This window comes from Artibeus jamaicensis, unplaced genomic scaffold (assembly GCF_021234435.1).
Source record: "Artibeus jamaicensis isolate MK-2021 breed Jamaican fruit bat unplaced genomic scaffold, CSHL_Jam_final contig_354, whole genome shotgun sequence".
In the NCBI taxonomy this organism is placed as follows: domain Eukaryota; kingdom Metazoa; phylum Chordata; class Mammalia; order Chiroptera; family Phyllostomidae; genus Artibeus; species Artibeus jamaicensis.
The window spans coordinates 8969002-9522114 of record NW_026521803.1 but is presented as its reverse complement, the minus strand read 5'-3'; the positions used below and the strand labels follow the sequence as shown (position 1 = coordinate 9522114).

Sequence of the window (553113 nt, the reverse complement as noted above, 5' to 3'; positions counted from 1 at the left end):
CTGGAACTCCCAGAATATACTAAACATAGAAACTCTTACTTGTACATCAGGATGATTTGATGCAGGCATACCTCATTATGTGGCACTTCACAGAGGCTGCGTCTCTTACAAAGGGAAGGCAAGACCCTTCATTGGCAAAAAGATTATGGCTTGCTGTCTGGCAGTGGTCTGAACAGAAAGGTGTGCAGTGATTCCAAGGTCTCCTGTGTAGCTTGTGAAAGGGTCCCCCGTCTAATTAACTGACACATTCATCACCTCACATACTGATTTCGAGTGTGGCAGAGAGAGTGCCTTGATTTCTGTTTTCACTGTCTGTGATGCTCCTGGCTCTCCAGTCCTTCACGGTGGCTTTTCCTTCTGAAATAGCTGGTGGTTTTGCACCGCTTCTTGTTTAGGAAACAAATATTTGTAGTGGTAACATCAGGAATCTGGAGACCTCCACGGCCATCGCAGCCTCCCCTCTCCATCTCATCCTCTGCAAACACAAGGCAGCTCTGTCTCATCATTGCCGCACCCTGGCACACCTAGTTGGGGAACAACAGCACCCCAAATGCCAGGCTACTCGAAATCCGACGGAGATGCCTGTGTTTCCAGGTGGGCCCGCCCTGCAGATTACAGAAGTGAGAAGCTGAGGCCCTAATCTCGTATCAGAATGGCTTTGGTGCCAGAACAGGCTGAGCCTCACACGTAGAGTGTGCAGATTATTAGTAATAACAATAGAAACAGCCGATAACATTTGCTGAAGTATTGTTTCATGCTAAGCATTTTACATAGATAATCTTACAAAGTTAATAAGCATTTTCTTACTTAGCCCAGCCAACAACCCTCTGAAATAGGCAGGTCTTGCAGCTGAGGAAGCTGGGTTTGAGAGATCACTGCCCCCCGAGTGCTGGCTTGGTGCTGTCCTGCAGCCCTCGGGTTTTGCTGTTGTTAGTGGCAGAGCGGCGGACAGTTTTGTCCAGATGGAGTCACAGTTGCAGCATGAAGGAGGCAACAGTGGAGAATACTGAGCAAATTCTTCAAAACAGAGATAGATCTAACGATAGCTTTGGTGATTAATTCAACACAGTAAGGAAAAGAGAGTTAGGAATCATACTAAGGTATGTCAGGGGACTGTAAGACCACCCCCAGGTTCAGTGATTTGCAGCAAGAGGATATATAGTGAAATCAGTGAAGGGAAAGGGAAATGAAGATAGAGGAGATCGGGTGTGAGCTTTCAAGAGTCCTACCAGTGGGGTCACAGGACGAGCTTAATTCCTCTAGCAACAAGGTGTGACAACATTGTGAAGTCTTATCTCCTGGGGATGCTCATCAGAGACTTGCTCAGGCTTTTAACTGAGATCTGGTCACATAGGCACCCTCCATCTAGCATTCACCAAAACTCCAGACTTCCAGACGAAAACAGGCATTCAGCATAAACCACACCATGTAAACAGTGCAGGCACACTGAGCCAGTATCATTTAGGGAAAGTCTTATATCAGCATAGGGAACTGTTTGATGGCCAAGTCCCCAGGCACCAGCCAGCCTTGTAAGCAAGAACTTCTAAGGATAACAGTGTCAGGTCTGCTATGTCAACTTTTTTTCCACACAAGATTTTCATGTGGACAGTGCCAATAACTGTGTTAGGTAATAGGGAAGAACAGAGGAATTTGGGGGCAGGAGAGAAAGAGAGAGTTTTGGACATGTTTAGTTTGAAGAATGTGTGAAATAGATTCCAGAAGGCAAGTGTAAAGAGCAGCTAATGTGTTGGACAAGCTTATTAGCTGATTTTGAGCATCATCTGTGTAGAAGTGATGGTCGAAGTCATGGGGTGAAAGAGGGAGACTGGTGAGAGAAGAGAACTGGGAAGAACTTTCAAGCAAAAAGGGAAGTTAGCAAAAATGAAATGGACAGGAGTGGAAAGTGAAACATACATCATCAAGGGAGGAGAAAATCCTGAGGAGAGAGAGTGGGCAACAAGCCCCTTGACGAAGTGTGGCCATAGAACACGAGGGCTGGCTGTACAGCACAAACTCGGGACTGACGTCTGCCCCGTGACTTCGGCCCTGGTGAGCTTGGTCAGTCCGCGCAGAACTCTAGCACAGGCTAAGGGTGACAGGTCCTAGCAACTGGTCAGGACCTAAAGCTAAAGTTAAAGTAAATAGTTGTCTCAAAATAATTCTAGTTGTGATTGCTGGAATTGTATTCATGCAGCCACTGCTAACACTTTCTAGGAATTGCTAGCAACTCTCAGAATGCATCGCCGCTGCTTTGTCACCAGTAAAGAAAGTGCTTTGTGCCCCAGTAGAAAGATGCAAGATCCGTATGGTGCAATGCCGGTGGGCCTGTGAGTTAATGTCGCACTACCTTACTGGTAAAATGAGAGAGAGTACGTTTATTATATTGGGTGATTGGTTTTAATTAGGGGGTTCAGTGCGTGGAAGCAGGACAGAGCCACACCATGGTCGGGGTTTTCATGCCATTGTCCCCATCACTTCATGCCCTTGCACTTGCCTGTGCTTCAAAACAAGGAGGAAAACAATAAACAAACAAGTTATACGCTCTTTTAGCAAAATTAGAATGATTTATTTCACACTCCTCTAGCTGACAGAGGGAGTCTCTTTATCTAACCTACCAAACACAATGAGATATACCGGTAAGACGAACAGGCATTTTCTCCGGGCTCTCTGACTACTATACTTAGCCCTTAGTTAAATAATTTATACATTAGTGGGGCTGGGAAGTCTCAGAATCTTTTCCTGGTGCTCTTACCCTTTTTAGCAATACTTTAAGATAATTTTAAACTATGAGCGAAGTCATGTTTTAACAATTGGAAGTTATTAAAGACCTTCAGTTCTCAGATGCCTTATCAGCTTTATCGGAAAGGATTACTTCTCCCACCTTTGGTGTCTTCCCTCCCTCACTTGGATGGAACCCTCTAATTTTAATGAGAAATGCTGTTATTCTAACCCCTTCCTGCAGTTGGACATGTAAGAATAGCCCTAAAAGTCAGTCTTCAGTTTACGAGAGTTGGACTCTTTATATTAAGAAAGATTAGACCCCAGACCACCCCAGGCTGAGGCAGCTGTGTCTAGACTGCACTCTCCAAAGAAGGAAACAGCATTGTGAAGTCTGGCTGCCGAGTTTCAGTTATTCCCATGCCAGCAGCATCATATCTGAGTGGAAACTCCACCACAGCACATGACTGGATCAATGACCAAATCAAGTGCCCTCTCTAGGGTGGACATTTTACCATAAGTGTGACTGACATTGCCCTGTTGCTGTCAGTCAGAACCCCTGGCCATGAAGACATCAGTGAAATTGAGCTCACTTAAGTATGGAGTTTTGAAAGTCTATCACAGAACCCAAAAGAATTGAGTACATATTTCAAACAAAAGACATCTACAAGAATGTTCATAACCCCAAAATAGCCAAAACTGGAAACAAGCTAAATGTCCACCACGTAGTTTTATATCATGGAATACTACTCAGTAATTAAAAAGGATGAATTACTACTGTGGGTAATGAGAATGATTCTCATTTCTTAGGATCTCCACCATCCACACATCTCACAACATTGGGTGAAATAAACCAGACACAAAAGAGAAGGCTTCTGTTGACATGAAGGTTAAGACCAAGCAAGATCAATTTATGGTGGTAGAAGTCAGAACAGTGGCTACCTCCGGGTTGGAGGAAAGTGGTGATATTGGGAAAAAGCATGAGGGAGCCTTCTGGAGTGCCCGAAATGGAATGTGCTTCCTCCGGGTAGTGGCCACATGGATCTATGGTGACCAGCCTCCAAAAAGGCCCCCAGTGCTCCCCTCTGCTGGTGCTCTTGCCCTTGCGTGGCCCCCCTCCTACACTGTATCAGGCCTGGCGGTGTGTCATCAATAGAATAAGGAAAAAATGACAGTGTTTCACTTTTGAGGCTAGATCAGAAAAGATGTTGTGACCGCCTGTTCTCTCTTGGACCTCACTCTGGAGGAGGCCAACTGCCACCTTGAGGGCACCAAGCAGTCCTGTGGAGAAGCCCACGGGAAGAGGCATGGAGACCTCCTGCCAGCAACACCATGGAGGCAGACCCCGCAGCCCCAGTCAGACATCCAGATGATGGCAGCGGAAATGTTCATTGCATTATCATTTCCGATAACAAAAGTGACAAACTAAATGTACAACAGGAGATTAATGAAATCAGTGATGTCATGGATCAAAAACTGTTAACATGAATCATCTAGCCTTCCCCTCCATCTGCTAAGTAAAAAGAATTTTGTCTTGGGTCAACGTTCTCATCTCTGTCTAAAAGGAATGTTTAACAGCTTTGAGACTCCTGCGGTGCAGTATCGAGAGGAATGCAGGGACACGGAAAGATGCAAAGCTTTGTGGAATCCAGACAAGCTCAGGACTATGAAGAAGCATAGGGGAAAAGAAAGGTAAATTATGCAGTATTATTGGAAACATAAACTCTTCCATGTACCAGAAATGTAACTTGAGACAATTATTTTGAAATATGTGTTGGTTGGTGAATATATTTCATTGGCTTAGACACCATTCTGAGACTGACCTGTATTGTTGGCTTCAGAAATGTTACATGCATGTAATGAAATCCAACAGAGCTTGTAAAAAAAAAAAAAAACTAGATTGCTAATAAAGCATCTTGCTGAATGTAAAAAAGCAAGTTGCAAAATATATACTTCCCACTGGTTTAAAAAGTCCATGTTATATTTACATATATGTTTTCAAATATATAGAATTTTCTGGAGGATATTTTTGTACACTTATAAAGATGCACATGTCTAATAATTTTACTTTCCCTAGTTTCTGTCAGGATGGGCAGGGTAGTGTAAAATGGCGGCTGAACTACAACCCGGAAAAGACGGCTGACGTCAAACCAGAGAGCCGAAAGGGCAGGCTTTGCCACAACAGATATCCGCATAGCAACCTGAGCTCTAGGAGAACCACCAATGATATATTGCCGCTTTGTTCAAAGGGGACCAATCCCCAGCTCCCACGAAGAGAGCCAACCAAAATAAAACCCTGCCACATTCCCTGCTTGGGCGTGACTTCTTCGACCCCACTTTGCAGACCGGAGAACCTCGCCTGGGTGTGCAAACCCCAATAAAACTCTATAGTGCTTAACTTTGTAGCTGATTGGCATTTCTTCCTCAGCAGAGCCTAAGAAAACCTTTCAGTTTTGTTCTTTGCTATTATGCAATCAACGTTGAATGGTGTATCTAATGTTAGTGGTATTAAGCATAATTTAGGCAAACAAGCAAAAAGTCTTTCTTAGGATCTCCACTGTGTTAAAACAGTTTTCACAGAAAGAGAAAATGTGCTACAGTGTGACACAGATTACCCATAACAGTGGAATTATAAATGATTTTTTAAATTCTTATCTCTCAATTTTTGTGTTTTTCCAAACTTTCTACCATAAGCATGGAAAAAATAAACCATGTCACTTAGAAACAAGAGAATTTATTTTAAAAAGACACCTTAGGGTATATTTTTATACAATGCTTTTGGGCATCATTAAGCTGTACAAAAGATAGACCAGAAAAAATACATATACAGTTAAAAGATCTTTGTTACTGTTTAGTGACTGGTGAACATACTTTGTGGGCATCAGAATTTCTGCTCATCCTGGAAATGTTTTATATAGTGCTTGAAATTTTCTTTACTCACATCAATTATCTTGTAAAGTTTTTTTCCATAAGGATTTTTTCTAAAATTGGAAGGCTAACCAACCCACCAGGATCCAGGAAATACTAGGTTGGACCAAAAGTTCGTTTAGTTTTTTCTGTACAATGACTCTAATAGTGCTTCTTTGTCTTTAACCTCATTCCAAACAATTTTGCTAGATTGTATTATGACAGCAATACAGTATTGTATCTGTCATATCAGCATGTATTAAAAAAACTCTCAGGACTTCCGCCAAGATGGAGGCATAGGTGGAGACACTGTGCTTTCTCACACAACCAAGTTTAGAGACAACAAAATATTAGCAATAGAAAACATAGTCAGAACACAGAAAATTGAACTTTTTGGAAGTCTGATAACAACAAATTCTTCAACCTGACCGGTAAGAGGGACGAAACCAGCAGCTGGCAGAGCGGGGTTGCATAGGAAAACTCGGTCAGACGGACTCAGGCTCGCGGATCCCAGGCTGACCCAGTGAGTGACCTAGTGAGTGCAACCCAGTGAGCGACCAGCAAATCTGGTGAGGGTGAAGCGCAACAGGTTGACTGTGCTGGCGCATTCCTGTGCAGACAGACCAGCGAGGGAGTGGGCAGTGAGACGGGACCCAGCGACGGGAGGCAGCAGAGACAGCCGCCATTTCCCCACTCTGACCCCACCCCCACATACAGCATCACAACCCAGCAACCCTGCCCTGGAGGCCCCGCCCCACCCCTAAGGTTCTGCTCCTCATACTTAATGGGCGCGAACAGACCAAAAATGACTCAAGAAGATCTCAAAGCCCCAAAGCCCATAAATCTAAGTGACAAAGAAATAGCAACACTTTCAGATGCACAGTTCAAAACACTGGTGATCAGGATGCTCACAAAACTGGTTGATTTTAGTCACAAATTAGAGGAACATATGAAGGTGAAACTAACTGGAATGAAGGGAAATGCACAGGAAACCAATAGTAATGGAAAGCAAACTGGGACTCAAATCAAAGGAGTGGACCAGAAGGAGGAAAAAATGACCAAACAGAAAAGAATGAAGAAACAAGAATTCAAAAAAATGAGGAGAGACTTAGGAACCTCCAGGACATCTTTAAACGTTCCAACATCCGAATTATAGGGGTACCAGAAGGGGAAGAGGAACAGTCACAAGTGGAAACCTTATTTGAATAAATAATAAAGGAGAACTTCCCCAATCTGGCAAAGGAAATAGACTTCCAGGAAATCCAGGAAGCTCAGAGAGTCCCAAAGAAGTTGGACCCAAGAAGGAACACACCAAGGCACATCATCACTACATTAGCCAAGATTAAAATGAAAGAGAGAATCCTAGAAGCAGCAAGAGCTAAGGGGACAGTCACCTACAGAGGAGTTCCCATCAGACTATCAGCTGATTTCTCAAAAGAGACCTTACAGGCAAGAAGGGGCTGGAAAGAGGTATTCCAAGTCATGAAATCCAAAGACCTACAACCAAGATTGCTCTATCCAGCAAAGCTATCATTTAGAATGGAAGGGCAGATAAAGTGCTTCTCAGATAAGATCAAATTCAAGGAGTTCATCATCACCAAGCCCTTATTATATGAAATGTTAAAGGGACTTACCTAAGAAAAAGAAGATAAAAAAGATGAACAGTGAAAGGACAGCAAGCGCACAGTTATTAACAACCACATCTAAAACAAAAGCAAGCTAAAAGGACAGCTAGATCAGGAGCAGAACCATAGAAATAAAGATCTCATGGAGGGTTAGCAACAGGGGAGTGGGAGGAGAAGGGGGGAAGAAGGTACAGAAAATAAGTAGCATAGACAGTAGGTAGAAAATAGGGGGAGGGCAAGAATAGTATGGGAAATATAGAATCTAAAGAACTTGAGACACGTGGTCATAAACTAAAGGAGGGGAATGGTGGAGGGGGTGTGCAGGGTAGAGGGGAATGAAAGGGGGAATAGAACAACTGTAATGGCATAATCAATAAAATAAAAATAAAAAAACTACCAAAATTGGTGGATTTTCATCCAGCCATTTTAGTATTGAAGATGGAAGAACATATGCAACATTTTCAGCATATTATGCTTTATTATTTCAAGAAAGATAAAAACACAACTGAAACATAAAAAAGATTTGTGCAGTGTACGGAAAAGATGTGTGCCTAATTGAACATATCAAAAGTGGTTTGCAAAGTTTTTTGGTACTATTAACATTTTGACCAAATAATTCTTTGCTATGGGGCTGTCTTATGCATTGGAAGATGTTTAGCAGCACCCCTACCCTCTACCCACTAGAAGCCAATAGCAGGAGATAGCCGACATACTCAAAATACCCGAATCAACAAAGGTATTGGTGAAAGCGAAAAATGTGTCTTTTATGGAAAAAAATGTAACAGACTTTTTGGCCAACCCAATACATAACAGCGGTAGTTCTTGAATTTGAGTGTGCATTGGAACCACCTGGAGGGATTGTTAAAACAAAAGTCTGGGCTCATCCCCTGCATTTCTGATTCAGTGTGTGCAGGGTGGAGCCCCGTAAGCTTGCTTTTCTAACAAGTCACAGATAAGGCAGAATACACCTGCATATCACATAGTACTTGACCACCAGTGGAACCACCAGGAGCAGAACGCAGTTGGATGAGAGCCAGGATGTTGTCATGGAACATCTAGTAGGGCTGATGGTCCAAAGAAAATCCCTGCAGTCTCAGTGTCCAGCCAGCCCGTTCAGCATCTCAGGGCTGAGGAGGTGGGGAGGCAAGACAATAATTGAATCAACTGCTTGTGGCATAGGAATGGGAATGTCACTCGCGTCATGGGTCTACCAAGGACTAAGTTTAGCATTGCTACAGGTGGATCTTTAGGTTTTCATTGTAAACTGACTTCCACTGTGGGGAGAAGAGATCCTTATCTCCGTTTCTTTAATTTCAAAATGGAAATAACTGGTACTTAGGCAGTGGTCTCAATAATTTAAATCAGAGGGGTGTTGTTACCAGAAATGCATAGAATAAAAAATACGTGCAAATCAGAAAAGATTATAATAAGAAGAGGCAAGGCAAAAGAAGAAAGAAAAAAACACCTAAAGGCTTCTCCTTTATCTTTGTTTTCTGACTACACCTAGAACTTAAAAGGGAACTCAGGCCCCACCCCACAAACAGGAAGTCAGGTTCTCTGCCGCGCTTGGCACCACCAGTAGATGGAGCGTTTGTAACGCTTTTTGAGACGTGGGCTCCGGCCAAGCTCCGCCGCAGGCGCGTTCGACTCAGAATCCTACGAGGCCACTGCGCGGCACCTGCGGGTTTCGCTAGAAGTGGCCGGGCCCAGATTCCTTCTGGGCGAGTGGGTGCAGAACTTGCTCATAATTCTACTCGGAGCCAACATAAACATGTATTCCGCTGAAGAATGGGGTCTCTCTACGAAAAACAGGCTCCAAGAACTCCCATTTGCTAAAGCCTTCTTGCCCGCCATCTTCACACAAAAAGACAAAAGGGAGAGAAGTGGATTTAAAGCATGAAAACCACGCTTTTGGTACAACTCCAGAAATATCCTCCCAGTGTGGATTCCAGGGGTTAAACTGCCCTGGTCTGGGAGTCCCTGACCCCAACGCCAGGAGCCCCCAGCGGAACCAGGGCAGAATACTGCAGAACTACTACTCCAGGGAATGCAGCGACCTTCGGGTCCCAGCGGGGCCTTGCCTTAGCCAAAGCCACAGCTAGGCCCCGCCCCTGGCCCACGCCCCCCGACCCCGGTCCGGCCCGCCCCGCTCCTCCCGGGACGAGCCCGCGGCTGGCGGGCAGCCGCTCCGCCCAGAAGGGGAGGTGCTGGAGACGCCCCCTTCTTTCCTGATCTGCGCGCGCAGCTCATCGCCGCCGAGTCCTGCGCGCTCTGTCATCTAGTGGTGGATTCTGAAAGAGTCGGTGACTCGGTACCCGGCCGAGTGGAGTGAGCCGAGCCGAGCCTCCACGGAGGTCCTCAGCCCCGCACCGCGGCAGCATGAGTGCGCGCGGCCTGACACTGGGCCTACTCTTGTTGCTGCTCCCGGCACAGGTAAGCGGAGCCAGGGACCCGGGTGGGCTGTGGGCGATGTGGCCGCGCAGCCAGTCCCGGAGAGCGGCGGGCCGTGCAGAGGCTCAGGCGCCCCGGCCCCGAAAGGCGCCCCGGTCTAGCAGGTGCTGGGCAAGTTGCTCTAACGATGAAGTCTTTGGAGAACCCCACCTCTCTAGTTTCTCTCTCCGACTGCGCACTTTCTTTCCCCTGTGGTCTGGAAGAGGATGGCAACTGGGAACTACTGGTTTGGCCTGTTTAGAGCTCTTTTCAGCTGTGTTCGCCTAATTTGTAAATTGAGATGTGGAATTAGAAGGAAGGGGGAAAGTGGGTAGAGAAGAATTAGCGATCTTATTTAGCCTTTTTTTTTTCTTGTGTCAACATCGGAAATGTCCAAACCTGTAAGAATTTTTATTAGTTTATTTGAGCCAAACTGACCACAGTTGCCTGGCAGTAAAATCTCAAACAGATTGTGAAAATGCTCAGGGAGAATGGCAGTTTCGCACCTTCTTTTATGCATTACAATCAGGAGGAGGCATAAGGAGGGATGAAATTCATTGGTGATAGATGGGGTATGCCGGAGAAAGCAAAGAGGAGGAAGTCTCTGGGATTGGATAAAAAACTAAAATGAAGAGACAGTACTTCTTTTGCCTTGGTGGGTATAGGCTAGTTAACAATTAACATTTTCAGTTAAAAAATGTTTATTGGAAAGAGGAAGGGAGAGAGAGAAACATTGATATGACAGAAACATCAATTGGTTGCCTTCCATAGGCACCCCAACTGGGATGTAACCCCAACCATTTAGTGTCCAGGATGACACTCCAGCTGAGGCACACCGGCAAGAGCAGCAACTGTGATTTATAGCACAAAGAGATGCTATTTGGGGGTGGGGAACAAGATAACAATGACTGGTTCCACACTCTGGTGTGAGATTGTTTCCTTAGGGGTCAGGAAAAGGGGATTACTCAGATATTCCAAAGGAATATTATCTTAGATACAAAAAAGGGGGGGTCAGTTATGGTCAAGATTGACCTTTGTCAAGGAAGATACTGGTCTACCACAGGATAAGCCACCATGACTTGCTTTGGGTTAAGAAGTTTTAATGACCATCCTCGGTGGTTACTCTCAGTCTCTGAGTCTGTAAGGACCCCTGTGCAGACCTCTCCTGAGCCTGTCAAGTTTAGAGTATGGCCCCTTTTTCTGTCCACACTTAATTCTGCTTTAATTCTGCCACATACATAGGAACTCTTAATAGCTTTGTTTAGAAGCTCCTACCACCTTATTTCCCCTTATGTCCTAAAAATGAAGTGTAAGGGGAGGTAAAGAAGGGAAATGATTCATCAGGCACCAAATTGGAACAGTTACCTTGGTCTTCTAAAAAGTGGCTTCTTCTCAAATCCTTGTCACATCTTTGAAGACTGAGGCCCACCTGGGAGTAATTGACATTCCCCTTGACCAGTACTGGCTAGCCAGAAGATGGGGCCTGACTCCCTGGGTCAGCTTTGCTTTGGGCACGAGTGCCTCGCTGCTATTTGTGAGTCTACAGTTTCCTGTTTGAAAACTGGGGGTCGAAGGGGATGGGTAAGGATATAGTGCTGATTAAACCAGATCAGGATGAAGGCGTGACCTCTGGGAATGCTGTGCCCACTTACAGGGGTATCGGCAATGAGAGGGTCAATGAATCACAAGGAAGGCTGGCTTTTCCAGGACTAGAAAAACGTCTCTTCGAACTTCTTTGTAGTTTTCAGAAGTGGATAGGAGATGCTGACCCAGTAAGGGCCCAAGAGCCAGAAGAGCTGTGGCTCTCTCCTGTATGTGCATGTGGGGAACCCCAGCAGTGTGGGATAATGGCGTCTGGTTGGGAAAGAGGTGAGCAGGTAGATCACTCAACTAGTCCTGGCTTTGGGCACACTTCTCTTTCAAGCCTCAGTTTTTTTCTGAAGACAAACAATACCTCATAGGATTATTAGGGTTATTAAGTGACATGATACATTGGAGAGACCTCATCCAATGTAGCACATTATTGGAGAGGGAGTAGCACATTATGTGCTCACAAAATAGTAGCAATTATGTGCTTTAAAAAATACAGCTGTTTAGTTTCCCTTGAGTTTTAGTTCATGATCTCATAGACAGGCTGCGCAATGTACGTAGTTTTTTCCATTTACATCTGAAATCCTTATACCTGAAGATAGTGTCTAGGCTGATAGCCACAGAGTTGTTTCCTCCTAGAATTTTTGGGATAGGTTAGAGGTTGGTCACTAGTCTCTTGCCAAATGCCTGGAAGCTGTGGACAGGTCTGTTCAGCTTAACTGGAAAAACTCCTATTGTTATTTATAAGTTAACTCCTTCCCATCTGCAGAGGCTTTCAGAACACCTGAACAGATCGGGGGAGGGGTGGGGAGGACGGCTGTTGTGGGTGTAGCCTTGGTCTTTGCTTGCCTTGTCACTGTTGGTCATTGACAGCTGGACAAAGGGCTCTGGAAAAGGTCCGTAGCAAATTGAACCCACATAGCTACCTTTCACCCTTTTATATGGGTCTTCCAGACCCTGCCTCAGACAGAGAAAGTGGAATGGGCTGACTTGGACCCCTTGTATTTTGGCAGGAAAACAAAAAGCAAAAATCCTTCTATCTTCCTCATCCAGAGCATTAAGGTGCAGAATAAAAAAGTAAAGTAGAAAAAGAACTTTTTAGAATTTTTACCTCAGATAGCTGCTCATCTGGGTTTAGTTTGAGCACTAATAAAGTCCTTTGAAGGTCTAAAATACATTTAGGAGGGATTTTTGCTTTACTTAGTTTTTAATTTTTGCAGGTGATGAAATAACATTACTAGACCGCATGGTTTTTTAAAAACCTTGTGATCACCCAAATAATATGTGCAGTTTTGAGAAATTGTATCTATCGCCTGACTGTAGTTTTTGTGAGTAAGCTTTTTCTTGAGGAACTTAGAACAGAATGATGCTTGAGTAGGAATTAAACCATTAAAATGGCTTTTCCTGAGATCAGGAATGGGTTACTTTTTTGGCCTGAAAATGCTGAAGAATAACCACCTGGAAATGTAGTGAATGTGGGCAGTCTTTCCCATATACACATTTCTCCTTGATTGATGCTGCGATCAGATAATCTACTAACAGAAGTTGAGGAAAAATAGTTTTTTCTATTTGAGCAAGTGGGCAGAAAGAAAACCACTTGCTGAATAGGTCTTTGTATTCCTTCAGTGTTTGTCGAAGGGCCCAGAACAAAGAATCAAAGAATCCCTCTGGGCAGGGAGACAGTATGGTCTCTCTTCTTTCTATAAGGGGTGCTTTCAGAGTGTTCTAAGGATGACACATTACCTACTGCAGAAGCCTGGATCGGACCATCTCCAATCTGACCTCAGGGCCCCTTTCTACCCCTTTACCCACAGCTCTGTGAGGGGCATCAGCCATCCTGGTAAATAAGCTACCTGGTCTCAGAACCGTGTTCATCTTCCAAGGTCCAGTTCAAATGTTCCATCATTCATGACATTGGTTATCCTGTTCCCCCAATGAAATTTACTATTTATGCCCTTTCTCTGAAATTCTAAATCTTTGTTTAAACTTCTGCCACAGCATTTACTGCCTGGCAAAAGGCTATCAGTCAAAAGACCTGGATGTGGGTTCTGATTCCTCCTCCTACCAAGAGTGAGGTCGGGCGAGCCAGTGACCCCCTGGGGCTTCAGTTTCCTCCTCCGTAAAATGGGATTGACAGCGATGCCCACTTTGCAGGCTGCTTCTGGAAAGGCAGTGAAATGCTTCAGAATGCAGGCTCCTGAGAGCAAGAACTGTATTTTGCCACCTCCAGTATGGCTGGGACTCTTACTTTTCTGAATCTCCAAATCATTGGGCCTCCTTGGGCTCAGGTGAGAGGATAGGTGGGAGGAGGAATTCAGGGGCCAGTGGAGATTAGAACTGGATTTGCGCTTGGTTTCTGGTTAGTAATCAATGACCAACTGTGGTCAGACACGTTTTCCTGTGCTTGGTTATGCCTCTTATTTTTAGTCTTTGGAATATTTGCTTTGGAAAAAAAACATTTTTAAAAAAGCAAACAAACAAAAAAAACTTCGCTGATCTAAGTGTGCTGTTGGGGAATTGGGGGAATTTGAGAGTGAAGCTTTCGAATTTGTTCATTATCTGATGATTGCCCCTAAGGCTACAGAGGAAATCAAATTATTGTCTTTCAGTGATTTCACAAAGACAAAGTGTTTGCCATAGACACAGTACAGGGTGCAAAAGCAGGTCAAAGAATAAACTACATAGGAAGTGGTCTGCAAACTGTAATATGCCGTAAAATGTTAGTAGTTTCTGTCCCGATCCTATTCACAGTTGATGGGAAGTGTGAATATATTTAAAAAATTGCAATGTAATGTGTGCTATAGTAAAACAAGGACAAAAAGTTTTGGAGAGTCAATTTTTTAGCTGACCCTTGGAGGGTGAACTGATGCTTACCAGATGGACAAGAGGAATCCTAGAGAAAATGGAGGAGGGAAGTTACCCAACTGTTACTAAAAACCTGTGTACTTGAAAAGGGTGAATTTTATGGTATCCAAATGATCTCAATAAAGCTATTTTAAAATGACATTCTAGTTTACAAGGAACTAAAGAAAACAGAGTTACCTCATTTTTGCATAGTATTTCCATTGGTAGGACACTTCTGATTTTTTTTGTGATTGAATTATTGTTTTCATGAAAACATTTGTTATTATTTCCTACCTATAGTATAAATCCCCTTAAAAGTGATTTTTCAAAGGCAGGTACTTGAGGCTCTACTGTTATGAAGAAATCAACAACTGTCTTTCTTCTCACCTCTCTTTTCAAATAGTCTCTTTAAAATTTATTTAATCATAAGTTTTTTTTTTCCATTACCATTTAGTCCCATTATACTCCCCTCCCCCAGCAATCACCACACTGTTGTCCCTGTCCATGAGTCCTTTTTCCTTTCTGCTCAATCCTTCCACCCTCTAAACACCGCCCTCCACCCCCATCTTAGCTGTCAGCCTGTTCTCTGTCTACGAGTCTGTCCTCATTTTCCTTGTTAGTTCAGTTTGTTCATTAGGTTCCACTTATGAGTGAAATCATATGGTACTTGTCTTTCTCTTACTGGTTTGTTTCACTTAGCATAATGTACTTCAGGTCTGTCCATATCCGTCCATACTTTCTTCTTTGTTACCCACTGAGTAGTATTCCATGGTGTAAATGTCCCATAGTGTCCGTCAGTAGGTGGGTGGGTAAAACAACTGATCTCGTCTTGGTCTCACAGAACACCCTATATGATAGGTGAGGTGCTGTTTCTCCTGTTTTACAGATATGGATATTGGCGCTCAAATTTGTCACCTAACTAGTAAATGGCAGACTGGGGGCTTGGGTCACTGTGTTCTGACTTCTGTGCTCTGTTCAAATTCAAAATACGGCTATCGGTTTATTCATATTTAACAAGCTAAGTAGAATGTGTGTGCAACAAATGTTCTCCTTGGCCAATCAGGCACCTCATTCGAGGCATGTCTCTGGCTTCAGTGTGGTTTCTTCCCACGCTAGCGATGAACCAGGGATGGATGTAGCCTGCTGGCCTGACCCGTGGCTCAACTGCCACACCATGAATGTCCTGAAGGAAAAAACCTGCAGACAAGACACACTTACGTCCCCTTTCATAGTTTTATTTTAGTCTTTTACCTTGGATTATTTTTCAAACTGTGGCTGTCAGAGCTCAGTGATGATTGATACTAGTAGTATGACCTTGGATGAGTCACTTACAGAAACTGCAGACTACTTTATCTGTAAAGGGAAGACTAGCCAAGCCCATTTAACTAAGGACATATGACTTAAACACCCACCTACTGGTGTGCCCGATGCTCACACAAGTCATCCTTGTGACGTGGGTATGTTCATCCCAAGTTGGCTGTAAAACAGAGTCCCCAAGATTTTCTTCAGTAAAAGTCAGGCCAGCCTGGCCTCCAACCCAAATAACCTGTCATATTGGTTTGGTCCCCTTGCTGGAGCTTGAGTGGAGTGTGTCTCTGGGTTCTGCTGTGAGCTTTATGCAGTCAGGACAGCGGCAGAGGTGTCAGGACCCAGCCTGTACTCCACTCGCGATGTGGTGGCCGAGTGCAGGCCTGAGGTTGAGGACAGTCAGCTGTACTGAGAAAGTGAGTCCTGATCTGCCAGCTGCTTAGAGACGGACGGGAAAAGATGTAGATGGCGCTCATTCTTACAAGTGGGCACGTCGGTGTAGAAAGAGGAACGCTTGTGTAGGCCTCTAACGGATGGAACAGCCCATCTGTGACGCCTGGCCAGTCTGTGGATACATCTTTTGTACCAGTTGAGCTGGAGTTTGCACAGTGCAGCAGCTTGGGGGGTGGGATGGTGGATAGGATGGACAGTGCTTAACTTGGTGCTCAACATTTTGATGCTCATCACTGGTTTGGTCACCAATGAGCCATGTGACCTCAGAATCTTCTCTGAGCCCTGATTTCCTTACCTGTGTAATGCTGCACTACTATGCCACAGCCATAGCGGGTCTGAGAAATAAACAAGGCAATGAGGGAGAAATCATGTAGCTTCGTGTCTTACTGGATGTGTTCAGTGAGCATTTGAATATGAGTTACTTAATGCCTTGTTCCGCAGGATTTTCTAAGGGCAGCCTGGAGAGTAGCATTCTGCTGCTGATCAGAGCTTCTCCATGGGATAAGGTGCGCTCTCATGTGGTCCCTGTTGCAGTCTATTTGGCGGTTGCGGTAGTTGCTGACATATAGCAGAAGGGGCATTTTTTAGCCTTTTTAAAACTATTCCTGTTATTTTTGCAAGAAGCTTTCTTATCCTACATAGGGCCTCAGAGGCCCTATGAGGAAACATTTGCCCACCCCTAGGGCAGGCATGACGTTCACCGGAGCTCTGGGGACAGAACACCTGCTGACTTGAGCTGTGAGGACAGATCCCCTGAACAGTGGCCAGGTGCCGCCTGGGGCTGACCTGTCTCTGCCCCAAGACAGCGCACCTGGTCCAGGGAGCGCTGGGACTGGAACCAGATGAAAGGAGTCAGAGTTAAGTTTAGTGGAGGCCTGGAGTCTTCCAAGAGGCTCGTAAGAGGGGGGGATGTTCCAAGACAGGTAGGACTGAGACCTGTGGGGAAAACAGTGGGGCTGGAGACTCAGAGAGATACAGTTAAGGGCAGATCGGGTAGAGCCAAAGCCAACTGTGGAGGGTGGTCAAGGTGTATTTGTGGAAAAGCTGTTTAAAAGTCTCTGCACTCATATGTGTTTGAGGGTATACATCTCTGCAGGCTTGCCTGTGGGAGAGTTAAAAGCCTGCAAGACCTAGATGTAAAAATGAGCTCTGGTTAAATCTGAGAAATGGGGTGGGGGCATGGAGAAATGAGGAGTTTCTAGTGTTATTTCTTAAAAAGCAGTGACAGAAAAGTAGATCGTTAACTACAGGGGAGTTCCCATAACACTGTCAGCTGATTTGTCAAAAGAAGCTTTGCCGGCTAGAAGGGACTGGCAGGGAGTGTTCAAAGTCATGATGAGCACGGACCTGCAGCCAAGATTGCTCTACCCAGCAAAGCTATCATTCGAAATCAAGGCAAATAAAGAGCTTCCCAGACAAGGAAAAACTGAAGGAGTTCATCCTCACCAAACCATTATTACATGAAATGTTGAAGGGACTTATTTAGAAAAAGAAGATCAAAACTATAAACCATAAAATGGCAATAAATACATATCTATCAACAATTGAATCTAAAAAACAAACTAAGCCAACAAGAGGAACTGAGACAGAGTCATGGATACACAGAGTGTTTTGATGTTTGCCAGATGGGAGGAGGGGAATGGGTAGAGAGGTGAGGGGATTAAGAAGTACAAATAGGCAGTTACGCCATAGCCGTGGGGGTGTACAGTGTAGGAAATGGAGCAGCCAGAGAACTTACACTCATGACCCACGAACGTGAACAGGGATGTGGGCTTTGCCTGTGCGAGTGTAGGCTGCTGGGTGCAAGGGGAAAAATCAGGACAACTGTAATAGCATAATCAATAAAATATAATTAAAAATAAAACCATTTACTTTTAACATTTTAGGAATTGGCAACATGTTCATATACTTAGGGAAAGATTGTTCTTGGATTATGAATGGTTCTTAAGATTGGTCGGTGACCATGTGATGAGTGAAGAGGTGCTGTTCTTTAGAGTTAGATCCGCAAGTGGAAGTCAGCAAGTCCAGTGATCAGAGACTCTGGGTGTGTCAAGTGACACTTGGGCTTGGTTATCAGTGTGTTTTCTGTCACACACCTGCTGGGCACGGTATTTCTTTCCCCGTCAGTATTACTTATTGACATGAAATCAGTGCTAGGTACCAAAGGCAGCTTTCAACCAGACGCCTTACTGCCGTTACCAGGTGCTTTGCTTAGAAAGGTGGCGAGTGGCCCATATGTGAGCCCTTGACCGTCCTGCGTACTCTTGCTGTTGTCTTCAGGTGCTGCCCTGACAGCCCAGGGATCTGAAAGTGCAGCTGTGCCCTTGCTCAAGTCCTGACTGCCTGCTGTGTTGTGGTGATTTGGAGACTGAAAAATCTAATCGCTCGGGTGCCAGTTGGGTTCCTGATGGGAGGTGGGAATGAGGATGGCCCAGCCAGTGGGCCACCAAGGAGTGACCCTCAGTCCCGTGAGAGGAGTGAGAGCTCCGGGTTCCAAGTCAGCCAGAGTTTTGGTGGGGTGTGGCTCTGCGTTTCTTAGATGTGGCCTCAGCTGAGTCACGTTCCCTGAGTAACCCTGTCTCCTCTTCTGTAAAACGGTGTTATTTGGGTACCAGCCCCACAGATCTGAGGATTACAGGAGCTAATAAAAGCATACTCAGCAAGTGCCTGGACGCTGGGCTGGGCCTGTGTGGGTCAGGAAGGCACGTGGGGAGGCGAGGGTTGGAGAGGGGCCCTGCGGCACTAAGGGTGTGCTCAATGTTGGGCAGGGAGCCGGGACAAACTTGAACTGTGATGAAACAGTGAAGTCCCACCTAGTGCGGGACAGAGGGAAGAAAGGGTGGGAGGTGAGTGTGCAGCAGAGCCAGGCGAGGGTTCTGGAACTTGTCCTAGGCCGTGGGAAGAGTGAATCGTAGGTTTCTGAGAATCAGAAAACCTTGTAGCTGTGGCTCAGGAAGAGCCCAGTGGCAGCTGTGCTGAGGTCAGGACGGAAGCTGCCCAGATGGACAAAGAGTGGCTGTGGGGTCAGCAGGGAAGGAGCTTGAGGAGGAAGAGGTGCCGGAGACTGCACCTGGGAGGTGGATCTGGAAGGTGCTGAGGCTTAGACCCTGAGAACAGAGACGGGCAGTGGTGGAGGCTTCAGAGAAAAGATCAGTTTCCTTTTGAGCATCTGGGGTTGGTGAGCATCTGTGGAGAGAAGTTGGGGGTGGTTTGACTGAGAGGGAGAATGAAATTAGAGCAGCTTTTATAGCCAGGAGCAGGTGAAGGGACCAACAGAGGGTTGAGGTTGAAAATGTGGAAGAGAAGGAGGCCAGGTGGCGGAGGGTTGTGGAGGAAGCTGTGGAGGAAGCTCCGGAGCACTGCAGCCGTGGGGCAGCTCCCACTTTCCAGCTGGAGGTGAGAAGAGAGAGCTGGAGGTCGGGAGAGAGATTTCAGTTGGAAGAGAGGCAGCCCCAGCCGGGGCAGCTGTCTGAATGACGCTCCCTGTACATGCCCCACACGAGGTAGGGAGCAGCGAGAGGGTGTGATATTAGAGTGAAGACCGTAATTATGCAGTAGATGGTATTTTATTAAGATTGTTTCCTGAGCCTAGAGTGTCCTGGTTTGAATCCCCATTCCTGGTTCTGCCCCTCTTGGACAAGTTAGTACTTAGTTTCACTGTGCCGCATCTCCTCATCTGTAAAATGAGTATGATAACAGCACCTTCCTCATCAGCCCACGCTGAGAGTTTATTAGGTTAATATACAAAAAGCAGTTTAAGCCATGCCTAGCACATAGTAGGTGGCTTGTAAGTACTTCGGGCCCCACTGGCTTAGGGCTGCTGCCTTCCTTGGGCAGGATGACTTTGGGAAGCAAACCTAAGAATGCGGAGTCAAGCCCAGTTTTCCTGGGCCCAGAGAAACCTCGGGCACTTTAATTTTTTCAGGGCTCTGGAACCCCTGTGCTGAGGCCCCAAACAGCTGGAAGGTGTTACTAGTAGTCCCCACGTTTGATGTTACAGTGCTCCAACGTTTACCAAGTACTCCCGAGCAGTGCCTTCAGGGGGTCTTCACACCACATCCAGGCAAGGAACAAGGAGCAGACTGTGCACAGGCAGGAAAACGGCTCAGCAAGGTTCCGGCGCCCACTCCAGCTGTGACTGTCCTTAAGGAGCACATTTATTGGGAGCCCTCCCCTCCCAGCTCCCTCCTACCAGACGGGTGGAAACTTTGCTTTGAACTAAATGACGTAGATTATAAAGGATTATCTTGGTGAATAGGGACCGAACAGCACTGAGTCATCTTTATTTTCTCTTATGGCCCGAGTGCCGAGAAAGGGGAATTCAGACTGCAGACACCCATCCTGCTAGTCATGCCCAAGTGGTGATTGTGGTTTGTTGACTGGACTTTTGCCGCTCCAGTGGGTGATGGCTGAGTGCTGCCCAGCCCCCACCCAGGGCCCAGACTTGCTCATCCTGTTGGTCTGTTGAGAGTAATGTGAGGTCTAAGGAGGGGTTCCTCCTATTTAAATTACATGTCAAAAACAGCATTGCTGTCTCCCTAATCAGCTTTTTTGCCTCTTCCAACTTCAGTAGATGGACGATGACCTTTTAGTTGTAAACCCATAGTCTTGGGAAGAACAGTAGTTTCCCTAGAATTGCTAGGTTTATGGAAATAATTGTGATTCTTTTTGCATAAAAATGGAATTGTGTGGCATCTTGCCACAGACTGGTATGTGGTATTGTTGAATACTTGTCACTTCCTCATTTGAATGATTTTCTTCTCTTGTGGCCTAAACATATGACTTCGAATGAATCAAGATAGAGTGAGTCGTAATTTCTGTTGTGAAATACCTGAAGAGCAAATTAGAGAGAAATTGTACTGACCCCGTAGACTCCCTCCACGGGCACCCCTCGCCGCCTGCTTGTTTTCTCTTTCGTGTTTTGGGGGCTTCAGGGCCTGTTGTGGGATTTGCACCTCTAAGCTGGGGACCGACGCAGACCTACTCAGCTCCTTACCTATGTGTGGGCTGTGTAGCCCTGCCCTGGTGAGAATCATGTGCTCTGGTGCCTCTGATACTTTAAAACGGCCTTTGCACCAGGTATCTTGGGAGCCCGGTTACTTCTCCATGTCCTCTGCTTCCTCAGGGGAGAGGTGGCTGCAAGATTGCGCAAGCCTGTGGCCCTGGCCAGCTTGGCAAACAGCGGGTGGCCACGCCACTCCGGCACAATGATTCACGCTGCCCCCTCCTCCCTCCTGAAGTTCCTGACAGCCTTGTGACTCTCACATGAGGGCTACGAGTGCTCTTGAGAAATCTTCACATAAGAGCCTTTAAATTTTCCTTTTAAGATTGATGAGGTGATTTTCCTTAAAATTAGTACATGGCTTTCTACTTGAGAATAAGGTGCTCTTTCCTGCTGCTAAGTCCAGTTACTTAGGGTCTCTTGGTGTTTGTGGTGTGCTCTTCATGTTAGTCATGATGCACTGCTAGCCTACATGTGTACGGAACGGTTCTTTCTTCACTCAGACCTCAGGGTTCCTTATTCGGAGGTGCAGAAATAGTATCTTAACCATCTCCAGCTGCCTTGCTTTCCTCAATGCTGATTCTCAGTAATTCTCACACGCAGCTGCAGCCTTCTCTTAGAACAAGTCAGCTGGCAGGAAGGAGAGCTCGTGTAAATTTAAGTAGTTCCTGTTGCTTACTTCACTCACTTACTCGACAAGTACTTTTGGGGTATTTGGTTTATTTTAATTAATATTTTTCAAAATGTTAAACTCACCATTGCCTCTGGCTGTTACCTCATTTTGTAGTAACATTGAAAGTTTCTATAAAGGTGCTCGAGTGGGTGTTTTTTGCTGTTGAAATTTGTGGTACCCTTGAGGCTCTTTTGAAATGAGTTTCATGTTGACTTTCTGCAGGCATTTTCACAGTCCTGCGTTTGGTATGGAGAATGTGGAATTGCATCTGGAGATAAGAGGTACAACTGCAAATATTCTGGGCCACCAAAAGCATTGCCAGAGGATGGGTATGACTTAGTGCAGGTAAGTTCATTGTATTGGGCATCGGGAACATGGGAACAGCACTAATCAGAAATCCTCTGTAATTATGTCTTAAATGTTACTGTGAGGTGGTGGTTGGTGAAACACCAATAGTCTTAAATCTTACCCCAAACTTCTGTGTAGCACGTGGTGGCAGAGAGGGGAATGTACTAACTCCAGAGGTTTAGTTTTTTCTGGAGCTGACTTGATGCCTTTCTCATGAAGTTTCCCATCAGCAGATTACTGTGGAGGGACTGACCTTGGTACCTCAGAGGTGTGCTTTGTAGCTTCTTCAAAATATATTAGAAGTTAGCTTTTTTTTTGGTTCCTAGATTTCAGGACTTGAATGGACCAGGCTGCTAAGTGGCTGTAACTTCTCTGTCCTCTGTTCATTTTAGTGATTCCTTTGTTTTCCACCAAAAGCGCACCGTGCCCTTTGGCTGCTACCAGGATTCCATTTCCTGTTGTCTCTTTTACCAACCCTGCTACACAGGGCTATTAGAAAAAAACCTGTGAAAACCAAGGTATAGAGCCTGCTTTTAGAGGCTTAAGTAATCTAAAATCAAATTCACATAGTAGCCGAGTCTCCAAGGTATCCTTGCTCCTTCATCAGAATTATTAAAGGCAATGACTCTTGCAGAATGACTAATGGAAATAGGCAGTAAATAACATTCTGGTTAAACTTTAAAAAAACAACAACAACAATCTAAGAAGAGGTTAAATGCTTGGTCAGGGGAGGAGAGTGAGTTTCTAAATAAGAAAAAAATGTGAAATAACTGTACTTTTGTGATTCCCTAGTTTAGATAGAGTGACTGAGCGCCTTTTGAAAGAACTCTGCAAGAACTTTGCAAATAGATGTCTTATCCTTTGTTTCAAAAAAGGGATATGTGAATAAAATTGTCTTATTTCATTGGAGAATGTTTTTCCTTATGCTACTCTGATATCCATACTTTCTCACCCAAAAGGAACTCTGTCCAGGCTTCTTCTTTGACAATGTCAGTCTTTGTTGTGATGTTCAGCAGCTTCAGACACTGAAAGACAGCCTGCAGCTGCCTCTACAGTTTCTGTCCAGGTAGGCTGACCGCCGGGCAGACAAAATGGATTTCAGCCATCCTCGAATAATGTCATTTCACTGTAATGTTGCTGAGGTGCCACAGGAACTTAGCTCTCGATTGTGTCAGTTACTCCATGAGAAAGTCGGTGTCATTGTGTGTGGTTCCCCTCAAAGTCTTGGAGCCTAACCCTGACCCAGAGCAAGACCTTACTGCACTTATTAACCAGTAACATTCTGATTTTCTTTAAAAAGTTTCAGTTTTATTTGAAGAAAGCAATCCTATGACTTCTCTGAAATAGTGAATCATTTCTGATAAAGTAATAATTATCAGACTTATTTTTCTTCCTAGTTACATTCCAAGTTCATACTTGTTTTTTCTCTGAGATGTCTTCACCCCAAAGGGTAGCCACACTGGGAGCTAGGTCCTTTCAGACTTGATCCTCTTTGCCATGGGGCAGTTCTGCTCAGGTCTCCAACCCAAGACCCTCATCCGTGGAACCCTCTGCATCGCCTTCCTCTCTCCACCTCCCATGCTTTGCACATGGTTCCCTCTTTCTTTGGCGACCTGATGTGCTGGAGGCCCCGTCCTCAGTTGAGCTGGACTTTGGTTACTGTTAACAAGATTGTTCTGGTGTAGGTGGCTGATTTTGTCAGAATCCATTTGCTGTTGAATTGGTCTCCATGACCAGGGCAGCGAAAAGGGTTACATAAGAGATGTTCTTATCTAAGCTGACGCAGCAGTTCGCACTGTGCACAAAACAAGCTGATGGCGGTCTTTAGAACAGCACATTGTGGTACTTTCTACATTTTCACGCATAAGCACCCTGATGAAGGTGGGTGGAAGGACATACGACAAGGGGGAAGTGCTTCTCTGTGCAGATACTCCTGCCAGTATTGCTGCAGGTGATAGGACCCAAGTCAGCCTCCACTGAGGAACCCCTGCTCCCTCCAGAGGTTGAGATGGCAGTGTAACAGCAGGCGGTCTGTGACAACAGACCGGACTGACTGGGCCGGCATGTCTGTGGAAGGCTGGTGGATGTGGATGGAGCCAGACTGCAGCCGGCATTCAGTGAAAATGCATTTCTGTAGCACCTGCTCTGGGTGAGGCATTTCAAATGTCAAAAGATAACCATGTTTTCTCCATGTTGTCAGGTGCCAAAGCTTGATCCATGATAGCAAATAATGAGAAGCTCATGTATGGAATGTCATGCAGCTGTCGAGCTGATGATTGTGGAGACAAATGTAGTAGCATGGAAGGAAATTTGTAATTCATGGAAAGTGTTAGAGAGCTGTGCACCCTAAGAGGGATTTTTGTTATAAATGGTATATTTGTCATTCCTGTTTTGGTCACAGTAAAGCACAGGACTCCTGAAAGAGAGTCAGTGTGCGTGTCTGCTCCTTCGCTAAACCAGAGGCTTCGAAGGTTGGGACCACCTGGTCCTTGCTCCGTATCCTCATGTACCCTGTGTGGTCGTCTGAACTTGATCCAAGCAGTTGACCTTCACAGGTTGTGTTCCAACACCACACGTCTGATGAAGCAATAGTTTTTGCAGATAGCCGTGAATCAAAGAGGAGAGACGGTTCTTTTGCTACATGACTAGTCAGCTTTAGGAGCTTAAACTTCAAACCTGAAGTACAGCAGACGGCTTGCGGTGCTGCTGAAGCTCACCCTGCCGGGGGCCTCCGCCGCTCTTCTGTTTCTCTCTTCAAGTCACAGGAAACCCCCTGGTGTTTAGAGAGGGCCTAGGAGTTCCCTGGGGCTTGGAAGAGGGTCCTTCGGAAGGTTTTGAATGACCATTCTATTGTGTAAATCTCATCGCTCCCTTTTTTTTTCTTTATCAGAATCTTCACCAAGATGCCTCTAAGTCCCTTTTGCTTCAAGTCAAAGAAAACATTTCTCTAAATTATAAAGTGCAGAATCCAGAGAAGTGTTTTTCTCTTTCCAAAATTACTTGTTTAGGGAGAAGTCTCTACTTTAGCAGAGGTTTTAGGTTTAGAATTGCTGGGTTTGATATGTGCTCAAGGCAATTCATTCATCATTTTACAATAAACTCTAAATATGCTCTGTCTATTTTAAGTAAGTGTCCTGTTGGTCTTCTTATCTGTGACATCATACCAAATATGGTTACTTTTTCTTCAGATGTCCATCGTGCTTTTATAACCTAATGAACCTGTTTTGTGAGCTGACATGTAGCCCTCGGCAAAGTCAGTTTCTAAACGTTACAGAAACTGAAGATTATGTTGATCCTGTTACACACCAGATGAAAACAAATGTAAAAGAATTACAGTACTATGTCGGAGAGAGTTTTGCCAATGGTAAGTAAGCTTTTAATTACTCCTCTTTTACAGTCGATATCAGGGCAGTGGGTGAAGTTGCTCCTTTTGTAGTTTTGTCAACTGTGTGCAAGTGACAATTTTTAGTTCTATTGGCCATGAAACGTGAGTTATTTCTTCACTTGTATCCTACGACTTGAACTACAACCTGTAAAAGTCTCCTTAAAGCTTTGACTCCTTCCAACCAAGATCCCACGTGGGAATTTTTAGTATGTGCCATTTCACTTCTGTCCACTTTAGAACACAGTGGAACTGCGGTTCTGTGGGACCTGAACTGTGGAACTTGCGTGAATTACTACGAGACTGAGGAGGGGAGTGGAAGGGCACTAGGTGGCCCAGGTGAGGAGATTTTGACCCTGAAGAAACTGATCGCCATAGGGGAGAGAAGCAAATATAACAGAGAAGACGGTACCCAAACAACTAGAAATAATAGAACAGCCTGAAAAAGACCACATGATGTTTGTTGAAAATCACAGAAATGAAAGAATTCTGAAAGAGTAAGATACTAGGAGCAAAGAATGAACAGATTAGAAATAGAACGAACTGGATCTATTAATGAGAATAGTCATCTAAATAGACTAAAAGATAAGCAGCAGATCAGACACAGCTAAATAAAGAATGTGCCCAGGAATAATCTATAAGAGTAAGAATTTGGCAAAGTTGTTGTTTAGAAGAGCAACATACAATTTTAATTGTAATGATCAATTTAGGAAAAAAATGTAACAGGAAAAAGGTCCCGTTCACAAAAGCAACAAAAGTGTGAGACCTAGGAATAAATTCGCCACATGATGTGACATAACAGACAACCAGGTGGACAGAGAGAGGTCATTCTGTCCAGAAACACGACTGTGCACGGGAAAATCTGATACCACCCAACAGGGGTGTTGTTACAAACCGTGAAGGGAAAGGCGGGCTAGTTGATAAATGGAGTGAGAAAACTGATTATTCTGTTGATCTAATATTTGTTTTCCCATATTATACTAAAAATGTATAGATTAAAAATCCAAACCTTGGAAATTAAAAAAAATAATTATAGAATGTACTTATGACTTTAAGGTGAGGGGGAAACATTTCAGATGAGAGAGGAAAAGCAGAAACCATAAGTGAAAAGTTTTATAAACATGAATGACTGCTGTGGCAGGCGTGGCTCAGTGGATTGAGCGCTGGCCTGCGAACCAAAAGGTTGCTGATCCAATTTGGTCAGGGCCTGTGCCCGGGTGGTGGGCCAGGTCCGCAGTTGGGGGTGTGAGAGAGGCAGCCAATCAATGTTTCACTCCCTCTCTTTCTCCTTCCCTTCCCCTCTCTGAAAAGAAATGAGTGCAATCTTTAAAAATAAATAAAATAAATATAAATGATTAGTATCTAGAGCAATCAGTGAAATGTAGATTAAAACAATAAGCTATCATTTGACATATAAGATTGTTACAAATTATAAAATTAGTCAATTCTGAATATTGGTGAGGATGCAGATGATAGGAATGCTAATAACTTGGTGCAAATATTTGAAAATCATTTGAAAAAGAATTTTGCGATGCCTGGCAAGGTTGAAGGGGAACATACCCTCATCCCAGAAATGCCACTGTGGACCTCTTAGTGTATGTAAACAGGAGAGCTGTACAAGAAGGTTTGTTGTAGCATTTCCGTGATCGTGAAAAATTGAAGACATCAAGAGAATGAGAAGACAAACACAGACTGGGAGAAAATATTTGCAGAACACCTGTTTCATAAAGGGCTATTACCCAAAGTATATGAACAACTTAAAGCAACACTAAGAAAGAGAACAACATGATTGAAAGATGGACAAAAGACCTGAACAGACACCTTACCAAAGAAGAGAGATGGATAGCAAATAAGCAAATGAAAAGATGCTCCACATCGTACGTCATTAGGGAATTCCAAATTAAGGCAACAATAAGATGTGACAACACACTTATTTAATGGCTGGACCCAGAACACCGACAGCACCACGTGCTGGCAAGCTTGTGGGGCCACGGGAGCCTCTCACACGTCACAGGTGAGAATGCGTAACAGTACAGCCACTTTGGAAAACCGTCTGGTCATTTCTTAGAAAACTAAAAATACTGTACATCTGATCCAGCAACCATGTTCCTTGGTATTTACCCTGCAGTGTTGAAAATGTATGTCCACACAAACACCTGCACATGGATGTTTATAGAAGCCGTATTGATAACTGCCAAAACGTGGAAGAAACCCAGGTGCCCTCTAGTAGGTGAATGGGTAAACTGTGGCACATCCAGACAGTGGAATATTCTTCAGCACTAAAAGGAAATGAGCTCTCAGCCTGTGAAGACATGGAGGCACCTTAGATTCATATTACTAAGTGAAGGACGCCAACCTGAAAAGGCTACCTGTTGTATGATTGCAACTATATGTAACACTCTGGAAAAGTCAACAGTATGGAGACAGTGGAAGGTTCAGTGGCAGCCAGAGGGGTGGGAAGAGAGGGATGACAAGGAGGAATGTTGGGGATCTTTAGGGCCCTGAAACTATTGTTTGATGTTATAATGGTGGAAACGTGTGATTATACACTGGTCGAAACTCATGGAATGCATTGTACAACACCCGGCGTGAATACCAGTGTACACCATGGACTCTGGGTGACAGTGATGTGTCGGTACCGGTTCAACATGTGTAACAAATGTCCCACTTTGGTGCGGTTGATAGTGGGGAGGCCATGCTCATGTGCAGGCAGGGATCACATGGGAACCCAGTGCTTTCTGCTCAGTTTCACTGTGAACCTGAAATTGCTCTGAATAATAAAGGCCTTTTTTAAAAAACAAATGAAAATATCAGAGACACTAAATGCTAATTTAGAGAATGGATAATGTATTGGAGTTTAGTCATAGTCTACAATGGGATACTTAAAACTGTTCAAATATATGAGAGTTACGGCAGTCACGTGAATGACTTAAAAATACTGACTGGGTCTATGGCCACACCACCCTGAACACACCCGATCTCATCTGGTCTCGGAAGCTAAGCAGGGTTGGGCCTGGTTAGTACTTGGATGGGAAAAATATTGACTGGAAATAAGTTATAGAACAGTACTACAGTACCATTACATTAAACAGTGCTACATATTTATGGATTCAGTACGGCATGAAAGGACACAAACATGCATGGGAAAGGTAAACATTAAATTCAGGATTGTGGTTACCCTAAGGAAGGAAGGATAATTGTAGGGAGGGATAGTCGGGGGGCTTCAGTTGTATGTATAGTGTGGTTTTTTTTCATTGTTGAGGCAAATGTAAAATAGTAAGATTGATACAATGGGGGTGGTGAGTAAATGGGAATTGTATTCTCCATGTTTTCTGTGTGCTTGAAATATTTAATAAAAACCTGAAAACCAAATGGTAAGCTGAGAGATGTGATGGCATTACCCAGAAAGCAGCAGGGTTATAAAGATCATTAAAGAAGTGACATGTGGGCCTGGCTGGTGTGGCTCAATGGATTGAGTGCCAGCCTGTGAGCTGAAAGGTCATTGGTTTGAATCCCCGTCAGGGCACATGCCTGGGTTGCGGGCCAGGTCCTAGTTGGGAGCGTACAAGAGGCAACTGATGGAAACATCAGTGTTTTTCTCCCTCTCTTCCCCTGTCTCTAAAAATAAATAAATAAATAAATCTTTAAAAAATTTTTTTCAAATGGGATGTGGGATAAAGTGAGGAAGGGACTCCCGCCAAGATGGAGGCGTAGGTGGAAGCACTGCGCATTCTCACACAACCAAGTTTAAAAACAACAAAGTTTTAGCAACAAAAACACAGCCAATCCACAGAAAATTGAACTACATGGAAGTCTGACAACAACGAACCCTTCAGCCAAACCAGTAAGAGGAGCAGAGCCAGCAGCAGAGCAGGATCGGACAGGAAAGATCCACTGGACCAACTGGGGCACGCAACTCAGGCACACCTGCAGCTGTGGGCGGATCCCAGGTGTGGAGAAGCGGGCGGACCCACTGAGGGCCCAAGGCGGTGGACTCACTGAGGGCTGATCATGGTCACACATTCACGAGCAGATAAACCGGTGAAGGAGCAAAGTGGTGAGACAGACTGTGCAGGCCCCAGTGGTGGAAAGTGGCAGAGGGCACCGCCATTGTCCCTCTCTGACCCCGCCCCACATACAGTGTCACAAACCAGCGACCTGGGTGGCCCCGCCCTGGTGAACAACTAAGGCTCCACTCCTCATACCTAACAGGCACGAACAGATCAAAACATGGCTCAAGAAGAACTTAGAGCCCCAGAGCCGATAAATCTAAGTAATGAAGAAGTAGCCAAACTTTCAGATGCACATTTCAAAACTCTGGTGATCAGGATGCTCAAAGAACTGGTTGACTTTAGTCACAAATTAGAGGAACATGTGAAGGCTAAACTAATTGAAATGAATGGAAATGCATAGGAAACCAATAGTAATAGAAAGGAAACTGGGACTCAAATCAAGGGCGTGGACCAGAAAGAGGAAAAAAGATGACCAAACAGAAAAGGATGAAGAAACAAGAATTCAAAAAAATGAGGAGAGGCTTAGGAACCTCCAGGACATCTTTAAATGTTCCAACATCCGAATTATAGGGAAACCAGAAGGGGAAGAGGAACAGCCACAAGTGGAAAACTTATTTGAACAAATAATAAAGGAGAATTTCTCCAATCTGGCAAAGGAAATAGACTTCCAGGAAATCCAGGAAGCTCAGAGAGTCCCAAAGAAGTTGGACCCAAGAAGGAACACACCAAGGCACATCATAATTACATTAGCCAAGATTAAAATGAAGGAGAGAATCCTAGACGCAGCAAGACATAAGGGGACAGTCACCTACAAAGGAGTCCCCATCAGACTGTCAGCAGATTTCTCAAAAGAGACCTTACAGGCAAGAAGGGGCTGGAAAGAAGTATTCCAAGTCATGAAATCCAAAGACTTACATCCAGGACTGATCTATCCAGCAAAGCTTTCATTTAGAATGGAAGGACAGATAAAGTGCTTCTCAGATAAGATCAAATACAAAGAGTTCATCATCACCAAGCCCTTATTATATGAAATGTTAAAGGGACTTACCTAAGAAAAAGAAGATAAAAAAGATGAACAGTGAAAGGACAGCAAACTCACAGTTATTAATAACCACACCTAAAACAAAAGCAAACTAAGAGGACAGCTAGATCAGGAGCAGAACCATAGAAATGAAGATCACATGGAGGGTTAGCAAGAGGGGAGTGGGAGAAGGAGAAGGAGGGAGAAAGTACAGAAAATAAGTAGCATAGATGGTAGGTAGAAAATAGATAGGGGGAGGGCAAGAGTAGTATGGGAAATATAGAATCTAAAGAACTTGAGACACATGGTCATAAACTAAAGGGGGAGAATGGTGGGGGAGGGGTGTGCAGGGTGGAGGAGAACGAAGGGGGGAAATAGAACTGTAATGGCATAATCAATAAAATATATTTAAAAAAATAAATAAAGCAAAAGGGAAAAGGAAAAAAAAGTGAGGAACCCTAGAAAAAGACAAGAGAGATAGCTGTGGAGAGACAAGCAAAAGAATAATAGCTGACTATTTTCCAGAATGGATGAGAGATGAATCCTAGGACTTAGGAAAAGAAAATGGTCGGCCGGTACACCTCATTGGATTGAGCTCAGGCCTGCAAATGAAAGGGTTGCCAGTTAGATTCCCAGTCAGGGCACATGCCTGGGTTGTAAGCCAGGTCCTTGGTAGGGGGTGTGCGAGAGGCAACCACACATTAATGTTTTTCTCCCTCTCTGTCTCCCTCCCGTCCCCTCTCTCTACAGATAAATAAATAAAACCTTTAAAAAAAAAAAGGACTGAAAACTTTTTTGCAGTATCAATTTAACACAGTCCTTAATGAGAATCTTTAAGCCCGATATCTTAAAAAGAAATAAAATACACAGAAATCAAGTGTATTTCTATACACTTGTAGTGTACAATCTGAGAGTGAAATTAAGAAGATAATTCCAGGCCCTGGCTGGTGTGACTCAGTGGATTGAGCATGGGCTCTGAACCGAAGGGTTGCTGGTTCGATTCCCAGTCAGGGCACATACCTGGGTTGTGAGCCGGGTCCCTAATGGAGGCCACGTGAGAGGCAACCACACATTGCTCTTTCTCTCCCTCTCTTTCTACCTCCCTCCCTTCTCTCTAAAAATAAATATAATCTTAAAAACAACAATAACAACAAAGAATTCCATTTATAATAGTTTCAAAAAGAATGAAATACTTAGGAACAAATTTTAACAACAGAAGTATAAAACTTATACTCTTTAAGACTATAAAACATTATTTAAAGAAATTAAAGAGGATCTTAAAAATGGAGTGCCATCCCATCTTCTTGGCTCAGGAGACTGAGGATTGTTAAGATGGCAGTACCCCCCACATTGATCTACATATTCACTACAGCCCCTATCAGAATCCCAACTGACTTCTATGTAGAAATCGACAGGCCGATTGTAAAACTCACAGGGACTTGCAAAGGGCCAGGACTAGCTAAAACTGTCATGCAAAAGAACTAAATAGGAGGCCTCACACATTCCAGCTTCAGATTTTACTGCCAACCAATGAATATCAAAACAGTTTGGTACTGGAATACGAATAAACATAATAGAACAATGAGATAAAATTGAAAATACAAGTCACCTTGAACAAGGCAGTTTTGAACTGTGTGGGTCCACTTATACATGGATTTTTTCAATTGACCTATGCAGTTTAATGGACTGCAGTGCAGTTGATTGTTGCAGTTCAAGTTCACGTTGTTCAGGGGTCAACTCTGCAGTTGGGAATCCGCGTGGTTTGAGGGCCAACAGTGTGGGAGATGCCAGCAACTCCTGTATTGTTCAGGAGTCAACTGTAAACCCATGTCTGTGGTCATCTGATTTTTCACAAGGTTGCCAAGACCATTCAGTGGGGAAAGAATAGTCTTCAACCAGTGGCGTTTGAACAACTGGATAGCCACATGCAGAAGAATAAAGTTGAAAGCCCTGGCCAGTGTAACTCAGTTGGTTGGAACATGGTCCTGTAAACAGGATGTTCACCAGTTCGATTCCTGGTGAAGGCACATGCCTAGGTTGTGGGTTCAGTCCCAAGTCAGGGCACATACAAGAGGCAACTGATCAGTGTTTCCCTTTCACATCGATGTTTCTTTCTTTCTCTCCCTGCCTTCCCCTCTCTCTAAAATCAGTAAGTATGTCTTTGGGTGAGGATAAAAAACAAAATGAAGTTGGACACCTACCTCATACCATACAGAAAAATTAACTTAAAATTGACCAAAGACCCATATGAAGAGCTAAAACTAGAACACCCTCAAAAGAAAACAAGGATAAATCTACACGACCTCAGATTTGGCAATGCAATCTTGGACGTGCCACCAAAAACATGGCAACAAAAAAAACTAAAGTAAAAACCTTTTCTGCTTCAAAGGACACCATCAAGAAAAGGCAAGAATATATGCAAATTATATATTTAATAAGAGACTTGTATCTAGAATACATGTGGAACTCTTAACAACTCAATAATAAATAGAAAGCAAATAAAAATGGGTGAAAGATATAGACAGACATTTCTCCAAGGACAAATGGCCAATACACTTATGAAAAGGTGCTTGAAATCATTAAGCATCAGGAAAATGCAAATCAAACCTTGATGAGATACCACTTCTCATCTAGCCACTAGGAAGGCTAGAATCAACAAGTCAGTAACAACAAGTGCAGACAAGGATGTAGAGAAATCTGAACCTCCCTGTGCCATTGGTGGGAATATAAAATGGTGAAGTCACTTTGGAAAACAGTCTGGCAGTTTCTGAAACAATTCTATACAGTTACCATATGACCCAGCAATTCCACAGGAGAGATGAAAACATGTCTACAAAAACTACATAAATATTTATAGCAGCATTATTCATGATAGCCAAAAGTGGAAAAACCCAGATATCCATCAACTGATACATAAACAAATGTGGTATATTTGCATGACAGAATATCATTTGGACCTGAAAAGGAATGAAGTACTGATACATGCCACAGTGTGGATGGGCTGTGAAACATCGTGTAAGGTGGAGGAAGGAAGTCACAAAAACTATGAGTTCATAGTACATGATTACATTTATATGAAATGTCCAGAATAGGCAAATCTATAGAGACGGAAGTAGATTAATGGTTGCTTAGGGCCTGGTGGGGAGGAGGGAGATAAGGGACCATTAGTTAAAGGGTTTGGGGTTTCTTGTTTTAAGGTGATAAGAATGCCAAGGTTGTGAGTTCTAAAATTAGCTGTGGTCATGGTTGTGCATATCTGTGAATATGCTAAAACCATTAAATTCCAATTTAAATGATGAACTATGTGGTCTTGAGTTATATTTCAATAAAGCTATTTTAAAAAGAAACTTGCATCTAAAAATAGCTTAAAGAAACTAAAACTCCGAAGACAAAGATCTTAAAAACAGGTAGAAAAAAATACAAATCACTTCAAAAGAGTGACAATTGCAGATTTTCTTACCAGCGACAATAGAGGCCAGAAGGCAATGGAATAATCACAGTTCTAAAGAGAATAACTGTCACTCTATCTCAGTTTTCTTTCAAGAGTAAGAGTACGACCTGGCTGGTGTGGCTCAGTGGATTGACTGCCTGCCAGCCTGTGAACCAAAGGGTCAGTGGTTCGATTCCCAGTCAGGGCAGATGCCTGGCTTGCAGGCCAGGTCCCCAGTAGGGGGCATGCAAGAGGCAACCACACATTGATGTTTCTCTTCCTTTCTTTCTCACTCCCCTCTGTCTAAAAATAAATGAATAAAATATTTAAAAAATTTTGTTTACAAAAGAGTGAGGATGAAACACAGTAACTATAGGTATTTCCTTTAGGAGAAGATCCTGGGACGTTTCTAACAAGTAGGGGCTAGTAAATAAATGTTAATATAGGACCCATTACCACTACTGCGTTATGTACAAAATGCCATGGACGTTATTATCCTTATTTAGTGGACTGTCTATGTGTACTAAAATAAAACAGAAGGAGAGGAGTACTGGGTTCATTCCCATGTGACCTCTGCCCCGAAACCAGTTCTCCCTGTAAGTTCCCTTAATTCTTCGGCTGTATAGTTTCCTGCCAGAGATTTTTCTGGAACCAGCTTTGTTCTCTGAACAGGCACGAAGGTTCTTAGCTTCTCCTTCCTCAGTCTTAGTACAGAAGGGGTAATACTTCTCCCAGGTGTCGTGAACTACACAGGGCAACGTAAGCCTTTCCCACCTATTTCTTACGGCTGTCGCTTGGAGTCTGGCCAAGTAGGTGTGATTAGCTGGTTTCAGGGGTAATCTCCTTTTCCGCCCTTAGTGTCCCCTGTCCCTGTTCCTGTCCCTAACTGCTGATTGCACTGCATGGGGGTCTCTGAGTTCACATAGGAGAGGCCTTTGTGGCATCTCTCAGCGAATCAAAGCGGCGTGATGTTTTAGTCTTCTCCCCTGCTCCCTCTGCTAGCGATGTACAACGCCTGCAGGGACGTGGAGGCCCCCTCAAGTAACGACAAAGCCCTGGGACTCCTGTGCGGGAAGGAGGCTGAGGCCTGCAACGCTACCAACTGGATCCAGTACATGTTCAACAAGGACAACGGCCAGGCACCTTTCACCATCACGCCCATTTTTTCAGGTAGGTGCAGAGACTCCCAGGGTTGTGTATTCGTCATGTTTTTTTAGAGCCTAGGACCCTTAAACTGCCATACGAAGATTAATTCAGGTGACTAGCTCCTGGAACATCCCTCCAGTGAGAGAGGTGACTAGAGCCTTTATCCTGTCCCAGGTTAATTTAGGGTCTAGGAATGGAAATAGGGGAGGAAGAAGAATTGCCTTCAGCTATTGCTACATTGTCAAAAGAATAAGCTGGGTTTTTAATTTTAAAAGTAGGAGGCCAAAAGTTGTTACAAAAACTTTTTTAGGAGCTCTGAAATAGTATTAGACTAGCTCCTCAATGAAAATCAGACACGATTGAAGCTTTTCCTTGGCAGGGGATGTTCTCGAATCTCAGTGACAAAGCCTAGCTGTGCTCAGTTACTGAGGTAACTTAAAATTTTACAGGGCTAAGTGGCAAAACATAATTTGATCAGATAGAAGCCTCCAGGCCTTTTTACTCTTCCAGTTGTGTTCTGTATCTCAGTGTGCTTATCATTGGATTTGAATGTGACTTAGTACAACTTGTAGTGTTTTGTTCATTGAGACATTCACTCAGCACAATCCTCGCTGCAGATCTCCCAACCCAGGGGATGGAGCCGATGAACAACGCCACCAAGGGCTGTGCCGAGGCTGTGGACGAGGTCACTGGGCCCTGCAGCTGCCAGGACTGCTCCGCTGTGTGCGGCCCCAAGCCCCAACCCCCGCCCTCTCCCCTCCCCTGGAGAATCTGGGGCCTGGATGCCATGTATATCATCATGTGGCTCACCTACATGGCGTTTCTGCTTGTGTTTTTTGGAGCATTTTTTGCCGTGTGGTGCTACAGGTAAGCTGTTCTGTTTGTCCTTCAGAGTAAGAAGGGCGGTATTACTCAAGTTGCGCTTCTAGCTTTCACTTGGCAGACCTTGGTTAATTAGAACAGGAAGCAATTATCTGTATTAAAGCTGTTTCATAAATTGCTTATATCCTGCAACTAGTAAATAATCAAAGGCCTATTCTGATACTGAAACATTTGAACTTGGTTTCACTGATTTATTCAAAATGATGTGAATTAAGGGACCATATAGTAACCACCCATTCTTTAACAGAAAGTCTGAGGGGCCAAACATGGTTCAAGTCTATTTAAATGCAATACTATGGTCCCTTTAGATCTCCACTTAGGATGATATATTTTATGTAACATTTTATTTTCAAATAATCTGAAACTTAACCAAAAGGCACAGAAGTAGTAGTACATATAATACTTTATATGTATGTGTTGGATAAATATACGAGGTCTGTCCAGAAAGTATCCAGCCATGCAATATGGAAAATAGAGGCGTTCATTGGAAAAGATGCAAGAAACATCGTACGTAGGACAATGAGACCCCAGTCCCTTTTGAAGTAGGCACCTGGGGACCTCACCTAGTTCTCCCAATTGCCTTCAGCTGCCCTGTTGTATTTTACTGAAATCTCACTGATGATCTGAAATCTCTTCCTTTTCAAAGATGATTGTAGTTTTGGGAAAAGCCAGAAGTTGAGGGTGCCAAATTTGGGCTGTAGGGGGCTGAGTCACCTGGGTGATTTAATGTTTCCTCAAAAAACTCTTCATAAGACATGATACATGAGTGGGCGCATTGTCGTGATGAAGCTGCCAATCACCAGTGGCCCGTAGCCGTGGCCTGAATCATCAGAATATTTTCTATGGAAGAGTGTTCAAGCTTTGTGCAAAATTTGATGCAGATTTGTTGCTGTAGTTATTCAGTCATTTTGAATGTGACAGCCACACAGTACACATACTCACTCAGTGGCATCCACCACCCCCACTAACTAGTACAGTGAAGTCATCACTGTTCACACATGCACATTCCAGTCCACTCTCCTTGGCTGCCAGGTTACATTCATGTTGCACAAATCTTTCTTGTTATATTAACAATGGTTGGGCTTTTCCCAGACAGACCTGTATATATGTATACCCAGCTTCCCCTGCTGTTACAGCTTACATAACCCACAGTGTGTAATTATCAACACCATGATTATTCTCTTATCTAAGGCCTATATTAAAATTTCACCAGTTTCTTCCCTAATGCCCCTTTCTTCTTCAGGGTCCCATATTGCATCCACTTCTTGTGTTTTATTGTCTCCTCCCACCTGCTCCTCGGTCTCTCCATTTCTTTTACGGCCTGGACACTGTCGATGAGTGCCGGTCTGTAATTTTGTAGGATGTCCCTCCATGCAGTTTTACCTGATACTTTCTCAGTATTAGATGCTGAGATGCTTCCTCATGATTAGATCGAGGTTATGTGTTTTTGAGTGGGAAGGTCACAGAAGTGACGCTGCATCCCTCCTGCTCTACTCCACCGGGAGGCACATGACGTCAGCATGCCTTGTGCCGGTGATGTGAGCCTCGATCCCCTGGTTGAGATGGCGTCTTTCTTCCAGGTTTCTCCACTGTGAAGTTACTGTTTCTCTCTTTGCGGTTGGTAAATATCTTAGGGGGGATGCGTTGAGACTGTGCTAACACTTTGTGAACTCGGGTGAAATAAAGTGACAGGGAAGAAGAAAACGGGCTGAGGAAGTAAGCTTTTAAAGGGGTTATAGGAGTGTCAGAAGAGCAGCCTTGCTGTGTTGAACTGCACTGATACTACTTCCATGCTTTTGTTTTTCAGAAAACGGTATTTTGTCTCCGAGTACACCCCCATCGATAGCAATATTGCCTTCCCTGTATTTGCCCGTGACAAAGGTGGGCACACTTGTGTTAAAGGGTTAGGGTTATGTTGGCGTCGGTGGGTGTTCATTTCCTCAGTAATGTGCATATGCCTGTTATGGGAGAGACACTGCTGGTGCTGAGGATACAGCTGTGATCAAGGCAGACAGGTCCTGCCACTGGGTACTCCCAGGCCAGTTGGGGTGGCAGATCGGAACCAAGCAATTAATAACATCAGTAGAGTAATGATGGACTGGGATGGAGCTGTAGAGGCGCTAACCTAGCAGGCCGAGGGCAGGACTAGCAGGACAGGCTGATGGGAACTGCTGAGAATGGTGGCCTCCAGAGCAGTTAGGTAGCTGAGGGGGTGGGGTGGGGGGAATCTCTCCCTAGGGGGTACAGGCAGGATTCCTGCTGGGGCAGAAGTAGCTAATGCTTTCCTTGTTCCACCTTTCAGGAATGGCTCGCCCTCTAACCTCCACCCTCTCTTCCTCTCCCCCCCTTTTAGGGGAGGCGCCTTGCTGCAGCCCGCTCGGTGAAGTGTTTGAGGGCTGTTTGAGGCAGCTTTTCACACAGTGGGGCTCCTTCTGTGTCCAAAACCCCGGCTGCGTCATTTTCTTCTCCTTGGTCTTCATTGCTGCCTGTTCTTTAGGCCTGATGTTTGTCCACGTCACGACCAATCCAGTCGACCTCTGGTCAGCTCCCAGCAGCCAGGCACGCCTGGAAAAAGAGTACTTTGACACCCACTTTGGGCCTTTTTACCGCATAGAGCAGCTTATTATCCGAGCCCCCCACAGCCACACACACACCTACCAGCCATACCCTTCCGGATCTGATGTGCCCTTTGGACCTCCGCTTAACATAGAGATTTTGCACCAGGTAATCTCTTTGCAGAATTCTGTTTCCAGGAGCACAGTGGTTTGTTGGCTTTTTCATGTTGACCGGTTCTGCTGGTTGTGAGTTTGGGGCTGAATGTAGTGGTACATTTTGAATATCTTAAGGGTAAAAAGAGTGAATTTTCAAGAAAGTGAATGGCAGGCATTGAACTTCATGAACAATTTACTGTAGGACCGCTTTTGTGTTTGCTACATATGACAGGTCTTGCTTCTTTCTAGAGTCGAGATGAACATTTTTCACTTTTGAAGCAGAATGTATTTATAGTTCACCTTAGGAACTTACAGAGTTTTCTTCCCTTGGTGATTGTAAAGGAATATGCTAGAACCCAAAGGACTGAAGCCTCTTGTGCTGTCCTGGGGACCTAGGGAGGAACTACAGGTCATCACTGATCTGCCTGAAGAAGGGAGGGTATCGTTTCCTGCATTTGCTGAGAGTCATGTTTGGGACGAGATCCGTCCTGTTCTCCCCGGGCACACTTGCCCCGGAGAAATGTTTCTGTGCATAAACTGCATCCCACTTTTGTTTTTAAACAAATGGTTGTACACCTACATGGTTTTTTCTTTAAATGTCAGTCCTGCCTGCAGAAAGTCTGATGTCTTGAAAAACATCAGTGTGGTCCCAAGACTTCAGTAGAATCTTTTGCCCACCAGTGACTGCCTAGAGCGTTTTCCCAACTTGTTGTAGAAGGTGCACAGCAGTTACTCATCTCCAGGAGTGTGTTCTCGATTAGAAAATACGAGAACATGCATAAATAATCCTAGAACGGAGCAAGGCAGCAAGTGGCATGTTTTTGGTGAGGGAGAGTGTCAGGAAGTCAAGTTATATTGTACCAGTGTTTCTTCTGGCCCTGCTGGTCACTGCTGAGTCAGAGGGTGAGGAGTGGGGGGCGACGTTCATGGGTCCTGCACTGAGAGGTGGCCTGGCACTGGTGTCACCTCCCCGTCTCCATCCCAGTTTGCTGTCCTCTAAGACTGGGCTTTTGGCGTCTTCAGATACTTTACCCCGTAGTATGCCTTCATCCTCTCCCCGCTGGAGGAAGAGCTTTCCCCAAATACTTTGTATCTTGTGACCCTTTGGGGCAATAATGGTCAGTAGAAATGACGTGTTTCTGGATATGTATCTTCTTTCAGGTTCTTGACTTACAAACAGCCATCGAAAACATTACTGCATCTTACAACAACGAGACTGTGACACTTCAAGACATCTGCTTGGCCCCGCTCTCACCATATAACCAAAACTGCACCATCATGAGTGTGCTGAACTACTTCCAGAACAGCCACTCCATGCTGGACCACAAAATAGGGGACCCCTTCTATGTGTACGCGGATTACCACACGCACTTTCTGTACTGTGTACGGTACGTGGCCGGGCAGTCACTTGTTCATCCCACCAGTATCTGTGCACTTGCCATTGCTACACACCTTGTAGGTACTGCAGGCCCAGCAGTGAGCACGTAGAGGAAATGTTCTAACGGAGGGCGACAGACAGAACAGACAGGTACAAGCTCTAAGGCCGGGCAGAGACGGGCACTAAGGAGATGATGAAGCCAAGCAAGAAGATAGAGGGTGGGGCGGGGGCGGGGTCCCGCTTTACAGGGAGGGAGACCTGCTGGAAGGGAGAGGCGAGCGGGGAGCCTGTGTGGGAGGAAAAGTGTTCCGAGTAGACGGAGCAGTAGACGGAGCAGTAAGTACAGAGGCCCCGGGGCCGAGCTTTTGTGGTGTTTAGTCGAGGAGCCGCAGGTACCTCCTGGCCTTTGCCTCATGCCTGGACTCATAGCATGTAGTTTCATCCACCACTGCAACCCCTAAATTTCTTGAGCTGGATTTTTACAAAAAAAAAAATGGTAGTAGTTCTTTTTCTTATCTTTAAAATGTAAATTTGTATTTTGACATTGAATTGGTTTTAAAACGTGCAGCCCCCCTTGTGTAGCCGGGGACAGGTTTGGTGTGCAGGTTAGTTGGGGCGGGAAGCTGCTTCCTGCAGGAGGCGTGTGTCGCTGGGCAGACCGTGTTTATAGTTCACTTAGTCACAGGGAAGCTGTGCTCGGTGACCTGTGAGGTGACCCGAGGCTTGTCTGGGGCACCACGGGCGGGCCTGCCATCACTGAGCTCCCCGCCCTTTGGACTCACCTGGCCTAGAGAGAGTGACACAGCTGGTCACACAGTCACCACAGCTGTTTCTTCATCGTGGGGATTATTCTTTGTCACCTTTGAGTCACTGCTCAACTGACAGCATCTCAAGAGTTGAGTGCACAGACTTCTGGGCGGGCTCGATGGGCTTAAGTTCTGTCTGTTTTGGTTACTAGAATATGACCCTTTAGGTGACTGGGCTGTGTTCACTCTATTTCAAGGAGGTCACCTGTGAAAACACCCCATAAAACAAAAAGCGTATGTCTAAACATCCCAAACCAGCATTTTCCACCGGGTGGATGGAACAGGGAACGGGGAACAGTTTGAAGAAAAATTAATATTATATAATTTTTTTAAATTCTCACCCGAGGACATTTTTTTCATTGCTTTTAAATATTTATTTATTTATTTATCTTTAGAGGGGAAGGACAGAGGGAGAGAGACATCAATGTATGGTTGCCTTTCATGCGTCCCCTGCTGGGAACTGGCCTGCAGGGAACTGGCTTGCAACCCAGGCATGTGCCCTGACTGGTAATCAAACCACGATCCTCTGGTTCGCAGACCTGCTCTCAATCCACTGAGCTATACCAGCCAGGGCCATTTTTTTCATTGCTTCTAGAGAGAGGGAGGAAAGAGAGAGGGAGAGACATCAAAGTAAGAGAAAATCATCCGTTGGTTGCTTTATTGCATGTGCCCTGACAGGGAATCGAACCTGCAACCTTTTGGTCTACGGGACCATACTTTAACCAACTGAGCCACACCAGCCAGGGCTATAATTTTTATATTTAAAGAAAAGCAACTATTTACTTTCTCTTGCGCAAAATAAAAGCCAACAAAATCTTTTGGTGGGGGAGTTGCAGGCGACTCGCGCTTCATCTAGTGGGGCACGGCTCAGGTCGGTGTGGGAGCGCTGCTGTCAGCAGCTCCTGTGCGGTGTGGCAGGGATGTGTACTTGGTGTGTGCTCACCCTGCGTGTGTCTCCAGCTGCCGGCGCCCTCCTCACCTCCGGGGTTTCCTGGGCTTTTTCCCCTGGAGATCCTGCCGGGACCCTGACCGCCCAGACCCGCTCCTCTCCCCCGTAGTGTGGAACAGCATCCACATCTGCCAGTAACTCAGACTTGAGGCTGTGACCCTGAATTCTTCTTCATCTGATTTGTGTGGTTTTCCACCTCTGGATGAGCTCTCAGATCTGTGATGTGTAGGCAGAGTCAGGCTGTGGGAGCAGGGACTCAGGTTCTGGCTGCACCCTGTGGTCTGTTCGCCCGGAGCAGGTGACCCGACCTGGGGGCCTGCCCGCATTGTCCCTCGGCTCTCAAGGGTGGGGGTTCGGGTTGTTTTTGAGAACTTCCCCAAGTGCCCAGCAGAGTTCTGGCTTAGGATCTGCCTGAAATGCTGGTTCCCCTCACTGATTACCCATCTTTGCTGCTCTCCTGGTTGTCCCTGGCCTGGGCCATTGCACAGACCTCCTGACTGGGCTCCCCACATCCCCTCTCTTTCCCACTTGCAGAGCATCTTCTGCTTTGCCACTGGAGTTACATTTGTGAAACAGCCTATGGCCTCTTTCCCCCAGCCTCTGACTATTCCCCAGTGTCTGCAGGATGAAAAATCCAAACGCTTAGCATGGCACTTAGTCCTTTCTTCGTGTCTGTCACTTCCGAGGTCCATCCCCCCTCTCGGAAGCCCCTCCCTCATGGGTGCCCCCTGTTCTACACACAGGACTTGCTGTCCCTCAAACTGCTGCCCTCTTGCTCTCCCCTGACCCCCATGTCTGTTCCTGTTCTTTCCTCCCTGCCCTCCACAGGCGCCCTTGCACGGAACACCCACGCTCCCCTCACCCACCCCCACCTCCCGTGTGAACTCTGCCTCGGCCTTGGAGACCTGGTTCTGTGCATGGCTCTTCCTCATGGTGGCAGTTGCCCCCCATATAAAAAGCAGCAAGTGATGTGAGTCACATCCTGCTGTATTTGCTTGCCTCTCAGTGATTCTGAGCTTCCAAAAGCAAGTGCTGAACTGTACTGTGTTATTCACCAAAGGAACCTCACGCTGTGCTTAGAATATGTAAATTTTTGTCGAATACATGGGTACAAAATAAGGTAGCCTTATTAACTGTTAGTTGTATAAACATTTAGGTCTCTGATGTCTGGAGACTTGTTCTAACAGGGAGATGTTTTCTGCACTTGCTGCAGGGCCCCCGCCTCTCTGAATGATACCAGTGTGCTTCACGACCCCTGTCTGGGCACGTTTGGTGGGCCCGTGTTCCCCTGGCTCGTGTTAGGTGGCTATGATGGTAAGTGAGAGCAGCTTTTGCTTTTCCTATGAGGTTAAGAAATCTTGATTCTGTTACTAACAGTCAGGTGGTAACCATAGAGGTCTCATAAATTGAGCACTGCTGTTTATTTCCTGGCTCTTAAATCCCAAATACAATGGTGGGGTTCTTTTTCCCCCGGACTTTAAAAAAGGATGATGTTAGCCATTTTTTTAAAGATATTATTTATTTATTTATTTATTTTGATTTTATTTATTTACTTTAGAAGGGAAGGGAAGGAGAGAATGAGAGAAATATCAATGTATGGTTGCTTCTGGTGCATCTCCTGCTGGGAACTGGCTCCTGCTGGGAACTGGCCTGCAACCCATGCATGTGCCCTGACTGGGAATCGAACCGCTATCTTTTGGTTTGCAGGCCCGTGCTCAATCCACTGAGCTACACCAGCCAGGGCTATTTATTTATTTTTAGAGAGAAGCGAAGGGAGAGAGAAAGAGGAGGAGGAAAACATTGATGTGTGAGAGATACATTGATTGGTTGCCTCTCACACGCCCCCAACTGGGGATCTGGCCCACAGCCCAGGTGTGTGCCCTGACTGGGAATCTAACCAGCGACCTTGTGGTTTGCAGGCCAGTGCTCAGTCCACTGAGCCACACCAGCCAGGGCTGCTAGCCTCTTTTTTAGGTCACACTGTAGGAAACTGTCAAAAGCTAAGGACACGTCCCCAGAACAGTGCAACTGAGTGCATCCACATGAGATGTTGTGCAGCTGCAGGGAGTTCCTGAAACCTGTAGGGTTGTCTGTAGGTCCCCTGCGGAAGCTGCGGACCCCGGGTTAAGCCCATCTGTGATGGGGAAGAAATACGGTGTGAAACATGGGGAAAGAACGTTGGGGGATTTTCTTCCTTCTAAACTAACTGCTTAAGACCACAGGCACTTCTGTGGTGGACGGAGCAGTTGGTTTGCTGTTTGCCGGCTCCGGCACCTTGGAACAGGCTGTACGAGGCGTAGCAGAGTCGTGATTCACGTGACAGCATAGCAGGGTCATGATTCATGTGACGGCTTTGACACCTGAAGCCTAATTGCAGGCAACTCAGCAGGTCTCGCTACGCCCTAGTGAAGAGGCCAAACAAATGTTTTCCTCGAGAAGCTGTGATCTGTATTCAGGTTTCACTCTGCCTCATGTCATTCAGTGCCCTCGCTAACTGGTGGCCAAAGATGGTGGCACCCCCAGGCACTCAGCCGTCGCGATGAACTTTGATCTCGGCCTTATTCCTCCCACCAAAATAAATTCCATGTGGATCACAGATGGAAACTTAAGGAGTGACACTATTAAAGGGCTAGAAGAAAATATAGGAGAAATAAAAAAAAATTTTTAGATGGAGAAGGCATTTCTGAGCAAGATAAAACTCAGAAGCCTCAAGAGGATATAATGATGAATTTGACAGCATGAGAATTTTAAATTCCTATGTGGAGAACAAATGTTGTAAAGTTTGAAAAAAAAAAGAAAGCAATAAACTGGGAAAAAATTAGTATATGTAACAGCATTTCATACTTTTTAAAAAAATCCTCACCCAGGGATATGTTTATTGGTTTTATAGAGAGAGAAAGGGACAGAGAGAAACTTCCATTAGTTGCCTCTCATACACACCCGGTCTAGGAATCCAACCCACCACCTTTCTGGTGCGTGGGACAGCACTGCAACCAACCGAGCCACCTGGCCAGGGCGGCGTTTCTTTATTCTCTAAAGAGTTCTTGAGAACCACGTGGCTTTGGCCGGAGTGGGGACTCCTGCAGCCATGTGAGGGAGAATCATTATGCCGGAGAGAATCATGCAGCTTTAGCAGAGAACCACGTGGTCTTGGCAGAGTGGAGACCCCCTCGAAGCTTGGCCAAGGAAAACCACGTGCTTTTGGCAGAGTGGAGACCTCCCTGCAGCCTTGGTGAAGAGAGGACCACTCGGGCGGCTGCCGGGAGTCTGAATCACGGACTACTTATTTTCCTGAGATACGGTCCCCCAGATAAGGGCAGAGGGGGTAGAAAGGACTGTGTGTGGCACTGGGTATCCTAAAGGGCTTTGATATTTTAATGAAGACATGAGGTCGCTACTTTAAGTTTGCATAACTTTAAATAAACATTTCCTTTCCTTTTCACACACACAAAAAAGAGTTCTTGTGAAAAAAAGAACAGGTCCACAAAGCAAAAGAAAAGCCACACAAAAGTTAACAACAACAAAAAAATAATACAAATGGCTTCTAATTATAGAAGAAAAATGCTTGCCCTCACTCCTAATTAGTGAAGTGCATCTCACTTCCGTCCTTCCAGCTACCAGATCAGCAGGGGTCTGAGCTCAGCAAAGCCAGTGTGGGTGAAAACACGGGGGCGCCAAGGTGGTGGGGGAGTGGATCGTTCCTGGAATTTAAACCCCAGTAGAAGGCAGGGACTTTTATCTGTTTTGTTCACTGATGTATCCGTGGTAAAATAATGCCTGGCACAAAAGTAGGTCTCAGAAACTATTTCATTGAATGAAAAATGGGATAGATAGCCTTTTTAGTGGGCAATTTGGGAAAATCTCAAAATTAGAAATGCACAAACTTTTTGATTCAGTGTTTGTACTTCTAAGAATTGATTCAACAAATATGTATTTTACACATTAAAAATGTAAGGTTATTTCATGTGGTCATTTTGTTTATAATTTTAAAAATTGTAAAAATATCCCTCAGTGGGAGGTTGGTTAAATTATACTAGAAAATATAATACAGCAGAAAAAAGAATAAGGAAGCTCTTTACGTACTAAAATGGAACAGACTCAAAACAAATTTTAAAGCATAATGTGCAGAACAGTACATTACTGTTTGTATGAAAGAAAAGGAAAGGGGAAGAACGTGTATGTGTTTGCTTGTGTGTCTGTGGACGTATAGTCTACAGCCCCAGTGAGAAATCAGTCACCTCGCTGTCTTGTAATTTTCCCCTGGTGTTATTCTAATTTTCTTCATGCTTATAATCCTTTTAATGTCACATTTTTCCTTTCTAGATCAAAACTACAATAACGCCACAGCCCTCGTGATCACCTTCCCTGTCAACAATTACTACAATGACACGGAGAAGCTCCAGAGGGCCCAGGCCTGGGAAAGAGAGTGAGTTGCCCGCCGGGTCTGAACCGCCTGTCCGTGTTTGTGGGAAGCTGGACCCTAGCAGAGAGCAAACTTCCTTCAGCTAAACTAACCAACATGAGACCCGAGTCATGTCTTTTCACTTGGTACTAGTGACGTCAAGAAAAAAATCTGTAAATAAATTTACCTATGAACCTTGTTGGAACAGGTCTCCCCACGCAAGAGTGCAAAAGTATATATGTGGAGGAAATTTGTCTGGCATCATTTTCTAACAGCAAAAAAACGGGAGCTAGTGAATACACGTTATTAGTAAGGGCTAAATACAGTAGAAAACTAGGCAGTCATGGAGGAGTGGCGCGGTGTGTTTGAGCTCAGGTGTGCTGTGCGTGCTGCCCTGCCTGGAAGAAACGCCCCGGAGATTGTTCGGTGTGTTCGCAGGCTGGAGGGAGTGGGCAGAGCTCTGAGGAGGCCAGGGACTCGGACTTTCTCCTTTGTAATGTACTCGAAGTACATTTTTTAAAGAAACAGCTTTATTGAGATATAACTCCTACACCATACATTTTACTAATTTATTTAAAGTATGCAGTTTAATAGCTCTTAGTATATTTACAAGTGTGTAGAGCCGTCACCAGAGCCAATTTGGGAACGTTTTCCTTGCCTCAGAAAGCAGCTCCAAGCCGTTTAGCTCTCAGCCCCAACCTCCCCCACCCCTGCTCTCAGCCTCCCACCTCCAGCCCTGTGCACCCCGAATCTACTTTGTCTCCATACCTTTTCTTGTTCTGGACTTTTTTTTATATGAATGGGATCAGATATGTGGAATTTTATTATGTCTGGCATCTTTAACCTCGCCTAATGTTTTCAAAGTTCATCCAAGTTGGCATGTATTAGTCAGCATGTATTAGCATGTATCGGCCCTTCCCTCCTTCCTCTTTATGGCTGGACAATGTTCTGTCCTTTGGATGTACCACATTTTGTTTATCCATTTATCTACTGAAGCACAATTAGGTGGTTTCTGCCTTTTGACTATTACGAATAATGCTGCTATAGACATTCCTATACAAGTTTTTGTATGAACTTAGTGTTTCCACTTATCTTGAGTATGTACTAGGATTGGAATTGATAGGTCATGTGGTAACTGTGTGAGAAACTGCCAGACTGTTTCCCCGAGTGACCGCACCATTTCACATTCCCACTGGCCGTGCATGGAGGTTTCTGCTTTCAGGTCTAGTTCCCCCATGGTGTGAAGTGGTGGTTCACTGCAGCTTTTTTTTTTTTGCATTTCCCTGATGACTAATGAATTCTACCATCTTTTCATGCTCTGATTGGCCATTTGTATAACTTCCTTGGAGAAATGTTTATCCAAATCCCTTACTCATTTTTAGCTGGGTTATTTGTATTTTTATTATTGAACCATAACAATTCTTTTATATTCCACAATTTCCTTATCAGATATATGATTTCCAAGTATTTTCTCCCTGTCTTGGCTTTCATTTTGTTTTTGTTTTACATTCTTGATGGCATCCTCAGGGAAACAAAAGTTTTTAATTTTGATGAAGCCCAATTTATCTACTCTTTTGTCGCTTGTACTTTCTTTGTGTTGTATCTAAGAAACCTAATCCCAGGGCATGGAGATTCACACCTGTGTTTTTCTAAGAGTTTTATTGTTTTAGCTCTAACATTTAGGTCTTGGACCCATTTGAGTTCATTTTGCATACGGTGTGAGGTAAAGGTCCAGTACTCATTTTGTTTGTGGCCATCCAGTTGTCCCCGACCATTTATTGAAAAGATTATTCTTTTCCCCATTTGCCACCCTGTTGAAAATTAGGTGACCACAGATACATGGTTTATTTCTGGACTCTTAGTTCTGTTTCTTTAATCTGAATATTTACCCTTGTTTTGTAGTAAGTGTGAAATCAGGACATGTGATTCCTCCTTTGTTCTTGAAAATGAAATTTTTAGCTCTTCTAGGCCCCTTGCATTTTCATGTGAATTTTAGAATCAACTCTCTTTTCTACAAAGAAGTCAGTTGGGATTCTGATAGGGGGTTGCATTAAATTTGTAGATCAGCTTTTCAAATTTTATTTCATAAGCATATATCTTCATTTAGAAATCCTTTTTAGTTAAAAAGAATGAGACCATAAACCAATTTTCAAACTTTCCAAACTGATTTAAATGGTAGAAAACTCAGCACAGGCAGAACTCTCTCACCTTCCAGGCTGCAGTGGGGAAGGCCTGAGTGCATATTAAGGTTAAGTAACGGTGGCTGTGTGTCATAGAGGTTGGGAAGAAGTTCCTCACTTAGATTTCACTAAGTTTTAACTAAAGATATAAAATTCTTCTTACTTGTCAGGTTTATTAATTTTATGAAAAACTACGAGAATCCAAATCTCACCATTTCTTTCACTGCTGAACGAAGTATCGAAGATGAACTGAACCGTGAAAGTAGCGGTGACGTCTTCACTGTGATCATCAGCTACGCGGTCATGTTCCTGTATATTTCCATAGCCTTGGGGCACATCAAAAGCTGCAGCCGGCTTCTGGTGAGTGGGAGTGGGGGGCGTGCACGTCGTGTGGGCAGTGTGGATGTCTGTGTTGTTAGAAATGTCATCACAGCGTGTGTTGTATTTTCTCCTCCACTTGATTGATGATGTTCCGAGCTGCCTTCAGCTCCGCTGTGGTTTAATTGTGTGTGACATTTCCTATTCCCTGGATCTGTTTTCTTCAGGTCCAACTATTTGGTTTGTCTTCAACTTAAAATACATTTCACATAGTTCAGTTTTTTCTTTTTTTAAAAATAATTTTATTTAGTTATTTTTCAAGTACAGTTTTTTGTCTATTTCTCCCATCCCATAGTTCAGTTTTTTCTAATCCATCTACCTCATCACCTAAGAATGGAAGCTTATAAAATACATTGCTTAGGAAGACCTAGACAATGTTTTCATCTCTCTACTCAAAGTGGGAATTGCACTTTGAGATATAGATTGGCGTACACGTGTAAAGAGGCCGAAATGAAGACCTACTGGTAACAGGACGAGAGACACCTAACCAGCGGTTGTCTGTTCGCCTCTCGCAGGTGGACTCTAAGATCTCCCTGGGCATCGCGGGTATCCTCATTGTGTTGAGCTCGGTGGCGTGCTCACTGGGCATCTTCAGCTACTTTGGGATCCCCCTCACTCTCATCGTGATTGAGGTCATCCCGTTCCTGGTGCTGGCTGTTGGGGTGGACAACATCTTCATCCTGGTCCAGACCTACCAGGTACGTTTTCCTAGTCTCACAGAACGTGGCAGCTGACAGGTACCAAGCTCCATTAGTGGCTCTTTGGCTTCATGCAGTGTTTGTGTGTGTGGGAGGTGAGGGCACATTGTTCCCTCCCCTCTGTGGTGTTTACTGGTGCCCGTCACTTGTTCTGGACATTTTGGGGTCAAGAAGTTCACACCTCCTTCTGGTTGGTGGAATCGATAGAAAGTGAGAGTTTGGTTTTAATATGTGTGCAACATACGTGTGACGCAGACACCAGCCCACAGTGTCCACAGCATTATGGATGAGATACGAGACAAATTCACACAGACTACCAAGTCCTGTGGAGAAAAAGGGACGGCACAGCTACTCTTTCCAGGGGAGAGCGCCCCAACCCTTGTCCAGACAGGCTTTTATTGGGTTCAGTTAGCACAGAATACAGGTAAAGCTCATTAATCATTGTCAGGCAGTAAGGATCAAACAGTAGGTAGCATACAAAGAATGCTGAAGGCCTATTCTGAGTCAGGGTCTGTTAGCTAAAGGGCTACAAAACTTTGGGAAATGAACTCATTTCCTGCTCAGACCCTTACCATTTAATCGAGAGCATCCTTAGCAAGGCAGGTTTCACAGGAGTTTATGTATTCTTTCTCAGGCCTGATCACTCGGGGAACCCACCCTTCTCAGCACAGGGCTGCACCGCCCTCTGTCATTGTTTCAGGCTTAAGTCAGACAGGGAAGTAAGGCAGCCAACAGATTAGGAGACTTCTCGCAGAGAGAATGAGGACTCGGGCTATGTCAAAGTTGAGGGGCAAGGGTCCATCACCCCCTTTCGCTATAGCCCCCTGAGTCCTTTCCTGGGCCTCCTCGTGATTGTGCCTGTCTTAGGTCATTCCCTGCTTGGGGAATCTTACCCGTCACTGGCTAACCGATCAAGCATTGGGGGCCAGTTATGGATGAAGTAAAAGGAGCAAAAGCGGTGCTCCTGCCAGGGAGATAAGCTTTATCTCCTTAGCGGCTTATGGTCCAAAGTTTGCTTACTCAGCCATGCATGGGTAACAGCTTCTGAAACCAGGCAGGGCTGTTCCCAACATATGTGCAAAAAGGGTCAACACACTGTGGAAAATATTTTTGGAGCAACTGCTATTAAAATGATTCTCCACATTCGTGCAAAAGAAGGAAAGATTTGTCAAAGGTGTCCTAAAAGGCCAGAAGGTCAACACAGGACCTGCTGATGTAAAAAATGGTCTGTCAATTTGTTCTCACACGATCTCTGTCCAGCAGTGCTTACCCGCATGGAGACTCAGTGGCACGCAAGTGGCATGTCATTTAATGATCCAGCCACCTGCAGCCTGTATTCCATGTATAATCCTCATAAAACGATCCAGTCTTTCCTTGAGCCTTGTACCTCTTACCTAGCTCGGGGTCATAAATGCTCTAAATGAACTAGCGAGAGAGGTCATGGGTCCTTCACCAAAGTGTATATACAATAAGTAGATGCCACTAATCATTTTTCTTTACTGTTAACACAGAGAAGCAGAGAGGTGGTGTTGTATTGAGATATTTTAATGTAGCATGTTTAATTTTTTTTTAAGAGAGATGAACGTCTTCAAGGAGAAACCCTGGACCAGCAGCTGGGCAGGGTCCTTGGAGAAGTGGCTCCTAGTATGTTCCTGTCATCCTTTTCAGAGACGGTAGCATTTTTCTTAGGTAATTGCTCTTTGAATTCTATTGATCTTATAGTTGGCTGAGCCTGCAGTCTGAAGATGCTCCTTTGTGGTTTTCCTTTTTTAAGCTTCATTCTGTAATTGGAAAGGAAAGGAGTGGACCACAAAAAAAATTGGTGGCCATACCTTGGGTGTCATTTAGCAATGTCCTCTTTCTCACATTGTTTCAGGACAGTGTTGACATTTAGGGTCCAGATACCTAGGACTCCCCTGCCATTACCCCTCTCCAGCATGGATGGAGAATGTTGATATTTGAAAATAGCATTCTTGCATGGCCACGGAGTCCTTTGTAAGCAACAGCTGCAAACTCCACAGGCCTTCGCTTGCAAGGTGCTTGGCATTCTCTTCGGCGGTCCTCTTCCTCTGTACTCACAGTTCACTGGGGCAGCAGCCTCGCCGATGAGCAGAGGTGCCTGGATCTGACCCCAGAACAGGGAGCCAGCCTGAGCTGGAACAGGCAGCAGCACCTCTGTGTATTTGTCGTACGGAGAAATCCACCAGTGTTACCAGCAGGACTGTGTCTGCCCTCATCTCTGATGTGTAGGAAGAGAAAACGGACTGCCTCCTCTGAAGAGGAGGCCAGATTAGAATCACCCAGTGACCGCAGAGAAGACACACACACCACGGGTCACAAACAGAAATGCCTACGTGGCCACCAGTCGCCACAGGGCTGCTGTAGGGGCATCGTAAGTGGTGGCCTTTCAGCACAGGCCCACCAGGAGCATGTTATTTTTCATTTCCATGAAGCAATGTGCTTTGAAACCTGGGGCCCTTATTTTGCTTTTAATGGGTACAGGTGCAAAAAAGGTTATTTCTTCTTTTTACCCATTGTGAGAAAACCAGTGCACTGTGATGATAATAGCAGCTGCCACTGTGCCATGGGGTGGGGGTGACTTTGGGAGGACAGTGAGGGGGTGTGGACTGCGGCCACGGAGTGCCCAGGTCCTGGCCAAGAGGAGCAGTGGCATGTCACTGGGTCCAGTTTTTTTTCCTCAAGCAACACTGTGAATCAAAATCTCATTATTAAATATTGGCTCCTTATTTTATTGAAAAATATTTTTTAATTTTAAAAGGGTGTATAGAGTGGGGCCTAACAGGCTACCTGTGGCCCATGAGCTGCAGTTCTCAGTGTGTGAATCTTAGCCTGGTTTCTGACTTTGAGCACCTCATTTGATTGTGAATCAACTGGAGGCTGGTATTGTTGATACACTAGCAGAGAGAAAATACAGTCTCTCTCTCGGAGTGAAGCAGAGAAGGTACGATAAGAAATGGACAATATTAATGGTTCTCAAATTTTAATGTACCTAGATTTGCTCAGAGAGCCTATTAAATACTCAAGAATTGGGGTTGAATTCCCACTGTCTTGATTAAGTAGGAGAAGGCCGGGCCCAGCAGCCACATGTTTAACTCCCCAAGTGGTTCTGGTGCTGGCACCATTCTGAAAAACACTGGGCTACAGATTCTCCTCCAGTTCTGGTGTGACCTCCGCAGATTTTGCAGCATCCTTTGGGGTGGGGGGTGGGATCTGCTCATAGGTCTGGCCTGTCCTGGCTCCTCGTGTTCCTATGGACATGGCACATAAGACGCGAGAGAGCCCTCTGCTGAAGTGGAAGTGATGGCCGCTCTGCTCTCCTGCAGGAGCCTTGTCCATGATGCCCGCCGTTCACACCTTCTCTCTGTTTGCCGGCTTGGCGGTCTTCATCGACTTCCTTCTTCAGATTACCTGTTTTGTGAGTCTCTTGGGCTTAGACATTAAGCGTCAAGAGGTAAGTTGTTATCAGAATTACAGCCTATTTCATTTGAGTCTAGAGTCTGGCTGAAGCAGCTAGAGGGTGTGACCTTTGTTCCTCTTTGTCCCTTAGAAAAACCGGCTGGACATCCTCTGCTGTGTCAGAGGCGCTGAAGATGGAACTGGCATCCAGGCCTCAGAGAGCTGCTTGTTTCGCTTCTTCAGGAACACTTATTCTCCGTTTCTGCTTAAGGACTGGATGCGGCCGATCGTGGTATAAACTCACGTGAAGTTTCTCTTGGTTTTCTCCCTGGCACGGGTTTTGCCACACGCCTTCTGTGAGCCGGGGGAGGAGATTCTGACAGCCGTTAGCTAGATATACAACAACACAGAAGCAGATACGTACAAATACATAAAATATGTTTAGCTACTTTTTAGCAGACAGTATAAGCCATAATTTGTTTAAAGTTTTTTATTTTGAAATAATTGCAGATTCATAGAAAATTTAGAAGGGAGTACAGAGAGGACCCAGGTCCCTTCCCCTGGTGTCTGGTGCGGCCTCACGTTCCTGCAGTTCCACGTCAGAAGCGGGAATGTGACATTGGCACCATGAGTGGGCGTAGCTGTGTTCCATTTTCTCCCCTGTGAAGACCCACCCCCGTGGCGGTCGCCCTCATGCTGCCCCTCTGTGGTGTGCCCTCCGTACCACCCATCGCCCCTAATCCTAGCAACCCAGCAAGAAGTTTTTATATTTTATATGCTGGCTGTAGCTGACAGCGATCATCTATCACTTCTCTAGTAAAAGCAATATAAATACATAACATTTATTGAGTAGTTACCGGTGATATCAGGTATTGTGCTAAATATTGGGTACTGTCTTGGAAATAAATGTTGAAGTAAAATTTAGATTATACCTAGATTTTTCTCATTTAATCCACAAAAATCTCTGGTGTTATAAGTCTTATCTTTCCTGATTCACTGATGAGGAAGGAGAAGCTGCCCCAGGGTCCCTCAGCTTTTAAGTGGAAGGGCGGGCATTTGAACCCAGGGGTCAGACTCCAGACACTCTGACCTCAGCCACTACCACACACTCCTTGTTTACTTATGTGTCATTTGAACTGGCTCTTCAGTTTAGAAAAGTCGCCTTTTTCATGTGCTTAAGATTTTACTTGTGCTCTTCAGCTCACTGTAGCTCCGAGCAACCACGCTCACGTCTCACTTTTCCTTCCAGGTAGCAGTATTTGTGGGGGTTCTCTCCTTCAGTGCCGCTGTCCTGAACAAAGTGGAAATTGGATTGGACCAGTCTCTTTCGATGCCAGAAGTGAGACACTTTTTAAATTTTAACTTCTTTAGCCCTTGGTGAATAAGTTTTTCAAAACACGCATACAGATATTTCAAGTTAGTGCACCCGTAAGTGCAAGTGCTGGCGGGCCCTCCCACGCAGCGAGCTCGGCCGCAGAGCACTGGCAGCGTGGCCTCGGCATTCTGAGCCCTCGACCGCTCTCTGGGGCACAGCCCCAGAACGTGAGCAGCCAGCTTTCACCTGGCGAGGTGCCCTCCTCATGGTGGAACCGGGCCGGGGAGCACCCTGGGCCCCAGGAGGGTGGGGGATGGGAACTGGCTGTGCTGGGAATCCTGAGTCTGGGCTGGCCGCCTGTGAGCCAGGAGCCTCCTGGTCCTCCTGACTCTTAGCCGTCCGTACCTCACTTAGACCCCACAGAACATTCACTTTGTCCTGTTGGATCTTCTTTCAGGACTCCTACGTGATGGATTATTTCAAGTCCCTCAGTCAGTACCTGCACGCGGGCCCGCCTGTCTACTTTGTCCTGGAGGAAGGGCACGACTACACTTCTCTGAAGGGGCAGAACATGGTGTGCGGGGGCATGGGCTGCAACAACGACTCGCTGGTGCAGCAGATATACGCAGCGGCCGAGCTGGACAACTAGTCAGTACCCGCTCTTCCTGGGATGCAGCCGGCGCGGCCGGGGGCACTCTCGGCCAGAGGCAGCTGGGCCTGAGATTTTTCACTGGAGATAGATTTTCCTGGAAAATTTGTTTTTCAGAATGTATGCTGAATCTGGCTTTCTCTGAGCAAAACCTTTAAAGGACTAATTTACCATCTTATACTTTGAGAGTTTTTTCCATGAAGTGCTAATGTAATTTGTCTTTTGACTGAGCAGCAGTGTAAAATCTAGAAAGGAAGTTAGATTTCAAGAAAAAGGACTGGAACTTAAGAGTTCCTCCTGCCCTGGTCGGTGTGGCTCTGTTAGTTGGAACATCATCCCATAACTGAAAGGTTGAGGGTTCAGTTCCCAGTCAGGGTACATACCTTGGTTGCAGGTTCAATCCCTGGTCAGGGCACAGTTGGGAGGCAACCATTTGGTGTTTCTCTTTCACATTTATATCTCACTCCCATCCTCTCTAAAATCAGTGACAGAAATGTTCTCAAGTAAGCATTACAGAAAATTTTTTAAAAGACTTCCTCTTGTGGGACATGTCAGTAATTATATCCTCTCCTTTTCTCTAGTACCCGAATAGGCTTTGCGCCCTCGTCCTGGATTGATGATTACTTCGACTGGGTTAAGCCGCAGTCTTCTTGCTGTAGAGTCTACAATGGCACAGATCGGTTCTGCAATGCTTCAGGTACTTCCATCTCCTTTTCCAGGTCTTTCCCTTTTTTCTGAAAAACTTTAACATTATTATTTAAAGATCCTTTGCAGTTCACCTCCACGTTCACCTGTTCACACGCCAACACCGGGTCTGGTTCCTTCGCTGCCGTCCCTCCCTCTCTCACTCACCCCAGGGACCGCTGCCCCCTTCCCGCCCCGCCGCCCCCTTCCCGGCCCCGCCCCTTCCCGGCCCCACCCCTTCCGGCTGCGGGCTGAACAAGGCCTGAGTCGGGGGCTCTGGTCGTCAGAGTTTTGTGGTTTCTCATCTTTTCCTGATGACACCAGTTGCCTCTCAGTTGGTCTCCGGCAGTAGCTTCTCTCAGGTGCTCGTCACTATTGCCCATGGTTTCATAGGAGTGTTGAGGTCATCCTGGAGTTTTCTTGCTAAAAACAGGAAACCCTGGGTTCTGGTAACACCTGTTGAGGTCATTCCTCAAGCAGGAAACCTGTTTCAGGGAAGAAAGTTTTCGTTGCCTAAGATGAAGATAATATGTCAAAAATCCTAGGCTGTGGAGATCACACATATTTGAAGCTTTTGGATGAGGAAAAAGATTCAGGAAAGGAATTCATCTCATTTCTTTAACAATGTTTTTAAATGTTTTAAAGTACAATATCATCACCCATTCTTTTCTCCTTGGCCCTTCCCCCCATTTCTGCTAGTGGCTGACCCTGCCTGCGTCCGATGTCGGCCCCTGACTCCAGAGGGCAAACAGAGGCCTCAGGGTGGAGACTTCATGAGATTCCTGCCCATGTTCCTTTCTGATAACCCGAACCCCAAGTGCGGTAAAGGGTGAGTGCCCTGGGCCCTAGGGTACGCGCCCACTTCTGTCAGCACCAGGAAGCCAGGAGAGGGCTCGGGGGTAGAAACAGTGGTGTGGGAGAGGTTCTCTTCTCCACCCATGCCTCACCCTCCCCTGATTCTTCTGTGAAAGCAAAGAAGCCTCCAAAACACCTTTAAAGAAAACTGCATTGTTTCCGATTGATGGCGTCCTGGCGTGAGCGTCTGTTTCTCAGGCTTCCCTCTGCTTGTGTGGGCCCTCCTGGCCGTGGCAGTGGGTGCAGGGTTCCATGTGGGTCACCAGTGGGGCGGAGGGGCAGGAGGAACACGCGGCGTTTCAGAATGTGAAGTGGTCTGTTCAGCTGTGCTCATGGATCACTGAGACGTACCTCTGCTCTGGGGACGGCATTCTGCACTGAGCTGTAGATTGCTTTGGCTCCACTGTGCTTCTCACCAGCCTGTTCGCACAGCCAGGCAGCCAGTTACCTATGGAAGCAGGATACCTGGCCCAGAAATAGGACTCACTGGGGTGGGGGGACTCGGAAGCTTTTATAGGAGAAAGATGAACATCCACATATGCGTCAGGTAAACCCTGGACATCCCTGTTTTTTCATAAGAATATATCATTTGACCTGAGTCCCATAGTTTGTTAGTCACATATATCATGTCTGTGTTTTGAGAGCTATGCTAAGCACCGTGGGAAGACTGTCCCTAAAGATAAACTAGAAATGAATATTGCATCTTGGTCTGTTTGCAGACTGAGTGCTTTGGCCTACATAAAACAAGTCCAGGCGAATTCTGCTTTTATGAAGCAATAACCACCACTTTGGGGGGGCCTCCTACGTACCAGTATCATGCCAGGCACCTCACAGCATCATTTCACTAACTCCCCTGCAGCGCTGTGAGTGGGTGGAGGTACACCCATTTGTAGCAGGCAACACCGCAGCCCCAACTCAGTAACTTTGCCGAGGGCCCCGTGGCCTACCCGTGGCCGGGGCCAATCTGGAGGCTGAGCTCATGGTCGTCTCACTCAGAGGCTCTTGTCCTTCCCCACTTCCTGTTACACAACATTGCTGTGCAAACTGTACAAAAACATTTGAATTGTGAGCAGAGCCAGACATAGAAACAATAGCAAGTATACACCAACGAAATCAAGAGCAGTAAAGAAAAGCCATTGCAGAAGAGAATAAGCTAAAATCTTCATCGTTCCCTTTCCGAGGGTCTTCCCTGTCGCTGAAATTTAGGGCTAGGTGTGACCTCCAGCCCGAGTCAGATGATGTCACAACCTTGAGTGCTCAGATCCCGCAGGTGTTTACAAAGTACCATCTTTCTGACGCCACCGTCTTCTCTCAGGGGACATGCCGCTTATGGGTCGGCAGTGAACATCCTTGACAACGACACAGGTGTTGGAGCCACGTACTTCATGACGTACCACACCGTGCTTCAGACTTCTGCCGACTTCATTGATGCCATGAAAAAAGCCCGCCTTATTGCTGGTAACATCACCAAAACCATGAGCCAGGGAGGAAGTAATTACCGCGTGTTCCCGTACAGGTACAGATGAGGGCGTCCCAGGGAAGGGCCCACTCCCCGGGGGTCCGTTGGTGAGCTGCTGCTGCTCAGTTTTCAGGCTGATAACCTTTCCTTTTCAAGCACCGACCAAGGGTGTGCAGGAAGATGGCGGCTGGGCAGGGAGGGCCAGAATCTGGTGCACCGACTGAGGTCTGAGTACTGGAGAAAGGAAACTTGGTCCCTGGGCCGGAACTCACACTCTGAAAGAGACTCGCTGCAAAACAGCACCCGGGGGACGGCAGGGGGCTGCTCAGAGACAGGACCTCAGGAAGGGGGCGGCGTGGACGTTCCTGGGTGGTAGCTGAGGGGACCCCTGACTGCTTAAGTATTTGGGACAGTGCCTTTATGGAGATTTTCCTTTTTGCTTATTGAGTGTTTTATTTATAAAAATAAATATTACTTATGGAATACTGAATTTGGAAAATACAGAAAGGTAGAAGGAACAAGTGGGCTTTTTCCCTCATCGCTATGATCTCCTTTAAAGGAGTCCTGACCTGTTCCAGTTGGGGGGCAGCCTGTGTTTCTGTGGGAGAAGTTCTCAGAGTGGGGTCCTCATTCCTGGAGAGAGCTGCTTAACTTTGCAGAAAAAGAGAGAAATTCTCCTCAGGCTCTTCACAGACCCCATTTGACCCGGGGTAATTCTCAGGATAGATCAGGACTTGTTTTTTTGTTTGTTTTTTTTTTCAAAATACCATGAAATATTTCTGTAACTGCCTATATGTAGAATAGGTTGGGATTATGAACAATAACTATATGAAATACACCTGTGGTGTCATTGGACGGTAATAGGTCCAGCCGAATGACTGACTGTAGATGAGTTGCTAAAAAACAGGGAGGCCTTCTGCAAGGCACGGCTGCCGAAGCACCTCCAGGGCTTCTCAGCAGCGGCGGGATGGAGAGAGGAGCTCCCAGAAGTGAGAACGAGCTCTAATGCAGTCTTCTCCCTCCGCTCCAGTGTGTTCTATGTCTTCTACGAGCAGTACCTGACCATTATTGACGACACGATCTTCAACCTTTGCGTCTCCCTGGGAGCCATCTTTTTGGTGACCGTGGTTCTCCTGGGCTGTGAACTGTGGTCTGCAGTGATCATGTGTGTCACCATCGCCATGATCCTGGTCAACATGTTTGGCGTCATGTGGCTGTGGGGCATCAGCCTGAACGCAGTTTCCCTGGTCAACTTGGTCATGGTGAGTCCTGGCCCACGCAGTTTGCCCCTAACGCCCGCGTCACGCGTTACTGTGAATTGTTTCTGGGGATAACAGACGAAGCTCATTGGGCATGTGGAGAGGCTGGATGGAGCTTGGGCTGGATGTTACACTGACAGTGAAAGTGTGATTTCATGCTATAACTTGCATATTCTGCCTTTATTATTCTAAAAGGTTTGCAAAAAATACTTAGCCTAGTAACAACAAGATGGCCACATTTCATTTAGAAAAATTGCCCCCTCCCTGATGGAATTCTCTGACCATTATCTTTTGCTTTCCATGCAATTGTCGGATGCGTTTTTAATGGTTAGTCTTAAAGACGTGAGCATTCAAGAAGGTATTAATGGAAAACAGAAATACACCCGTACTTCAGACACAACCAGTTTCAGGGGGGTGGCACTGAGGCTCAACTACAGAAACAATGAGTGTGTCAACTTACCCTTAAGAGGTTTCTGCAGTGTCCCCCGATAAAGGCAAAGGTGCCGTGTAAATTGGAGCACTGGGTGCTGCGCCCAGAGGGCTCCACGAGTTCCTGCTGCACTGACCTTGGGGGGGATGGGAGCTTTATAGTGCATGGCAAAGAGGACTTGGGGTCCCGTTCCCTGGTAAAGGGTGGCTGCTTATAGTTCCAGCTGGAAAAGGCCAGCTGGAAAGGAAGCACTTTCTTTCAGAGCTGTGGCATCTCTGTGGAGTTCTGCAGCCACGTAACGAGAGCGTTCACCATGAGTGCAAAGGGAAGCCGCGTGGAACGTGCGGAAGAGGCGCTCTCCCACATGGGCAGTGCTGTAAGTAACTCTGGCAGAAATTTCAGTGTCAAGTGACCAGCTCAGCAAGCGAATGTTTCTCAGGGGGAACTTTAAAATTCAGTAGTTAAAAGGCACTGTCCCAAGTAATCCGACTTTGTATCCGTCGACAAGTTTTCAGGCAGTTCATGAACTAGCTATATCCTGAAATCACCAGAACTGCTCTGTTGGTAAATCCTTTTGTAGGCGGCAGTGTGGCCGAAGCAGATGGGACAGAGAAGTGGGATTTGGGGAGTAGTCTTTCCATTTAAAACATTAGCCAGTCCTGACTGGTGTGGCTCAGTGGATTGAGCACCAGCCTGTAAACTAAAGGGTCACCAGTTCGATTCCCAGTCAGGGTACATGCCTGGGCTGCAGGCCAGGTCCCTAGTTGGCGGGGGTGAGAGGCAGCCAGTCGATGTGATCTCTCACATATCAGTGTTTCTCTCCCTCTCTTCCCCTTTCTCTAATAATAAATAAAATCTTTAAAAATATAAAACACAGGCCAGATATGTGTGTTGAAAAAGCAAGAGCACGGTGAGCAATTTGTAGTTGATGTCTGGAGAATCTCTTTAGTTCAGCTATATCCTAGTCCAGCCAATCCACTAACACACACTAAATACTGTTACAGAGGAACAACTAAAACTGTTTCCTAACAATTCTATAGACTTAGTTTTCATCCGAGAATACAGAGAAATACCTGTTTAGAGACAGAACAGTGTCTATGCAGAATATATACCTTTTATCCTTATAATACCATTTGTTTCAGACTCATAAGCAGCAAATACCACAATTTTAAGTAGAAAATAATGCAACTTAGCAGTAACTCTGAAAGCTAGGGTTCAGTCCCCAGTGACTTTTGACCTTCACTATTAAGAAATACCTCTATTAGGAAATGGTCAATTATAATTGATAAAAGCAGTTTCTAACACCATCTTTCTTTTAGGTATTCAGTGGAATCACACTTACTAAATTTGGAGGGATTGTGGTGTTGGCCTTTGCCAAGTCTCAAATTTTCCAGATATTTTACTTCAGGATGTATTTAGCTATGGTCTTACTGGGAGCCACTCATGGACTGATATTCCTTCCTGTCTTACTCAGTTACATAGGTAAGCGTTCAAATATTTGAATAAGTGGTATGGAGGAAGTATATTACTAAAGAAGTGATGTCTTGGGGCAGGCTTTTGAAGTACTTGAACTTGTAGTAATTGGTCATTTGAAAAAATTTGTATGAGAAAAAATAGTCCTATCCAGGGCTTCATGATCATCCAAACCACTTCATTAGGAAACTGCCAACACTTTTCTGGATGCCTGATTCACTGCAGAAGAAGGCCCTCAAGTCCGACTGTGAATGAGTTTGAATGTCAGGGGCCCAGGCAGCTCGTTCCTCCCTGCTACTGAGATGAATGACCTTGAGTGACTGGACAGCCAGATCCCAACCCAGCAAAGCTGAAGATTTTATTTCCCCAATTCACTGTTCTGGCAGAACACTGCCTCCGCCACTCAGCTTGCTGTTTTGAGTCTATCCTTACGATCCTTTTTGGCCACTTCAGCTTCCATAATGACTTGTGGTTCAAAGAGCAATACTAATTTACTTGATTTATAGTTTTGTGACGAAGTTGAAGCATGGAAATAGATTGATAAAATGCGGGCTTTTGGTTTTTTCCATGTCTGGGGGATGGAAAGGGTAGTTCTGTTACAATACAAACTACCCCCCCCTTTCTCTCAAAGAACTGATACAAAGTTATTCCTTTTATCCTTCACAGGACCATCAATAAATAAAGCCAAAAATTTGGCCGCTCGAGAGCGATATAAAGGCACAGAGAGAGAACAACTCCTCAATTTCTAACCCCCTTACAGGGTTGGGGGACTTTGAACTGTGTCTGCAGGCCAGTCATCTATGGACAGCTGTTACATGGTCAAGGCTGAGCTGAACACTGGGTGTATGGACAGCTGTTGCAAGGTCAAGGCCGAGCTGAACACTGGGTGTTACCAGAGCTGCAGCTTTGACTAGTAAACTCAGGAATGCAAGGGACTTGTAAAGCACTGTCACTCACCCTGAAGGCAGCTCAGGACACCAAAGCATCCTCGGTTCTCCAGGAATGAAACCTAGTTCTTCAGCAAGCGGAAGGCTGACACGAGGACCCTGCGGATATGACCCACTGGCACTTTTCTGAAGGCCAATCAATGCAATGTTTCTCCTTTTTTTAGGAGTAAGCCATCTCACAAATTCTAGACCATATTTTTAGTGACATTTCAGGATGTTGCAGATACACTTTATTATAACATTTTGTAGTTTAAAGAGCTTTATTAATGCAATAAATTAACTTTGTACACATTTTATATAAAAAAGCTAGCAAGTGATTTCAGAATGTTGTAGGCCTCATTAGAGCTTGGTCTCCAAAAACCTGTTTGAAAAAAGCAACATGTTCTTCACAGTGTTCTCCTGTAAAGGAAGACAGATTTAATCCATTAGACAAGGCACAAAAAGAAGGAAATAAGAGAGTGAACACTCTGCAGCTCATAGATGTGTATACTGGGTTTTAATTTATTTTCCTTCATAAAATACTTTGTTTTCCTCAGCTTTTGAGTTATCCTTTCTATTTGCACAGCTCAGGCCATTGCAAAACTGGCCAGGCACCTTCCAACCCCTTGCAAACCACCATCTGGCCCGAGAGACAAGTAGAGCAGCTGACCTGTCATTGTACTAAGTGCCCCCGACACTGTACACTAAGCTAGAAGTTGGCAGACCTGAAATAGAGTTATATGTTCCTTCCCCATCCTTAGATTTCATAACTTTGGGAATAAGTGATTTGCCAATGTTTCTGCCCCAAACCTGAAACATTAATAAGCCCCAGGCTATTTAAAACCCTTGGCCACCAGTTCCTGATTCTTCAGAAAAGGACATTCCAACAAGAGCTGCTGTCGGACACACAAGCTGTTCAGACTGCCTGAACTGGCCCCGAATATGTCTCCTCCCAAACACTGCAAGTTCCAAAGTGTAATTCAGATCCATTAACACACTGACTTCACTCATACTACAAATAATAGGCTAAGGGTTAGGCAGAATGTGAAGACTTTTGTTCTTTAAAAACTGAAGTCAGTAATTCTCCTAACCAAAGGCTTCCCACCCGCCAGCTGCCAGTGTCCTCCTGCTACGGAGTCTGGTCGCTCTAGGTCTCTTCCCTGCTGCCGCATCCTCACCTGGTGTGAAATTAGGGTTCCCTCGCAAACGCTGGTTTCGCTGTTCAAAAAACCGGAATATGGTATAGAAAAGCATGTTGTCTTCAGTCTGCTTCGCGGCATCTAAAAATTTTCGCGCAGAAATGTTGTCATGGCCGCCAATGCCACGGATAAACCTCAAGGCAGCCAACACTTGGTGTTTGGAAAGAAGAACCTCTACTATTTCATCATTTGCTGTCGAAAGTCGCTAGAAAGAGAAAAGTCCAGATAAATGCAAGCAACAGGAACAGATATTTATTCAACTGGGGGCTTGGCTGAGTCTTACCTTCAGCATATCCAGAGACAGCTGGTGAGCGGGAGGGTAAAAGCTCTCCAGGGATAACAGCAAACAGGCCTGAAAGACAGATTTTCAGACCGTTCAGCCTAAGGCGTTGGAAGGGTAAACAGTTAAGTTTTTTAATCACAGAGGCAAAAATCCTGCAACGCGTACCAAAGGCTTCGAGTCACTGAGGACGTGGTACTGCAAGAACTGGTGTAGCATATAAAAGAGGTTGTGGTGGACAAGCGTCTTGATGACAAGTTCGTGCAGGTAATGCTGAGGACAAACAGAAGGAGAGACGCTTTCAAAACGCTCAACTACAACACACTGGCGGCTGTGCCTGTCGAGGACTGCAGCTACTCTGACTGACAAGCATCTGTCAGTAAGAGGACTGGGTCAGTGTGCAGGTGAAGAAGCCCCTGGACACAGACCACTTACTCTAACTAAGAACGACCTGGTGACGTCAGAAAAGCTGCTCAGACCTTGAGTCAGGCTGGCAGACCCTTTTGGCACACAAAACAGTCATCTTAAGATACTGACAGTGCTGTTACTTTTTAAAAACATCCCTCTGCTCCTCCAACTTGGGACCAAAATACTGATTGGCAGGTACCTGTACTGGAATCTGAAATTGGTTGAGAGAGCGAATATATTCCATCAGGACGGCTATCACAAATTTATGAGGCACCTCCTACGCAGAAAACAGAAGTGTTCTTAGAACCATCAAAGGAGCTTACACGTAATCCCTTGTGTCTCCCCCTCCCCCTTTTCTTCCTTTTAAATTGGCCCAGTGCCGTTTGGCTGGTTTTGCACAAATCCCACCAGAACCTTCCCCATGCTATCAGACCTAGGTCCTCACCCAAAGTAATCCTATTATTCAAATCACACGAGTTCTAGTTTTCCTGAATTCCCTTCAAACGATCTTTGTTTTGAGATTCTACTGGCCCGAAGCAGGAAGCATCACTTGCCTTCTGTTCCGTGAACGCGGACAGGACGTGGGTGTACATGTCAGACTGGTCGACCACAGCCTGGGTCCGCGCCGGCCTCCTGAGGAGCGGACTGCTCCGGCTCTGCCCTGCTTCCACCGCCTGGGCAACAAATGACCAATGTGATCCGAATCATCTGGGCAACGCTGCGTTTGCAGTGAATCCAAAAAGGCTCAATTTCTAGCCGCTGTGAACCTCAAATCTGAGCAGGCATGACACTTATTTCACAACTTAGACAAAACTATTTTTCCTGTGCTCTTTGGGGAAGAGTCCAGAAATAGAAAGCCAAGAGCTAGCTGATCATCTTGAAAACAAGGAATGTTCATGTTGGATGGAACTAAAAAGTGTAAATCACAGTTTTCCCTTAAAGGACATCATACTGTTTTTAACCTCCTAAAAATAACTCTCTTAATTTTATTAATCACAGACTACCTGGCCTTTGTCATCTAATAAAATGAAATGGCTTGCTATATCTTTGTTTTATGAAGCCTTGATCCTACATTAAGTGAACACTTGCGTAATGAGTCTGTATCTAGATTTTTTTAAGGTTTTAAGGCTCCCCGAATATTACTGAATAGGAGGGCTCTGAGAGGACCTTGACTACCTCACCTAACTTCCGAAGCAGTGGAGATCAGTGCAGATTCTGCAGGTGCTGTTGGGGTGGCCCGAGAACCCCCACGTCTAAGAAGCACCAGGTGCTCCAGTGTTGCAGACGGTGGACCACACTCTTTACTGGCACAGGTTTACGAAACCTAACAGCCACAGAGCAGGGACACACAGAAACTGCCATTTGGGATCAGACCCACTGACACCCGCAGCCCAGTACACAAGCAGCAGGACTGAGAGAAGGATCTCGAGGAGCTCAGCCTTCCCACTTCCCCAAACCACGTCTGACGCAAGGCAGGGACCCGTGGGCTCCGAGGTCACCAGGCCACCTTCGGCAACCTGCATCAGTCCCGTTATCCTTGGGCAGCTGAAGTTGAGGGGAGCTCTGGATTTTTTGTTGTTGTTTAAAATCACTTCCATTTTTAGCTTTCGGTAATCAGATCCTTTCAGTGAAATCATTCATTCCACTTGTCCTAAACTTCTTTCTTTCTAGCTTCAGATGATAGGATGCACTAACATTACAGCAAACCCTGTAACAGGCGATGTTCGTGTTCCTCAGACCTTCACAACAAACATTTTAGCCCACTGTGTGAAAGCACGGTGCAAATATTTAATCATCCCTGATAGGATGCTGACTAAATTCCATGATAAGTCTTATTTTTATAGCCATTACATCCTAACAGGAAAGGAAAAAAGACACGACAAATGATTCTACTTCTAATTAAGTGCAGGTTTCTCAGTTGGCAGAATCATGTATAAAAACAAACAATACAAAGATGAGACCGGTTTCATCTATAAAAGAGAGGTAAGACCAAGGGTCTATCTACACGTAGGATCAAACAGATTAACAACAAACAAACAAAGGGTGGAGGCGTTTAGTGAGGTGCAGCCTCAAGCCGGACGCACGGACCCTGATTTTACTGCTCCCCCTACGGCCACGTTCCATCAGACTCTTGCATTAAAATTACTTAGAAATAAATATATGGGGGTTGGGATGAACATACAACTTACCATCATATAACTCTGCTCAGCATCCAGGTACTTTTTATACTCGTGACTGAGTTTGTCAAAAACAGTGGCTATCACAGGCAGTGTTGCTCTGTCTGCCTCACTCAACACTGGAAAGAATCAATGTTTGCAGAGGTCAACCAAACACGTCAACTTCAGAACTTGTCGCTATGATAAAAAATCTAAACCCAAAAGGTTATTCAGCAGTGAAAATATATACCTTTAAAGGGCATTCAAAGACATGGTCCAGTTTAGAGACCTGGAGCCTTCAACTCACTCACCAGCCCTTTCTGGCTATGACAAATCCCTAGAAGAGTCTCAAAGTAGATACTATGTAGTCAGTGGCTTGGATTCTAAAAAAATGTTTTAAAACTATGGATGGTAGGCCTGACCCTCACATGTGTCCAGGCTCAAGTTTGCTTTTACCTGGAACCATCCTACTTACTATTTAGTCTTTTCTACCAAAGTTCCTACAAGTGATTTTTGTGTTTACTAGCCTTTCCAGTGGCTGAAATAACCCAAGCTTTACATGGAGAATGGGGCTACAGACCAGACACAAAAAGGCGTCCCAGCTCCCAGTGAGGGGTGCTGGGTAGCACAGGCTAGAATCAGACCAACAGGAAAGGATTTACCCACTTACTCTGTGAACAGACAGACAAGATGACCAGCTTGCATTCCTTTCTCTGCAGGAGAAAGTCCATCAGTCTTCCTTTATCTGGCAACAGGTTTACTATGGGCTGAAGTTTCACTTGGAGGTTCCAGAGGTAACCTGGATTTAAGAAGCAGCGAATGTAATCATATGACTCAAACCAGAACAAAAGCCCAAAAGTACTGCAAAGCAGTCAATGACTTTTTCTTGCAAATAAAGCACAGTCTAGGACATCGAGGACCTGCCTGACAATAGAAGGACAGACGGCCAAATTACTGTGTGCCCAGCTGATTCCTTAGAACAAAGTAACTGTCTCGTTCAGAGGTGTATCAATGGTGTAGCTCCCTAAGTATGGGGGTGACAAGCTCTTAACCCAACTCAGCGCAGCTCCTTCCCCACTTAGACCCCCTTTATCCTTAACGGTAGAAAAGACATTAATTAACACGCAGCATTAACTTCAGTCCCATACTCCTGTCTCCTGCACTGGCTCATTAGTCAAAGGTAATTCCAAAAGAATTTCATAGTTCATCTATCCGTCAGTCCAGGGATTCCCTGAACACCCACACTTCCGGGCAGGCAGAACAGCCTCTCTCCGTTGGGGATACGCAAGAGAATTGAACAGTACACTAAGAATGATGTGAGCGACCCCTTCTCAATTCTCCCATGGCTGGTACACAGCTTGTACCCTTCTGGGTGGACAGAAGTGAATTCATTATAGACTGTGGGTGCTGCCTAGGTCATTAGGATTGATTCCTTAAGAATCCCAGGGGCAAGACAGAAAATACTCAGATGGCTAAAGACCAATGCAGAAAGAAAGTAACAGAGAAAGATGCAAGGTGTTAGAGGGTTACCAAGCAAGAAGCAACTCACATCCCAAGGGAGGCTTCCCTAGCACAGTGGGTGCAGAAGCACAGCCCCAGGCACATGCAGAACGGAAAGGGGTGCAGGCGTGGGTGGGCGTGCTGGCAGGAGATGAGGGGCGGGCCCTGCTTAGTGCCGTGAGGTCTGCCTTTTCAGAATGGGCAGATGTGAGGTAGTTTAAAGCAGGGGAACAGTAATTCTTAGTTGTTTTAATTATAAAAGTAGTATATGTTCATGATAAAATATATACATAGTAGAAAAAAGGGGATAAAGTGAAAAAATAATCCCACTCCCAGGTTGAAAGGAGCGGTCATTTGCCAGAGATTCACCTTCAAAACGTCACTGGCTACCAATGTCATCCAAAGTCAACAAGCACTGTTTTTTCTCTAACATGACAGTCATCCCCTCTGACCCACCTTGGCTTGCACTGATAATGATGTCAGGTTGAAAGACGATCCAGGACGAAGAATCTACATGTTATAGGAAATTCTAAACCAGAAGAGAGGAAAACAAAAGGCAAACCCAGCTCCAATTAGCACTTGCCTCTGCCCATTTGCTGAGGCTGCTCCAAATGCCCGCCCCTCGGTGGTTAAGAACCCCCCCCCACTTCAGCTCCTGAGGGCAGGGCTTCAGGAGCCTCAGACACCAGGGTAAGGGGGCAACAGCTGCCCCCCACGCGCGACACCCAGGCCTTTGTCAAGGATACAGAGCTTACACGGGACAGGAGACTGGCTGGTCACAGAAGCAGGACCTACAATGAGGAAAACGTTAAGTGTGCAAGGACTGAGGATGCAACCGGAAAATGCTGCCAATACTAGTACTTAAGATGTGAAATGTAATGCTTTTTAAAGCCTTCAGTAAATGTTTATCCAACTGTAGCTGAACAAGGAATAAGTGAACCGGCATGTCCCATTGATAACACACCGGGAGGAAGTTGAGAACAAGCCAAGAAACCGTCCTCCCCAGAAGGAGAAAGCATGTCATTCAGAGTTGTTTCTGTTAACCGAAGATGAGTTAAAGGGACTCCCCTTTACCTGCCATGGGGATCTGGTAGGGCTGAATCGACCGAGCAGGAAGCACTGGGTGATGGAAGGTGACGGTGCCGTCGGACTCTCCCCTTAACTTGATATCGAATATTACCGACGTCTAAAGTGGAGAAAAAGATCAGACTGTGATGCCCACACAGACCACAGCCTGGCTTAACCCTTTCATCACCTTGTACCTTGCTGTTTCAGATTTGTTTAAAACGTCTCTTTGCGTCCCATTCTTACTGTCTAGTTCTTCTTTGAGGAGTAATTTGGTATGATATCACAACTTTCTTTTACATTTTTATACACTCTAACAAACATTCCTGATGTTTACAACATGCTTCCTTTGAAGAGCTCTAGGTGATTTAAGCAGATCTTTTTCAGTGACAACATCTTCGTTAGTCAGAGATATGGGTGTCGCCACCCTCCTACAGACATGGCAGGGAAGTAGCTTGTCTACTGCCATTTTAGTTCTAGTTCTTTCTCTTGGGCCATAGAGCCTCAAAGCCATTCTTATCTATACTTACAAAGCACGTACAGAGCCCATGTAACACACTGGCTCTGCAGTGAACTCCCAGTTTAGTTGATTCAACCATGTAATTGCTCCAAAGTCAAATCTCCTCATGTGTTATTATCTGAAATAGTTTTTAATTATCTTTAATCAACTGATATGAAATCACTGTTTTTATTCTAAGCCATCTAAAACACCAAACCCATTTCTATCTAGAATTCTAAAACCTTCAGCATAAAAAGCACTTTGGAGTCTGTGCTCAGAATGTTTTGTCTATTTTCACAACTCTTTTTAAGCAACGCTGACTTGTGCTAATGCAGACCAGACAGCCCCACGCAGCTCATACCTCTGTGTCCTGATGATGAACGACTACCAGGTTATCCACCACATTCAGGGCAAACTTCCCCGTCCGACTTAACTTCAGTATGTGCGTCTTCTTACAGGCACCCTCTCTGTAGGGGAACGAAGAGGTCGAGAAATAGATCAGCAAGCCTTAGTTTAGACTGTGGAATCGAAGGAAGAGGAGAGAGAGCAGGAAGAGTACCGTGGCAGATGATACAGGACCACCTCCGCTCCTGTGCTGTTGGAGGTCCGGGAATGATGCCTCAGGAAGAGGACGTGGAGCTGTCCGTAGCTGATTAGAGAACAGAGAGGCGTGTCACAGCTGGCGGTCGGAAACGCCTCCGTTCTCAGTGCTGAATTATACCGCTACAGTTAAGTAAATTACGAAACGGTCACTTAATGGAATATTTTGCAGCCAATGAAACTGTTTGCATAGCAAATACAGTAAGAAAAAAAAAGCCTATTATAAAGTGCAGTGCAATGGGGGATGCAAAACTAATTATAGCTTGATCACAATATTTTAAAAGAAAAATACAAACTTATATACATAATATCCAAAAACCAGAAATACACACTGTTGTTAATAATTATCCTTGAGTAATAAGTGAGGTCCCATTTCTTTTCCTCTAATATTCTGTATTTTCCAAGTGTTGTACAATGAATAAATTCCTTAATGACAGGAAAATATAATCACTCTTCATTTTTATGCCTCATCTAATAAATGTGGTGTGAACAGTTCCTGCATGCACATTTTTATTTTGGTGGCTAACACCGTGCTATTAATTGTCCCAGGAATGAGGAAAGGACCAAAGGGAAGGGGGTGGGTCCCGCCTCCGCTCTGGCCAGGATTGAGTTTCCTGAACCAAAAAGCCACAGATTTCCTTCGGAAAGAAAAAGGCAGGGTCATTGTAGCTGCTAGAAGTTTTTTAAGTTTAGAAACCACTGTTTTAAGCCATAGAAAAATCAGAAGTAATTTAGAAGCAGAATTTTGATAACTGTTGATCAGGATTAGAGTGGGGGGTTGTATCAGTTTCTACTTTAATGTGTTTAAACTTTTCATAATAAAGCCTAAAAATTAAGAGACTGGCATTCCCAACTGAAAATATACCTTCCTACATAAGTAATTCAGTTTCATGCTGGCTAGTTAAAAAGAAAACTTTAAAACTATGTTCTCATTTAGAACCATTAGGATATATTTTAGCAAAAAAAAAATAGCTGATAAATTTCAACTCCTAGAATACAAGAAAAATCCCCAAACTAAGATATACCCAAAAAATAAATTGGCTCCATATTCTCATTTTATCAGGTTAGAAGGGTGAAAAAACTTTCCCAAGACCACAAAAGTAGTAAAAATCAAAGAATGCCGAGAAGATGGCGTTCATAAAATCTAAGGTCATAAGATCTAGATACAACAGGAAAGGGAAAGTCCTTACTGTGTGGGCCAAGGCCACCCAAGGAAAGGGCGGCCCTGGAGTATTTACAACGCGCTGCTACTACTTGTATCACTAAAAGCAATGACAAAAGGAAGTCTGTCAAAAGATGAACATACATCGTTGCCATCGCAATATCTCTCTCAGAAAGATTCAGTTTAGCGGACTTCGGCGCAGCTGGTAATTCAATCTCAAACTTGGGCAGTTTTGACATAGTGCCGGCCTGTTGGGGGGAAAGAAAGTTTTAGGAAAAGTTTATCAAACCCCTTTGATGTTTTGCATCCCTACATAAAATCATTGAGGATACACATACTCTACGCGCTTTACTCACATGACTGCCCCCACAGAATGAGCCTTTCTTGGAGGTGTGGGGACAGTACATTGTGCCCTCTAGTGATCAGAGGCGGCAAGGTCATTATGGTTAGAGGAACTTGACCCTTTGCAGCAGTTTCGGATGTTAAAGGAATAGGGTGGGAGAGGAAAAAAAATTTTTTTAAAGGAGGCTCACACGTACCCTAAAATGAAAGGGCTGCAGCACGTTTCCAAGGACCGTGGTGGACAGCAGGATCACAGCGCTCTCAGGACAGTACATGTACCAGTTCACGTTGATATTCTGGCTCTTCAGGAGTTTCAGGTTTCGTTTCTCTGGTAATACCTGAAGCCAAGTTCAAGAAACAGAATCTTCACGTAAATAACAGCAAAATTTCAGAAGGACATACATTTTAAAAAATAAGAAGAAAAAAACAGTAAGTTAAACTAAAAATTATTTTTTACTTATTACAGCTACCACTTAATCAGTGCTGGTGCTCAGTGCTTTATAAAACTTAGCTCATACGCTCTCGTCAGGACTTGGAGATGCTGGCGTACTAATATCTGACAAAGGAGAAAATAAGGCCCAGGGAGGGGAGACAGCCTGCCTCACCAGTTGTACAGTTATGGGCTGGGGCAGGCCATTTCGCCACAAGACCCAGATCTGAACCTGCACATTCTCAGGCACCATCCGCCAAACAGCAAAAAGCAGCGACATTGTCACTCATCGGGGACATGAGCCAAACAAACCCACGCCTCACAGCCCCGGACACTACACCAGCCACAGGCCAACCTGCAGCATTACCTCCTGCTGGTCTGATCTCGATTCCAGTTCCCACTGAGTCTGGGAACAGCTCCCTTTTTCTAACAGACGTGCTCATGAGACTCTGCATGCAAACTCAGTATTTTAAAATCAAGGCAAATATTAAACATACTTTAAATGTTCTGAGAGATTCAGGAACACTGGATAGAGCCCCCGAGACACTAAGCTCCCAGAACACTGAACTGGAGCCCTGTCGTGGAAGTCTGGGTCGGGCAGCAGGAGTTTCCTGGGTAAGGCAGGCATGATAAAGAGAGATGCTAGAATTCTCTTTCTTACATTTCTTTTTGGTTTGTTTGGGGGAGCTGTGTTTTTATTTACTTTTCCTAACTTATTTCTTAAAGTTCTGAAGACCATCCAGATGCTCTGATGGACACTCTCCCACTACAGAGAGCAGAACACATCCTTACAGACGACGGCCCGGGAACCCCTCCCCAAAGCAGCCCACCCTTCCCCTTTCTGCGCTGTCACACGGGCGGTTCCGTTTCTCTGTGCGTGGGATGACTGTGAAGTCTGTTTTCTTCTGCCGCTCATGGCAAAGGTTTAATGACAGCCCTACAGTAAAGCACTACGGCACTAACCTCACAGGTTTGCTTACACAGGTGTATTTTCTCCATCCATAGACTCCAAATTATACTGCTTTCTATAGGTCACCAACTCAAACCCTACCGAGTCCTGACATCCCCTACATTAGCTCCACTCGGAGATCTCAGAAGCATTCTCAATAGGTCAGCCAGTTGGAACACAATATTGGGTTGGCGGTAAAGTTCGTATAGTTTTTTCCACATGATGGCTCTAGTAGCACTAAGTTACCTTTAACTTTATTTGAAACAATTTTGTTAGAGTGTATTGTGACAGCTGTCACATCAACATGCATTTTTTAAAAAACTTATCAGAGCTGGTGCATTTGTGCAGTCATTTTAATATTGAAGATGGAACGAGATATGCAACATTTTTGGTACATTATGCTTTATTATTTCAAGAAAGGTAAAAACACAACTGAAACACAAGAAAAGATTTGTGCAGTGCACGAAGAAAGTGCTGTGACTGATCAAACACATCAAAAATGGTTTGCAAAGTTTCTTGGTACTACTGACATTTGGCCAAATGATTCTTTGCAGCGGGGCTGATGCACTGGAAGAGGTTGGGCAGCAGCCCTGGCCTTTGCCCACTAGAAGCCAATAGCAGGAGATGGCCGACATGCTCAAAATATCCAAATCAACAAAGATACTGCTAAAAGTGAAAAAAGTGTGTCTTTTATTTTACAGAAAGAAAAAGATGAAGAGGCAGGGGCATCAAAGTAAACAATCCAGAGAGTGAAAAGGCAACTATAAAATGGGAGAAAATATGTGTCGATCATTACTGCTAAAGGGTTAGCATCCAGAATATCCAAAGAATTCCAACAACTCAACAACAAAAATAACATAACCAATTAAGAAACGGGCAAAGGACTTGATAAGACATTTCTCCAGAGCACGTGCAAATGCCAAGAAGCCATGAAAAGATGTTCAATATCACTAATCATCATAGAAATGCAATGAAAACCACAATGAGACACCATCTCACAGCCAGAAGGATGGCTATCATTGACTTAAAAAACAAAACAACTAGTGCTGGTGAGGATGTGAAGAAATCGGAACCCTTGTTGCACTGCTGGTGGGAATGTAACATGGCGTAACTGCTATGGAAACCGTATGACAATTCCTAAAAAATTAAAAATAGAATGACCACATGATCCAACAGTCTCATTTCTGGGTGGGTACCCGAAAGACCTGAACTCGAAGGGTCTCTTCAAGCAGGATGTGAAGAGACACTTCCACGGCCACATTCACAGCTGCGGTGTTCACAGGGGCCCAAGGGTGAAAGCGACCCAAGTGCCATCAGTGTATGAATGGGAAAAATGTGGTACATACAAACAACGGAATATTATTTGTCTTTGAAAAGGAAATTTTGACACGTACTACAACATGGATGAAACTTGAATACCTATAGTAAATGAAGTAAGCCAGTCACCAAGTATAATTACTATATGATTCCATTTATATGAGTTACTTAGATTACTCGAATTAACATAAAGAAAATGGTGGTTACCAGGGGCTGTGGGGGGAGCAGGAGAGAGGAGCTGGTGAATGGGTAGGGAGTTTTAGTTTTGCAAGACGAAAAAGTTCTGGAGACCTGTTTCACAACAATGTGAATACACGAAATGGTACTGAACTGCACGCTTAAAAACAGATGGTAAATTTCGTAACACGACTTTTACAATACAAAATTTTCCTTTAAGACGCAGAGGCAGTTTACTGAAAAGGAAATACAAATGGACGATACACAAATTGAAAACATATTTAGCCCCCGAATGATGAAAAACGTAAATCAGAATGCCTTTCCACCTCTTAGACTGATGAGTGTCTACAGACTGATAACACCCAGTTTCAGCAAAGGTGTGAAAAATGGAGATTCCTACAGTGCTTATAAAGGTACAAGTATGTTCACTGGAGACTGTTTATAAACGCAAAAACTGAAAACAAGCCAAATGCTCATCAATAAGCAATTGGTTAAATAAACTAGTATATCCACACAGTAGAACACAACTCAGTCAGAATAAAATGCAGGAAGATGTCCAGGACACACGGCTACGCAAAAAAAAAAAAAAAGGCAGTCACAGAGGTACCCAAAACCTTTGTGTGTAGAAAAAAATAGAGGAATATGCAACAAACTGTTATTTTTAAGGTTTTATTTATTTATTTTTAGAGAGAGGGGAAGGGAAGGAGGAAGAGAGGGGAAGAAACACTGATGTGTGAGAGAGACATCTATCAGTTGCCTCTCACATGCCCCCAACTGGGCACCTGGCCCACAACCCAGGCATGTGCCCTGACTGGTAATTGAACTGGCCTTTCAGTTTGCAGGCCGGCACTCAATCCACTGAGCCACACCAGCCAGGGCCACAGTGTTTATATGAATTATTTCTAGGGATTACAGGAAACTTTCAGTTTCCATATAACTTGGTGATGTTTGAACATTTTATAAAAAACATGTGTTACTTGTAATTAGAAAAAAAGATTTAAAATCCAACCAAAAGACTAAAGTTCTAGAATCTCAAAATATCTATTTAATGCTGAATTCACAAAGCTACCAAAATGCTATTACAGGCTGTTCTCCAAACATAAGGGATGAATAATACCTGGTAAAATTCAATTCCTTGATCTGTGATGAAGACAATTTCAGTGGAACTGGTCCAGCAGAATCCTAGTATGTTGGCATTCTTGGTCTAAAAAGAATTATAGATTTTTTAAAATTAATAACAAAAACGTATATATCTTCAAAAGCTTACTCTGCATTACTCTTTATTTATTTAGTTAGTTATTTTTCAAGTACATTTTTTTTGTCTATTTCTCCCATCCCAGGCCCCCCCCCCCCCGCCCTGTGCTCCTCACCTCCCTCTCATTTCCACCCGCCTTAGTTCTTGTCCCTGTGTCCTTCCTATTTGTTCCTCCAAATCCCTCCCCCTTTATCCCCTTAACTTCCCTTCCCTCTCCCCTCTGGTCACTGTCCCCTTGTTCTCTATTTCAGTGTCTTTGTTTTTATTCTGCTTGCTTGTTTGTTTTGTTGTTTAGCTTCCTGTTAAAGGTGAGATCATGTGGTATTTGTCTTTCAACACCTGGCCTATTTCACTCAGCATAATGCTTTCCAGTTCCATCCATGTTGTTGCAAAGGGTAGTAGCTCCTTCTTTCTCTCTGCTGCATAGAATTCCATGGTGTATATGTACCACAATTTTTTGATCCATTCATTTACTGTCGGGCACCTAGGTTGCTTCCAACTCTTGGCTATTGTAAATTGTGCTGCTATGAACATTGTGGTGCATGCATTACTCTTTAATAAAAGTTACTTATTAACAAATCAAACTTCCTTTTAAACGCAGTGTTCCCAGATTGTCACCTACAGCCCCTCCCTGAGTCTGGTTCTTCCAGTCAACCCGCAGAAGGAGCCGCCTGAGTTTCGCAGAAAGGCCCTCAGATGCCAACTTCTACCTTTAGGAACTGAAAGGCAGCCGATGCTGTCTTAGTGAAACACACTGTAAAAACTGCCGTTATAAAAGTATAAAGACCTAAAGGTTCTCACTGAGTGTTGACCAAAGTGGGCTTGGGGGCCTCCAGCCCACACACCCGACTCGCCTGGTAAACCGCAGTGCCCTAAGCCTGAGGGCAGACAGGGCTAGGACAGCCACCGGTGCTGTCCACAGAGGAACTGCAGGTCTGCAGAGGGTCAGCTGTCTGGCAGATGTGCCCCTCCTTGCTGAGGAGCCCACGCTGAACTCCATTCAGCAAAACCATTACGAAGATGGCAAAAGCCATACCCATCCACCGGCAGCTTCTGCTCGTTTCCAGGATACCACATTGCCACTTTTAACTGAGCCCTCTCTAGCCTAGTTTATTATGCCCAACAAATCTAATTAATATGGATTAGCATCTACGCTGAGAGAAAGAAAGAGGAAGGACATGACAAGGGTAAATCGAAGAAAGAAAACATCACCAGGAAAGGAAAAACCTCCCCTTCCACAAACCTCCGAAGAGGCAGCTGTGAAAGGAATCCAGGGTCTGACCGAGAAGTGCCAGCCCAGGGGCAGCAAGAAGAAAGCAGCCGCCGAGTACAGACATGATTAGGTGTGTACCATCCACCATCCATCCGATCCTCCCGCCTCCATCTTCAGATGCAGGAACAGGCTTAAAACCTGTCCGAAGTCCCAGAGGCAGCCCGTCCGAGCACAAGGCAGTCTGTCTTCCGGTCTGAGCTCCCAGTTCCCACACCACCCGGCACCTCACAGTGGAACCCACGTGGTTACACGCAGACCAGCTACGAAGGGTACGGCCCATACCTTGCACTCTTGAGTGTATTCCAGCTGAGAACTATCCGGGATAAAATTAGAAAAATCCTGAAAAATTTTTTAAAAAAAAAGGAGAAATTTGGATCAGGCACTAACCCACTTTGGTACACAACAAAGAAAAAGACAATTAAATGTAAGAAGGGATCAGAAAAAAAACTGACAAAACCCCCAAAACAGGAAAAATAAAGACCAATTTGGACAATCTGCCTCCTTAAAAGCAGCAGGCTGACTATTCCATGTCTTTAAAAGAGTTAATCCAAATATTCAATTAGGGTTTAGAAACTGATTTCAAAAATTCACTCTCCAAATGGTTGATTTCAGAGAGATGCATCGCTCCACATTTTACAAGAGGCTTCCCAAAAATTTTGCAAGTAATATTGGTAGAAGGAAAGAGGATTCTGCCTCTTTTGCAACAGTTTTTTCTCTACTTTACAAATGCAGTGACGAATATTTATAAGGCTAAAATGCCAACAAGCTGCTCCAACTCTGAATAGCTGTTCCTATTAGATTAAGCATTCAAAGAGAAGAAAAATGAATAAATGGAGTTGCCCCAGTAAACGTCATTCACAAAGTAGCCAAAAATATACTCAATCAATGACACTAGTTATTGATCCATAGAAAAGATGCTTAAGGCTCCAAATTAATTTTTTTTAATTTAAGTCAAAAACAACAAAGGTCATCTGTATTTATCAATTCAAATGTCTTTCTTCAAAATTCCAAATACAACACAACACAGTTATAGCTTTCATGACATTAAAATAATAAACAGTTCCTTTAACACTGGATATTTGCAATTTATTCCCTTCCAAATGTACTTCTAATGTCCCTTTCTTTATACTATATTTAAAGATATATCTTACCACAGTCTTTGAGGTCCTCTGAACAGCTAATATCTTATTTTCTAAGGAAAACTTAATGCACTTCACTTCTCCTTTGTCTTCCATTCTTTAAGGAGAAAGAGTATGTGTTAAGAGTTAAACTCTAGCATCTATCATTTTGTGAGAAGAAAAAAGACAAGTTATATATTCAGGAAGCAGCAAATCTTAGTTTAAAATTAAACTTATGCTTCTGAAGCTAACAGTAGAACCTCTTTTCAGAAAACAAAATCCAATCAGTAATAAACTGCTGGAGAAATGTACAGTATTGCAGATAACAAGTGATGGGAAAATTGAGATCACGTGCACTTTCAACTAAGAATCATTTTAGACAAATAACGTATATATAGGCATACCTTGTTTTATTGTGCCGCACAGATGTTGCTTTTTTTTTTTTTAAACAAATTGAAGGCAAAACCCTCCACCATCAGACAGATTATAACCATTTGCGGTGGTCTGGAATCGAACCCACCATACCTCCGAGGTATCCCAATACCCACAGTAACCTCCACAAATCTCTGCCTTCTCTCTCCACTGCTCTCACAGCAAAGCCTCTGAAACATTAGTGTCCTCTTTCCCATTCGCTATCTTATGACTCCAGATGGTCCCGCCTAGAAGTCTCACAAGCACCTCAAACAGGAAAATCAAGGGAAGGACTACAGAGGGGCATGAAGAAATTTCTGGGAATATGGGATGTCAATTATCTTGATTATGGTGATGGTTTCATGGATGCACACATGTTAACTACATTCAGTTAATAATAATTACAACACAGTAAGGCTATTATTAACGATAAATAAAATGTTTTTAAAAGAGGGTGAATTCAGCATCTTCCCCCTCAAACCCGATGAAGCCCCCAAATCTGGACCATCATGGGCTCACTCTCACGTTGAACACGGAGTGACTGCGACACCAGCTACACTGCCTTCGCTCTGGTCTTCACCACGCCTCGCTCAGACTACAACCGTCTCTCAGTGGTGTCCTGCACTCTGACATGCTCCCAATCCACTCAGCCTCAAGGCTGCAACTCACGTGATCTTTCCAAACACCAATATGATCACCCCATGCCCCGCCTTACAAATTTTTAGTAACCCTGATTCCACAGCAGAATACGTAAGGTTCCAGCCAACCCCTGCCAGTGGCCATACCACCACCTCCCCTCCCTGCATGGACACCTGGTCTTTAGTTACACAGACCTAGAGTTCCCCAAACACTATGCTAGTTCGCCTTTGCCCTTGGTGTTCTCTCCACTGGGAAAGCCTCCTGTCTTCTCTACCTGGAATCTTCCCATTTGGGCTCTCCAGTTTTGCTCAAAGGCTACATCTTCTCCAAGGCCTTCCCCCTCCAATCTCAAGGTAAATGTCACACCTCATCCCGGTGTCCACATTCTTGGCACAGCACATGTGCCCCCTCACGTGTATCCCACACTGAAGAATGCATTCCCCCCAAGGGTGCCAGGCTAACTCAAAGCCTTCACATGCCTGAAAGGCCCTGCAACAGCGTTTGCCCAACAAATGATATGTGATTCAATTTCTACCTCAAAAACTGCTTCCTATCAGCATGGGCCAACTGTAAACATTTTTTTAAAGTCACCACTGAACTGTGGGCCTATATTGTACCTTCCTCTTCTGTAATCACAGGAGTCAAGGTGACCAGATAGTTTATCAGCCAAAATGAGGTATTAGGTGGGCCAAAAAGCCCATTACATTTGTTCTGTACAATGGCTTTACTAGTGCTTGTCTTTAACTTCAAACAGCTTTGTGAGATTGTACTGTGACAACTGTCACATCAGCATGCATTTTTAAAAAAAACATCAAAATTGGTGAATTTTTGTGCAGCATTTTAATACTAAAGATGGAAGAAGATACACAGCATTTTCAGTGCATTATACTGTATTATTTCAAGAAAGGTAAAAACGCAACTGAAATGCCAAAAAAAAAATGTGTGTGGTGTACAGAGAAGGTGCTGTGACTGAGTGTGTCAAAGTGGTTTGAGAAGCTTCTTGGTACTATTACATTTTGGCCAAATAATTCTTTGCTGTGAGGCTGTCTGATGCACTGCAAGACATGTAGCAGCAGCCCTGGCCTCCACCTACTACAAGCCAATAGCAGGAGACAGCTGACATACTCAAAATATCCAAATCAATAAAGTTATCAATGAAAATGAAAACTGTGTCTTTTACTTTATGGAAAAAACTAAACAGACTTTTTGGCCAACCCAATAGTTCTGAAGGGAAAGAAGTTGCTATTACGCTTGCCCCTAAAGTAGTCAGAGCTGGGATTTTCTAAATATACATTATTGCCTGAAAAACACCGATGCAACGATCTCCTCCACCTTCCAAACACTCTGGGAAGACCTGGACCTAATGAAGAAATGAAGGTTCTCCTCCGTGAAGAAACAGGAAATGGGCAAATCAATAATGCACTGACTTGCTAATTTCAAGTACCAGGAAGTAGGTGCCCTACTAGGGAATATTTGGCTCCCAGATCAACAGGGAAGTACTCCACATGTTCACTCGGAGCGGAAGTAGAGTCTGTGCCATGAAAACTGCACAGCAAGTCTGCTCCCCTCTCCTACTGGGCAGGTATCTGCATGTGTGCGCGCGCACACACACTCCAGACCTCTTATGGGACGCAAAGGACAAAACTTCAAAACCACCTTGTGAATAAGAAACAGATAAACGCCATTTACGTGCTGAAATTATTCTGAAAATGCAAATTGTTACCTAAATGAGATGGGACTCCTATCATCTGGGCCTTTAACTACCACCCCAGTAGCTCCACCAGATCGAACGGCAAACACCTGGGAGGGAAAAGCAGCAATGTTAATGGTGTGGGCAGTATACCGACCTACAAGTGAACACCCCTGCGGCACCCAACCCTTGGTTCAGCTAAACCAGCACGGCAGTTATCAATCCATGATGCTTGGTGTTCACATGTATTATAAGTAGCGGGAGTAGAAACCAAAAAGTTTACCATTCCAAACTGTGCATGAGGGGGTCGGAGGACCTCGAGGCTCTAAGTTTTAATCCAGTTTGGCAAACGCGCCGCTTAAGCATACCCTGCTATATACTCCCAACATTGCTTTCCCCTCTGTCCAAAATTCCGAGAATAATGCAACTCTCAATGCCTACGTCCAAGAAAAGGCGCCGGGAAAACACCCGCCTGCTTACAGCTGACCACGCTGGCCAAAGGGCACCCGGTCAGTGGCGCCGGCTCCGGGTCCACCCCGCTGTCACTGTGGAGAAGAAAGCCCCAGCCGCGGTGGAGCCTGGTCCCTCCACCCACCCAGCGCGCCAGGAAGGCGCTGGCGCCGGTGCTACGCCGGGACGCTAGGGGAGGCTCCAGGCCTGGTTCCCCCGCGCCCCGCCCCACCCATGCGCGCGGGGCGACCTTGGGGCGCCGGGTGGACGGGCAGGGTGCGCCCAGAGACAAGGGGAAGGAGGATGAGGGCTGGCCCCAACCTGCTTGTTAGCCTCATCAAAAAAGACGCAGTTGACCGGGGTCGCCTTCTCGAAGTGCACCGGCCGTTCGCACAGCTCCAGGTAGTAGTCCTCCTCGCCCATGGCGGGCGCAGCGGAGGCGGCGGCAGTGGGGGGACCCGGGGTGGAAGCCAGCGTGGACAATTGCGAGCGGCGCCCGGCGCGGGGGTGCTGTGAGTTGGACCTGGCTGTAGTCACTGCCTCTGTGGCGGCTGCTGCTGCGATCCCTTGGGCTCGGTGGCCGCTTCCTGGTGCCACACCCCCACGCTCTCCGGCACGTGACCCACGGCCTTCCAAGCTTAAACCAGCGACGGAGGCACGGCTGCGTGGGCCCCACCACCGCAAAAGGCTCCTCCTCTTTGCGCGAGGGCGGGGTTCTGGGGCGGAGGTTGGCAGCCGCGGGACCGGAAGCCAGGGGCCTGCGGAGGCCGGGTGGTGGTGGGCGTAATCCAGAGACCGTCCGCTGCGACCCGTCCCGGGAGGTTTGCTCAGGGCCGGTTGCCCGCGTGGGACAGAGCTACTTTTGATGTAGGGAAGGATCATCCTTGCTTTCAAAGGGTTTACTGAGCCTGTCTGTGGCAGCGTTGTAAACTTTACAATGCAAAGGAGATGAGTCCTGTGGTCAGCACGGATGCTCCGAGCAGAGTGTGGAACTGGAAGCCAAGTTTAGATTACGGGTCAGACAGCCTCTTTTGATGGCTTTGATATTTGAAGGCATGGGCAGGAACTCATCCAAGGGACTGGGAGACGGAAGGTAGAGATCAGGTATTCTCCTGTGCCCATTCTCAATAAACAGATGGGTTTTGGCACCATTCTATAAGATACAGCAGTTTGAGAAGTTGGGCTGGGAAGAGGCAAAGACCATGAGCTGCTTTTTGGACGTGAATCTAAGGAGAATGACATCTAGACAGATTTACAGGACTGACGCTCACCAGAAGAGTGACCAGAAGCCATGGAATATTTGAAGCCATGGAATTAGCTGTAGAATGGGATGGCCTAAGACAGGGACATAAAGTGGAAAAAGCAACGCAAAACCAACCTATAGAGGCCAGGAAGAGGCATCAGTAAAAGAGAACAAGCAGAGCCTGCCAGAGAAGTACAATAGAAAGAGAAAGTGGATGGGGCAGGGGTTTGCCTCTGAAGCTGAGTGAAGAGACTTTCAGGTAGCTGGTGTGTCAGGTAAGGAAGGCACTGAATTCCCCATTTTATCCCAGGGAAGACACTGGCGCTTCATCTGGGAGACCATCCCTGCAGGACTCAGGGGGCAGAGCCATACTGCCAAGGGTTGGAAGTGAGAAAGGGGTGATAGCTGGCAAATGCTGATCCGGAGAGGTTTGTCTCTGAGGGGAGTAGTGGGATGGAGATAGTGGTGGCCTGGGATGGGAAGAGTGGAAGTAGGGATAAAGGATGACTTTGGTGTTTACAATGGAAGCAGGAAAGAGGCCATTCTGACTTTAATGTGCTTAAGAACCATGCAAGTCTTGGGGGGAGCCCAGGAATCTGCAAAGCCCCAGGTACCTCTGAGGGAGAGTTGGAAGACCACATTTATGAAAAATGGGGCCGGGGCATCTTTGCATGGAGTGAGAATGGTTTGACAGGTTCATTCATCCATTCATTCAAATATTCATTGCATGCCTACTACCTAGTATATGCAATGCACAATTCTGAGTAGTGGGGTTCCAGTGAAAAAAACATGTAAAAACCCTACCTTGTTAGCACTTATATTTCAGTGGTAATGATACAGGGTGCAGCCAGGGGGCCCCCCAAAAAGGATTTGGAATGGTGTCCAGAATTCAAAGTGTATAGGAATATTGGAGAGACATATAAGATGTCCTCACCCCCCCCCCCACAGGGGGGAAGAAAGAATGGAGCCAGGCCATTGAGAGCTATTTTGCATAGCAACAGTTTTGGAGCTAACCTCCAGAGGAATGGTTATTTAACATATCTATAACCTTTAACTGGTTTCATAGATATGTTAAATAGCAGTGGCCAAGTTTGGAGCCAAGGAGGAAGGAGAGGGTAGTAGCTGGGACTGAAGATGGGAACTAGGGGCTGCACTCCTGAGTGAGAAGGAACTAGCAGGGACTCAGGATGGAACTAGGGGGACTCAGGAGGATGTAATCAAGGTCTGCACTCCTGAGTGAGAAGGGCTTGAGGACTCAGGATGTAACGAGGGGCTGCGCTCCTGAGTGAGAAGGCCTGGGAGAGAGAGCCACGCGGTTTCAGCAGAGTGAGGACCCCCTGTTGGTGAGGTGAAAGAGGGAGAGCCACGTGGTTTTGGCAGGGTGCGGACCCCCTCTTTCCCAGGTGAAGGGAAAAACCACGCAGCTTTGCCAGAAGGGAGATCCCTGCAGCCAGGTGAAGAAGAAAGCCACATGCTTTTGGTGGAGTGCGGACTCCTGCAGCTTTGGTAGAAGAGGCCCACGCGGCTTTGGGGTGCCCCCTTTGGCTGCGGGGCCTGAAAAGCAAGAGAGACTTTGACTGGAACTGAGTACAAAGGACTCTTGCCAGTGGACCATGAGAGGGTACCACAGTACTTTGGATTAACTCGAGATCCTGCACAGTGACACAGCTGACGGTGCCAGCGGCCTGCAACACAGACGTGTGCTCTTTTCCTGATTTACGGTACCCGGAGTTGGGACAGTGGGAGAAGGGAGCGCTGTGTGGGTGTAGGTGTATACATAAAGGACTTTGATATTTTAGTAGTGGCGTTAGGCCTGAATAGCATTAAATAAACATTTTGTTTCCTTTTCACAAATCTCTAGCATTAAGAGATGTCTTTCCAATTGGCGGCGGACAGAAGGGCCCAGTAGATTTTAGTAGATATTAATAATATTTTGTTTTTGGGAGGGGCCCCTGTTGTATAGCAGTTTTGGGCATCCCTAGGTGGGCCGAATATTGTATTGCCCCTCCCTCGGACCACCACCTGTTGTTTGGTAACAGTAAGTGTTGCCTTATGATATAAAACAGAAAACAGTGTATACTACAATAATTTTTCTTTTAAATATGAAAACAAAGACCTAAAACATTAGTGGGGGACTTCTAGATTAAGAAAAATTAAAGAATAATAACCATATTTTCAACAAGTGAACTTTGAAAGGATCCTAGATGCAAAAAAAATCCAGAACCCTATACAACATTTTTTGAAGGACAATGGGGAAAGTTTGAGTGTGGACTGCATACTAGACAATGTATGAAATTATGTTACTATGGGTCACTTCTTAAGTGACCCATTCTAGAAGTACTTAGACATGAAGAGGCATCATATCCACAATGTCCATTAAATGATTCTGAAAAACAACAACAAACAGTATAAAGAGATAGGCAAATTTGGTGAAATGTTAACAGGTGAATCTAGGTAACTTTTCTGTGGGTTTAAGATTTTTTCAAAATAAAGCTGGGTAACTGAAATTTCAAGAAATAAGATTCACGCCCATTAGGATGACTTATCAAAAAGCAAAATATAACAAGTGTTGGTGAAAGATAGAGAAATTGGCACTCTTCTACCTTGCTGTCGGGAATGTAAAACAGTGCAGCTGCTGTTGTAACAGGGCACAGCCAAGAGGGGGGCCCCAAAAAAGAATTTGGAGTGGGGTCCAGAGCTCAGGCTGTCCGGGGAATATTAAGATGTCCTCACCACCGCCCCCCCAGGGGGAAGGGACAAATGGAGCAGGGCCATTGAGTTGTTTTGCATAGCAACAGTTTCACAGCTAACCTCTGGAATGATTATTTAACATATCTATAACCTTTAACTGGTTTCATAGATATGTTAAATAACCATGGCCATGCTTTGAGCCAGGGAGAAGGAAGTGACTTGCACCCAAAATATAACTGGGGGCTGGTCCCCAAGTTACAGCGCCTATGTGGGAGCTTGGAGAAGATTGGCTCTAGGACATGGGGCCATACCTTCCCAGACTAACGATGGCAGCCCAGTAAACTTGTAATACAGAAATACTGGCAGGTGTAACTGATCATGGGAGGAGTCGGAAATAGGGGTACAGAGGAAGACTGGTGCAGGGATTTAAACCCAGACACAGTAGCCATTGAAAGAGAGCCACTCAGTTTCAGCAAAGTAAGGGTCTCTTCTTGGCCAGGTGAGGAGAGAGCCATGTGGTTTTCGGCAGAGTGAGGACCCCCTCTTGGCAAGGTAAAGAGGGAGCCACATGGTTTTGGCAGTGCAGACCCCCTCTTTCCCAGGCGAAAGGGAAAACCACACAGTTTTGCCAGAATGGAAATCCCTGCAGCCAGGTAAAGAAAGACACACTTTTGGTGGAGTGCAGACCCCTGCAGTTCTGGTAGAAGAGGCCCACACAGCTTTGGGGTGCTCCCTTTGGCCGAGTAGCGTGGAAAGCAGGAGAAACTTTGACTGGAACTTGGTACAAAGAACTCTGCCAGTGGATCGTGAGAGGGCTCACATGACTGGATTAACAAGAGATCCTGCAGGACAGTCAACACAGCTGACGATACCAGCGGTCTGGAAAAACAGACGTGTGCTCTTTTCCTGATTTATGGTCCCTGGAGTTGGGACAGTGGGAGAAGGGAGAGCTGTGTGTACGTGTATACCCTAAAGGACTTTGATATTTTAATGAAGGCATTAGGTCTGAATAGCATTAAATAAACATTTCGTTTCCATTTCACAAATCTCTGGCATTGAGAGATGTCTTTCCAATTGACAGTGGACAGCTGAGCCCAGTAGGTAATAGAATACCATCCTTGGGAGGAGTCCCTGTTCTGTAGCAGTTTTTTTGCATCCCTAGGTGGGCCAAACATTGCCCCCCCTTGGACCTCTGTTTGGTAACACTGTGAAAAACATGGAGGTTCCTCAAAAAATTAAACACAATTACCATATAATCCAGCAATTCCACTTCTGGGAATATACAAACAAAAACTGAAAGTAGGGATTCAAGCAGAAATTTGTATGCCGATGTTCATCACAGCATTATTCACAACACCCAAAAGGTGGAAGCAACCCACGTGTTCATTGACTGTAAGTGGATAAAGAGTGCAGTATACCCATACAATGAAATATTATTCAGCGTTAAAAAGAACGAAATTCTAAACATGGATGAACCTTGAAGACATTATGCTAAGTTAAATAAGCCAAACACAAAATGACAGATATTTGCGTGAGGTACCTAGGATAAACAAAGAGAAACGAAGTGGAATGCTGGTGACCGGGAGCTGGGGTAATGGAGAGTTGAGTGGCTAATGGGTGCGGAGTTTCAGTTCAGGACGATGACAAAGTTCTGGAGATGGACTGTAGTGACAGTTGCACAACAATGCGAGTGTACTTAATGTACGGAACTGTATATTTAAGAATGGTAAACTTTATGATTTGTATATTTGGTCACAATGTTTATTTATTTATTTTTAGAGAGAGGGGAAAGAAGGGACAGAGAGAAGGAAACATCGGTCCCCTCACATGCCCCCCACTGGGGACCTGGCCCGCAACCCAGGCATGTGCCCTGACTGGGACTCAAACTGGCAACCCTTTAGTTCGCAGGCCGGCACTGGGTCCACTGAGCCACACAAGCCGGGGCACGATTTTAAAAAATAAAATTAAAAATGGAAAACACAAGTGCGGGGGTGACTTCCTCGCGAGTCCCCCCATGTGCCACGGATAAAAATGACAGATATGACAGATCTGCTTGGGGAGGAGAAGTGAGCAGTGGCCAGTTTCTCAGGGAAAAAGGCCAGCAGCGGCCAGTTTCTCCAAGGAGAAAAAGACCTGAGCCCTCTGCTCTAGGGCTTGTAATACACAGGAATACAGGGGGGTGAGGATCAAACAGTAGATAACATTACAAAGAAATCCGAGGGCTTACTATGAGTCTGAGTCTGTCAGGAACAGACTTTCAGGGTTTTTTGCTGGAACCCTTATCATATGAATGAAAGCACTCAGAGCAGATTTAAACATTTTATCAGGAAGTCTTTGTGATGCCAGATTTTTCTAGGACACGCTCTAGCAAGGCAAGGAGCTGCACTTCTCCCAGAGAACATGGGGACTCAGGCTTTGTCAAAGCAGGGGCAGGGTGAGAGTCCACTGCTCTTTGTTGCAGCCCCCCCAAGTCCTTCCATGAAGGCCTCCCAAGTGATTGAGTCTGGCTTAGGTTGCCCCCCACTGTGAGGGGTCTTACCCCCTCATTGACTTCCGACCAAGCTCTGGGGGCAGGGAGAGGAACTGAGGCAGCGTTTGCTACCAGAGACAAGCTTTGTCTCCTGTGGCTGGCATTCCAGAGGTTGTCCCTCACCCTTAGCCACAAGGGGTCGAGATACAATTCCTAGAACCAGGCAGAGTGGTCTTCAACACACAGCTTCATTACCCAAACCACACCTGGTCTGGTATGCTTAGTCCCATACCTGGGCGTCAAACACAGGTCCGTTTGATGACTAAACCTCTGCCGTCAACCCCCATTTTACACTGCCTGTTACAACAAATCGGTACTTCTTTCCTTTTGGAAGACTGCCATCAGGTTCTCTATCTTTTCCAGGCGAAACACTTTCACATTCTTTGGCTAATCCACACAGAACATGATTTCCAGTCCAATTTTAATTGTTTTCCTTTAAATACATTCTTATGCCTGTAACTGTTAGAGAAGCAGTTCTCACATTTGGGCCCCGGGATACCTTCTTACTCTTAAAAAATGATAGATATTTACCATATTAAAAATTAAAACACTAAAATTTTAGAAACATTAAGGCATTTAAAAATAACAAAACCCATTACATGATATAAAGAATGTGTGAAGAAATATGTATTTTCTGAAACTTAAGAAAAATGGCATTTTTGTTGTTCTGTAGATCTCTGACTTAATAGAAGACAGCTGATTTCTCATTTGATTTCTCATATTCAATGCACTGAGATATCTTGCTTTAGTTGAAATATATGAGGAAAATCTAGTATATTAACAGGCTGTTAAGATATTGTAGATGTCCTATACCAATACTCAACAATTGCTAGTTTCTTAAAGGTTAGTTGCAATGTTGCATCTAAAACTATTGATAAAATTTCATGCTGTCATACTAAAATCTATTGGTCTTTCTTGAACTTAGAATGGATCTCTTACCCATTATATTAGTTATCTGTTGCTCCAGTACAAATTACCTCCTAAGTTTAGCGGCTTACAGCCACAAACATTTATTACTTTACAGTTCTGTGCATCAGAATTTGGGCATGGCTTCTCAGGGTAGTTTTGGCTCAGGGTCCCGCATGAGTTGCAGTTATAGCAGGATCTGCTTCTAACCTCACTCCTGGGACTATTTGCAGGTCTCAGTTCCCCATGTTCCACGGGCTTCCTGAGTGTCCTCAAGACATGGCAGCTGGTTTCCCTCAGAGCAAGGGATCCGAGAGAGAGCAAGGTAGAGCCACAATGTCTTTTATGAACTAACCTCAGAAGTAACATACCAGCACTTTTGCTATATTCTATTTATTAGATTCACTAAGTACAGTCCACATTCAAAAGGGGAATTAGCTTCTAGCTTTGAAAAGGGAGGTATCAAAGAATTTGTGGAAATACACACACACACACACACACATACACTTTAATCCTCACCAAGGATAAGTTTTCTTATTGATTTGAGAGAGGGAGACAGAGAGAGAAACATCAGTGTGAGAAGCAGTGATCAGTTGCCTCCCATACACACCCCAGTCAGGGATCAAACCCACAACCCAAGTATGTGCCCCGATTAGGAATTGAACCCACCACCTTTATTTGGTGTACAGGATGACACTCCAACCGACTGAGTCACCTGGACAATTTGTTTCAAAACCAGAACACTCGCGGATGATTTTATAACACTTTATGCACCAGTTGTTTGGAAAATACTTGCTCATTGAATTACATGACTTTTAAATGTTGATAATTCCATTATATGTTCTCAAAAAATCCTGTGTCAATATTACCATGGATCTCACTAGGTATCACTACATAACTGTTAGAATGGCCAAAATAAACAGCGATTAGACAAAATGCTGGTGAGGATAGACAGAAACTCACACATTACAAGTGGGAGTATAAAATGGTATGGCCATTCTAGAAAATAGTTTTGAGTTTCTTACAAAACTAAACATGCATTTATAATGAAACCCAACAATTGCACTGTTTATGAAAAATTATATAAATATTCATAGCAGCTTTATTCATAAAAGCCCAAAACCAAATGTCTCTCAATTGGTGAATAGTTGGACAAACTCGGGTACATTTAACAAACCTGGGACCTGGACCCTTCAGAGGTGTCCAGCCTGCAGCCTGCAGGCCACATGCGACTCAGCACGACTATGAATGCAGCCTAACACAAAATTTACTTCAATTTAAAAACTTTGAGATTTTTTGTGTGATCACCTGTCACAATGTATTTATGTGTGGCCCAAGACAACTCTTGTTCTTTCAGTGTGGCCCAGAGATGCCAAAAGGCTGGACACCCCTGCATCAAGTTGTTGCTAAAAACACTGAGTAAATAAACTGGGTTGACAGTGAAGTCCTGAGTCTCCTGAATCTGGTATGACAGCGACTTGTTGGTAGGCGGCAAGTTAGCATATAAGTCCCAAATCCTACCAGTTATATTCCCCTAATTAATGGGTTTTTAGAAATTAACACTAGCTCAAGTGATGATACAATTTTAATAATTCTATATGTCCAACATAGTCTCACCACATGCTTTCTTCCCCCTTTTAAAAGTGGTACTGGAGTGCCCCCTGTGGATTTCTCATAGCTTCCCATTCTCCATTCTTTCTCAACAACCATAGGCAATGTTCCACAACTTCGTCTGAAAATTTCCCAAATATCTTGGATATTTTTCAACCAAGCAAAATTCAGTGGAAGCAATAGGATGCCCTCCTCAATACCTATCCACCAAACAAACTTTATCTTTACCTTGGGCTTTGTATTAGTCTGCTTGGACTACTACTATACCAGAATACCCAGATTGGGTGGCTTCAAAAACAGAAATTAATTTCCATACAGTTCTGGAGGATAGAAGTACAAGGTTAAAGCACCAGCAGGGGTGGTATCTGGTGAAGCCTCTCTTGTTGGAGTGCACATGGCTGGTACCCTCACATGACCTTTCCTTTGTGTTTACATGGAAAGATCTCTGGTGTCTCTCTCTTCCTACAAGGACACTAGTCCTATTGAATTAAAGTTCCACCCTTAATGACTTCGCTTACCCTTTATTACCTCCTTAAAGGCCTATTTCTAAAAACACTTACCACTTTAGAGGTTAAGGCTTCAATATATGAGTAAGTAGGAGACACATTTGGGGTACAGGGTTCAACGTTTGTTTCACCATTTTTTAAATACAACTTCAAAAAGATGAAATAGGAGAGGTGTAGTTGGTTTTGTTGTTCAATAACAAGATATTAACACTTCAAGCAATGGACTTATGTTTCTACTTCTCAATTAAAATTTAACTTCTCAAATCCTTTTGACATTTTGGTTTTTTATAAATCTTGGCTCTGCTTGTGCTTTACCCAGATATTGTTCTTACAGTATTAAGTATTCTAATTATGCGTCCTTTCTGTCCCAGAAGGCAGAGAGAGATTGAAAAGTATAGAGCTATATAAATAGTAGCTCACTCACTAATTCTGTAATGAATACTCTATCTTCCTGCTCCATCTGCTACTTTCTTATCTTTATACTATATTTGATCTTAACTCCTGAAAAAGCTAGCTACATTTGGGAGAAAGTTGGAAAGCCTTGGGCAGCAAAAATAATGCTTTCCCAAATGTAACCTTTTAATATTTTTAAATTGGAAACCAAAGAATAAAAACAAGAGGCTTGCAAGTAAATAAACTGGTATCTCCAAGTATAAAATATACTTTGAAAACATAAGTCATTCTCTAATTTTTATGAAATCACTTTAAAATTCAAATAGAAAAATATGTATCTTCAAAAAATATGTTGAGGCTTGAAAATCCAATCAGATGAGCTTTTCCCACCCGATGTCTTAAGTGCTAGGAAACTTCTCAGAATTCTCAAAGGTACAGACAGCAGCCTCTTCTGAGGCCCAGAGCCTGAATGAACCACAAAAGATGTAACAAACCCCAGGGCCTCTCTCTGCTTCACCTTCTTTGGGGAGGAGAGTGCAGATCTACCATGACCAACATTTCACCATCGGCTGCCTCACATCATCCCGCTTTCTGTTCAAAGATTTTTTTTTTTAAAACAAAGAGAGTAACAGCCCCGGCTGATGTAGCTCAGTTGCCTGGAGAACCAAAAGGTTGTGTTTGAATCCCAGTCAGGGGACGTGCTTAAATTGCAGGTTCAGTCCCTAGTCAGGCACGTACAAGAGGCAACTAATCCATGTTTCTCCCTCACACTGATGTTTCGCTCCCTCCCTTGCCCTCTCTCTAAAATCAGTAAGCATGTCCTCAGGTGAGGATTAAAGAAAAGAGAGAGAGAGTAACATATGCTGAGGGGGGAGAAGTGGCAGGGATGTATATACCACACTACAAACTGGTTTTTAGAACACAACTTTCACTTAGCATTTCTGCATTTCTGTAATATCCAATGCAAATGAGCATGCATGGCTTAATTTTGCAAGCACAAAAAAAAATCACTTCACAAAGAAGACATTGGTAATAAATTATCTTGCTGAGATAAGAATTTCCTAGAATCATCCTTATTTTGCTTATTTTGTTATTCACTTTCATTAAAGTGAGGCTGCCCTGGCCAGGTAGCCCAGTTGGTTGGAACACTGTCCCCTACACCAAAAGGTTGTGGATTCGATTCCTGGTCTGGGCACAAACCTAGGCTGCTGGTTCAATCCCCAGTCAGAGTGTGTCAGAAGGTAACCAACTGATGTCTCTCTCTCTTCCCCACCTTCCTCTCTCTCTAAAAATCAATGATCATATCCGTATTTTATGCGTTTTCCCCCATTTGTATTTATTATTTAGTTTTTAAAAAAATTTTTAGAAATAGAAAGAAACATCCACTTGTGGTTCTACTTATTTATGCATTCATTAGTTGATTCTTGCATGTGCCCTGACCAGGGATCAAACCTGCAACCTTGGTGTCCTGTGACGATGCTCTAACCAACTGAGCTGCCTGGTCTGGGAATGTATTTATTCTTTAGCAAACTGTTTTCCACTTTCCTTTTTCACTATGTGGAAAATTTACTCTCCAACCTATAGGAAGGGAAAAATCTATTTGTAATGTTAGGTTGGTCATTTGAAAGTAAAATCTAAGTAAGAGAAGTTGAGGGGAGAAAACTGCTTAAAATGGTACTGCTTAATTTTATGCAGAAGGAGTAACTTGGTGTCAGGACATTAGTTAATACAAGAACAAGAAGAAACCACACAAAGAACCAATTCTAAAATGATCTCTTCATTTTTAATTTCTTAAAAAGCATGTTCACAGCACACTCCAAGAATGCCACACAGCAATGGTTTGCTGCTCTTAGACAAACAGAGTATGTCAGAAAACATAACAAAAAATTTTTTCAATGGTTAATGTTTTTTAAAAATTAGATCTCTCAAACTTCTGTAAAGCCAATTATCACCAGTCATTGAAATCTTTGTTTCAGCATAGTAGACATTTCAGAAATGTAATTTAAGTATGTACCCCAAATCACACTTCTCTAAAATGCAGTTAAAGTTATATAACAGAAACAAAAATAAATATTTTCCTAGAAAGAACATATTTGGCATTTTAAAATAATGTTAAAGGAGAAGCTTTCAAGTGTAAATAATGTTTAGATCTTTACTTTCTGTTACCAGATTGGGTCTCCAGTGGTTCCAATCTGAAATTAATAGGAGGAATGATTACATCATAGTTAATGAATTTCAATCCTAACAGAGCCAATGTACTTTTCTAGTATGGTGCTTGCTTTATTTAAGAAGTGGCGTCCAGCCAGTACTAAAAATTATTTAAAGTGAGGTCAGATAGTTAAGTTAGTTGGTTAATTTGGTACCCAACTTGTTTCAAAGCTAGTGTTCATCATTTGACTATTAAATATTTCTAATTAGCTTGCTATATTTCTCTCAAGATAAATCAGTAAGTATATAGCTTGAGTGAAATGTAAACTGAACTTTGTTTCACTGACTTCATTAAAATATGTCAAACAAGGTTAAACCTTATATTCTGCCCTTCCAGGTAATTTATATTTTCATTATAAATGCAGAGCAACTGCATCATGAGTTACATTCTATCCATTTCAACCTAAATGTGGAAATGCTAAAGGTTAAATTTTATAAATTTGGATGGTTAAAATCTTATGTATTTATCTTCCAGAAACTTACAATGCCTTTTCTTGAATATGACCATGGAAAAGAATAATTCAGTTTATATTCATGATGTACCAATAAAAAGTATTTTGCTTATATCTATTTCCATCAACCATTCTGAAATCAGATTTCCATTTACAACACCTACTAAGACACTTTCCGACACCTACTAAGACACTTACTTTCCTTTAGAATTGTGGTCACAATCTGGAAAAAGAACTGAGAAGGGCTAATTTCAGGCCGACAAACTAATTGAGGGAAGATGAAACACGAAGCAGGGAGGTGACCAGAGCAAATATGTTGTCATAAAAGCCTCCCTTGTAAACACGTCTGTCCTTTCCTCCCATATTTGGAAATACTACCTAAGTTTTAAAAATTCTCATCAAAACAGTTTATACCATAAATTCTGTAAAATCAGGTTGATTTCAACCAGATAACCTGTAGCTGTTAAAGAACTATATCATCCTGTTCATAAGGTATATAAGATTCATAAGATGAGAGGTAGTGACATTTTATTCTCTTGATGCCGAGCTAAAAATTCCACACTCTGGCATATGGGTTACAAGGGGAAAAAGCACAGAGCACCATTGTACACGCCTCACGTTTTGGTATTTTCCAGGCACCCATAACTACATTTGGCATTGGCAGCTGGAGACCACCGCTGTGTTAACACTGGAAGCAGTGGATGCTGGTACTGCTATTCATCACAGGGGACTGACGGACCTCCATCATCTTTCAAAAATGAAGCAGCTTTCCTTCCATTCTTCTGAACGTGGTCTTCATTCATTCTCTCCAATGCTTCTATCTACAAAATTAATACCATTTAAAACGGAATCCATTTGTCAAAATACTGTTTCACAGAAATCATACTTTAGATTGAGCCAGTATGCTTACTCTCTTAAAACAAGGTCACTGCTAATGATGCCCGCCTTGAATTAGAATTATACAGATTACAGTGTATCATGTACATAGATTACAGCATGACACATACGTTTTTTACTCGAATATATCACCAGGCCAGGGTCAATTATCTAGTTATATTTATCAAGCTAGCAATTGGTATGTCTTACTGTGTACTCTATAAAGCTTCCAGGGAACAGAGGAAGGGATTTTCCAGCATTCATTCAACAATGGTAACTCCTACCGACTGAGCTACTGTACTGAGCTAGAAGCTAGACTGACCATCTATCTCTCTAGTATTTCTCTTCTGGCCTTAAACTCCAGCTTGCCCAATTCAAGTCAGACAGGGGAGTTCTGCAACAGATTCTGTAATTGTTATCTGTTTTGGCATATTTTGAAAATAATTTGCTACTGTTTCACTTTTTAGTTTATGTTCAATTTTAAAATATTTTCTCTGGAGGGAGATTTTTTTAATGGTTCTATAGATCCATGTTGTAATGACTGGGTATTTCTAAGAATGGCCACTGTGAATTTTCTATGTTCAGTTACAAGCAGGAACCACATGTTACCAATTTTTGTATCACCCAGAGTATTCAGCAGTTAACTGCAGAAAATGGGAGAAATACAGTGTACTGGAAATGTGTTACTTGTCCATCTCACCCAAACTGTGAACTCCTCCAAAGAAGTGTTTTGCTATGTCTATCTTAAAGTTTAAGCCTGGAAAGGACCAAAAATATCTCAAGAAAAGAACAATCTCAAATTAATTTTGTTTTTGAGGGGAGGGAAGGATAAAATTAGCTCTGAGGTTCAGTTATCTACAATATTCAGTACTCCACTACCAGCAAGGAGAACAGCTAAGCTTACCTCAGCTAAGAAATCGGCTTCATTATCTGCTGAGATATTTAACCCTGAAACAGCATTGAAGAGTTCTCGTTCACTAAGGGCTTCCTTTACTCCTCCTTTCTGGAAAAACTGGTAAAACAAATATCAGAAAGTCAGTAAGCGATATTAGCCAGGTATTGTAAAAACAGGGAACAGTATACTTGTAAGACCACTGAATTCCTCCCACAACTTTTAAACCACAGGTTTTCCTACTTCAAGTTCAACTATGCTCAGGTTCTACTTGTTCTTTGTCCTTTCTCACACATCTACACTATCTTCTGAGTTCAGTTTGTCAGTCTATAGCTGGATTAAGTTGGCACCTCTAAAGCTGTAAAAATGAGTGGTTTATAAAATTGCTGGCATACTTTGAATGTGTAGACTCAAAATATTCACTAAATCCCATGAACTAAAACTGTCAAACAGGCACAGAAGTTAGTTCCAGTATGAAGTTACTCCATCATCCAGAAAGACCATTGATATCTGAAATGTGTTGCCAGCAATTCATTTCCTTTGGAAATAGCAAACCACCCAACTCTATGATTACTAAGTTTTACCTTCCCTAATGTGTTTATGCTGCCTCACGGAACCTGATCAGACACTGTATCAGTGAGACCATTGTGCTTTTAATGGTAATAACAATGACAGTAAGCAGCGGGCTTCCTACATGCAGCCTCTCTTTAAGCACTGTGCATATAATAAATGTCTACTGGACTATTTAAATGTTTGGAGCAAAAATAAAAACTTACTTTATTGGAAATGTAATTCAATGGCCCAAATATGAGGCATAAAATCAAATTCTCGCTAAAAATAAAATCTGACAAACTGATCTTTGTATCTTTATCTTGAAGGCAGCCAGAAACCAAATCCTTCCTTCCATCTCTCAGAACATCTTGCATGCCTACCTGTGAGACATTCCTACAGTCACGGAACAAGAACTCCAGGCCATGTGGATGGGTAGGTTCTACAGACTGACTGACATCGATCAGCCAGACCTATTTAAATATAGAGCATGCAGAGATTAACCTTCAGCAATTTACATCAAGTCATTTAATCTGAACATTAACAAAATATGCTCCTTACCTTCCCAGCATGCCACAGCATGTTATATTCGCTGAGGTCAGCATGTACAAGTGTGCACTCATTATATAACTGCTGCATCAACTGTGAGGAGGTGAGGTAGACATTTAGGAAACAAAGAGACAATTCTTAAGTTACCAGTACAACTAAAATGTCTACGCTAACCAACAGTATCCAGAAAATCAAGACTAGGTTAAAGGGCTTACTTCCTCTTTGTACAGTCTAGGACCAGGTTTTTTCCCCCAAGGTAGGGCGGTGAAACAGTGAGATAATGGAGGGGATGAATGTGTGACTATCGAATTCCTTCTCCATGTGGTAACAATGAGATCTGGAGGCCAAGGGGCAGACCTAGATTCTACAGGAGTAAGCAGCCAGGTGTATATGGTCACTAATCAGGAGACTTAGGCTTACCCTTCATAAAAGGGCAAATGGCGCATTGAAACCTCTATGGGGATGTATATAATTCCAAGGTTAAAAAGTAGTCCCTGCCAGACAGAGGAGGAAAAAGATATTGGAATTATATATTCATTATGGATGGTGAGCCCTAGCCTTATAGTAGGTGTCAGTGTTAATGTTTGTTTCCCAGCCTTAATATAATGCAACAGAAAAAGTACACCACAATTTCATCCCTTTCCCAGCCACTACACCACCAAAAAAGAAGCCAGAAAAGTAATCTGATTTTCCCCTGAATGTTGTCCTATAGGATGCAAAGAAAGCTGGATCATCTCCCTAGCTGTATCTTAAAAGGTTCATTTGTGCCCTGGCTGGATGGTTCAGTTGGTTGGAGCATCGTCCCATACACTTAAAGGTTGGGAGTTTGATTCCCAGTCACAGCACGTACCTAGGTTGCAGGTTCCATCCCCAGTTGGGGCGTGTATGGGAGGCAACCAATCGATGTGCTTCTCCTCACACTGATGTTTCTCTCCTTCTCTTACTCCCTTCCTCTCTCCAAAATCAACAGACATATTTTTAAAATTAACTCGTATAACACTTCTGTATTCATATCAACTGCTGAATGACATGAAAGCTCCATATGGACTGTGCAAAAAGCATGTTTCTCCACTATCAGTTAAAACAATACAGCAAAATAACAACAATATTGGGAGCATTTTCTTAAGCTAGAAAGACCTCAGATTGAACTCAGTAGCTGTCCTAGAGCATGAATGCCTTTCTCCTGATTCCTGACATGTGCCTTCCAACTCTGACACCTGCGCAGATGGAAAAACCACTCCCTACCATCTTGGGTTTTCAGCTGAATTTTCCCACAATGAGTCCACATGTGCTTCCCCTGAATTTCCCAACAAGAAAGATAAATCCTTTGCAATGACAGCAGTATCATTCAAGAAAACATAAAATCAATTAGGCACTATAACTGTTAAATGTAGTAATGTCAAATTTTAATAAAGCTTTTTCAATAATAGTGCCATGCTCCTATGTAACTGATGCTAACAACTGTGCCTTCACTTGCTTCCTAAGTTTATTTTTCTAAAATGACTCAGGACACACACATAGTGGTATAAGGACAACTCTGATTCAAAGTTAACATTCCTTCACTTTACACTTCAGTTTGTTCTTATTATATCACCATAAAATAGTACTATTTTAGTACTATGTTTTTAAAGTTTAGAGGAAATATTTGTTGAAGGTGGTGCGAATGCTTTCAAAGGCACAACTTACATGAAGGGTTTGATAGTAGGCTTCTTTCATTTCGTCACTACTGAGCTTTACTTCTTTCAGTTTGGGGGCTGGAACTTGATCATGGCCAATAAAAGACATAACTAAAATGTGTTTCTTCAGTAGCACAACTTCTGGACAAGGAATCCCAGCTTTCTGCATTCTATACAGGAAGAAATTATTAAGAATGTAAAGATCAGAAGGAGAGAATGTTTTACTTATTCAGAAAATATCTAACAAAGGCCTGCAATGATCTGGCACGTTCTACCCTGGGAGACGCAGGAATGCGCATGGGGTGGTGGAAACAACAGACAGGTGAAGAGACGATTACAGTGCAGGCTGGTGCACGGACTGGCAGAGGTGGGGAACATCAAGACAGGCTTAGAAAAACTGGGCAACTAGGAATTAGCCAGTTTAAGACAGGGTGGGGAAATGCTACCCTAAGGCTGGCAGCAGCTTGTGGAAATGCATGTAGGCATTCAAGAGCACAGTCCATTTGAGGAGTGTATATAAATCAACACAGCTGGACCCTAAATAGAAGGAAGAGCAATATGGGTGAGAAGGTTACAGTGACAGCTAGGCTCCACATCACAAAAGGACTTTGAACTTAACACTAAGGACTATATGGGCTGTTGAAAAATTTTCAGAAAGGCAGAGGTGAGACCTCAGTAGTAGAGAAGAGAGTGGAGGCCAGCAAGACCTCTTAGGAAATTATTCTATACATAGAAGTCCTACTAAATAGAAAAATTTTGCTACTAATAAATATGGATAACTGAAAGCAAACATCTTTAGAAAAAATAAACTAAAATTAAGCTTTTAATAAGATTAAGATATGGGAAGGTTTTTTAATAAGCAAGATTATTACTAAGTTACTTGGTTAATAAAACAAACTCCTTGATAAATTCTGCTTACAGAATTGAGAAACAAATTAAAGCAAAATGCAATTTGACTGGTAAGACTCTACCCCCACCAAACTAACAAACCTTACATGTAAAAGACATTTCTGAAACAAAAAAGGGAAATCACTATTTATAATAAGCCTAACTGGAGGATGATAAAAGATAGCACTTAGATATATGACAAATTATCTTAGGCAGAAAATGACTTCATTTCCATCCAACTTTACCAAGAAAACAAAAAAGAAATTGGCTTATTTATCCTAACAATATAAATTCATACTTACATGCATAAAAATGTTTCTTACAGAAAGCCTTATCAAACACTAGAATTTCAAGGCTTCCCATAATTTCTACAAATGAATTTCAAAGAAAGCAGAGATTTTTTTTGCTTGGCTAACAGGCCTAACACAAACAGATCGTCACTCCAGACTGCTTCTAGCAGAATGATTTTCTTTACCTTGTGAGATTGTGCATTTCTTTTTCTGCCCACATTCGGATGATCTTGCGTGGATTTAGTTTACTGAAGCGATCTTTAAACCTGAAGTCATCTTTAATATATTTGTCACGATTCTTAAACTCATTAAGGGTTGTTTTAAACACCTTGATGGCACATTCTGTAGGTATAAGTTTACTACATTCCTTTTCATCTTCCATGCTAAAGGGAAGAAAAAAAATTTAGTCAGTATAAGTTGCCAGGTCACAAGGAAAACAATTTCAAATACCAATTCTCATGAGTAGATCTACCTCCTCTGAGAATGACAAGTCTTGTTTTTGGTTATTTTTTTAGCTTTCAAGTATTGAGTTTTAATGTAACCTTAGGTTTTGGTTTTTTAAATCAAACACACTTTCAAATAAACTGTCAACCAGTTTTCAAAAATCCATAATATAATCTTCACTTAATGACTATGGAATCAAACTCAAGGAACAATGAAGACATACATACTTCCAAATAGGCTACAGCCTACCTGGGATGGTTCAGGGGCCAAATTCAATAAAAGCAACAAAACAGAAGAGTTTTTTAAAGTTGTCTCTTTAACTGCTAGCAGTGAGAAGAGTGAAGGGATCCCTGCCCTGTGAGTATGCAAGGAGGACCAGGGCAGAAAAAGGAAGTAAAAAGGAAGTACATGAATAGACAGGTCCCTTTGGTTGGAAAGGTTAGGAAAGGCCTTATGGCACAGGTGACATCTGAAACCGAACCAGGACGATGGGTAGAATATGAACAAGTACAGTCACAGTGTTAACAACAGGAGAGGTAGGAAACTACAGGACCTGTCTGAGAAGCAAACACTACAGCTAAGACTTGGCTGCAGAGAAGAAATTGCAGGAGTTAGGGCTAAAAGAACAGGATGGAAGCAGGTCTGCACAGAGCCCTGCCGGCCTGGATGAGAAGCCTGGATGTATTCCCAAAGGTAGCAGGAATCACCAAGGGCTTGACATACTTCATGACAGCAAGTCAATGACAGTGTCAGGACCACAGGGGGCAGGAGCAGCGAGAGGTGTGGGACCTGTTTAGCCTGCTATTGCAATGTCCCACAATCGTGAGCCACTGAACCAGTTTGAATCATGGTGGTGGCCATGGAATGAATTGGAGGATGGAGGAAGAGACAACAATATTTAGCTTTAAATATTCGAAGAAGTATTAATCTGGAAAGGAAAGGAACTGTATTTCCAGAAGGCAGAAGCTGACTCGAACTCCGAACTCTCTCCCTCTGAACCTTATTTCCCTACTGACTCCTCCTCCAGTCAGCCACAGATGACTGAGTACTCAACTGGTTCCAGTAACTGTCTTCTCTTCCAGGGAAATTTAATTTAGCCCCATGGCCTTAAATATCCTCTTTGTATGGATAACTCCTATATTTCTGTCCTCAGTTCTGACTTTCTCCAGAACTTCAGGCCAATTTACATAATCCCTACTTGACACCACTTGGATTCTAGCAGGAATGTCCAAGTTAACATAACCCAAACAAAATTCTTGATAACTGTACCTTAAACCTAGCCCCCCTGACTCTTGCCTCAGTAAGTGGTACCACCTGGCTCTTCTAGCCAAGAATCTGTCCTCTCACACCCCACATCCAATCCATCAGCACATTACTGACTTGTACTTTCAAAACACATACAAACGCTCTCCTTGTCTTCATTTTCACTACCACCTCCTTAGTTCAAACCACTGTTATCTCTCCTTTAAACTATTGCAATAACTTTTTTAACTGATTATACTGCTTCTTCTCTTGCCCCACTATAACTCATTCTCCACATAGCAGTCTAAGTAATATTCTGACAACAAAACACACATCACCGCTCTGGTTCACACTACACTTAAACAAAGAGCAGGCTCCTCGTCCTGGCCTCAGAGCCTGACCTCTGCTTACTTCCCCAGCTCCTCGCGCTCCTTCATACACTATGCTCCAGAGTACTGGCTTTCCTACAGTCGCTCAAAGATCCCAAGCTTGGACCTGTTTTAAGGCATTGTAAGCACTAGCTGTCCTCTAGTCTAGAATGTCCTTCCACCCGATCTTTATACTGTCTCCTAGACGTGTCATTCCAATCTTAGTTTACATGTCATCAGAGAAGCCTTCACTGTCTTACTAATAAAAAGTAGTCCACCAGTCACTAAGACATCACCCTATTTTAACTACCACAGCACATATCTGGTATTTTTTATTATTTATTATTGTCTTGGAAGGGTGCTGGGGTGGGGAGGAAGCACATTCTACGAGAGCAGGGACCGTCCTTCTGCCAGTCACGGCTGTGTCCCAGTTCATGCCAGAGTACCTGGCATATGCTAGCTCCACAAATATTTGGTGAATCGAGGAGTCAATTTTCAGGGACACAGATTAGAGATTCTATCAGGAAAAAAATTCCCAATAATTTAAAGACGTTATACACATCTTTGGATTTCGAGCTGTTAGGCTGTCACTGGACTAGTTCAGCCGTAAGAGATGAAGCCCCATTGGAAACACCACTGAAGATTCCTTACTTGGAAGGTCTCTGGGACAGATCCCAATTTACAACATTCATCTTGTCATTCTCCTGCTAAAAAATGTCCTGTTTTCTTAAAATTAACACAGCTCTCTGCCTAGTTCTGAAGGTCCTCCTTATCAACTTCTGGTTTGCTTATATGGTTTTATATCCTATTACATCCTATTCTAAATCTCATTGCCTAAGCTTCAATTCTCCATTCTCGGCCCTTTATTTTTTTTAAAAAGGATTAAACATTATATATAAAGCTGAAGTTCCCTTTGGTTACTACCCCAGTATTTTCATTCGTTATTCCACCTCTCCATAGGCAATCGCCATCGTGAACAGCATCTTTCTAGCCTTTTAAAAAAGATCCATACACAAGCATCCACATACATAAGCATCTATTTTTTAAATTCCATATATAATTTTCTGTATAATACATGGGTGCTGTTTATAAGCTGCTAAGCCTGTGCTAATTCATTATGTAGCCTTGGTATGATATACAAATTTTTAAAAAATTTTTAATAAATATAAGAAATCAAGAAACACTGCTTGCTACATAGCCAGTTCAGAGGCCCAAATAGTGAGCAAATCTAGTACTTTCCACTCAATGAGGCCTTCCACTATTTAACAAAAAGGAACAAAAAGTGCATATTGTCTTTGCCCCATCAATTTCATTGTTAGGAATTTAGCTTAACAATAATTCAACAAGAGCATATCAAGGTAAATGTACAAGGATATTCCTACACATCCACACAACAGAATGCACTACCATAAAAATGGGGTGATATAAGCCAGTAATATAGAAGGATCTAAGATATATTACTGAGAAACCAAGACCCTGAACATAGAGTATAATCTCTTTAACATAAACAAAATAGGGATATATGCATAAAAATTTCTGGAACACTAGAGTTAGAATTGTTTTTTTTTTTTTAACATTTTATTTATTTATCTTTAGAGGGAAAGGGAAGAAGAGAGGGAGAGAAACATCAATGTATGGTTGCCTTTCGTGCGTCCCCTGCTGGGAAATGGCCTGCAGGGAACTGGTCTGAAACCCAGGCATGTGCCCTGACTGGGAATTGAACCGCGATTGTCTGGTTTGCAGGCCCACGCTCAATCCACTGAGCTACACCAGCCAGGGCTAGAATTGTTAATAGTGGCTCTTAAAAAAAAGAGATCTGTGGGCTTCCATTTTAATCCTTTCTGTAAAGTTTTAATTCCTACCATGAGTAATCTTTTCATTTTAAATAATTTGTGCCATTTGGTTATATTTGCCAGGGCTTAAGGAATCTTCGAATTAAATTTGGAAGGAGGGCAACGAAGCTTAAAGGAAGAATAAATATTTATTAAGATTAACATAGCAAGTAATATCAAGTATGAATGACCTCATATATCCCCACAAAAATCCTATGAGGCAAGGGTCAATTTATAAATGAGGTTAAGTAATTTGCTCCAGATCACGTAGCTGGAAAAATGTTGAACTATTTTATCCTAACAATAATTTTTAATCCTTTTCTTTTTCTAGTAAGCCTTGCTGTGAGAGTTCAATGGTAAGTAATCAGATGATTTCAATATCCCTGGCATGTTCTCTAAATAGGCTCTACTTTTTAAAGTGTTCTTCTTCCTCATGCAGTTCTTTATTCATCAAACCCTTGTAAGAAAAGTGAAGTGGATTAAGATCTAAATAGCATAATATCTCTCACTCATATGTAGACTCTAATGAACAAACTGAACTAACAAGCAAAATGGAGACAGACTGGCAGAGAGCAAGATGACAACTATTCGGGGGTATTTAGGGGGTGAAGAGATAAAGACTCATGGACAAGGACAGCAGTGTGGTGATGGGGGGGAGAAGGGATGGGGGGGCTAAATGGCAATGGAAAACAATACAAAATAATAGCCTTAAACTTATGACTAAGAAAAAATAGTAAATTAACTAAGATTAAATTATAAATAAATAAATAGCATTAGATCTCTAAAAGATCTTTTCTTAAATAATATAAGCTTTATTTAAAACCAGCATTTCTAAAAGTAAGGACTGGAGATATAAGGGGAGGAATCAGTGGCTGATCTAAGCAGGTTTCTTTAGACCTGGTACCAAAAGGCCCCACAGTAGAAAAACTTGGGTTTTGGGACAAATCAGATTCAGATTTTGCTCTAAAACTTACAGCTGCCTGTATGATATAGTGTGATTACAATAAAGTAGAAAGTATTAACATAGGCATAGAAAAAAGATTAAAGGAGTCTACATGAAATTAATGGTTACCTCCAGAGGGTGGGATTAAGATGACATTTTCTTTCTACATTCTTAAGCTATCTAGGTTTTCTACAGTAACACTCTTCCAATTAATCTGCTTTCCATGCAGCATTAATTTTGATTTGGTGTAAATCCATTCATATTGGGGAGAAGGGGCTAAGCTTTTGTTAACATGATGGTATCGTATTTTGCTCACTTACCTCCCTCCATATGCGTGGAAGACAACAGATTCCTTCCCTGTACTAATGCAGCCAGTGATTGTCTCCAGCATCCCAGAGTTGACCATTTTATACATAAGTAAACGTGTTTTAGGATCAACTGCTTTTTCCTGCAAGAGATAAGCACTATAAATAAAAATGCTCACCATATAAAATTTTCTAAGCCATTTCTAATATTAAACATTCAAAATATACATATTTTTAAAATCTTTATTATTTACTTATAATAGGCTCTTAAGAGTAGTGTCAAGATACAATTCATTCCTGTAACTTCAACTCTAATGTCCTTGGAAATGAATATCTAAAAGAATCATTAAAAGTCCAACATTAGCTTAGTCAAAATCTTATTTTATCTCCAAAGTTTAAACAGCTTTACCAGTATACTTACTCTTAGTTTGTTTTTATAAAGGTTTAAAAATTACTTTACTCTCAAGATATTAGACATTGCCTTCATTAATGTAAAATATCGAGACCTGCAAATTATTAATATGCCATAATTTTTTTAAAAATCTTAGAACATTCAATATACAATGTAAATGACACAGTTCAAATTATGACCACTGAAATACTAGTTTTAAGTATGTAATTAATAACCATTACATTAGAGCTGAAAAGTCTAAAAAGCAAAGCTACTTGGGTTTTATTTACATCTTTGATTTGAAAAACCAATCTCATGAAAAAAATATCAAACAGGAAAAAAAGTAAGATTACTTACTGCAGTAGAATGTTCTTTTTTCTCATGGAGGCGGGCACTTCGACGTTCTTCTGAGTAGGCATGTTGTTTTAAAGCATTGAAAACATGGTTTGATAGTTTTAAATCCATTCCAATTCCATCTCCTACCTGAAATCCAGGTGCAAACTGACAAAATGAAGAATTAGCATCTGAATATTTTAAAACGGGGCCAGTAAAAACAAAAAATGAGATCAGTCTTTACTTGAAACAGGTTTCCTACTCAATAAATAATCAGGCTATGAAAGCGGAACCCACAGATATTACAGAAAAAAAAATGACCCATTAATAAATCCAACAGGAAGGAGATCAAGGCTATTTAAGAAACTGTAACCAAAAGGAGGGCATTTACTCTCTTCTGTGCACAGAAGACATTCAATCACATCTAAAAACCAAGGTATTTCAGCATCTGTTTTCTACCTTGCTTTACATAAGACAAAGGACATTATATTTTGCAGACTACACCAAATCTTACCAAAGAAATATAATTTCATAATTATTTCTGAGGAGTGGGTTCATATAGCAAGCTATGCCCACTCTTGGACAATTACATTCTAGAGCTGCACTGTTCAATATAGTAGCCACTAGCCACATGAGGATATTTAAAGTCAAATTAATTAAAATATTATAAAATAAATAATTCAGTTCCTCAGTTATATTTCAATTGTCAAATATGGCTAAAATATTAGTATAGATAGAAAACATTTCTACTAGCACAGATGTTCTTTGGAAAGGGTTGTTCTAGAGTCAGATTTAGACTTTCTAGAATTTAATAATATGTTCAGTTAACAAGTATTTGTATTCTCAACTCTAAATGTTTTTTTGTTAAATTTATTTTTAGACAGAAGGGAAGGGAGGAAGAAAGAGAGGGAGAGAAACATCAATGTGTGGTTGCTCCTCATGCGCCCCCTACTGGGGACCTGGCCTGTAACCCAGGCATGTGCCCTGACAGGGAATTGAACTGGCAACCCTTTGGTTTGCAGGCTAGCCCTCAATCCACAGAACCACATCAGCCAGGGCTCAAGTCTAAGTGTTTTATATTAACCAAAGTATTTATGAAATAGGAAAAAATGCTATGTTCCCCCCTTCTCCTATTTTTTAAAGATATATTTTATTTCTGATTTTTCAGGGGTAGTTCAGGCACAAGATTAAAAAAAATTTACGTATAAAAGGGGATATAGTAGAAAGTATTTCTTTCCCGTACCTATCCCCCAATAATCACTGTTATCTGTTATTGGGTAGGGGTGCTATTTTGTGAAAAGTTGTATGCTGAAAAATAAATGTTACTTTCCTGAGAACAACTTCTTAATTTTAGAATCAATGTAAATCAAACTATTTTTTAAAAATATTATAGGTTTTTATTCTGTGGTACATTATATTCTCATTATTGGCTAAGAGTTTTCATGACATTGCCATATTATCATCTAAAGCATCTTTAGAAAAGACGTAGAATATTTTTTTAAATTTAAGATACTATCTTTAGAATCCCATGTTTTTAACATGTTATAACTCACAATTCAGAGATAACCCTTTCTGTAACTTACATTTTCCATTCTGGCTGTATTCTTTCTCCCACACACTACTTCATCATGTTTGGTGGTGATGTCTTTTCCTTTTCCAATAAAACCCTTTTTGGGAGTAGGAACTGGTTTTGCTAAAGGCAATTAAGACAAGCCAAGTATGTAAAAACAGCAAAGACTAACTTGCTGAATTCAATATTGTCTATAAAGATAACCAAATCTTACAGTAAATTACCAAATGTGACCCAAAGATAAATATAAAATATAAGGGTTCATTGGAAAACTTAGTCTCCCTATGTTCCCATCAAATAAAAGCACTGATACCTGCTCTATAGGGATCATCACGAGTATCCTGCCAGTCAACCTCATCTTCAGAGCTATCACTGTCTTCATAAGGATGCACTTTTCGATAATTTTCAAAGGAAATTGAAACTTAAAAGGCAAAAACAGTTGAAGACTTATTTAGGAGCACTTTACAAGCATTCTCTACCACCCAATGCAGTTGTCACAATACCTTTGCTGTCTCCATTGAATTTTTTTTCTTCACGCCTAAGCTGTGCATCATATTCTCTGTCAAATTCCATCTGTAGCATCTGAGCCAGCATTAGGTCACTGGAAGTATCGGTGTTTTCTCCAGTAATAAATGGTCCTTCAGCAACGCTATTTAAAATAAGGCAATATAAACTAATATACTGTGCCAATGGAAACAGATTCTACCAATTATGAGAGTAGGATGTGCTTTTCCACTGTTAAAAATTGTACTAAAGAAAAACGGAAAAAACTTTACGAAAGTTACCTTCTCCTGCCCAGCTGCTCTCTGATTAGCGACAAAACCTGTGAGATCACCAACTAGGGTTTAAAAAGCTGTGAGAGAAAGCTACAGGGTCTATAATAAAATCCACACTAGGACCCAGAATTAATTTCTTCTGTGTTCTAATCAAAGTAGAGAGAACATCTATACCAAAAGATAACCTACAGACATCTGTTTAAAATATTATTTGATAATTTGGAGACCATCTGGTTTGACCGTTGCAATAACTAAAGCACAGAGAAACAGAGAGTTTGTCCAAGATAATACTGAAAACTCATCACAGAACTAAGACCAAAACTCAAATATCAGTAGACTCCCAGTGTGGTGCTCTTTCTACTGCAGTGCTTTTCTAAATGTATTTCTTAATCATTTGTAATGACAATCACTAATCAAATCCTAAAACTTTATTATAATAAGCTGCTAGACAAACTAGATTCTTTGGGAATTTTACTTACGCAACTTTAGGAAAAGTGGCAGCTTCTTCTTCTAATTGCAACTCTTTAGCCAACTGTTCACTCATTACATCAGCCAAAGAACAAGATATTGTATTTTGAGGGGTAGCCCATGGACACTATTAAAAAAAAAAAAAAAAGACAATTCATAATACTGAAATTAAAATATCTTCCAAACTTAGAAATAAGGTTATTTTTGAGAATCAAACCTGTTAAATAACCCCAAAATAAAAATATTTCCCAGTTCAAATCTAACCAAGGATAAGTGTAAACTGAAACAATCCAAAGCCCTTTCTAACTTGTTTGATAAGTGTGTCCTTTTAGTTGAAGGGAAACATCAGGCTATCATAGCATCGCCCCACTAGCCAAGAGTTCATGTAATGACATGTCCTTTGTTCCAATTCCATGATTCCCCAAGCAACCTTCTGTTTATAATTTGGCTTCCAAAGAAGATTCTCTTAATAGGAACAGACTAAACCAACTGGCACAATTCAAGCCCACTCAGAAGTTACACCTCATTCTCATGTACAAAGTAAGTCTTTTACATGTAAAATGTGTGTGGTCAGTCTCTCTCAAGACATGCTAAAACAAAAAATAACGAATAATGACAAAATAAAAAAGCGACGGCAAAGTGGTATTTTGTGAAACTATCCAGTCAGCCTTCCTCGATGATATCAATATCTTGACCGTCTTGAACTAAAAAAAAAAAATTTATTAATTTCTGAGGGAGAAAGCTTTACTTAGCAGCAGCAAATGATGACATTTGCTAATCTAGTGATTAGGGCCATCGACACTGAATAAGATGTCTAAATCTCTCAAGAACTTGCCCAGCTCCCCTTCCAAGATTCTACCCCAAAGTACACTCCTCCCATCACCAAGCCACTTGTAAGAGCCTCCTAACTAATCTCTCTGCCTCCAGTCCTGCCGTTTCCAGTCAGCACAGCACAACACAATGGTTTTTCTAAAATGCAGATTTGAATGGTCCAGGCTCCTAACTGAAAGCTTTCATCGTTCTAATGTTTCCCATTACCTTTACAATAAAGTCCAAACTCATTCCTTAACTACCACCAAGTGTCTAGTTTAGAATACGGTATATGATATTGTTTTAGCCAAACAAAACTGTTTAATCACGGTGAGCCAATAACAAATCGCTAGCTGGCCTAAGGGCTTGGTGGTGAGACTTTGAGAGACAGCTAAGCAAGAGACCCTAGTTCAGGTTCCACAAGTCCTGAACTTGAGGTTCAGGAATTCATTTGGTTCAGGCTGTTAGGGTGGTAAGTGTGATAAGTGGCAACTATCCCTAAGTGAATCAGAACCAAGTTTAATTGAGACTCGCCCTGACAGGGATGAGATGCACCCAGTTCCCAGCACATACCTAAACCAGCCTACATCAGATTGACCTGGAAAAAACAGGAAGCCTTCCAAAGGCCTGGTGTGACTTCATTCGCTCAGATCTTACCAGCAACAAAGCACTCTCCTGGTGAGCATTTTGAGGTCTGGAATCTTGAAGCTCTCTGTAGTCTGGAGAACACAGCTAATCTCTTAGCCAAAAAACTCTGGTGACATCCTCCTAAATCCACTAGGTAGAAGACATAATGCCGCCTAGAAATGCTTGGTCTGATCCCTTTCAAAATTCAGGTTCCAAAGGGCAAGTGACTATATTCTCTAACTTAGAATTGCCAATCACATATTGCAATGACTAACAGTAAAATAAAACACAACAACTCACTGTATTTGAGTCACTTGGCTAAATATACAAAACTTGTATAGATTACTTAAGTCACACAATAATTGAGCAGTTGGAATATCTTCCCTATTTCATAGATTTAGAAACTGATACACAGAAATGTTTTTTTGTAGATGGAAGTGCTGAGATTTGAACCAAGGCAGTAGGACTTGAGAGACTGCACTTGAAGCATTTTGCTGTACTGTGTCCCTTAATCACCTTGGCTTGGTACTGAAGCAAAGTGCTGTACTGCCTGCAGCCTAAAATCCAAATTCCTCAGCAATACATGCCCTTCACAACTTGACCTAATTTAACTTTCCAGTCCCAATAACCCTCATTACCCTGTGTTCAAGCAGCATAATTGTATGCCAAACATGGCATACTTTTACCCTTCCACACCTTCCTGCCTGCTCTTCTCTCAGGATACTTTTTCTTCCTCATCTATTTCCCCCAATTAAATTACACCTCCTCCGTAAGACTCAATTTCTACGCCTTCCTTTGTGTTTCCACACCACTGTGTACTGTTTGAGCAGGACCACTCACTCTATCAGAGTCACCGCATCCACCACAATACACCACCAGCCTCCTGAAAGGCAGGGTCTTCTCAGTCTCAGAGCCCGGCACAGAGCTTCGGACATAAAGAGGCATTCGGGCACTTACTGAATGTGTGCCAAAAGGGAGGAAACACGGTAGGTATTTCATGAAACCGTCAGGTTGTCCCTGTAGAGGCCTGGTGCCTTTATGCCCCTACTAAAGTCCCCTTTCCACCTTGAACTTGGCCCCTTTACCTACCCACGTCTGGTGTTTCTAGCCTTTAACCAAGGTCAGTTGTTTCCACTAACGTGTAAAATTAGCTGATCATTCCCCAGAATAGGCAAAAATGATAGGGAGTAATTGTAATTTTGAGACACAAGTTTACTTACTTCCAAAATAAACTGAATCAGAAAGGGAAATGTGGAGAGCCCAGCGGGCACCAAGAACTCTGCCCAATCTCACAGTTCTCGCTCCTCAGTGACTTAGACTCCAGAGCTACACTTCCCTGCGCCTCCGCTGACCAGCTCAGCTGGGCCGTCTCCCTCGGGTGAGGGTAAATAAGTAAAGACTTCGAAAGGCTGCCAACTCCCATACTTTGATGACAACCAAACTCTTCAAACCAGCAGTCAAAAGCCCTCCATAAAACTTGTCAAGCTGTGGGGGACAACCCACCACAGGCACAAGGGGTTTACTACCCCAAGGCTGTGCTTAGAAAATTCACTAGGGCTGCTCATATGAATGGGCACCATGGAGTTTATGTAGGGGAATCCTGTTATCACCTTGCAACTCTCTTCAGTAAAGCAGACACTCTTTGTAATCAGAGAAACTTTATTACATGTTAAAATAGTAATAAACCTTAGAAGAGAACCTCCATCTTTGCTGTTTAACATCACTTCCCACTAGTCCCTTCGTCAACATAAACTCGCCATTGATCAAGACTGGAAACCCCACACAATCCTTCCCAGTTAGTTACTCTGCTCTAAGTGACATCAAGCCTATAACCAGCTCTCTGATTCATTCTTTCCCTTTTGCTGAAGAGCCCTGAGACACACCAAGTTTTCCTTGCCTCTGGGAAACTGCCACCACTGAACTCTCCTCCTTGGAGTTCTTCTCTACTGCCGTATTCTCCCAGACCTGGCTGGCTGCGGACTAGAGGGAAATAGTCCCCTTCTCCTTCTGGCTCCTAAAGATGCATCCTTAGCTGCCCAACCCACTTTCCTTTTTTTAAAGCTTGTACTGCAGACAACTATGGGGAAAGAATCAAGTAAAAGAAAAAAACAGCAAATACAAAGGGGGCACATAAAAATCCAGTCCTCAACTTGAAGCAAATCAAGAGAACCATAACCCTCAGGAAGGTCCCTCATCTTCCCGTGCAGCTTGAAGATACAATCTAGACAGAATATTTGAGTGGGTAATTTTACTTCTCAAGACAAGAATCTCTGGAAAGTGTTATCTGGGTCTATAAAACAACATTAAAGCATTTTTTAACTTTAAATTTTAGATACAGTTTTTGACGTTACATTTCTGATGTTAACAAATAACATACAAATGATGTTACATATATCAATAGCAATAACAATATAAACAAAAGTTCCCTGAGGTCCTCAATAATTTTTGAGTATGTAAAGAAGTTCTGACTGAAAAGTCTTGAGAATTGCTGGCCTTTAACATTCTTTCCATTTTTCAAGACCTTCCTCAAAACTCCACCTCCTCCATGTATGCTTCTATAATCACTTTGGTCTTGCAAAAAGTTAGAGAAGAAAAGGATTAAATAAAACTTGCAGCATCTTTCTAATTCTTTTGCCTGCAAAATGCTATCTTCCCAATAGAATATCAATAAACCTAGGAGTTTTTGATGTTGTCGAATGATAAAAATAAAACCTGACTTTGGCACAATTGCCAAAGAATGAATCAGAGAGCTGGTTATAGGCTTGATATCATTTAGAGCAGAGTAACTAACTGGGAAGGATTGTATGGGGTTTCCAGTCTTGATCAATGGCGAGTTTACGTTGACGAAGGGACTAGTGGGAAGTGATGTTAGACAGCAAAGATGGAGATTCTCTTCTAAGGTTTATTACTATTTTAACATGTAATAAAGTTTCTCTGATTACAAAGAGTGTCTGCTTTATTGAAGAGAGTTGCAAGGTGATAACAGAGGAAGATTCCCTTACATGAACTCCATGGTGTCCATTCATACAAGCAGCCATGTATATGATGTATACTTAAATGAAAATATGATTAATATCAAGTATTTCATTACTGAATTAATTTTGTAAGTAAAATTTGTCCTGAGGTTAAGTAATCTGAGCAAAATTCATTTCATTTGGCATTTTCACGAGTTACTGTAAGTTCTTAAGTGGAGGAATTTAACATGTAACATATATATTAATTACTGTCTACTGATTTCATCCTTTTAAGTCTACTGATCTTGGACTTGAAAACATGGCTATAATAAAAAAATACACAAAATAACATGTAGATGTAACCACAATTGCCAATGGAATACCTTAGATTCTCCCTACAGTTGTATGAAAACTTTCATAAAGTTAATTTTCCTTTATTAAGTAGCTAATTATTTTCCCCTTTTTCTGTTAAGACCTAGCCTGAAGATCCAATAAGATTAACAAGTGACCTCTTACACGAAAACAAAAAATGTTCTGTGTTGGCCTTTAACGAACAATTATGAAGCTTAAAAAGTCGGATTCCTTCATAACTGTAATGTGAAAAACACAAAATCCCAATTGAAGCACTCTTATTTTCAAGCAAACTCTCAATAAAACGCATAAAAATCTTTTCATCCTTCTAGTGAAAGTATCATGAAAAGCAGACCGAAATCCAGAAACCAAATGTGAAATATGAAATAAACGGAGTTAGCCATTACAGGAGAAAGCTTAAATGTTACAGCCCCAGGCTGACAAGAATTCATAACCGTTTTACAGTGTCTCGAGTGCACCTCAGTATTATTAGCCTGGGTGGAGAGCAGGTGCTCTTGCATTTATCTTTTACTACTTAAAAAACAAGAAGTTGCCTAAGTAGGATAACCACACTTGCCAAGTGAAGTCAACAGCTGTCGCCGGTCGGGCTTCCTGTGTTATTGGGCTGACTCACTAGGCCCGTCCAAAACAAGCCCGTGCTCGCCTTCCCGCAAACGTCACGGTCTCCGAGCCAGTCTTGCCCACAGATAAGCTATGGAGTTTCAGACAGCAAGGGGGGCGACCCAGAAAGAGGCCCCAAGTCTCTGGCAACCTGGGCCCCCTCTCCGCCTCTCCTACCCCCACCCCTGCGGCCCTGCCGCCGGTCCCCCCTTTCTGGGGTCGCCGGGGTTTCGCCCAGAGCTTCCCGAGTCGTCGGCCGGTCCGCCTAGACGACTGCCACGCTCTCCGGGCTCTCCGACAGAACCAGCCCAGGTGACCACGGTAGGTGCATTTGCCCCGACAGTCACGCACCTTGCTGGTTCCCCAGGCCGCTGCCGGCCCGGGTTCAGGGGATGACACTCCGACCAGATCCATGTAGGGAAAGAAGCCAGTGACAAGAACGGAGCACAGAGATGACAGGACCGGGAAGCAGCCTCCACCGAGGAGAAAAGAGGCCGGGCAGGGGCGACTGGGGGGATCGGACCGGAGCAGGAGCCGGAGCACAGGTGACAGATGGCGGCGGCTGCCGCCGCGTCCGGAACTAAACCTTTTCTCTTCCGCCTCTTCCGCTAGGACCGTCGCTTCCAATTGGCCACCCCCGTGGGCTCCGCCTTAAGTCACCTCAGCTCGTTTCCGGAGGCTGCACTTCCGGCCGCTGCTCTGAGCTCTGGGCTCCCGGCCCGGGACTCTGGGCTGCTGGTCCTGGTTGACCGGGTTGGGCTGGGCGGAGGCTGGGTGTGGTGACTTTTCTGGCCAGGCCCTCCCCCAGCCGTGCTCCGTCTTCCCCTTCTGCTGGGCTGGACATCCGCTGGATGCAGTTATCTGAGTTGGACCGCGTGGACTGTAAATAAACAAGCAGAGGACGTTCCTATGTGCGCTCATTTTTTCCCAAATCAATTCTAAATTGTGATGGAATGGGAGACAGAAAAATGGCAGGTTTCGAGAGCGGAGCGAGACTGAGGAAGGCAATCGGACCTTGTTGCAGTTTGTCCTTCGGAGGCGGGGCATGGAACATGGAAATTTATAAAATGAGTTATGTAACATAGAGCATAAATGGACTGCCTAATAAAATTTTTTATTCAGTATTTTGTACAGAGATTCTCATAAAGTTGAGTGGATAATAATATTTAAGCATTACATTTCACATGTGTTCAATCATTGCTCAAAGTACTGTACCAACTCGTCGGTCCTCAAAATAATCCTGAGAGGTAAAGGCTATCGTTCATCCCTTTTTACCTATAGTGAAATAAGTGCAGGGAGGATAATTTGCTCTAAGCCATACAGCAAATAAGTAGTGAACCCAGGCAGTCTGGGTCTGGAGACTGGCATTACTAGACTGTATGTATGCCAACTATTTGGACATTCCACAAATAAGTACTCAATACCTTCTCCCTAAACTGCAGTTCTGAGCCAGGATCCCATGTTTGGGATCCCTGGTGTACTGACTTTAATGATTTTCATTACCACACAATCCTTCCAATTCCAGATCGTGTTCTGAATCTTCCAAAAACTCAAAACTAAAGGCAAAACTATAGCTATACAGTAGGATACATACAGCTTGACAAATGTCTATATTTGTGAATGTGTGGGAATTGTATTCCCTTTTAGTGTTTAAAGGATTGCAATCAGTGTTCGAAGATACAAATAATTGAGGACAAATGGTTGTAACCAGAAGTTAAACGGACTCTCACTTGTGAATTAGAAACAGGAAAGATGAGCCAAGAGATAATTGGAGCCTTTTATTATTGTTTTTGTTTTGTGGGAGTGTTTTTTTGCCATATATATTTTTAAATTCATCTTTCAGTTGCAGTTGACATACAATATATTACAGTTGTACAAAATAGTGATTAGACATTTATTTACCTTACAAAGTGATTCCCCTGGTATCTCTGTTTAAGCATAAAGGGGGGGAATGATATGGGAAGTTTTGAAGAACCTTTGTTTAACCTTTATTTGCCCAGGCCCCAGGCGCCCTGGGGAGAATGATGAGACTGTCTGGGATAAGTAAACAATGGTGCATTAGCTAGGACTAGGATTAACACCCCTGCTGTGAAAAACTGACCTTCGACTTTAGCCTATGTACTTTACTTCCGCCTCGTAGCTAGGACTGACTTCTGCATTCCTGCTTCTATATCTTGCTTTACTACTCCGAAGGCTATATAAACCCCAAGAATCCTTTGTTCGGGGCTCAGAATTTGGAGACTGCCTCCTCTGGACCCGTGCACATTAATAAAACCTCGTACTCCAGAAACCCTCGGTGTCTGGTTGCTTCATTTTCCTGCAACATCTCCAGTGCCCATCTAACACTGTATATATATAGTTATTACAGTATTACTGACTGCATTCTCTATGCTGTACTTTATACCTCTGTGACTCTTTTTAAAAGTGGCAATTCGTACTTGGAGCCTCCAACTAAATGAGCCAAGAATTTCTAAAGAAAAAAATTGGAAGAGAGCAGATCAGAAAGAAGGGCTGAAATGCAGTGCCTAACAAAAAATGTGTCTCCATTAGACACACCAGGAAAGGACAAGAAGTTGAATATAAAACTAAAAATCTGGATATTTGTTTTAGATCATTTATTCAGCAAATTTTATTGAGTATTTTCTTAAGTGCCTAACACTGGAGTGATGAATATGAATAAAAATAGGTCTCATGGACCTTGAGGACTGATGCCTCACAAACCAATTACATGTAAGTGTTAAAAATGCTTCATTAGACCCCTGGCTGCGGTAGCTCAGTGGATTGAGCACAGGCCTGTGAAACAAAGGGTCGCCAGTTCAGTTCCCAGTCAGGGCACATTCCTGAGTTGCAGGCCAGGTCCCCAGTAGGGGACACATGAGAGGCAACCACACATTGATGTTTCTCTCCTATTCTTTCTCTTTCCCTTCCCCTCTCTCTAAAAATAAATAAATAAAATATATATTTTTAAATGCTCTAATAGAAATACATGGGAATGTAAAGGCGGGAGAGGTCAGTAATAGTGGGAAATTATAACCCACATCACCATTCTTTTGACTTTGTTTCTGTAAATGCAAACTCTGACTCATATGTAGCTTGTAGAAGAACAGCATGTTTGTATGAGAATCCGAGGAGCTAACTTCAGAAGATAACAGACTGCAACCTTCAGACATCCTAGCTCCAGGAGATTTGCTGACCTTCGACCCTGGAACCAGGATGACATAAAACCAGGATGTTGAGAATCCAGGATGACTGAACCAGGAGGATGCACACCAGACCATCACTTGCCTTATCAAAATGGACTGTGCTCATCTGCACATAGAGAACTTTTTAACTCTCTCCCTTATCTCTTTGTTTTGTTCCCCTCTCCCTCCTTATGTAAACTTCTGCTTGCACTGAGATGTTAAGATGGGCTTTGATACAAGAGTTCCCCATCTTCCAGGTGGCTGGCACCTGAAAATAAACCACTTGCCTTACACCAGCCCCTCTCTCTCAAGTATTGGCTTTCTAAGCAGCAGGCAGCCAGACCTGCATTCGGGTACATACCCAGATGTTCAGAAAAGTTTCCTTAAACTATGTCACACTGATCTCAGTCTTGCAAGAAGAGCAGACATCATCGAGACGGGCTGTAGGGCAAGAGGGTGCACACACACACATATACAGCACACATTGGAAAGGGGCGTGTGGTTTGGCATGGGCAAACCCAGGGTTCCACGGGGACAAAGTAAAAGACTGAGTTGGGAGTGCAGGGGAGGGCCAGATCCAAGAGATGCTAAGGATTTCAGAGTTTAGATAATTAAGAATCATAAAAAGGAGAACAAAGTTTTCAGATTTGCTTACTAGAAAGATAATTCTGACAGCTGTGTGAAGGGTGAATTGAAGGGTGAGGCAGGAGACTGAAAAACTGCCAGGTAATTAATGATGAGAGTTGCCTGAAATTCCACAGACACATTCTTTAAATGTGTTAATACTTTCAGTCTAATTGCAAGATTCAGAAACTTGAAAGATTTCTTTTAAGATGACTTTGTATATTCCAACTGTATTACCAAGATTTTCTTTTTTGGTCTTGGTGCCTGCTGTTGGTAGTATCTGATGGGAATAGGGCAGAACAGGAGGCAAGGCATCTCTGAATGGAGACCAAGGAGCTGAGAGAACTTCTGCTTTCAATTGGTTGACTGGGTGGGTGGTGGTGTCTGAAGATCTGATTTGGAGGAAAGATGAAGATCATCTTAATTTTGGATATGTTACCTGTAAGTGTCCTATGGAACAGACAGCTATCAAAATTTATAAATACACACTTATTTGCCTATTTTATTTTTTCTCCATGAGAGCAGGGACCGTGTTTATTTTGATCACTGTGGTAAGCAATGCCTAGTATGGTGACTGACATATAATGAGCACTCAATAAATATTTGTGAATGAGTGAAATGAAATGATCCAGTTGAAAATGTCTAATAGGGGGCTTGGAGTGCATGAGAAATAAATAGGGGCTGAAATAAAAATTTAATAGTTATATCATAGCTACCATTTATTTAATGCTTGCTGTGTTGTATTAAACACTTCAAATATATTAGCTCATTCAATTCTTACGACAATTCTGAGAGATTGCTAGCTCCATTTTATAGACCAGGAAACTGAAATTTGTCACATGTAATGAATTATATGCTTTATACTGGTTATGAATGAAAATGAAAATGAAGATGTCTTTTAGGGAGAATATAGGGAGTCAAAGGACATGAAATTTTGATAAAATTGGAATAAAGAAATTCAGTGGGAGAAATGGGATCATGAATAAAGAACCGAGAGATTATGGGCTAAGTGTTGGTGAGGATATGGAGAGATTGGAACCTTTGCACATAGCTAATGAAAATGTGAAATAGTGCAGGTGCTGTGGAAAACAGTCATTGGCTTCTCAAAAAGTTAAACACAGAATTACCATATGATCCAGCACTTCCACTCCTGGGTATAGAACCTCTTTTCAATTCTCTTAGGTATATCTGCTACTCAACCAGATACTAGTGCCTGAATGCTCATAGAGCCACTATTCACAATAGCCAAAATGTGGAGACAGCCCAAATCCCCATCAGTAAGTAAATAGATAAACAAAATGTGGTATATACCCCTCAAATTGATGTGTTGAAATCCCAACCCCCAGTACCTCAGCACGTTACTGTATTTGGAGATAAGGTCTTTAAAGAGGAGTCTAAGTTAAATGGATTAGAATGGGCCCCTAATCCAATATCACTGCGGTCCACACAAGAAGAGGAAGAGATACTGGGTGCCTGTGCAGGCACCGAAGGGAAGCCATGTGAAAGGGCAAGCAAGAAGGCAGCCATCTGCACGTCTAGGGGAGAGGTCTCGCAGGAAACTAATCCCATCAGCACCTCGATCTTGGACATCCTGCCTCCAGAACTGTGAGATAATACATTTCTGATGTTTAAACCGCTCAGTCTGTGGTATTTTGTTATGGTGACCGAAGAAAACTAATATAGGAATGATGTACTGATACATGCTACAATATGGATAACCCTCAAAACAGTGTGCTAAGTGAAAAAAGCCAGACACAAAAGGCACGTATTGTGAAATTCACTTTATATGAAAAATGCAGACTAGGTAAATCCATAAAGGCAGAAAGCAGATTGATGTTTGCCAGGTAAGGGGGTGCAGAGGGGACAAATGAAGAGTGACTGCTTCATGGGCAAGGGCTTTTCTTTGGAGGTGATGAAACCTGGAACTTGATATAGGTCATAGTTGCACAACACTGAGAATCTACTCAAGGCCACTGAATCTCACACTTTAAAATGGTTAATTTTATGTTATGTGAATTTAACCTCAGAGAGAGAGTGTGTGCACTAGGGCTATTTAAGAGTTTTAGAGGTAGAGCAGAGTATATGCGGGTCATTCCCAAGTCAGAGGAAGCCACAGTGAAGGTATGGTAAGGAGGTGAGGATGAGGTTGGGAAACTTAACAGCCTAGCATAACATGCCAGGATATTAACTGGGTGATCCACACGGACCTCAAGATTACCCAGCAAACACTGGCCAGTGTGGCGCTGTTGGTTGGAGTGTTGTCCCATAAAAGAAGGGTTGCAGGTTCAGTTCCTGGTCAGGGGACACATCCAGGTTGTGAGTCCAGTCCTGGTTTGGGCATGGACAATCCCCTGTCCAGGCATGTATGAGAAGTAACCAACTGATGCTTCTCTCTCACATTGATGTGTTTCTCTTTTTCTTCCTCTCTCAGAAGCAATGAAAAATTGTCCTTGGGTGAGGATGAAAAGTTTTTTAAATAAAAAAATAAAAAATTACCCAGCAAGATGTCAGGGCCTGGGGTGGGGTGGGAGAGTGTGAGCAGATGTAGAGTCTTCTGAAAATGTACACACTGTAACCCAGAGGTCGGTAGATGCCATTGGTAGGAAGTTTAGAGACAGTGACAGTGGGATGGTCAGAGACACCAGAGGAGAACAGTTTACCTGTGGGAGCAGGGACAGCATTTAGGAAGCTGCGCTGGAGAGAGAGAAAAATGCAGTGACCCTTATTCCCTGCCCTGGATGCCAGAGGGAAATGAATAGTCTCAGACAGCGCTCAATTTTTAGAGAAGGTGGTCTGGGGGACAGGGACATTTTTCCATCATGGGATGGAACTGCAGGTTAGTACAGAGTCTGTGGATTAACCATGTTGATGGTTGTGTGTCTACAGTTAAGGTATGTACCTGATGCCACTAACTATGTGCTCATTAAAAAAGGAGAAGGAATGTACAATATTGACACATCTTATAGTTTGCATTTTATAAATATTATTATTAGGAAAAACATGTTTAGCCGAAACCAGGATATAGCTGTATGTTATTTGATGGTGAGTTCTTGAATGGGGTAATGGCATTTTGCTGGTGAAATGGAATGTGCCAATGTTTAGAGGACTTAGGTCCAGTTTTTACTCCCTTTCATTTCTGTTGATAAACTCACCAGTGCTTGGCAGAGACAGGGCTATTCTAGAATTTGCACTAACTAAACACATGGAATGTGCAGATTCTTTGGTTGCTAAAGGGAACAGAAACAAGGCTCTTTAGTCTTAATTATTAAAATTAATTAAGTCTATTTTACAAGTAGCTGTTCCAAGCAATCAACAAATATTTATTAACTGCCCAGAAAACTCCTAAAGTCCTGTGGGAGAAAGAAAAAACTCTGTGAGATTATACTTGGAGAGATGTCACATTCACAAACCAACATTAAACAATAATCCAACACTCCTACCTCATAAGAATGCATGATTAATTGCCAAATGACAGCTCTAGACAATGAATGCTTCAGCATTCACTGTGGGTTGGAAAGGATTCATGGAGAAGGTGCCACCAAACTAGGGCGTGAAAGCTGAGAGAAGCTACAAAGCTAGCTGAGGGGGGAGGAAGGGTATAAGACTTGGCGGAAGGGCAGGAGACTCTGGCTGGTATTAGTGACGACTCGGTATTTTCACAGGTTACCAGAGTGGAGTGTTACGGACATGGGTCAGTGAGGTTCAGATGGGACTTGACGGTTCTGAACGCTGTGTAGCTCATGGCCGTTTCTAAAAGCAAATATTTTGTTTTTCTCCCTTTATGGCACAAAATCAATTTTAAAATTGATATAATGCTCTAACTGACTATAAAAGACAAATAAAAATAGAACATTTTTAGTAAAAATATGTATTTGATTCCACTTCTATTGGATATCTAAAGTAGTCCAACTCTTAGAAAGTGGAATGGTGGTTGTCAGGGCTGGGGGAGTGGGAAGAGAATTGTGGAGTGGATATAGGCTTTCGATTAGCACACGAAAGTCTCTGTGTAGTTTAGCGAGCTACAAAGTTCTAGAGATCTGTTGCACAACAATATGCGTATATTGTAGGTAACACTATTGCACTGTGCATGCTAAAGTGGTTAATGTGGTAAACTATGGATTTTTAATACACTAAACTGTGAATTTGAATATGTAAATATGTCTAAGAGTAGATTTATTTTTTCATTTGGTTTGTTTGGGATTCATTGTCCCTCCTGTATCTGAGGATTCATGCCTTGTACTAGTTCTGGGGGTAAAACGCCTCTCTTACACTCTCCATATTTTCTTTTTATGAAACAATTACTAAATGTATGTTAGACTGTCTCATTCTGTCTTTCATGACCCTTAATTACTTTTTCTTATTTTTCCTATCTTTGTCTCTTTGCGCTGTGTGTTTTTACTGAAGTCATACATGCAGAGTTACAAGGTCATGTACAACTGAAGTGAATATTTCCAGACTGAGCACATCACGGAACCAGCATCCATCTCAGGAAACAGTGTTTCCACCCTTCAGAAACGTGTCTCACGCCCTCTCCCAGTTACACCTACCCTCAAGGGTACCCACTGTCCCCTCTGCCTTAGTTTTGGTAGATGTTTTCCATGGTGTGTGGTTTTCCTAAGGTTCTGTATTTTTTTTTAAGATTTTATTTATTTATTTATTTATTTTTAGAGAGAGGGGAAAGGAGGGAGAAAGAGAGGAAGAGGAACATTGATAGGTGGCCTGACCTGGGACACATCCCCTGATCTGGGACAAAACTCGTAATGCAGGTGTGTGTCCTGACTGGGAATTGAACCAGTGACCCTATGTTTTACAGGACTACACCCAACCATTTGGGCCACACCAAGCAGAGCTGATACCTTAAAAAAATTTCTTTTGCCTTATTGTCCTGCTAGAACCTCCAATACAATGTTTAATAGAAGTGACAAGAATAGTCATTCTTCTCTCATTCAGGAAGAAAAATATTGTCTTCTATTGTTAAGCATAATGTTAGTTGTAATGTTTTCATTAAGTTGCAGAAGGTACCTTTTATTCCTAGGATTTTTTTTTTAATAGTGGAACAGTGTTGAATTTTATCAAATGCCATATCTGTTTCTATTGAGATGATAGTGTGAATTTTGTCCTTTATTTTATCAATATGGTGTATTACGTTGATTCTTGGATGTTAAACCAACCCTGCATTCCTGGGATAAGTCACACCTGATTATGTGTATACTCTCTTTTTGGGGGGGAGATCAATTCAGCTTTATTTTCCCCATCGCATATATATATGGTAGAGAATTCCTTTTGTTAGTGTTTTGTTGAGGATTCTTGTATATATATTCATAAGAATATTGATATTCTATTTGTTTTTTAAGGGAACTTAGGGAGTCTCAAAAAGTATGCCACTCCTTCTGCCATATTTTGAAAATTCTCTATGTTTGCTATAAAAAAACATTATTAAAAAGATTTGTATGGGGAAAAGCTCACAGGTTCTTTTTTATGCAAGCTCCTCCTTTTAATTCAACATTTATTGAGCACTAATGGACTCATGATCAAAAAATGAATTATTAACGGTATCTCTTAGTCTCAAAGATCCCAATGAACAATGTAAGCAGTTAAATCTTTTCGTGTGTATAGGATATCTGCTTCACGTTCACATGTGGTAGCTTATTGTTTGTCAGTGCAAGATCCGATTATTTTATTTTGATTCACTGCTATTTGAGTTTGTTTTGTGGAACAGCATAATGCAGCTTTGGAAAAATCAATACCTCTGGCAAGATTTGGAGCACCTTTGCTGCAAATGTCAACTTCTGTTTACATGGTTCTTAACTGTTCTGGTTGTTTCTGCTTGTTAAGCAAATTCTGTCAAAGAAAAAAAGCGAAGTAATAAGTAGGAAATATAAGGCTTGAATTGAATTTGGTCATATACCAGAAGAGCTCAGGGAAATCAAATTTACATTGCTTTCAAGCAAATGCTATTGGGCAAAAGTTTCTTTTTAGCTCTGAAATAGGTTTTGTAAAATAATGTCAAGGGAAAGTAACCTCTTAGTTTGTCTTTTGCGTAGAGACTTACATCCAGTGTCTGCTTTGACAACACAGTTTCATACACAATGTTAAGTAGGAAATACAAATGAAAAGAAGCCAAAGGTTTCTGGTGAGTGTGGTATTTCTAAAAATCTGTGTTTCTACACGTGGCGAACACTTCAGTTATACTTCTAGTTCCTGACAGAGCCCGTCGCTGTTTTCGTGTCTGTTACTACTATTTGCCAGAAGCCTAACGAGGTCGATTTTCCACTCCAGAAACTAGGAACAGGGGCTGTGCTTGAAACCCCACTTTTGGAAGAATTTCTTATGTAACTCTCAGCACAATGGAATTATTTCTCCTAAAGAAAAAACCCACCACATTCTAGTTCCTTCCCCCACAGCCCTCCTTTTAAAATAACATTTATCGTTGTTAGTTTTTCTGTGTTGTTTGTACACGTAATATGGTCTCACCGTAGAAATTTGGGGAAATTCAGTGAAGCACAAACAACATTCTAGTCCCACCGTACAGAGATAGCTCTGAACATTTTCTTCACTGGGTAACGGGGCGTAGTAACTGTTTTGTCCACTGCATTTTTTCCTTCTTCCACTTTCTGCCTTTCTACAAGTACTGCCCATTCTTTCTCTATCGGTGGTCGCAGCACTGGTTAACCTAGTGTCTCCTCCAAGGTCATTCTGCCAGTAGGGTGTCACCCTCGCCCACCTGCAGGAGACCGGGCCCTACTGAAGCGCGACCCTCTTATGAGCCGAGCGCGGTGGGGCGGGGTCGGGGGCGGTCCCGGGGCGGATTGGAGGAGCCGGCAGCCACGTGGCGGTCCTGACGGCGGCGGCCGAGCTCCAGCGTGTTCCTAAGGCGACCCGGGAAGGGCTGCGAGCTTGACAGATGTGCATGAGGAGGGGCCTGGTCGGCCTCACCTTTTGTACCTGCTACCTGGCTTTTTACCTCACGAACAAGGTGAGGTGGGCGGGCGCGGGGAAGCAGGGATTCCGCCTGGGAGATTCGAGTCCCAAAACTGTCGCTGGAACAAATGCAGCCTCCAGCTTTTCCTCCGTCCCCCCCCCCCCCCCATGGTGATAGAGGAGAAATCGATTCTGTGCGGGATGCTCTTTTAGAAGTAGCTTTTGTTGGGCTGTACTGCCTCATTTCCTGTTCTGTAAAGCATTCTGTGAATTTCCTGGTTAACCAGATTTTTTTTTCCTTGGCGATTTTGCAGGAACTTCATTTTTGGCAGCATGGACTACTTTTAAGGGAAAGAAAGCAGTTGGCTCCCATTCCCTCCGAGGAAGGAAGGGTAGGGAAAGAAGTCGGAGCCATCTGCCTTCTCTTCTATACATGCCCCTGCCCCAGGGCCCCGCAAGGTCCCAGAAGCCTTTAAATGGAAGAGAGCAGCCCATCTCCATCTCCGCCTCATACCACTGATTCTCAAACTGCTTTTTAAAAATATCTGTTACCATTCCTGGCACTTCCAGTATATTCAAGAGGTTTTTTTGGGGGGGAATTATCTTTAAAATAAAATGTAAACTTAATTTTTCTAAAGTAATGTCATGCAACCCTTTGTATGAAGAGGCAGAAGGGAGGGGGTTTACCCCCCTCCTGGACTGGGAGCCAGACACCAAGCCAAAGTGGTGATACAGGCCCAGGACCACCTTCACCAGTACAGTCTCTACTGTTCCATCCTCTGCACTCCCCCAGCCCCTCCCTGCCAAAACCTCTCGTTCTCTGGGAAAGAAGCATTGACGAATAGGTTTTCCTTATACTGTCTTTCTCACTATGGGTGGATGTCTTCAGTATGTGAAGAGGATGCTGTTGAAGCCCCCTTGCCCTGTCCAGTTGACCCCATGGGCATAGTCTTCTGCATCTAGTCTCTGCCAAATGAAATTTTTTGAATTAGTGAAGTCCTTTTGTGTCTACAATACAGGACCTTTTTCTTCAGGTGTTTAGAACACGCTATGCTAGTTTCTTTTCTTTTTTAAAGATTTCATTTATTTATCTTTAGAGGGGAAGGGAAGGAGAGAGGGAGAGAAATATCAATGTATGGTTGGCTCTCATGAGTCCCCTGCTGGGAACTGGCCTGTAACCCAGGCATGTGCCCCGACTGGGAATCGAACCGAGATCCTTTGGTTTGCAGGCCTGCGCTCAGTCCACTGAGCTATGCCAACCAGGGCGATAGTTTCTTTATTTTCATATTTCTCTGTAGTTTTCTCCTCAAACTGTTTCCCTATTTGTATAAAGAAAATTCATTAGGGAATTTTTATACATCTTAGTTTCATACCTTAGTCTCATTACTGTTTAAAAGAATGGTTGATTTTTGTTCAGAGTTTGGACAGCAAGTGTTCTGGCTGTCGGGCCGGCTGGCCCAGTCAGGGCAGCACGTCCCTCCGCGCTGTGGCGGGTCCCTCCGCGCTGTGGGGGTTCCGGCAGTAACCAGACTCCGGCCCCGCAGCTCCCTGTCCTTCGCCTCACAGATGCTCAGCCTTCAGTCGGGAGGGCAAGTGCACACCTGTTTTCCTGTTAAAGGCTCCCACATTGCTCCTCCTTTTTCCTTGAGAAGCTGTCACTGCTCTTCTTCCAAAAAGCATTTTGCGCTTGCTGAGCAATGCTTTTCAGCGATTTGAGGTGTTGCTGAAAGGAGAAAAGTTTAGGACTTAGACACTCTTTGTCAAAGATTTCTTGGTCTTTTCACTGTTCTTTAGGAAGGTGAAGTGAGAGCTTCCGCATTTTCTGTCTTCTGCAGTATCTAGTACAAAGCTCAGCACACAGTACACTGAGTCAATATTATCTTCATGAAGGTTGTTAAGGGTGATGCATGTTATGTCACTGTTTTCTCTAGTTCTGTTTTAGAATGAAAATACCAGGGGAAAGTGGGGAGGGATGTACTGAATTATGTGAGTAAATAAACCAGAGTAGAATGAAGGTAATGTCTAATAAGTATATACCAGTGCACAGGCAGTTGGCCAGAACTGTGACGTTTAGGAACTCATACAAGAACGATTATGTGTAGGGTAATCCATGAGGGAAATACAGGTGTGTAAACTTGCCCAGCACCATTCTGTTCTATTTTTTAGACCATGCGAAGAATCAGAGTCCTTCCTAAAGCCATTTAATGGTTTTAGAATTTTAAAAAATTCTTAAAGGGTTTAATAATAAATAGAAAAAATAGCAAAGGATATCCAGAAGGGCACAACACAATCCCCCCATTCATAAATCACTGTAAACTTGACTAAAGACAATAGAAATACAAGTTGACCTTAGCAGAATTAGTTTTTTTTAAAAAAATGCTTACAATGCTAAAGCACAGCAAAAATTATGACGCCTGAGCAGAATCAGGAAAAAATTCTTAGAATGTGAAACCCCAGCAAAACCCTAAAAATGGAAAACAGAGGACAGACTAGGATGCACTTCTTATTTGAAGAGAAACGAAGAAGGGGTGGGATTTTTAGGTAAACTGAACAGTAGATAAAGTGGATACCCTGAGAAAACAGTCTTCAGGGGTGTGTCTGGGTTTCTCTGGAGTTGCCGCAGTTACAACATGACACTTCTGGGGTCTGGGAAGATGCCGAGTTGTCAGTAGTCCCAGCACCGCACCCAGCTGCTGTCCCACTTTGCTTGTGGTACCAGTCCCAGTCCCCACTGGGGTGGTCAGGCTTCTGGTGACTCTGGGGGGAAGCAGGCCCACTCTCTTTACTATGACTTGGAAGGTCTGTTTTGGGAGGGGGCAGTGTGTGATTTTGGTGGGGAGAGGATAGGAATAAAGACCCTTTAAAACTTGAATGTTCTTAAATTCCTTAGGTAGGGACATCTTTGATGATGTGGCCTATCAATCCTCTATAATTTGGAAATGTACATTACTTTGATGTTTGTTTTTCAGTATGTCCTGTCTGTCTTGAAATTTACCTACCCTACATTGTTCCAAGGGTGAGTATTTTTTATACTCTTTGTATACATTTGTAGGAAATGTTTAGCTATTGTTTTTAAATGTTATTTATATTATGTACTTAAAATTTTTTAATTAAATGTATTAGGGTGACATTGATTAATGTAATTACGTAGGTTTCAAGGATACAGTTTTGTAATACATCTCTATTGCATTGTGTGTTCATCACTCAAAGTCAAATCTCTGTTGACATATGTTGGACCCCCTTTACCCTTTATCTTTAAAATATTTTTACTGACTGCATAGAATTTTTTTCACCAAATAGATATACTGTAATTTATTTAGCTATTCTATTAATGGGCATTTAAATTGTGTCTCATTTGGGTGGTATAAACACAGCAATGTTATCAGACGTTTTTGGTATTTAACTCTGCCAAATTTCCAATTAAGACATATATGTCGATATATATTGGCATAGATTCCTATGTAAGAAATTTGGGTTAAAGAATTTGAACTTCTTTAGTATTCTTCTTGAATACTAACAAAATCTTTTCCCAAAATATTTTACCAATTTACGTTGTCACCAGGCTGTATATGAAAGTTTCTATAACATTATTCTGGAAGCATGAGTATTTCTTCTTCTCTCTGGTTATTTCATGAGCCCCAAATGGTATCACATTATTTTACTTGGCATTTTCAGATCATTCATGAATTGGACAGTTTTCTTATGTTTATTGCTCACTTATATCTTTTTTTCCAGTGAACTTCCTAATTGTGCCTTTTACCTCTTTACTTTTACAGGCATTTTAGTATTTTTCTTAGCAGTTTAATGAATTCTTCATATTTTAAGAGTGCCACCCACTTGTCCATTATGTTTTATTGGAACTTTTTTTTTGCAATTTGTTCTTTGCCTTTTTAAGTATTTTTATTATTTAAATATTTTCAAAAGTGACATCATAGAGAATTCATTGTTTGAGCATAAGATGAAAGGATAGAGAGAACAGGGAATAAATCCAGTGTGCGGTCTTGTGACCGAGGGAGGCTATTACTAGAACAAAACGGGAGAAGAGGATGGCTCCGGGCCGGCTAGTAGCCTGGGTATTGTAGGAGCAACACCCGCTTCTCTTCTTCCCCTCCCCTCCCCCATGTTTTCATTTTTTAAATGTTTGGTTTTTATGTAGAAAAATATATTGATTGTTTCTGTTGTGATCCACAATTGCTTCTGTGTTTATTCTTCTCCATCACAAGATTATGCTGATATTCACCTGCATTTTATTAAAGCTCTCTTCAGTTCTTGACCATTGTCTGTTTATTTTAGTGTATGTGCAATGTGAAGAATTCACTCCTCCCCTAACAGTTTCATTTACTCTGGCCCCATTGATTATGTTTTGTTGTATGATCCTTTGCCTGTGCACTGTTAATATAATATATAAAGTTATTTTTCTAGGGTCTATTTTTATTACCTTGATAATAAACACTTTTTTAAGCTTTTTTTTGAAATTATCTTGGTAATAAATCTCTTTTTTCTTCAATTTTTAAAAAACTTACCATTGACCATATATTTGTTTCGGGTGTGCAATGTAATATATAGACATATCTATAACATGAAGTGATCACCCAGATAAGTCCAGTACAGGGTCTATTTTTGAATTTGCCAACTTGTATGGAAAGTGGCTATGCTAAATTTTAAATATTATAGCATTTAAATATATGGGAGAGCTCCTCATCTCTCATTTTACTACTTTTTTAATATTGCACAAATGCAAACAAAAAAGCAGTGGCCCTGATCTTAATGTCAGACAAGGTTGACTTCAGGACGGAAATCATTAAACAAGTGAGGATAGCCATGTGTTATAATGCTGACACATGCAATTCAAAATGAAAATAAAATGGCGATGAGTGTCTGTACCACTCAGCCCGTTGGGCACCACCATGTATCAGACAAGAAGTGCAAGAAAACCAGGGGTAAATAGGAATGTACTAGTGGTAGGAGACAAACTTACTGCCATATTTCTGTGATAGTTCAATTGGACAAAAAAACTTTATGTATATATTAAGTATATTATTGATCACATGTGTATTTATGCTAAATATGTGTATATGTACTTATATGTGCTCCATAATATAATTAATACATAAATATCAAACACTTTCTCTTGAAAATAGAGATTATGTTCTTTTCTCAAATGCCCATGGAATATTCATTGTGAATACAGTGAGATACACAGTAGGGCAGAGTAACTCATTCTACAAATATTTATTGGGTGCATACTATGTGCCAGGCACTATTCTAGACACTTCTGGACATCAGTGAAGAAAACAAAGATCCCTGTCCTTGTGGAGCTTGCTTTTCTGTTTTGCCTATCCCTTAAATTTACCTGCAGTGCACCATACCCTCTATCCAGTTGTCTGACTCAGAGGCCTGATAGTGTCCTGGCCAGTATGGCTCAGTGGATTGAGCGCTAGCCTGTGAACCAAAGGGTCGCTGCTTCAATTCCCAACCAGGGCACATGCCTGGGTTGCAGGCCAGGTCCCCAGTAGGGGGTGCATGGGAGGCAACCACACATTGATGTTTCTTTCCCTCTCTTTCTCCCTCCCTTCTTTTCTGTCAAAAAAATAAAGAAAAGAAAAGAACCTTAGTATTTATTCTTGATTCCTCTGTCTCCTTTATCGGCTAACATGCAATTAACCACCTGGACCTCTTAGACATGGTTAGAATCTGTCCACGTTATTCACCCAGTTGCCCATTCCCTGGCCACTGTCATCTCTCAAATTACACTAACAACTTCCAACTTGCTTCCTGGCCCCTGAACTTGCTTTTCTCAAAGACACTCTCTCCTTTGGAAAGAGAGGGAGCTTTCCCAAATGGAATTCTTTGTTGTGGGGCTTTCCTGCATATTGGTGGAAGGTCAGCAGCATCCCTGGCTTTTACTCATCAGGTGCCAGTAGCAAGCCTCCCCTCCCCTGTTCCCAGTTCTGACAACCAAAACTGCCTCCAGATACTGCCACATAACCCCTGGGGAGGAAAACCATGTGTTTGAGGAACACTGCTCTCCACCAAGCTGCAGGAGGGCACAACCCATATCTGTGTGTTCTGCCTGTCTGTCAGTGAAGGCATCACAAAGGAGACTTAAAACTGGATCTTGTAGAATAAGCAGGTGTTCTTATTCTACACTGACACACTAGGAGATGGGAAGAACATTATGGGATAAGGGAGCAACGTGGGCAAACTCTTAGAAGCATGAAATGGCCCGGCACATTCCTGAGGCTTCCAGCTGTTCCTTGGGCCGGAATTTGTCTGCCTGGGGCAGACAGACAGGAGCTGGTCCTGGAGCGGGGTGGGTGCAAGTTCCAGAAGGCTCGTGTGTCACGCACAAATGACTTTATCCTGTAAGTCAGGGGTTCTCACCTGTGGTGTCCAATACGGAGGTGTGGCGTAATCATGTCTGAGTTAGTGTTTCAAGTCATAACTAAAAATAATTTTTTAATTTATGAATGATTCACCTAAAATAAAAAAAATTGGAATGTAACAGGATGAAGTGATGTTTATAGTTCCCCTCTCATTCATTTGGTGTTTTTCTCCACCTTCTGCAGTGGGAAAGCGGGGGATGTTTATTTTATAGCCCGTGCTCCCCCAGACTCGGCTGCTGAGGAAGCGTGCCTTACACGAGCTTCAAAACCCCGAGTGTACTGTGGCAGAAAAGAGGCTGAGAACTGCTACCTGCAGCCCTGGGAAGAATCAACCATTTTTATTATTTTATTAAATTTTTAAAAATTTATTGATTTTAGAGAGAGGAAGGAAGAGAGGGAGATGGAAGCACTGATTTCTAATTCCACTTATTTATGCATTTTTTGGTTGATGCTTGTTGTTGCCCTGACCAGGGATCGAACCCACAACCTAAGTGTATTGGGACGACGCTCTAACCAACTAAGCCCCTGGCCAGGGCAGCACTGACTATTTTTGAGCAAGTGAGTAGCACAATTAAGTTTGCATTTCAGAAAAAATCCTTTGGCGTCAAGGTGGAGGCTGGCTGGGGCGTGACAACTCCTGAGAGAGGGGACCAGTGCTGTGGTTCAGCCGTGGGGTGACGAAAGTCTGGAGTATGCAGAGGCGTAAGGGGTGGAAGGGAAGGCTTCAGTTTTGAGAACTGTTATGTGGATAAAAATCAATAGGACTTTGCAAGTAAATGAAGGAGGGGAGGGTGGAGGAACGGCTAGGATGACATCTAGTGTTCTGGGTTGGCTGATTAGGGATGGTGGGAGGTTGGTCAGCACGGGGAGGGAGAAGTTAAAGGTAATGTTTTAGGTGTGTTATATTCGGGAACTTGTGGAGGGTCTGGGTGAGGAGGGGGATTTGGGAATCATCAGTGCAAAGGCAATGGGAGAAAAAGGTGGCTGTGAGTGAGGTTGTGCAGGGGAAGTCTAGAATGAGAAGAATACCAATGCCGGCACTTAATGGTGCAGCTGGATTCAAGGGAATAAGTAGAAATTGGGAAGGACAGGTCTGAGATTGGGGCGATAAGTAGGGAGAGTGGGAGAAAAAAGTTGTAAGAGGGATTGGACGTGTTTATTTGTGTCGGTTGACAGATCTGGGGTTGGATGACTTTCGAGACCACGACACTATTAAATTCAGATTGGAAAAAAAATAAAACAAATTCAAAATGGCCTTTATTCTTTTCAGGTGGCAGACGTTAATTGGTGGACTTTTGCTTCATGTGTCCTGGAAGCTGGGCTGGGTGGAGATCAACAGCAATTCAAGGTAGACCCTCTTCTGTGCTTCATGAGTCATCCCTGCTTCCTTCCCACACTTCTTAATTTCTTAAGTTTTACATTGGGAAACACGGATGTCTGAGTTGTTTGGTCTCTTAGCTCCCTTCTACTCTTGAGATTCAATGATTTTATAATCAAACAGAACTCGAGCAGTGTTTTTTTCTGGTTAATAATGCCACAAATCTAATGTTAAAATTAGTTGAGATATGCAATATATGATACCAGATTAACTTTGCTTTCTTTTAGATCATAGGACTACTGTGAATGAATTTTTAAGTAAACTTTAAAAATTTTTAGTAAATTGCCCTGGCTGGTGTAGCTCAGTGGATTGAGCATGGGCCTGCGAACCAGACAATCGCGGTTCGATTCCCAGTCAGGGCACATACCGGGGTTGCAGGCTGGTTCCCTGTAGGCCAGTTCCCAGCAGGGGACACACAAGAGGCAACCATACATTGATGTTTCTCTCCCTCTCTCCTTCCCTTCCCCTCTAAAGATAAATAAAATCTTTAAAAAAATTTTTTTAGTAAATTTTTATCTTGAAATTATTTCCTTATAGAAGAATTAGAGATAGTATAAAGAACTTTCATAATCTTTACCAGATCCCCAAGTTATTATTTTATCACACTTTTATCATTTTTTTTCTTTTTCTATAACGATATAAAGCATTTGAGAGTAAGTTTCTGACTTCAGAGGAAGATGCTTTTCTTCTAAATTTTTTAGGGTGCGTTTTCTAAGAGCAAGGACACTTTTTTACTGACTAGAGTGTAGTCTGAAAAATCAGGAAGTTAATCATTGGTACAATACTATTATCTCATCTATAAACTATTTTCATATTTTGCCAGCTTTCTCAGTAATATCCTTTATAACCCTCTCCCTACCCCCATTCTGATCCACGGTCCAATTCATAGCATACATCACATTACCTGTTGATTCTATTAAGACAGCTTTTCAAATATATTGAAAAGAAATCTCAAAGGCTATGGCATTTTTCAGCCAAAATGATCATCTGAATTGGCTGTTCACTTCCTGCCTTATCTAGATAAATTCTCATGATTCTTTGAGAACATCATGCCTTGCCTGAAATGATGCCCAAAGTTAAAAGAAAATGAAGTTAAGTTTTATTTGAATAAGGTGAACATCCCAACTGAGTGATCCAGCCAAGTCGTTCGCCTCGACTTGTTTGATCCAGGTTATCTGCCCAGCTTCCCCCGTAGTCAGGTTAACCGCTTGATTGCAAAGTCATCCCTGTGCTTGGCACCCCGGAGAAGCTTTGGGAAAGTGTCCAGTATGCACATTACTAATCTTCTCCTGAAGATATAAAACTAGAGGACTTCCGCCAAGATGGAGGCATAGGTGGATGTGCCGTGCCTTCTCCCACAACCAAGATTAGAGAAAACTAAATATTAGCAACAGAAAACACAGCCAGAACACGGAAAATTGAACTTTTCGGAAGTCCATTAACAACAAATTCTTCAGCCTGACCGGTAAGGGGCGAAACCAGCGGCTGGCGGAGCGGGGTTGCACAGGAGGACTTGGCCAGACACACTCAGGCCCGCGGAATCCAGGAGCAGGGTCAGACCTAGTGAGCGACCCAGCGAGCAACCAGGCGAGCGACCACGGGGGAGACAGCCGGGCCGGGGCTGCGTGTTGACTGAGGTCGCGCATTTGTGCGAGGGTGGACAGGCGAGGAAGTGGGCGGTTGGACCAGGCCGGCAGGTCCCCACGGCAAGCGGCAGTGGAGGGCACTGCCATTTCCCTGCTCTGACCCCACCTCCACATACAGCGTCATAACCCAGCGACTCTGAGTGGCCCGGCCCAGGTGAACCACCTAAGGCACTGCTCCTCCGCACCCAGCTGTGAGAAGCGGCAGAGGGGTCGCCATTTCCCCGCTCTGGCCACGCCCCCACATACAGCGTCACAACCCAGCGACCTGGGAATCCAAGCTGCCGCTTCTCACACTTAAAGGGCCCGAACAGACCAAGAATGGCGCAGGAGGATCTCAGAGCCCCAGAAATAAATCTAAGCGATGAAGAAATAGCAAAACTCACAGACGCACAGTTTAAAAAATTGGTGATCAGGATCCTCACAGAACTGGTTGATTATACGGACAAATTAGACAAATATATGAAGGCGAAACTCATTGAAATGAATGGAATTGCACAGGACACCAATAGCAATGAAAAGGAAACTGGGACTCAAATCAATGGAGTGGACCAGAAGAAAGCAAATAATGGCCAAACAGAAAAGAGTCAAGAAGCAAGAATTCAAAGAAATGAGGAGAGGCTTAGGAACCTCCAGGACATCTTTAAACGCTCCAACATCCGAATTATAGGGGTACCAGAAGGGGGAAAGGCACAGCCACCAGTGGAAAACTTATTTGAACAAATAATAAAGGAGAATTTCCCCAATCTGGCAAAGGAAATAGACTTCCAGGAAATCCAGGAAGCTCAGAGAGTACCAAAGAAGTTGGACCCAAGAAGGAACACACCAAGGCACATCGTAATTACATTAGCCAAGATTAAAATGAAGGAGAGAATCTAGAAGCAGCAAGAGCTAAGGGGACAGTCACCTACAAAGGAGTCCCCATCAGACTGTCAGCGGATTTCTCAAAAGAGACCTTACAGGCAAGAAGGGGCTGGAAAGAGGTATTCCAAGTCATGAAAGCTAAAGACCTACAACCAAGATTGCTCTATCCAGCAAAACTTTCATTTAAAATGGAAGAACAGATAAGGTGCTTCTCAGATAAGATCAAATTCAAGGAGTTCATCATCACCAAGCCCTTATTATATGAAATGTTAAAGGGACTTATCTAAGAAAAAGAAGTTAAAGAAACATGAACAGTGAAAGGACAACAAACTCACAGTTATTAACAACCACACCTAAAACGAAAGCAAACTAAAAGGACAGCTAGATCAGGAGTGGAAACATAGAAATGAAGATCTCAAGGAGGGTTAGCAACAGGGGAGTGGGAGGAGGAGAAGGGGGGAGAAGGTACAGAAAATAAGTAGCATAGACAGTAGATAGAAAATAGATGGGGGGGGGGCAAGAATAGCATGGGAAATATAGAATCAAAAGGACTTGAGACACATGGTCATAAACTAAAGGGGGGGTGATGGTGGGGATGGGGGGGTAGGGTGGAGGGGAATAAAGGGGGAATAGAACAACTGTAACAGCATAATCAATAAAAAAAAAGTAAATAGTTAAAAAAAAAAGATATAAAACTAGAGAGGGAAAACTGGTATGAAGAGGCTTTATGAAGGAGAGGCTCCGGGAACAGAGGTGGGGATTAATTTCTCTTAGTCCATATGCCGAAGGAATATTCCACACAAGATGCTGAACTAATCCAAAGGAGTAGATCATTAAGTCATAATTTTGCATTTCCATGATATAGTGCCTTTAACTTGATAAAATAAAGATACTCTTGGGATTTTATATGTGATGTCACTTTTTACTCCATTGTTATTGTTGTTTAGTGAGAACTGGGTCTTCATTTAAATAAATGTGGGCCCTGAATTGACAAGGCCTGTGATAGTTCTAATGTTCCGATAGTTAAATAATGGAACATTCCAACTCTAAATGGTTGAATTTGTTCCTCCAAAGAAGCAAGAGATTAGACGAGAGTGAAGGAATTTGCTGTCAGATTTTGAGCTGGGGTGCGTAGGTCTTCCACTTTCACAGTGTTCCTGACCATAATTATCCTGTAATTTCTGATGTGAATTATTTCCTTATTAATAATAGTCTCTTAAACATTACCTTAGTCATGTTTCCTTAAAGCAATGCCATTGTTCATACCTAAAATTTTTTTGTATGTGGAATACATATGCCATAAAATTTACCATTTATTAACAGTTCTTAAGTGTACAATTCAGTATCACTAAGACATTCGCACTGTTTTGCAATCACTACCACTGTCCATTTCCAAAACTTTCTCACCACGCCCAACAGACATTCTGTCCACATTAAACAGTAACTCTCCATTCTCCCTTTCCTCCAGCCCCAGGTAAATTGCTGTTCTACTTTTGGATTCTATGAGTTTGCCTATGTTAGGTGCCCCATTTAAGTGGAATTGGACAGTATTTTGTCGTTTTGGAACTGGCTCGTTTCACTTGGCGTAATGTTTCAAGGTTCATCTATGTTGTAGCAAGTGTCAGAATTTCATTCCTTTTTTAAGGCCGAATATATTCTGTTGTATGTGTACAACATGTTGTATGTGTGCCACATTATATACCGCATTTTATTTATCCATTCATCTGTTTATAGAATTCTTCATACTTTTATTGCGATGGGGAATGACTAGTAGAACTGGATGAGGTCAGAGATTCTCAAGATGTTGTCCCTGAAAGAAGTGGTCCTCTGACAGTGAGACTTGGACACCCACTCGGTATCATTGCCCTTGAACTCACATGATGCCAGGTTTCACTAATCTCGGGAGATCCAGGATCACAGCCCATTCAGTCCTCTTGCTAAACTTTGAGATCTTTTCATCTCTATCCCTTGGACTTCCTTAGGTGGTTTCACAGCCATACACATGATGTGCGCTCACTTAGGCTTCTTGTCAAAACCTCAGTGCCTTAGAGTTATCAGCTGCTGTAGTGCTTAATAACTGTGGCACAGCTCGGAATTTCCAGTTATCAAAGGCCCTTGGTAAGGGAGCGTTACCAGATGGCAAAGAGCAAGGATATAGCAGTGGTGTCTCTTAGTATGGGCCTGGACTGGTTTGTGCTTGCCGTGGCTGCTGTTGCTTACTAGGCTTGGCTACCTGACGGTGTCATTGGAAACACGAGCCCAGCTTTGCTGTGTGACTGTGTATTTGTGCGGAGATGGCAGAGGTTGGGTTCTATGAAAAATGAAAACAGCAGCAGGAAGATGGTTGGAGTCCGCAAGCTCATCCTGGATTGGGGATTATAATAGTGGGGCTGGAGGGAGGGTCCAAAATGGGTACTTGGTGGCATATGCCACAGAGAGCACATTCAGACCGTCCTTATAGCCTGGAGCACAGCAGAATCCCCGATTCCCTCTCAGACAAGTTATAAAGCCAGGCACCATATTTCCTATGTCTCAAAGAGGCCACATCTGCTGCATCAGTCAGTCTCTGGCCACATCATGTTGACTCCACCAAGTAACCTGATGAAATCATTCTCTTCCAGGATATTTTCCTGGCAAACCGATTATTACCACCGAGTGTTGGGTGATGCCCTTGAAGGCTCTGTCTTGGGAAAGATAGGGCTGGTTCCCAGTTACAAGCTTGCTGTTCATTATATGGCAGCTACTGCTGTTGCCAAGCCATTGCAGAATGTTGACGTGGTTTTTCCAGCAGATGTTGAAGTCCTTGGCTGAGGCTTTCTGTATTTCCAAAACGTGATTCTAAAAGACCCTTCTGACCTTTATTTGGTAGATAGCACAGTGAGAATAGGGTGCTCTTTATGATATTCTTGAACCGCCGCTGATTTCACTGGAGTTGAAGACCTCATCTTCCAGATTCTGAATTACCAGGCTAGCTGCTTAATTAAAAACACTTTGAAAGTAATTTTTTTTAACCTTCTTGCCACTTTTAACTCTCAACCATTCAAGTATGAGAAGTCCGAAGTTAGAAATCTTGTTCCAAAACATCCCTGTGACCAGAGATTTTTTTTTTGAATCCTCACCTGAGGATATGTTTATTGACTTTTTTAGAGAGAGAGGAAGTGGGAGAAAGAGAGAGAGAGAGAGAAAGAGAAACATCAATGTGAGAGAGAAATACCTATTTCTTGCCTCCTGTATACAACTGGGGATTGAACCCACAGCCTTTTTTGTGTATGGACAAATGCTCCAACCAACTGAGCCTCCCAGCCAGGGCTATGGCCAGAGATTTCTAGCAGATGAGGGAGAAGCTCCCACCCATCTATTTTCCTTTGAAAGTTTTGTGGAGAACAATAACAAATATCTTTGATAAAATCCCCACATGAACTCAGCCTTGTCCCTAAAGAAATGAACAGTGAGACAATCAGAGTCTAGACTGTACTTCCTTTTAAGGTTTGGTTATTTGTTTTTAAGCGAGATAGCCCACCATCATCAAAACCACTGATGGTTGGAATGTCCCAAATATGTTTTAAGGTGTCTATCATTAATTTTGAGTGACTCTGGCAGTTTTTTTTTAAGATTTTATTTATTTATCTTTAGAGGGGAAGGGAAGGAGAGAAATATCAATATATGGTTGCCTCTTGTGTGTCCCCCCTGCTGGGAACAGGCCTGCAACCCAGGCATGTGCCCTGACTGGGAATCGAACCGCGATTGTGTGGTTCACAGGCCCGCACTCAATCCACTGAGCTACGCCAGCCGACCTACGCCAGCCAGGGCACTCTTGCAGTTTTATAAGAAGTCATCTTTGCTCACAGAGAAAGTTAACACTCAAATTCATGTGTTTTTGATGCTTCCCCTTGTTGTTTTCTCTCCAGAGGAATGCGGTAAGTATGTCTGTAGAAATGACTTCTGGTGGATAATAAAACCAACTCCCAAAACTTCCTCGGGAAACATGCTGAACAACACGAGGGGACATGATAAGGTCTGGCTGGTGCGGGTGAAGCGACTGTGGCAGTTCCCAGGGGGAGCGTCCACAGGACCGGGGGCGATTAAAGCAAGGGATTTTTTTCCCTGTTTCATTGAGGTACAGTTGACAAATAAAATTGGAAGATATTTACATTGTGTTGGGTTGGCCAAAAAATCTATATGGTTTTTTTCTGTAAAATAAGAGAGACATTTTTCGTTTTCACCAATAACTTTACTGATATGGACATTTTGAGTATGTTGGCTATCTCCTGTGTGGTATGACGTTGATTGTTCTCAATTCAAGTCTCAGTTTGATCGCTGTCAACTTCAACTGTCTAGCCCAACTGTGGAGCATTGTCCAACGAAAAATCTCCAGCATGAAACTTCGCAAACCACTTTTGACACTTTCGATCAGTCCCAGCACCTTCTCCATACACTGCACAAATCTTTTTTGTGTGTGTCAGTTGCATTTTTACCTTTCTTGAAATAATAAAGCATAATATGCTGAAAATGTTGCGTATTTTATTCCATCTTCGGTATTTAAATGGCTATACAAAAATTCACCAATTTTGAGATTCTTTTTTAAATGCACACTGATATGACAGCTGTCACAATACAATCTAACAAACTTGTTTCGAATGAAGTGAAAGACAACTGAGCGCTACTACAGACATCTTACAGAAAAAACACAAACTTTTTGACCAGCCCAACACTTTGTGGTGCTTTGATATATGTATATATTGTAAAAGATTTCTACCGACTAGTTGATGAACATGTCCACCACCTCACATCTTTATCCTTTCATAGTAAGAACATTTAAGGTCTACTCTCTTAGCAAATCCCAGTCGTATGACAGTGTTATCAACTGCAGTCACCGTAGGTCTCAGACCCTGTTTATCTCGTAGCTGAAACTTTGTGCCCTTTCCCATCCCCCCTGTTCCCCCTCCCCCCAGCCCCTGGCAACCACTTTGCTACTCTGTTTCTATGAGTGACTTTTTTTCTCATTTCAGATTCACATGTAAGTGATACCCTGAAGTAGTATATTTGTCTTTCTCAGGACAGGATTTTTGACGTCTGATACCTGCAGGTCATGCTTGTACCTCCTTGTGCCTAGGAATCTACTGGACTTGAGCTTTATTATTGATCACACTGCAGGTCCTTGTCAGCCTGTGTCAATCAGCACAGCCCTCTCTGGCCTCCTCGCAGGCTGCGGGGCGCTGTGAAATGTAACACTCCCCAGACCTGAGGCAGGAGGCGAATGACTTGCACATTAGTTTGGATCTTTAGTCACTGTGGACTGTGTGCTGGCAAGGTGCTTGTACTGGAATTTCTTTTCTCATATATATTAGAAATGAGATCCGTATGTCCACTAGCCTGCCTCACTTATTTTTCAGGGACCCGGGAGACTTATATTTTTTTACTCTTTTCTTTTTTGGTCTCTGTCTCTTAGTACTGGTGTCTTCTCTGCTCTGTGCTGTCCCTTCAACCTGTCTCCAAAGGCTCACAGCACACCAGCCTTGGCCGTCTCTGGGACGGCCGAGGGGCCTGGGGTTGCGGGGAGGGGAACTGACCTGTGACGGCTGCAGGTGGCAGGTTGAGGGCTGCAGCAGGGACCAGGCTGGAACAACAGAAGGATAATAGTGGTTTTCAGACAGGACACTGTTGGGATTTGGGAACTGGTTTCTTTGAGGCCCTTGTTGGGCCTTCAGAGATTGTCAGAACCTCACTAAAGGTGACATTTCAGCACAAAATGGGGTTACCTGTTGAGAATCTCCATCCAGTAAATGAAGTGGGAAATGCAAAGAAATGATGATTCTGAGTGGGAAGAACCACTAATGAAAGTGTCCTGAAAAATTGAACTTTCCAGAAAAAATATGGTAACAGGGTCCCTTCTGTTTAGCCAGGGACACTGCCTCATGTATGAAGCCTTGGGCACCCCAGCTTGTGACCTTCCAGAGGCTGGGACTCAAGCTGCCCTACTTTAAATCAGGAGTCAGCAAGCAAGAGACAGAGAATAAATATTTCAGGCCTCATGGGCCACACAGCCTCGGTCACTCAACTCTGCATTTGTCGCACGATGCAGGCGTGGATGGTATATAAGCAGGCAGCAATGGTTGTGTACAAACAAAATGCTCTGTTCAGAACCAGGAAGCAGGAAGAGAGTTGGCTCATGGGCTGTGGCTTGCTTACTCTCAGTTATGCTGTGTGACAAAGAGCACCGTCACAGGGTTCTTGGGTTCAAGTAACATGAGGGTTGAAATTTGTCAAGGGTATGTGGCCTTTTGTGAGTCAGAGGAAGAGTAAAGCAGGGAGAAGAAAGGTCTAAGAAAAGGAAGAAGGAAGGAGAAAAGGGAATAGGACTCTTAGGGGACCACATTCACCAGTAATGGACGGAAAAAAAAGAATTGTTAGGTATCTTCTGTGAGTCTTGAGTTATATCTAGAAGTCCTTGTAAACTATAAAACAAATCTTGACTTTACAATTGTAAGGCATGACTGTTTAGGCATTGCCAACAGTCAGCATGTGAACCTTGGTATCTTGGTTGCTTGTTGCCTTCATGTTTGGAAACAGCTTATAAGTCCACTGGGTGTCAGTATAACACGCAGAATTTTCAAGAATTCAGCTCAAGAAGCCGTTCTGGCACTCCTGATCAGATAAACTGTTCTCAGGGAGCAGATGTTCCCTCAATAATGCATGCTGTATTTGAAAAACAAGTGATTTAATTTAATTAGCCTTCATCTCGATAATAACAGTTCTATAAGTCACGCCAACATTTGACGTGCTTCTTGTAAAATGTTTTGTTCATCAGGGTTCTCAGGGACGGTAGAGTGTGTGCAACAAAAAGCGAGTCCACAGCTCAAACAAGACACAACATTTGTGCTTATAAGTCTACGAGATATAAATCATAAGCCCTGTAAGAATAATTATGTGTCAGCACAATTTTCAAACCAGACCCTGTGTCAAGTAGTCCTTCAACAGGGGCTGCAGTCTGCAATTGTATGGTCTGTAATCTTTCCCCCTAGGGCAGGGGTGTCAAACTCATTTTCACCAGGGGCCACATCAACCTCACGGTTGCCTTCAAAGATCTGAGTGTAATTTTAGGACTGTATAAATGTAACTACTCCTTAACTAGGAGCTCGGTGCTGCTGCCGGGTAGAAACAAGGTCCCGGCTGGATAAAACAAGGTGGAGGGCTGCATTCAGCCCTCGGGCCTTGTGTTTGCCACCTGTGCCCTAGGAGTTTCTGTGAGACCCATTTCCACACACACGCACACACACACTCACTGGCCCAGCTGCTCCCCAAAGGCCCATGCACCACAGAGATCCCAGGTGCTGCCAGGACCACCTCAGGGTTTGGTTTCAACTTTTTTCCTTTGTTGGCACAAAGGGCAATGTAAGAAAAACCAGCATGGGAAGTCCAAGTGGTGCCACCTTGTGAATGAAAGTTAGGGAGAGAAGGAGTGCTTTAATAAATAGTATGTGCCTTCTTTGTTCCTATTGTGAATGCCATTGGCTATTTTAGAATCATACAGAGTTAGAGATATAAAGGAGGCTGTCTTAATCAGTGAGGGCTGCTATAACTAAAATGCCGTAGAGTGGTGGTTTAAACAACACAAATTTATTTCTCATGGTTCTGGAGACTGGGAAGTCCAAGATCAGGGTGCCAGCTGGTTGGGTTCTGGTGAGGGCCTCTTCTTGGTTTATAGATAGCTCTTCTCTCTGGGGGTCTTCTTATAAGGACACCAATTCCACCATAAGAGCTCTACCCTTATGAGCTACGTTTCCTCCTGAATGCCCCTGCTCCAAATGCCATCCAGAGTTAGGGTTTCAACATGTGATTTTGTGGGGACACAAACATGTAGTTCACAGTGGAGGGTGAGTTGGTATAACCTCTGGTATGGGGGGGGAGGCTCTGCCTGCAGAGTCGTCTGCCCCCCCCCCCCCCCCCGGCCATCACAGATGAGAATGAGTCTACCAGGACAAGATGGGCTTGGGGAGGAGAGGTGGCCAATCTCTCCAAGGAGAAGGGCCTTGAGCCTATTCCTCAATGGGCTTTTATTCGTTTATCTTGCACAGGAATACAGGTAAAGCTCATCAATTATTGTCAGGCAGTAAGGATGAAACAATAGATAACATTTAAAGTACTATGAGGGCTTACTTTGAGTCAGGGTCAGATAACTAAAGAGCCAGGAAACTTTGGGAAACAACTGATTTTATGCTTGGGCCCTTATCAGAAAATTGAGGGAATTCTTAGCAAAGCAGGTTTCTCAGGATTTTATACATTCTTTTTTTAGGCCCGATTGCCCAGGGAACTGGCTGTTCCTGTCCAGGGCTGCACCACCCTCTGGCATTGTTTCAAGTTTAAGTCAGGTGGGGGAAGTAAGGCAGCCAAGAGATTAGGAGACTTCTCACAGATGGAATGAGGACTCAGGTTTTGTCAAAGCTGAGGGGCAAGGGTCCATCACCCCCTTTTTCTGTGGCCCCCCAAGTCCCTCCCTGAGGGCCTCTTCATGACCATGCCTGTCTTAGGCACATTCCTCCCTTGAGGAATCTTACCAGTCATTGCCTAACCAGTCATCTGCCTGGGACCAAGTAGGGTGAAGTAAAAAGGGGCAGAGGTGGCACCCCTACAAGGAAGATAAGTTTTGTTTCCTTAGTGGCTTATGGTCCCAAAGTCTCTTACTCAGCCTTAGCCACGGGGATTTACAGCTTCTGAAACCAGACAGAGCAGTTCCCAACACTCTGGAAGGCAATTTTATAACCAGTCACACACGTGGTGCATGTATCTTTGAATAGCAGTTGCACTTGTGGGAACTTACCCTGAATATTGCAAAAACATCATGAATGTAAGAAGAGAATAGATTCAAGGATAACCATTACAGCATTAGAATAGTGAAAAATAGGATTAACTTAAATGTGCAGCAGTAGCTCAGTATTAAATAATTTATAAATTGTGAATTTTTTTTTGATGAGGAAAGGTGGTAAGCAGATTATAAAGCAATATATGCCGTAGGACCCCATTTTAATGGAAGTGCTTTTATATGGGCATGTGGCATTGTTCGGAGGGAGACATAGCAAGGTCTTAACAGTGGTTATTTTGGGTAGTGGGCCTTGTAATTTTAATATTTTTCTTGATGACCTATTTTCAATATTTTATAGCATGGATAGGTACTACTTCTTAGTAAGACCATCGATACAATATACAGATGATGTATGATAGAATTGTACAGCTGAATTTTATATGATTTTATTCACCAATGTTACCCCAATAAATTGAATAAGAAAAGAAAAAGATAAATTATTATAAAAAATAAAATAGCCTCCATTCTAACTTTCTGAGTTCATGCCTATTGAAGAAAAACAGGTTTGCTTGTTTTTTAATGCAGTTAGTTTTTTGTTGTCATAGTTAGAGGATGTAACATGAACGTTACAAATGTTTATTGAATTTGAAACTGTTTGAATTCCCCATAAGTGCCATTCGGAGAGCCAGCTGGCAGGAGGTAGGTAATTTTTGCTCTCACCCCTGCCCTCGAAAACCGAAAACCGAGTAGCTGTAAGCACCAGTGATTCTGTTCAGGGCGTGAGGAAAGCAGACGGGGAAATGTGAGTTAGGGCCACGACCGGAGTCTCCTGATATATTTTGTTGCTGTTGTTTTCCCCTTGAACCAATCTAGAGGGAGAAGGGTAAGTTACAAAAATAATACATGTTGACTTATTCAACCAATATCTGAGGTCCCGTTATGTATATACCAGGCATTTTCCTCAGTGCCGGGGGTGCCCGATGAACCAAGCAGACCAAAATCTTTGTCCTCAACTAGCTCATATTCTGAGGGAAGTGGACAGACAAGACACGAATGCAAATGGCAATATATGCTGTTTCAGAGGGTGGTAAGTGTGGAGACGAATAATGCCGGGTGAGGGGATAGATGCGTGTGCCGTGTGCCCGTGCCCATGGTGTGGCTGGCGGCCTCTATTTTGTATGTGGTGGGTAAGAAGGACTCATGAACAGGATTACTTTGTGAGCAGGGACCTGAATGTGTGACAGAGTGGGCCGGGCAGGTGGCTGGAGGCAGAGGGTTCCAGGCAGAGAAAGCAGCCGCAAACCCTGAGGCGCTGGCGTCACTGGTGAACAGCGAGGGGGCCAGAATGCTTTAGTCCACTTGTAGATGAAAACAGTTTGAATACCTCTAAACACCTCAGAGAGTATTTTTAAGGCTTTTGATAAGTGTAGCCAAGTAGTTTATACACACCCTCCAGAAAGATACCAATTTGTATCTCACAGCCATGAAGGAATTGATTTCATGAGCCTCATATTAGATACTAGAAAAACTTCCTAGTCTTGGAAAAAAACCTTGATAAATCATTGTCTTAATTTAAAGTTCTTTTATTATTAGGATTATTAGGGAGGTTGGATAACTCTCTATATGTTTATTGGCCATTTATATTGTGTGCGTGTGAGAGAGAGAGCGAGACATGTAAAATGACCTGGTTTGTCCACCAACTTTTTCTTTTTTCTGCTTTGTTATTTTATTGTTTATTCTAGTACAGTTGTCCCAAAGTTTTCCCCTTTTACCGCCCCCTCCACCCAGCTCACCCTTCTCACTCACAGTCAAATCCCTTTGATTTTTTTTTCTTTTGGGGAGTTGATTTTTTTCTTATTGATTTGTGAGTTCTCGTTATACATTAAGGACATTAAACTCCAGCCTGTTTTATATGTTGCCAATATGTTTTCCTGGTTTGTTATGGTTTGTGAATTATCTCTCAATTTTCTTTATGGTGTCTTTGGCTTTTTTATGAAGGTGGGTCTAACAGTGTTCCTTAATGGCTTCTGTCTGGGGCTGTGTGTAGAAAAGCCAGAGGAGAACATTTATTGAGTGTTATTGTTTTTCAAGTGCCACTCACTGCCCCAAATACTGCATATTCATCCTCTTGGCTTGTCTTCTCAATAGCAGTCTGAGCATTATTATCCCCATTTTATAAATGAAGAAACTAAACTGAGTGCTTATTGCAAACTAGCTTTAGATTTGGGATATGAATCAACTAGCTTTAGAGTTGGGATATAAACCTTCTGTGTGAAAGTTAGCCTGACCATAAAGGCACATTCTTTCCACTGCACAAAACCTCCGCTCTATGCTTCTGCCCCCCACCCCAGATGACCTAGATGACCCTTAGGTGACCCCTGCCTTGGATTACCTGGCATGGAAGAAAGGGCACAGCCCAGAGAAATGTGTGAAGTCTGTCTGTCCCTTAGAGCTACTGGTTACAGTTAGTCATCTAATTGATGGGACGTTCCTTGGGAGTGAAGAGCTACTTATTCTTTCCAGTGATGTGTGTAACCATGTCATCGTTGTAAGATCATACTCTCCAGTGCCCCAAACCAGGTATGATTTCCATCTGTTATTACTGTTCAGTTACAGTGCCTGAGAGCTAACTAGGATTTTATAGTTTTATTTCTTTCTGAAGAAATGATGTTTTAAAAATATGCCAAGATGGCAAAAGCACAAAGAAGCCCCACTGCCCTTATAGCTCATGTTGTTACCTTGTTTCCACACGACTGCAAAATAGGGCATCTGATCTCCCTGGGTGACTGCCGAAAGGTCTGACCCCTCTGGGTTGTGACGGCACATTAACAGTGGTGGAAACCTTGTAAGGCGGAACGCCACATTCTAGTTCCTGAAGCTGCAAGTGGAAACGATCGCTCAGATTGTGTTAATGCAGCTGCCAGTTGGCCCACTGCTCGCAGCAGAGCAGGTTCTCATCGGAGGGAGGCCTGGTGGTGTGCTCCCGTGACTGCCGCTCCGTTCACTGCCCGTCCGTGCCGCTAGCTTGTAAATTTCATAAGCTCAATGTTGCCTACAGTTTGGGAATAAGCAGTTAATGAAGAATACGTTTGTGACAAAGTCTTACCAAATCTTAAGAGACTCTTATTGCTGAGAATACTGGACCAAGGGGGGGGAAATTATGTTGAACAGAATACATTTGAATTTTATCTTCAGAACCAGGGGGTAAGGGAATACTGGAACATCACATGTAAGATACATTTAATAGTGTGTTCTTGCTCACTGGAGAACAGGGGAAGGTTCCCAGACCCTGTCGTCCAATTCTCTACTCACCCCTCAAGTTCATAATATTCAAGACTGAGTTAATTATTTCCCCAGTCAGATCTCGTCCAGTTTTTCTTATGTTGGTGCACCACCGTCCACCCATTTTCACGTTGGAAGCCTGGAAGTCATTCTCAGTGTCTGCTCTGAGAGGAGGAGACAGTAGAGATTATCACCAAGTTCTATTGATTTCTCAGGTTGGTCCGTTCTCCCCACCTCCACCTTCTCCTCTCTGGCCCACTGCAGTGTACGCCTAACTGGCCTCCTGCCCTCACATTTCTAACCCCATTTCAATCTGTTCTCCACACTGTAGCTAATATTTCCAACATGCAAATTAGATTGTACAAGGTCTGTACAGAAAAAGTCCAGTCATTGTTAATATAACAAGAAGAGTTTGTGCAACATCAATGTAACCTGACAGCCAAGGAGAGTGGACTGGAATGCACACAAGTGAACAATGACAACCTCACTGTACTAGTCAGTGGGGGCAGTGGGCACTGTTGAGTGAGCATGTGCACTCTGTGGCTGCTGCACTCAAAATGACTGAGCGAGTAGGGCAATTAATCTGCATCAATTTTGCGTAAAGCTTGAACATTCCTCTGCGGAAACTATTTGGATCATTCAGAAGCCTTGGCCATGGGCAACTTGTGATTGGCAGCTTCATCAGGACAATGTGCTGACTAGTGCAGAGTTTTTTGGCAAAACATCAAGTCACCCAGGTGACTCAGACCCCCTACAGCCCAGATTTGGCAACCCGAGACTTCTGGCTTTTCCCAGAACTAAAATCACCTTTGAAAGGGAAGAGATTTCAGACTGTTGATGAGATTCAGGAAAGTATGACCGAGCAACTGATGGCGACTGGGAGAACTGTGTGAGGTCCCCAGGTGCCTACTCTGAAGGGGACTGAAGCACAGGAAGTTTGTACTCTTTCAGGTGACAGCTTTACAGCAAATGCCATACACATCATCGAACTGGTAGAAAGCATTTTCAGTGCAAATGTAGAAAGGGCCCACATGCCCACCAGGAAAGTTTCAAAATGTTCAATTTGCTTGTATTAAGCAGAGTATTCCGAGGAGATTTCTGAAGGCTTTGGTGATGTTGTCCACATTATAGATGATGCAAAGCCCCTCTGTGCTGGACACAACAGTGGTCTCTCATTTTATCTTGCCAGCTCTCACTGGCTGAGAGGCATGGGCTTTTTTAATGTCATCCCAGGCCTTAAGTTTCTTAAGAAGAAAAACAGCCTTCTTAGTTTCTCGTAGGCTTCAATTTTATCTTCAGCCACCGAAGAAAGTTCAGGAACTTCCTCAATATGATGACCTTTAGACATGGTCAGTGCTGGAAGTGCCGAGGTAGCCGGGACAGAGCGGATGGCATATCACTTCTGTGTTGTGTCCACTCTGCTATGCCAAGGGCACCAGCTTTTGGTTGGTGCGAACACCCGGCCCCGTGATACATTTTTCCAAAAGCACTGTGGCCAGAACGACGAGTCTCACCTTGAACTCTGGGAATTCAAGGCCCAGCTCTGCCAGTACTCCACATCTCGGCCCTGGCTTCATGACCTGCCAATTGACTGACAGCACAGAGCTGGCTGTTGTTTTTGCTTAAGTCAGTGCAAACAAAGTTCACAATATCTGGTCGGATGGGGGCCTGGAACACAGCAGGCAAAGTGACGTGTTGTCCAGTGATGCCCCCTTTTCAGAGTGCACTGATGGCACTCGCCGGGGCGTGGAGAGGAGAGGGCCGAACTTCTCTCAGCCCGGTGGCTCCCACAGGAAAGCAAAACAATTTTAAATTAAGATGTAGAATTATGTATTAATTTGCTAATCTTTTGGTAAGGCTTTTCTTTTATATATGAATTGTCAACTAGTATTCTCTTGACTCTTTTCTTGCATAAACAACACTTCACATTTACTCTGATTTTTATTGAAATGAGAACTTTGATGCTTTGAAACAATATGTGTGCAGAATCTGTCTCAATTTTTCATGATTTTTTATTTTCTCTCTATCCTTTTATACTCATCTTGTCCACACCTGGTTCGGTAGCAGTTTTTCTAGTGATTCACATTTGTTATTGTTTCTAAGATTTTATTTATTTATTTTTTAGGGAGAGGGGAAGGGAGAGAGAAAGAGGAGAGAAACGTTGATATGTGAGAGAGAAACATTGGCCAGCTGCCTCTCACATGCCCCCAAGTGGGGACCAGCCCGCTAACCAGGCGTGCGCTCTGACCAGGTATCAAACTGGTGACCTTGTGGTTTGCGGGACGACACCCAACCCTCTGAGCTACACCAGTCAGGGCTTGCATTTGTTATTCTTAATACCATTTGTAGTTTATGTTGGTGTGTGGTGGAGGAAGGCAGTTGTCCCACTGATAAGAGATTGGGAGCTGGGCCTAGAAATGGCTCTGCAACCAACCACGTCTGCAGGTGCCTGAAGTTCTACCATTAGTGCAGGTTGCTCTGCGTCCACCTGAAGACGGGCCCTCAGGGAGATGATGGGGCAGCACACAGGCATGCGTGCCCGGCCGGCCTCAGAGTCCCCAAGTGCTCACACAGCTGCCCTGTAGCGTCTATCTCGCAGACGTTTCTTTGATCCAACTAGACCTGTGCATATTTTTTGTAGTTAAATTTATGTCTTTGTCTTTTCAGGGAGAAGGGTTAAATACATGATGTTCCCTAGCCATGCTTTCTTTGTCTCCTGTCTGTGGCTGCTCAGATACCCTGATGTCCCTTGGAGTACATGACGCGGCAGGAGCTTTCTTTGTTCCAGAGGGAATGGAGCACGAATGTCTGGGGCCTCACTGACCTCGCATTCCAAGGTCCCGGGCCTGCTGCAGCTCAGCCAGCTGCCTCTTCACCCAGCGCCGTCTTCCTTCCTTCCTCATCAGTGCTCCCTGCAGAATAGCTCTGGGCTTCCTTCCGGTGCGCAGTGGGCCATGGGCCTGGATCCTGTCTCTGTTGACCCTTACCGTCCCATGGAAAGACCTTTTCCTAGAAGAGAAGCACTTGGCTGGTGTTACATTTGACCCATCGGGTTAGAGGATAGCATCTCCCTGTTTCTGTTCACCTCTTGGTTGGAAGTGCAGACATCCATTACTGCAACAGGACCGGTGATGCTCCGCAGATAGTTAGCTGTTTGGTCTGCTCCCAGAGCAAGCGCATGTTGTGTTTGCTGCCATTAGGTTATGAGGTCCTTGAAGCTAAGGTATAAAAGGGTGGTTAAAATCTGGGGCTTTAGCATCAGGCAGTCAGTCCTGAATTCAAATTCTGGCTTTGCCATCACCAACTCTTCCGACCATAGGAGAATTACTTAAACTCTTTGTGGCTCGATTTCCTCATCTGCGCAGTGGGGATCATAACCATGATACTTTCTTCAGGAGACTGTTACACAGATTTTTAAAAGGTGAGGTGCAGAAAACATTGAGCACAGTGTCTGGTTTGTAGCTCGTGCTACAATGCCCAACAAATGTCAACGGTGATGTCGCTGTTAAGAATAATTATGGTGCTGTCAGCACCTTCCAAGTTGCTCTAAGAGTTTGCTGAATGACTGGGTCCAGGAAGTACGGTTTAAAGGCCTTACGAGAGAGTGGAAACATTTTAATGCCATGCACCCTGGGAAGCAGTTCGGACCAGGGATGGAGTGCCCGCTCATGCTGATAAAGTTAACAGAGATCACTTCTTGAGCAGGCTGTGTCTCAGAAGAGCAGTTCATTGAGTTAGTTGGGATTAGTATGTTATATCCTGCTGGAATGGTTGCATTTGTTTATATCTACTAGTAGAATAACTCCGGGAACTTGAATTAGTGGACCGAATGCCTTTGTAACTGATGGGAAGAAGCAAGTTGCAGCCTCAGGGATATGCACTCCACATAAAAACTGGGATTTTGCTTTTCTTGAGGAGAGCAAGATTCTAAACTGTAATGACAAGGCAGTTCTTGGTGTGGCTGCAGTTGAGTCAAGGCCTGAAAGTTCTCTGGAACCGGCATCTTGGTTACCGGTCGAAGAAATCAGCACCTGGCCTCCCAGCCCAAGTTCTAGCACTTTTATTTCTCATTTCTGTCCTTTCACACTTTTGTTGCTTTTGTTGTGGAAGCCCGGGGCCATTTGGTGTATTGCCTAGGTAAATAGCCTTTTAACATTTTAAATAATTTGGCATAAGTTCAACACTTCTGGCTACTTAAAATCCAAAGAGTAATGTTCACTGTCCCTTTAAAAAATTAGATGTGTTCTCTCTCCCAACCCGCAGGAAGGCTTTCCCCTGCCCCGCTTCTCCATGCCCCGCTGGGGGGTCAGTGATGCTTGGTGGGTAGCAGAGTGGCGGGCTATAGGCAGGGCAGCTCTGTGAGCTCCCATCTCTGTCAGTAGATACAGGCCACGTCACACTTGTCCCGTCACTCAGGGATGTTTAGGTAGCTGCTGTCACTGTACTTGGTGCCTCTGAAGGGTAATACCTTCCAGCTAGGTCTTTTGGACATAAAATGACAAGTATTTTGGCTTCTTCTTTCTAGATCTAATGTTTTGACGTGGCTTCCTGCTTCGCTGCTGTTTGTGGCCATTATCTATGCTGGTTCCAGAGCATTGTCCAGACTGGTAAGTGTCAGAGGTGTTGGGGGACAGAGCTTCTGCCTTCTGCCCCTTTGCCTTTTGACTTACTGTGCACGGATCAATGGGGAACAAAGCTCTAGCTTTAATGGTGGCACAGCTAAGTTGGAGAACAAGCCTTGGACTTGAGGCCAATATGGGAACTTTCACTTCCTCTCCCTGGATTGAAGACAAACAGAGAACAGGGAAGGGCCAACTTGTTTTGTAAGATGGACAGACACACATGGAGATGCTGGAAGAAAGAACAGAGACATTTCTGGGGTCTGTCACGGAGAAGGACAGCCTGCTCTGCCTGAACCTGGTCCATCCTCAGGAGCAGGGAGAAAGCCTGCCCCTTGCTCTCCGGGAACTGGAACCCTGCCCATTGGTTCTATTGCCCAGGGCGTGCTGGTTCAGTCATGGACATACACACCTGGCACAGAGTTGGTACCCAGTAACAAGGGGAGGCGAGGGAGAAAAATCTTTATCTTCCTACTGTAATCCCCCTCAGGGCTGAGGTCCTCAAAGGTGGTTGCTGTGAAGAACAAACTTCCAGTTTCATTATATAGAACTCCAAAAATTTAGTTATTTTGCCATCAAAAGAGAATCAGTTGATACCACCATTGACCAGAGACTCAGAGCATAGCTTAAAAATCAGTGATGGTGGTAACGCCTCTTCCTGTTTTTATGTGAACTACTAACTGTTTTTATGTATCAGAAAATGACTACATTCTTATTTTTGGAAAAATGCAAAACTTGCAAAAAATTCAGTCCTTTTATGTAAAGTGTGTTGTCATATTGGTTTCTTAGCTCTCAGATATGGAAATAGTAAAAAAATGCACAAACAAGGTCTGCCTAACTGGATCACAATATCATTGTTAGGACCACTCCAAAGTTGCAAAACAGTGGTTGAGAATGAATAGCAGTGATTTATAAATTAAATCAACATTTTTTCCATGATTTTTAAGCTTATGAGCTTTCCAGCTCCTTAAGTGGAGAAGATGATGTGTGCAGCGGGGGAGAAACGCCCTGGGTGGGCCTAAGAAATAACCCGCAGTGCATGCTGGGGCTCGCCCCAGACCAGGAGGCCTGTACTGGCCCTGGGCTGTCAGACCCCTGCAGGGCTGTTGCCTTATTTTACTGCCTGTGGCCTGCAGAGGGTGCTTCCTGTCCTGTAGCAGAGTAGAGCATTTGATAAAAAACAATGTGTTGTCTAAACGCCTTTAACATTTTTATAGGATCTGCATAGTTATTGATGCTAGAATTTTGAAGTTTGAATAACTAAGGTATTGTGCTAATAATAATACTTTTCATTTGTATGGTGCTTTTCATGTTTCCAGAGTGATTTTTTTTTTTCTGTATCTCATGGTCACCTGATAGGCTAATGTTAACCACCCGACAGAGGGAGGAACTCAGGTGTGGAGAGCCTTGGTCATCTGCCTCTGGTTCTAGAGAGTGACAGCTCTTCTGAACTTCTGCCTTTTTAGATTTCCTCTTTAGGACCATGTGTGTGGATTTTAGAACAGGCCCAAGGTATAGCAGTCATGTATAAGTTCAGACTCTTTTGGGTGTAACGGTTGGAAAGCTCATAAACTGGTCTAAATAAAAGGGAAATTTACTGGTTCACTCACGTGAAGAGTCAGATGGTAGCTATCTGCTTCAGGCAGGGCTTGATCCAGAAGATCCAATGACATACTCAGAATCCAGTTTCTATCTCTGTGTCTTTTAATTCCTCTCTCTGTCTTTGCTCCATTTCTGACCTTTTGCCAGGCTCTCCTCTCATGGGTTTTGTTGACTACAGACTCACATCCTCACAATTTTAAGTGTGATAGAAAGAGACTTTTTTCCTTGTAGCTCCTATGAGAGTCCCTGGATTCATGCTGGTTGGATAAGCCATGTCCGAAAGCTGACCAGGAACATGGAATCACGCTGATTGTCTGGCCCTGGACCAAGGCCTCCCTCAGCCAGTCGCTGTGGCTGGAGAGACTCGGAGCACTCTTTAGCCAGGCCTGGCCACACAGGATCCCTACCTGCGTCCCACAGACTGGGAGAGGGTATGGCAGAGCTTCAATATTGGGAGCTTTACCAAAAGAAGGGATAAGAATATGAGGTGGCAAAAAAACCTTTCAAAAGTCCATCATAAATGTCAGTCTGGTATGTTCTCAGGATATGGGCAGTTCCATGATCTGGAAAATGCTTCTCAAAATGAGACGCCCAGGCAGTGTGGGTCTGTGGGCTCCGTGTTACCTGCCCACAGGACGGGTACCTCAACCTCTGCACTGACCATACTGTTCAGCTGAGCCGACTTTTATTTTTACAGCAATACCTTTTGTAGAAGAAAACAAAGAATTGATTTACATTCCGGTCTGAGCTGCTTGTCTTCTTGAGGACCAGCACTTTGGGTGGCTTTGACCTATAGCACCGGGGCCCCCTCTAATAGGCAAAAAGAAGCTGCCACAGGTCAAGCCCTTTGAGCAAAGGGGAAACAGCCAAAAACTCAAATATACCAATTAGGGGAGAGGACGCCAGAGAGGAGACACACATTGTTTTGTAGGTGAAATACATGAACCCGGCCTATTTTTTGTTTTCTGGGTTTTTTGTTTTCACACAGTTGCTTAAAAATTCAGAGTGGATTAAACATGAGGCACTTGTACAGCTTGTGGTAGATGGAAAATAGCCGACTTTTGGGAAAATGGGCATCAGTGTGCTGGCGCCCAGCTGTCAGGGTAGTGGATCTGCGCGGACTGGCGGGGGAAGCGCTCAGTTAAAACCCATGGATGCACGACACTCTCTGCTGGGTCAAGGCACACTCTTTCTGCTGACAAGACAGAAGCTCTGTCCTGATGTGCAACCCCAGGAGGAAGCTGGTTTAACTGCCAAGGCCCTGTGAGGACACTACTTTATTGATTTTTCCACCTGAAATGCACAACTAAATGCTGTACGGAGATAAGGGAAATAAAATCCTGGCTACCCGTTCAGCAGATATTTATTGAGGATCTACTATGTGCTGGGGGCTGAATGACAAATCCTAGTTCCTGACCTTGAGGAACTTCAAGGGGAGTCACACGGGTGTGTGAGAACAGCCACCGTGAATATGCAGTGTTGGTATGTGTCGGGCACTTCCCAGAGCCAACCTCTGTGACTAGACAAAGTCAGACTCAATTACTCCCATTTACAGATGAGGAAACTGAGATGCAGATTATTTGGCCAAAGTCAACAGCTAGTTGTAAATGTTAAAGTAGAGACACAAGCCCAAGCCCTTCAACTTTACAGCACACCTCCAAAGCTGGCCCTACATTTCTCAAACCAAAGGAGATCAGCCCATCTGGACTGAGCAGGGTCAAGCGGAGAGGAACTGCGTTGTTCTCCCTTCTATAGGGGCGAGTAGAAGGGAGTCTGCTCTGCTTCTCCAGCTTCCCTGCCCTTGAATAAGGTCACAATGATGATAGCTCTGATGGCACGAGTGCCAGTCTTTGGAGGGACAGGACAGTCTTGTTATAACTCTTGTTATAATTTTCTGGTCAGAGCCGTTTCAGCAGGATGGGTTGCCTCCAAGCCCGTGCTGGTGAGTGTTTAGAACAGATGTGCAAAGTCATGCACGAGGGAGCTGGCGCGGGAGAGAGAGGCTGTGCGGATGGTGGTGATTCGGCTCCTCCCACCACGCAGTGTCCGCGCTGGGGGAAGCGGGGTCAGAGGTTGGAGAGGCTCTGCAAATCTAAGTTAAGGCATCCTGACAGGCCTGGGCTTGGTTTGTTACGCAGCTCTTTGATCTTGGTCCTTCCCTAATTGCTCATCAGGGATTCTGCCTTCTGTGAGCACAACATTCACTCAACACGTTGGGATGGAGATTAGATGGGGGTGTTGGTGAGAAAGTGCATGTGGAGTAAGTTACTCAGTAAAGCAAACTGGAGCCCATAGATCATGGAAAGGCGCTTGGATCCACCAAGGAGAAGAATGTAGATGTGGGTGGAGAGTGGAGACCCTTCCCCTCGTGTCGCCTGTCCCTGCTGGTTAGAGGCAGCTCTCTTCTTTCCTGTCGTTTCTTCCCAGAGCGGAACAGAGTCCAACCGCAAGGATGGCTTATGAAACCGTGGGCTGCCTGGCAAGTCAGTAACCCCCTCCTCTGGACTCAAGTTATCTACTTGTTCTACTAAAGATGTTCTCCACAATGCCTATAAAATGACTTACTGAAATGGGGCTCCAAGGGGAAAACTTCACCGCATTGGAGTGGGCAATGATTTCTTGGATACGATAACAAAGACGCAGTCATTAAAAGAAAAAATAGACACACTGGACTTCATCAAGGTGAAAACTCGGTGCACCAAAGGACACTGTCAGCGGAGTAAAAGGGCAACCCACAGGATGGGAGAAAATATTTGCAAATCACTTTTCTGATAAGGGATTAATACCTAGAATATATAGGAAACTCAACAACAAAAACCAAACAACCTAGTTCAAAAATGGGCAAAGGACTTAATAGACATTTCTCCAAAGAAGATAGTTAAATGGCCAATAAACCCATAAAAAGGTGCTCAACATCATTAATCATTAGGGAAATGCAAATCAAGATTATAATGAGATACCACTCCATACCTATTACATTGGCTGTTGTCCACAATACAGAAAATGAGAAGAAGTATTGGTGAGGACCTGGACGACTTGGAACCCTTGTGCATTGCTGTCTGGAAAGGGAAGTGGCGCGTCTGCTGTGGAAAACAGTACGGTAGATCCTCAAAAACTGATGCAAATGCCTCAAAAAGTGGGCATTTGCATACTTAGGCTCGTAGCAGCATTATTCACAATAGCCAAAAAGCGGAAGCAGCCCAAGTGTCCATGGATGGATTAATGGATAAGCAAAATGTGGAAGATACACAAAAGGGAATATTATTCAGCTGTAGAAAGGAAGGAAATTCTGACACATACTACAGGGGTGTCCAGCCTTTCTGCATCTCTGGGCCACACTGGAAGGACAAGAGTTGTCTTGGGCCACACATTAAATACATTGTGACACATAATCACCAAAACATGTCATAATGTTTTAAGTAAATTTATGATTTTGTGTTGGGTCACAGTCACAGCCAGCCTGGGCTACGTGTGGCCTGAGGGCCACAGGTGGGACACCCATGTTAGATGACCTTCGAGGATATTATATGAAGTGATATAAGCCAGTTACAAAATGATAAATACTGTATAAGTCCACTTATATGAGGTACCTAGAATAGTCAAACTCATAGGGGCGGAGAGGAGAACGGTGCTTGCCGGGGGCGGGGGCGTGTGGTGGAGGGCAGGATGGTGAGTTAGTATTTAATAGGTACAGAGTTTTAGTTTTGCAAGATGAAACATTCTTGGAGGCGGATGTTGGTGGTGATGGTTGCACAACAGGATTAATGTGCTCAGTGCCACTGAACTGTGCACTTAAAATGGTTAAAATTGCAAATTTCATATGTGTACCTCACCACAGTTTAAAACATTTATTTATTTGTAAAAACCCTGGGATCCATTCGAGGTTTTCCTGAGGATTATATGAAGAGGAGGGATAATAATGTTCTCTCACTTGCCTCACTCAAATTTCCTTTGAGTGCTGTAGGATATGTGTGTTTATTTCTGCATACCTGGGTAAAAGAGAGAGAAACCGTCACTCACTGAGAGCAGGCCAGTGTGCCCTTTGTTCCGTCTTGTTCATTTACATTCCCAGGTGAGCCAGCTGGAGAGCTGATGCTGCCCCTTCGGCCTTTGCTCATTCCCAAGCACCTGGCCCCACTGGAGGAGCTCCTGGTGTTTTAAGATGCCTGTTTTTCATATGGCAAGACCCCTAAACCTGGGTGATGTCCACATGAAGGGCTGAGATGACTTCTAAGCTGGTGCTGGGGACACACTGAGAAAGAGGGGAGTCTGGTCCCCTGCCCTTAAGGACTTTGCCATCTAATGACAGAATAATAAAATTAATGTAAATAAACACATTTATTTCAAGCAAATCAATTTATAAATGTATTCATTTATACATACACACGTTTAGGCATGTGCTAGTACCATATCACCCTCCAAAAGGGTATCTGGTGGCTTAAAAGAGTAATTATGATGAAAATGATATACATATTTTTTATAAATAGAATTTTAAAAGAAATCTAGGTAAAGAGTAACAGAAGAACTAGATGATGTCACAGGGATACTTAACACATAGGAATTTATACTGTCATATTTTTCAAAATAAATCTAGCCGGGCCCTGACTTCAGCTCTCTGTGGCCAGATGAAGTCACAGACTCTCGGTGCTTGGAGGACAATAGCAGGGGCTTGTGGAAGACAAGTGAAGCTCTTCCTTGCTCTCAGGTCCTCAGTCCTCATAAAGGGTAGACGGGGCTACTTAGTGAGGTGGGTCTCAGTAACGACTTTGTAACGAACACAATGCTAACCTAGTTTCTAGGATTCATGATGACCTAGCACAATTCAGTAGGAGCAGTTTTCTGGGGGTTAAACCACTGCTGTCTAGTTTTCTGGCTCCCTTCACAGGGGGGCATACTCCCTGTAGGTGGTCTTCTGGGAGCGTTATTTCTGACATGCACAATTTTGATAAAAATTGGGTAGCCAAGAGTTCCAAGTTACTTTTGTTTTTGGTTAAGTGCTGGGAGTGCAGTTATTCTATATTGCAGATTAATACCACACCCACACATTGAAAAGTCACCCCAAAAGAAGGCAGTGTTGACATTCTTATACAGCTGTCAGAAGGGGTCATCCACACCTCTGCAGAGTGACCCAAGGCCGTGCCGGTGAGGAGGGCCATGCTTGTCCACAGCAAACTGTTCTAAGTCAGTCTAACACCGGAACAAATAACAATCACGTCTTCAGAACTCCACTCTGGGAAGCATGGGGAAAATAAACATTTTAAAGTAACAGTTACCAATGTCTCCTCAGTGTGGGAGAAAAAATTCCAATGGTACATGGATGAAATATTGAATTTTAAGCAAGTAGACTCTCAATTAGTTGCAAATTGTGCTCTTAAGTAACTGCAAACGAGTTGACCTGCAGTGCAGTTTAATTTGGTCGATTACAGTTTGTGTCAAAAATGGTGGCTCTGTGGTAGTTGATCTTGGGCCATTTTCCCCAGTGAAAGAGACTAGGACCTTTTGTTGTTGAGGCCATTCCGAGAGTCTTGACAATGTGGAAGATGCACTTAGTTTTCTGTTCTCTTCAGCAGGAAACAAGTATCTAGATCGTCCAAATATTAAGAGGCAGGTAACAAAAAGATCCAGAATATGTCCCTTTATTTTCTCATCTGTGTGGCGGTGATGTAACAGTATTATCTTCACAGAGGTATTATGAAGGTTAAATATGTAAAAGCAGTTAGAACAGTGTCTGGCACATAATATGCATTCACTATATCTTAGCTATTATTGTTGCTGCTATCATTTCTCAGAGTTTTTGTCAGATTTGACAAAATAAGTCCTGCTGACCCTCATTCCATAATGAGAGTATAGGGCTGGTTTTCTCAAGAAATTAGTCTCTAGCAGGTCCCTGAACTGTCTGTAGAGATCAGCCTGAGGCTGGTGCCCAGAGTTAGAGACCATGGAAACAACCAGTAATTAAATTCGCACACCGCCTTAGCATTGTTCCTGATAGATCTCTGTGGGGGCTGAGACAGTCAATTGTACAATTACTGTTCCTCAACTAGAAAAAAAATGGCTCAAGGAATTCACGTTTAATTTTTTTAAGTAGAAATGGAATATATTCCTTTAAAAAATGTCAGAGTTTATTCTGTGTTCAAGCATTTGAGATCATATATCAGTTGCGTTCCTGGAGGAAGCGGACTGGCAGGATTTGGAACACACCAGTCGTACTGGGCTTTGGATAGCTGTAGGTCCGGTAAGTTTAAACTAGGGTTTGACATAATTCGGGTGTTAAAACATTGAGGCTGGGAATGTGGACTTTGCAGTTAGACAGGCCTGGACTGGAGTCACGGGTCTGTCCCTGAACTTGCTGTGAGCACTTCAGCAAGTTACTCGATCTAATATTCAGGTCCCTTGCCTGTAACTCAAGGTAATATCACCCACTAATGCAGTTGTTGGGAGGAGGTTCAAATAAGACAATGCAATGAAAAGAATTGTCCCGGTACCTACCACATTATTGGTAACTATTATTAGTGTACTTTAAAATCTATTTTATGTGTGTTGATAGATTCCTTCCCAGAATCTGTATCTAATCAGAGTAGGACCTAGGGAGATTAAGAAACCTGTCCATAGTTTATAAAACTGAGGAAATTAAGCCCCCTTGAGGTCTAGATTTAGGGTCCAGGATTCCATAATCTCAGTCCTAAATCTGGTCTCATTAGTGCTTTTATAGTCCGGGAGGCAAAGTATTTAAAATAAGTCTTTAATTTAAAATAAATAAGATCCAGCTCTGGCCGAGTGCTCAGCTGGTTGGAGCACTGTCTGTACACCAGAAAGGTGGTGGGTTCAATCCCTGGTCAGGGCACATGCCTGGGTTGTGGGTTGGATCCTCGGTCAGGGCGTGTATGGGAAGCAACCAGTCAATGTCTCTCCCTCACATGCATGTTTCTCTCTCTCCTGCCAGCGCTCTCTAAAATCAATAAACATATCCTTGGGTGAGGACTATAAATAAATATATAAATACATAAATAAATAAAGCTAGATCTAGGTTGCCCTTTTATGTTTACTCTCCTGTGCCATGTGATAAACCTGTCCAAGATTTTCTTTGCTATCTTCTCGAGCCAAGGACTAGGAGACCAGGCCAAGGTTTGCCAAACATGGGTCTAGTGGATAAAGCCAGTTACCAAAACAAAACAAACAAACAAAATAACCTGTTTAAAATTTTGAAACTTATAAAAATAACTCAAAAAGTAAAATTTTAAAAGGACTAAAAGTAAGCACAAAAGACAAATAAAAAGAGAAAATAATTGAAATAAAGTATGATTTTGACAGGAAAAAGCAGTTTGAATTGAATTTTTAATGAAAGATAAAATAAGAATAGAAGACATTAAAAAGGCAAGGAAAATGTAAGGCAAGAACTCAAAAAGAAAGAAAACAGTGAAAGAACAAGATGCTAAAATAGGGCAGCACTATGAAGTTATGAAGTTAAGTTTTAAAAACAGGGTAAAAATAGTGAATTGGCCAAAAAGTTCATTTGACTTTTTTCCCATAAAATGGCTCTAGTAGTGCTTAGTGGTCTTTAACTTCATTTGAGACAATTTGGTTAGACTGTATTGTGACAGCTGTCTGATCAGTGTGCATCTAAAAAAAAATTACCAAAACTGGTGAATTTTTGTGCAGCCATTTTACAATTGAAGATGGAAGAAAAGATGCAACATTTTTGCATATTATGCTTTGTTATTTCAAGAAAGTTAAAAACACAAATGAAACGCAAAAAAAGATCCGTGCAGTGTATGGAGAAGGTGCTGTGACTAATTGAATTTGTCAAAAATGGTTTGCGAAGTTTCATGCTGGAGATTTCTTGCTGGACCATGCTCCACAGTCTGGTGAACCAGCTGCAGTTTTTTTAGCGATCAAATCAAGACATTAATTGAGAACAATCAACATTATACCACGTGGGAGATAACCAACATACTCAAAATATCCAAATCAATAGTTGTTGGTGGAAATGAACAGTGTGTCTTTTATTTTATGGAAAAACTAAACAAACTTTTTGGCCAACTCAGTATATCCTTCAAAAAATAAAGACTAAGTTAATCTGGAAGTAGGCAAGTAGCATGGACTTTAAGCAGGTGCTCTAAGCTGGGACAGTGTCCCAGTTCAGGGTCCCGTGGAGGTGCTGAGGGCCGGCTTGGTTCCAGCTGGTCCAGACAGCCTCCTGAGCAGTGCGCCCGAACCACTCGCTAGGCCCTTCACCTAGGTTGTGCCAGTGGTTCCTCCCAGTAGCTCCTGATCAGAGGGACTGACATCCTCACCCTTCAAGAGGAGAAGGCTAAGTTTGGTAAGTGCCCTGTTGCATTAGCAGATGGTAGAGCCGGGGCCTGAAGCTCAGTCTGATGCTGAAACCCACACATGTTATTTACCTTTTATGCCTTCTAGGAAAATCTTCACCACCAACAGCAAAGACAATAACAAAACTCCATTCCCCTTACTTCCTCCCCTCACCTTGTCCAGGTTATCAAATTGGGAGAGACTGCAACTAACTGTTAGCAAACAGTCCAGCTGTCATCAGTGTGCAGTGGGTACTCTGTGTGTCTCGATAACTGGAGTGTTACTGTATTTTTCGAACCATAAGATGCACCTAGGTTTTAGAATAGGAAAAAATTTTGAAGCAAAAAAAATGTGGTAAAATATATAATACCACAAACAACATAATAGTGCACCAATTAAATGTAAACAGAACTCGACAGCAATATTAACAACCATTATTCCTTTCAATTTGGAGGGGGAAATGTGCATCTTATCGTCCAAAAAATACGGTACTTTTTAAAGTATATTTCCCTTCCTTTTTGTTTTTCGGGACAAAGTTAATTCCAGACATTCAAATATTAACCTCAGTTCAGTTTCCTAAACGTCTTCTTCATCTTCACCACTACCACCAAGTTCAGGCCGCCATCTTGCCATTCCTCATCTTAGTTTCCTGTGGCTGTTGTAACAAATTAGCTCAGTGGTGGTAATCTGGGTGTCCCAAAACAACAGAGATTTGTTCTCTCCCAGTGGCCAGAGGAAGCCCCAAATCAATGTCACTGGGCTGAAATCCTGGTGTGTCAGCAGGGCCTCTCCAGAGGTTCTAGGGGAGAATATGGCCTTTCTTGATTTGTGGCTTCATTGCTCCCATCTCGGCCTCTGTGGTCACATCACCTCCTCCTCTCTGGGCCTCAAATCTCTACCTTTCTCTTATAAATGCATGTGTTTGCCTTTAGGGCCTGCCCATACAACCCAGGGTAAATTCCCCACCTCAAGATTCTCAACTGAATTACATTTGCAAAGATCCCTTTTTACCAAGGGAGGTGGCATTCACAGGTTCACGGATTAAGATGTGGCCATTTGGGGAGGAGAGGGGCTCAGTCGACCATACCCTTTGGTTTTGCAACTGTCTCTGCCTCTTGTCCTCTAAACACACAGCTCGAATCATGTCACTGTCTGGTTCCAAACTTCAGCTGCTCCTACAGCCCTGGGCACATCCTGATTCCCTGATTTGGCGGTGATTACCTGTCTACCTTCTTCCCTCCAACTTCTCCCTCCCACATTATGTTCCACCCCACTCAACTCCCCCAGTTCTATAGGAGCCAGGCTCACGCTCTCTTCAGGGCCGTCAAGAGTGTTCCTCCGCTTGCCACTCGCTCTGTTTTGTTCGGCTGGCTCTAGTTCATCATTCAGTTCTTGGTTAGACTTTGGACTTCACTTACTCCGAGAAGGCTTGCTCTCCCCTCACTGGGCGAGGTGTGCCTTTCTGTGCACCCTGTCACAGAGCTCTTATGGCGATAGGGACAGTTTCCCTACCATGCATTCATCTTGTTCATGGGATGTCCACTGCACATGGCACAGTGCTTGTCACAGGGCAGGTGCTTAATAAATGCGCACTGATGAGAATGCCGTAGGAAGAGAGCCTGTACGTCCGCCCTGCCAAGCAGAACACTGCAACCAAGGACACCAGTCCATGCAGAAACGTTGTTGCCTGGGAGGGTTACATGTGTGAATGCCCAAAATCTCCACAGAGCTTTATTTTTTAAGCAGAAGTCAAGAAATCTGTAATTATGAGATCAAAGAAAATATTTTCAGGCTTATTGTTCTGTTTCCTTTCAGGCCATTCCTGTGTTCCTCACTTTGCATAATGCAGCCGAAGTTATTATCTGTGGGCACCAGAATTGTTTTCGGAAAGAGGTAAATGATAACGTAGGATGCTAGTTTCACTTCCCTTGCTTTAAATTTCAAAAACATGCCTTTTTTTTTTCATGGCTCAAATTAGTGTCTACCTTTTCCTGACATCTGTTTCTCGTCAGGACCGCCTGACAGTGGTGGTTCATTTCTGGGACCACCATTTTCACGGTGACTGTGGGCCTGGTGGTTCCCACCCCAAGCTCATCCCAGCGCCACATGGACGCCAACGTCAGAGCTTCACAGAGGGTGCTGGGGGCATCGGCCCACCCTGGGGACAGGGGCTGCCTTTTCTTCCCAGGCCCAGGTCAGCCTCAGAGCGGCTGGAGCAAGTTTTTTCACCTCCGTGCCTCCATCTGAAGAGGGGTAGTGACCTCACCCAACACAGAGTTGTGGGGAGGTCGTACCACAGCGCACATGTTAAGTGCTGCCAACAGTTTCTGGCACATAGTAGGTGCTCTCTCTGTACACGTTAGCTGCATTTATTAACAGTATTAGAGGTGGTTTTAATATGGTTCTTCTTTCAGGAGTTCCTTTTTTCTAACACCTACCGGTTTGGAATGATTTCATATCAAAATCTTGGAACTTTTAAACTGGAGAGGCTGGCCGGCCACTGGGCAGCACACTTCCTACAGGTGTACAGGAGAGGGAGGAGTCCTTGCCCTGGCCCAGGCCTCTCTGCACACCTGTGCGCCCTCTGTCATCCCTGCCGGCTACTTGGAAGCAGCTCCATGGGTTCCTTACCTCCTCTTCCGCAGATCCTTAACCTCTCCCTGTCTGCCGGCTTGTTTTCCTTGGCCCGTAAACACGCTCAGTGCTCTCAGTACCCCATGGGTGGGGCAGGCCCTGGATGCCCACTCACATCAACCAGCTCTGGGACGCTGTGTTACAGAACCCAGATCCCAAAGGACAGCCAGCACGCTGCTTTGCCCACACACCCTCCACCTCCTGTCATCCTGCCCTTCCCTGCCACACCGCTAACAGAGGGCCAGCCTCCATGCTGCCCACATGGTCACATCCCTCTCCCCAGCAGCCACTCCTGCTTCTGCCGCCGCCACTAACCTGAAATTGCTCCGGCTGCAGTCACTGGTGGCTCCATTTATGCAACTCTGTTGGTCTTTCGCACCGTTCGTCAGCCTACAGCCTTCTCTTGATAATCGATCTGCATGTCCCTGTCCCTGATGGTTTCTCCCTGAGTCTCTGGCTTTTTGCTCATAGCTGCCCACCCTTTGTTCCTTCATCTGCCCTTCAGGGTCTCCTAGGGCCTTGTCTCGGGAGCCTTTTGTTCCCATGCCACACTCTGCCTGGACAGCCTCATCCAAACCATGACGCCAGCTACCATCAGTTCACTGATGACTCCTGAATCCCTAGACCTGTCCCTTCAGCCCAGATCCCTGGCCTCCTGGCGTCCAGTTCTTCACTTGGCTGTTTCCCGGGCGTCTGAAGTGCAAAGGGATCAAAATGGAACTGATGGATGTGTTTCTCCAGGCTGGCTTCTCAGTTGCTAATCCCAACCTTGATCATCATCTCCCAAGCCAGAAACAGCCAATGAAGGCCTGACGGGGCCGGTGCAGTGTCACTGCAGGGCCGGCAGGGGGCGCTGTGGCAGAACAGGCTCAGAAAGGGTCATGCTCTGGAGCTTGGTCCCCCAGACCCTCTGACCTTGGGCCGCTGACCCAGTTTCCCAGTGGCTCAGTGTTGTCAGGTAGCATGTAACCAAGACTGTTAGTTACCGACAGCGGCAGTCGGTACCTGAAGGGCACTTAGACCAGCACCGGCGCAGAGCGAGTGGCCCTCAGACTGAGCTGACCAGAGGAATGTCACATGTTTATCATGATTTTTGGCAGTGTGACTTTTGGGGCGTATATTGACCCCAATCAGAGCCCCGAGATAGCGCCAGGACTTATTACTGGGTGATTTTTGGACGGAAGGGGCTGAAAAGGTGAATACCCCAGGTGTTTCTGGAGCCCTGGGGTTATGCAGCTAAGTCATGAATTTATTGTATATCTCAGGTTCTGGGCTCCTTTAGTCCCAGGGGTTTAAAATAAAAAAGGGTCCCCTCCTCTGTGGAATGGGAGGACTCTTTCAGCGACTGGACTTGTGTGCTACCCTGTGACAGAAGCCCCCAAACGTTTGCTGGATGAGCATGTGACCAAGAGTTGGGGGTATCCCTGTCATCTCTCGTCCTCTGTTGTACCAGTCCATTGAGATGTTGGTTCTATGTAGCTCAGACTCTTTTAGTGATACGGTTTTCCCATAATGGGGGCAGTTATCCATGGGTCCTCCTTTCTGTACCAAAGAGATAGGTGTGCCCACCAGGGGGCAGTGTAGTCAAGGTTGGCATGTCCTCTGTGCTCCAGTGGGGCAGGGTCCTGATGAGGATGGAAGGACCTGAAGATGCAAGCCTCCGCTTGTACAGACAGAATCTGCTAACTAGAAAGCGCAGGCTGGGTTACTTACTAATGCACGGAGACTTAAGATCTCCTTCATGGCAAACTACATGCTTCTCTTGTTAATTCTTCCCTTTTAAACAATATGCTCATACTTCACACTTCATCTAAACTGGAGTCAAAAAACTGTAGTCTGTCCTCAACCAGCAAAGTAACCCTTCTGCAATGTTCAGAATTAATCTGTTATCCTACTGGACCATTTCCCCTATCAAATACAGAACATAATCCATGCTTCCTTCTGCTAGAACTTTCTTCCTGAGTGCAATGACTAATTCCTTCAACATGACTCACTTCGGAAAGGAGGTGATCCGGTAGAATCTGCATTAGAATCCCTTCGTTCCAGGGGACTTGCAGTACCGAGCTGAGATTTCCCCAATCTGCTCTTTTTTTCCCCTTCTCTGTAGGGGTGGAGTCAAATGTCCCTTCTTTTTTCCTGTTTCTTAATTCACACATCATACCAGAGAATTTATAGCACCGCTGAGAGTCAGAGCTGGATTAACGAAGGGAAAATTTAAAGAGACAGAGTGGAATAGAAGTTGAACACGAGTTTAATTTCTGATCGTGCGCAGGCCACACCGATTTCCCTCTCTGCCCTCCGAGGTGTGTAAGATACGGGAAGGCTCAGCCTGGCGTCGTTTCGGTTTTTCACGAGTAAACACAATTCGAACGGGGAGGTGGCAGAACTGCACACCCCGGGCACGTTGCCGAGGTGACTCAGCTCTGGACCTCTGAGTCATTCATTCTTCACTGAGTCCAAGAAGAAAAGGCCTTGACAAACACTGAAGTGCAACAGGCTGTGAAGCCCCCAGTAAACTTAATCTAGCTATTTTCTTTTAAGAAATAAAATGTTTTAAAAGACTAATTATATCTCTTTATTTTCACGCAGAAAACATCTCCTGCAAGGATCTGTAGGTAAGTTTTTAAAAAAAAACCCACAAACCTATAAATACAAGATTTAACCAGAATTTTAACTTTAGTGATAAACTATTGAAGGTTTATGCTTGAGAGTTGACAGAGAAATTTATTATAAATACTCATATTTCCCAATTTTGTGTCTAATTCTAAAATTGACTCTCCTTTCGGGAAACGTGGTGTTCCTAAGGCAAACGCAGACCATGCTAGATTTCAGCCTTTGCTGCCCAACATGTTACTAGGAGTTGCACAATTTTGATGGAGAATGAAAATGAAAAACATGGTAATGACTTAAACATTGAAAAATAATGTTTGTAGTTCGTTGGGTGTTTGAGAATTCCATGGTGCGAAACCACCGGCCTGTGAGTCCAGGGGTCCGAGCTGGGCCCTGGGCCACAGCACAGAGACGGTGGACAGGTGTCATCACCCTCCCTGCGTCAGTTTCCTTGGCCGGACTCTGCGGCAGGTCCCAGTGCCCAGGTGTGCTGAGCCCACCCTGAGCGCCCTGCTCTCTGACTGCTTCTTACCTCCTCTGCAGGATCGAGGAAGCTCAGTCCTAGATAGAAAACCAACAGAGATGCTTTGATATATGAATTTAGGACTTTTTGATTCAGATATTTCTGGGCTTTCTTTTAGTCTCTCTCTTTTACTTTATTACGGCATGTTACTTTAAAAAATAAAAGAAACATCAGAACTTATCTTCTTGTTTAAAAGATTAGCAGGTATTAAAGAGAGGTAGGCCCTGGCCAGGTAGCTTAGTTGGTCAGAGTGTTGTCCCAATATGCCAAGGTTGTGGGTTCGATCCCCAGTCAGGGCACATGCAAGAAGCAGCCAGTGAATGAGTAAGTGGGTGGAGCAATAAATTAATGTTTCTCTCTTTCCTCCCTCCCACTTCCCTCTCTGTCTTTAGGGAATCAATCAATAAAAAAAATTTTTTTAAAGAGACAGTCATTAAAGCCCAGTAATACTTGGCATAATCAGGTATTGCTCAAGGCCAAGTTTGGTACGAAACCTGTCTCGTGTCAGGCTGTTCTCATCTCCCCTCAATCCCTAAGGGTAGCCTGTTTGAGGGGCGTTAGCGAATGCCCATTGCCTGTGGAAGAGGAGGTGTCCTGCTCCCGTGCAGTCCCAGAAACCCTTCCCGACAAGGTCCCTCCACTCATCCCACCCTTTGCCTCTGTTGTGTATTACACATATGTGTACATATAAGGTATGGAATTCTATTTGTATTTAGAATATATGTTGGTATGAGATATCGTATGACGAAGTCCTCTAAAAGTAAAATTGGTATATTCTCTGCTTTTGTTCATGCCTTTGATCCTTTGCTGTTTGCTGGCGAATGGAACAGTCAGCAGTGAAGAGGCCCAACGTTACATGTTTTGTTGCGTTGTAAAATAGAAGCAGGATGAGAGAGTGTGTCATAATTAGGGTTTTGTGGTTTCCGGTGCTGCCCCATGAGGAGAGAATGGGAAAAGCTAGAGAGCGAGATCTTTTGCTCTACGAAACCTAGAAGAGCCAATGATTATTCCAAAAGATAGCTCTAAATTAGCTTTCCAGAGAGTGAGGGTAGCTTTCTTAAAGTATCTGTGGTTGGCCATGTTACTTTTTTGTGCAAGAATTAAAATTTTATTATGGAAATTTCTAAATATATATACAAGTAGTCAGACTAGGATGAGGATGACGTGTATACTCCTCACCAGCTTCAACGGTTTTTGACTTACGCCTTCAGCCAGTGCCGCCTCACTGCAGCAAACCGCAGGCACCGGCGCATTCCACCCGAGAGCGTTTCAGTGTGTGGATAAGAGACTTTTCCAGTGAAGCCTTTTATTTGGGAACAAAGTTTAAACCTATGGAAAAGTTGCAAGAATATTACAAGGAACTCTCATATACCTTTAACTGACTTTCACCCAGTGACAATATTTTTTGCATTTGCATTTTGCATTTCTGTCTTCATATATATACACATATATCACATAAAATAAATAAGAAAATATATATAATTCATGTTAATTTTTTTCTGAACCATTTGAGGATAAGTTGCAGAGATTGTGACCCGTCCCCTAAATATTTCGAAGTGTGTCTCCTAAAAATAACCATCTCTTGTCTAAACGATGCAATTATTAAATTTAGAAAATGATGATCTTGTACAACACAATTATCTAATACTGAGTTTGCATTCCAAATCAGCCACTTCTCCTGATGGTTTTTATGGTGATCTCTTCCCGCAGAGATGTTGTGTCTCTTGTATTCCAGAACAGTTCCTCCGCCTTGTACCACCTTTCACTGCCTTTGTGTTTTTTTAAAAATATATTTTATTAATTATGCCATTATAGTTGTTCTATTTCCCCCCTTCATTCCCCTCCACCCTGCACACCCCCTTCCCCACCATTCCCCCCTTTAGTTTATGACCACGTGTCTCAAGTTCTTTGGATTCTATATTTCCCATACTATTCTTGCCCTCCCCCCCATCTATTTTCTACCTACCACCTATGCTACTTATTTTCTGTACCTTCTCCCCCCTTCTCCTTCTCCCACTCCCCTGTTGCTAACCCTCCATGTGATCTTCATTTCTATGGTTCTGCTCCTGATCTAGCTGTCCTCTTAGTTTGCTTTTGTTTTAGGTGTGATTCTTAATAACTGTGAGTTTGCTGTCCTTTCACTGTTCATCTTTTCCTTAGATAAGTCCCTTTAACATTTCATATAATAAGGGCTTGGTGATGATGAACTCCTTGTATTTGATCTTATCTGAGAAGCACTTTATCTGTCCTTCCATTCTAAATGAAAGTTTTGCTGGATAGAGCAATCTTGGTTGTAGGTCTTTGGATTTCATGACTTGGAATACTTCTTTCCAGCCCCTTCTTGCCTGTAAGGTCTCTTTTGAGAAATCAGTTGACAGTCTGATGGGAACTCCTTTGTAGGTGACTGTCCCCTTATGTCTTGCTGCTTCTAGGATTCTCTCCTTCATTTTAATCTTGGCTAATGTAAGGATGATGTACCTTGGTGTGTTCCTTCTTGGGTCCAACTTCTTTGGGACTCACTGAGCTTTCTGGATTTCCTAGAAGTCTATTGCCTTTGCCAGATTGGGGAAATTCTCCTTTATTATTTGTTCAAATAAGTTTTCCACTCGTGGCTGTTCCTCTTCCCCTTCTGGTACCCCTATAATTCGGATGTTGGAACGTTTAAAGATGTCCTGGAGGCTCCTAAGCCTCTCCTCATTTTTTTTGAATTCTTGTTTCTCCATCCTTTTCTGTTTGGTCACTTTTTTCCTCCTTCTGGTCCACTCCTTTGATTTGAGTCCCAGTTTCCTTTCCATTACTATTGCTTTCCTGTGCATTTCCATTCATTTCAATTAGTTTAGCCTTCATATGTTCCTCTAATTTGTGACTAAAATCAACCAGTTCTGTGAGCATCCTGATCACCAGTGTTTTGAACTGTGCATCTGAAAGTTTGGCTATTTCTGCATTGCTTAGATTTATCAGCTCTGGGGCTCTGAGTTTTTCTTGAGCCATGTTTTGATCTGTTTGTGCCTATTACGTATGAGGAGTGGAGCCTTAGGTGTTCACCAGGGTGGGGCCACCCGGGTTGCTGGTTTGTGATGCTGTATGTGGGGGCAGGGTCAGAGAGGGACAATGGCGGTTCCCTCTGCTGCTTCCTGCTGCTGGGGCCTGCGTGGTCCGTCTCACTGCCTGCTCCTTCACCAGTTTATCTGCACGCAAATGTGTGACCGCGATCATCCCTCAGTGGGTCCACCCGCTTCTCCACACCTGGGATCTGCCCATGGCTGCTGGCATACCTGGGTCACGCTCCCAGGTAGGTCTGATGGATCTTTCCTGCCCGATCCTGTTCTGCTGCTGGCTCTGCCCCTCTTACTGGTTTGGCTGAAGGGTCCGTTGTTGTCAGACTTCTGTGTAGTTCAATTTTCTTTGGTTTGGCTGCATTTTTGTTGCTAAAACTTTGTTGTTTTTAAACTTGGTTATGCGAGAAGGCACAGTGCTTCCACCTACGCCTCCATCTTGGCGGAGTCAGCTGCCTTTGTGTTTTTGAAGAGGGTAAGCCCACTGTTCTGTGGACTGTCCCCAAACTTGGGTTTGTCTTAGTGTTTCCTTGTGATCAAGCTCAGGTTCGGCGTATTTGGCAGGACACCACATGAGTGATGCTGTGCCCGTCTCAGCACATCTTGTCAAGAGGCACACGATGGAGGTCTGCCCTATTACTGGAGACAAACGTTTGAGCATTTGGTTAAGGTGACACGCAAAAGATTTTAATGTGCTTTTCGTGGTGTTTTCTTTTTTGTAAGTGGCATTACTGTAGTCTGGAATCCCAATTTTCCAGTGGAGTATTTTTGCGGATCTGTAGTTTTTAAAAATACAAAATGTTTTATTAATAATTTTATATTTCTTATAGGAGCTGGTTCAGGGGAGGGAAAATTGGAACAACTGTAAAATCACAATCAATAAGATATTTTTTTAAAGGAAGGGGGGTCTTCTAAGACGGTACAGTTCAATAGAAATAGAATGGGGTGTGCCATTTTTAAAAACCTCCTTTTATTATGTGTTTCACTGGCACTCTGGTTTTCTAGGGTGAGTCAGCTTTGGTTTCTCGAAGGTCCCTCACACACCTGTCTCTGGGCGAGTGGTGGAGCTCACGATGGAAGCTGCAGAAGCGTGGGGGGGGGGGCGCTCAGAGGGTGAACAGGGGGTGGGAGGGCTGGGCTTTGTCCGGCTGGGCATTGCCTCAGTTAAGCTCCAGTCGATGAATTTCAGCCTCCGCACTCTGAGAAATTCTTTGAGGTTGAAAACTGAAGTTGCTTGTCTAATTTCCCCTTCCACAGTGCCCTCTTCCTCCTGGCCGCTGCCGGATGCCTTCCTTTTAACGACGCCCAGGTAAGGTCAGGTGAGCACATGCTATCTTGCAAGTATCTTTTACTACCTGAAACTTGTGTGTGTGAGCAGAATTTCCTAGTCCTTCCTTTTGGAATCAGAATAATCCGGGCCTATGCAAAGACATTTAGCACTTTCAGGTGGGATACCTGTTCGCCAAGCCAACGCTTTTCCACAGGTTCTTACCTTCTCCTCAGGGCTGGGGCAGTGTGGCCTGCAGAGCTCTGGCCTCTGGGGGCTCTGGTGGAAGCAGTGTCCCCTCTGTATGTTCTTGGGGAACCCGCAAGCCCACGCCCAAGTTGCCCCAGACTTACGCATTCAGAATCATTGATTTTTTTGTTGTTGTTCTGAGCCTAAGGGGGTCGTCTGCATGGCAATTTTCACTTTGTCATCCAGTTTTTCTTTATTAGGCACTGAGGACCCACCCTCATTTCATTGCTGGGTCGTTTTCTTTTCTCCCCCGCCCCCCCCCCACCATTTATTAAAAGTCTCCATTAAGCGTCAGGCACTGAGCCAGGCTCTGGGGGCACAAAGAAGAATTGTCTTCATCCAGACAGAAGTCAGAGTTTAGTCAGAGCAAAGGGGAGGAGGACCCCAGGGCTCTGTCCCGGGAGGTATGGGGTGCTGCGAGGCCCCTCCAGTGACGCGGGGACTCGGGAAATGGGAAAGCTCACAGTTACAGGGAGGCTGCTGCGTGCCAGACTCTGTGCCGGTGCTTTATGGGCCTTGTTCGAAACCTCACAGCAATGCCACGAGGGATTATTATTGTCTCCATTTCACAGCTACAGAATAAGGCAGCCCACAAAAGGTCACCAGCCCACGAAGAAGTGGGATTTTAGAGTTTAACCCAGATCTTCCTGATGCTAGAGCCAGGCTCTGCCTCCTAGACCTACATGCTGAAGGGTGAGGAAGAATTAGCCAGGAGAAGAAAGCAGGTGTGGGCAGCGCCCTAAGCAGGCTGGGACTGAACTTCACTGAGCACCTACGATGTATGTGTGTGCTCCTCTGCCAATTCCTGGCTTCCTGGGATTTACAGTCAAGCAGGGGGCACGGTGGAGACAGAGATGGGCAATCAGGAAAATGGAGTGTGTGGGCTGAGACAAACTCCTGTGGAGACAAGGAAGGGAAGATGACTAGGGGCTGAGCGGTGGCGAGGGGGCCCTTCGTGCTTGGGGAAGTGAAAGTTCTCTTCCTCAGGAGAGGGGGACAGTCAGCAGCACTGGAGGGGTTGACAAGGGCTTGTCATAGACATCCTGGGGTGTCATGAGTGGATTTTATCCTGGAGCCACTGGGGGACTGTTGAATGATCTTCAGCAATAGGTGACATCATCAGATCAGCCTTTTAGAGACCTCAGGTTGGGGCTGCGTGGGGAATAAGGAACAGGTGCAGGAAGCAGGAGCTTGTGGGGAAGATGCCAGAACACCAGGATGAGAAACGAGGGGGGACTCGCTCAAGGCCCCGAAAGTCTCATCCTGGCACCTCTGCTTGGCAAGGTGCATTGACAGTTAGGGCTTCCGATTGCCACACTGGTGTCTGTTTGTTGGTGTCTAAGCCATTTTTTTAAAAAAAAAATTCTGTGTTACAGTTTGATCCAGATGGATATTTCTGGGCTGTAATTCACTTATTCTGCATGGGTAAGTTTTAAAAGAATGCTTACTTAAATAATTAAGGCTTATTGTTTAGATCTTATTGTGTATACACTTTTTAGTGATGTTAGACAATTGAAAGATTAAATATAGGGTGTTGAGGTTAAAATTAAATGGAAATTCTCCATTTTGATTTTCCTGTTTTGGAGTTTTCCTCGAACATTCCATTTCCAATATAGTCTCCCCTGTTTCGTGACAAATGTTAATGAGCTTATTACCATGGCTCCAGTTCTCCTTGCTCAAGTCCACTTGTGGGATGCTGGTTGGTCTTCTCTAAAAATGGTGGGAAGAGAGCCAGAAGTTTGTGCCAAAGACACTCTCATCAGTGCACAAAAACATTAAAAAAATGTAGCTGGGTGAAATAAAAGGACCATCTGACTGTATTTCAAATCACATGTTTAGTGTTTCTTGTCTCATGTCCTTGGGGGGGGAGCAGTGCCCTGACCTTGTAACGCACTGTTCAGAAACCCAGTGCGGTTCCTTTCCCCTGCACTCCATGCAGAGGCAGCCAGCAGCCTCCTGTTCATCGCATCCTTCTGTTGGTCATGAGCCCTCCTGCCCAGCACTCTCTCCGTACTGAACGGCATGACCACCAGGACCATCCAGTTTGCATCCTTGAAACCCTCCGAATTTTCGTTGCCCCCTGTTGGCTGTGGGGGGCCCTCCGAGGCAAGAGGGGCTTTTTTTCCACGTGGATTCTGTGCTTCCCTGGAATTGTAGGCAGCCCCGTACACAGAATGCCCTGTGCCAGTAACACGTGTTGCTTCATTTTCAGGGGCTTATAAGATACTACAAAAGTCTCAGAAACCCAATGCATTAAGGTAAGCTTTCAGAGTTGGATCAGTTGTTACCTGGTTAAGGAAAGGGGTAAGAAACAAGGTGGCAGGAGCAGCTGCTGCTGTTCAGCCAGACACCCTGCAAGTCTGGATTGCCGTGGGGGCAGCAGGCTCAACCCCCAAAGCCCTGTCACTTGTTTTTGAGCCATTCAGGCCGGGTCCACCGCGACCTGAACTGTGCTGCTGTCTGCAAAGAGCAGGGAAGTCTGTCCTCTTCCTTCAGAGGCAGCCATCTAGGTGAGAGTTTTACAAAAATGACCTGACCAGCGGCCTTGGGCCCCAGTTTACTTCCTCTGGCTTAGCCCGTATCTAACTTGACTTGCTTTAGATGCACAAGTGTCCCCAGACAGTAACTCTGTCCTGGGGTAACAGGAGCCCTCTATTGCCCACGGTCACTGGACCGGCCTTCATGAGTGTAAATGGACAAGAGAACTCAGGCCTGGTTTGGGCTGGAGTGGTGAGGCCAGAGCCCCTGCTCCGGTCACCTGCCTTCTGGGTCCCAGGTCCTCCAGACGGCTGAGACAGAAGGCCTGGAGCGGGTGGCTCCTGGGAGCAGTTGCATGCTCTGAGGTTGTGTGGCTGTGGGTCCCTAGAGCAACTTTTGCTTTTTTAATAAAGAGATTTTTCAGCAAAAAGCCAGTACAGTTGCCAGATAAAACACAGGATACCCAGTTAAATTTGAATTTCTGATAAGTACTGGTAATGAATATTTTTTTAGTGTGAGTACCTACCAGATAATATTTGGAGCATACTTATACTGAAACACTATTCTTTATTTGAAATTCTGATTTATTTGGCTGTCTTGTGTTTTGTTTGTCAAATATAGCAGCCTCAGAAGCTGGTTTGGTGGTTCCAGGTAGTTGACCCTCCTTCAAAATGGCCAATGAACACAAGGAATAACCAGCCACAAGTGCAAATGTCTGTGACAGCACTAAACTAGCACATGTTTTCTTAACATGAGCCAGGAACATTAGTTTCGAGTATGAAGTGCTCTTCGTACTATTTATTGATAATTTATAAATGTGGTGACTTACACATAGATATACTTTAGTGACACAAGATAATGACTACTTTGTGTATGTAAAACACTTCTATTATTTGATGTGTTATCCTTTTCTTCTTATTCCCTAGTGACATTGACCAGCAGTACTTAAACTACATATTCAGGTAAGGTATAATTTGCATTTTCAAAGAGTAAGTCATATATTTCTAGAGCCAATATTTTTACTTTCTAGTAATATTTTGATTTGGGGGTTCTGAAGCAATGTGCCTGCCAGGGAGGCAAACTAAGCAATTTGGGAGGTGACCAGGAGCTGGGGGCATGCAATAGCGGTCCTGCCCTCTGACCAGAAAGAGGGCCTCTGCCCAGCCCCTCACTCCAGAAGCGTGTCTTCCCGTGTCTCTCCTCTGGGGGTATGGAGTTGGTAAGGCTAAGGGAACATTTTTTTTTGCAGAACCTCCGTTGTCATCTGGGCCCTGGAATTCCCTGCTCAAATCGTCCAGAGCTCAATTCCAAGGCCTCCCTGGGTCTGTCTTCCCAACTCATTCCTAGGCCCAGTGCTGCCCGAGGAAAGGCTATTCATGGTGGGGGGGTGGATGTGGGTGGAGGGTACACTTGCAGGTGTGGTGTCCCCGTGCAGTGTGTGAGTCCCTCGGGTGCAGGATGCCACCTGAAGTGGGAGGGGGTGTCCTGGGAGTCAGGAGCCGGAGGCTGGATCCCCCCATGGCACCACATTCTGACAGGAAGATTCAAGGACGCCAGGAGTTCTATGTTTTAATCTGGCCCTATAGATTGTTGCGAGGGTATACTTGTTCAGGTGGGACAAAGTTTGGGACTTGATTTATAACATTGAAATGTGGTGTATGGATTTCCATTTGCACCCTTGCCTCAAATCAAGCAAAGAATGGGGGTCGGCCCAGTAACTGGAACAGTGGGGGAGTGGTCCTGGGCCTCAGCAGTCTCCACCTGCACTGTGGCCTCACCGAGCAGCAGCAAGCAGGTGGGCGTGGCTGCTGGGAGCCCTTGGTGGCCCAATGCAGCGACCTGACCTTCAGTACGGAGCTCAAGGTCAGGGAGGTGGCTTTCAACACACTTCTAGAGGAAGTTGCTCAGCTTTAAACACTCAGCATTAGCTGTATTCTCCATTTGCAGATAAAGCTCATAAATATCTTAGTATTTAGTAAAACACCTTTTTGAAAACAGGTTTCACCCCAAGCATCGGTGAGGGAGGCTTTTGTGCTCAGTGGGAAACAATCATTAGTTCCACTCTGCCCAGATCCACCAGCTGCCTTTGTAAGAGACCCCGTTAGGCAGTTCTTTTTCTCCACAGCACTTACACCCAACCTGAGCAGCAGAGGGGCAAGGGGATGGAAAAGCGAGCCCGTGTGACCCTCTGCTAGTTCCCCTGTCCTCCCCTCTCCCAGCTCCTTCGCCCCGGGTGAGCCTGGTGCTCGAGGCTCCGTGGCTGAGCCCGTGGCTAAAGCCATGATTCTATTGCCAAGTTTTCTTTCAGCACAAGTGAGGAAGGTGTGTGAATCAGAAAGGACCCTATTCAGTTTACCGTGGCACTGGACGTTGAGGACATCTCCCCCAGTCTGTGGCGGCTCAGACCTGTGGGGCAGCTGTGCCCACCAGGGCCAAGAGCTGGTTCGATCTCTTCATTTCTTTTGAGAAAGCCAAGTAGTTGGATGGTTCTCTACTTTGGTACATACTCTTGTTTTCTTGAGGATGTACTTGCTCCCTGTTCTGACTCTGCTGTTTCTCTTATAGGTAGAGGTCTAGGGCCCATGGTAGGGGGGGAAAGGATGAAGGAAGGAATGAAGAAGGGAGTTGTATATGGGGCTGAAAATAAATGGAATGGTCTAAAAATTTATGAGAAATAAATATTATGGGCTGTATAGCTAGCACTTTTTCTTTTTAATATGAACAGACACTAATTTCTCCTCATCCATTAAACAGAAAATTACCGTAATGTTCTCTATTCATACCCCACCTCCTTACTTTGCAGATGGAATATGCATGTGTGTATGTCAAAGGGAAGTAGACAGGTGTTCTCTCTGGGGTAGAATTTGTAAAACAGAACAATGTATTGGAATTTAGCCTGTGGAGACTATTTCTTCATATTTTATTTCCCATGAGCGTAGGAATGTCTTCTACTTTGTTCACTGCTGTATCTTCAAATTAGAACAGTGCCTGGCACTGACTAGATACTCAATCAATATTTGCTAAATGAATGAATCACGAGGTATGCTGTTTATCTGACAGGATATGCCTGTTGTATCAGAATTGGAGGAGGAGTTTCATTCCTAACCTCTAACTAGGTCCGCTGCCTGGATGGCCTGGGATAGTGGTGGCAGAGAGTGTGGGCGGTGGGCGCAGGCCCCGCGAAGGCGCCGCACAGGCACTGGGGGATGGGAGGAGCTTTCAGGGAGGAAGCTGGGAGGGTGCCAAGGACAAAGGGGGCCCACATGCGAGGAAAACTCCTCCTCTTTTTCATCCTTTTTGGCATCAATTGCCAACCAGCCCAGGTGGTTTTCAGGCACATGGTGGATGGGATGGATCGCTTTGTGGGCTACCTTCTTGGACATTTCACCTGCCTTCTATGCAGTTAATTTTGTGGCAAAAAGAGACTCGGCACATGTCCAACAGCTAGCTTTTAGAGTGCAGCCTGTTTGTAATTTAGAGTTTGCTATGTTTAGCTTGCAAATACTGTTTGTAGATTAGGCGAGTTTGACGATAATTGGTGGCACGGCTGACCCTCAGAGTGGGGTATGGGTCCTTAGTCCGTCACAGGGTAGATTCAACCCGCTGGCCCAGACCTAAAGCATTTCAAGAGACTCATTCTCTCACTGAAGAGCTGGGTTCAGGCAGAATGAGACCATTCAGTGCAGGTAATGTGCTTGTAGGCCAATTTCATATTTCCAAGTAGAATGGTTGGAAATGCATGTTGCTTTCTCAGTGCCAGGGAAGCTTTCCTCACTACTCTGCTCTTTCTCTTGTAGTGCGGTGCTTCTGGCGTTGGCATCTCATCCCACAGGTAAACATTATTTTATCCGTTTGTTTTACATCACCCATTCAGTGCAGTGCCCTGGCCTGGTTTTATCTCAGGGGCAATTTGTAAGAGAATGTGGTCGCCTTCCAGGATGTCAAGCTCAAGGGTTAGAAATAGCCCACATACTTGAGACTGTTCTTAATAACCTACGAGGGAGTTACTGCCCGTGGATTTATTTTTATCCTTTCTTGAGCTTCATTCTGTACAATTTCATCTGGCGCAATCTCAAATGTGCGGACAGGTTTCATAACTGCCGGGTAAACTAGGGCTTGTGTGTCCTCTTCTGGTCTCTTCCTTAAGCATCCAGAATGGCTTTTCGGTTGTAATACCAAAGGATTTGGTGAAAAAGTTCAAATTTACCTTATTTCTAATTAACATCCTTTTACCATCTTTGGTCATATGTTATCATCTCATCTTTTTTATTCATTAACTTTGTTTTAGAGGGAGGGAGAAACAGCGATTTGTTGTTCCACTTACTTATGCCTTCGTTTGTTGCTTTTGTGTGTGCCCTGGTGGAGACCGAAGCCATAGCCGTGGCGGATGGCGATGCTCTAACCACCTGAGCCACCCAGGGCCTGTTGTCCTCTCATCTTCATAATTCCAGATTAAAGTCAAGCGTTAAAACTTTCCTCTACTTTGTTGCTGCATTAATTACTGCATACTTGTTTTTCAGATTCAGGGATTGCCTACAATAACTCTATTCCATTGTGATTTTTTTTTTACTTTGAAAGGTTTTGAAGTCAATGCCAAAGACAAAGCAATAATATCTGTGTGTGGTATGGCTAAAAATACATGTTTTATTGGCCACCCTCCTTAAACTAATGTTTATTGACCATTTGCTATGGTAAGGCCTTTCCCAGCCCCTCAGGGACTCAGTTCCCTTATCTGTAAAGTGAAAAAAGTGGACTGGATTAGAGTCAAGGCTCCTTCGAGCTCTCATACTGTGCCCGCAAGCAATGACAGTGTTCCGTTTGTGTTCTGAGCCATTTCACCCTATTCGGACTGGTATCCTTAGGGAATTGCTGGTAGTGACTCAGATACTGTTTCGAGATCGTACGTGACAAAATAGAACCCATGCTGTGTAAGGATAATTAGAATGACTTTTCTCTCAACGCATCATTCCACACGTGCCCACACCGACGCACATCTGCTCATTTCTGCCCACTCCCACAGCTGGGCGTTGTCTCACAACTACGACGCTTGCTGTCGAGTGCCCTCTCCATGACCATTTGGTGAAAGCCTGTCGCTCATTTGTGTTGTAAAAGAAGAAATGATACAAAACCATGGAGTTATCCCTGAACAGCTTCTGCTTGCCCGGACTGCCAGTTGCCTGCCCGTAATCATGCCTCGCGTCACTCCTTCATGTGGCCAGGAGTTTGCCACCTGACAGATTCTTAAAGAGCCTACTAGGCATCCTCCCCATTGAAATGCGTTTTAGTCAAAGGCCTTTGGAAAGTTCTGTTTGCTGGTTCTCCTTGGTTGACATGTTCATTTATTCTCTGAGTGACTTCTAGTGGGTTTGGCGAATCATTTTCACCTTAAAAAAATCACTCTGCCTTTCACCTAACAGGTTATGCCTGTTCATTGGTTACACTCATGATTATTGGAACTGAAGGGAACCTTGGTGATTGATTACCTAGGGCGCCACCACATTCCACCAATGAGGAAGTGAAACCCAAAGGAATTATGAGAGCTGACTGAGATAATACGGAGGAGGTGAGCGGCAGAGGGAGACTGGAGTTTAGGTCTGTCTCCCGACCCTCTGTCCAGGTTTTTCTTTTTAAATGCTTCCTTTTCAGTGATCTTACACTTGTTATAAAGTCTCTTGAGTGAGGGAATATTTTTGTCTGATGTCCCTAAATTTCTTTCTGGAAATTCTCTTGGTTAGAAGGGCATGGTGTTCACCAGTGGCCAAGCATGAAGACTGCTAGGAATCATTTATACATTTTAGGCAACATTCCCACATTTGACCTTGAGTAATTGCTAAACTTTTAGGTCAAAGCTACAATACCCTGAGCACCTAGTTACTCCCTGAACACCAAGCAGTCAGCAGACTGAAGTTATAGAGTGGCCTGGGCTGAAGAGCAATTTAAAATAGGCTGTGGTTTCTTCTGGAGGTGAGGCAGTTGTTCTGGAATTAGGTGGTAGTGACAGTTGTACAACCCTGTGAACACACTAACAACCACCGAATTGTAGACTTTGAAAGGGTGAACTTTATAGTATATGAATTATATCTCAACAAAAAATTGTATAGGGGATAAGAAAAGGAAATCTCTTTTATTTGAGAACCTGTTTGGAACTCATTTCTACCTGAAAAAGATATTAGCAAGGATTAATTTTTCTCCCAATCATATTTTAAGTTAAGAAAAGAATGGGTATTAGACATCAGATGTTCATTTCTCGAGCCTTCCCTTGCAGGCTTTGCTCACGTCACATGGTGAATGGTTGAGGGCAGGTCTCTGGTGGGCAGCTCCGGGAGTTGTAAAATCTGTGCGGTTCATCAGAGAGAGGTGTGGTGTGTCCTGGAAGGACTTCTGGCTGGGGCTTTGGTTTGTTGCAGTTTTTGGGTAGTTGGGGTGGTAGCTTTGAAGAGGCCAGAGACAGGAAGTAGCTCCTGAGAAGGGTTTTGCTGGGCCTATGGGCCTGGCTGCGACTTTTCTGTCAGTGGCAGAGGCGACCTTGGCCTCCCTTGCTGTCTGTTGCCGAGGCTCCCCCTCGAAGTCCAGTGAGCCTCGGTAACCATCATAGCAGAGCTCTGGCATGGGCCCTGGGGAAAGGCAGGTGGAGTTATGTACAAACCAGTGTCAGCCTTCCAGAAGAGTCCGGAGATTTCCATCCAGACCAGCACCAAGTTCAGTATCTAACCCATGAGGGCTCCACACCTCGTATTAGGTGTGTTAAGTACCCCAAAGGCCCTGTTTTTATAAAGGTGCTCTGTGTGTGGTCGCCATGATCATGATCGTTGGTTCCTAGAACTTATACAAATTGTGTGTCAAGGTGTCTTAAACGGGTGTGTCTGCTTCTCCTGTCAGCTTCTGTCAAAGGAGCATCACTGACTGGAAACCTTGGTGGAGGTGGGGCGGGTCCATTGAACGCTTGCTCGGATGAGGACTGCTGAATAACAAAACGATCTTGACTAGAGGCGGGATCTACTTGTGAAATCCACATAAAAAGAGACTGTCCCTGCTTTAAAAAAAAAAAGAAATATAATTGATATTTAACATTGTATTTGTTTCAAGTGTACAACATAATGATTTGATATATGTATATATTGTGAAATGATCATAACAAGTTTAGCTAATTAATATCCATCACCACACATAGCTACTGTATTTTTTCTTATGGGAACTCTTTCTTAGCAACTTTCAAATATATGATACAGTATTGTTAACTCATAGTCACCATGCTGTACTTGACATCCCCACTCTTACTTACCTTGTAACTGGAAGTTTGTACCTTTGACTACCTTCACCTGTTTCACCCACCCGGCCCCCCCCCCCCCCCCCAGCAATCACCAGCCTGTTCTCCGTACCTGTGAGTTCAGGTCTTCGCTTTGTTTTTGTGTTAGATTCACATGTAAGTGAGATCATACAGTATTCGTTTTCCTCTGTCTGACTCAATTCGTTTACCATAACTCCCTCAAGGTCCATCCATATCGTCACAAATGGCAGGATTTCCTTTTTTTATGCTAAATATTCCGTTGTGTATATACCCCATTTTCTTTATCCATTCACCCATCAGTGGGCATTTAGGTCGTTTCCATGTCTTGGCTGTTGTGAAGGAGTCTGTCCAGGTTTTGATCAGCTTTAACTTCCAGGAAGCCCCTGGGCCACCAAGGCAGTCGTGGTCCTGCTCTTGGAGGTCTCACAGGACCCAGTCTGTGCAGCTGCAGGCAGAGGCCCAGCGCTTCAAAAAGCATTCGGGCACAGCAAAGCACTTATGTTTGTGAGAGCGGGTAGCTAACGCAGCTTGGGATTAAGGTAGGGATTTGATATGCACATTGACGGAAGCTCACAATCTAGAATACCCCTGGGAGATCAGTTTTCTGAGCTTTATAAACTCAGGTTAATTGTCCTGCACTCTTTGATGGGTCCCAGTATTATTTTCTCCTAGCTGGATACCATTGACTGTGAAGTTTAAGCAAACTTAACAGTTGAAGAAAATTTTCTTTCTACAGAAGTATTCAAGGACTGCCAGGATTGGGCAGCCCTAGTTCCTGCCCATTTGTTTACTTTCTCATTGGATGCAGGGGTCACCTCCCCATTTGAAGACAGAACAGCACTTTATTTCTTCCCACTTCTGCTCACTGTCCTTTCTACCTAGACTGTCCACTGCCAGGCCTGAGTGTGACTCAGGGAGAGCGCCTTCCTCACTGTCCTCACCTGCAGCAGTTAAGACACAGAAAGAGTCAGGGACCCTGGGTACAGTCTCTTTTCGAAGGATCTGTTAATAATTTCTGACATTTTAAAATGAGACTTGATTGTTTTTTGTTTATTCTCACCTCTTATTTTTTACTTGCATCTTACTTATTTTGTAGTACCTTTAAAACACTTTAAAATTGAGATATAATTTATATATATGAAATGCACATATCTTAAATGTACAGCTTGACCAATTTTGACTAAAATGTACAGGCCTGTCCAGAAAAAGTCCAGCCATTGTTAATATGACAAGAATGGTTTGCACGACATTGATGTAACCTGGCAGCCAAGGACAGTGGACAGAAATGCGCATGTGTGAACAATGATGACTTCACTGTACTAGTCAGTGGGGGCAGTAGACACCATTGAGTGAGTGTGTACACTGTGTGGCTGTCACATTCAAAATGACTGAATGAGTAGAGCAATGAATATGTATCAAATTTTGTGTTAAGCTTGAATATTCCTCTGTGGAAACTATTCAGATGATTCAGAAAGCCACTGGTGATTGGCAGCTTTATCTCGACAACATGCCCACTCATGCATCATGTCTCGTGCAGAGATTTTTGGCAAACATCAAATCACCCGGGTGACTCAGCCCCGCTACAGCCCAGATTTGGTGCCTTGTGACTTTTGGCTCTTCCCAAAACTAAAATCACCTTTGAAAGGGAAGAGATTTCAGACCATTGATGAGATTCAGGAAAATACGACAGGATAGTGGATGGTGACTGAGAGAACTGTGTGAGGTCCCAAGGTGCCTACTTTGAAGAGGACTGAGGCATCATTGTCCTTTGGACAATGTTTCTTGTATCTTGTATCTTCTTCAATAAATGTCTCTTTTTCATAGTATGTGGCTGGATACTTTATGGATAGGCCTCATACCTGTGTAACTCATACCCCATCAAGACATAGAGCATTTTTGTCACTACAAAGACTGCCTCATACCGCTTGTTAGTCCTTCTCTGCTCACCCGACACCAAAAGCTGCTACTGATCTGATTTCTGTTACTATAGAGAAGTTCTGTCCATTGCAGAGCCTCATAGGAAGTGTTTCATCATGTGCGGCTCTTTCATTCATGGTGTTCAGAGATTCATCCAGGTTGTTGTGTGTATCACTTATCTATTCCCTTTTATTGCTGAGGAGTGTGCCACTGTATGAACATACGACCTTCAAAGTACTCTGCATTTGATGCATTACACCTGTTGAGGCTTTTTTTCACTGCTCAAAACAGTTTTTGAACTTTTCAATTTAATGTCTTTTAGTTCTTCTACCATTTTTGTTTTACCTTTTCCACAGCGACAAAACATTTTGCTTTGAGGATCTTTTTCATCCAGGGAAACAAAAACAAAAGTCACTTAGGGTGTGATGGGGTGAATGGAGGTTATGCAGGTTTCTGTCACTGTCAAAAACTGTTGAACACTCAGTGTGGCATGGGCAGGTGTGCTCCTAAATCACCTGTCATGAAATGAGCAGACACGCTGAAAGAATCTTCAAAAACAAAAAATTTTACTGAAGCAGAATGCAGCCTCTCACAAAAACACCAGCTGGCACACTGACACAGCTGGGTTCCTACAACACTCACCTACCGGGGAAAGCCTGCAGTATAGGGGCCCACCGTCCAGAAGATAATTACAGTTCTTTTGAATCCCCCCTTCGAATGTTTTGCCTCTTGGGTAAATACCCAGGAGTAGAATTTCTGGGCCTTAAAGTAAGATGTATTTATAACTTTTAAAGAAATGCCAGTTTCCTAAAGTGCTCTTATACTCCCACCCAGGAATGTATGAGAGTTTTAGTCGCTCCATATCTTTACCAACATTTGTTGTTGTCAGTCTTACTTTAGCTATTCTGGTGCTTGGATCCTGGTCACTCAGTAGCACTTTTGACTTAGCTGCCTTTCTCACTTGCTCATGCATGACTAGAAAGATATGCTTTTTTGTAGGTGCAGGAGATGTGGCTTAGGCTACAACCTTTGGGATGCACTGGGACGTGATGTTAGGGCTCAGGTTGATGACAGTCCCTCATGTCCTAGGTGCAGCCCCTGCCACTTTTTCTGCTCAGCCACCGGGTTTTTCTCCTTTGGTGGAATCAACCTCCCCCTCTAATCTTTCAACCTCATGCAGAGTCTCCAAGGATCTGGGAACTTTCCTTTCCCCAGGACTGTTTTAAGCAGTAATAAGGAAGAGAAATACCCCCCTTGTGTGTGGAAGTTTGCATTTCGTATCTGTATGGGGCCCCTCATCTGTGGTGGTCAAGAGAGAGAATTGCAAGGCACATGAAAAGCTGGGAGAACCACAGGAATCTGACCCAGAAATGACCTTGGTACCTGGTATGTCTATTGCTCATGTGTGAGATAACGCGAGCAGCACTAATCCCTTCTTGGAATGGACCCTCCATTTTCCTGCCAGTTCTGAGGGCTAATTGTGGTGAGAGGAAATTTTCTCGATGTGCAGATATCACTTACGCTTGAATGCGGTAGGAAGGATTGTGCCACACTCTCGCTGTGGCGATTTCATGCTCTGTCATCTTGGAAAAAATGGGATTCACTCCCTCACTCAGAGACCCAGCAGAATTTTAGCTGTGGAGCATGGGAATTGGAGGCTCAGCCCGGACTTTGGCATCAGCTGAATGTTGATGCCACAAAACATGGTTATGACTCTTGAGCCGCCCAATTTGTGCTTAAATTGTGCATTCTACCCTAGATGGTACAGGGATGTTGTTGTTGTTTTAGCATCTTTACAAATTTTTAAGGCTCCTGGATCTAGTCTTTATGTGGTTGGGGTCAGCCAGCCACACACTACAACAGCTTCAGGGCTATTTGTAGTACAGTCGTTAACCTTGGGTGTTTAGAGGTTGGAATGCACCCTGTCTGGCTAAGAGCGCTGCTTTGGTAAAAGAGGAGGCAGGCTGAAGGGGTCAGGCATTTGGGTCAGTTTGAAATTGAGGACCAGCATATTCAACTGGAGGGTGTTTAGGACATTCTCTCCAAAGGAAACAAGTGGACATTCTCAGTTCAGTAGTGATTCCTGTGTGTCAGGACTGGTCCCAACCCAGTGGGTGCAAGTGATGAGTTAAGAGAGAGTTGCTGGACTCTCTCTTAAGGACTTGATAGTTTCAGAAGAAAAGACAGGCATGAAGTCAGCTCAGTGCCATGTGAGAAATGTGTGGTGGTTTTAGCAATGGCTCAGAGAGTGAGCTATTCTCTCAATAATTTACAGAATCGATGGTCAGGATTTTGGTGAGGGTTTTAATCTAACTGATGAATTCCCTAGGTTGGTGATTTTTTTTTTTTTATCCTTCTCCCTGTCTACCTCTGACCTCTCCCTGCAGCCTGGGCAGGGCTGGAAAGGTCGCCAATGCACCGTGAGTCTAGTTCACCTCCTGACAAAAGCTGGGTGCTGAAGAGGCAGTGCCCCAGGAATCTCAAGGTCCTGCGTTCACTTCATTTCCCTCTCTGCCCGTGCCTCGTGATCACACGGACCGTGCCACAGTGTCTCTCACTGAGAGGGAACTGGGAAAGGGCCGGGAACCAACTGCTACCGCAGGGACCAAACAAATCCTCCACTGGCATCCCTTCCACCACCTGAGCAGGGGGCTCTGCCCTCCCTCTAGGACCGGGGTGCCCAGGGGGGCCTCAGCTGTCACTTCTGTGGGGAAGGGGGCTTCAGATGGTGGTCTTCATGCGTGAGATATCTGAGCCCGACGATGCCATTTCCAAAGTCCCTCCACCAACACAGGTCCCTAGCAGACAACAAAGGTACTCAGTGCAGTTGTGGCAGAAAGAGGACAAGAACTCAGCCTCTTGTCGTGGTGCATGAAAACCAGATCCCATGAGACCCTCTTGTTTTTGGTTAACACACGCACATATGCATATAAGGGACAAAACAATAGTCGTGATTAAAAAAATAACCCAACCTTCCAGAGGAATGGAATTCAGAACTTTCCTTCCCAATACTAGATGGCTGAGTCATTTGCAATCCTTTAGGTCTCTGAGGAAGTACAGCAGGCCATGTGTCTTTTGTCCCAAAACTCTTGATCAATAAGAGTAGTGACAAAGGAAATACTATCTATACATCCCACTGCACACCTCACACGCTGTGAACAATCAGAAGACACATCCCCTCTTGCTCCAGTCCGTCCAGAACCGAGAGCCAGACCCAGGCTGGGGGCCTGGACAGCCTGGCTCCTCTCGGCCTCAGAAAGTCCAGATTTGGAAGGATTAAGTTATCTGCTGTGGAAATGCTTAATTCCTTTTCTCTGGACATTTTTGGAAGGCTTTCTGCTTTTTTAATCTCCTGACTTCTTGTTTGTGACCAAGTTCAAATTCCACAGAGGGAAGCAGCCAATATGTGTGATTATTTCCTCTTGCACCAAGTGGAACTAAAAGAATGAACTTACTTCACTAGAAATAAATGTACCCTTTGGACCTTAAACGAGTGTGCACGGTCAGTCTGGCCCTGCACCGTTTGTGCAGTAATTAAACACAAAAATGGGGGGGAAAAAAAGATGTCAGAGGCATGCTTTCACAATCTTTTTTTAGCCATAAGGCAGAAAAGAATAGAAGAACTTTTTGAAGACAAGCCTTTTTTCGGGTCCTGTGCTCTGCCCTTGGAGGGATGGCCACCTTGGCAAAGAGGACAGACCCGAGGGCTGCAAGTGACAGGCTCACACTGTGGCTCCATCAGTCAAGAATTGTGTCGTATTAGGCTAATCTCTTAACTTCTTGAGCTCCAGTGAAAAGGCAGGAAACAAAACTTCACAGAGTTATAAGGATGGAAAGAGAGATAATGTACATAAAGCTTTTAGCATTGGGCCCTGCCCAAGGCAGACTCTCACTAAATGGGCATTATTATCTTCACACTGTTATTATTATAAGAAAATGCCTGTAACATAGAAACCTAGGGGTGCCAGTGTGAATTCAGTGCAGAGCAGCTCAGAGGGCTGCTGTGCTCAAGACCCTCACCTCGCGTTTGTGGGGCTGCTGGGGGCTGCGGGCAGGTGGGCCACTATGTTCTCCCTTGCTGTGCCCCTCAGGTGATCTCCTCGGCATCCTGGACTTTCCGTTCCTGTACTTCTACAGATTCCACGGCAGCTGCTGTGCCAGGTAATATCGACTCCTGAAACCCTTGCAATATTAATATGCATTTCTGTACCACCAGCAGTGTCTCGCTTTCCCTGAAGTTCAGGGTCGGTGCTGTCATCCAGATGAGTAGCAGTGGTGGCGGGCACGGGCATGGGAGCAGCTCCCTGGGCCATCCATGGGTTATTATGAACACCCTCGGGTGCTCAGGGCTGGCCTGGGGCCTTTGAGGACCCATGTGCTGTAGACGACTTTAGGCCACAGCAGTGGTTTTCAAACTGGCCGAAGAGCTAGGATTTCCAACTTTTTTTTTTCTCCAAGAGCAATTCTTTTAACTTCAGTATGTAACACTGATGAAACTGGCTGAGTTCAAGGGAAGATTTGGGTCTATAATCCTGCCCTGTCAACTTCCACCTTGGCCTCCCTCTTGCTCCTAAGGACAATCTCAAAAAAAAAAAAAAAAAGCCTCAACTGATCCCCAAAATGATGAGGAACTGATTTTGGAAGCCATTGACCAGGAGATAACTGGACAACACCATGATCATCAATATTGGCCTTGGGAAGTACTCAGGGATCTAGATCAATTCAGTGGATAGAATTACAGACACAAAAGTTTATAACCATCCTGCTTCCCTTTCCTGTCGTACTCCCTCTGCTTGACTTTATAATGCTCAGGATGGAAAGGATTCTGTGGACAGGCTCAGAGCATGTATTCTGATAGGGTGGAGAAACCAGGCTTAGGTTGAATTCCAGCCTTGCTGCTTCCTGATTGTGTGGTCTTTGGTCAGGTTTTCCCAGTTCTCCTAAGCCATCATTAGTTTTCTCATCTGTAAAATGGAAAAATAATAGCAATGCAGGGTAACTGTATGTATTGAGTAAAGTGTTTAAAGGCCTAGCATTGTGTCTGGCCTAATAAATGATGACCATTTTATTATCTGCTGAGGTCACCTGCAAATAAAATGCCAATGAACCACAAGCAGCTGCTACATAAGAGTCAAACTGCCTATTTCCACACTCACAGGGTTGTACCTCGTCATGCAGTGATTCTTCACAGAGAGTCAAAAAGCCCATAGGTAGCTAGGTACTGTTTCCAGTGGGGGATGCATTAGGACTAAAAGAATCAATGATATAGAGTCTGCTTCTGCATATGAGCTTCAGAATGATTTCTTAATCGTCCTAAGAAAATTTAGAACGCTGACAGAATTCATCCTCCCAGTTCCTGTCCGTTTGGTCAGGCCTTGCCGCTTGGCGAGGACTGTGCGACGGGGTGTTAGTGCTGCTCCAGTGCCCGTCGACCTGTTTGCCCTTGGCCATCGGCAGCACCGGCAAACGGGTGGGGGTGGGCTGTGGTTGTCTGGAACGGAGCAACGCAGTCCACAACCGTTGCTGTTGGCTTTGTGGGATGGCATTCTGGCTCCATTTCTGCCTCTTTTCATCTGAAACTTTCTCATAATCCAACATGAAAAATCAGGAATTTTTATTTGAAAGGATTGGAAATATTTATTTGAATTGGTTTAATTCTCTGTCACATTTTGCCCCCTGGCTTCAGTACCAAGCTTAACCCCTTTTAAGCACGTCTCATCTCCTGACTCCTCCAGATTCTGGGTGAGCTCAGGAGGGGTCGTGGGGGTCGGAGGGGATTGTATTAGTAGCCAAGACCTGGATACCCCATTAACAAGGAGCCCAGGCTCCTTCACTTCTGGGGCCCTCCCGTGGATGTTAAGATCTGCCTCTATAGCAGGAGGAGAGCTGAAAATGAGAGTGTGGGTCAAAACCCAGGAGAGGCTGGGTTCCGGCCAACAGTCTGCTGAGGGGAGTGGTCAGTACGGAATCATGCCCTTCCTCTGGCCAGAGGAGGAGAGGAGAGGAAAGGACCAGCGGGGACGTCAGTACAGGGAACTGGACAGGTGCCTGTGACGTTGTTAGCTCGTTGGACGCAGTGGGTGGATGCCACCAAGGAGAGCCCTGGGTGCTCTCTGTCTTACTTTCCACACCCAATCTCACAGCCACGGGCACCCGCACCATCTCACACTGTGGCTCTGACCAGGGGCATCTGTAGGGAGGTTTGAAGAGCTGTGGAGAATTATTCAAGGAGCCGGGAAACCTGGATTATAATTATACCTGTGCCTCAGTTTGCATGTTAATAAAGTGAGAAATGGGGCTGGGGAACCTTTTTGTTCTGAAAATCTCTGATTTCCAAAAGGTAGGGTGGGGACCACTATGCTCATTCCTGCTTTAAGAACACAGCACCTGAGGCAAGAAAAAAAGGGAAAAAGGAAAAAAAGTGGGGGATTTGGTCAAGGTTACTAGGGTCAATGAGCACCAAGAACAGAAATTCAGGCCACTAGATTTTCAGCCTGCTGCCTACCCACAGCGGCCTCCTTGCCTTTTGGGTATGACGGACTCAGTGTCTTGACCCGAAGCTGCCCAGCCTTCCATCACTACACATGCCGGTCTGAACGAGTTTGCGGGTCAGCCAGGCCAAACAGGCTGATGTACACACAAGGGAAGCCTAAGGCATATCTCTGGTGCTGCCCCAAGAATGTGGCTGTGGACTGACCTAATCTAATGAAGTGAAGGCACACATTTCTGTGACATTTGGCCTTAATTTAATTCAAGCTGCTTCCAAGTGAGCCTGTCAGACACTGATGTAATACCTACTATGCCCAAGGCCCCAGGCTTGGCCCTGTTGGGGGAGACACAGGGAAACCTGAGGTCAGGCCCCACCCTCTCAGAGCTCATGATCAAGTTGGAGCCGCACGCCAGTGCCTGCAATAGAGGTCAAATGGCAGTGTGACGCTCGAGGCCTCGGGAGTACAAATAGGTACAGCTCGTAAGACTCACTTCTTTGGTTTGGTGCAAATGCAGTCATGTCTCTTGGCTTTCAATTTTTTTTTCTTTGAAAGATTTTTATTGATTTTTAGAGAAAGGAGAAGGGAGGGAGAAAGAGAGGAAGAGAAACATGGATCGGTTGGTTGCCTCTCACACGCCCCCAGCCAGGGACCTAGCCTGCAACCCAGGCATGTGCCCTGACCGGGATCAAACCAGTGATCTTTTGATCTGCGGGGTGACACCAACTCACTGAGCCACACCAGTTGGGACTCTTGCTTTTCAATTTTAAATTCCACGTAAAAGTTACACACAGGAGGTCAGCTTCTCTCATGGAGTCTCTCTGCCATACTTTCTTCTCCAATCACCATGCCTCCGAACGTCAGGAAGAGTGACCATTCTGGCTGGAGTTCCCTTAGCTTTGACCTTGGCCACACAATGCCACTTTTGAAAATGGTGACAGGCCACCATTTCCCTGTCCACTGCCGCATCAGTGCCTTGCTGGTGCAGACCACTGTATGGTCCCCGAGACGCTGCTCCAGCCTCAGGCCCCCGGGTGGGGGCTCCTTCAGGCCACACACCTGGGTGTAGACATCATTTCCAAAGTGCAGTTTCTGGGTGGGTAGGCCTGGTTTGGGGAACTTCTGTTACTGGGGCTGCCCTCCCCTTTCAGATTTTCCCCTGGAACCCAGGGGCAGGTACAGCTAGGCCCTCTGTCCTCATACAGTGAATTTCCCTGTGGGATTCTCTTCCTGGCAGTTTGTTCTGCTTGAAAAAAATTGAAGCTCTACCTTGGCAAGCAGCAAGCTCCATAATTATTGTCCCCCACATTTAAAAAAAAAGTTCTATGCTCTCCCCCACCTTTAGTACAATGCTCTCATCACAGCTTCTTAGAAAAGTAGAGCTTAATGGGTTTTTAAGTTTGAAGTGTTTTTATCTATAGATCACTATAAACCACTGATGAAATAGATGTGTAACAATTAGAAATGGACTGGTAAAATAACAGAAAACAGTTACCTATTGGCTCAGAGAAGACAACAAGCCTCACTAACAAAAAACTACTTTCTCCTTCCAGTGGGGTTTTAGGATTCTTTCTCATGTTCAGCACAGCGAAGCTAAAAAGGCTCATGGCCCCGGGGCAGTGCGCAGCCTGGATTTTCTTTGCTAAGGTAAGAGCGAGGGGGTGGGGTGGGGAAGATGAACTCAGGGGCCTCTGTGTCCCGTGTCCTCAGAGCCTGTGCCATGGCAGGGTTGGTCTTCATGAAATCACTTCTCGTCACTGGCTCTCAGCCCGATCCTCACTCATTCAGCCAACAATTTCCGAGACCTTTGTTGTCATGCTCCTGGAAGGTGACCTGCAGAAGCCCCTTAACTTTCCTGAGCCTTCATTTCCACATCTGAACATGAGAGGTTTTTGCCAAAGAAAAATCCCTAAAGCTCCTCCAGTTCTGAGAGACTGCACCCCTGGACGCACGGGGCAGTTCTTACGTTCTTTCCCGGGAGCTGTGAGGATGTTCCGAACTCCACTGACCTGCCCAAGAGACCTCAGCCCATCAGAGTGGGAGAGAAAGGAAAACAGGCAAATGGCCAGTTTGGGGGACTTTGCTGAGGACTTCAAAAATGGGCCTATTGTAAGAATGCCCATTGCGTATCTGACTGACCCTGGTCGAAGCATAAGGAAATGGTGGGGAAATAAGAAGAAACAGAAGCAGCAGTGAGGCAGCTGTGGCAAGGTGATCTTAGCTGAGATGCCTGGGGCTGGCTCCTCCCTGGAGCACATCATTCTTCTAACGCCCGTGAAGGAGTCAAGTCGCAGGGCCCCTAGGTGCTGCTTTCGATGGGTGGTATTTCTTAATTAATTTAATCTAATGAAATAATCATTTAAACTTGCGCCTTTATGTTTGTGGTTGATTTTCCACCCCGGAAAGCAAAGGCAAACATTCCTCTTTGAAAATGAGATTTCACAGTGATATTTTCACCTGCATGGTCTACTTTTTAAAATAACCCTAATTCAGGCAGAACATGAAGAGTGGCTGAGATGCTGACTTACAGGATGATGGATTAGTTGGGTGACAAATCTTCTCCCCCCAAATCAACTAGAAGGCTAGACAAAAGCTGTCAAATAGATCCATTTTAGCTCTCTAGAAACTGACCAAAGGCACATACCAGTCTGAGAAGCAGTTATTTGTTCATGAAAACTTCTAAGCTTTGGGTAGGAACAGCATGAGTTGGTGGCATTCTTGCCTAAGGTTGCTTCCGGTCCCTCCTCCCCAGCTCTGCCAGTGCGATGTTTAACCAGAGCAGGGCAGGCTGTGGACACCAGCACCCTTGTCGGTGCTTCCAGGAGACTCCATTTGGAGTATTTTCAGTGGTCACACCAGTGGTAAATGAACAGGAAGAGCCAGTAGCTCCACTGTTTTGAATTTATATCCCTTTTTGGGACAAGCAATGGACCTGTGGTTAAGTCCATAGCTGGGGACTTAACAGGTAGTTCTCGGAGATGAGAGAGCTTGATAACTCTCCATGTATTCCAGACTGAGTTTAGTCTGTGTGTACAAGCAGCAGAGATAGAGTACACCAAAGACGTCCACACCTTTGGCCCACGAGGCCTGTGTGTGCACAGGGAGGAGGTGTGAGGGAGCCCGCAGAAAGTGAAGGCTGGGGCAGACAAGAAAACCCCCTGAAATTCTAATGTGATCCCATCCACACATAGTAAGAGCAGAGAGAAGTCTTTCCGGCTCAAGGTGTGTGAGCAAAACCCCTGACTAGCCTTCCCCAGAACACTAAACTCTGCAGATTATGGGGATGACCCCCAGGAAAGCAGGCTTAAAATAAAAACAAGGAAAAAGATGGGTGAAGACCTCAGCAACTGTACCTTTTATGGGAGAGAGATTTTACATATTTAGTCCAGGCAAACTGCTAAACAAGCAAAATGACACCAACATCAATGCTCTGGGAGAAAAATTAGAATCCAGAGTATTTTTTTTAACTGTCCAGTATTCAACAAAAAAATTAGAGGCATTCAGAAAACAAGAAAGCATGATTTATGCACAGGAAAAAAGTGATAAGTAAGAACTGTGTCTGAGTGTCCCCATATTTGGAACTTAGCAGAAAAAGACTATAGTGAAGCTATTTAAATATGCTCAGAGATATAAAGGAAACCATGTTTAAAGAATTCAAAGAAAGTCTCAATGAATACAGAATCTCAATAAAGAGATAGAAATGATTTTTAAAAAGAGAATGAAATGGGAAATCTGGAGTTGAAAAGTATAATAACTGAAGTGAAATAAAAAATTCTCTAGAGGAATTCAATAACAGATCTGAGAAGGCAGAAGAAAAAAAATAAGTGAACCAGGAAGTAAAACAAAAAAAATAATTGAATCTAAAGAAAAGACTTCTTTTTTTAAATTAGAGAAATAGAAACAGAGTTTAGAGACGTGTGGGGCAACATTAAGCCCAGCAACACACATATATTAAGAATTCTAGAAGAAGAAAGAGGGATAGGAAAAAAAATAGGATTAATGGATGACTTCTCACAAGGGAAAGATTGTGGAAAAGAATGGAAAAATAACACATTCCACATGCTGAAAGAAAAATCTCCAACCAGGAGTTCTATGTACAGCAAAGATGTGATACGAACCAGAAATAAAGATATTCCCATTGAAAGACTGGCATATTCATTTCTAGCAGCCGTGTCAATAGTTAATTACATTTAAAGGTAAATACATTAAACACCCTACTTAAAAGTCAGAGATTGTCAGACCGGATAAAAAAGTAAGACCCAACTGCATGCTGTCTAGAAGAGACGTGCCTTAGGTTCAAAGGCACAGTCAGGCTCAAAGTAAAAGGGTGGATAACTGTGCAAACAGCAGCCACGAGAGAGCTGGCTGGAGTGACTGTATCAAAATCAAGTGAAATGGACTTTATGACGAGAAGTATTACTGGAGAAAAACAGGGACATTTAATAATGATTAAAGGGTTAATGCATTAGGAAGATACAACAGTTATAAATGTGTACACACTTAACATCAGCAGCCCAAATTATATGAAACAAAAAGTGACAGAATAGAAGGGGAAAGCAATAATAGTTTAAGATTCCAATACGGCACTCTCAACTTCTGAGAGTTGAGAGTTCCTATCCAGAACAACTAGGTAGAAAGGCAAGGTTATAGAAAGACATAGATGACTCCCGATAACACTCTCAACCAACGTGACGTAACTGGCATTTATATGATGCCTCACCGATTGACCACAGAGTGAATATTCTTCTCAAGCACTTATGGAACATTCTCCAGGACACCTGTTATGCTGGGTCACAAAACAAGTCTCAAATTTTAAAAGATTGAAGTCATGTTAAGTATCTTCTCTGATCATAAGCAGAATTAAATTAGAAATTCACAACAGAGAAAAACCTAGCAAACCCCATTTATTTGGAAATTAAATAACATTCTAAATTGCCTGTGAAGCAAAAAAGAACTCACAGGAGGAATTGAAAATATTTTGAACCAAATGAAAACAAAAACCTATGTCAAAATTTATGGGATGCAGCTACATATTGCACAGAGCAAAAATTATAGGTGTAAACACTCATATCAGAAAGGAAGAAAGGTCTTAAATCAATAACCTAAGCTTCCATGTTAAGAAAGTAGAAAAAGAAGAGCAAACCACACCCAAAGGGAGCAGAAGGAAGCATATGATAAAGTTCAGTGTGGGAATCAATGAGGTAGAAAACAAAAACAACAGAGAAAATCAAGGTTGGTTCTTTGAAAACATCAACAAAAGTGACAAACCTCTAGTTGGACTAAGAAAATAAGAAAAAAGGTACAAATTGTCAAAATTTAAAATGTAAGAAAGGATATTCTTACTGATCCTATGGAAACTAAAAGCATTGTATATTATTCATGTTATGAATAAATTTATGCCAGAATTTAGGCAATTTTGATGAAAGGGACAAATTATCAGAACAACACAAATTAGGAATATTGACTCAAGAATAAGTGGAAAATCTGAATATACTCATAAAAAGTAAATAAATATAAGTAGTAAATAAAAATCTTGCCACAAGAAAAGCCCAGGCTTAACTGGCTTTACTGATGAATTCCATCACATACTTAAAGAAGAAATATTTTTAGCAAGTAAAGGAAGAGGAATAACTCCTAATTTATTCTGTAAGATGGGTTACCCTGGTATTAATGCCAGACAAAAAAACTGTAAGAAGAGTACATACAGATCAGTGCTCCTCATGAATACAGATCTGTAACACAAAATTAGCAAACCAAATTTGGTGACATATAGAAGGCAACACACCGTGATCAACTGAGTTGGTTTAACATGTGTAAGTTAATGGAATATATTCTATTAATAAAGTAAAAGACAAAAGTACATGATCATGTAGGTACTGAAAAACCATTAGACGAAATTTGGCATCTCTTAGTGATAAAAACTCTCAGCAAACTAGTAATAGAAGGGAACCTCCTCAGCCTTATAAAGGCATCTGTGAAAAACCTATAGCTAACAATGTACTTAATGGTGACATTGAACACCTTTCCTCCTAAGGTTGGGAGAGACACAAGAATGTTCACTCTTAGCCCTGTAGTCATCACTGTACTGAAGGTTTGGGACAGTGCAGTAAAGAAAAAATTGTTTGTATTAATGATGACCTCCTATATGTAGAAAACCTGAAGGAATCTATGAAAACACTAACTGAACTGATCAATGATTTATCAAGGTCTCAGAATGCAAGATCTTGTATAAAAGTCAACTGTAGCTTTTGTATATTGGTAGTGAACAGTCATATTCATAAACATGAAATTAAGAAAACAGTTTTATTCGCCATAGCATCAAAAAAGAAAAAATACTTAGAAATTTAACAAAGAAGTGTAAGATTTGTGCACTGAAAACTACACAAACTTTCTGAGAGAAATTAAAGATCTCAATAAATGGAGAGATTCAATATTGTTAAGATGAAAATTCTTTTTCAATTGATTGATAGATTTAATTCATTCCCCATCAAAATCCCTGCAGGAAGGATTCTTTGTACAAATTCACAATCTGATCCTGCAATTTATCAGTGATGCAATAGCCAAAACAATTTCTAGAAGGAAAACCAAGTGGGGAGACGTACACTTCCCAATGTGAAAACTCACTATAAAGCCAGAATAACGAAGACACTGCGGAACTGTCGTAAGGACAGGCGTTTATGATCTATTGATTCTGAATAAAGGAGCCAGGGCAGCGCAATGGGAAAGCATTTTCTTTTGAACAAATGGTGCTGGAATAGTCATATTTATGGGCTGATTTCCAACCAGTGCATCACAAGAATTTTTAAAACATGCAATACCTGACTATTTAGTCAGGGGCACTAACCTCTTAGGTTGTCAACTAAAAAATGGCAGTAGGCAACACAATAGCTGTCCAGTGTGAATGAGTCAAAATTATACCTATTTTCCTTTGTCAGAATGGCAAAAATATCTTTCAGTGTGCTGCAGAATTTCAGTAATTAGCTCGTGTGTGCCACGAGGTGGAAAAGGTTGAAAATCGCTGCCGTAGGCCAAAACAACAAAAACATACTTAGCCCTTTGCTTCTCATTGTTGACTCAAAGTGGATCATGGACCTAAATGTAGCTGCTAAAGTTAGAATGCTCGTAGAAAAAAATGGGAAGAATCTTAAAACAGAGTTCTTAGATTTGCCACCAAAAGCATGAGTCATAAAATAATTGATAAATTCAACTTAATTTATCTTAATAGATAAGTGAAGATATTTTGCAATTCAAAAGGCACCCTTAAGAAAATGAAAAGATAAGCCACAGACTAGGAGGAAATATTTGCAAATCACTGATACCTGATAAAAGACTCACGTCCAGAATATATTAAGAATTCTTACACTTCAGTGAGACAAAATACGACCCAATTTTAAAATGGTCAGAAGACTTCAGTAGATTCCACTCACTGAGCCGCTACCCAGGCCTCAGCAACCTCTCCCTGGAGCTGTGCCCACTCCCCTCCCCCACAGCCTTCTGAAGCCATTGCCGGTGCAGGTAAGAGTGATGATCTGCTTCCTGCTGTCAGGGAGGATTATATCCAGATAAAAATTCAACAGAGAAACAGCAGGAAGACCATTGCTGATGATTATGATAAAAGAAACTAGTGAAGAAGAAATGTGCCTGCAATGGTACTGTAATTGAGCATTTAGAACTTGGAGAATTAATTTAGCTACAGGGTGACCAGCCTAAGAACATAGGCCAGTTCCTCCTAGAGACTGGACTGGCTAAGGATGACCAGCTGAAGGTTCATGGGCTTTGAGTGCTTTGGGCTCAGTGGAGCTTAAGTGAGGATTTCCTTGCAATGAATAGAATTTCCCTTCTGTCCCTTGTCATGAGTTTGAAAACCTCAAAGCAATGCACACCCCCCCCCCCCCCACACACCATAACCATTTGGGATCTGCTTTTAACTTGGACTACTATAACTTCTTTAGGCACTAAACTGAAAAGAAGATACATGTATGAATGTTTCATACATCCATAAAAAGTAACTCAATATCATTAGTCATTAGGGAAATACAAATTATAACCATCATGAGATAGCACTACAATTCATAGGGTAGCTATAATTTTTTAAAAATAGGCAAAAAGGAATTGGTGAAAATGTGGAGAAACTGGTACCCTCAAATTACTGGTGGGAAGGTAAAATGGTGTAGCCACTTTGGAAAATTGCTTCGTATTTTCTTAAAAGATTAAGCACAAACTGACTGTACAACCCAGAAATACTATACTTAGGAATGTCCCCAAGAGAAATGAAAATATATGTCACAAAAGACTTAAGCATGAGTACTTATTGCAGCATTATTCCTAATAGCCAAGAACTGGAAACAATTGAAATGTCCATCAATGGGTGAATGCATATACAAGCTGCAGTGTACACATACAATGGAATACTATTCAGCAATAAAGAGGAATGGACTATTAATATGTTGCTACAACATGGATGAACCTCAAAAAGCATTACACTAAGTGAAAGAAGGCAGTTGAAAAGAATACGTAGGGTTCCATTTATGTGAAATTTTCAGAAAAGAAAAATTTATAGCGACAGAAAGCATATCAATGGTTACTTTGATGGAAGTGTCCAAAAACTGGTTTGTGGTGATGGTTGCACTATCATTGAAGTTAATGTATTAAATTTGTTTATTAAAAAATGAATTTTACAATTACAAGGGTGGATTGTATGCCACGTAAATCATCCCGGAAAGCTGTAAAGTAGTAGTACTTGAGGCCTGGTGCTTAAGCCTTGTCTCTTTAAGACATTTCCTATGTATTTGGCTTTGCCCGTTCAGCCACTAGTTTCATGAGTCTCCTTTTTATTTATTGTACTTTTTCTTTTCTTCTTAAACTCTGAGAGAGGTGTATAACTACCTTCTCTGTAGTTAACTCAAAAAATAGAAGGATTTTAATCCTTCTTAAACTTGAGACATTGGATAAGACGAGCCATTAAGGATTCTTCTAGCCTTAGTACCTCAGGTTACGTCCACCCTCTCTCCTTTTTCTTTTTTATTTAAAAATAAACTCTGTCATCCTCAATGGCATAACATGTACCCATTCTTTGGGCCACCTGTATACCAAACAAAATGTGCTGACCTTTGAAGGGCAACATAATGGCTTGTAGCAGTACAGCATGGCCCCATGATGTCATTGTGATTCCACCGGGTGCCAGCATATTCGGAAAGTGACTCAGAAGGATGCTCCATTGGCCACAGAGCACAATTTGGATTTTGTGAAAAACCGATAGATACACAAGCAGGGACATCATTCAGAAGGGGTCTGGGGTGCCTTCTCCCTTGCACCAAAAGGATCCATCCTCCACCATTTTCCAAGGAGTTGTCATTTCAGCTTCATCACTTCCAGGTTCTGAGAGAAGTCAACATGCTTCTCGCCATTGCTCATCTTTCCCAGTCCCTTTCTTGGGGCTCAGAATGATCAGCAAGGAAGAGAAGTACCTTCTCAGTCACTGTGTATTGTCATCACTATTATTATCATTTTTCCTTCCTGGGAATTTCAGTAAAATTCTGAGAATCTAAAAGTAACAATATTTAGCAACCTTTTAAAATTCCTCCCTTTATTTTGGTGAAGTCAGCTATGTGAAACCTAACTATCTTGGGATCCTTTCCCACTGGTAATGAAAAGCACTGATGCAGGAAAAAAGTGATTGAATTTAATAGAAAAGCAATGAAATGTGCAGACATATAAGGAAGATATGGTAAGAGTTTGTATTTCTCTGCTAGTGGGTTTTTCCAGCAGATTACGTTTTCATGAGAATTCTTTCTGGATTGAATAGTGCTGTGTCTCATCCTTCAGAATGACAGCAGTTCTCAGCATCGGTTGGGAAGAGGCAACTGAGGCCAGAGTGAGTTTAGGTTGAGGTTGAGCCAGGAGGCAAGATGCATCCCCGAACAGCAGCACTGGCCCACTAGGCTCTTGAGGATCCAGTATCTGGTCCTCATTTCAGAAATGTCTCCCCAGGAAGACAGCTTTCTTCCTTTAAGCTAATGCCATAGCTGCTGCCGCCATTTCACATCCTGAGGGCAGTGGCAGACCAGAAACCAACTCTTAGCCCGTTCTGTTTATGGCCCTGGGAAGATAAGCCTTGGTAGCTTGCCTAGGACATGTGTCTTGATTAGGCTTAGTTTGTTTTTGATTGTTGGAGTTTCATCTTTTGAAGCTGGAATTAGGGTGGCCGTCGCTCCCTGGGCTGTGCCGTGTGACGTCTGCCTGCGGTGTGGTTCTCGGGGTCTGCTGAGAGCGAACGAGCACCTCCCCAAACGCTGCCCCCCAGGTGCCTCGCTCGCCCCATTTCCCAGGCCCTCCTCTGACACTGTCATGTGGACTGCCTGCCCGAGACAGCTGCGCATTTGGTGGGATTTTAAGGTGTACTGGATTTGCCCTGTTGTTGTGGCATTGGAAGTGTCTTTGAATGGCCTTTTTGGACATGGTTCTACCAATCGGTCAACATCTATTAGAGAAAACTGTGGAAACTTTGGAGTATTTGAATGTTGTGGGGTGGGGGGAATGTGTTAGAGTAGGTGAAATGTTTACATAAGCCATTTTACAATCCAGAGGAGGTCAGTGTGACAAGGTGAGACCATTAGCAGACATTGCTGAGCCGGGCATTACTGCTTCCGGAGCCAGGTGAAGGGAGGTGAGCCAGCAGAGTGACTGAACTGGCCAGCGTCAGTGCTGGTTGCCTGGGAAAGGTAGGAGAAAAGAAAGGGGGCAGGGGCCCCCAGACAGGATGTGCCGGTGGGAGCCATACGGAGGAGGGGAATACAGGCAAATTGGGCACATACAGAGAGTCAGATTACAGGAAGCCCTGAGAGCCATGCCGCAGAGACCACTGTGCACCTCTGAAGGAGACTGGCTAAAGGTAATGCTTCAGGCAGGTTATGTGATGCTGCTTAAAACAGGTGGAAATGAGTTCCAAGCATCTGGGAGGGAGGTGAACCAAGGTAGTGATGGCAAGGATGAAGATAAAAGGTCAACTTTCACTGACAATTTGAAGGAAAACACGTTTTAATTACAGAATTCACCCTATAGTTGATGTAATAAAAGAACTAGACAACAGACTCATCATTCCAGGACACTTTAGAGCAGGGAATGGATAACGATAGTTCACATACAGGGAGTGATGGGTAGGGATCACACACGGCTCCAGGGTTTGCAGCCAGAGCCCTGGGAAATCCGTGGTGTTGCAGACAGAAGTGGGGGTGATTGTGAAAGAACGTCTTTGGGGAGGAAAGCTGGTGCAACCCATTTCTGACAAGTGTACATGGTGAAAAACATCCATGTGGAGCTGCGTTGTGTTGGAAACGCGGGGTAAAATGCACGTGAGAGCTCAGGACTTCGCGTGCTGTTCACTTGTAGAGAGAAAGATTGAAGCCAGAAAAGGAATGGATAGATGAGCTCACTGAGAGAGTGAAAGGATTTCAGGAGAGCAGAGCAGGGGGGCCTGGGACTTCGCTGGTGACCAATAAAGAACAAGAAAGAGAAATAATAGCCAAGAGGTAGACGGGGGGACCAGGTAAGTTCAGTGTGGAGTCTAAGGGAGAATTTTAAGGAGAAAAGCAAAATGCCACTGTTTATACAGGGTGCAGCCAAGGCCCCCCCCCCCCCCAAAAAGATTTGGAATGGTGTCCAGAACTCAAAGTGTATAGGAATATTGGAGAGACATATAAGATGTCCTCACCCCTTCCCCCACAGGTGTGAGTTGGGGGAAGGGACACATGGAGCAGGAACATGCAGGGCTGTTTTGTACAGCCACAGCCTTGCAGCTAATCCATGGCATGGTCCTTTAACATATCTATAGCCTTTGGCGGGTCACTTGGATATGTTAAATGGCTGTGGCCAGGCTTGGAGCCAGGGGGATGAAGTCACTTCCCCCCAAGATGTAACTGGGGGGCAGGTCCCCCGAGTTACAGCGCCTGCGTGGGAGCTTAGAGAAGATTGGCTCTAGAACATGGGGCCATACCTGCCCAGGCTAACGATGGCAGCCCAGTAGACTTGGAATAATACAGAAATACTGGCGGGTGTAACTGATCGTGGGAGGAGTCAGAAATAGGGGTACAGAGGAAGATTCGCACTGGGATTTAAACCCAGACAAGCAGCCAGTGAGGGGGAGCCACGCAGTTTCAGCAAAGTAAGGGCCCCCTCTTGGCAAGGTGGAGAGGAGAGCCATGCTGTTTTGGAAGAGTGCAGACCCCTGCAGCCAGATGAAAGGAAAACCACTCGGCTTTGCCAGAATGGGGACCTCTGTAGCCAGGTGAAGGAAAAAACCACACACTTTTGGTCGGAGTGCTGACCCCTGTAGCTTTGGTAGAAGAGGCCCACACGGCCGTGGGGTGCTCCCTTTGGCCATGTGGCCTGGGAAGCAGGAAAGACTTTGACTGGAACTGGGTACAAAGAACTCTTGCCAGTAGATCATAAGAAGGTGCCACATGACTTTGGATTAACTAGAGATCCTGCACAGTGACACAGCTGACGATACCAGCGGCCTGGAAAAATGGACATGTGCTCTTTTCCTGATTTATGGTACCCGGAGTTGGGACAGTGGGAGAAGGGAGCGCTGTGTGGGTGTAGGTGTATACCCTAAAGGACTTTGATATTTTAGTGATGGCATTAGGCCCAAATAGCATTAAATAAACATTTTGTTTCCTTTTCACAAATCTCTGGCATTGAGAGATGTCTTTCCAATTGGCGGCGGACAGAAGAGCCCAGTAGATATTAGTATTCCGTCCTTGGGAGGGGCCCCTGTTGTTCTATAGCAGTTTTTGGCATCCCTAGGTGGGCCAAATATTGCCCCCCTCCCTCGGACCTCTGTTCGGCAACAATATGAGGTTAGAGAGATCCAGACTGAGAAACGACTAGAGCAAGGACGTTGCTGGTCTTTGAGGAGCTACTTTTAGTAAAAGAGTCAGGGTGTGAGTGGGGCAGAGGATGGATCATAAATATGTAAGAAGTGGCTAGAAGATTGTGACTGGCGGTGAGCAGCGAGAGAGCTGGATCTAGAGAAGGTGCGTCTTTTCTAGGAAGAGAAGGACTTGGCATGCTTGAGATTAGGAAAGAAGACCCTCGTCAGCAGAGAGATTTAAAGATGTTAGAGAATGAGGGAAATTGGGAGAACACGTTTCAATAGGAGGTGGAAGGGGTGTGTGTAGCTAGCGTTAGAGAAAACGGAAAGCCTTTTTCCTGAGAAGAAGGGCAGTGATAGATAGGAGGGAGGCATCTTCATGCCATGAGGCACATGGGAGGGGCCTGGGATTTCGGGGCAAGGGGACGGAGAGAGCACTCACGCTTTGTCTTTGATGCACCAAAGCCACTGAGTCCTCTGTTGTTTCATCCATAAAGCAAGGAGTCTGGGTTAGAAAGTATCTAAAGATAGCTCAGAAATGTTACGATTCTAATGAGCACAACAGTGTCATCTGTATCTGACTTTAAAAACTATTTTATTTTTTATTTTAGAGAGAGTGTACAGGAGGGACAAAGAGAGGACGAGAAACATCAGTGTGGGGGGAAACATCCATCAGTTGCCTGCTGCACACGCTCCGGGGGGTGGAACTGCAAACCAGGCATGTGCCCAACCAAGTGAGCCACGGCTGTGTCTGATGTTTAATACTAAATGCCGATGGCATGTACAGTCAATTGCAGGATTTTATATAATGATGATCTGTAGGAGCCATATCTTGAATCATCAGTGCCTCCTTATCAAAGCATTTGCCAGATTTAAGTGTTTAATAGAACTACAGAATAAAGTAGGAAACCATTCAGCAATCAGACCTCCTTCCATCCCTATTACCCAATCAGAACATTCGCAGTCAAAATTCACGCTTATGGAGTGATGCCTTGGAGAGTCTGCTGCTCTCACAGTCCAGGTGGGAGATGGTGAAGCCTTCTGAGACGTGGTCCCTTGGGAGTCTTCAAATCCTGAGAGTATGGTGGGTGCAGAAGTGGAGTGAGGAGGGCGGGAGCAAGATGTAAAGTATTACAAAATCCGAATATTTTAGAACTTGGAGTCCTCAGTGTTCCCAGGTAGAAACAGCACATCTGAGATAATGTACGTGAAGCAGCTGGGGAGTGAGCAAGTGCAGCACGGCCACTGAGCATCCTGTGCTCATATAATTTTGATGTAACTTTGAATCCCGATCAGCCACTTTGTAGTTTATACTTAATTTTCTCATTTGTAAACGCATACAATAATCATGTCTATCTTACTGAGAATGTTGAATAATATTTAGACAGCTTTTGAATAGTGAGTGCTGGCAGTCGGTAGGCCCTGCTTGGTGGTGTCAACCACTAGTCTAATTTTTTCACCAAATTAACCAGTGATTTCCTGAGTCTGAATTTACCATTTGTATTTACTGGTTCTAGGTGGCAGATTTAGTGGTGGACTGCCCACTTTAGACAGTGCTCGGCGTCCAGCATGCAAGAGAACAGGGTCTCTCACAGCTCTTTTAACCAGACATTGTCTAACAAGAGGCAATTGATGCACCATTCACAATGTTTTTAAACCTATATAAAGAGTCATTGATTCAGAACAGTTGCTGTGCCTGTGAAAAAGTATGTTTGATGGTTTCCATGGAGACTACCCTGCTGGCTGTTCTGCCATCTCTGGCCTTAATTACCCACTGGGATTGCAGGGAGCCTTCAAAGCTGTCTCCATAACAACACCTCCTTGTGTAGTAACATGTCTGCTGTACTGCACTATGTTTCCCACATAGGAGTGTCTCTTAAAAAAGTTGAGGAGATTCTGCTGGTAGGTTTCAACATCCGTTTGATTTATCCTTGTGAAGAACTAGCTGGATAGGAGTTTTTCTGTGTTTTGACGACTCACCTCTCAGGCTGTTTGGAACATGGCCTAACGTCTTCCTTCTTTTCAGAACATGTTGACATTTCTCTGGAACTTTTGCCAAAATATTGAACTAAAAAGGATTCTTGGCTATGTCAGTTTACAGGATAAAACTAAACCTGTTTATGTATAGGATGAACTTATAAAAGCATTGCCAGTAGATATGGTTAGGGTTTAATATTTGGAATTTTAAAATGTCTCCAAGACCATTGGTGAAAGTCCTGGTATAATTAAACAACAGAAAGAAAAAGAAGCAGCAGCTTAGTTTCTTCTTAATGTGGAATCACAGATTTCCTGATTTCCAAATAATGTAATTTCTTACTTTCCACTGATGTTTTTAGATATACTTATAGGGGAGTTCTAAAGCATATAACACTGCATCATGCCTGTAACTTCTGAGGAGACAACAAGTAAACAGATATATCAGGTTCTGGAATTAGACTTCTAGTAGGTTCGATCCCTGGCACATGATCGTGTGGCCCTCATCCCCTTACCCTCCTCCTCACCCACACAAAAGAGACTATTGAAAAATCCTGGAGGTGTCGTTACAATGCCCATCACGTCTCGCTCTCACCAGGCCATGTCTATGCTAAACAGTGTTAGTTCTCTTCCCCCTGCTACTTCCTACTCTTACGACTATTATTTTTTCTCACTTTATTGAGATGTAATTGATATAGAACATCATATGAGTTTAAAGTGCATAACATGATGATTTGATATTTGTGGTCATTGGGAAATGATCACCACAATAAGTTTAGTTAACATCCATCACCTTTCGTCGGAGGTGTCAAAGTCATTTTCACCGAGGGCCACAGCAGCCTCCCTGTTGCCTTCAGAGGGCCGAATGTGATTTCAGGACTGTACAAATGTAACTGCTCCTTAACTAGGGGCGAGGAGCTCGGCGCTGCCGCCAGGTAGAAACGAGGTGGAGGCCTTGTGTTTGCTACCTGTGCACTCCATGGTTACGAAAACATGTGGAACGCTTCACAGATTTGGGGCTCATCCTTCCTGGCGGCCGTGCTGATCTTCTCAGTATCATTCTAGTCTTAGTGTTTGTGCTGCTGAGGTGAGCACTGTGACTTCCTTTCCTTTATTACCTTCATCAGCATCACTCATCATCATCGTCACCATTTGTCGGGTGTGGAGAAACTCTTTCTCTGGACAGTAAAAGTTAATCACAAACCAGGAGGCTACTCCTCTTCAGTTCACTGTTCATATTTCTTCTCAGCTGCTTAAGACTCCTCACCCCTTCCTCCTGTTCCATTTAAAAACTCATTTGAAGATAGAACTCTCTGTGTAGCAGTTTAGTGTGCCCTTTATTTTCTTCCTTCAGTTGTCACTCAGCACCTTAACGTGTCCTGGAATGGCCTGAGGAAAATGAATTATTAAACCCAGTGAAGCCATGCTGTAATGTAACTTTTATGTCGAAAGCGTATGCTTAAAAAATCTAATTATGGCTGTTTCCTAATTAAATCATTTTTCTTTTTCACAGTCTAAGCGGCTGTGGCAAGGAGAATGATTTTTCATGGAAAATTAAAAACTCGGGGCAGCAGCACGATTTCCATTGCAGTCGCGAGCTGGGCAGCAGCAACAGCGTGCGGCCGTCTTTCCGTGACGTCACCGCGGGAGCTACAGAACGCGAAGTGGCGAGTCAGGGAGCCTTGCTGCTGCTGCTGCTGCCCAGCCGTATGGAAACGGCACGGAAGTCAGTTATCTGGGAATGGTTCGTTTGTGAACAGGATTTTCCCAGAGGGCACATGGGAAGGGAAATAGTTTTGGATTAAAGGAAAAAAATTTTAAATTCCATTTCCTATTGTCAAAATAATTCATGGGGAAGTGAGTGATGTTAATGGACATCTTGCTATTTTGGATAGGTTGTTTTTCTTGTTTCTGATTATGAACTCTTCTCTTTTTTTTTTCTGGGCTATTCTTAGTGCCATTGATCATCACAATGTTCTGTGCTACAAGAAATATGATAACAATTCTGGGTTTCACAACTTCTGACCTGAACGAATTTGCTTTAGTTTACTTTTTGAGGAAATACTTGGAATTTCTGTAAATTTCCTGACTGCAAGGTTTTTTATGGGTGCTGTTATTATCCAAGATAATTTAAAGTACCTAAAATTAAAGTAGTCTTTGCAACATAAAGTTTAATTAATTGGGAGAGTTCTAGAAGGTCTCCTTTGGGGGATGAATTGATGTGTACTCAGTTCACTGGAGGATAGTATTGAATGAGGGAGTGTCGAGTGAGTGTTTAAATATGCTGATTTTATTTTATACACCTTTGCAGGCTTGTGCCCCCATATCAGAAATTGAGAAAGGTGGGCCCTGGCTGGCATGGCTCAGTTGCTTGGAGTGTTGTCTCTTAACCAAAAGTTGGGGTTCAGCTCCTGGTCAGGGCATATACCTGGGCTGCGGGTTTGATGCCTGGTCCTGGTGCATGTGTATCAAAGGCAACCAATTGATGCTTCTCTCTTGCCTCTATGTTACTCTCTCTCTAAAACCAATGACAAAATGTCCTCGGATGAAGATTAAAAAAGTTTTTTATTGAGAAGGGTGGGATTCTGCATGTATCTTGTGAAGGACCTCCCACTGCCCTCAACAATGCTCTTTTTCTTTACTGTTTGAGGCCACTTTTCCTTATAAAGACCCTAGAACTAAGTTCCTCAAGGTGCAGCCAGACACAGGCTAACCAGCAAATAGCTCTTCGGGCCTTGTACATGCCCAGAGCAGAGGGCACACCGTGGGCAGAACTGCGTGCCTGTGTCGGGAGAGAATGAGCTGCCCCAGGCAATGCTAATAAAATGGGACAGTTCCAGGGGAATCTGAGAGCAGACATTTGTTACTTGGAAGCTAGCTTTTGACACATAATCAGGAAAAAATCGACACGTGGACCTGAAAGTCTTAGTCGATATTTACTTGGTATGAAATCGTGGTCCTGGTGGCCTGGTGCCCCAGGCCCCGGCTCCACACTGTTCTCCTGCTTCATCCTCTGAAGTGTAATTGGAGTGGAAGTAGTAATTTGCTCATTTTTGACTGTTTAACATTTTTCTCTTACAAAAGGTAGTCCAAACTGGTTTCCCCCCTCTCGTCTCTGCATCGGCCCTTTGAACTGACCGGTCATTCTTCAGGTTAAGTTTTCTGATGTTGTCTTTGTTCCTATACTAGTGGACTGTGTCTATGAGGCCAGGCGGTTGACTACAAGCAGGTTGTGCTTGTCTGTGTGACTCCAAAAGAGCCACCAATTAGTCAAATATATGGCAAAAAAAAACCAGCCCCCAAACTTTTACAGTCAACAACGTATTGCCTGATGCCATGTAACTGCAGTTAGCTGGTAATTTATGTTCACAACTTTATTTGATTTTTTATGTGCTTTTCCAGAGGGTGCTGGGGTGGGCGGGTTTTATGGGGAACAGGCTCTCCTTGGGTACATTTCCACATATCGTCATGTCCTGTGACTTCTGAGGGCGAGGGGTGCATGGGGAAGCTGGCCCGCAGTTGCAATGGTCCCCAAGAAGAATTCCACCTCTTTTCTTTCCTGCCTCACTTTAAGCCATTATTCCCTATTTAGGGCTTTGTGTGTTTTCTGCATAAACTTCTGGGTACGTTATTCTGTTCGGCCTATGATATGGTTGGTGATCAGTCAACATTTGATAGATAAAATGCCCACCATTTTTCTTCACCTTCATGTCAGGTGATTTTTGCTTCAGAAGAGGATTTTTACTTTTAGGGGAAAAGCTGTGACCATATGAATGTAAGTCTTTTGTAAAAGCAAAGTGGCGAACTTTCAGAAAGCAGGGGCACTGTTCACTTTATGACACTTTGGCCTTTCAAAGATTTCATAGGAACATTTTGCTTTCAGATAAAGGGGGTGACAGAAGCATCGACCCTAAAGGTTACCGGCTGAGTCTTCAGTACAGAAATGCAGTTTTCAGTGTGGACGAGATTGGTGGTAAAACAATGGGAACTGAGACAGAAGGGGCATTAGGTCTGGTGTGGATTCAGTGGCTAAAACCTGAGAGACTGGCAGTGCCAAGTGTTAGTGAGGATGTGGATTGACATTTCAGGCTTAGAAACACTACAGCTAAATGAGGTCTGTGTTGTGTCTGAGCAGTCCCACCCCTGGTACGTGCCCCAGGGAAATGGAGACATCCATCCGCAGCAGGGCATGTTCAGTGTGATAGAGTTAGGCACAGGTGGGGGTTGCCTGGCTTTTGAATACACGAAAAACTATTGAATTGCTGCCTTATGTGCATTTGAGAAAACAGTGGGACTTATTTTTTTTAAAGACACTCAAGAATATCCATGGTGGTTTTATTCATAGTGGCCTCAAACCAGAAGAAATAGGCCATACATGAGTCCAGGGGAAATAAACCGCAACCTGTCCATACTGCAGAATACTACACGGGAGTAGAACAGAGCAGGCAGCCACGCGGGGGGTTTGGGATGGGGGTGACGATTGGGAAGCAGTGTGAGAGGAGCCCTGTGAGATACTGGGAGGCTTTGTGTCTGTCTACTGATGCTAACATGGCTGTTTACAGATGCAAACATTCAATTAGCTGTGCGCTTAAGAGTCAGGCCCTCTGTGCACTTTATTTATGTTTCATTTCAAATTCAAAAATACGATGTGGGTGCTGGGACGGCACCATCCTTAGTAAGCACGGCCCGGAGCGCCGAACCTCCTCTCTCGTCAGCACTGGGAAGGCCCAGGTGTTGGGCGCAGCAGCCTCTCCAGCAGCCCCCCACCTACCTCTGGCTTTGACATTGTCCTGTACTGCAGTTGGTCTGGGGTTCCACTCGCCAGGGGAAGGAAAGAACCCACCAGCTGGTGTCTGGGCAGCGGCCACCAGTTCTCCTGAATGTCATGGTTGGAGAGGGTTTCTAATAAATACTCAGCTCAGTGCCAAGGTAAAGGAAGTGAGCTCAGGCTTCCCGGTAGCATTGCAGAGGTATTTACTGTTGAGCTTATGCTCCACAGGTGAGGCCCCTGCCCTGTCAGGGGCTGAACTAATTCAGCCCCTGAATTATACTTTTCCCTTTGGGGCTGAACTAATTAAGGAAAAGAACAGAGCCGCCATGCTTCCAGGCCTTGTGGTTTGAGCAAATGAACGCTCTGCTCACTGGTGGGCCCTCCCGCTGAGCCTGGCCGAGCAGCCTCGCTGCTGGGCTCTCTCAGGCTTGCCACATGGGTTCACCTCCCTCACGCCTCTCAGGCTCCCTTGGCCTTATGGTTTTGCAGTTGGCGGTAGGTCATGTTTAGAACATGCTTACTGAGTTGGGGCTCCCTTAGTACCAGCGTGTTTGGATGCATGTGCGTGTGAACACGTACTGTGGCTGCAGTGGTGGTGAGGAGAGAAGTTTTATGTGGGGGTGGAGGAAGGGGTCAGATGCCCGAGGCACTAGGGATGGTCACCACCGCTGGAAGGCCTGCAGATTAACTTGTGCTCCGTGGTCAGGCCGATCGCTCCTGTCGCAGAGGGAGGGTGAGAGGCATCCTTGGCCAGCCTTGTGCAGTGTGAGGGCACCTTCCTGGTTCCTGGCAAACAGAAACCCTGCCCTCCTCTCTTGTGCTATTGGCAGAACATACATGATTTTTGCCCCATAGGCAGCAGCTCACTAACCAGTCAGATTGTAGATTCATAGCTACTTAACAGTCTTTGAATACCTGGAATAATAAAAATATACACGGTGATCACAGGTAACATGGCACGTTCTCAGTGCGCTGGTGTGGGTGGTTGGTGCTTAGACACATTTCTTATTTAATTCTTCGCACGATCTTGTGTGGCCCAAACTACGTGCTTCTCTTACCTCTTTAGACAAGAGAAAGCAAAGATGGCACCTGACTGGTCTAAGCCAGAACAAAGGAGCTCGGACTTGAACCCTGGTCTTGCCTGCAGGAGGTGCCCCTCCCAGTAAATCTTCTTGGAAAGGCTCAGAAGTAGAGGGTCTCCTTTGTCACGTGGGTGACACTCAGAGGCTGAGGCTGCATGTGATGGTCCGTGTTGTCCCCGGGAACTGCCCCCACACGTTGTTGTTACAGTTTTCCTGAATGAGTAACCGCACAACCTCCTGAATGAGTAACCTCCGGGAAACTGGGAGGCTGGCAGAGACTAACGGGAAACAGAGGAAAGGAAAGGAGCTCGGCCCGCACCCGGGCAGAGCAGAACCTCGCTGTCAGGATGTGACTTAGGGCCGCCAGCAGAGCAGCTGGGCCGGCCGGGCCGTGGGAATGGGAATGGCGTGGTTCCTCGGGTAGGTTTTGAATTTTCTGGTAGGTGTTTAGCTGTAGGGTGTGTTCTCCACTAGTGAAGCAAATAACTCTTTTCTTAATTTGTAACTTTAAGTTTGATCCATGACTTAAATTTTGATCCCCCAGAGAAAAAGCCTTAGAAATCCCTAGTCTAATTCCTTTTGCTTAAAACATTTCAAAAGGCTTACTATAGAAAAATCAGAAAGCTAAGTTAAATGAAAAGAAAAAGCTTAGGTGATCCCACCAGTATGGATATTTTGAAGTATTTGGGGGGACTTTCCTCTGTGTGCATGTAACTGGGTTTGTTTGTCTGTTTTTACGAAAATGGGATCATTCTCTACCTGTTGGTTTTTATGTAACAAGATTGGGGCTATTTCCCCCTTCTTGGGTGGGCGAGGAAACTGAGGCCCGGAGAGGATGACGACATGCAGCTGCCGGTACAGAGCCTTCCGGCCCGATACAGGTCTGAGACCTGGGAGTGCGGCCCCAGGCTCGTCAGAGGCACGGCGTTTAGCGCAGGGCCTGACAAATGGCAGGCCTTGATAAAGGGGAGGGTTGAAAGACGTTGGCCCCATAGCTGAGGCCTCTCCTGCCCTTCCCTGTCTCCTTGCCTGGGCTGCCCAGCAGTTTGCTTTCAGCAGCCCCCTTGCTCCCCTGACAGCCCCACTTCCAAAGCCTCACACAGTTGCCGCCTTTGTGGTGAACTCAGAGGCCTCCAGTGGTCAGTTCGCAGAAAAGGCCGTGTCTTCCCTCTGGCAGCTGCGGAACGATGACAGCACACACATTCTAGCAGCTAAGGTCCTGGTGTAGGGCAGATCACATTCCCCTGACTTCATAAACGTGCCGCGAAGTCCCAGAGGGCCTTGGCAGGTTCAAGGCAGCTGAGGGGCAGGCCACGGATTTACACGCAGTAAACGGGGAGCTCTTGGCCAAGAGCCTGAGCAAACCGGAGTTAATCCAGTGCACTGCTCTGGCGATGCGGCTCAGAAGTCCCCCCTCACATGGCAAGAAGGAGGAGCTCCTGGCCTCTCTGCTGGGTCCCATTCATTCAGCAGACACGCACTGAGCACATGTAGGCTCTTGGCCCTGCCGGGCCCTGGGGACTCAGGGGCGATTCAGACAGCCACAGCCCTGCCCCTGTGGTGCTCACAGGCATGTTGTCCAGCATCAAGGCACCCAGAGCCATGAGTCCGTGTGTGGGAAGGCCTGCCCTGGAGCCCACTGATACCTTTCACTGTTTCTGCTTTTGCAGTTTGAGCCCCCTTCCCCGCAGCCAGCACCGAGCCATGGTACCACTCCCCTGCCCCCTCCGTTCTGGCTGCATTTCCACTGGCTGGGCCTCAGTCTGAAGGTGTAATTCTGAGTTGAAAAAAACACATTTGGACCCTTTAGTGCATAGGTTGTCCCATTCACTGAAGGGTTACAGGTTCAATTCCTGGTCAGGGTGCATGCCTGGGTTGAGGGTTTGATCCCTGGTCAGGGTATATATGGTAGGCAACTGATCGATGTTTCTCTCTCTCTCTCTCTCTCTCTCAAAGCAATGAAAAAATGTCCTTGGGTGAGGGTAAAAAAGTGAACAAAAAAATTTGACTACCACAGCTGTGGAGAGAGCTGGCACCCTGCCCCGCACTGGTAGAAATGCCAGTTGACTCAGCCCAATGGGGGGCTGCTTAGCAGGACTGACTAGACTTACACGCGTGTGTGCCCTTTCCCCAGCACTTCCACTTGTGAGAGTGTGCCACTTACGTATGTTCCCACCAGCCTAAAATGGCATATGGGCAGTGTTGTTAAACAACATCATTTATAGGAGAAAAGACAGAATAATCCCAGTGTTCATCAGCAGGAACTGGAGCCATCTGGCCAATGGAATACTGGGGAAAAAAGTCAATGATGCTTTCTATGTACAGTCAGGGAAAGAGCCCCAAGATATATTACTAAGTGAAAAATGCAAAGAGTGAAACTGTATATGTAATATGCTAGCTTTGGTGGGGAGAAAAACAGAATCAGTATTCATATTTACTTACATAAGCATAAAGAGACTTTAGTCCAGGAGACGCGTGCTAGCTCTCGTGGGAAGTGAGAACTGAGCAGGTGGGGGCCCGGGAGTCAGGAAGGTGCTTCACTGAATATTTTTATGGCTTGTGGTTTCAGAACCACAATTGCATTACCTATTTTAAAGTGAAAGTTGAAAAATAAAATAGAATAGACTGCAATGTACCCCCAAAATGTCACGAAAATATTTACACTTTTGCTTATATAGAGGTTAAACCTGGGTGTGAGGGTTTTGAACTGTAAAGAATTGATTGACTGCTAGACACCTATATCTGAAAGAAAGACGATAGAAGTAATGTGGGGTGGGTCTCATTAGGGGAGAGAGAACAGGGTTCCAGGTAAGGTGACCTCGTGGGTGTGAAGGATGTGTGTGGCCTCTGAGGCCACCAAAGACAGGGCTGATACTGTGGTGGCCTTGTTTGAAGTGCTGAGGGCGGTCCAGAGGGCAGTCCAGAGCAGTTTTGAATGTCAGTTTTGCTCCGTTGGAGACCAGAGTCTGAGTCTTGTCGCAAGGAGTAGATGCTTAGATAACCCAGTGAAAGGTGGCAGGGCCCCCCAGGGGTATTGCCGCTAACAGGGCACACGAGGGCAACCAGCAGTCTTACTGCACAGTGAATAAACCAGCTTCCTGGGGGTACTGCCAGGGAATTCTGAAATGCACATGCTCGCCTTCAGAATCTTTGCATGTGCTTTGGACCACATATTTTACCGTTTCTCTAGTGAAAACTGGCCACTGATGAGCACTGTCTTCCTGATGGAGGAAGGTGTTGGATGGGCTCCTGGCCGCACCCAAAGGAGGGGTGAGCCGCACTCTGCACTCAGGCTTTCTGGTTCCTGTCACAGAAGGCAGGCAAAGACCATGGTTCAGATTCCTCTATACTTAGCTTCCTATATTTTATAAGGGGTACACCTTATAAATTGAATAGAGACAAGGTGACGTGCTTGCCAGTTCTCTTAGGGACACCCAGTATGTGACCAATCACGTACCTTCTTGGCTTTGTCTGCTGGAAAGCATACAGCCAAATCCGTGTGTTCCCTCCTCCCTGCTCCCTGCAGCCCTCTCCCCACCTTGCAGGCAGACATCCCTGGCGTGGATTTGGGGTAATAGCCTCATATCTGTCTCCCTTTCCTTGTTTTTCCTTTCCGTCATCTTTCTTTTCTACTTCTAATTGATGTTCAGGGTCCGGCAGAAGTAAGGCTTGAGTGTGGTCCATAGGGTATATGAATGTCTCACACAAGATGGACAGCAATTTGAACATTTCACCTAAAATGTCATATGGTGTGCTTGAGTGTGATATTGTGATGTTGCAGAACTACATGCTTATGATTTTGAAAGAAAAGATTTTGTAATAAAAAGGGGCGTTATTTGTGCCAGACCCTGTATTTTTGTCTATAATGACTGTCTGTTTATACTACAGTTTACATTCAGTATTATTTTTTATTAGTTTCAGGTGTACATACTCATTAGACAATCAGATACTTTACAAAGTGTTTCTCCTGGTATTTCCAGGACCCACTTGGCACCATACACAGTTATAGCAACATTACTGACTATATTCCCTGTGCTGTACTTTACATTTCTCTGACTATTTTGTAACTATCAATCTGTACCTCTCAATCCCTTCCTTTTTCATCCAATCTCACAACCACCCTCCCCTCTGGCAACTATCAATCTGTTCTCCATGAGTCTGGTCAATTTTGTATGTTCCTTTGAATCCACATGTAAGTGAAATCATATGGTATATGTCTTTCTCTGACTGATTTATTTCACTTAGCATAATACTCTCTAGGTCCATCAAGCAAATGGTAAGCTTTCATTCTTTTTATGACCAAGTTATATATATATATGATGTCTGTCCAGAAAAAGCCCAATCATTGTTAATATAATGAGAACAGTTTACATGACCATCGTTGTAACCTGGCAGCCAAGGAGAGTGGACTGGAATGTGCATGTATGGACAATGACGACTTTACTATTATTAGTCAGTGGGGGCAGTAGATGCCGTTGTGTGAGCATGTGTACTGTGTGGCTGCCACATTCAAGATGGCTGAGTGAGCAGAGCAACGAATCTGCATTAATGATTCAGAAGTCCACAGCTATGGACAACTGGTGGTTGGCAGCTTCGTCACAACAACACACTTGCTCATGCATCCTGTCTCGTGAAGAGTTTTTTGGTAAAACATCAAACCACCCATGTGACTCAGCTCCCCTACAGCCCAGATTTGGTGCCCTCATCTGGGCTATTCCCAAGACTATAGTCACCTTTAAAAGGGAAGAGATTTTAGATCATCAGTGAGATTCAGGAAAATATGATGGAGCAGCCGATGGCAGTTGGGAGAACTGTGAGGTCCCAAGGTGCCTGCTTTGAAGGGGACTGAGGTATCATCGTTTTATGTACAGTGTTTCTTGTATCTTGTATCTTTTTATTTTTAATGTCTCTATTTTTTATATTACATGGTTGGATACCTTCTGGACAGACCATATATATATCACACGTTTTTTATCCACTTGTCTTTTGATGGACACTTGAGCTGTTTCCATTCATGGCTATTGTGAATAGCACTGCAGTGAATATAGGGGTGCACACATTCTTTTGAATTAGTGTTTTGGATTTCTTCGGAATACACTCAGAAGTGGAATCACTGGCTTGTGAGACAGTACCCTGTTTAATTTTTTGAGGACCCTCCATGCTGTTTTCAATCTTCGTTCCTCCCAACAGTGCACGAAGGTTTCCTTTTCTCCACGTACTTCCCAACACTTGTCGTGTGGGTTTATTGATGCAGCCATTCTGACAAGGATGAGGTGATGATATCTCACTGTGTTTATTTACATTTCTCTGATGATCAGTGACATTCAGCATCTTTTCATTGTAACAACTGTTTTTAAGCTTGAAAGTTCTCACTGGAACAAGTCGGGTAATGAATAACATTGCCCCTGCAACCTTCAAAAAAATATTTTGTGAGTGAAAAAATTCAATCCCTGAGAAATATTTTATTGATGATTCATTTGTCTAACAGAGGAGGAAATAGAAATCCAGAGAGGGCCTTGGTCTGCCTGAGGTTACTCTCTGAGTTTGTAACATAGCAAGGGACACCCAGGACTCTCAGAGTGCTGGCCCACAGCTACAGCATGAGAACAGATGTGCACAAGGTTGGGATCAGCTTTTTAGAAGGCCAAGTCAAGGATTGCCTCTGGTGTGCTGGTAAACTACAAGCCCAGTTGTCCTGGGACCAGCTGCCTATTGTCCTGAAGTGAATAGGATTCTCCATGAGACTTTTTCAATAACTTGCTAGGAAAAGGTCCCCCCCCACCCCCAGCTATTGATTCTTTTTTTCTCATTAGGTTTCCTTCGGCTTTAATGGTGGCCACCACTTTCTTTACCCTTCATGCTTCAGTTAATACTCAATGGTTCAGAGATTGCTGAGTTTATTAATGTTGTTCCTTCAATGTAGAAAGCCCTTTCTGCCATTCCTCACTGGGTAATGTGTATTTGTCCTTCAAGATTGGCACAAGCATCATCTCTCTGTGGGCCTTCTTCCCGTAACATTCAGAGTATACCCATCTCTTAGCACTTAGCATATTACACTGAAATTATTAGCTTAGTAACCTGTAGAATTGGCTGAGCTAGCATAGGGGTGCTGGGAGGCCAGATTCCTGCCTTTCATTTTTGCCTCTCTGGTGCCTAATGTGGTATTCAGTGAGCATAATTTGGCCTCAGTATCATTACAGCAATAACTCAAGGCCCTTTTCCTTTTTTACTTCCAAGCCAGTTTCACTTCTGAAACAGTTACTCATTGCTTTTTTTTTTAACTTTCGTTTTTTAAACTCTCCAAAAGAGCAAGGAATAATGTGTTAGCTCAGGCTGCTGAAACTAAATACCATACACTGGGCAGCTTCAACAACAGACATTTATTTCTCACAGTTTCAGAGTCTGGGCTGTCCAAGATCAAGGTGCCAGCAGAGTTGGTGTCTGGTGAGGACTCTTTCTTTGGTTTGCAGATGGCTGCCCTCTAGCTGTGTTCTCACATGGTGCAGGGGTTGGTGGGGAGAGAGAGAGAGAGAGAGAGAGAGAGACCTTGAGTGCAAGCAGGAATGCACACCTGCCATTCTGATCTCTTCTCACAAGGACACTAATCCCATCCTCATGATTTTATCTAACCCTATTCATTTCCAAAGGCCCATCACACTGGAGGTGAGGGTCTCAACATATGAGTTGGAGAGGGGGAGGAGGCACGATTCAGTCCATAGCAGAAGAGTTCACAGGTAACTTATTGACATTTTGCAGTGAGTGCCAAGTTGAGCGACAAGTTTCAGAAAGTCTTCATGGTTTGTGTAAGCCCTTAAGTGGAATTGAGCTGGTGGAGTGAGTCCTGTGCAAGCTTTGGCATTTCTAAGGAGTTCTCCCTCTCTGGTCATGTCAAACTGAGTGTGACCAGCCCCAGAGCCAGGACTCTGCCCTTGACATCATGAGCTCGCTTCTCCCAGTTGATACTAATTCAGGAATTGTTGGGAATAAGGAAGGAGGCTGGTTGAAGGTGGCACCACATTTCCTATGTTTGAACATTTCAAGGAGGTTTGTATGTACATCTTTTGGCAAATGTATTCTTTCACCTCCATTATTGCTAAGTATAACAAAAAATGAAGTTATTGTTATATCAAAGAGATGAAAAAATCCTCACAGCCTTGGAGTAAGTATAATTATGGAGTTTTTATTTAAAGCTCCTTTGAGCTTAAATTCATTTCATTTCTAAAAATAAACTGCAGAGATTAGATCTACCCTGTGAGTGAATCAAAACAACTTAGAAAATAAAAATACCTTAGCCACATGCCCTTCCTTTCCAGAAAGAGTACTGCTTAACTTAGAATACTGATAGAACATTTCAATCAGCAGGTCAAAAGTTTAAAAAATAATTGGCAGAAACTTCATTATTCTAAGAGTAAATTTGGCAGTGGATGAGTACATTTACTTAATAAAATGAAACCGAGAAAGTTGAGAAAGAATAAAGTACTAGAATGAAGAATCTACTGACTCCACACCAGGTTGTCAATGAATTAAGTTACAGGGGAATATAGGGTAGTACCAAACTCCCCATTTGTCTTCTGCAGTTGAAGAGTTGTCTACATTATTTGGCTCTTTATACTACTGGGAAAAGATGTAATATTTTGGCAAGTTTATAACCTTTTTATTTAAAGAAAATAGCAAATAAACAACCAAAATCCACCCAAATCAGGTATTTTAGGATGAGGTGAAGTGGTACACCCACAGGGAGATGAAAGGAAGAAAGCTTCCAAAGGTACCAGAAAACATCATTTCGGCAAACATGATATTGCTGTGGCCTTTTGAGAAATATGAGTACTACTGAGAAAAGCCTGATACCCAGTTCAGGGAACAGCTAACACCTTCTGTACAACTGTGCCAGGCAAACTGCAAGTCCAAGAGAAAAGAAAGGTCTAAAGGTTCACAGAATTCTGAAGTTATAACCAAAGGGCCAGTGTCAGGTGGTAGGAAAAGTCAGAACATAGCACATGTTAAAATGTTCAGAGTTTTGGTACTTGAACTCTACTACCCACTCTTTCTTCCTTCTTTGGATATAGACTAAGAGAGCATATGGACAAGGAATCATACGACAAGTGGGGGAAAAGCTGAGATGAAGAACTCAACCTTGGTTTAGAGACTTAAAAGCTTTCTGCTTTTATAGGAGGCATGGCTTCCTCCCCATCCTCCACTTCCACCTCCAACAGGTGGAGACAGAGACAGAAGATGATTTTATTTCATGGATTCAAGAGAAAAAAAGAAAGCATGTGGAGTCTGGTTTTTGCCTTTAAAGCACTGGAGTCCCAGTGACTATTGTAATGAGCCTCAGTAAACATACAGGTAGATGAATAACTCTTTCCATCGAGTGAACTTGGAAGGAAGTGAAAAGATAGAAGGTAGAAGAGTTTCCCTTCCTGAAGGCGCAGAGAATCAGAAGAAACTGAATGTTCTTCTCACCCCCAGCCTGCCTTAATAATCACCCTCAGGTGCATCCTATCAGAAACTCTGTCTGAAGAGAAAGGGACTGCACCCATCAAAAAGTCCTGTTGCTCCAGGATGTTATATATGAAGTCCTAGACAAAGATAAAAAACAAAGCTAGTTAAAATTGTAATGATAAGTTAACAAGATTATCATGGACCGGGAAGATGTACAGAACAAATGAGGTAAAGGCTCCTACCTTGCCTCAGCATGACATGCAAGGAAGCTCTAGGAAAATAGTGGATGACCAACCCTGATTGAAAACCAGTGGCTTAAACAATCTCTCTGAGTCATTTTTTTATCTACATGTTGAAGGGAAACATTCTATTTCAGAGTAGAATATTATATGTTAATGACAGACCAACATTTAACTAAAATAACTGGGGGTGGGGAGAATTGCAGAAATCATTTTAAAAGAAACTGCAGATCTGTGACAGTAGTGAGAACTAAATGAAATAAATTTCTAGAGAAAGAAGAACCCTTCCTAGGTATACCGAGTAAGACAGGCTATTTTTTTCCCATGGGGGTAGGAAAAGGGGGGGATATTTGTTGGTACTGGGTGTGGGCTAAGGATCTGTCTTGGTTCAAGAAGAGGAAATATTCTGCAGGAAAAAGAAAGTAACAGAGCTTTTTGGCAGTTATGTGGAACTGGCTTGATAGGTTGGAAATTAGAGGAGTCCCAAAGGCAAGTAGAATTTTTTCATGAGACATTTGCTGAGTCCTTGGGACAGTTCAGAAGACTGCAGGCTAGCCCAGAAAGGAAACATGAAAATTCTTATCTCCTTGAAGTGCTTAGGAGATAAAATCTGCTAGAAAGAGAGGGCTGCAGCACATGCAGAAATGCCAGATTTTGAACCTCTGTGGGATGGGAGGCTGAAAAGCTAAGGTCAAAATTTCTGAAAGGTTGAACTTTCAGGGATGAGGACATAGAGATCCAGCAAGGTCTTAAACACGTGTGTGAGGGCCATTCCTGAAGGACAAGGTAAATAGAGAGGGACTGAGTCCTATCAGAGCTGCAGCCCATCTGTGATTCATCCAATCCCTGACTAGATTGAGCCCATCATCCTATTAGAGGGAAGGGGCAACACTTCTGGCTGAAACTATCAGCTGGAGCCTCTACAGTTTTCTTATATACAATGTCCAGCATATAATCAAATCTATAGACATGTGGAGAGTCAGGAAAATATGACTAAGTGGAAAAAATAATATCAACAGAACTGCAAATAATCCAGATATTAATGCCAGCAATAACTTAAAAATGACTATGAATAATATATTTTTAAAAACAGAGGAGAAGATATTAAATCATGGGAGAATTTCAGTGAAAAATTGGAATCTATAAAAAGTCAAATGGCTTTAATTGAACTGAAAAATATATCTGAAATTAATAACTTATTAGATGAACCTAAGAGCAGCCTGGACACAGTGTAGCTGGATTAGTGAAGCATGAAGAGGGAAAAATAGTGGAAAGAGGAGAACAAAGCATAAGAGACATGTGGTAAATAGTTTTAAAAGTCTAATATATATGTAATTGAGGTGCTAGAAGCTAAATAGACAAATTGAGGAGAATCAATATTCAAAAGGAGAATGGCTAAAGATTTTCCAAAACTGCTGAAAGACATCAACCCACAAACAAAAAAGCATAAACAAAACATACCTAAACACTCCAAGGCATAGCCCAGTCAAATGGTTGAAAACCAAAAATGGAGAGAAAGTCTTCAAATCAAGCAGAGAAAAAAAATTACCTTAAATTTAGAATGTAACTGACATTTCAGCTGAAACTATGAGTACCAATAGACAATAGAATGACATCTTTAAAGTGCTGAAATTTGGGGGAAAGATTAGATAACTTAAACAGTTTACTCCTTTATTCCTACTTTAAAAGTATTCCTACTGGTCACCATTCTCTTCAAAATTACTATGAATGTATTAGAAGAATTAGCACATAAAGTTTTCTAGTCTTTCATTAAATATGCAGTAAATCCTTACCTAACGTTGTCAATAGGTTCTTGGAAACTGCAACTTTAAGTGAATGACATAAAATGAAATCAGTTTTACCACAAACTAATTGATGTATACAAGAGTTAAGTTCCTACAGCATATTCCTGGTCACAAAACATTACCAAACTTCTAAATAAAGACCTGAAACACTACTAATATTAAACATTGAAATAATTGTGAACTGTATTTTAATTGGAATCATAAGCTTATGTCTACTTGTTAATAACCATTTCACACACACAAAAAAGGGTTTCTCCCTGGCCGATGTGGCTCAGTTGGCAGGAGCAATCCTATAACCAAAGGGCTGCAGGTTCAATTCCCAGTCAGAGCACATATGTAGTTTGAGGGTTCAATCCCCGGTCCAGGTGCATGCAACCTTCAATCTGGACATGTGTGGTCCCCATTCCAGGTGTGTACAGGAGGCAACCAATCAATGTTTCTCTCACAAATTGATGTTTCTCTCCATTTCTTTCTCTCTAAAAACAGTGGAAAAAAATTCCTTGGGTGGGAATAAAAAATAAGATAAATGGTTTCAAAATTTTATGCCTTTTTTCAGGTTTTTTCTATAGTACAATAAAGGTGATATCTAATACCACTTGGAAGATAATAAAATACATAAGTAAATAGGAGCTATACATACATTTAAGAAATATTAATAAAAGCAAGTATGACAATTATTTTCCAACCTGCTTATTACAGTTCAGGGCACAAGGCAGGAACCGACCCTGGACAGGATGCCAGTCCATCTCTGGGCGCACCCACACCCACACCACATTTCACTCATACTGGAACGATGAGATGTGCCAGTTCACCTCAAGTGCACGTCTTTGGGCTGTGGGAGAAAACCATAGTACACAGAGAAAACCTATACAGACATGGGGAGAATGCACAAACTCCATAGGCAGTGGCTACAGCTGGGAATCGATTCTTTTCTCATCAAAATGTAGAATAAAATAATGTTATTTGATGGTCTAGTTTGTATGCTTATTAGATCTCTTAATCTCCAGATATCTGTTGAATCACAACCTCAGATTCATGTCACAGAGCATGCGTGATATTAATGTCTTTCCTAAAATCACATTGGAAACTCATTATAAATCAAATAATGCAGTACATAATTTGGATAATCTTTTAAAATAAGAAATAAGTGTTTGAAGATAGAATGCATGAATGGCTCTATAAAAAAAGAAGCCACAATATAAAGATATGATACCTGTATAATGTTAGTTATGGTGTTGGGTGAAATAGCGATAGACAATTCCTTTGTAGTCAGAATGTGATCTTAACACCAAAAATGCAAGCAACAAAAGAATAAAATAGATAAATTGGACTTCATCAAAATTTAAAACTTTTGTGCTACACAGGACACCATTAAAAAAATGAAAAGATGACTTACAGACAAATCATATAAATGGGGGTCCAAAAAAACCCAAGAACTATCTTTTGGAGGGCTTCCCCCATGAGGTAAGTGTTCTAGGAACCTAGCTGTATCAGCGTACCAGCTGGTATTGTGAGAGGTTGTGTTTGGCTTCAGTGAAATATTTTTCGAAGACTTTAAAGTGTTTGCCCATTTTGTGATGGGTGATTTACGAGCACACCTGCCCACACTGCACTGAGTGATCTTCAGTTTTTGACCAAAATGACATGACCCCCATGCCCCACCCTCCCTATTCACCCAGTCTTGCCCTCAGCAACTTTTTTAATTTCCCTGGATGAAAAAAGTCCTCAAGGCGAAACATTTTGCCAATTTGGAAGAGGTAAAACAAAAAAATGGCAGAAGCACTAAAAGGCATCAAAATCTACAAGTTCAAAACTATTCCGAGCAGTGGAAAAAAAGTCTTGATAGGAGTATTGCATCAAATGGAGAGAACTTTGAAGGTGATTGAACTTCAAACATGTCAGAATAAATACACAATTTTTTATAAATAAATTCTGTAAGGGACTTGTATCTAGAATCTATAAAGAACTCTTAAACTCAATAATGAAAAAATAGATAACTTGATTGAAAAATGGACAAAGGATCTGTACAGATAAAGAAATGACCAGTGTGCCTATGAAAGTATGTTCTAATCAGGGAAATGCGAATCAAAACCACAGTGAGATACCACTTCACACCCACTAGGATGGTGATAATAAAAATGACGGATCAGAACAAGGGTGGGAGGGAACTGGAGCCCTCCTACACTGCTGATGGGAATGGTATATGGTGCGGCAAACGAGACCCGTGATGAGAGTGGTGATAGAGGTGGTAGTAATGATCATGCCTTTTTGACCAGGTTCTGTCCTATTTTGAATGTTTGGCAGTTTGATGGACACTTCTGCTCAAACTAATAATACATCAGTAATCATAGACTCTGCCCTTGCTTCTTATGAGAATTATCACTAGGGGATCTTTTAAAATGCTGATACCTGGGCTTCATTATAAGATACGCCAATTTGATTGCTATGGGACAGTACTTTAGTTTGTTTGTTTGTTTTTTCCAAAACATTTCAGGATACTTTGGTGTGCACACAAGTTTGAGAACTACTGAATTCAAGGTGAAATCGACAGGGTTAAGCAAAGCTACCACCAAGGGTAGTTTAGAGATGGAAAAAGAGAATCATCCCGAGTGTTAGTTCCAACTCTTCCCTTGTCGTGACTGGGCTTTGAGAAAGGTTTTTAACCTCTGGGAGCTTCAGTGTCTTCGTCCGTAAAATGGGGCCGAGCATCCTCGGTGAGCACCTGGGCACATATGATACATGTGACGCTGCAGAGCCGGGGGTTGGCCATGGACCTCTTAGGCCCTCTTTAAATGCTGGTTACTTTCCTCCCTTACTTTTCATGGACTAGATATTCATGTCACATTTTTTTCTAACACTGTTCTCTTGTATCTTCTATGAAATGTAGGAGTTTGTTGAAAAGGCATCTAAGTAAACACTACTGAAAAAAGAGTCATCTACGTTTTCTGTAGGTTTGACACTTATCCTTCCGTCACATGACCCCACCTCTTCCTGTTTCTCTATGTTCTCAGTCCCACTGTGTCTATGGTAAGTGTTTTCCTGACACCTGGCAGAACTGATGGCTTGCTGTGTGTTTCAGTGAGGTGATACCAAGGATTATTAGCAGCCACAGCTAGAGTTTAGCATGAGCTGTCTCTAATTAATAATTACATTGATCATGTTAATAAATCATAGAATTGATAATGAGGGTTCTTTGAGTATTTTTAAAACACTTAATAGAGTTCTTAGCCTGAGCTGTGGTTTCTTTCTGGTGGACTTGGAGTAGTCCCTTAGGTTCTGGGGTGGGGGGAAAAAGAGCCTGCTCTTAAATTTTTATTAGATTTACTCTTTAACCCAAAAGGAAGGCTGGGTTAGTAACATTCATATGTGACTCTACGACACAGGCAGACTCCAGGACAGTCTGACACATGCCTCCGGCTCTGCAGCTTGTGAGAAAGCCGGAGTCTGCCCTTCCCGGAAGATGTGGCCATGCCAGCTGGACAGAGCAGGTGGTGAGACAGCACTGGCACTAAAGGGTGTAGAACAGAGCTCCTCACATTGTAATGCGTTCATGTCACCTGGGGATCTGTTCCAGTAGGACCGCAGTGGGGCCCGAAGTCCTGCCTTTCCCACATGCTCCCAGGTGATGTTTATGGCAAGGACACAGAAGACATCTTTCGTCCTGGCTGCCTAGCACTTCCCCTGCCTTGCTCCAGGGAAATGTTCCCTTCTCCATTCCAACCATGAAGCTAAGGGGTCAGTTTCTATGTTCTTACATGACTCTGCCTCCCAGGCTACGATTGGTTGGTCCAGGAGCCAATCAGAATCTTCCCTGGCATTTTAGACTAGGAACCAGAAAGATCGTCTCCATCTTCTCTGTGAAGCTCTTTCTAGCCCCATGGAGGTGATGGTCAAAGAAACAGAGATTAGGGGCAGAGAGAGTGTCCCCATAGTTCTCAGGTCTAGGCTCCAAGGATCCCTAATGCATGAAAAGGAATTTTAAAATAAACAATACTGTGACCTTTGGGCTTATGCAACCATTAGTCACTTACCGTGTACAACTGCCTGTTTGTAGGCCCGAACACACAGAGATGGATAGTGCACCCCCCCATCCGGGGGAGGGGCACACCAGTCAGTGGTTGGCACGTGCAATGCCAGGTAGTCATGGGAGGCCCCAGGAGTGCCTGATCCCCTCGATGTGTGGGTAGGCCAGGTTCAGGAGAAGTTTTCTAGAGAAGGATTTTCAAAAGGTGAGTCGGAATTACCTGGGGAGGTCTATGAAATTATTTTAGGCAGAGAGAACTTGCTGAGCAAAAGCAAGACGATGGTATGGAACTGTCTGAAACGTTTCAGCCGGTCAAAGCCGGGGAGGCCAGGGCTCTAACTGAGGCAGTTACAGGGAAGGGGCCGCTGTGCATGCTGCAGTCACTTTGGAAAGAAACTCATATGCATTTAAAACAACAAACAAAAAATTTAGCACCAAATAACAGGCCAGAATCTCTGATTCTCCCCCAAAGACATGACTATCTGGCAGGTTCCCATTAACATCCACTCCCCCGTATTTTCTTTTAAACAAACAGAAAATTTGTTTTAGGATTGAAATGAATGTTTAAAAAACAAACCCGACCTGCTTTAAATACCAAACTCTGTTTGAATAACACAGAGGTTGTGGCATCCGTTGACAAAGCCAGGAGGTTCAAAGCCCCACTGCAGACACAATGAATTTTGTTCTGCGTTGTTGGCACCCGCGCCCATGGCGGGCCCTGTTGTTTGTTATTCAGATCTGCGTGTGCGAAGGAGACATTCCTCAGACCGCAAAGCTCTTTCTTCTTTGGAGAAAAGTTTGTGTTTTTAAAAAAGTGCTTTATGTAAGCAAGAACAATTTGTAGTAATGACTGCTACTTTTGTGTCTCTTGAATGTCAAGTCCTAAGAGTAATTGAAGCCTTTTTCATGAACAGATTTTAGCCATTTAAAGGTTTAAAAAGAAAGTTCATGCTTTTACTGACACCCATCTCCAGAAATGAATGTCCATCATCCCCAGCTGAAACTCTACACCCATCACACACGAACTCCCCCTCCTTCCCAGCCCTGGCAACCTCGATTCTACCTTCTCTAAGTTTGCCTGCTCTAGGTATCTCATGTGGGTGGAATCATGCAGGGATTGTCTTGTGTCTTTCTTAATTCACTTAGCATAATGTCCTCAAAGTTCATTTATGTTGAAGCATATTGCAGAATTCCCTTCCTTTTTAAGGCTGAATAATATCCCATTGTGCATATACTTCACCTTTTGCTTGTCCATTCATCCTTTGATGGATTCTTGGGTTACTCCACATTTTGGCTTATGTGTTGCTGCTATGAACAGGGGTTTGCAAGTACCCGTTTGAGTCCCTGTTTACAGTGAGTTATTTCCCCCACCAAAAGGCTGCATGCAGCTCAGTAGACCCAGGAGTTTCTGGCTGTGAGAGAAGGCTGACCTGGGAGTTGGGGCCTTTGTTCGACTGCTCGCTGCATGAAGAAGCCAGGCCGCTGGAGCAAATCACACACCATCTCTGGCTTGCAGTTTCCCCACCTCTGAGCTTAGGGAGTCCCTTCCTCCTCTCAGCTCCACCCTCAGGTGACTGTGCATGAGACATTCTGTACCCAGACTTTCACACCCAGCCTCCTCTGGCTTTTGTTTGTTCCTCAGTGGAATTAGAAATGGAGTGGCTCTTGACATGTGGAGGTTTATCATTCGCACCTTTGAGTTCTCTTGAGCAACCCTGACAGCCTGCTATGGCTCATAGAAATCTGTCACTTTTCTGAGGCATGAATTTGAACCTCACATACAGTGAGTGGGTGTGAGTATAAGTCACTAAGTGGGCAAGTTGGCTGACCAGCTGCCCCTCAGCAAGATGTTGTTGGCTGCTGCTCATTCTTATGTGGTAGAACTTGGGTGGCTGTGTGTGTGTGTGAGAGAGAGATGGGGGGGGGATCCAAAAAAGAGCTGACTGCTAGCGCAGGCAATGGAAATACAGTAGAGAAGCCTAAGAAACCACGAGTTCTTGCTGAAATAGATTACAAGATGGCCCATCTAACTCCACAGGAGCTGCACAGTGCAGACAAATCACTGTACATTCTCTATGGAAATAAGACAAACCTATTTGTGCAGTTTCAGTGAATCAGACAGCAGAGCATTTGCTCATTGAGAGAGAAAAATTTAGAGAAGTTTGAAAAAGTGGCCTGGGAGGAAGTCAGGAGACTATGTAAACATTTCCAGGGAGCAATGGATGGCAAAGGCACCAGTGTGACTACTAAACCAATCTTATTTTCAAGTAAGGGCTGGTCTGAAAATTTTAAGTTGTGTTTTTCTTGGCCAAAGGTGCAGTCAGTAGGTACAAGCAGGCCAGCTGTCTGTCTCACGGCAGATGAGGTTTCCCTGTGCTAAAGAAACTCACAGAGGAACAGAAGCACAAGTCCTAGGCTGTGCCTGTTCAGGGCGTTGGGGAGCGTGAGCTTCACAAACTGGACTGAAAGTCATGAAAGAGCCAATCAGAGAATCATGAGAGAAACCGATCAAAAAAGGTCTTGAATATATATGTGTAGCAAGTCATCACATTGTCCTAATCACATATATTTAAAGATATACAGTTATCTTTGTCAAGTATTCCTCCACAAAGTTGGGGGGAAAAAAGAAAAAGGAGCTGGTAAAAAGGAGCAAAGGAGATAGGATAATGGTGAAGAATTAGGAACAATTAGGAACACTTTCAGAAATTGAGTGAAGTATCCCGTTACCCCAGGCTTCCAACATCTCTAACATCCTTCAGTAGGATGGAGCCTTCTTCTGCAAGTCCAAGAAACACATCTGTACTAGCACCATCCCAGGAAATGTCCAAGCAGTTTCCAAAGTAGTGTGGGGTTAATAAGATTAACTTTGGTTAAGATTAAGGAAACTGGGGGAAAAGAAGGGTAAAATAACAATTAAAATAAGAATAAAAGGAAAGGTGCTAAAAATGGTACAAGTGAGCTAAAGATAAGATTTTTCTAGATGGCTAAATGTAGTAAGTTGGAAAACCTAGATGAAATTTAGGTTTGGAAAAACTGAAAATGGCAAACTGGAATAAAAATAAAGAGAGGACTTGATTAGGATAGTGGCTATCAACAATCGCTGCCAACCAGAAGCTTCTGTGGTAAAGATCATTTTCACCCTTTACGGGGAAATAAGGGAAGCTGATGAACTAACTTATGTGGTTAGTTAACCCTTGTTTCCAAAACCCGACGGTTGCATTTCATTATAATAAAACTTTAGGCCCACTTTATCTATACCATAGATGCAAAGGTCCTAAATAAACCAAAAAGGGGTGGGGTGGGGGGACAGGTGCCATTCATTATGCTTTCTGAGATGAAGCCCATCACCCAGTATTTTTGAAAATTTTCTTTTTTCATCCTTTGGGCTCTGCTTTGCAATTGACTCTCTGACCTTGTTGCCACTTCTTTTTTGTTCCTGAAGACAACACAGGTCTTTTTTGTTGTCAAAGTTTTGGGCTGCAGATCAGTGAAGGGAAGCAAACAGAGAGTGACCCCAAATGGGTAAACTACAAAGGCTCCAAATCACACAGAGTTTACCCACCCAGAGTTCCTGGTTTATACTTCGAGACTTCTTTCTGAGGTGGTAAATGAATGACGACAAGACTCCGCAAACATTCTCCTTCCTTCTGTCTGTCCTCTCGCATGGAGACCTAAGAGACCTCTCTGACAGCACGTGACGTCCCTGTGAGTGAGGCGGTAGCTGGCATTTCTGAGGGCACCTAGCCTGAGTGACCCGTCCCAGTGCAGCCTGCTTCTTACTCCTTTTTGCACAAAAGCCAGTCAGTCCTCAGGGTGACCTTCCCAGTGGAAGCTGTTTGGTATTCCAGAATGCAGAAGTCTTGGTTAAAAAAAAAATCTTCTCTTGAGCAGACGTTCTAAGTGTTGGCAAAATTGGGTCTTTGGTTCACATACATTCTCTGCGCCAACAGTTGAGAGATAGTGCCGAAGTCCTGTGACCGACACTCCGAAGATACTTTTCTGTAATTTCTAGTTCAGAAAGGTGGGAGGAACCTCTCCCCCACCACTCCACCCCCTATCTTCTAGATATTCACAAATAATTAATGATTTAATTGCTCTCTTCCCCAGGTAGCACCTGGTTTCTCAGAATATGCGACATAGGCCAAAAAGACCAAGGTATTAGGACAGGGGAAGGACAGTGGAAGGGCAGTGCTGTAGGCAAAGGCAGGTTGACAGATAGTTTTTATCTGGAGGAACTGGGAACAGGTTAATGAGCACCACTGACCTTAGGAATTAATTCCACACAGGCTGAGAGAAGATGGAAATAAGTGTTCTTACTGCGCCCTGCCCTGGAGGGAGATGAGTGAGATGTTGGCCCTGCGCCTCTTCTTTTGAAGGGTTTGGAAATGAAATACTTCTTTGAAGATTCCCACCTCCAAAATAGACTAGGACTTAACATTTTCCACACTGCACACTTGGCTCAGAGGCAACAGTAAATACAGCGAACTAGGAAGTGTGGGGAGAAGGCTGTGAAGTGGAAAGAAATGTTAATGTTGGGGATCTGAGCTAACATGAGCTGAGCTTGTGAAAAATGGCTTTAGAGGCGGTTACCAAAGCCCTACCACTCTGGTGACCTTTTGTTGGAACTGTTTCTGCAGGTGATCACAGCTGGTGTATCCATACTGCTGTTTGATATGGTCCTGACCAGCGCGACGGTGGGATGGTAAGTCTATTTACATAGGGAGAGAAAATGAAAATTAGTTGTTGGGTTTCATCAGGATACTATTTTTTGCTCTCAAATGTTGAAGAAGGGCTCTGTGTGTTGGGTTTATATTTTATTGGCCTTTAAATATGCATTCAGAAGAGTGCATGCATTATGAATATACAACTCGATGACTTTCCGCAGCTGAGTATGCCATACAGAAAAACCCCAGGACATGACCAGTACACCTCCCAGCCCCTCATCCACACAAGGGTGACCACTACTGGTGAACCCGTTTTATGTATATGGCTACATTTGGGTTTTTTCTTTAATCCTTCAATTCCTTTTCTCTTGGACAAACTCCAGATCATTCTTGTTTGGAACACACCCCTCACCCATCTGCTCAAAGATAGCACCGCCTCTGTCTCTGATATTTGAACAGAAACCTGAAGGAAGTGAAGAAGTGGGTCATGGGGCAGTTTAGGGGAACAGCGAATACAAAGGCCCTGGGCGGGAGTCTAGGTCTGTCTGAAGAGCGATGCTACCAGAGCAGTGGGACAAGAGGGAGAGTCGCAGGAGATGAAGCTAGAGAGGTCGTTGGTAGCTTACCCCAAGGGCCTTAAAGGTCATTGTAAGGGCTTGGCTTAACCTCGAGTGAGAGTGGATGTGGTCAGAGGGCTCTGAGCCACACATGCCTCTGTCTGCTGTGTGGGGGCTGTATGGTAGAGCAGGCGGGCGGAAGACCAAACAAGGGCTCTGGCAATGATCTAGGTCCAAGCTGGCTAAGACCGGACTGACGGCAATGGAAATGGTAGGGTGCCTGCAGTGTACTGAGAGTAAAGGCAGAGAGTTTTGAGAGAAAAAGAGGAGTCTGGGATGACGTCTATGATTTTGGCCCGAGCAGTGGAAAAATGCAGTTGCCTCTCACTGAGATGGGGAATAATAATATGTGAGGAGCAGGGTTTTGCAATTTGGTCGGGGAGGAGAATTAGGAGTGGGTTTGGATATATTAAGGTTGAGGTAATCATTACACCTGAGAGTCCAAATATCAGTGGGTAGGTAACTAAACTAGTCCAGAGGTCAGTCAGGAGAGCATTTCTGTGCTTTGTCCATGGTGTACACACACCTGCCTGGAGTGTTTTGCTGGTGTCCACCAGCTTTTCACCCTCCAGGTCTGTATATCCAGGCAACCTGAGAAAGGCCTCCCCTGACCATGTTCTGTGTAAAGTCCCCTGGCTACTTCCTGTCGCCTTGTTTCTTCCCTTCCTGGCAGTTCTGACAGTTGTCACCTTGCTCATCCATTGCTCTGATGTTTGTGGTCTGCTTAGTGCCCCACGCTGGATACAGGAGAGAGCTGGTGAAGGGCGTTCAACGGTGGCTGACTTGAGCGCGTGGCCACTTTAGAAGGGTGGCTGAAGCAGCTGCGTGGAACGGTGGCTGGGGAGAGGATCCCCAGGGGGTGGAGGTGGTGCCTGTGATGGTAACTTTACATCACACCTCCGAGAAAAGGCCACACGACCCTGCAGGATAACCTCAGAGCCTGTGACTCACAAGGGGCAATTGGCTCACTAGTAACAAGAATGTGTGGAAGCTGCTCGAATGCATTACTGCCATAGCAGCATAGCCCAACTGGAGCTCCTTGTCTTGTTCTTTAAGAACAGACTGTGGAGCCCTGGCTGGGTGGCTCAGTTGGTTGGAGCACTGTCCCATACACCAAAAGGTTGTGGGTTCAAATCCCAGTCAGGGTACATACTTAGGTTACGGGTTCAATCCCTGGTCAAGGCATGCACAGAAGGGAACTGATTGTTTTTTCTTTGTCACATCGATGTTTCTCTCTCTCTCTCTCACCCCACCCTTCCTCTCTCTCTAAAGTCAATAGAAACATATCCTCAGGTGAGGATTAAGAAAATAAAAACAGACCTAGGAGCTCTCCCTTTTGTGACAATAGGTCCTTTGGGCTTGTCAGGGCCCCGGGCCTCTAGTGGTTCTGCAGGGCCAGGTGGTCACAGCCCTGCTGGGCATGGCATGAGGTGACCCCGTGCGTCCCACCTCTGAACTCTCATGCAGACTCTGCTCACTGGCGAGCTGACCAGTTTAAGGCCGATCTACCCAGAGTGTCACTGGCCCCAGAGTGGTACTGCAGACCGGTCAGTGCCGTCCTTACCAAGACCGCTGGTTGTCATCGGCAGGGGAGAGGGAGGTGAAGGGGGAGTCACGGCAAGTTCCAAGTGTGAAAACTGCTCATTTGGGGGAATATACTGTGTTTTTCAACTGTATGGTGATACGTGCTATTTCTGAGATGTTTAAAACAATGCAGACAGGCACTGAGTAAAAGTGAAGGGCTGCCGTCTCCCACTCCCACTGTCACCATTTGTAGAAGTCATAACAGTTTGGTTTAACTGTGGGAGAAACGGAGTGTTTGACGCAAGGACGTACATGCCAGTGAGGTGGGCTCTGCTGTCTCCAGAAGGAAACCACGCGGAGCGGTGCTCTCCTGGTCACCCAGGAGCGGGTTAGCCCTCGCTGTGTCTTTGCCCCGCCTGCGGCCTGCTGGCCTGGGGACACGCAGCTGTCCTTCCCCTGTGACCACGGCCGCCGACCGCCTGGCCTGAATCACTAATGCGGTACATTACGGAGGGTTGTTCATATTTCTGTGGCTGCTTACTGTCTCCTATCCTTGGTTTTAGAAAGAAAAACAAGCCTAGGGCCACTTGAAGATAGCGCTTGTTTCCATTCCAGTTTTGAGATATTGTTTGGCAGGTTCCCCCACCAACTCCCACCCACTAGAGTGGCACTTCAAAACTGAAGTATAGACAAGTTTCGAATTGGTTTTTACATTTCTCTACCGGTGTTAGGGAAAGAAAGTGCACATTGTTGATTAGCTTTGCTCCACTGAGACGTGATTTTAGAAAATTAGTATTTTTTTCACACTTGGGATCAGAGCAGTTCTGAGAGCTGATTCCCCCTTTTTTGCATTTGTCTGCAAGTTGGACCTGCAGAATCGTCACCTGTTGGACTCGAGGCCTCAGTGCTGCTTGGTGAGGGCTGGCGCTGGGGCCTGGTGTGTCCGTGGCGGCCTCTGGGCTCCCAGGATTTCTTGTGAATAAGCCCCTGCTGTGTGTGTCACAGCCACAGAAACTGCAGGGTTATTTTTAAACATCAGTAGCAGATTCCTGCAGGGCAAGTGAGAGGTAGGACCAGTGGGTATGACCCACTCTGTGGGTATCGTGAGGAGGAAGTCCAGGAGGCAGCTCCGCATCCCATGCGGCTTTGAGCTGGAAGGTGTTCATTCAACAAACAGGTATGTATTGAGGGTCTGATATGTCTCAGGAACTGTTCTTGGATTAAAGTAAAAATCATTGCCCCCCTGGTGCCTGTAGCTGCTCATCCTCCTACCCGAGGGCACGTCCGGATCTGAACCACCCCAGGCTGACGGAAATGAACCTTCTGGCTCATAGAATTCAGAAAAAAGGACTCGCACCCTTTCTTGGGAGACCCTAATGGGGTCATTTCCGGATCCAAGAAGAAAAATGGAAAAAAAAATCAGGAAATACGTCCATACCCTCTTCCTCTTTTCTCTCTTCTTGATCTTAACTTCCTTTTGATAATAATAACTAACCATTTATTGAGCAACTCTATGTTTCAGGCATTTTTACATTATTATCTCATTGAGTTTCACCACAACCCTCCAAGTTATTCCTATTTTAAAGACAAAGAAGCTGAGCTTCAGAGACATTTAAGTGACTTTTCTCCAAGATTTTATAACTACTAGGTGATTATAAAATCATCTTTTGATTATTTGAATCCTTTGGACCAGGATTCAAACTGAAGTCTATGTGTCCAGGGCCCTATAACCTGCCATATACCCTTCTGGAACTGATTTGGGAAACACCAAGGATTTACCGGCAATGCAGTTAGTGTCTGGTAGAAGCAGGTAATAAGCAAGGTAGAAGAAAAATTGGCCTAAATGTTCCTTTTTCTACCAGTGTGGTCATCTATAAAGAGCATTTAGATAATCTGACAGCATAGAGAAGCAGTGCTACCTAAGACAAGACGGCTCCATTTCTGGTTCAGGGTTGACCTGGTAGACTAAGAATTCCAGTAGAACATTTCTAGGAAAAAGATCTCATCACCCAACCCTCACGGAGTTTTCAGGGGAAGGAGAAGTCATAAAGGTCATTTGTGGGGTAGGGTAGTAACTGTTTGAATGCACAATAAGTGTGAAGACTGAAGCCGGGAGAGAACGCGGGATGACCAAGGTCTTGGAACTGACTTGAAAATGGACCTTATGTAGAAGGGAGAGGCTTAGCCAGGCTGTGGGTGGAAGATTTGGCTCCTTTGGCCCCAGGAAGGCAGGGAAAGAAGGAGGGGCAGGAGGTGCTGATGGTGAGACAGTGATTTATAAGCAGAGCCGGGGCTGAGCGGCAGCAGCAGGGAGCTAATCCTACGCTCCCCTCCTCTTCCTCTTCATCTGTCCTTCTTCGAAGTCGTGGCGCAAATGTTGGGCAGTGACGTCCAAAAACTCAACTGTCAAGATATTGTGGTACATTCTTGAAACTGCTCTTCCCCAAATTTCTGTGTCTTAACCTTCGTAAGTAATAGTCTACATTCTTGACAGTAGTTTTCTTTCTTACAAATAGATCTTCATCTCCCACCTTTTGTACAGCATTACTGAATGAGCTAAAACAAAACAAAACAAAACCAAACCCAGCCCAGCCCAGATGTGGAGCTGGGTGTGAGAAGTGAGCGGGAGAGGGCGCTGCGTGCGGAGGAAACGCCAGGGCCGAGCGTTCGGCAGCGGCCTGTGAGAGGCCGCATCTCTGGGTTGTGTCACATCCTGTGAACTTGATGGAATGTCCCGAACAAAATGGAGAGCAAGGCTGTTTGCACCCAAATCAAGGCAACAGCAATGTGTGATTATTGCAAAAGGAACCTTGACTTTGGAATTTCCTGATTTTTGAGAACGCTTGAGTTTAAGGATGGCGTGTTTTCAGCCTCCAAGAATTTTCCAACCACAAAGTGAACCACCAGAAGAGGAGTGTCAGACTGTATTTCAGATTTTCTGTCTTACACAGAGCTGGTCTGCATTATCCGTAGACTGGTTGTTTTTTAAGCTGAGACTGGGTGACTAGCTCTCAGCCCCTGGGCAAGGGCGGGGCTGCTCCCTGTCTTGTGGGAGTTTAGGTCAGTCCAAAGGGCCAGGGCTGCGGGCCTGTTTTGTTTGCCTGGGTAGTTATTGTTCCCTGTGTTTTGCCTTTCAAATTTTTAATTGGTCAACATTTAGAAATCAGGTGGATTTTTCCATAAAAATCCAGATCTCCACAATCTTTTGAAAGTGTGGAAGAGCTGTTAGGTTGGGCCTGCACCTCCCCAGGCAGCAGTTGCTGGAATGGGTGGAGGCTGCTCTGTGGCTCCCGCCTCCGCTGACTCAGGATGACCCCGTGAGCACCTTCAGGAGAAGAACCGTGTTTTGTTCACCTCTGCGTGTCTCCAAAAGTACCAAGTGCTTGCTGAATAAACGAGTGGCCAGCCTTCTAAATATATACCCAGGAAAAATGATAAATTTAAGTGCCTGATTTGGGTCTTTTAGCATCTTTAAGTAAAAGCAACTGCTCTTATCCAGCTAATGATCTTGTTTTTGATTTTATAAAAACAATCTAGGGCAAGCCCAGTAATTTCAATATCTAGATTAATGTTTAATTACTCCTTTTTAATTAACAGAGTGTTATGGTATGTATCAATATGAATTCCCTCTTTCAAAGTGTCAGCAAAGAGGATTTGGTACATACAAAAGGAAGGAGAACAGTTTCGAATCGTGAGCAGTGTCCCTGTCAAGTAGAATGAGTCGTGTGTGCCTCCTCTTGGAATCCTTTTCAGTCTAGAGGGTCACTCTTGTCTGTGGAATGGGTCAGGGACAAGGAGAGAAGGGAATGACCAGAACACAACCACTTTGTTCCCAGGATTCCGCAATCGATCTAACCTCGCCAGTCATTCAACCGACCCTGCCATTGATCATGGGTTATCAATATGAGGATCACTTGAACTCTATCCTGGCACAAACCTCACTAACACCAAGAGTCTTTAGAAAATGACCTTATATCATCTTTGAGTAAAGTGGTCTTCTACCTTTCATTTTAGGGGACTGCATAGAGACTGCCCAAGACTATTTATAGGACGAATGAATTTAGGGGTGGAAAAGGAACAAAACGCATCTAGGATCACAGCATCTGAAATTTTAGTTTTCCATTTGAATTAAAAATTTGAAACCTTGTCTTTAAAAAGCTAAGAAGGGCATTCTAAATAACTATTTCTTATTACCTCTCAAGAGTACTTCATCAGGTTATGAACTGTCACTCAGTACATCCCCGAGAGAATGGCACATTATTTTAGGCCAATACATTTTGGTGAGGAAAAGAGGAAAAAACAAAAATAGTTTGAAATATAGATGGGAGAAGGAAGAACAAGTATAAGAATTCCGTCTGTTGACAAAAGAACTTCCAAACCTATAGAAAAGTCTCATAAGAGTTTATTTGAGCCAAATTTTGAGGACATGCGTAGAAGCAGGATCTCAGGGGACTGAGGAAATGCTCCGGAGAATGGCAGTTTTCCAGTTCCTTTCATGCATTAGAATCCAAGGAAGAAACATAAGGAAGGTACCTGAAATCAACTGATGATAGACTAAGGAGGCAGGAGAGAGCAACTCAGGGAAGTTTCCAGGATTAGCTAGAGAGCGAGATGGAGTAACGTACTTCTTTTCCATTGGGGGATGTAGGGTAGTTAATGGACATTTGCAGCACACAGAGGTGGTACTGGGGAACCAGACAGCAATGAGGGGTTCGGTGGTCTCCTGCTCTGGTGCCAGCAGTTGTGCCTTCAGCGGGTCTAGACAAGAAAATTACCCTGACGTTTCAAAGGTGTGTGATCCTAGATGCATAAGATAATGGACAGAGCTCACTTAAGGTAAAGATTGACCTTTGCTAAGGAGACTGTAGGCTCGGGACATGACTACCCCCATGACCTGCCCATTTAGGAATCAGAGCATCCTGCATGGTTGCTTTTGGTCACTGAGCTTGTCAGGCTTGCCATGTACCCCTGGCCCCTGCCCCAAGCTTGTCGGGTTCATTACGTAGCCGTTTTTCGCATCCACACATCGTTCATTGAGTAAATATTTATCGGGTGCTACATTAAGTGCTGGGCATACAGCTGGGAAAAGGATAGAGTCTCTGTCCTCTGTCTGGTGTGTTCGGTTGGAATTCATCGAATAACCACAATAATAAATAAATGTAAAATTGAGATGGGGCCTTTGGCTCCTGATGAGAGGAAAGAGGAGGACTGGAGAGACACTGAAAATAACCGCCTGGAAGAGAAGCAAGTGATGAATATTTCTGGCTGGGTATGCTCTGCAATCTGATGTTTATGCCTTAGTTACATGAAGTTTGTTCATTTTGGGAATGATGGGGATTACAGGATTTGCAAACAGTTCAGTAAAGCTCTGACTTAAATAGTTGTAATGCCATTAAGATTCCTGCACCCCATGTCAGCTTCTCCTGCTGTTTGGAAAACAACATCAAAGCTCACCTCCCTGGCTCTTCTAACAGTAAACTGAACCAAGGTTTGTTTTCATTTTAGCATTCACTAAGCTGCTTTGGTGTTTCAGAAACTAGCTAAGCCAAAGGGATGAAATGCACGGTTATTACACTTCAGCATGTTCTAAAGCTGGGGGAGTGGAAGTGGTGAAGAGCCAGCGGTTGGCCTGTTATTCTCCCTGGTGATTAAGGAGGATTAGTGGGAACTGTAGAAAACAGGGAGCCCCCCACCTGTCACACTTGCAGAAGTAAAACTCTCCCAAACCCCAAACTCTGCAGCCCTTTCCTTAGGTCACGACGACTCTGCGCTTGCCCTGGTGTTTAGGACAACAGTCTATGGTGGACACACCATTTCAGGGCTGTCGAAGGGAATGGCAGACCTGCCTGAAAGGAAAAGTGTCTGTGGCTTCCCCTTCACAAGAACAAATCCTCCAGCGTCTGCATCCTGACTTAGACAAGGCACAGGCACAGATGCGTTGTGTTTCAAGATACGGTCTTTTGGAACGTGGACCCCAGCTTTGCATAGAAACAACCCTGTAAACGATGATTGTAGATCTAAAAAAGTCTTTGGAAGTTTATTTGGTTCATAATGTAGACACCAGCTTCACCTACATTATTATTGTAAATTAAATGTATGTTAAAGAGATGTTACTGACTTCCTGTTGCTGTGCTATTTCTGTAGGGAAAAGGGAAGTACGTTCTGACTTGGAGCTTCAGCACTAGGCATACATTTCTCTCATGCCTCAACCCTTCCCATCCCAGTTGTCGGCCTGAGTGGGCGGATATCCTCCCCGCCCCCTCCCCCAGGGCCCAGCTTCTTGACCGCACCGCTCTCTGCCCACACCCAGAGGTATCCGTCACCAGGGACAGGAGACACTGGTGGTTCAGGGATTTTCCCACTCTGGGGTTGACAGAAGGAGTAGAGTTTGTTTTCTGTTGCTCCAGAGAGCAGAACTGGGACTCTCAGGTGAGGTTGTAAGAAGTAGCTATTGGGTTGGTAAGAGAATGGGCTTCCTCCTGCTGGGAGGAGCCATGTGCCTGAGGCCTCCCTCGAGTGAGCAGGCCCCCGATCCTCGCTGGAATCCCAAGGCTAGCGCTGCTCAGCAGTGGGACGGGCTGCCTTTGCCTCTCACTAGAGGTCTTCGGGCAGAGGTTGGGAAGCCAGCTGTGAGGGCTGGTGCTGCTCTGGGCGGGTAGACCACTAGAAAGTGATATTGTATTACCTGTCCATTATAGGGCAAGCATAGGGGTAGATTGCTTCGGGTATATCCTCTTAAGCCTCACAGAGATTGGTAGATGTGATCTCTCCTGTGGTACAGATGAGGAAACTGAAGCTGAGTGACATGCACAGGATTACACAGGTAAAAAACACCTGTACCATTATTTAAACCAGTTTATTGTGTTTATATTCTCACACTTAGTTCATTCCTCTACTAAAAGAGGTGCATGGTACAAGTTATCTGCATGTCCGAGTCACCTGCACAGGTGACATCCCTGGGAAGATGCTGCGCGTAGCCTGTGTGTGTTTCATACATTCAGGACACCAGACAAATGGTAGAAAAATAAGGGTGTCGTAGCCTGAATGCATGTGTGTTGTGTGTGGGTAGAAGGAAGAAAAGGATAGAATTAATAGGGCTCCTGGCTCTTCTGAACAACAGCATTTTATCGTTGTGGGGGGGTCCCCTTTCTGTCATAATCCTGTATTCGTCACCACATCCTCAGATGTGCTTTTTGGGAAGAATGACAGGGAATTCAGACAGACACCAGATTGTCTGCGAAGTTTAAAACAGAAAATGTCCAGACCGTTGAGCGTATTACATGTTAGGCGTGTTAAAATAGTCAACTCTTCGTTTGCACACAGCCTTCAGTTCTCCCACTCCCTGTTCGTTTTCAAACCCCTGACCGTGTTTATTTCTGCTCTGGTGGGAAACTCATGATTTCCCACTAGCATTTTCATCTTCAAATGTTCAGTTTGTCTAAATTGAACAAAGGGATTCAGAGACGGTCACCTTACTAGTTCTGTGGTTACAGATACCTGCATGATTTCGGAGCCTTCAACGCCCTTTAGCGAAAGGCACCAGCTGCTCTGTGGAAAGCCCTCCAACATTTGCACAGAGAGCATTAACCGAAGGGCAGTCACCTCCCCGGTCAGATGAGTGGACACATCACCTCCTTCCCCCAGGGAAGGATCAAACCCCACCTTGCAGCCAACTCCCCTCCCTCCACATGGCTGAGGTTTGCTTTGGAAGGTTGGGCAGTTCCTGGGCCTGACCTGGTTAAGTGGGATGAGAGCCCCAGCAGGCGAATGAGGGGGCATCCCTCACCTTGCTGCATGTGGGCGCCAGGCAGCCCCCTGGATCTAGGGAGTGGAAAGCTGACCTCCTGATGCTTTTGCAGCCTCCTGCTCGGTGGACTTGGAGAGGCCTTGCTGGTGTTCTCAGAGCGGAAGGGTGCCTGAAGATGCCCGCAGGAAAAGGAGAGCCACTGGCTGCCCACTGGAGAGGACAGCCGCAGGCTGCAGAGGTCCGTGCTGAATGTGTTAGAAAGAAGAAAGCCAGGATGGGGAGACCACTGCTTCTCACTGCGTCAGGAACATTCTCAGAGCCTTGGGCCTCCGCAGAGAATGATGTTGTGTCTTCCCTCTTTGAGAGGTTTGCTAGAGCCATGCTGTTCCGGGTCACGCAGAAACAGATGCAGGACTTCCCCTGGGAGGGGGCCGGCTCCACTCACCTCGGCTGGTGCACAGGCCTCCTCATTAAACAGCCATCACCAAACACTGCTTTCGCTCCGTGGTGGCAGCCCACGGTATGTGGTCGAGTTTTTTGTTTTGTTTTATGTTTTTACATCTTGGGAGCCTCCTGGGGATGTCCTTTCCTTGCTCTCACGCTGGCTTGTCTAGAGCCCTCGCTCACCACTCACGCGAATTCCTCAGGAGGTCTCCCACTCGGTGGGGTATGGAGCCAGCAAGGACGGCGTTACTCTAGAGTGAGTGCTGAGGTCCTCTTGTGGTCCTGTGTTCTGTTGCGTTGTGCTGTATTAAATTCTGCACACTTCTTTTTTTTGCCTGCCATTCAATTAACTTGATACTAAATGATCACCAGAGGGAATAGGGTTCATAAGCACTGATGATGCCCTCCTTGAGCAGGTGAAAAAAGAAACAGCCCTTTAACATATGGGTATGTGCACATTTATATTTATATTCCTTAAAGCTTTTAACTCATCTAGTGATTACCAATATCTTAGAGTAAGTTGCAAATCACTGAACACTGAAGTGTATTTTTCAGGCCTGATTAAAAATTGGATTAAAACTCGAAACCTTGCCTCTATGAGAATCGAAAGAAATGAGTTTGCATGAAATGGTTATTTGATTGTGAACCCACAGTAGAGGTTTAAGAAAATAACATCTAACTCCAAATACTTCTCTTCAGAGTAGGTTTTTTGAATACCTTACCACTCTGCCAGGTGTCACTTTCGGTCATTTTGAGATGGAGGCGATAATGAATTTCGTGAGTCTTCTCCAGGCAGGGGCCAGGCCCTGGAGTGTTGGACGCCCCCAGGCTCGTCGTGGATGGAGAGGCCCCCCCAGCACCTAGGAAGTGAGCCTGGTCCATCCTCTGTCCTGTGAAGAGCAGGGTCAGCTCAGTCAGCAGCCGTTCTTTCCACCTGTTTCCTCCAATGTGTAGAGAAAATGAATATCTGGAATTTGCATACGTCAAATGCATTTCCTTGTCCTTTCCTGGTCTCTGCTTGCCATTTAGGTAAAGATCTTCAGAGCGATCTTTGCACTGAGAGAGTTTCCTTTCGCGCTGCGCCTGGGTTGTCAGACTTCCTATAGATTGAGGATCAAATAGAAAGTTTGGGTTTGGAAGTTTCCTTGTCCTTTTGCTCCCACAAGACCCCCTCTGTATAACCGAGGCCAGCTGTTTTCCACGTGTGGCACGTGGCACCTGTCCGAATGTCATCTCATACCAGTCTCTCCGAGTGGCCTTCATGCGACTGGAGACTCCTAAGTCTGGAAGGAACCATGTGCGTTCACAAGCTCAGCCCCCTGCTTCCAGCAGGACTGACCTCCAACACTTTGAAAAGTTGTGGGCATTTCTTTTAAAGACTCTCTAGCCAGGGTTTTTTGTTGCTGTTGTTGTTATTGTTGTTGCTCTTGGTTTTGTTTGCCTGATGTTTTAAAAATCATATTCCAGAGCCCCATTGTTTTTACTTTGACATCAGCAAGAAGCAGAGTATAAATAAGGTGTTTCTTCCATATTTCATCCTGTTTCCTTCAACTTCTACCTCTTGGGTTTTTTCTTCAACTTTCAACGGCCATCTCTTATGCCCAAGCTCACATGCTCAGCTCTGAATGGGCGGTGAGCCTAGAGGTCTGTAAAACCGGGGCCTGGCCCTGGGCATTGGAGCCACATTACTGTCACCTCCTGCAGCTCTCGGGGCCTCAGGGCCCCTGGATGGGCAATCTCCAGGTTACCCCAGCACTCCTGGTTACCTGAAATGATCCCCTTGGTCATGTCCTCTCTGGATCCTGATTACCCGAGGCCTTGTTGCCTGCAAATCAAAGCCAGGGTGTTTTGTTTTTTCATTTGTAGAAATAAAGAGTGTGCTTTCTGCCGAGAGAGGCAAGGTTCTGTATGATTGTGTATTGTTATTAATCTGCTATGGCTACAAGAAAAATAAACCATTTATTTTTTTACTTATTGGTAATTTGCCTCTCTCTTCTCTTTAACCCCGGCAAGAGGGTATTGTGGAAAAGGTTGTCATCCTTGGGGAGGGAGTTCTTTCATCTTAAACATGGGCCTAGACTTCTACCAACATCCAGGCCGCTCATCTGTCAGTGTGAGGGGGGGCACCCAACTCCTCGCTCTAGACTGCTCTGCACAGCCAGGGCACGTGTGGCCTCTGAGCACTGAAGTGGGGGCGGGTGCAAATCCAGGTGTGTTGTAAGTACACACCAATTTTGAAGATTTAGTTTGGAAAAGAATGTAAAATTTACTAATTTTTACAGTGATGACATACAGAAATAATATTTTTGATATACAGGATAAAATAAAATGTACCACCAAAATTAGGTTTTTCTGTCTGTTTGTACCTTTTTTAATGAGGTTACTACAAAACTTTAATTTATACATTTGGCTCACACGGTGTTTCTGTCGGACAGTGTCCATCCAGAGCAGGTCTTCTGCACCGGGCCCCGGTGAGTGGCAAAGGGTGGGGGCTGGATGTCGTACTGGGGTTACCAACCAGTAATAACACCTAAGTTTGTTACTGATTACTTGTTATGTTTCAAGTGCTGTGCTGGGAACTTGCAATGCATCTCATCACTGGTTCTTTCCAATGCTGGGGCAGACAACATTTCCCTTTTACCAAGGAGATTCAGAGAGTTTTTGTAACTTTTCCAGGGTGACCCAGCCAAGGACTCAAACCCAGTTCTTTCTAATGAAGCGTGTTCACTTCAGAGAGTTCCATTAAGAAGAAATGAAGGCCCCCATGTTTCAAGGGGGCGGTCAGTTCTGCAGTAAGTGCTTCCATGTGAAGTTCTCTCATCTGTGAGTCCGTGTGTGGCTTGTTCCCCTGGAGACCTCCTTCCCTCCCTTGACTGAAGGGCAGGGTCTGCAACCTGCGTCTCCGCTGCCTTCCCAGAGTGGCCCAGGCCCTCCCACCACCGCCTCCCTTAGGCTGTGGCTGAGACTGCGCTGCCCGTGTTGGGAATGGCACTGCTGCCACCTGAACTATCACTCTAAATGCTGTGGGGCTCGCAGGCCCGGTGTCCCAGTGATCGGCCTGGTCAGAGGGCTGGGGAGTTTGAAGGTTGAAGGAGCCCAGTGCCAGGTGAGGAGACCCGTTTCTACACTGGGTCCACACCTCCCCAAAAGGAAGTAGTCACACCTATGGGTGAAACAGTACGCATGTAAGAACACAGTGTGTGGTTAAAAATGCTTGGAACGTGGTATCTTTCTTGAGCTGTTGCCTGCCACAAAGCATTGAAATAGAATGTGAAATCAGCTGGAGGTTCAGGTGGTTGAGACTTCTGGGGGTCGCTGATCCTCTGATCCCTGTTCTAGGAACAGCGAGTCAGAGGTTTAAGGGTCTTGGGCTTCTCCCAGCCCTTCCAGCATCCTTGACTTAAGGCTGTGTCCTTCTGCCCAGCACAGAGGGAGGCTGTGGTGGCTTGTCCCCAGGGGGACTTCCACCCCCACCCTAACTGTATTCATGCCCCCGTGTAGCTCTTGTCCCTGTCTCTCGAATCTAGGCTGGCTTTGTGATTTGCTTGTTGACGATAGGATGTGGTAGAAGTGAGGCTACGTGATTTCCAAGGCCATCAAAAGCAGCCTTGTTGCATCTGCCTTGGTTTTCTGGAACAGCCTCTGGGAACTCCAAGCCTTGCGAAAGTCTGACTCTCCTGAGAGGCTGCCATGTGGGAGAGACCAGGGTTCAGGCGCTCCAGGAGGCTGTCCCTGCTGAGCCCGGCCCTCTGACCGCCTCACCAGGTCACCACGCCTGTGAGGGAAGCCCCCCACCCCCGGACCCTCAGGAACAGCCCATCCAGCAGCTGAGTGGCATCAAGTGATGTCAGTTGGTGCCATGTGAGACACAAGCATCACCCGGCCAAGCAATACTCACATGAATTCCTCTCCACAAAATCATGAAAGACAGTAAAATTGTTTAAGCCACTAGCTTTTGGGGAAAATTGTCACACAGCAATAGGCAATAGAGCAGAAGCCCCTGACTGTGGTTCCTCTCAAGTGGATCCGATCTGAGCACTCTGAGCCCGTTCCCCGAAGAGTCCTTGTTCCGGGAGAACCAGTCCAGCTGCCCGCCAGCCCTGGGCCTGCCCTGAGGAAGGGGGACCCCGCAGGCTGGCTGGGGCTTGCCCAGAGCCCAGCTTCAGGGCAGCGTCTGTACCTTTGGGTCAGAGTACCTCCCTTATTCATTCATTTTAAAGAATCTGAGGAGAGCCAGCTGTGTGCTAGGCTCCATTTGGGGCTCTGCAGGTGTAACCATGAACAAGGCGAGTGCTCCTGAAGCTGACTTTCTAGGGTTAGAGACACAGTAAACAAATACTGTAAATAATGGGATTTGTGCTTTTAAGAAAATAAAGCCAAGAAGGAAAATGCAGGCTCTTCTGAGCATCTGGTGAAAGGTAAGGAATTTCTTTTCCAAAACGTACAGTGTCTCTCTCACACACAAAATGTAGCATGCGGTTGAGGGGATTTATTAATCCCCTGAAGTCTGTTGGACCTCTAGGGGCGTGGATTCCAGGTTAAGAACCTCACTGGGGGACACAGGGTGAAGCCAAGAATCCCCACAACTAAACTGCCTTATCCTCCCTCCCCACCAGTTCCAGGAGGGGGAGGTCAGGTCAGCCAGGTGACAAATCAGCCATGGGCACGCATTGGCCGGTCAAAGAAGGCTTGACCCTGCCTGTGGGATGGCCTTAGTCCTGTGTGGGACAGGTGATGTGCAGACTTTAAAATGGGCCTTATGGTCAATTCCAAGGGCATGACACACATGACAGGTGCCTGAGGAAATGCCGGGAGGGAAGTCCCTGACAGCAGTGAGCTTACTGTGGGCCTTGCAGTGTTGCCCAAAGTGCTGCTTCTCTCCTGTGTGTCTCATTTAATCCTTACCAGGACCTTCCAGTGGAGGAATTGTTGGCCTTGCTTGAGGAGGAGAAGGCAGACAGAAGGGAGTGACTTCCTTGAGGTCCTTGGCCAGTTAGAAGGGGCAGGAGGGTTTGAAGGTGGCCATTGGACCACGTAGCCCTGCCACTCAGCTCCTGTGGTGGTCTGTCCTGCCCAGGAGAGTGGACAGGGGACATGAGCGAGCAGAGGTAGAGGTGTGGAAATCGGGCTGTGACCACGGAGTGGCAAAGCCACGGCTTGTGAGAGGCCAGGAGGTAAGTTGGACCAGTCTGGGGTGTGATTTGAACACTGGGATGGTAGAGAAGATCTGTGGGTGCCTGTGACACTCCTGACAGGGCGCAAGTGCCTCCCACACATTATGTCCTCGACTTCTCATGCCCTGAATGGGAGGACAGGAAACCCCCCCAAGCTCACCACTGCTAAGCCAAGAATCCAAAGTCATCTTCACAGCCCGTCTGCCCTGGTCCCTCCCCAAGTGATGGGCTGTCTGTGAGCATTGCCTGCCTACCTTACTGCCCCTTACCCTGCCCCCGGCATCCCCACCAGGGCTGTGGGCTTTGAGCAAACCAGAGGAGCTAGGCGCCCTCTCTCCCCCAGGGTGCCTCTCACAGCGCCCTGGGCAGTTTGCTCACCCACTGGTTGCTGGCTGCCCACAACGCTGATCCCAGATCTTCTGCACTGGGCGGCAAACCCCAGGGAAGGCTGAGCCCATTCTGGAGCCTGCACAAAGATTCCTCTGTCCTGGAAACATTTCAGAGACAGCAGACCTCCCATGCTCTCTGGTGAAATGAGGGTCTCTTTGCTTCTACTGTGAGCTGGTTTTTGGTGGCCCGACTGGCAGCGGCTTCCCTCAGTCAAACAGGCTGTAAGCTTTCATCCAGTTCCATCCAGGACCCACGGGGGAGGGGTCCAAAGGAACTGTCTCACTCGCTCCTGGCAGCTGAGGGTGGAATCCCATTGAAATAACTGCCTGAGCCCAGAGGAACATTCGAGTCATTTATTCCCCTCTTGCTGTGTGAGAAGGCCCACAGGGCTGGCAAAGGCAAGGGTTTTGCGCCCATTTGTCTCCACACCTGTCACCTCATCTGAGTGCACCTCAGGGAGAGCAGGCAAAGCCCAGGAAATGAAGGGAAGCTGCCCAGTAAAAGGGGCTCTAAGTCAGAGATAGAACCCCAGGTTCTGTCCCAGCTGGCTCACCATTCTGGCGAGTAATGCCAGTCATTGCTTCATTCATCTCATTGCTGCCTTCAGCACATGCACGCTGAATCTCCACTGGGACTAGTCTTTCTTTTCTCTAGCACAGCCAACCCGCCATCCTAAAGAAGCTGGCCCCCTGTTCATGGAAGCTGGGATCTTCGAAGAGGTGAGGCTGTAGGCAGACTCTGCATCCCAGAGAGAGGAGTTGGAAGCTGTGCCCGAGGCAGAACCTCCCTTGTTCTGGCGAGAGCAGTGTTGGTGACTTTCCATGTGAGTGTAGACCCAAAGAAAAGATGCTTTCCCTGTACTCAAGGAGGCCCGGAGCCTACAAGAAGAGGCAGAGCCTGAAATTTAAATAACTAACTAAATAAATAAAATAACAGCTTTACCCTAGTCCATGTGGCTCATTTGTTGGAGTGTCATCCCATAACCAAAGGGTCATGGGTTCAATTCCCTGTCAGGACACATGCCTAGCTTTCCAGTCTGACCCCTGGTCCAGGCACAAATGATCCCCAGGCTGGGTGTGTACGGGAGGTAACCAATCGGTGCTTTTCTCACATGGATGTTGCTCACACTGATGTTTCTCTCTCTCCCTTCCTCTCTCCAAAAAGCAATGGAAAAGTGTCCTCAGGTGAGGATAAAAAGAAGTTAAAAAATAATTTTATTGAGATATATAATTCACATGCCTTAAAGCGCACCCAATAAAAGTATGTAATTTGGTGGCTTTTAGTATATTCACGGAATTCTGCAACCATCACCACTACCTAATTTCAGAACATTTAGAAAATCAAAAATATGAGCAGTAAAATGACAACAAACTCACAACTATCAACAACTGAACCTAAAAAAACAAAACCAAAAATGAACTAAGCAAACAACTACAACAGGAACAGATTCACAGAAATGGAGACCATGTGGAGGGTTTTTGGTGGGGAAGGGGAAGGCGGGATTGGGGAAAGAGTGCAGGGACCAAGAAGCATAAATGGTAGGTACAGAATAGACAGGGAGAGGTAAAGAATAATATGGGAAATGGAGAAGCCAAAGGACTTCTATGTACGACCCATGGACATGAACTAAGGGGAGGGAGTGCTGGGGGGAGGATGGGTACAGGGTGGAGGGAATAAAAGAGAGAAAAGAATGGGACAATTATAATAGCATGATCAATAAAATATATTAAAAAATTAAAACAAAAGATTTTTTTCCTGAAAGTTTGGGCCAAAAATGTGAATGTGCATTGCACATGGCAGCGCATTATCCATGGCAAAATACGGTAGTTCACAGCAGTTCACATACTTCTACCAAAGGCTGCCTTCCTTAGCAGCCACATCCCCGCCTGGGGGTGGAGAGAGGGTGTCCTGAACACCGGCATGAAAAACCGGGCATGGGAGTAAGGAGCCCGGGCACCTAGAGGAAGGTGAGGGAGCTCCCAAGAGAGGCAGTGGGAGAAGGCATCTTGGCCTTGAGACAACCTTAAAGTTGGAAGGTGTGGTCTAGGAATGGTGGAGCAGAAGCTGGAAGGGGCCTGGGTCTCTGATGAGACAGTAGAGACACCGTAATAGCTGTAGGCTGCCCATCTCCGACCCCTTTAAATGAGAGAAAATAATCAAGGTCTCCTTTATTATTTCTAGTCTCTGTTACGAGCAGCCAAGGCAACCCTAACAGGAACGGCCAGTGAGAAGCCAGCACGGTGCAGTGGGAAAGGCATGTACTGACGTCTTCAGTGCGAGACAGACCTGACTGCGCGCCCCTCCTCTGCCCTCTTTGCACAGTGTCCTACTGCACAGAATGACCTCTCTACTTTGTCTGCTGCCCTCTCCTACACTGCGAGCTCCTTGAAGTCGGGGTCCATGCGCAAAGTCTGCACATGGAAGGTACTCCGTGAGCTTAATGAATTTTAAATCCTCTACACTTTCCAGCTCTGTGGTCTTGGACTCTGAGTCTCATTTCCTTACTGGTAAAAATGGAGGCTATAATACCAGGGCTGTTTAAAAGACAAAACAGAATGAAATGTATAGCATTTAACACAGTGCCTAGTATGTGTCAGATACCCAAGCAGTGGTGGCCATTATCAGATTTGTGATGACATTTTTTTAAAGATTTTATTTATTTTTAGAGAGAGGGGAAGGGAGGGAGAAAGCAGGGAGAGAAAGCAGGGTTGCCTCTTGCATGCCCACAACCAAGGACCTGGCCCACAATCCGGGCACGTGCTCTGACTGGAAATCGAACCATCAACCTCTCGGTTTGCAGGACAATGCCCAATCCACTGCGCCACACCAGTCAGGGCAGCATTGTGATGACGTTTTCTAGTAAATCCTTGTTTTCGTCCCGGCGTGATGCTTCAGTTTTCTTATTCTTAAGACCAAGTTGTCTGACTCACACACGTTGTGTTCAATTGTTTCTTGTCTTACCCACTGCCTTCTTTTTGTCCTGAGAACCTCATCAGTACTTGAGGTTCAGTCCTGAGGCTGCCTGGGCTCCAGTTTTGCCACCTTCCAGTCTGCTCCTTTCAGGTAAGCCTTCCGTGCTCAGCCAGGGTACCAACTAAGTCGGGACACAGGGAGCATAGGGCGTTTACATCCTGCCCAGGAGTCCTGTGAGCCTAAGAGGGTCTTCCCCTGAAGCAGGAAGAAAATCAGTTGCCAGAATGCCCCAGTGTCCCACCCTTCCTGGTGCCCATGCCATTTGCAATGTAATCAGCCATTTTCCCACTGCTCAGCCTGGGCCAGCCTTGTGACTTGTTGGACTCACACAGGCTTGTCCGAAAGGAGAAGGGCTAAGTCCTCCCTGCAAGGCCATCCTAGACCAGACCGCCCTTGGCCAACCAGACACAGGATGAGCCTGCTTGAGATCAGGTGAGCTCCTCGAGATCCGCAGACTGCAAAGCTCAACCATAGGGCTCAGGAAAAATGGTAAGTGTCAGTTTACACCACTAAGATTTGAGGTGATTCAATTTGCAGAAATAGTACGTCAATGGAGAGCGGGTACAGAGAAGAAAAGGTAAGAGAGGCAGACCAGAAGGACCTTTTGAAATACTCCACGTCCTGCAGGGCTTCTATTTTATGGTTCCTGTAGCATGAGTGGGGGACAGCCCTGTCTCTGTGGCTGCCACTCCTGAGGAGGGGTAGGTGGAGAATGGAGCCGCAGCTGGCCATGGGGGTCCTAGACCCCACAGTCACCGGGCAGCAACTGAGAGTCAAGGGAGGACAGCCCCTTCGGCGGGAAGGGACTGGCTGGCGCTGGGATCGCACTGGCTGGGGAACAATGAAGTCTTGTATTCCGGTCACTTCATGTGAACGCACCAGGTCGGAGGCTGAAGAACTCTGAAACATGAGTTCCACGACGCCCTGCACCCAGGAGTCCCGACTCCAACACTCCGCTCCCAGTCTGGGTGCTGCCCCGCCCGGGCCCGTGGTCCTCCCACAGCTTCTGTACCCTCCCCAGCCCTTTATGTATTGCTTCATTGTGGTAAAGTAAATCTAACTTAAAATTGACCACCCTAGCCATTATAAAGTGCATACAGTTCGGGGGCAATAATTTGCAATGTTGTATAGCCATCACCACTGTCTATTTCTGGAATTTTTCATTCCAAATGGCAATTCAGTCTGCCTTAAACAGTAACTCCTACTCCTTCCTCCCTTCAGACCCTGGTAACCTCTCCTCCACTCTCTGTGTCTGTGACGGAACTGAGGGGGACAGCGGGGTTTGTCCCTTCCCTTCTTCGAGAACACTGTGCTGCTCTGGCCCTGTGGCATACTGGGGACAGCTCCTAGGGGCCAGTGGGTTGGGCAGCGGTGGCCCTTGAGGTGGGGAGGTCTCCTCAACAGCTTCAGAGACTGGATGCCCAAGAAAGTGGGGAAAGTGGGGAAAGTGGGTGGGGAAAGGAAAGTGTCAGGGATGGGGGACTGTCACTTGTCAGGTGCCTCCAAGAACTTTCAGGTTTCCTCTGGTCAGCCTGGTTGGGGGCACCAGGGAGTAAATTTCACCTTGTCCTAGGGTGTGGAATTTATTTTATTATGTGGCAAAGCTGAACTCCCCACCTCATGGTCTTTCCCAGCTCCCTTGCTCAGGCAGGTCCGTGGCTGCCTCTCTTGAGGTCACCAGAGCCTGGGCACGTGGTTCTGGGCTGGAGGTGAGGGACTGTGCTGAGGCCCAGTTCTCCTGTATTTAAAATGGAAATAAATGGGGAAAAGTTATATATGAGGGGGGACCCAAAGAAAACTGGAATTATCTTCTGGAGGGCTGGCCCCTTGTAGTACAGGCTTCCCCTGCTAGGCGAGTGTTCTAGGAACCCATCTGTACCAGTGTTCCAGCTGGTGTTGTTGTGAGAGGCTGATTCAGCCTCAGTGAATGTTTTTGAAAACTCTTTCAATGCGTTTGCCCCTTTCATGATGGGTGATTTACGAGTGCACCTGCCCACACTGGGTTGAATATTCAGCAGCTTTTGACCAAAAAAAGGCATGACCCCATGCCCCACCCTCCCTATTCACCAATCTCATCCCAAGCAATTTTTTTCTTTCCCCAGATGAAAAAAAGTCCTCAAAGGGAAATATTTTGCCCATGTGAAAGAAGGGAAACAAAAAACAGCAGAAGCACTAAAAATCATCAAAAATGATGAGTTCAAAAACTGTTTGGAGCAGTGGAAAAAAAGTGTCTCAATAGGACTATTGCATCAAATGGAGAGTAGTTTGAAGGTGACAGAAGTTTAAACATGTAAGAATAAATACATAATTTTTATCAATTCTGTGTTTTGGGGGTGCCCCTTGTATATTCACCACCTATGTATGTACATATGTATATGAATGTATACCATATGTGGACTGTATATGTATGTGTGGTGCTTCACACAGTGCCCAGCACACAACAGGCCGTGAACTGTTGGTGTCCTTACTGTCATCCAGGGTGGCTTTCCAGGGTGCTTGGCTTTCTGTGGCAAAAGACTTTGAGTGCGTGAGCAAATGGATTGTGGCAAGGAGGCAATGTGACTTCACACCTGTCGGCACCTACATATCTAATTGAGCATGGAGCGTGCGATTGCCCCAGAAGTCCCCTTCCTTCAGGCAGTCACAGAACAGGCGGTTACCTTCATAAGCACCCATCCCAGACGGCTGGTTCACTGTCCCAGTTTCCACCACTGTTCCGGACACTTTCCCTCTCCTCAAAACCCTTTCTCCGCTTGCGCCCTTCCCTCTCCCACGTAGACGGGCTGTGCCTTTACTTAAAAGGGAAACAGAAGCTGTCAGACTGAGGCTTCGCTTCCCACGCCTCCGTGTGAGCTGCTGCCCCTGCTCGGCTCTGCCCTTCCTTTCGCCGGGGAGGACCCCTCCTGCCTCCTCAGGAAGGCACCCCACCGTGGCCTCTCCTTCTGTTGTCTGACCCTTCCCTCTCCAGGGTGGCGGCGGCCTAGCAAACTCCAAGGACGCCGGAGTTTGCCTGTGGTGCTCAGCGTGCAGGGGAGGGGGGGCGTAGGTGGGATGTTTGGGGAGAGGTGTGGGGGGTGCAGGGTGGGGTGAGAAACCAGCCCCTCTTTCCCACCTGTGGAGGATGGCGATGGGTAAGGCAGAGTCGTACCAGCTTTCATGCAGGCCATGTCCCTTTCCCAAAGACTTACCTCAGGTTCTTCAGGGGCAGCCTGATTTAGTCATCTCACTAATGGGGGGCAGTTCAGGCGCCTTCGTCTGACATGAGAGACTGGTGTCAGGCCCTGCGCAGACACAGTGGTAGGGCCGAGTACCAGGGGCTCCCGCCGTCTAGGTCTTTTGTCAGAACCGCCTGCCCCAGACTGGGGTCCCAGGCAAGTGGGCCAGGCAGCCTGGCTCACCCCGTGCGGCACTGCCCGACACTGCCCGTGGGAAACCGCTGGGAGGGAGGACGCCGCAGGGGTGAAGCCAACAGGCACCTCTGCCTGGCCGGGCACCACGCTGGGGATTCTCGAAGGGCCGCCTGCAAGGACCGCTGTCCAGGTCAGTTTGGCCAGGGTGTGGAATTCTCCTTCCATGGCGGTGGCCAGGAGGAAGCCTGGACTCCACAGGAGCCTCGTAATCTCCCCACTGAGTCCCTGGAATCAGCACTCGGGAGTAATTAGGGTTAGGGCAGCGGCAGGCACCCACCAGCAGTGGGACAGGAGTGGAGCGGCCCTTCTAGGGAGCCGTAGGCATTCCCTGCGGCTGGGTGGCGTGCGAGTAAACAAGTGAAATACCGTGGAAAACAGGAGGAAACTATAGCCTGGAACCTAAGAATCTCCTGGGAGCAGGAAACGGAATTAGGACACTTGGCAACTTGCTGTGGAAAGATGCATTCTTATCATCTCTGTCCTGATATCCAAACTCCCCCACGTCTGGGGTTCCACTGCAGGGCAAGAACCGGTGGTCTCAGCCCTTCCCAGCCTCCCACCCCATGGTCTGCAGCCCAGGGCTGGTGTGGTCCATGCAGCTAGAACCAGGCTGGTGGGTGAGGCCATAAACTTCACATGCAAGTGATCCAGGAGCCAAGTGCAACTCCCGCTGGACTTATGGAGGTTCATTGACAAGAAACCCCCTGTCTTGGAAATGTAAAGACTGTGGCAATGGAAAGGCCAGCAATGGGACCCAGGTGTCCTGTGCCACCCGTTCCTGTGGGAAGCTCAGAGGGTAAGGTGCTGGTGTCAGGCCCCTTGTGACTTTGTCTTTCCCCAACAGTTTGTCCTGCTTGAAGGTGACTTTGGGAGGCAAAGAGGGACAGGAGCTAGAGAGGGCTCTGGAAATCAATGTGGAATGTGACTCCCAGGTGTCCATGGGCGTCTCCAAAATCCTTATCCTGCCCACTTCCGAGAGGCCTCCACTAGGTAGAGTTGGTTAGAGAGCTGGGTCCCTGCGCCCTCCACCCCCCACCTCAAACCCCCTTGCTCTGGCCTCTCCGGCACCCTCTCCCCTCCGCAGCAGTGGCCTGGGCAGTTGGGTCTTGCTGCCTCTCTGGACTGTAGCTCCTGACTGCCCCTGCTCATCCTGTTTCATTTCTCAGCATTTTCAAGGAATCCTCACACCCCTTTCACCCCTGGCCGTAGACCATGTGGCCTACGAGTCCTGTGAGGGGTCTGCCTAGCAGCCGGCTGCACTGTGGGACTGGTTAGGGGTGGAGGGTGGGGCTCATCTCACTGGGCTCACGGGGGGACCGGGCATTCCCTCTACCCTTGACCTCTACCTCTCCCTCCCCTGCACCGCCCGGCCCCTCTGCAGGTTCAGGGGCAGGCACGCCTTTCTCCAGCTGCCAAGCACAATGTGGTCCCTTCTGAGCAAAGCAATCGAAAAGTGTCCCTTCCTCTAGGCTTATGCCATAGCATGACTTGGTGAGTGAAGCTGAGGCTGGATTCCAGCCTGCCTCCCAGCACCCCCTTATCTGGGCGCCCCCAGCAGGCAGGGCCGGTAGGGCTGTGCCTCCACAGTGACCCTGGGTGGCCTAGACCAGGGAATTCAAATGCATTATTTTACCCTCCCCGTTTGGCCCTAGATGCCGTATCTGTGCTCCAGCGGCCTCTTCCGTCAAGCAGGGGGTGTTGTTCATATTTTCTTCCTAAATCAGTTGAGGTCATGGGAGGTAATAGTAATAATTGTTTCCATTTTTGAGCTCCTTCAGGTGTTTATTGAATCATCTCACGATCCTCCAGAGCCCCCCTGGTGGGAGGCAGGGAGGTCCCCTTCGAAGGCAAGTGCCATTCAGTGGCTGGCTGAGGCCACACTGTCACTCTGGAGCCCCCCTTTCCCTTTCCCGCACCCTCCCGTGGGCCCGGCCTCCGGGCTCCCTCAGGGCCGCTGCGGGGGTTTGTCCCTCCTGCCCTGGGCCCCTCCTGCCTCTTGACTGCATGCTCTTCCCAGGAAAATCTCTCACCCTCTGGCTTTCCTCGAAAACCGCTGCTGCCACTCTCCCCAATACATAAAGGGAAGGAGAGGGGAGAGTAATCTATTCCATTTGTGTCTTGTTTTTATTTTTGCAAATAAAAATGGAAGTTGGTTTCATGGGAGAAGGCAGCTGCCTCAGGAAAAATTAAATCTGACTTAGAATCTCATAAAACAGTATGTAGGTTTCACCAGGGATTTTCAGATACGCCTCAAGAGGCATCGCTTTCCTTTTTCTTAAGCCAGGGTTTAAAAAATAGTAATTTATAGTGAGTGGTTCTGGCAGGAAATGTCACCAGCCTCCCCACTGGATCCCCTGAGTTTTCTTTTTGGTCATTGTTCATGATCAGTTCCTGTTCAGGGGGGTCCCTCACAAAAGGACTCCCACTAACTGAGGTTCCGAGGGAATGAAGGGCCAGTTGGCAGGGAGGGGGCCTCCGTACCACCAGTGCCCTGAGGAGGGCTGCTTCTGGGTCAGGTTTACATAGAAAAGTCTTGTTGTTGTTGTTTTTAAGGGGCACATGAACTTCTTCACCTTTCCCATCAATTCTTGACCATTTTGTGAGATGGTATACAAGCTAGTACCATCCTCAACAGGCTTGGTTCACACAATTCTTGGTTTGAACCAAGAGTTTGCAGACTTCCCAGAATATCCATTTAGAATTGGCCCTTTATGGGGGTGGGGCTCTCAAAGGGGGCGGGGCTCTTGATGGGGGCGGGGCCCTCATGGGGAGCACTCTCGCATTCAGCATTGGGTTCCTTTGGCACTAAGAGGGACTTCTATCATTTTCATCACCTACCATTTTCTTCTTTTATAGCTTTTAACCTCAATCCTGCCTTGCAGCTGCACTGCTGGAAGCCTCCTCTTTAGGCTGGTTTAACAATATGTGACTCCAGATTCATCGGGTGGGTTTCCTCCCTTCTCTGGCCCTCAGGGCTCTCCTAATGGGCGTTGCTGTCCTCCTCCTAATGACCTGGCCAGCGCTGTCCTTAACTAAGTGGCCGCACTGACCTTGGGATGTGAACTCTGGCCGCCTCTGGGAGAGGTGAGCCCCTGGATGTTCCCCCCACAAACGCTTCTCTGAAGGGCTTCTGCCATAGCTGGACATAACACAGATAACAGGTAACAAGACTTCCTAGCTCAAATGTGCAGCTGTCCAGCCTCCACCTCTCCTGCATTTGCAGACTGCAGGGTGGGGGATGGGAGGCCTGAGGCTCCGGGTTCTGAGGAATTACAGAGACAGCCAGGGCACGGAGGGAGAGGCCTGGCCTGGAGCACTGAACAGGAAATGCCTGAGAGAGAGGGGGAATTCGGCAGCGGGGGCAGTAAACAGTTTTACTGGCTATGGGGGAAAGGAAGGGGACAGGATAGAGCACCGGGAGAGGAAAGGACCCCCAAAGTCCTGTTCCCACATCAGCAAGGCACGGTCTGTGGTATGAAGTGATTTGTGTAGGGTAAAGGATCACCCCAAAATGGGCCTGCTGGGTGAGGATGACAGACTATGGTAGCGTGATTCTGGATCAAAACCAAAACACACCCCCCTTTCCTCCAGTGGGGAAAAGGAACGGCATTGGGGTGGGTTTCCTGCTTTAACGTAGATGTGACCATGGGGAAAGAAAGGGAAGTAGTGGCTTACACTCAGAGTCACTGGGCTGGCCCAAGCTCAGGCCCCAAGGACAGCTTCCCTTGGGGAGGGGACCAGACCCTTCCTAAGCAGGGGCACATAGTGGGGCCCACTGCTTCGGGACAGAGCAGCCACTGCCCTGTTCCCTCCCAAGGGGGGCGCCACCAGCCTGTGCTTGGGTTGTTCCCGAGTCTTACCTGACTTAACAGTTGAGGTTGATGAAGAGAGAGGAGCCCTGGGACCCCCGGGACAGTCTGGGGAAACAAGTCAGGCAGAGGATTAGTCTGTCCCCAGGGGCGTGTGCTGGGCGGGGGGGCCCCCACAGACATCTGTGCCTGGGGGTGGCTGGAGTGACTTCAGGGCAGGCCTGACGGGGAGTGAAGCTTGCCAGGAGCTGAGCCTGCCCTTAGAGTGGGGGGCTGGGGGGCAGGTTGCAAGGGCAGAGCCTCAGGGTCTTCTACAAGAGGGCTGAGGGGCCCCCTTCTCTACACTCCCTGCCACAGCCCAAGGCTGGGGAGTGTCCGAGGTGCACACTTCACTGAGGGGCTCTGGCAGGGAACGCCCCCTCTGCCCCACCCGTCTCAGCCTTCTCTGCCCTCAGAAAGCTCACGTTATGGACAAACAAAAGGAAACCTCTTGACAAAAATCTTTCATCTGCAGCAACTCCGCCAACTTAAATTAAAACCAGTAAAACTCCTCACTTGACAAATCCCCAGGCCAAAATAGAGTGTAAAATTTAAGATAAATCTTCTTAACACAATGGATTAACAACTTAAGTCTAACAAGTACAAGACAAAACCAAACAAACTGCCCCACACTGAAGAATGTTAGCTTGACTTTAAGACACAGGAAGGACACAGGGTGTCCTCATGTCTGCATGAGGGTCCCGTGTCATCCATCGGCTGCCCCGAGACCTGCAGGAGACTCACGGCAGACAAATGCAGGGAATCCTGTGGGCAATTTCTAGATTTCAGTGGCCCTGCTTCTCAGCAGGGTTCTGCCCACCAGGCCCTCAGCTGGGAGCTGCACTGACAGAGGCTTCAGGTGATGGAGAGGCTTTGAGTGCTTTGCGCTTTCTCCCCAAATCTGCCTCATACACAGTAGATGCCCCTTAAATATTAGTTGATTTAGCCAAAGAGATCACATTCATCAAAATCACTGTTTTAAACTGAATCTGACTAAGGAAATTCGTTAGCAAAATATTTAGGACTAAACTCAGCTTAATCGATGGCTCTGGAGGAGGCGAGGATGGTGTTTGCTGTCTCCCTGGCAGCTCCTTGAATCTGTCCCCTGTGACTCAGACTGTCTCCAGCTCCACCCACTAAAGCTGCACATGCTCAGCTCCTCATCGCCCTTCCTCTGGGCCGATGGCGAAGCTTCAAGTCTGTGTGTGAAATCTGAAGTGGGCATGGTGGCAGACGAACCGGTAATGCAGGGCTAGGGGTGACAAGTGAGACGTGTGTCTAAACACACACACACACATATATGTAGAAACAAAAAGATACTTTAATTCTCTTATTACATGGTCACAGGCTTCCTTCAGTCCGGTGAACCCCAGTGGGCACTTCTCTCTTACGGCTACAGAGTGATGGCGTGGTGACGCACAAGTGGTCCCAGCAAGTCAGTACAAGTCACAACTAAAATTCTGCAATAATAACAACCTGCATACGTAGTGATGAGTCACTGTCTCAACTCAGCTCAAGATGCGGTTGGTCCTAGCTGTCAAAAGCCTCAAAATACTAACCACGTGTCTTACCTTAGTCTCAATTTTTATAAAACACTTTTTAATATATATATGTATATATATATATAGCACAACAAATGTGCTCAGTATGCACTCTAACATAGAGCACAGGAATGCACACACAGCACAGAGTGCGACCCCGGCGGTCTCCACAGTGGGAAAGTGCGAAGGTTAAGTATACACACAAGGTATGGGGGCAGGAAGGTACAGTGCCACACTCCACACCTTCCTACGAGACCCATATGACACCGAGAACTTTTGTCCCGTGGGTAGTAGAAGTAACAGAAACAATATCATATTCTAAGGACAGGGGATGTCAGATAATCCGGTACAGAGAGAGTGATCATTATCCACGGATTATCTAGAAATGATTGCCGAAGGTCAGCCTGGCTCCCGACCCCAGGTAGAGGTCAGGTCTGAGAGGGTGCGCTGGCTCTGGGGTCAAGGGCCGACGTGGCACCTCAGACGCACACACTGCCACACTCACTCAGGCACATGTCCCCGGGGGAAGTGCACTTCAACAGCTGATACAAAAATGGATTGGCACGCTCTTTTGACACAGTGAGGGTATCTTTTAAAAGCTTCCCCCCAACTTCGCAAATTGTCTTCCTCTTTCTGCTCTGGAATGTCACACTCTGAGTCGGAGCTCATCTGGAGAGAAGGTGGCAGACCACGCCTGCAAGGTTTGTGTGTGCTCGGGAGGAAGGCTGGGGTGGAGACAGCTAGGAACTCTTGCCAGTGGAGAGCCCGAGGGCCTCTGTGTCTTCGGCAAGGGTCTCCCTCCCCTGGCGGAGCAGCGAACAGCTCACGGCTCACCTCTGCTAGCCAGACTGAAGACTCCCTGAAAAGTTTCTGGTGCCGATTCCTACACAAAAACAGTGTGAGGAAAAGACTTCGGTATGTTGAGTTCTATTTTTGCATTTCTTGTCGTGAATGCAGCGCCACTGAGCTCAGAGGAAGCGGTCTCCAGCCCTCCTCGGGGGCCTGTGCTAGGAACTCTGGACCAGCCGTCTGTAATGGGGCATGACTTCGTGCTCTGGCAAATGAAGGGCAAATTCCAAGGCCACTAACACTGGGAATTCAAAGGCAATCAGTTCTCTTCTATTCAGCCGAAACTTCTCTTCCAGTTTCTGTAACACAGTGAAAGAAAATGAATAGTATTTTAGCTTTAAAATCAACATCCTAGGCTTTCTCCATACGCAGTGTCTCTACCCAACAGCCAGTGAGTGTTTACGGACAAACCAATTGTGGGCAGCACTGGGGAGGCACCAGCTCTGCTTCCGGCCCTCGGCCCTGGTGGACAAGGAATCGAACCTTTCCGAGGACCCACCGTCTGCAGGGGTCTCACACACATCCCATGACTTCACGGAATTTTTCCACAATCTTTCAAGGCTGATGTTACATTTATCTCCACGTAGAGATGAGAAAACAGGCTCATGAGGTTACGTGATCTGTCCACGATGGCGCAAGCAGTGAAGGAGGACGCTGAGATTCACACTTAGCGGGGCTCTGACTCTGTCGTTACAACCAGGCTATTCAAGCTTGTGACCAAAACCACAGCAAATCACCTCCAAGAGCAGTGACCTCAGGGAAAGTGCGGAATTGCGTGAACATATGCTACACAGCTTGGTCTTGTGTTTGGTACATGAGGACACTGCCTGGTGAGGTCACTTCACTTTTGGAGTGTCACACAGCTTGAGCGTATCTGGGTGGGCTGAGTGCCCAGTGTTCATCTCCGTGCCCGGGGGCTGGGGGGCTCCTCTCCTGCACTGCTCCCGGTCACCCCACTGTAGGGGCGGCTGGAGTAGGAAGGGAGGAGAGTGATCGGGGTGAGAGTGGGCAGGGAAGGCCTCAGTTTTGCTATGTTACGTTCTGCTTTGGCTTAAACTCAGCAGTTGGTTTAATAACAAAAGAACAATCTCACTAACAGCGTACTGGTCACTGCATCCAGATTATCACTGGGATGGAATCTTGTGTTAACTCCTACAGCAAGTAGCCTGTCAAACCATTATCATTATATGAGGTCTGTCCAGAAAGTATCCAGCCACGTAACATGGAAAACAGAGCCATTTATTGAAGGAGATACAAGATACAAGAAACACTGTACATAGGACAGTGACACCTCAAAGTAGGCACCTAGAGACCTCACACAGTTCCAACTGCCATCAGCTGCCTCGTCATATTTTCCTGAATCTCATCAATGGTCTGAAATCTCTTCCCTTTCAAAGGTGATTTTATTTTGGGAAAAGCCAGAAGTCAAAGGCAAGTGGGCTGTGAAGGGCTGAGTCCCCTGGGTAATTTGACGTTCCACAAAAAAAACTCTGTACAAGACGTGACACATGAGCAGGTATGTTGCCAGTCACCAGTGGCCAACAGCTGTGGCCTTGAGTCACTGATGCAGATTCGTTGCTCTACTCGCTCAGTCATTTTGAATGTGACAGCCACACAGTACACATGCTTACTCAATGATGTCTACCACCCCCACTGACTAGTACAGTGAAGTCACTGTTCATGCATGTGCATTCCTGTCCACTCTTCTTGGCTGCCAGGTTACATCAATGTTATGCAAACCATTCTTGTTATATAAACAATGGCTGGACTTTTTCTGGGCAAACCTCATATTCTGCATTAATACTGTCAGCCTTTGCTGGGTTGTATAATACTTGACTGAGATTAAATGTCCCTAATAAACTTACAATTTTTGTGAATATTTGCTACTTCTAAAGATTCATCAGCTCAAAAAATATCTATGTAAAACTATTTGACTATCGGCTTAGAGTTGGTATCCAAAGGTCATCTCCATGTCCCTAAAAGTATTTACTATACAAGCTAGATGATCTGCACCATTTCTTAAAATCAGTAAGCCCTGTCCTGAAGAATCTCTTTCCTCCATTGATGGATGAATGGATAAACAAAATGTGGTATATACATTCTGCAAAATATTATTCAGCCTTAAAAAGGAAGGAAATTCTGACAATACCGCAACATGGATGGACATTCAAGACATCATGCTAAGCGAAAGAAACCAGACACAAAAAGGCCAATGCTGTAGGATTCCACTGATGGGAGGCAGGTAGGTAGAAGTCAAAGTCACAGAGACAGAAAGTGGAGTGGTTGCCAAGGGAGCCAGCGCTTCAGGGACACAGTGTCAGTTTTGCGAGACTGAAGAGTCCTGGAGGTGGACGGTGGTGACGGCTGCACAACAGTGTGGGTATACTTACTACCGCTGCACTGTACACTTAAAAACAATTAAAATGGCAAATTAAAAAGGCAAAAAGAATGCTCTTTCTTATGTAGGGAGTACCTACATCAGCTCCCTTTCTGTTTTTTTCTCCTTTGCTACTGAAGACAACTGCACAGCTCGACACACAGGGCATTGTGGTAACTGCACGTTTTATTTTCTGCATTCTGACCCTTGGACACCGGGGAGTGACCCTGGCAGGGTGAGCCAGTTACTGGAGGAAGTGAACAACTCCCCTGTGAGCACACTTTTGAGATGCAAATGAACCAACCAAGAGCCCACACCCCAGCCACCTACTCACTGTACAGGTCCTCACTCTATATCCACCCACTGGGATTGCCCAGGGCCCAGACAACTAAACAGCCCCTGTGCCCCAGGGTGTCCTGAAGTTATTCAGCTAGCCAGTCCTAAGCCTGCTTATGCCGCCTTGCGGATGGCCTCCTGCAGAAACCACAATAAGGCTCCTGCCCACACTTCTCCCTCTGACCCCTGACCCACACTGGTGCTTCCCTGTATGACCCCATGGCCTGATGTGGCCCCTTGCTAGGGACTGAATGCTTGCGTCCCCCACAAATGCGCATGCTGACATCCTAACTTCCAGTGTGATGATATTAGGAAGTGGGGCCTTCAGGAGGTGACTACGTTTAGAGGGGCTTATGAGCATGAAGTCCTCATGATGTGACTACTATTCTTACAAGAAGAAACCAAAGTGTGCCCCTGCCTTTCTGCCCATGAGGACACAGGGAGGAGGTGGCCATCTGCAAGCCAGTGTCCTCACCAGACACTAAAGTATCAATAGCCGGCACCTTGATCTTGGACTTCCAGCCTCTAGAACTGTGAGCAATAAATGTCTGTTGTTTAAGCTGCCCAGTGGATGGTATTTTGATGTGGCAGTTGTGAGACACTTATCATCTTGGGAACTGGAACCAACTATCTCTTCAGTGGCAACTGTGTCCTAATCTGCTGGCTTCCCAGGGTTCAAATTTTCTATGAATACACAGTATTTTGAAACAGGCATTCATAGATTTGCCTACGGAGATCAGTGTTTCCTTACTTTGATGGGGCTGCCCTTGAAAAGAAAGGGGGAAACCCACAACCTCAAGCCAAGAGAAGTCAACCAAGGTCACAGGAAGCCAAGGTCTGCTGAGCCAAAGTGTCTGCTGGACACTCTGCGGGTCACAGTACCCATAGGACACCTTGCCACTATAGCGGTTTTCGTGGCTGCGAGAGTAACATGGGACTGGAGTGTGGGCAACCCCAGCCGTCAGGACACGGGCCACTTACATCAATTAGATGTTTGACTTCATGCTTTTTGAGGTCGCTTCCGATTTTGGCTGCTAACAGCACACATGCTCCAGCACACAGCTTCCGGTTCTGTTTGTTTAGCTTTCCCTTGAGGGCGAGCTTCTCAAAGTAGACAAAGGCCATGGCCACCGTGGGCTCCTCCAGGCCACAGTCCTCCTGAGCAAGCTTCCGAATCTCTCGCTTCAGACTAGAGAAAGACAGGAAGGAGGGGACTCTTATTAGAACTTGGAGTTTCAGCGAACCCGAAGAAAAAGCCTACTTCATCTAGCAAGCATTTCCGTTCTCATTCCCAGAAGGGTGGTGTGGAATGGGACCGAATCCCTGCGAGGGAGACAGTTACATAACGTGTGAGGAACAGACTCAGGTTGCTGGGGCATCAGACTCTTCTTGCTGGTGATGTTGTATAGACCCTGCTGACACGGGACTTGGGGAATGACACTGAACCTTAGCAAGTGTCTGAGGGTCTCTCTGGAAACCTGCAGAGCTGTCTAAAACGAAAGAGGGCAGCTGTAAAAGGAACTGCAGTCATTCCAGAGAGACAAACACAGAAATAAGTCAGGTACGGGGTGTCAGCTCTGCTGAACATCAGTTATGTGGGGTTATGAACATCAGTTATGAACATCAGTAGTACATCAGTTATGTACTACTCCTTACATCAGGAGTAGTAAGGAGAAGGGTTAAGCTAAGAGCACAGCAACCAGGGAGCTGAGGAAAGCTGCCCAGTGAGTAGACAAAGTGTGAATATTTCACTTTTCTTATGGCTTTGACTTCTGAAACCAAACATGCCAGAATCAAATCAGTACTATGATACATGTGCTCATAAATGTTGGCACGCATTCCAACATCATGTTGCTGTATAGTCTAGCCCCTATTCACACACACCCGGTGCTGGCCTGCTGTGCAAACACCACAAGCCAGGCTCTCTCCGGCCCAGCCAGGCCCTTCCTCGGAGCCATTCGTCTAGCAGACATGAGTCACCGCAGTGTGGACCCGCTGCGCTGTAGGGGAGACATGGGCCTGATTGTGCTTTGGCTGGTTTGCCGATGCTCAAAGATAGGACTCGGCTATCACTTCTGGGCAAGTGGGTAAAGAGTTATCTCGAGCCCTGTGATACCAACTCTTCTCTCTTGTTTTGTCTACATTTGCAAAAGTGGGGAACCCACCGCTTGCTATTCTCTCCAAGTTTCCCATAACATAAATCTTACTGAACTGGTGGGCTGCAGATAGTACGGGATGGTTCTTTCACTGAAGGCACCTCCCGCAGATCCCTGTCAGCTCAGGTCCAGAGATCTGCTTCTGCCCCGCTGCCCCTGGCTTTCACATAGAGGCACCAAACGGCCAGCATCTTGTGAGCCTCATTTTGCTGAATGTGCCCATATTTCACTTGAGCCATCATACAAAGCGTGAGTTTAATGTGTACTGGGAGAGGGGAGTGAAGGGCAAGTTCAAGTGGATGTCGATCCCCACATACCTCCTTATTTTGCTGAGTGTTAACTTAATGTGAGGAAACTTCTCCTTGAAGGTCTCGTTCATGTCCTTCTTCAGGTCTGAGGGCTTCACGTAGTCAATTACTGTGGTCTGTAACAGATCAGGCAACAAGGTCACTCCTTACAATAAGGATCCCGGGCAATAATTATGGGCAATTTATGGCCAGCGGGTGCCTTCCAATACCACCAGGCAGTGGGGAGCCCAGGGGAGCCCCACAACAAGGGTTCCGCTGAATCCTGCAGCCCGAACAAGGCCATGGCCTCTGGGGGTAGAGGGAAAGCAAATCCCTGCTCTTAGCAGGACCCGGTGAGATTCAGAGACACTGGCCTCTTGACCTTCACGAGTCAGTGCCCCTGTGGTTCAGCCAGTCCTGCACACTGCAGTCTGACTCACACGGACCTGGGTGCAGTCCGCACTTGACCAGCACTGGTCGTCGGCTGCAGGGGACCTATTTAGTGACCCCAAACTCAGGTCCCACATCCGCAAAATGAACACAGTCCCGGTGCCTCCTGCGTGTAGCCACTGCAAGGACCCTGTGAGAAGCTAAGTGCTCCGTGGAGTGCTGGCACGCGGCAAGTACTCAACGAATGGTCACTTTCTTTTAATTGTGGGAAAATACACATAACACAAAACTTACCATTTTAACCACTTTTAAGTGTACAGTTCAGTGTTGTTAAGCGCACACTCACTGTGTTCCCATCACCACCATCCGTCCCCAGAACTGTCATCGTCTTGCACAAATGAAACTCTGCACCAATTAAACAACTCCCATTCCCTCCCCTCAGATCCCCCTGCACCCACCAATCTACTTTCTGCCCCCATAATTTTGACTATTCTGGGTACCTCAAACAAATGAAATCATACAGTATTTGCCCCTTAGTGGACTGGCTTATTTCACTCAGCATAACATCCTCAAGGTTCATCCATCCATATTACAGCATATGTCAGAATTCCCTTTGAGACTGAACGATATTTCATGGTATGTATATAATGTTAGCTGCTATTAATAGTCCTTTAATCCTGAGTTTCCTCTTTGTCCCCTGTCCCTGATTCTATCCATCCTCAGTGACTGGCTTCTGGGAGCCTTTTCTGAGCACTCGGGTCTTCCCTGCTCCTCTCTGCCCCACCTGGTTAACTCTGAATTAGACATAGTTCCTGGCTGGGGAGCGCACCCTTCAAGGGCTGAGGCTAAAGCGATGCCTCATCTGGCTGGCTGTAAGCAATGACCTTCATTAGGCAATGATAAAGCAAGGAGAAACTGCAGATTCTGAGAGAAGGGCCGTTCCCATGGCAGCCAACACTACTGGCCTCTTCTCAGGCAAAGCCTGGCCTGCTCTAGAAGGCGCATCAAAGGTTTCCTCCAGAAGTCAGGGGCTTTCCGCACACGCCCACATTCAGCAGACCCTTGGTTGGACACGGTTTAGAAGAGGCCCATGGAATGCCTCTGGCATCTGTTAACGACCAAGAACAGGCGAAGGGTCTGCTTGTTCAAATTCCAGAGCTCAATAGCACCTTCTTTGCTTTTCCGGTGAATGAAGGCAGACAGCAGCTCAAAGTTGTCCCGAGCCTCCCCGAATTCTGGGTGGAGGCAGACGTGGTGAGTGGGATGCCTCGACTCCTTCCTTGGAGCTGGTCTCCTTCAGGCACAGCCAGGAAGGCGCTCTCTGAGCTGGCCCCGGCTGTTTGGTGCTGGCAAGGAGCAGAGAGGGGGCAATACCCCTGTGCAGCACCAGCGTGTAGACACATACATGTGCATACATGTGAGTGCTGCTCTGCTGGGGGTGGGGGGAGGGGCACATGGGATTTCACGAGCCCCTCGCTGCCAAGGTCCAGCAGAGTGGATGCCTCTGCTGTCCTCCAAGGTGGGCCTGTCGCTCTTCCCACTTTTCAAAACAGCTCTAGTTCATCTCAAGCAAATATCCTCCCCTGGTTGAACAGGATGTAAGATTTTTCATGCAGAAAACAGGCAGCAGGATGGGGGAACCACATCTCACATGTTTACTTTGAGTCGGCCCATCACTGAGTCAGTCAGTTCCTAGGTACTCAGCACCTCTTTTCCTTTCTCCTACCCCTGCCCACATCCAGACACCCTGGACTCCGAGAGACGGCCTCCTCCTGTTCCCCCCTGTGCTGAGGGAGCTCATGAGGTTCACAATGATGTGAGAAGGCCAAAGCAAAGGGTCACAGGTCTTTGTTGGGGCCTGAAGCCATGGGAGCCCCAAGCAAGGATGTCTGGGGCAAAGAGGGGCGTGTCCTCCCTGAGGACGCCACAGCTGCTCTGCTTTTTTCTGTCTTACATTTAGGCACATGCAACTCTTCTCTTGAAAGAAGGCTCTTTTTTGCAAATGCCACCTCACCTTACAGATAAGGAGAGAGAGGGTCAGAGAGCTGAAGAGGCCTGCTGGGGAACTCTGCGGGCGGGGGTGAGGCCAGTGCTGGGACTCAGGTCTCCCAGATCACACACCCACTGCTTTCCTCTTCTTCATCAGATTAAGTGAGCAGGAGAGCAGGGTCAGGGTGGTGGTCGGAGGCTCCCTCTCCTGCACATTGGTCACCTCTGAGAAAACAGCTTAACTTCCCCGAGCCTCACCTTTGTCTCCACACAACGTAAGAACACCTGACAGGGCTGTTTCATAGGTTTATCTCGAGGATCAAACAGAACAGCATGTACCTAAACGACACTGGAAAATTTTATCGGGAGCATCAGAGAGGAAGACAGCAGCAAGCTGGGCTCCGCTCCAGTCCCACTGACTCGGTGTCTGAGCTGGGGCCCTGCTCCCTGCGCCGTGAAGTTGCCCAGGTGATGTTTTATGTGAATCAGACCCTCCTCGTCTGGCCAACAGCCAGCCACTTCTGCAGGATCATCTTCCTTAAACCCTGGGGATCAGGGTGCCCTCCAGTGACCCCCCTTCATTACACATGGGTTGGGTATCCGGCCCCCTTCCAGGATGCTCTCTGTACCTCTTGACTCCTTTGCAGCCAGGGTTCCAAATACAACTTCAATTCTTCCCATCCAGTGTAGCACCATGAGAAGGCAGAACTGAAGCAGAGGCTGCGCTTCTGCTGTTTGGTGGCTATGAGGAGAAGCGGCAGGAGTCCTGGTGTCCCGGGTGTCCATCTTGCAGGTGTAAACCACGGCAGTGGCAGCTTCTGAGGTGGTACCACTGCCTCCCCTGGAGCTGGGGGCTAATGTAGCCCCCCTGCTGGCTTGGCTCTGTAGCATGGCACTGGAATCCTTCCTGGCTATTTCTTCAGCCTTCCCAGTGATTCTTTGATCTACTTAGTACTCATATGTAATAAACCCCTTCTTAAATTAGCTCTAGGGGATGCTGAACTGTGACTGACACGCACGGTACTTTCACTGATGGCACTTACCACTATCATAATTGTACCCCACTGGGTAGACATGGGTATAGACAGAGCTTCTAATTCTAAAGGCATCCCTGTCATCAGTTCACTGTGGTATGATGCCTTGCCCTGGGGCCCTCACATGCTACCTCCTGACCAGTTCTTACTTTTGACTGACCTCGTGAGCACCAACAATGAAGCTCAGTCTGCAGACCTGGAGATGGGGCAAGGAGGGCTCAGGCCCAGCCCAGGCCTTGCTGGAGACTCTCATTTCTACAAGAAGCCTCATCCTGACTCTTTAGGGTATTACGAACCTGGGGCCACTTTTTCTGACAGAGGGATGACTGGGCATGTATATTTATTTCCACATTGGACCCAAGAGAGGGTGGTGGAGACAGTTAGTGGCCGATGCTCCATGGCAGCTTCAAGGATGGCCAGGCCCTCGAGTTCATCTCCTAAATGACAGAATTCTTGCAAACCCCGGCTTAGCTGCCCAGAGGTACAAAAGTGGCATTCTGTGACCCCGTCTGTGTGGACTTGCCAGCCACAGGGCCACATCCTTGCGGCTGCTCCCAGCACTGAGTAGAAGGCCTGCTGGCAGCCTGATCTTCCTCTTTCTTTATTTGGCTGTCACCTGGCCGCTCTGCATCTTTCCTAAACTGGCTACAATACAATTTGGGGTGGGAGTTTCTGCAAACCTTCACCTTGCTGCCAAGGTTCCCCATTTCCTGACCTGCAAGTGGCCTGTGGCCCTGGGCTCCTCAGGCTTCAGGGGGATGAAGCAAGGGAAGGGGCCCCATCAGGAAACCTGCTTCCAGCTGGGCCCAACATTCCCAGGGGGGCTGCCTTGGGAAATCCAAGGGCATCTGGAAAAAGAGACTGTGAATGCTGACTGCTTGCTGGAGGCTTGCTGCTGCTTATACCTGAGGCACATGTGCCAAAATACTGTCTATCCTGTTTGCTTATGTCTATTTTGGGAGTGAGGTAGATCGGCTACTGGGGCAATAAAAGGCTGGAGGTAAATTGTGGATGGCAGTCTGAGTGCCTCAGGCTGGTAAGAATGTGGAAGTGGTTGTATCAGTTTCCTGCGGCTGCTGTAACAAAGTACCACGGACTGCGTGGTTTTCACAACAAAAACTGATTGTCTCGCAGTGCCGGAGGCTAGATGTCTGAGATCAAGGTGTCGGCAGAGCCGCGCTCTCTCTGGAGTCTAAAGATTGCAGAAGGCTTCCTTGCTTGTTCCTAGCCTCTGGTGGTCCCAGGCAGCCCTTGGCTTGCAGATGCAGCACTGCAGTCTCTGCCTCTGCCTCGTCTGGGCTTTCCCTGTGTGTCTGTGTTCACAGCCATCTTTCTCCTTGGGTGTTCTTATAAGGACGCCGGCCATATTGAATTGGGACCCCTCAACTTTAGTATGACTTCATCTCAACTAATTCATATATGCAGACATCCTGTTTTCAAATAAGGTCACATTCTGAGGTATTGGGGGTTAGGACCTCAACCTATCTTTGTTGGGGGACACAATTTGACCCCCAGCAGTGGTGCCAGCTTGTAACGGTGCTACTATGCAGCCATCTTGTACTCAGACCAGCTGGCTTTGCCCCAGGGAGCAGGTTTTGGCCTTGGCCTTGGTCTGAGGGCACACTGTTCGCATTTCTTTTTTTCTGACTGCTTTGCTTGCCGAGACAGCTCTTCCTTCAGCCTGGTTTTTGTCTCTACCTCTTTGAGAGGAACATCCCAGACTCTGGAGCCTGGCCCCTGGTTGAAACCCTGGCTCTACCATAAAGCAGCTGGACAGCCTAGTGTATACTGCTCAAGTTCTCTGTGCCTGCGTTTCTCCATCTGGCTTCTCCATCATCCAATTTATGTTGATGACTGGAGGGCGCCAGATCTGCAGGGCTGCTCCAGGTCCTACTCACAGGCAGCAGCACGGATGCACAGTCAGGGCAGCTGAGGGTGCAGCCCCCAGGCCCTGGCTCAGGCAGGGTCTCAAATACATTCTGCACCTGGAGCTCGCTGCTGCGCACCAGCCCCATCTGGATCAGACTCTGGGTGTTGGAAGAATCACCCTGAGCCCTGGGCCACGCACGCTTCGGGCAGACTCCAGAGGGGGTGACAGTTTTTGCTATGCTCAGTTGCAGGTCCCTCTGAGAAATACTTTCTGGAACAGAGCAGCCACGACACCTCTGAGCGGTCCTCTCTGCCTTGAGGGTGCTAGCATATCCTGTTGAAAGCTGGATGTCCCCACCATCCTGAGAGAGTGTCATGGGACTATCCCAGGCCCCCGGCCACTCCTTCATCCTGGCTTGAGACAGAATGAATTAAAAGTGAGGCCACTGCTTTTTTCTAGACACCGCTCAGTCTAATTGGACAGATTATGCAGACTTGCAATGCCCAGAATTTGCCAGTGCACTCATGTCACGGTGAACCAAAGTGCTAATGAACAGGCTCTAGGTCCTTCCTGGTTTGGGACAGACTGAATGACGTTGTTTTCAATGCCACCTAATTCCAGGCTGTGAGATTTGTCAGGTACAAGGCCTGCTGCAGCCCTGGCCGTGTCTGGAACCTGGGCCAGGCTGTGTGGCGGGCGGGCAGCTCCAACCCTGCTTGTGTTTCCACAAAGGGAGCCATTCTGTGCTTGTGGTGAGAGATCACTTAAAGGAGTTTCTTGCAGCTGCTGTCTGCAAGAAAGCTGTGTGTGCACAGCTGTGTAAAGGGGAAGAGGGAACGGCTGGCTGAGAGGGGACAATCAAAATGCAGCGTGTCCAGAGAGACGCACAGAGAAGGGAGCCCTGCTGCAGGCAGAGTTAGGAAAAGAAGGGCCGGTGTGGGCAAGCACACCACGAATCCCTTCTGAGATAACAGGAAAAGATGGTAAGACCGCAACAGTCTACCACATCTATTGTGGAGACACTGAGACATCCTTTGCTTTAAAAACAAATAAAGGTTTGACTCATCCAGAGAGTAGGGAGAGGGCCTCCACAGAACTGAACTCAGGTCCCATCCTGGTCCATGGCAACAGTCTTGATGCTGAAAAGTGAAGGCCTCTTGGGCTGGGGCGGGGCTGCAGTGGGAGGGGTTGGGGCCAGTGAGGAGAGAACTGAGGCTGCAGGTGTGGGGCGTGGTGGGCGGTTCACAGACCCTAGTAACAGTGGAGAACAATGAGGGGCTCAGAGCTGACGGGCTGCTGCTCTGATCTGAATAGAAACAACATAAAAGGTACTTCTGCCTTGGGGCCTGCTTAGTCTCTCCTCCCTCCTTCCCCACATATTCCAGGGAATTCTTATGAGCAGCTCTGAACACGCATGGCCTTGCTGTAGACTCTGCTACTGTTCCCCTCTGGGTCAGAGGGGTCCCTGGCAGGAGGACCATTCCAAAGGAGCCTGGGTTCCGGTGCCTGGAGCCAGCAGGGAGCCCAGGGGCAGGCAGGCGAGCTCCCTAAGCCTCGGTTTCCTCGGAGGGAGCTAAGACAGGGGTCTCTGTGGCTCCTTGCAGCACCAACAGCCGCCGAGCAACCAGAGCTAATCTGTTCCTGTTGCACCTGTTGGACATCCATCGGCACTCGGAGCTCAGAGCCCAGCGAGGCCCTGGGATAACAGATGTTACACGCCCCCTCAGGTAATTAAGCAGAGCGGCGACCCTCGACTAAATCTATCTAACCACGAACAGCTGGGCATTTCGGCTATTCTTGGCATTCAATCCTTTTCCCTAAGAGGACAGTAAATCACAAGGAAACGAGAATGGGCAGTCTGCCTGGGTGGGGCCGAGCTTGTTATTATTTCTACCCGCTGGGTTCCAGATACAGAATCCTAGATTCACGCTCCTCCCCTCTCCTCAGGGGAACAGTTCTTCAGTTTCCTTCACTGAAATAAAACTGAGAAGAGAAACAAAGGAAAAACTGCTTCTGCTTCAGGTTTTTACATGACCATGTGAATTTAACAGGTGATGCAAAGGGCGTTCACAGTTTCAGGTACTTGTCACATATTTACCCAGTGCCACAAACACTTCTAGAGTGGTCTCCCCACCCACCTGAGAAGCCACTGGGCGAAATGCGGCCCGAGTTCACACATCTAGACAGAGTTCAGAGGCACAGTTTTAAAAAAATCACCCCCCCTGAGGATGCATCTATCAACTTTTGAAAGGGGAGTGGAGAGAAACATCCATATGAGAGCATAACAATTATCGGCCGCCTTCTGCATGCACCCCAGTCAGGGATCAAACCCACAACCCAGGCACACTGCCCTGATGGGAACTGAACCTGCAGCTCCTTGGTACAGAGGATGACACTCCAACCAACTGAGCCACCCTGCCAGGGCTGGATGCACTCTTAAAGGTGTGCTTCTTAAATGGTGGGCTCAGAGTGTGAGCCAATGAACTGCGTGTAAAGGGTCATGTTAAAAATCACAAAAATGATTTTAAAAAATCCGAAACAACTTCAAAGAAAAGGAGCAGGTACTGCAACATCTTGGGTAAAATTTAAAGCTAACATTTCATTTTGTATTATTTTTTACAAGGAAAAGATTTAAAAATCCACCATAATACTGATGCATGCTACATCACAAATAAACAGTATCTTATGAAGCCAGACAAAAGACCACAGAGCATGTTAATTCCATTTTTATGAAACAGCCAGGACAGAGGCACCTACAGCAACGGAACGTAGATTAGTGGTTACCTAGGGCTGACGGGCTGAGGATGAGGTCTACGGAGCTTCCTGTGGGGGATGATGGAAATGTCCCTTGAAACCAACTGTGGTGATGGTCGCACACCTTTGTGAATATACCAAAACCTGCTGAATTGTCTACTTTAAAAAGGTGAATTGTATGATACGTGAATTATCTGTCAACCCCCCCCAAAAAAAACAACAGAAAAAAAATCCCACCCTAATGCAGTAAGGCATTTAAGAGACTTTATTTTTAACACTTACACCAAAGCCAGCAGGCCTCAAAGACCCTGCCGTTCAGCTCCTGTGCAGCTGCTCGGCGGACTATCCGCTGTGCTGGGCAGCACCAGAGCCCTTTCGAGTCTCAGCGGGGGCCTACCCATGGAGTTTTGTCCCACGGTATGACTTTTCTTCACAAGGGTCTCCTAAACCAAATGAGCTCACGCACCTCACCTCAAAATCTGAGGGCCCTGCGGGGGCTCAAGCTGTTTTCACTTCTCAATAAGCCTACCCTGCAGACAGGTAAATAAGTACTTACACCATTAAGACAGGTTTCAATGAAGATGAAGGGTGTGGGGAGGTGGGAGGGGCAGAGTCCACCACCCACTATATGGTAGGTTGAACTGTCTTCTTTTTATTGTCTTCTATTTCCCACTGCTCAGCATCTCACACTGTGCTGAAAAATTAAGTTCTAAGATATATTCCCACAACACTGGGGAGGTATGGGGTAGAAAGAAGGGTTTTTCTATGAGTAATTAGATTGTAATACTAGTGAATCGAAGAACTGGCCCTCTATCGTGGAGAGTCGTCCAAGAGATGTCCTCTTGAGATTTATGTACCTATAGATGTCAGAAAGGCTGTTACTCGAGTTCCTTCTGTCAAAACAGTTCGAGAGGGATTTCTTCCTGGGAAAGGAAGTTTTGTTGACATTCTCTCAGTCAGCGCTTTCACTCATTTTTCTCTTCTTAATTGCTCTCTGCACCCATAAAGTGGGGGAAGAAACCACAAGCAACTTTGGCTGCCAGGTTCTAATGATAAATAACCAGTCTGTGGTGAAACTTTAATTATGAGCCGGGCGGCACACAAAGCAGGCCGCGTCCGGTTCCGACGCCAGCCTCCCCTCCCTGGCTGCCCTGAAGGACGCCATCGTTAGCAAAGGCCCTGCAAGAACCTGCATGCAGCCAGGAGGTTCCACGTCTGCTCACGCTGTGCTCACTTTCTAGAAACTCTGGGGCCAAAACCACAGGGGCTGTGACAATTTGCTTTCCGTACCTGCCCTAGGACATGTTTTTGTTGTTCAAAATGTCACCTTTGCCCTTCCCCAGTGGCTAACAGTGGGAGTCACCTGCATGGATCAAAGTCAAAAAACACGATGGGAACTATGACTGCCAGGCCAATTTTAAAGGGCTGCCACCCAATCTGTGTAAATGAAAGGCTCTGTTCTGAGTCTCAAGGAAAAATGTTCACCTCTGGAGCCCTTCCACTTTAAGGCATGCCCCAACTGTGGCCCTTTTATCTTATACTGAGAACAAACATGAATGAAAATACACATCCAGCTACATCACCTACACCGTGACTCAGAAAGCCCGCTCCTAGGAATTTATTGGCCTAAGAAAAATAACAATATTTGTCCACAAGAAGACTTACACAAGAGTGTTTGTAGAAGCAATATTCATCATATCCCTAAACTGCAAACAACCTAAATGTCCATTAACAGGACAACGAATACATAAACTATGGTATAGCCATATAAACAAATCCTACTTAGCAATTAAAAAAATACTGATACAAGCTACATAGTGAGTCTCAGATAGTAAGTCCTGTGGAAGAAGATGGACCAAAACAATGAAAGAGTACACAGTATATGATTCCATTTATATGAAGTTCTAGAATAAGCAAAACTAACCTATGGTGGCAGAAGTCAGAACAGCCGTTGCTGTTGTGGGGAGGGGATGAAAGCCAAAGGGGATGGGCAGGAGGGAACTTTCTAAGGTTCTCTATCTTGCTCAGAAAGGAGGTTGCAAAATTTATGGAACTGTGTACTTACAATGAGTGCATCTGGTTGTATATAAATTACACCTTAATACAAAAAGAAAAAAATGGCTGCAGCAGGATTTGATGAGGTGAAAGGACTAGCTCATCATTTTCAGGATTGGGTGACTCTGTAGAGGCCACAGGGACAACTCAGACCTTAAATTGCACAGCTACAGGACACGCCGACACACCAGACAACAGCCCTGGTTTTCAGGCTCCAGGCCTCCACTGGGCTGGCCAACCTGGGCTGTCCTGGGGGCCTAGGGAGACAGACGGAAGCAGCAGGACCTCAGCAGACTCCTTGTGCTGTGCGGACAACCCCTCTGAAACCAGCATGGCACTCCCTCCCCGATCTCCAAGCAAAGGTCTCAGCAGAGAACCTGGAGAGGGGGCTGTACAAGCTCCACATGGGTCTGAAGTCTGCCTGCAGGGGGCGCCCTGCCAACAATGAGGGTTCCAACCCCAGTAGAGTGTCTGAGCTAGGCCTGTCTGGGCAGATGTAGGGCCAAGATGTACCACCAACTCTCAAAGAGGGCCTTCAACAGCCTGGGCTGAATAATTTGTCGTTCTTTCTGTTCACCTTGGCCATCAGTGCTTATTGTAAGTGCAGCTCCCTGCACCTGGGGTTGGGATAGTGGCAACAGTTTGTCAGGATCATCACCCTGCAGGCCTGACTTTCTGTGTGTGTGTGTGTGTGCGTGCATGCAGAGGGGACGGCAGTGACTTTTACTGTTAAAGGTACCGGTTTTACACAGTCAACCTCTTTCACACTTCCAGGTCTTGCACACGGGCTCTCCCCTGGAGGCCCAGCAGGGCCACTCGCAGCAGCTGTGTTCAGGGCCCTTTCCTCGGAGGAGCCTCCCTGAGACCCGGCTCCAACCTCCAACCCCTCTGTCAGCTCCTGCAGGACTACATCTGTTTGTGATGATGGTGGTTTCTCTCCTTGTTTACTGCCTGACTTCTTCACTCACTATGAGGTCGAGGAGAGTGGGGATTGTGGCCGGTGTAATCTCCACTGCATAAGGAAGCACCTGGCCTGGCACGTAGTAGGGCCTCAGTCAGTACTGGTTGACTGGATGATTCTATACCTGTTACAAAATAAAGCAGGCAAACAAATAAAACCCCCAAACTCTTACCCCTGCCAGTTCAATGTAAAATGCATGTGAAACAGCCCTGTGCTCCACGCCTGCTTCTAGGGAGAAGGTCTCCTGGGAGCAGGTCCGAGGTTCTTTGTAACACATGGCACGCACATCAGTGACTCAGACAAGAATGCTGACAAGTGGGCCTCTTACATTTCTCAATGTGCCAATATCTATGGCCAAAAGAGAAGGAGATGCAGGTCTTGCAGAGCTGACCTGGCAAATGCAGTTGGTGAGCAATTTCATTCTCTGAAAAATGGACTATTACGGGAAGCACAGGCTGTAGCTTCCATGGGGTAAAATGAAAAATGACGCCCATGGGAACACAGAATGAGGAGGCCAGGACATATATGCTGACTTGGCAAGTCACCTCACACACTGTCCACAGAGGAGAAACTGCCCACGTGCACAGGTGCACACATGCACTGTAGCCCAGAACCTTGGAGCTCACAGTGAAATACTTTAAAGAAAGAAAAAACCATAAACAAAACCCAGACCTGGCAGCAGCCTGACACTAGTCCTGTGAAAGGAGGGGTCAGAGTTGCCACCACACATCACCCGTCTATGGGGGACAACTCCCCACAAACTGCAGTGTCAATAACAAATAGTGTGCCTCTCATTCTCCTGGGTACCTGGAAATCTGTTAAACTGCTGACCCCCCAAAATCATTTTCAAGTCCTTCTGAGGTCAGCAGTTCTGCCACTGAATGCTGCGGGATGTGGGATCCAGACATGAAGTGAGAAGCGCTCTGAGCCAGGAGTTCTGGCCTCCACACCCCACTTCCTGTCTGTCAACGGTGACAGCCTCGCTCCGGCTCCCCGAGCCACCGCTTCCTGCCCAAGTTACTTAATAAATAAAGTGAACTTTGATAAATAAAGCAGTGAGCATAAAGAATCCTTTTCACACAAGTCATGACCTTTCAGTTGCTCCTTCCTTCACATTAGGGTGATGATTCTGGTCATTTATTAACACTTATTATGTGCTACCTTACATAAATAAGCTCTGTTTCAAAAAACAAAAACAAAGTAGCCCTAGCTGGTGAGGTTCAGTGGACTGAGTGCTGGCCTGCCAATTAAAGGGTCACTGGTTTGATTCCCTGTTGGGGCACATGCCTGGGTTGTGGGCCAGGTCCCTGCCTGGGGGCGTGCAAGAGGCAACTGATCGATGTTTCTCTCCCTTTCCTTCTCCCTCCCTTCCTCTCTCTTTAAAAAAATAAATAAAATCTCTTAAAATTAAAAAAAAAAGAAATAAATCATCTAACTGGTCACGAGTGGGGAAAAAACCCAACTATCCACAGCTCTGGTTTTCCTTTCTGAGTTAGCATCTGGGAAATAAGGATGGAATAAGAATGGGACAGTGAGGAATAGGAGGCGACTTAAAGCCACAGGCCTTTGGTAATTCATTCTGACCCAGCGTGGCACATCAGAGCAACCATGAGCTATTTGCCACGTTACAAGAGGGTATGTGCTGAAAGTAACGAGCCAGGGCCTGCGTTCTGCCTGATATTTCTCTGATGTCAGCTACTTGCCAAATGTTCCAGAAGGAGAGAGGCTGAGGGTGGACCCCCACTGGTGAGAAGTAGATCTGAGTGTTCAGGGGCCTTTGGGGCTCGTAGGGTTGGGTCCTACTCTGGCTTCTGCAGACAGAAGAGCTAATCATAGAAAAGGGACCCTCTGCTCAATGCTGGGGCTGGGGCTGCTGAGAATAGCATAGGCTGGGGAGGGGCGAGGGAGCCAGATGAGGTGTTCTCAGCAGTGCCCACCTGGCAGGGAGGTGGCGAGGCATTCTGGGCCAGTGCTCTCCCACCTGATGTCAGGTGTGGCAGGCCTGGGGCAGCAGGTCTCCCTGCAAGCCCCACTCTCCTCTCCTCCCACAGCATCCCGGGCTTGCCCTGCCGCAGAGCCAGGGCAAGTCTGCCCCAAGAAAGTACACAGGGCCCTGCTGGGCTCCATCGATGTCTGGACAGACAGCAGCCCAGACTGGTGGGAAACAGTGGTCGGCCAGAAGCAGAAAGCAAAAAGACAGAGGGAAAAACAGGAAAAGACCAAGAAATAAAAACAGCAAGGAAAGGTTTTGCATATAACACCCACAATGTCCTACTTTCACTTTCCCAGGAGACAATTCTGTCATCCTGAGCCCAGTGCCAAACGTTTGTTCAGAGTGCATGTAAAGGCCTGCACTCAGGGAGGAACCCCATGCAGAGCTGAACTTGAACTCGGCGCTGCCGGTGATATCTCAGGTCCTCTCCTAGTGGGGGGGTCTATGGGTGTACCAGCTTGGTGAGCCCCCTCAAAGGTGAGGGTCCCTGACCCTGGGCTGGTAGCTAATGTGATGTATGCAGACCAAGTGACCAGCAGAATCCTGGACCAGCAATGTGCTAGGGAGGACTGGACAGTCCTCAAGAAGGTCTTCAGGCTGAGCAGTGTTTAAACAAGCCCCTGGGTCCCAGGCGGAGCAGCCATCTATTAGGGCACGCAAACCACCTCCAAGCTACTCCGTGCAGGATGAGGGGGCAGCAAACCAATCAGCTGCCCATCATTACTCACCATGTATGAAGGGAAGATCAGAACCCGTTTGTGCTTGCCGCAAGGCCACTGGGGGTCGTCCAGGAGATTTGGGTCATAGTCCATAAAGTCTCCCGGGTCACTGCCTAAAGATCACATGCAAAGTGATAATTAGGACCCCGGAGCCCTCTGAAGCAGGAGCAGCTGGGCAAATGCCAAGGACAGAGTTAGAAAAAAGGCTGGCTTCAGGGCATTTAGCTCAGAGTCACAGCCCGGGGCATGTGCTCTGACTTTTAGTAGGTGTCTCTACATGCCAATGAAGTGTATCCTCCCCCAAAGGGCTCACCACATCCTTAACATTAAGACTTTTTTTTTTCATTTTAGAAAATTATGTGTTAATCTCCCTGACCTGAGAGAGCACAAAACCTCACAGAGCATGAAAAATGCAGTGAACGCTCACAGATTACAAAACGTGGCGCAGAAAAGGCTCATTTCCTAAACCTGCATGCAGATCCAATAGCAGCTGAGCTGTGTGAGAAGCACGTTTTTGGTGTGGATGCTTCTGGACAGACTGCTGTGTCCACATAAACACAAACCAAAGCAGGCGCCAATGCGAACAGCTGTAAATGGCCAGAGGTGGCCAGAACATGAGGACAGTGCTTCCGAACTCGGCACCTGGGCAGGCCTAAGGAAGGCACTTCATATTCACCTGGAATCTCTCTGAGAGCAACAACACTGCTTTATAAAGAGCTTTTTCCCCTCATGCCAATTCTTCCAAAGCTTTGTAGAGGCAAAGCTAGAGGCATTCAAGTCTTCCTTCAGCAGCCAAGTTAGCTCACCCACCGTGAGAATCAGAAGGGAAGTCCTCACACAGGGTCCTGCGTTTTCTGGCCCAATTATTTGAAGACCACTGAACCTGAGCACTAGCAACATGTGGGCGAGAAGCAGGTGTCCGGTGAGATGAGCGGCCCTGAGTGGGAGCTCAGAAGGTTGGCAACTGAGGCGCCGCATTAGAGAGATCGCCCTGGGGCCTGGCTGCGAGACTGCACGGCCTGGAATCGCGTGTGCCCCCCAAATTACATCACCTGCAGGGTGAGATCACACTCCAGGGACCCCTGTCCTCCCGTCTGCATACGGGGAGACCCAAGCCACACTGCACCCTGAGACGCCTCCTGCCGCCAGCTTCCAGACCCAGCCAGGCCCCAGGTTACCTGTGTCCAGGCTCCCCTGGGTGCTGCTTGCCCGTCCTATGGAGAGGCTGCGGTGGCTCAGGTTCCGGAACTGGCAGAAGGAGGAGGTGGAGTCGATGGTATTTCTCCGGGCTCCGAAGGCATTTGTGGGTAACAGAAACTGGGTGTAAGAAACAGTCTAAAAGGTGAAGATAAAAACGGCAAGTGATTTTTCCCTGGGCAATGTTAGGCTTGCATTCTGACCACGCTACATTGCTACCTAAGTTCAGGTCAATAGTCTCCCATCTGCAATTCTAAAATCAGTGAGATCTGAAAAATAAAACTGTGCGCCAAATTTGTGCCAGAACTGGCTGTCTGTGGTTTTAACTTATCCCACTGGGTAAGAATACTCAAGTTATGTGGCTGAAATGTAAGTGTGTTTGATAAGAATGTGTAATCTTAGAAGCTGTTGGGATGTTGTGTAATATGTGAGGCACAAACTGTTATTACTTTTCATAAACCAGCAAGCACAAAATTCCCGGACACATGAGGCCCAGGAGTCTCTGATCAGGGACTGCAACACTGGCAGTTCCTTTGTGCCCCTTGGGCAGATGCTGTCCACCCCTGATGCTCACCGCTGTGCTATCCTCCCTCATTCCTGTGCAAACACCCGACCTTTAAGAATGAAAACAGAACAAGCATCTTCTTTTTCATCTGTCTGGAGGATCATGGCTCGTGCACTGTGAGCTCAGGGCTGATGTCGTTTGGGCACAGTGGTGACAAGCTGTCCCGGGGGAGGGAAGCAGGGAGGTCACTTGCTACCCATCAGCTTCACCTGTATGCAAACTATGCTGGGATGGCTTTCCCAAAGAAACACATGCATGGTCTCTACCAACAGGCTTTGGGAGGGTTTATGAAGACTGTCTGGATCTAGCATAAGAGGTCAAGTTCACATTTCAAACTTCACTCCTCAGACTTCAACCCAGCAGTTGAATAAACTGTGGGTGAAAGAGGAATGTGGTAGCCCTGTTGCTCGGGGTCAGTATCTAAAGCTGAGGGGCTCTCAGCTTCTCAGGACCACAGGAAGCCAAAGTACTTTCTGGTAGTAGGGATGCTGCTTGCCAACACCATCAGGTAAAGCATATGCAAACTACCTATCATCACTGCACCCCAGAACATGCTTGTGGATGTGTGCATGTGCCTGAGATACTGGTCAGCATCTTGCTTTCCACTGTATAAAGCACAGGGAGAGCTGCTCTTTAACCACTGCCTCGATGGACTTCCAGCTGCAGGCTGGGGACAGGCCCAGGAACGTGCCCGCACCTGGCTCTACCACCACCAGGGAGGTTCGTGGTCTGCCACACTGCTTCTGCTTCCTGGCCCTTGTGGTACTGGCACAAACTCGCTGACTAGAAGCCAGGCAGCCTTACCTTCCCATCAGCTCCCAGCTCCACGCCTTCAAGGCCAATGACCTCTTTCAAGCTCACAGCACCTGCTGATTGTCTCCCTCCATCCAACTTCAAATCTCTGGGGAGGAAAAGCCAAAGAAAAAATGCTGTTGCTTGCACCCGAAAGAGACACGATGATGCTCACCACACGAGACACCAGTCACACTGACGAAAATGACCAGAAGGCCCTGGCTGATGGGGTCTCCCTTTGTCCCTCCTTTGGGACTCGTCAGTGGCGATCTTTGGGCAGTTCCACCCACTCTGATCTAAATGACACCAAAATGAGCAGAAAGCCCGAAGATGAAAGCGAGGCTCAGAAGCCAGTGGATCACCAACGTCCCTGCTCAGCAAGGTCCCTCCTCTCTTAGTGGGTCATTGAACCATCTTGGAGGGCGCGTGCCCTGGGCACAGTGGGTAGGTGGTGCTCTTGGGCACCAGCTGCTGGCTTCTGTTTAAATCTGGGGGAGACCACCCCTTCTTGACCCCCCATTTATTAGACAGGAGAATAAATTCTTGTCCTAAACAGTTTTCAGATTTATTGTTGGTAATGAAAAAATTAATGCCACGATAGTCACTCCAGCTCTCTTGCCAGGCCACCTAGAGAAAGACAATGAGTATCTTTCTATTAAAAAAAAACCAAAAAACTACAGTGTTAACAATAAGCACTTACAGAACATCACAATTTACAGATTTTCACACATCATCTCTTTCATTCTTTAAGATGCCTTTATCAGACAGGTATTGCTATTGTTATTATCCTATTTTACAGATGAGAAAAATGAGGCCTGGAGTAGGTTGATGGTTTGCCAAGGCCTCTGGGATAGCGGTTTGTAGAGACTGGTTTTGCATCCAGTGATGTCTCTAGGACATCCGGTTGCCTTGGAGATGCACGATGGGCTGGCTGAGGCTTTGCCCAGACATGACTGTTCATATGTTCAGGGACAACCCCTCTCTCCTTACAGCGGTCCTCAAGCTTGGCTGCCTGTTGGAATCACCCAGGGACTTTTGACAAACTCTTGCTGTCCGGCTCCCACCCCAGCCATCCTGATTCTCTTGGTACCGGGTACAGCCCGGGAGGCAGGAGTTTTAAACACTCCCCACCCAGGTGATTCTAAATTGCAGCCCGATCTGGGAAGGACTGTCTTCCAGCTCCTGTCTCTGTGACACAGTGCTTGTTAGTCAAAGCCACATTGGGTCGGCAGTGTTCTTGCTGTGAGGCCTGGAAAGGTACCATACTTGGGGGTTGTCTTCTCTAAGAACTCAGGGGCTGTCTCTAATCAAGAGCAAAGAAAATATAAAAAGGTAAAGGGCTCAATGAAGGGGAGAGTGAAACGGAGCCAGGTGAATGGGGCGGAGAGAGACAGGAGTCCTCCCCGCTCCACGGCCTCCATGGAGGAACACGGGGTTCTCCGATTCTCTCGAGCGACCAGCCTCGTCCACGGGCAGGCCAAGACACTGGCTCCACGGTCCTAGAATGCAGAAGGTGATCAGTGACAGTTTTTTAAAGAAATGCCTAAGACCTGCACCTAAAAAAATCCAGTAAGAACTGAACTTTTAAAAAAGAATTTATTTATATTTTTAGAAAGAAGTGAAGGGACAGAGAAAGAGAGGAAGAGGAACATCGATGTGAGAAGGAAACACTGACTGGTTCTCTTGTGCCCACCCTGACCGGGGACTGAACCCGCAACCTAGGCACTGAGCCCTGACCAGGAGTCAAACCAGCAGAACCCCTTTGCCGTGTGGGATGACGCCCAGCCGGCTGAGCCACATCGGTTAGTGCACGGCTGCGTTTTGAAGGCAGTCACCTTGGCGGGCCCTGTTTCTGCCATGCTCAAAATGTCCATGGAGCCCCTTTTGGAACTGACACTGAAGTTACGCAGAAGCAAACAACAGAAAGCGATTCGCCAGCCCATCGCAGTCTTCAAATTTTATAAAATAGTGGAATCGGTGTCCCCTCCCCTCCCACTGACCAGATTTGACTGTAAATGACTTCGGGTAATTCCAGACACAAACTCACCCCTTAAGGACAATACAGAAGAGGAGAGTAGTGCACAGAGCTGTAAACACTTCATTAGACAGTGCAGATCACCGCACCAAGAGCTCCAAAATGTTCTGAGCCACAGACGTGCTCTCGGGACGTGTCTGAGTCCTCCCGAGGGCGCCTCCTCTGCTGGGATCCGCACTTGCTGGGCGCTCTGCGGGCAGTTTCAGTCACGTCACTTTATAAACATGTGGTGGAGACAGAAAGCCTGCGTTCCATTACTGACCTCCAGTCTTCAGCTGGAAGGACCGAGTGTGCTGGGACAGAGCAGGGCTCAGCAAGGCCTCCAGAACCAGGACCACATGTACCAGAGACCACCCACCCTGACGCCCCACCACCTGGCTCTCAAAAGACTTCCTCCAGCAATAAAGGGTAGAGATGATGAACGCATCAGGGCACTAACAAGGCGGAAAGCCTACTGAGCAAGATCCAGGCAATGAAGCTGACACGGTGGGTTAGAAGCAAGGAGCCCCACGGGGAAAAGACGAGGAGGTGAGTTGACACAGAGACAGCAGCACACTGCCTTTCATTAAAAACCTACAGCTCCCTTCCTCGGACTTCCCGCTTGCCCAAAGCCAAACCCAGCAGGCACGTGCCTCACATTCCCAACTCCAAAACAATGTCTCCTTGTTTCCACTTCATCAGACAGAGAAGGCTATTTGGGGCTGAAGTTAATGTAAAAGCAAGGAATGTATTTATGGGGTGAGAAGACCAAAAGAAATAAGGAGTATTAAAAATAGGGGCCTCCTTACACCTGAAACTAATATAATAAAGTATGCCAATTATACTTTAGTAAATAAAAAAAAATTTAAAGAGTTCTTCTGGATGGAGACCTGGCTGCAGGCTGGAGGAATCTCGGTCCATGTTTGTATCCTGTCTACATGGTGTGTGATACAGAGATGCTTAAACGAGGGCTCGCTGAGCTAAGAGAGTCTGGCGCATGGCCATCTCGTGGGTGCTGCTTCATAAAAAGAACAGGGGACGTGGGCGTTTTCATTCGTGCCTCTTTCCACCCACCTCACTTTGCTCACAGGCTCATCGTTTCTGGGAACGGCCCTGCCTGTGCCGGCCCCTGGCTGCTGGATGTACACATCCCAGTTCACAGAAGCCAGCTGCGCTCACGCCACACTCCTCTTCTTGATGCAAAAGGAGGCAAAAGAGATACTAGTGGAGAGTATACTTTTGGTGCTTACATCAAATCCAAGACCCCTCTCCATGAGATAAACCCCAAACCCTATTTACAAGAAACAGGGATTGTTAGAGCTGGTGAGTGTCCAAGTATGTCAGGGACGCTTTGGACCACACTTCACAACCTAACCATGGGTGAAGCTTCGTCACACCTAACCATGGGAACTGATCTCCTGAGACTTAATGTCCTGGTCTGCTTACTGCAGCCGCCCCTTCCCACTGGCTCTTCATTTCTATCACTGTGCTTCCTAAATAACCAAACTGAGCACCAAAATAAGCTAAGAGAGTAGTGGGTGCACCCCTAACTGCTACTAGAAAAACACATATTGTTCAGGGCTAGTCACAGAACTTCCTGTGGTGAACTTCTCTGAGTTGTCCAATGTGGTAGCCGCTAGCCACAGGTGGCAATTGAGCACTTAAAGTGTGACGCATCGACTGAGGAACGGAATTTACTTTAGTTAATTTAAATTTACACAATGGAATTCTATGCAGAAGAAAGAAGGAGCTCCTATCCTTTGCAACAGCATGGATGGAACTGGAAAGCATTATGCTGAGTGAAATAAGGCAAGCATTGAAAGACAAATACCATATGATCTCACCTTTAACAGGAAGCTAAACAACAAAACAAACAAGCAAGCAGAATAGAACCAAAGACACTGAAATAGAGAACAAGGGGACAGTGACCAGAGGAGAGAGGGGAGGGAATTCAGGGGAAAAGGGGAAGGATTCATAGGAACTAGTATGAAGGACACATGGACAAAAGCTAAGGGGGGTGGAAATGGGAGGGAGGTGGGGAGCACTGGGTGGGTGGGCTGGGATGGGAGTAAAAGACAGAAAACTGTACTTGAACAATAACTAAATAAAGAAAAAATAAAAAAAGAAAGAAAGAAAATAAATTTAAATAGCCACATATGGAGAATACCTGCTACATTGGACTAAGCCTTAGTGCTTACTCATCAAGACTTTAGCTGCCATTTATTTATAAGATAGTCACAGACGATATATTTAGTGATTTGGATTTCACCTCCCAGGTTTCTTCCCAGGAGTGGCCAGGCTGTTTTCTGTCCACTGTCTCGGGGCATGTTTACATCCCAGGCCCCAGCTCACCCAAGAGACTATGTTGGGGGCCCCAGGAGGTAGGAGAGAGGCAGACCCTGTGGATGGAGCCAGCACAGTGGGGAGGGCAACGATGGCTGTGGGGTCCACCTGAAAGGGGACCCGTGCCCTGCACCCCGCCAGCACCCTGAAAACAGGGCTCCCAGCCATGATTAAAATTCACATCCTACAGGAGACACAGAGCAGACTTTGCTTGGAAGGGCCATGAGGGCGGGGCAGTGCCAGAGCTCTCGGATGAACAATGACCGGTGTGGCCCCCAAATATAAGGCATTCCAGGGGACTTTGGAGGGGTGGTGGGAGGGATGCCCAGTGATAATTAAGTTTGAATTTCCCTCTGGAAATTCAGGGGTGGGGGGCTAGTAGTTCATATGAAATAGATTTTTAAAAATAGAAACAAGGCATTCCTTGCACACCAACGCTGACCCACTCATATCTGCTCCATTCACACTTCATGAACTTCACTGACCTGGTCATAAGTGTCACAGCTGCTCTAGAAAACTGGCTCAGCCATAAGGATGTGCTTCCCCATTTTTTTTTCTGTCTCAGATCAGGCAGAAGCTGCCGCTCACTCGGCGGCTGCCACTTCGGTGGGTCTGAAGTGAGAGCACACGTGCACACACATCCACGGGCACAGTCACGTGTCCGTCTCATCGATCCCAAAACTGCCATTCTTTTAACAGCTTTCGAATCTGTGTATCTTAAGGCTCTTGGGATCTTTCAGAGAGGCTCCCAAATTCTTCCAGGGTCACCCTTAGCTAAGCACTGTCTTGATGCTGAAAACCTGTATTAACACGAACCACATGAAATTGCCATCACTGCCCGTCTTGTTCCTCATAAACCACGATTTCACCTAGTTTACAGATAAGGTAAACTAACTGCTCAGGCCTTGCGTGTGAGTGTAAGGCAAGCAAGAGACCCGTGGCCCACTTTTAGGAGAGTTGAGAGGGCAGGAAGTTGCCTGCAGAAAGGAACTCTGAATGGTGGCGCCAATCCACCCGGAGTGTTTAAAAAATCCAGTGGAAAAGAATGAAGCAGAAGTTCCAGTGGAGCAGTGATAAAATCTTGCTGTTCCTTCTAAGATCATTAAACTCTCATTAAAATGGTGTAGGAGAATAGAAATATCTCTCTGGCTCAGATGCCGGTGTTAACCCTCTAGTGTCAGGAGACAGAGCTGGAGACCCAGGACCTGCAGCTGAAAATAATTAAGAGCAAACTGAAGATGGGCTTTTCAATTTCTTTGAAAAGCCTAGAAGATTATTTTTCCCCAGATACAGGTTGAGTTCAAATACTAATTTATTTATGTTCCACCTCCTTCTAAAAATGGATTGGAGGCAAGTTCAAATACCATATGTGCATATATTGTCCAAAATTGTGTGTGTAAAGGTTTACATGCTATATAGCTTGAGCTCAGAGATGAACACTGTTAGTCAGTTTGCAGAAAACGACTCATTCAGGGAGATGCACAGACACGACCAGGGTCTGATTCCTTCTCTTCCACAGCCCCAGGTGACTCTACAGCTCACATTTATTTACTTACAAGAGCTCATTTTCATCCTACTTAAGTTCCTCAACTTTTGCAGAGGCCATAAGCAACAAACGCGCTTTGAAAACCCAGCACAGAGAAATTCTCTTTTTTATACAAAAGTTGGATGATGGGAGTCTAGGGTGTCACAGAAGATTGGAGGAAAGAGGGGATTAAAACGAGAGACGAAAATGCATTTGGGAGATGTCCAAGCAGCAGTTGTATCTTTAAGCAAGAAGCAGAAACACAGGTTGGCTCTTTTGCGGGGGTGGGGGTGGGGGTGGTGTGTGAACCCATCCTTCATAGGACAGCACTGCAGTTCACTTCTTGTCGCTCTCCTTGAAAGCATGTAACTTCATGGTTGGAAACCCCCTGGACCTCTGTCTCTGTTTTGGCTCCTGCGGCAGAAAGTGAACGTACGTGATTTTGCAGCTGTGGAGTCATCTGGTCAGAGCAGACAGCCAATCTAGATGTCCTGGTGCCCGAAGGGGGTTACCCAAGTCGCTCGTAACCACACAATAGCCAACTCCTGCTTTCATCTTGTGTAACAGACAAAATGATCTTTCGTTTCCTTTTCTGAAAGCTCGCTGAGCTGTAATGCATAGGACTGTTCGAACAAGATTCCCTATTAGAGAACAAGAAGTTCAAGCCGAGGCCCTTTCCTAAGGGAGCTTATGGTTAATGAACCAATATTCCTCTTAATTAAAAAAGGATATGGGATTTAAATAATCAACACCTAAGCAGTAGGTGAAAAAAAGTGTGTGTGTGACCAATTAACTAGTTTCCAGAGCTTTCTGCTTCCAAGACGGGGACGGCCTGACTTCCTTCCATTTGCGATCAGTGCTCTAACTGTGCTCTTCACTCAAGACCTTGGAACGCCAGCTGGAGGCTCCAGTGGGCACTGGCTCTTTAAAGGACAATAACAGGTTGAACACTCTGACGTGCAAATAATTTAAAAGCTAATTAAATATTAACAGGATTTCCAGATCCTTAAAAAAGGAGATTTGCTGCTTAAAAAGCAAAGTTTGGAAGCTGGATTGGAAAGGAAATGCGGCCTGTGAGCTCGTTTTAATGAAGAGATTACACGTCCACTGGAACTCCACAACACGAGCGCTTAAAGTCGGTTCAGAAGTCCTGCTGTGCCTGCCTCAGGTCCAGCTGCCATCATGGACTGGGTCTGCCTGCTTGCATTGGTGCTCCCCACAGCTCAGAATCAATGGGGCAACACCCAGGGCTGGCAGGAAAAAGTGAAATCAGAGCAGCTTTCAGTCTTAGTCCTTCCCAGTCCCACACTTAGCACTTTGTCGATAAGCCGTCCCCCAAGGGCAACTGGCAGACAATGAAGGGGCCTTAATAATGTGGCTTACACCAAAGCCTTTGTCTAAAGGCAGCTCCTATAAACAGCCGGTAACAGCATGATTCATCCGTGAGATCATTCCAGAATCTGTCTCTGTGTGGGAATATGCTTGGTGTGAGGAAAGAAGCGCAATTTGTCAATGTACAATTTTCCACAACAAAAAGAGGTGTTTTGGGGAAAAGCGGGTGGGAGGAAGGGAGGGTGGACCGGGGCCAGGGAGCGGGTGCTTCAGGCTTGGAGGCCCTAAGAATAGAAGAAGCTGTTCTGTGTCACAAAATGATCCGCACTCAGGAAATGGACCCAAGAGGATGACCTCATCTGCAACGCCCCAACGCCAAAAGCTGAGGACATAAACACCACATGGAAGCTGCTACTTTGGAATGTGCCCCCAGAGACACCTCGGGCTCCACGGGGAAGACATTTTCTTCGTCACATGGTCTCCGATACATTTGTCACAAACCAACCTGGAGACACTCGGTCAATGAGGAGCACTTATCTCAGTGGGCCAGTACCTCCCATACACACATCACAGAAGCTACTTTGCTGGATTCACGGGCCTGGTTATTTGATATAATCCCCAACCACAAGTTAACTGGATTCACCCCTACTTCCTTCCAATCGGATCTATATGGCAAAAGTAGGTTCACAGCTGTAAGTACACAAAATGCAATTTATTCTTGTAGTATTTATTAATTATATTATTTTCCATATGAACAGCTATAAACCTACTTTGCCCCACCCTGTATAGACAGAAATACCCACTGGTGCCCAAATGTTTCAGGAATGAAGGACATCTGGGCACTCATGTCAGTCCCTGGACACACAGGGACAATCCTGGGACTGGCCCTCAATGTAATGCCTGCAGCCTCTCACTCACCATGGGTTGCACTCCAAAAGCTTTTGAGTTGGCCGGCTGGGACTGGGAATGCATGTTCCCACTGACATGACGTTATAAATGGAGGTCAGCCCCACCCAATGCCCTTTTAGCCTATAATGTAATTGAATTAGCCCAAGAGTCCAAGCAAGAGGTCTGGTCATAGGAGTAACAGGTCAGAGGGTAGTAGGGGGCGAAGAAATAGGAGAAAGGTGAATCTTGGTCTGGGGCTGACCTTCAGCAGCATTTTAAAGGAGGCCAAGTTTGCATTATTTCTAGCTCCCTCTCCAAACCTTTTCTTTCCAGGACTCCAGGATCCATCCTCCTTAGCTATTGCAGTTTTTCACAATTTCTTTCCTCTATTTCTGAACCCACAGACTCCTTTTCAGCTCATAGGTTTTCCACTCTGGGTCCATGGCAGCCCAGAGGATGGGTGGGGGTTGGGAATAAGAGGGGGCAGTGGTCTTAGCTAGAGGTGTGGACTAGGTGTGGGGTCTGCCTACTTAGGAAAAGTTGAGAAACTTGCTTGCAACTCACTTTGTAAGCGGAGGGTCGCCAAGCGCCAAGCCAAACCACAAAGCCACACTAGAAAAGAGAAGGCTGTGACTAATGTGGGTAAAAGGCAGACAGACTCGGATGGGCCTTGGCAACTGTCAGTTAAGAGAAGAGGAGCTGGGTTGAGGCTGGGTCTCTTCCCAGAAAATGGTATAATTTACAAGCTTAATCTGAGAAGAGTGTTTACAGCTATGGGAAGGTTTGATGTTACAGTTATAGTGAAAAAGACAAGCAACATCTGTTCCTCTTCTTTGTAACTGGCTTCCATTAGCTTGTTTTAAAAGGTGGGATTTGGCCACACTTCTTCCCACCAGCAAGAAAGATCAAAACAAAGCAATCACTTCTTCACAGTCTACACAAGCACAGGCAGTAGGGAGAAAAAAAAGACTGGAAGGAAGTAGACCTAAACATTAATGATGGCTTTGTTTAGGTGAGGCTCAGTAATTTCTATCTCCCTTGCCTTGTGTGTACTTTCCAGGTTTTCTTTACTCGACATGTACCTCTGAGGAAAACAATTTAAATATCAAATACCTGTAGATCTGAAGAAGAATCCCTCGTGTTTGTAGAAATGCACAACTGAGTAAATCAAGAAATGACAGCTGGCCAACTCATCGTGAACCTGAGATTAGCTGTGTTGGAGCAGATCTAGAAAGAGCAGTGAAATCGCTCTAGTGACTGATCATAGATGGAACCAAAGCAGACGTTTCCTGAGCACCTCCCACAGGGGGCCGGGTGCTGAGAGCTTTCACATGTCATGTTTCACTCAATGTCCTCCAACCTTCCTGAGGATGAGATTAGAGTCAATTGTACAGAGTACGTCTGGGACTAGCAAGGCTGGTTAATGTGCCAGGACCAAGGATTCTGCCTGCCTCTCTGCTCTCCCCCACACACTCCCCTGTCTTCTGGCCTCAGGTGCTCATCGGCACCAAAGGCAGGCAGGGGTAAGAACTTTGGTTTCCCGGGTGGGGTCATGAGAGATGGAGCAAAGAGTAGGCTTCTTGTCCCCACTTCTACTTTTCTGGAATGGCTCTGTGGTTAGCTGTTTTATTTACTGCTGTTCTGTGCACACTTGTGCTGGAAGAATGGTTATTTCAGCTAAAAAAAGACTGAAAACCACAGGACTAGACAGTCTCCAAGTTCCTTCTAACTCCAAAAGTCTATCCTCGAAGCTGAAGAGAACGCCCTCTCAACGCGCTCGTGTGAACCGGCACCACCTGGCAAATCGTCCACGTCGGGCATCTTTCCATCACTCGGCTCCGGGACACCCCAAGGAGAAATGGCAGAAGGCTTCCACATCCTCAGAAGTGGTTTTTGCTCACTGAGCTCAGCCCGTAGGCCTGCTGTTATGAAGCACAGTCCATTCCCGGCGATGCTTAGTGGGACTCCAGGCTGTGTTACTGGAAAGGAGTGAGCACAGCCTGCAGCCAGTCTTCGATCTAAGACTTCCAGCAAATCCCGACATTGTCCCACATGTACATGGGATTAGAAATGTCCATGCTGGGGCACAGAGAGGGTGGGCAGCAAGGACCACTTTGTGTGTCTGTGTGTGTTAAGGAGGACCAAGGCAGACACTGAGAAGGGCTCCAGTGACAGGATACGGCCCCCCACTGGCGCCCGCCCAGTACTGACCTGGGGAAACCACCCTCTTCTAACTCGATACTAGATTCAGTCCAAAGACGTCTGTTGCTTTAAGCAAAAACTAGTGTATGTGCAAAGAAAATCGTGTGTTGAGCTGTTCAGACTGGGGCTGTGTGTTAGCTACATGTGACCACGTGATGCTCGGTTTTGGATACGCTCTGACAACCTGAGTTGACTGAGTAGGTGAGTAAACTGCTGATGGCCAGGGGACTCCGAAGGGGCTCGGACAGAGACTGCAGAAGCCAGGTGTGGCCTCGGCGGAGGCGTTGCTGTCTGAGTGCCCTCCGCCCGGTGCCCACCAGGCAACAGGCAAGACTGAGCTCCTACAGTAAAAGAACAGGAAGAAAGGATGGCTATCACAAGCACCTCCTTTCATCTAATGGATGATTCCATGAGAAAAGCAAGCTGTATATCAAGCAATATTTCAAGAAAATAAGAAAGCTTATTAAGAAAGGAAGTTCTTCATTTTAAACAGCTCTGTCCTGAATCCTGCTGTGAAGTGAAGGTGAATAATCACCCTCTAAGGTGACTGTTTTGCATACCTTCTCAAAGACAGGCGTTTTCGTGCATGGTGTAAAGGCAGGAGGGAGACCCTCCCTGTTCCTAAATCGCTTTCCTGTGGTGCTGGGGGGGCAGTGTGGGGGCGGCCGGGGGGAAGGTGCGGGGGAGGAGACACAAGCAAGCAGCATTTCAAGGTCAGGGACCAGTGAAGCCCATGCGCAGGCAGGTTGTCCCCACTGTGTTGACACCTGGAGAATGTGACCACCTCTCTATTTTATAATCTGTAACTCATTCCCTCCCACTTATAACAAACAAATACCAAGATGTGAAAATTGCACAGATTATTTTCCCCCCAGGATTCTACCCAAAGATGCTTGGGGTTTGCTCTTGGAGGTGCTCATACTTCAGTGTAAACCAGCAACCTCCAAAGCCATCAGAAGGCCACTGTCCAGGAGGTGACCGTCCTGTGGCATGACAATGAAGCTCTGTCATCACCAAGATGCACGCCTGTCAGCTGGCGTTGCCTGCTTGCCATTGGTCTCAAGCCGGCAAAGCCCAGCCCCAAAAGGGCGGTGGTGAAGGGAAGTACACTCCACAATCAGGTGAGCATCAGCGCTTCAGGGACTGTCCTGTGGGGCAGAGAACACTGAACCTCGCGGAGCCTCAGCCAGCCCACCTCTGGCCTCTGCACTGCCGTTCTGCCTCTCTCTGCTGTAGCCTCACGTCTGTGAAACAATCGCCGGAGAACCTCCTTTATGAGGTGGTTGTGAAGATTAAATAAACGAATGTATACAAAACACCTAGAACAGCGCCTGACATCCTGTGAGCATTATTTGTTTCAGCTTATTTTCCGACCTACATGTGTCACCATCACACCCAGGCTGACCACAGGATCAGCTGACCTGAGGAAATACCTCTGTTCTCAAATATCTGTCTCTGTAAGTCAAGGCGGGGGGATGGTTTGGAGGCCAGGACAGTTAAGCAATGGAGAGTGGGCTTCGGGCAGAAGATCTAAAAATCATGTTGTGAACAATCCTGTGGTCAGCTCAGTATAAATCTGGTGGCCGACAAAATGACCCCCAACTTTCCGTTGTTCTCAATCCTGATTAAGTCCCAAGTCCAGTTTCTACACAGGAGGGAGGCAGGGATGGTCATGTACTTAAAGGGCTAGGGAGGATAACAAGACTTTACGTGGCAAACGTTTGGCTTTTACTGAGGAGTGCAGATTTATTGTAAACGTGAACACTGATAAAGATGTGGGGGCAGTTAAAGCTTTGTGGCACTTCCTGGCCCCCTCCTCCCCCGAGGTTGTCTTGGCCTGGCAGTTTGTGTGTCTGGCTTCCTTGCTGGATGACATGCTTGTGGACAGCCGTTCTCACTCATCTCCGCACCCTGCCAGCCTCCACCAGGGCCTCGTGCTCATCAGAGGCAGAAGCCCCAGCTGAATGACCAAATGCACAAAGGAATGAATGAATGGGGAAATCTCTCCTAAGATTGGCCTGTTCTGCTTTGCTCAGCACATGTCAGGAGCCAAAATAAGTTCAGTGTAGAACCGAGAGCAAAGCTTTGTGGTGAGGGAGGGAGTGAGGGCAAGGCAGGGTTGGAAGCAGGACTTGGGAAGCTCCAGGGCAGCAGGAGAAGCCAGAGGGCCGAACCGGAAAGAGATAAGACCATCCTGATAGATGCTTTCCGTGTAAAGGAGGTTCAAGTACACAGTGGATGAACTTTTGAGTTTCCTGTTTTTAAAACTTTCTTGTGATGAAGTTGGAAATGTACACTGACCGGGCAGCAGGGAGGTTTGCGCTTGTCTGGAATAATCAGGCACATGCGGCTTAGTCCACGTGCGAAAGCACAGCAGAAACCTGGGACCTAGAAACCCCGAAGTCTGCAGGCTGGGGGGCCCGAGGCCTGGGGGCCCGAGTCCCGGGTTCTGGTGCTGCAGGCTGTGCCGGGAGAGCGGGTGAGCTTCACTGGCTGGGCCGAAGGGCCCCCCCTCCCAGCTGCACCGCAGGAAACCACACCCTGTCATCCCTAAAGCCCTGTCCCCGCTGAAATTCTGCAGCTCTGTCCTGGTCACAGAGACAGCTTTAGTGTAAAAGCAGAGAAATTTTCCACAACAGAAACGTATCCGTTAATATGTACGTGAACTAAAGTAGTGTGAAATATATATGTATGCATTTACCAGCAAAAATTTTTTTATCATTTGGGCATAGCTGTTTGCCAATAATTACTAAAAAAGTCAGTAATTATGACAATGGCAGTTATTCATAAGTATGATAACTGCTCATTAAAAAATTTAAAAAGCAGAACATTTCTTAACCCTGCTGCTCAGTTACAATATTTTGAGTTGTGCTCATAGTTTATTACATGAAAACCGAAGTAGTAAACGCTGCCGAAATAGGTGTGCTCTGTGCTGTTAGGTATTATGAAAGGCTCTGAGTATGCACTTTATTACAGAAAATTAACTTTTCTGCATCCTGGTTTCCTCATCTATAAAAGCTGAAAGAGTGGTGACTTGGAGTTTGCTCACATCCCAGATGGAAAGGGTTATGGCCTATGACTCCTCGCACTCATTTTGCTTTTTCATCTGGGACAAATGGCAGAATGGATGAATCTACTAATAATGCTCTAGACGACCCTTCCTGAAATACAGTGGACCTCCCTTCTCCGTGCTTTTGCTTTCTGCACTTTTAGGTAGCTGTGATCCAAAAATATTAAATGGAAATTTCAGAAATAAGCAATTCCTGAATTTTAAATTTGTGTGCCATCTCAGCGGCATGATGAAAGCGCACACCGTCCGCTCCGCTCCGCCCCGGACGTGAGTCATCCTCTGTGCGGCAGCGTCTCCACGCTGTGTCCTCCCCCACCCGCGAGCCACTCAGTAGCTGTCTTGGTGGGCTGGTTCACTGTCCCAGTACCACCGTGCCTGTGCTCAAGGAGCCTTTATTTTACTTAATAATGCCATATTTGCATAACTTTTATTATAGTATATTGTTGTAACTGTTCTATTTTATTATTTATTGCTGTTAATCTCTTACTGTGCCTCATTCATAAATTAAACTTTATCATAGGTATGTATGTGTAAGAAAAAACACAGTATATACAGGGTTCTGTATGATCCAGTTTCAGGCATCCACTAGGGGTCTTAAAATGTATCACTCACCTGGATAAGGGGCGACTAATGGTGAGTCAGTGCCGGGGGCCATAGCGCCCTCCTATGAGGCAATGGTCACGTGTGGACAGGGTGTGGCTGTCACAACCACCAGAGGCCAGAGCCAACATCCTACAACATGCCCAGCATCCTGCCCCAAAGATCAGCAGCCCCCCAACAACCAGCCCCAGGTGAGGGGCGAGGGAACAAAACTCAGAGGAGGAAATGAACGCAGAGCTCGGGAATGGGGGATGAAGAGGGAGAGGCTTTGCAGTCAGAGCCTCACTTACCTACTTTTTTCCAGAGCAAAAGGCGGGCGCTTGTTGATCCAGAGAGGTGATTGTTCTTCTGGCCTGTTGCAAATCACCTAATCTGCTCCTGGTACCACTCTGCTTTGATATTTGCTCTGGCTTGCTGGTCAGTTTCCAGCCCCAAGCCCAAGATACAAAGAGGCAGGATTGCCAGAGGGTTTGCATAATTCCTTTCCTGACCTACCTTTCTCCAAAAGTTGACATGGGCCTGTGGAATGGGGTGGGCCCTCTATTGCTCTTGCTTTATGGCGTTGGAAAAGTCGACACAATGCACATTTAGAATCAGCTGGCAAATATGGTGAGGACACACATTTGTGTGCACACACGCACACACGAAATAACAAGGGAGCCTTCTGGCTGGAAAGAAGGTAGAATTTTTTTTCTTTCCAATGTATAAATACCAAATTTGCGGTGTCAAAGCAAGGCAAGGTTTTTTGGAATGGAAAGGGCAGCACATCATTACACACAGGGTATCATAACCTTTCGCTCAGAGAACGGCAAAGCAAGCATGCATATACATACCCGACGTGGGCGCTGTCGCGGTATGGCAGCACTGAAAATATACTACAGAAGGATCTTCTGCCACTGATAAGGACTATTCTAAAAAATAACAAAAGAACAAACAAACTAAATGCAAAAACTTTAAAATTAAAAAAAATCTCTAGCAATTAAGTATTCATGGAATTCACAGCAGTATTTGCACACTCCCACCACCTCCTCTGACAGATGGTGCTCTGAGCTCCTTGCCAAATGCAACCTCAGCACAGCAGCACACGCTGCCTCTCCTTATCCGAGCGTTAGCATGCGAGACACTGGCGAGGGTCTCTGTTGGGTATCCACGAACCCTTCCTCTGGTGAGTTCTGCTGGCGGTGGGCTACACATGCAAGATGGAGAGACACGGCTTGGAGTCCCGTGCGTGTGCCCAGTGCCGAGCCAACGCCACATTTAAACCACTGGTGTCCACTCTGCAGTACACAGGGCGAGAGCAATGGTGCCAGAAAGCACCGAGTAGGAAAGACACTCAGATGCCATCAGGATCATTAGGTTTTTTGGGTTTTTTTAATATGCTGGCAGCGTGTTAGGTTCTGAGAATAAACCGAGGGAACAATTACATAATCAGTCCTAGCCTCCATTCCTGCTATAAAGATACCACTGGAAATGGTTCTACATGATGCTCTTATGCAATCAAAGGCCATTTAAAAAAACATTAAAAAAACTCTCAAAAGTACTTATCCTGGCATCTGAGAATAACATTTGCGAAAGAGAATTACTGATGGAAAAAAAAATGGAGAAATGAGTGGAAATTAAAAAACAGCATTTTCAGTGCAGTGGCGACGGGGCGGTATGAGATATGAAGCTTATGGACTTTCGTGGTCTTTCAGTAACTGTGACAGTACAAGTGGGTAAAAACAGCATGACTAACTGCATCAAGGTCTGGGGATTGTGACCTTGTTTTAAAACTGGGATATTAAATGGCTTACCCGCTCAGGATAAAGTCGGATTCCTTGTCCTAGCAAACGGACCCTCTGTTTTCTGGCTCTTTCTCCTCTCTGGCCCTCACACACATGATGTTCCTCCCTGTGCCCTACGAACCATCACGCTAAAGCACTTGCACACCCCACCTTAAAATGCCCTGCTTCACATCTCTGTCCTTTGCAGGGAAATTCTTTTGCCTATTGTGCCTACACGGTGTACTCAGTGAACTCCTATTTATGCTTCAAAGCCTAGTTCAGAAGTCACCTTCCCAGGAAGCATCCCCCCTTCACTGAGCTACTCATTTCCTATTTTTGGGTGCTGCTTCCCATCCTTATTTCCATTTCAGAAGAGCATTGATCACATACTACAACATGCCCCGGCTTGCTGGTCAGTTTCCAGCTAATCATTTGCCGCTAATCATTTGCCCCCTTCCTCTTCTAGACGACAGTGCAAGGCTGAGCGTGTGGCAGCCCCTCCGTAAACACAGTCTGGGAAGTGCTGGGCTTCAGAGCAACACCTGAGTACCCGTCACAGGGGGACAGGACTGTGGCTGCCTGTTCATTCCACAGTGATTTGTGCCCACAGTGATTTGTGTCCACACTGGCTGCCAGGACCAAAGCAACATTTCCAGCTTCAAGTACTGCTGTGGACACCTTTGTATGACTCAGGCAGCTTACTAGCTCTTCTGAGCCTCAGTTTCCTCATATAAAAAATAGAATAAAATTAGTAACTACGTTACTGGAATGCTGCAAAGAGTAACTAAGAGTACAGGACAGCCTTCAGAACGCTGCAAGTAATATGCATTCAATGGATAGGAACTACTAAATGTTTTCACTGGGGACTGCCTTCTTGGGTTGAGGTAAGTTTTACCAGCATAGAACTTAGAGAACCTCTTCAACCCTCTGTGCTAAAACAGACAGGCGTGCTCAGACATGCTAGGCCATGCTCTAAGGATGGCTGAAGGATGATACGCATGACCTGTCTACAAACATGGAGCATGCACATGGAGGTGCCTCTCCCCTATTTCTCATCAGACACTGTAGACCAAAGCCCTGGTCACTTTTGCAGGGTCACAGCATCCTGGCCAGAGTGGGCCACCAAAACCTGAAGGCCAAGGGTTAAGTAAATTGTGAGCATACCAGCCTGGTTCCCTGGTCTCACTCATGGAAACCAGCAACAGAGCTGACATTGCAATGTCCATGTCAAATTACTTCAGCAGACATAATAATAGCTAATACTTAGTAAGTGGGTGCCAGATTCTAAACACTTTAACTAAGGAAACACAAGTAAGGGACGTGATGAAAGTGATGCACTAGCAGGTGTGGCTGGTCATGGACTTTATTACCCCTATGTGTGCCGATGCTCTGCTCTTCTCTAAGACTGCAGAGTCTGCTCCTGTGGGTTTCACTGGACACCAGGAAGGCTTCTTTCACCCAGGTTTCTGAGGGTGGCTTTCCAGCCTTGCTAGCAGGTCATGCATGGAATGGGGACAGAGGGTGACGGATCACAACAACAGCCGTGACATCGGAGCAGCTGAAGCCCAGGGTGGCTCTGTGCTCCCACGCTGCTGAGCCGGGGCCCCTCTCCAGATGGAAGGGTAGAGGTTCTCTACACCTACTCCCTCCCCCAAACCCTGCTATCCCCCCGGGAAAAAAGCCTGGAACTCCTCATTCTTCCCCATTTCACTCAACATCCACGTCTTCTGCGACACAGAGGAAGGAATGTGTTGAGCGAACTCATCTGCCTTAGCTTACTGACTTTTCGTTACTTGGTGCTAATGTGTCCTTCCTTCCCACACACCAAACTTGTTTACACATTTTAATAGAACAAGAAAATGAGAGACTATAAATGTCTGTGAGATGTAAGCATTCTTTCCAAAGTTTTAACCACAGTATGCCCGTTAGTAAATGAGCTGCATTGTTCTGCTAAATGACTGCTCGCACTGTGTGGTCCTCACTGTTTAGGTCTAGGAGAGGTTGATAACATGAGTTTCATTCAGAAAAGCATCTAATGTACAGGTCAAGTTTAGCATCTATGAATACAGAATGCTTCCCAGCAATTCTAGTGGGGTTGGTACTTTTCCGGTTGGCCATCCTCAAGCATCTGGATGGGGGATGAGTGAGCAAGGAGCACCGCATCTCTGGGCACTTTCCTTCCACTCTCGGGCCCTGCCATCCCATAGCCTCTCACTTTCTGCAAGGACCAGAGGAGCAGTTCAGAGCAGAGACATGCCGAGCAGCCCCACAATGGGTCTGCAGCAGTTCACGCCGCAAGGAGCTGGAAATAGCTAACGGAGCTGCCAAGAACACATCCTACATTTTCCCTGAAGTAGCTCTGAAATCTGGGAGGGACGTCAGGCCTTAGCCAGAGAAGACAAATATCAACATGTGGCAAGCTCAAGTCTTCTGCTTCCTACAGCAGCAACTCTGAGCAGTGTGAAATCTAAAGACCAACCACGGTGTCCAGAACCTGGAGGGTCCTTTGTTCTTTATGAGCATCAGGGACAAGCACAAGAAAATCAGACTCGTTGGCCTCCTCTGAGCTCTTGCGTATTTGGGAAAGAAGTAGATCAGATGCTAGTGAAGATGATGTAAGATGGCCAGACGCCATTTCCGATGGGCCTTGAGACTGACCACCTCCATGTCTTCACTTCCAGCCACTGCAGCCATTGTCTCTTGCGCCTCCACGGCACGCCGCGGCCCACACAACTCTCCCCATCTGTGACACTCGGGGATTCCTTGGGGTTAAGATGGCCAGAAAGCAGGGCACAAAAGATTATGGCTTCAAAAGAAGAAGTAACTCCAGGGAGACGGGTCTTTAAGGAAATAAACATCGCATTTCCATACACAAGAATCTGTCTGTCAGCAGGAGAAAAAAAAGTAAAAGAAAAGGCTCCGCAGAACTGCCGCCCACATGGACGGGGCTCCCTCTGGGTCTGCAGTGTCTCCCCAACCCTTTCGGGCAGTGCTGAGTGTGTTCTGCAGCTGGGATACCGGTCAACTTTCTTCTTTATAAGCCCAGCCTCATTTCCACGTTTCTGGTATGAGGGAACTTGCAGCTTCAGGCCACAAGGCTGGCACTCTGCCGACAAGACGCTGGAGTGCTCAGAACAGCCAGGAGGGGCACGAGGGTCCCCGCAGTTGACAAGAGCACCACAGACCACTTTCACTGAATCTGTTTTCAACCCCTCAGCCTGGTGCTGTCAATGTCTTGAGCACAGAGCATCCAACGCCATCCAGGACTTGTAAGTGCTCACTCTTATGCCAAAACTGGCGTCTTTTTCTATTTCCAAAACCCTGAGGAGTCTCTCTTGGCTGTGAGAAGGTTTGAGCTCTTCCAGGTGGAATATTCCATTAGACCAGAAATATTCTCTCAAGGACATGAAAACAAGCAACCAACTTCAAAGTTAGAGCAAACAAAACCATGTCCACAACAATGGTAGCTGAGTGTGAAGATGCGTGAACACAGCCCAGTGGTGTCTAGGGGTGGCGGGCGAGGTGCACGTTAGGTGCTGGGCATACAGGTAGAAATGCACTCGCTAACTCTGCAATTCATTCCCTACGTGCCCAGAAGCAGGAAAGAACACACTTAAAAATACTGGTGTCGTGGGCCGAACTGTGTCCCCTAAAAAGACACGTTGAAGTCCTAACCTCCCAAACCTGTGAGTGTGGCTTTATTTGGAAAGAGGGTGTGTGCAGATGTAATCGATTTAGGATGAGGTCACCCGGGGTTAGGGCAGGCCTTAGATCCTCAGACTGGAGGCATCGAGGAGAGGAGAGTGTGTGGAGAAGCCCAGGCACACACAGAGGGAGGGAGGATGTGTGACGAGGGAGGTAGGGGCTGGAGTGATGTGGACCACAGGCAAGGATGTCGTCGACTGTCAGCAGCCACTGGACCCTGGAAGAGGCCAGAAATGACCCTTCTTTAGAGTTTTCAGAGGCTGTGTGACCCTGAAGACACTTTGATTTCTGACTCCGGGACTCGGGAACTGTGAGAAGGCACATTTTGTTGTTTTAAGCCACCCAGTTTGTGGTACTTTGTCGGGCAGCCCTGGGAAGCACACGCAGCTGGCACGTCGTCACTCCTTCCCAGAGTTGCTCAGTTTCACACATCGCCTGCTCGGAAGGTGCTCTGTGCTCTGCTGGTGCACAGAGATGGTGATGTTCCCGTGTGCTGGGCTGCAAGGAGGGAAGGAGCCCATGGAGCAGAGACACCTAGGGGCCCGAGCAGGTGGTGGGCCTCGGGCCTGAGGCAGGCACTTGGCACCTGGGCTAGGTCCTGGAGGAGGAGTGGGATCCCAACAGGTGAGAACAGGGAGCGGAGGGCCCAGGATGCAGGGGAACATGACCAACACAGCTGAGTAAGGCCACACAGGGCGTCAGAGTGAGGGGCTGAGGGCACAGAGCTGGCCCAAATCAGGTGGGAAAATGCTCCTGCAGATCTATGCTCAGTAGCCCACAGACACAGATGTGGCATTGTCATCAGGGGAGGTGTTAATTGTCCTATCATGACTGCTCATAGCAACACCATCTCCACGGCCACTTCTTTGATGGCTAAGATTACTGCTAGGACAGTACAGGCCTTCCCTGCCTGCTAAGGGGGACCTTATCCTATAATGCAGGGGATGGAGGGATATTTCCAAGAAACGAGTTATATGATCTTCCTCTCCTCTTCCCTCCCTTCCACAGGTATTTTCTGAGCTCTCACTCCATGCCAGACATGGTGCTGGAGCTGGGAACTGGATACTGAACTGCACAGACAAGGGCTCCATCCTTACAAAGCTCATGGCTGGGTAGGAGACATTTACACTGGGGTGTGATTGGTAAGGAGCAGCAGAGGGCACTATAGATAGAACACATTGAAAGACAGCTAACCTGGCCTGAGGGAGGCAAGGTGGGCTCCCTGGAGGAAGTGACAGCTAAGCCGAGGCAGGAGGGGTACGTGGCAATGAGGCTACCAGCAGAGGTTACACTGGCAGAGGAACTGGTATGAGTCAAGGCTGGGAGGAGGAGGGGCAGAAGGCCTGTTCAAGAACTTGAGCATGCAATAAAACTCTCTTCCTGAGTCTCTGAAATCAGTTTGACCAACACGCACAGCACACTCCAGCCCAGGCTGCGAGGCTGTTCTCTAGAATACTCACAGTGAGTCTGGCACTTGTACACAACGGTTAGATGTGTATGACCCCAGAGGTGTATATGTTTCCACCAGCTGTCTTCACTACTCACACTCGTTCTCGTTCACGAGAGACTGCACGAACTACTGAGATGTGGGGGAGGGGAGAAATGCTGTTTCTACAAAACACGATGCTGAATGCTTTAAAAAAATTCAAACAAGGCAAGTCACCACCCCCAAAAACGTGCATTTGAGGTATGGGCAAGACATCTAGAAAAGGTAAGAGAAAACTGTAAAAATCCAAAAGAATTTTGCAGTTAGATTCCTTGGTCATTTTGTCAGAGACCCACCAGCACAGGGCAGCACACGCGGGTGTGACGGCACGTGAGGCTGATACCAGTGAGGCTGATACTACAGCGCAGACCCCGGTCTGTGGGCCTGTATGCAACGTAAAGGCCCAGCATCAAAAACCCCTCGAAACAACAGAACAACTGTTGCCCTGGCCAGAGCTGCTTCGTGGGCTGAGTGCCACTCTGTGAACCGAAAGGCCACCAGTTCAATTCCCAGTCAGGGCACATGCCTGGACTGCAAGTCAGGTCCCCAGTGGGGACGCATGTGAGAGGCAAGCACACGTTGATGTTTCTCTCCCTCTCTTTCTGCCTCCCTTCCCCTCTCTCTAAAAATAAATAAATAAAATCTAAAAAAAAAACAATAACCCCCGCCCCACTGAATGAATGATCAACAATATGCCTTAAATTAAAGCACACAATTTAAACTACGTATGTAGTTTTTGTGGGTATTTTTCCCGGTGTTTACTAATCTCTCCCCTTAACCAAGCAATTACTGTAAATAATTCAGCATAGCCGGAGGTGGTGCGGGGGTGGAGGAGCACAGACACCAGTGAGGCTGGCAGGCCAGCCCTGAAAGGCCACCTGAGCCTGGGAGGAAGTCGGTCCTGGGGCTCGGAAGGCCCAGGACTGGTGAAGGTGGTGACAGTGACTGAAGCCATGGTGTGGATGCGCTTCCCCAGTAACAGGGAGTGAAGGACGAAGAGGGGAGGGACCAGGGTAGCAGAGCTCACAGCTGTACAGAGAGAGGATAAGGGAGTGAGTTTGCTGGGGCTGCCATAGCAAAGTGCCATATGCTGAATGGCTTACACATAGAAATGGGACAGTCTCACAGTTCTGGAGGCCAGAAGTCCAAGTGCAGGATGCTGACAGGGTCCTCTGACGGGGGCTATCGGGCAGGATCTGTTCCAGGCCTCTCCCCCAGCTTCTGGTAGCGTCTTGGCTTGTGACAACATAACGCCAGGCTTCACACGGCCACAGGGCATTCTGTGTGTATGGGGGGTACCTACCTGTCCCCCTTTTATAAGGACACCGTCGTACAGGGCCCAAGCTTGTTCCAGGGCAATGTCATCTTCACTAATTACATCTGCAATGACTTTACTTCCAAATAAGGTCACATTCTGAGGTAGTAGGGTAGGGACCCAGCATAAGAATTTTGGGAGGACACAGTCCAGGGAGGTAGCAAGCTGAGCACGCCATCGCAGACGTGAGGAGGTCCTCTCTGGAGCCCTGTCCTGCCTGCCCTTCACAGAAGCACTGGTGGCTGCTTCCTGTGCTGTGGCCCTGGCCCCTGAGCGGCCACGTTGTGTCTGGCTTATTTCGGTCCCCACAGTGCTTCCAAGGTTCATAACATTCTCGTGGCTTTCTTCTCAGACTGCTGCACACCACCGGTGGGGACCTAGGTCCAGTCTCCCTCCAGGGCCCCGGGCCCTCTTACCAAGCAGAGAATTGAAACAGAACCGCCAGGGGAAGATCTGCTCTCTGTGACTCATTTTATTTCCTACGTGTTGCCCAGGTTGAAAAGAAGCCACAAGCACAGGTAGTCTGCAAGCTTTTCAGCAGCGTCCATCTGCACGGGCAAAGCCACACCACAGTCCTCTGCTCGGCACCCTCATGGCTCGCACCTCGCTCACAAAAAAGCACACACTTTCACAATCCACCCTCCCACAGCTTTTCAGGACTCACCTCCTCCTTCTTCTCCTCCTCCTCCTCCTCCTCCACACTGGCCTTCCTATAGTTCCTTAAGCACACCCCATACTTCCTGGCCTCAGAGGCTGCGAGACTGCTGTTCCATCCAACTTGAATGTAATTCCTTGCCTCCCTCAGACCACTGCTCAAAGGAAGCCTTGGCCCACCCAGGCCCTGCCTCTAAGCCTCTGCCGCTTCGGTTTTCCTCCATAGCTGACCTACCCCGCCTCGGATGGGGTATGTTTTCTTGTTTATCACCTGCCTTCCCAAGGAGCCCGGGACTCCTCACAGCAGGGCCTTTGTTTGCTTTATTCACAGACACATCCCCTCACTTGGGACGGCCCAGCACAGCAGGTGTCAGTGCTTGGGTGCTGAACGGACAGAACGCAGGGATCACTGCACTCTCCGTAGTTCAGGAACTGGTTTATCAGGCACTTTCTCTCTGCATGCACCTGTCTCCTTCCAGAAAAAAATGGCTGTTTATACACAGGTGGTTCAGTGAACTGAGACAGAAGGTCTGGCTATTCCCTTTTGTTATGCGTCTTCCATCCTGCCTCCCCCAGGAGAGGGGCTCAGAAAATCGGAGTCTGCTGCGACAGGGCCGTCCCAACACAAATCCAGTGTCTTAAAATGTGCCCCTCACGTGACGGAGGGTGACTGACCCTGGCGGGGTGCACAGTGGCAACATGTCTGGGACAGGACGAGCTGAACCAGCGCAGTCTGTGGTTACACCTACAGACACCTCTCCAGGACACCCGGGTGATCTAAATTCCAAGCTATTTCTTCACACGAGCTCCTGAAAAGTCTCCATCCTGTGCTGTCAATCATTTATCCCTGCTGGGTTTAGTCTCGGTGCTCTGGGCCTCGGTTTCCAGCTGTTGGAGTGACTGAGTGCCGGCTGTCCTTGGAGCACACTGTCCTCTTCCACGAGGCCCGCAGCGAGGCTTACTGGCCTTCACTCCAACGAGGAGATAATGCTCAAGGCAAAACCACGTGCTATTTTTCTTAAAGTCCCCTTGGGGCTTCGGACCAGGGGCTAACACATTTCAGCGGCCTGCAGGTTCTCTGGCCTCAGCACAGCCCAGCCCCACTGTTCCCCTTTCTACCCACAGGGATCGGGGGGGTCGCTGTGACGAGGAGTCATCGAACATGCTGCTGAAACCCAATGGCACATCCAGGGCAGCCCCCCCTTTACTGACCTAGTCATCCCATCAACAAGCAGATGGAGTGAATGCGACTGCGTCTTAGGGAAGTCACATTGATGGTTAGCAACCTTTACTCTTTCCTGAAAGCAGCCAAACCACCTGTTCAACCATCCAGTGCAGAAGTCTGCCAGCCATCGGCTCTGGGCTTGCTAGTCTGGAATTGTTAGAACTTACTCTCTGCTACTATTTTGTTCTCTTTCGGACTTTTTTAAAGGCCATATTTGTCTAGCATTCAACTTAGAACTTTAATTCTCCATGGTGTTTCGACGATTGTTTGATTTCTAAATTCTTTCTATTCCCTGGGATCAATTCAACTCACTTAAATAAAGGTTTCTTCATTCATTTATTCCACAAATACTTATGGAGCACCTACTGTGTGCCCAGCACATTGTTTTGGTTAAAGTCTATATATCATAGTTCTACTTGTTAAAGAATCTAAAACTAGGCCCAAAGTTGACATTTACTTTGTCCTTATACCATCAACCCCTAGAAATTCATCATCCCTTCCGTCCCTCTTCTGAATATGGGCTTAAAAGCCCCACGGCTAGTACTAGCATTTTATTGGTTTGATTGGAAGAAAGTGTATGTGCATGCGTGTGTGTGTGTGTGTGTATATATATATATAAAATAAAATATGCCATTTAGCCATATTTAAGTGCACCATTCAGTCTTATTAAGTACATGCACGATGCTGACCAACCATCACCGCTATCTCCGAAACTTTGCCATTGCCTGGTGCACAAACTCCACAACCAGTAAGCAGTAACTCCCTTCACACCCGGTCCCTGGGACCCACTCACTTGCTCTGTGCATTTACCTACTCTGGGTATTTTGTTTAAGTGGACTCATGAAATATGTGACCTTTTGTGTCTGGTTTATGTCAGTCAACATAATGTTTTCAAGGTTAATACACATGCAGGACGTTTCATCTCTTCTTCGCTTTTTGTGGCTGAATAACACTCCTTTGCATGCACGCCACATTTTGTCTATCCATTCATTTGCTGATGGACAGTTGGGTTGTTTCTACCTTTCACTATTGTGAATGATGGAACTGTGGACATTGGCTACAAGGATCTGTTTGAATTCCTCTGCAATTATTTTAGGTATACACCTGGCAGGGGAACTGCTGGGTCATATGATAATTTTACGTTTAATTTTCTGAGGAACTGCAGAACTATTTTCCACAATGGTGGCACCATTTTACATTCCCATCGGCAAAGTACAAAGATTTCAATTTTCTTTCCTTTCTCTCAACTGTTGGTTCATTCTGGACTTGAATCTTCCTCACAGTATTTTTACACATTTACCATTCTTTTATCAGTCCTTGGCCTTTTGTTAATGATTTTTAAAAATCAGAATCTGATGGAGAGTTTTCTCAAAATCCACTACAACATGCTGTCTCACAGTGTATGAATTTTAATTCCCCACCCCTCCCTTCAATTATGAGGAAGAGCTTTGGAATCTGATGCCTGGATTCCTGCTCCCCCCCGCCCGGCTTTCTGGCTACATGTTCCAGTTTCCGCCTTTGTCCATTGGGGTGAGGAGTGCATTCATTTCCTACGGCTGCAAGTGACCACCAAGTTAGGGACTTAAAGTAACACAAATTAATTTTCTTACAGTTCTGGAGGTCAGGACTCCAAAATGGGTCTCGTGGGGCTAAAGTCCAGGCGGCAGTGGGGCTGGTTCCCACTGTAGGTTCTAGAAGAGAATCCTTTTCCTGCCTTTTCCGGCTTCTAGGGGCAGCTGCATTCCTTGGCCCACGGCCGCTGTCTCCATCCTCAAAGCCGGCAATGCATCACCCTAACTCTGACTTTCTGTCTCTCTCTTCTACTCTTAACAACCCCCGTGATTACAGCGAGCCCACCCAGATACTCCAGGGTGATCCTGCTACTTTAAGGGCAACTGATCAGCAATCCCAACTCTACCAGTCACATTGATTCCCCGCTGCCACGCAACCTAGCAGATTCGCGCAGATCCTGGGGATATGACATGACATCTTTGGCAGCGTGGGGTGGGGCGGGGACATTATTTTGCCCAACACAACAATAATAACAGCTTCCTCCTAAGACCGTTTCAAGGATATGTGAACTTCTAAATTCTTTCCATTTTTCAAGATACAGTTCTAAACACTGAAACTGATTCAAAAGGTCTTTCCACTCATTTACTCAAACACTGACTTGGGTTAATGAAACAAAGCCCATCAAGTACTGAGAGCTGGTACCCTGCAAACACTCAGCAAATACACCCACTGTTACCTTATGACATTCCTAACTTTTCAATCCCTTTTGACAATACGGTCACTGCCACAAGAATCCCCTTCTCGGTCTGAACTTTCTGAGATCTGTCTTCCTAAAACCCAGCCATGCATTGCTTTCATTTCCAACTACCAAGTCCAATCTGACTTCCCCACTGCCAACCTGTCCTCACGTTGAGGCAGAAAAAGAACTGGAGTGCGGCAGCTCCCGTCGCTGCCTCCCCTGGCGGCTAGGAGACGCGGTGCCCAGTGGGGCCAGCACAGGACACATCACCTGTCCCCTGTAACAGTGAAGCCGAAGCTTTCACGCTGGACCTGCCACTGGCACCCTCGTTCCCCCCTCGGCTCCACCTGGCCTGGAGCATGGCTCCAGACCACCTCAGCTTGGTTCTCAGCATGACGGCCACACACACAGCCTTCCAGCAGGTCCCCAATCCAGTCTCGTGGAATTCACTGATTCTAAACAGACAAAGACTTTTTTGCTTAAAGTAGACGCCATCCTCCATCAGCACCATGCCTTCCACTGCAGAGGGTCACTTCCACTTCACACGCCGGCTGGGCTTTGTCTCGTGCTGCAGACAGGACTGGGTGAACTCGGGGATGGCTGAGGCCCCAAGGGTTATCACTGAGCAGCTACCCTGACTGTACAATCATGAAGCTCACTTATTTTTTTGTTTTGTTTTTCTAATAACACAAGGATTGCCATTTATTATGCTTGGTTAGAAGTTTTTAGCATCTTTTTCCCCTCCAATCTTACACTGCACTTAACACTCATGGTCAGGTCAGGCACTGAGTACTGAGACAGACGCTCCCCCTCTCGGCACGTCAGCTGCCCTCTGGTCCTTGCTGAGATGGGCGCCCAAATCCTCCTCCATGTTGGTGCCTTTGTCACATGATCAGCTGGTCGGGGAACAGAGGAGCCTCATTACCAGGGTCTTCAGAGCCAGAACAGCAAGCGGGCCCAGGGGTGGCCACAGCCTGAGAGGTCGGTCTGGGCTGGTCGGGGGTCACCAGGAGACTCGGGAGTTGGGCGCGGTGTGCGAGGGGCAGAAGTCGGGGCTGGAGCAGGGTCCTTTCAGTCTCTCTCCCCAGGGTGCAAGAAGAGGTGGACACCGGTACTCAGACCATTCTGTTTTCAGTCCAGACCTTCAAGATCTCTGCCCAACGCCTCCAGCCTCCTCTGGAAAGCCTCGTTCCTCCGCAGCACGGGCAGGCACACACTACTGAGGGACTCCGACACTCACTGCAGGAGTGTCCCTCTGGTGTGGTGCTGTCTATATGCTTCCGGACACCAAAGAGGGGGAATCGGAGATCCCTCCACAGCCACTGCACTTTAAGACTTGTTTTCTGAAAGTTTATACCTACTTTTTAAGCCTTAGTTGAAGTTGAATAGAGAACATAATTGTATGACTCTTCAGTGATTTTAAAAGAGTGAAATTGAGCTCTCTCATCAAATAATTTTTGTCGGGACTTCCGAAAGCTACACCGGGACCCCTCCTACCCACCACTGCTGGAGTGCAGCTCATCCACACGTCCCCGGCCACCCTCCATGGGGCGATCTCCCACCTGCTGCAGTGGGGGCAATTCTCCTTTCCGTTCGAAAGGCTGGGTCACATCCTCCCATTCATCAGCTCAACCCCAATTTCCTTCTGTCGCCTCAGAAATGGTATTTTCTTCCCAACCCTCTTTCATCTAAGAACAATCCATCCTTGCTCATAAACCAGAGGCGGTAGGGGAGCACCTCCTGTCCTTTCATCCTCCGCTGGCATGAGAAAAGCAGTTCTCACCTGGCCAGTTACAACTGCCCGTCCCCACAGCCTCCAGCCTGGGGTTCCCACGGCAGGTCGGGTCAGAGAGCCTGCTTTCCTGTCCTAAATTCCAGTTCTCAGATCTTCAGATAAGCTAATGGTCTCTTCTGGCTCCCTCCAAAACTTTCTCAGCAAAACTGCCAGCCACTGCATGCTTTGCGGACTGTTTATATTGTTCCTGGGTCAAGGGCTTGCCGAGGAAGGTGGCTTTGTAATGTACACTGGCAATCCCATTAGTCCAAATCTTTTATTAGCTACATCCTCTCACTGCCAAAACTTGCCAAGTGATTACCCGACTTTGTACCCTCGACAGCATTCGGGGGTGGGGAATTCTATTCATGCAGCCCGGTCCTTTGTCTTTGGCACTGATTTTATTTAGCAATGAAAGGCTTTCTATGCTTATTTTATGGTTAAAGAGATTATGGGTAGAAACACAAAGGTAAATTAATGATGAATAATTATACTAAACATGACATAAGAAAGGTGTGAATTCAGTAATTAAGAGCCACAAAAGATAAGAAAAGTCCAGTGAATGAGGCACAAGAACTGTGACAGTGACAGGAAGGGGGAGACAGGGAGATTCAGAATATTCTGTGTAACAAATGACAGCTGGGTACATTTGAACTGAAAGCTCTGTACTTAAAATAAGAATATATACTGGCTATGTAAAAACTACTTGATGAGAAAGGTCAATTCTGCTATTCTAAAATCACTGAATAGCCATAAAATTATGTTCTCTACTCAGCTAAGGTTTAAAAAGTAGGTATAAACGTCAAGAAAACAAATCTTAAAAACTGTAATCATTACCATTCATGTTGCACAATGTGTTTTACACCCAGTGACAGTAAGGCTGGGCCAGAGTCACTCCCTGAGTCTAACGACCTTTTAGCAATTTTCATTTGGTGGGGATTACAGCATTAGTGGTCTTGTGTGAATCAGGAGATCGAATGAAGTGGTTTTCTCAGAGGAGCTCAGTTCTGGGTGGTGTCTCTAATTATCATGTTCAGGGAACGTCACTATCCAGGCCACAGATTAGAAGCTGTCCCCAAAGGGTACAAGGGGTCCCAAGCAGCAGGGGACCCAAGACGTCTCGGAACTCCGTTCCAGTGCCGCCCTGAGCTGCCACGGATGGACTTAGCCACTCCATCACCAACTCGCTAGCAACAATGATTCACGTGTGTTTACCACCAGGAGAGTTTTATTTAACATTGAGGTCACACAACTTTTAACCATAATAATTTTCATTTGCCAGCACTTTCCTGGAGAAACACACACTCCACACGTGAGCAGCTTTGGAATGTGAATCGGTGCCCAAGAGGAATCTGCTGGCAAAGTCATGACTCTACTCTCCTAAAGCCTTCAGAGCTAGCACAGAACCCAAGTTCAAGCACAGACCTGGTGGGATAGTTCCTGACCAAAGCACAAAGCTCTGGTGAAAAAAGAAAACAAAACCCAACAAAGCAGGGGAAAAAAGGGGGGGAAACAAAACATAAAAATCCTCAATTGTTTTTCTGTTCAACGTTTTCTATAAAATATATTTGAATACTATTGAAAATTCAGTTTGTGGTTAATCCAAAAATCTCACCTTTGGTCAGTGATAGGAAGCATTATTTCCTAGGGACTTCTTTGGATGATCTGGCAGGAATGGGATGGAAACAGTCTATTTGGGAAGGTCACAGGAGATCCTGTTCGTCTCAGCAGCGTGGGCTGCACTTGGCTGAGGTCTGGTCATTCAGACGGTCCCCGCCTCCCTTCCCCACAGGACCCGCCCCCTCCTACAACTGCCATGGGCAGCTTCAGCCAGCGTAGTACCTGCCGTTCCTTGTATCGTGTTGCCGCATATTCTTGATAAAATGAATCTTCTTAAAGTTCTTTGGTCTGGGCGAACCTGAGAGAGTTCGACATCTGAAAAAGAAAGTCATTTCCAAAATACAGTCAGTTGCTGGCTGGACAGCTGAGACATCTCCACACAAAGACAGGAAGGAAAGACCAGACACATGGCTTGAGTCTGCCCAAGGATAATGAGCACAATATGGCTGGAAGCAAGGAAGCTTTAAAAAAAACCCAACGACAGACAACTTCCTTGATAATACCGGTAATAATTTATATGGGTATCTGAAAAGCCAGCTAATGAAAACTATTGTCCTCAGTTACAATAACATAACCTACCCGGATACCAAAGACATTATTCTTTCTTGTCATCTCAAAAAGAATTCTCCTGTATCAACACAGGTAATGGAAACAGAAAACTATAAATTTAAAGAATTTAGAGGGGAAACAACACTGGAAAATTCAGTTTAAAAACAACCCTGAGCCATTTTTCGTTTGTAGCAGAACTCTGGCCTTGAGCTTCCTTCAATTTCCACTATGCCTGAAAGTCACAGCTTTACTCTGAGTGAGAATCAGAGACCTGGTTTGTGGCTTTTGCTTTTCTTTTTTGTTTTTAAAACAAATGTTGAATAAATACGTGGACAAAACGACTTAGATTCAGTTCTGCCCCTGGAATACAGGATGCGTGCTCCCACAGAGGACGGACGCCCCTGACCACAGGCTGACAAGGTCGTGTTTGTGTGTACTTTCTCACAGTTACCTGGCAAACTCTAAGGCACGCAGCTGCAACAACAATAAGAAAAGCAGTAACATTTTTTTAAGAAAATTAAAAATCTAACCAGCAAGAGTGTGAAGTGTAGTCTCTTTTTGAAAAGGGGGCTGTGACTTTTCTATTTTGGTTTTGGCTACTGAATTTTATTACTGATAAACCTTCCTGACTGTGGGCCCCTGGGGCTGATGGTTCTGTCACAAGCGGGGACCTGAGAACTTAACATTTCAGAGGGGAAGTTACGGAGAGCTGTGCCCAGCTGCCCAAAGCCACGGTGAGTTCCGGGCGGGAGCTGTTCTCCAAGTTCAGTCAGTTTTGAACTTGAAGCTTTAAGTACAAGAGTGACAAGGTGAAGCAACAAAGAGGTGCAGTTGAGGGCAGGTGGGGTGTGGGGCAGGTCAGGCACAGGACTCGGGCGTGGACGGGGCCACAGACCTGCAGAGCAACTCCAATCTCTAAAATCTCCCAGGGCCCCAGTTCAGCGGAAGTGAGGTGATGCCCCTGGTCCAGACCTCTGTGTACACCTCCCCAGACCCCCTCACCCACCCTCCAGGAAGGCTCAATCTTTCTAGAGGCCCTTCCCAGAGGGCACGGAAAATTATTTTTTTATAAGAAACATCATCGCCTTCAAATGTAATTTAACTTGAAAACGATCACGCTGAAGTGAATTAGCACCAGCCAAAGCAAAGACATAACATCAGATAGTCAGTGACTTTCATCAGAAGAAGGAGGTTCCCCTGCCCTTGGGTCTTGAGGAGAAAAAGTGCCCTTTCTGGTCAAGTCCACTACAGTAGGGCAGGGTCCACAGCCTGTGCGGCCCTGCAGGACGGTTCAGCAGACCCGCCCCCAAATTCACTAGGGACCCCAACCTATCACTGGTAACATTCCTTCCCTGGCACTGCTGTGAAGATTCAATGCGATGATGTGGTGCATACAAGCTTCATAAACTGTCAGGTGACATGGTCAAATACAAATATGCACATTCATACATATGTGCCTACATGTAAATATTCACATATACACATCAGGTGCTGTGATCATTAACAGAACATTAGCTACAAAGGGTGAATATTTTGTTACCGCCTGCCACCTCTGCTGTGAAAGCTGCAGTCCTTATTAAGGGTCCTGAGTCCCTAATTTTAGGTAGATTCATTGAAAGACTTGCAGAGCCCTGCCTGAGGACACTCGGCAGATGTTTCCTGTGGACTTTAGGCAGGGTGTGAATAGCAGACAGCACCCACCAATCCCACTCCCCCTCCCCCCCCCAAACCCAGACTTAGTCTTGCTGGGCTCCAAGGGCCAGGAATGTCTGACCTGAGGCCCCTGGGCTGCATGCGGCCCAGGATGTCTTTGAATGCAGCCCAACACAAAATTGTAAATTTACTTAAAACATTATGAGATTATTTTGTGATTACGTGTCGCAATGTATTTAATGTGTGGCCCCACACAACTCTTCTTCTTCCAGTGTGGCCCAGAGATGCCAAAAGGTTGGGCACCCCTGCTACAGCCTCATTCTGCCTTCTTGGGCAGCTCTCTGGAGCAGACCCAGAACCCCGAACTGCCTCAGTTCTATGTCCAGAAATGAATGCTCAGGTCTGCAAGCCTCTCAAGGTCCCTAACTGCTTCTCTAACACACAGAAGATTCTAGAAACACGTAGTCACTGGAAAAGGGAGAACCTCTGAGAGTGTAAAGGTGTGCTTCTGTTAGTTTCTAGACAGGGCCAAGTGTTCAGGAGTGTCCGCACATCCTTACCCCACTTCCCCACAAAAGGAGAGGTTTCTGGACCAGCCAGTCTGGGGCAGCAGGCCCAGAGCGAGACAGTGAGCCGGACTGTGTGGGTACCTTCCCAGTCCTACCTCAGCGGGGGGAAGCTGGTAGCAATCCCATACCAGATGAGGGACGATCCCAAGCTGCTCCCTGCCTCCTGTGCTTGCAGAGAGAGGTACTGCTGCCGTTTGGGTTTGAGAACAAAACCCCCCAGGCTTCTGCAGGAACTGGAAGTCAGCAAAAGAGCCGTAGGTAGGTGTCAACCAAAGCATGAGAAGGAGAGGGTGCAGTAATCACTTAACAGAGCACCAGCCAGCACCCACCAACCCAGACAGGTTGGAAAACTGGTGCAGGTGGTGATGGCAGTCACATTTGCCATAGATGAACCGAGAGTTTTCTGGGCACTGGATGGGGAGTCCTAGCTCCTCATTTCTAAGAGACTAGGTAACCACCAGGCAGGTGGAAATGGCTTGGTCTGTAAACCCTCTCCCCGAAAAAACTCCTGCCTGGAGTTTTAAGTGGACACAGGAAGCTTACTAACAAATTGTGATGCATGAAGGAAAAGCAGGTCTTTTAAAAGGAGAACTTAACAAAGGTGCCATGTGTTGCTATCAGCCTCCAATTCTAGCTGCACAGGCTCCTCCTTCCAGGAGCTATTTTTCTTGCTTTTTTTTAAGCATTCAACTAAACCACCAGGGAACCTCAGAAATGCTTGAAGAGCACTGTGGCGTTAGCAACAATTGCCAAGGAAACTAGAACGCTGAGCCCTCAAATTGTGGCAGCTTAAGCAAAGAACAAATTAATTTTGAAAGTGCCTGAATTAATGTGTAAATAGCCATTTAAAAACATACATTTTAAGTGATGCAAAATTAAATTAGGATACAATTAAATTACAAAAAAGTTTAATGAAGGATCGGCTCTTTCTTGTTAGCACTGATTACGGATACCCTTACTTAGGCAAAAGGTTTTTAGCAGATGCCTTGGAGCCATTTGTTCAAAGCGCTGAGTTTAAAAGCAAGTTGGGTTAATAGACTTCGGACCCCAGTTCCCCAAATATTTCAGTGTCACTAATGGTATATTAATTTCACAGACTGGGGGAGCTGGAATGGACTTCAGCAATCAGCCAATTTGCTGCTCCCATTTTACAGATGGAAAAACCGAGGCCCCAGAGAAGCTAAGTAAACTTCCAAGGTCCAGTTAGTAGAAGAATCAGGCCAAGCAGTGAAGTCCCCTGACTCCTAAACTGTTTTTACACATAGTAGTCTGTAAGATCTTGATGACGTTACAATTGAGGGGGAGAAGCTGTTTTTTCTCTGCTTACTTGTCCTGTCAGAGGCATGAGGGGTAGGAGCAGAGGGCCGGCCTGGGCGGATCCTGAGAGGTACAGGGGTGACAGGGCAGGAGACCAGGAACCTGGTCTCCAGTGTCTCCTCAGTGCTTCCGTAACCACCTAGAATCCCTAAAGAGGGAGTGACATTTTTTTTTTTACCTGGTTCCCTGGCTCACAGTTACCACCCTGCCCTAAGAACTGTGGCTTCTCGAAGCCTGTAGGAACACAAGGGGCTTTTCAGCTCTACTCATTGATTTTTCCATTTGTGGGACCTGCTCAAATGCCAAAGCCACTTGGTGCCACCTGAGAACATTTCTCCTCCACTCTTGCTGATTACTGTGGACCAGAGCCAGTTCCCTCACTTGACTTTTAATGCAGTGTTTTGCAGGCCTCCTTCAGGGAAACAGCCCTGCTCCCAGCATTTGGAAGGTGGCACATGGGAGAGCACCTGCACCCACACCACATATGTCATGCAGCGACATGCCATTCAGCCCAGGATGCGCCCAGAGGTTACAACTGTGTTCACAAAGACTTCCGAGGTGGAAATCAAACTCTGTGGCCCTGGCCTTCTCTTTGGAATAAAGTCAGTGATGAGATTCAGGATCAACTGACACTTGTGACCAGACCCAGGCCTGTCTATGCTCCATCCTTCATCCCAGTGGTCTGTGCATAAGACCTAGAACTTGGGAGTGAGGCTCCTGGCACAGAAGGAGCCAGCTCCAGGGTGAGAGTCCTCCGTCCACATCAGCACCCTCCCAGGCTCCAAGCAAGGAGCCTGGGACTCCCAAATCCTGGCCAGCAGCCAGAGAACAAGGGGTGCAGATGTGGATTCCCCGAGGAGCTGGTACGAGTTGAGGGGAGCATGCATACATGCTCTGTAAAACCAGCATCCCATTTGCCTCAGCATCTTCTGCAGGGAGGAGTCCCCCAACCCCACACAGGCCAGCCGGCTTGGGTTGCAGTGAGAACTAAAAAAGATGCAGTGTATGGATACTGTCTCCTGCTCCAAGGCTGGCCTGGCTGGACCACGGTCCACATGGGGCTGGCGGAGAGATGTAGGATTGGAGGAGGGAGGGCTGCCAGTCAGAGGCACAGCACAGCTCAGCAATTGCTGTCACCCCCAAAAAAGGTGCCTCATAAGCACTTTTGTAATCCCGAGGGAGAAATGGAATGCTTTCAGCCCTCAGGGAGCACTCACACCTCTCCTAACAGAGTTTCCCCAGCAACTGGCCGTACGCAGTGCCACAGTGGGCACTTCCTGATGAAGCCCGGGACTGTGACTGCTGTGTCACTGCACTGGGGAAACATGGGCCACGGTGGGCTCTTCAGCAAGCAGCAGCTTTCAAAAACGGAAGGAAAACAGCACCCAAAGTCACATGCAAACTGGCTATCCAATGTGTAAATAGAATTTAGTCGTTTTTTAGCTCCAAGGGTCCTCAGGGTGAGGGTTTCCAAACTGTGAGTCTGGGGATCAGAAGGTCATTCTTAAAATTTAATTCTGTAGATCAAGAACTTAATAAAAAAATCAAACTTTGGTGATGATCTTACACAGCAAGTCATTTAACCATATACAAAAGCAATCCCAGGAACTCACCTCCGTAGCGGGGCGTTCTCTTCAATGTCTTCCAGGGTCTCCAAGGACGATCTCTGGGAGATAAGGCGACGTCTGCAGAGAGAGAGAGAGGGGGAGGGTGAAATCTGGGAGTTAAAACTGCACTGTGAAGTGGATTGGGCATTTCTGTAAATCTAAACTGTTCTTAAGAAATAAAGTCCATTAAAACTAAGGTGAGACAAGAACTATCTTTAAGAGGCTGCCATCTTCCCAGCCTGCACCCTGAATGACAGGCCCGTCTGGCCTTCCCTGGTTTATAGGGCTGCTGTGTGGTGATGAGGAAAGTGACTGATCCTTTTTATGTTGCAATTTCTGCCAAAGACCAAAAAAAAAAAAAGGTGCGTCTTATTATATAGAACTGAGGTACTTTGTGCAATTTTTCTCAAACATTAGATAATACTGTGAAGTATTCAACTATTATGGCCTGTACCAGATTAGCTGACAAATATTACATTTTAAAGCTATATTAAATAAAATCTTAATTAGGATGTAATACAATCATTAGTAAGCACTGAAAAGTTATGGTCTCTGGATGGCCATGATTTCAAAAGCAATCGGAAACAAGAAAGACGTTATTCCTTGGGAGAGTTTCTCAAAGACCGCTAAATAATAAATATTGGGGCCTGTTTAGACAATACCTTTACTCTTTTGGCTGCTAAAGAATTGCAAACATCTGCTAAAACCCCCTCACTCTAGCTTCTTTTGCCAGACTGAGGCAAGAACAGGTCCCAGTTAACTGAGACTATCTCGCATGGAGATCAGGGTGGGGAGGCAATAACTTTACAGTGAATTCACCTGAACAAGGACCATCAGAGAATGTGATCTGGCTAAGGTGAGAAGACAGTAAAAATCTGACTGGGTCTTTCCTTACCTTGAAAAAAAAAAGGGACTAAAATTAGAGGGATAAATCTATTTTGTATTACAGTTGACAAAACTTAGATTAAGAACATGCAATTATAAGTATGTTCTAATGTATTCTCAAGGGCAACAAAAAAAATAGGTTTTTTGTTTTGTTTATATCTTTTCTGACCATCTAATCTACCCTGACACCTTTTGCTTCATGTTTTACTTTTTAATAAGATAATCAGAAAGGTCATTTCTGAAAACTCTTCAAGGCCTTCATCAATTTTCTTTTCTTTTTCTTTTAAAGATTTTTATTTATTTATTTTTAGAGAACCGGAGGGGGAGAGAGAGAGAAACATCAACATGTAGTTGCCTCTCGCACATCCCCAAGTGGGGACCTGGCCCGCAAGCCCGGAGTGTGCCCTGACTGGGAATCAAACTGGGGACCCTTTGGTTCACAGGCCAGCACTCAACGATCAAGGAAAGAATTCGTCAAATGGCACCGTGAGAACAGAGATGCAGTACCTGACCTTCCTACCTAAAATAAGGACTCATTTGCTGCCATGGGGACATGCTCTGTGGTGGTAACACGGTGGTGCTCATCTGTGCCCCCTGCCCCCTGGCTGGAGACTTCCAAGGTATGTAACAACCTCTCCTTTTGCCTTCTGTCCGCAGAAAGCGTGCAGTGGAAGGGAAGGCCAAGGGCAGGTGGCCAACCTCCACCAGGCTCTTTCTACCCCATGATCTATCTGCCTCATAAACTAAGCCCATTACCATGCAAACTCCTTATCATCAGGCACAGCTAACAAGCAAAGGTCTGCATATTTTAATGACTGACAAGAATACTCAGCCTTGGACCAAAATATCATGCCCCCTTATTAACCAAGCAGACATCCAGTAAGAGACCAACAGACCTCAAAACAACAGCATTATGTGCTGACATCATCCAATGAAGTGTCTGTGTCTGGTCCTCAGACTGAGTCCTTGGGTTCCCCATCAATCTGACAATTACCGTTTGGGCCCTTCCACACTGGCCACAGCACTTTGGAGGACAATGTTGTTTACGTTCAATACTCGTATGTAAGTTGGCCTCAGTAAAGCCTCCAGACTCGTTTCGGAACATTACCTTTCAAATGTCCGGCTGTGCCTGAGCAAGAAAATCCTGATCCATGACGAGACTGTCTATCTGGATATCCACACTTGGACCAACTAATCTATTTATCAGTAGGGCTAATGGTTCATCTGTGAGTGCAAGTCACTGTGTGCTGCCAGGACCCTGGGCTGGTCACAGAGGCAGTTACAATAAATCCACGGACACTGGAAGCTTAAGGAAATGTCACTGGGAGAAGGAGAGAGCAAAAAGTCCCATAGAAAAGCACATGACCGTCGTGACAGAGGACTCTGTGAGGCAGGACCCAGGGCCAGTATTTCTAAAGTGTCTTTTAGGCACAAGAGTCTCTCTCCCTGGCTCCACTTTCAGGGCAGGGGCAGTGACCCTGCACCCACACCAGCTGACTGGGAGAAAATGGGGCCCGCAGCCTGGCCCTCCTGAAAGCTGGCCAAAGCTCTGTCGCTGTCCCAGTGGACAGCATTCTGGGGACCCCAGAAGAGTGAGGGGTGAGGTGGGAGCTGTGCTCTGGGCACCCCCATCAGTACTTCTGGAAGGACATTTCTTCTTTGCCTGGTATACAAAGCACCTTGGAGATCAGGGTAAAGTGGGCAGGGCAGGGGGCAAATGCTAGAAGAACCTCACCCAAACCAGATGCTGGGCTCGCCGCTGTCCCTGCTGACCAGTGAGGCCAGGGCAGGATCATCTGTTGGTCTAGTAGTGCCAACTGGTCACGGCTAATCCCCTTAGGGGCAATGTCAGGCAGCAGACCTCAGGGGACACAGTTGTCCAGGGACAACTCTAGTCTGAGAGTGAGGAAGGAAGCGCGTAACAAGGAAGAGGACCCCCTGGCCTTGGCGTCAAGTGAGGACGTGGACTCATAAACATTCTCCGCCCTGGCTGCACAGGAAACCCCGGGGAACCCTGAAAATCTCTGGGAGCGAAACACAAATTCTGAGAGCAAGAAGGGACCCGTGGCCATCTGGGCCAACCATCACTACCATCAGCATCCTCACGAAAGGACAATTTCCTATGTGGCTCTAGTTCTCTCCAGGCAAGGAGCCCCCTTCCCGGCTGCGAGACAGGCTGCACTTACCCCTTCTCAGGTGCAAAGGAAGTACGGCTTCACAGCCGTCTCAGTTACACAGGTGATGGGTAAGCTGAGGTCATGATGACCTCAGATCCGTTCGGACAGTTATTATGACCAAAAAAAAGGAAACACCCAACCACAACTTATTGACCTAGTCATATGATACCCACACACTGTAATTTATGTGCTTCACTGGCGTGTCTGTCCCCCACTGACCACCTCCCTCCCCCCAGACAGGACTGAACCGCACTAGACAGTGAGCTGCGCAGGGAGGGACACTGCCTGCCTCGCCTATGTAGCCCTAGGGATGGAGCATGGTTTGCAAACAGCAGGTACTCAAGCAAGGCTGGGTGAGTAAACTAATGAACCCCCTCATCGGGTGGATGGGTGTCTGTGGATTTTCCCCAAGAGCTCCGGACCTTGCACCCGATGCTCTTCTACACACAGTTCCTGAGTGGAGCCTCTCTGTTCAGGATAGGAGTTCCCGGTCTGGCCCCCAGAAGCCCAGAAATCATCCCCAGAAAGCTCCCCGACACCTCCCTACAACAAGGACAGGTGGGCAGAAAGCCCTTGTCTAGTGGGAAGGGAGGGCGCAGAGAAGGGAGAGTCCCCTCCAAGCTCAGCTGAGCAGTTCACAGGTATGAGGTATAATCTGCTTAACATGGATTTCTTCTGTTTAATTTATTAAACATTCATATTTCCAAATGGAATTTTAAATGGCTCACTGTAAAAAAATATATATATATATATATCTCAAACCAGGAAATGCATTAAATAGAAACTGAGGGGATGATCTGCTAATCCGGGTGCCCAGAAAGCACCCTCTGAGTCTGGTGTTTACCCTTTCAGTGACTCAAACTTCGAAACGGAAAAGGGTTTGCCTCTTTAAAAACAAAGGCTGCCGGGAAGAACACCGCCTTGGGACAAAGCTGGGCTCCGGCTCCACTGTCAGGGACACTCACAGCATCTAAGCAAAACAGAAAAATGGGGGCTCGGATGGACAGCAGCCCAGAGGGCACCCCCAGGGCTGGGCACCCTGCTCTCTCCACAATTTCTGGCTGTGAGTGAGTTAGCAAGAAAGGCAGTCCCTGTAAGGGGGCCCTGCTTGACTGCTCACAACTCCAGTTCTGGGGGGGTAAAGGACCACCAGTAGGTTTAGGGCTCCAACCTCACCCTCAGAGGCCGAGTCCTGATGCCCACAGAGCCAACAGCCTTCTCCATGTGGAGCTGCAGGCGTGGGAGCAGTGGCCTGAGACCATTCTAGGGGCTGGAGAACTATAAGGACACAGACTACGGCCCACGTACAGCCGGTGCTGCAAGGAGTTGGGGCTGGACAGCGAGCAGCCCCACTTCCATCCGGAGCTGAAGGGAGCTCCCTCTCTGAGCCTCCTTTTCTGACTTCGACGTGTAAAGCTTCCTAGTGCCCAATCAGGGCCCAGCAAGAAAGGGCTGGAGGGTGACCAGCCTAGAAAGCGGAGCTGGCCTTTTTAGCAGAGAGGAAAATCCGCTGGTAAATGTCCAAACATCTCATCCCTTGGTTCTTCTATCCCCACATCATAGCCACATAGTCTTGTGTTCTGGAAATAGTGTTCAACTCAGGCGGAAAAGGTGGTCCCAAAGAGCAGGATGCAAATCTGTAACTTGTAGGCTGACCTATTGCGGAAGCCTAGTCCTGACAGGAGCCCTAACGAGAACCACCTCTGCACATCTAAGAATTACACTTTCACTGACATATCTTTGGTGAAAATGCTGGTTTTTCAGCTATACCAGGTTCTCTGAAGGCCAGATGCCCCTCTAACATGCCATGGGTACAGCCCTTGCTTCTCTCACACAGCTGTGAGCTGTGGAGGCCACAGCACCATGAGCCTGCTCTCCAGATTCAGCAGCTAAAGGACGCTAACTTTGTTCATGATTTGGCAAATCTTACTGCCAAGATTCCAGATGCGCTTTTAGCAGAAGTCAAATCAGACTGTGCTCACTGAAGAAGCAAGCTGTGTTGCAGCAATACATATGTGTCCACAGATGAAGAATGAAAAGTCAGCTGTTGCCTCTTAATAGATGCTGCATAGAGTCTTAAAGCGAAAATGTCCTTGGCTTCAGAACGTGTCTGAAGACACGTTCTTCAGACCGGTGCTTAGTTCTGCTTTCCACAGGTCCAAAGCTTTGTCTAGCAGCACAGCTGCTGAGGAAACTGAGTGTGGCCCTTACTTGCTCACCCGGCAATGGCTACTTATTAGCCTGACTGCGGAGGAAATCCCAGGGGAGAGCGATGGGACCTGCCACTGTGCTGGCAGACCAGCTGGGCCAGGCCACCAGGCTGCGGCGACCCGCAGAGCACCTGGCTGCAGCGCCTCTGAGCACAGGGCACACTGAGGGCTTGCTTGTGCCAGGAAAAACCTCCTGTCCCCATGGCACCCTCTGCGCCTAAACCCAGATCCATACCCAGGATACTGACGGAAAGGAGCAATTCAAACTCCCCAGCAGGAAGAAAAACAAGGTTATCTTTAAGAAAAGGAGAAATGCACAGATCAAGAAAAAGAAAATGCTAGGAAACTGATTTTGAATCTGGCTGTTGTAAAGTCTCCAGCTGATGAGTCCAGGAAAAACCAAACTAAAATCAATATACCAAGAATTGCCAATCAGCTGTTCAAATAAGATCTGTCTCTACATTTTTATATGCAGGTCAGGAAAGCAACCTTAGATGTTTACAGAGAATACAAAGACGCTCGGCTTGCCTGTGTTTATTTTCATTTCGAGTTTCTCATCAGACTCGCCAAATTCTCGAAAACCAAGGTGTGAGGTCATCTCAGTGTTTACAGCTTTATGCACAGAATTTAAACACCGGCCAGGAATTTACTCCCCAGACCTCCCTGTGCACCCTGCCCACGGCCGCCCTCCCTACCTTACGAAACGCCCTTTACACCGCACCAGTGCCCACTTCGAAGACCCACGATGATGCCCCCCTGGGGAACAAGCTTGAACTCTCCCAACAGAAGGACTGGAGGGGCCGCTGCAGACAGCAGCAAACGCAGCAACCTGGCCATCCCGAAGACACCTGCCCAGGCTCCTGGACCATCCTTGAGGTCCCAGCAAATGAAGGGCCAGGAGCTGAGTGACGGTGCTGCTCTCTAATTCCCACTCAGCCTCATCCCCAGGGAGTGCGGGGCCCTGCAGCTGGATGGAGCAAGTCAACCAAATGCGCAGAAGAGCAGAAACTAAAAGCAGTGGTACTGGTTGGGGAAAAAAAAATCAGGATCCAGAAACGACTGGGGTTTTGTGTGGCTGCTGAGGTAAAGGACACTGTTCTTGCCACAGAGACTGTTGGATGTGAGGGTGGGTGGGTGTTGGCTAGTGGGTGCCACGCCAGGACAGGGTGAAGATGGGAAGGACGTACCAGCAATGAAAAAACCACTCAAAATAAAAGGAAGTTTTATCCTGGCCAAAACAAAACAAAACAAAACAAAACCCTGTTGATCTAATAGAACCAGTCTAAAGACATTGGGGCCAAATCATGCATGTTTTGGGTGAGCATCAGAATTCAAGGAATGAAATCCAGTGTTCTTTGTGAAAGGGATTCCCTGAGCCAGCTGGGGAGGGTGACTGGGAATTCAGCACCTGGACCCGGAGTTCAAGGTCGGGATAGACCAGGTATGGAGTGGGTGGGAGGCAGAGGAAGGCCCGAGTGAGCTCAAAGGAGAACCTGGTTTAAAACTTGGAAGAGGCCCCAGTTAAAAAGACCACAGAAAAGGATTGACCAGACCAGTGTGGACGGTTCGAAAGGAAAACCAAGAAGGACTTCTCACATACACGCTCAGCAGGATGGGGCAGAACAGGATGGAACACTCCGTCTGTGCAAGGCACAGAGGAATTCCCTCAAGCACAGTCAGGGAAGCAGCCAATAAAATCCAGGAGACAGCCAGGCCCCAATCACACGGCTAGGGCCAGTTCTAGGAAAATCTGGAGACCCCAGAGGCCAAATGAACACGTGCAGAAGGGCGGAGCCCGGTACTGGCACGAATGCACGCATATCAGTATGCACATATGTGTGCACACATGTAGTGTTTCCTTCTGAGACCAGAAGGACAAGGAGGTATGAGGTACCTGCAGGGCTTAAACGAGGAGCGGGGGTGCAGATGCAGTTGGCTGGAGGTGCTTCCTTACACAGGCTGATGGCAACCTGTTCCTGAGCCTTCTGAAGGCCCACCAGTACCTGAGTCACGCCTGATGCATCCTTGGCCTCCCCCAATCCCCAGCCTTTTCAGGTAGCGTTTCATCCTGGACCTTCTTCTCTGTACTCAGGGTGGGGCCACCTCTTAAACACCCACTGTGACAATGGGCCAAGAGCATGGTGGCCTCACCTTAATGCTCAGTCATGGGGACTTACTGGTGCTTTCCAGGAATGCTTTGCATGCTGAAAACTTTCTAAGCCAGATGGATACACATTTATTCTCCATTAGTAAGCAACATGAGGGCTCACTGTGCACTGCTCTATGGGGTTTGGGGCACAAAAACGAGACTGACGAGAGAAAGTCAAACGCCCCTCCCGGGCTTCCCAGTCCTGAGGGGCTGAGATGTCATGGGGAGCTGAGAAACAGCAACGAGTCAGGCTGGGCTGGTTACTGTCTGAGTGGTATTTAATGGGACCTTTCAGGAGGCTGCCTTCCAACATAATCGCTCCCCTGAGTTTCTCCCTGGGTTTCTACTGTGACCTTTCTCTGTTCCAAAGGGCCTCCTGAAGAAAAGGATTTTTGACAGCTCAGAAACGGCGTGTAATAATGTATAGCAAGTTTGAGATGGATGGGGTTGCATCAATCTTTGTAGTTTTTCAGATTCAAACTACACTCCATAGCAGCTCATGGAAACAAAGACTGATGCTTCCTTGTCTATCCAGCTTTAACCAATGGAGTCCCCTCTTCCTACCAAGGGTCCCAATGACCTCATTCCTTTCTGGAAGCAAACTTTATTTATTTTCTTTTTAAAAATATATTTTGTTGATTATGCCATTACAGTTGTCCTATTTCCCCCCTTCATTCCCCTCCACCCTGCACACCCCCTCCCCTACCACTCTCCCCCTTTAGTTTATGTCTGTGTGTCTCAAATTTTTTAGGTTCTACATTTCCCATACTATTCTTGCCCTCCCCCCTATCTATTTCCTAGCTACCGTCTATGCTACTTATTCTCTGTACCTTCTCCCCCCTTCTCCTCCTCCCACTTTCCTGCTGCTAACCTTCCATGTGATCTCCATTTCTATGGTTCCGTTCCTGATCTAGCTGTCCTCTTAGTTTGCTTTTGTTTTAGGTGTGGTTCTTAATAACTGAGTTTGCTGTCCTTTCATTGTTCATCTTTTTTATCTTCTTTTTCTTAGATAAGTCCCTTTAACACTTCATATAGTAAGGGCTTGGTGATGATGAACTCCTTGAATTTGATCTTATCTGAGAAGCACCTTATCTGCCCTTCCATTCTAAATGAAAGCTTTGGTGGATAGAGCAATCCTGGATGTAGGTCTTTGGATTTCATGACTTGCAATACTTCTTTCCAGCCCCTTCTTGCCTGTAAGGTCTCTTTTGAGAAATCAGCTGACAGTCTGATGGGAACTCCTTTGTAGGTGACTGTCCCCTTTTCTCTTGCTGCTTCTAGGATTCTCTCATTTTAATCTTGGCTAATGTAATGATGATGTGCCTTGGTGTGTTCCTTCTTGGGTCTACCTTCTTTGGGACTCTCTGAGCTTCCTGGATTTTCTGGAAGTCTATTTCCTTTGCCAGACTGGGGAAATTCTCCTTTATTATTTGTTCAAATAAGTTTTCTACTCGTGGCTGTTCCTCTTCCCCTTCTGGTACCCCTATAATTCAGATGTTGGAACATTTAAAGATGTCCTGGGGGTTCCTACGCCTCTCCTCATTTTTTTGAATTCTTGTTTCTTCATACTTTTCTGTTTGGTCATTTTTTTCTTCCTTCTGGTCCACTCCATTGATTTGAGTCCCAATTTCCTTCCCGTCGCTATTGGTTCCTTGTGCATTTTCATTCATTTCAATTAGTTTAGCCTTCATTTGTTCCTCTAATCTGTGACTAAAATCAACCAGTTCTGTGAGTATCCTGATCACCATTGTTTTGGACTGTGCATCTGAAAGTTTGGCTATTTCTTGGTCGCTTAGAGTTATTGGCTCCGGGGCTTTGAGTTCTTCTTGAGCCATAATGTTTTGGTCTGTTCGCACCTTTTACGTATGAGGGGCAGAGCCCTAGGTGTTCACCAGGGTGGGGCCACCCAGGTAGCTGGTTTGTGATGCTGTATGTGGGGGCGGGGTCAAAGAGGGGCAATAGCAGTTCACTCTGCTGCTTCCCGCTGCTGGGGCCTGCGCAGTCCGTCTCACTGCTCGCTCCTTTGCCTGGTTTATCTGTGCGTGAATGTGTGACCACAGTCAGCCTGCTGCCTTGCGCCCTCACTGGGTCCGCTCATTGCTACCCCACACCTGGGATCCTCCAATGGCTGCCTGTGCGCCTGGGTCGGTCCAGCGGATCTGTCCTGCCCCACCCGGCTCTGCCGCTGGCTCCGCCCCTCTTACCGGTCTGGATGAACCGTTCATTGTCATCGGACTTCCGTATATTTCCATTTTCTGTGTTTTGGTTGCATTTTTGTTACTAAAACTTTGTTGTCTTTAAACTTGGTTGTGCAAGGAGGTATAGTGTTTCCACCTTCACCTCCATTTTGGCCGGAAGTTCTGGGAGCAAACTTTAAAAAAAAAATGCCTTGTTTCTCCTCAGCCACCTAAGTTTATTCCTGTTACCATAAACTAAATGGGCACAACTGAATCACTGGTGTCATAAGGGGTTTATGGGGTAAGAAATGCCCCAAGGGTGACCGAATCCTACTTCGGAAAAAAAAAAAACAAACCACGCAGAATCTGCTTTATCCACCCAAATCCTATTGCCTCCTTAGGTGCAGTGTGGTATTCCCTGCTCTGCAAAGCTGTCCCTGACATTTTCTGAATTCCTATATTTGGTAACTGTACTGCATTTGAAAATATTCATATCTAGATACTTGCAGAATGATTGCTTTTATTCTTATCTTACACCCTGTGTCTGCAACCCAACTGTGAGGACCTTGAGACACTCTACTGTCTTCCCTTCTTTAAATCTCCGTCAATTACCAGCATATTACCTTGTCATAGCAGGTGCTCGATGACTCCTTAAGTACAACATGGGCAACTGTCTACAGCTGGCCCACAGGGGCGGGAATGGATCTTAACTTCTCCAGGGGGTCAATGACCATTTTTCTAAGAGACTCTTCCATGAGGCTCAGCAAGCCAGCAAAAGCCTGACCCATCTGCAGAAGGAGGTCCAACAGCAGAGCTGGGACCTCAGGGCTCATAAGGTCACTGATGCTCAATTGTTTTTTGAGCAGCAAAATGTTTTTTTCCCTAAACTAAAGCTTATCGCAAATCACAAAACATAAAACAGATTAGAATAAGTATAAATTTTATAAAACTGAATGTATAAAGTTTACATATAATTCAGCCACTGTTAGAGCAGTAAAGCTAGTCTGATGAATGAATGAATCTGGAACCAAGAGTTATGAGAGACATTTCGAGGCTAAGGTCAGTCTCAGCATCTATTTATTTTTGGTCTTGGCTATACAGTGTGGAGATAATCCCAACTGACACAGATAAATAGGTGCCCATGGCAACCATTTTTAAACACCTCAGGACCCAATTCAAGTAAATAGATGTGGCAGGTGAAGCTTAGTTGCACAAGATCAACTTACTCTGGTGGAATAAGTTAAAACAAAATTAGCATATGGATGGTCATCAGTGTGACAGGGTTTGCTATAGATCACTACTGAGTTTGTATCTCATAGCAGTTTTTAAAACACTTTAATATATAACTACATATGTATATAACATATATAAATTATACTTCAAAATGTTAAACATCAAATTACTCCATATGTCCTACAATTCCATTCCTAGATGTAATCCAAGAGAAGTGAAAGGATACCCACATAAAAATATGTACATAAATGTTCACAGCAGCATGATTTACAATAGCCAAAATATGAGAACAACCCAAATGCCCACTAACGGATAAGTGGATGAATAAAATGCAATATTACTCAGCAACAGAAAAGTACGTAAGTACTGACACATGACACAAAATGGAGGAACCTTGAAAACATGCTAAGTGGAAGAAGCCATCACAAATGACCACGTAGTGTGTAACTCTAGTTCTATGAACTGCCCAGAAAATGCAAGTCCATAGAGACAGACAGTAGATTAGTGGTTGCCCGGGGCTGGGTGTGGGAGGGTGGGGAGTGGCTGCTAATGGCGACGGGGTTTCTTTTTTGGGTGATGAAAATGTTCTAAAATTAGAGGGTGGTGATGGCTGTACAACTCTCAATACTCTAAAAACCGCTGAACAGTATACTTGAAATGAATGTTGTATAAATTCTATCTGATCAAGCTGTTCAAATATTTATATGATACATAAAATCTATATAAGATTAAATTTTGGAAAAATACATAGCAAAAATGAATCAACCATTTGTAGAGCTCCTGACGCTCTTGCTGAGATCCTTAGAGCTCTGGATAACATAATTTTGAGAACTACAGATCTGCTTGCACTTCCTTTGACCAGAGCTGGGGAGACTGAGAGCTTGACTGAGCTGCCCAGGCCAGAGCTGGATGCAGTGAGAGCACGAACAGGGCCCAGCTTATCTCACTGCAGAGCCGGTCCCTTTCCTTTCTAATGTCAGTTAAACTGGTCTTTTTAGGGGCCGTTTTCAGCAGCAGGCACCGGGTGAGAACAGAAGGTGGTGGATGGGGGCAAACCCTCAACAGGGCAAGGCTGGCTCATCACTTTCGCCCGGGGATGCACAGCACTGCCCGACACCTGCTGACGGCTCACCTGTGCATCCCCTTTCTCCCCGCAGGCCCACGGGCCACAGAGGAAGCCTCCTCGCCGCACTTCTCAAGTTGTTGTTGCTGCGGAGCTCCGAGATGTCAATTTCCTTAACTTCCCCTGCAAACCACTGTTTTCTAGGAGAGAACCAGGGAGCACCTTCAGGCATTCAAGAGGAAAGAAGACAATACACCCTCCTGGAGCTTCCATCAGCGTCTGGGGAGGTAGCTGAATTTTTTAACAGCTTGTTCAGCGCACTTTGAAGATATATTATTAGTGCATCTGCCTCACTGTACACGTAATTAGCAACCACAGCTCAGGCTGTTCAGGAAAGGTCTCCAAAGCGCATTTGCAGCTGGAGAACTGTGCCTAAAACCATATGAATATTCACTTAGACGTAACGAGAATTCAACTGCTGACTGGATTCTTTGGCAAAAGTCTATCCAAGAGGTTTGAATGGTACCTTAATGTCAGGGCTTGGGTGTGACACGACATGATTAATGTCAAAAATAATGTATTCTTAACAACCTGGGAGGCGGGGCATTCGATGTCTGTCCAGAAAGTATCCAGCCACATGCTATGAAAAAGAGGCATTTATTGAAAAAGATACAAGAAACACTGTACATAAGACAATGACACCTCGGTCCCCTTCAAAGTAGGCACTTTGGGATCTCGCACAGTCCTCCCATTTGCCATCAACTGCCCTGTGGTATTTTCCTGAATTTCACTGATGGTCTCAAATCTCATCCCTTGAAAAGGTCATTTTAGTTTTGGGAAAAGCCAGAAGTTGCAGGGCACCAAATCTGGGCGGTAGCGGGGCTGAGTCACCTGGGTGATTTGATGTTTTGCAAAAAGAAAAAAACCTTCGCACGAGATGTGATGCACAAATGGGTGCACTGTGGCGATGAAGCTGCCAATCACCCGTTACCCACAGCTGTGGCCTCCGAATCATCTGTGATTCAGAAGTTCCCATGGCGGAATATTCAAGCTTCATGCAAAATTTGATGCAGATTCATTGCCCTGCTAGCCCATTCATTTTAAATGCAGTGGCCACACAGTACACATGCTCACTCAACGGTGTCTACTGTCCCCACTGACTAGCAGAGTGAAGCTGTCATTGTTCTCACATGTGCATTCCAGTCCACTCTCCTTGGCTGTCAGGTTACATTGATGTCATGCAAACCATTCTTGTTATATTAACAATGGCTGGATTTTTTTCCAAACACACCTCATATACAGTTTTCAACCAATGTTTTCAGAAAGTAATGGACTAAAATAAATGCAATCGGCTGCCACTTTATTTTCCTAAGGATGGTCAATGGTGTCATTCTTTAGGGGAGGATCTGTAAAGTTCAGTCCCTGGGCCTCCAAGGGGTTCTGTGCACCTTCCAAAATCAGGTGCAAAACATGCATGGATGTACCTCTGCTATTTCCTCCTCTTCTCTAAGTCTGTATGATCCCAAGGAAAGATTAGGAACCACTGTTTTCATGCAAAAGGCACCGCTAAGACAGGCGGCAGGGCAGGGCTCTGGATCCAATTCCATCTCTATAGATATGTGACTTGAGGCAAGTCGTCCCTGTCATTGTTACCACTACATCGATACAAGTATTCACGGTTCTTCTAGGTGTTAGGAATACAAAGAAGAATAAAGAAGTGTAAAACTTGGTCACTGTTCTGGGTGCTCATGACCTAGTATGGAGATGGCAATCACAGCTCTAAAAACTTCAGGACTTTGGTTAAATACTCACAGGCCAGAGCTGGGAATGCAGTTGAGCTCTGAGTGGTGCCCCGTCCACCAGGGACACAAGGCTGATGGGATGTGAGGGATCAGAGTTCCAGGGAGAGTGCATGTCGAGGGTGGGCGCCCCGTGAAGATCTGTGGGCCTTTGGCTCTGCTCCCTGCAGTCCAGGGGACTACGGGTTCAGTGAGTGGCAGGGATGTTGGAAAAAGATGAGGGATGTCAGTCAAAGCAAGAGCAGAGTAGAAGTGAGAGCCCTCTCTGAAAACTGGGTAGATTCTTAAAGGTGGCAAGAGAAATAACACTTTGATCTGACAAAAGGAAAATAAAGAAGAGCAAAACAGAAAGCCTGTGTAAAACTTTGCCAAGAAACAAAGGTACACAGGGCTGACGGGAAGAGCCCAGGCCGCAGGATGGTCTGAGGCACACAGACGTCCTCCTCCACCACCCGGGACAGGGCTCACCAGAAGTACCAACTAGCATTCATTTGTGCTTACAGTCATTCTCCCGTCGTTTATGAAGCACCCACCAAAGGTGCTGGGGAATCCAGGATGAATACAGCATAGTCCCTGCCCTCGAGAACAATCTGGCAGGAGAAACACATTGAGAGAGACTTACAAACATGGAGAAGGTATCAACAGGTGTGTCTGACGTGGTGTGGGAGCAAGAATAGAAGACCCCAGGCCTCAGGGCAGGTCCAACGAGGAGCAAATCAGAGAAGACTTCCTGGGTGTCAGAGCTGGGGTGGACTGAGGAGACCACCGATCCAAATAAGAACACACGGAGCCCAGCTGTGCAGGTCATGTCTTACCCGAGTCCATAAGCCCCCAATCCTTTACCCACTCATCTCTGCAACCGACACGCATGGGAAAAGGCCCCTCCAATGGGTCCTTGCTCCCTGCTTAGCCTAAGAGATTTCTGTGCCTGGATTTTGAAATATGTCTTTTGAAACTGAAGTTTGCCAAGTGTTAGGATGTGCCAGGCTCACTCCAATGCTGGACTGTGCCTATTAAACTTGCTCTACAATTTAATGCCTCATAATCATCAAGAGCTCATTTTCCCAGGTCCATAAAACCCCAGCAATCTGGCTTCTGCTTTGAAACTAATAAAAAGCACAGGGAGCGTGAACGGACCCAAGGCCCATCAACACGCTGCTAAGAAGCCTTGGGCGTGTGGTCTCGGAACCAGAAACACCAAGCAGAAAGCTTGGAAGCTACCCTGCTGTCCAACCCTCTGGAGGTCAGAGCGAAGACGTGGATGAAAGGGGACCTTCACCCTGGGCACGCTTGACATTCCTTCAAATAGCACCAAGACTCTCAGGAAGGCTCAGGCCAGATCGAGAAGCCAGCAGGTCCTAGTTACAAGCTTATATTTCCATTTTGCAAACAGTATATACCAAGCACCTTCCTAAGGTTTTTGCATTTAATTCTTACCCTCGTAAGGCTGGTACTATTCTGACTCCCATTTTACAGATGGAGAAACAGAGGTTCCAACATGGTGTATGACTTGCCCAAGGCCATAGAGCCAGGAGGTAGTAGATAAGGAACTCGGCAACTTCTGTAACTAAACAGTCTGAGGTTTAAGAGATTCATTTTTGTGAGGGGAAGCAGAGTCCGTTACCCCAAAGTGTGCCTTTTTCAAAAGATATTGGCTATTTTAAGCTGGGTGTTTTTAAGAAACCGTAGACTAAGGAGAAACCTTTAACCTTCCTTCCCTCTAGGACCTGCCCCAGGAAGGGCGCTATCAACACGTTACTGGACAGGGGCCTGGCCCTGAGCGGGTTGCCTAGGGCCAGCTGTAGCATGTGGGTTCTTGACTTTGTGTAGGAGAGATTTCCAGCATGCGTCCAGGTGACTGTGAGGATGCATTTACTATGAGGCTGAGGACAATGAAACAAGGAAGTGCTTGGCACAGGAGAAGTGACAGAGAGCCTAGGCTTGCCTTAGCTCGCCGGGACGTCGGAGAAAAGGGGAGCTTTGGGGACAGGTTCGGAGGACTGGCTTGGGACACACTGCCAGCTGCCCACTGTCCTAGAGTCCAGGAGACAGATGCCTGAGATGAAAGGAGGGAAGGAAAGAGGAGGGAAAGGGAATGGCGCGGGCTGCTCCCCAGAGGGAAAGAGTGCGCACTGCGTCCTTCTCCTTGGAGGCTTTTATTGCTTTCTTGTAGGTGGGAATCTGCAGGGAGGTCTCAGCAGAAGAGTCATCAGCTTTCCAGGTAGGGTCATGGTCTCCACTGACTGGTCAGTGACAGGGCCAGGGGTCTTTAGTCGTTATAGTTGGTTCTGGTACCGCCTACCTGGTTCTGCTGCCTTTCTGGGTCCGAAGCTGAAACACAGCTGAGGTGTAGATGTTATCTCTAGGGAGGCGACCTTTTATAGCTCGCTATAAATTGATCAGATATTGTGTTCCGCTATCTGTCTCGGTTTCCCTAGTCCGCTTGCCAAGGAATTTTCCTGGCTTCTCACTGTCCTCTCTCAATCACAGGTAACTCTAGGGTCCTACGAAGTAGTGTGTCATAGGGAGGAACCTAGCAAGGCCCATTTCACAAAAGTCCTCTCTGTCCCATTTTAAAGATGGCCCAGCACACACTTATCTACCAAAGATTTGCTGTCAGTCTCCATGTCAATTGCCTTTTGGTCCTTTTAAGTCCCAAACCACACACAGTCCCCCTTTTCTCCTTAGTGCAAGATGGCATATAAACTTTAGCTGCCTCATCCAGTCCTCTGTCTCATATTCTTGTGAAACTCCCGTATGCACATGACAAATTTAGTCATTTTCTTCTGTTCATGTCTCATGTCAATTTGAGCATTAAACCAGCTGCAAGAACTTGGAAAGATAGAATAAAAATTAATTTTCCTTCCCTATGCTTGCATCTGACTTCTCCCGAAACTAGCAGCTAACGTGTGCCTCTTAGGGAAGAAGGAAGGCTGATCAGTGGTCCCTCCCTCCCACAGGGCTGGCTGCCCCACTTGGGCCACCTCCGAGCCCGAGCAGGAACCGCCTGCCCCATGGCTGCCCATGACTCCACATGGCGGTTGGCTCCAATTAGGGGAAAAACCAACCGGATTTCAAAGGCATCTCAGGGGAGCCTCTGCAAGGCACAGACCACTTCAAACCCCCTCGTGTCCTCATCTGAGCCACAGGACGTCTGTCCCGCAGTCCTTTCAAATTCTGATGAGTTCTCCAGGAGTTTCTTTCAAAAGAAGTCAAGCTTTTTCTGTTTCTGCTGTGCTTGAAAGAAACCTGTTTTAGCTTCAAACAACTTCAAAGCTTGTTTTCACATGAAAGTTATTTTGCCAAAGAAATAAGTAAGTTTTACCCAACCAGGAAGGAGTGGCAAGTCTAAAAATAAAATTAACTTTGGAACCTTGGGTAGGGCTTGGGGAAGCTTCACTCCTGGAACTCCAAGGCCCCAATAACACTGGAAATAACTACGTTTTCCCCCAGCTTCTCTGTAAAATACCCAACCTTCCAAGTTGAATGTGTTGAATCATTAGATCCAGTCTTCAGGTGAAGGGAGCCTACTGGGGATCAAATATTGTGGGTACCTTGGGGGGGAGCCCTGGGGTACAGATGGGCACCCATGCGGATCCCGCCATCCTTCTCATGATGAGGGAGGGCCTGTGGGGGGGCGGTTTCTCCTGACGGGAGGAAGCAGACAGCTGGGAGCTCTTATTCCAGGGTCAACAGTCAGCCCTGGCCTGGAACACAGCTTTGCTTTTATGCCCTGTGTTTTTTTCCCATTAAAAGTAACTTTTTTGATTGCGATAAAATACACACAACACACAATTTACCATTTTAAGTGTATAATTTAGTGACATTAAGTACATCTACATTGTTGTGTAATTATCACTACCATCCATCTCCAGTAATTCATCATCCCAAACCGAAACTGCGTTTTTGCAAAACACTAACTCCCCCATCGCGACCATCGTTCTACTCTCCATTTCTATGGATCTGGCTACCTGGGTATTTCATAGAAGTGGAGTCACAGGGTATTTGTCCTTTTGTGACTGGCTTATTTCACTGAGCATAATGTCCTGAGCCATTCTGTGCGTGTGTCAGAATTTCTTTCCTTTTTAAGGCTGAACAGCAGCACATTTTTCAAGGCCACATTTTGTGTAGACATTCACCCACTGATGGACACCTGGGTGGCTTCCACCTTTTGACAGTTGTAGGCAAATATCTATTTAGGTTCCACACCAATTTCTTTTCTTTTTTTTTAAACTCTGAAAGGGAAAACTGACGTCAGTTTCGTCAACTGCCCCAAGGGTTGTGCTTGGGTGGCCCTGGGGGCCTCTGCCAGTGTGAAAGGAGGCGGTTGCAGGAACCGCCTCCGCCCCTCTTCTCCACGTAGGCACAGGTGCCGTCCACAGAACTCCGCTCGTTCTGAGGTGTGCGTGAGGACCGGCCAACTGGTTTGAAGTGTGAGGATGGAGAAAAGGCCCCTGCACGTCCAGGCTCTTCCATGCCCCAGACATATCCTTCCCACCAAGGAGGCAAAGCTACATGCTGAGCTCGCCTGGGGTGCACCTTGGGCTGCAGAGGCCCTGCTGTGGGAAGGCTCCTTCCCTCTTCCCGTTGCCCCTCTCTGCCTAATAGGGCCCCTCATGGCTGCCATGGCATCCTGGGCAGGGATCTGCCAACACAGGCCTGCGCTGTCCTGGGGGATGTTCTTGTGTGGCTCTCCCAAGTAAGTCAGGTTTCCCTGCATCCAGGGCTGTAACTCGTGTTAGGTGCAGTGCACAACAAATACCCGTTAAATGGCTGAACAAACCAGAACAATCAGCACCCCAAAACCTCAAGACAATTAACACTGTATAAATTATAAATGAAAGAATCTAACCAATATGATTTCCATAAGGACAGTAACTTGTTAAACTTTAAAGCATGTTTTGAACGAGCTAATCAAACTACGAAAAACAAGGAATCTAGTAAATAAACAGTGCATTTCTATGCAGCCTTTGAAAATAATGGCCTACAGATGGACCATTCACAGCTAGACCGCTGGAAACCCGATGATTCTCCCGGGGCAATAAAGACGGCCCAGGCGGTGGGGCCGGGCTTTGTCCACACAGGTTTCTAGCTCTGGGAAAGATTCAGAAAGTCTCCCAAAGAAACCTGGAAAGTTTTCTTTTTTTTTTTTTGAGTGAAAAAAAAAAAAAGACATGGATTTGAAATAACCATTAAGCAAACATAAAATTATTAAAGCATACTCCCAGGAGATTAGGGAAAATAATTTCCGCTGATAGTGATCTTGAGATTAGTTTTTATCAAGTGAATCAAGCACCAGGCAGTGTGAGCGATCTGGTTTCTATTTCCAGCGTCCCCCATCCTAGCTAAGTCACTCAGAGCTAGCTTCTACTCAGTTTTTTTCCTACTGTCTGCAGAGGGAAGTGCCGCTCCTCCTCCCCTGGAAGACATTCAGCAGAGAAATCCTACACGGCCCAGAGTCTGGCGGACACCTGCCTTCCCACCCCATGCCACCAGGAGCAGTCGGGGTGTTCCTGCGGATGCAGCGCTGCCCAACCACCAACGGTCACATGCAGGATAAGATTTAATGGCCTAGAGCATTATTTAATGAAAAAAAGAAACTTACAAAATGGTACATACAATTCAGAGTCCAGTATTGAAAGAGAGAGAGATTATCTATTGCACACACACACACAGCAACCAACCCACCCATGCGTGTCCCACACCAGACATCACCTGGTCACCTGGGCGGGAGGGTTATGAGGGACCTGAAGTTCTGTTTTCTCTACATTTCACACAGGTATTCCTTTTTGTTACCCCAAAATAGAGTCTTAAAAAGTGATGCATTCATATTATATAATGAGACATAAATATGTATATGCATATATACACACTGTTACGGTACTCTAGGTATTATTTAAGGATCATTTGGCACCCTGATTGAAGAAAACAGGTAGGAAGGCAAAAACAAAACAATAAAAGGTTGATAAGGCAGTCTATTAGGATTAAGTCATTTCTTAGTTGCTTGCACACACTTGAAAATATCCCTAGAATTGCTTCTTTTGAAAGACAGGAAATCACTCATTTCCCTGAAATGTGAATTTTCAGGCATCAAGTTTAACGAGGAAACACTGCATTCAAACCAGCCTTCCTTTTCCCTTTGTAAGTCACCACGCACGAGGCTGCTTCTAGACGATGGGAAAAAGGGCAGACGCTGGCGTGAGGCACACCCACGCTCAGGGCAGCACTGTTCACAAGGTGGAAAAACCCCAGTGTCCATCAGCAGATGGACAAATAAGCCAATGTGGCATATGCACACAAGGGAGTATTATTCAGCCTTAAAAAGGAAGGAAATTCAGACACATGCCACAACATGGACAGACCTTAAGAACTTTATGCTAAGTGGAATAAGCCAGTTATAAAAGGATAAATACTGTGATTCCACCTAGGTGAGTCCAATTCACAGACACAGGAAGTAGACAGTGGTTTCCAGGGGCTGGGGACAGGTGGAAATGAGGAGTTACAGATCAATGGGTATAACTAACATGTCCACTTTGCAAAATGAAGAGTTCTGGAGATTAACTGCAAAACAACGTGAGTGCACTTAACATTACTGAGCTGTACATGTAAAAATGGTTAAGATGGTAAACTTTATGTTATGGAAAGCTTAAGTGTGGTGGTTTACACTCTATACTCAGTTTGGCTTACAGAGGCACAGAGCGAATTCTAGCACCCAGAAACCCCTCTTTCCCTGACATCACGCCTGTCTTGCAGTGGAACTATCCTGCATTTAAACCTGACAGGACAAAAGAACATTTCTGTTTCTGCAACTGGCCATTCAGGCACAGGTGCTTTAAAAAAATGCAGCAGAAAATGCATAGCCCACACACAAGACTAAAGTAGTTTAGAAGAAAGTATGATGGTGAGACATGACAGATAAATAGTGTTTTTTTTTTTTTACAAAGCAAGATTTTTATCACAGTCCATAGGCCTGTCTGTATTTCGAAGGGACCTTTGCAGGCAAGGGAGTCTCAGCACAAATACCAGACAAGACACATGGCCCCCGCCCAGTATGTCTGGGGAACGTTTGGGAGGACCACCTTCCCCCTGGGGCCAAGTCTTCTGCTGTAATGACGGCAGAAAGCAGATGTGCCTGAGGTCCCCTCAGGAAGGGCCCGCTGGAGGCCACAGCATGATGGCCCACGGAGGCCCGGCCACCTGGTGCTCCACACCATGTGCTCGGCGCTGCACCTGGGCAGAGGGTCTCATAAAACAAAATTGGAAGATGACTTGGCCTATGTCTTACCCCATTTCCCAGTTCAAGACTCTAGTAACCCATCCTCTGTCAAAATAGTTACTTGAAAATCAACACATCTTTTTGAAAGTCCTTGCATGGGAGAATTTTATCTTATTTAGGTAATTTCTTATCTTATTTAGAGTAGCCACAGACAAGAATGAACCTTACAATTCCCCAGAGACACGAAAGGGTCCTACCACCAAGTGAAGAGAGTACAACTGTCTCACTTGACAATGAGCTGAAAATAATTCAAACCTTTACCATTTTAACTACCTAGATGTTTATCCTTAGATGAAATTTTAAAAACCATATTCTTTTCAGAAAAATATAAAGGGCATCTGTAACAACAGACTAATTTTAAGCAGGCTAGGAGGAAGAACAACCTTTGTCTGTGTGCTTTAATTATTTATTTTTAAACCTAAACAGATGTCTTTTATTAGCTCACACAGCCAGCGTCATCTGACTGGGATCTATTTAGCAGTGTATCCTGCACCATCGCCTCGGGCTGAATAAACACAGAAAGAATAAAGAATCGCTTGTTTACTGATAAAAAGTGTGTACGGCAGAAGAAACTGCCTCGGGCAAATGGTCTGCTCAGAACGAGTCACCAAATACTTGCTTACAGGAAAGGTGCCCTATTTTCCTTAGCGAAATACAAAGTCCCTAAGAAGAAAACCGTATCCAGTTTATATTTATGAACGCAACCAGGTTAGGCAAAGCAAAGCTTAATATCAGATAGTGGAACAAATAGGAATTTACATCTGCAGTTTTTTTGTAAGGAAGTAATAGGCACCTCACCCCCAACCCACACGAAGAGTGGAAAATGCCAAACTCCATTTCTAGAAAGCAAACGGCATTTCCTACCTTGGTCTCAGAGCTGCTGCCCTATGTCCTGTTCCTAACTGAAGCAGCCCATAAAAAGGTTAATTTTGTGACATTCGACTGTGAGACGGGGTCCGTGGAGGGAAGAAGAAATGCAGACAGTGACCTGACTGCCCAAGAGTGGGGCTTCCAGAGAGAAGATAAAGAATCGATTCTCCAAATTACTGCCACATCGTAATTACACAGATGTGGAAATAACTCTACATCCTTTGTAATTATCTCCTGCAGGTGACGTGGAAGGCATTACCAAGGAGCTGGGCTGGCTGGCTGAGGTCTGTTTGGGAAGTGACAGATCTGATGGGCCTGGGGATGACTTCGGTTTGGGGACCGTCCTCACGATGTGTTCTCCCCATTCCCATGGGGCACGCAATGGCTCACTGTGAACGTCTCTACCAGATGCCGAGCAGCAGGAAAGGAAGGGAAATTCTGGCAGTTTTAAATACACTTTAGTAGCTATAAAGATAGAGGTTTGGGGGTGACATAGCAGTGAGCTCTTTACATGCCTTAATTGCATACTGTTTTGTGACACCTCACATTCTTGTCTTCTGTTACTTAACCATTAGCAGGCGGGGACTATGAAACCCCAGCAGGCTGCCTGGCACCCAGGAGGTGCCCATTAATATCTGCCCATCTGATTAGCTGTCCACTCACCAAAAATGACAGAGACCTGACAAAGTCTGTTTAATCTGCGGACTGTGGACCATTGAACTGCATGAACATGGCTCTGAAACTGATCTTCCAGGCCCGAACCACGTGACCCAAGTGGATCGAAAGGACTGGAAAACCGCAAAATCTCCTCTGGACTCTGAGCTGCGCAATGACAACCATACTTCATCATCTCCCTTATTCTTAGATTCAACACTGATGGACTGGCAAGCCCTCCCTGAGTACGGATCACTCTCAAAGGCAATCATGGCCAGTGCGTGGGGGCGGGGGGAGGTGCGGGGCAGGGGCGGTTCCAGTGTGCCAGGCACAGACGTAGTAACCACTAAGTATGGACCAATTCACATCATTCTCACATTAACCCCACACGCTGTGTGTTAATACTATCTTTAGTTTACAAATAAGTAAGCCAGGAGTCAGAAAGCCTTTATTTTATTTACAATTGTCCAAAGTCCCACAGGTAGGGAGCAGGGAAATCAGGAGTCAAACCTAAGTCCGGCTCCAGCACAAGGCTATGCTGCCTTTATCTAAGTAAATCATAAATAAATTATTATAAAGGTAACTTTTTAAACAGTATGAAAATACAATGTCAGCATTCAAATTCTATTGTTTAAAACACCTGTCTTATTTCGTAAGAACGCCCACCTGCACAGCTTAGTGGGCAGAGACCGGCGTTCAGAGCCAGAAGGGCACGCTCACTTTCTGCTGGCCCCCAGAGTCGCACAGGTCCTCCTCAATACAGGGAAGACAATAACACCAGCACTTCCCCCTCAAGGGTGCTGTCAGGAATGAATATGAGAACGAATGGGGAGGGCCTTGGTAAAACAGAAAACATTCCTTCCGAGACATCACAATGTTGGGAAGCCTCCGGCACACAGCACATACTTAAGAAATACCTGAATGGTACAGTCATCCTCCCTTGTCTGTGGGAGGTACATTCCAAGACTCCCAGTGGATGCCTGAAACCTGAGATAGTGTCAAACCCTGCACATGCCATGTTTTTTCCTATACATATGTATCTTTTCAGTTAACAGAAGCAGTTTGCCACTGTTCTTTGGTGTATCTGAATTGCCGCCACCACTATTCTTGAGCTCCGGGGACATTGTTAAGGAAAGTAAAGGTTATTTGAATGCAAGCACTCTGATACTGTGACAGCGATCTGATAACCAAGCCAGCGGCTACTGTACTGACTGACTAATGTTTGGAGTGTGTACAGTGTGGATGCATGGATGAAGGGATGACTCACACCCTGCACGAGACGAAGCAGATGGTGCGAGATTTCATCATGCTACTCAGCACCGCACGCACTTCTGTGAATCGTTTATCTGGACTTTTCAATCGAATATTTGAGGGCCGCAGCTGACCGTGGGTAACTGCAACCGCGGAGGGCAAAACCGTGGATAAGCAAGGACTACTGTTCACTGGATTCTCATTATTTGTAGATTTCATGGCTGTGAATTCTCCTACTTCCTAAACTTTATTTGCAACTCCTAAATCAATGTGTATGGCACTTTTTTAGTCATTTGTGGACACATGCAAATGCAGAGCAGAGACAAATTCAAATGGCTGGGGTGACAAGATGAGGCTCTGTCTTCTTGTTTTGGTTCTCATGCTGCAAACAAGTGTTCTTTTGGAGACACTTTTAGTGGCATGTTCTTTGCATTTCTGTGCTTTTTGTTGTTTAAAATGGTCCCCAGCAAAGCGCCGAGGTGCTGTCTAGTGTTGCTAAGTGCAAGAAGCAGGCAGTGTGACCAGAGAAGCTTCCTGCAGACATGCCTTACTGTTGCCTGTGAGTTCAAGGTCAGTGAATTAACAACATTAGATTAAATAAGGTGTTTTTAAACAGATACACACAGAAAGCAGGTAATTAGTTGCTTGGATGATGAAAATGTGACCAGAGGCTCACAGGAACTGGACCCGAATCTCCCTAGGAGCAGGGGTTCAGTATTTGGTGTCTGCAGCTGAGCCAGCAGCGTTCACAGCAACTTCATTGAACATGACTACTGTGAGCAACGAGAATCAACGCTGTAACAAATTTATAATACAAACTCACTCTCTAGAGTAAAAGCAGCTAACCAGGAGGGCAAATTGCAGACACAGAGCGTTAAAGGAGAAATATCAGGACGATAGAAGTACCTGGAACACGCAGTTTGGAGCCCTATTCCTCTCCGTCCAGAGCCTGAGAAAGCCTGTGGCCAACATTAGCCCCAGTGTGCTGGGGGAGGGGCTCTCGTCCTTTCACTCCAGCGTGTGTGGGGCTCAGGAGTGCAGGCTGGCGCACCTCTCTGAGACCCTCTGAGGCCCCTTTTCGTCCGCCTGAAAGTCTGTGGCCTGGCTACTGTTGGAAATGCCAGGGCGGGCCTGGGAGCTGCGGGGCAGCCTCACTCCTGTCCTCTGCCAGGTTCCTCGGCTCTAACGCTCCTCTTCTCAGGTCTGAGCCTCGGAGAGTGCTTCTCACCAAAGTCCGACCAAGTGAATGTCAATTCTCCATTGATCTAGAACTCCAAGACGTTAAGCCAGAATTCAGACTCTCCTGGTTTTCTGGGCAATGCTCCAACAACTCAAATGGGAAAATGAGCGTATATTCTTAAACAGCAGCACCTATTAGAAAGCATTCAAGGAATGCAGCGGAGGTGTCAGGTTATTCGAACCTTATTTAACGAGTCATTCAAATGCCAGGAAAAAAAAAGTGGCCTATCAGATAAAGGAACACTGTTGAGACCAAACCTAAGGTTCAAAACTAAAAGCCACTTTTTTAAACCATAGGGGGAAGGAGATGTGCGAGCTCCCCCATTAGCCCCGGGTCCTGCCACGTGCAGACCACAGGAGGCCAGCTGCCCCAGACAGAAGTGCTCTTGTGCTTCTCCTCTGACCTGAGGTTGAAGGAAACTGGAAATGAAGCTACTAGTTCTGGACACAGCAACACAAAGCTGAACTAGCTCCCAGTGCAAGTGGGAGATGCCAGTGCTAATAAAATGTCACCTCAATTACTTTTGCCAGGGTTATAAAAAGAAACTGGAGACTTCCTCCCTTGGGCATCCTCTGTTAATTGCCATTTATAAAAGTTCTGTTTGCGAGGCCTGTAGTATGCATTATTTTCCCTTTGAAAACAAAAAGAAACTTCTAAAATATCAATCAGCATTCCAATTGGCAAAGTAGTTTGTTTTCCAACTCACACTCTCAGATCAGCTTGGGAGTCTGTGTGAAATGCAGGCATCTGGTATTAATTTGTGACAATATAAAATCAAAGTTGAACTCTCATGTAAATATTTTTTTTTTAAATCCAGATTTCGCCAGCCTGCACATACCTTATATTCTAGCCTTGACTTTTATTTTCCTGGCTCCAAAAGAATTAAAGTTACACATAAGAAATGTTGCACCCCTTAATAAGCTGTACAGGTTAAATTCTTTCCAGGTCTGTGAAGTACAGATTGGGTGAGTGGATTTCAACATATCGTTCCCTTCTCTTCCAAACTGCGGGGCGTCGATTATTCACTGGCATCTGGAGTGAACATGGTCAAATGAAAATAAAATCTGGCTTAGTCACTCCACATACACACAGCAGCTCCCCGCTGACAGCTCCCCAGGCACACGTGGGCCGCACAGGAGAAGGGCACAAACATCAGCATACACTCTCAGACGTGCAAGTGTTGAGCAGTGCGTGTGTGAGAAACAGCACCTGGGTCCTAGAACAGAACCTGTTTTTCTCAGGAGGGTCACAAAACTTGTTTGGATAAAATGTTACACGTGCCAAAGGCAGGAAAGCACAGCGGCAGGAGTGTGGGCTTCAGGGTTGGACTGGATGGCGGCTCTACCGGCTCTATGGTGACTTGGTGGGAAAAGGTAACTCCCTAGAGTGCAAGTCCCTCATTTACGTGGTGATATCGGCCCCTACACAGTAGGCAGAGTACCTGCAAAGCACCTGGGATACAACCGTCACAGTAAATACTGAAAACCAACTGTGCGCCCGATACTGTGCCAAGTGCTTCAGAGAAGTCATCAGATTTAATCCTGGCAGTCATACTATGAGGTGTCTCATTATGAAATAGTATCCTCCACCCATGAGAGCTGAGACTCGAGAAGATTACAGAATTGACCTAAGGTCGCACTCAGGACACGGCCGCTCTGGAATGTGTGTGAAGCAATTTCCATGTGGCTGCCTGGCTCATAACATTAGTGTCCACCAAGCCTGCCATTGTAGTAGTGCCCTGTAGCTGCAGTTTTGCTTTCCACGGTCTCAGTTACCCACGGTCAATAGGGGTTCTAAAATACTCACAGAAAGTCCCAGAAATAAACAATTCGTAAGTTTTAAACTGCATGCCATTTTGAGTAGTGTGATGAAAGCCCTCGTCATCTCTGTCCCACCCAGGACATGAACCATCCCTTTGTCCAGCATCGCCAGGCTGTAGACACTTCTTGCCCATTAGTCACTCAGCAGTCACCATCTAGGTTATCAGGAGGGCTGTCACAGTATCACAGCGCTTGTATTCAAGTAACCCTTGAATAATGGCCCCAACGCCCAAGCGTAGTGAGGCTGGCAATTCCAATACGCCAACAGAAGCCATACAGTGTTCCTTTTTAGTGACAAGGTGAAAGTTCTCAACTTAAGAAAAACAATCACATGCTGAGGCTGCTCATATCTACAGCAAGAACGAATCTTCTAGCCATGCAATTGTGAAGAAAAACAAATGCATGCTAGGTCTGCAAGCACACCTCAAACTGCAAGAGCGACAGCCACAGCATGTGACGGGTAAGTGCTGAGTTAAGACGGGAAAGGCTGAGTTAAGTTGGTGCTGGATGACAGGAAAGGAGAGCGTTCTGCAGGCGGCAATGTGTGGCGCCAGAGGGCACAGAGCCTGCAGGGTCCCCTGAAACGAGTGACCACATTTGTGCAACTTTTTATCAGTTGTTGCTGTCAATCTCTTACTGTGCCGATTTAATAGTGAAATTTTATCACAGGTGTTTCCATGTAGGAACAAACATAGTGAATACAGAATTCGGCACTCTCCATAGTTCCAGGTATCCCCTCTGGGGGGCCGGGGGGTCCTACAGCATACTCCCCACAGATAAGGTGGGACAACCATATGACAAAAGCCACCAATAAGGTGAGAAAGAAATGCAATTGCTGCTGGAATATTAAGACTGCACCCCGACCTTACTCTGAAGTATGCAATCACGCGGACACGGCATCATTTAGTGAACTGCGGCAGACCACAATGCAGTTGGGCAGAGCCATCTTTCTCGGAGAATCGGTCTTCATTCTCCACATTCAAAATCACTCAGACTTCAGCACCTGGTAATTAGTTGCAAATACGTGCAAGCTGAACTAGGGAATGCCTGAAAAATCTCATGACCTCACTCAAGGATTTTTTTCTTTAATGAAGAGAAATTATATGTCTTTAACTAAAATTAAATGAGTAAAATCTGATTTGGGGTATTTACTTGAAATTGATATGTTCAACATTTACCTTAAAAGGTATTAACATTTTTAGGCCAAGAAAAGTTGGAAATGAATGTAAAACTTGAGATGACCTCTCTTTAAGCATGAACATCATTTGCCACTTTGGAATAAAAGGGGACATGTCCGTATCAAGTCCTTGCTCAAACATTTATTTATGCCCTGACCGGTGTGGATCAGTTGGTTGGGTGTCATCCAGTGAGGGGAAGGTCACCAGCTGGATTCCTGGTGATCAGGGCATGTGCCTGGGTTGCAGGCCAGTCCCTGGTAGGGGGCACGTGAGAGGCAACCAATAAATAGATGTCTCTCTCACCTATCAATGTTTTCCTCCCTATCTTTCTTCCTCCCTTCCCCCTCTCTAAAATAGAAATAAATAAAAATCTTTTTTAAAAAGGATATTTCTAACCCTATAGATATGCCACCTGGAGCTATTTAGAGAGTAAAGCCACCAGGTTAGAAAAAAAATAAATAAATAAAGGAAATAAAATCTTCGACTGCACATTTTTCTTCTAGGTAGTCATTTTTTAAACTCGTAGCATTCTATTGGGCCCCACTGTCCTTCCTGCCACAGGGATGGCATTGCCATCCAATCAGTCCTCACGCCAAAGGCATTTGCTTCCCTTGGTGCCTTCGTCTCCCCATCCTCCGCAGCCAATCCATGTCCAAGTCCATCCCACTGCCTCCTAAATCCCTTGGAATCTGCCCACTTCTCCCCACCCCCGTGACCACCACTCTTGTCCACGTGCCCACATCTCCTGCCTGGAGCACCGCAGTGGCTTCTCCGGTGTCCTCCCCTGTGTCTCCCTCCTGCACCTGTTCCTCCACACAGCAGTGGTGCAAACCTTTGAACACAAGTCTGATTCTGATCCTGCATGGCCGACAGCCCTTTGATGGCTTACCAGCTTCTCACGACGCAGATCGAAATCCTCAGTGTGGCCCTCATCTCGCCCGCTCCCCTCCTCACTCTCTGTGCTGCAGACACACCGGCCTTTGTCTGCTTCTTCCAGGAAGTCTCCCCACTAGGAAGTCTGCCCAGGCTGGTGCTGCGGCCTGCCCAGTCCTCCCAGCCCTGTGCGTCCTGCAGGCCCTAGTTCAGTAGTCGCCTCCAGAAACCAGCCTTCCCCACCACAGCCAGGTCGAACCCGCCACGGCACTTATCACAGACTCCACCAGGACCAAGGGCCTCCCCTCTGTAACACGCAGCACGGCCGCATTCTTCACAGTTGCTGGGGGACCAGTCAGCAAGCACCATGACGGCAGAGACCAGTAGTTACCTACAAGTTCCGTCAATCCTGTCTCCAAAATGCATCTTGAGTCTATCATGCCCTGGCTGTCTCCACTCTGGTCCAGGCCGCAATGTCTCTCAGCAGGACACTCCCTGGAAGCAGGAGGCTCCCAGTGTCTCTGCACATCCATGCTTGTCCTCCTTCAGTCCATCTGCCACGCAGCCATCAGTGGGACGTAAAGGTAAGCCAGAGCACACCACTCCACCGAGACACGCTCTGAGGGCTTCCGACTGCACTTACAACACGGTGAGAACCGCCCCCCTTCCCCTGCCAGGTTCCATGAGGCTCCGTGTGCCGTGGCCCCTGCCCAATTCTGGCTCTGAGTTCACGGTGCTCCAACGACCCTGGCCTTCCTGTTCTTCCTTAAACAGACTAAGCACATGCCACCCCAGGGCCCTAGAACATAAGGTTTCCAATGCCTCAACCCATGTCCTGCCTCAGAAAAACCTTTCCCGGCCACCATGTCTCACAGACATTCACAGGCCTCAACAACTCCCTCCACAGCAGTCTTTAGATTTTACTGTGCGCCTTTTGGTCTTTCCAGTTGCCTCCCCTCCTCCATTTCTCACAGTAGATACGAAGGTCTGTGGTGGGAGGAACCCCATCTCTCTGGTGTCCCACCTACTGTCAGTCCTCGGCCCATGGAAGGCGGCTTCCAACGCGTCTGTCGGAATACTTGAAGAAAACTGCTACCACCTTGAAATAGAGGCAAACACAAAATGATTTAGCCCTGGCTGGTGTGGCTCAGGGGACTGAGTGCCTGCCTGCGGACGGAAAGGTCGCCGGTTGATTTCCCACCAGGGCACAGGCCTGGGTTGCGGGGCTGAGAGGTGAGAGGCAACGATCGATGTTTCTCTCATGCATTGATGTCTTTCTTTCTCCCTCCTTTCCCCTCTCTCTAAAAATGAATAAATAAAAGCCTTAAAAATGCTTCAGGACACAAATGAGAGCAGAGATGCGCCAGACAGGAGGAGGGAGGGAGGAGGAGGGAGGGAGGAGGCGGCAGGGGGCGGGGGGCAGGGGGCAGGGGGCAGGGGGCAGGGGGCAGGGGGCAGGGGGCAGGGGGCAGGAGGCAGGGAGCGCTCACGTGATGAGAGAAACTCACTGGAGCTGCGTCTAGAAGTTCACCAGACCAACCCAGACCAACAGCGTGGCCGGCAGGCACAGGGGAGGGGCTGAACAGGAATGTTGACTCTGAGGGGGTGTGTGCAACCTCAAACCTGAGGCACCTGGGCTCTTGGCAGAAACCTACATTAGGACATGATTTTCCACTGATTCGTGCTGGAATAAATGTCTTGAAGCAAAATAAAAATATTTCATGCAACACCACACACTATTTACATCTTCCAGGAGGTACAATAAAGCCTAAGACACATGAGGCTTTGTCTATAGCCGCTGTTCCCAAACTTGAACCAGCCCCAGATGTACCTCAGGGCCTGCACAGTCAGACTGCAGGGCCCCAACCCCAGGGCTGCTAGTTCAGGTCTGGGGTGGAGTCTGGGAAATCGCACTCCCCACAAGAGCCCAGGTGCTGCTGGTCCGACAACCACATCCCGAGAATGACTGGTCTACAGCCAGGCCAAAGAATGGAACAAAAACAGAATTGTTCAGCACGAGTTTGGGTTTCCCCCCCTCCAGATTCCATGGTGCCTTGCTTCCTGCCGATGCTGGTGCTTGCTGGAAAGGCTTGGCATTCCTTGGCTTGCAAACGCATCACTCCAATCTCCATTTCCGTCTTCAGAGGGTGTCCTCCTCTCTGCCTCTGTATGTTCGAGTGGCCTTCTTGTAAAGACACTGGACCTCGGCTTTGGGGACCACCCTACTCCAGTAAGACTTCATCCTAATTACATCTGCACAGGTAGACGTGCATTTTGGAGGATACTATTCAAGCCACTACATGCAAGAGCTGCAGAGTTGCGTGACCCACAAACTTCATGGACGATAAGCAGCGGTGCCACTGAGGGCTGGGCCTGGAACCCGTGTGGCTGCCGAGTCCCCAGGAGGCCTCTGCGCTGCCCTCCCCCCCCGGACTCCCACGCCAGCTCCCTTGCTGATCTCCCTCCCTCAGGGAGAACTTAACAAGCATCCATGAACCACATGAAACTCTTTTGGAAATTCTGTGTGTGTAAAAGTAGATGAACAGAAAGTGTGTAGAACAGACAATCTGGGATGTGCACAAGTTCATCTTTCAGAAGCCACAACTAGGACACCAAAAAGCACTGCTGTCCCTCCTCCATCCCACCCACCTCCAGTGTTCAAAAACCCAGTTCTGTTCACGCCTGGCCCTGCTCAAACGCTTCCTTCCTGCCCCTGAAATAAAACTCACCTCTACAACCTAGTGCTCAGGGTGCTGACCTGCAGGCCCAGCTCAAGGGCCAGATCCAGGACGGCCGCCAGCTCTCACCTCAGGAACGGAGTCCTGACCACTCCCGCTGCCTGGGTGGGAGCCTGGCCACCTTGGGCTGCCGTCCTCCTTCTCCTCTGGACTTTGGGTGCTGGCCCCTGTGATCTCTGAACAACCCAACCACTCGACTGCCACACAGAGGTATGCGAACCACACCCTGGCACACAGATGGGCGTGGGCTGCCACTTACCCGATGTCGGACAGGCTCCTCTGGGAGCCCTAGACAGTTCCACTGTCTAACCAGAAGTTCAAAGAGAGGATGTGGGGGGTCAGGTGCAGAGGAACCTGTGAACAGGGAGGGAAAGTGAGGGGGAAAGGTAAGACCTACTTGCCAGAGGGACTCCATGGCCACAAGGGCCCCAGGTGTCCCCAGGAGCCCTCACACTCTCAAGTATTCTGCTGAGACAAGGAGGCCAGGCCGGCCGCACAAAGACCACAGAATGAGAGCGAGCCACAGTCTCTGCACGGGGAGTGAGCCAAGGTGCACCTTCCAGAATTGTCCTTGGAGGTCCGTTCCCCTCACGCGTGCCCAGCAGGGCTGCGGACAGCCTCCTCCGTGTGCCTATGCATGGGCTGGGCCTGCTGCCGCTCTTGCCCTCACTGCCCTGCTGCTCTGAGGGTACAACGCTGAACACATGAATTCATCACCTGTGTTTGCTTTCCTGCCAACAAGACCTTTGTTTTGGCAACTGAAATGGTCAAGACTGTGTAACTTAGGGCAAAATGTAGCACCTAATGGAGCCGGTACTGTTTTCCTCTGCTGCTCTGATTTTACTTCACTACTATTGAAAATTAAAACAATGCAGCAAGTTACCTGTTCAGTGTACCACAGCATTAGCTCCCCCAAAGCAAACAGCTCCCTCCCAATGATGTCGGCTGACCTTGCCAGGTTTCTCAACTGCTTCTTGATGGGCAGTATAGGATACAAAGCAACTGGGAACAGAATTAATAGCTACAATTTTACTGACCCACCACCAAGGGCCAGACCTCTGAGGTGTGTTGCATGCTCCATTCTTATTTTAATGCTTGCAATATACCCAGAGGCAGGAATTACTGTTTCTGTTTTACAGATGAGGATGCTGAGGCTCAGAGGGATTAAATGAGTTGCCTGAAAGGTGCCATTAAGTGGCAGAAGCTGGTCTTTCGACTCATGACCCTGTTCACCCAATTGTCTCAGGAGGAGGCCAGGCAGCACCGGGCCGGAAAGGAGGATCTGAGACCAGACTATTTTTTGGAAAGAGCTGATGTTACTGGGGAAATTTTCCACATCTCGGGCCCCAAACCCAGGCTCTGTCGCCCTGCCCCAGGGGTTACCATATGAAAATCAGCATCCGGCTTGACGAGAAGGTGCTGGCTGGCCAAGACTGTAACAATATTTCTTTGTCTTTTAACACACTGCCCTTGCCTGGCTCTAGTCCCTGGATCTGCAATGGATGAGGCCCTGGCATTTTTCTCTTGAGGTTAGCTAATGTACAAGCGGAGGATTTGGGGCAGGAGAATAAACTTTTACAGCACCTAATGGAGTTCTTTGTTTTTCTTCAGTGGTATATATATATGGTAGAGTTCTTTGTTTTCAGACTCTTGACTTAAAGTAACAAACGAACTAACAAAACAATAGAAACAAACTCATAGATACAGACAACAGACTGGTGGTTACTAGAGGGTAAGGGGGGTGGGGGAGGGCAAAATCGGTAAAGGGGTCAAATACAATGTAACGAATGGAGACTGGACTTTGGGTGGTGAGCATGTAATAGAGTATAAGATATCAAATTACAATGTTGTACACCTGAAATGTATATAACGTTATTAACTGATACTACCTCGATAAAAAAATAAATTTAAAGAAGCCTCTCTCGACTTATAATTAGAAAACGGAGGTTTCAGAATTCCAGCTCTTCTAGGAAAGGAGGGCTCAGCCGAGGATGAGTCACTCAGTTCTTCGCAGTCTCGACTTTCTAACCTATAACACGGCCACCACAGTGCCTTTTTGAAATGATGTGATGAAATAACACATATGAAAGCACTTTGTAAATTTCTGTAAAGCCCCAAACAAGTAAGTAGAACTTCTATTATCGGATGTTTGTTTTGTGATGGATAAACTGAACTACTCAATTACTCACACAATTACCTTGGGTATTTATAATCTCCTCCTCCTCCTTCACTGGTCTCTCTGCAAGACCAAACTTTCTTCAACTCAGTAAAACCTAATACTGCAAGACCACCTTTCAACAGCAGATCAACCACTTACCCCCTACCGTGCCAATTTTTGTTGTTCAGCAAAAAAGGACAGACTCCGCCTCCCCTCCAGTCCCTCACACTCCCCCTCCCCACCCTTCCTGAGATGATCAAAGTAGACAGATTACTTTATAAATCATTGGGCCAATGAGTAAAGTGCTCTAACATAAAACTCAATGCACTAGGCACACAGAAAGCTGTGGCGTGCTTGAATAGTTAACTAGTCTCTCCTGGAAGGGCTTGTCTTCCACGTCTCATGCAATTTAACTTGGACTTCAGTACACCTGGTTCTAAATCTGGGCCAAGGCAGGGCCCTTTCACACACACGATGTTATAATGTTCCAAGTCCTACACTTCTAACATGAGCCTGTTCTGTTTTATAAGCGTTTGTCTCTCTGACTGAATGTGCAGCAATAAACCCCAAACCACATTAATGAAAACCCTGTTAGATATAAACCAGTGGGCAATTATCCGAAATGCTAACACGAACAAAGGCGGGGGGATAAGAAATCCTTACTGACTGTATGTATGTTCTTGGAGGCTTTTAAAAACCAAACAAAAATACAACATTATGCCATTTATAAAGAAGAGTAAGGGCTAATGATTTTGATTCCCACATGGAATACTAAGCAGACTTTTTCTAACTCTACAATGTCTATGAACTGTCTGGGTTTTAAAACTGCATGTAGGATAAAATTTGAGTGGGTCAGATTTTTTTTGAGGTAGCATATGGGGGAAATTCACAAAATTCTGTGAAGTCACAGTCTTCTAAACACACCTGATTTTCAACACTCTTCCTCTGATGGTGACATTTTGCACAGGTTCCCTTCCCCACCTCCAGGGAAACAGGAAACAGAGAGCTGTGCGGTGTAGCCCTGGGGTACGGGCGCTGGTAAACCAGCTCTCTGGAAGGAAAGAAAATGCCCTGACTTGTAAAGTTGGCTGCTTCCTGTGGTGTAAATCCTCTCATCGGGACCAATTTCAGGTCTCCAACCAGCTCATAGATTCCTCAGTCCTGAGGAGCCATAGAGCACACTAGCAGGTCGAGATGAAACCCAGCTTAGAAGCCAGAGAAACCAGGTTCAAAATCTAGCTCTAGGTTCCAGTTACGAGGTTTGGGGCAAATTTTGTTAACAAGCCTCAGTCTCCACAGCTCTAAAATGGGTATAATCCCCAAGGGATTAGGGGGTTGCAGTGGTGGCGGCCACAGCTGCCTCCCAGGAAATACAAGGAATTTAAACAGATGGGATCGGATGTGGGTCTCAGCTGGGGGAGAAGGTGTTGGCGGGTGCAAACAGAAGCCAGGAGCTTCCAGAAGGCAAAGACAGTGCGGGTGGGCTGGCCGGGGCCAGCGCTCTCCTCCGAGGTACAGAGCTCCGGACTAGGACAGGGGTGACACACTTCCCCTGCCAGGAGCCAGAGAATGAATAGTTTAAGCTTTCTGGGCCATGTGGTCTCTGCCGCAACTACTCAGTTCTGTCCTTGGAGCACAAGGGCAGCCAAAGACAATACAGAAATGAACGGGCAGGCTGTTTCCCAGAAAATTTTATTTATAAACAGCCAGTGGCCACATCTGACCCATGGGTGGGCCACAGTCTGCAGACCCTTGGGCAGTAGGGGGAAGGGGGAAGCTGGGAAGATACGGAGGGTCCAGATAAAGCAAACTCGCCCAAGAAGGAGCTGTTATTGTTCCCATTTCACAGATGAGAACACGGTCACAAAGTGAGTGACAGAGCCGGAGCCATAGACACAGTCCCCGTGGCACCAGGCCCGTGCTCCCATGCGACCAGGACCTGAACAACGCAAGGCACGGAAGCACCAGACGCATGAAACACGCACGAAACACGCACGAAACAGGTGACGGGGAAGAGGTGTGGCTGAGCAGAGGGGGCGCAGGCCAGGTGCTAGGCAGAAGCCAGGAGCAGGTCTGCAGCCTCGGAGGACTCGGCGTACCCTGGACTGCCCCCGGGGTCCTCACACACAGAGGTCCTTCCTGAATGATGGAAAGGCAGAAACCAAAATAAGGAAGCCACCAGGTGAGCAGTGCCTTTAGAGGTCATTTAAGCCACCTTCTGCCTGGTTCAGCTGAAGCCAGTTTGATAAGCGTTTCTGAGCCTGACTCACAAATCACAGCACCAACAGTGGTTTAGAAGGACACAGACTCCAGTGCCAGAGTGCCCAGGTTTGAACCCAGCTCCCACGTGTGGGCTGAGGGCCTCTGGGCAAGTCACTTAATCTCTCTGTGCTTAAGAATAGGTGTAATAAAGTTGTGCTGTCTGAGGGTTGTTCTACGCATGAACTTGCTTAAGCCCCTGAAAGAGCTTAGAATAATGCCTGGGCCATGTTTGTTAGCTAAAAATACTGTGTCAAGGCACTAAGCCAGGCCCCACGGGGAGAGCATGAGATCCCCCTGCCCTGGTCAGACACGAGCGCACCTCCAACCAAGCACCCCTTCCTGAGACAAGCAGCGTTTGTACGCACATCTCCCAACACGGACAGGGACAGCACTGCACGTCTGTGTGACGGGCCAGAGGCACTCCTAACTGACAGTCACCATGGTTGATGCTTTCTGAATAAATGACACATGGCAGAAAGTCCCAGCGCTGGAATTGTCTCTGCAACATGTCTGATGCGTCTAACAAAGCACCAATGTCACTTTGTGCCCACTCTGTGACCTTGGATTCCTGTCCCTCCATGTTGCTAGGGGCTGAAATCAATGTCCGCCAAAGTACTTTGGTACACTTGAAGGCTTTTTGGCAATAGAGGCGCTTCCTGTAAATCACTTTTGAGATGCGAGTGGTGGTGGCTGAGGACTGACCGCCTCACAGGCAGTGGCTTCCAGCTTGGACGGACTCCTTGAGTTGTCAGTCCAGTCGTGACACCTCTGCTGGCAGACGGAGCGCAGCCGAAGGTGTCCTGTAAAGATCTCCCTGACACCAAGGGGAAACCCATTCATTCACTCCCTAGTGCATGTCCCGCCAACCAAAGCCACATGGAACAAACTTAACACCTGTCTGCATCTGATTCTAAAGTTAGGTTATCCGAACACCCCTGTGCTAAACCCGCCCAGACTCCGCGGCCGGCCACGGGACTCAGATGGGCAGGAACAGCCGAGGTGTTTATCTGTCCCGGCCGGCCCTTCAATTCCACAAGGAAACTGAGAACGGGCCGGGCGTGAGGCGAGACTGTCCAGGGTCACCAGCCACGGCAGGCTCGGGGCCCAGGGCCAGGGCTGCCAAGTCCTGGTCTGGCGTGTTCCTGATTCCCATAACGCCGCCTCACCTGGCCGCACCTACCTTTCCTTCGCAGTGTGTTCTGAAGGCTACCTGCAGTTGGGCCTCTCCCTGCCTCACAACTCTCCTTCTGATGACAGCAAACAGTCCGGGCAGGCAGAGCTTCCTGGGACAGCTTTGGGGACATAGTACAGAACCATGCTTCCGCTCTCCCTGCCCTTCCTGGAGGGCAAAAGGTCACACTTGAACTCGCTGCCCTCTCTCTGGGCACTTGCCAGCAGTAAGCAGGCTTCCGATTTATTTCCCCTTCTGAGCTTACCCACACCATTACAGGCCTTGTGACTGCCAGGAAGACGGCAGCGGGTGACTCTCGGGCCATTCGCACCAGACCCAGCAGAGCACGGCGCCCCCTGAGCGGTGCAGGGGCAGGGGGGTGTCCTGGCAGAGCCTGGCTGGCCTGGGGTGGCAGCTGCTTTGGTTTCCATAATTCATGTTGCTGGAAAAAAAAGTGTCTGCACAATAACTTGGGTTTGCTTACTGCTGAGGAGTTCAAAGTCTTTTACAGGCTTCTGAGATCCAGATGGGTCAGGTGGCTCGCAGCTGGAGCGCACAGAGTGGCGGCTCGCCTCGAGTGGCAAAGCAACGTGGTGACAAAGTCAGGAAAAACTGATTGCCCTTCTCACTCTGGTTGTTGATCCCCAGTGAGCTCTTTTTTTTTTTTTTTTTTTTTTTTTTTCAGTAAAGACGGAGACTACAGTCACAGCACTAGCCCAGGTTCCACCCCAAGAGGGGCAATGCAAAAGAGGGGGGTGGTCAGAAGCTCCAAGTCTATAAAGCAGTGGGGTGTGAAGTGAGCTTGAACTGTGTCTCAATGCTGACTGACCCTGAGCAGGTAACTTAACATCTCCAAGCCCTGGTTTTCTTGGCCTCGCAAGTCGAAGAAAGTACCTGCAAAGCCTGCTTTTTGAAAGGGCAGCTCCTTTGCAGCCTGGGGAACTAGTTAGAAATACAGAATCAAGGTCCCTCCCAAACCTGCAGAAACAGAATCTGCCTTTCATGGAGATCCCCTCGTTATTCTAAACACATTTACATTTGAGAAGCCCAGATACGTATAAAGCATTTATTTTTAACCCCTCCCCCCACAGTCAGCTTTCAATAATAAATGATAAGTGCAATTAGCACTTGAAAGAGCCCAAGACACAGGCCGAGTCTCTCCTGAGGAAACAGACCCAGAAAAGCTGATTAACTTGCTCGGGGTCACACAGTAGCATCAGAAATCAAACCCAAGACTTGGGGGCTCTTTTGTACCACATGATGTCCTCCCTTTTAAGGCCTAACTCTCCAGAAGGCACAATGCTAACTCGGGTGTTCTAAGAAGCAACCCCCCCACCCATTATTTTAAATATAATACGCTGGTCACCATGTGCCCCTCCCATCAGTGGCTTAGACTCTATGGGCTTCTGGGTGGCTGTCTGTCATTCAGAAGCTCTAGGAAGTGGAATAACCCAGGATGCTGCCAGTTGCTGTCTTACAATGAAAATTTTAAAGTGAAAGGAAACCTTAAAACACACCTTATAAATTTACACGCCCTCTCACCCATTAACACCTTTCTCATTGGAGCTCACAGCCCAAGCAGAGAAACACAAGGTGTTAAGCTAGAAGGCATCTTTTTGACCTCCCACCTAGACACCTAGCCTAAGAGCCAACCCAGCATGCTGGCTCCCCAGGGCTGGAGACGGCCATGAGGCCCACGGTCCTGGGTTCCCCAGAAATTACAACAGAGAATGGCACGTAGCAGCGAAGCTGGGCCGGAAGGGGGCCCGAACGAAGAGCCTAAACTGGGTCTGTGAAAGAACCTACCTGGCGGTGAGGATTAAATGTGATAAATGTCACGCACCCGGCCCAGAGCACAGAGGTTGTGTCATCGTCATTCCATCAACACAGCTGTGCCAGGCCTGGGCACGGAAATTTCCCTCTGTGTCCTGTTTCAAAGTCTGCAAGTCTAAGCAATAATTGTGATTGGTTTCACAAGTGTCCAGATTGACACCATAAAAAAAAAAACGAAAGGGTCTCGGTATTTCAGATGGGGTAATTCTGATTTTTATATATCCATAACAAACCCAATTTGCAAAATCTCAAGTTTATTTTTACAAAGGCAGGTTTCAGATACACTATGGAAATGCTTTCCGAACTTCCGACTGTATATGAGTCATCGAGGGATCTTGTTAAAATGCAGATTTGGGCTCAAGCAATCTAGAGTGGAGTCTGAGAATTTCCATTGCTGAGAGCTCCCATGAAGGTCAAAGAGCCCGCACTTCTGAGCAGCAAGGCTTAAATAGTAAGAAACGAATCCAAGGAAAGCATAATTTGATTTTAAAAACAACACGCCAGGAGACCATCCATGAAGGACTACATGGGACTGGCCAGCCTAGCAGGATTCTCAAAGTGAGGCACCCCAGGAAAGCAAATGGCATTCTGCAAACTGGCCCTGGGCCCCCTTCAAAGGAGTCTGTAATCTACACCGCTTTGTCCAGGCAGGTTAAAGAACTCTTTAGTAATCACAAAAGCAACCTGCTTCTCACAAAATCCTTAAAGGCAGTACAGTGTAGGGAACAAAGCACCTTAGGATATTTCCACTCCAACCCTTGGTGGCCAAGCTAGCTCTTCAAGGCCTTTCTTAAATCAAGTTTTACCCATTTATCTCCTCTCTGTACATTAAATTTGAAGCTGTTTCTGTGGACAGCTGTAATTTTTTTAAAATGCGTATCAACTTGTTGGTTATAGAAAATTCCAAAGTAGTAAAATGAATGGGATTGTTGGGTTAAAAAAAAACACCGTATTTTGCCATGTGTAATTTTGCCCAAATTTTGAAGGGAAAAATAAGGATGCACGTTTTACATGGGTAGTACCTGAAATACCTTGTATCTGTTCTTGTGTTTTGTAATTACTTGTTACATAAAGTTTCTTGCACCATAATGTTAAAAATAAATACTCAAATTCCTTTATAATACAAAACTCAAGTATCTAAACATAAATAAATAAACAATTGGATTTTAAAAAGTAGAATGAAAGCTTTTTTCCCCCTGAAAGTTTGGGCGGAAAACGTGGGCACACATTACACAGGGGTAAATACGGTGCCGTGCACTGACTGGCCCGCCCCGTGTGTGTGCTGCAGGGAAAGACCGAACACACACAGGCTTCCCAATGAAAGGATCAGAGATTAAATTCTGGCTGTTCTTTGGATCGGAAGTACTAGCACACAAGATCCTCCATAACCCCTTAGATGAGATTCTTGGAAACAAATTGTGAGGTAATCTGATACCCCCCTGCTCTTCTCACAAGAACACATCTGTCTACCAGGAGGCACAGACTGGCCCTGCACACTGGCTTAAAATAACATGTATGTTTATTACAATTCCTGTCATGACCCTCTGTACTCGCTGGGCTTATGCTCAAACTATACACGCTTCCAGCCAGGGAGTCACGTCAGGTGGTAATATCGAGCTGCCCAGAAACTGCTGAGTGTGCACCACTCACCCAGAACGGAAGGGATTTCCCTCCCATTCACTCACCCGCTAATGGGGAGATGTGTGTGCTGATGAGAAATGCCAAGGACAGACTGTCACCTGTGCCCAGTCTTGGTAACTCATCCTTACGGTTACTAGGCTGCTGGCCGGCTCCTGGCCCCTGCCTGCAGCCCTGTGCGCTCACACGGCTATGCTGCATGCTGAGCAGGGTCACGAATTCACCCACTTGGGAAGAAAGAGACTCAGCAAACTTCTGGATGAGTCCGGCTTGCTCTTCCCCATTTGTCCCTTGGAGAAGGAAGTTAAGTTTTCCAACAGGCCACCTTCTGACTTAGGCCAGAGCATGCCTGAGCTTTCAGATGAGCACTACAGGAGGGAAGGCAGAACAGAAAATGTTCTCCCTTCTCATCTTGAGGCCTGCAAAATATTAGTAAGCTCCCACCCAACAGAGGAAACTGAGGCCTCAGGTTAAACTGAGCAAAGGTGGAGTCAAGGTTGTAACTAACTGCACAGGAGGCCTCATTAACTCCTCAGGGCGGAAGATACCCTCTCCCAGGAACAGGCCAGCATCCCCCACCTTCCTACTCTGGTCCTCTTCCAATTTCAGTCCCACTGTCTGACACAGGTCTAACTCTCAGCCCTCCCTTGAATATACGGTGACAAGCTCCAGCTATTTCCTGAACAATAAGCAAATGTCCAACATTTCATGTTTTTGCTAGTGCTTAATACCTGCAGATAAACTAGCAAGTACAACACGCTTTTAACTAACTCTAGTAAATTCATCTATTTTAGATGAATTCCCACCCCCCTGGATCAAGGGAATGTAAGAAGGACTTTACAATATTTGAGAAAAGTAAAAGAAAAACGCCAAGTTTTCCTGAGACATAGGAATACCTGAGCGCAGGCAGGAATTTCTCAGGAGGGATTCACTGCGTGCCTGCGACAAGTTCGGGCTTACCAATGCCGCCAAGCTGCGGGTCGGACCCACTGCTCGACTCTGCGCCCCGCCAGGTTTCGCCTGGAGTGGGCGAGAGCGCGTCTCTGTGTCTGGACCCGGACGGTTTCTGCAAGTTCAAGATCTCCTCCTGGCAACGGGTTTGGCGCCGCTTTTTAATGGGCTCCCGCAACTCCTAACTCCGGACCCACTCACTGCAAGACCGTGGTGCTCCTGCTCTGCAAGTGCTGGTTTTGTGCACACACGTGTGTCCGAACACACGCTCCCTGGGGACTCTCCCACTCGCGCGCGCCCCAGTGGTCTGGAATTCGGGCCAGAAGCTCAGGGATCCGAAAGGGCTCGGGAAGGTGGGAGCGACCAGTGTCCCACGGCAAAGAGCCGGCAGTGAGGGACGCGGGGCTAAGCGCGCGTCCGCCCCGCATACTCACCGGGACCTCTGCAGCTGCTCCAAGGCGCTGGTGCTGCCCCCCTGGCCCGGGTGCTCCAAGGAGCAGTAGTTCTGAGAGGTCTGCCTGGAGAAGGCAATGGGCAGGATTCCCTGAGTGAACGAGTTGAGGCGGCTCCGACTGCCGCTCCCACTCCCGGGGGTGCCGGAGCCCAGGAAAGCGGCCGCCGGCACCTGCTCGCTGATGAAGGCATCGTCCTCCTCCAATTCGTCGGGCAGCTGCAGCTGAGCGCAGGCGGCGAGAGGCGCCTGCCGGAGCGGCTGCAACTGCTCCCCGGACGCCCGGCCCGCGCCCAGGGGGTTCGCGAGCACCCGGGCCGCCCCGAGGCCGCCCGGGACCAGGGTCGGCAGCGGCGAGGGCTGCGGGATGCAGGAGCCCGGTCCCGCTGCCAGTGCCGCCGTGAGCGCGCTGCAGCCTCCCCGCTCGGCGAGCTGGCTGAGCCGAGTCCTCGCGCCGTAGGCGCCGCCGGCGCCTGGCTTGGCCGCGCCGCCCTCCTCGCTGCTGCCCCAGTCCTCGTCCTGCAGCGGCGGCCGTCCGTCCAGCGAGATGTTGGTGAGGAAGGAGAGAGCAGCCTGGCGGCGCCGCGGGTCCATGCGCGGCTTCCTGGGGGGCTCCGGCGGCGGCTGCTGGGCCGGCGCGGGGGCGGCGGGCTGCGGCTGCGGCTGCGGCGGCTGCAATCCGCTGGTGCCCGCGGCGTCGGTGCCGCCGCCACTGCTGCTGCTGCTGCTGCCGCCGCTGCTGCAGGCGGCCGTGCTGGGGGTGGCGGCGGCCGCCGCCATTGTGTCCGTCTGCGGCGGTGTTTCCGCGACGCCGGGACGAGCGAGCGGCGCCCGAGCGCTAAGACGCGGGCGCGAGCGCCGGCGACCCGGGCTGGGCAGGGCGCGGGGCGCGGGCGGCGTGCGCGGCGGACCGGCCCCCCAGCGGGCGGGCCATGCTGGCCCCTCTCTAGTCGCGCGGAGGACGCCGCCGCCCCGGCCCACGCGTGCGGTTCTCTCGCTCGCTGCCTGCCCGCCGGCCACCGAGGCGTCCGGTCGCGGGCGAGCCCTGCCCCCGCGTTCTCCCGCGGCCGGCCTCGGTGTCCGTATTTATAGGTGCGCGCGCCCAGCGCTCGCGCTCCGGGGCGCTCTTTGCAATAACACGGTATCACGTGTGGGGAATGGAGCTGGGAGGAAAACAAAGCCGCAGGCGGGGGCCGCGGGGACGGGCGGCGAGAGGCGAAGGGCTGGAGAAAGAGGAAGAGGAGGAAGAGAAGTGGGGCGGGCACGGGGATCCACCAGGCTGTCCTGGTGGCGTGAGCTTCCTGGGGAGAGTTGCCGGGTCCCGGGGCTCGCCGAGGCCGGAGGCGGGGGCCCAGCACGTTTTCCTCCGCACGCTCCGACTGGGAGTCGGGGGTCCGAGCAGAGCCCCTTGGGTCTGGGCGGGAGGACGCGGTCCAGGGAGAATGGTGGGTCTGCAGGTCAGTGTTTGGAGGGACACCTAGATTGGTTAACTGGCCCCCGCGCTGCTGTTGGGCCCCAAGAAGTCCTTATTAACAGTTACACGGGTAGGTCACCAGCCCCTTACGCGGACTGTCCCACCTGAAAACTGTCGCTAGCCGTTGAGGTTGTGTCTCATTCATTCTCAGGCCGAGGGTGCAGCCCCTGGGATACGCACGCGGCCGGGGCGCTGAAGAGCCCAGGCGCGTGAACATTTTTTGACTGCCCAGAATGACACGCACGTCCCCATTTGATGGGGCGGTCACTTTTTATCTCTTAGCAAAGGCCAACGTGAATTTTTGCTTCGGTCCTGAAACGTGCTTCGTTTTCTGTGAAGACACGGGTAGACTAAGATGGCCTTGTACCCCTTTCCCCTTGTTACATTGCAGATTTTTGTGGATTGTGATCTCTTTTCCTCTTATATAAACTGGGGCCAACATGTACTTTCTGTCATTCATTGGATAACATCCGCTTGGCACTTATCACGTTGTCTGTAAATACCGATTCCTGCCCGGAGCTGCAGCTCAGGGCCTGGCAGGAATCGCTGAACGCCGTACCCCAGCCCCACCCCGAAGCAGTGCCCGCCCTGGCTGTCCCGAGCACAGAGTGCGGAGCGGGCTGGAGCGAGCTGAACACGTGTGCTGGTTTCCCAAGGCTGTTTGGGTGACTTCTCAAGTGCAATCAGGAACCCGCACGCTGAGTTAAGCCCTGCGACGTCTAAGAAACCGCTTGACACTTTCCAGAGGGAGAAGCAGTGTGTTTGAGATCGATGGATTAATTTAATTAAAGGTTTAAATTTAGCCCTGGGGCTAACGGGTAACTCTACATTGAAATTCCACTCCATTTCAAGTTCAGGAGAGTACTTTGAGTAATGGAGAGCAAATACACCCTGTTCAGACGTGCAGCCAACCTGGAGGGTGAGACATGGGGGAGTTTCAGGTTACATTTGCTCAGGACAAACATTGCACCTGGCCCTTTACACAAACAATTGTTGATATTTCAGTTTAGGCCATTCTTAGGCCTTCTGAAAAAGTGAAGCCTGCTGTCTATTTAAGGTAGAAGCGTTACGGCAGCTGAGTCAATGGTTGCTGACCGGCTCTGTGAAATTTCATCAGGAGTTTAATTACTTTGTTTAACTAACTGCATAGACACTTCCGAGCTGCTTTATTACAATTAATTTATTTTCCATGAGCACTGGGCTGGCTGTGCCGGCAGGCAGTATTTAGTGAAAGAAAACAACTGGACACGTGTAAAGAAAAACACTTTTTTTAAATTATAAAAGTGATAAATATTAATTGCAGAACATTTAGAGAATAAGATAAGCAAAGAGGAGTCAGGAAGGAAAAGCATTACTAACAATCTCATGTCCCATGAAAATAAGTTAAAATTTTGATTTTTGTCCCATGTGTATTTTTAAACAAAAGCAAAAGCAGGCTCTGTATGTCTTGTGATTTTTTTGCTTGCTGTGTCGTGATCATCTTTCCATTTAGAATATTCTTCTGTAGCATCATATGAATGACCGCATAATGTTCAATTTGCAAGACAGACTATAATTATGAAACCTGTGCCATACATTGAACATTTACGCTGTTCCCAATTTTTTATTACAGGGAGTGGTGATGACATTCTTTGCCTTCCTCAGCCTTGCTACCATCCAATATTATCTCTTAGGTTAAATAGATTTCGGGGCAAGCAGCACGTCATGTTCCTAAGGCTTTTCATCTAGAAAGTTTTCACTCTGATTCCTTACTTTTTGGTCAGCATTGAGTATTAAAATTTTTTCATAAATATTAATTTATTTGCCCATCTGACATAACTCTTTGCCTGTTTTAAATACCAAATATGCAAGCTAATTTAAAATATTTATTAAAATATCAAAGAAGCATTGATATCTACCTTCAAACTGCTCAGGCGATCCTTATTAGGGTTATTACAGATGCGATTTACTGTTCACCTACTGGGTGCCAGCTACAGGATGTTTCTAACCCTGTGAGCACCCTAGAGGTGGAGCATATTAACATCAATATTTTGTAGGTGAGGCTCCGAAGAATTAAATAATTTGCCCAAGGTTACGTAGCTCCTAACAGTGGCTGGGCCAGTGTGCAGACCTTATTCGTAGACCCGTACGTGTTCTGGTGCCCTCTGCTGGTGAGGATGTTTTAAGGGAGGAGACCAACTCCGTATTTAATCTTAAATTTATATTTCAGCGTCAACTCTAATGGAAGTAATAGAAGTTTTTGAGGAAGAGGATCTGGATGTCAAGAACAAGTCTTTTAACCTCTCCACAACAGTTTCCTCTGGTGGGTTATTCGGAGGGACAAATGAGACTGAACGAGAAGCATTTTATAAACTTAAAGTACTTTTAAAAAAAGTGTCTGTTGTTATATACCAACCGAATCTACTTCCTGCATTACTCCAGATGTACTTATTTGCCATCTGTTTATTTACTGATCAAATATTGAGCAACTCCCATGGTCACAAGGCCACCTTGCTACAAAAAGAATAAAAAGAAGAGTGACCTTTAGTCTTGTGGTTTTGATAGTGGAAAACAGAAGCTCAGGTCACATTTGAATAAAAATGAAAGGCAGATTCTGATTAAGTGAACAATCTTACTGCAAATATAAATGTCTTCAAAATATTAAAAAAGAAAAAACCAAAACGGAGCTCTTTATTTGAGGTGAGGCCTGAGGGGAAGGTCTCTGGCAAGAGCCAGGAAAAGAAGGGCTAGAAGGGGCACTTCTCAGAGGGGGAGTTCTGCAAACAAATTCCTCATGAATTACAGGCAGAAAGAACTACAACTTAAAATGTAATTCCTCTCGATCAGCCAAGAGTTTTTTCCATTTACTTTCATACTGCCTATTCCAAGTGCCTATTCTGAAAGCTTTTTTTTTCTTTGCATGCATGCATGAATTGTTTTGAGGGTCGATTTTAAAAACAAAGAAAAAAAAGAAATTGCAAATAATGGCTGACCCTTTTTTAAAAAGTAGCAGAACATGAAATCTGAAAATTAGCTTAGGTATGACGGGTGATATCACTTATAACAGAAACCATCTGATATAGCGGAAGACAAGAGGGTCTGATGCCTGTGCAGGTTCTTACAAGATGGTGAGTTCTGGGGTTTCCAGGTGGACTCCAGGTGTGTGCACAAACTTCCAGATGAAGGCTCACTATATTCTGCACAAATAAACAGACCTAGTGGGTGCTGTTTCTCCAGCATGAAAAGCACTATTTGTAGTGTTTGCATTTGTTCGGGTCATTCTCACATCAGAATGGGATGGCCATGGCCAGATACTGGGGACACATCACCCCCATGCCTGCTGGATTAATTGGTGGTCCATGGTAACCTTCACTAATAGGTACATGAAGAAACAGCTCACAGAAAGTGAAATGCAAGTGCCTATCAGTTACTTGAAAGAAGGAGGTCACTCTCATATTGCTGATGAAGTGTAGATAGAAACAACCTTTCTGGAGTTATTTGCCAATAGTATTAAGAGCCTTAAAAAACAGTTCATGACTGAGACCATGAGCTTGGAGTCATCCTGGACAGGTTACATTTTGGCCCCACTATCATGGCTTTGAGTGTGTTGAGCATGTTACTGTACCTATTTTGAGTTTCAGTTTTGTCATCTGTGAAATGAGAGTGAAAATATCTATCTTATAGCATTGTTATGAAGATTCAGTGCAGTAATAGTGTTGTAAATGCTTGCTATATGGTAAGCACTCAAGAATATAGTTACTGTAATAATCCTAAAGGGCTAACTGAGAAACTTGGCCAAAGATTTTTGCACAGAAATATTCATTATAGCATTGTTTAAAAATAAGGAAAACTTGCCCTGGCTGGCATAGCTCAGTGGATTCAGTGCCAGCCTGCGAACCAAAGGGTCACTGGTTCAGTTCCCAGTCAGGTCACATGCCTGGGTTGCAGGGCCAGGTCCCTAGTGGGGGCCACATGGGAGGCAACCACACATTGATGTTTCTGTCCCTTTTTGTACCTCCCTTCCCCTCTCTCTAAAAATAAATAAACAAAATATTTTTTAAAATAAGGAAAACTTGAAAAAAATCCTAAATATGGATCAGTGGGAAACTAAGCAAATTATGGCCTACTCAATTGGATATTGTGCTTCTATTTAAAAAAATTATTTTTATCAGCCCTTCTTAATGACATGAAAAATTGTTTTTTTAAACAATGCTAATCAAATAAAGTAGAACAGAAACTAGATCAATTACAATATCTCAACTTTATTTTAAAAATTGAATGGAATTGTTAAAGACTAATATGTATCTAAATGCTACATGTGATCAGAAGGTTAAATCAGTGGCTGGCAGGATTACGGTGATCTCCACTTCTTTTTGATTAACTAAGTAGAAATCAGTGTGTGGTCCTTTTAGAAACTGCTTCCCAATCAACAATTTAAAAAATATTTTTAAATGAATGGAAATCCTTATGCCCAGATTTTAAATGACAGAATTATTGGATACATTTTTTTAAATTTTGAGGGATATTAAGAGGCAATTAGCTTTCTCTGCCATAGACAGGCAGGACGTGGCTAAGCAGAGAAGAAAATGCCTGTTTGATAAAGGGACCCTATGAACGAAGGTGGTAAGAATAGATTTGGGGGAAGCGGCTGGTAATGAATAAGTTTCCAGACAACTACATTGAAAAGATAATAATGAATATTGGGAGGTGAAGTCGAAAAACAAATATAGCACCCAATCCTGGGGGCCTAGAATCTGAAATAAGGAATTTGAACATACAGCACTATAGAGCCATAGAAAATTTTTAAACAGGAAGTGGCTGGTGTTGAAAGCCAAACTGAAGGAGCATTAATTTGGCAAATATGAATATGCATAAGGGATTGAAGAGAGAGCCTAAAGGAGTAGTGAGGGTTTTATATAATATAAAAATTCTTCCATTTTTATATTAATTTATTCAGCACTCGTTGAGCTCCTACTTTCCACCATGCTCTCTGCTGGGCACTTCGAGTAAAGCAAGGTCTCAGGCTGCAGGCTGCTGAGAATATGGCAAAGGGAACAAAGGTGGATTTCCTTTTATGTGGAAGCTCTGAAATGGTTATTTCTACCTGCATACTTTGACTTCTCACCACGGTTTTGCCGTTTGTCCTCTCCGACAGATAGAGAGGCAGAGACTTAACAAAGTTAAGCATGGCGATGTGCCTCTGGTCACACCCTCTGTCTGTTCCTTCTGTGTCATCTTAGGGTGGAGGTTTGTGTCAGCAGGGAACGGCCTAATCTTAGGAGATCAGAGAGGCCCCCCAGAGAAGGTGATTCTAGTTCACATATGAGATTGGGCATCTCAGGCCATGCAAAAGTACAGGAGCAATAACGTTAGGACTCTGTTACAATTGAGGCCTGAGGCAATAAAACTTGGAATTGGCAGTGAGAATGGAAAAGAAGGGTCAAGTGAGAGAGAGACATTGAGGAGAAACTGGTTTCCAGGTTTCCAAGCTAGGGGGGGCCTGTAATTTCTGAAAGAACCAACAGCACCCAAGGGAGGAGAGAACAGATGAGAGGGTTAAAAAAGGCTGGCTGAGTTTTGGCATGAGCTTCTTTCTACACCATCAGGCAGTGGCCCAATATAAAGGCTAAGAAGAGCTCATTTTTCTAAATCAGAACTTTATCAGATTGAAAGAGAAGTAGGCATTGAGTCTGTAGTGGCACAGTCCTCCAATGTGGTGACAGATGACCTCCCAAGGTAAATGGCTGAGGACACAGGCCTAGGGAGCACCCTAACCTGGCCATAATCACACACTCGATTTGCCCTTTGAGACACAATTCAGAGGTGAAACAACACTTTGCTCCCCTTTTGCAATGTACCTAGAGAGAAGGCTTTGGAAATGAACCATTCCAGGGTCAGGCCCATTTCAGCCATTCTAAGACTTCTGAGATTGCAAGTGACAGAAATCCAAGTCAAAGCAGCTGAAGGAGGATTTATCCTAATAAGGATTCAGGAGTGTCTCAGAAAACACAGAATCAGGAATACAGCTGAAGTCTGGCAGGCACACAGAACCGTAGACACAAACGCTTGGGGACTCCCCTTCCTCGGCCACTCACCTCCTCCGTTGCCTGAGTCACACTCCATCATCTCCCTCTGGACATTAGGTCCCTTTGCTTTTCTGGTACATGAGGCAAGAAAGGTGCCTCAGACAGATTTCCACCTTTGTAACTTATGGAATCTGGCCCCTCTAGGTTCCTCTTCAATTTACAAAGGAAGACCATGACTTGCAAAGCTTGTGTGGAGTAAGTAGTCCCGGACCAGTCAGCTTGGCTGGGTGTCAGCTAACAGGCTTCCACTCCTGGAAGCAATGGATGGGGTATGTGGGGTGGGCAATTCCCAAAAGAAGGGACATGTAGGGCAGATAAAACAATTGAAGGTCTACCCTGGTAGAGCATTTTCTTAATTTTTCTAGGCCTATTTTCCTTATTTGGAAAATAGAGATACACAATCTACCTTGGAGTATATTGCTGTGAATATTAGAGAAGATTAAAAGATGCAGTTCTAAGTCTTCCCACCAAGTGCTCCTAAAGATAAGAGAGTGTGCTAACCGCCTGAGGGGGCTGTTGTTGAAACTTGAAGCAGGGCCTTGCTTTAAGGTCTTCTTTTTAGCTTAAGAAATGTCTGATCTATGGGAATTCAGCCTATGATAAAACTGACATCTGAAGTCAGTAAAGAAAAGATACATTATTCAGTCAATGACGTTGAGACAACTAGGTTGTCAGGGGCGAGGAGTAGATACCTCACAGTTTACAGCAAATTAAATTTCTGATGAAAGAAAGATTTAAGCATAAAGAATGAAACCATTAAAGTCTTTAGGAAAAGTGCTAAAAACCTCAGCAAAACAGCTCAGAACGTGTGCACCTGCGGTTCTGTCCAGCACTGTGGCTCTAGCCCTCGACCAGTGCCCGGCACAGAGTTGGGTCTCAGTACATTTTTGGTGACATGAATTCATAAAGGAATGTTTTTAAAATCAATTCACATAAAGGAGAATCTTTTCTAAAAGCTTAGGTAGATTCAGCTACCAAAACCAAAAAATTACAAATGACTGCACGGTTAGAGGAGGGGGAACTAAATCAAAAGACAAACATACCGCAGGGCAGTGTTTGCAATTCATACCACAAAGGCACATTTCATTAATATTTAAAGAGATCCTAGGTATTAAGAAAAAAGCCAACAATCCAATGGAAACATGGTATGCTATTAAGAAAGAGTTCCCAGAATAAGAGGTACAAATGGGTCTTGAACATTTAAAAAGAAAAATACTCAAACTTCATATTTAAGAAAAACAAATAAAATTTTTTAATTTTAAATTTTTAATAATATATTTTATTTATTATGCCATTACAGTTGTCCTATTTCCCCTGCTTCATTCCCCTCCACCCTGCACACCCCCTCCCACCCACATTCCTCCTCTTTATTTCATGTCCATGTGTCATGGACATAAAGCTGAAGTTCTTCAACTTCTACATTTCCTATACTACTCTTGCCCTCCCCCCTGTCTATTTTCTACCCACCGTCTATGCTACTTATTCTCTGTACCTTCTCCCCCCTTTTCCTCCTCCCACTCCCCTGTTGCTGACCCTCCATGCCATCTCCATTTCTGTGGCTCCACTCCTAGCTGTCCACTTAGTTTGCCTTTGTTTTAGGTGTGGTTGTTAATAACTGTGAGTTTGCTGTCCTTTCACTGTTCATCTTTTTTATTTTCTTTTTCTTAAATAAGTCCCTTAACATTTCATATAATAAGGGCTTGGTGACGATGAACTCCTTGAACTTGACCTTATCTGAGAAGCACTTTCTCTGCCCTTCCATTCTAAATGAAAGCTTTGCTGGATAGAGCAATCTTGGGTGTAGGTCTTTGGATTTCATGACTTGGAATACTTCTTTTCAGCCCCTTCTTGCCTATAAGGTCTCTTTTGAGAAATCCACTGACAGTCTGATGGGCATTCCTTTGTAGGTGACTGTCCCCTTATCTTTTGCTGCTTCTAGGATTCTCTCCTTCATTTTAATCTTGGCTAATGTAATTCTGATGTGCCTTGGTGTGTTCCTCTTTGGGTCCAACTCCTTTGGGACTCTCTGAGCTTCCTGGACTTCCTGGGAATCTATTTCCTTTGCCAGATTGGGGAAGTTCCCCTTTATTATTTGTTCAAATAAGTTTTCCACTTGTTGCTGTTCGTCTTCCTCTTCTGGTACCCCATATAATTCAGATGTTGGAACATTTAAAGATGTACTGGAGGTTCCTTAGCCTCTCCTCATTTTTTTGAATAGTCGTTTCTTCATTCTTTTTTGTTTGGTTGTTTCTTTCTTCCTTCTGGTCCACTCCATTGATTTGGGTCCCAGTTTTCTTTCTATCACTATTGGCTCCCTGTACATTTTCCTTTATTTCACATAGTGTAGCCTTTATTTTTTCATCTACTTTACAACCAAAATCAACCAGTTCTGTGAGCATCCTGATCGCCAGTGTTTTGAACTGTGCATCTGATAAGTTGACTATCTCTTGGTCACTTAAAAGTATTGGCTCCAGGACTTGGATTTGTTCTTCTGTTTGAGCCATAATTTTTTGGTCAGGTTGCACCTGTTACGTATGAGGGGCGGAGCCTAAGTTGTTCACCAGGGCAGGTCAACCCAGTCACTAGGTTGTGACGCTGTATGTGGGGGCGGGGTCAGAGAGGGAACAATGGCACTTGCTCCACCCTCTCTTGGATTTCAGTCCCCTTTGCAGCTTCCCACAAGCAAATTGAGCCCTTCTGGTGCTGGTTCTCGGGTGGGTGGGCTTGTGTACATTTTAGGACCCTGTGGGTCTCTCCAATGAACTCTCCTGTGAGGGTGGGAGTCTCTTCTGGCACCTCAATCCCCACAAGTGTTTTCAATGGGTGCTTTTAGGCTTTATTTCCCATCACTGGGGTCCTGGGTTGCGTGGTTTGTCTCACTGCCCATTTTTTGCCTGGTTTATGTGCATGCAAATGTGTGTCCGTGGTCAGCTAACCGCCTTGGGTGTCTCACTGGGTCCACTCATTTCCTCCCTGTGCCTGGGGTCTGCTAACCAGCACCTTTTCCTGCCTCGACTCCTATCCCCCAACCACCGACTCTGCCCCTCTTATCTGTCTAGATGAATGGTTGTCAGACTTTTGTACAGTTCAATTTTCTGTCTCTTCTGGTTGTGTTTTTGTTTCTAAATCTTGGTTGTCCTTAATTTTGGTTGTGTGAGGAGACACACTGTTTCCACCTATGCCTCCATCTTGGCCAGAAGTAACAAATAAAAATTCTGAGATACAAGTTTTCCTTCATCAGATTGGCCAAGGTTGCAAAATTTGAGAGCACATTATTGTCCAATGTGTATTAGCTAAGGGGTGAGGAAACAGATACTCTGATATAGTGACCAAGAGATCGGAAGATCTTTCCAAAGAGAGATTGGACCGTACGGTATACCCTGTGCCCCACATCTAGGAATTTGTGCTGCAGATCTACTATCTCCTGTGCAAATGAGGACAATTTAGGGTTATAGTTGTTGCAGTGTTGTTTGCAGTAGGGAAATATCAGAAATAGCCATCATAGGGGTGGCCAATGAATTCTGGCCATTTATACAGTAAAATGCTGCACAGCTGTTTAATGAAATAGTTCTATGAATGTTTAATGAAAAGACCTCCAAGATGTAGTTTTCATCTGACAAAAGCAAGCTGCAAAGTAGTGTGTATTTTGTGCTATCATTTTTACTTAAAACAAAAAAAGCAACTCGTCCGTATCCATAGCTCTTTATTTGTACTATGTATAGATTGTCTCTTGGATGAATCCTAGGAATCTGTGAATAGTAGTTGCCTCCTGGGAGTGGAGCTGGGTAGTTGGAGAACGGAGATGCCAATTTTTATTCTTAACTCTTTTATACCTTTTGAATTTTTTTCAGAAACGTGTATTACCTCTTGAAATAATAAATTAAGAAAAAATGTGGGTTAATTTAGCATTCTGCTTCATAATATATGCAGGACAGATTTAATGTAAAAAGAGTGTTTTAAACCACTCACCTTACATTAAGTCACTTTCCCTCCCAAAACTAGAGTAAAATTAACATTCTAGAAAGACGCACACATTCATCCTGGGCTTTTGTCCTTTGGGCACAGCGAGTGTCCCCTTTCTGAAAAGAACGGAACTTGGAGCATTGGCACATCCAGTAACTGCCCTGCAAATGGGAGTTCCTGTCTCTGTGGGGGTGGAACTGTTCCTGGGAGTGGAGCTGCAGGCTACCGCCCTCCGCTCACAAGATCAGTAGGCTGATGAGTGTCTTATGCCCTCAACAGGACTCTGGGGGTTATTATCCCATGAAATCCATGTTCTTTAGCCTGGACCAGTGCCTGGCATACAGTAGGCACTCAAAAAATTATATTTTGAGAATGAACATCCAGGAGTTGCGGGATCTCGCCTGAGGGAGAGACAAATGCTGTTCAGAAGCTTTGGGGACATCCCATAAATAGGTAACATTTAACCTAGGGCTTAAAGAAGGAAGTAGTCTTCAGGTAGAGGACAAGGAGGATAAGAGCCGGCGTTTCAAGGGGAGAGAACAGCTTATTTGGAACATGAGGAGGGGGGGCCAGGGAAGGCTACCCATGCCAGCGGACAGGTCTCCTGTCTGCCCTAGTTGGAGCAGCTGTCACACGTGGCTGGTTACCGTGGGGGCATCAGGTGTGATCTCAGTTTCCTGACGTGAGTCATTGGTAAAGGTCCGTGAATTGACAGAGGAAAGAGAACTGCGTGATGCAGTCACTCGGACCTAGAATGGTGCTTCAGGAAGGGAGAACCTCAGGGACCCGGTGGAGTGGAGCAGGCAGGCAGGCGCAGGCTGACTTGAGCTTGTGGGCGGAGCTTTGCTCTCAGCCTATCAGATCCAGTCCCTCTTTCAAGTAACGGCCCCTCCATTATTGCTGAGAGTCATAAATAATAGCCACAATCTCTACCCAGAACCCCCCAAATTTCGATAATCAAAATTTTTTTAAGTTTGGGAGCAACATCCATTCGCCAGCAAAACCTGCCCTGAGCGAACCTGAAGCTGCATAGCGACTATTAGTTCTACTCCACTTGTCTGTGTGTGTGTTTTGTTGTAGAAATATTAGTGTGCTTGATCACAGGCTGCCGTGGGTGCTCTTCCAGACCCCACTGGGGCGTTACATAACATATTGTATGTGCACCATGCTACTTCCCTGAAATCTGAAAAACTCTGAATTCTGAAGCACGCCTGGCCCCCCAAATACTTAGGCGGTGAGTTGTGGTTTTAGTATAACTGACCAACATACATAGTGTTTAAAAAAAAAAAGGTCGTATGAGGCCCTGAGTGTAAAATAATGAAGGTATAAAAGAACAGACATTTATAAGAATACAATGTCTATTTCAATATGTAAATGTGGGGTAGGACTACACTAGAAGACCTAAGAAATAAATTAGATGCTTGTCCCTAAACGTAGACTCTCCTGGATGTGGCAATTCAGGTGCAACTGATGAAGTTCTACGTACTTTTCTGCAACTCAAATACTATGAATGTCATTACAGTGACTTTACAAAATGATGAACAACTGTAGCGAAGTTCCAAATACTAAAAAAATACAGTCTCCCTCAGTGTAATTGATAGTTGCATTCTCGGAAAATGCGGTGCATATAAAAACCACGCAGAATTACTTTGTGTGCATTTGTAAAACATAATTAGGTTTTAAACTCAGATGATTACAACGAGTCTTTTTGCTTACAAGATACATTTTAATGAGATGTTTGAAAGTGATTCGGGATGCAATTCTTCCTTGTGGGCGACTGCCTCACCCGTGGCAGGGGCCTCATGTCCCTGGCCTCACATGTTAAATATCAGCAGTGTCCCCAACCCAATTGTTATGACAACCAGAGATGCCCCTTATACTTCCACAAAGCCCCTAGGGTGGTAACTTCAGGAGGGGAATGCAACTCACCCCCGGCCCACTGAGAACCACTGGGTGGAAGAAGCCGACGAGCTGGCGGGTGAGCCTGTGGAGTCCCGTGGCAGGCTCTGGTCTAGCCAGGGAGCCCCAGTCAAGTCCAGACTGAGCCGTCTGGATTTGGAGGACCTTGTTTGCTCCGGAACATAAGCCTCAGGGAAACAGACTGGAATTACACACCTAAGTTTCTCATGAGCTGTGCCAGAGTGGATCTATGGCAGCCCCACTGGCCCACCTACAGGAGGTTTTGGCCTCAGACACCTGTCTTCCCTGCCAGCAAGGTGGCGCCTTCTTGAATGGGCTGATGGGCCACGTGGCACTCGGCTGATCCAGAGTTTGGGGTGTGTCATGCAGCCTGTGGGCTGTGTGCCCTCCTTTGAGTCACTCCTCTAAGACTCAGTGTATCTTAGTGATGATGAGTTAAAACACAGCAGCACTATTCACAACAGCCTAAAGGTGGAGACGACCCAAGTGTCTATCCATCCATGGATGAATGGACAAACAGAATATGACATGTACATAGCGTGGGATACTATTCAACCTTAGAAGGGGGGAAATTGTGACACCTGCCACAATGTGTATGAACCTTGAGGACATTACGGTTAAGTAAAATAAGCCACTCCCAAAAGCACAAATACTGTGTGATTCCATGAACTAGAGGAGTCAAATTTAGAGAGACAGAAAATGGAATAGTGCTTTACCAGGACTGCTGCAGGGAAGAGAGCGAATGGGGAGATATTTTAATGGATACAGAGTTTCACTGCTGCAAGATGAAAACAGTTTTAGGCACGTATGGTGGTGATGGCTATAAACAATGTGAATGTACTTAATGCCACTAAACTGCACAGTTTAAAATGGTTAAGATGGTGAATGTTATATGTATTCTTCCACAAATAAAATTTAGAAAATAAATAAAAAGCTAAGATTCTGATGGAAATGTTACCAAGCAAGGACTCACTGCCTGAGGCCAGTACTAGCACCAGCTTTTGACAGCATTTGAGGAAAGAAATAAAGCTTTTACTGTGAGGTCAACTGGCAAGGAGAGAGGAAGCAAGGCTCAAATCTGTCTCCCAGATCCAGGCCTGGAGGCCAGGTTTAAGGGGTTTTCGAACCAGATCTTCCTGGATAACAGACCCTTCTTAAAGAGTTCCAACTTTGGTTCTGTGGAGGGAAGCATTTAGGGATCACAGTATTACATGGGCGATGTTCACAATTGTTACTCTCAAGTGGTTCGTGCAAGGTTTAAATGTTGCTTCGGGGTCTTGTGAGAAACAAGATAGGACCAGCTTGAGCTGGCTCTGCAGCTACAGTAATCAAGTTTTGGCTCTGCCCAAGTGGTGGATCTTGGCCAAGCGAGCCTCTCTGGGTCTCAGTTTCTCCACCTGTGACACAGAGACAATGACTGTGCTCCTCTCATAGGGGAAGTGTGCGGTTCACTGGAGAGCGTGTGGAAACCACGGGCGCAGCTCCTGCCCGGCACGCAGTCCTCAGAAAGTGTGGTTGCCGTTGTGCATGCAGATTTCACATGTTCGCTGCTCAGGGAAGCAACCTTTCCCCTCAGACATTGCCATAGGACCATGTGGGGCATTTGGCTTAACAGCAGGGTTAAGACACTGACAAAGAGGAAGACTGGGGACCCAGCGTGGTGCATGTGTGACCCTCCTGGTCCTCCTGCCTGCGGGTCAGCCTCCTCCTCACTCACAGGGAACAGTCCCTGGGGGTCCTCTGAGAGGGCTGTTTCCTGCCTTGCACTTCAAGCAGCTGTAGGGTGTTCCAAGCAAGTTTGCTGCATCTAAGAAAGCCTCCCCCGCCTTTTCTAGAGAAAGTCCTTAACTGACTCCCAGAGGGATACTTCTCCTTATAGGTAAAACCTCCACTATTTGCATTTAGACCCACAGGGAGGACTGATAATTGTTGACAGCAATAAGAGTTCGTTTTCTTTGTTTTGATTAAAGAATAATTTGATTGGAAAATGCTTCCTGGAGTAATAACTGATGACTGGCTGGAGTTGCTAATACTGGAGGAAAAGCCAAAGACACTTACCCCAGCTAGTCATTAGCTACCAGGAATGTTCAACCTAGAGGGTATTTCCTGCTGGTACAAACTCTGAAACTGGTAGGAAAAAAAAAAAGAGGGTTGGGGTGGGAACTAAGCAATTTCTTCTTGTGCAATGAGAAGTTGAAAAATGGAGCAGCGCGTGTTGCCATAGACACCATTTCTGGCTCTGGGCTGTCTTCCATGCCTGCATCCAGCTGCATAGCAATTAGACACAGTTTCCAGCGGCAGCTGTGCCTCCCAAGTACCTATAATGAATATCTGCAACTCCAGGCTCCTGCGGAAATCCTCAAGCCTTCACTTGTTACCGTAATTTCCTTGGGAAGTGTTTCTAATTACATATTTCTTGCTGCCTGCTCCGGGGCAGGACTTCTTGCATACAATATACCAAATGCATAAAACCACAAAACAGTGGGAGGGAGAGCTGGAGTGGTCCAAATTGCTATGTAGTTTTTAACTTTGTAGTTAAGCATTACTAGGTGTAATAGGGCATCATTTGCATGAGCAGAAACAACAGTAAAGGTACAGCACGTGCCTCTTTTGTAACTCTGTAGAGGTCAGAACCCATTTCAGCAAGACAGCTATATAATTATAGAATTTTCAACTCCAACGCAAGAAGTGTTTAACTATTGTAGGTAGTAGGGTCTTTGTGAAGAGGGACTTCATTTTTTTGGATTGTCTCCTAGGATCTGCCACTTAGAGAAATCCTGGCGCTGAACAAGTTACCTTTGGGCTCTCTTAGTTTAACAAATTTTCCAAGATGTAAAGCAACTTTCAACAACTATTGTTAGAGAAAACTGAAGTGAAGTGAAACGTAAATTCAAATGCTACTCTTTGGTTGTAAGGCTTTTTTGCTTTTGGGGTCTTTTCTTTTGAGTTGAGTAAGTTGAAGAATTTTTTAGCTCCTAAAGAAGGGGCGGACATGCTCTACTATAAGCATGGCTTTGACTAGCCTGGGGCATGCCCGGCTCACAGAGGGGAAGATTTCCACCGCTCTCCCCACCCCACCCCACCTGTGTCATGGAAGAATGAGCACCTGCAGGACCAAGGGGTACTGACCACCTGATCATTGTGGTGGGCCTGAGGAGGTGTGCCCAGTTGAGCACCCAGGCCATGCCCACTTGGGGAGGGCTGTTTCTGGGCCCAACTTACAATCAACGCTGATGCAAAAACCTGTCCTGTCCTGACCCCACTCCCTAAGGAGTTGCGGTAGGAAGTGCCAGCCAGTGCAAGAAATGGCACTTGCTCTAGGCTTCCTTCTGCCCACTGGCTCCTCCTCCCACTCTCAAAATGTTTAATGCCCAGGACTCAGTCCAGGACCTCTTGTGTGTCTCCACTCGCTTCCTCAGTGATCTCATCCCATTATAAGGCTCTAAATAAATACCATCTGTAGCAGATCGTATTTTCCAGAGTTGGCCACAATAATATCTCCATCCTACATGCTCTTCTACAATGTAATCTTCACACTCCTTCCACGGAGAGAAGGGGCACATATGTCCATCATCCTCCCCAACCCGACTTGAATCTAGGCAGGCTGTGGCTCACTTGTAGCCCAGAGAACGAGGTGAAAATGGTGTTGCGTGATTCCCAGAGCTAAGTTAGGAGGGACAGTGCAGCTTCTGCCTTGTTCATTGGCACACTCCCTTTTGGAGCCCGGAGCTGCCATGTACGTCCAAGTACCCCATGGCCACCCTCATGCTGTAGGGAAGCCCAAGTCCAGTTGGCAATTTCTGCTAAGGCTCTATGGAACAGCCAGCTTCAGCTGCTAGATCTGTGAGTAAACTTGCTTCACAGGTGATTCCAGCCCCAGGTAGCCTGTTGCCTCCAGCCCTTATGTCTTCCAAGCTGAGGCCCCACACATGGTGGGGTAGAAACTAAACATCCCTGCTCTGCTCTGCCCTGAATTCCTAACTCGAAGAGTGATGGACAAATAAAATAGCTGTTCTAAGTTAAGTTTGGGGGTTATTTCTTACACAGCAGTTGTATCGGGAACACCATGTATATGCCGATGGCCCCCAAATCTGTCTCTCCTGCTTGGGCCTCTCTCTGAGTGTAGACCTACATCCCACCACTTATCCAGCACTCCCACTCAGATGTCTAGCAGGCTTTTCATAGAACATTCTCCAGATCAAACTATTGACCGACCCTGCCCTGCAAAGCTGCTCTTCCCTTGAGAGTCCTCATCTCAATAATGACACCACCATTTACTCAGTTGCTAGGCTAAAGATCTGGATATCATCAGTGATTCCTCTCTTTCCCTCCAACCCCATCTAATCCATCAGCAAGCTCCATCAGCTTTACCTTCAAAACATTTCCCAAACAGGATGATGTCTCACTTACTCCACTGATATAACCCTGACCCATGCCATGTCACCTCTGTCCTGGACTATTGCTAGAGCCTCCAATCCTCCTCGCCTGCTTCCACGCCTGGTCTGTGGTTCCCCAACACCAGTCAAGTGTGCAGAAGTCACAATAATCAACTCAAGATGTAAGTAACCTTGTGAGCCTCAACTCTTTCCCTCATCTGGCTACTGGCCCAGATCTTGGGCAGGGCTGTTGGTGAGGACACTCACATCCAGCCTCTCCATGTGGCCTGGCCTTCCTCACAATATGATGGCTGGGTTCAGAGACCAAGCATCACTAGGGAGAGAGAGAGATTCAGCTAGGAGTGCCTTTTAGGACTTAGCCTTGGATGTCACGATATAGCACTTCTGCCACCCCCTTTATAACTGAGTTAGGCAGTTATAAAGTTCCATCCAGGTTCAAGGGCAGGAAACAGACCCCACCTCTCAGTGAAGCCTGTTAATGTCACATTGTAAGAAGAGCACAGGAGAAGGGATACAAGCAACCACACCGCCTGTGAAGATTTAACTACCTAAGAAAATTGTCCGTACACAAAAAGTACAAGCAACATGTAAATGCAAAAGAAAAAAAAAGAAATGCTAACTCTTTCCCCCTAAGCCCCTCACTGAACCCACCCCCTCCCGGAGAATTCTGAGTTAATTACAAGCATATTGGGCTGGTAATCTTTTTTATAGTACTGCGGGGAGAAATCAGGTCGACTCTTCCTCTTCTGGACAGCAGGGAGAGCAGAGTGCTTGATTCTGCGTTGCCACCTAAAGGGCTCACTTCCTCACCACAGGGGCACTGAGAGTTTTTGCCCCCCACAAAGTACAGTAGTTAAATGTTCTCCCTACCATCATGGTACTCACCTATTTCACTTAAATTCTACCTCTTTTTAATTCTAAGAATGAATGGAACTATAAACTTCTCGAAGGGCCAGGAACTTTTTGATTCATCGTTCTTCTCACTCTGGGCTCTGCTCTGCTCACATGGGTTAATTATTTAATACCAGTTGAGGAAATTCATGAAGAAGCAGTTGTGTACCCGAGTCTGTCTATTTCATCTATATTTAATAATCCCAGAACATAGTAGGTTCTCAATTAAAACATGGCTTTAAAAAATTTTTTTTTAATTTCCCAATTACAGTTGACATACATTATTATATTGGTGTCAGGTATACACCCAGTGATTCCACATTTATATACCTTATTAAGTGATCATCCTAATAAATCTAGCACCCATCTGATACCATACATGATTATTACAATATTATTGACTCTATTCCCTCTGCCGTGCTTTACGTTCCCTTGACTATTCTGTAAAAAACAATAGAGGGCAAAACAATTCCATCATCTTTTCCAGCCCCTTTCCCCTCTGGCAACTGTCAGAATGTTCTCTCCATCTATAAGTCTGTTTGTGTTCTTCTTCATGATTTTGCTTTTTGGATTCAATTTTCTAATCTTTTGGATTCAACGTCATTAGCAATCATAGAAATTCTTAGTAAAACCACACTGAAATAACATTTTTTTTTATCAAATTGGCAAAGTACTTTTATTAAGACAAGCAATGCTGGCAAGACTGGGGAGCCTGAAAATTGATGGTTGAAGTTGCACATCAAAATCTCTACAATGGGCGTGCTCTGTGACCCAGCATTTCAACATGCCCAAATTTAGTTTTAGTTATTTTAGTTTTTAAAAGATTCTATTTATTTGTTTGTTTGTTTGTTTGTTTATAGAGAGAGAGGAAGGGAGGGAGGGAGAGAAATATTGATGTGTGAGAGAAACATTGATCAGTTACCTCTTAAAGATGCCCCAACTGGGGACTGGGCCCTCAACTCAGGTATGCGCTTTGACTGGGAATCGAACTGGTGATCTTTTGCTTTGTGGCATCCCAAACCAACTGAGCCACACCAGTCAGGGCTATGCCAAAACATTTATTATTGAGGTTTGCCAAGATCTGTACACAAAGATGCCTCCATGCAGTACTGGTTTTAATAGCATAAAATTGAGACTTAGTTAAATAAATCATAGCGTTACTCTTAATTATGTAACTGTTTCAAATGCTTATATGAAATATTTAATGAAGTGGGAACATATTTATGTTCTATAGGTAATTTTTAAGTTAGTTTACAAACCAGTGTAAGGTCATTTAATTTTTCATCATACATGTATCCATGAACATAAATGTCCATAGCAGACTAGACAGAAAGATGCACAAAATTTTAGGATTCTGTGATTTTAGGTTTCTCATATTTTTTAATGTTTTTAAACTTTCTACCCTAACTTACATTCTTTTCTACTGGGGACAAAAAATACCAGTGTTTCTTTTTAAGTAGCGTGGAAGTTGCCCCTGAAGTACAGATGGGAACGCCAGTTTTGGCTGTTTCCTCTGAAAACATCCCAGGCCCCGTGGGCACGCACTCACCACAGCTCCTCCTCTCTTGAGAACAGTAGGGGTAGGAGGAATTTTGGTGGCTGTTGGCACTGGCGGCTTGTCCTGCAGTCAGCCTTTCGGACTGTGGGAAAGGGGGCTTTGCGTTCTGAAGAGTCAGTGAGTGTGCCTCGGGTTTCCTGTCCTGCGTGCGCCGTGCCGCGAGGTCTGGGGGCGGAGGGCTTCATTAATCTAAATGCCCTCCTTCCCCATTAGGAACACTTCAGTTTCATGGGCAAATGCCCTAATTGATTTGCTTTATTTTCTTCAATCAGAAGTAAAAGGGATGATACAGTTAGTCCGGTGCGGTGCACGTGGGCACGGCAGCTAAGTAAAGGGCAACATTCTGCAGCAAAGTGAAAATGAGGTGGGTGTGAGAGGTTGGATTATAGGAGGGAGACAAACTGTACTTATCTTCTCCTTTATTTAGTTCTCAGTCTTATGAGAATGAACAAATATCACACAGAGACATCTGATGGGAATAGTCTGAAATGAAAAGACACAAACCAATAGTATAGCTATTATGAATTTCTCAGACTCCATTTCCAAAAATAATGCCTACATAAAACAGCACCATTTCACTTTGGGGACCACTAAAACAAGTGAATATTATAGGACAGAAAAAATAGGAAGAAGTTATAAAAATATGTGTGTTCACATGCTTGCATCAAATACTAAATCTGTGAGTTCACTGTATGGAATCCTATCTGTCCATAAGTATAAACGAAAACATTGCTTTCAACTCTCGGTATTTTTTCCATTTTATTATTGCTAATTTCAAAAGATTAGAAAATGTCTTAAAATTTATGAATGTTTCTTTTGGATTCAGGAAGCTTCAGATGACATAAATGAACTCTACACAGCGGCTTTAGAAAGCTTATGGCTCCTCTCACAGGTTCCCAGAGAGTGGTCGGCTCCAAGTGGTCGGCTCCATCACGACTCCTGGGACCCATGACTGTGACACTGAAGTCATAGAGGCAGTGATTCTCTCTAGACCTTCTTCAGGCTTCAAACCTGGAACTGCGACAGAAAACAATAGACTTGGTGACACAGCTGATTGTCTGCCCGGTGCCTGCAGCCCCGCCCAGTACAGGCCACGCCCTGTACAGGCCACGTCTGTGGAGATGCGTTGGAGTCCTTGACCTGCTTGAGCACAGAGCTGGGGTGAGTAATGAACCAAGGAGGGGACATTTATTTAATAGGCTTCTATATGTTTCTGTTCTTATTTCACTCTTGGACAAGCTGATGAAGAAAATGATTTTCAACAACCTATTTGATAAAACTATTTGCTTATTTAACATAATTATCTTTAAAAATGCTAGAGGGCAATTAAATAATCATACAAAGTTCCCCAACTCTCTCTCCCTAAATATAGTTGACATGTTCTATAGCTGCCCATGAATCTGTCTCCTCCTTTCCTCCACGCTCCCAAATTTCCCCCAAGACTGGCCTTCTCTGGCTCTTCTCTGACTCCTCTTCCCATTTTTTCCAATGGGTTCTTTCTTCTTTCTGTAGTAATTTTGTTCTTTCCCATGTAAGTCAAATCAGCCTACCTTTGCCCTTCTCGTTTTCCTCCCTCGCCCCATACAAAAAGGTCCAGAATCGATGAGGAAAGGCAGAATTCTTATTGGGTGGGTTACGCTGAGTATTATTGCACACAGTTCGCTCACTGGGCAGAGGAGAGACCCTCCGTCAAGACGTGGAGAAGGCAAGTAGTTTACCCCAAGCCCCACAGCTCTCCTGTCACAACCAGTCTTCAAACTTCCTCGTTCCAAAGCTTGGGCTGTTTCCAAAGTACAGGGAGGCCCTCAGGGAGGACTCTGAGTGGATGAGGAAGAGAATGAAGCCGTGTTACAGACAGCCATACCCTCTTGAATTCAAGGGCGTTGGATCTGCTTTCCGGCCCAGGGCAGTAAACAGCCCTTCTCCCCGGAAGCTCCCTGTGGTGCGTGTCTCAGGAGAATCATCAGCCCACTGTGCAAAAAAAACATTCTTGTTCTTAGAGGCCTGTATCTGCACAGTGCTGGGTGGGGGAGGGAGGCAGCTTCACACTATTTTTATGCCAATGGTGCCCCCTGGAGTTGTGTGAGGCTTAGCCCTGGCTACACAGTTTCTTTATTTCTCGTGGTACTTTTTTTTTTTTTAGAATCTTCAGGGGAACAACTGGGATCTTTGCTCTTGGAATGTTTCCCTGCCCTGCTGTGGTTCAAAGCCCACATCTGCCCCAGGGTCTGCTTCTGGTTCCTCCCACCAGTTCTCACCGACGCTTCAGGTGGGAACCAATAACCTAAGCTCCGAGCTCAGGTTATGTCATGAACCTGGAAGAACCTGCTCCTCTGGTAGCTGAAAGACTTCAAAGGCACTGAGGAAAAGGTGTCCCCAAAATGTATATGTAAATATGTGACCTAGTCTCTAGAAGTTACTGTTATGTAAAATTCAAAATCAATCACTTCTTTTAATGATTTTATTTCTTCATTTTTAGAGAGAGAGGAAGGGAAGGAGGAAGAGACACAGCAATGTGTGGTTGACTCTGGGGACCTTGCTTGAAACCCAGGCGTGTGCCCTGACGGGAAATTGAACCCACAACCCCCTCATTCGCAGCTTGCGCTCGATCCACTGGGCTACACCAGCCAGGGCAAGATCAGTCACTTTCAGGTGAGTGTCTATAAGGCATGGTGAGTGCAGGGGTTGGGGAGGGGAAGAGCAGGAAAGGAGACTTTAGAGTTTCTGTAGAAACAGTTCAAGGGTAGTGGCGTCTTCTCCACTTTCTTCCCTCTTAGGTTGGTCTCCCCAGCTTTGCCGGGCCCATCAGAATCAGAACTCACTTTCCCATGGCTGAAGAAGGCCCACAGCAGTTTCCTGGGTTGACCTCCTGAGGAGCCGGTGACCAGCAGGAAGATCAGCCACAGTGAGCAACAGTCTTGATCTGTGGACCAAGGGCAGCTTTAAATGCGTGAACTCCACGGGCATGGAGCTTGAATAAGCCTGACCTTCTGACTCACTTTTAGTGCCCATCTTTGATCTGTTTTTAGCATAGTGACCAATCAACAGACAATTGGCTCACAGGCGCCTCAATGGGAGGTTAAACCGAAGGAGCTTCTAGAAAGCAATGTGACATAAAACAAAATTATTTCTAGCGGCTGTGAAGCCTGTCATTCTCCAGCAAGCTTCACAGGTGGGTTAGGATACTGAAGCAAAAAGAAAAGAGCTCTGGGTACCCCCCCCCATCATACTTAAAAAACAAACCTGTGTGATTACACTGAGAAATATGTATTTGGTCTTTGGCATCAGTTCCTGAAAGCTCTTAAATCCCTTGGAATTTTCTAGGTGACAGAAACCTCTTTTGTTCTAACTAGGTGACTCTTGGCAGGCCCCTAGATAGCCTCAGTATGTAGATTGGTATCCAGAAAAATCAAGGCATTATTAGAGTGTTGGATCTCTTGGGGGAGGGAGGGGCTGGAAAGTGAGTTCAGTCACCAATGGCCAAGGATTCAATCAATCATGCCTATGGAATGAAACCTCCATAACACCCCCTAAACCATGACAGTGTTTGACAAGCTGCTGGTGGGTGGGCACCTCATGGTGCTGGGAGGGTGGCCATGGTGCTCTTTGCCCGTCCCTCATTCCTCGCCCTGGGCCTCTCTTCCATTCTGCTCTTTCTGAGTGGAATGCTTTATAAGAAACAGAAAATAATGAGTAAACTGTTTCCCTCAGTTCTGTGAGCTGTTCTAGTAAATTATCGAATCTGAGGAGGGGGTTGTGAGAACCTGCAAATTGACAGCCAGTTGATCAGAAGTGCCAGGGACAGCCTGGGACTTGTGGCTGGCATCTCAACTGGGGGCCGTCCTATGGGACTGAGCCCTTCATCCTGTGGGCTCTGCACTAACTCTTGATACTGTCAAAATCGAATTCTATTTTAGGGTACCTCGTCTGTGTCTGGATAGTTGGGGAACTGGTTGGTGTGGAGGAAAAAACCCTCATTTTCAGCCAGATGTGGTGTGAGTGAAACCCGCACACCCCTGTTACCAGTGTTCTTTTTTGAGGATTGAGAATTCTGGAACACTGGAAAAATGGGCACGGGGCGATGAGAACGGGGCGAGAGGGGGGCGCGTTTAGTAAATTTATGGCTGTTTTTATTTCACTCATATACAAGCTGATAAAGAAAATTGCTTTTTAAAAAGATTTTTAGAGAGAGGAGAGGAAGACATGCTTTTGTTATCAAGCATCTCTACGTTACAAAATTTTTATAGCTTCTCAAAAGCTCTTCGTTAAGGGAAATGCACACCAGCAAGCATGGCATTAACAGCCACACACACACACACACTTCAAATATCCAGAACATTCATGTCTGTGTCAACATGATTTCAGATAAGCATCAACCCCAGGACCCAAACATGGCGTTGGCGGAGCCCGCAGACTCTGAAAAGCGTGTTGTGCTTGTCCTCGCCTGCCCCGCGTCCAGGGCACTGTGTCTTAATGCGTCTTCTTTGTAGAGCCAACCATCGTCCTAATTTGTGTGCACTTGGCATTCTACTGGGAAGTACGATTTCTAATTTTTTCCTTTATCATAGGACTGTGAATAGCAGGGACTTAATTAAGGTATAGAATAAATATGAAATGTAGTTTCTTAAAAATCACATTTACAAAGAACAATGTTTTGTTTCAAGCTACCATGAGCATTATAACCCAAACATGTACAGGAATTACACAGCAGGTTTATTTTGCTCACAGTTTGTGCAATGACTCATAGATTTATTGACTCTTGGTGGAGCTGATGGATCAATTCTTTTTAAGCTGATTGTAGGTACAACATTTTAGTAAATGCTATTCGAAAGCATTTTAGGCTATCATTTATGATGCACTTAAGTGAATTTCTCTTATCGGTTTGATACCAATTTTTAGAAAATGAAAAAATGAATAAATAAAAAGGAATCTGTCAAAACATACAGAGAAAAAGAGAGCATTTTTGGACACATTTTCCCTTTGATTTGATTACACAAAAGCACCCAAAGACTGGGAATGTGGTTCCCTCTCCATGTGAAATGGCCGAGCTCGCCGCATTTCTTGGGAATGTGTCTGGGCTGCTTGTCCAGGCGTGGCCAGTGACACTTCCTCATATCAGGCCGAGTTGCTAGTGGCATTTGGCCAACAGACATCTGAGGAATCTGAGGCCGGAGCGTCTGAAAACCCAAGGCCTCAGCAGCAATGAGTCAGAGGCAGGTGCACCACAAAGTGCAGAGCCGCAGAATATTCAAGGTCTGCACGAGACAAGGCCAGACTCTGAGCACATGCCAGCTAGGGACTTGGGGTTGAAATCCTCTGTCAAGATGTGGTCAAGGGACGAGGCCTTTTTTCATTTCCTTTCCTCCCCCCAATCCTGAGTCCTGTACTTCCCACAAATGTGTTTTCTCTCTTTTTTTCCTGTGGTTATGCAAAGCCTACCCTTCTTTTAAGATCAGGGTCACATCCCTTTTGTTCCACAAAGCACTCCTGCTGGCTCACAGCCACAGCGATTCTTCCTTTCTTTGATTTGTACTGTTAACCATCTGTGCATTTCATTTAGGACTAAATCTTATAGCGTCTTTTGATATCTTCAAAATTGTTTTAATGTGTCTTGCTTCCCCACACCAGATGATAATCTTGAAGCTAGGACCTGATCAATAGTGAGAGAGGTCAGACCAGGAAAGCCATTTTATGGGGGGGGGGGACTTTCTTACCCACTGAAGGAACCACTGGTCTGAGGTTTATTAGATTTTCCTGAATGTTGGGGGGCAGGGGAGAGTTGCTCCCAGAGCCTGATGAGGGTCGAGTCTTCCAGGGTGAGTGGTCCCAGCACAGCCTCCTTGGGGTAGGGGCATAAGTTCCTGGTGGTACTTTCTCACTATTTACGCTCTTACTATTTAGCTCTCCAATTCTCTTTTAGCCTTAGTTGTGCTCCCTTTTCTAGATTATAGGAAATTCTCCCTTCTTTATGAAACCTACAAGTGCTCTGTTCTTATGGCATTGTAATATTGTGTTGACTTCCGAATTTTAGTAAACGTCAAATCCTTCAGTCTCTGGCTTTCTTTGCCCACTTCTTATGATTCCATGTGGGTCTTTATTATTCATCCTTTACTCTTTATCCTTTCTATTCATGGCCCATATACTTTTATGATAAAATGAATAGAAGAGTTCTTTCAGTGGCCACTTGATGCTTCGATTTCCTCATATCAGTGCTGTTCAGTGTGGAGGGAAAGGCAGTTCTATGGTCCTTGGATTCAAGAACTTCTGTCGTCTCTGGCTTTCTACCACTGAGGACCAGCATTGCTACCAGGGCTCGTGACAAGTAAAACACTCCCACAAGTTTCCAAATGGCCCCTGGTCCAGTCGTGTTGCTTTAGATGCTGGCTCTTCACCCCACACTTCACACTCACACACACTTTCCCCCTAGATGGGATTGTTGTGCCCCAGTGAGAGACTGTTTTTTCTTTGAAAATTTGTCATGTCTTTAAGTCATTCTTTCTTTTAGAAACTTTTTTTTCCTGGAATGAGCCATGTGTTATTTTGGGGGTTGTTTGGTTATAATTATTTATTATTTGTTTTGTTATTTATTTTATTATTATGGTAAATTCAAACATACTAGTCATATAATGAACCCCCATGGAACTATCACCTAGTTTCAACAATTTTCAATTCATAGAAAATCCTGTTCTCTCTATACCCCCACCTGTCATGCTCCATCTTCTTCCTTATTCTAGATAATTTGGGAGCGAATCACAGAGATCATTCATTGTATACACTCTTTTGATAAACTTTTTGATATCTTTTTAAGTCAATAAGCATCAAGGTGAAACACGTGCTTAATTCTCCATGACCCCGTCCTTTCCTATCACCTATGCATCCCTTCTGGTTCAGAGACTCCAATCCAGTGTTGTAGCTACTTTCCTTGCCTCCTCTATATTCTGAGATTAAAAGGCCAAGACGAATCAAGAGTTTATCAGATTCTCTGTTGTTAGCAGGAGATTTTAAGTGGCTGCTTGGCCCGCGCAAGCCTCTTTACTGCTCCACGTTTTATTTGTGCTGGTTTGGTGGTTAGTAGGCTATTGATATCCACATCTTCACTTGGGTAAAGCAAAATAAGTTTAACACCATCCAAATACCACTATTTCTGCCTCTCTGCCTTCCCCGATAAGCTCTCCGCCAAGCTGGGCCCTCTGAATTGTGATTAACCCACCCTCTTGTTTAGTTTCTTTCCTGTCCTGTTACTTGGAGAAGGTACATCCTTCTGCTGATGTACATTTTCTATCCCAGCACTTAATGAGACTGAAGAGATTCTTTTCAGTGGAATCTATTAAGGTATTTTAAAAATGAAGGGAACATGTGTTGTGTCAGTTAATGGTTGAGTGTTAATATGCAACAGAAGATTGAGATGATTGGTTCTGTCACGACTGGTTCTTAAACGATTAGGACAATCAAATGGCGTGTCCTGCTTTCTGCTTTCATTCCCTTCTTGGGATGCCTTTGCTGGCTATTTGATTGCCTAGTGGTTCGAATTCATTAACCCTGCTGACTTTGGGGCAGCTCTTTGAAAACAAATTGATGAACCGTGTAAATACTAAACTTGACCCAGAGCATTCATAAGTGCCAAGCCATTGACTCTGAGGCCCCTGAGCTCTTCAGTGTATGCGGGGAGTCATGACCTTGGCCTGGAAAGTAACTTTGGAGCCACTCTCTCACTGAATCATGGCTATCCTGTTGGATTTTTTCCCCTACATGTAACTCATCTCCAACTTACTGCCTCTAGATGGGTTTTTAAAATGAACGATCTGGGTGAGGAATAGTTTGAATGACTGCTGTACACCTGGGCTCTAAGCAGCTCTCGTGTAGGGCAGGGGATGTTAAATGCTCACATTAAACACTCCAGAGGAATGGTGCTTAGATTGTTATGTACAATTAATAAGGGCTCTGTCATTTAGAAAAGTCTTGTCAGAATACTTTTCAATCTAAGTTCTTCTCCTAAAAAGACACATAATTTTGACTGTTTACCCTCCTATGTACTTATAACATTCACCCTACATTACAGGGCAGTGGTATTATTAGTAGTATTGGCCAGACACAGACAGCAATTTAAGTAACTTGCCTAAAATCAAATAGCCCGCAGCCCATGTCTCATCTAGAATGGGAAGGGGTTTGCCATGCCTCGTTCACTCATTTGATCTACTTTGCCAGAGTCATGGTTCATAATAACTCAGTCCAGCCTGGCCCCGTAAACGGCCATCAGAAAACTAGCAGGTCACCATCCTGAGTTGCGGTGTGCAGGCACCCTGAGACGAAAAGGATCCTTTTCCTTGCCCACTCCCTGTGTTGTTGTGGCAACTAAAATACAAATGTACATGGAACTTCTTCATAGTCTGTAAGTCTTAGTCCAGTGAAAATCGTAATGATGACCCCAATAGCGTATAGTGCCTGGGGACCATTTTCAGTTTAACCAGTCATCGAACTGAATCTTTTATGTATCATCTTGTTTAGTCCTCATAACAATTTTATGTTTTTGTAATAATTATTTTCTTTTTCAAAAGATTTTATCTGTTTATTTTTAGAGAGAGGGGAAGGGAAGGAGAAAGAGAGGGAGAGACATATCAATGTGTGGTTGCCTCTCACATGCCCGAACTGGGGACCTGGCCTGCAACCCAGGCATGTACCCTGACTGGGAATCAAACCAGTGACCCTTTGGTTCATCCACTGAGCTACACCAGTCAGGTAATAATTATTTTCTTATAAACGTAAGTACATATGAGATCATATAAATAAAGCAATATATAAAAGTGTTTAATAAGATAGGTGCTACTATGTATTTATTAACTTTTTGATGACAGTTGACATTCAGTATTATTTTGTACCAGTTTCAGGTGTACAGCACAGTGGTTAGATAATCATATGCTTACACCCTGTTCCCCCTGATGTTCCCAGTATCCACCTGGCACCATAGACAGTTATTACAATATTATTGACTGTGTTTCCTGTGCTGCACTTCACACCCCTTGATGTTTTGTAACTGCCAATCTGTACTTCTTCATCCCTTTACTGTTTTTCACCCAGTCCCTCAGCGCTCCTCCCCCCTGGCAACTGTAAGACTGCTGTTAGGGCCACAAAAACTGCTCTGGGCCAGTGGGACTCCAAATCAGTGATGCCTGCTAGAAAAATAGAAAAGGGGGCAAGAAAACCTGGAAGGCACCCAAATCAATCAAATCAGGCGCCGGAGTATACCCCTCTCTGGCATTCAAAATTCATCACTCACTTAACAGGGATTTCTAAGTGTCTAAAAATACGAACAAAAACTCATACAGACAGACAACAGTACGGTGAATACCAGAGGGAAAGGGGAATGGGGGAAGGTAGGAAAGGGTAAAGGGGTCAAATATATGGTGATGTGACCGGAAGGAGATTTGACTTTGGGTGGTAAGCACACTGTGTAATATATAGATGATGTATTGCAAAATTGTACACTTGAAACATACATAGTTTTATATACTACTGTACCCCAATAAATTTAATTTTAAAAAATACTCAACATTTTTTTATCCTCATTTGAGGGCAATTTTTTTCACTGTTTTTAGAGGGAGAGGAAAGGCGTGAGAAAGAGAGAGGAACATGGATGCGAGAGAGAAACATCGATTGGTTGCCTCCTGCACCAGCCCAGACCAGGGGCCTCACATGGCCACGCCCCAACTGAGGATTGAACCTGCAACCTAGGTATGTGCCCTGAGCCCAGAAATCAAATCTGCGATCTTTTGGTTAGAGGATGACACTTAACTGTCTGAGTCACACCAGCCAGGCCTCAAAAATGTTTTTAAATAATAATATATGTACTCTCAAAAATGATGTTAGCAGTGACTCACAATTTAAGAACAAGAACAGGCTTATCTGCTTCCAAATCATCGCTTTAATAATTACCTATTGCCTTTGGTTGAATTCCTAGATGGTGGGAATTCCTCTTTCCCACTCCCATGCTTCAGTATAACAAAAAGAAACGCCTTCAAATGCAGACGTCTCCTTTTGTGAAACCAAAGGCAGCGAAGAGAGAGGTAACCAGAGGCTGGGAAGAGGAAACACAGCTTTTTTCCAGACGATATACCTACTTTTCATAGACTATCAGCCTGTCAAGGTGTAAAGAGCATGTGGTTCCTTAATGTCTAATGAACAACTTAACAAATTATGGTGCAGTCATACAACAGGTTGAGTCTATTAAAATGACTTTTTAATGGGGAAAATTATAGCATGGGGAAATGCTGGAAATAAAATGGCAGATGATAAGAATCAGGGTGTGAAATTGTTTGTGTGATATGTCCACAAGGATGTTTTACACCCACACGCAAAAACGGTTTGCAGCCAAATGTTACACAAGTTATCTTTGGATGTGTAGTTAGGAGTTTCTCAAAATTTTTAATTATACTTTTATTTTCCAAATATTCTATACTGAATATTTATTATTTTTGTAATGAAAAGATGGTGTGAAATGGTAAAGGAATTGTATATTGTGCTTTAAACATAGATCAAAGTTTTTGAAGATTATAGTCTCCAAAGTGAATATGTAGTTTTAACAGTACTGTTTTCATTGTGATTGGAAATTTGTTTTTTTTTAATGTTGTTTCCCCTTATTGTAGATATTTTTTAAAGTGGATTTGAATTGCACTGCATGGTTCAGATCTTCCCAGAATGTGCAGAATTTCCCAGGAGTATATGTTAAATGTTTCAGTCAAATGACTTTCAGATTACTAGAACTCTGCCTCGCAAGGAACCCTACAGTGCACCAAGAGTTTCCTTCTAGTTAAAGGAGATTAGTTAAGTTTGCCTAAAGCTCCCAACACGCTACTTAAAAGTTCCGCTAAACATAGAACCAAACCAAGAAAAACCACCAGGGAATAAATGTGACAAAAATAGGACCGAGGTACATTTATATGAGCAGGTATTTGAATATTAAATGTTGAAAAGAAAGACATTTATTAATCTTGAGATGAACTCTTGAAAACCACTTGAAGTATAAATATGGAACATGATCATAATGCAGAGGTATTCATCTCTCCTTGAGAAAGTTATTTTAAAGCATAATTAGAAAAACAAAACAGAACTTAATTTGATTGGTGTTTCCCCAAATCTGGCCAGCCCTGGTGGAGAAGAGAGGGGCACATGTCATACCCCTTGCCCCAGGGGTGAGGGCTTGTTCCCATGGGGTTACGAGGCCTATGACTAGACCTAGATTGGAACACTTGGTGTGACCGAGCTTCATCTCTGGGGCCCAGGGGTGTGAACCGTGTCCCTTCGTGCTCTCAGACCCATTCTCTGCCTCTCCCCTGCTGCTGTCTGCTATTTCAGGCAACCTCACTTAGGTGCTTCGCCCTCTGCTTTGATGGAGGCGTGATCAGCCAAATGAAAGCTACTGGAAGACTGGAGTGAGGAGAAGGGGAGAAGTCATGATACTTGTCTCCCTCTCTCTCTGCCTTGGGTGGTGGTACCTCCCGTAATGACTCTTTCTCCTCTTTGGCACCAACTTCTACCAGGTGATGTTGAATCCTGGGTCCGCCAACCCCCTCTGCTCCCTTTGCCCTTCCAGACTTAGTAGCTCCCAGCTGTTGCTAATCTCTGTTTGGCTTCTGTTCCCTTTCATCACTTATGTAATGAATTTTCTATATTAAATCCCCTTCCAAATACTCAAATTGGTTTCTGCTTTCCTCACTAGGCTCTGGCAACACCATTGGTTATTATTTAAGTTCATAGAGGGAACAGCAACCCAACTCAAGAGAACATAGATAAGAGGCAAAGTGAATATGTTTCAAACAGCTCTGGCAGTGAGTAAAAATGCAGGGGCTGCCTAAACTGGGCCTGGTTTATGCCCAGAGATTTAAAGAAGGTTTTAAGCGTGTGTTAAAAAAAGACAAAAATTGGCTGTTCTAGTAATCCAGGCCTGATGGCTGATAGCTGGTGAGCTGTTCATGTGTCGTGTGGAGATGCCATTTATTTGATTCGGACTGAACTTCTTGACTCCAAAAGTTTGTCCTCTTGGGTAGAGAACATCCAAATTTAACACAACTTGAGCAAAGCCTGAATGCAGGAGGATACCTCCCCTTGCCTTGTTAAGCATGATTGGGTAGCAGAGCATATAGAAAATTTTTAAAAACCACTCTGGGATAATTATTATCTACTTTTTAAATTTAAAATTTCCCCACTCTGTAGTTATTAAGTCAGGACCATAATTGGTGAAATAAAACAATTACCAGTTGCTCTAGTTTTGTTGCCATCAGGAAATTCCTATGACAGAGGTAACACAGAGCGCTGAGCAACTGTGCCCCAAAGAAAGAAGACAACCCAGATGTGCTCAGTATGGAGTAGACAAAGCCTTTGTTGAATGAATGCGTGCGTGACTGAAATCATCAGGGACCGGGAACTAGCAATTCATTCTGTCTGGATTTAACAGTATCTTTTAAACTAGGCTCTGAAGAATGGCAAGGCCTTGAGCAGGTGAGAGCAGGATGGGATTTCAGAAGACCCAGGAAGGAGAGTGGAGACAGTGAGTAGCACTCAGGCGAGGTTGGAGTAGGGAGTGTTGTAAAGCGAGGCTGGCTTTGTCAGTCAGGTTGAACAGTGTTGCCTTTCTTTGGTGGGTGAAAAGGCACAGAAGATTTTTGAATTGAGAAGTGACATGATCAGATCTGTGCTTTGCAAGTTTTTTGCATGTACAAGTTCAATAAATAATTGTCACATTAAATTTTTGAAAGATGATCATGGAACAGCAGCTAAAAATTCTTCCGAATATAATTGAGGTGCTTTAGGTTGGGAACATTTTCAAGCTAGGTGCGGTTAACACCTATCTGGTTTCCTAGCAACCATGCATCTTTTCGGTGGAGACATCAGAAGGGTCACTTGAACATCTCCACTTAGAATCACTCAAAGGACAGTGTATTGCAAAGGAAACATTTATGTGGTCTGTTCCCACAGCTTCCAGGGAATATATACCATGGTCAGAATGGAAGATGGAGGTTCGGGGTGAGCTGCAGGAGAGCTGCGGAGCACAGAATGAAGGAAGCAGTTTGGCGCTCTCCTGTCATGCATGCTCCCAGGAGAAGGCCTTCACAGAAAACTTAAACACAAAGGAATTTGCAGAGAGAGGCTCAGATGGTATGGGAGGCTATGAAATCTGAGGGTGAGATATGAGCTCAGAAGGACAAAGACAGAAGGAGTGAAGGACAGAGACATCATTAAAACCTTAGGCATCTTTTTAGTAATCCTTAGAACAGTCCTGAAGGAAGGTTTTTATCGTGACCAATTCATAGATGAGCAAACAGAGGCCCACGGAAGCTGAGTGGCTTGACCAAACTAGCCAGATTGGAACCTCATCTCTCTAGAGACACATGGCACCAGCACAGAACTCAATGGCTCATCTTAGTCCTCATTGGCCATCTGGTCCAGGTCAACTCTCTGCTAATCTTCCTTGATCTCTCCTTGGCATTCACTCCTTTCCCACTTTCTTCTCAAAACATCGCATAGTTTGTGTCCCCACGCTCACCCCCTTTCACCTTTTATGTCTCTTTGTAGGCATCCTTGTAGGCTCCTCGCAGGCATCCTTAGCAGGCATGTCTTCCTCTGGCCACCCCTTCCTGTAAGAGGTGGTATTCCCCACAGCTCCATGCCCAGTCCCACCTCTTCTCACCTACAAACCCTCTGCAGTAATCTGTCAACCACCCTGCCTTTAACCTCCACTCACAGGGAGCTGATGATCTGTAAATGTTGGTCTCTACTTCAGACAGTTCAGCTAACTCCAGTCCTACACTTCTCAGCATGTATGTGGTCCTCTCACATCACTTCAAATACCAAAGAAGAACCCATCATGCCTACCTCGAAGCTGCCATCTGATTCCAAATTCCATTAAGAGTTCCTCGTCAGGGGACACTGTGTTTCAAAAACATGGCCACCTCTGGGGTTCCTTTCAGATCTCAACAATCCAAGTCTGTGATCACAGAATCTGAAATAGTATTATACCTGAAAGTAATGACAGCATGTCTTCTCCAAAAGGGGAAAATAAATCTTGATCTGTAATGTGCATTTTAGAAACAGGATTGTAGCTTTGTCCCAGATGTGAGATTTGGATGGTAAACATCTCACACCTCACTCCCACTTTTCACTGTCCTGGGTGATCTTTTCTTGATTCCCTCGGGTGCAAAGAGAGGAATGAGGAGAGAAGGGAGGGAAGGAGACCCTTGCAGAACAGAGTCAACAACTGCTGGGAGTTAAGTCTGTTGCCTAGCAACAGTTCATCACCTCGCCCTAGATAACAATTTGTGATATTTCATTTCCCCCCCACTTTCTTTTATGGCTGCTCTCAATATTTAGTCTAACTAGATTTTACCTATTAAAATTGGAAGGTAGGAAATGCAGATCTGATATTCTCATGCTTGCATAGCTAAGTATGGAATTTGCGGATCATAGAGAATTGTACAATTCTTCAATGAAGCTGCTTTCTTTTGGCTATTATTTATTTCTTTAACTAGAATTTATTGAATGTGTTTGCAATGTGCCTGACACTCTGCAAAGTATTAAGTTGGAAAATCTTCTACAGGAAGTTTTAAAAAGAGAAATGGGTCCCTTGGGTCCAAGAAAGACTAAGCATTGGCTGAAGAATCACACATTAATATTCTAACTGTAAGAACATATGTTCATTGCTGGACATAACATCAATATATCAAAAATCAATTACATTACTATACACCAGCAGTAGACATCAGAAAAATACCATTTACAACATCAAAAAATCCCAAGGTACCTAGGAACTAAATGAACAAATGATGTGCAATACTTGTGTGGATAAAATTATAAAATTCTATTGAAAAATATTTTAAGGAATCTCATCAAATAGAGATATCTACCCTATTTATGGTCGGGAAGACATAAAATCCTGAAGAAGTTAATAATCCCCAAAGTCATCTGTGAAGCTAAGAGAATTTAGATGAAAATCCCAATGGGTATTCTGTGGATCTTCATAAGCTGATTCTAAGATCGCTACCGATAAGGGATCAGCTTATGACTAACAGCAGCCTTGGCCATTTTAAATAAAGAGCATGGCAAAAGGTTTGTGACGTGGGTGCAGAAATGGGAAAAGCAGGCCACTGGGACAGAATGGGGACCCTTGAGACAGACTGACACATAAAGAAGCCTTGCTATACAGTATAGATAGAATTACCAGAATCTATCTATTCTATAGATAGAATTATCGAGGGAAGGTGGACAACTTACTATATAGTGCTGGGAAAACTGGCTCACCACAGGGAAAAAAGTCACATTACATCACTGTCTCACACCATAAGCAAAAACCTATTGCAGCTACTTTCAATAACAAATGTAAAACTTTAGTAGACCTTGAAGAAGATATGTGAGAATGTCTTTATAAGCTTGAGGAGGGAATAATTTCTTAAGACCCCAAAACACAGACTGTAAAGAAAAAGATTAATACATTTATTAAAGGAAATTTTCAGAAAAAGTAAATCATGACTGTCATACAGATATAAAATGCTTTTATCTACTTCATTACTCATGAGGGAACCTGGCAGATGTTATAACCATTAAAAGGAGAAAGCAGACAACCACAGATTTACATGGAATATAGGAATGTTGAAATACATTTACAAATGGCTGTGAAGCTGGCTTTTTTCACAGGCAGGGTGTGAAAGGAGCATTTAGGGGTGTGGACAAAAGGAATTGATCTAATACCACCAGAAAGAATTTATTTTCACATTTAAAGATAAGAATAATTTTGCATTTCTGTGCTTCTGTTCCTGTTCTAACTTGTTTGCTTAGTTTGTTCTTGGGGGGGTAGTTTAGGTTCAGTTGTTGATAGTTGTGAGTTTGTTGTCATTTTACTGTTCATAGTTTTGGTCTTATTTTTCTTAGATAAGTCCTTGCAACATTTCATATAATAAAGGCTTGGTGATGAGGAACTCCTTTAACCTGACCTTATCTGGGAAGCACTTTATCTGCCCTTCCATTCTAAATGATAGCTTTGCTGGATAGAGCAATCTTGGATGTAGGTCCTTGCCTTTCAAGACTTGGAATACTTCTTTCCAGCCTCTTCTCACCTGCAAGGTTTCTTTTGAGAAATCAGCTGACAGTCTTATGGAAACTCCTTTGTAGGTAACTGTCTCTTTTTCTCTTGCCGCTTTTAAGATTCTCTCCTTATCTTTAATCTTGGGTAATGTAATTATGACAGGCATTGACGTGTGCTTCCTTGGGTCCAACTCCTTTGTACAACCCATGGACATGAACAGAGTGGGGTGAATGTTGGTGGGAGGAGGGGTACATGGCAGAGAGGAATTAAGGAGAGAAAAAAGTGGGACAACTGTAATAGCATAATCAATAAAATGTACTTTAAAAAAAGAATGATTTTGCATTGCTCACAGTATCTGCAAATTGAAAGTTGTAGAATAGCTCAAAAACAATGAGCAGCTAAAATCTAGTAACTAGGAAGCATATACTCTAAACAATACATGATTTTCCATTGAGAACACACACCCAGTAATCTTGTGTGTTTATTTCAAATTTCTTACATATTCACCTACATTTACAAAAAATCTCTTGCCCATCAAAAGCCATTATAAATCAAGGAAAATAATAAGCCACAGCCTAGGAGAAGCTCTTTGTAATACTCACAATTAGCAAGGGATTGTTCAAAATATATGAAGAATTCTTACACACCAGCTAAAAAGCATAAAACAGCTAGTAGAAAATGGACAAATGATATCAACAGGCAGTTCAGGGACAAGAACTTCAGGATGACAAACAAATGTCTGCAAAGGCGCTTAACCTCACCCGTAATCACAGGAATGCAAATTAAAACCACAGTGAGTGGATGCTTCACTTTTAGCAGTAATGAAATTGTTTGAAATTTGACAGTGGTAATGGTCACACAAATCTGTAAATATACTAAAACCCACTGAATGGTACAGTTTTAAAAGATCAATTTCATGGTATGTGAATTATATCTCAATTTAAAAAAAGATTGATTCAGCAATTGGCCCAGCACCTGGCATGTAAAAAGTACTCAAATAGTAACTGTGGTAAAAAAAAAAAAAAAGCCATCTATCATTCTCTCTCTCTCTCTCTCTTTTCCCTCTTTCCCCCACCCCTTTCCTTTCTATTATTCATCATTAAAGAAAGGAAGATATTTTGGAGATTATGTGTAATTTTCTAGGATCTTCTTTCATTTACCACGTACCATTAAAGGCTGGAGTGACCCTAGAGCCGATAACACTCATGGCTTCTCCCTTCACTGTTCTGATTCTAGTTTGGATTTTGTGGGTTGAGAAGCAGAGGAGGCCTGCTCCTTTCTCATTTAATCTGCCAGGGGTTGATGGCCACCCCCTAGATTATTTATTTTGTTTAACAAGGAACAGGATGGCCTCAATTTATATTGTCAGCCTTTCCTTATGTACAAGGCCAAAGCTAAGATTAACATTTAAATTTAGAGCTTCTGTAGCTAAAATTGTGATTTGTGATCCTGATACAGAGGTATAGCAAAAAGATCTGCCTCTAGACACTTCATTAGGTGCCTTTATTGCTTCCCCCATACACATATACGGAGTGTTTATCCCATAAATACTTTTAAAAGTTTTTAAAAACTTGCCAAAGCACTAAAGAAATAACCAGACTGATGTCAGAGAGACACGTTGCAATGAAAGGCTCATTAAATTATTATCTGGAATGATAATCTGAAATGCAAACACATTTATGGCTTACGAGTACTTTTAAAGTTGTATGAATTATAAAGTCACTTTCCTCTCGTTGGAAGATAACCTAGAGGGGACGAAGACTGAACTATACTCACATATCACTTACGTTTCTCCAGGTTGGCCACCTGCTGAACAGTGAGAATATAACTTGAAAATAGTTAGAAAACCCAGGAATACAAGAGGACATTTGCCATGACACTATAGAAAACAAGCCACCGTTATACATTTACAAGTATGATTTAAAATAGTGAACTGGACAGCCCCCGCCACAAGTCACTGTAGACTGCCGACTTGGAGGTCATAAAAACAGTGAGGCCTTTAGTTTACCCTGGTCAGGGTTTGATAAACAGGATGTTATAAAGATGACAGTTTTGTTATTGGATGATAATATTGCTCTGTCTACCTTCTTGACACAGAGAAATTATTTCATTTGGCAATGTTATGGTTACTCTCTTCCAAAGAACTCAAAGTATTTGTACACATATTGACTGATAAGCTTGTAGAGCTGCAGGGGAAGGGAGAGGAGAGGGAGGGGGAGGAAAAGGAGGGAGAGAGGTGGCCACTGTGGGGCCAAGCGGTCAAGATGATAAAACGATTTTCCTGTTTCTCTTAATAATCCCCAAGATGTCCACTCCTGTGTCAGCTCACCGATAAGTCAGCTGCAAACGCTCTGTTCTTAATCTAATATTAGATCTCTAAGTGAGCACCCCATCTATGAAGTTGTTCTTACACACTTGTGTCTTTGTCTCAGCTGGGAAAACATGTAAATATTTGCACAAGTCAGTCCGTTATCTCAGAGTCCAGAATTTTCTCAAAGCAACTTCAATTCCATTTAATGAATATTTATTGAGCAGATTCTAAAATCTGGGCATTTTAGGGATTAAATGGTAGACAGGTTCCTGCAGAGCTCCTCAGAGCGTGCTCCTAGGGCTGATAGTAGTTGGACCATGTGGAAATCTTTAAGAAATGCAAGTTCCAGGGCCCCATCCCATTGGTACCCTGTTGGAAATTCAGGGGTCCTGGTCCTGCGATCTGTATCTTCACAAAGCATTGGGGGAATGGTGCTGCTCTAAGGTTTAAGAACCGCTAACGTTAATGGATGCCTTTCAATATAATAGCAGCTCAATAACTGTTAGATGAGTGTGTGAACAACCAAACAAAGCCAGATACCACAAAATGAATGAGCCGTTCCATTGGGGACAGGACAAATCATTAGCATATTTACAAGAACGGGAGAAAACAACTCTGGTTCTCACAGCCCTTTCTGCTGACTTTGGCACACTCCTCTGTTCCCAGGACGATGTGTTGATTTCTTTTTCCCTGTTCATTTGTTTATTGATCGTTGTCTACCGCCAACTGGGGGAAGAACAAAACAACAACAAAATAAAGAAATGGCCAAGAACCGACAAAACCGGAAGCAGCGGCAGCATTTGGGAACCAGTGATATGAACGAGATTTTGGTTTTACTGATACCTTGGGGTAAAAGTGAACAGGGTTTCGGGTGTTATTCAGAAGAACAGACAGACATCACTGTTAATCCGCTCTGTCCTGGTGTGGAGAGGGCAGGCAGCTCTCTCCTCCCGAGCTCTGGAAGAGGCTGGCAGAGCTGAGCCCAGCTGATTTGGAGAAGTTAGAACTTGCTTGGGGACACAGAACTTCCCCCACAAAGGCTTTCTTTTTTTTTGTAAATGAAGGAAACACTTTTGAGTCTTCTAAGCTCCAGCTGGCTCCCAGCCTGGTTCTCTGTGGTCCCTGCCTTCCCACGATCTGACTGCAAGTCTGCAGGGGCTTTCTCTGGTCTTCCAAACCCAAAGACATTTTGGAAGTGAAATGAAGGCCAGGGAGACCCTCTTGAAGTGAGTTTCAAGGGAGTCCCAACTGGGAGCCCCGGGATGTCTTTCTGCCCAAGGAGACTGGAGCTGCCTGAGATGAGAACACTTTGGTTTTGTAATGTGACTTTTGTCACAGTGGAGCACACTTTATTGAAGATTCTCACTTCCTGTTTTAATTCTATTTGTAAATAAAATCTTCTGAGATTTTGTTTCAAAGAGTGGTTCAACTTTGTGAAGGTTTCTCTGCCAACTAGAAACGTGGAAGGGAACAAAATGGTAGTTAGCAGGTCCTGACACCAGCGAAATCTAATGTAAGCGGGCAGTTAATGCTGGCAGTTAAATATAGTATTTAGCATGGAAAGCCTTGCTCTGCGTCCTGAGCACCCTAGAGGTGGGGAGGTAGGGGGAACTTCCCACAGGAGGGGACTTGGAGTGAGATCTCAGAGGTGAGCCAAGGTTTGGGGAAGAGCGGCCTGGGAAGGCAACACAGGGGAGGGACCACATGGGGAAAACTCAGTGAACAGCAGGTATGGAGGGAGTTTGACCTTAATTACCTCATTTAACCTTAATCACTTCCTAAAGGCCCTATTTCCAAATATGGTCCCATTGGGGGTTAGGGCTTCAACACACGCATTTGGGGAGCAAACTGAGTCCATAGCTGTCTCTAACGTTTGCCTTGGTACTGAGCCCCCCTCACCCTGGGGTGGCAGCCCAGTGCTGCGCCTGACCCACAGGCTGTACGTTTTACCTGCCTCCCCCTCCTTGATGTGTCTGTAACACCAACTACCTTGCTGTGTTTTTGTTCATTTGTTATGTTTGCAGAGCTGTCTTTCTCCCCCTAGATTTAAAAATACAGTAGAAGTCTCATAATGAATTGTAACTTTTTTCTGATGCATTTTAGTGGAAATCACTGTTATATATGTTATTCCAATGAAAATTTACTTCCTTTCTCTATACCAATAATAAAATTCATCATATTTCTAGAATACTTTGCAGTTTTCATATTGAGCTCATTTACTTAATTTTCTCATCTGATCCCTGGGCGATAGTAAGATGAGTATTTTTATTCCCATTTTACAGATAAAGAAATCAAGACTCAGAGGAACACACTGACTCATACAGGTGAGCTGGAAAATTCCTTTATCTGCAAATAGTGTTCTTCCTACACTGTCTCACTGATTGCCTACACCACCCTCTATAAACTTACATCCCATTTTCTCAATAGCATGTACTGACTCTCTTATCAACTGTGGGTTGAATACTCCTTGACACAAGAAAGCACTGTTCCTGGAATTGTGTTCTGGAGTTGTGGTGGCCTCACTCAGTCAGTTTAAGGGCAAAGTTCTGGAAGACTCAGTGCAGGGCTTGTTGTTGGTGTGATGGCTCTGTGTGATCGTGTCTCCTGGTGTCCTGAGCTTCAAGGTCACCCTGCAGCTGAGACACAGCTCTGCTGAGCTCAGGGAGCACCCTGGGCTCATTTGGATTGTACCTCTATGTCATCGGTGAGTCTTAGCTATGGTGTTTGGGTGCAAAGCTTCACAGATGACAGGTCAGACTCTCAATACTCCACTCTTCCCCACCTCCATTCCATCACAAAGAAAGGCCTAAGGAAAACAGCAGAAGCTAATGAAACTAAGATCATAGTGCAAATACAGGGACAGAAATGGAAACAACAGCAAAGGAGGCACTTCAGACTGGTATTAACTAAACTAAAAGAAACATAATGATATCGAAGGGAAATATCTTTTTTATCATCAGATCTAATACATTTGAATGATGGTTACAACTGGAAGAATAAAGCCATATAAATCATGTACTCAAAATAATAATTAATTTCAGCCATTTGCCTTCATGCTGATGGTCTACTATTTTGCAGTACCACAGGAAGGGCACAATAGCAGTCAGGATAAATGTCACAAGGGGTTGTATAACTTTGAGCATGTCACCTAACCTGGTTCCAAAGTGACCTCCAATTTATTCACCTGAGAAGAAAGAAGAGAGGAGAGGAGAAGACAAAAGGGATTGGGGTGAAGAGACATCTATGCAGATGTGACGTCATTCAGAGGGACTGAATTATGTGTCTCTAATGTATGGGCTCACAGTGTGGACTCAAACTGGGGTACCCAGGTTTAAATCTCTCACAGACTAGCTGTGAAGGGAGACAAGTAAATGAAAAACATCTTAAAGCATGACCTATGCTATGGTAAAAGTGAAGTAGAAAAAGAATGGCATCAGGAACAGCTTTCCAGAGGACATGGTATCTGACTTGGGTCTTGAGAGATTTGTACAATAGAAGTTGGCCAAAGCATAAGACCGTGTCTTCCAGCAGAAGAAGCAGCCTGTGTAAAAGTTTGGGGCAGAAGCAGGGTGGGACCAGAAAGAGATTCAGGGTGCATGGAATAGAGAGAAGGTAGCCTGGATTTTAAAAATGAACTTTGAAAAAAGAGGAACTATGTGAGGTGATGATGTGTTGATTAACTTAGTTGTGGTAATCATGTCACAAGGGACACACTGTTAAATCACATTGTATGCCTTTTAAAACTCATGTTATACAATCTAAATATATACACTTTTTGTTCTCAGTCTCGATAAGGCTGGGGAGAAAATGAACTTGGAGCAATTTCAGACCAAGAACTTGTTCTACAATAACACAAGTTTCATATCAGGTAGCAGTTGCCCCAGTGCTGAATGGCACCAATGTGACTGGCTGCAGGGGAGACACGCACAGAACTTGCCGATGACAGAAATCAGTCCAGCTGGGTCAGACCGAGCCAGGCTAGGGCACTGGCTGAGAACACCCACAGATTCCTTGTGCAGAGGGACAGACAGGAATCTCCTAAGCCCTCTCCAGGGAGTGTTTATATCTTGTTCACTAAGTACGCTTCAGCCATTTGATGAGTAAACCATAACACAGCGATCAATTCATGGTGCAGCTTCATTCAACCCATCTTAGAGATTCAAGGATAAAAAAATGCCCAGATATGTTTTACATTTACCTACGGACCAGGTGGGCCCTTTCTGAGGTGAGGAGGCAATATTTATTCTGGCGTCAGAATGGTCGAACCAACAGTACATCCTCCTTACTTCTGGGCTGCTCTATATATTTTGCCCTGGTGAGTTACAACTGCTCAAGGTGAAACATTGAGGGTCAAACACATCTGCTTTTCTCTCTGCCTGGTACTTCCATTCCCTGGGTTAGAATCAGGACACCTGGGTTGCATCTGTGTTTTGCAAGTAACTTAACTTCTGTTTCTTCATTTTGAAAATGAGGGGCTGGTCCATATTCTTTTGGGTGTTGTCTGCCCTCAAACTCTTTGCAGAGGTGTTCAGATTGAGGTATTCGCTAAGCATTTTGCTCACCCTCACAGCCTTCTAACGAGGTGAGTGGGTCATTAATACAAGGTGTTCAACTTCAGCACATATATGTCAACTTTAGTGACATACTGTTAAGTAATCGATTCTTTCTCTCTCCCTCAGTCCCTCTGTCTCTGTCTTTTTCTTGCTCCCTCCTCCCCAGGTTGAGGAGCTGCAGAAAGAGCCCTTGGTCATACCCTGGCCACAGCTATGTATTTAAGAAACTATTTGATGGCGCCACTGGTTTTGACAGGATTCCTTTTCTCTTTGCTAGAGTAGCCAGGAGTTTCCACTGGGTAGTGGGTTCTTACTTTTTTCAGACAATCCTACTAAATCGCTTCAACTTGGCACAGAGAAAAAAATGTGAAGTAGAAAGTGGCTACTGTCCCCGGCTGAATGGATCATGGAGAATTATAGAGGACACCATTAATGTAAGCCAGAAGAAAGAGGACTAAGTTATAGACTGCATAAGAAAGTATAAACTAAAAATTAATTACCCACTTATAGTTTTCAGATTATTTTAAAGTGTCCAAAGAAAACTTGAAAATCAACTTGTCCTACCCTATCTTTTAATTATTTTATTTATTTATTTTCACAATGATACTGTATCATTTATTGATCTGAATGACTTAACAAATCTGAATCAACTTAATCTGAATGACTAAACAAATCCTAAACTGATTTCTTATACCAGTAAAAATCACTAAAATCATCACAGTTTGAGATTTCATTTTGTCATAAAAAGAACTTCATTAGAAAGAGCCCTGGATTTTGCAATCCTTATTGCTAATATTCAACTAAGTATCCTATGATAAGCCATTTAAAAAGTATGTGTCTCCAGACTATTCCAAAAAATCCAGAAGGATGGAAAACTCCCAAATTCTTTTTATGAAGCCAGCATCATCCTAATTCCAAAACCAGATAGATACACAACGAAGAAAGAAAACTTCAGGCCAATATCACTAATGAACATAGATGCTAAAATCCTCAACAAATATTGGCAAATCGCATCCAACAATATATCCAAAAAATTATACACCATGACCAAGTGGGATTCATCCCAGGGATGCAAGGGTGGTTCAATATCCGCAAATAAGTAAATGTAATACATCACATAAACAAAAGCAAAGACAAAAACCACATGATCATATCAATAGACGTGGAAAAAGCTTTCGATAAGGTACAACACCCATTTATAATCAAAGCACTCAGCACAGTGGGAATACAGGGAGCATTCCTCAGTATAATAAAGGCCATATATGAGAGACCTACAGCCAACATCATACTCAATGGACAAAAACTAAAATCTTTTCCACTAAGATCAGGAACAAGACAAGGATGTCTACTTTCACCACTTCTATTCAATATAGTATTGGAAGTTTTAGCCACAGCGATCAGGCAAAAAAAGGAAATAAAAGGCATCCAAATAGGAAAGGAGGAAACAAAACTGTCACTGTTTGCAGATGACATGATAGTGTACATGGAAAATCCTATAGACTCTACCAAAAAACTGCTTGAACTAATTAATGAATTTGGCAAAACAGCTGGTTACAAAGTCAATATCCAGAAATCAAAGGCATTTTTGTATACCAACAATAAATTAGCAGAAGCAGAAATCAAGGAAAAAATACCACTCGATATAGCAAAAAGAAAAATAAAATATCTGGGAATAAACCTAACCAAGGAGGTAAAAGACCTGTATGCAGAAAACTACACAGCCCTGAAGAAAGAAATCAAGGAAGACACAAACAAATGGAAACATATACCTTGTTCATGGATTGGAAGAGTTAACATCATCAAAATGTCCATACTACCCAAAGCAATTTACAGATTCAATGCAATACCTATTAAAGTACTAATGGCATATTTCACAGACATAGAATAAACACTTCAAAAATTTATATGGAACCATAAACGACCCCGAATAGCAGCTGCAATTTTGAGAAAGAAGAACAAAGTAGGAGGGATCACAATACCTAATATCAAATTGTATTACAAGGCCACTGTAATCAAAACAGCCTGGTACTGGCATAAAAACAGGCACATAGACCAATAAAACAGAAAGGAGAGCCCAGAAATAAACCCAACTCTCTACAGTCAATTAATATTCGAGAAAGGGGGCAGTAACATAAAATGGAGTAAAGATAGCCTCTTCAACAAATGGTGTTGGGAGAACTGGACAGCTACATGCAAAAAAATGAAATTTGAGCACCAACTTAGACCATACACCAAAATAAATTCAAGGTGGATAAAAGACTTAAATATAAGCCTTAAAACCATTAAAGTCCTAGAGGAGAACATTGGCAGGAAAATCTCAGATATTTCAAGCAGCAACATTTTTACTGATATATCCCCTAGAGCAAGGAATATAAAGGAAAGAATAAACAAATGGGATCTCATCAAAATAAAAAGTTTCTGCATGGCTAAAGAAAACAGTATTAAATTAAAAAGACAACCAACTGTATGGGAAAACATATTTGCCAATGATACCTCAGACAAAGGTTTAATCTCCAAAATATACAAAGAACTTACACGACTCTACTCTAAGAAGACAACCAACCCAATTAAAAAATGGGAAAAGGACTTGAACAGACACTTCTCCAAGGAGGACATACAGAAGATCCAGAGACACATGAAAATATGCTCAATATCGCTAGCTATCAGAGAGATGCAAATTAAAACCACAATGAGATACCACTTTACACTGGTCAGATGGCTATCATAAACAAGGCAACAAACAAGAAATGTTGGAGAGGTTGTGGGGAAAAGGGGACCTTAGTTCACTGTTGGTGGGATTGCAGACTGGTACAACCATTATGGAAAACAGTATGGAATTTTCTCAGAAAAATAAAAATCAACCTGCCTTTTGACCCAGCAACTCCACTGCTAGGATTATATCCTAAGAACCCCAAAACATTAATTTCAAAGAACCTATGCACCACAATGTTCATAGCAGCACAATTTACAATAGCCAAGAATTGGATGCAACCTAGGTTCCTGTCAGTAAATGAATGGATCAAAAAATTGTGGTACATATACACAATGGAATTCTATGCAGCAGAGAGGAAGAAGGAACTACTACCCTTTGCAACAACATGGATGGAACTGGAAAGCATTATGCTGAGTGAAATAAGCCAGGCAGTGAAAGACAAATACCATATGATCTCACCTTTAACAGGAAGCTAAACAATAAAACAAACAAGCAAGCAAAATAAAAACAAAGACACTGAAATAGAGAACAAGGGGACAGTGAGGAGAGGGGAGAGGGGAGGGAATTTAAGGGAAAAAATGGGAGGGATTTGGAGGAACAAATATGAAGGACACAGGGACGAGAACTAAGAGGGATGGAAATGGGAGGGAGGTGGGAGCACGGGGCGGGGGGGAGGGGCTGGGATGGGAGAAATAAACAGAAAACTGTACTTGAAAAATAACTAAATAAAAATTTTTTTAAAAGTATGTGTCTCCCTTGTATGGTTTGGAAATTTAACTAGTTGATGGCCAAAGTCTTTTCCAGGACTACAGTGATGCTTCTACATATATTGTGAAGTATTTTAATATACAAATGTATTACTAGGTTAAAAGTATAAAAAAGTCTTCCTGTGCCTGGTAAAGTAGTTAATATAGATTTCTAAGTCCACCTATTTCCTTCTTAGAAAGAAATACATCCTTTTAATTTCCCAAGGTTTCCACCCCCTTCCTGGGGCAACTGTAGAGGGTCTTGTTGTAAGGGATTCGCACTGCCAGCCTCTCTACTTTTCCCTTTTGCCGTCCACAATGAGACTCTTTTCTACTGACTGAGATAAAGTCAGACAAATAAGAGGACACCATATTACGTGGATGGCCGTCCTTCCAACCATTTAACTAAATGCTTTGTTTTTTGTGCAAAGCTGCACTAAGGAATTAGAGGGATTGGGCTGATGATTAAGACATTGAGATCACGTTTACCTTTTTCTTCCTCCTCTTTCTTGCCCTCCTCACTTTCCTCTCTCAGAAATTTCGAGCTGGAAATTTCGGGCTCTTTCTCTGATGAGGGCTGGCCAGAGGGTTCCCTCTCTGTCTAGAGCAGGGCCTGAGGACATGCCGTAGACCTTGGTCCCAGCCGCTGGGGGCCTGGCTCACAGGGGCACAGTGGGGCTCCGAGAGGCAGCAGCTGGCAATGAAGAGAAGGCACGGCCCTGTCCGGCTGAAGCTCCGGCAGCGGCCCACAAAGCTACCCTCCCCCATCTTTTTCTAGGTGAGGACATTTAAGACTAAAAATAAGCCAACTCATCCAAGGTTACAGTGATATTATTTGGTGTCATTTTGGGGAACTGTGGGAAAAAGCGATGCAGAAAAAAAGAAGAGTTAATTTGAAATAGTGTTCAGCAAACTTTCCCCCAAAGTACCAGATGGTAAATATTTTAGGTTTAGGAGCCATACAGTCTCTGCCATTGTAGCAAAAGCAGCCATAGACATGTAATTGAATGGATGTGTTCCTATAAAACTTAATTTGCAAGACAGGCAATGACACTGCAATGCAATGGTTGTAACAATTAAAAAAGAAAAAAGGCCCTGGCTGGTGTGGCTCCGTGGATTGAGTGCCAGTCTGTGAACCAAAGGGTTGCTGGTTGGATTCCCAGTCAGGGCACATGCCTGGGTTGTGGGCCAGGTTCCCAGATGGGGAAACAAAAGAGGCAACCACACATTGATGTTTCTCTCCCTCTTTCTCCCTCCCTTCCTGTCCCTCTGTCTAAAAGTAAATAAATGAAATCTTTAAAAAGAAAAACAAGTGTTTGCCATGTGGAGAAATTTGAACTCTTGTACATTGCTGGTAGGAATGTAAAATGGTGCAGCTGCTGTAGAAAATAGTTTGGCTCATCCTCAAAAGGTTAAAGTTGAACTACCACATGACCAGCAATTCTACTTCTAGGTATATGCCCAAGAGAATGAAAACGAGGACTCAAACAAGTACATGTACCTACATATTTGTGGCCGCGCTACATGCTACAGGTAAAAGGTAGTATAGTCCAATGTCCATCAGTAGCTTAACAAATGGTATGCATATACAATAGACTATTATTCAACCATCAGAAAGAATGAAGCATTGACCCTCCACTATACTGAGAGAAGCCAGACACAAAACGTATTGTATAATTTCATTTATGTGAAAGATCCAGGATAAATAAATCCATAGAGACAGAAGACAGATTTGGTGGATGCCAGAAGCTGAAAGGGAAGGGGGAAGAGAGAAAAATCACTTCATGGGTACAGGGTTTTACTTCAGACTGATAAAAATGTTCGGATTGAGATAGAGATGGTTGTAACAACCCCGTGAGCATACTAAATGCCTTTGGCCAGTTTTATGTTATGTGATTGAACCTCAATAAATTATTTTTTAAAGGCAACAGAGTGGATGGATATGGCCCATAGACTCTAATACGCCAATTCCCGTTATAAAAGAGACAATGTGATGACTCCATGAACAGAATTGTTTTGTCAGGAATGTTTGTTGTTGTTATAACCATTTATCCTGTCAAGGAATGGCCACAAACAATTTTCCAGGAGAAATATTTCAGAGTGAAAAATATTAATGGATGTGAAGATGGCTCTCAGCTTAACCAGCAGAGTTCTGGACTCAATGTAAATCCATTCAATCTTTTGGTAAAGACCAAGTTCAATGTTAAAGGGCTTTTTGCTATTTTTAGAACTCATTGGACACCCTCCACCCCATTTTGGGAACTAAAATAAATGTTTGGGGCTTTTGGTCAACTTCCTGTTTCTAAAGAAGAAGAACCTAGAAAAGCCTCATGGAAAATGTGCCAGAAGTTTTGGAACATCAAAGAATTCCAAGAAAACAAGGGAATTAGTTCATTGTAAAAGAATCTGAAAGACTAGATCATTTTATTTAATAAACACACAGGATAACTCTTTCCCAAAGAAGATTTAAGGGATTTAATCCATTGGAGGGTCATGACCCCAAAGCCATGTCTAATCAGACATGGAAGCAACTGCGTGAAGATCTGTGTGCTGTGGAACGATGAGAAATTCTCATGTGAAGCTGAACGACGTGGCCTGATTAGACTCGCTGCAATTTTAAATTACTTTTAACAGTTAGGAGGCCTGAGATAAAGGGGTTATTTTCAAAGGAGACGAAGGGAGAAAAGAGATGAATTTTGTGACTTGACTTTTGTGTGCCGTACCAGCTTCCCCAGGTGGTAGAGATGCCATAGCTTCATTTCATGGGAGCACAAGCACCTCTCTGTGGCTTTTGCTTTAAAAAATAGTCATGTTTAAAGTTACCTTAAGGTCCACCAGCGCTTTAAAAGAGTCATTAAGGAGAAGGGCCACCATTCCTGAATGATTGTCTTTCCCAGCACCCTGCTTCCTGACCCAGATGCCTGGAGTTCTGCGGGGTCCCTTCTCTGTGTAGAAACACAAAAAGTCCTCATGTACATTTTAGTGTGATGGGGTGTAAGGCAATACATATTTACATTTAGACTATTTTAGCTGAAATAACAAATGCCATTTTCTGAGTTCTGATTCTGGAGACCAGGTTGGAAAAGAGTATTTCTGGGCAGAAGCCTCTTTGGGGATCCTGAACATTCACTTTTTAGGGGCTCCCAATCGTGCCTAAGACTAGGGTTGGCCTAGGAAGTGTCAGCGCTGACTTTGGAACTGCGGATGAGAAAGGCTGGGAAAGAAGGGCAGATACCGCAGCATTCTAGGTTTCCTCACCATGGAAGATTCATTTAGCTCTGCCTCTTAGGCTGAAAACATTCTTCACAGCTGGGTGAGAGGAGGGTTCATGCTGGTTCTTATTTTCATTATGGTTTGCTGAATTTTCTGCAATGAGCTGTATTACTTAAAAGTCAGTAAAAAGAATAAAAAGTTGCCCATACTTATTTTCACTGGCCCACAGACTCATCCAAATTGTCACTCAATTGCTGCCTTTCAGAAACTGCTTCTTAAAATACTTGCAATAAGATTTTGAGAAATACTCAGGGTGTAGCTTATCACCATGCTGATTTTTTTTTTAATCTACACAGCCGCGGAGAGCTGGGAGGATTAGATGTTCTGATCACAATGCGGTGTGGACAGATCACCATGCCTGGTTTGATTGAAAGAGACAGTTGGAATCATTGAAACTGTTCTGTCCCCATGTGTGGAGACATAGTCTTAGAAATTGTTGTCCTTTGGTACCGCTCCCCACACCCTGAAACTAAAATACCACAAATACTCTGCTCATTGTTTACAATCTTATCTCCCATATTTGATTGTGGAAGGATAGAAGAAAGAAGGGGATAAATGAGTGGGGACCCCAGGATACTGCATGAACATGGACTTCAAGGAGACATGTTTAGGAAGGAGAGGAATGTAGAAATAGATCTATAAAATGTAAATATATAATACTTATTACATATATTTTTAAAGGCTCCTTTGTCTTCCTATCCATGTATGCATGTGATATCCAGGAGTCTGCATTCATTCATCCATATGTATATATATATGGAGGCTGTCTTAATATCTTTCAGATCATAGGTATGTACTGTTCATAAGTCTTCTCTGATCTTCAATACTCATTTTTTTATCCTTTTGTTACTATAAACATATACCTGTTGGATAAGTATACATATCTGGGAGAAGGTAGGAATATCTCACTATCAGAGAAACTGCTGGGCCTGGCTTCACTTTTGAGAGCTATAATAAAGGGTCTAATTACCAAACCAGACCCACTCAGACAGCCACCCTCACCTCGGCACAATGACTGCACGCCAGCCCCTCCACACCCCTGCTAGTTTCAGTTATGTGAGGGCAGTGGGTGGGTGTTCCATACGCCACAAGGCAATCAGTGGTCTTGGAGTCATTGGCTCAGACTGAAAAAAGCCATATCAGAATAATAATAATTCTCTCCTTTTAGATACTCATATGCTATGATAAGATTATAATGTCAATGATTCGAGTTTCAAATCTTCCATCGAGATGCCTTTTTTGGGAGTGGGGTTTCCTCTTCTTTCCTGGGCAGTCACAATCCTTGACAATGCACTCCCTGCCCCATGCCCTCTCTTGTCCTCTACAAGTTGCTTGAGATGTGTCTGCTGTCTTTAGTGGGTAAATTCTTGTGTCTATTCACAGGCCCTTGGAAGTAAAGCATGTGCAATGGCAACAGTTCGAGTTTCCATCTGACCCATTTGAACTCCATGTCATGTCCCTGTTCCAGCCTGGGTTTTGCATATTTGGAGTCTCCCATCTCGGTACAGATGACTTTGATAAGCTGCCCAGGTCAGCCAAGGGCTGGAACACATGATCTCTCTTGTAATCAGAACTGCTTGAGAGAGTCCAGCCGTCTGTCCTGGCCTGGCACGCTGAAGTGGCTGTGTGTTGGTAGAGTCCCCATGTTCCCAACTCTTAACTTTGCAAGTTCAGATACTCAGAATTATCAGGTCCCCAGAGCAAATCAGACTTGGGGAGACTGATTCCCAGAAATCAAACTCACGGAAGGCTGATGGATAAACCTACCTCATAACGTGCTTATGAGGAGTAAATCAGAGAGTGGATGTAAAGCTTACTTAACTCCCACCTGGCACATATAGTAAGTGTCCTGTAAATACTGACCTGTCAAACAGAATATTGGCAGCACAAGATCAACACTGACAAATACTTTACTCTTTGGCTCCGTCTCCCAGGTTCTAAAATCCATACAGAGCACCATCTTTCTATCAGGCAATCAGTGGTGACATGATAAACTAGGTCACTTTAAAAATATTCCAGTCCTCAGGGCACAAAGCACCCACACTCTAGAAGCACTCTGGTCTCTTGATTGGTTCTAGGGGTGCTCTTACCCCCTGATTATATTTGGCAGAACTGCTTCAGGTTTACAACTCTGAAGTGCTCTGCTTCTGCAGATGGCTGATTGTACCCATTCTCTTTGGATTCATGTTAGCTTCAATGATGACTGGCATTGCTCGCAGGTGGAGTGTCCTTCGTGCTGCATCTGGCAGTCTCCATGTAGTGCTAACACTTAACACCGAGCCATGGCCTTGATCTGAAGAACTACTCCACCTCCAATTTCTATTGGACATTGAATTGCAGCGCCCCTCCCACCCTCTGCTTTTGGAGATAACCAACCAAGCCCCTGAGAAACAGATAACAGACACCTGATGGACTGAGTTGGGACATTGGTTATGCTTGGGCAGGAGTATGGTGTGAAGGATTCAGGGTGTGAAAAATCTACCTGGGAACTGCTAGGTAGGGCTGGGAGGGGGTCAGGGTGCCAGGTAGCCAGGCGCCAGCAGGAAAGCACTTTGTACCCCCAGGGAGACTGAAAAGAGGAAGAAAGTGCTGTCAGCACTGTAGTCCTTTACTCTGGCCCCTCAGGGTGGATTCTGTCTGTGAGAATCCTGAATGGCGCCGCCTGTCCTGGAATGAGAGAGAGAGAGAAGTGTTCCAGCGGAAAAGTTAGTCTTGCCTTCCTCATGGGAGGGGAAGGAAGGGGAGGGGGCGGGCAATCAGAGCTGGGTGTCAGATGGTGACCCTTCAGGGCACAGCAGAGATTGGTCCTCCCTTCCTGAGCCCTGGGGCCATCTGTCCTCTGACCCTCTGCTGCAGCGCAATACATGGGCCATAACTCTTCAACATCAGCTCAGGCGACATGCAAGAAATAAGTTTCATTTCAGTTCCGACTTAAAGAGGAAAACTCAAGCACCTTTTTTTCAGGTTTGAGCCAGGAAGTTAGTTTTATTATTAGTCTTGTAGCCTCAGCATAATCAATTTTTTCTCGGAGAAGTGGGAGTGATAAAAATCACCGACGGTGCTGTTTCTCCTTGTCTTTAAATCCACCGAGGCCGGAAAGAGTCAGGTCACGTCACCAGCCGGAATGTTTTGGGCAGTCCCGCCTCCTGCAGAGGTAGAGGGCCTCTCTGCTTCTCCCCCCATCACCGCTCCAGCCTGCCCCGGGGTGCTGCAGTGGCCCGTAGAGTGAGAGCAGCTTTCTGGGTGTGGATGGATGTGTCACTCTCTGCTGGCTGCAGCATGACCCTCTCTACGTCTTCCCCCAACCCCTGTCAAACACACAGAAGCTGGGCTCAAGTGCCCCTCCCCCCCCCCATGTATCAGTGTAGATACGTGAGGTTATTACGCTATCGCTTATCTCAGTCTCCCCTCTACTGGGCCCCTTGAGGCTGGGCCTCCGCAGCTAGGTTTCCGTTTTGCCAACTGGATCATTGCTGGCTCTGCCAACAGGGGGCGCAAAAGGGTGACTGGAGGGCCGCAGCAGGGGGAAGGCATTGCTAGTTCTTCCCCTGACGGTCACCAACCGCAGCAATAAGCCTTCACCTTGGGTGCCGGAGTTACTTCCAGAAGCCCAAAGTTTCAGTTTCCACCCCCTCGGAAATAGCAGCCCCAGCCAGCCCCCTCCTCCACCCCGACGTGGTAGCTGCTTCCTGCCGTGGCGATCATCGCTGACCCGTGTTCTGACCTCGCCTTTCTGCACTCCAAAAACAGTTGAACCAATTTCGGTTTGGGATGATCTCTGTTAAAACGACTAGCATGATTTGTGACTGACACTGTGGTTTCAGTTCAGTGACATTCATGAAGGGCAGAAGTGGGATGAGCTCTGGGCTGGATGCTGTGGTTTCAAAGCTTAACACACGTGTCTGCACTTTTGAGGAAATCAGTGTCGAGTAACATTGGCAAACATCTACATAGAACTCCAGTTTGCAGATCACTCTTTTATATAAAATTTACTTCCTGCTTACACTGACCTCATAGTGTAAGTATTACTTCCACTTACAGACGAGGGAGCTGCAGCCAACAGATGCTAAGCAATTTTTGCAGAGTTACACAACCAGTAAACAGAGAAGTCCATGGGCTTGACGCCACATTTCTCCAGGCTCCAAAAGCAATCGGCGGTTATAGGTTAATGGGCGTCTGGTGTCTTTGTTATTTCTCACTTTTAATTATTCCTCCGTGTTTCAAGTGAAAGACACTTCTGAGGTACCTCGAACAGTCAGAGTGAGATGATTCTCTTTTAAGATTCTCTTACCTTTCATTTTTTAGTTTGAGATCTTAGGCATCTCAGGTCCAGGAGTCAAAGGACCAGAGCACTTTCATCCCAGCCCTCAGCACTAGGACCCAGCAACTTAGGCCACTTTCCCAGAGAAGCACCGAGAGAAGCAAGAATTGACTATTTTCTGTAGGAGGGTCCGTTAAGGCGGCATTTGCTGGGCACAAATGAGGACTCAAAAGAGAAAATCAGTTACAGGAGAAGAAAGATATATGTTTCCCCAGCTCACTATTAAGACTATAAAAGTAAGTGCTACATACATGTAATGAGCTATCTGGTGAATATGCGTTCCTTGTTTTTTTTTACTTTTGTTTGTTTATCTATAGTGATAAGTTGGGAGGATGTAAGGGAGAAGAAATCCCTCCTTGTATGACAGCTAGTGCTCGTCACCGACTGATGTTTGTGTGGCAGTGAAGAGCTGAGGACTGGGAAGAACAGTGGCGCCTCCAGCCACCAATGAGCAAAGTCAAGATTTGTTCACTTATTAATAAATAGTTTTTCAGCGAGCCAAATATTAAAACCCAACAGTGGCAACTTACTTCCAAGAGCATCATTCATCACGTTAAATTAATGTTATTCATTAACATCAATTTTTGTGGTGTTGTTTGTATTTTTTGTACATGTTTTTACAATTATATGAGGGTTATAAGCCTATGGCTTTCTGCCTAGTTTATATGTGTTCTATTTAAGCAACATAATAAAAAGTATTTAAGGGAATATCGAAGGTCCATGGGAATTCTTTTCTCTTTAAAATGGGTCTGTAACAGTTTTTTGGTCTTTAAAAGGGTCCATGAATTACGTAGTAGTTGATGACCAACGTCATGGAGGTTTTTTTAAAAAGATTTTTCTTAATAAGTCCTCTAGGAATTTGTACCATTTTTATTGCCTCGTTTTATTGTAGGGTTGGTAACTTTTCCCACCAGTTCCTCCTGCGCAATGGTTTTCTCACGAATGAAATCCCATTTACTGGGCAGCCACCTCAAGGATCCCATTACTAAACACCTGTAGACTTTCCCCTCTCTTCTGATCACTGAGTTCAAGAAAAGGCTGCATCGAGCATCGGAAAACTAGGCAGGAAATGCCCCAGAAGGCTGAGCCTGCTATAGATTTCCTCATAATTCCTGGGTTAACATGAATGGGCCCCTTTAAAACATAAGCCCCTGCGAGGCTAGAAAAAGAAGACAGGCAAGACTGGTGACAACCATGGAAAATGGCAACTAAAAAGCTGTGTGCTGGCCGGTGGAAAACGGGGAGGGAAGAAGTGCAGGGAAAGCCAAGACTGCAGCCAGACTGTGAAGAGGGAACCAGCAGGAGAAGGGCAAACCGTAGAGGAGACAATGGAAGGTGTGAGAAGTACTGTGCAGAGTGCTGCACCGGAAAAGAACAAGGTCTGTGGAAGAACAAAGAAAACAGAGAAGTCAAATCTACAGCGGTGTCACGAGGCCACTGTGAACCTCCAATTTCTGGGCTTCTTGGGATTGCGTTAGAAGTAGGGGGCTGTTCCAGGGCTCCATAATTCCAATGGGGAAACGAGGTATTTCCTGGTTTGCCCAACCTGGCATGTACTGCCGGGGAAATCCAGTTGTTAATTTTTTAGTCATTTTGTGAGCTAGTTGTTAAAACAGTTATTAAAATTAAACAATATAAACTTATAATAATAAAATACATGATGTTAAAAAACATACTGAATACTACAAGCCCATCACATTTTAATTATTATGGTATATTTTACTCTCTATACATCTGTCAATGTATCTACATCTGTTGTGTGGAAATACTATTCAACAGTTTGTCCCTGCAAACCCCTTCCCAACTCTGGCTTCGGGTGACTTCATATTGGTAGATTGAAATCAGCCATAATGGGAGTATTTACACCATAGAGATCAGCAAATACTGCAAGTTGAGGCTTAAAATATTTTTTATCGACTGTCTAGGTGTAACAACATGGTGAAGAAAATAATAGTGTAGATTAAACTTAAAAGTGTGTTGTGTCTGTCTGTAGTTGTTACGTCGTAACACAAGAAACTGGGGAAATACAGTTCTGGCAGAAGTAAGGCCTGCTGGAGTGTGGTTGGTAGGGTGATAATGTGGGTGCAATGATTTGTAGTTTGAATTGGAACATTTCACCTAAAATCTCTTTTATGCTTGAATGTGACAGAATTATGTTACAGAATTACGTACTTATGATTTTGTAACAAAAGATTTTGTAATAAAAAGGGGGCATCATTTGTGCCAGACCCTGTAGTCGATTATTCAATCCATCAAAACATTGCTTACATCACTGATGACTAAGTGGCATTCTAACATGTGTCTTTGTTGTTTCACTTTTGTCCTAGTAAAATAAATACAAATGTCAACCAACATTCATGTTAGGACTGTACTGGCTCATCAAGTGCAGCCATTGTTGGTGGTGGATAAGGGTTTGCACAAGTCAATTAAATCATTCTGTGAAAATTGATTGCTTATGTGGAATTTAAAGTATTGTCTATTTTGTCATTAGTTATAAATTGTGACTCACATCCTTTGTATCAGTAAAATTGATGATAAACTCCCATGAAATGTTTGCTCACAGGGAGTTTTGTCCTTGGCAGAGAGCCAGCTGATCTCCCGGCACTCCTGGGGAGTCTGGTCGCTAACCTGTCGTGAGCAGCAGTGACACCCAGAAGACTTTCTTTAGAAAAGAAATGGGGGCAGTGAAAAGCACAAACATACTTTCCTTCTTTTTAAAAAATTGTGGTAAAATATACATACAATTACCGTTCGACCCCTTTGAAGTGTGTATGTAGTTCATGGGCGCTCGTGAACTTCCACTGTTACGCAGCCGTCACCCGCGTCCACCTCCAGTGCTCGTCGGGACCCCACACGGACGCTCCCTCTCCACGAGACAACTCCCTGGTGCGTCCTTCCCCAGCGCCCAGCAGCCACCATTCTACTTTCTGTCTCTGTGCATTTGACTATTCTAGGTACCTTGTAGAAGTGCAGTCATACAATATTTTTTGTGTGTGTGTCTGGCTTATTTGACTGAACATGATGCCTTCAAGTTTCATCCATTTTGTAGCATGTATCAAAGTTTCCTTCATTTTTAAGGCTAAATAATATTCCATTGAATGTATATATCATACTTGGTTTGTCCGTTTATCAATTGTGGACACTTGGATTGTTCCACCTTTTGGCTATTGTGAATAATGCTGCTTTTGACACTATGTACAAATAACTGTTCTTTTCTTTCTTTTTATAAATGCCTTTAATTCTGGCATCCCCAGGGGACAGATCAGAACTGGGTGGACCAAAATGGGGCCCCAGGACTGTCTCATTCCTCATCTCTCTTAATGCTTGATGGCTATTTCTGCTCCCTCCTCTCAAATGAGGCTCTGTGCGATGGGAGCAGCACTCGGAGAAGCCAAGTTCAGCTGCTGATGCGTGACACCATCTGATGCCTTTGCCAATGGATGGGGTTAAGTTCAGTGTGAACTGTTACCACAATGTGAACCAGAGTAGTCCCCTCTCTGAAAGTAGTTGACAGAAACCATGGAGGATGGGGTGTGGTGAGCGAAAGGTCCATGATACTGTGAGAGACAAGTGGCCTCAAGGGATGAGAGGAGCAGCCAAGGGCTTAGCCCCTCTTCAGGGTCAGGGAACTTCACTGACACTGAGCGACCAGTGTGATGTGGACCTAAATAAACTTTTCTTTTCTAATACTGGAAATAATCCTTCCTGACTTGTGCTTGGTTGCTGAAAATGCTATCAGCCTTTTCCCAGATGGAACAAATTATTTGCTATTAAAAATTCATTTAAAAATAACATGAACGATCAGTGTGTTTCAGTGTCAGCTTATTTTCTATAAAAGAACTGAAAATAAAATGAAGTGGGAAAATTTTTCTTTTTTCTGAAGGAGAAAACAGACATCTTCAGTTCCTCTGAGCAGATGGTAGAGTCGTGCTCAGCAGGGCAAGGTCAGCATGATGAATATTTTCGTGTGATATCAAAGGATGTGCAGACAGTGGAATCAAAGCTTGAAATGAGCACTTTCAGGTATATATATTTAACTTTTTAAAACTCCTGTTTATTCTTTTATAGGAGTCCCAGTTTTCCCCCCTTTGGCCTCCTCTCTCCTGCCCCACCGCCACTTCCACAGTCCATCTCCACACCATCGTCCATGCCCATACCATCATACATGTTCTTTGATTGCCCCTCCCCTTCTTTCCACCATTCCCCCTCCCCCCCCCCGTTACTGTCAGTCTGTTCCTTGTTTCCATGTCTCTGGTTCTTTTTTTTCTCGTTAGCTGGTTTTGTTCATTAAATTCCTCTTATAAGTGATATCATATGGTATTTGTCTTTCACTGATTGGCTTATTTCACTTAGTATAATACTCTCCAGTTCCATCCATGCTGTTTCAAAGGGGGGAATTCTTTCTTTCTGCAGCGTAGTATTCCATTGTGTAGATGAATCATGGGTTTTTTTTTAATCCATTTATCTACTGATGGGCACTTAGGCTATTTCCAACACTTGGCTATTATAAATAGTGCTGCTATGAACATAGGGGTGCATAAGTTCTTTTTTTATTGATTATGCCATTACAGTTGTTCTATTTCCCCTCCTTCATTCCCCTCCACCCTGCACACCCCTCCCCCACCATTCCCCCCTTTAGTTTATGACCATGTGTCTCAAGTTCTTTAGATTCTATATTTCCCCTACTGTTCTTACCCTTGCCCTATCTATTTTCTATCTACCATCTATGCTACTTATTTTCTGTACCTTCTCCCACTCCCCTATTGCTAACCCTTCATGTGATCTTCATTTCTATGGTTCGCTCCTGATCTAGCTGTCCTCCTAGTTTGCTTTTGTTTTAGGTGTGGTTGTTAATAACTGTGAGTTTGCTGTCCTTCCACTGTTCATCTTTTTTATCTTCTTTTTCTTAGATAAGTCCCTTTAACATTTCATATAATAATGGCTTGGTGATGATGAACTTCTTGAACTTGATCTTATCTGAGAAGCACCTTATCTGTCCTTCCATTCTAAATGAAAGTTTTGCTGGATAGAGCAATCTTGGTTGTAGGTCTTTGGATTTCATGACTTGGAATACTTCTTTTCAGCCCCTTCTTGCCTATAAGGTCTCTTTTGAGAAATCCGCTGACAGTCTGATGGGAAGTCCTTTGTAGGTGACTGACCCCTTATCTCTTGCTGCTTCTAGGATTCTCTCCTTCATTTTAATCTTGGCTAATGTAATCATGATGTGCCTTGGTGTGTTCCTTCTTGGGTCCAACTCCTTTGGGACTCTCTGAGCTTCTTGGATTTCCTGGGAGTCTATTTCCTTTGCCAGATTGGGGAAGTTCTCCTTTATTATTTGTTCAAATAAGGTTTCCACTTGTGGCTGTTCCTCTTCCCCTTCTGGTACCCCTATAATTCGGATGCTGGAGCATTTAAAGATGTCCTGGAGGTTCCTTAGCCTCTCCTCATTTTTTTGAATTCTTGTTTGTTCATATTTTTCTGTTTGTTCATTTTTTCCTTCCTTCTGGTCCACTCCCTTGATTTGAGTCCCAGTTTCCTTTCCATCACTATTGGTTTCCTGTGCGTTTCCCTTCATTTCAGTTAGTTTAGCCTTTATATGTTCCTCTAATTTGTGGCTAAAATCCACCAGTTCTGTGGGCATCCTGATCACCAGTGTTTTGAACTGTGCCTCTGATAGGTTGGCAATTTCTTGTTCACTTAGATTTATGGGCTCTGGGGCTTTGAATTCTCCTTGAGCCGTGTTTTGATCTGTTAGCGCCTGTTAAATATGAGGAGAGGAGCCTTAGTTGTTTACCAGGGCAGGGCCACCCAGGTTGCTGGTTTGTGATGCTGTATGTGGGAGTGGGGTCAGAGGGAGCAATGGCAGTCCTCTCTGCTCCTTCCTGCCACTGGGGCCTGCCGGGTCTGTGTCACTGCTTGTTCCTTGGCTGGTTTATCTGCATGCAAATGTGTTACCGTGGTCAGCCAGCTGCCTTGTGCCTTCACTGGGTCTGCCCATCGCTACTCCACACCTGGGATTCGCCCTTGGCTGCCTGGGTCGGGGGATCTTTTTTGCCCAACCCACTCCGCTGCTGGCTCCACCCCTCTTACCTGTCTAGCGGAGTGTTTTGTTATCGTCGAACTCCATATTGTTCAGTTTTCTGTGGCTTGGCTGTGTTTATTGTTGCTAAAACTTTATCGTTTTTAGATTTGGTTGTGCGAGAAGGCAAAGTGTTTCCACCTACGCCTCCATCTTGGCAGAAGTCCAGGGGTGCATAAGTTCTTTTGAATTGGTGTTTTGGGATTCTTAGGGTATCCCAAATACCCTACTGGGATTCCCAGTAGTGGAATCGCTGGCTCATAAGGCAGTTCCATTTTTAACATTTTGAGGACATTCCATAATGTTCTCCACAGTGACTGCAACAGTCTGCATTCCTACCAACAGTGCACTAGGGTTCCCTTTTCTCCACATCCTTGCCAACACTTGTTTGTTGATTTATTAATAATAGTCATTCTAACAGGGATGAGGTGATATCTCATTGTGGTTTTCATTGGCATCTCTGATGGCTACTGATGTTGAATATTTTTTCATGTGCCTATGGACCATCTGTTATCTCCTCCTTGGAGATGTGTCTATTTAGTTCCTCTGCCCATTTTTTATTAGATTGTTTGTATTCCTGGTGTTGAGTCATGTGAGTTCTTTATATATGTTGGATATTAAACCTTTGTCCAATGTATCATTGACAAATGTGTTCTCCCATGTAGTCAGTTCTCTTTTCATTTTGATGATGGTTTCTTTAGCCATGCAGCCTTTTAATTTGATGTAGTCCCATTTGTTTACTTTCCTCTTTATTTCTCTTGCCCTAGGAGATATATTGGCAAAAATATTGCTATATGGCATACCTGAAATTTTACTGCCTATGTTTTTCTCTAGAACTTTCATGGTATCACAACTTATACTTAAGTCTTTTGTTCATTTTGAGTTTATTCTGGTGTATGGTGTAACTTGGTGGTTTAGTTTCATTTTTTTGCATGTACCAGTCCAGTTCTCCCAACACCATTTGTTAAAGAGGCTATTTTTACTGCATTGCATGTTTGTGCCCCCTTTGTCAAATATTAACTGACCATAGAGACTTGGGTTTATTTCTGGGCTCTCTATTCTGTTCCATTGGTCTATGTGTCTGTTTTTATGCCAGTACCAGACTCTCTCGATTACTGTGGCCTTGTAGTACAGTTTAATATTAGGTATTGTGATCCCTCCTACTTTGTTCTTCTTTCTCAGGATTGCTGAGGTGATTCAGAGTCTTTGGGGTTCCGTATAAATTTGTGAAGTATTTGTTCTAGATGTGTAAAATGTACCATTGGTATTTTAATAGGAATTGTGTCGAATCTAAAAATTGCTTTGGGTAGAATGGGCATTTTAATGATGTTCATTATTCCAATCCATGAAAAGGGTATATGCTTCCATTTATTTCTCGGTTCCGTGTATTTCTCGTCTTCTTCCTTCAGTGTTCTATAGTTTTCTGAGTAAGATCTTTTACCTTCTTGGTTAAGTTTATTCCTAGGTACTTTATTAGTTTTTTTTTTTTTTGCTATAGTAAATGGGAAATTTTCTTCATTTCTCTCTCCGATAGTTCATTGCTGGTGTACAAAAATGCCACCAATTTGTAAATATTGACTTTCTATCCTAGTACTTTGCTGAATTCATTTGTCTAGGTCAATTCATTTGCATTTAAGAAGAATGTGTATTTTGCTTCTTTTGGGTGAAATGTTCTATAAATATCAATTAAGTCCATTTGATCTAGAGTGTCATTCAATACTGCAATATTTTTGTGTTTGGAAATCTGTCCATTGTTGACAGTGGGGTATTAAAGTCCCCTATAATGACTGTGCTGTTGTCTCTTTCTTCAAGCCTCTCAATATTTTCTTTATATATTTAGGTGTACCTCTATTGGGTACATATATATTTACAAAAGTTATATCTTCTTGTTAGACTACTCCCTTAAGTATAATGAAGTGCCCTTCTTGTCTCTTGTTATTGTCTTTGTTTTGAAGCCTATTTTGTCTGATATAAGTATTGCTACATTAGCTTATTTTTTCATGTCCCTTTGCATGGAATATTTTTTCCATCCCTTCACTTTCAACCTATGTATATCTTTTGTATATCTCCCTAGTTGTCTCTTTGTGTTTGTCTTTTGTAGACAGCATACATGTGGGTCATGTTTTCTTGTCCATCCAGCTACCCTATGTCTTTTAACTGAAGCATTTAATCCATTTACATATAGGGTTATTATTGATACTTATTTATTCATGATCATTTTCCCCTTTGTACTTGTGTTCCTCTCTCTCTCTCTCTCTCTCTTTATTTCTTCTTTTTAAAGCAGACCCTTTAGCATCTCTTGCAATACTGGCTTGGTGGAGATGTACTCTTTTAGCCCTCTTTTGTCTGGGAAGCTCTTTATTTCACCTTCTATTTTTAATGAGAGCCTTGCTGGATAGAGTAGTCTAGGTTGTAGGTCCTTGCTTTTCATTACTTGGAATATTTCTTGCCAGTCCCTCTGGCTTGTATATTTCTATGAAGAAATCAGCTACTAACTTTATCAGAGCTCGGTGGTATGTTACTAGCTGTTTCTCTCTTGATGCCTTTAAGAATCTCACTTTATCTTTAAATTTTGCCATTTTTACTGTGTCTTGGAGTGGGCCTCTCTGGGTTGATCTTGATTGGGACCTTCTGTGCTTCTTGAATTTTTGTGACTGTTTCCCTCTCCAAGTTAAGAAAATTCTTCATTATTATTTTTTTTCCAAACAGGTTTTCTATCCCTTGCTCTTTTTCTTCTCCTTCTGGTATCCCTATGATATGAACATTATTATGTTTCATGTTGTCCCAAAGTTCCCTTATCCTTATTATTTTTTAGTCTTTTTCAATTTTGTTGCTCTTTTTTTTCCTATCTTTTCTTTCAACTGGCTGATTTAATCCTCCACTTCATCTACCCTGCTCTTAAATCCTTCTAGTGTGTTCTTCATTTCAGATATTGCATTATTCATTTCCATCTGGTTCTTGTTCAAGGTTTCTATGTCCTTTCTTATGATGGTAGGTCTCACTAAGTTTCTTGAGCATCCTTATAACAATTACTTTGAAATCTATGCCTGATAACTTGCTTGTCTCAATTTTGCTTAGCTCGTTTTATGAATATTTCTCTTTCTCTTTTTTTTTAAATTTTGGAGTTGTTTCTATGTCTCCCTAGTTGTCTCTTTATGTTTGTTTCTATGTATTAGATTGATTTACTTTGACTCTCTGTCTTGTGGAGTGGCCTTGTGTGTTAGAAATCCTCTGGTATCCAGTGGTGCAGACACCTTGATCTCCTGACCTGGATGCTCTAGGAATGAGCTTTGTGTGGGTTATGTGGACTCTCCTGTTGTATTTGGGTCCTGGTTATTACTGGCCCATTCATTTGGTGGAAGCTCCCCTCCGTCTGGCTAGCTAAGAGGATCAACTCCCACCATGTGTTGTATGCTGTTGTACAGACACTGGCAGAACAAAGCAAAACAACACCAAACAACACCCAAACCAGCAAGCTGCCCTGCCCACCAGAGCAATATCAGTGACAAGAGAGCAAAGAATAATAAAAACAAAGAGAGAAATCGAATAGTAGAAAAAGGGGGAAAGGAAAAAGAATATGAGAAGACAAAAGGAAAGAAAAGTGATTTTGACAGGAGAATGGGGAAGAGAGCTACTACTCATAATGAACTGAAAGAGGAAAAGGAACATAGTAAATGTAACAAAAATAATAAATGGAGAAAAGAGGTGGAATATTCTAGAGTGGAATAGGAGATATGAAAGAAAATTAGAGCACCAAGAATAAAAGAAAAAGAAAAAATAGATAAAAAGTATAAATAAAATGGCTATGGAAAAGAAAAAATAGCTAAGATAATGAAAAAAAGAACCAAATGGATTTGTCTCAGCACAGTTCAGATCTTGCCTTCTGGTTTCTCCCTTTGGATACTGTTCTGATGTTGGGGTCTGGTATAAACCAGTGTCTGGTGCTGTTCACATCTGGTGTTTAGCCACCTTTTCAAAGCTACAAGCAGTCCACAGTTTGTGGCTGATTCCTCCAGGCTTGGCTCCTGACCAAGATGGGCCAAGCTGTTCTGCAAAGCTGGCTTTTATCAGCACTGGGTCCAGAGGTGTGTCAGCAAATGTCCCAAGTCACCACAGAATCCACTTCTGCCTACCTCTGCCTGCTGGCCTGCTGTCAATCTTAGCCTAGTTGTAGACCAGACTTTTCTGGGAGGGCTTCTGGTGGAAACATGGGACTGTGATTCCTGGGTCTCCTGTGTCACGTGCCTTTAAAACTTCAGGGAGGATGGTGGGTTCGGTTCCCCACCCCTGAGCCACTAGTCTGAGTCTGTCTGGGATTATCTCCCTGCACTCGGCAGAGTGGGGATCCTATTAGGGTTCCCAAGCCCAGATTTGGGGTCTGCCAGATGCCAGAAGGGTGTTTCTGTTGCCATCCTGTGAGGGGAGTGCACCAGTCTGTTTCCCTGGATAGTGTATGGGTGGGCTGCATCCTACAGTCAGTCTGTGACAACCACTGAGTCTGTTTATGTTGGGGACTCCTCAGCAGGGGTTAAGATGCAGGATAGGAGAGAAAGCCAGGCGTGGCAGGGAGGGGGAACAAACAAAACAGAGCATCATGACAGAGCAAAACTGACAAAGGAAGGAAGGAAGGAAGGAAGGAAGGAAGGAAGGAAGGAAGGAAGGAAGGAAGGAAGGAAGGAAAACGGAAGAGGAAGAGGAAGAGGAAGAGGAAAAGAAGAATGTGCTAAATGGAGTGAGCAGGTTTACAAAGGTTGTGGCGAGGGGATTTCCAGGGGTAGGGGGAGCAGCATCCCACAGAGTAAGGTCCCTTCCCCTGGGAGGGACTACCTCTTCTCGAGGAAGATGGCTGTGGTGGAGCCCAGGTATATCGGAACCGCAGAAATCCCCCAGCCGCTCCCCCAAGACTCTCCCCAGTGCCTCTCACTCCAGACCCTCCTTGTGTGACTCCAGACTGCACCACCCTCCCTTCACTGGGGCCCAAGGTGGGTAGCAGCACACACAAAGTCTGTGCTTTGACACTCTAAGGGAGAAAACAAAAACAAAGATGGTGGGCTTGTCTCCAGCACTTTTCTTCTTTCCCGAAAGCAGAGTCCGTTTATTGGTAGGAACTTTCCCCTGTCTGGCTGACTCAGGGGTTTGGCCCCTTTCACCACCTCTTCTGCCTTGAGACGGCTTCTAGTTGTGGGTTGGATCCCCAGTCAGGGCACATAGAGGAGGCCACTCGTCTATGCTTCTCTTTCACACCCACAAGCTACAAGCAGTCCACATGGCCTGCTCCCCCTATCTCCCGAATCAATAAATTATATCCTGTGTGTATCATCTTCTTTCAGGTCTCCTATCATCCTGATGGGGTGGGGAAAGGAAGGGAAGAGTCCAGCAGCTATACTGTAACAGGAGGTTGAGGCCTTGCAGTGGGGGCTACCCGCTGCACTTCCCTCCTGTAGGCCTCAGCCTCGGGCTCCCACCACTGAGCCGCTGCAGCTGCGCTGCTGCTGTATTCCTGGGCTGGCTCTGCAGCCGGCCCTGCCGCGGCAGCCTCGTTGACCCAGCACTTCCTGCTCACTACTGGTTTCAGAGGCCAATCTGCAGCCTTCTTGGACGCTGCCCCATTTGTGGTGCCTGTGGTGCCCAGGGCCAGGGAGGCAACACCTGTCTCCCCAGTAAGTACCGCACTCTCCGGACCCTCGCTCATGGACACGGTGGGTGCATGGCCCTGCCCAGGGCAGAGGGCACAGAGACAAGTCTGGGCATCCAAGTGCAGGCTCTCCAGAGGCTTATTCCCAAAAAGGGTATTTTAAATTCCACAAAATGGCTCCTGCCCCAAATCTGCGCCAGAGGTGCAGTGGCAGCAGTAGCGTAGCTGCTCTGCCAGGAGAGCCAGGGCCACACTTTCACACACGCCCACACGCTCGCCCATGTACACGCACACACATTCTCACACTCAGCTGGATTTTCCAGTTGATTGCTCTGTGGTTTAGCTGCAACGCCAGGAGCAAGTGCTTTCAGATATATTTTTAAAATCTTTCGTCGGGCTGCAAAAAAGCTTCCCAAATTGTGGAGTGCTGGACCGTGCTGATAAGCTAAGAGCCTTGCTAAGGAAGGTAGGGCCCAGCAATTGAAGTGGTGGGATTGTAGCTATTGAGAATGTAAAATGGTACAGCCACTCTGGAGAATACTTTGGTAGTTTCTTATAAAACTAAACATGGAAGACTTCTGGTCAAGACAGAGGTATAAGTAAACATGGCTCACCAACTTGCACGGCAACAGCAAAAACTACAACTAAACTACAAAACAAATATCCCCCAGAATTGTCAGATAATCAGGTTATATGGAAGTCCGACAACCAAGGAAGTAAAGAAGTCACATTCATCCAGATGGGTGGGAGGGTCGAAGACATGAGGACATGCAGAGAGGCATGGAGATGCAGAGACACAGAATGGGTGGTCCCACACCCACATGTGATGGATAAAAATCAGGAGGGACACCTTGGGGGTGAGGGATCCCAGGCCCACATTAGACCACCCAGCAGGTTAGGGTTCCGATGCCAGGAAGATAGCATATCTTTCGCTGTGTATAATGCACACCCATGTTTTTGTGTGAGACTTTATACCCATGTATAATATGCATCCATAGTTTTCCCTCAAAAATTTGGGGAAAAAAGTGTGCATTACACATGGCAAAATAAGTCCCCATAACTTCTGGCTGTTAAAACACAGTGGGTGTTGGGATGGTGAAGGAACTGTGGGGTTCTCAGGAATCTCCCCTTAATGGGTCTGCAACAGACTTAGGACTTAGGCAGACTTCACTCCCTCTGGGCTTCAGCACTGGGATGGCAGCTAGAAGGGAACCAGTGGCATACGAGGAGAGATTGAAGTGTCTCACATCAGGGTAAGTGCCAGGGGACAGTTTCCTTGTGGACAAAACTCCAGAGGCCAGGCAGTGGCCTTCTCCCCTTTCTGAGCTTTCCCCCACACAGAACCACAGAGCAGTGATGCCATATTGCAGACTCCATCAACCTGATTCACATGGGTTGTCCCACCCTGCTGCATACCTAAGGGTCTGCCCCATTCTTACTGGTACGCTTTTCTACAATAAGCCATGCTACTACATGGCTTATTATTTCCTAATACATGGAAACAAACACAGGGAGGCTGCCAAATTGAGGAGATAAAGAAAGATGGCCCAAATGAAAGAAAAGAACAAAACTTCAGAAAAATAACTAAACAAAATGGAGATAAGCAACTTATCAGATGCAGAGTTCAAAACACTGGTTATTAGAATGATCAAGGAATTCACTGGGGACTTCAACAGCATAAAAAAGAAATGAAGGTTACACTAAGTGAAATAAAGAAAAATTACAGGGAACCAACAGTGGAAGTTGAGAATCAAATCAAAGATTTGGAACAAAAGGAAGAAACAAGCATTCAACAGAACAGCAAGAAATAAAAAGAAACCTAAAAAATCAAGGCTAGGCTAAGGAGCCTCTGGGACAGTTTCAAGTGCGCCAACAATTGAATCATAGAAGTTGCCTGAAGGAGAAGTGGAAGAGCAAGAAATTGAAAATTTATTTGAAAAAAATAATTGAAGGAAACTTCCTTAATTTGGTGAATAAAATAGACATAAAAGTCCAGGAAACACAGAGACTCCCAAAAAGATGGACCCAAAGAGGACCACACCAAGACACACCATAATTTAAATACCAAAGGTTAAAGATAAAGAGAGAATCTTAAAAGCAGCAAGAGAAAATAAAGAAAGCAGCAAAGAGTTACCTACAAAGGAGTTCTCAGAAGCTGTCAGTTGATTTCCCAAAAGAAACTTTGCAAGCAAGAAGGGACTGGCAAGAAGTATCGAAATGATGAAAAGCAAGGACCTATAACCTACATTACTCTATTCAGCAAAGCTATCATTTAGAATCAAAGGACAGATAAAGTGCTTTCCAGACAAGATAAAGCTAAAGGAGTTCATCATCACCAATCCATTATTATACAAAATTTTAAAGAGAATTATTTAAGAAAGAGAAGATCAAAACTATGAACATTAAAATAGCAATAAATTCACAACTATCAACAACTGAATCAAAAAGACAAACTAAGCAAACAAACAGAACAAAAGCAGAATAATAGACATGGAGATCATTTGGAGGGTTAACAGTTGGAAGGGGAAAAGGGAAGAATCGGGTAAAAGGTACAGGGATTATGAAGTACAAATTGATAGGCACAGAATAGACAGGGGGTGTCAAGAACAGTATAGGAAGTGGAGAAGCCAAAGGACTTATATGCACAACCCATAGACATGAACTAAGGGGTGGGGATTGCCAGATGGCATGTGTGGTACTGGGCGGAGAGGTCAAAGGGGGAAAATTTGGGACAGCTGTAATAGCATAATCAATAAAATATATTTTAAAAACTAAGTACACTATTATTATATGATCCACTAATGGTATCTTGGGCATTTTCCAAGAGAAATGAAAATTTGTGTTCACATAAAAACAAGTATGTAAATATTCATAGCTACTTTATTCAATAGCCTCAAAATGGAAAGAGCTCAAGCATCCTTCAGCAGTTTAAACTGTGACCATCCATACAATGGAAGGCCAATCAGCAATAAAAATTGATACATGCAACAACTGAATGAATTATGCTGAGTGAAAAAGCCAGTCCCAAAAGCTTACATACTATATGATTCCAATTTATTGAACACTTATACAATGACAAAATTTTAGAAATGGAAAACAGATTATTGGTTGGATGGTGACTGTGGTGGATGCTGAACATGTAATAAAATTGTATTGTTTAGACACACACACAGACATACACATAAAACTGGGAAATCTGAGTTAGATGGATGAGCGGTATCAGAGGTAACATCCTCATTGTGATTCTGTGCTATGGTATTGGAAGATATTATTTGGGGAACCTGGGTGAAGAGTCCATGAGATTTCTCTGTATTATTTTTTTTCACATTTTAAAAATTATTGTTCAAGTACAGTTGTGTCCATTTCCCCCCCCAATATTTTCTCCTACCCCAACCATCCCCACCTCCCACCCTCAATCATAGCCCCCTTTGGCTTTGTCCATGTGTCCTTTATATGTGTTCCTGAAAGCCCTCCCACCTTTTTCCTCCATTATCCTCTCCAACCTCCCCTATGATTACTGTCAGTTTGTTCTTAATTTCAATGTCTCTGGTTATATTTTGCTCGCTTGTTTGTTTTGTTGATTAGGTTCCACTTATAAGTGAGATCATATGGTGTTTGTCTTTCACTGCCTGGCTTATTTCGCTTAGCATAATGCTTTCCAGTTCCATCCATGCTGTCTCAAAGAGTAGGAGTTCCTTCTTTTTTTTCTGCTGCATGGTATTCCATTGTGTAAATGTACCACAATTTTTGGATCCACTCACTTACTGATGGGCATTTAGGTTGCTTCCAGCACTTGGCCATTGTAAATTGTGCTGCTATGAACAATGGGGTTCATAGGTTCTTATGGATTGGTGTTTCGGGGCTCTTAGGGTATAGTCCCAGTAGTGGAATTGCCGGGTCCATGAGATTTCTCTGTATTATTTATCACAACTGCATGTGAATCTATGATTATCTCATTAAAATTTTCATTGAAAAACATTAATCACAAGCACCTTTTCTTTAAAGGGCCTAAGTGCAGGAAAGTTCCAGGGCAAACTTTCAGTTCTGTTGCAGGATGCCACCGTCCTTCTCAGAACTTCACATCCATTCAGATCATCCTCTTCAGACACATCTGCTCAGATGTGCTCACTTGCATATTTTCCCCTAAATCAGATTTTTCTTTGTAGTCGTCCCTTCCTCCTCCCCAAACTAACTCTAGAGTAGAGTAGACATTAGGTACTTTACACGTTGATGAATTAATCTATAGCTCATGTGACCCTGAGACTTACTGCCCTTAACTGTCCTCTAGCTCCCAAAATCTCGTATGATTTCCTTTTTCAGAGGACTTGAGATTGTCTAGCAGATGATCCTCATAGCACTAAAAAAATTAAGACTTTAGATCTACTAATGGAGAGAGGTCTTATATCCCGGAAACACAATCTTTTTATAGGAAAGAGCCTAATTAAAAAAAATTTTCTCCTCTTCCTTCTTGTTCCTACTATGTGCCAGATACTAGGCATATTACTTTGCTTTGTTTCATGTTCTTAACAAGCATATGAGGGAAACTTAGATTCGCTATCTTATCTACATGAAAAAATGAGGACCAGCCACTTGTCCATGGTCACATACCTAATAAGGAGCAGAGTCAGGACAGAAGCTGGGTTGCATTGACCTGAAGTGCATGCATTCTTTCTCCACCACACCTGTAATTCTCAAATTTATTGGGGTCAGGACCCCTTCTGATTTAAAAATTACTGAGGACCCTAAAGAGTTTTGGTTAATGTGGATTATATCAATTTACACTTACTATAGTAGCAATTAAGAGAGAGATTTTAAATATTTCTTGACCCTCTAAAACTGACAAATAAGCCCATTGCATTTTAACATAAAATTTTATGAACAATAACTATATATCACCAAACAATAAACTCAGTGAGATGTTTCAAATCTTGGTAATGTCTGGTTTAGCAGCAGGCAGTAGGATTCTCATGTCTGCATCTGCATTCAATTTGTTTGTGACATGTAATTTTAGTTGAGCTAAAGGAAGAAAAATCAGCCCTCACACTGTCTTCTAATAGTTTTTCAGATAATTTTGGATATTAGTTTTTGATGCTATATCTTACGTACTTGATAAGTTGTAGTTTCTTGAAGGTCAGTTACAATGTAGAATCTGAAACCATATGAGGTCTGTCCAGAAGGTATCCAAGCCATGCAATGTGCAAAATGGAGACATTTATTGAAGAAGATACAGGATATAAAAAACATTGTACATAGGACAATGACACCTCAGTCCCCTTCAAAGTAGGCACTTTGGGACCTCACACAGTCCTCCCATTTGCCATCAACTGCCCTGTGGTATTTTCCTGAATTTCATTGATGGTCTCAGATCTCATCCCTTGCAAAGGTCATTTTAGTTTTGGGAAAAGCCAGAAGTTGCAGGGCACCAAATCTGGGCGGTAGCAGGGCTGAGTCACCTGGGTGATTTGATATTTTGCCAAAGAACTTTGCATGAGATGTGATGCATGAGCAGGTGCATTGTTGTGATAAAGCTGCCAATCACCAATTACCCATAGCTGCGGCCTTCTGAATCATCTGAACAGTTTCTGTGGGAGAATGTTCAAGCTTAACACAAAATTCGATGCAGAGTTGTTGCTCTATTTACTCATTTTGAACTCACCAGCCACACAGTACTCATGCTCACTCACTGGGATCTACTACCCCCACTGACGGTAGTGAAGTCATCATTGTTCATTCATGTGGATTCCAGTGCACTCTCTTTGGCTGCCGGGTTACATTAATGTTGCATTAATTACATTAAACTGGTCTCATTATATTGACAATGGCTGGACTTTTTCCAGACAGACCTGGTATTGATGAATTATTTTTTTGTCCCCCGTGGCATTAACATTTGTTGGTCTATCTTGCAGTTTGGATCTTTTACCCATGCATGATTTGTAACAAATCATGGATCAACTGAAGTATGTGGATCTCTTAGATGTTGACAAATGACATTCATTAATATCATCATCAGTCTCCTCTGGAAAGTCTTTAGGCAGCAGGTACAAGTTATCCAAAATTTTCATTTTTACTGGAAAGCTCAAATTTTATAATTGGCAATAAGTATGAACAGCTGTTTCCTTGAAGTGACTTCATTCATTTTCCAGAAAATGTCTGCCAAATGATAATCTGAGCAATCATATTTCCATTAGTTTTTCTTTCAAAGTGATGATATTCCACACTATGACTGGCGATTCATTGTACAAGTGCTTTTCCTTAAGACAACCACCCCTATGCAGAATATCACAATGATGTTGACATGAAAAATTCTTTTTACTGCTTTGGCAAAGGCATTCTTAAGTGGAAGTGGCTTTTCCCCCCTTGCCAGTGCATGACAGTGAACAACACAGTGACTGATGCTGTGATTAAGACACCAGTTTTATCTACAGTTGCTTTATGCTATCGGTGAAAATGTCAACACAGATGGAAAGGCAAATGATGCCTTAATATTACTGGGAGAGTGACGTCAAGGGACTCCACTGGGTCTACAGACCATCTTGTACAAAATTCCAGTAGAGGTAGAGTTATTCAGACTTTTTCAGCACGTCTACCGGGTTGGTGCAGCTGGGGTGTTTCTGTTTAAAGCTCCCCACAGATGAGCACAATTTCCACCAGATGAGAGCAAAACTGGGAGCCTACAGGAACCGCTGTGGCACCCTGCTGCCTCTTTCTAGGACACTTGAGTATCTTCTTCCCAGCATCTCAGCTCCCTGCTCTTCCTGCTCCCAAGACCACTTCGGAGGGGCCCGGCTGCACCGTGCAGCTTTAAAGAACAGATACAGAAGAGCGAGTTGGCCACCACCCTCGCCATGCTCATTCCAGGTATGTGCTGCTCTGGGAACACAAAGGGACAAACTCTGTGGTGCCCTATAGACTCCACTCTGCTGCCTTTCCTGGGCGATGCCTGGTCTCTCCAACCCATGGGGAGTAAGTACTTTGTGCCTTGGACACTTACCTCCTTTTTTCAACATTTCACTTTACTGAAACCCTTCCCCCAGACTCTGTTCTCTTTTTTCAAAACGCCAGCTGGTTACCTGGGAAATGAATTCCTGCCCAGGTGAGGATGACCATCGAAGTGTTCAGTGTGATAGGCAGGTGTGTTCACATTTTAACAGGAGACTCCTTAACATACACAAATACCTCTGTGATGGGGAACGTTGCAGGTTAGGGTCACAGGCAAATGGGGGTGCTTCTCAGCTGAGACAAAGTCAGGGGAATTAGATGGTTAAATGTTGGAAGGAGGGAATCAGAGCCACCCTGCAGTAGTTTATCTCCTTGTGAGATGAAGGCTATAGTTTTTCATTTCAGTTTCTAATGAATGAAAATACTCAGTGCTTATATTGCTAAAGAGCAAATAGCACCAAGATGTACATATCTGTTTACACAGACAATTCCAGGGGTGATTCCATTTATAACATTTCTACACTCTCCCCCTTTGATGTTCACACATGACTCAGGTCAGTTATGTTTTAATATTTCTGGGGGCAAGTCTCCTTCCCACACCTCCCCACTGAACTGTTTTCATGGCTAAGGAGGCTTTTACTTGTTTTCTACACACAGAGAGACGGAGGGGTGTGCCAGGGACATCTTTGGATAATTCAGCAGCTGTGTCAGGTTAACCTGGCTACTCCTCTGGTCTGGATCAGATGGGGTGCCCAGGAAGGTATGTGGGGAGACAGAGCAGACACCTTGTACCTGAAATGCACACCCACCTGCGGAGCTATCAGTGTTCTGCGGGCTGCAACTGTGGAGAGTCGCACTGGCTTCTCTTTCAAGCTTTGAATTATGAAACGAGGTTGTGTACCTTTTGCGAAATCCCTCTGTGGGAGTTCTAAAAGTACTAATTTGGTCTTTCGGTTTTCATTTGGGCTTGGGAAACCTTTTCCACGGCTACCTCTAGTCTGCTGACTTTATGAGCAAATGAGTGGTCAATTAATAAATATATCCACAGAATAAAATTTATGGAATTAAATTCACTCTTTAAAATTTACAGCATTTGAAATGGCTCTATGGCCTAGAAGTAACGCCTGCTCTATATCCCTCCTCCAGAGTCTGAAAGTGGAGGAAGGAGGGAGGATCCAGGGGCTCAGAGTATGTGTCTCATGGAGCTGCCTCTGTGCAACTTCGAGATCCTGGCTCAGGCACGCCGTGTACCCTGGCTCTGACTTGCCTACTGTGCTTTCCTACCCAGCTCTATCTTTTCCTTGCAACCCCCACCACAGCCTGCAACACCTCTTGTTTTTTTGCCTCCAAGCCTTGGTTCATATGACCCTTTCCCTTTATACACACGTCTCTCTAAATCTTACCTGGTCTTCAAGACCCAACTCAAATTCTGACTTCTCTAAGCTTTGTTTCTGACTTGTCACCACCATCTCTGCAATACTGACAGTAATGATGACAGCTTCCATGGCTGAACCGTTAGCACATACCAGGCATTGTAATAAGCTCCTGTAGCATCTCACTCAATCCTCGTAATAACCTTGTTACTGGAAGGTTGCAGAAAGCTTGGAGAATTTGAGTGCACTGGCCAGGTCACAAGTGATGGAGTAGGAACTCCTGCTTGGTCTGCTTGGCTCTAAAGGCCATGCTTTTAACCACTCTGCAATCTTCCCTCCTGGAAGGTACTAAGCATCTAACCGTGAGAAGCTGATGTAGCCAGGTGGGACCTCAAGGGTCATATTGTCCCCTCAGTTTACGGATGAGGAACCTAAAGCCCCAAAAGGCAAAGACTTGACTCAAGGTAAACAGTGAAATGTTGGCAAAGCCTAGTCAGTTATGTTTTCCTGGTTCTCATACTCATTCATTCAACAATCCTGTATGAAAGCTTTCTATATTTAAGGCGCCGTGTTGGGCTCTGAGTATCTTTGCTGATTTCACCTTCTGCGGGGTTCTTGTGATGAATGTAATGAATCCACACATGAAACTGCCTTGGACTGTGGATTGAGTGAACTGCTAAGTGCTGTTCTGTGCGGAGGTGCCAGGCACACTGATGGCCCAGCATGGCGCCCTGGTCATCGGCCTGACCCACACTCAGAGCAGCTGCAGATCCGTAGGACAGGGTCTGCAGACTGGGGGGGAAGGTGTTTGATTACAGGTAATGTGCGGAGTGTAAAAGGCCCTGTGGCGAAGATGATTCAATGCTGCTTGAGTAACTATTTCAAGAACAAGCATTAGAAGTCAGAAAGCATGCCTCCTAGTTTTGCCAACTAAGTCTAATCCAATTCTATGCTTGATGACCTTATGCCCGCCCACTCCAATCATCATAGCTGCAGTTGACCCTAGAACAATGTGGGGGTTTGGGACACAGAACCCTTGTACAGGAAAAAATCTGCATATCACCCTTAGTCCCCCCAAAACATCATTTGTTCCTCAGTATCCTAGGGGGTCTGGTTCCAGGACACCCCACAGACACCAAAGTCTGCAGATGGGTCAAATCCCTTACATAACATGGGGCAGAACGATGCACACAAGGAGTCCTCAGCATCCACAGATGCCCAGTCCTGGGGGGAAATACCGTTTTTCAATCTGAAGTTGCTTCAATCTGAGGATGCAAAACCTGGGGATGCGGAAGGCCAGATGCACATTTATCAGTTCAAACGTGATCAGCAGTCAACTGTATATGGTGCCTGATGATTATTTCTAAGTTAATACATTACTATGCAACTCAACATATTTTTAGCCAACAGGTGCCTGAAAACTTAACATTTTTGCTACTTAGTTCATCCTTTTAAGCATTTCTTCAATTTGTCTCATGCTAGTAATCTGATAACTTTAAAATATAAATGCACAGGGTATACCTGAATCAAAATGTCTATAGAAGGAGCCTGAGAATCTCTCATCTGGAGGGGTTTCATAAGGCACTGGTGGTCCTTGTACCAGCAGCGTTAGCACCCACTGGAAATGTGAAAAATGTCCATTTTGGGCCCCTGCCCACTTTGAGGTAAAGCCCGTATGTGGTTTAAATCAGCTTCCCAGGTGATTTTGATGTACACTTGTTTGAACACCATTGAACTAGCCTGTAACAGTGAGTTAAAGCAGTGGTTCTCAAAGTTGGCTGCATACTTGAATCACCTGAGGTGTTTTTTTCTTAATTGTTGTTCAAGTAGAGTTTTCTGTCTTCTACTCCCATCCCAGCCCACCCCCCAGTGCTCCTCACCTCCCTCCCATTTCCAGCCCCCTAAGGGGCTTTTTAAAAAATACTGATGCCTGGAGCTTGCCCCAAACATTGATATAATTGGTCTGGGGTGCAGCAAACATTTGTCTGGGCTATCATGGTTGCTGGGGCGATGTAACCTGCCATCCATGACTCATTTCACAATCTTGTTATTTACCCAGGCTTACTGATTGGATTAATGTGGTAAATCTGAATGCTTGAAATAAACTTGTCTTTAAAACATCATTGTTGATTGAGGTTCTGTGTAGGATTTGAATAAAGGAGTCTGCTACTAATGGTTTGAAGGCCTAAATACTCAAGTCTAAATTCTTTAGCGTTGCCTTTAAGATACAAGTTTACTGCCTCACTACTTATACAAACCTGCTTCTCGGGACCCAGGAAGGGGCAAAAGCACCAGACTGAGGTTCCAGATGACATTCTAGCTCCAGCCCATTGGGACCTTGCAGGTCACTCTTTTCAGGTTTCTGATTTTTCTTTACACAGTGAAAGCCCAGAACCAAATAATCTCTAGGCCTCTTCGGACTCCTGGTATTTGTTTCCAAGTTCAGGTTCTCATTATCCTTAATATTTCTTTGTACTCAGTCTAAGCCTCTTTGGCCTCTTAGGCATTTTTGTTTGTTTGTGCTTGGTCTCCCACTGGGTAATAATGGGATCTCACATATCTCTTTGTATCCCTAAATGCCTAGCATGTGGCATGTTTATTGATATTTTTCCCCTCAGGACCACGGATTATTGCCTCTGCCGTTTGTTTTATTCCAACTAGAGCTACATTGAAAGCTTGCTTTTTGCCCTGTTGCTTTCAAGCTTTCATGACTGTACTAAAGGTTCCCAACTCATGTATTTATCCTGGAAATTTTCTTTTGATAGTCCCATTCAGCCCCTAGTTTCCAGATTATTCTCCAAAAATAGCTCTCTTCTGGCCTCTGCTGGTGATAGCACGTAACTGCTTAAGTGCAGGCTACAGGACTCCAGTGTGAGGACACTTCAGTTCTCTAACCATTCTAACAGCATCAAGTCAGCAAAAAGAAAGATTTTGAGATGTCGCTTAAACTGCTAGAACAGTTGAAAATAGCTGGATGGTAAAGTCTGACATATATGTCAATGCTTATTTCTAAAGTGGCAGTTTGCAAAATGAAGTTCATACTTGATATGCTGTCTTAAATGTGTTTCTTTAAAAGCTTGCTCCTTTGAAGAAAATGTGTCAAATTTTGCCCAAGTCTGATACCATACTTACTATTTTGCCTGCTAAAGTGCTTGATAAATGTTTGTTAAATAAAGGTATTAGTATCTGCTTTATGTAACACTATTCCTTTTTTGGTAACTGAATTATGAATTAAAGACTATTGCAGAGGAATCTTTGTAGTCTTTTAGTTATTTCATTTAGGGGGCCAATGAATGTCCTCTATGCGTTTTTATATATATATGCTGGATGCAGCTTAAATTCAGTTGGACTTTGGAAAATTTTTCACATGAAAGGTGTTAGGGAATATTCTGCTTCATTTGCTCTATGTAGTACATTAGGTCTTCTACATACATCCAGGCATCCATGATTAACTCAAACTGCTGCCTTTGACATCTTAGGTTTCAAATGGTTTAATCCAAATAACTGCTTGTTTAAAGGCAGGAAGGTGTTAATTCAGTTGTTAAGTGCTAACACATAGGTTCTGCATCTTTTCAAAGTTTAAATCAGAAGTCTTCAACTTTAAAAGCTCACAGACAACCTGAAACTATATACATACATACCACACACAGTAATTGACATGTATTTGTATGAAAATATGATCTAATGTATAATGCTTTACAAATTAATAAAAGCCCTTTTTATATACATTATCTTTATTTGTAAGTCTTTATGAGGACTTTATTGAAAGTCCTCATCTGAGGGTATGATTTATTGACTTTTTTCCTTTTCTTGGTGGGTGGGGTGGGGTGGGGGAGAGACAGGAAAGGAGGGAGGGGAAGGAGAGAGAAAGAGAAACATTAATTGATTGGCTCCCATAGGTGCCCCGACCAGGAATTGAACCTGCAACCTTTTGGTGTATGTGACAATGCTCCAACCAACTGAGCCATCCAGCCAGGGCACATATACATTATCTTTGAAAGAAAAGTTTGAAGCCCTGGCTGATGAAGCTCAGTGGATTGAATGCAGGTCTGCAAACCACATGATTACGGTTCGATTCCCAGCCAGGGCACATGCTTGGGTTGCAGGCCAGTTCCCAGCAAGGGACTCATGAGAGGCAACCATACATTGATATTTCTCTCCTTCTCTCCTTCCCTTCCCCTCTAAAGATAAATGAATAAAATCTTTTTTAAAAAAGTGTAATGGTGTAAAGCTTTTAAAAAAAAAGTTTGAAAGTGCACATCTGTCCTATACTCCAGTTTTGCATTTAGATGCATCCTTCTAACTCAAGTGTGTTGAAAAACATCTATTCTGTGACTACTTAAAGGTAGAGCTAGTCATTAGCAGATAAAAAGGGAGAAAGATCTGAGTTTACACAACGTTATACAAGGGCTAGCTGGATTGCCAAGTAGTCAAACCACTCTCAGATAAACAATCTCTTACTGTGTCTGCCCCAGCTGCTTTTAAAATAGTAGAAGCCACTGGAGCTTTAACTGCACAACCGGGTGGTGCCCTATTCAAGTCCAAGTACTTCTCAGATTCCTGGACTTTAGAAGCACTTGCCTATAGCAGATACAAGATCTAATTCTGGAATTAGGCAATAAGAAGCTCTAATTTCATCTTTTACTTATTAGAGCATAATACAGTTCCTGGCATAGAGTATGTGACCAATGAATGATTTCTTATTTTGGGGGAGATTAAGTAATGGCCAGTAGAGAAAAAAATCAAACAGGAGAGATGAACAATTTGGGAAGGAAAGATAAGTGCTGAATAGAAGTTATGATAGGGTTATAAAAAATTCAGACTCACATTCAGAGCCAAACAATGTACACAGGGAATCTGACACATAAGTAGATACTCAACATATGTGGCTTCTTTTCCAGTCCTCTCTGTGGGAACGCAACTGATGCCATCTACTCACATGAGAACCTTGATCAATGAGCAAGACTGAGCAGAAAGGTGTTCAGGACCTCCGAGGAGTAGACTGTACCTGCAGGGTTACCTGGATTTGAGTCAGGTGCTCCACTCAGTGTCCTGCACAGTCCTCCTTGTATACTGTATTTTGCCACATATAATGTGCACCCACGTTTCTGGTCCAAACTTTCAGGAAAAAAAATCTTTCATTTTAATTGAATTATTTGTTTATATTTAGATACTTTTTTTTGTATTATAAAGAAATTTTAGCATTTATTTTTGAACATATGGTACAAGAAATTTTATGTAACAAATAATTACAAAACACAGGAACAAGATATGAGGTATTTTAGGTACTACCCATGTATAATGAACATCCTTATTTTTCCCCCAAAAATTTGGGCAAAAAAGTGCACATTATACATAGCAAAATACGGTAAACTATCAAGATATGAATTAAAAGGATACACAAAAAAGACAAAGAGCAACAAAATGCCACTAGGAAAAGGTGACACAAATGTGCCCAGTCACCTTAATGACTCAAGACACTAGGTCCGAGAGCAGTAGCAAGTTGCTAAATAGAGAAATCTGTTTTGTTGCCAAACTGAAAGTTCAGAACCTCAGTCAATTCAGACAATCAATAAACTGAACTTGAACATGTGGGCAAAGAACTCTACAAATCCAGCTTGAAAACTGCACCAGAAAAAAAGTATAATGAAAAGAAACCATGTGAGAATCTAAAATATTAGCATCAGATCAGAGGATGATGTTAATTTACGTTATATGCAAAAGGAAAGAGTTGATATTTGTGGTCACTTCAAAAGGAACATACCATACAGTAGTACTTCATTTCAAGTGACAAAAGAAAAAAGCTGGAAAGTTAAAATAACTATTAAAATTTGGCCTTTTTAAAAAAAGACTTAAATGTCAGACATGGGAATGACTTGCAGAAGAGCAACTGATCTTAAGAGAATGAAAACTGGTAATGATTCACACAAAGTCACTGCTGAATGTAAATGCCAACTGAAGACAGAAGAGAAAGATCTGAAGGTAACAAATCACAGACTAGATCATATTTTCAGAACTGTAATTGGTAATAGCAAACAACTCTTAAGAGTGCGAAATGAAAGTACCTCATTGTTGAAAGGTGCAAAAGTACAAAAACATACAAAAAAAACTTATCCATACAGTTGTGTGGTGGGTAAATGGGGTTTAAAAATGTACTGAACAGAAAAATGACTTATAAATCATTTTACAGAAAATTAAAAAATCAGTGTTTAATATCACCATTAGCTATAAATAACCAAAAAGAAGAAATTGTTCTCTATCAGGTTTTTGCTTCAACATCTAGGTCTTCTGCTCCTTGCCTTTTGGAGAAAAGATTGCATTGTAAGGCTGCCGCCGTTTTGGTCGAGGACAAGGATCAAGATCTTCCTTAATGTAACCTTAAAAACAAATTAGAAATTGAGAAGACTGTTCTGCAACATAAATTCCTTTCAGCACATATCCAGTAAACATTGTCTTACTTAATGACTTGTAAGTTTATGTGATTCTTCTATTAGCTGAGTGATGCTGACCAATGATGTCACTACTTAGCATCACTTTCTTCATTTATACTAAGAATAATAGCCATAAACATTTAGGAAATGTGTCATCTACGTTGTCTCAGACAACACATTTCTTTGAAGTAGCTTCCACTATATCTAGTTCACAGATGAGGTGATGGAGACCCAGAGACATTAAATCACTCAAGTTCCCAAAGCTAGGAAGTGGAAGAGCTGGGACTTTGCTCAAGATCTGACTCCGGAACCAGAGTTCTTAGGCACTTTCCTAATCTGCCTCCCACAGGCTGCAATGGGGACAATGGCTAAACACAAACCTTTATTACTATAATAAATTCCAGGTGTTTATGAAAAAGACTTTTTGTAGCAGCTATTTCATTAAATGACATGCCCCTATATTCTTCAGACTATTTGATTCTCCTCAGGTATGTAAAATCATGTGGTCTGAAGGAGAGAACTGTGCTCCACCCATATCCCAAGGCTATATTCGCAGTACAAACACAGACTGGCATCCAGACTGCCTGATTTTGCATGAGGACCAGGCAGAGACATCATGTCAAAGAGGACTGGAATTGGCTTGATAATGGGGAAAGTGGAAATCCAGTAATGGCTGTCAAAGACTGCATCTTTTGGGAAAACTATCTTACCACTAAATATCTGAAACACTAAAGTTACATACATTCTCAAATTATATTAAATGGAAGTGTCATATTTGAAGGAGCTCGTTGCATTTTTCTAAGCAAACAAAGGTCTTTTTTACTCATACATGGTTTAAAAATAACCAGCATTCTGGGTAAGTGGGGCTTTAAACTGTTAAATTCATAGTTGCTTTAAAGATAAAACTTTGCTGGCAACTTGTATAAAACTATTCACTTTATTAAAAGTCATTTTGATGATAGCATGAAAGAGTAACTGCTTTCTCAAACTTGGATGGTAAACCAGGATCACGCATACACAATCATGCTGACGTCATCATGAATAATCCCTGACTCCAGTGAAACTAAGAGTTGGAGGTGAGCCTTTTATCTTTGGGAATTTAGTTTTATGTCACAAAACTATTACCCATGGTAAGGAGAACCATGGAGAAAAAGTCAGACTTGGGTGTAACTATATTTAAAAAAGTAATTTGAAAATGTTATAATCTATACTCTCACCTCTTTCCACACAAGTCTGAGTGGAAGGAAAACCAACTTCCCAGAAGTTCTCCGGTGTGTTGGGTGGAATGTAGCGGAATCGGTGTCTTGAACAGGAAGCCAACTTCTTTTCTCTTTCTTCTGCTGGAATGTCTGCATAATACTAACAGGAAAAAATGGTAAATCTTTCACTTAGGGATAATATGGAGTGTTATGCTTACTAATTATAAACTTGAAGCTAAAAAATCTACTTATTGAAATATTAGGGATGCTAAGGAAACAATACTTGCTGATGATAGTAACATCAGTTACTAATAGTAATTAGTGCTGGTCTGTGAAATGCTTTCTTCACAGATGAGCAAAGGAGATTGTGTTACAATGTAAATCAACATACTGGACACATGGACAAAAACTAAGGGAGGTGGCAATGGGAGGGAGGTGGGGGGCACTGGGAGGGTGGGCTGGGATGGGAGTAAAAGAACAGTTAATATAAAAAAAATAAAATAAAATAAATGAAAACAAAAACAAAAACGAAACCATACCAGCCTCCTTTATCAGTAAAGTCTTACAATGTAAAAAAATGCCAGCAGAACTTTACGATGTGCCTAGTGATACAGCTGATTTGTTCACTGGTGCAAACTCTTCCCCTCTGTCACACCAGTGACAGGAGTGCAGAGGCCTGCACTTTGAATAGCACTTTCTCAACTGTTATTTGAATATAATGTATGTTTAAGTAATTTTCCTATGCCTACAGTTTTTTAATACACAAGCTTAAAGGCTCTGAATGCTATATATAGGCTTCATAACTTTCCCCTTAAACTGTACTTTTCCATTAGATCAAGGGCATGTAATTTTTTGTAACTGCAATCATAAAGACCCTGAACTTCATGCAAGCATGGATGAAACTTGTATGTACAAACTGTACAGGTCTTCAAGCTCTAGATCTAAAGAAAACAAAGCAGAAGTGTGAAGTTTGGGAGAACATAAACGTAGGATCACATAAGCCAGCTAAATTCATTTTATAGTTGAGAAACTAAAAGTCAAAGGATAATTTACCAAAGATTTCACTACCTACTGAAAGTGGCAGACTTAGAACAAAAATTAAGTTCGAAGTAAAGGTTTTTCATACATTTTTCTTTTACACAGCTTAATTAAAAGCTTTTTGAGTATTTTCAAAATAACTTTTGGGGGGTACTTTTTCATCATCCTCATTGACTTTGTTACTTTAGCCTGGGAAGTGGGATGGGCTGCCCTTTGAGAATCAGTTATCGATCAATGTTTGAGAAACACTATCACCCAATTGCAACATACTCAAAAACAAGGCAGGCCTGTGTGGTTTTAACACAGTGAGCAAGTGGGAGAGAGGTAGAAAATGAAGTCAGAAAAAGTGGGATACCAGAGTTTACTGTCCCTGATAAGGGCTTTAGATTCTATTTATTAGTGAGATGAAAAGACATTGAAGTGTTCTGGATAGAGAAGTGACATGATTTAACTTTTATTTTAGAAAGATCATTAGGAAAAAAAGTCCATTCACTGCTGTGTGAGAAGTGCACCGTGAAGAGAGGAGAATGAAAAGGGGGATGGGGATGGGGGCATATGGAACTCTCTGTACTTAACACTCGGTTTTACTGTGAACCTACAACTGTTCTAAAAAGTAATTTATTAACAAAAAAAACAAACAGATACAAGGAAGGCACTTGAAGAGCTTTTCCAATAGTTGGACTAAACTTGATGCCTTGGTCCAGGGATCAGTGGTGGAGAGAAGTGACTGGAAACAGGATCGGAGTTGCTGACAGATTAGTTACTGAGCCAGGAGAGAAGCAGCAAAGGCTAACTACTCTTGAAACATTATATGTTTTAAACAACTAGCAGGGTGGGCAGGTAGTAGACACGGAGGTGAGGTTTGGGAATTGCAAGTAGACACTGAGTATCTGCTTTTGAACATGTGAAATGTGACATGACTATGACATGTGCGCATGTGCATTCCACATTCCACACGAGGAACAGGCGATGGGACACATTTCGGAACTGCAACCTTACAGGGAACATTTCAGTGTGTGGGACTGGCACTTTCACCCGTGGTCAGGAGGAGTAGATTTACCCTCCTACTTTAAACTAAAACAATGGAATAAAATGTAGGAAACAATGTTTTTCAGAGACTGTAAAACAGACAGAATTAATTTGCTTCTCTCAGGAAATTAATCCTGAGAGAAGGAGCAATTAACAGTGTTTCTAGCAAAAGAGATTTAAAGATACATATCACAATTTTAAAAAAGATTTTATTAATTTATTTTTAGAGAGGGAGGTGGGAGGGACAAGGAGAGAGAGAGAAAGAGAGAGAGAGAGAGAGAGAAACATCAATCTGTGGTTGCCTCATGTGCCCTGACTGGGAATCAAACTGGTGACCCTTTGGTTTGCAGGCAGGCACTCCATCCACTGACCCACACCAGCCAGGGACATATTAAATTTAATGTGCTTGGTTATTAAATTTTCAAGCCCAGAGTTGTTAAAAAGGAAATTGAAAAGAGGAAGGAAGCTGTTGAAAGCTGACATTTGATAGCTAGTGAATAACAGAGAAGAAATAAAAATGGCATGTTTCAAGAAAACACAGAACCTGCCTATTTACAGAACTATTTAGTAATAAGATAATTAGTACCATCTACATATTACAACTGTACTATCCAAAACAGCCACTGTACAAAAGAAAAATATAACTGTGTTCTAAGGATGAAATAGTAGAGTTTATTCATTATATTTTGCTTAGAAAGGAAAATGGGGAAAAAATAAGAGCTTATGGTTGTATCTGTTATTTAGAGGGAAAAAACCCAATTATGAGCATATCTCATTTCCAGAGTACTGGTGTGAATAATAAATTTTATAAAGTTTCCTGTTGGAATATTAACCCCCCCAAATTAAATATATAAGAGCCTTTGCTGTAATGTAACCCAAGGGAAAATTAAAAACAAATAAATATAGAAAAGAAAAATGGCACAAATGTTTTAAAGTGGCAATAAGAGCTTGTTCTTATATTCCAGATTCACTAATAAAAATGTAAGGGAAATTAAGGACTTTCATTTTCATCTATTTATGTCTCTCTGGTCACAGCCAGTATACTCTTTATTTACTCCTGGCTTACACTAGGTTTCCTGGTACAAATGTAATTTGTACCTATGATCTTTAAATCACGCACTCATGCTCTATAAAGCCACACCATAAAACGCCCCAACTGAACAGTGCTGACAATCGTACTTACAATCTCACATTCCTTACACGTGTGTCCAAGCAACTTTCTTCTCTCTTCTTTTTTCCGAACTACCTCAACGTGAGGAAAATTTTGTAAGCCAGTCTCTCTGGGGAAAAGACGAATTAAATTTAAAATTACTGATAATCTATTTGTTACTATAAAGATCTTTGATTCAGGTTTTAAATTAACAAAGGTGAGAGCCCATGGGAAGAAATAATCCCAAAACATTCATTCATTTTATTTGAAATGCTTATTCAGTATGTTAGGAAAACAAATATTTCTTTATTCATTCTTCACTATATATTTATTGTCTACTATGTGTGAGGTATTTTTATAGATATTTTTCTCTGAAAAATACAAACTATTGCTTCCTATTTTTGCCTCTGGCTGAAAATAATAATTAGGAGATAAAATATAAAATAACATAATTAAAAAGGAATATTATATTATTAAACACAGGAATTAGTATTCTATAACATAACTAAGAAAGAGACTACTGCTTCTGTTAACCTGACTTTCCAGTGCTAAGAACCCGTATTTCAGGGCTAATCTCCCTGCCAAAGAACAGTTTCATCTATTCGTACGTCATTTGCTACTTGTTCTAAAAATTTGTTATGCTGCTCCCATCCCTCCTACATTCTTCAAAATACTAGGCAAAATTATCATTTACATTTGTCCTCAAATGGATCAGATCCTATTGGGAAGCACTGGAGACCCTGGAAGGGTCAAAACCACTAAGGTACGGATCAGAAAGGTGTGGAGTACTCTGGAAAGAAAATGCCATGGGAGCAAAGAACGTTTTTTAAAATTATTATTATACTTGTATCCTGCTTCAAAAACAAAACCCAATACAGAAAAATTCAAACTGACAAGATAGGTAAATGAAAAGTTATGTGATAGTACACACACACACACACACACACACACACACACACACACACACACACACACACACAGATATTAGAAACCCCCCTGGTGAGTTTAACCAGTCTCATAAAAACTGGGTGTTTAAAAATGACTTGCTGGTAACACATATTCTACTTTGGGGTATTTTGGTCACAAGCGCCTCTGGGTGGCAAGCACTTTTCTTAAAAAACAAAACAAAACAAAAAAGCTTTAATTATTCTAGTTCAAAGTATATGAAGTTATAGCTCCTTTTGTGCCTTAACTCAAGAGCTTTCAAGCTCTGGAGTAATCTGTAAATTTAAACAGGGAGATGACGAGAGGGTACACAGAGATACTGCCGTCACTGGGTTTCTTCCAGATAGGTATGGAATCTTATGCTTACACAGAATGTAATTTGGCCATATCCATTCTTCTGAATACTATCCATTCTGTTTCCATGAGTGCTGTAACACAGCAGCAAATTAACTAGTGCACTGGCATCTGCAGCAGGCCTCAAAGTATCACCTAACAGGTGCCTAAGCCTCTTGTCCCTGACACGACACAACCCACCCACCTACGCAGTGTTTACTAGGGTTCTCAGTGGGGAAAGGAACCGCATGAACTCGGAGACTTTTACCACCCCTACATCTTTATCCCCCTCCTGGACCTCCAGGTACCTAACAGTTTCAGAATATACAAACTACTCAGATACTTTTTTAAAAGTTAGTGAACTTCTAATGTAAACACCTGAAATCAGTCTTTACTCTGCAATCTCACTTCTAGAAATCCATCCCAAAGATACACAGGTGAAAACTTGAGAAGAAAATGCAAAAGGCTATTTATTGCAGTGCTGTGCACATTAGCATCACTATGAACAACTCACATGTCCATCGCTAAGAATGAACTATGGTACAGTCAATAAAGTACTATGAAACTGAAAAAAGAAATGAGGACAGCACCGTATACTACAATGAGTGATTTAAGTAAAAACAGCAAAGGAGAGGAGAGCATATACAGCATTCTCCCACTTGTCTAGGGGAGAGAGTTGGGCTACAGGTATCTATACTGACATGTGTGACACACACACACAAACTTAGTTTTATTTTTAAAATACGCGAAAGACCATAAACTTTAAACAAATGGTTACCTTCAGGGATAGGAAGCTAACAGGGTAAAGCTAACAGATAAGAGGTTAGACTTATTTGAATATACCTTGTTTTGTAGTCTCTGGTACCTTGTACATAATTTACCTAATTTCAAAAAGAATTAAAGATAAAACAATGTGTAAAAAATAAAAAGCGAAATACTGGATACTGAGTTGGTGGCATAACTGCATAGAAAATAATTATCTGAGCCCTGGCTGGTATAGCTCAGTAGATTGAGCGTGGGCCTGTGAACCAAAAGATCGAGGTTCAATTCCCAGTCAGGGCACATGCCTGGGTTGCAGGCCAGTTCCTAGCAGGGGCCAGTTCCCAGCAGGGGACACACGAGAAACAACCATACATTGATATTTCTCTCCCTCTCCCTCTCTCCTTCCCTTCCCTTCTAAAGATAAATAAAACTGTAAAAATATATATATTAAAAAAGAAAATAATGATCTGAAGCAACTTTAAAACAGTGAACTGATTATATAATTCTGATAAGATATATCTTAAAAATAAAATGACACAAAAACTCTTATGCCATTTTCCAAAATCTATGCTTGGCGACAAACTGTGTTATTGAGACTGTTTTGTGCGTGCACTGTGGAATAAAGTTAAAGGAGGAATGATGCGGGTGGGACCAAAAAGTGGAATTCTCGGGTGGGAAAGCAGGTACAGATGGGACATGGGAAATCACGTAAAAATCCGGCAGTCCTGAACTTAAATGGGAGCTATCAGTATAAGTAAGTATGGTGCACCTTACAAGACAAAATAAAACAAAAACTTTTATTTCTAACTCTGTCCACCAAAAAGGTCTAGAAACAATGACTAGCAGCTGGAATGGGCAACCTCAGTGGCTAGACTGTGGCCTAAATAGCATTTCTCAATTAAAAACAAAACAAAAATCAAAAAACTAGGGCTGTTGGAGAACTGATAGATTCTGGTAGACTGCTGCCAATGGCAGGAAGTGTACAAGGGCCATCTATCATACCAGAAACAAGGGAGCGATGAAAGATGCTTAGAGTCATATCGATTCAAAGAGGCTTCAAGTGGGCAAACATGGGACAACTTTGGGGTCAGAAAGGATGACAACTGCAATGGATTGAGACATCAAATATATTTGAATCCATGAGTTCATAATGATAAACAAACAAACAAACAAAACCCTGGTCATATTTGAGATGCTAGGATAGTATTTCTTTGAAAAACTAGTAAATAAAGAAAAACAATTAATCATTTAGCCACAAAATGAATGCTTTTATCTGTTAGAGTTTTACAGACATCAATAAAAATGTATCTTAGTCTGTCAGATTTCTAAAATTGACAGAAATAAAAAGAATAATTTTGCTTACTGAATGACTCAATTTGTCATCATAACTTAAAAGGAAAAAAAAGGCATAAAAAAACCTTGGGAATGAATTACCATACCTTAATTCATTTCTACAATGAATAATACATGACGGAAAGTGACAGAATTTAGCAGAATGTGGCATTATGGTTCAAAATTAACTTACTTTGAAGGTTTAAAAATCCTTAGAATTCTGAAGCACAACCTAAGGCTTAACACCGAAAGCCTTAAAGTTGTAGTGCACAATTTAAACAATTCCCAAAGTTCATATAAACTTCACAATAGAATATTTTAAAAAATAAAGCAGAGGAAATAACTACGACAATTATTTTTTTTAAATGCAGTGGTGGTAAAAATGTCCTTATTTATAAAATCTGTCACTTTTATAAAGTTTGAGTTCCAGTTTTGTTAGAGTCAAAAGGTACAGGAACAGACTCCATTACCCTCTGACAAAGAAAGCTGTTTACTTCCAATCACATTGCTGGTATTTATCAAGACCAACTTACCTTCCATTATTTTTAAAATATGGCTCCACAAATGCTTTCTGTATGACTTTATCTTGCTTATCACCATGAGCTGTAAACAAAAGAAGCACACCAAAAACAAATGCAGAATTACTAAGAAATAATTAGCTTTCTGGGGGGGAGGGGGGCAAAGTAGGGGAAAAGGGCCATGTACCAAACCTTCCATTTTTATTGGGTTTCATACTCTAGACCCCTGGGCAACTCATTAAAATTTTTAATAACTTATTTTCCTCTTTCTTTTTCATCTGCATAATAAGCAAGAATGCTAATTATCTCACCTTAAAATTAATATTGAGGTAAAAATCATCATCTAAAAAATCATGTATTTTAGATTTAAAAGCTACATATAAGTCTACAAACAGAAGAGAAACTAAAAAAAGTCTCATATACTTTTATAAAATCATTTTAGACTTTAAAGAATCTCTTCTATCATTTGACACCTTTTAATATGTTTCACTTATTAGTTCTGTTGATTAGTTTGTGTCTTTAAGGTAGGTTATAACTAGGAAATATAGAGATTAAAAAATTGTATTGGAAAGTTGAAAAACAAGTAGAAAAACTAGAACTCATGGACTCTGAATCTGAAGTTTTCTATACTCAAATAGACAACTGATTATCATATGTTCAAATAATCAAAATTTACTAAGCATCATGCTAAGTTCTGGATGTGAAGTATAGAATGAGAGTCCAGGTCTCCTGTCCTCATGAATTTTATATGCTGTGAGGGAAACAGACATTAAGCAAGCAGGAAGTTAAACATTAAGCAGGCAGACAGCTAAGACTTATCTGAAGAAGAACATGTAGGTACCAGACGAATAACAAGAAGACAGCCATGGGAAGAGGTAGGAGTGGGGGATGTTCTAGGTAAAGGTCCAGAGATAGGCAAGTGTTTGTAAGTTATAAAATCTAAGAGAAAGCCAGTGTGGTTGAGATTCAGCGAAGAGAGAGAGATTCAAGCAAAGAGAGAGATGTTGGAGGAGATGAAGATGAAGAGGTGGGCAGGTGCCAGATCATAATGGACGCTGGAGGCCAAAAGGAGTTTGAATTTTATTAAGTGCAACAGAAAGCCACTCAAGACTTTTTTTAAAAAAAGAATCTACATTATTGAAGTATAATTAACATATAAAATACACTGATTTTAAGTGTACTCTAAATTTTGACACATGTATATTTCAGCGTACATTTCAAGAACATTTCCACCACCCCTGAAAGTTTCCTCATATTCCACTGTTTTGCACAATGCTCTCATGCCTCCTTGTCCCCCATAATCACTGATTTGACTTCCATCACCATACCTCAGTCATGCCTATGTTAGAACTTCTATCAATGGGATTACATAGCATGTATCCTTTTTGATTTTTTGCATTTTTCTGCATTTTTCACAAGTCTTAGTGATTCATTCATGTTGCTGAGTCTAGTAGATACCCCTTTTTGTTGAGAAGTAGTATTCTTCTTAAGTACATTACAATTTCTATTTATCTGCCTGCTGATGGACTTCGGGGTATTTCCAGTTTTTTAAAATGTTTTATTGATTATGCTATATTACAGGTGTCCCACTTCCCCCTTCACTCCCCTCCACCTTGCACACCCCCTCCCACCCACATTCCCCATCTTTAGTTCATGTCCATGTGTCATACTTGTAAGTTCTTTAGCTTCTACATTTCCATACTATTCTTGCCCTCCCCCTGTCTATTTTCCACCTACTGTCTATGCTACTTATTCTCTGTACCTTCTCCCCCTCTCTGCTCTTCCCACTCCCCTGTTGCTAACACTCCATGTGATCTTCATCTCTGTGGTTGTTCCTGTTCTAGTTGTTTGCTTAGTTTTTGTTTTAGGTGTGGTTGTTAATAATTGTGAGTTTGCTGTCATTTTACTATACACGTTTTTTACCTTTTCTTAGATAAGTCCCTTTAACATTTCATGTAATAAGGGCTTGGTGATGATGAACTCCTTGAACTTGACCTTATCTGAGAAGCACTTTATCTGCCCTTCCATTCTAAATGAAAGCTTTACTGCATAGAGCAATCTTGGATGTATGTCCTTGCCTTTCATGACTTGGAATACTTTTTTTCAGCCCCTTCTTGCCTATAAGGTCTCTTTTGAGAAATCAGCTGACAGTCTGATGGAAACTCCTTTGTAGGTGACTGTCCCCTTATCTCTTATTGGTTGTAGAATTCTCTCCTTCATTTTAATCTTGGGTAATGTAATGATGGTGTGCCTTGGTGTGCTCCTCCTTGGGTCCACCTTCTTTGGGACTCTCTGAGCTTCCTGAACTTCCTGGGAGTCTATTTCCTTTGCCAGATTGGGGAAGTTCTCCTTTATTATTTGTTCAAATAAGATTTCCACTTGTTGCTGTTCCTCTTCCCCTTCTGGTACCCCTATAATTTGGATGTTGGAACGGTTAAAAATATCCTGGAGGGTCCTATGCCTCTCCTCATTTTTCTGAATTCTTATTTCTTTATTCTTTTCTGTTTGGTTGTTTCCTTCTTCCTTTTGGTCCACTCCATTGAGTCCCAGTTTCCTCCCTATCACTCTTGATTCCCTGTACATTTTCCTTTATTTCACTTAGCATAGCCTTCATTTTTTTCATCTAATTTGCGACCAAATTCAACCAATTCTGTGAGCATCCCGATCACCAGTGTTTTGAAGGGTGCACCTGGCAGGTTGGCTCTTTGTTGCTTAGAAGTATTGGCTCTGGGGCTTTGGGCTGTTCTGTTTGAGGCATACTTTTTTAGTCTTGTCTCCTTTTACGTATGAGGGGCGAAGCCTTAGGTATTCCCTAGGGCGGGTCAACCCAGTCACTGGGTTGTGACTCTATGTAGGGGCGGGGTCTAAGAGGGAACAATGGCACTTACTCTACTCTGCCAGATTTTAGTCTCTTCCACCGCTTCCCTTCCCTAAGCAAACTGGGCCCTTCTGGTGTTCATCCGTGTGGGTGGGCTTGTGTATGTACCCACAATGAACTCTCCTGTGGGGCTGGGAGTCTCTCCCGGTACCTCAACCTCCACAGGTGTTTTCAGGCTTTATTTCCCCGAGCTGGAGCCCTGGGTTGGGTGGCCTGTCTCATGCCCCAGTTTCACCCAGTTTATCTGCATGAGAATGTGGGACTGCCCGGTCCACCAGCCACCTCGAGTACCATGCCCCTCCATAATCTACCACATCATTGGGTCTACCTGCTGCTATCTTGCACGCCTGGGGTGCATCAGCCACTGCTTCTTTTGCCTCGACCTCTCTCCATCTGGCCACCTGACTCCGCCCCCCGACCCCACTGATCTGGATGAATGTGTCTATTTCAACTCCTTGGTTGTCAGAGTTCCATACGGTTCAATTTTCTGTCAGTACTGGTTTTTTTTGTTGTTCCTAGAATTTTGTTGACTTATTTTGGTTGTACGAGGAGGCAGTGTGTCTACCTATGCCTCCATCTTGGCCGGAAGTCCCTGTTTCCAGTTTCGAGCTATTGTGAATAGCACTGTTATGAACATTCCTGAACACATCTTTCTGTGAGTGAGCATGTTTTTATTTTCCTTGAGTATATCACGTGCAGGGGAGGCATTGCAGGGTCACAGGATAGGTGTGTACTTAAATGACAGAAAACTGACCATCCTCAATAAAGCTGTTAAAAAAACCCCACTGAACTGTTTTCCAAAGGACAATTTTATGATCCCACCCACAGTGTATGAGAGCTCCAGCGGCTTTTCACCCTTGCTGATGCTAGATATTACCAGTCTTTTTAACCATTGCAGCAGGTGTGAAGTGGTATCTTTGTCCCGGATATCCAATAATGTTGAGCATTTTTCTCACATGCTTATTGGCCATTCAAATAACTTCTTTCCATTGAAAGTTTTAAAAAAAATTTTAAAAACTTTTATTATGCCATTACAGTTGTTCTATTACCTGCCTTCATTCCCCTCCACCCTGCACACCCCTCCCCCACCATTTCCCCCCCTTCAGTTTATGACCATGTGTCTCAAGTTCTTTAGATTCCGTATTTGCCATACTATTCTTGCCCTCTCCCTATTTTCTACTTACCATCTATGCTTCTTATTTTCTGTATCTTCTCCCCCTTCTCCTCCTCCCACTCCGTTGCTAACCCTCCATGTGATCTTCATTTCTATGGTTCCGCTCCTGATCTAGCTGTCCTCTTAGTTTGCTTTTGTTTTAGGTGTGGTTGTTAATAAATGTGAATTTGCTGTCCTTTCACTGTTCATATTCTTTATCTTCTTTTTCTTAGATAAGTCCCTTTAACATTTCATGTAATAAGGGCTTGGTGATGATGAACTCCTTGAACTTGACCTTATCTGAGAAGCACTTTATCTGCCCTTCCATTCTAAATGAAAGCTTTACTGCATAGAGCAATCTTGGATGTATGTCCTTGCCTTTCATGACTTGGAATACTTCTTTCCAGCCCCTTCTTGCCTATAAGGTCTCTTTTGAGAAATCAGCTGACAGTCTGATGGGAACTCCTTTGTAGGTGACTATCCCCTTATCTCTTGCGGCTCCTAGGATTCTCTCCTTCATTTTAATCTTGGCTAATATAATTATGACGTGCCTTGGTGTGTTCCTTTTTGGGTCCAACTTCTTTGGGACTCTCTGAGCTTCCTGGATTTCCTGGAAGTCTATTTCCTTTGCCAGATTGGGGAAGTTCTCCTTTATTATTTGTTCAAATAAGATTTCCACTTGTTGCTGTTCCTCTCCCCCTCCTGGTACCCCTATAATTTGGATGTTGGAGCATTTAAAGATGTCCTGGAGGTTTCTAAGCCTCTCATTTTTTTGAATTCGTGTTTGTTCATATTTTTCTGTTTGGGCATTTTTTTCTTCCTTCTGGTCCACTCCCTTGATCTGAGTCCCAGTTTCCTTTCCATCACCATTGCTTTCCTGTGCATTTCCCTTCATTTCAATTAGTTTAGCCTTCATGTGTTCCTCTAATTTGTGACTAAAATCAACCAGTTCTGTAAGCATCCTGATCATCAGTGTTCTGAACTGTGCACCTTAAAGTTTGGCTATTTCTTCATCGCTTAGATTTATTGGTTCTGGGGCTCTGAGTTGTTCTTGAGCCATGTTTTTATCTGTTTGTGCCCGTTACATATGAGGAGCGCAACCTTAGATGTTCACCAGGGTGGAGCCATCCAGGTCGCTGGTTTGTGACACTGTATGTGGGGGTGGGGTTAGAGTGGGGCAATGGCAGTCCCCTCTGCTGCTTCTAGCCACTGTGGCCTGTGCAATCTGTCTCACTGCTGGCTCCTTCACTGGTTTATCTGTGCGGGAATGTGTGAGCCTGCCACCTTGCACCCTCACTGGGTCTGCCCGTGGCAACCCCACACCTGGGGATTCACCAACTGCCAACCATGCACCTGGGTCAGTCTGGCCGAGTTTTCCTGCGCAACCCCACTCTGCCAGCGGCTGGCTCCGCCCCTCTTACTGGTTTAGCTGAAGGGTTCCTTGTTGTCGGACTTTAGTAGTTTAATTTTCTGTGTTATGGCTGCGTATTTGTTTTACTAAAACTTTGTTGTCTTTAAATTTGGTTGTGCGAGGAAGCAGTGTTTCCACCTATGCCTCCATCTTGGCAGAAGTCCCATTGAAAGGTTTTTAAGCAAGATAATACAAGCCAGTTTATATTTAAAATAAATCACTTTGATTCTGTTTTAGAGACTGACCTAGAGCGGAAAACTAAGTGATATAAAAAGACCAATTAGAAGGCCCGTGAGAGAAGAGGAGTGGTGTAGATGAGGGTGGTGACTACAGAGGTGAAGTGGTACCGGATGCATTTTGGAAATAGGACTGCCAGGGTATCAGATTGGGCGTGAAAGAAAAAGATGACTGTCAAATCGCTATCTTTGGTAAATGTGAGGATAGGTAATGGAATTTAATGAAACCCTGAAAGACAGGGAAAGATCAAATTTGGGTAGAAAAATAAAGATTCTTAATTTGAATACATTGAGTTCAAGGAATTTATGACGAATAGGTAGTTGCATTCAAATCTGAGGTTCAGAAGGCAAGACTGAGGCTGAAAGCATCTTTTCCATTTGGCTCCAAAACAGCAGCACATATTCTGATTTCCCTCATGACATGTCACTGGCTGCAGCTGCTTCTCAATTTCCTTTTCTGGTTCTTCTTTATCTCTGTTTTTAAAGTTGTCATACCTCAGAGGTAAGAACTCAAAATACTTCCTTTTTTCTATTTACATTCAATATGTACTTCTTGATGATCTCAATCAGTTTCACGGCTTTAAGCACCAACTTGCAGTTGCCCCTCAAAAGCATTTCTGTATTCTGCCTACTAAAATCAACTGCCTACTAAACAACTCCATTTGAATGACTAGTTTAATATGTCCAGAACTGAGTTTTTGATATCCTCCCCATAACTTGTTCCTTCCTATAAGGAAAGACTTGGTAGAGCTTTTAATATAAGGGTCAAGGAAATGAAATAAACAAACAGTAAGCCCTGTATTACACACCTGGGTGACTAGGCAAAATAAAAACAGCTGAAAGGTAGGACATAAATGGAAGTTGGTTTGGATGTGTTAAATTTAAGCTGTTGAAGCAACACAAAAGTAGCAACAGTAAGATATTGCAGGACTGGAATTTATCAGGTAGGTCAAACTAGAGGTGCAGATTTGGGATCATAATGTCAGAGCTGGTTAATAAAAGCCTGAAGGAAAACGATGCAAAAGAAAAAAACAGAGTGTTGGGGGCAATCTAGAAAAAAAAGGTGTCAGAGTTCAAAAGAATGGTGGAGCACTGTCACAAAAGCTAAGTGAGAAGAAATTTTGGGATTGGTCAGGATAAAATGTAACTTAAAAAAAAGAGAAGTTAATTATATCTTGTAAAAGAACATCCTTTTTTGTTTGAAATGAAACCAACTTGCGAAAGGCTCTTCTTGAAGGAAAAAAGTGAACTGAACAGTTGTAGATTTTAATCATAAAATTTGCATGACCAAGTTTTTGCTATAGACCATGCAAGCAAAGCATGCCGTTCTTTGTCTGCATTTAGGGTTTCATTCATTCAGAGCTCAGACTTGTCATTTAAAAAACCTGATAGAAGCACAAGAAAAAAATAATCAAGATAGACTGTATCATAGCAGAAGATGTACTCATTTAAATCAACATGAAAAATATCTTTGCACAACATTAAAAATTCTGACCGTTGTGCTCACAGGAAGAAAATGAGATACTTTGTGAGAATTTTAACTAACTTGCAATTCAGACTTTCTACTTAAGAGCTTCACTTAGAGAATGCTTCTTTTAGCTGCTACCTGACAGTACAAACTACTGCTTCTAATAAAATGAATCTTAAGAAGATCGACTGATCTATTTATCTATCTCTATACTTAATGTAACTATATATATCTTTATCTATGTAGATACATAGAATCTTATATATAGACAGATTAAGTATATAGTTACATTAAGTATTTTGTTGGAGAAGGTAAAGCATTCCAGCAGGACATGAACCTGAATTTTCTGCAAAACCCTCTTTTCACTCTATTACAATCATTAATTTATTGCTTAAAAAAGAAGTTTCTAAAAGATTTTATGAAATGTATGCATATATTATAGAGAAATCTATAATATCAAGTCAAGATTAATTTCTAAGTCTTCTTTAAAATATTTTATTTATTTTTAGGGAGAGAAGGGAGGGAGAGAAACATCAATTTGTGGTTGCCTCTCATATGACCCCCCTACTGGGGACCTGGCCTGCAACCCAGGCATGTGCCTTGACTGGGAATTGAGCCAGTGACAGCTTGGTTCACAGGCCAGCACTCAATCCACTGAGCCACACTAGTGAGGGCTAATTTCTAAGTCTTGAGGAGTATTTCACAGTTATATAAGATATTAATATAAGGGGAAACTGAGTGAAAGGTACAGGGGAACCTTCTGAACTACTTTTGTAATTCTTCTATTAATCTGAAAAAAAAAAAAAAAAAAGAAAAAGAAACCTATGAAAAAGAAATTTATACAAACAACATGAAACTTTAATTAATATACCAGCCTCTGTTAATTAGCCTCATGACTTAATTTACTGAACTCAGTGTAACCGAGAAGCCATAATTAGTAAGAAAATAGCCTTACTGTTTGGTTTCTTTGTGGCAGCTGACAAGTCCTCTTCCTCTGCTACTTGGGGGTAGCTATCTGCCAAACAGGACTCATATTCTTCATGTGTCGTCCGATCAAACATATCTTCCAAGCTATCATTCATTTTTCTTTCTCTGTCTATGTAAAAGAGCATTGACTCGGGGTAACATGCAAGCATTTTGCTTTCTATATAGACTAAGATGAAACTTTTAAGTAATTGCCACAAAATAATTTCCATGAACATGAGGCAAGAACAAACCCCTAAGTGTAGGTAGTTACCATACAGTCACAACACCTTTATGTTGTGGCTTTGTGTGTCCTTTACTTGTGGTGAAGAGAATGCTAGTTTTTGTTATTTTTATTACAAACATTGAAAATCTTTTTTTCCCTATCAGGTCATATATAATTTATACTAAACCAAAAAGAGTCCTATCAAAGAAACTATGAAGAACAGGATATATATCATAATGAATAAAAAAATACTGTTAAAAACAAAGTATGTATTAAAAAAAGCTGACACCAAAATCTCTAGAATTTTGCTTACCTGCTTATTTTTCAAATGTGGCAGCAAAAAAAAAAAAAAAAAAAAATTATTTTCTTGCATTATCATTAACACTTGGTAAGTACTGTTAGTGAATTCAATTCCATATTGGACATGCAAACTGATAAATTCATCTTCAGAGGATTAACTAATCATATTTTTTAAAAAACACACCAGAATTTACTAAAAACAGAAATATATTCAGTTGGCTAACAAATATGACAGAAGTTATATTATAAAAAAACTACCATCTCCTCCCACCCATGGGGCTCTAATACTCATAGTATATTTTATCTTTCTCCAGTACTAACCATCATCTATGATACCAGATATTTGCTTGTTTCTTCCCTATTAGGATGTAAATTCCATGAGCTAAGTATTTTTGTTCTGTTTACTCACTGTTTCCAGTTCTTGGAACACTTCCTGGTATAGAATTACAGCTCGATATTTATTAAATAGTTAAACATTTGTTTATTTTTCATTTTGAAAGTCAAATGTCTAGATAAAAGAGAGAACTTCTAAGTGCCAGGCAGTGTGCTAGGCATTTCCATAGCATTCTGTGTATGCTGACAGTAAATCACAGTAAGTCGCTGATGTTTGGGGGGGGGGGGGGGGGGGGGTCTGACTTCCCCCAAAATACTTGAGTACAGAGACTATATCCTACTGATCTATCACATCTATAAGTCTTAACACAGAGCAGGGATACAAAAAACATCTGTGAGCTGAAATGTTAGCAGCAATTGAGAGTTTTTATTGGTGTTTCATTTTTAATGGTTTCTAAGTATTAAAAAGGTTTACCTTATAGGTAAAACGGCAGACTGTTTTTTCCAAATACAGCCTCAGCGATATCTCCTGTCCCATGCACTGTTCTTACAATATGATCTTGACACTCCTCCCACGGAATAGTGAGGGCCATGTTTCACTTGCTTTGAACCTAAGCAGGTCTTTGTGACACTCGGCAACTGCTGAAGCCAGATCATAAAACTCATTCATCTCGACCTTGCTCTTTGGGAATTCTCACTCTGGGAACTTAATCTCCTTTTCCATGTGATGAGAGGGCTTAAACCAGCCCTCACGGAAAGATCATATGGAGAAGCCCGGAGACTAATTGAGGAAAGATGCCAAGTCACCTCCATCTGTAGCCCTCTGCTCTTCTAGCTCCAGCCAGCACCTGCCTACAACTGTGTGAGAGGCCCTGAGACAAAACCATCCAGCCAAGCCCTTCCTGAATTCCTGAGCCACAGAAACTACAAAAGATAAGAAAATGTTTGTTTTAATCCTTTAAGTTACTGAATTTATTACGTATCAATAGTCACACGACACCTTATTCAGCTAAAATTATTTGTTCAAACTCATTAGTTGGAAGTTCCAATCTCACTTCTACATGATACTTCCTTCATATATTGGGGAACTATCATGTTCTTTGACTCAACTAGATAAATTTGAAGCCAAAAGTAATTATAAGTTAGTTTTTCCCCTTCCTACAAAAATGAGAAAAACATTACCAGGAACTGATATCGCAAACAAAATAATTTTAAAAGTAAAGTACCTTCTTAAGAAAATTACTTTGTCATTCACTATAAAAAGACAATACATGACTGCTAAGGTTTTTCTTTTAATAGGTACTATCCTCCCACAACTCAGGCAGCCAGCTACTTGACCATATGAGTAGTTATTTCTAAAGAACAAAGAATTAAAGCAAAACATTAAAATTTTCTATGATGTACTGCACTTAGGGAAGCAAGAGATAAGGTGTCTCAGAAGAAGTGAGACCAAGAACAGCTGTTTCATTACTTAGCCCTGTGCAGGTAGACTACAGAATCAGAGACATGCAAGCACGTCTGAATGTCCTCAGTTCCCAACAGCTGATGGTTGGAAAATGCCTCTGCTTTTTGCACTGCATCACCAAGGAGCAGGTCCTACACCTTCAATTCCTAAGGATGATAAATGAAACTAGCTCCAGTCTACTTGATCTTGTGTCACAAGTTTCTTTAGTTAGGAATGTTGTTGATATGGTGACAACCAAAATCCTTCCCATGTTCCACCTCTTTTGGAAAATCAAGGCTTTGGATGAAGATTTAATAGGTTCTCAACACAAAAGGCATAAGACCCTAAATTATTCCTTTTTCTGTAGAAGCAGAGAATGGCAGAGTAACTACTGTCCTTAGTTTACTGTTAATTTGCAAATCTAAACTAATTCTTCTCAGGATACCCCTCCTCCATTTTTGCCTTATGCAATTGTTCTGTAAAACTATATTTATAAAACAGGATTTTCAAGATTTCCTTTTATACTTTTTACAAAAATAGTATCTAAACCAAGGATCAGCCACTTCTTTCTTTCTTTTTTTCTTTCAAATCCCCAAGCTTTATTATGAACAGGTTGCAGCTCCCCAGCAAAGCTGCAGAACAGACACAGCCTTCAGAGCCTGTGTGCAGGTGCACACAGGGCCTGACTGAGGCGGGCTTAGCAGCATGAGTGAGGAAGCAGACAGATCTGCGTGGGTCTCCTCCAAGGACTTGGTCACCTTTCTTGTCCACCTAAGTCAGATGTCAATTCTGTGCACATATGTGTCCATTGTGATGCCCAACACAGTGGCCCAGGACATGGCCATGGCCAAGTGTGCCATTTTGGGCCTAAAGCCTAAGAGTGACACCAGCTTTGCCACAAAGGCTGTGATGTCCCCACCACAGTGTTGCTACAAGATGGCACTGGTCTGTTTGATGTACTTCATCATGTTTATCCAAAAGCCCACAGGGTAGACAAGTGTGACCAGCATGCTGTCATTTGTCTGCAGGATGCCACCCACCCTTAGGCCCTGGGCCCACACCTGCTGCATGCGCTGCTGTCACCTCTGCACCTTTGGGGCACACTGAGGTTACAGTAGTGCCCAGCCCCCTGCTGGTCCAAAGGCACGCCCTTCCCATTCTTCACAGTGTGAGGTTTGCCAGCTGCTGCTGCCAGTCCTGAGGCTCCCAACTTGGCACCTTGAGTGGCTCGGTCCCTTCTCCTCTCACCATCTGAAGCCTCACAGGCCATACTGAGGCTTTGTGCCCGCTGCTGGTGCTTCACAGGGCAGTGGCTTTCCCTTCCTTCTGTAGTCACCTCTCCCCTCCAGAGTGGCACAGCACTCCTCCCCACACCCTACAGCCTGGACCCAGGTCTACTGCTCCAGCTGAGGACCACCGTCCTCATGCCCTGGCTTCATGCTGGACTAGCAGACTTTTTAAGGGTCACAGAGTAAATATTTGTAGGCCTTGGGGCCAGGCAAGTCTCTGCAGCAACTACTCAATTCTGCTGTGTCAACAAGCAGCCATAGACAATACATGGACAAGTCAGTGAGGCTGTATTCCCATAAAACTTTATTTATAAAACTGGCAGCCAGCTGTGGTTTGCTACCCCTGGAAACAATCTGAATTCTTTCTAAAGTAAAATTGATTATGACTAAAAGTTTTTATTCCTCTGAAATACTGAAACTACACTTTACTAACAGAAATCTGATATTACCAGAACAGGGGAAGAAAACTTTGGTTTATGGTGAAGAGATCACCTGTGCTTATCAATGCAATGGTAAGACTATAGACTTCCCTCCATATTTTTATTAAAATAATTTAAAAAATCATATCTTACTTGGACTTTTCTCTCCCTTCTGCTCTTGCTTCTTCATTTTTAAAAGCACAGTTTCAGTAACCAAGGTAGAGTCCATGTCCACTGTCTCTTCTCCTGCTAATCTTGACTGACTGCTATCCTGAATATTTTAAAATTCAAAATTTTAACAATTATCCATTTATGGCTTTATATTTACTTTAAAAAGCATTTCTAGTAAAATACATATAACAAATCTTACCATTTTAACCATTCTAAAATGTATACTTCAGTAGCATTAAGTTTATCTTTTCTTATATTTATTTTTACCTTAGGAATATGGACAGACTCAGGTTTTATTGCCTGTGAAACAGTGAGCTTCGATACACAAGCGTCTCCTCTCCACCCGACAGCAGCACCCGGCCCCTCTGCGCCTTGGGGCAATGCTGCCAGGGGAGGGGCCGCAGAGCACTGCACTGCCCCCCCCACCCCCTTTCTTCTCCACTCTGCCTCACAGCAGTGGACATCAGTGTGTGCGAAGAACGGCAATTTCATAAGTCAAACCTGATTTCTTAATGGATATATACTACTTTAACAACTAATAAGTACTTTATTAATATACTAGCAAGTAAAAGAGAACTTCTCAAACTATATAAATTCTTTAAGTTGTTTTTACTTTGAATTTTAAACTGTAGCCAATTAGGAAAATAAAATTTTTTTCTTGATAGCACATTATTTTAAAAGTTAAAGCATATGATGAATTGTTTTGATAAATAACTATTTAAAATAAATAACTAGCGTTCTGTATTACTTTAAAGCTGTAATTAGATTTTCCAGCAAAGGTCTCTAAAGTCAGAAAGTATTATTAGTCTCTCGGATACCATAAAGCTGGAAGAATAAATACTGTATTTTGCTATGTATAGTGTGCACCCAGGTTTCTGGCCCAAACTTTCAGGAAAACAATCTTTTAATTTTTTTATTCAAATTTTTATTATATATAAAACTGATTTATCATATTTCAGGATATTATTTTGCACATGGGTATTGTTATTGCTTTCTAGAGTTACACTTTTATGCATAAGCATAAATAAAAGAACTAAAAACATTTTTATAGATATGGAATTAGTACTACCCATGTATAACGCGCATCCTTATTTTTCCCTTAAAAATGTGGGCAAAACGGTGAGCATTATACATGGCAAAATATGGTATTTTTGTTTCTTAGTTTTCTAAATAAATAAGTGCAGGTTTTACGTGGCCTTTGGTTTTACTTCCTAACTTACCTTTGTATCTATTACAGTAATATCCATTTTACACTGAGAAAGGTCTGCTCCTGGATCTATACTCCACTGGATATTTTCAAAGGGTACATCTAAGATAAGGAGGAAAAAATATATAACAATTAAGAACAGATTTTAAACATTATGAGACACACAGAACGGGAGAAAAGTTTTGCAAATCATGTCTGGTAAAGGACTCGTATCTAAGATATATAAGGAACTTTTACAACTCAATATAAGGCAAGTATGTCAGTTAAAGTGAGCAAAAAAATCTGCCCTGGCTGGTGTAGCTCAGTGGATTGAGCACAGGCCTGCGAACCAAAGGATCGCAGTTCTATTCCCAGTCAGGGCACATGCTTGGGTTGCAGGCCAGTCCCCAGCAGGGGACCCAGGAGTGGCAACCATACACTGATATTTCTCTCCTTCTCTCCTTCCCTTTCCCTCTAAAGATAAATAAAATATTTTTTAAAAAAGTGAGCAAAAAATCTTAATAGATAGTCCTTGAAAAAAGCTATAGAAATGACCAATAAGCACATGAAAAGATGTTCAACAACGTTAGCCATCAGGGAGAGGCAAATCAAAACTACAAAGAGACACCATTTCACACCCAGTAAGATGGCCTGAATCAAAAAGACATATAATAACAAGTGTTGGTGAGGATGTAGAGAAAATGAAATCCTCATATTTTGGTGGGAATAGAAAATGATGTAGTTGTTTTGGAAAACAGTTATAAAGTACAAAGTTCCATTTCTACTACTATGTATAACTCAAAAAAAAAAGGAAAGCACATCTATACAAAACTGTTCATAAATATTCATTGACATTATTAATAATAGTAAAAAACTCCCAAAAATTATATTTCATTTCTATAAAAACCCCAGAAAAGACAAAGCTATAGAGACAGACAGTTATGTTTACTTTTATCTTTTAGGAATACAGACAGACTCAGGTTTTATTGCCTGTAAAACATTTTAGCTTCGATATATAAGCATCTTCTCTCAACTGGAGGGGAGGGGGACTAGTGCCAGAGGAGGACCTGGGTAAGCAATGATTGCTTAGGGCTGGGGAAGAGGATTGGGAATGAAGAATGATTGCTAATGGGTACTATTCTTTCTGTTTTGTGGGGGATGATGAAAATGTTCTAAACTGAGACCGCAGTAATGGTAGCACAACTCTGGGAGTATAAGGAAACCAGTAATTTTATAAACTTTGTGAATTTTAATATGTGATTTTTATGTCAATATAGGTTTTTTTTATTTCTTTTTTTATTTATCTTTAGAGGGGAAGCGAAGGAGATAAGGAGACAATTATCAATGTATGGTTGCCTCTCATGCATTCCCTGCTGGGAACTGGCCTGTAACCCAGGAATGTACCCTGACTGGGAAGTGAACCTTAATTTGGTTCACAAGGGTGCGCTCAATCCACTGAGCTACGCCAGTCAGGGCTCAATATAATTTTTTTAAAGTTAAAACTGTAACACTGTTTGAAGGGGTTTTCAATATCTGTAGAGATACGTGACTACTACATAAGGTGTAGTTACAGATTATAAAGTGGTACAATATTAATTCTAAGCAGATTATGAAAAATTAAGCAGGTATGTACTGTATTCTTTAGAACAATGATAAAAAAGACTTTAAAAAAGGACTGAGAATGAAAAAAATTATGCAGAGACAGAACTCTTATTGGAAGAACAATTAAAAAATGTGCTACAAGAAAACAAGAAAATAAACCCAGAATGAAGAAATAACTTCCCAATGAAGAATAGAAGAAAAAAATACTGCACATAAAGTACAGAAATATTTGATGGCCAAAACCCCCCAAAAGACTCCTTTTAAACACAGCAGACTTATGAAAAGATTAATACATATACACAAGATTAGAGCAAACAATGTTCTCACACTAGAAGCTGAACGACCCACATAAATCTCTACGCATATGTCTATGTGTACACGTTGATAGACATGTAAATGCAGAGAAAGAGAACAGGCCATCTATGGGCTAAGGAACAAGTTTTGGATGGTGAAAATTCTACTTCATACATTTAAAAATTCTGTGTTAAGTTTTTTAAAGTTTTTGTAAAGAAAATAAGAAATAACTACATAAAATAGGTAAATCCACAAAATCACCTATAAAAAGTAGGTATTAAAGATCTCATGTCATTTTTTTCTAAAAGCACAAGGATAATCACATGTAAAATAAATCCAATGAAAGCTATTTTATAAACACAGAAAAGCATGCGGGAAGAAAATATTTTCTCCCTAAACAATTCAAGCTATTCGAAGAATGTAAATAATATATTTAATTAAGATATTTACTATCTTAAATACTACAAGAGAATAAATATAGAGGGGAAATACTATGTATAGTGCACATACCTTGGTTGTTTGGTAGAGGCTTTGTTTTAGTGATTCTACATGGATTTAACTGAAGAACTGATGCAAGTTCACAGGCTCCATGAGCTGATCTGGTTTTTATTTTTAGTGGCTCATGAGAACCAGCACCCTAAAACAGAAAGAATTATTAGCATCTAGATGAAATCACAATCATTTAAACCAAAACCCTTGAACATTTAACACAAACCTTCATATCAAAAAGATTCTCTGTCTCCAACGCTTCACGTGGATGTAGAGGGATTTTAAAGGTAGGCTTTTCCTCCTTTATTTGTAATGGTATTTTGTTATCTGGGGAGGATTTACTCAGGGGCTGGAGGACGCACTCCTGTAAACAGGGCTCCTCTGGGGAATCTTTGGTTTGCACACAGCTCCCACTCAAGGCCTTTTTGCTTGAGGAAGAGATCTTTGACGTGGGCTTCAAAGCCCCGCACAGAGTCACTTGCCTAAATCTGGTTTTAGAGGTCTCACTTCCTTGGCTTTTCTCTTGACACTGAACAGCTGAAAAGCGATCAGACAGATCCAGAGGTTTATCCATCACATAGTCTCCATTCACAGAAAAATGACTATCCATCGGAAAAGGAAAAGCATTTTCTTTATCAAAAGAGGCTTGGGGACAGCTTACTTCATCTTCACTATCTTCTTCAATCTTCTTCCTTTTGGATGTTTTGCACCCCAATGATTTCAGTGGTACCCCATGTTTATCTTTATCAGTAATAGTATTTTTGATGTGATCAATACTAACCTGTGCAATTATGGATTCACTTATATTTTTATTTATAAGCATTTGTTTATTAGAAGACTGGTTAATGATCTTGTTCACTTCTGACCCAAGATTATGATGTGGGAAAAGGGAACTATCTTCAGATTTTGACCTAATTTTCTCTGACCTAGAATTAGAGGTGCTGCTGAAATGTGTTGTTTTCAGATGATTTTTTTTCCCGGTCTCTAAAAGAGAAGGGGACAAACTTGTATTCAAACCAAAACTACTTTTCACATTAGAGGTAGCTCCAAATACAGGAGATGATATCCGAGTAGTTGGTTCTTCTTGAGGAGTCGTCTTTGAATTGGGATCTGAAAATCTAAGAGAATAAAGAGTGGTAAAACTTTTTTTCTGATTAAAAAATAAGGTGAAAATTAAAAGACAAGTATGGTGAGAAACCATATGCTAATATAGAATTATTAATAGTAAGGTCTTATCTATATATTATAGATAGATGATTCACCAGCATTTACAATAGCATATAGTTGTTGGTTTCTCTTTCTTTAGCTGACAAAAAGCAGAGAAAAAATATATAGTCATTCTACCTCAATACCTATAAACATTTTTCCTAAATAATTTAAATATCTTCACTATATAAGAAAATCATACTTTAATAAATCCCACTGGGGACCCGACTTCTTTTGGTGTTATGAAATCCTGTCATGAGTAACTCCAAGAAATAAAATTCTTATACTACAGAACTGAGCATATATAAAGAAACAGTCTGCCTCTAGCAGAGGCACAGCTTTGGTAGTAGAAAGAGCACTAGGTTTGTTTGAAGATGGGGGAGATGGGTAAGAGCTCTACTTACCCTGGGTAAGAGTGAACAGCTATGTGGTCTTAAAAAAGGCATTTAACTACTCTAAAGCTACATTTTTGTTGACTGCAAAATATGGGGTAATAAAACCTTCTTTAATGAGTTATTATAATGACAAGCTAAATGTGATATATGTACCTTAAACTGAAAACTCTTTTAAAAAACAAAATGCAACAGGGGTGGAAATGGGAGGGAGGTGGGAAGCACTGGGGGGGTGGTGGGCTGGGATAGGAGTAGAAGACAGAAAACTGTATTTGAACAATAATTAAATACATTTTTTAAAAAAAGCAAAATGCTACTTAATAGTACTATTAGTTAATGAATATTCTGAAATTAGTCAAAATGAAATGCAACACAATCTTTATACAGTCTCATCCAAGCTTTATACAACATCCAGTTTTTGGAAATGCAAACCCAGAAGGGATGACTGAGTCATTAAAAGGGCAGAGTAGCAAGACTGGGAACTCTTAAGCACTGCTTGAAGTACAGAAAGAACCTAAAAGTAACATCCATTTCTCTGCAGTAGTGCAAAAAGCCCTCAACTGGTCATAAACTGGAGAAAACATTTTTTAAAATAAAAATTAATACAACCAGAATAACAAACTATATGTTAAGGGAGAGAAATAGTTTAATTTTGTGGAACTCGGTGTAATGGGAGTTCACCAATAGTTTAGAAATTTTCACCAAAGTGCCCCCAATTACCTTAAACTATCTTCAGTTTTCCTTGTAGACTCCTCTAAAGTTTGTTTCTTATGATCTCCTTCTAAACAGTGGTAGAGCTCATCACCAAGAGGGCTCTCGGGACCTTGAGATTCCTTCAGTAGTAAAATATAAAGTACATAAATACAATGAGATTATTTTTTCCTTTAAAGAATCAAATACTGATACGTGCTAGGGTGTGGATGAACCTCAAAAACAGGATAAAGAAGAGAAGCCAGATTCAAAAGTCACATAATATACAATTCAATTTAAATGAATTATCTAGAACAGGTAAATCCACAAGGACAGAAAGCAGACTGGCAGATGCCAGAGGATGCAAGTAGTGGGAAACAAAAACTGAATGTTTACCAGGATTTCCTTTGGGATGATGAAAATGCTTTGGAACTAGATAGAAGTGGCAGTTGCATGATATTGTGAATATACTAAATGCCACTGAATTGTACACTTTGAAATGGTTAATTTCATGTTATGTGCATTAAATTTTTTTGTATTGGTTTCAGAGAAAGAGAGAGAGGGAGGGAGAGACAGAAACATTGTTTTGTGGTTCCACTTGTTTACGCGTTCATTAGTTGATTCTTGTAAGTGCCCTGACTGGGGACCAAAACCTGCAACCCTGGGTTATCGGGACAACACTCTAACGAACTGAGCTACAATGTCAGGACATTGTGCATTTTTTATCACAATAAAATATAGAAGCATGTTTTAAGTTCAAAGAAGAAAAAAGTTAACATTTTACTATTTTAGGAAAGTACATTCTATTACTGATATATAAAACCCCATTCCCTCCCAATAATTATTAAGGTGAGGGGAAGGAATAGATGTGATTATTTATTCTGATAGGAGATTAATTTAAAAGGTTCCTTTAGAGAGCAGTGGTCCTCAAGGCCTAGTATTCTAGGCCTTTATTCAACGATCTAGTTTAATATACATACAAGTCAACTGGGGACCTTGTTAAAATACAAAGTGTTCTTTCAGTAGGCCTGGGTGGTATCTGAGATTCTGTATCTCTAACAAACTTCAAGATGATGCATAAGGTGTTGGCCTGTGGATCACATTTGAGCACCAAATCATTAGAGATCAGCTCCCTTAATATATTTGGTGTTTAAAACCACTGACTTGCCAGGATTATGGGTAGGAGAAAATTAAAAACCATTAAAACACATTTAAAGTTCAAATGTTAAAAACTACCACTATCACTTGAATATGGATTTAAAACTAGAAAGAACAATTACCCAAATGTAATAAAAAATCAATTCAAGTTTTATAAATTCAATAAGTAGCAAGACCATTTTATAAGAGCACAAATACATTTGCCAACAAAAGCATAGGAATACTATTTTAAAGAATATCAAAGAGAAACTTCCTTAAGACTGAAGGATTCAAGTTTTCAATTTTTAGGGACCAATTAAGAAAAAAAATAAATGTGTCTGATGTAAAGAAGCACCAAAATAATGAAAAAAAATCAGAGGGTCAGTTACTGACCCAATTCTTAAGAATCAGGTCTTTTTAGACTGGCACTTATAAGGACAAAGACCTGAAGTATATATGGTAGTTCCCATAATTCACCCTGTTTTTCAAATCAAACCCTAGTTTAATGGATGCAGAGAGAAGATCCAATAAACTCTGAAATAAACCTAAAGGTTTAGATCTTCTCTTAGATGAAACAGGGTAAGAATAGGGGAGAAGGAGCAGGGAAGAGGGCTGGCCAAACCCTCTACGCCATTATGATTCCCTAAACTTTGATCCAACCCACAATCTGTATCACAAGAATTCTAAAGACTTGAGATTTCTGGAACTGCCTGAGTGGATAACTTAATGAGCTTTTCTAGCCACATCAATTTTGTTCTAGACCTTTATTCAATGATGTTTGGAAAAAATAGTTTTACTTTTGCTCAGTTCTATAAGAACTTCCCCAAAAGGACACCAATTAATTCATATTATCACCAAACCAAACAACTACTTACAGATTCTTCTGGAACACTAAGTCCAAGTGTCTCAGCAACAATCACAGCTAAATTAAAAGGCAACTTATCAGTGGAGTAACTGCTTGTTCCACATATTTCTAAGTAAGAAAAAAACAATTATGCAATTGTAGAAACTAGATGTACAAAATACAAAAACGGAGTAAAAGGCTCTCAGAAACATTTTACAAGCTAGCACTGAGTAATTTTTAAAATCTGTGCCCAAAATATCTATTATAAATGACAGTAAGTTGCAGATATCTGGCGTCTACACTTGCAAAACATTTTCAGCTAAGTTCTCTATTTATGTTAAGTAAATTGAATGCAACAGATTTTTTATATTGCCACCAAAAATACTATAAGATTGTATTTATAATGGATTTACTATGACCTAAGATACATCAAACCATATTTATAATGCTCTTCATAAAAACATACTTTATGGGAAAGATTTCCAGCACTGCATATATTTCAAGTTTTAAACTAAGACATTTACACAGAAATCATCTACATTCAAATATTATATTTTATAAATATAGAGTTCCAACAACTCAACAAGTATTTATGGAGCACATGCTATGTTCCAGGCATTGTACTAGGCACTAGATGAAAAGATTTCTGTCCTCAAGGAACTTATGGACTATAGTTGAAATAGAAAAGTAAAAAGAGAACTGCAATAAAATGTGATAAATATTATAATAAAGGTACATGAAAAAGGTGTGATTTAAATATAGAAGGACTCCTAAATTTGCTTTGGAAAAATCAAGAAAAGCTACATTAAATGATGCCTAAGAGGAATTTGACAGGTCAACTGGATTGGGGGCAAAGAGAAAGGTTCTAGGTATGTGAAAGGGTCTATATATATGAAACAAAGTTACATGTTCAGGAAACAGCATGGTTCAATTGCTGGAAATCAAAGTGTAAAAGATATAGGAGTACTGGGACATAAGCCCAGACAGGTCAATGAGAAATCAGATTATGGTAAAGAGTTTAAAATGTATCCTGTAGGCTATGAAGAGATACCCAAGAGTTTTTCATAGAGGACATGCAACATTTGGGTTTAAAAAGTAATTCTAGCCATGACAGGATGATAGAGCAAGAAGCAATCATGGTAGAAAGGAGGACTAATTAGATTACTAAAACAATCTTAGGAAGGCTGGTAGCACAAACTAGTATGACGGGGGTGCAGAAGAATGTTTATGGCAGATGTGCAGGAGATGGAATCAGTGAGACTTGGAGAGCATTCAAACATGAAAGGTGAAGGAGTGGAGTCTAGGAAAACACAAAGTTTTTTGATTTGGGTAACTCAGAGAGGTATGTAGAGGGTCATTCACTGAGATTGTAAATAAAAGGATGAGGAGTAGGTCTGACAGAAAAATTTCAATTTTGGACATACAGAAGTTGAAGGATATCCAGGTAGAGATGTTCAACATATACTGGTTTGGAAACCAGGGGAAAAGTCTTGGATAGTGACATATATTTTGGATTTATTATCACATAGGTTGTAGCAGAATACTAACTCTAGGCAAGATTCCTCCAGAAGGAGACAGAAAGTGAGACAAGAATAGACCAAGAAACATAAATATTGGGGGAAAGTAACATTTAAATGAGAAAAAGAACAACCAATAAAAGGAGGTGAGAAAAGAATAAGAGGAGAACCAAGAAAGTGGCATCACTTCAAGAAACAGAGTGCTCAATACTGTCGAATGTCACAGGAAGGTCAAGTAAGATAAGGACTGGGAGGTATTCCTTAGATTTAATAACCAGGAAGTCACTGATGACTTTTGCCAGAGCAGTTTCAACATAATGAGAGAAGAAAATGTGAGAATATATTCTCTTTCTCTGCTGCCTTTCCCTCTTTTCCCTATTCTTCCTCTCTTCCCCTGTGCCCTTTCTCTAACTGCCCACCTCTCTCTAGGGGTGGGAGCAGGGAGTAGATGATAGTGGATTCAACCAAAATGAAGTGAATGAGAGTTGAGAAAGAAGAGATATTGAAAGATCACTTTTCCAGCTTTGAAGAGAAGCTGTAGCTAAGGATGGAGACAATGAAGAGAGGGGTTATTTTTAAAAAAGGAAAGATAACATCTATGCAGTATGTTGAAAAGAAAGAACCCACAGAGAAACTGAGGAGATACAGGAAAAGAGGACAAGTGATGGAGTCAAGTTCCTGGCAACAGCAGAAGAGAATGGGCTCCCGAGGCCTTGCTGAGAAGCAAGGATCTGTCCATTCATTGCTATACCCCTAGCACACCTTGCCAGACGGTCTGTCTATACACAAGCACACAAACTTATACATATGCTAATTTAAAATTATTTGTAGCTTTCAGAGAGTAAGTTTTATACCAATATAAAATGAGTAAGAGATTAACCTTGGCCAACTCTTCCAACTGGGCTCTGGATTCCATCTCCTCTCAGCTTTTAAAGAATATGACAATTGTTCCCTCTTTCTCCAGAATTATTAATTTCTGTCTCTTTACTTGATCATCCCATAAATATAAAAATATACTGGATACGCTATAATATCCCATCTTTTGAAGGACTTGCTTAGAAGTGCTCTCTCCACTCTCTCTGATCCTAGGTTTCTCTTGAACATGAAACAGTCTAGTTGCTCACCCTTACGCTTCAACAAGCTCAGGTTATGAGTCTCACAGTCAGTGGTCTCCATGTGACCAAATCCAATGGTCAATTATCAGTCTTCATCTTCCTTGGCCTATCAGCACTGTTTGCCACAGTTGACCTCTCCTCCATATCTCCAACTGCCTTAAAGGACCCCACATCCCCCCATCTCACTGGTAGCTCCTTCACTGGCTACACTGTTGGATCCTCCTCATTTCAACAACCTCTAAATCACTACTTCTTCAAGGGGGTGAAAAATGTTCTTGGGAGACAGAAAAAATCTCTTTTCATGTTTAAGGCAGAGACATACATATATTTGTACAGTATAGCTACATTATTAAAATTTCCATGGGGAAGTGATTAGAGAAAAATCTAGAAAGTCTAGGGTGGGGGTGATAAAGAGAAAAACTTAAGAATCACTGTGTAAAACTTAAGAATTACACAATGTAATGCCCTAGGTCTAAGTACTTGAACTTCTCCATTTATATTCACTTGGCTTAGATACCACCTACATGCTAACACTTTCATTCCTCTCTCCTACTCTAAACTCGTATCCACCTTCCCACCCAAAATCTTTATCTGAATGTCCATCCAGAATCTCAAACAGAGTACTCTCAAAACCAAACTCCTGATTTCTAACCACCCCTATCCTACCCTGCAAACCTGCTCGCAGCCTCTTCCCTCTCTGAAGAACAGAGATCCCCAAACCAATCTCCCCTTCACTCAGTTACTCCAGCCACACTGGCCTCCTTAAGGTTCCTCAAACCAACCAAACAGCACCTTCACTTCAGGTTCTTTGTGCTCACAGACTTCTTCTCTACCCGGAATGTGCTTCTCCCAGATATCCCCATGACTCGTTTGCTTCCCCCAGTCTTTGTTCATAAACTACTTTTAAAGTAAGGCTTTCCAGTATCTCCTTACCCTGTTTTATTTTTTCTGAGCAGAGCAGGGTGAAAAAAATTATTAGAAAGCCTAACATATATCTGTGTATTTTCTTTCTCTCCCCAGCTAGACTGTAAGCTCAACAAAGTTAAGGGCTTTGATTTGTTCAGTGCCTGGTATATAATAAACACTGAAATATCTGTTGAATCAATAAGTAAATCAGAGTAAAGATTTGTTTACTGAAAATTATTAGTAATTTTTAATAGTAAAACACTATTTCCTAATATGAAAGAAAACTGCTAAACAATTAGCAATACAAACAAAATTTAATACAGAATATTTTAACATATTGTCTAATTCAGACTGTGGATCACTCTTGCCCACCAATGACCACAAAGTTTAAACTTAGAAAATAATTTCAACATCTTGCTTACTCGCTACTGGAGATGGATTCTGATCACAAGTGTCAGCCACCAGAATCTCATTTTCATTAGGCTTATGCTGTGGATGAGTTGAAGATTTTGGAACTTTTCTCAATTCTAAGGGGAGAAAAGGAGAGATTACCTATAAACAATCATGATGAAAAATATTACCAAAGTATTATTTTGATAAGCCAATACAAATCTCTCTTTAAAGAGTTCATTCCTATATTTTCACTAAAAACAAAATGGGAAGTTAGATCAACAGCAGTTAGGACAGTAGAAGAGAAACCAGAACCAACAAGCTTCTTCTGACCCAAGTCTCCTAGAGCTGTAATGTTGTAATGTATGTTTTCCTTACGTATTTTGCAAATCAGTACAATAATTTAGAGTAAATAATGTATCACATATTTCACAATCTTTATTTTACCGTTTTTATTTTCTGGAAGGAAATCTTGTAACATGCTTTACCAGAAATAATTCAAAGAAAACAAACAAAAAAAGAGTAAGTAGAACTGGCCAAGACAGAGGCATAGGTGGAAACACTGTGCCTCCTCACACAACCAAAATTAAGGACAACAAAGATTTAGAAACTAAAACACATCCAGGACACACAGAAAACAGAACTGTACGGAAGTCTGACAACCATTTATCCAGACCAGTAAGAGGGGTGGAGTCAGTGGCTGGTGGAGAGGGGTTGCGGAAGGAAAAAGTGGTGGCTGGCAGACCCCAGCACACAGGCAACGAGGGGCTAGCAGACCCCGGGTGCGGGAAGGAAACGAGCAGACCCAGTGAGGTGCATAAGGCCGCTGGCTGACCGTTGTCACACATTCGTGTGTAGATAAAACAGGCAAAAATGGTCAGCAAGATGAACTGCGCAACCCAGAGGCCCAGAGACAGGAAATAAAGCCTAAAAGCACTGATTGAAAATACCTGTAGGGGCTGAGCTGCCAGGAGAGACTCCCAGCCTCACAGGCAAGTTTGTTGGAGAGATCCCTAGGGTCCTAGAACGTATTCAAGCTCACCCAGCCGGGAACGAGTACCAGAGGGGCACAATTTGGTTGTGGGAAGTGGCAGAGGGGACTGAAATATGAGCGGAGCAAGCGCCTTTGTTCCCTCTCTGACCCCACCCCCCCATACAGTATATCACAACCCAGCAACTGGGTTGACCCATACTGGTGAACACCTAAGGATCCGCCCCCTCATCCGTAACAGGTGCAAATAGACCAAAACATTATGGCTCAAACAGAAGAACAAATCAAAGCCCCAGAGCCAATACTTTTAAGCAACCAAAAGCAACCTATCAGATGCACAGTTCAAAACACTGGCAATCAGGATGCTCACAGAACTGGTTGTTGATTTGAGTCGCAAATTACATGCAAAAATGAAGGCTACACTAAGTGAAATGAAGCAAAATGCACAGGGAACCAATAGTGATGGAAAGAAAACTGGGACTCAAATCAATGGAGTGGACCAGAAGGAAGAAAGAAACAACCAAACAGAAAACAATGAAGAAACAAGAATTTTAAAAAATGAGGAGAGGCTTAGGAACCTACAGGACATCTTTAAACATTCCAACATACAAATTACAGGGGTACCAGAAGGGGAAGAGGAATAGTAACAAGTGGAAAACTTTATTTCCACTTGTTGCTGGCAAAGGAAATAGACTCCCAGGAAGTCCAGGAAGCTCAGAGAGTCCCAAAGAAGTTGGACCCAAGGAGGAACATACCAAGGCACATCATCATTACATTAGCCAAGATTAAAATGAAGGAGAGAATCCTAGAAGCAGCAAGAAATAAGGGGACAGTCACCTACAAAGGAGTTCCCATCAGACTGTCAGCTGATTTCTCAAAAGAGACCTTACAGGCAAGAAGGGACTGGAAAGAAGTATTCCAAATCATGAAATCCAAAGACCTACATCCAGGACTGCTCTATCCAGCAAAGCTTTCATTTAGAATGGAGGGGCAGATAAAGTGCTTCTCAGATAAGGTCAAATTCAAGGAGTTCATCATCACCAAACCCTTATTATATGAAATGTGAAAGGGACTTCTCTAAAAAAAAAAAGAAGATAAAAAATATGAACAGTGAAAGGACAGCAAACTCAGTTATTAACAACCATACCTAAAATGAAAGCAAACTAAGTGGACACCTAAAACAGGAGTGGAGCCACAGAAATGGAGATCACATGGAAGGTTAGCAACAGGGGAGTAGGTACAGAGAATAAGTAGCGTAGACAGTGCAGAGAAAATAGACAGGGGGAGGGCAAGGGTAGTGTAGGAAATGTAGAAGCTAAAGGACTTATGACACATGGACATGAACTAAAGGGGGAGAATGTGGATGGGAGGGGACGTGCAGGGTGGAGGAGGAAAAAGGGGGGAAATGGGACAATTATAATAGCATAATCAATAAAATATATTATTAAAAAAGTAAAAGGAAATAGACATACTAATTATAACCTGAAAATATTAAAAAAATATAAACTTTAAAATAAACAAGCAAAGGTGATTAGAAAGAGAAAAAAAAACTAAGAGTCATTCAGTCAGTTTTAAAATAATTTGTATTGCTCAAATGTTATTTTGTATTTTAAACCAAAATTTCAGATTCCAAATAAAAATGATTAGGATAATATTAAAACAGAGAAATCAAATTTTTAAATAGTTATATGTTATTCCCATACAAAAAGTATACCATAAGTTTTTTTTTAAATTCTAAATCCTCCCCCTAGGGTATGTTCATTGATTTTAGAGACAAAGGAAGGGAAAGAGAGTGACAGAGAGAGAAACACTGATGTGAGAGAGGAACATCAATCAGTTGCCTCCCATCCATACCCCCACAAGGGATCAAACCTACAACCTAGGTTTGTGCACAGACTGAGGATTGAATACCACAACCTTCCAGTTTATAGGATGATGCTCGAACCAGCTGAGCCACCCAGCCAGGACAAACCAGAAGTTTTTATGATACAAAGGAAGGCTTTTCTAATAAAGAAAATCGCTGTGATTTGTTTTCCTGAATAATGTTACACGTGGATTTAAACATGACCAAAATTATGGAGATGCTCTTACATGACTCCTGTCCTGTCTGATAACAAACTAAAAGACCAATCACTGTTTGTTCTAGATCTATAATATTACATTTTACTTTAGCTCCTAAATGTGTGTAAGATTGTTAACAGTTCTTTGTTTTTCCACTAGATGGTGATGCAAGGTCATATAAAATGATGAAAATGACGCCAATTTTACAATATCAAAGAATAAAATTTACTTATGTTTTCAAAGGCATGGATACTGTTAATTTACTTGCATTATAAATATATTTCTAGAACTATGTACACTCCTTGCCCCCTAAATGCTTTCCCTTTCTTACAAACAGTTTAGGTTAAAAAGTAAAGTCTTTACCATTTATTATAGATCAATATTAAAAGAAATAATCTTTGCCTCATGTCACATATTAAATTTCAGAACTACAAAGAAGGGTAGTTCCAAAAATTTTAACATAAATGGTAAGCCACATGGTAGACACATTACAAGGCCATTACTTGATTACCACCAATTGCTATAAATTGTAACAAGTAAAAATAGCTAGCTAAAGACAGGATTCTCAGCATGGAATAGCTGTGGGCAAGACCTGGAAAATAAAAGAGTTTAGAGCAAGGAAGATCTATACTTGAATTCTGACTCATCTAATGACTTGACAGGGGACCCTGAGTGAGTTATTAACTCTTCTAAAGAGCATCTTTCATCACCTATGAAATACAGGTGCTAATAGCTGCCTTGCAAGCCTGTGATGAGAATTAAAATATAGTAATAATGTATTTAGATCACTCAGCATAATACTTGACATAGGTAAAAATTAATGTTAAATTCCTTTCCTCTTTCCTTTTATCCCTCTCAGATAGATGCATATAAGAATTTTTTTTAAAGCAAAAAAAGCAGGAAACTACTTACCATGTTATAAAATGCTGGGTGTTTACATATTGAGAAGAGCAACACAAGTCTACATGTAATATAGACAGAAAATGCCTTCCTAGTCACTTCATTAACAGAAGTTAAATTACAGGTGTAACATAAGTTTACCTGAACAATGACGACCTATCTTCCACTAGATTGAATAACACAAAAACAAGAGACAAATACTATTTTTACAAAACCAAATAACTAAAATACAAATCTAATCCTTACCATTTGTACACCCAGACTGCTCTGGTTTAGTATGTGTTTGTTCTTTGTAGCGGACATGGAGGTTCTCCTTTCTTCGTAGCCGATTAATGCCAGAAAATGAAAAGGCTGTTATTGGTGAATCTGGAATAACATTTTCTTCAGATTCAAGTTCAGCTGCTTGATGCTGTTGATCATTTCTAGAGAAAAATAATGACAATTGAAAGAAAATTCAATAAATACTTACTAAAACACCTACCATATGGTGTGGAGCTACAGCAAAATGCAGGTGTGAAACTGTAACAGATGTAATTCCTTGTATCTAATGTTCAAAATCCAAATAAGGATTAGAGAAGTACTCAGATGATTAGAGTGGGAATATTATTGGGAGATGTGAAGTACATAGTGCAGTTGCCGCCACCTGAAGTGAAATTAAAAGAATTTCAAATGGCAGAGGAAATCAGCAGAGGATCCACAGAGTTTGAGTAAAGGCATGAGTATTGTATACTTGTGTTAGAGAAGGAAAAGTTGTAAGTACATGAATAAAAGCCTTGGTTAAATGTACACATAATTTAGAAAGCAAGAGGAAAGAAATTAAGGTTTTAGAGCATGGAAGAAATGTGACAATCTAACAGCAGCGTGCAAAATTGCGACAGAAAGGAGGAGGCAAGGAAATCAATTAGGCAATGGCTGTAAGAGTCCAGCCAACAGCTTCTGTGGGTTTGAACTAGGATGTTGAGAACAGCTATGGAAAGGAAGGGACCGGTGCTAAATAAACACTGTGGTAGTAAACCAACATGACTTGGCAACTGACAAAAACAGGGTGATAAATAATATTAACAACCACTCTTGTAGGTTTACAGTGCCATGCAGTTCAAAGTGCTACCTGTATCAGTTTAATTATCATAACTGAATGAAGTATTACTAGTACTCTCATTTTACAAATGACAAAGTTATAGAAGTCACTTACTAAATAAAAGAGTAAATGACAGAACCAGGATCTACATCCCAGCAGCCAGACTCACAAGATAAAACTGTTAACCACTCAAAGTATTGTCCTTGTGTAGACCATGAGACAAATGACTGAATACAAGCTGGATTCAACCTCTGAGTGCCTGCCACTTCTGTTACCCAGGTGTCCTTATAGTCTGCTCTCAAAACAACAGTCAAAACTGCCCTATTAAAACTTAAATTATGTCACTACACTGATTAAAATTTTCCGCTTCTTCCCATTTCACATAAAACACAAGTCAAAGTTCTCTTAATGATTTACAAGGTCCTGCATGGTCTATCTCCCTCCCTATACCCTTTCTGACCTGGTTTCATACCATGTTCTACTCCAGCCGCCTTGCTTCCCTGAGGTCCTCAAACACACCAGATGTACCCTGCCTTACTTCTTTCTTCAGAATGAATACCTCCATATATTACATGGCTAGTTACCACCTCTCCTTCAAGTCCTTGCTGGAGTTTTACTTTCTTATTAAGGCTTACCTTGAACACATTATTTAAAATTGCAACTCTTCTTCCCACACCCTAGTACTCCTGTTCTTTGTTATTCTGCTCTATTTACTTACTTTATCCATAGTATTTACTGCTTTGCAGCAGAGAATATAATTGACTTACCTATTGCTCACCTGCTAGAATGTGAACACCAAAAGGTTAAGGATCTTTGGTTTACCAATACATTATAAGTGTCCACAAGAATAGGCACATAGTAGGTACTCAACAAATATTTGTTGAATAAATGAATGAATATGACAGATTCCCAGATTCCACCAGAAAAAAAAAAAACTTGTGCTGATCTAGGCATATGTCTACCTCAGTTTAGGACCAATGGCACCTAAAGACTGGGTTTGGATTAAATTGTAGTTTCTGAGTAAAGTTAATTAACTTTAATTCAATTGACTTTTCCATGTTAAACCATTACTGACTTTATATGCCAACTAATTTTTACCAGTCTGTCAGTCATTCAGGCTTGATGTGATAAAACCAGTCTGCCCTATTACACTCACATCAATTTGTAATACCATCTATAAACAAACATTAATATGAAAGTTTTATAAATCATGACCAACAGAGATTTTTTTAAACATTAGCAGAGTAATTTTTTTCCAACATTGAGCTATATCTTAATTTCCTGGATTATATCAGTATTACTGTGGTCTATAATCCTATATTCTATATTAAAGATCTTTAGAGTTATTCAGAGCTAATATCTTATTTTAAATTTTCCCCTACAAGTTCTACTGTCTTATTCTGGAAAAACGGAATAAACAAGTCATATAAAAAGCCTTATAAATTAATGGAGTGTGAAATTTATCCAACCTCACTTTAAACACATCATGGCCTACCTGCCTATTAGTTATAAAAATTCAACCTGAAACATGAATGAGTCAGGAGAAGAAAATGATTTCCTGGCAGAGCCAATCTAGAAGCAGCTAGGATCACAAAAGAAAGAAAAAAAAAGTCAAAAACTAGCTGTAAATAGAGGTGTCCAAACTAAGTAAATAAGCACTGGCTTTGTCATTAAAAAAAGAGAAACAAAAAACAACTTTCATGGTCTCACCTCTGATTATAGCTTTTGGTTAAATTAACTATGCATCCTAGTTATCTTTGTCCTTTCACTTTTCCTTCTAATGACCTGAAAGTACATATTTCTTTTTGGTTTTGATTTTTGGTTGTTCACTTTATTTGTAGGTTTTCCCTTAAATTCTTGTTAAAACAGTTTTTGTTTCTTTTACCCTACCCCTCAAAGATCTATAAGGATATAGGGTCTCCCTTCATAAAGTCTGTAGAAATTTTTAACTTTCAGCTGTTCTCCTCTAAAGAACTTACATTCTTCCAGTTAAAACATAATTTAAACTTAATGAAACAGTTAAGAGCCATCAAGTTCAATGAAATATTATGATTTTCAAAAATGGGAAGAGACTTCTGTTAAGATGGAGGTATAGGAGGACACACTTCACCTCCTTGTACAACCAACCACAAGAAGAATCAAACTAACAACAAAATAAAAAATACCCAGAAATGCAAATAGAACTGCATGGAAGTCCAACAACCAAGGATGTAAAGAAGCCATATTCAGCCAGACAGGTAGGAGCAACAGAGAAGGGAGTTGAGGAAGAGAGGATGTGGTGTGGTGCAGAGGGGTGGCAGCAGCAGTGACAGAATGGGTGGTTCCCATTCACACGTGGTGGATAAAAATCGGAGGGATACCTTGGGAGCGAGCAATCCCAAACCCAGGCCAGACTGCACAGCCCAGAGTTCCAGTGCTGGCAAGAGGAAGCCTCATAACTTCTGGCTATAAAAAACAGTGTGTGGGGGTGTGGTGGGGCGCAGCTGAAAAAAACTCCTGGTTTCTCAGAAGAGACCATTTAAAAGGCCCACAACATATGCAAACCCACCCACTCTGGGAATCGCCACCAAGGCTACAGCTAGAAAGGTGCCAGCTGCATACAAGAAGTGGGTGAAATAACTAGAAAGGGGACAAATGCCAAGCAAACCTACAGATGCCTGGCAGTAGTATTGTCCCCTCTCCAAACCCTCCCCTACATACAGAGCCACAAAGCAGTGAAGCAGGATGCCCTGCTCTGCCAAATACCTAAGGCTCCACCCCATACAACTTAACAGGAATACTAAGACAGGGAGTCAAAGCAGCTCTACCTAATACACAGAAACAAACACAGGGAGGCTGCGAAATCAGGGAGACAGAGAAATACAACCCAAATGAAGGAAGAACAAAACCCTAGAAAAAGAAAAAATGAAATACAGATAGCCAACCTATCAGATGCAGAGTTCAAAACACTGGTGATTATGATGCTCAGAGAACTTATTGAGTATGGCAAAAACATCAGGGAAGAAATGAAGGCTACAGTAAGTGAAATAAAGAAAAATCCACAAGGAACCAACAGTGAAGGGAAGGAAGCTGGTATTCAGATCAAATGATTTGGAACATAAGGAAAAATAAACATTCAACCAAAACATACTGAAGAAACAAAAACTCAAAAAAAACAAGGAGAGTATAAGGAGACTCTGAGACATCTCCAAAAGTGTCAACGTCTGAATCATAGGGATGCCAGAAGAGGAACAGCAGGAAATTGAAAAATTATTGGAAAAAATAATGAAAGAAAACTTCCTTAATTTGGTGAAGGAAATAAACATACAAGTCCAGGAAGCAGAGAGTCCCAAACATGTTGGACCCAAAGAGGACCATACCAAGACACATCATAATTAAAATGCCAGAGGTTAAAGATAAAGAGAGAATCTTAAAAACAGCAAGAGAAAAGCAGAGAGTTACCAACAAATGAGTTATAAGACTATCAGCTGATTTCTCAAAAGAAACTTTGCAGGTAAGAAGGGACTTGCAAGAATTATTCAAAGTGACAAAAACCAAGGACCTACAACCTAGATTACTCTATCCAGCAAAGCTATCATTTAGAATAGAAGGGCAGATAAAGTGCTTCCTAGACAAGGTAAAGCTAAAGGAATTCATCATCGCCAAGCCATTAACGGGACTTATTTAGAAAAAAAGAGTAATATCAAAACTATGTACATTAAACTGACAAACTCACAACTTTCAACAACTGAATCTAAAAAACAAAAACAAACTGAGAGAACAACTAAAACAGGGACAGAATCACAGACGTGGAGATCACCTGGAGGGTTATCGGCTGCGGGGGGAAGGGGAGAATGAGGGCTAAAGGTATAGGGAATAAGAAGCATAATTTGGTAGGTATAAAATAGACAAGGTAATGTTAAGGATAGTATAGGAAACAGAGAAGCTGAAGAACTTATATGTATGACCCACGGACATGAATTAAGGGGGGATGGGTTGTTGGAAGGAAGGGGGGCAGAGGTTGGCAAAGGGGGAAAATTGGGACAACTGTAATAGCATTATCAATAAGATATACTTTAAAATTTTTTTAAAAAGTAGTTTGTGAAATTTTGTGCTGGAGATTTCTTGCTGGATGATGTTCCATGGTTGGGTGAACTAGCTGAAGTTGGTAATAATCAAATCAAGACATTAACTGAGAAAAATCAACATTACACCACATGAAAGATAGGTGACATACTCAAAATATCCAAAGGAACAAAGTTATTGGTAAAAATTTTTTAAAAAAGGGAAGTAGAGAATTTTCTAAAATATAAACTAGTGATTCTGATACCCCTGATCTCTTAAAACCAGTATAAACTCATTATATGAATAATTCAAATATGACTAATTTTAAAAAATAGCAATATGAAACCAGCTGTTCTGAGGAATGCCTTATTCTGCATTTGGCTCTCAAGGAAGACAATGGATAAAGATTCTCTTGACATCTTCTTGTTGGAAATAAAAAGAAGAAATATAAACTCGGTATTAATGAAGACTGACTCCTAACTGACTAAACAATATCACACAAAGAATTATCATTAATGAAGGAAATTTGTAGTGGCATGTCTCACAGCCCCATCATCAGGGGGTAAGTTGTGTCAAACATTTTAGTAATGATTTTTGATGCAGGGTACTGATGACAGAACATTCATCAAATTAATGGAAGACACAAAGCTGAGAATAAAAGTTTATCTAATACTTAGCAGCAAATAAAATTCACACGAGAAGACCTCCAACAAGTTGGAATAATAGGCCAAATTTAATAAAACAAAATAGAACAGGATAAATGTGAGATATAAGCGTCACTGAACTGAGTCTGACAAGAAAGAATCCAGGCTCAGCCATCTGCATGGCGATACTATGTAGGTAAATGTGTGAGGCTGTTTTAGCAGAAAAGTATCAAAGGGTATACAAACTCTGAAGTGAGGTATATCTGAGTTTAAATCCTGGATCTGACACTTACTAGTTACAATGGGTAAGTTATTTAACCTTTATGAGCCTCGGTTACCTGTAAAGTAGGCATGGTACAGTACTTTCCTACTTCATTTTTGTAGGAAAGTTGTGAAAAGGAAAAAAGTATGTAAGGATACCAATGCCCAGAAAATAGGTATTTAATCAACACTGCTATTATCTTAAAATGAGAGAGTAGGCTAAATGATACAAGGTTTCTTAAAAAATCAGCAACGGAGCCATGACTCTGAATTCCTGTACTTAGAGCTAAAACAAGTCTACAAGTAGAGGACAGGGTGTAGTAAACCCATAAGGAATCATCCGTAGTATATATGCTTTGACCATATTAATATAAGAGAAAAAGATACAGAAAAATGGATATATTACTCTATTAGTGAGACTGTACCTGATATATTGAGTTCTTAATTAACATATTGACAAAACTAAAACATTAAAGAGAAATAGTATTTTGACCAGTCTTGAAGTCACACCACATGAGGAACAGTTCATGAACAGAGGACACCGACTCTAAGACAAGACTCGGGAGGGCCATGATGCCTGTCTTCATGTACACAAAAGACCACCAAGTAGAAAAAGCCAGAGAAAGCAAAATCAGAATTGACAAATATAACTCATAAGTACAGTGATTCCTACACAAAGTTAGAAATAACTTTCTAATACTTTCATCTCGCTAATAGTAAATAGGCTTGGGAAACAGTGAATTTGTGCTAGAGGTGCTCGTTTAATGCTCTTTCTCAAAGAAGTCATACAAAGAATTCAATTCAAAAGACAGCAGTGTAGTTCATCTTAAAAAACAAAATGAAACCAACTTTATTTTTAACTGTCCACTTAGAAGAGGGCAGTGAATGAAATGAATCCTACCTTAAGTGTATATAGACTTAAGTGTAGACACCTTTGATTTACACCAAACCATCATATCCATTTCCTGAAACAAAAAGAGTAATGACCCCAATACCTAGCTTATTTAATTATCTGCTTTCTGTGACGTGTGTGTATGTATCAACTATTAAACTTTATAATGACAAATTGTTACTTAATAATTTCTCACTATAATGTCACTAAATAACTGTCCTACCATATAAGGCATCTGTAACATCAAAACCAGCTTATGTGAGTTAGAATTATTACATTTTACAAGCAGAAATATAGGTCGACATTTTTTCTAAAAGTTCAGGGGAATTTCAGGCACATGGTATAATGTTACAATTAGGTAGTCAGAGGAAACCAGGTACCATTGAGACAATACTTGCTATTTTTTTTTAAGCTGCCTAGAAAATTTGCTTAAGGAGAGCAAGCTACAAAGAAGTTGCCTTATAAGAATAAAGACTATCTTAGGACTTCTGGCAAAGATGGAGACGTAGGTGGAAACACTGTACCTCCTCCCACAACCAAATTTAAGGACAACAAAGATTTAGAAACAAAAACACACAGAAAACTGAACTGTACCGAAGTCCGACAACAACGAACCATTCATCCAGATCAGTAAGAGGGGTGGAGTCAGCGGCCGGCAGAGAGGGGTCCCAGCAGTAACAGGTGTTGGTTGGCCACCCGGGCACAGGGAGGAAATAAGCAGACCCAGTGAGGCACGCAAGGCAGTTGGCTGACCTCGAACACACATTCGCACGTAGATATACCAGGCAGGTTTAAAAACGTTAGTGAGACAGACCATGCAACCCAGGGCCCCAGCACTAGGAAATAAAGCCTAAAAGCACCAACTGAAAAAACTTTCAGGGATTGAGGTGCCGGAAGAGGCTCCCAGCCTCACAGAACAGTTCGTTGGGGAGATCCATAGGGTCCTAGAATGTACACAAGCCCACCCACCTGGGAACCAGCATCAGAAGGGCCCAATTTGCTTGTGGGAAGTGGCAGAGGGGATCAAAATCGGAGAGAGAGCCCAGCAAATGCCATTGCTCCCTCTCTGACCCCGCCCCCAGTCACAACCCAGTGACTGGGTAGACCCTGGTGAACACCTAAGGCTCTACCTGAAAACCGACCAAAACATTATGGCTCAAGGAGAAGAACAGGTCAAGCAGAAGAACAGCAACAAAGAGACAGCCAACCTATCAGATGCACAGTTCAAAACACTGGTGATCAGGATCCTCACAGAACTGGTTGATTTGAGTCACAAATTAGATGAAAGAATGAAGGCTACAAAGTGAAATGAAGCAAAATTCACAGGGAATTAATAGTGATGGAAACAAAACGGGGACTCAAACCAATAAAGTGGACCAGAAAAAAGGAAGAAATAATCAAACAGAAAAGAGTGAAGAAGCAAGAATTTTAAAAAATGAGGAGAGGCTTAGGAACCTCCAGGACATCTTTAAACGTTCTAACATCCGAATTTTAGGGGTACCAGAAGGGGAAGAGGAACAGCAACAAGTGGAAAACTTATATGAACAAATAATAAAGGAGAACTTCCCCAATCTGACAAAGGAAATAGACTTCCAGGAAGTCCAGGAAGCACAGAGAGTCCCAAAGAAGTTGGACCCAAGGAGGAACATACCAAGGCACATCATCATTACATTAGCCAAGATTAAAATGAAGGAGAGAATTCTAAAAGCAGCAAGAGATAAGGGGACAGTCACCTACAAAGAAGTTCCCATCAGACTGTCAGCTGATTTCTCAAAAGAGACCTTACAGGCAAGAAGGGGCTGTAAAGAAGTATTCCAAGTCATGAAAGGCAAGGACCTGCATCCAAGATGGCTCTATCCAGCAAAGAGTGGAAGGGTAGATAAAGCTCTTCTTAGATAAGGTCAACTTAAAGGAGTTCATCATCACCAAGTCTTTATTGTATGAAATGTTAAAGGGACTTACCTAAGAAAAAGAAGATAAGAAATATGAATAGTGAAAGACAGCAAACTCACAGTTATTAACAACCACACTTAAAAAACAAAAGCAAACTAAAAGGACAGCTAGGTAAGGAGCAGAGCCATAGAAATGGAGATCACATGGAGGGTTATCAACCGGGGAGTGGGAGGAGGAGAAAGAGGGAGAAGGTACAGAAAATAAGTAGCATAGACGGTAGGTAGAAAATAGACAGGGGGAAGGCAAGAATAGTATGGGAAATGTAGAAGCTAAAGAACTTGTGACACATGGACATGAACTAAAGGAGAGGAATGTGGGGGGAGGGGGTGTTCAGGTGGAGGGGAGTGAAGGGGGACAACTGTAATGGCATAATCAATAAAATATATTTTTAAAAAATAACTATCTTAAATTTCAAAAGAGAATTAATTGAAAGACACAATAAATTACTTCCTACACTATTTTGACTAAGGCATATCCTAAATAAACATACTTGCCCTGAGCTCATCCACATGATTAATATTTAATGTAATTTAAACTTAAGCTTTTACATCTTCTCTAAAATATCAATGAGCCTCAACAGGAAAAATATATACATTTGAGAACACTAAAAATAAACTAATTTTAAAGTAATCAGAATCAATACTTCTACTAAGCAATGACATTATTTTATTTCAATACACTTTATATACCTTGGTTGTTATATTAACCACTATAATATGTAAATATTATATATCTTCAGTATTCATAAACACCAAGGTTGTTATGTTCCAAATATCATACGCTATCTGTGCTAAATAACTTCGCATAATATAAATCAATACAGGTTGACAATTATCTATGTAATCTTTGAAAGCAGATGTAATTCGGAGTACAGATTTTTTTTTTACATGATGGATAATACAGAGCATAAACAGATTATTATATAACATCTCTAGTGGAGGTATTATAATCCTGTAGTCAAGCACATCAATATTTTCACAGCAAAGCATCAAATACTCACATGCAGTGGTGGGATAAATAAAACTATAAATAGCATCCGGTCAGTTAAGGTAAGGTTCAGTTATGAATACCATTTCAAAAAAAAAATTGGGGGGTTTAGAATTATATATAAAAGATTGTGAATCTATGTTCCAACCTCACTTCAATCTACAACAGGAGGACATTTTCCTGTACACGTTTGACAACCTCAGTCTGATCCCTAGCCTTCTTTCTTCATCTGACTATTATCCCTCCTCAAAATTCCCTTTGACTACCAGTACACAGTGAACTGATCACATGGGAGGAATACCAAAATCCTACTGGACATCCACTACATAAAAGTATACTGATAAGGATATTAACTCTACCTGTAAGAATATGTTTATACAAAAGACAGTAACTCTTCTAAGCCCCCCAAAAATGTTACCTCTGCATAATTTGTACCAAAATTGCTATACATGTCTACTCTAATATAAGAGAATCTTTAAGAGTCCTAAACCATTAGGTCTATCCCAAATTCTAATTCTTAAAAAAATATCATATAAGCTTTATGTAAATGGAAAATAAGAGGCGGCCATATCTCTTCTCTGCATCAGTCAGACCATACCCCCAGAATAGATAACTGTATTTTGCCGTGTATAATGCATGCTTTTTTGCCCAAATTTTTGAGGGAAAAATAAGGATACAAATTATACATGGGTAGTACTAATTCTATATCTATATAAGTTTTTAATTCTTTTATTTATGCTGCTTACGCATTACAAGTATAACTCTAGAAAGCAATAATAATATCTATGTGCAAACTAATACCCTGGAATATGATTATTGGTTGTGTTTTTAAGTATAAATAAATAAATAATTGGATTAAAATGAAAAATTTTATTTCCTGAAAGTCTGGGCCAATAATGTGGGTGCACATTACACAGTGGGAACATATTATATATATCAAGATGCCATATTTTTTTGAGATGCTATCACATAATGAAAAGAACAGAGGCCTTAAGTTAGAAGATATGGGTCTGAGTGATGGTGTTATAACATACTAGCAGTGATACCAAGGCTAGTTATTTGACTTTTGTGAGCTTTGTTTTCCTCATCCATAAAGTACAGATAAAACTACCTTGAAGAATCATAGTGAACAACAGAAATAATAAACATAAAACACAAAGAGGAGTAACTGGTAAATAGGATAAAAGTTATTTTTATTCTTTAAAAGTGTGGTCTGACAAGTGTGTACGAAGAAATACTTAGATTCAGTTTGTTTTTATGAAGCTTCTGGAACAGGGCTAGAAGAAAGGTAACAAAACTCAAGTATTTATTTGAAATATAAGTATTTTAATAAGTACTATTTATAATAGTACTTATTATACTATTAAAATTAAAATGCTTTAAAATAATATGCTCAGATATTTTCTCTATATACTCTCACAGTAATCTAAGATATGCATAAATTTTTTGTATGTACTCCCAAAACATGAAAATATAGTAATTTTATTTTTATTGCAAAACATTTTTAAATTTTTTAAATGAAATCTGCAACTCAATATAACTTTAGTTTGTAAAGCTAAGTAAAATGAAGAAAGAAAAATTGGCAAAAAAATATTCAATTTTTTATTGCAATTTAGAAAAAATACTTACTCAATTTTCTGCTGCAGCTGTTCAGAAAGCTTTTTATTTTCTTCCTGTAGAGTGTTCTTTTCATTCACTTAAATATAATGTGAGAAAGAAGGCACATACTATTAACTCCATTAACATATATGTCAGTCTTTTTCGCAATGCCAACAATTATAGAGACATTAGGATTTCTAGTTCTAAGTCAAAATGTTAGTCAGGATTAATGTTACCATGAAAAACTAATTTGTTACTAGGTAGTGATTACATCTCATACTGTGCCAGTTCCATGTAGATTGACTAATAATTTTATGTAATGTGTGCAGGCAAAAAAGAAAAAAAAAAACCTCATGTTCTGGGGAGCAGAGTCTAATTATTCATACTGAGGACAAGAAAGCATTCCATCTGGTTACTCAGTCCTACTAATTTCAAATACCATTTAGTGCGAGTCATTTATCTTGAAATAAATCCAACCATAAAAGTAACATAACATTGAATATCAGTATAATTTTTAAAACAGAACACATATCCTATTTTCTTCTTTAGTCATACTTTATATTTCATGAATAATTACGGTATCAATAATGAAAACATTTCCACTGAAGTAATATCTGCTTGAATCTACCCTCAACTAAATATTCTTACCTATCCTTATTTAATTTATAAAGCAAAAACTCAATTTTGGGCCAGTACAAAATTCTTATCAATCCTTATTATAATGTTAGTGGTTAAGCATGTGTTTTACTAGGAAGAATATACACCAGAGATCGAGTTGTAATAAATACAATGAACCTCTACCAAAGAGTTAGTCATATTCTAAAAATTTGTTAATTCAATTTAGTATTTTAGAAATCTAAACATATTTTCCTACATTGAGTAAACAAAATAATTTGTGAGGTTGCTAGACTACCTCCTGTGGAGGATCTGAAATCACTTCAGATTTGGAAAATGACCTAAAGAAAAGTGTAGTCTAATGAGAGACAAGCTATTGTATAAACATTTCTTTTTTTTTTTTTAAGGGGAAAGGAAGGAGATAAGGAGAGAACTATCAATGTATGGTTGCCTCTCGTGTGACCCCTGCTGGGACCTGGCCTGCAACCCAGACATGTGCCCTGACTGGGAATCGAACCACCATCCTCTGGTTAACAGGCCTGCACTCAGTCCACTGAGCCACACCAGCCAGGGCTATAAACATGTTTTATACAGCTGAAAGTGACAAAATACAGAGAGGAACAGATAAAATACTAAAGAAAAGGTCAAGGAAAAAAAAGATTTCTCTGGGCACTTGAGAAGATCAGAAAAGAATTCATCGCAAAGAGGCCAAATGAACTGGACAGGTGACTAATCTATACAGAGAATTAATGCAACAAAGTTAGAAAGAGACTGCGCAGCCCTGGCTGGCTGGCTCAGCTGATTGGAGCATGGTCCCATACACCAAAGGGCTGCGGGTTCCATTCCCAGTCAGGGCATATACCTGGTCAGGGTGCGTGTGGGAGGCAATTGATGAGTGTTTCTTTCTCACACTGATATTGCTCTTTCTCCCTCTGTCTCTTGCTCTAAAATTAATAAACATATCCTTGGGTAAAGATTAAAAAACAAACAAAGACTAGGTATAATAAATGGTAGAAAGTCTTTCAAAGAAGGCTAAGAAGTCCGAAATTTATTTTTTTTAATTATCAGTTATTTTTCACAGATGAATGATGCGAAGACTGATTTGTTAGTAGGAATACTGACCAAAGTAAGAAGAAAGCACTGACAAGTCAGGCAGGCTACTGTTAACAAAATGAGTATCAGGACTAATGTGCAAAGTGAAGAAATAGTAAATGAGAAAGCAAAAGAGCTGTTACAGAGGCAGATTCAGTAGTTATTTAGCAACTCATCCTTTGTAGGGTAAAAAAAAAAAAAAAAAGATTCTGATTAAGATAGTTTACTTGACTCTTCCTGTCAAAATCCAATGAAATGACAAAACAACTCTAAAGGAAAGTCAATTACAATACTGAAAAGCCAGAAAGGCTGTCACTAGCAGATGAAAACTAAAGTAATTCAGAACAGGGTTAAGATATCAACTTTATACTGTTACAAATGCGTGGCAAAATTTTAAGGTTGATCAAAAAGAACAGAAATAGGCGTTAAAAAAAAGGCAACCAACCCCAGCTGGTGCAGCTCAGTGGATTGGGTGTGGGCTTATAAACCAAACAACACAGTTGGATTCCCAGTCAGGGCACATGTCTGGGTTGCAGGCCAGGTCCCAACAGGGGACGCACGAGAGGCAACCGTACATTGATAGTTCTCTCCCTCTCTCCTTCCCTTCCCTTCTAAAGATAAATAAACAAAATATTTTTATAAAACCAGGTAAAAAAATCAAATTAAAGCTGTGACACTTGGTGTCGAAAAGCAAATGACACAACCAAGACATTTTCCTTCAATAAACTGATAGTATCAAAGTAAGAATCAAATTAAAATAAGAAAAACAAATATCCTCAAAATTTAGTAACTGGGATGACTGGTTGGTGTGGGTCAGTGTCATCCTGCAAACCAAAAGGGCACTGGTTAGATGCCCTGTCAGGGCACATACCTGGGTGTGAGTGATCCCAGTCCCAGTTGGGGGCATGTGAGAGGTAACCAATCTATGTTTTTCTCTCACATCAATGTTTCTCTCTTTCTCTTTCTCTTCTCCTATCTCTAAACTATAAATAAAATATTTTAAAAAATTCTATAACTAGGAAGAGTAATAACAAAAAGAAAGGTAGGATAGGAAGAAAAAGTAGCAATAAAACAGAAACACCAAGAACTCATAAATATTAAGCCCTTAGTGTTTTAATTCTTATAAGACTTCATTGAGTTTTCTGGAATTTGACTTCATTGAGTTTTCTGTTGCTCATTTTAATGTAAAATGAGGTTTCCCAAACTTTTCAGTATTCATATCAGTGGTACTATCAGTGGTGTTATTATGAAACTACTAGCTAGTAATATAAGATTAAAAAAATGAGTATTAGGAGGTATTTTAATTCTATTATTTCTGTGTTCTTGAGAAGCAGAATTCTCAGTGTGGAAGAAATGAGTATTAGGAGGTATTTTAATTCTATTAAAAATGAGCAAAAAATGAGTATTAGGAGGTATTTTAATACTCCTAATTAAAAATGAGTATTAGGAGGTATTTTAATTCTATTATTTCTGTGTTCTTGAGAAGCAGGATTCTCAGTGTGGAAGAAAGGAGATATAGATGTTATTAGAGAAAAGGTTAGTAACAGACCTCTAGTACTGAAAACTCATGAATATTTTAGCTGTCTGAAAATTAAACAAAAAATATTCAAGCCATTCATTCAAGAAGAAATGCAAACTGAACATCATGTGAAAAGATACTTCATCTGGACAATAATAAGGAGAATGCTAATTTTAAAAAGGTTATCATTCTTTACACACTAGATTGGGTATTATCAACTACCACATTTGTCCAAAATTGAAGATGTAGGGAAAGGGATAATTTCAAACGCTCAAACAAAATAATTCAGCTGTCCATCGATATGAGAATGGCTAAATAATAACATCTATACTATGAAAGATCTATGCTATAATGCAGCAACGAAAAAGAATACTGTCCTATTCCTTAAAGCTAGGTCTTTTGCTTACTTGGAATTTTTGGCCATTTTCAGACAGTTAAAGTTACTGGAAATCTGACTACTATACACAGACATTACTGGAGAGTATCTTTAGTATCAATGATAACATAATGATGGATATCAACTATGTTTTTGAAATGTAATAAATGTTAATTTCTACTCATCATCTTCCATTCCTAAATAAACACATGCATGTACACACACACACACACACACACACACACACACAAGAATCTGTAGACCTAACTATATTAACATGTAAACACTTCTAAGACATAACATAAAATAACACATGTCAGAACAAAAAGTATAATATGACCCCATTAAAATTTAAGAGGCAAAAACAAAGAACAGAGACAGGGAGAGAGACAAACCTGGACCTAGAAAGATACTCATCAGACTGTCAGTAGTAACTACCATGTTCTTTTTATCTCTTTCTAAAATATTGAGCATGTATCCATGCATTTTTGCTTGAGTAACACAAAAGAAAAAAATATAGTCAGAAGATGGAATTAGGTTGGAAACGAAGATTAACTATATTTTGGACAAGTGGATTGTCAGTTAGCTTATAGGTAATCCAGGTAAGGGTGACTAAGAGTATATGAATAGGTAAAAGAAAAAATTAAGAGAGGCAGTAGAAGAGAAAAAGGTTATAAGAAAAAGGCTAAGAGTGAGAGAAAACCCTACATTAAGTGGATATGGAACCTAACTGAAAACTGTATACTTGTAATAGTATGTCATAAAAAAAAAAAAAAGTATGCACTTCTGTAAAACACTAAATTGTTTGCTTTGTATTTTGCTTAATAGTTAAATTACATAAAATAAAGGTAAAACCAAAGAAGCAAATATGAACATATCTGTAAGAAATTTGCTTCTTTTCTTAGAGCTGGTGAGACTTCAAGGCCAATGTAGACAGTATGTACATAACCTTTTGTTAAGTATTTCTTACTAAAATAATTATGAGATTATATCTAACAAAAGGGAAAAGGACATTTAAACTTTTGCCTAAATAATAAAAATATGTGTAAACAAATTTACTAATAGGTTTTAATAATAGTATATTTTGCTTTAAATACTTATTAAATGAAGAAAGGAAACTTACTAAGTTCTGTGATAAGTTTAAGATTCTGTTGCCGGATATTTTCAAATTCTTGCTGTTTTTTCCGCATATGTTCTTCAGTTACCGCACAGCGATCACATAATCCTGCTCGTAATCTACAGAACAAAAACAGAATATTTTTAGAATAGAATTTAAATATTTTCATAAAAAAATAAGTAAGTAGCCCTGGCTGGTGTAGCTTACTGAATTGAGCACAGGCCTGTGAAGCAAAGGGTCGCTAGTTCCATTCCCAGGCAGGGCATATGCCTGGGTTGCAGGCCAGGTCCCCAGTAAGGGACACATGAGAGGCAACCACACATTGATGTTTCTCTCCCATTCTTTCTACTTCCTGTCCCCTCTCTCTAAAAATAAATAAATAAAATATTTAAAACAAGTAAGTAAGTAAATGAGGTGATGAAGGTGTTAACGCCAGAGGGTAGAAATTCTCTCATAATGTATATATTTATCAAATCACTAAGATGCTTATTTCATTTTTCTATTTTATTTGTCAATAATACCTCAATAGAGCTAAGATTCTAAGAAAACATCAAAATATTTTCAACTAGTAAACGATTTATATTTGAACTCCAAGATTTTTATACTTTATGAAGATCTAAAGAACTGACTTGGCAAGTATAGAGAAAATTAACTACTTTAAAGATATATTCATATCTTTAACAAATTCTGAAATAGGCTGAACTCATACTATGACATCACTTTCTACAGACTGCAATTCTGTGAAATCATGAAAAAATGCGCCAATTTTAAACTCTACTCAAGGGACCTTATTTACTGAAGAAACTAACCTTGTTTTGGACTTCCTCCAAGATAGAGGCATAGGTGGAAATACTGTGCCTTCTCGCACAACCAAGTTTAAAGACAACAAAGTTTTAGTAACAAAAAACGCAGCCAAAACACAGAAAATTGAACTATACGGAAGTCGGACAACAACGAACCATTCAGTTAGACCAGTAAGAGGGGCAGAGCCAGCAGCGGAGCTGGGTTGGGCAGGAAAGATCCCCTGACCCAGGTGCACGGGCAGCTGTGGGCAGATCCCAAGTGTGGGGTAGCAATGGGTGGACCCACTGAGGGCACAAGGCGGCAGGCTGATCTTGGTCACACATTCATGCACAGATAAACCAGCGAAGGAGCGAGTAGTGAGACAGACTGCGCAGGCCCCAGCAAACGGAAGCAGAGGGGACTACCAATGCCCCTCTTTGACCCCGCCCCCACATACAGCATCACAATCCAGCGACCTGGGCAGCCCCGCCCTGGTGAACATCTAAGGCTCCACTCCTCATACTTAACCAGCACAAACAGACCAAAAATGGCTCAAGAAGATCTCAAAGCCCCAGAGCCTATAACTCTAAGCAACCAAGAAATAGCCAAACTTTCAGATGCACAGTTCAAAACACTGGTGATCAGGATGCTCACAGAACTGGTTGATTTTAGTCACAAATTAGAGAAACAAATGAAGGCTAAATTAAGTGAAATGAAGGGAAATGCACAGGAAACCAATAGTGATAGAAAGGAAACTGGAACTCAAATCAAGGGAGTGGACCAGAAGGAAGAAAAAAATGACCAAACAGAAAAATATAAACGAGCAAGAATTTAAAAAAATGAGGAGAGGCTTAGGAACTTTCAGGATATCTTTAAACGCTCCAACATCCGAATTATAGGGGTGCCAGAAGTGGGAGAGAAAGAGCAAGTGGAACACTTATTTGAAGAAATAATAAAGGAGAACTTCCCCAATCTGGCAAAGGAATAGACTCCCAGGAAATCCAGGAAGCTCAGAGAGTCCCAAAAAAGTTGGACCCAAGGAACACACCAAGGCACATCATAATTGCATTAGCCAAGATTAAAATGAAGGAGAGAATCCTAGAAGCAGCAAGAGATAAGGGGACTGTCACCTACAAAACAGTTCCCATCAGACTGTCAGCTGATTTCTCAAAAGAGACCTTACAGGCAAGAAGGGGCTGGAAAGAGGTATTCCAAGTCATGAAATCCAAAGACCTACAACCAAGATTGATCTATCCAGCAAAGCTTTCATTTAGAATGGAAGGACAGATAAAGTGCTTCTCAGATAAGATCAAATTCAAGGAGTTCATCATCACCAAGCCCTTATTATATGAAATGTTAAAGGGACTTATCTAAGAAAAAGAAGGTAAAAAAGATGAACAGTGAAAGGACAGCAAACTCACATTTATTAACAACCACACCTAAAACAAAAGCAAACTAAGAGGACAGCTAGATCAGGAGCAGAACCATAGAAATGAAGATTACATGGAGAGTTAGCGACAGGGGAGTGGGAGGAGGAGAAGGGGGGAGAAGGTACAGAAAAAAAGTAGCATAGATGGTAGGCAGAAAATAGATAGGGGGAGGGTAAGAATAGTAGGGGAAATATGGAATCTAAAGAACTTGAGACACATGGTCACAAACTAAGGGGGGGAATGGTAGGGGAGGGGTGTGCAGGGTGGAGGGGAATGAAGGGGGAAATAGAACAACTGTAATGGCATAATCAATAAAACATAAAAAATAAAAATAAAAAAGAAACTAACCTTGTTTTAACTTATTATTACCAAAATATGAACCCCAGTACAGTACTAAGGGGCAGAATAATATCTTAAGAGTCCTTGCAGTTGCTTTGCTTAGCACAGATTATAACAGGAGTGCAACAACTTTTTTAGTTGAATACTAAATATCAAGGAACTCAAGAGTTTTTTTCTTTTTTATAATCCTCAACCAAGGATGTGCTTATTGATTGTAGAGAGAGAAAGGGAGGAAGAGAGAGAAAAACATCAATGTGAGAGGGAAACACTGATTGGTTGCCTCTTGCATGCACACAGACCAGGGATAAAACCCACAATCTAAGCATGTGCCCTGACCAGGAACTGAACTTGCAACCTTTTGGTTTATGAAATAATGCTCCAACTGAGTCATACCGCCAAAGCACTCTGGCCATTTTAATAATGTTAATTATTCTAATCCATGAAGGCTGTAAATGCTTCCACTTATTTGTTATCTTCCCCAATTTCTTAAAGTACCCTATAGTTTTTTTTGTATAGGTCTTTTACCTCCTTGGTTAAATTTATTCCTAGGTATCTTCCTTTTTTTGTTGTTGTTGATGCAATAGTAAATGGGATTTTGTTAGTTTGTCTAATAGTTCAATATTGGTGTATAAAAATGCCATTAATTCCTGATAATTAATTTTGTACCCTGCTAACTTTACCACATTCATTTATTAGGTCTAGTAGTTTTTTGGTGGAGCCTATAGGGTTTCCTATGTATAATATCATGTTGTCTGTCAATGAGTTTTCCTCCTCTCCATTTTGGATGCCTTTCTTCTTGTCTGATCGCTATAGCTAGACCTTCCAGTACTGTGTTGAGTAAGAGTGGTGAAAGTGGACATAGGGATGTCCTTGTTCCTTATCTTAAGGGAAATGCTTTTAGTTTTTGCCCATTGAGTATGATGTTGGCTTTAGGTTTTTTGTATATGGCCTTTATTATGTTGAGGTATGCTCCCCCTATTCCTGTTTGCTGAGTGTTGGCATCATAAATGGATGCTGAATTTTATCAAATGCCTTTTCTGTATCTATTGACATGATCATGTGTTTTTTGTCTTTCATTTTATGTGATGTATCACATTTATTGATTTGTGGATATTGTGCCAGCTTTGCATCTCTAGGATGAATCCTGCTTGATCATGGTGTGTGATCTTTTTAATGTATTTCTAGATCCAGTTTGAGAACATTTTGTTCAGCATTTTAGCATCTATATTAATCATGGATACTGGCCTATCGTTTTCTTTCCTTGTTGTCTTTTTTTAGTGGGGGGTGGGGGGAGATTTTATTTATTTTTAGAGCAGGAAAGGGAAGGCGAAAGAGAGGAAGAGAAATATCTATGTATGAGAGAAACATTGACTGGTTGCTATCACACATACCCGTATGAGGGACTAGGTCCGCAACTCAGGCATGTGCCCTGACTGGGAATCAAAACAGTGGCCTTTTGCTTTATGACACAATGATCAAAGAACTGAGCCATGCTGGTCAGGGCTCCTTGTTGTGTGTCTTTATCTGGTTTTGGAATTAGGATACCAGCCTCATAAACAGAGCTTGGAATTCTTCCCTTCTCTTGAAAATTTTGAAATAGTTTGAGAAGGACAGGTGATAGTTCTTTGAGTGACTGCTAAAATCGTCTGTGAAGCCATCCTGTCCAGCACTTGTTTCCTGGTAGTTTTTTGATTACTGCTTCAATTTCATTAGCTGTTAGGGGTCCATTCAGGTTTTCTGATTCTTCCTTATTCAGTTTGAGAAGGTTGTACATTTCTAGAAATTTATCTGTTTCACCCATGCTGTTCGATTTCTTGGAGTATAACTATTCATAGTATTTTCTTATTATAAACCTTTGTATTTCTTGTGATATTTGCTGTTACTTCTCTTTTATTTCTGATTTTATTTATTTGGGTCCTATCCTTTTTTTCTTGATGAGTATGGTTAAAGGCTCACCAATTTTGTTTATTTTTTCAAAGTACCAGTTCCTGGTGTAATTCATCTTTTGGATTGTTTTTTTAGTTTCTATGTCACTTATTTCCACTCTGATCTTGATTATTTCCTTCCTTCTGCTTACTCTTGGCTTTGTCTGTTGTTGTTTTTCTAGTTCTTTTAGGTGTAGGGTTAGAGGTAGGCCTGTAATGCATTGAATCTCTCTCTCAATACTGCCTTCACTGTGTCCCATAGATTTTGGGTTGCTGTGTGTTCATTTCCATTTGTTTCCAGGTATTTTTTATTTCTTCCTTGATGTCATTGATCACCCATTCATTATTTAATAACATGGTATTTAGCTTCCGTGTATTTGAATGTTTTTGAGTTCTTTCCTTGAGTTTGGTTTCTAGTTTCATGCCATTGTGATCCAAGAAAATGGGTATTAAACAATTTTAATAAATGTTTTAAATGTCTTTCTATTAGGCAGTTTATTTGTCATTAAAAACTAAACACCTTATTTTTTCTAAGAAACATATCTGATATATTAAAATGTTGTAAAGTATAGTGGAAAACAATCCACAGGGACCCCTAGTTTCCAAGCTGAAAAATGCCACTGGCACAGCTTGTTTATTACTTCTAGATTTCTCCAACCAACAGCCACTCTTGATAATATCTGCCAGTCGATTCCTAAATGCTCACTGATTCTAGTTGGAATTTAAATGGATGTGAGAAAATATGCTATTTCCACTGGTAAGGTTCTATTGCTTTCCTCTCCCCTATCTTCCACTGCAGCTGTCAGAGAAACAAAAAAATAGCCTGAATTTCACAGAAAAATGCAATCAACAGGAAAAAGGAAAAGAGTAACCCACTTGTAAGAGCACGCAGCAACATGTATTCTGAGTTTTACCCCAGTTTGTTCATAGAGATGAAGAAATAATAGCATTCATTTTGCAATTAAAAGTCACCAAATTAACAAGTATGCACAGTTGTTTTGTATACCTCAAGATTTCCTCAGATTTATTTTCATTTAGAAGGGTTTCACTGAATGCCTACGAGTACTTTAGGTGCTATAAACACAAGAGTGGCTAACAACAACGCCACTTCTTTTAAAGAATTTACAACAGTCTGCTAGAGAAAGACAATAAAAAGTAATTACAACAAAGTATGATTCATAACATGACAGAATACAGGGTACAATGAAGTATAAAGCACATAGCAAAACTTAACCTAGTCTAGAAAGTCAGAGTTCTCCTGATGAAGTTTAAATTCAATTCTATGAGTAAGAAAGTTAGCAACTATTTGAAAATGGTTGCAGAAACAAAGATCCTCTAAGTATGAGTAGCAATTTTTCCTTTTAACAACTGTTGAAATATGAGCCTCCAATGACTGTCAGAATGCTTTTAAAAATATTAAAATCTACCAAACAACTGTGGTTTAACTGCTTTGTTTAGATTTTTTTTAATGCATTCTATCTATTTATCCAGCACTGTGACTGTTTCTCAGACTAAGTAAAATGCTTTGGTTCCTTAAAGGAAAGTTTGTAAACGTAATAATAGTAGTAAAATATAAATGAGCTACATAAAATTAGAACTTTTTATTATCTAATTTACCTTTGTTGCGTAAGTCCTTTCATATAAACATCTCACAATGTGTTTACAACATCAGCATAAGAATCACTGCATCTTATAAAAGGCAGATGGCAAATTTCAGAATTACTATTTAGAATTTTAACACAATGTATATTGCTTTTTAGGTCTCAGCAAAGCATTAATTTGTATAGATTTAAAAAGCTTGCTCGAGACACATAATATATAACTAAAATGAAATTTTATATAAGGCAGAATTTTACCAAATATTACCTATATAGACATTTAAAGGTAATATTCAGTAAGTAGCAATTTAAAAAAATACCAAAAAAACTTCCTAGAAACCAGACTAGATAATAGGCAATGGTGAAGACTACTCACAGTATGTCTTGGTAACTTTAGGTCAAGCCGACAAGGCACTGTGAAACAGCAGAAACTGGGGAGTTGGAGGGTCAAATTTTATATAATTATACATTAACTGCATGATCCTTGGGGTTTCTTAACTTTTTTCCCAGCTCAGTTTCCTCACATACAAAATGGACTTATTATCCATCTTACAGTGTCAATGTGATTAAGTGCTGGATGCCTGGGTCCAAAGTGAGCCCTCAATACATACCACTTCCTCCATAAAAAAATAATAATAAAACAATGGTTGGATCTAGATCATTCTTGGTTTAATTATATAAGGCCTCATAAAATGAGGGATAAATCTTAAAGTATGCCCAAAAGGAAATGTCAGGTTTATAGTTGAAGGAGAGAAAAAGCTATGTATAAAGAAATCAATTACACTCCCTGCCCCTACCACCAAATTAATTGCACATAATGAATTCTAAGGACCTAAAAGTAAAGAGAATGGAAGACAAGAGAACATTCAGGATAAGAAACAACAGAGAAGCATGACACCCATGTAAAATTAGTGACTACAGATCAAAAGTAACAAAGAATCCAGTTTTAAGAAATTGAAGAATGTATTTTCATTCCTTCCCCAGGCACATCACTCCCCCCAACATCTCCACATGTTCACCAGTTCAGAAACTCCACAAAAAGATAATTTTCACAATTAAATGTATGAACTGAATAAGAGTAATTTAGAAAATACTTCAATGGGAAGGGTGAGGCGGGCATTCATCCACTGAAATTTTTTTCTCAGAATGGGCCTGGGAAAGAAAAGATCACTTAAGAAGGGAAACACAAAATACAAAAAATAAGAACTGGGAGTCCAAACTGGAAATCATAAAGTGGAGAAATAATCAGAAGGTACTACAATGGAATGTCTTTAAGGGCTAAAATGAGTAACACTTTATCTTGGGAATAAAATGGAGAGCTGATTCCTACTAAGCCAATTCAAAAACATATGAAAACTTTACTTTGTGATTTTTTTTCAGTGTACTAACTTTGGGCCCTAAACTTGTCCATGACCTATTCAACAGGAAGTGTGGTGGGAGAATAGTAAAAAAATACATAAATAAACTGGAAGTGTGCTAAAATAAATATAATCACTCCTTAAGAGTGGCAGCCACAGAAACGTATCTCCTCTTATGGAAAGTAAAATCACAGGCTGCAGCTTCTGGGTTCGGAAATCCTTCACCTGTTTATACAGGTGAGTACACCTGACATTCCAGAGTTGGATGCTAGCCAATGAATGAATAGAGCAGGTATACGACAGTTCCAGGACTCCTCAGCTGTCTTGCTAAAGCTTTCTTAAAACCACAATTCTGTATTGCTAAGTAAGACCTTTTTTCCCTCAATTTTTCAAAGGAGATCTCAAAGGAGAGCTCCCTCCTCATTTATCCTACAGTTCTCTCCAAGCTCTTTTGCATGTTTGCTTCTCAGAGAATTGAAACTTACATATTTAGTTAAAACAAAACTTAACTTTTTCTTTATGTAGGAATCACTGAACAGAAAGAATTCCTAATCTCTTACCATTACTACCACTACTACCATTACAGTGAAGAAAGAACCTCATTCCTTGTGAAAAGGGTATGGTTATGGTTAAATAAAAGAAAGAAGTGCTTCAATCACTGGAGAGTTAAAGGCTATGTATGATATGCTTTCCGCCCTTTCTCCCAAATCCTCTACTACATATAAAAAGAAAACAGAAGGAAATGCCTCATCACACTAACGGAAGAGTAACTGATGATTTCCTTTTAAATCCTGGACTGAGGTGGAAGGGTGAGTAGGATACATGGCCTTCTAGCTTCCTGATATCTCAGCTGGAGAGAGACTGATCTGGCTATGGTATTACACTACAGTGCTAAAGACTGGAATCATAATCATCACGTAGGAAGGCTATTATAAGTCTTTAAAAACTTCTATTATGGCCCTGGCTGATGTAGCTCAGCGGACTGAGCATGGGCCTGCAAATCAAAGGGTTGCTGGTTCAATTCCTAGTCTAGGGCACATGCCTGGGTTGCAGGCCTGGTCCCCAGTAGGGGGCCTCTGAGAGGCAACCATACATTGATGTTTCCCTCCCTGTCTTTCTCCTTCCCTTCCCCCTCTCTAAAAATGAATAAATGAAATCTTAAAAAAAAACACACACAAAAACTTCTATTATGTACTTTTGCTTGCATTGTCTCAGTTAATCTTCAAAACAGCCCATGTGAAGGAGGTATTATTGGTATGTCATATGCTCCCAGTTTTTTCTCCTACTCTGATCATCTCTCTTTCTCAATATTTTTTGCTGACTGGGTCCTTATTCTTCTTCAGATCTTAGTATGCCCAAGGATTCTGCTCTAAGACCTCTTTTGTTCTCTTTAAATGAAAATACGCTCTTTAAAATGTCCTTTGGGGTGGGGGGGGGAAATATATTTAAGAGAAAAAAAAAGAAAAATACAAATGACAACAAGAAACCATAAAAAACGTCCGTAAGGAGCCCGTCCTGACGTTTTAAGTACTATTTGTATGTGGATGATGACTTCCAAATTTGTATCTGTAGCGCTAATTTCTCCAGTTAGTTCAGACTCATATGTACAACTATCTACTTGACTTCTCCTTTTGGATACAGTAGATGCTACTAGTACCCACCCGCTCACATCCCCTTGGCATTCCCCCGCTTAAACTTTCCAATGGCTTCTCATTTCAATTAAAATCCAAGCTATTTGCCTATGTCCTCAAATAACCTACTTATTTCCTTCCTTTCCAATCTTATCTCTGATCATTAATCATTTTATGCATTAAGTTAGAACCACAGCGGAATTTCTATTCTTCAAAGATTTAAAAACTGATTTATACCTCAGGCATTTGCATTTCTCTGTTCTCTTTTTAACCTCCAGTTCTTCAAATGACTGGCTCTTTTTTGCATAATTCGGGTCTCAGTTCAAATGGTACCTCCTCGGAAAGGCCATCCCTGGTATCCATCAGTATCCATTAATTTTGCTATGCCTGTGGTCATTCAATTTCATCATTCAATTTTATATTTTTTCATAGCATTTAAAATCTGAAATCTTATTTGTATGACTCACTCCTAACCTTTGAAAATATCAGTTTCATGACATACTAGGCATTATTATTACCCCTAGTCCCTAGCGTAATACCTAGAACATATTACAGACTTAACTATTTACTGTTATTGAGTAAATAACAGTAATTAAAGACAAAATGTGAAGTTGAAATTCAAGTTCACAACTATGATGCTAAACCACATGGAGCTTTCCTATTCCATTAAATGTGCATTCACTGAGATAGTTATAGAAGAAGAGTGCTCTCTGCTCAATTTCAGTTTGCATATGTGCAGAATATTAGATTATTCCACCACTAAAGACACAGTAGCAAACTCAAACCACCAGACCTTCTGCAACATAAACAAAAATAGTAATACACAAAAAAAAGTAAATGTAAAGAAACATTGTTTATTATAAATAGTTCAAGGTCCAGTATATACTTATGAGTCCAAAAAAGTCCAAACACTGTTAATATAATAATAATGGTCTACATGACATTGATGTAACCTGGCAGCCAAGGAGAGTGGACTGGAATGCACATACATGAACAATGACTACTTTACTCTGCTAGCCAGTGGGGGCAGTAGACACCGTTGAGTGAGTATGTGTACTGTGTGGCTGTCGCATTCAAAATAACTGAGCAAGTAGAGCAATGAATCTATATCAAATTTTGTGTTAAACTTGAACATTCCTCTGTGGAAACTATTCAGATGACTCAGAAGGCTACGGATATTGTTCATCACAACAATGCACCTGCTCATGTATCTATCATATCTTGTGCCATTTTTTAGCAAAACATCAAACCACCTAGATGTCTCAGCCCCGCTACAGCCTAGATTTGGTGCCCTGTGACTTTTGGCTTCTCCCAAAGCTAAAATCACCTTTGAAAGGGAGGAGATTTTAAGACCATCAATGAGATTCAGGAAATTATGATGGGGCAACTGATGGTGATCGGGAGAACTGTGTGAGGTCCCAAGGTGCCTACTTTGAAGGGGACTGAGGTGTCATTGTCCTATGTACAATGTTTCTTGTATCTAGGATCTTCTTGAATAAATGTCTCTATTTTTCATAGTACATGGTTGGCCTGGATATTTTCTGCACAGACCTTGATAATTCAGACAAAGGAATGCAGCAAAATCTGGAAGTCTTTTTTATCTAATGTAGGGTATTAACCTCATAGGAGTAAAAAAGTAAGAAGTCTGTATGTGGAGGTGAAGTAAGCAACAGGCAGTATCTTGGGAATACAGTATTCAGAAAGAAGAATCCTTAGATTGCCTGGAAATGAAGAACATGCAGGAAAGAAAAGAGAATGGCAGAAATAGGAAAACAGGAATAGAATGCCCTGGCCAGTGTGGCTCACTTTGTTGGAGTGTCATCCCATAAACCAAAAGGTTATGGGTTCAATTCCTGGTTAGGGCACATGCCTAAGCTGTGGGTTCAGTCCCCCACCAGGGAGCATATAAGAGGCAAATGATTGATGTTTCTCTCCCCCTCTCTCTAAAAAGTCAACACACATGTCCTTGGGTGAGAATTTTAAGAAAAGGAATACAATTGCACAGTAGTTCCCAGCTACTCAGAAGTAAAAATGGAATTAAAGCATCATATATTTTTGAATTAGGACATTGCTACTGTTAAGCTCATTCCATATCAAATACCAAATAAAGAAACACCATTTAAAGGGTAAATTGATACGACTGCTATAATTAGTGAAAAAAAGAAAAACAAGCGTTTTTTCCTTTTTTCCTTAATTTCACAAAGTATTCACCCAAAGATGACATAAAGCTGGGACACAAATAGCACTTTCAGTCCCAGAACTGATTATAAATGAAAACCAATGTACTTTCTATTCGGGAGAAAAATTAACTTTCATTCAAGAGGACCCAAGAACCAGACTCACCGATCTTCTAAAACTTTAATGGTTTCGTGAAGAACTTTCTGTTGCTCTCTTAGCTGTTGATTTCTGGTGTAGAATTCTTCAAGTCTCTGTGCATCTCTAAAAGTTAAGAAATAAGGTGTTATTTTTTTTAAGAAAAAAAATACTGTAACAGGATAGATAACTATCATAAAAATTCCAAAGGATGGATGGTCTCACCATTTACATGTGTCATGAATTTGCTGTACCGAAACAAACTACTTAAAAGGTGAGGTTTGAATATCTTGTTAATTGGAGTTCAAGTTATACTAGAATTTGCTCTGCAGTACTGTTTTGTACAACAGAACTGTTATGCTGAAGTATCAGGCATTCATCATATAATGCCGGGACACAGATGGAGTGGACTCTGATGCCACCATTGACTCAATGTTGTCAAGACTGCCAATAAAAATGTACATTTACTGTTTTTTATTTTATCTACATTGGTTAATGTAATTAACAAGTATCTCTACTCATTTCATCTCTATTTCCATCATGGGGCATTCACACTTTCCATTTGATTTATTTCTGTGTTGCTTAAACTTCTACCAGGTATTATTTTTAAGCCAGGGCTTACAGTGAGTGGAAATGCATGAACCCTAGATCCTGATGCCTAGGTTTCAATCCTGGCTCTGTCTTTTACCAGTTGTGTGAACTGGTACAAGTAACCTACACTCTCCGTGCCTCAAAAGATGTGGATACACTGTATTTCCCATGCAAGGCATTTGCAAGGACTACATACTAATGTGTGTACAGCAAGCAGAACAGTGCAGGTACATAGTATGTTCTATTTAAGGTGGTTATCATTATATTTTTATAGTCAAGAAAGAACAAAGTCATCTAAAATTTTCTTTTAGCAGATAATCTGGTTACTTTCCAAGGTTCTGCCATATTTTACCTCTCCATCATTATATTTAAAAAAAAATCACATTATATAAAGTATGCATATATTTTATTTCTAAAAAAAAACCCATTAGAAATTTTATTGGGATTTTCTGTGTTGTCTTAAAGTTGAAAATAAAGGATAATCCTGTGGCTCAAACATTTTCCCTCAGCCCCCTCAAGGGTTTCAAATGTCAAATAAGAATGACTGGGGACTTCCGCCAAGATGGAGGCATAGGTGGGGACACTTTGCTTCCTCGCACAAACAAATCTAAAAACAACAAAGTTTTGACAATAATAAACAAAACAAAACCACACAGAAAATCGAATACGGAGTCCAGAAACAACGGACCACTCAGCTAAACTGGTGAGGGGGCGAAACCAGCAGCGGAGCCAGTCGGGCAAAAGAGATCCGGGCAGGGGTGCAGATCCCAGGTGCGGGCTAGCTACGGGCGGAACCCAGGGAAGAGGCGCTGCTGGCTGTCTGCAGTTGCCAGCAGCGCATTTGCACGCATATAAACCAGTGAAGAGGCAAGCATTGAAACAGATCTCGCAGGCGCCAGAGACTAGCGCAGGGCAGCAGATTCGCACATTTGCGCTGGGATAAGCAGGCGGGGGCAAGCAGTGAGGCGGCCTGGGCGAGTGCACCGCCATTGCTCCCTCTCTGACCCTGCCCCCACATACAGCGTCACAAACCTGCGACCTGGGTAGCCCCGCCCTGGTAAACACCAAGGCGCCTTTCCTCAATCGCAACAGGCACGAACAGATCAAAACATGGCTCAAGAACAACTCGGAGCCCCAGAGCCAATAAATCTAAGCAGTGAAGAAATAGCCAAACTTTCAGATGCACAGTTCAAAACACTGGTGATCAGGATGCTCACAGAACGGGTTGATTTTAGTCACAAATTAGAGGAATATATGAAGGCTAAACTAATTGAACTGAATGGAAATGCACAGGAAACCAATAGTAATGGAAAGGAAACTGAGACTCAAATCAAAGGAGTGGACCAGAAAGAGGAAAAAAATGACCAAACAGAAAAGGATGAAGAAACAAGAATTCAAAAAAATGAGGAGAGGCTTAGGAACCTCCAGGACATCTTTAAACGCTCCAACATCCAAATTATAGGGGTACCAGAAGGGGAAGAGGAACACCCATGAGGGGAACACTTATCTGAACAAATAATAAAGGAGAATTTCCCCAATCTGGCAAAGGAAATAGACTTCCAGAGAGTCCAGCAAGCTCAGAGTCCCAAAGAAGTTTGACCCAAGAAGGAACACACCAAGGCACATCATCATTACATTAGCCAAGATTAAAATGAAAGAGAGAATTCTGGAAGCAGCAAGAGATAAGGGGACAGTCACCTACAAAGGAGTTCCCATCAGACTGTCAGCTGATTTCTCAAAAGAGACCTTACAGGCAAGAAGGGCTGGAAAGAAGTATTCCAAGTCATGAAATCCAAAGACCTACAACCAAGATTGCTCTATCCAGCAAAGTTTTCATTTAGAATAGGACAGATAAAGTGCTTCTCAGATTAAGATCAAATTCAAGGAGTTCATCATCACCAAGCCCTTACTATATGAAATGTTAAAGGGACTTACCCAAGAAAAAGAAGATAAAAAAGATGAACAGTGAAAGGACAGCAAACTCACAGTTATTAAGAACCACACCTAAAACAAAAGCAAACTAAGGATAGCTAGATCAGGAGCGAACCATAGAAATGAAGATCATGTGGAGGGTTAGCAACAGGGGAGTGGGAGAAGGAGAAGGGGGAAGAAGGTACAGAAAATAAGCAGCATAGAGAGTAGATAGAAAATAGATAGGGGGAGGGTAAGAATAGTAGGGGAAATATAGAATCTAAAGAACTTGAGACACATGTTCATGAACTAAAGAAGGGAGAATGGTGGGGGAGGGGTGTGCAGGGTGGAGGGGAACCGAGGAGGGGAAATAGAACAAATGTAATGGCATAATCAATTTTTAAAAAGTTAAAAAAAAAAAGAAAAAAAATGACAAACCAGTCTGCCACAAAAAGTAGATGTCCAAATGATTATGTCAAAATGACTCAAATGCAGAATGTAATATTAGCAGCAAAACAGGTAAGTAAACAACTTAAAGTAAAAGAGCTCAGAGTTATGTCAGATACCCTATATAGGAATATTTCTTTAATATTGGTTGAATAGTTAATATTGAATAAAAAGCAATATATCTTAGAGTCAGTCTCCTCTTAGACAACAAATATAGTTCTGACAGCATATCCAGACACCTGAAATTGAAAACTATAGCAACAGAAAGCTGAAAATTGTTAACTCAGCTGTCTCATTTAATAATAAAATTTTTATAATGCTTCTACAACATGTATTTAATTTATAAGCAGCACCAGATTTTTACTGGCTGTATTTTGGAAGTTTTCAACCAAAAAATATTCAATAGTCAACATTTCTACACTTAATTTTATAAATTAGTCTGTATTAAAGGGAAGTTTTAGCCATCTGCAGAGACAACCATCATCAAAAACACCACTCTGGAACAATTCAATAATGAACAAATGTAATATAGTTATCAATTACTTTTCTAACTGCTTCTTCCAGGTGAGAACCCTAAAGATTCTAGTATCTTACAAATACAGTTATTGTAACAATATGGAGATAAGACATCCTGTTACTGCCCCTATCTATTATAAAGTGTATTGGCAAAGGGGAGTTACAATATATAGGCAAATCCAAGTTTCTGCTCCCACAATGCAAAGATCTAACTTACTGTAATATAAAGTATCCTTTAATTCTCTTATTACTCAGGGAATTTAGTTACCTGTGTTTCCTAAATGTATAACCCCAAGCTACCTGAGGAACACAGGTATAGATTAATTACAATATATTAAAAGGTTGCTAAGAAGATCAAATGACTCTGTAAACTATATGGTGAAGTAAGACATTATTACATTATTATGAGCTCTGAATAACCAGCTGTGTTTCCATTCTTTAAAATTTAGACATGGTATAGGTTATTTTTAAGAAATATTTAATAGTCATTTACAAATTTAAGAAGGTTTTTCATATTGCTGTTTGGTTAGAGGTGTGGACAAATATAATTTGTACAAAAAGTCTCAGTTATAAAAAATGCATTTACCATAAGCAAATCTAGATCATTTCTATTTATGTCTAATCATTCAACCTGCAGAGAAATGATTCTTAGTCTAGCTAACAGAAATACTACTTTACAGACAAAAAGCTATCATTTAAATAGAGTAATAGTTTAGAAAATAAAATTACTAGGCCTATATAAAAGATCCATTTTAATAAAACTAAATTCCTTCAAAAAAACTTAGTGAACACAGTTTAAAAATGTATAATCAAATACCAAACTATGATTTCTGAGTTTGTCAGTATTGCTTCTTAAAAGTGACCAACATTTTACTCTGAAAGATGTCATTCTAATCAATAGCTGTTGATCCAGCATCTATAAGATCATTAACTTCAACCCTGAACCAAAGTAAAATATAAAAAGCTCACTGTCTACTAATCAATTTCAAAACATTACACTTTTGGTATCAAAACAGGGTCAGATAAAACAGTGACTAGAAGGTGGGGAGGGGAGTAGGGAGGAATGGGTGAAAAGAGGAAGAGGAACACAGTCAATGATATTGTGACAAATTTACATGGTGACAGTTACTAGAATTAGTAAGGGTGATCACACTGTAAGGTAAAAATGTCAAATCACTATACTGTAAACCTGCAACTAATATAACCAATACACAATTGTACACCAACTATACTTAAATAAAAAATAAAATCCCACAAAGCAAAGAAGAAAAAAGGTCAAAGAACAAGAATTCTTATATACATGAAAGGAAAGACCTGTAAAATAACTCCAACAAACAATAATTAGCTATTTAATTCTGTATGTGTTAAATCACCTTATCAAATCATTGATAGTATTCATGTTCTAATAATCATGCTAGTAGAAACCATCTCTAGCTGGACTATAAACAATAAAGATGAAAATAGAGTAAGTGCATTTCATAATTTTAAATGAAATGAAGTACTTTTATTACTGAAGAAAATCCTCTTTACTTTTATTTTTTAATATATTTTATGCTATTACAATTCTCCCATTTCTCTCCCTTCATGCCCCTTTGCCCTGTGCATGCCCTCCCACCCACATTCTCCCCTTTAGTTCATGTCCATGGGTCATACATACAAGTTCTTTGACTTCTACATTTCCTTTACTATTCTTAACTTCCCCCTGTCTATTTTGATTGCTACTTATTTTCTGTACCTTTTCCCCTTCTTTCCCCACCCACTCCCCTGCTGATAATCTGCCAACTTCTCCATTTCTGTTCCTGTTCTAGTTGGTTGCTTTTTTAGATTTGGTTCTTAATGACTGTGAGTTTGTTGTCATTTTAGTGATCATATTTCTTAACTTCTTTTTCTTAGATAAGTCCCTTTAATGTTTCATATAATAAAGGCTTGGTGATGATGAACTCCTTTAACTTGACCTTATCTGGGAAGCACTTTATCTGCCCTTCCATTCTGAATGATAGCTTTGCCGGATAGAGCAATCTTGGATGTAGGTCCTTGCCTTTCATGACTTGGAATACTTCTTTCCAGCCCCTTCTTACCTGCAAGGTTTCTTTTGAGAAATCAGTTTCTTTTGAGAGACAGTCTTATGGGCACTCCTTTTGAGGTAACTGTCTCCTTTTCTCTTGCTGCTTTGAAGATTCTCTCCTTCTCTTTAATCTTGGCTAATGTAACTATGATGTGCCTTGGTGTGCCTTGGTGTGTTCCTCCTTGGGTCCAACTTCTTTGGGACTCTGAGCTTCCTAGATTTCCTGGAAGTCTATTTCTTTTGCCGGATTGGGGAAGTTCTCCTTCATTATTTGTTCAAGTAAGTTTTCAGTTTCTTGCTCTTCCTTTTCTCCCTCTGGTACCCCTATGATTTGGATGTTGGAATGTTTAAAGATGTCCTGGAGGTTCCTAAACATCTCCTCATTTTTTTGAATTCCCGTTTCTGCATTCTGTTCTGGTTGAATGTTTCTTTCTTCCTTCTGGCCCAAACCATTGATTTGAGTTCTGGTTTCCTTCCCATCACTGCTGGTTCCCTGTACATTTTCCTTTATTTCACTTAGGGTAGCCTTCATATTTTCATCTAATTTGTGACTGTATTCAATCAGTTCTGTGAGCATCCTGATCACCAGTGTTTTGAACTGTGCATCTGATAGGTTGGCTATATCTTCATCGCTTAGTTCTATTTGTCCTGGAGCTCTGATTGGTTCTTTCATTTGGGCCATTGTTTTATTGCCTAGGTGTACCTGTTACATAGTAAGGATTGGAGCCTTAGGGGTTCACTGGGGCGGGGCAACCCATGTTGCTGTGTTGTGACACTGTCTGTGGGGGAGGGGTCCAAGAGGGAATGATGGCACTTGCTCTGCTCTCTGCCAGTTTTCAGTCACTCCCCCCACTTCTGGTGCTGATTCCCGGGTAGGTGGGCTTGTGTACATTCTGGGACACTGTTGGCCTCTCCAATGAACTCTCCTGTGAGGCTGGGAGTTTCTCCCACTGCTGCCTCAACCACCACAGGTGTGTTCAATCAGGGAGTCTGAGGCTTTATTTCCCCAGATTGATCTCTGGGTTGTGTGGTCTATCTTGCTCCCCAGTTGTTCCTCCTGGTTTATCTGCATGCAAGTGTGGGACCACCCAGTCTGAAATCTACCACCTTGCCAGTCCAAGAGCTGCCAAGCTGCCTGCCAGCAGAGCATCCTCTCCACCTGGCCACCCAACTACGCCCCTCCTACTGGTCTGGATGAACATTCCTTCTTTAACTCCCTGGTTGTCAGACTTCCACACAGCTCAATTTTTTGTCCCTAAACCTGTTGTCTTTCCCTTGATTGTGGGAAGATGCACAGTGTGTCCACCTACACCTCCATCTTGGCTGGAATTCGCAAGTGATCAAAATACTATTTACTTGTAAATGAAACAAAGATATTTCCCCCCTTTTTAATTTCAAGTGGATATTAAATGAGAAATTTTACTCACTAACCAAGAAAATAATGTATTTATCTCATGCAACTGATGTGATTCATTATATTTATTTTTGGAATAATATTTGTTATAGGGTGAATTTATATATACAGTTTTCTGTAACTATTCAGATAAGTCTAATATATACATATATGAAGTAATATCATCAATATTAATTAAACTGCATTAAAAAGCTGAAAAGGTTTTGAAATCTCTATTGCCCACAGAAACAAAACAAAATCTGTGCAAACAAAAAACCCCTGCATTTTCTACTACTCTCTAACCCACAGGAATAGGACAAGTTTAACTGCAGTTACATTTTTGGTTCCCTATCCAAACATTCATTTCCTCCCTACTCCTTGCTAAAAGAACAGTGATTTTCTTCAATATCCAGCAGCTACTTAGGAAAAAGTTCATCTTCTCTCCAGACTCAAGGTATAAATCTTAAAAAAAATTTAATGTTTCATCTTAAAATAACTTTAGGCTTACAAAAAAGTTATAAACAGAACAAAGAATACCTCTATACCCATTATCACCCAGCTACTCAAAATGTTAATATCTTGTATAACCATAATTATCAAAATCAAGAAATTATCACTGATGCAATACTACTAACTAATCTGTAGGCCTTATTCGAATTTTACCAGTTGTCCCTCTAAGATCATTTTTCTGGTCTAGCATCCAATTCAGAATCCTCCACTGTATTCAATGTTATGTTTCCTACAATCTGGGACAGTCTCTCTTTCTTTGTCTTTCACAGTCTTAACACTTCTGAAAAGTACTGGCCAGTTTTACTGATTGTCCTGCAACTTGAGTTTGTCTCATATTTCCCACGATACAATCTGGCTTGTGTATTTTTGGTAAAAACACAACAGAAGTAATGTGTTCTTCTTGGTAAATTTTATCAGGAGGTACAGGAGATTGACATATCCTATTACTAGCGATGTTAACTTTGAACATTTGATTGAGATGAAGTCCGCAAGGTTCCTCCAATGTGATATTACGATTTTCCCTTTACAATTATTAATTATCTTCTGGGAGATAAATTTTGAGTAATTTGCAAAATTTACAATTACTGTTTTTCATCATACTTATACTAGTTTTAATCTCAATAATGATTTTTGCCTTCAACAATTATTGCTGTCATTTTTGCCAAGTAGAGATTTTCTATTTCTGACATTGTTTCTACATTTAATTAATTGGATCTCTAAAAAAAGAACTTTCCATTTATTCCATGGGTAGAATAATTCATTATTATCATTATCTTATTGTTGTCCTTGATTTTGCCATTAGGCGGGTTTTTTAAGTTCCCTTCTAATTTTTGCAACATACCCCATTACCTTTTGAACACTTCTTTATTTTCTGACACAAGATGTTCCAGCTCATATTGTACTTTGCATACCCTCAAGTCCTAACGTGACCCAATTTTCAAAAAAACCTTGATTTCTTTTACTGGTGGATCCTATTATAGAAATCAAGATTGGGGCCTCTGGTGTGCTCATTACTGCTGAGAATCACTGTTTTTCTAGGTCCTCTCAGTGGATCAGGCCTAGACCATGTATGCCCTCTCACACACAAACACACAACTATATTTTTGTATGTATTCATCTATATATTTAAAACCATGAATTCATACTATTAACTACCATTCCTAGCCAGCTGTATAGGATTCATTCTAGCATTCTCCTTTTTCTTACTGTAACTTCTTTCTCCTGTGAAAAACAAGGCTCTCATTATCAATAAAGTGTTTACTTATTTGCTCAGTTCTACAATACATATAAAGCACAGTCAGAATCTTTATTAGTCTAAGCAAATCATGTTAATTTCCTTTGCCAGGCACTGTTTAGGAATGAGCACATAATAATCATCAGTGAGTCAAATGTAAGTCTGCTGGGGGTTGTTTCTGGCAAATTTTTAATTAGTAAAAAGCCACATATAAAGGTCCTGCAAGTGATAACTAGAATGATGATGGCCATCTTGACATTTTACATGTCAAGGATGAAGGCTTATGTCATGAGTGAAGGCTAACAGCACAAGCTAGAGCACTAAAAACGACAGAGGAGAGACAGAAATAACCTGAGTCTTGGTGATTTTTCAGTCACTATTAACCAGTCCTAGAATCTCCTGACTTTGGGCCTTTTATGTGAAAGAATGTTTTCCTTACTGTAAAAGTCACTTCTGGTTGTTTTTTCCCCCACAGGAAGAAATTATTCTAACTAATAAGATACATATCCTAAATGTACTACTCAGAAATAACTTAATTTCTTCCATAAGTAAAGAAACAACCCTCCGTGTGGAAACTAAACACAGCTCTACCACAAAACCAGAGAAATGGATTATTCTATGGGTAAGGATGTTTAAAAAAATAAACATCTTTAAGGTAGGAAACATATATATACTTTCCAAAATGCAAAATATTTAGGTATAAAGAAAAACTGCAGTTTTCATTTTCAGATTATAATGGAAAAAACAGCTAGGTGTGTTTGATAGGTTCTTGGTAACTCTACCTTTGGTTAGCCTTTGGAAGCTTTAGAAATATTAAGTAACTCAATAAATGATGTATGGCATACATACAATAAAGCAAATGCAGTATTAGTCATAATGACATTAATTTTTGTTATAACTAATAATATTCTACTACGAGCTCTGTTTCAGATTCCTGAATGTGGAAGCTCTAAAGAACCACAAGTAAAAATCTGCTCCTGACTAAAAAAATCAGATCTGATTGTGGGCTTAACAACCAAAGCAATTCAGAATTGCTGGTAATTTTAAACAAATTAAAGGGGTCTAAAATATTTAGTTCTATATCTTATATGAACTGAGAAATCATAGAATTATTCTGCCCTCCTTCTTGTAGTATCTTAAGTTCCAGGTGTTAATCATAGTTGAGAAAAGAATGCTGTTGACAGATCAAAATGATTTTATAGATCAGTTCCCATCTTAATAGATACTTCAAGGAAAAAGGTCAAAATTATATTAAAATGAAATATTAAATATATGAAAATATGAAGTAAGGCCACTCAAAACTAAGTTATCCTTTTTACTTTAAAAGTTTGAAAGTCTATTTCCTTTGCCAGATTGGGGAAATTCTCCTTTATTATTTGTTCAAATAAGTTTTCTGCTGGTGGCTGTTCCTTTCCCCCTTCTGGTACCCCTATAATTCGGATGTTGGAGCATTTAAAGATGTCCTGGAGGTTCCTAAGACTCTCCTCATTTTTTTGAATTCTTGCTTCTTCACTCTTTTCTGTTTGGCCATTATTTGCTTTCTTCTGGTCCACTCCCTTGATTTGAGTCCCAGTTTCCTTTTCATCGCTATTCGTTTCCTGTGCATTTCCCTTCATTTCAATTAGTTTTGCCTTCATGTTTGTCTAATTTGTGGCTATAATCAACCAGTTCTGTGAGGATCCTGATCACCAGTGTTTTAAACTGTGCATCATCACCAAGCCCTTATTATATGAAATGTTAAAGGGACTTATCTAAGAAAAAGAAGTTAAAAAAACATGAACAGTGAAAGGACAGCAAAGTCACAGTTATTAACAACCACACCTAAAACAAAAGCAAACTAAAAGGACAGCTAGATCAGGAGTGGAAACATAGAAATGAAGATCACATGGAGGGTTAGCAATAGGGGAGTGGGAGGAGGAGAAGGGGAGAGAAGGTACAGAAAATAAGTAGCATAGACAGTAGGTAGAAAATTGATGGGGGGGCAAGAATAGTATGGGAAATATAGAATCTAAAGAACTTGAGACACATGGTCATAAACTAAAGGGGGGTTAATGGTGAGGGAGGGGTGTGCAGGGTGGAGGAGAATGAAGGGGGGAAATAGAACAAATGTAATGGCATAATCAATAAAAAAATTAAAAAAAAATTAAAGTTTGAAAAACTTGCTGTCAACTAGTCACACTAAGAAAAGCTAATTTCCCTATAAATAAGACAATATGGTCAAACAGGACAGCAGTTATAAATTCTTTTTATAAATAAGACATGAGAGTCATATATTGATACTTACAAAATACGTTCCTTTTTCAGTTTGATTACTTTCATTTGTAAACCTGTAAAGTGAAAAAGAAAAAAAAATGGTGTCTTATTTACACATTTTAACAACTCTAAAGCAGTTAATCTAAGTCTCTTCATGAGTTTAATGCTACTACTATTAAGTCACTTGAGATTGGCCTCTGAATAATGAGCCAGGTTCCATTAGTTTGAAGAAAGTTCTTTCCCTTACTGATATACCCTGAGGTCAAGAGTATATCTGTAACATTATTGTTTTTACTCTACTATATGGCAGCCAGCAAGAGTGAAATTTTCTCAACCTAAAGTGAGTTGCTTCCTTTCTAATCACAACAGCAAGCATATAATTAGAAGATAGTATAAATGAAGGTCTATGTTCTGACATAGCCTATGTATTTGCTAACAGCAATAGTGCTTATGTAGGCTCAAGTCTTCTGGGATTAAAATAGATTGTGGCAGGAAGTCCTGGACTAGACGCAAAATTATTTATGAAAAGTACTTAACAAAGGGCACTGTTTTTATCTTTGGATATGTTGTATGTATTTTTAATTTTAATCGAGTCTGACACAAAACATAAGAGAAGACCACTGCCTATGGAACTTGGGTAGTTACTGTGAGGAGAGCAGGCAGATGGCATTGAAATAGCAAGGAAGATACAGACAAAATAAAATAACATTTCAAATCTTCAGAAATAATAATTAAAAGGAGAAAAACAGCCACTGAACAAAATAAAACTATATCCAACACCATTGCAACCAACCCAAACAAAAAGAAATTACTTAACAAAATTTTAATACCCAATGCTGACAAAAGTGATGTAAAACTACATTCCCGTATTTTGCTAGATATTATAAATTGAAACGATTCTTCTGCAAGCAATTTAGCAATATATAACAGGACTCTGTTTTTTTAATCAATATCTCACATCTTAGATTCTAATCTAAGAATATAATTCAAACTATAGAGAAACTCAGTCACAAAGAATAGTAAACAATTTATGGCAATATAAAATGTGTAACTGTAACATGCTTAAGTAAAATATGATATAACCACTTGATAAAATATATACAGCTATAAAACCATTAAATAAAAAAAAAATTAGGGCTTCCAGCCAAGATGGAAGCATGGGTAGACACACTATGCCTCCTCATACAACCAAAAGAATAACAGCAAATTTAAAAACAAAAAACCCAGAACTGACAAAATCAAGCTGTGTGGAAGTCTGACAACCAGGGAGTTAAAGAAGTTAAACATTCATCCAGACTGGTAGGAGGGATGGAGTCGGGCAGCCAGGCAGAGAGGACTTGCAGCAAGGCAGCAGCTGGTACACTGGTTAGGCAGTGGATTTCAGACTGGGTGGTCCCACACTTGCATGCAGATAAACAGAGGAACTACTGGGGAGCGAGATACGCCACACAACCCAGAGATCAAGCATGAGAAATAAAGCTGCAAACCTCTGATTAAACACACCTGTGGGGGTTGAGGCAGCAGAAGGAGAAACTCCCAGCCTCACAGAAGAGTTTATTGGAGAGGCCAACAGGGTCCTAGAATGTACACAAGCCCACCTACCCGGGAATCAGCACCAGAAGGGTCCAATTTGATTTAGGTTAGTGGGGGGAGTGACTGAAAACTGGCAGAGAGCAGAGCAAGTGCCATCATTCCCTCTTGGACCCCTCCCCCACAGACAGTGTCACAACACAGCAACATGGGTTGCCCCGCCCCAGTGAACCCCTAAGGCTCCAATCCTTACTATGTAACAGGTACACCTAGGCAATAAAACAATGGCCCAAATGAAAGAACCAATCAGAGCTCCAGGACAAATAGAACTAAGCGATGAAGATATAGCCAACCTATCAGATGCACAGTTCAAAACACTGGTGATCAGGATGCTCACAGAACTGATTGAATACAGTCACAAATTAGATGAAAATATGAAGGCTACCCTAAGTGAAATAAAGGAAAATGTACAGGGAACCAGCAGTGATGGGAAGGAAACCAGAACTCAAATCAATGGTTTGGGCCAGAAGGAAGAAAGAAACATTCAACCAGAACAGAATGCAGAAACGGGAATTCAAAAAAATGAGGAGATGTTTAGGAACCTCCAGGACATCTTTAAACATTCCAACATCCAAATCATAGGGGTACCAGAGGGAGAAAAGGAAGAGCAAGAAACTGAAAACTTACTTGAACAAATAATGAAGGAGAACTTCCCCAATCCGGCAAAAGAAATAGACTTCCAGGAAGTCCAGGAAGCTCAGAGTCCCAAAGAAGTTGGACCCAAGGAGGAACACACCAAGGCACACCAAGGCACATCATAGTTACATTAGCCAAGATTAAAGAGAAGGAGAGAATCTTCAAAGCAGCAAGAGAAAAGGAGACAGTTACCTCAAAAGGAGTGCCCATAAGACTGTCTCTCAAAAGAAACTGATTTCTCAAAAGAAACCTTGCAGGTAAGAAGGGGCTGGAAAGAAGTATTCCAAGTCATGAAAGGCAAGGACCTACATCCAAGATTGCTCTATCCAGCAAAGCTATCATTCAGAATGGAAGGGCAGATAAAGTGCTTCCCAGATAAGGTCAAGTTAAAGGAGTTCATCATCACCAAGCCCTTATTATATGAAATGTTAAAGGGATTTACAAACTAAGCAAACAACTAGAATCAGAGAAATGGAGATCACAGAGAGTGTTATCAGCAGGGGAGTGGGTGTGGAGAGAAGGGGAAAAGGTACAGAGAAGAAGTAGCATAAATAGTAGGTAGAAGATAGACAGGGGGAGGTAAAGAATAGTATAGGAAACGTAGAAAAGCCAAAGAACTTATATGTATCACCCATGGACATGAACTAAAGGGGGGGCCTGGGTAGGAGGGGGTGCACAGGGCAAAGGGCAATAAGGGGGGAGGATGGGACAACTGTAATAGCCTAATCATTAAACCATATTTAAAAGAATTAAGTCTATTTAGTAACACAACTATTTGTTTTCTCTATGCTATTTTCTGCAATGTGATTATCATAGAAGGGGGAAGCTTCTGTGTACTTTCTCTGGTACCCAGACCAATTTTTTTACTATTCCACAATTTGTCCAGTTGTGGTGAAACATAGCTTGGCAGCAGATCCCTGCCCCTGGGCAAAATGGTGAAAGGAAGAATATGCAATATGCACATGCAAGGTTAATGAGACAATTGTATGGGAGGAAAGCCTTCCTACCCCCTTCTGGTTCCTGATTGGTGAAGGCAGGCACATGTGCCACAGAGGTCAGAACAGCAGCAGGGGGAGGTACTATATGGAAGAAACCTATTAGTCTAGCCTGGTGAAAAGAAGAGAGTAGTTGGGGGCCAGACCCTTCCAAGCACACAGAAGTTTGGGCTAAGAAAAGCACCTGCTCTGGCCCACAAAGGAAACTAATATAAACTCGGGGGAAGGAAGGGATGGGCTCTGGCCCTCTTGCCTACCTTGAGAACCTACTGGCTGGTGCATCTGAGGGACCTTCTAAGGCCCTTGAAGCCATATGACCAGTCGTGGTGCTGGCCCCACAAATGGGCTCCAAGGAGGGAGCCTGAAGCTGGAGAGCAACTGGGAACAAGGAAGCCACAGCAGCCACTTGTGGTCCCCAGAGGACGGTATTTTAAATGAGAAGAAACTCTGGATGCTGCCGTTGGTTTTGGTCTGGCTAAGAGTGGCTGGGTTTTCCTTTGGGTTTCCAGAGGGCATGAGCTTCTGAGACAAGAGTCTGCCAGTCTCCCAGATTGTGCAGCCATTGAATGAAGACCTCTTTCCTTTCTCACTAACTTCTGGTATTTGCCTATTGGTGACAGTGGGCAGCCAACACCCCGCTTTGGTTCTGTAACTGGATATTTTATTTACCGTTTAAAAATAATGCTTAGAAAGTTAAAAAATTCTGTATCTACCCAAGTATTTCTTTTATTTGGGGCAGTTAGTCCCCACTAGGATTAACTAAATAGTTGTTGGTAGACTGATATCTAAAAAAAATAAAGAAGTATTATTTGTCTTACAGATTCTAACAAGTTATGCACTTAGAAAAGTTTTTCATATAATATATAGAGAAACATTAATAAATTTGTCATGTCTAAAACAAGATTTTTCATTATCTGTTTAATTTAGGGCAATTTCTGAGCAACATAATTTAAGACAAATAAGAGTTTTAAAAACAAACCTATATATTTTTCTACCATTTCCCCTTCTGAAGTGCTGACTAGGCATGAAGCTACAGGTCACATAGATACTGATAAGGAAGTCACCCCTTCTTATTGCCCCGAGTGATAATGATTTAATGTCAGGAAATACAGATATTATGAAAAAAATGACAGCCCTGGAGAATTTTTTTGCATTACATTTTTGCTCTATATCTCAAATCTCACCTCTATGAAATATCCACCTGCTATGATACATTTTACCCTAATTTCTACAGCCTATAATTCGAATGAATAGTGAGAAAAACTTATGAGTAAACCAATAAGCAAATGTTCATAGCAACTTTATTTGTAATAGTCAAACACCAGAAACAACCCAAATAATCCTCGAATGTGTGAGTTGTTTAAAACAAACAAACCAACCAAAAAACTGTGGTGCATCCTTGTACAATTCAGATATAAAAAGGAATGAAGTATTGATATACGCAACTACTTGGATTACAAAAAATTATGCTGAGTTTAAAAAAAAGCCCATCTCAAAGGCTATATCCTATGTTATTCCACTTATATGATACTCTTGATATGACAAAATGATAGACATGGAGACAGATTACAGTGGCAGGAAGATGGCTGGGGACTTAAAAGGGTGGCATGAGGGACCCTTGGCAGTAGTCACAGGAATCTACACATGTGATTAAATTGCACTGAACTAAGTACACATACGTAAGTCCATGTAAAACTGGAATCTGAATAAGGTCAGCAGATGTATCAATGTCAATTCATTGGTTGTGATACTATACTATAGTTATATAAGATGCTAACAATGGAGAAAGTGGGGAAAGGGTATAAGATATCTCTTCGTATTGTTTCTTACAATTACATGTAAATCTATAACAACCTAAGAAATTATGAAAAATAACTGCCCTAATAAAGTTGGAAAACTGTTTAAATATAAAACATTATAAAGGAAAAACAATCTTAAGAATGTTAAAAATAAAAACTTGTGTGGTTTTTTTGATATTTTTATTTAAATAAATTTTTTTCCATCTGTCAAGTTTCTAACTTGAGAAGCTTCCTTCTTTTCCGGGTAATGATGGAAAACTCTTTGAGACCTTCAAAGTAGTTAGTGGAACAACAAATCATTCTTGAAGAATTAAGTAAAGGACCTGTGACCCTACTAGGCCAAAGACTACAGTCAGCAGTTTTTTACTCTCTTCTTTCCTTCTCAAGTTGTGTGCAAATGTACTTTTTGATAGATTTTCTTGTTTTAAAATTTTGGCTGACTACTAAAACTCTGGTCTGCCTTTAGAAGTGAAAAGTACACTCAAAGATAAAATAGGTTTTTGCCATGAACCACTTAAAAAAAAGAAACAATAAGATAGAAAATCCATATAAACTTCAAAAGAAAATTCTTGGGAAATATAGAAAGACTACTCTTTTATCTCATAAGCATTCAACACCTGTAAAGCATCTGTTCTGTCATGCAGATCAGCCGTGAAACAGGTTTGAGTGTGTGTGTGCGTGTGTTTAAATTTTAGCATCTGCTATTCATCAAGTCAATTAGGCATCTACAATTAGAACCCCTATAAAATGTGCTTTAATCCTGCTCCACACCCATCGGAAGGAATGAGGCTATACAACAATGCTGCTCCTGTATGAACAGGTAGTCTGTTCAACAAAGTATTTGGGATTGTAACACTGGCAACCTGAGACACCTATTGAGGAAAGAGAGCTCAAAAGGCCAAGCACTGTATTACAATTAACCCTATACCTACTTGTATGTGAATTTAGGAGGAAATGAAAATTAAGGGCATATAATAACACAGGAAACAAATTTAAGAAATCAGAAACGAAGAAAGTATTCTAAATAAAAATCATTGCTGTTTTTACTTACTATAGTTCTCTATCCAAAATAGACCATATATAATGTATGTACTGTCATTTTAAACTATTTATGGTTTTGAATTATAAATTATAAGCCTAATAACACCTTTCTTGATAAATAGTGGCTTTACATATAGCCCTGTTATCCAAAAGTCTTCTTGGAATTTTTGAGGAAGCAACTGAGAAAATAGAAGGAGGAATTTATCCTGTCATATTAGAACCTCCTTACTTTCCCATTTCTTCAAATGGGTTCTAATTCTGTCCTCCCAAATCTGCCTGGTTTTCTATGTAACTGATAACTACATTTACCAGACGCAGAAAATATTATTAGACGAGACGTCGATGGCTGAACCTGTTGTGGACAAGAAACTGTTTATGAAAATGGTAGTATTGTGAAAAAATATTCTAAATTCCATTTAGTTACCTATACTTTTAAATAATAAACCTAATACTGAAAGAGACTTAGATAGGCAAAAAAAAAAACTGTACCCAAGTGAACATTTTACTAAAACTTTTAAAATTTAAAGAATTCTAAAATTTCTATTAGATTCTACAGTATTATAATTGTTGATTTAATTCTTGTTAATTCTGAATTCAAAGTATAAAGATCATGTGCTATCAACAACTATTTGTGTTTAACCCTGACACTGCATTTGTCACAAAAAGAACTTAAGACATTAGAATGAACAGTCATGAAATATTATCCTAATGATAAAAGATAAACATGCTCAGTCACAAATATCTCTAAAATTTTCTCACAAAAATGGTCTGGTTAGCATATTGCTATTCTTCAACAGAAGCTGAAAGACTGTTATTTCCTAGTTTTAAAAGAAATACATGCAGCTTATTATATTATTATGATCAGTATACATACTGTCTTACAGGTTTTTGCTATCAGTTTATTATGTTTTATTCAAATGAGAAAAAAAGAAAGCTAGACATACATATGGAAGGATATTCAGGTGGATCTAAGTTCCTATGGATAGACTTTCTTGGATACAAAGTAAAAATTGAATATCTCAACTACTGCCATTCATAATTCTCTCTTTCTCTCTGACATTAAGGTTTAAAAGTAATGAGTCGATTTTGATTCCTCTATATAATTCAAAACCAGCAAAGTCCAAACAAGTCCATGTTTGATGTCTTTCAGAAAGCCTTTTATACTGGTTTCTCCAAATGGGTCCCCATCTTAAAAAAAATATTAAGTACCCTTCAGGCATGTCTTTCATGTTATCACATAGTTGAAGGATCTAATTTTATATGGAACTATGTGAAACACACTGACAAAGAACTCTTAAAAAATCCTGCACTCAGCAAATTTGCCTAGCCCCACCCAAAGTGTTTTTAATTTACAAAATAATGCTTATTCAATATCTTTTAAAATCCATATGTGATTTAAAATTGAAAAGAGTAACATGCTCAATATATAATGTACCAGAGAATCTTCTCTCATCAACTGAAACCATATACCCAACACCTACCATTCATAAAACACATGGATATTAACCAAATATACCGACAACTGCTGTGTTCCTCCCTTAAAGCTTTCCAGTGAAGATTATCTCAGCCAGGAGTGTGGGGACTATCAGAGCTAAAGCACAATTTTTAAACATCATAGTCTACGTAACCTTTGTGAGTTTTACATATTCTATAATCTAATGAATACAGCATATTGCTCTTATCAAACAGTATATTATTTTTCTTGATGCTTCCTCATCACAAAATAGGTCTCCTGAAGAACCCGCAAACACCAAGAAACATGAAGAAATCTGCCAAATACGTTATCTTTGTTTAAGAGCTTAAAAGTAAAACTGGGTCAGTTTAAGTAGGTATGTATAAAAATTCTAAAAGGGCAATGATGTGCAACATAAAACAAGCATGATTTAGTAAAATAATAGAAAAAATGAGTCAAGTATAAAACATTATGTGCACTGATCACAATACAATAAGCTACATTGTATATCTTTTAAACCTAAGAAAGAACAAATATTTTGTAGAATGATGATTTATTTTTTCCTTCTTAAGTTTCTATACTATATTCTAAAAATAAAAAACAAAGTAAATAGTAATAATCTTTCAGTTTTAGATATATAATTTTGATATTTTCATACGTTATGAACTTGAAAAACTGACATTCAAGAAAACATTCCAAGGCCCTGGCTGGTGTAGCTCAGTGGATTGAGCACGGGCCTGCGAACCAGACAATGGTGGTTCGAATCCCAGTCAGGGCACAGACCGGAGTTGCAGGCCGGTTCCCTGCAGGCCAGTTCCCAGCAGGGGACGCACAAAAGGCAACCATACATTGATGTTTCTCTCCCTCTCTCCTTCCCTTCCCCTCTAAAGATAAATAAATAAAAATTAAAAAAAAAAAAAAAAAAAAGAAAACATTCCACTGGTTGAGCTAGAAGTTATTAATTCATTCAGATCCCATTTACTGTTTTTTTGTTTTGTTTTGTTTTGTTTTGTTTTGTTTTGTTTTGTTTTGTTTTGTATGTGCCAAGCACTTCTACCTATGGGGATGTAAAGATGAGGAAGATAGGGATTCTGAATAATACAAATTTAATGATCATCTTAAAACCAGTTATAAACAACAGAAGAAATTTTATGAAAGATAAAGAATTGAATTTTATGCTTGAGGATGGCAGAACACTAATTCTCCTCTATCAAATGTTTAAAAAACCTCAAGTTTATCTGGCCCTATTTAAATTATTTTAAAATATGGCATATGCTTCACTTCCAGGTCATGAAGAATAAGCTTACATATATCATGTAGCTCCTATAGTAGCCGCTTTAACTTGAAGCTATTGGTAAGCCTACATGCTGGGGTCACAGTACTCTAAACCAAAAGGAAAATATTGGTGCGCTTCGACAGAAGTTGTGAGACATTGTCTATTCCTTCCCAGTTTTAAAAACGTACATGTAGCTTGATGATATTGCTGTGATCAATGTTACCAAGACACACTATCTTGTAACTGGTTTATTTTTGCTGTCATTTCACTATATAATTTTATTGTATAAGTATTTTCCTAAAGAAATCTTTTCCTAAATAAATTCCTCCCCAAAACAAAATTTATTTATTAAAAAATTCGGCATTTATTCTTACATGTTTAAACTTCAGTCACCTTCAAAGTGCTCTCCATTTGATGCAATACACCTATCAAGACATTTTTCCCATTGCTCAAAACAGCTTAAATCATTGATTTAAGCAGTTTAAATCTTTGATTTTGATGCCTTTTAGTGTTTCTGCTGTTTTTTTGTTTAACCTCTTCCACAGGAGGAAAATGTTTCCCTTTGAGAATTTTTTTTCACCCAGAGAAACAAAAAAGTCACCTGGGGTGAGATAAGGAGGGTGAGACATGGGGGTCATGACGTTTTTTTGGTCAAACTGCTGAACATTCAGTGTAGTGTAGGCAGGTGTGCTCATAAATTACCATCATGAAATGGGCAAACGCATTGAAGCAGTCTTCAAAAAAAATTCTCTGAATCTGAACGTAGCCTCTCACAACAACCCAGCTGGTACACTATACAGATGGGTTCCCAGAACACTCGCCAGGTGATGGAAGCCTATACTACAAAGGGCCCACCCTCCAGTTTTTTGGGGGTCTCCCCTGGTAATGCCCACAAAACCTACTGTGTCTTCACTATTGTCTCCTTAGCAACTGCTACCATTCCTGGCATATGATTCAATAACTACTCACTGAATGACTAATTAGTGTTAAAACTCAAAATCCTTCTTCAATGTTGAAAACTAGATTTTCTGAGAGAAAACAGTATAGTCAAGTGAAGAGCAGAATTAATGTAAAATATTTATATTTGCCTCTGGGCATATGACCAAAAGAATATCACTTTAAAATTAGATCTTTACCACTAATGACAAATTTAAAACTACACCAAAAAACTCAATAGATTTGTTAATCAAATACAACACGGAGATGTCTTTTAGGTACATTTTAAACAAAGCCACTAAAAAGACATTTTAGATGAGTAGGGAAATTTGAACACTATCGTCTAGTAGATATTAGATGATATTAGAAAATTTGTTTTGTTAGTGTGATTATGGCATTTTTTGTTGTTTGTTAAGAGAGCACTGGACTACACTTAAGTATTTCTAGATGAAATTATATTAGAGACTTCAAAATAACTGAGCAGAAGAGGCACAGAAGTACACAGAATATAGGTAAAAACACAACTGGCCATGTACTGACAACTGTTGAAGCTGAGTGATAGGAATGTAGTTCATTATACTATTTCCTTTAGTTTTATAAATGTGTAATATTTCATAAATAAAAAATCTTAAACTTTAAATTAGAAAAGAACATAGGTGAACACATATAAAAAATATTAAAACTGGTTACCTGTATGTGTGGGTGGGAGAGGAATAACTTTTCACCACTTCCTTTGTGTTTTAACATTTTTAGAAAAAAAGCTTAAGTCTGATACATTTACACAATGGAATACTACTTGGCCATAAAAAAGAAGGAAATCTTACCCTCTGCAACACCATAAATGGACCTGGACAGCATTATGCTAAGTAAAATACGCCAGTCAGAAAAAAACAAGTACCATATGATTTCACCCATGTGAAACCTAATGAACAAAGAAACAAAATAGAAACGAACTCATAGATAGAGAACAGACTGACAGTAGTCAGAAGTTAGGGGAATTTCGGGACTGGGTGAAAAGGTAAAGGGGTTAAGCAAAAACAACAATAACAACAACAAACTCATAGATACAGACAACAGTATGGTGATTACCAGAGGGAAGAGGGTGGGAGCAGGTAGCAGAGGGTATAAGGGCAATAAATGGTGATGGAAGGAGACTTGACTTTGGGTGGTGAACACAGAGTAAACAGATGATGTGTTGTAGAACTGTACACCTGAAACCTATGTAATTTTATTAATCAATGTCACCCCAAATGAAGTCAATAAAAAATAAATAAATTTAAAAATTAAAAAAGAGACAAAACAATAACTTCACTGATATATGAATTAATGCTACTGGACTCTAATTTCATCAGCAATCGTGTATATTGAAAGAGGTTTTTAATAGAAACATGGATCAGAAAAATCTATCAAAGAATGAGCACAATAGAGCAGTAAAGGATGTGGGTGCTGCAGTAAAGGTAGTTAAACTCCAACCTTTCATTTAAAAAAGGTAAGAGTTTCTAATGTCTTCCTCATCCAGGGCTTCATAAACAACAAATAACAAATGAAAACTTTCAGCAAAGTTGCAAGATACAAAGTCAACATGTAAAAATCAGTGGTGCTCCTATAGACTCACAATGAACAATCTGAAAAGGAAATTAAGAAAACAATTCTATTTTTAATAGCATCCAAAAGAATGAAATACTTAGGAATAACCTTTAATCAGAGAGATGAAAGACTTATACAATAAAAACTGCAAATGTTGCTGAGACAAATTAAAACGATAAACAAATGGAAAGACATCTCCTGTTTACAGACTGGAAGCCTTACTATTAAGATGTCAATACTACTCAAAGCGATCTACAAATTCAATGCTATTGCTATCAAAATCCCAATGTTTCCTTACAGAAATAGAAAAATGTACCCTAAAAATTATATGGAGTCTCAAAGGACACTGAATGACCAAAACAGTTTTCAAAAAGAACAAAGTTGAAGGTCACATACTTTATGATTTCAAAACTTAGTAAAAAGCTATAGTAATCAAAATTGCGGTGCTGGCATACAGACAGACATAAAGATCAATGGAACAGAATAGAGCCCAGAAATAAACTCTTATATACATGATCAAATGGTTTGACAAGGGTGCCAGAACCATTCAATAGGGAAAGAAGTCTTGTTTTTAATTTAAACTTTATTTTAATAATTGACTCTACTGCAGATGTCCCCATTACTCTTGGCCACCTCCGCCTAGCCCCTGCCTGCCATTCCCTCTGGCTATCATTGCACTGTTGTCTGTGTCTATGTGTTACATATAAATGTATGGGCTAATTCCTTTACCTTCTTTCATCTAGTTCCCTCTTCCCCCTCCTCTCTGACAGCTGTCAGTCTGTTCCATGTGTTTATGACTGTTTCTATTTTGCTCGTCAGTTTATTTTGTTCAACAGCTCCATATATAAGTGAAATCATATGGTATTTGTCTTTCTCTCACTGGCTTATTTCACTTTGCATAATAATCTCCAGATACATTCATATTTTTGCAAAAGGTAAGATATAAAAGGTGGTCTTTTGAATAAATGGTGTTGGGATACTGGAAATCCACATGCTAAAGAATGAAGTTGAACTCTGACTTTACACCACATAGAAGTTTTAACTCAAAATGGATCAAAGACCTAAATGTAACAGCTAAAACTATAAAACTCTTAGATGAAAACACAAGGCAATATCTTACTGACATAAGATTTCGCAACGATTTCCTGGATATAATACCAAAGGTATAAGCAAATAACAAAAAGAGGTAAATCGGACTATACCAAAATTAGAATCATCTGTGCATCAAAAGACATGATTAATATAGTGAAAAAGCAATCCAGAGAATGGGAGAAATTTGACGTAGACACCAGCCTACAGTGTCCACGGTGTTATGAATGAGACGAGATGAGACAAATTCACACGGACTGCTGAGTCTTGTGGAGGAAAAGGGACAGCACAGCCACTCTCCAAGAGAGTGCACAAACCCTTGCCTTGCAAGTTAATTTGCATAGGAGTACAGGGTGTATATAGAAAGCTCATCAATCATTGTGAGGCAGTAATAATCAAATAGATAACATTCAAAGAACTATGAAGGCTCATTTTGAGTCAGGGTCAAAGAGCTAAAGGGCCATAAAACTTTGGGGAAACAAACTCACTTTATACTTGGACACTTATCATTTAAAGGAGGGTATTGCAAAGCAGGTTTCACAGAATTTTATGCATTCTTTCTTAGGCCTGGTCGCCCCAGGGAACCTGCCCTTTCCAGCACAGGGCTGCACCCACCTCCAGCATTGTTTCAGGCTTAAGTCAGGCAGGAGATATAAGGCAGCCAAGAGATTAGGAGTCTTCCTGCAGACAGAATGAGGACTCGTGCTATGTCACAAAGGGTGAGAGTCCATCACCCCCTTTCTCCATAGCCCTCCAAGTCCTTTCCTGGGCCCCCTCAAGACCATGCCTGTCTTAGGCCATTCCTCCCTTGAGGAATCTTACCCATCACTGGCTAACTGGTCACCCAATGGGGGCGGGCAGGCAGGGTGAAGTAAAGTGGGCAGAGGCGGTGCTCCTGCCAGGGAGATAAGCTTTGTTTCCTTAGTGGCTTAGGGTCTCATGGTCCCTCACTCAGCCTTAGCAATGGGGGGGGAAGGGGGAGGTGTTACAGTTTCTGAAACCAGGCAGGGCAGTTCCCAACAGAAAATATTTCCAAATCATCTATCTAGTAAGAGACTAATATCAAGAACATACAAAGAACTCCTATAACTCAAAAACAAGAACAACAAAATACCCAATCTGATGAAAAAATAGGCAAAGGTCTTGAACAGACATCTCTCCAAAAATATACAAACGGCTAGTAAGTACAGGAAAAGACACTCAACTCACTAATCATGAAGGAAGTGCAAATCAAAACCACAGTGGGACACCACATCACATCCATTAGGAAGGCTACTGCCATCAAGGAAGGAAGGAGGGAAGGAAAGAAGAAAGGGAGGGAGGGGAGGAAGAAGGGAGGAAGGAAAGGGAGGAAGGAAATGAGGGGGGGAGAGAAGGGGAGAGGAGGAAAACAAAGAAAACCAGGAAACAACAAATGATGGAAAGAATGTACAGAAATTGAAACCCTTGTGCATTGTTAGTGGGAATGTAAACTAGTATAGCCATTATAGAAAACAGCAAGGAAGTTCCTTAAAAAGGAAAAAACAGACTATGATTCAGCAGTTCCACTTCTGGGTATATACCCCAAATAATGGGAAGCAAAGTGTTAAAAAGATATTTGTATACCCACATTCATAGCAACATTATTTACAATAGCCAAAAGATAAAAGCAACCCAAATATCCATCAGTGGATAATTGGAAAAGCAAAATACTAAAGATACATATTTTACATCACTAAACTGTAGACTTAAAAATGGTTAAGATGTTATGTATATTTTATGACATTTTTTTAAAGTGAGTATCCCTACTCCCTCCCACCAAAAGATGGAAAGTAAGAATTTTCTAAGATTTCCTAATCATTTAAATTTTCTCATGTTATTATTTTGGTCATTCTCTTTGTTTCCTCCAAGAAATCAGGAATTTTTAAAAAATCCACAAATGGGATAATAAGTAATCAGTATCTGAAACGTCTGTTACAACTTTTTTGTAGTAACCCATTGTTTCTCACTGGGGTGGTCCACAGCAGGAGTTGATAGCACATAATGTTACTGCTTCAGATGACAGCAACAGCTAATATATATTGTCACTATGTGCCAGAAAACTCTTCCAAATGCTTTATATGTATTAAGCTATTTCATGTAATATAAGATAGCTATTATTAGTATCTCTATTTTATAGATAAGGAATCTGAGGCACTCTAAAGCTAAACAACTTGTACAAGGTCACTGCCTCTATTCAATTGGCAGATATGGCTTCCCAATACTGGTAGTCTAGATCAAAAATTCACGGATTGAACCACTCCATCACATGGGCTCTTTCTCGGCACAGCACTGCTCCCATCCACTTGCAATCAATAAAAGTAGCCACTGAAGATGAACATTTTAGGCTTAATCCTAAAGACAAAGCATGATGACAAGGCATAATGACAACTCTGCCTTCAGTACATAGTGGTTAATTAAACTTAATTCAATTATAAAGCCTGGTCTATCACTAAACCATCTCCCCAACCCCAACATATCCATCTGGCTCTTCCTTTATACTCTCAGATAAAATGGTATACTATTAAATTGCTTAAAACTAGGACTGTATATTATTTATTTTTATTTACAACATCTGCCACACAGTAAGTGGTCCCCCAAATATTTCTTGAACAAGTACCTCCAAGTACACTGGAGCATGTAAGAATACATGTTGGGTTCATATTTCCGAATCCATTAATTAATGAGTCCATTACTGTAAGGTTTTGCCAAAAATTAAATGTACCATAAGATAAATGTACCACAGGGAAGTTCCAACCCAGACCTACACTCTATACTTTACATTCCGGTGGATCATGTTTTAATGGCGTTTTGGTATAATGTTAAAACTATAAAGTACTATAGAATTAAACCTATGGTTTCAAGAAACAGATATAATATGCAGTATTTCCCACACATGGGAAAAACATATTACATTAAAGTCACAAAATTAGATAGGTATATTAAAGCTTAATATCAAACCTTAAATTTAGCTTTAATAGAAAATTCCTTTATTTGGAATATACTTCAACACAATCACAAATAACATTTATATACTCATTCTGACCATAATTGCTCAATCATATGCTCTGGCACTGCACTTCATATAAACCTTTTAAGCTCTTATTTCATTACACTGTAATGAACTGTTTATATGACTCTATCCCAACTTGACTGCATTTGAAGACAAAGTGTCATTTACTTCAATATCTCAGTACTGGTAGCAAATAGATTTCCAAAGGTTTGTGAAATGACATAGGCAGTATTTTTACATTTATAAATAAACCTGTGAATAATTTTAGAGGAGAAAATTAAGTTTAGAGGTTATGTAACTTGGCTGATATCACAGAGCAAGTAAATAAATGAAATCAGAATTCTAATCCAGGTCTTCAGTCAAAAATTTTTATGCCCTTCCCATCATACAACATATTACCACAAATTGTGCAAGAACTACATACTGCAATAGTTGTCGATAACTAAAAAGGAACAACTTAACCACAAAAGTTTGTAACAGTAAAGGTTCCTTAAAAATGAGAACTTTGGCTCTGGCCAGGTAGCTCAGTTGGTTACAGCATCATCCCAATATGCCAAGGTTACAGGTTTAACCCTGGGTCAGGGCCCATACAAGAATCAACCAATGCATGATAAATAAGTACAACAACAAATCGATGTCTTTGTCTCTTTCTCTCTCTCTTCCTCCCTTCTTTTCTTTCTCTCTAAAACCAATCAACAAACTAAAATTTAAAAAATATAAATGAAATCTTTAAGCCGTCAGCCAAAATAAAATGACTTATTATTATTACATTCTCAACATAATACTGCTATTTAAGTATTGATGAAAAGATTTTACCTTGTACTTCTTTATCATGGTACTCTTTTAGTTTTGTCCAAAGATCCTTAAAGTCACTAGATATATCTGCGAAACTAGGGCTTCCACAACTGCTTCCAGAGACGTTCATCTTGCCTTAATACGCTTGACACTGTATTTGCCTAATGTTTTCTGACCTTTTCTGTTACATTATATAGGTATGAAGTTGTCTTTGGACAGCTGAAATACCTGAAACGACAGATCAAAAAACAAATGAATCCTTCATTTACCTTTATGTAATTTGAGCCTAGCCAACTGTTTTCAAGTTTTCCTTATTTACCTACAATCAATAACTTTGAGAATTTGGTGGAGTGGAAGGGAATGGAAAGTAAGGAAAGATGATTATGGTGAGAAAAGCCCCACTTTCAGTAATCCGGACTTTAGTTAAGCTAAATTTTCATGCAAATTTTCTCTTACTCCTTGTAGAAGAAAGTAATTACCTAAATTATGTTAAATTGAAAGCCCCCTGATATACAGAGGTTTGTAATCATTCATCATTAGTATTGACACACCATTCTAAAAGGATTTATTGCTTTTTAAACTTTGAATAAGGACAGAGTACAACAGTATATTGAACAAAAACTGAAAAAACATTCTGAAATATTCTTAATAAGCATTCATGTTTATACACATATACATACATACGAAAACATGTTATAAAGAGCAAGGAAGATGAGTGACATTTTAACCCAATGTCTGAATAGCTGGCTTTCTCATGTAATAGCTGGCTTTCTCATGTAGTGAGTGAGATATGGACGTAGCAAAGATCTATGAACACAGAAACAGCTAATAACAAGGCAACTGGGGTAAAGCTATTTTGTGCCTCTCTTGGAGCAAAGGTAAGTAAGTTTATTATCTCCCTAGCCCTCGAAGGAAGCAATAGGCTATTATTAAGAAGTAGATTAATAAATATTTTAATGGGTTCTTAAATTTGAGATCATTAACTAGCTACCACCACACAAGTAAAATGATTAACAAATCTACTAAACCTCACACCTGGCTCCTTAGTCAATGCCTTACTATAGCTACCAAGTATCCAAACTGATTTAAGTGTCTCTTGTTAACCATTTCTTTTATTAAGTTTTCAAAAATTGTGATTATACTTTTCCGAGACAATCAGTGAAAACTAAACATGGACTGGATTGTAGATAATATGAGGGTATTTTTAATTTTCTTGGGTATGATAATGATATGGTCATATTTTTTTAAAGTCCTTTATCTGCTAAAACAGATATATGTGGAGGTGTTTGGAGGTGTTCACAGGTGTTCTGAGATCTGCTTTAAAATATTCCAGCTAAAACAAACAAAACAATGGATGTTGGGTGGGGAGATGAAACAAGGAGGACTGAACTTTGACAATTATTGAAGCTGGGCAATGAATAAGGTAAGTATACGAGGGGGTTCATAATCGTAGTGTCTCTCTTGTGTATGTATTATTTCCATAACGAAGTTTTTAAAAAGTGGAACTGGGTGCACTGCATTAGTACAGTTTTATTTTCAAAGAGACTCGTATTCTATTTCTTAACTGTAAAAGATAAATCAATGGGTCTATACTGCCAGTAAAAGCCACCATTTATTAAGTGTTCACTATATACCAAGGACTGTGATGTCTTATATTCATTTTTTATCCTAATTTTCAGAACAACTCCACAAAAACAGCTACCATTATTGATTTCATTTTAGAGCTGGAGAAATGGGATTAGGAGATTAACTGACTGGCCCAAGATGAGATTGCTAGGACGAGGTTTTGTCACAGCTGGAACTCATCTTGTGATGCCAATAACAGCAAAATACTGCTAAGTAACCAAAACTAGGTAAATTACTTATTCCTATTAAGTAAATAATGTAAAACCAAATTTTACTTTAATAAATTTTAAAATGCATAGTATTAAATAATTTTAAGCCAAGAGTAAAAAAGGGTACTATAAGAAATATACCTATCTGTATCTTCAGAGATAGATATGTTTCTTAAACCCCCCCCCGCCACATAAAAATAATTTATCAATATTAAACTTGAAACTTCTGGCTCCTATCCTGCACACCCAGCTGTTGGTAAGTCTTCTGACAATGAACCGTTATTCACTGCACGATGGCACACTCTAAGATCTCAGAAATGTACATCGTGCCTCTCAAGTCGCTTCCTGGGCTCAAAGGTCTGGAGAAAGTAATACATTTCTGCGCAGCCTGCAGCAGTGTAAACCACCACATTGAAGGTGCTGGGTAAAACATTTCTTTCGTATCACACGTGTATTCTCATACAAGTAAGGAAAGACCACGCCACGAGTCACACTCGAGCCCTTAACTGAATAAGGATTTTGAGCAGTTGTCTCACTAGCAACCCAGAGGTTCACAAGTTCCCTTTTCCAGGACCCTCAGCCATCAGCCTCCAATTCCACAAGCTAGCCAAACAGGTAAGCGCGAGGGGCTATTCCGCGCAGGGATACGTCTGCGCGTGCGCGGGGGCGGTCTAAGCCGCGGCGCAGCTAGTCCAAAACTTGCGCGGGAGAGTAAGAAATAGTACGGAGCCCGAACCTGTCTTCTGTCCCCTTGTTCCGACTTTGGCCCGGCCGCAGCCTACTCACGAACGCTCAGCCCCACAGTCCTACAGCCATCCCTACCCTAGGGTCCCAGAGCGTTGGGTCAGCGCGCCGCTCCAGGCCGGAAGTGGACTCCACGACCCGGCGCTCCGATTTGGGAAAAGAGATTCCTCTTACTCACGGCTTCCAAGATCGTCTTCAGATTATCGAAAGTCCCGGCCAGGGACGCCGGCACGTACCGGGGCTGTGAAGAAAAGGCGGCTTGCTGTTCTTTTCCTCACCAGTTTGCCAAACGCCCGGCGGGAAAGCCAGCCCCTCAGGGCAGGCCCCTTTTTCCGGCCGTGGGGGAGGGCTCCAGGGCCGCGGGCCGAGTTGGCAGGCGGCCACGCCCGCCCTGTTGGAACCCGTGCGACGTCACGCGGGTGTTCCCGGGCGTTTACGCCCCTCCTCCCGCCTTGTAAAGAGGCGGCAATCCGTAGGACTGTCGCGGACTGGGATCTAAAGGGTGTCCCTTCGTGAATGCACTGAATGAGTGCACTGATGGGGAGGAGAGGGCCACCTCTGGGTTGCCGGGAGCTCCCGGTCCAAGAACTGGCGATTGCGACAGCGTTTTGGGGATTTCCTGGAGAAAGGTCAAGCCATTCTGTTTGGGAAGTTTCAATTCCTTGGTGTTACACGAAAGTTACAGATGGGTCTGATTTAAGCACATTTCCGGGAAAGGATATAGGAGTGGCTTGTGCCAAATGGAAAATAAAAGTAACTAATGAGGGAACAGACACGGATTTAGCTAACGTAATTCTCTGCCTAGTAGACATTACCTGCAGTTCGGTAATGTGACCTGACAGGACTGGGTGGCGAGGGCAGATAGCAAAACGACGTGTATTTTGCTGAGGTTAAACGGAAAGTTTCTGGCGAAACTGAAATGAGAAGGAATCACAAGTGACCAATCATTGTTTGTCGGAACAATATATTAGGTAATATATATTTTTTAAATCAACATTTCCCGTGTCTGATAACATTGAAGCTTAATGTATTTTCCTATTGTGATTGCTAAAAGAAGCGTTTCAGCACTAGGAATTCTACAAATGAAGTTGAAGAAAATAAACACTAGACTAGGCCCATAATATCTGTTAAACCTGATCAATACTTTTCTGTAATTCTAAGACTTGGGAGAAAGACAGGACAATATAAACTTTAAAAACTTAAGTAGTATTTAGAAAATCATAAATATAACATGTAAAAGTAATTTTTCTAGTCATTGATCTTGAGTGAATATCGTAGCTTCTTGAGATTGAACGTAACTACTTTCTGTACTATTTTAACAATGATATAGGAATGTTGGAATTTTTAAAGAGGGCTGTTGAACCTTCATTAGCAACCATAATTCACGTCCAAATTTTATAAGACTTAATTCATAACACTTAGAGAAAATGGGTGAAAAATTGACCATGCCATTTTTAATATAACATCGGAGGCATAACTGCTTGTATAAATGTTTATAATGGAAATGAAGAGTTTTGTTCTAAATGGAAAGAATCTATAATCAGTGTGTCTTTTAATGGCACATTGAAAGAAGGGCATACTTGTGGTCCAGCGAAAAGCTATGGTAACTAAATGACCTGACCTGTTCCTTCTGGCCTCTGCCAGCGACTTCACTGTCCAATCTATTTTAGTCAAAATCGAGATAATCATCCTTGGTACCTTTTTCCTTAACCCGCATCAATCTATCAATAAGTCTTGTCAATTTTACTTACCAAATATCTCCCAAATCCATCTCTTCTCTTCATTACCACCCCAATATTCCAAGGTCCCATTATCTCCTTACTTAGTCTACTGTTAATCTACTGCTCATATCCACCCAACCAACACCCCTACCTAAACCTTTCTCTTCACTAGTGTTGAGAAAAAAATTTAAGCATCTATTCTCAATTTATGTATATATTTAAATTTTAAATTGTACATGTATTGATGAAAAATGGTAAATAGTCTAATGAGTAAGTGACAGGTTCTGGAGCCAGACATCCTGGCTTTGAATCCTGCTCTAATACTTCCTTACTAAGTGACCTTGGCCTGTTTTCTTAAGCCCTGTCTCACTTTTCTTACCTGTAAAACTAGGAATATAATAGTACCAAACTCCAAGAGTTATGAGGAGTAAATGAGTTAATGTATGTAAACTGCTTAGTTGCACAGTATATCTTCCATAAAAAGCTAGCCCTTACTATTATAACACATTTGAAGATATTTTTTAAAGCATGAGAAAAAAATTAATATCTAGTATCTTCTCCAACCTTAAATTTTGCCCACTTTGAGACTACTTCTCTATACTATAGCTAACTACTGTGATCTTGAAAAAATAAGTCTGTTAATGGCACTATGCTGTTTAAACCCTTTCAGATGGCTGACTTGTTAACTCTTTGAAGAAAGCCCTTTTGAATTGCCTGTTTTACTTCCCCAGTTTATTTCCAAACATCTCCCTTCTGGCCTCACTGGCCTTTTAGTCCCAGGCCTTCCTGCACTGTTTCCTTGGTCTGCAATCCTTAACCAAACATACCCCTACCTTTTGCCTAATGATTACTAATCCTTTTATTTTGTTTTAATAGTCTCTTCTATTGTTCTTATAGCATTATGTACTTTCTCACCTTACACTTATTATAATTTAAATTATTTATTTAATCCAGTCTCTTCACTAGATTTTAAGTTACTTGAGGTTAAAACTATGCCTTGTTCACCTTTGTATCTTCAGAAAGTAACTCAGTGTTTGCTATAGTCAGTATTTTGTGGATAAATGAATTGGGTTTCCCTTGAGGGATTCCAATTTTTCATGTAGGTGGAGGAAAACCTTTGAATCCATTCAAAAGTATTAGTTTCTCCTTATGAGATTCTAGGATGGTTACTTTAACGGTGGAAATGGTGGGCATAGATATTTGGCCCCAAAAAGGAGCTGTATTCCCCTACCTAATAGAAAAAATTATGAAGTCCTGAAGAAGTGAGAACATTTCTTTAACAGAGAAGCAGCTATTTTTAACCTTTTAAAAATACTAGGTTTCTCATTTTTTTATGGCTTAGAACATTGCTTCCCAAACTTTTTCAATACTTAGAAAATGAATACTTGTATTACTGTATTTTGCTGTGTATAATGCACACCCACATTTTTGTGCAAATTATACACAGAACCATCGTGCCCATGGTACATAGTCATTATTCCCATGTATAATGCGCACCCATATTTTTCCCTCAAAAATGTAGGCAAAAAGTACATGTTATACCTGGGAGAATACAGTGTATCGTGATAAAGAAGATGAGGCTGCTTCCACTGAGAGGGAACAGAAATCAGGACTCCAGCCGTGCCAGGCTCAGAGCCGCCATCTTGAGATGGGATTTTTCTGTATCATCGTAACTAAAATCTGTTGGAGGCTTAAGTTGTTTGTTTAAAAGTTGCCTGGTGAGATGGTTAAAATAGTAAATCTGGTATTATGTACATTTAACCACGATAAGAAAAATTGTGTGGCATCAGTAAAAATTCTAAAATACTTAGAACTATAGAATTTTGAAAATATATAGATTTTAAAATCATCTAACTTTTAGCCATTTTACAACTGGAACTTGATTCTGCTTAACTCCTACCGTTGGGTAGCTGAGGGTTGTGAAGTTAAAAATCACATAATAGTTTAGACTGATAGCACTAAAATTATGTGGTTTCAGACCTCATGTAAGGCATCAGTTAATCCTTAAAATAGCCTTTGATCCGCTCTTTCTGTTTCCTTTGCTGTCTTCCAAACCTTCGCTATTTTCTCAAACCTTTGTGTAGTACTGTCACTCCCAGCAGACACCCTAGCTTTCTGGTTACACAAAATGCTTGGGCTCAGTGGGTGTGATCTTCTTGAACTTCCCTTTTCCTTTCTCAATCCTGTGAATTAGGCAATACCATTTTTTAGGTAAAAAAAAAAAAAAAAAGGAAGAAAGAAAGAAACTTGAGCCCTGGCCAGCGAATGGTTACAGGTTTGAATCTTGGTCAGGGCACATACCTAGGTTGCAGGTTCTATCACCAGTCGGAGAGCCTCCAAGAGGCAACCGTTTGGTGTTTCTCATTCGTCACCGTTCTCTCTAAAAGCGATGAAAAAATGTCCTTGGCTGAGGATCAAAAAAAAAAAAAACACAAACAAGCAAACAAACAGTAAGCATGAATCCAGTTGCCTATCCCCTTTTTAACACACTGGGTTAAGCCATCATCATCTCAAACCTCTTCTTCAGCAATAGCCTTTTTCTTTAAATCAGCTATTTCGACTTCCACTGTTTTCCCCTTGCAGTGTATTCCCCACAGCAGTCAGAGTAGTCCTTTAAAACCTAAGAACATGATGTTTCCCCTGCCTAAAATATTCTAGGATCTTCTCATTTCCTTAGAATAAAATAAACCCCCTTTCCATGGAGTCAGGACAAGTCAACAATTATATTCTACTGATGTTACCTTCTAAATTTAGCTTTGAATTAGTGCTTTCCTTTCCATTCTCACACTTACTGCTCCAGGTTAGGCGCTGATATTTCTTACTTAGACCACAGCCTTCTTGTTTCAAGCCTTGTTCAGCTTGATCCACTGTCTACTCAGCTGCCAGAGATTTAAATCATTTCTGATCTTGGGACTGCCTTGGTTAAAACCTTTTGGAGCACTCTGTTGCCTAAGGGTTAAAATTCAGTCCCTTTAAAATGTCACAGGAGCCCTTTCTAGCCTTGTATATTCTCTACCCTCTGCCCTACCCTTTCCTTCTTATTATAGGAGACTTCTTTTATTCCTCTTTTGTCCCCTTTGCTGTTTCTTTATTGTGACCCATACAATCTTTTGGAATTGCCTTCACCCCGATCCTTTATATTTTTACCTTTCTACTTACTTATCCTTTAAGACTCAGGTGGCTCGGCTTCCAGGAGGCTAACCTAAATTGCTCTTTACCTCTTTCCTACCCCCTTCCAAAAATAGCTTTCCTTATTCTCCCATACCTCTTTATATATCTTGATCACTTTATTTAACGCCATTATACTGTAATTATTTTTGTATCTTTTCCACCTAGGCTGTGGGTGGTTATTTGACAGCAGAGATTGTGCTTTCTTTATTCTCAGAATTCCTAGTTCTTATAGGAGTCTTAGCACAGTTCTACACAATAGAGCCATATATATAATTTCAAACTTTCTAGTAGCCACATTTTGAAAAGTATAAAGAAGCAGGTGAAATTAACTTAATGTATTTTATTTAATTAAATTTATCTGAAATGACCCTGGCCTGATAGCTTAGTTAAAGAGTTGTTCCCATATGCCAGGGCTGTGGGATTGATCCTTGGTCAGGACACATACAAGAATCAGCCAATGAATCTAGAAATAAGTGGAACAAAAAAAAAATTGATGTTTCTTTCTTTCCTTTCTTCTCTCTTTCTAAAATCAAAAAACGAATAAGTTTTACCTAAAATATTATTTCAGCCCTGGCTGATGTGGCTCAGTGGATTGAGCACTGGTCTGTGAACCAAAAGATCAATGATTCAGTTCTCTGTCAGGGCACATGCCTGGGTTGTGGATCAGGTCCCCCGTTGGGGGTGTGCTACAGGCAATCAATTGATACTTCTCACACACATCGATGTTTCTCTGCCTCTTTCTCCCTTCCCCTCTCTCTGAAAATAAATGAATAAAATCTTTCAAAAATAAAATACTTCAACATGTAATCAGTATAAAAATTTATTAATGAAGCTTTCTACATTCTTCACGCTATTCTAAAAAATTTGATGTGTGTATTATCTTTATAGTACATCTCAATTTGGATTGGCTACATTTCAAGTGCTCAAAGCCACATGTCGCTAGTGGCTACTGTATTAGACCACGTAGACCTAGTACAGATAATGAACGAAATGAGTTATGTGATTTATCTGAAGAACCAGGATAGAGATGAGAGACTGAGACAACAATGTATAATTCCTAGTCTAAGGCTATTTCTGCTATTTGTGCTGGGCATTTCCCATTTTGCTCCCATTCCAACATCATCCCATTCCCCTTTCCCCCCACCACTGAAGGCCTGTATCTTTAGGCAAAAATTTAAAAGTAAGTGATTAAACCCAGTAGGAATAGCCTTGGCTGATGTAGCTCAGTGGATTGAGCTCAGGCCTGTAAAGCAAAGGGCTACCAGTTCGATTCCCAGTCAGGGCACAAGCCTGGGTTGCAGGCCGGGTCCCCAATAGGGGATGTGTGAGAGGCAACCACACATTGATGTTTCTTTCCCTTTCTTTGTCTCTCCCTTCCCTTCTCTCTAAAAATAAATAAATAAAATCTTTTAAAAAAATAAATAGATAAACCCATTAGGAATATTTAAATAATACTGTTCAGCACTTCTAAAATGAACACACCAGTGAACTATTTTAAGAATAACAGAACTATTTTAAGAATAAGACAAAAGGCTGTTTAAAAGATAAGACTTTAAAACAAAAAAAAATTATGCATATGTCAACTGGAACACTTGCTGTAATTGTTTGAAATTTGTTTACAGTAATTACCAAGTGTTGTTTGGGGATAGGTATATATATCAATTAGTGATCTTGCCCCAGGTGCCAAAATGTTTTGTATGGGATTCGAGTTGATGGTGCTGAGATCCAGTTAGGTTGAGCAGTAGCTTAATAATTGTTTTAAAAGATATATTTAATGTTCATGAAGAATGTCAGTATCACACTTTTTATTTTGACAGTTGTAGGTGGTCATTAAAGTGCTACATATACATTAAAGATTATACATGGGTTTCCAATTAGAAAAATTAGCCTCATGTAGTCTGGCCAATTTCCAGCTTAGATAAAGAAGATTTATTTTGATTTTCACTATGGCTACATATACCTTCTTCATTTCTTTTAATAAACTATTAAAGTAGTTTTGTTTCATTAAATATTCACTTAACTACTTCATTTCATATCAGTAATGGGCAAGATTTTACTAGATATGTATTTTTCCCAATTTAGGAACCATCTTTTTATATTTGGTGAAGATAGTATATCTGATAAAATTACATAGTTGCCTAGGTTTAAATGATGATGAGCTGATCAAGAATGTTGATCTGTTATTGCAAAATGATTTGTTATCAGTGGAAAGTGTCATCTTTTTCTTTCAGGTCATCCATTTATAATAATACAGTGGCTGCTTGGGCAATATTTGATACCTATGCAGATAGGTTTATGAAGCCCAGTACTTTTGTTAGTTAGCCCTGGCATTTATAAGATTGGTGTTAACACAACACTGACCGTGAACACTGGCCTTCATTCATAAGAACCTCAGAGTTTAACTGCTCCAGTGATGATAAAAGAATTTGAGAGTGATCACTAAGACCTTAGAGTAGAAAAGTAGATTTTATTCTGGTAATTTTGAAAAACTAATCTTTACTTTTTTATCTAGTAAATATAGTACTATACTGCATTGTCCTATGGACATTTATATAATGCTACCATGATTGAAATTGTGGGAACAATTTTTATTTACAATAATGTAAGTGGAAAATATTATGACGGTTAACTATAGGAACAAACCACCTGGAGTCTATTAATTAAAGCATTCTTTGATACGTTCACAAGAGCAAACATGTTTAATATTCATTGCTTTATCTACTTTTAAGAAAATAATGATTCACATCTTAAATGGTAATTTTCCCATTTGTGAATTGATAAATTTATTCACTCCTAGCAAATAGTTGTAATATTTAATGTATTCATGTCTCACAAATTACAGATATGATATGTCTTCAAACAGTCACTCTTCAAACTGACTTCCCCACTCCCCCACCCCCCGCAGTTTTTCCTGTTCTTACTAGAGAAAAATACTTTGTTTAAATACTGGGTTTGTGCTTTTCCTAATCCAGATATTAGTTTAGGGTTAAGGTAGCTTGATCGTCACCATTCCAAAAATATTTTATGTCCAAAATTCTTAGAGGAGAACTTTGGTTTCAGCCAATACTTTTCAATTTTACTTAAGTTATAATCAGAATTACTAGAAATATATAGTGAAATTAAATTATGCTTTAATTCACTTCACACCCTTGATGATAATGTGCATTTGTAGAGGACTTTTTTAGCTATAGTTTTTACAGCCTATGTTTGCGTGGATGTTAAGACTGAAATAAATAGATTTCCTCTTCCCAAATCTAGGATGCTTCTTATGTAAAGTGACCATATGCCCTGGCTTACCAGCAACAGTTCTGGTTAATGTCTGTTGTTCTGGCTAATTATTAATAGGGCTTCTGTTGGCTCTAAAAATGCCCTGGCTTTGGTTATAAATCATATGATCAGAAGCCTTAAGGAATTTTAAGTATAAACTAATAAAATAAGGTCATTACATGACCTTAGATTAGTAAGGAGTATTTCCTTCTCAACTATGTACAAATCTATCTAAACTCTTCTTAGAGAATATTATGGTACAGATAATATAAGCCATAATATTATTTGATTTTTTGATAGTACTCTGAAATTCCTGAGTTTAGAAGTGGTTTGTTTAATACTGATAGGAAATGGATTCAAGAACAATTAACTATGGTAAAATACAAGTGCTTTTCCTACATTGGTTCTCTTTTGAATCTAAAAATAATTGTCATAAAAGTAGAATCAGTACAGTTTTCATCCTTCCACAGAAGTTGAGAGATTAGGTGGTTTGATTAGCATTGTATGTATAAGCTAGTAGATGAGTTGACTTCAAACCCAATCTTCTGGCTATAAATCTTATATCTATATTCTTTGCAGTACACCCTACTATTTTTGAGCCATAAAATTTATTTAAAACTTACCCTGTGCTTTTCATTTTTTTATCCTCACCTGAGGATATGATTATTGATTTTAGAGAGAGAAGGGAGAGAGGGGGGAAAGGGAAACGTCAATGTGAGACTTACATAGATTGATTGTCTCTCGTTTGCATCCCAACTGTAATCAAATCCACAACCTTTTGGTGTACAAGATGACACTCCACCCAACTGAGCCACCCAGCCAGCGCTAACTAAAAGGACTTTCAAATTTGATAGCAATTTAATGTTAAATCATAATTGAGAAGAAAAAATAAACTGGGCTCTCTCAGTCAGGGTTGGAGGGAATTACCTAGTATATTAGACCAATGTCAGTTCATGTTTTGGATTTCGGGGGGCATTAATAATTGTATTTTTTAGTAATTAGGGCCCACATGCTTTTTTAACTTGCCTTACAATAAGTGTGGACATTTGAGAGATGAATATAAATTGACTTGTAATGGAATTAGCAAACATGTTTATATTAGCCTTTCCTAGCCACAAGTTGTGGACTCTTCTATGCAGTTAGTTTAAAACTAAATAGAGTAAAGAGCTTTGAATTAATTATGTTGTAATCTCAGAAGGGACCCGAGCAGGAAGTGCTTTAAAAAATTGCAACTGTGTTCTACAGTCACTGATGGCATGTAGCCACATGCCCACCATATGGTATTGGGGAATCCTGAGCTAGGAGATAGGACGAGGGTTTAAACTCTGGCCCTATCTCTGATTATCTGCATGTTTCCTAGATAAGTCTTATTTCCCCCACTGAAATATGAGAATAATCATACTTACTATGTCCGAAAGAGGTTGCTGTAACAATGAAATAATATATGTGAAATTTCTTTTAAAGAAGACTTCATAGAAGTTTGGGGCAGCATACCTACTGGGAATTAGCAGAGTGGTAGAAGAAGCTTGCCTATTGGAAGCAGAAGGCATGTGCAAAGATTCTGCTGTGAGGAATCATGAATTCTAGAAACCATAAGTATATACTAGTGTATTATATAGGTTGCTATTGGAAAGTCAGCAGAAGCGCCACTTAATTTGTTTGATGAATTCCACTTTTAATTATAATCCTATTGAGCAAGTAATTTAACTGTTCTGTGCCTCAGTTGTTTATCAACGAAATGAAAATAATAATATATATTTTGGGTTTTTCACAGGTTTGTTGATAGGACTGAATGATTACATGTATATATCCAAACAGAGTAAAAAACTGTTGTTAATCATAGATAGATTTAAGAGCCACAGCTAATCATAGAGATCTTTCTAATTGCTAGTTATATAATTATAGTGAAGTTGTTGAATTGCTATGTAAATTGTAAGACATTTGTAATTATAGAAGGGGTTAAATTACAATTTGTTAAGTGCTTTTACATATCTTATTTGATTCACATAATTAAGTTTAGATGAATCAGGTAGTATTATTATATTGCTATTTCCATTTTATTCCAAGGGACTTTTAAAAATCATCTAGTCCAACTGCAAAATTGCATAGGAAGAAAAAACTAATTTATTTGTTTATTTCAGAAATTGGTGGTTGTAAGAAATCATTTTCTAAACACAGATTTATGATCAGCTAAGGTCCAAGTCCAAGAAAGGAAGCGTTGATTGTGATCTGAGCTGATTTAGTGAAGACCTGAGTGTATTTTATTGTTCCTTTTGAAAATAGTACCTCTTATTATTGGGTTTTGTTCAGCAGTGTCTGTCCCCACTTTTTTCCTTTTAATTTCCAGCCCCTCTTCAGTCTAATTTCTCTATTTCATCTTTATCAATTCATTAGCTTATTTAACCACCTGCTAAGAAAGAGGATTGTTTAAAAACTCAATTATTTTAACAATTCAAGTTAAGTGAAAAGATAATCAGACTTATTTTTTATTTATACCTATTTTTTCTTGTTTAGCTAAACTAGCTGTCATTATGCAAACAAATATAGTATTTATTTAACTAAAGCACACAACTGGCTGTTTAGTTTTCTGTTCTTAATCTATTAGACTAGAACTTTTGTCTAATATATTCTTCAGAGCCATGCTCTAGGATCATATTAGAGGTTATAATGAATTGTTTCTTGTAACCAGACCCTCCTGGACATGGTCCAAGACAAACTTGTACTATTCAAAATTCTGCATTTCATTATAATAGGAACTGTTACTTAAGGGTCCAATGTAGTCAGTCTGTTTTTACTATAGTTTTACCAATGTAAATTTAAACAATAAAATCTTTGTATCACTGCTGGACACAAAGTATTTTCAGAGTACATACCAACTGTTCATTTTGCTGCTGTTTGGCCATTTAAAAACTGGCAACCAAATTCAGGAAATGAAATGTAGTTTATTAGAAAATACCTTTCTCACAGAAGATCATATTTCAGTGCATCTCAGGTTTTGTGGGAATGGATCAAATACATCAAGATGTAAATAGGCTAAAGTTCTGCACTTTACATTTGAAAGTGCTTTACTCATTTCTCAGAAAAATCCATTTTAGTTATATAATGTATTAAAATTATATCAGTAAACCAAGGAAAAGGCACTTTGACCATATTTTTCCTGTAATAGTGATGAACTGGACACTTTTGGGGCCCCACTTACTCCAGTCATTTCAGTGGTAACCAGATTCATGCAGGTGAAACCTGACAGCCCCTTACCTGGATTTTCTGTCCTGGGGGCTTTTCTGAAGCCTTTGGAATTAGAAGCACAACCTGAAAGTGTGAAGAAATTAACAACTCATGAAGCAATCCTTAACTGATAGAAGTCAGAACTGATGGATAAAGGCTCCTCTGTTATATCTGCAGCTTCATGGCTCCTAAAAAGGTCCTGGGATTGAGCCCCATTTGCCCATAGGCAGGGATGAACTCCTGAATGCACTCTCGTATTGGCCTTTGCCCCTCCCTGTTTCCTTCTCCTAATCCCCCACTACTGTTCCTGGGATAACGTCCCAAAAAAAGGACTTGCACATAATCTGGAGGATTTAGGATCTACTTTCCCAAGGAGAACCCAAATTAAGATATAAAGGTTAAACATGAGATTTCCATTTCACTATTTTTAAGTTATTAATGTAAAATTTAATTTTTGAAAGTTTATACGCATGGATAGGAGTCAGGTTACTTGCCTGTACTACTTTGTAAATATGTTAATGCTGACCTGAGATTGGTTGAACGTGTACATTTGAAGCTATTTTTTTTGATAGTGGTAATGGTTGGATTTGAAGGAACTCCTACTCTCTTGCTCAGTCTCTCATAGGCAAGAGAATATTTTTTTGCTGCTTCTCAAACTGCATTAGGCATCAACATAATTTAGAAAACATGTAAATATGCAGATTCATAGGATCTACCTACCAGAGATTCTAAGGTGATACATCTAGATGGAGTTTAGCAATCTGCCATTTCAATAGGCATCACTCAGGGTCCAGAGAGTATACTTTGAGAAACACTGGTACATTATTATAGCAGTAATTCTGCTGGGTGTAATCTATGAGTTAAATTAAAACTAACTGACTCCATAAGGACTGAATTAGTATTATGGTATTGTTAATGGTATGTTCTTATAAATTAAGCTAAAACCACAGACTGAGAAATAGGATTAAACAGATAACCCAATTTTTATTTCAGTCATTGTGCTCTTCCTTCATAGAAATTTGATTTCATATTGCTTACTTGGCATTAACAACAGTATTAAACATGTAGTTTATTATATCAAGGAACTGCTGAGCATTTAATTTATGCTAGATATGTTTAATGTGTGCTTACTGGTGGAACTAGAAAAGGTCATTCATCTCAAGGAGTATTTATGAAGTAAAAGCTCACATCTTAAAAAAGTAAAATTGGAAAAGAGGCTGATGTTGTCATGCTGGAATGTACTGAACAACTTTTGTTACTGAATGGCCTGTAGCCAGGTTATGGGATAGCCAGATTCCAGGTCCAGTGCACAGGTTTCTGGCCTATAATCAGGTTCCAGTAGTTAATTCTATATTATAGTAAAAAAATAGTATACTTGTTTCTGAGCAACATATATTTGTTTTACACTTTGTCAGACAACTGGTTAGAAAGTGACCAAAGCAGTACTTAACAGATCACTAAAATGCCATTCAGTTCTTATTATATTTTTGAAAATTGATTCTATATTAATATCTTCATAAAAGTGAATGATCCTACCATCTCAGACTGCATTTCATCTACTTTTAGTTAGGAGACCCCTACCCTCCAAATTTGGACTTGTATGTTAAATGTAAGTTTTGTATAGAAAAACCTCACCACAGAATTCTCTAAATTGCTTCAAAAATATTTTGTTGAAAGCTATGCAAGTTATTGATACTGTATTTCTCAGTGTTTCAAGATTCATTCAGAAATTTATTGAAGTGTTTTTGTGTTGGAAGGAAGATTTTCTCATTCATAATATCAATCATTGTAGAAACTGTAGGTAAAGGACTTTCAAAGGAATAGAACTTTGAAACTAAAAATTTGACTTGTGAGTTATATTTTCACTTTGTCAGTAATAATAACTTCTAAGATAATAGTTTTATGATTACTTTTAAGACTGTATGTCTTTAACATGATGAGTCATAATGTTCTCTATTTCCCAGTTCATTTTTTGATGCATAGCAGGTTTGGTTGCTAGTCCTGAACTATCCAAATTATCTACAGAGGGTCCCTGACTTTAGATTCTTTTAGGCATTACAGTGGGAAAGTGATATGCATATAGTAGCAACAGTACTTCAAATTTTGGACTTTTGTGGGGCTAGCAATATGCAGTACTGTACTCTTTTGTGAGGCTGGTCAGCAGCTTCCAGTCAGCCGTGTGATTATAAGGGTAAGTGACCAATATTCTATAATGTGGTATTAGTATTAAATGCATTTTCAATTTAGGATACTTTCAACTTTTTAGGGGTTATTAGGATATGACCCCATCATAAGTTGAGAAGCAGCTATATTTATATAGAAACATTTAAAAATACCTTTGAAATTTATATTACTCCCTGCCCTCTTTTCAATTATTTATAGTAATATTTACTCTAAATCTATGAAAATAAATGCAAGTTAAATACTAATTTAATGAGTAGTCATATAAGATTAAATTGCTTACATATCTAGTAAAATGGTTTTAATAAGAATGTATATTAGTGGGCTTAATTGGTAAGTGGTACTTTTGTGTTCAGGTATATCATCATCTACATACAAGCTTTTCAGTTTAAGATAAAGACAAAATTCATTTTCCATGGATGTAAATTCAGATTATATTATCAGCACAAACCTTATTTATACAGAGATTAAACATCTTTACGGAAATTAAATTTGATTGCAAGAGCTCAATAAGATCAGTTTATGTTGTAAGTGGATCTTGTTTTTGGTTCTAATATTAAGTCATAACCCATTTCCTGTTCTTGGGTCTCAGAATGTTTTGTCACACTATTTGAACTCCACTCTGATTAATGACATACATTTCATAAATGTCTTCCATGTGGGCTTCGTTCATTAGCTCCATCTCCTAATCAGTTAATGACTGTGAGGCTAATTAATGTTATTGTTAGAAAATGTTAATTCTGTTCTGTCTTATTACACCCAATACATTTTGGACTCATTCTCACTATCATTTGCTATCTAGGAAATGCAATATAATTTAGTATTGACTACTATACATTTAATTTGAAAGAGAATCTTTTGGAGGAAAAAACATATTCTAGACCTCTGAGGAAATAATTAAATTGCTGGTAGAGCACAATCTTAAGATCATATAGAAATCCTTAGACAACTAATTTGATGTCATATAAAATAATAGATATAAAATGCCTTTGAAAAACTCAGATACTAGACACAGGTAAGGTATAATTTGGTTTATCTACGTCAAAGTTCCTTTCCTTACTATAGATTATTAAAATTTGAATTTTAAAAAGTACTTACACCTTTTCATTGCCTTCATATATTGCTCTCAAAATATGTTTAACAATGGCTTTGTGACTCTTAATTGGATTCTGTTATATGGGTTTCTAATTTTTTTTAATTTAATAAGGTTAAAATATTTTTCAATATTAAATCTTAATGCTTTTCAATCTTGCCAATTTAATTTTTATGTCTGGTGAAAATAAAATATATATTCTAAGTTAAGGTTTGGCTTCTCTTACTGAAGCTATTTGTTGAAATTTATTATATATTCTATTAATAGGGTGGAAAGAATATTGACATTTGCTGCACCTACTGCTGCACAGTTCTAGAAACTGTGTTGGGTGTTTTACACACAACACATCATGTAATCCTTTCAACAGCTCTTAGAGAATAGTATTAGTTTCCTTCACTTATGGAGAAAAGAGAACTCAGAGGGTTCTGTAATTCCTAAGGGTCAACTAGTTTGTAGCAGAGTCAGTATTCAAACCCATTTCAGTTTGGTTCAAAAGCCAACATATTACCCTCTCAACATACTATCCTTTCTCTTGCCTGTAAAGATAAGAAACAAATGCAAGGGATGATTTTCCAGAGTCCACTTGGACTGAACTAAATATACCAAATTTAGAAGCATCCCTCAAGTAGGATTTTCTCTGTGAAAAGATAAGGAGGTTAGGAAAACTAATATTTAATTCTAAGAATCAGAGTTGGAATATTTGAGCCTTTGGTTCTCTGTAATCACATTTCCTTGGAATTCCTTGAGTTAAAAACATTTAAAGCATTTTTTTAGCACTTCTGTGCAAAGCACTGTTAAAAGAATTCATCCCTTAAATAATAAGTTCTATCACCTTTAACATGGCTTTTGAATTCTGCAATTCTTCATAACCTTATTGAAAATTTCCTTCCAGTCCTAACCAAACTTTTAATGGCTTTTTGGGAAAAATTGTAAACTATATCCACATAAGAGTGACAAAAATAATTAAAAAATTTATATGTACATCCATTCTGAGAAAATAAACTGTTGAGATACTTTAAAGCAATATTAAGTCAGAAAATGACAACAGGGTCCACAAATATAAAAGAATGGGAGGCCAATATGAAGAAATGTGAGATACTCTTATCAGTTTGACAACAATTTTGTGATAGCATTAAGAGATTAAGGTTTGAATTGGTAGTCACCTTCATTACCAATGGCAACTCCATAAATTCAACCACTATGCCAAAAAAGTTTAGGAGCAAAAATGATATAGGTTTAAATATAAAGGCAAATAATTTCTTAGTTCAGCAAAGCCTTATTAACATAACACAATGTTATGTTTTACAAATCTTTTAGGAAATTCAGTTTAGATTTCATGTAGCATTCAGAAGAGTCAGTGAAGGGCAGTGAAAAAACCATTAGTATAGGATGATATTCAGGAAAGTGAGGTGTTCTACACTTACATTGTATAATAGTGATTAGCTACATTTTGGGGCTTTTCATTCAACCCAAACATGAGAAGTTGGATTCATTAGTTAGTAGGAAACATATGAAGCTATTCAGGAAGGAAAGAGGTTACTGTTAAGAAAGCTAGCATTGTTGACAAAAAGAGTCATTGTATGAAACTGTGGCTAGGAATAAAGACAAAGGAATGCACCCACAACTAGGCCTAAAGAATGAAAAGATTTTTAAATGAGTAGAACAGTTTTTGACCTGGTCCCTGAGATAACTTAGGGCTGTATAAAACAAACATAAACACATACACATACAAAACCACAGACTCCTAATTTGATTGATATAGCATTATAGCCCTAATTTTAATCAAAACATCACAAGGTATCAATATTTAAATAAATTTATGGAAAGTACGTAAAAGTCATTTAATAGGATTTTCATATATTTGAAACTGAACATTCTATTAAATGAAAATTGTAGAATCCCTCTCCAAAATGTACAGTTAGGCTTAAATATTAAAAAAATAAGAAAACCTGTAAGTTTTTTTATGAAAAGATTCATCTAGTTCCTAAATAACTTTACTCAAAATTATAAACAAAAAATAATAAATAAATTATAATCCTAAATTAAGTTTCAAACCGTAAGCCCTGTATTTAAATACTATATGGTTTTTAAATTTTTATATTACTATATATAATAGATTTACTAGAAACATTAAAAGTATACTCTATTGATATAAACCTGTATTTTGCCTGAAAACTTTTGAAAAGAGAAAAATTCAAGTAACTGAAATTTTTGAGCCATATTTGCCCCCAAATTGTCAGAATACAGTTTATGTTGAAAGAAATAAATTTTGGTTTGCTGAATCAGCACATTCCTTTTGAAAATTCAACACTACATGACTTTTTAGAAATCTAGCTGAATTAGAAGTTTTATGCAGAATTGCCTTGGAGAATAGGATTAAAAAGCATCCAAAGGATTTCCCTGCAAAGAAAAATGAAATCTCAGCTGAATATTTATTCTTTATTAACATCCTAAAGGAACACTTATGGCCTTTGAGGTTTAACATAATGACAAAGTAAGGATTCTAAGGACAATGAAAAGAATGCATCTGTCTTTTTCAGCTCAAGGCAAAGTCATATTAAAATGGTATACAGATAGCTCTTGATAGAATATTCAGTATAAATCTGTTTAAAAGTTATTTTATTTTCCAAACAAATTCATATGTCAACTATTATGTTAAATTAAATGCCCAGAAGATTTGTGTATGGAATTCAATCTGATGTTAAGGGGGTAGTTAGGTATACCAAAATACATCTAAAGGAACTGGCAACTTTCACTTTAAATGACACAAACTCCTAAAGTAAATTAATTGGATCCATGAAAGATATAAAATAATAACTTTCAAATATAAAGGAAAGGAAGATCCAAATTTTCTTTAACCCCAAAAGTTTTTCAGTGTAATAAAGCATGACAAAAATCTATCTTCATTCCTTTCTATTCAGCTCAGTAAGTGTTTTTGAGCTCCAATAGTTAATCAGTTACCAGACTCCACATCTTTGTTTTTCACACTCCTTAATTCTTGCTGCGAGTTGTTCCTCTTAATGTACTTAGGACCACCAAGGAAGCCAACACCAATTTTTTATGCTTTAAAAAAGCAATTATTATTTCATCCACAATTAGATTCACCATTTAAAATTGTTATCATATAGCAACAGCCTGTAAAATGTAATAGTATATTATCACAGAAGTAGATGACTGGACATGAATTATTAATAGATGAAATATATTTAGCAAAATTATTCAACTCAGCTTTTAAAATAGCTATAGCCATGCCCAACTTACAAAAAGTATAGCAAAAGTGTATAGTATACCAAATAACCTTTATCCAAACAAATCAGTGAACATATATGCAAATGTTATAAAACTACATCTAACCAGCTTTACATAAAAGGTATAATGCAAGTATTATCATATTTAAAAAAATCTGTCTTCTTAAACATTATTTAAATTAAGCTTCCAAAAGTGCAGAGAAAATTGAGAAATATAAAAAAAATTATTAACTTACCCTTAAGTTTTTTGGAAAACCTCTACTCTTGGTCAAAAGCAGAAAGCGTTTCACTGCTGATTTTCCCTGAAGCTATGAACTTAAACAGTAACTCAACTGGAAGCCACCTCTCTGGATCATGCTAGAGTTTGCTAGACACGACTGCTATGTGGAAGAGTTTTGCTGCATCTAAGCTATATACAGTGTGCAATGGATAACCTAATATGCCTTTCATTTAACTGGCTGGGCAGGTTTCTACAGACTGTGGAACATGGACTCAAACCAGAATATGTTGGCATAACAAGCCAGTCAAACCGGTTCTTCTGTGGATCTGGAACCTGTCTAACCAGTCTGCATCAAAGGCTAGCCCAACAAGCTACAGCGGCTCAGCCCTGCTAAGCTTGTACAGGATGACTTATCCCCACCTGCCGTCAGCTCCCAACCAACTGCTCAGAATGTTGTAGCCTCCAGCAAAATAATTCAGAATTCTAATGGGAGGGGTAGCTCTGTGTCAGGAATAGCAAAGCCCATTGTTATAAGCCTCTCATTGTAGGTACCTGAGTATCTTTCCAACAGAGGTCGGTAATTTTTTTTAAATGTAATATAGGCTCTCTGAAGACTAAAGCCTTTAGAGACTATCTACAATAATGAAGAATCCGTAATGCCTGACCTTTCTACTGGTCTCCTGGGCTCTGTTTGGTCTAGCAGAGCCTTGAGGAGGAGGTTGACATTCCCACAAGAGTAGTGGCCCTAAGAGGTGGTAGTAGGAAGGGTTTTTAAAGGGAAGGAAACAAGGGCAGGGGGTGACTAACATTTGCCTGGGTATGTTACCCTCCTTGTACTTAAATGATCCTCATACCATGTCAGTTTGAAATTGGAAAAACTCCTATTTCTATGTACTAGGGCAATTTGGAGAGGTTTTACTTTGAATATTCAACAGTTGAACACAAAGAACTGATATCTACTAGGCACCAGGAACTGTGTCAGGTACATGGTTGCAATGGTGAAAAAGACTAGTTTAGTAAGATATGGGAGGAATGTTCATGCTCCCAGTTGAGTATGTCTTGTAATCTTTTGGAAGGAAGAAGTTAGGAACGCGAGGTCACTTTTTTTTAAGCCCCACCTGAGGATATGTTAGAGAGAAAGGAAGGGGGGGAGGGGCAAAGAGAGAGAGAGAGAGAGAGAGAGAAAGACATTGAGGTAAAAAAGACATTGACTGGTTGCCTCATATCCTCCCTGACCACGAATCAAACCTGAAACCTAAGTGTGTGCCCTGACTGGAATTGAACCCAAAACCTTTTGGTGCACGGGACTACAGTCCAACCAACTGAGCCACGTGGCCAGGGCACAAGGTCACATTTTGACAGAAATTGGTAAAGGAGATCATGCGAGATCTGTCTTTACTCTCTCAATACTTAAACATTTAGAAACAGTCTTTTCTACCTACTGATGTAGTGATTCTCAAACTTTCCTGCTAACATACCAAGTACTGATTAAAAACACAAGTTACTGGGCCCCACCTCCAGAGATTCTGATTTAGTAGGTATGGATGTTACCCAAGCGCTTAACAGTGATTATGCTGCAATTGTTGCAGGGGCCATAGGCCCACACTCCATGCTCAGCTGCTTCTTTTTTGTACATAATTAAAAAGGGTACATATTAATCAAAAGTTGCTGTATTTATTTTTGTATCTCCAATGTCCAGAACACTGACACTTTGAAAGTATTTAATAAATGCCTGTTAAGTAAGTATATACTCAGCTCCAGGACTTGCTAGATCTAAGGGGAATCATGACTAGTAACTATTATGTGAATCAAACTACATTAAGTACTGTAATTATAATAACTGAGGTAGAAGCACAGAAAAGAGAGCAAGTATGACTGAGAATGAGAAAGACTTCACAAAGGAGAAGGGTTTTAGAGACTTTCCTTTCTTAACCATGACCAGAGATTGCTATCTTCAGGTTAACAAAAGGTTGAGGGAACAATAAAAAGAATGCCTTTGATTTGATACAGAAATAAAAGTTTTAAGTACTTGAGGACACCATGACCTGAAAATTTAGTAATAAGATTATTTTCTAGAACAGGGCTCAGCAAATTTTTCCACAAGGATTAGAGAGTAAATATTTTAGGGTTTGTGGGCCAGATTGAACTCTAACATAGTAGCATAAAAACAGACATAAACCATAATCAATTAATGGGTATGGGTGCATTCTAATACACCTTAATAAAAAGAAGTAACAGGCCAGATTTGACCAATGGACCATAGTTTGCTGACCCCCTACTCTAGAATGAAGCTCGTGAAAATTAACAAGATTGCATAGTTGGTTAGGAAAATGGGCGTGAGAGTCAAGAAGATTTAGGTTCCATCCCAGTTCTGTTTCATATTAGCTTTGTCATCTGAATCAGGCATTTGCTTTATTTACAAAATGTGGAAGCAAATAACTGTTGTCACTCCCTAGAGTTATGGCAAGATTCAAACAATTTAATTTACATAAGGCTTTAATCAAAAATCTAGCACACAGTAAGGGCCCAATAAAGTGTCAGCTAAAAATAAAACTAGTTAAACATGGTAGTTGAGCATAGGTGTTTTTATCCATCAGTTCTTAAGGCCTCATTAACATGATAGTAAAGAACCAAAACAGCATGAGTTCTTTTTCTTTTTTAAAGATTTTTATTTATTTTCAGGGAGAGGGGAAGGGAGTGGGGAGAAAAGGAGAGAAACATCAATGGTTGCCTTTCATATGCACAGAAGCAACCTGCAACCCAGGCATGTGCCCCAAATGGGAATTGAACTGGAGTGATGCTCAACCAACTGAGCCACACTGGTCAGAGCAGCATGAATTCTTAAGAATCAAAAAGAGTGAGAGAGATAGCAGAGAAGAGATGTCCACAAATTTTAGAAGAAGGAATAAGGATGTGTAATGACTAATTTAGTAGAATAAAAGAAGAAGCCGTGCACTTGCAATGATAAAAGCAAGTCTACCTTTGCAGTGGAAACAGAAAACTTCAGGAATTGGTGGCACCAGATACCTTCAAATAGTTTTGGTGACTTGGTGGGGCTTTAAATGGGAGGATTTGTTGACAGAAGGTAGGTGGGACTTGATCCATTCTGGGAGAGATTGTGCCAGGTTGGTTCTGGACATGAACATGCCAGGCAGAGCTGAGGGTGAATGGTAAAGTATCACACTGAAAGCAATGAAATTGTATTAGTTTCCTGTGGCTGTTATAAAAAATCACAGGTTTAGTGGTTTAAAAGAATACGAATTTATTATCTTACAGTTCTGGAGGTCCGAAGTCCAAAATGGGTCTCACCATTTTGGACTGCGTAGCAGCAAGGTTGAGTTCCATTCTGGAGGCTCTGAGGGAGAATCTGTTTTGTCTTTTCCAGCTTCTAGAGGTTGCTGCATTTCTTGGCTCATGAGCCACTTCCATTTTCAAAGCCAGCAATGGCCAGTCAAGCCTTTTACACATCGCATCATTCTGACACTGACTCTTCTGCCTTCCTCTTTGATATTTAAATTAACTATTTATACAAGATAATCTCTCCATATTAAGGTCAGCTGATTGTCAATCTTAATTCCATCTGCAGCCTTACTTCTCTGCCATGTAACATAACATAATCACAGGGCCTAAGATTAGAATGTGCACATCTTTAAGAGACAATCACTCTGCCTACCACAGAAATTAAGTCAAAATCTCTATATTAAAATGTGAGATGTCCAGGTCTATTCTTCTGCTTGGTTTCTAAATGCTAGTAACCAGGTTCATACTCCTCTCTCAGAAAGGAGGAAACTGGAGAATTTCTCTTCAAGAAAATCTCAAAACTTTCATCACCCTAATGCAGTGGTTATTAACTAGGAATAATTCTGCCCACAGGGCCCATTTAGCACGTCTGGGAAAATTCTTGATTGTAAACAGCTGGGGAAGGGGAAAGTAGGGAAGAAGCGTGCTACTGGCTGCTAGTGCAAGAGGCCAAGGATGCTTACTAAACACCTCAAAATGCCCAGGACAACACATCTTCCTCTCTCCTTGCCCCCCTCCCAAATGATTATTCAGTTCAAAATGTCAATAGTGCCAAAGATGAGAAACCCTAGTAAAATATTAAGCCCACTAGTCAACATCACATTAATATAAATAAATAAATCCCACCTAGGCACACCGAGTTTCAAATCAGCATTTTCATGCTTCATTCTAAGATACAGAGAGTTTCTAACATGAAAG

General features: G+C 43.3%; 7 protein-coding genes, 1 non-coding gene and 1 pseudogene across 24 annotated transcripts; 3 read left to right on the top strand and 6 right to left on the bottom strand.

Moving 5' to 3' along the window:
• The first annotated feature begins 9505 nt into the window (after window positions 1–9505).
• NPC1 (NPC intracellular cholesterol transporter 1) lies at window positions 9506–62297 on the top strand. Of its 2 annotated transcripts, XM_053664279.1 has the most exons (25): window positions 9506–9683; window positions 21773–21895; window positions 22858–22964; window positions 25087–25262; window positions 34747–34914; window positions 35508–35757; window positions 37580–37653; window positions 38126–38496; window positions 39645–39871; window positions 42830–42930; window positions 45940–46042; window positions 48369–48558; window positions 49092–49274; window positions 50849–50963; window positions 52619–52746; window positions 52843–52983; window positions 53941–54030; window positions 54464–54654; window positions 55237–55352; window positions 56039–56168; window positions 57510–57710; window positions 58684–58915; window positions 59605–59718; window positions 60662–60824; window positions 61482–62297. In XM_053664279.1, exons 1-25 carry the CDS (start codon window positions 9630–9632, stop codon window positions 61562–61564), a joined length of 3831 nt encoding a protein of 1276 aa, XP_053520254.1. In that variant the 5' UTR covers window positions 9506–9629; the 3' UTR covers window positions 61565–62297. The 2 variants fall into 2 exon arrangements, with proteins under 2 accessions (XP_053520254.1, XP_053520255.1); XM_053664280.1 differs by lacking the exons at window positions 9506–9683; window positions 22858–22964 and having other exon boundaries at window positions 21795–21895.
• RMC1 (regulator of MON1-CCZ1) lies at window positions 62074–81302 on the bottom strand. 3 transcript variants are annotated; one of them, XM_053664281.1, is made up of 20 exons: window positions 80983–81302; window positions 80245–80321; window positions 77505–77589; window positions 76636–76692; window positions 74943–75029; window positions 71150–71290; window positions 70755–70858; window positions 69408–69497; window positions 69210–69315; window positions 68359–68470; window positions 68031–68075; window positions 67741–67794; window positions 66455–66583; window positions 65818–65924; window positions 64183–64302; window positions 63828–63905; window positions 63389–63493; window positions 63224–63292; window positions 62920–63145; window positions 62074–62161 (listed from the first exon to the last, which is right to left on the bottom strand). In XM_053664281.1, the coding sequence occupies exons 1-20, from the start codon at window positions 81082–81084 to the stop codon at window positions 62082–62084; spliced, it is 1974 nt and encodes a 657-aa protein (XP_053520256.1). In that variant the 5' UTR covers window positions 81085–81302; the 3' UTR covers window positions 62074–62081. The 3 variants fall into 3 exon arrangements, with proteins under 3 accessions (XP_053520256.1, XP_053520258.1, XP_053520257.1); XM_053664283.1 differs by lacking the exon at window positions 80983–81302 and adding an exon at window positions 80692–80765; XM_053664282.1 differs by lacking the exon at window positions 80983–81302 and adding an exon at window positions 80495–80665.
• Window positions 81303–92302: 11000 nt separating this feature from the next.
• On the bottom strand, window positions 92303–113550 carry RIOK3 (RIO kinase 3). Its single transcript, XM_037134078.2, has 13 exons — window positions 113308–113550; window positions 107605–107720; window positions 106853–106998; window positions 106663–106770; window positions 106363–106472; window positions 104804–104947; window positions 104071–104198; window positions 99107–99304; window positions 97754–97913; window positions 96080–96160; window positions 95902–95991; window positions 94982–95089; window positions 92303–94022 (listed from the first exon to the last, which is right to left on the bottom strand). The coding sequence occupies exons 1-13, from the start codon at window positions 113368–113370 to the stop codon at window positions 93915–93917; spliced, it is 1560 nt and encodes a 519-aa protein (XP_036989973.2). The 5' UTR covers window positions 113371–113550; the 3' UTR covers window positions 92303–93914.
• On the top strand, window positions 112566–114080 carry LOC119040971 (actin nucleation-promoting factor WASL-like). The gene is made up of 2 exons (XM_037134079.2): window positions 112566–113277; window positions 113569–114080. Exons 1-2 carry the CDS (start codon window positions 113050–113052, stop codon window positions 113737–113739), a joined length of 399 nt encoding a protein of 132 aa, XP_036989974.2. The 5' UTR covers window positions 112566–113049; the 3' UTR covers window positions 113740–114080.
• A 9541-nt stretch (window positions 114081–123621) lies between these two features.
• On the top strand, window positions 123622–241551 carry TMEM241 (transmembrane protein 241). 3 transcript variants are annotated; one of them, XM_053664371.1, is made up of 15 exons: window positions 123622–123738; window positions 126653–126699; window positions 131340–131417; window positions 150562–150643; window positions 162383–162460; window positions 165791–165816; window positions 170648–170699; window positions 172283–172331; window positions 173119–173164; window positions 174311–174346; window positions 177182–177216; window positions 186681–186750; window positions 190631–190724; window positions 228923–228987; window positions 238950–241551. In XM_053664371.1, the coding sequence occupies exons 1-15, from the start codon at window positions 123667–123669 to the stop codon at window positions 239008–239010; spliced, it is 891 nt and encodes a 296-aa protein (XP_053520346.1). In that variant the 5' UTR covers window positions 123622–123666; the 3' UTR covers window positions 239011–241551. The 3 variants fall into 3 exon arrangements, with proteins under 3 accessions (XP_053520346.1, XP_053520347.1, XP_036990009.2); XM_053664372.1 differs by lacking the exons at window positions 228923–228987; window positions 238950–241551 and adding an exon at window positions 190846–191395; XM_037134114.2 differs by lacking the exons at window positions 228923–228987; window positions 238950–241551 and adding an exon at window positions 190805–190848.
• Window positions 204912–205017, bottom strand: LOC119041014 (U6 spliceosomal RNA). Its single transcript, XR_005080963.2, has one exon. It is a non-coding gene; the product is annotated as a U6 spliceosomal RNA (small nuclear RNA).
• Window positions 241552–256379: 14828 nt separating the features above from the next.
• Window positions 256380–357650, bottom strand: CABLES1 (Cdk5 and Abl enzyme substrate 1). 2 transcript variants are annotated; one of them, XM_037134122.2, is made up of 10 exons: window positions 356444–357647; window positions 314410–314481; window positions 308931–309023; window positions 293749–293826; window positions 278954–279050; window positions 277566–277722; window positions 276397–276500; window positions 262653–262759; window positions 261161–261368; window positions 256380–257765 (listed from the first exon to the last, which is right to left on the bottom strand). In XM_037134122.2, exons 1-10 carry the CDS (start codon window positions 357238–357240, stop codon window positions 257625–257627), a joined length of 1854 nt encoding a protein of 617 aa, XP_036990017.2. In that variant the 5' UTR covers window positions 357241–357647; the 3' UTR covers window positions 256380–257624. The 2 variants fall into 2 exon arrangements, with proteins under 2 accessions (XP_036990017.2, XP_036990018.2); XM_037134123.2 differs by lacking the exon at window positions 293749–293826 and having other exon boundaries at window positions 356444–357650.
• A 79095-nt stretch (window positions 357651–436745) lies between these two features.
• Window positions 436746–549126, bottom strand: RBBP8 (RB binding protein 8, endonuclease). Of its 11 annotated transcripts, none has more exons than XM_053664294.1 (23): window positions 548912–549126; window positions 542184–542237; window positions 534792–534897; window positions 531585–531683; window positions 530948–531010; window positions 528212–528418; window positions 511994–512036; window positions 501073–501168; window positions 489672–489784; window positions 484977–485043; window positions 473735–473910; window positions 469569–469673; window positions 465640–465737; window positions 463658–463770; window positions 461566–462457; window positions 461361–461487; window positions 458989–459077; window positions 457751–457868; window positions 453579–453719; window positions 445493–445562; window positions 441621–441717; window positions 438389–438530; window positions 436746–437117 (listed from the first exon to the last, which is right to left on the bottom strand). In XM_053664294.1, exons 6-23 carry the CDS (start codon window positions 528318–528320, stop codon window positions 437020–437022), a joined length of 2694 nt encoding a protein of 897 aa, XP_053520269.1. In that variant the 5' UTR covers window positions 528321–528418; window positions 530948–531010; window positions 531585–531683; window positions 534792–534897; window positions 542184–542237; window positions 548912–549126; the 3' UTR covers window positions 436746–437019. The 11 variants fall into 11 exon arrangements, with proteins under 11 accessions (XP_053520269.1, XP_036989995.2, XP_036989994.2 ...); XM_037134100.2 differs by having other exon boundaries at window positions 530944–531010; window positions 534792–534870; XM_037134099.2 differs by having other exon boundaries at window positions 534792–534870.
• Window positions 456392–457315, bottom strand: LOC119040972 (endonuclease III-like protein 1; annotated as a pseudogene).
• Window positions 549127–553113: the final 3987 nt, after the last annotated feature.

What these genes read in the sequence shown, in the direction of transcription:
- RIOK3 (XM_037134078.2), bottom strand. Translation starts at nt 113,370, where the DNA reads ATGGATCTGGTCGGAGTGTCATCCCCTGAACCCGGGCCGGCAGCGGCC. An exon ending in ATTCAATGGAGACAGCAAAG is followed by an intron (nt 106,771 to 106,852) that starts GTATTGTGACAA and finishes TTGCCTTTTAAG; the next exon opens with TTTCAATTTCCTTTGAAAAT. An exon ending in ACTGTAGGAATGTCTCACAG is followed by an intron (nt 95,090 to 95,901) that starts GTAGGCATGCAA and finishes TTGTTTTACCAG; the next exon opens with TTTTTCCAGAAAGGAGGAGT.
- CABLES1 (XM_037134122.2), bottom strand. Translation starts at nt 357,240, where the DNA reads ATGGCGGCGGCCGCCGCCACCCCCAGCACGGCCGCCTGCAGCAGCGGC. An exon ending in TGATCTTCCCTTCATACATG is followed by an intron (nt 262,760 to 276,396) that starts GTGAGTAATGAT and finishes GATCTGTTACAG; the next exon opens with ACCACAGTAATTGACTACGT. An exon ending in AAGTCAAACATCTAATTGAT is followed by an intron (nt 257,766 to 261,160) that starts GTAAGTGGCCCG and finishes ACTGTGTTACAG; the next exon opens with AAACTGGAAGAGAAGTTTCG.
- RMC1 (XM_053664281.1), bottom strand. Translation starts at nt 81,084, where the DNA reads ATGGGCGAGGAGGACTACTACCTGGAGCTGTGCGAACGGCCGGTGCAC. An exon ending in AGGAGTCCCATCTCATTTAG is followed by an intron (nt 77,590 to 80,244) that starts GTAACAATTTGC and finishes TTCTCCTTAAAG; the next exon opens with AATGGAAGACAAAGGAGAAG. An exon ending in CATTATCAGTGCAAGCCAAG is followed by an intron (nt 66,584 to 67,740) that starts GTGGGTCAGAGG and finishes TCTTAAATCCAG; the next exon opens with GTTACCTCTGGAACCTCCAA.
- LOC119040971 (XM_037134079.2), top strand. Translation starts at nt 113,050, where the DNA reads ATGGAGTTTCAGACAGCAAGGGGGGCGACCCAGAAAGAGGCCCCAAGT. An exon ending in AACCAGCCCAGGTGACCACG is followed by an intron (nt 113,278 to 113,568) that starts GTAGGTGCATTT and finishes CTCTTCCGCTAG; the next exon opens with GACCGTCGCTTCCAATTGGC.
- RBBP8 (XM_053664294.1), bottom strand. Translation starts at nt 528,320, where the DNA reads ATGAACGTCTCTGGAAGCAGTTGTGGAAGCCCTAGTTTCGCAGATATA. An exon ending in GCCTCTACCAAACAACCAAG is followed by an intron (nt 459,078 to 461,360) that starts GTATGTGCACTA and finishes TCCTTATCTTAG; the next exon opens with ATGTACCCTTTGAAAATATC. An exon ending in TATTTTAAAAATAATGGAAG is followed by an intron (nt 441,718 to 445,492) that starts GTAAGTTGGTCT and finishes TCTTTTCCCCAG; the next exon opens with AGAGACTGGCTTACAAAATT.
- TMEM241 (XM_053664371.1), top strand. Translation starts at nt 123,667, where the DNA reads ATGTGCATGAGGAGGGGCCTGGTCGGCCTCACCTTTTGTACCTGCTAC. An exon ending in TCTCCTGCAAGGATCTGTAG is followed by an intron (nt 165,817 to 170,647) that starts GTAAGTTTTTAA and finishes CCCCTTCCACAG; the next exon opens with TGCCCTCTTCCTCCTGGCCG. An exon ending in CACGGCAGCTGCTGTGCCAG is followed by an intron (nt 186,751 to 190,630) that starts GTAATATCGACT and finishes TTCTCCTTCCAG; the next exon opens with TGGGGTTTTAGGATTCTTTC.
- NPC1 (XM_053664279.1), top strand. Translation starts at nt 9,630, where the DNA reads ATGAGTGCGCGCGGCCTGACACTGGGCCTACTCTTGTTGCTGCTCCCG. An exon ending in ATGGGTATGACTTAGTGCAG is followed by an intron (nt 21,896 to 22,857) that starts GTAAGTTCATTG and finishes CTCACCCAAAAG; the next exon opens with GAACTCTGTCCAGGCTTCTT. An exon ending in GCGGCCGAGCTGGACAACTA is followed by an intron (nt 54,655 to 55,236) that starts GTCAGTACCCGC and finishes CCTTTTCTCTAG; the next exon opens with TACCCGAATAGGCTTTGCGC.